At 35.9% G+C, this 576,716-nt stretch overlaps 38 protein-coding genes and 9 long non-coding RNA genes across 105 annotated transcripts; 20 read left to right on the top strand and 27 right to left on the bottom strand.

Moving 5' to 3' along the window:
* Positions 1–4,706: 4,706 nt before the first annotated feature.
* LOC105666092 (transmembrane protein adipocyte-associated 1 homolog) lies at positions 4,707–10,234 on the bottom strand. 2 transcript variants are annotated; one of them, XM_048409015.1, is made up of 8 exons: positions 10,100–10,234; positions 9,408–9,607; positions 9,049–9,344; positions 8,778–8,974; positions 8,641–8,701; positions 8,379–8,565; positions 8,170–8,299; positions 4,707–6,562 (listed from the first exon to the last, which is right to left on the bottom strand). In XM_048409015.1, the coding sequence occupies exons 2-8, from the start codon at positions 9,554–9,556 to the stop codon at positions 6,410–6,412; spliced, it is 1,173 nt and encodes a 390-aa protein (XP_048264972.1). In that variant the 5' UTR covers positions 9,557–9,607; positions 10,100–10,234; the 3' UTR covers positions 4,707–6,409. The 2 variants fall into 2 exon arrangements, with proteins under 2 accessions (XP_048264972.1, XP_012167556.1); XM_012312166.3 differs by lacking the exon at positions 4,707–6,562 and having other exon boundaries at positions 6,978–8,299.
* A 421-nt stretch (positions 10,235–10,655) lies between these two features.
* LOC100645760 (ufm1-specific protease 1) lies at positions 10,656–12,272 on the top strand. The gene is made up of 3 exons (XM_003397822.4): positions 10,656–11,065; positions 11,141–11,311; positions 11,824–12,272. The coding sequence occupies exons 1-3, from the start codon at positions 10,931–10,933 to the stop codon at positions 12,181–12,183; spliced, it is 666 nt and encodes a 221-aa protein (XP_003397870.2). The 5' UTR covers positions 10,656–10,930; the 3' UTR covers positions 12,184–12,272.
* LOC125385695 lies at positions 11,366–11,820 on the bottom strand. Its single transcript, XR_007225249.1, has 2 exons — positions 11,570–11,820; positions 11,366–11,506 (listed from the first exon to the last, which is right to left on the bottom strand). It is a non-coding gene; the product is annotated as an uncharacterized LOC125385695 (long non-coding RNA).
* Positions 12,273–12,338: 66 nt separating the features above from the next.
* On the bottom strand, positions 12,339–39,510 carry LOC100642216 (dynein axonemal heavy chain 10). Its single transcript, XM_048408485.1, has 57 exons — positions 39,309–39,510; positions 39,177–39,232; positions 38,846–39,079; positions 38,389–38,511; positions 37,872–38,164; positions 37,404–37,560; positions 37,058–37,321; positions 36,793–36,983; positions 35,953–36,548; positions 34,978–35,271; positions 34,530–34,685; positions 34,224–34,459; positions 34,006–34,155; positions 33,464–33,724; positions 33,107–33,294; positions 32,212–32,491; positions 31,541–31,785; positions 31,082–31,328; positions 30,543–30,815; positions 29,747–30,177; positions 28,960–29,123; positions 28,431–28,778; positions 27,776–28,167; positions 27,278–27,415; positions 27,010–27,200; positions 26,662–26,837; positions 26,047–26,300; positions 24,944–25,471; positions 24,436–24,594; positions 24,020–24,280; positions 23,634–23,888; positions 22,962–23,232; positions 22,479–22,756; positions 22,031–22,295; positions 21,735–21,949; positions 21,431–21,619; positions 21,182–21,373; positions 20,536–20,990; positions 20,188–20,383; positions 19,857–20,073; positions 19,358–19,670; positions 18,792–19,086; positions 18,076–18,536; positions 17,692–17,972; positions 17,475–17,629; positions 16,396–17,148; positions 15,850–16,188; positions 15,544–15,745; positions 15,319–15,461; positions 15,061–15,222; positions 14,408–14,711; positions 14,042–14,059; positions 13,752–13,963; positions 13,388–13,555; positions 13,009–13,188; positions 12,702–12,848; positions 12,339–12,624 (listed from the first exon to the last, which is right to left on the bottom strand). The coding sequence occupies exons 1-57, from the start codon at positions 39,508–39,510 to the stop codon at positions 12,478–12,480; spliced, it is 14,301 nt and encodes a 4,766-aa protein (XP_048264442.1). The 3' UTR covers positions 12,339–12,477.
* A 2,055-nt stretch (positions 39,511–41,565) lies between these two features.
* LOC100644767 lies at positions 41,566–63,668 on the bottom strand. The gene is made up of 6 exons (XM_048408340.1): positions 60,421–63,668; positions 59,532–59,792; positions 52,714–52,816; positions 52,550–52,635; positions 49,814–49,918; positions 41,566–45,831 (listed from the first exon to the last, which is right to left on the bottom strand). The coding sequence occupies exons 2-6, from the start codon at positions 59,554–59,556 to the stop codon at positions 42,455–42,457; spliced, it is 3,696 nt and encodes a 1,231-aa protein (XP_048264297.1). The 5' UTR covers positions 59,557–59,792; positions 60,421–63,668; the 3' UTR covers positions 41,566–42,454.
* Positions 63,669–94,669: 31,001 nt separating this feature from the next.
* Positions 94,670–108,128, bottom strand: LOC125385600. Its single transcript, XR_007225061.1, has 3 exons — positions 107,666–108,128; positions 98,703–100,519; positions 94,670–95,632 (listed from the first exon to the last, which is right to left on the bottom strand). It is a non-coding gene; the product is annotated as an uncharacterized LOC125385600 (long non-coding RNA).
* Positions 108,129–116,951: 8,823 nt separating this feature from the next.
* On the bottom strand, positions 116,952–121,692 carry LOC110119553. The gene is made up of 4 exons (XR_002308018.2): positions 118,507–121,692; positions 118,184–118,394; positions 117,577–117,611; positions 116,952–117,485 (listed from the first exon to the last, which is right to left on the bottom strand). It is a non-coding gene; the product is annotated as an uncharacterized LOC110119553 (long non-coding RNA).
* Positions 121,693–140,188: 18,496 nt separating this feature from the next.
* LOC125385605 lies at positions 140,189–142,663 on the top strand. The gene is made up of 2 exons (XR_007225074.1): positions 140,189–141,213; positions 141,277–142,663. It is a non-coding gene; the product is annotated as an uncharacterized LOC125385605 (long non-coding RNA).
* Positions 142,664–165,758: 23,095 nt separating this feature from the next.
* On the bottom strand, positions 165,759–172,436 carry LOC100645950 (transcription factor Jun). Its single transcript, XM_003397824.4, has 2 exons — positions 172,428–172,436; positions 165,759–172,345 (listed from the first exon to the last, which is right to left on the bottom strand). The coding sequence occupies exons 1-2, from the start codon at positions 172,434–172,436 to the stop codon at positions 171,683–171,685; spliced, it is 672 nt and encodes a 223-aa protein (XP_003397872.2). The 3' UTR covers positions 165,759–171,682.
* Positions 172,437–174,480: 2,044 nt separating this feature from the next.
* LOC100644645 (general transcriptional corepressor trfA) lies at positions 174,481–178,428 on the bottom strand. The gene is made up of 10 exons (XM_012312171.3): positions 178,288–178,428; positions 177,743–177,873; positions 177,514–177,656; positions 177,288–177,438; positions 176,978–177,210; positions 176,830–176,899; positions 176,434–176,762; positions 175,199–176,358; positions 174,997–175,128; positions 174,481–174,914 (listed from the first exon to the last, which is right to left on the bottom strand). Exons 2-10 carry the CDS (start codon positions 177,849–177,851, stop codon positions 174,893–174,895), a joined length of 2,349 nt encoding a protein of 782 aa, XP_012167561.1. The 5' UTR covers positions 177,852–177,873; positions 178,288–178,428; the 3' UTR covers positions 174,481–174,892.
* Positions 178,414–181,692, top strand: LOC100645527 (multiple coagulation factor deficiency protein 2 homolog). 2 transcript variants are annotated; one of them, XM_012312170.3, is made up of 6 exons: positions 178,414–178,551; positions 179,481–179,599; positions 179,780–179,827; positions 180,000–180,157; positions 180,228–180,376; positions 180,450–181,692. In XM_012312170.3, exons 2-6 carry the CDS (start codon positions 179,492–179,494, stop codon positions 180,626–180,628), a joined length of 642 nt encoding a protein of 213 aa, XP_012167560.1. In that variant the 5' UTR covers positions 178,414–178,551; positions 179,481–179,491; the 3' UTR covers positions 180,629–181,692. The 2 variants fall into 2 exon arrangements, with proteins under 2 accessions (XP_012167560.1, XP_012167559.1); XM_012312169.3 differs by lacking the exon at positions 178,414–178,551 and adding an exon at positions 179,163–179,341.
* LOC100642337 lies at positions 180,651–184,486 on the bottom strand. The gene is made up of 8 exons (XM_012312168.3): positions 184,157–184,486; positions 183,867–184,042; positions 183,677–183,789; positions 183,192–183,608; positions 183,058–183,118; positions 182,784–182,952; positions 182,558–182,717; positions 180,651–182,492 (listed from the first exon to the last, which is right to left on the bottom strand). Exons 1-8 carry the CDS (start codon positions 184,442–184,444, stop codon positions 182,230–182,232), a joined length of 1,647 nt encoding a protein of 548 aa, XP_012167558.2. The 5' UTR covers positions 184,445–184,486; the 3' UTR covers positions 180,651–182,229.
* A 643-nt stretch (positions 184,487–185,129) lies between these two features.
* Positions 185,130–199,787, bottom strand: LOC100646064 (putative histone-lysine N-methyltransferase 1). The gene is made up of 4 exons (XM_020864463.2): positions 199,654–199,787; positions 188,709–198,790; positions 188,396–188,635; positions 185,130–188,321 (listed from the first exon to the last, which is right to left on the bottom strand). Exons 2-4 carry the CDS (start codon positions 198,702–198,704, stop codon positions 188,268–188,270), a joined length of 10,290 nt encoding a protein of 3,429 aa, XP_020720122.2. The 5' UTR covers positions 198,705–198,790; positions 199,654–199,787; the 3' UTR covers positions 185,130–188,267.
* LOC100646300 (COP9 signalosome complex subunit 1) lies at positions 199,673–208,167 on the top strand. Of its 5 annotated transcripts, none has more exons than XM_012312173.3 (7): positions 199,673–199,734; positions 200,867–200,931; positions 201,187–201,279; positions 201,403–202,524; positions 202,598–202,732; positions 202,813–202,876; positions 202,935–203,200. In XM_012312173.3, the coding sequence occupies exons 2-6, from the start codon at positions 200,905–200,907 to the stop codon at positions 202,867–202,869; spliced, it is 1,434 nt and encodes a 477-aa protein (XP_012167563.1). In that variant the 5' UTR covers positions 199,673–199,734; positions 200,867–200,904; the 3' UTR covers positions 202,870–202,876; positions 202,935–203,200. The 5 variants fall into 5 exon arrangements, with proteins under 5 accessions (XP_012167563.1, XP_012167562.1, XP_048264677.1 ...); XM_012312172.3 differs by lacking the exon at positions 199,673–199,734 and adding an exon at positions 199,817–199,835; XM_048408720.1 differs by lacking the exons at positions 199,673–199,734; positions 202,935–203,200 and adding exons at positions 200,673–200,802; positions 207,836–208,167.
* LOC100646182 (aldehyde dehydrogenase, dimeric NADP-preferring) lies at positions 203,489–218,653 on the bottom strand. 8 transcript variants are annotated; one of them, XM_012312178.3, is made up of 13 exons: positions 218,497–218,652; positions 215,288–215,417; positions 208,610–208,644; positions 208,345–208,488; positions 208,180–208,275; positions 207,869–208,090; positions 207,606–207,769; positions 207,235–207,465; positions 206,907–207,104; positions 205,704–205,819; positions 204,715–204,850; positions 204,471–204,624; positions 203,489–203,977 (listed from the first exon to the last, which is right to left on the bottom strand). In XM_012312178.3, exons 1-13 carry the CDS (start codon positions 218,521–218,523, stop codon positions 203,957–203,959), a joined length of 1,674 nt encoding a protein of 557 aa, XP_012167568.2. In that variant the 5' UTR covers positions 218,524–218,652; the 3' UTR covers positions 203,489–203,956. The 8 variants fall into 8 exon arrangements, with proteins under 8 accessions (XP_012167568.2, XP_048264668.1, XP_048264669.1 ...); XM_048408711.1 differs by lacking the exons at positions 203,489–203,977; positions 205,704–205,819 and adding an exon at positions 206,583–206,698 and having other exon boundaries at positions 204,035–204,624; XM_048408712.1 differs by lacking the exons at positions 203,489–203,977; positions 205,704–205,819; positions 218,497–218,652 and adding exons at positions 206,583–206,698; positions 216,303–216,320 and having other exon boundaries at positions 204,035–204,624.
* Positions 210,375–230,584, top strand: LOC100646787 (neuronal acetylcholine receptor subunit alpha-3). Of its 3 annotated transcripts, none has more exons than XM_048408721.1 (9): positions 210,375–210,642; positions 210,749–210,873; positions 211,710–211,769; positions 228,064–228,245; positions 228,363–228,407; positions 228,487–228,596; positions 228,946–229,159; positions 229,606–229,936; positions 230,154–230,584. In XM_048408721.1, exons 4-9 carry the CDS (start codon positions 228,129–228,131, stop codon positions 230,507–230,509), a joined length of 1,173 nt encoding a protein of 390 aa, XP_048264678.1. In that variant the 5' UTR covers positions 210,375–210,642; positions 210,749–210,873; positions 211,710–211,769; positions 228,064–228,128; the 3' UTR covers positions 230,510–230,584. The 3 variants fall into 3 exon arrangements, with proteins under 3 accessions (XP_048264678.1, XP_048264679.1, XP_003397879.3); XM_048408722.1 differs by having other exon boundaries at positions 210,699–210,873; XM_003397831.4 differs by lacking the exons at positions 210,375–210,642; positions 210,749–210,873; positions 211,710–211,769 and adding an exon at positions 227,035–227,504.
* On the bottom strand, positions 220,302–228,457 carry LOC100646422 (putative glycerol kinase 5). 2 transcript variants are annotated; one of them, XM_048408718.1, is made up of 12 exons: positions 228,439–228,457; positions 224,228–224,321; positions 224,042–224,145; positions 223,808–223,967; positions 222,835–222,949; positions 222,352–222,545; positions 222,119–222,245; positions 221,839–221,943; positions 221,619–221,713; positions 221,374–221,537; positions 221,091–221,224; positions 220,302–220,607 (listed from the first exon to the last, which is right to left on the bottom strand). In XM_048408718.1, exons 3-12 carry the CDS (start codon positions 224,062–224,064, stop codon positions 220,453–220,455), a joined length of 1,272 nt encoding a protein of 423 aa, XP_048264675.1. In that variant the 5' UTR covers positions 224,065–224,145; positions 224,228–224,321; positions 228,439–228,457; the 3' UTR covers positions 220,302–220,452. The 2 variants fall into 2 exon arrangements, with proteins under 2 accessions (XP_048264675.1, XP_003397876.2); XM_003397828.4 differs by lacking the exon at positions 228,439–228,457 and adding an exon at positions 226,263–226,501 and having other exon boundaries at positions 224,046–224,145.
* Positions 230,585–231,092: 508 nt separating the features above from the next.
* On the top strand, positions 231,093–234,007 carry LOC125385621 (neuronal acetylcholine receptor subunit alpha-5-like; the record flags this gene model as incomplete). The annotated part of the gene is made up of 7 exons (XM_048408484.1): positions 231,093–231,542; positions 231,811–231,855; positions 231,945–232,054; positions 232,462–232,675; positions 232,887–233,064; positions 233,144–233,296; positions 233,461–234,007. Coding segments are annotated over 7 exons (1,512 nt in total), but the record flags the coding sequence as incomplete, so codon positions are not given.
* Positions 233,988–235,989, bottom strand: LOC100646912 (neuralized-like protein 2). The gene is made up of 3 exons (XM_012312179.3): positions 235,198–235,989; positions 234,801–235,124; positions 233,988–234,724 (listed from the first exon to the last, which is right to left on the bottom strand). The coding sequence occupies exons 1-3, from the start codon at positions 235,544–235,546 to the stop codon at positions 234,606–234,608; spliced, it is 792 nt and encodes a 263-aa protein (XP_012167569.1). The 5' UTR covers positions 235,547–235,989; the 3' UTR covers positions 233,988–234,605.
* An 80-nt stretch (positions 235,990–236,069) lies between these two features.
* On the top strand, positions 236,070–236,747 carry LOC125385656. The gene is made up of 3 exons (XR_007225166.1): positions 236,070–236,174; positions 236,232–236,434; positions 236,639–236,747. It is a non-coding gene; the product is annotated as an uncharacterized LOC125385656 (long non-coding RNA).
* On the bottom strand, positions 236,705–249,968 carry LOC100647031 (glutaminase kidney isoform, mitochondrial). Of its 7 annotated transcripts, XM_012312181.3 has the most exons (13): positions 249,697–249,968; positions 247,436–247,533; positions 244,226–244,261; positions 242,903–243,002; positions 242,691–242,833; positions 242,052–242,425; positions 241,502–241,782; positions 241,228–241,404; positions 240,841–241,001; positions 240,256–240,399; positions 239,800–239,940; positions 239,402–239,627; positions 236,705–239,112 (listed from the first exon to the last, which is right to left on the bottom strand). In XM_012312181.3, exons 1-12 carry the CDS (start codon positions 249,787–249,789, stop codon positions 239,447–239,449), a joined length of 1,929 nt encoding a protein of 642 aa, XP_012167571.1. In that variant the 5' UTR covers positions 249,790–249,968; the 3' UTR covers positions 236,705–239,112; positions 239,402–239,446. The 7 variants fall into 7 exon arrangements, with proteins under 7 accessions (XP_012167571.1, XP_012167570.1, XP_003397882.1 ...); XM_012312180.3 differs by having other exon boundaries at positions 236,705–239,627; XM_003397834.4 differs by having other exon boundaries at positions 236,705–239,627; positions 240,256–240,381.
* Positions 249,969–250,898: 930 nt separating this feature from the next.
* On the bottom strand, positions 250,899–260,606 carry LOC100642457 (sodium/potassium-transporting ATPase subunit beta-1-interacting protein). 3 transcript variants are annotated; one of them, XR_007225162.1, is made up of 7 exons: positions 260,385–260,606; positions 259,390–259,527; positions 259,216–259,296; positions 258,951–259,142; positions 258,813–258,873; positions 255,877–258,080; positions 254,869–255,755 (listed from the first exon to the last, which is right to left on the bottom strand). XR_007225162.1 is itself a non-coding variant. In XM_012312188.3 (6 exons), exons 1-6 carry the CDS (start codon positions 260,436–260,438, stop codon positions 253,227–253,229), a joined length of 1,287 nt encoding a protein of 428 aa, XP_012167578.1. In that variant the 5' UTR covers positions 260,439–260,603; the 3' UTR covers positions 250,899–253,226. The 3 variants fall into 3 exon arrangements, 2 of the variants coding, with proteins under 2 accessions (XP_012167578.1, XP_012167579.1); XM_012312188.3 differs by lacking the exons at positions 254,869–255,755; positions 255,877–258,080 and adding an exon at positions 250,899–253,987 and having other exon boundaries at positions 260,385–260,603; XM_012312189.3 differs by having other exon boundaries at positions 254,869–258,080.
* Positions 260,607–260,628: 22 nt separating this feature from the next.
* Positions 260,629–261,405, top strand: LOC125384650. The gene is made up of 3 exons (XR_007225163.1): positions 260,629–260,758; positions 260,849–260,968; positions 261,103–261,405. It is a non-coding gene; the product is annotated as an uncharacterized LOC125384650 (long non-coding RNA).
* A 2,829-nt stretch (positions 261,406–264,234) lies between these two features.
* Positions 264,235–276,331, bottom strand: LOC100647225 (retinol dehydrogenase 10-A). 7 transcript variants are annotated; one of them, XM_012312191.3, is made up of 8 exons: positions 271,164–271,298; positions 269,358–269,564; positions 267,597–267,789; positions 267,009–267,368; positions 266,398–266,512; positions 266,215–266,299; positions 265,828–265,938; positions 264,235–265,672 (listed from the first exon to the last, which is right to left on the bottom strand). In XM_012312191.3, the coding sequence occupies exons 2-8, from the start codon at positions 269,369–269,371 to the stop codon at positions 265,600–265,602; spliced, it is 951 nt and encodes a 316-aa protein (XP_012167581.1). In that variant the 5' UTR covers positions 269,372–269,564; positions 271,164–271,298; the 3' UTR covers positions 264,235–265,599. The 7 variants fall into 7 exon arrangements, with proteins under 7 accessions (XP_012167581.1, XP_048264682.1, XP_003397884.1 ...); XM_048408725.1 differs by lacking the exons at positions 269,358–269,564; positions 271,164–271,298 and adding an exon at positions 276,189–276,331; XM_003397836.4 differs by lacking the exon at positions 269,358–269,564 and having other exon boundaries at positions 271,164–271,311.
* Positions 264,310–265,219, top strand: LOC100642573. The gene is made up of 2 exons (XM_012312190.3): positions 264,310–264,432; positions 264,908–265,219. Exons 1-2 carry the CDS (start codon positions 264,367–264,369, stop codon positions 265,211–265,213), a joined length of 372 nt encoding a protein of 123 aa, XP_012167580.1. The 5' UTR covers positions 264,310–264,366; the 3' UTR covers positions 265,214–265,219.
* LOC100647424 (zinc finger CCCH domain-containing protein 14) lies at positions 275,960–280,865 on the top strand. 2 transcript variants are annotated; one of them, XM_012312196.3, is made up of 7 exons: positions 275,960–276,149; positions 276,592–278,295; positions 278,394–278,547; positions 278,647–278,807; positions 278,888–279,182; positions 279,263–279,392; positions 279,482–280,865. In XM_012312196.3, the coding sequence occupies exons 1-7, from the start codon at positions 276,111–276,113 to the stop codon at positions 279,705–279,707; spliced, it is 2,709 nt and encodes a 902-aa protein (XP_012167586.2). In that variant the 5' UTR covers positions 275,960–276,110; the 3' UTR covers positions 279,708–280,865. The 2 variants fall into 2 exon arrangements, with proteins under 2 accessions (XP_012167586.2, XP_048264666.1); XM_048408709.1 differs by having other exon boundaries at positions 278,382–278,547.
* Positions 280,866–280,951: 86 nt separating this feature from the next.
* Positions 280,952–284,438, top strand: LOC100642811 (arginine-glutamic acid dipeptide repeats protein-like). The gene is made up of 4 exons (XM_048408724.1): positions 280,952–282,185; positions 282,332–282,664; positions 283,014–283,094; positions 283,270–284,438. The coding sequence occupies exons 1-4, from the start codon at positions 282,108–282,110 to the stop codon at positions 283,900–283,902; spliced, it is 1,125 nt and encodes a 374-aa protein (XP_048264681.1). The 5' UTR covers positions 280,952–282,107; the 3' UTR covers positions 283,903–284,438.
* A 1,089-nt stretch (positions 284,439–285,527) lies between these two features.
* Positions 285,528–433,504, bottom strand: LOC100647740 (glypican-4). 2 transcript variants are annotated; one of them, XM_048408710.1, is made up of 9 exons: positions 334,969–335,073; positions 334,753–334,822; positions 321,454–321,624; positions 316,531–316,673; positions 313,618–313,866; positions 313,181–313,349; positions 312,368–312,764; positions 311,863–312,032; positions 285,528–309,836 (listed from the first exon to the last, which is right to left on the bottom strand). In XM_048408710.1, exons 2-9 carry the CDS (start codon positions 334,805–334,807, stop codon positions 309,499–309,501), a joined length of 1,692 nt encoding a protein of 563 aa, XP_048264667.1. In that variant the 5' UTR covers positions 334,808–334,822; positions 334,969–335,073; the 3' UTR covers positions 285,528–309,498. The 2 variants fall into 2 exon arrangements, with proteins under 2 accessions (XP_048264667.1, XP_003397886.1); XM_003397838.4 differs by lacking the exons at positions 334,753–334,822; positions 334,969–335,073 and adding an exon at positions 432,994–433,504.
* LOC125385655 lies at positions 389,183–396,912 on the bottom strand. Of its 2 annotated transcripts, XR_007225165.1 has the most exons (5): positions 391,436–396,912; positions 391,220–391,366; positions 390,303–390,689; positions 389,522–389,921; positions 389,183–389,430 (listed from the first exon to the last, which is right to left on the bottom strand). It is a non-coding gene; the product is annotated as an uncharacterized LOC125385655 (long non-coding RNA). The 2 variants fall into 2 exon arrangements; XR_007225164.1 differs by having other exon boundaries at positions 391,220–396,911.
* A 126-nt stretch (positions 433,505–433,630) lies between the features above and the next one.
* Positions 433,631–438,224, bottom strand: LOC100647979 (WD repeat-containing protein 35). The gene is made up of 3 exons (XM_003397840.3): positions 438,154–438,224; positions 438,012–438,077; positions 433,631–437,921 (listed from the first exon to the last, which is right to left on the bottom strand). Exon 3 carries the CDS (start codon positions 437,865–437,867, stop codon positions 434,313–434,315), a length of 3,555 nt encoding a protein of 1,184 aa, XP_003397888.1. The 5' UTR covers positions 437,868–437,921; positions 438,012–438,077; positions 438,154–438,224; the 3' UTR covers positions 433,631–434,312.
* LOC100647859 (tonsoku-like protein) lies at positions 438,056–443,077 on the bottom strand. The gene is made up of 6 exons (XM_003397839.4): positions 442,936–443,077; positions 442,480–442,737; positions 442,232–442,400; positions 441,665–442,080; positions 439,585–441,573; positions 438,056–439,514 (listed from the first exon to the last, which is right to left on the bottom strand). The coding sequence occupies exons 1-6, from the start codon at positions 442,946–442,948 to the stop codon at positions 438,565–438,567; spliced, it is 3,795 nt and encodes a 1,264-aa protein (XP_003397887.3). The 5' UTR covers positions 442,949–443,077; the 3' UTR covers positions 438,056–438,564.
* A 5-nt stretch (positions 443,078–443,082) lies between these two features.
* On the top strand, positions 443,083–449,076 carry LOC100648101 (guanine nucleotide exchange factor for Rab-3A). Of its 2 annotated transcripts, none has more exons than XM_003397841.4 (8): positions 443,083–443,221; positions 444,595–444,904; positions 444,984–445,196; positions 445,273–445,508; positions 445,632–446,015; positions 446,122–446,224; positions 446,302–446,368; positions 446,430–449,076. In XM_003397841.4, exons 2-8 carry the CDS (start codon positions 444,680–444,682, stop codon positions 446,507–446,509), a joined length of 1,308 nt encoding a protein of 435 aa, XP_003397889.1. In that variant the 5' UTR covers positions 443,083–443,221; positions 444,595–444,679; the 3' UTR covers positions 446,510–449,076. The 2 variants fall into 2 exon arrangements, with proteins under 2 accessions (XP_003397889.1, XP_012167588.1); XM_012312198.3 differs by lacking the exon at positions 443,083–443,221 and adding an exon at positions 443,710–443,851.
* Positions 449,077–449,623: 547 nt separating this feature from the next.
* LOC100648328 (juvenile hormone epoxide hydrolase 1) lies at positions 449,624–454,193 on the top strand. The gene is made up of 8 exons (XM_012312200.3): positions 449,624–449,835; positions 452,277–452,388; positions 452,472–452,664; positions 452,745–452,986; positions 453,061–453,176; positions 453,239–453,441; positions 453,552–453,786; positions 453,863–454,193. The coding sequence occupies exons 1-8, from the start codon at positions 449,777–449,779 to the stop codon at positions 454,077–454,079; spliced, it is 1,377 nt and encodes a 458-aa protein (XP_012167590.1). The 5' UTR covers positions 449,624–449,776; the 3' UTR covers positions 454,080–454,193.
* Positions 454,187–455,070, bottom strand: LOC100648444 (trafficking protein particle complex subunit 4). The gene is made up of 2 exons (XM_003397844.4): positions 454,896–455,070; positions 454,187–454,821 (listed from the first exon to the last, which is right to left on the bottom strand). The coding sequence occupies exons 1-2, from the start codon at positions 455,068–455,070 to the stop codon at positions 454,343–454,345; spliced, it is 654 nt and encodes a 217-aa protein (XP_003397892.1). The 3' UTR covers positions 454,187–454,342.
* A 443-nt stretch (positions 455,071–455,513) lies between these two features.
* LOC100648562 (gem-associated protein 6) lies at positions 455,514–456,870 on the top strand. Its single transcript, XM_003397845.4, has 2 exons — positions 455,514–455,674; positions 455,761–456,870. Exons 1-2 carry the CDS (start codon positions 455,526–455,528, stop codon positions 456,095–456,097), a joined length of 486 nt encoding a protein of 161 aa, XP_003397893.1. The 5' UTR covers positions 455,514–455,525; the 3' UTR covers positions 456,098–456,870.
* A 311-nt stretch (positions 456,871–457,181) lies between these two features.
* Positions 457,182–466,486, bottom strand: LOC100648215 (serine palmitoyltransferase 2). The gene is made up of 10 exons (XM_003397842.3): positions 466,187–466,486; positions 462,473–462,649; positions 460,200–460,354; positions 459,436–459,581; positions 459,142–459,360; positions 458,900–459,063; positions 458,662–458,823; positions 458,301–458,563; positions 458,095–458,224; positions 457,182–457,990 (listed from the first exon to the last, which is right to left on the bottom strand). Exons 1-10 carry the CDS (start codon positions 466,316–466,318, stop codon positions 457,883–457,885), a joined length of 1,656 nt encoding a protein of 551 aa, XP_003397890.1. The 5' UTR covers positions 466,319–466,486; the 3' UTR covers positions 457,182–457,882.
* Positions 466,487–468,143: 1,657 nt separating this feature from the next.
* On the top strand, positions 468,144–489,972 carry LOC105666097 (reticulon-1-A). 7 transcript variants are annotated; one of them, XM_012312202.3, is made up of 7 exons: positions 468,145–468,412; positions 468,560–469,336; positions 476,621–476,656; positions 484,683–484,890; positions 485,079–485,287; positions 485,677–485,782; positions 486,396–489,972. In XM_012312202.3, the coding sequence occupies exons 2-7, from the start codon at positions 468,586–468,588 to the stop codon at positions 486,445–486,447; spliced, it is 1,362 nt and encodes a 453-aa protein (XP_012167592.1). In that variant the 5' UTR covers positions 468,145–468,412; positions 468,560–468,585; the 3' UTR covers positions 486,448–489,972. The 7 variants fall into 7 exon arrangements, with proteins under 7 accessions (XP_012167593.1, XP_012167592.1, XP_012167591.1 ...); XM_012312201.3 differs by having other exon boundaries at positions 468,145–469,336; XM_012312204.3 differs by lacking the exons at positions 468,145–468,412; positions 468,560–469,336 and adding an exon at positions 471,628–472,080.
* A 138-nt stretch (positions 489,973–490,110) lies between these two features.
* LOC100642931 (glycogen phosphorylase) lies at positions 490,111–497,262 on the top strand. Its single transcript, XM_020864565.2, has 11 exons — positions 490,111–491,140; positions 493,669–493,770; positions 493,855–494,169; positions 494,251–494,362; positions 494,447–494,606; positions 494,707–495,177; positions 495,267–495,381; positions 495,457–495,639; positions 495,734–496,081; positions 496,160–496,489; positions 496,574–497,262. The coding sequence occupies exons 1-11, from the start codon at positions 490,898–490,900 to the stop codon at positions 496,727–496,729; spliced, it is 2,535 nt and encodes an 844-aa protein (XP_020720224.2). The 5' UTR covers positions 490,111–490,897; the 3' UTR covers positions 496,730–497,262.
* A 331-nt stretch (positions 497,263–497,593) lies between these two features.
* Positions 497,594–501,128, top strand: LOC100649028 (32 kDa beta-galactoside-binding lectin). Of its 2 annotated transcripts, none has more exons than XM_003397849.4 (7): positions 497,594–497,801; positions 499,427–499,512; positions 499,662–499,866; positions 499,947–500,144; positions 500,221–500,309; positions 500,402–500,593; positions 500,764–501,128. In XM_003397849.4, exons 1-7 carry the CDS (start codon positions 497,712–497,714, stop codon positions 500,912–500,914), a joined length of 1,011 nt encoding a protein of 336 aa, XP_003397897.1. In that variant the 5' UTR covers positions 497,594–497,711; the 3' UTR covers positions 500,915–501,128. The 2 variants fall into 2 exon arrangements, with proteins under 2 accessions (XP_003397897.1, XP_012167600.1); XM_012312210.3 differs by lacking the exon at positions 497,594–497,801 and adding an exon at positions 497,870–497,932.
* Positions 500,369–502,161, bottom strand: LOC105666098. The gene is made up of 3 exons (XR_001099002.2): positions 502,086–502,161; positions 501,418–501,535; positions 500,369–500,607 (listed from the first exon to the last, which is right to left on the bottom strand). It is a non-coding gene; the product is annotated as an uncharacterized LOC105666098 (long non-coding RNA).
* Positions 502,162–502,184: 23 nt separating this feature from the next.
* LOC100648905 (N-acetyltransferase ESCO2) lies at positions 502,185–511,119 on the top strand. 2 transcript variants are annotated; one of them, XM_048408708.1, is made up of 6 exons: positions 502,185–502,598; positions 502,855–504,370; positions 504,438–504,660; positions 504,734–504,907; positions 504,987–505,192; positions 509,712–511,119. In XM_048408708.1, the coding sequence occupies exons 2-6, from the start codon at positions 502,887–502,889 to the stop codon at positions 509,773–509,775; spliced, it is 2,151 nt and encodes a 716-aa protein (XP_048264665.1). In that variant the 5' UTR covers positions 502,185–502,598; positions 502,855–502,886; the 3' UTR covers positions 509,776–511,119. The 2 variants fall into 2 exon arrangements, with proteins under 2 accessions (XP_048264665.1, XP_012167599.1); XM_012312209.3 differs by lacking the exon at positions 509,712–511,119 and adding an exon at positions 505,271–505,427 and having other exon boundaries at positions 502,186–502,598.
* Positions 506,182–509,795, bottom strand: LOC100648790 (probable ATP-dependent RNA helicase DDX43). Its single transcript, XM_003397847.4, has 11 exons — positions 509,646–509,795; positions 509,263–509,519; positions 508,497–508,808; positions 508,211–508,429; positions 508,022–508,148; positions 507,764–507,929; positions 507,444–507,686; positions 507,211–507,358; positions 506,886–507,127; positions 506,641–506,803; positions 506,182–506,556 (listed from the first exon to the last, which is right to left on the bottom strand). The coding sequence occupies exons 2-11, from the start codon at positions 509,497–509,499 to the stop codon at positions 506,425–506,427; spliced, it is 1,989 nt and encodes a 662-aa protein (XP_003397895.1). The 5' UTR covers positions 509,500–509,519; positions 509,646–509,795; the 3' UTR covers positions 506,182–506,424.
* A 967-nt stretch (positions 511,120–512,086) lies between the features above and the next one.
* Positions 512,087–513,547, top strand: LOC125385675. Its single transcript, XR_007225201.1, has 2 exons — positions 512,087–512,483; positions 512,882–513,547. It is a non-coding gene; the product is annotated as an uncharacterized LOC125385675 (long non-coding RNA).
* Positions 513,548–516,868: 3,321 nt separating this feature from the next.
* LOC100649217 (cytochrome c oxidase subunit 6b-3) lies at positions 516,869–519,861 on the bottom strand. Of its 3 annotated transcripts, none has more exons than XM_020864812.2 (3): positions 519,713–519,861; positions 517,247–517,363; positions 516,869–517,161 (listed from the first exon to the last, which is right to left on the bottom strand). In XM_020864812.2, the coding sequence occupies exons 2-3, from the start codon at positions 517,354–517,356 to the stop codon at positions 516,993–516,995; spliced, it is 279 nt and encodes a 92-aa protein (XP_020720471.1). In that variant the 5' UTR covers positions 517,357–517,363; positions 519,713–519,861; the 3' UTR covers positions 516,869–516,992. The 3 variants fall into 3 exon arrangements, with proteins under 3 accessions (XP_020720471.1, XP_020720472.1, XP_048264868.1); XM_020864813.2 differs by having other exon boundaries at positions 517,247–517,366; positions 519,713–519,828; XM_048408911.1 differs by lacking the exon at positions 516,869–517,161 and having other exon boundaries at positions 517,268–518,777; positions 519,713–519,841.
* A 708-nt stretch (positions 519,862–520,569) lies between these two features.
* LOC100649337 (RNA-binding protein 39) lies at positions 520,570–529,678 on the top strand. 4 transcript variants are annotated; one of them, XM_048408910.1, is made up of 10 exons: positions 520,594–520,727; positions 520,812–520,885; positions 521,151–521,224; positions 523,233–523,297; positions 525,466–525,789; positions 525,997–526,204; positions 526,272–526,538; positions 526,617–526,792; positions 526,864–527,034; positions 527,271–529,678. In XM_048408910.1, exons 3-10 carry the CDS (start codon positions 521,207–521,209, stop codon positions 527,566–527,568), a joined length of 1,527 nt encoding a protein of 508 aa, XP_048264867.1. In that variant the 5' UTR covers positions 520,594–520,727; positions 520,812–520,885; positions 521,151–521,206; the 3' UTR covers positions 527,569–529,678. The 4 variants fall into 4 exon arrangements, with proteins under 4 accessions (XP_003397899.1, XP_012167603.1, XP_012167602.1 ...); XM_003397851.4 differs by lacking the exon at positions 521,151–521,224 and having other exon boundaries at positions 520,570–520,727; XM_012312213.3 differs by lacking the exon at positions 521,151–521,224 and having other exon boundaries at positions 520,592–520,885; positions 526,000–526,204.
* A 663-nt stretch (positions 529,679–530,341) lies between these two features.
* LOC100649538 (2',5'-phosphodiesterase 12) lies at positions 530,342–532,868 on the bottom strand. Of its 2 annotated transcripts, XM_012312218.3 has the most exons (7): positions 532,791–532,868; positions 531,840–532,637; positions 531,633–531,772; positions 531,268–531,554; positions 531,040–531,192; positions 530,839–530,959; positions 530,342–530,764 (listed from the first exon to the last, which is right to left on the bottom strand). In XM_012312218.3, the coding sequence occupies exons 2-7, from the start codon at positions 532,553–532,555 to the stop codon at positions 530,502–530,504; spliced, it is 1,680 nt and encodes a 559-aa protein (XP_012167608.1). In that variant the 5' UTR covers positions 532,556–532,637; positions 532,791–532,868; the 3' UTR covers positions 530,342–530,501. The 2 variants fall into 2 exon arrangements, with proteins under 2 accessions (XP_012167608.1, XP_012167607.1); XM_012312217.3 differs by having other exon boundaries at positions 531,840–532,842.
* A 5,855-nt stretch (positions 532,869–538,723) lies between these two features.
* On the bottom strand, positions 538,724–574,363 carry LOC100649737 (zwei Ig domain protein zig-8). 11 transcript variants are annotated; one of them, XM_020864505.2, is made up of 7 exons: positions 573,969–574,363; positions 573,025–573,215; positions 554,713–554,823; positions 549,417–549,559; positions 541,539–541,694; positions 541,137–541,470; positions 538,724–540,898 (listed from the first exon to the last, which is right to left on the bottom strand). In XM_020864505.2, the coding sequence occupies exons 3-7, from the start codon at positions 554,786–554,788 to the stop codon at positions 540,753–540,755; spliced, it is 855 nt and encodes a 284-aa protein (XP_020720164.2). In that variant the 5' UTR covers positions 554,789–554,823; positions 573,025–573,215; positions 573,969–574,363; the 3' UTR covers positions 538,724–540,752. The 11 variants fall into 11 exon arrangements, with proteins under 11 accessions (XP_020720164.2, XP_012167611.2, XP_048264863.1 ...); XM_012312221.3 differs by having other exon boundaries at positions 573,025–573,192; XM_048408906.1 differs by having other exon boundaries at positions 573,988–574,363.
* Positions 574,364–576,716: the final 2,353 nt, after the last annotated feature.

Here is a 576,716-nt window from a genome sequence, read left to right as displayed (position 1 = left end):
ATAAATGCCAATATTCTTGTAATTATCGTTTGAAAAATATTTGTTCAAAATATCCGTTGCAAATTTCGTTCAATTTATCAATCAGAAATTATCAAATAAAAATTTGATCGACGAAACTTCACCGCCGAATACCTCGGTTCGTAACAATTTAAAACATCGAACAACCCGCGTGTAGGAAAGTCAAACATTCGAGTGGTTGAGCAAACACATCCGCGTTAGCATTGTATAGTAGCGAAAGTAACATCGGTTCGAACAACAGGACGTGGGAGTTCGCGCGATCCTGTCGCATAACTTTTAGGACACCCTCTATTTGTATTCTGACCATGTTGGATAAAGACACGTTTTGGCGCCGTCTCGTCGCCCATCTATTGATTGCAATTTGAGATGATGGGAGACGAGCGAACACGCGTTTATCCGAAAGTGTGTGCCCGTGTCAAGTTCTATTCGGAGAGCAATGAAATCCCCTTTTCTACCGGACGATCAAATCCCCTGGATTACCTTGACATCAACTAGGCTTGTATTCACGCGTTACATCTTTTAAAGCGAGTCTTTTAAAGCAAGAGAATATCAAGCTGAGATTTGTTTAAATTTTTGAATTTTACGAAACGCGTGGCGATTCCAAAGTTTTGGCCGCTAAGTGTAAACGCACACGCGCTTAATAAACGACACAGGTTTGTTAAAAGAGCGACGCAAGTAACGCGAGTAAATGTTTCGGGATATGCGTTCGAAATAGAAAATGACTTAGCAATGAAAACGTATTGAGATACGTACGTAAGCGTAATATCGTAGAATCAAAATCACTAGCATTCGATTATACTTTTGTGTCGAACAAAGTACGAAATACGCAATATCTAGAAAAAGGAAAAAGCAACTTTGTATTATTTTGAAAGTATACGTCGAACTTAATGGTAGAATCGAAGTTTTGGAGGAGTGTGTCAGACGTCCACGTGGGTTTCTTGTTTGATCGTCAAAGTATCCTTGAACGTCGGGAAGTAGATTCTCAGGCGCCGTTTAGCCGGCATAAGAAACAAATCCCAAGCTCCGTGGGAGAACAGAGATCATCCAAACGGGAAAAACAGAATAGAAATCGTCGGGCAGAGGGGTGTTCGGTTGACATGACTTTCAACATTCGAAACATGGTTTTTGGGGTAATAAATCAACTTGGAGAAAGATGTTGCTATGTAGAAAGTTGGAAATTCTTTAAAAATTGTGTCGAATTAAAATGGAAGGACTTTACAGGACTTTTGGTTTCGGGTCAATTCACAGTATCGTCGTTATTGAATTATTTACGTTACTTTTTGAATATTCTATTTGATAAAAAAATTGATATTGTTTAAAAAATAATTGTATCTTTTTTATAAAATATTATTCAAAATTCTTCTGTGGTTGAAGGAAAATAGAATCTCGAATTCTTAATGAGAAACGGTAGTTTTTCTTGATTTATATCCTATCAAATAGAGCATCATCCGTGTCGAAATAATTTTCATGTTAGAGATTCGTATTCGGGTCTCTTGGGAATAATATTCAACGGAAGAAAATAATTTACTCGACTCGATAGATATCGAAAGTCGAACTACTTTTTCTCGTATTTCATTAGATTCATAAATAAACATTAGATTTCACTTTCAATAATATTTCAAAATCGCCTTTCCCTAATGTTGCAACTTGTTTTCAAGTATGTAAGAAGCCGATTGCTCTTTGTGTGAAGAATTGTTCCGCGCTCTTAAGCCTTTCGAGGGTGCAGGCCAGTTTCCAAGAACGAAAAGTCTGGTAGAAAGTTGCCGCGCTCGTGAAAGAACGTGTACGACTCTTTAAGTAGAAAAGAGCATTGCAAGAGAAAAATGTGTCTCACTGCGTAATAAACGGCAAGTGTCGCCTATAAAGAAACATCACATGGCAATTAACCTTGCTTACCATCCAATGTCGTAAAATAACATTTACATTCTTCTATTTTCCTTCAGTAAGAGTTATGTTTCTACTGCGAATGGAAAGCTTATGATATTTTGCCAAGAACAGATTGCGATTTAAATCAAAATTACGGTATTAGAATAAAGAAAAAAATCCGAATTAAACGTTACTTCAATTTCGTAATTTGGTATTTAGATTTAATATATAGAATATTGGCTGTTTTCTTTTTTCTAGAAAATTAAGCATAATCGATACTTTTACGAGAGAATTATAATTATGTAACAAACAAGAAATTCAAAGCGAAGTTTTGTTATTCTTTGTAAAGCGAATTCTTTAGCTACGTTTCTCTTAAAAATGTAATTATACATAATTGGTGATTTTATAAGAAGAAGACTCGCACTTTTACGATAAACAGAATGTTACTTTCCTACAAATTTAATCTTCACATTAACCATACGTAATTTCACAACGGTAATTGTAATTAACGATTCTACACGATAAATCCGAACATTTCCACTGAATGAAAGCGTCCTACAGTATTGTATCAGGAAACGAGCTATGTTTCGCGATATCACGCGTGTTACATCCTACTCAAATACACACGTATTAAACGCGACCCGACGTGATACAATCCCATTTTTTGGATGCTGTCCAAAACCGCATTTTCTCTATAGCACGAATCCTCGAACGTATAGCGATCGGTATCAAGGATTCTGAATACGTCGCAGGACCATTGACGTATCATCTCAACATTAGCATATTATATACAGCTCACAAAATTCATTCAGTTTCATCGATTCGAACAAATAGTACACTGTTCTTTCTCCTGCTTTCTTTCGCGAAAAACATCCAACAGCGGATTATAAAAGCTGTCGTTAATTATCTAGTTTCGACTGACAACGTATTCAGGCCAGTTCCCTGTTATTTTTGCAGCCGGCGACATTGTCTAAACTGCTCGGCATCTAGTGTCGGGAGGTTGATTAAAATCAAGCAAGACTTAATTAGGCCGGTATCATTAGGAGAGAAGCAGCGCTCTACTCGATCTCGATAACACGCCTCTGCTTGGTCAAGAACTCATTTACGTAACAAATTCTTCGCCCCTTCGCGGATAACTATGTACCATATATCCCGTGAACTTAGTCTCGTGCAAGATATTTCGCGACTCGGTGAAAATTCTATTTCTCAGGCATTAGTGGAGGGGGAAAAAATATATCATTTATCGAAAGGAAAAAGAAATTCGAAAAAGCTTATATATATATATGTTTATATATATGTTATATATATAATTATATATAATAAGAAAATATATATGCATAGGAAGAAATATTGATATACGAAATTTTGTTGAGTTCATTGAGCCTTTCGGATAGTATCATTTCGTACGTACGTAGACTATGAATATTTTACGATCAATTCGGTATTATCGATTAGGGGTGTGAATTATTAAAACCGATTCTGGCAGTGATAAAGGGGAATTTCGTGCTTTGTTTTCCGGCTAAAGCTACGCCGAATATTTTGTGGCGTTTATTAATGTATCAATTCCTTTCCTTTAGTAGAAAGTACCGTTTATGATGTTTTTATCAATTATTTCGCTTAGAATGATAATTATTTAATATAGAATTCTTTTAATTATTCAACACCATACATCGTTAATATTCAGTATACATCCACTGAATGAAGAGATAACTGGCTAGACTTGTGTAAATATTTCATTGCTCTTTGATAGGAAGAAAAGATTGTTAAAAATCTACACGACCTTTTTCTTTGTAATATCAAGTTTCTCCCAAAACCGTCGTTAAAATTTTGTCCCAGCGCCCGGCGATTAGCGATTAAAATAAAAGACCAGCCTGTTGCCTGTTTTTGTAAACAACGGGTGTTGATGCACTCTTTCGCGGCTCGTGCGAAAAAGACTGCACTCTGATATTGTGCAACGGAGCTCAATCGAACGGAAAGAACCGATGATCGGTGTACTGTGACTAATCATTGCCCGGTAGCCTTGTCCATGAAAAGGTAGTGCAAGTTGGAGCGCGAATAATGCGCATGCATGCACTTTGTATTTATAGCCGCGATCCTATCGTGTAGCGAAAATTTAAGTGACTCGAGTCTATCCACCTTGCAAACCTTTCTAGTCGATGTTGTTGCAAAATCTCGTTCGTCTGACAAAACGCGATGTCAAACAATTTTCATCAATTTAATTCCCAACTCTCATCAGCTTTTTCCGTCGGATTCAAGTAGTTAAATCGAAAATGATCGAGGTTTATAAAGGGAGAAATATGTTATGGTTGATGAGATACTGGAAACCACCGTGAAGTTACTCAGTGATATCGGTGTTACGAGTTTCTAGCTCCAACGACTATACATAGTCTTCGGCTAAAGATAGCAATAGGGATAGAAGCTGAAGGCTTTAGCTTCAGTGGAAAGATAATATTGATATCGATCGGTTCGCAAGTAATCTGGTCTTCTATTTGTCATCCTATGATTTTGCAAAATTATCGCTGAACGATGGTTTGGTTATTAGTTAATTATTGATCGATTTAACTTTAGACTGAAGTTAATTGTAGCTTAACGAAAAATATATCAATTTCTTTCTAATGCGTAATGGCTCGTATAGACTGAGATACAGTTGCCAGAGACGCTGTACCCCAACAATTGGCCAATCTTATAGATATTTCTTCGTTTTTCGTTAAAAATCGATTGATTTGAATCCATTATACGGTATTTCTGGTAATCGTATTTCTGTTTGTACGAGGCTTGACTGGATGGGATTCGTAAAAACGAGAAAGAAAAGTCTGAAAGCGTTCGATTGAAATGTAATTTTATTTTCATTAAATATATAATCATGTTACGCGATCCCAAGTATTGCCTTTCACATTCCACCCGACAATTACAAAAAAAAGCCTGATCACGATGGTCAGACATAATTAGATGAGAACGCCTGGTAGAATTAGAGTAGAACGAGTTAGTGTGTTTAATTACGTGTACGTGTGAGTGTAAATGAATCGACATTGCAATTGACAGAGAGATTCGGCCTCCAGAGAGCTTTCGATAAGTCTGTTCGTGGTATTTACACAGATCCGTACGGATCTGAACGTTAGAAAATGCGCGAAAGGATGTGTAATGTGTATATTGCTGTTCGATCATAACCGCCAATGATCCTCTAAAGGAGCAATCGAATTATCGAGACGAGTTTAAAATCACCACATCGAACGAACATTTTTTAAGAGTGATTTCGAATTTTGAGACTTTGGTTCCTGACTAAAGTATATTTAAAAATGGTACAAAAATCGTTGGTTCGCGTTAAACATGGCAATGTAGAGGGACCAGATCTATACGAGGGGGAAGAAAGATCAAAAGGAACCGTTTGGAATGCCTCAAAATGTCGATTATATCGTATCAACGTAATTGTCTTAACGCATTATGTTCTGAGGGTACTAATTAGAGTAAAATCAATGATTACTTATCGCCACTGGTTTCTAAATGATTCGTGTTACGTATCAAATTGAGAAAAAGGCAGACGAATTTTGTCGTGTCCGATGCGGCTCTGCCAGAACTAGCACGTTCACAAATACGGACATACAATATCGATAAATATAACGTTATGTATTCTTGTATATATAATATATAATATATAATATATTAGTATATAAATAGCACGATCCTTTACACTAGAATACAGGGTGTATATACATATTACACGATGGATGGAGTCTTTCGTAAATAGTTTCAACGAAGTACCGAGGAGTTCTCCTTAAAATTCTAAGTTTTTATGTTTCGATCCTCGCGAGTAAATCTTTATGCTCGTCACGGGAACCATTCTCCAATATTGTCCTTGCTCGTCGTTCATAAAATGCTTTCTTAATTGCAAAAGTAGGAAAATAGCGAGGGAGGTTCACCATGGATCGTGCTCAGATCTTTCGCTAAAGTCAGAGAGACCGGGAAGGCCTGTCTTTGGTGAAGAGGACGGAGAAACGATAAGCAAGTTGTCGAAAGTCGAATTCAACTGATGAAATCTGTCTCGAGAAGTTAACAGCTCGCTGACCATTTCGATGTCGATATTATGAGATGCTTTCTCTCGTACATCGCCTAAACATTTTCCCTAATAGTACGAGTCATCTAATCGATTAAGTACGAAACTCTATTCGCCTGAACGGAGAATAAGAAACTCAACTTCATCCTTTTTCAAATAGCACACGACCTCTTAGTTTATCTTGATGCTATCACAAGAAATAGAAATGAAATCAAAAGAATGATTCATCAACGTTGCACTGTTCTAAAAATGTTCGTAGCGACTAGATTCTTTCAGTGAAATCGTACGGGGTTCTTTCCTTCTAGTTTCATTCTTTAAAGGGGAGAATCGAACGATGGAACACGTTTTTTTTTCAATGGATTTCGCGCAGTAGTTCACTTTCAATGAAATTGAACTCGATCGTTGAACTAATCGTTGAATCCATGTTCGTGATCGTAACTGTAAGTCGAATCACGCCAGAAACGATCAGCTCGTTCACTGTTGATAACCGTTCACCTGGGCTTGGCCTTCTTGACTATCTATACTGTAACCGGTTATGCTATCCGGACTCTGCAGTGACGCCGCGTACAGTGGATTCACCGGTGTGGAGTTTGTGTCGAACTGGGTCGAGTCATAGACACTGTGATTCTGCGAACAAAAGAACAGTTCTCGTTGCACCGTTTAACAAAGCTGTGAGAAGTGGCAGCAGGCAATATAGAACGTTTCATCATAAACAAAATTTGGATGATCGTAAAAAATCTAAAAACTTTAAAAATCTTTAAAATTGATAAAAATTTGATTTCGTGCAAAGGCATTATACAGTGAAAATTTCAACTACTATACATAACATAAGGTTCGTGTACTTTCAAGCTGAGTGCAAATAATTCATATATCCTACTTTTCTTTTGTGTCTTTGTTTTTTCTGTTTTTTTTTCTTCTTTGGAGGTAAAAAAAAGCGAACGATAGGGTTTGATGTGAGGAATATGTTGGTTGCAACACAAAACAAAAATATTAGCGTTATCCACTGCCAAGTTAGTGTAAATAAATAAAACCAAGTGCATCGGCTACATTAATGAGTTTAATTAAATCTAGACATGCTATATATTTACACATAATAAAGCATCTTGTGCGCACCTCTATTTTACACTATGATACATCTATATTGTTATTTAATAAATACGTGTTATAATTCTTCCATGTCAAAGGATAATTCACTTTGTTCTAATTGATAGAATGAAATGAATTGAATTTAAAAGATTAAGATTCTCTTATGTAAAACTAGTGACTTAGACTTTACACCGATTACTAAAACAAATATTTACAGCAATTCATTCTGCATATAAGATTTAGTGTAATGGGGGGGGAGAAGGACTAGGATTTACTTCGATATTTTTCTCGTTGTTTTGAGTGTTCGATGTTGTCAGAGATAATAAATAATCACTCAGTCCACCGGACTCATTTTTTTTTGTATTTTGCTTCCTTTGTTTTTCGTATACCTCTTCGCTTGTTGAAGAAACAGGCTTAGATAATAAATGTTGCGTGACGGTTGAAGTATCTGCCGAATCAGACAATGTGTCTTCAACATCGACTTCAGATATTGCAGTGCCAGTGTACTGCTTCAAAGGACTCGATTCTTTCTTTTGTATATTTTGCAAATCTTGTGCAGTAGTATTGCCTTTCGTCAAAGACTCTTGATGAGGCATACTGCTATCCAGAATGGATTGCAACGTATTTTCTAGCGGTGGAATTTCAAAAAATTGACCGGATACGTTACTTTCAGATCTCTGTCGTTCGTGCGTCAAGCTACCCTTTCTCGTTAAAGAGAATAAATTAGTGTTGCTATCGTTTAACTGGGGTTTATACAAGAAGCTGCTAGCGGTGTTTGGCGCGAAAAGCAAATTTGAGACGCTACTAGGCCCACCGTACTTGAATTGTGATGTAGACCTGCTTTCCCAAGTATGGTGAGTCAACTTTAGGTCTAGCGAGCTCTTTTTGGAATCGATAAAATTGTCGGATTTCGTTAGGGGATAGTTCTTGAGGTCGGAAGTGCTTTTTTCTGTGCTCAGGCGTCTGGAAAAGCTTTTGATGCCGGATGTGGATCGATATAAAGCGGCTGGGGAATCGTAGATACGTCCGCTACCACTTCTGGAGTCTTTGGTGGATGCTAAGGAGTGCAGGGAGGTTTCATGTTTTGAGCTGGATGATTTTAACACTTGCGAACCATACAAGGGCATGTGAATAGATGGAGTATGGACCTGATAAATATAATCGCTGTCTGTTTTTAACGAAGAGAAGCTCTGTTGATGCGGCAACGACACCGTGTCTTCATCCATTGCATCGTCTACTTGTGCCTTGTATGAAAACATTATCGAAGGTTGTGAAACTCTGTAACAAAATTTCTCATTTGTTCCTGTCCGCAATTTTTCTGATATTAAATTATTTTTGGACATACGTAGTAACTTACCCAAAAAATTCAGACAAGAATGTATGATAAACCAAAGGTGTAAAAAGTGTCAAATAAACTGCAGCAGTGAAATCCACGACACATAATCCTACCGGATTTTGTGTGTAGTTTAAAAAGCCTGCACCAATTGATTGTACTAAGTCCAGCATAGCTAACGTACCAGCGTAAATGTAGAAACTTTTTTTTGCTGCAAAAAAAGAAGATACTTTGTAACATATAGATACGTATAAAGCAATGAATATGATGAGGATGATTAACGTACTTGGAAGGGTTAAACGATCTCGTAACCGTGTCCATGGCAGTATTAATATAAAAAGATATATCTGTAACAAGATTGTAATAATAACTAGGATTGTTCGCAGTGAATATGCATCGATGCTTATTTCATTGTAGATTTACCATTGTGAAAACAAGACTGCTGCAAAACCAAAACATCATTCCCCCATGACCAAACACATAAAAATCTCTACTAGGGATATGGAATGTATCATCTGGTAAAACTAGCTCCAAGGTTCCTTGGGTTATGGTAAAAGCCAATGCTATAAATGATGTGGCAAGTAATACCCTACGAATACTTGAGCGACTATCCAAATGTCCTACAAAAAAATAGTTATGTATTTGGAGTTTTTTAAATAAGCAATCTTAAATAACAACAGCAAAATCAACTCACCAAAAGCCAAACCAAATATAACCACGCTCATCTCTGTGGACAACAGGAAAAATCTCACTGTTACCCACAGTATTTTGTCTGCTTTGCCACCAACAGTGGCTGCTGCATTTACAGTCATTGAAACGATACATCTTATCACTGAAATCACTACATTACAAATGACAAGTCCATAAAATGCTAAAAATATTGGACTACTCGTTGCTCGTAATTTAAGCCGTGCTCTATTAAATCTCACTGTGATAAATAAAAGAAACAAGAGGTTTGGTATCAATATGACAATGTCCCATATCCGTACTCTGGAAAACAAAAAATAAATTGGTACAGGAGATCTGTTAAAACATCCCTAAATTAACGCTTACCTTGAATCTTTGATTTCTTTATACAGGATCATCTTGCAAAAATGCTCCTCATCATCCATCGGTGAACTAACATTAGGAATCATTGTACTGCTCAGATCATACGTGTGTAACCAACTTTCAGAGACCTCTTCGCGCACTGCACCATACATATTTCTCGTTTTGTTACACGCTTTACATCTGAATCATCTCTCAACTTTACACTAGTAAACAAACAAGTGACAGTATGTGTTATCCTAATGTAAAGTACAAGTAACGTCTACAACGTAAAAAAACATCGCGCTTACGAAATCGTATGTTTATTCAATCGAAAAGAAGGTATAAACTAGAAATTCCTATCTATCTCATCAAAGCATTCAAATTAACTTTTCTGAAGCATTGCTTGCTAATTAAGGTGACATAATAAACATAACCTAAAATACTTGGCAATATTCCCAAGTGACGACCTTCGAACCTGCTAGAAACCGATGACCGACCAAAATAACGACATATAAACATTGAACTAACCCTGAAACTGTTCCCGCGAAATAAATGATCTTTTTTTATTGTTTAATCAGCGGAAAATCGATAAACGGTAAGTCTATTGTGTACCTGTCAAATTGACACGATGCCACCGCGTATAAAATCAAGAAATTACATTCGAATAGATTAGCGCTAATTAAATAAAGTTCACGGGCAAGATTTACACGACTTACCCATTAGGTGCATAATATTATCGCTCTCATCTTCCCCGGAGGTAAACTATAACTCGCCCTTAGCACCGCACAGTTTCGAATTTTCGTTCAGCGTGTATAATTTCACGCAGTTATTTTACGCTGCTACCGCACTTATTTGTCCGTTTGTCTTATCCACACACGGTCGTCTGGTCTGATTGGCATTTTGCTATGAAATCCCAGTGTCCATTCTATCGGTCAGCTTCACGCCGATCACTCGGTCCCTCTCTTTTTTTCGCTCGCAGTAACGCCACACGGAGCTACCAAGAACCGTGTATTTGATAACCAGTAAGAGGAACGCGTAACGAAGTGCGCGTGACCGCGTAGTACGTGATTTCACGTCCGTATCAAATATACGTTTATACGAGGAGAACGACGATAGTAGACGAGAAACGAGAGAAGGTATTCGCAGGTGACGCCACGATTTAACGCCTATCATAAAGGCAGCGCTTCCTCTTCTGCTCGTGAAACAACGACTTTCGAACGACGATGCGAACGCGTAGATCGTAGATTACGAAAGGTTTTCTCGATCGTCAGTCGCTTTCACTGAATCATTATTGCAACGATGACGGTACGGTGAGCAAGTTAGTTGGATAGGTTAGGTTGCTGAAGGAAAAATACACGGAATGGCCGCGAATTACTGCTGAACCGGGAAATACGAAACTTCGCGCTCTATTTACCATTCCGTACGAACCACGGTCTGTTTAAGGATTTTTCGAAGCGGTTACGACAGACGCGAAAGTAGAGTGGCTTTACGTGGCTCGTTGGATGGAACGAAACGGGTAATTGTCCAATGATTTTCGCGAGATAACGATGACCGTCGATTATTCGAGCGACTTATTGAGAAACGTTCATCGTGATATCCCTGCGCCGGAAGTCGGTCAAAGTTTCTTCGTTCAAGGGGATTACGAGTATTGGCACTATGGTTGCGATGGTTTTAACGATAAGGTCTGTAATTTGAAGTTATTTTTTGGGGAGAATATCAATAGAGAAGAGAGAAAAACGATGAAATATTGAATTTAGGGTTGGGGATGTGGATATAGAACTCTGCAAACAATATGCTCGTGGGTTATAAGGAATCGGAACTTGGACCAATCCGTCCCAAATATCAGACGTATACAGGAAGCACTCGTCATGCTGGATGATAAGGAACAATCATTTATTGGCTCGAGGGAGTGGATAGGGAGTTTCGAAGTAAGCCAATGTGCGAAGAATTACCGAAAAGATATCTTGGAAGAATAATTAATATACAGAATAATTATATATATAATAATTATACAGCCTGTATCATAAATCCTGATGAAATAAGAGAGGCATTGATTTTCCTTGCAGAAGTAATTCGAATTTTTATATTCGGAAATTGTATTAGATACAAATTTATCCATTCCACTGAAAAACATTTTTTTATTCCTACTGAATATTCATCAAGTGATACACGCACACTTGACTTACCTTTTATTTATATGAAACAGCTAAAAAGATAATACTAATTTGATAGATCTTTCACCCGTACTTGCAGGAAAATATCTTCTTTTTCGTTCGTACCACGATTTCTGATATACTCTACAGAGTTGTAAACTGTTCTGAACGCAATTTCCGAGAACTTCATTTTTAACATTTATGTCCATTAGCGATACGGCCGATAAGCAGTATCTACTCTTTTACCAAAAATAGAAGTAAACAAGCTAATTTCAGTTATCTTGTAGGTATGCCTTGTATTGAATCACTTGTACGAGGTTCTCAGTAAAATCGTGCATGTTCCAAATGGTAGAGCCTTGCGGGACCAAGTGCCAGTTATCAAGGGCCACTTCGAGGAATTCGGTAGTCCAATCATGATGGGAGGAGATAGGGATTGTTCAAGTAAGTGCGTTGTAGGAATCCACGAGGGTGCAAACAACACCTATTTGTTAATCGTGGATCCGCATTTCGTTGGCCGAGCAACGGGCACAGAACAATTAGAGAATTACCGTTGGGTGAAATGGCAACGTTTGGATGATTTCATCGGCAGCTCCTTTTACAATCTCTGTTTACCTCAGATCAAGTTCATAAATGGATACAATAAATAGTATACTGTATATACATGTAAATACATCTGCATTTTCCATAATTATTTATCGCGTACTTTAATTCTATTGAAGGGTTATCTTTGTAAAAAGAAAAAAGAAATTGGTGTATGGGATATTTTAAATAAGAAAGAAAATATTACAAAGTTACACAAATATAATGTGATGGTTGATATTTTTGGAAAGATTTCTTTTAATATATTTAGAAAGATATTTACTGTACATGAGATGTCTTTGTATATTGCGTTTCTTCTAAAATAATAATTATTACTGTAATCGTATATAATTCTTAGCCATTTAATCGGTATTTAACACTAAACAAACTCCTTGCAATACCCAGTGAGATATGTGTTCCGTGGTGGCGAGGTTTGCCTCGAAAACCAGACCTACCCCCATGGCGTTCCTTCGATTAGACGTAGTGTACACTGGTGTTCTGAAAGTATTCTATAATTCACGAAATTACATATTAATTATTTAAACAATTTCAATCAATTTTACACAAATTAAAATCATCTCATTACCTGAAGTCTGAGTCTATGAGCTTCTACTGGAATGATGATGAGAATTGGTAATTCTTCTATCAGGATTTTTGGATGTGATCTTTTAAGACATTGTTCTTGTAGATCCCATCTAGCCCCTTCCAAATATAATCCACTCACGTAACAACCCTACGGTATTTAATTATTATTTATATGTATAATTTGGCAAAATTCAAATAACATTATTATAAATCGATCAAAATATCAATAGGAATGCTATCTGTATTTCTATTCATTAAACTTTTGAAAACGAAATCAGGATAGTGATGTATGATGAATTATTGGCTACCTGGTCGGGTCTTTCCTCTACGTTCTCAGGTCTTGTAAATCTCGATACTGCTGTGTACGTGAGAGAACGATCCAGAGACCAACTATTTCTGCGACAAGCCATTTGCACGAGAGCTGCTAAATAAGTTTCTGGGATGTGTAGCCCGGCTAACCAGAGAACTATAGGCTCGCTCGTCGAAGACTAAGAATGTTGGAAAAATCTATTAGGAATGATTCTTGTGACTTTGATACAAGATTTCAATATTTTATTTAATATTGAAATCTTTTGCCAGGCGAATTTTATTTTCGACTGAGTATTTAACGAAGAAGAAGAAGAATAATTTTCAATGTTTTCGATAAATCAATAAATCGTGAAATCTATGCTGACTGTAATATCTCACCCAATTAGTGTACTGTTGTATCCTCTTCTCGAAATGTTCGATCCATCCACCAAGATTTTTCCTCGTGTCTGGCGCTAGTATGGCCCATTCTTGCGGCAATACGCCATTGTATAATGCCGCGGATATATTTTCGAGAGTCGTGTCCATTCCAATTTCTCCAGCGATAGCCTAACGATATATAAATACATCTGATAAAAATATCCTTAAAAGATTATCAAAGGAAATCACATGTAGCCTATCACAGGGGAAATTTCACTCTAGCGCGTCTCTTTTATTTCGGAAATCAACAAAGTCGTACACTCGTAGAAGCTTTGAAACGTTGAAAGTTGATTTACGCTTGTACGAGAGGAAAGGAAGTATAGACCTTTCTCAACTGCGTTAATGTCCTCTTCATTACTCTAATCAGTGTATTAAATCTCTCCAATTCTTGGAAAAGAACAATCGTGGTTGGAGTTATCGTTGGACCAAAATGTTTCCTCACTTTAACGAGATCATACTCGACAGGAACTTTATTCAATATGTCTTTCGCAATGTTGTCAATAAATTCATCTTTACTTATTCCAACTCCGCTGACTTCTAAATAATAAAACAATGTTTCTCGTAATTCGGACAAAAAGAGAATTATTTGTAGACAGTTATTCGTAGAAAACTTACTCCTTTTATCCAGGCGTACTAGAGAGAAATACATTTTTATAGCACGATATCAGAACGATAAATTGGAGAATTGAACAATTTGGAACGAAAGCTTGTCAAATTTCTCAATTTTATAATATTAACCCAACTCTAACGTAGCTCATACAAAAATTTATCTTAATCGAAAGATCTACAATTTCATGATTCTGCAGGTAATTTACATTGTAACATAAAGTAGGATTATTCGAGACATCCGCAATATTCTTTTGCCCGCTCGAAAAGAAAAAAATAAAAAATAACAAAGCTTGTTTTTGTTATGAACTCTCCAATTATTCAGACGACAAACCGATTAGTCCCATTATCAAACTACCTTGGTTACGTGCTTACCAGTTTGCGGTTGCAGTTCTATGAGATTGTTCCACATTTCTTTCGCAGCTTGAGTGAAGTAGCCAATTTCGGCATTTGGGTGCAGTCCAAAGACGTCTGGACTGTTCACCAGAGGTAATCCCTCGATGAACTCGAGATAATCTTCTAATTCGCCTTCCGGAGGGATCACGTAATCGACTTCCTCGTCGTGATAAAAGTGGAAGGGTTGAAAGCTGTCGAAAAGGAAATCTCCGAAGTATTCGTCCATGTAAGTTTCGGATACTCGACGATCGTAGCTGTCTATCACTCGTCCACCGTACATTACCTAAAATTTCGTAAAATTTAGAATTTCTTAGCTGAAGATTGGAAAAATAGATGTTTAGAGTAGCTTTTCGTAGACAATTACCTGAATTCGTATAAAATTCGAATTTTTTAAATTTAATCATCGAGAAGTTGTAAAGAAGAAGAAGTTCTACTTAAAATTGTCAAATGTTTGAAAGTTCGGCAAATATCTAAGAACTGCAGATTCTTTAACTCGAAAAGTTTTAAAATCCGTGTCATATTCGGAATATTTTACGACAGGTGATAAAACAAGATAATCTCGTTTAAAACTAAACTACCTTTCTTAAATATCGTAAAAGACAAAGCTATGGCTAGTCATGCATAAAACATACTTCTCCTATTAAATATTTCAAGCTGTTCCAAGGGAGCCTGAGATCTTTCGCTGTGAACGCCTTGGTTAAATAAGTGTTCAGAATAATACAGCATACATTGAAATCCGATTCATTGAAATCGTAATTTATATTCCAGCCAATCTTGTCGTATCTCCTCCTCTCCTACCGGGCGTAATCAAACAGTCAATTCATCGTAATATACGAGACTTCGCTCTTACTCGGTTAAGCAATACTTGGGTTAATTCTGGTCTGACTCACTTGAATAACCGCGTGATAGAAAGCTAATACGTAAATTAAATGTTTGTAGGCAGGATGTGCACAACTTTCAAGCATTCGAGGCCTGATTTTTAAATAAGTGTTCTGGAGATTTAATTTCAATCCACTAGGTGGCTCCGTGACCACTAAAAACAGAAATTGAACATTATTTCACAAAAGCTTATTTAAAGGAAGAAATGGCAAAGAATTTGTTTACTCTGAAATAACCTTTCAAAGATTGTTGCAATATTCCGATAGGAAAAGTAGGAGTCGGATCGGTCGTGAGCCACAACCGGAAATCGGGATGAGGCTTTCCAACCTCGTCCAACAGTTTCTCTAGTTCTCTGGTGAAACTTAACAGTAAATGACAATTTTGGAACATTAACCATTGTCCTCTAGACACTGCAACTTCTAACAACTCTATCGCAGTCTGAAACGTCAAATTGAAGAAAGTATGCATCAATTTTTCTCAAAGTCTAAAAAACTTGGGTCCTACAGGGGTCGGTTAAATAATTAACAAATTAAATAATCTACCTTCTCCTGGCCCTGTCCAAGGGACAAATATTTGAATCTCCCGCCTCCACAACCGTGTTTGTCTGCCAATTTCATTAGTTCCGAGGAAGGATCAGATCCAGGGCTTAGAATGAAAATAACAGGCATTGTAGGTGTGCTTTGTTCCAAGATTAATTCCAGACTAATATGTGGGGGCGTGATGTATTCTTCTCCCATAGTCTCGCTGATGTAATCGATCACACTGCGATAAACTCGATCGACGCGGAAACAGCGTATCAGCATAAGCTTCTCGAAGGGTTTTAATTTGGCGGAATAGCCCAGAGGAAAGTCCACAGCCTCTGGGGCGTCCATGTCGTACCACTGAAAGATTTTTATTTAATACCTACATGTTCTTTAAAATGGTAACATAGAGTTTATTGCGTCTGAAATCAATTGATAATATTGCAATTTCCATATTTAGAAGCAACGCGGTATTAATTAATCTGAGAAATTTTACGATTCTGTCGAATGATTCGATGAAAATTATAAGAATGAACGTTCGAAGAAACAAGTTTGCTCGCCACTTACAGCTTGCCAGTCATCCGCGTGTGAAGCCAGTTCGTCCGCAATGTTTCCAAACGTGTGTGGAAAATCGTTACTCAGTTTCAACAAATCCGCCCATCCAGCAGCTGGTAACCATTCCGTAGGATTAATTTTTGGCGATTTTTCCAAAGTGATACTTCCTTTAATGAAAAATTCCAATTCCCGTTGACTGACGTTCCCTACACTTTGCTCCAATTTCGTGCAAATTTGAAACGAGAACAATAATTTATGCCTTTCGAAAATTCCCGTACAACCATAGTCGTACACGTTCTTCGTCAGCATTGGGATAATATTCTGCAGACGACGTTGCAACGTTGGATCCGGCAGCGCTTTCCTCAGCGAATAAGTGAACACCTCCACGTAGCTGATCAGAGAATACTGATACATCGGATTTACCATGGCCATGTCGGCCAAAACGAAGAACAATAACGCTCCTCTTTTTGCCACTGATCGATATCCATCTCGGAGCTTGTTCACGTCAGAAGCTGTCACTTCAGCTAGATATAACTTCCTCATTACTTCTGCAGCGCTAGATTTCGTGCTTTCCAGAGTTTCGATCAGCTCGATGTTATCTAACATATTGCCTTTATTCGTAGCAATTTCGAGAAGTAAACTGTCTTCTAACTGTTTCAAGAGGTTCTTGTTCTCGCTGGTCTCGATGATCAAGCTTTCTCGTTGTTCCTCGATGTCTGGTCTCTCTGTTCGAACGACCACTGATAGTAGTTGATCCTCAAGTCCCTGGAATTTGATAGTTTCATTTCTTTAATTCTTTTATTTTTATACGTGCAATTCCTAAGTAGTCAGATATTTGTTTTCTAGCAGAGATTCTTTTAAATCGTGGTAACCATTGTTTCACTTCGTACTCCTTTCAGCAAAGGTTCTTTTTTTATTAGACATTCTACTAATCTTTTGAAAAGAGATTTTTCTAAGATATCCGAACTATCGTTTCGCTTTAATTTAAGATGGATGGAAAGTACCATTCGTGGATAGAGCGGAGTATTTATTTAAATTTGCAATTATATTATAGGGATAATTGAAATGAAAGAAAAATGTTCAGAACGAACCCCTAGGGTCACCATGTAATTGATCACGGTGGTCTTGGCATATACAGCAGGATCGAATATGGGATTCGACATCTTCGTAGTGAGATACATCCTGAATTTCGGATCATAATCCACTTCCTTATCACCGAGGAGCACGAACGTTCTACCTCCCACATCTGCAATAAAATTTTATCTCCCGTATCCATTTATTTTTAAACATAAAATACACATGAAATACTTTGTATGTTCTTCGATAGGACGTTATCTAAAACAGGATCAATTTCATCGACGTCTTGAAATAGAATTGGAAGACCGTATTTTATTGCAAGTTCCACTTGCTTCAAAAAGTCTGAATCAGTGAACGATAGGATCTTTAAATTCTTCTTTTGTTCTTTCTTTTTGATCCAGTTCAGAGCTTGTTGCTGAGGATCGATGCAAACAGGGAATCTCGATGCTCTCGTAGTTAGAATTCCGTTTTGCACGGATAGTTCATCAGGTGGTAGGCCCTCGGATGTCCATCTTAAATAAATCGTCTAATGTACCTTTCTATTATTTATGAAAATAAAAAGAAAAGAGTAGAATAAAAAATAGCAAAAAGGCAGAATAAAAGTATCTTGCTAACGTGCTAATTTCAACGTCACTGCTTAGCTCCGTCTGGATCTTGAACGTATCCGTGAATGGAATTTCTTTTTGCACTATACTGTTCCACCAGTCGTCGTATACCATCTGATTCCTATACTCGTAAGAAAATGGTCCACAATATGCAAGAAATCCAGCGGAAAGCAAACAATTGCCAGTAATTTTCTCTATCTGGCCATGCAGCGTTTCCAAATCTTTCTTCCATCGTTCATTTTCAGAGGACAATCCGCTAATTAATTTATCAGCAGCTATTAAACGCCTCTGAAGCAAGTCTGTCTCTTCTTGCAATTTTTGTCTTTCTTCCATAGCATTCTCATATTTTATATTCAAATCGGCAATGGCTCTCTCGAGTCTCCTTAACTCTCGTTCTTCCCTTTCCAACGCCTTTCGTGCTCGTTCCGATTCAACTTCTAATTCCTTAACGCGTTCTATCTTTGGTTTCACCTGAGAAAATACGACGGATTCAACGTTGAGATAAAATTTTCACTTTTACTTTACTTCGTTCCATTCAAATTGGGAACTTTGGATATTAACTCTGTTTCGTTAAAGTTACGAGTCTCAGACATTTATTTCGCTCGTTCATTCTAATTTATAGTTTTCCTTTTCTCAAAATTCCGTGTTTCAACCGTGCTTTGTTAGAATTACGCGTTAGAGAAATTTATCTCGCTCTTACAACACGTTGAAATTTAAATATCGTACCTCTCTGAAAACGGCACAGTAATCTAGCACAGCGAGTACGAATCTGTATAATCCGTACCCAGCCTTGCTGATGTGCTGCATTTGATCCAATTTAGTAGTTTTCTTTAAATGAGCTTTGACTGCTTGTTGTTGTTTCAAAGTGATTTTATCGCAGTTCATCTCTTGCAATTGTCGTAGAAATGCCGGGTCGCTCATCATTCCTTTTGCACCTTTCCAAGAAATGTCCTTTATGCCTCGCAGCATCGCTACGCATTCCGAGACGATTTGCACAGGTTCCGGCGGAGTTGCAAACGATCTAAAAATGTTTTTAATATTTTGTACATTTTTTACGCGTTTAAAATTTTTCATATGTTTTTATATCTATTTCGATGTTCCAAGGAAATAAATTTCTGCTAGAAATTTTATTCGAGAGCTGTGTTTTCCCAAAGGAAATTAAAGTTAGTAACGACGTTTACTCAAGTTTCTCTAATGTTTTTCCAACAGTACAAGAAATTAAATTTCTGTTATATCTTTTTAATATATATATTTTTTATATATTTGCAAAACAGAAAGAAAAGTTAACAAACCTTATTTCAGTAATGTCTGCTTTCTCGAGTTCCCCAAGGGCCGCTCTGGCTGCATCTAAGGCAGGTTGCGCGTCAGCCAACGCCTGTTTAGCTTCCGTTTCCTCCTTGTCGATAATCTTCCTCTGTTCTTCTATCGCTTGTCTTTCCTGCTCGCTCAGCTGTTTCTTTTCCATCGCGATATTCGTACTTTCTCCTATGGAAGCCAATAGTCGCTCGCAGTTTCTCGTCTGATCAGCTACTTTTACCCTTTGCACGGCCAGAATTTGATTTAACTCGTTCAAAGTCACCGATGCCTCCGCGATCTTCTGTAGACCTTTAAAATTAAAAAAAATACAATTTCACATTTTAGTAGAATATTCCCTTGAAGATATTTTACGATGTAATTGCGATCAATTAATTTCTCTGACTATTCTGAGCGTCGATTTTTAATTTTTAAATTCAATCCTTCAGTGAACAGATAATAAACGCGGTGCAAAGGTTGAAAGCCTTTGCTACGAACCTCCGGAAAGTCGATCACATTGTGAATTTATGTAATCCCTTGTTTCTACCAACAGAGACAGATAACTGTTTATAAAATCTAAGTAGTGTTTAGGAGTCACGTAATTTCTTCTTCGTAGTATCGTTTGGAATTCCACCGTGTAGTCGCAGACAGTCTTATGAGTGAACACCATATGTTCTACTAGGGCATCTCTGTAAGTTTGTGATACGTTTGGGTGCTGAAAAAAATTGTACAATTCATATGTTCTAAATATCACTGTGGATTGTTTTGCATTTATGAATAAAAGATCTTTCGAATTGGATCGTTCAAAATTGACCAAACAATTACATACGTCTCTGAGAGTGACGTTAGCCACGGAAACTAAAGCCTGTTCAGGCCAAGGGAACATCCAGTCTATGGTGGTACTGTTCACCAGACCAGGATAACTTCGACATCTTGTCCTTAATAAATCTCCCGATGGACTCATTGACAACGCTATCCGTAAATTTTGAAGGCTGGTTTTCACGAAATATGACCATACACTTTCTCTGAAGCATAGCAAGAATACCTCTGTTATTTGTCTTTTCACGATCGAGGGGTCAAAGTAATTAATACGAAACTATTTCATTCTTTTCGTATTAATCTCTGTTCCATAAATTTTCTCGCCCAACGAATTCGATTGGAAAAACTGTAAGCAAACCTGGTGACACCGAAGCCAGCATCTACAGCCTGATTTCTGCAAGAATTGACGATTTCGTCCTTATCTTCGTCGGTAAACAACGCTGGTACGACACCGGTCATCAGCATATTGTTTACCAACTCCAGAAAACTTTCGTCGATGACATGAGCAGATGTAAATAAAAACACGATTCTCTGATTGTCTACGCCAACCTTGTTGTACAGTATTTTCATATCATCGCGAAAAGAAGCTTCGTTGTAGCCTCGAGATAGACTAATTTCAAAAATTTGGAAGTTGGCTGCGTAAGCTGCTAATTTGATCACCGATTTCTTCCCACTTCCACCGATGCCAATCACCAAAACGTGCCCTCTGTGCATTCTGAGTGCACGGTGAACTCTAGTCAAGTGCTGGAGCGCATCGTTGAAGAGAACCATTTGCAACGTGGTCGCGCTTCTCTCGTTATAGTCTTCGTAGATCTGAAAATCAATTTTGTGGAAAATAGTTTAATATAAGGTGGAATGGAAATAATAGTACGACCGAAAAACGAGGTGATCTTCTGGGAAAATGTAAGCAAACAATGCGGTATAAAGTTTCTTTTGTATCTGATTTCACCCAAATAACAGTAAGTGGTCGAAATTTTTGTTTCCTACCAAGAAATGTTAATTACCTCTAGGAACAAACTGTAGACAGCCTCGTAGTCCAACAAATCTTCGTAGAATCGTGGTTCCCCCTCGTTAATCGCGTTTCTAAAATCACCAAATAGCAGAGGATCCCTCATTACATATTTGATAACATCAGGCTCTTCCTCCCAACGTTCTTCGATCTTCTCTTTCACGTATGTAGCTACGATACTCACGTCCTACGATCGAATTCTAATTTACATACGAAGATTTCCTTTCTTTCCTCTATTACTTACGTCTTCGTTTATCAAACGATCGCATATAATTCTGGCGAACTCGTTCCTCCATAGTCTAACGATCTGTGTCACTTTTGGAAGATAATTAGGATGGCTTTGAAGAAGCCCAGCCGTAATCCTCGACAAATCTCGCATATTAAAAATGTAATGGAATTTATTCGGTGTGGGTAATAGTTCCGCGGTAACTTTCTGAAGAAATAGGAAAGTGAGATATTGTGTCTGGTTAAATTTTAAGAATCGAGAAAGGAGCAGAGTGTTAGGTGATCAGTCGGTGTAAGTCAGTCTTTCGTTAAAGGAGAAATACCTGATAGAGGTCCAGAGTGATTTGCACCAGGGTTCCTGCAATTGCTTGCACTTCCTCTGAAAATGTTTGCAAGTGTCCGCTCAGTATGCTTGTGTAAATGTAACAAAGTGTCTCATTTGCTGGAAATATAACGTTATAGACGGAGAACATGGAAATGAATCTTGGATCCACTTCGTTCCTTCCACCACCAGGCTTTCCCATTGCCGCTAAATAACCTTGTAAAATAATAAACCCTTCATAACCCGAATTTTAAATCGATATAATGTTGATAGAGAAAACTCGGTAAATCAACCTACACATATCTTTCATGTACATTAGAGAAAGGTCCTTTCCACGATCGTAAAATCCACCCTTTTCGAACAAAAACTTGAGAAGTGCGATAGGTTGCTGGGTACCATAAGTGTCTACCAGTGGCATATTCATGTCGTCGATGAAGAGTAACAACTTTTTACCAGCAGGTGGTCCATAAGTTTCCCTCGTTCTCTTTTCCACAACAGCCTCTATATTTTTTTGCACGTCCATCGAAGTTGTCCTCGATGAGAAATTGATGAGAAGTTGATTCTAATGGAAATAGCATCAGAGATCGGAGAGGTGAAACGATGAGGCAATATATGTATATTTGATATTGGATTTTTTATGATAAATTTCTTCTTTCCTCTAAATTGTTTCTTTCGAGTTAAATTGATTAATTTTTTGTCGATTTTTTAATTCATTTTTAAATCCTACGTATATCCTAAAACTTACGTATTTCTCGATGCTGAGATTTCGAAGAAATTCTTGAATTATAGCGGTTTTCGAAGTACCAGTTTCGCCAACTAAAAGAGCTGGTCGATCTCGTTCGTTCATCATGTTGACGAACCACGTAGTTCTTAGAGTGTCTATGGTAGGAACCAAAATATCGGAGAAATTTTTCTCTCTGTCATGGACATAATTAGGGACCAGAGCTCTCCATGGGATCCATATATTCTTTCCCAAATCCAAGAAATAATCGTACAGCAATTTCTCCGTCACTGGTATGTATCCTGGTGATAATTCGAGAATTTATTCATTTTATATTTATTTATTTTAGTTAAACGAAAAAGATGATAAATTACGATAGCATCGAGTTCAACGTGTCTTAAATTGTCCAATGAGTCATTGTCAAATTGCCAGGAATTTGAACACAAATTGACTGGCTGACGATGGATATGTATAGCAATAAAAATATCGTTAGTTTGCGAAACTCACGCACAGTAGCTCGTTTTTCAACGGTATCTTGGACAAGCATAAATCCAGAAGTTTTCTTTATGTAATCGTCAAAGTCAGGCCTGTTTTCAATCACCAGGGAGGCTCCTAAGGACCAGTAGCAAGCTTGAATGTACATCGCCTCGAGAATTTCCCCCCTGGAGAATAACGTTTCTGCCCTTATTTCTTCCTCTTCCTCGGTCTTGGTAGTAGGAGTTGGTCGAGTATCCAGAATAGCGAGCAGACCGTCGAATACGTAACAAAGTTGTATTACCTGAACGAAAGACGGTCACTAGTAATTCTACACTTGATTTTTGACATAATTTGAAGTAATCAAGCAAAGAAATTATATATTATCAACGTGAACCAGATGGGAAAATTTTGGATAGAGAATTAGAAAATTGTAGGAAATTTAAGTTAAATTTTTTGAAATTATTCGAAACGATTCTTCGGTTCTATTTTTGAATGCTACATATTCTTAAATCTTGCGATCCAAATTTTCCTCTTTTTCCATATTAATCGTAACACTCGATTAAAGTCCATTAATACTCGATCTTGAATCGTACAAATTCTTTCCCTGATAAGTTACAAATGGCTAGATCGCAGTTTCTTTTTCGACATTCTGCATTCACATAAAAGGACGAATTAATTAGCGTATAAAAGCTTAATTGCTACCATGTTCAGTCCGGTTTGTGGTATGATCATCTTAAGCGGTGTAACTTGTTGTAACCCGAGCATTCCTTCTATAATGAGAGCTATCCCGCCGTGCACGTATTTCTCGCACATTCCGCTCAGTAGCTCCTGGTCCGATTCGCTCTTGCTCCGTATCCATTTGTCCATGTAAGGCTGATAACCCAAGTTTTTTGGGTCTACGTACACCATGCCGGCTCTGGATACAGTCGCTGGCGAGGCGTACTGCAGGTCGCCTACCTTTTATAAAAAAAAACTTCAGTGAAAATCGTTATTCAGGCGACCAACGAGTTCTCTCTTTCTGTATCCTATTTAATTTAAATCGTGTCACGTAAAAGTAATACGCGATCGATAGATTTAGTTACAATCACCTCGAACAGTAGACTACAATGATTCTGCATCTTGATTCTTTCTTGATTGGCCAGAGTTAATAATTTGTTATCGTCCATCACGGAATTCATATTCTCGATCCATTGTGGATCTACGTCACCGTCGAACAAAATATATTTTTTCTCATCCTTGTTCGAGTTCAATGGTCTGTTCACTTCCCGAAAAATACAACTTAGCAGACCGTCTGTCCAATCGCGTGTCGCTGGATCCAACACACCATAAAGTTCGTTCACGGTGCACGCCTGTGTACAATTTTATTTATTACGTAGAAAATAAAACGACAGGTGTATCGATCTTGATCCTAAATATATCACGGACTTGTACAAATGGCATATTTCTATTACGTGTTCGTGTTATGATCGTGAACTTTGAGGAGTTAATTATAGCGATGTAGTACCTTTGGATTTAAAATGTAGAGTTTGGTAGGTCTGTCGAGACGAGTTTGAGCTTTGCAAAGAGTTTCAATCACGACGGTCTTCCCGCCTCCTGTCGGTCCAACCACCATTGTCGAGTGTCTAGTCATCATTACTTCGTATAGTTGCACCACTTTGTCAATCTGTGTAGTTGGGACACTTTCATGAATGTTTGTTATTCGCTATATTACGCAATTGGAATATCTACGATACTGATGGAATAATACGCTCCATGGTAATTTTCAGGAAGACGATTGTAAGTGTCCAATGATTTATATCTATATCTATATATATCGAGAACTTTTTATTTTTTTTATTTTCAAACCGTAACGTATCTTTGCACATAGCAGATCGTCTTCTTTGTTCAACTATCTAAAATACTGTTTTAGCCATCAAACGATATGAAAATCATGAAATCGACAAATATAAGTTTGTTACTGTTCTTACTCGCGTGCTTTTCAAATGAAATTGTTCGAAAGCAAAAGATACTACCTGCTCAGACAAGATAATATATCGTTGCTCCTCTAGTACTTGATTAACAGCGTTGTTAAAATCAGGATAATGAACCCTCGGACAGTCGAGGTTTGGGAAGAGGTCAGCGATTAATCCCAGAAACAATGGGACGTCGTCGAAAATAAATTTCGGCAAATTCATGTCTCGAAGCGCCCTCATGAGTACCACGTCTTCAGCCAGGTCACCGGAAGTCCTCTTCAAGTGGCCGGCCATATTGAGCACGGATTTGAGTGCTCTCAGACCGAAGTCGTAGTGGTTCTGCTTGCTCAGTTGTTCGCGTGCCAATTTGTACAGAACAGTCATCTTCTTGGCTAGAACTTTGGCGGTCAAGAAGCCGGAGCTGAACAGCTTTATCTGGCAAATCAGCTCGTTATCCGGAACTATGCACACCACTGGCCTGAACAGCGCTTTCACCGATTCCGGAAGTTCCGTTCGACCCGCGTACCCTGGATTCATTGTGATGAATATGCCTACTTTCGAGTCGAGCACTATGTCTTGCCCCTCGAACTGCGGTTGCAGAGAGTGGTTAAATTTAATTAGACGTAAATTTGGTTTATTGGTACTGGTGACGAGAGATGACAACGAAAGGATAGTGATAAATATCGAAATACATAGTCATGAAATTTTTAGACTGACTAATTGAATTTGATGTATGCGCTAATCTACGTACTGTGGTAATTATTACGGTAAATAGAGGCATATCGATTCAATAAATTTAATTCGATTTATCTCTCGTGTCGTGGGACACGCGCCACGAGTAAAAGATACCGGGCAAACTTATTATTTGTTACCAATTTTTTATAGAAATATTCAAGACAAATTATTGTTCGAATGTACTTGCCATACGTATCGTTGGATTTATCTCGAAATGTGACATAAAATAGCGACAATAAAAACATGCGACTCAATTAAAAAAATTAAATTGATATTGATACGTTAGAGAGAATAAGATGATTTATTGTACATGATTTATACGTAAAAAGATAGATACATGATGGAAACAGCGAGCTCTTTAAAGTATTTAAAATACTAGATAAGAAGTTTCGGAGAAGTTGCAATATCGTTCCTTTATATTTTCTTACCATAAATCTTGATGCTTTTGCCATCAAAGCGGAGCGTATAGTTTGAAGCTGAGTAGAGATAACCGATAGGACAGAAATATCGATGCGATTAAATTCGTCAAAGCAACCCCATACTCCGCACTGTGCCAGGCCACTCAGTGTGTTTCCTATCGCCACATAATCCATCCCTTCACCGCAATTTGTGACGATGCACAGTAATCCTAACGCCTTCGCCAAGTCTTTCGTGGTCTCCGTTTTTCCCGTTCCAGCAGGACCTGAGGAAATAAGAAAACATCTACACTCTTGGTATTTTTTAAAGTAAATACCAATATGTACTTGATCCCCCATTCTTACTAGAAAAAATTAAATTTGTTGGTAATAGTAATAATTATATCTATGAAATAAAAATTTGAGAAGTTAGATCAGGATTGTTAACAACCGCTAAGAAATAATTTCGTAAGTAGATATTTTTAGAAATCACTGTGTCTTCTAGAATATATCTGAAAGAATTTTTCAAAGTCTTTTACTTCGAATTCTGTCTTATAAATTATTCGTGATTAATTAATTAATTTTCAACTATATTTTCCAATCTTAATGTTATCGTCTTTCTTAATTTCATCGCGTGAATCGCTATACCTGCAGGAGCTCCACCCAGGTGCATCGAGAGAGCTTGTGTGATGGTCAAGTATATTCTGTCTGTCAAAGGTGTAACAACGAGTCTTCCATTGAGTCCCATGTACTCGTAGCCGTATTCGAATGTTCCTGTGCACTGGTACATCCAAACATTATCCAGATCGTGAACCCAGTAAAACCTTTGCAAGAAATTTATACTTACGTATGAAATGTATCGTATCTCTTTTCTGATACGCGATACAAATTTGTACAGATATTAAGCGTCATAATTGGTACTTAATAGGAATAGAGAAAATAGAAAGGATAATGAATAAAAATAAATAAGAAAAATAGGAACGAATAAGAAGGAACCTTAATTGACTTTCCCACTCGAATTCCGAAGGATCCATGATACTGTCTCTGACGAAACCTTCCACGATATCTCTCATATGAACATCGAGTGTTAATACCATGTCGAATTTTTTTCTATCATTGTTCGTCAACGTATCACCACCCATCAGTGTTACCACTTCGTTTAATTGATTGTTCAGTTGCTTCAAATACTGTAAACGAGACGATCGATGTATCCGAGTCTTCCGTATAAGAGAATCTTATTAATTCAATTCAAAGAGAAGCGTACATCTTTCATTGCACGCATCTGTCCTTGAGACATTTTCTCGAACACGTTCTCCACCTCCGCTGTCCACCATATTTGATCAGCCGCCAGGATCATCATTCCTTGGAAGTCTAGCATCCATCGTGTCCTAGGTCTTCTGACCTGGAGAATTCCATTCGATTTTCTTAGATCAACGTTACAGTATGGTAATTGTGTAGAAAATGGTACACCTCGTGGATCTCAATAATTTTGTAATATTGATAGCACTAAATCATACGGAATTTAATGTACTTGGATGTGATTAATTAGTACGTGAATACCATAATAAATACAATGGTGTCTAAATACTTTAAGTAGCCACTGTATAACTGTAGCTTAGTTTTCATTTTAGAGAAGTAGAGAAAAATATTTTCAATACAATGATATTTCTACCACGCGTCGTATTTCCAAAGCTTGTAGCAAGCTTGGTGCAAGTATAAAAATTCCTAATTTCCTGTAGTAAATCCGCTGAAGTAGACTCACCTTCCCATAATCGTAGATAGCCTTTTTCGTCAAGAATCGGTTCGATCGTTTCATCTCTTCCAATGCAAGCACCATCCATTCTTCGATTTTTCCTTCGGCTAGAACCACGTTTCTAAAGTCCATTACCTCTTTCTCGCAAGAGATCAAGCCAGTGGCTATCACGCGTTCGGTATTGTTTATTTCGAAACGGAATTTGTCCAAATTATCGAACATCTTGCCCACGTGTTCTTGAATGGCGATGGGTTCACCGCTCCCAAGGATGCTCAGCAGATCGTCGTCACTGAGGAAAGTGAATCGCGGGAAAACTGCTCGTTTGCTGTTCAAGTAATTTGTCAGCGACTTCTGACATTTGTCCAGTGCAAGAATCATCGATTCGAACTCTTCTTGTCGACCTGGATCACGGATATAATTTATTTAAACTGACTTTTTTAAAGCGTTGTTCTTATTTTGATAAAGTGGTTGTAATCGATCGAAATCGATCAAAGCATTGAAATTATATATTTTAATTTCTTGAGAATTTTAATTAGTTTACATAATTTATGTATGCAGAGTCAGGGTTTTTCTATCAAACCAAATGATCTAGTTACAATTAATCTGAGCAGTTTGTTTCAAAATTATAAAACGATTCAAATAAAACAATTTTCCCTAATTTTACCTTTAATCGTGCAACATTGGAGAACGTTCAGCCTCTTCGACGTGTCTGTCATAATTTTCTTAAAAGATTTGTCAATTTCGTCGAACTTCTTCGCTTCGTCTGGCAATTGGAGTCTTATGTCACCGCCTACGAAAATGCCCTCGAGATATAGCCATTTTTTCTGCAATTGCACCCATAATTCGATAACCTCGGAGATCGTGTGCATCGTGACTTCCCAGTTTTGCACTGTATTGAGAAAAGGGCCGATGAATTGAGAGGCTGCCATGCCATTCACGTTCATCATATTGTCTTCTAGAATCTGATTTAATTCGTCTATTGGTCCCAAAATGAATCCTCGATCCTCGGTACCTAAAAATCGTGCATTTCGTATCACTTCATTCAAATTTAGTTCTCATATTATCCTCGAAGTTTCGTACAAAGCACGATTTTATGTCGATCTCCTTTTCAATTTTCTTTTGTTAATTTTCTTACTTTATTTACTTTTCTAACACTCACTATAATATTGGAAGCAAAGATTTACAAGGCGTACCTTTGTAATGTTTCAGTACAGTAAATTCCATGTTTTTCCAGACTTCAGCCAAATCTTTTAAACCTCTTTCTATGGCGAGCTCTTTCACGGCATTCGTCACGATTTCTTTGGCTATTTCTTGGTATTTTCCTAATTCCATAGCGAACATGTTCTTCAGGGTGAATCTTAAACGTAAATACGCAAATTAAAATTTTAAATTATGAGCCAACAGTGACCAAAATTTCCCTTCGATCGGAACATCATTGGGGATGAACTCACCCTTTCAGTATCTCTATTTCTTTTTCCCCCATGTTTTAAAAGATTCACATATATTTTAATAAAAACACTAGGTCTTGCGTTACTATGAACAGTTAGCAAAATAAAAATTCTGTAAAAAAACGAATTAAGCGTCGCTTTAAGCTTCTTTACCACACAAATTTCAGAATAATACTTCTAATCCTACAGCTGTAATACATAACACGATACTCGAAATACAATTATGATTGGTCATATAAAATGATCTTAATATTAAACTATTTCCTAAACCTAATTATAAAACCTTCCTTATATCTTTTTCTAAAAAATGTACAAAACAACCAAAAGCTATCTGATTTCCTATTTTATCTATCGGATTCAAAATTTCCTTCTATTTCTAAATTCCTCTAAAAACACTTAATAACTTAAGACACACACGCACACACACGCATACGCACGCACGAATCCACTTTGAAAGCATCATAAATATTTCGCACAAATTTGACACTTGTCCATCCACAATTTTGTCATTTATTTTTCACCACCATCGCACCTGTCTGGGTCCATATCGAAATGTCGTCCAGTTTTCTCCATTAATTGCTTCCAGTGTCTCTCCCTCATCGCCTCGTTCTTTAATTCGATGAACAGTGGCACAGAATTTTTGAAGCTCTTCATATTCGCGTCTAAGGCCTGTCCAACGCTGAGATTCTTCACGAATTTCGAAAGTTTGCGAAATTCCCTGATGAAATGGTCCATCCCATCCATCAGCTGTTGAGGATTCAGGTTCACCCAAAGCGTCTGCGCCCATACGTCCCTCATACTTTTCTGTTTCTGGTACAATTCGAATAATAATTCCATGCCCTCGTAGTCCTTTTTGATTTTTAAGAAAACCGAATAGTCAGTCGCTGGCAGATCGAACAGTATTTCGGAATTGATCAGGTTAAGCCGTCGTTCTTCGTATTTTGCGATCAGTTTTCCGTATTCCTGGGCAATTCGGGAATAGAAATTTTAAAATAGAAGAACGCAAATCGATGAAAATTGGACGCGCAAAGAGTTTGCTTCAACGGTCTATGTCAAATGTATTATTTTCATCTTGCAATAATAATAATTAGTTTTAAGACCAAATAAGATAATTTTCAAATAATTTTCTATTGGTTAGCTCTTTCAAATAAAATAAAAAGCGATTTAGATTTTATATACATTTGAGTTTTAAATGACACGATCGGATTGTTCTACAGTGCGAAGAAAAGAAAAATATTAGAATATAAAATTGATTTAGCAGTATTGTTTTTAATTTATACGAAACAGAAGATGTCGATAAGAACAAAAAGGAAAAATATGAAACTCACGTCCATCTTGAGCAGTCCAAGTTCAAGATCCTCACCGACACTGCCAGGGCCATTGGCCTCGAAGTCTGCTGCGAACTCTTCGAGTTCTTTCACGAATGCATTAATCTGCTCTTGCGTCATGTCAGAAAATCTATCAGAAGTACTTGCTAAAGTGGAAGCTCTGTATAAAGCTCCCAAATATAGAGACTCCCAGTCACGTTGCAGAGTGTAAGCCAATTGTTCGTCTTCCTCGGGGAAAGATATCTCGTGGCTGCGCAAAGTTCGGAAAGTTTCCTGAAAATTTCATATATTACAATCATAAAATATAACACAGTTGATTTCGTTCTTACGCGATTTTGATTTAGTATGATTTTTATAAAATCACCAGTCAGATGGTATACGATCACACTCGAGAACATTCTCTTATTTCTTCAGATATCTTTGTTTTTACATTTTTCAAAAGTATAATTAGCATACGAAAGGAGAACCAAATTGCATATTGAAATTTTACTGCTCCTTTCTATTTTGAAATTTCGTAGTGGCATTTTTATAAAACAAACCTGATAGGTCGTATAACGAACTTCTGCTTGAATCGCTGTCTTTTTTATGTCGGAGATTGCTTGCATGACAGATGTGAAACGATCTAATCCAGTGATTACAAGCTCCACTTCGCTTCGGTAATTTTCGATTATCAGATGTAAGCTGTTCATATCGTGAACCGTTTGGTGCAGCAGAAAATGACCGAGAACCTGCTTCCATTCATTAGCGTGTTGTTTGATACCAGAAAGCAGGAAACCGAGATTGATGCTAATTAACAGAAATTATTATCAAGTACGTTAATGCTTCTAATACGATTGCTCGTGTTTGTACGCATTTTTAGGAAATTTATATATATAAATATAGAGAATATAGATACACAATATGCGAAAGTAAATCTTTCCTAACGTACCAAGTTAGTATGAGAATTTATCCTTTGACTTTTTAAGAATTAGAGTAATCTAATATGAGGCAGATATTACCGTACGCAATAAAGATCGTGATAAACATCCATTTCAGTCAATTCCTGGAGAATATTGTCGTAGAAAGAGAACTTATCATCGTATTGGTGGAGTGTAGGTTCGGTTGCTGCGAACTTTTCAGCAGCTAAATTCTTGTCGAAAGACCATAGATTGCTATACTTCTTCCACCTGTGCAAATAGTGCCAAGCTTCCAACGCTATTTTATGCGCCGACCTTTGAACCATTAGTATATTATCATTCACTACCTACGCAGACGTATTCACAAGATTATACACTCGACATAAACAACAAAAATGTTAGTTCCTACATTGGCAAATTTTAATCCGTAAAATAGATAATCACAAATGTATAATCATAATTATAAAGTTATGAAGTCAGAGAATCAACAGAAATCGGCTTATCGTACTTTTGCCGCGTAATCTTCAATTACTTCAAGAATAGAAACAATCATAATCATAGAGAATATAATTATTGGAGGAGATTGAATCAAATGAAAATTATCGAATTGTTTGTAATTTAAAAGTGACATCATGTAGGGGACATTGTGTTCTTAAATATTTGCATTTATATTTTTCACTATCTGTACTGATTTTACTTTGTCGAATTTTTATCTGCTCCGATCTCTTTTGATTTTATCAAATTCCATTGATTAAATTTTACGAATAATTTACTTTAATACTCATGACGTCCTCAAAGAATGTCACTGTAGCGAAGTTTTCGTATTCGTTTTTCGTTTGCGGTTTGCACTCTAAACAGGTGCCGTTCATCCATCTAGGAAATAATTTCAGCTTCTCCAATAAATTCTTCACGTTCTGTAGTATTGTAGCATAAATTTCACCAGGAGATGGTCTTATAACAGCTTCTGAAGCTATTAAAATTGCATCCACTTGAAACATCGGTTTGCATTCCATTAGACTTTTGTTGAAACACTCTATGTTCTTCAGTATACATCTGTATAATTTATAATATTGTTATGGGATCGTTTCTCATGATTCATTACGCTCTAGACGATATTCTATGAGATTGTGTATCATAAATTTAGTACTTGATTTAACAATTTTTAAGATAATTTTTATTAATTGATAAGAAATTAATTTTCTATTGCGAGTTCCTCATCTGATTGTCATATATTAGCTTGTCCCAAAAGTTTCTTTCGTTTCATAAGTGAAATGATAGATGCACAACATTTTTTATTTTATATTACTTTATGGATTTATGTATAATCCATTTTGTAGTAATGGAATAAAATGGATCAAACGTAATTCAATAAAATAACATAAAACAAAAAATGTTATGCATCCTACTATTCCTTTATAAAACGAAAAGAACTTTTCGGACAACCTGATACATGTAACCAAGATTGAGAAAATTTTATTCGAAGCAAAGCTAAGAAGTAACAATCTGAAACAACGAATTACTCCGCTACTTAATTATTTTTATCTTAGAAATAACATAGGGAACGTAACTTTGTTTTGTGTTAAGATGAAACAAGTCGTCTTTAAATAATTTTATATTTTAATTCGTTGTTTCAAGTAAAAACCGGTTGAATGGTTTACAAAGGCTTACGTGATAAAAGAGCAAAATATTTTCTTTTCGTATTTCTCGTAAAGCAGCTGCATAGATGGGCTTTTTCCAGTGTACGTTTCCAATACCAGACTTTCCAATTTTATCAGTATCGGACTCGTTGACTGATATATCGTGGACATCGCGGCAATTAATTCGATTCTTCGATTTTCTATCTCTTGGAAATAAACCTTCGAAAAATAGGAAAAAGAGAAACGTTTTCAATATTTCGCTTTCCTATTTACTTTATTCGTACCTTGAATGGCAAAGTGTTTCGTGCCGAGAGGAATATCGGGCGCGATGAATAAAATTCTAGGAGGACGATTTGAAAAATAAATGAAAGGAAATATAAGAAAATACCTTGCAAGGCATCAATTCTTCGCTTTCGTAGATTCTCAGCGGAAGAGAAAAGAGATTGTAACTCTGAAGATCGTTGTTTATTCTGTTATCGAGATCGCTCTTCATGTGGTTCACCTGATCCACGATCGAGTTTAGATTTTTCAATAATTTTTCACAGTCATGAGCGTAGTCAGAGATATTTAAAGAGTTCCAATTAAAACGCATTACTCCAGGCTGAATATGTTTCTCAACATCTAGCAACGTGTTTCTCAATAATTGTATCTGCGATGATAAATAATTCGTTCGTGAATTCCTGCGAGCTATTTCTGTCTTTCTTAGTTAAAAAATCCTATCTACCACTTCGAAATCGAAGAAAACCAGAATTTTATCATCTTCTTTGTGCCATCTCTGTTTTTCTTTATTCAATTTAAAATATTTAATCCATATATTTCAATATTTCGATATATCTTTAAATACGAAAGAATCCTAAGTAGGATATTTTAACTAAGTGGGACAGATTCATTGAATTTAGCGAATATGAATATTTCTGTATTATTTCGTACATCAGCTTTGTCCATTTCATCGATCATTCTGTTGTACTGGTTGGTCACTTTTTCCATCAATTCGAGATCGTTCCTTAGTCGATTTTTCTGGATACTAGCATCTTTCACTATGGGAATTAATTCGAAACCTAACTGCTCCATCAACTCAGCCTGCAATCGAAAATATAAAATATCAAATACGAATTAACAGGAAGCGAAGGAGAATTTTCTCAGCATACCTCGTGAATAATTTCGAAGAACTCCCAATCGAAATTCACTTGAAAACGAAGCTGACACTCGACGAGAATCGATCCGCTCATAAATTCCATCCAAGTAATCTTTTGCGTTTGGACAGCCTGCTTTTCCGAAGAAGTAGTCCACGATTTTTGATCTTTGTGGGATTGAAGCGATGCTTTCACCTCGGCTCTCGTGTCTGACTTAACCTGTCCTCTGGTTCCCACAGAACTAGCCGTCTCTGTCAGAATGATTCATGAACTATTAGAAAATCTTCGACAGATGGCCTAATATCAAAAAGATTCTGTCACCGATGCTTGGTTTCGACAACACAGGTTCGGCCTTCTGAAGAGATCCCTGAGGAGTTGATCCAGGTGATCCAAAATCTCTGCTCTTTTGTCCTTTTGGCAAGTGAATTGTCTGCAGATTCTTCGTGCTTTTCTCGATATTTGGGAATGTTAATACACCTGTAACAAATTTTTCTCTTCGTTAAACAGATTTGAAGATACAAAATAATAAAATGTTTCGTAGTAAAATTAACAATTGCTGGGACATTGCTTAACTCCTGACTCATTTGCATATTAACTTTTTTGCATTAAATTTTTCTGCGCGTGATCGTTCTTTTTCAATCAAAATTATCTCGTCTGTATTTCTCGTTTAGGGTTTCGTTATTTCTCTTCGTTATTACGAATTAATTATTTCGACTACTCTGGTGACTTTAGTGGCGAGTCGAAGGTTGGTTTATGTAAAATTGTTAACCTTGTTCCGGTTCAGAACGTTCCATCTTCAGGATACTCCTCTTCATGGTGTCCAACACAACGTACTGGGCCTTATCTGCCCACGATTGGTATTTTGATTCCTCGTACGCTTTCATTTGTTTGGCCACCTCGTAGTATTGACTGAAAGCTAGAATCTTCAGCTTGCTGTGTTTCAACTCTTCAATGTTTTGGATGATCAAGACTGGTCTTCTTAGACGGTGAAATAACTGTCTCACCCAGTATATAGCGCCAGCCATTGGGGGATGGTACGTTAATAATGGAGGATTTTGTTTCCCTAAACATAATACGATACGATGATTGTTAAAAAGTCGAATATTTCGTACAAAGTAAAGAATTTTTATTCGAATAATTTAGCAATAATTCAGAAATAATTTATCAACAATTCGTCAATGATTCAATTTCTTGTAGCTGTTAATTTGAGACGATTATCCCTTTGACAGTGTAACTTTGTCATAAAATGACAAAGAATTCAGTCTAAAGGATTTCGAAATAGTATTATCTCTTTGTACCAAGAAAATCTTTCCTGCGTTTCTCTTATCAGATACGAAAAATACAACTGCAACTCTTTATAGCAAATTAATTTTAGTTTGCATTAGATAGGATGATATTAGGTTGTCCGAAAAGTGTCTTTCTTTTACAGTAATTTTTATCTTGATAGAACAAAATGGATCATACGAAATTCGATAAAATAATATAAAACAAAAAATGTTCTGTATCCATTATTTCCTTATGAAACGAAAGAAACTTTTCGGATGACCTAATATTTTAAAATATTACAGCTATAATACCTAACATATTTAGTGTATAGCCTTTAAGTATAAAGAAAATCCATAAAGTACATTATAATATTTCTATTATCCAGATTATGTTAGCTATAAAATTTGATAGAACGCTTACAAACTAATTTTCTAGTAATACACTTCAAGATTTGCTAAAACCAAAATAAATATCTTGCCTCTATTGAATATCCCCTCAACGATATTAACTTCCTTGCTGAATTGTTGCATGATAACGTCAAACTTTCTCAACAACTGTTGATGAATTGTATCTCTAGTCTTGGTTTCCTTAAACTTGAGCAACATATGAAGCGCATCTTCCGCGCTTCTCAATACCAGGAAGCACTCGTCGATAAAGAACTTAGCCTCGTTCTCCAGGAAATGTACCTCTTCGTAAAACAAAGACATAGTAGCTTCCCAATTTTCTTTGTTATATTCGTCGAAAATATTGAAGTCTGCGTCCAATATTAGGACGATCAATCTATCAACACGTTTTATTATAGTGTCGATTTGAGCTGGATCACTGATGATCGATTTTAAATCAGGTCCAAAGATATTGTGAAAGTCTCGAAGAACGTTCGCAACCTGGTTCAAACCATCGCAAACGGAGGCAATGTATTCAGTTCCTTTAAACAATCGATTTTGGTCGAATTCCCAGCGCATTCCTCTGCCAGAGATTTCGATATCTTCCCGATTCTTCAAGTAAGCTTCTTTCCAACTCTTCAGCATCGCGCGTGCGTCTTCCGTCTGTTGTAGAATCACTTTCTGAGGTTTTCTGTATTAAGAATGCAATTTCAACATTGTGTCTATGTTATGGAACAAAATTAATTAAATCAATTAGACATTTTTATCTACTGGGCAAGAAAAAAAAGAAAATTTGTAAACAAGTATTTCTGTATACATAGAAAATAGAATATAGCAATAAGAATTAAACATATAAATAATCCACAGAGTATTGTTCGCTGAAATATGGTAAAATGTTGGAAATAATTCGAAAAGTTCGTTGAAGTTGAACTTACTTGAATAGATCTTTGATGGATAAATGCTTTATGACAGTCTGACAGAGTTGCCATGAAATTCTTTCCATTAGGCCAACCATTTTCTCTTCGCAGGAGTAATAACTCGAGAGAATCCAAATCATTCTTATTCCCTCCATTAGCTGAGGAATGGCTTGACTGATTGTTTTGAAGCAATCCGACTCTGTCATCAACTACGATACATCTTAGTTATTATATTAGTTATCGAATGAACTTTTAATCGAAATTGCACGACAATGCTTTTCACCTTGAAGTGTCTTAAAATAGTCTGCAAAAATCGATTATTATCCCTGGCTTCGGTATAACATCTCCATAAGTCTGAATAAAAATAATCAAAGTTCGAAGCGATTGGCGAAAGGACATTGCTCAATAAGCCCAATATTCTTTTGGCCATAGGACTTTTTAATTGTTCCACCAGCATTAACAATCCTACTTCTCGATCCTTCCAATAGTCACACTCTGCTAGTGGACCTCTACCTTGTGGCACTTTTTGTTGGAACGATTCCACCACCTGTATATTAAATAACGTGATATAGACGTTGAAAAGGTGTCTAATTTTCTTGACATCAATCTCTCGGAAGAATTTCATTTACCTTTTCTATGTGCACTCCCCACAGCATAATCACATTTTCCAGTTGCTCGATCACTTCCTTGTTCTTTTCTAACATCTCGTCAGTAACATTAGGATCATCGAGTTCCGGTATATTCGGCATCGTCAGCAAAATATCGCCCTCGATGTTTTCCAGTGTCCTGACGAACAGTGACAAATTTATTCATTTTCCTTTTTTTTAAATTTATTTCTATGTTAGAACTTGATAAAAATTGCAAAGTTACTTTTATCGAGATGAAAAATAAATTGTAATCGAATATTTCTGTAAAGCTTCACGAGATTTTATAAATCGCGAAATGTTCTCTCCTAATAGATCCCGAATATTTACGCCTTTGTGGGAAATTTCAAGGTGTAAAAATATGTAGACTGTTCAAAATACGTAAAAACGCGTATGCATTCGAGGTTTATCGACAACTAACCGCGGTCTATCGAATAATAAGAAATTACTAACCATTCGACGTTAGATATTAATTTATCTAAATAATGTAGGATATCGATTTTGTTCTGATCGGCCGACACGCGTACAATTGGCTCTTTGGACACCGTTTTGCTTCCAGCTCTTTCGAAATTGACTACAGTCCTGATGCGTTTTCGTCTCAGTTTTGCTCTCTCTATCGTTTGCAAATGTTTCGGTTCTACTATTTCATCGTCATCGTCGTCGTCCTCGGCGTTTTTATCAGCCTCTTTCTTCGCCATGACTATAGATATCCTGCGGAATTCTGACGGTCTTCTGAAGATTGAACTCTGCTCGACAATTTTAATAAATCATTTTTATCATATAGGTTCACCATATTGTAAATCTAGTTTCTTACTAATGGAATCCGTTATTATCTAAAAAGTTGAACAATTGGATAAAAATCGTTTTTGTTACGAGCTACGTATAAGTAACACATTATGCACAGGTTATATATCTTTAAATATTTTAAATGAAATTCAGTATTTTTATTAAAGAAAGTAATATTAGATACTCGAGCTGCCATGATGTCCGTCAAACTCTGAGGACGTTCCTCGTCTATATCAGGTTCTTCTTCTTTGAGTGCGTCTGAAAGATGTGGTCCTCTGAATTGAGCTTGAACCAATGGTTTAAAAACCTAAAAAAAAAAAAGAAAAAAAAGAGAAGAAGAAAAATAGATAGAATTTCCATAACTATAAATATGTTTACGAGACGAAGAAGGATACGAATTTTACGAAAAAAGAAACAAATATACAATGGCTGTCAAAAGTCTGTGATCAAAGTATACTTTTAACATATATCATCGAGACAAAGAATTTCTAAGATAAAAATCTGTCGTGTAAAAGTTTTCGCAAGCAGAATTTTATCGATATATAATTTAAAACTATAAAATAAATGCACTGGTGCGTTATCTGAACTGAAATAAAATTACTGAAACAAAAATATATATTATTGCAAATATGCTTTTCTACCTCAACGAGCATCCTGTTCAACGAAACCAAAAATTTCCCCTGTAGAGATCCAACTACCAAATACTGCGTTATTTGTTCATCGCAATCGATGTAAGAATCAAAGTTTGGTATACCCTCGTCGATAGTCCTCAGGAAGTAGAATAAAGTAACGTCATGCAAGTCTGTTCTGCTACCATCCACTTTACCGCATATCATGTGCAAGTTTGGTATTTTTCGTACTTTTTCCACTAGTTTCTGTGCAACAGATTTTCCTTTCGTTTCTTTCGTATTCAAAATGTATTCGCGTTTTAATCGACGAAGGATAATGTCGTACGCGGATGTAATCGAGTACCTTGGTCATAATATATTTGTGTTCTTCTCCTGGCGGCGGTACGAAGCCTGGAGTATCTAAAAATTAGAAGAACCGGGATCGTTTCATCGAATATGTTTATTTTATAATTGCAATAACATTCGTGTAATTTACCGATCGCGGCACTTTTCTCCGAGTCTTTCGTCTTAAAAATTGTATCGCCACTTCCTATCTCTTTCGCTTCTCGCGAATCGCCTTCTTCTCCTTCTTCCTCCTCCTCCCTTCCCTCGTCTTCCTCCCCTTCGTCTTCTGTATCTTCCGTGTCCTCGTCGGTACGAGTACTTATCATTGATTTTTGCTCCGATTGAATTGTCATCGTGGATACCTCGACTTGACGCAAAAGAGCAAGTGGATCGAGCTTGGACGGTTTTGCTTTTGTTTTCTTTACTTTTCTTTTCTTCCTTTCCTTCGGGGAAACTTTCTCCGTCTTTCCTGTGGATTATCATTGATGTTATAACTCGTCGTACGTTGGACGCGCGACTATCAATCCAGTAGCTTAGCTGTAAATACCAAACACGTGCTTCAGCACTTTGATCGAAGCATAAATCCATAAACGACAATCCTACGCTTTGATTGACTCCGCAGAAACAAAAAAGCTAACAAACTGTGCATAGCAAATTCACTTGAAGCGTTGAAAATACAATTGACCAAAAAGGTGAACTATCAAAAGGGCAGAACGTAACAGAACGTAGAAAATTGTGGATAAAAAAGTCACTTGGATCGTTGGAAATGTGATTTACCAAATCAGTAATCCATTGGAAGGATGGAATGTAACAGGATTCTACCAAACTGTGCACGACAAAATTGAATTGTTAAAAATACAATTTACCAAAGATTCTTCCTCTCAACTTACGACTTTTCCTTTTCATCGACAATGCCGTCAAAGCGGCTAATTTACCAACACCGTGCTTGCCTATCATCCATCAATAACAGAGTAATTTATATCCTTAGAATCGATACAGTAATCTATCTGATTCGTGTTCACTGTAATTAGTTTAAGAAAGATGAACTACTTACTTTCCCAGACCGGAACTTCTACGTGGATGATTTCAGTGGAATAGGTGCAGTAGAAAAAGATCACCTTTCTCTCAAGATCGGTCACACCGTAGAGATCCAGTAGCAGAAAATTGAGTAGCTTGTCCTCGAAGTATCGATTGTTTGCCTATAGTTTCGAATCGCGCGTTTATTTTCTCTCTCGTGGCAAAGGTGAGATAAAGGCGAAAGTTAACGCGAGAAAGTGTGAAAAATCGTTTAAAAAGAAATGATTTTCTATGTCTTAAAGTATACCGATTCTTTCAAGTGAATGCCCTGATTTTGTTTTCGTTGTACGGACCATTTTAGAATTTGCATATGATTTGAGAAGGTTGAGATGTTATTTTACTGTAGATCGGTAGAAATATCTAAAGAATATTCGATTGCTTTTCAATAATTTCGATATAAGTTGTTATTTACATTTAGAAGTTTGTAGAAGAGCAGCTCGTGACCACTTATACCCAAAAATTTCATCACTCTGTTCCGTATCCACATTATCCTATCAAGATTAATCATTTGTTTCGATTAATCATTTGTGTTTATTAAATCGTAGAAATATGTATTTATTTTATTACCGATAGTCCATGTGTATCAAAGAATGTTTACTTGGTAAACTATGAGCATCCGTTTTGTTATCTTCATCTTCTTCGTCTTCGCCTTCGACGTCAGGTTTTATAGATTCGCTTTCTGACTCAGCCATAATTTGATCAATTAAAGCTTTCGTAATGGTATCCTCTTAAAGAATTTTCAAACGTTTCAATAACTTCAACGTGTCATGCAAAATCTTTATTCTTTTAGTACATTAAAATAGCTGTGTCATTGCTCTTTTCGACTCGTCTTGCTTTTATAGTAATTCTGACTCAAAATGTTAATTATTTGACTACTTAATCGTTCGATAAAATTCTCAGACTGTTTACAAGGGGGCTTGAGCACTTTAACCTAGCACAGTACACTATGAATCGATTAAACGCGTACGAATTACGAAACTTGATGTATCGATGTTGCCATGGCAAATAACCAACGTTTTGTGAATAGAGGCAAACTAGAGAAAAGTATGTTTATGTGATTAATTAACAACGGGGAAATTTGCAGTTCTTGCGAATTCCGAAACGTTGATTTTTAAATCTTGAATGTTTGTATTTAACAAATATTTAATCGAATAATTTTGATATTTTCGAATCTTTTAGTTTCTAAACTCCAGATTTCCGAGTTTTCAAAATTTCCAATTAGGATATTTGAAAGTTTCAAGCTTATCGATTTCTAAATTTTAAATGACCAAGTTTGAAAAGATTCAAAATTTTCAAGTCTAAAAGAATTTCAAAAGGAAATAAAGAAGCTCTTCTCCGCAACGATAGGATATATTTAAGAATCAATAGAATGTTGGGTTACATAAGGTACAATTTAATAGTCGTATAATTACTATTGCTTCTTGCACACTCGTACATACATTAACACACACATCTACAAATCTATAGTTTACAGTATCGAAACCCTGTTCCTTGTCATTGGTAGGTTATCAAGTTAGTAAAACGTACTTTGTATTATCAAATAGTAACGATATTATTTTTCTGAATACCAATGATAGATCTTATCAACAACGATAATATAATTACCATTTTATACATGTTAGGTCTAGTTCTATCTTAAAACCTTAAAAACATTTTACACCCAACTCGCTGTTATGTTAGTCGCTTTAATTAAAAGTAAGAATATCCTAGGAAGAGTTAATGAAACTAATTATATATCAGCCCTTTTTCTTCGCTTACGACGTAAATGGTAACAAGAAATATTAATCTCCGTCTTCCAAGACTTCCATCAAAAGCTCGTTGAAATTTTAAATCACGAAACAAGGAACGTTAATTTCATACAAATTTCTCACTTGTAATCCTCTCAATCGATAAGGAGGAGAAAAGAAATTTTTAATTCTCTCGCAACATAAATGGCAAAAAAAATGATTAATCCCTCACTTCCAATTATTATACTATAATCCCTCTGCATTCAATGATTCGTTATATTTTTCAATCACGAAGGAAGGGACGTTAATTACAAAAGTCTCGAACTCGCAATACCCCCGAGAATAAAAAAGAAAATATTCAAAAATATCGATTAAAGGAGAAGAAAAAAGATGGTCGAGAAGATCTATCATAAAAAGCACGAAACGGCAAGACATCACAGATTTCGTTCTAAACCTAAGTTCATCCTTGGAAAAATCATCCTAGAAACAACCCTTAAATCTCTTCTGGGACACTTTTCGTTGTTTCGTTCTTTTTTAAAAATGTCTCTCCCTCTGGTTTCTCTTTCAAGATAATTTCTTTCTTCTGACTTTCTGCTGCCTGTGGCTCGATCAGGCCGCCTAAAACAGCCTCAACGTATTCTTCTCTACCCTCGTCGGTATCAAAAGAGAATCCAATCGATGGAACAAATTCTGTTTTCACTACAGTCTTCTCAGATTTCGTGGTAAACGTGGTCTTCGGCGTAGATGTCGTCGTCGATCTAATATCTATCTTAGAACTCGTTTGAAGATTCGGCACGATCGTCTTATCGGTGCTCGATTGTTCGTATTTATTCGTGTTCCTAAGAAGAACTACAGTCTGGAAATCAATCGATTTCTGTTTCTCAGGAAGATCAAATATTTTTTTCTGTTCTCTGTAAAGAGGTTCTCCGAAATGCTGCTCTAGCTGACCCAGAATCCCTTCTTTCGATCGAGGAGCAGAAGTTTTCAAGTTCGGCAGCGTAGAACTCTCTTGAGACCTAAATGTCGCTTCATCCGGCTGTTGCACGTTCGAATTTACTGTCTGTAGTTCCGAATTTTGAGCGACTGACAGGGAAAATGGTCGAGGAACTCGGTCTTGCTTCATTAATTCCGACATCAGTTGAAGAAGACTGACTGTATTCGGGTTATTTCTCTTAAAATCGGTTAGATCGGAATTGATAAAATCGTTTCCGAAGTTAGACGCATTTCTCACGTCCGAAATATTCGCCGCAGAGATCTGTAACTCTGTCATTCTATGAACTTCTGGCTCCAAAGATTTAATTATTTCTAGTTCGTGTACCTCGTCATTGAGGGTCGACGTTTCTTTGCCCTGTTGGGCTATCAGTTTGCTAATTATATCTTGTCCAGTAGGTATCAGCTCTGCGCCTTTGTTCATCGTCAACGTCACTTGGTAAGGCGAATTATTCTTCTCTATAGCTTCTTCGATGTGCTTTAAAGTTTCTGGCATGATGGATCCAAGTAAAGCATTCACGGTCGAGGATTCTACGCTATCTCTGTTATCTTTCGACTTCTCTTCCAAGCTTCTGCCTGATTCTATGCTCCTATGCGTTACAGGTCTGAAAGTTGATATCGAAGATTCAATATCGATTGATTTAGTTACGGGAGATGTCGAAATTCTGATCGGTCCCTGTGTCGACAATTCTTCGGGGGTTTTAATTATTGAAACACTTCCTGAGGAGTTCACGAAACCTGAGGATGTTATAGCTTTTATAATCTTTGGCGGAGACACGGTGCTTGCACTCACAGAAATCGTCCTGGAATTCTGAACAGCATCATCTGTGGTAAACCGAAGTTCACTCTTTTTATCATCCTCGAGTTTCTCTTCAGTGTCATTCGTAGATTTGAAAGAAAGATCAAAATGATTTGTGTGAGATTCACCTTCTTCGGGTCTGGTGTAATCTTTCGTCGGACTTTTGGTATTCGATTGGTCAGAGAAAGAGGAAGAAAACCATGACCCAGTGGAGGGTACTAGGGGTCTAGCCACTGTACTACCATGATTCTGCAAACTAGAGTCTTCAGAGATCTCTACGTTTTCGTAATTGCTCGTTACTCCTGTGTTTCTATCGAAAGAAGTAGACTGATCGACATAATCGTCAGGACCAATGCTCTGGAACCTCGGTATTTCAGTCGTTCTTGAACTAGGTTCATCATTCTGAGTCGTATAATGATTAAATAAAGTGGATCCTTCAGGTAGATCTGGCACCTTTATCTGGAACTTATTTTGCGTCTTTTGAAGAGATTCTAGAAATTCGACTGGTCTAGATGTTTGAGAACCACTGTCCTCTGTATCGATGGGATGTTTCTCATTAAAAAATTCGGAATTTACGTCAGTAGAATTGTTCAAATCACTCGATCCATTTGATATCGAAGAACGTGGTTCGTGAAGATTCGTGGTTGCTTTGATGGTACTTTCGATTATTGACGAAGCGGTCGTTGATGGAAAAGTATTGAAATTATTCAGAAATTCTTCCTTATTTGTTTTTGTGTCTCTTTGATCGGTTCTTTGGTATTGTTCAGTCGTTTCCTCTTTCTTTTCTCCGGGATAACGCGTAGGCTCCGGTCTGACCAAGGTGTACTTAGTGTCTTCTTTATTGAAATTAATTCCTCTTTGAGTTTCACCATAAACTTTGGTTTCGTCTCTCGCTGGATTCTGTTCGTCAACCGAGATTCCCCTGAACGACTGATGAAACGCGTGGCCTAGACCAATGCTACCTCTCGTTTCGAAGTCGTCCACAGGTTCTTCGTCGTTGCTGTTGTGGTTGAATCCTGCGTAGACCCTATCAAACAAAGAACTTCCTCCGTTCGACACTTTGGTACGATTGTAATTAAAATCGTCGAGAACCCTCACCTGGAATCTCTCTTTAGGACGTTCGTCTCTCGTTTCGTCGCTATTGACATCGTCATAATCATACTCGTAACTCTCCTGTCTACTATAATCATCATCCCTGTTCGGTTTCCTCAAAGAAACAGCTTCAGATATTTTCAAGTCTCTTCCTAAATCCTGTCTACTCTTATCGTCGTTCGAGAAGACTCTGGTAGGAGGAGTGACGAAGCTGTTTGATCTACTGCGCGAAAGATAATATTCAGAGCTGTCTATCGCCTGGTCCAACTTGTTGTATGCCAAAGTAGACGATTTGAATGTCGTAGGGACAGTTGGAGAGTAAAATCTCCTAGTTGTAGTGGTGACAGTCGGTACAGTAGGTGCGTAAGATGGTTGGAACTGATTGGTGAACTCGTTGGGCCTTCGATAGGTCTCCTGGAAATCTTTGTTCCTCTGGTTTCCAAATCCTGGATCGTTGATCTTCTGAACTCGGATAATCGGCGAATCTTCGTAGGGAGACCTGGATTTCTCGCTAGAATAGAATTTGCCTTGATAATTTCCACTGGTTTCCAGTTTTTTGTCTTTGAGCTGATAGGGTGGCAGGAAATCCCGATTGGCAGGTCTACGATAGTCTTCGAAATTGGTCCTCAAGTCGTTCCCTGTTGTGTCAACTGAAGAATAGTCGAGGATTCTTCCTGGGCCTCTCTGATAGTCCACCACGCTTCCAGTTCGATCAGGATCCACCAGACCATCCTTGGTCACGTCTGTTCCTGATTGAAGACTGATCATTGCGTAAGCGTTTCGAATCATCTCGTCGTCATCTTGCTGGTAACTGTTACGATTCACGTCTATGTATTTGCTGCTAGCTGAACAGTCTACTTTGGTCCACCAGTCACAGGTGAGCAGCTTTTGGCTGAATACAGAGCCTATGGGGCAGAGGAAGGAGGAGACCAATACGTCGTGGCACACGTGGAAAACCTGGCATCCCGCCACCTCGTCCGCGTAGTACCCTAAGGAAAATTAGAAATGTTTATTTTTTTAGATTATGAGATTCCGTGATAACCTTCGATATCGAAATACAAAATCTGCGATATCTCCACTTTTTTAATATCCGAGTGTTCGGATGTCAGACATTTCTAAAGATCTCTATCATTCTTTCAATTATTATTTTTAATCCATAGTCTTATAAAAGACTAAAAAATGTTACATACTTGAGAAACTGTTCTAATTCTTTTTTCCTATTTTTCTCTTAGTTAATAGAGAAATTTAGATTCCAGTTCCCTGAATTTCGATATTTTAATACGACTAACTGGGTATTTTATTCTCCATTCTGATAATAACACTATACCTTCCAAAAGAATTTCAACGATTTACCAAACGAAATATGAACAATTCGATTCGTTATTAAATCGATACTCGGTCAATCCGTGCTCCTGTCTTCTAAATGTTTCTTTATTCTGTTTTTTCAGTTTAAAATAATCGTGCAATAAGCAATGTTTAAATAAGATGCGCGTTACGTAAGTGACGCGAGGCGACGTTTCTATGCTTGTTCAACATCTTTCTCTCTTTCTTTGAATTATCTAATAACGCGGTTTCTTCCGCGAGTTTAGACTCGCGATACAAAAGACGCCCCAGTGTTCATCGCGACATGACCTGCTGCTTGGAAATTTCAATTAAGTTGCTTTCTTCATTCTATGAATGCTCGCCACGATTTCTTTCGACAAGAAAATGGATATCGTGTGTATCGAACGTAACAGTGATGGATGACTCATTAAAAGTAGTTACCGAGGTTTCTTTCAGGAAAGAAAGAAAAGTCGAAGTCGTGAGGCTTCGATTTTTATTTTAAAATTACGTTTGATTTAGTGCCAGTTGGACGTGTTAGAAATTTTTTTAATTTTACTGTAAGATAGCGTGATTTAACTTTTTAGAAACCAACAACAAATTATTGAAACCAAACAATTTATTGTAATAGAGTCGATAGAAAGAGAGATCGAGGATGTAAGTCTTTAATTTTCTTTATGTAATCATATTAGGATAATCATATTTGAGCCGCCTGTCGTCTAAGATAGCCAGCAACCAGGAAAAATCACGTCGCAAACCTATAACTAAAAAAACAATCTCCATTTTGTGGACAAATTTTTGATACGGCCAACGTCCAGTGAGTTAGAAGCTGTTAAAACTTGAAAAAAGACTAAACAGGATGAAATAAAGAAACACGAATCGCGTGACGTTTTATTCTATAAATTTACGACGAAATAAATAACCAAAAATAGAACACTTTTCCATTAAACACGGATAAATTTGGAAAAGAATGACAGGATCTGTAAAGTTCGCGATAATCCCAATTACATGCGTTGCAAGAACACGTTGCAAGTTTTGGCTAATCTTTTTACACACACAGACACAGACATATAGGATAGATTTAATTTAATATTCGAAACTGAAAATGATCAACTCCCCTTTTTATATAAATTTTTAATCAAATATCAGAATTAAAAAATTAATTTAAAAAAAGAACTTCAAAGTAATTCCCTTTTCAAAGCAAAGAAAAAACTAAAATCTTCCTTCTGAAAAATTCCCATACAGTAAGATAAAATATTAAGCTTTCACTATTTTCTATCGGCAAAAGTCAAACACCGTACCGATTTGTAACCAGCTGAATAACAGCATACTAAGCTTCTGAACGGCGATTGCCTCGCGTCAGAATCGTTTGGATTATCCGTCTGGCCTTTATCTTATTGTTGAGTCGCTTTCGCCGACATTCTGTTACTTCTGCAGGAACATCGTATAACTGTACAAGATTATCAGGATATTGCTCAATAAAGAAACTATATAACAGAGTACTACACGGAGACTGTACTTTCTTTTGCCTTCTGGAACTCGTTCATATTCGCGCCACCTATCTAAATGGTCGTTGTTCATAACTGTAATTAAGTCTGTGGACGAAATCGCCAACGAACCTGTTATTTTCACAGCAAGGAATCGTGAAACTGGCAAAAGATTATTTTCTCGTCGATATGAACGTTTAAAAGTCCCTAATTTTTATCAGTCAGATTATATTAACAGTTCTCTGGAAGATTTTCAGCGGCTGTGTGGATTTGACAAGTTTCTCTTCGAGTTTAACTCGAATTTAATCCAAATCAGGAGATCGAACCTCTCTTCTTCGACTCTGTATAAAAATTTTCTAACAATTCCAACAATTTCGTAAGTTTCAATTGTTATCGTTACTTTGCTTCTGGCAACGTTCCACGAGCTGAAAGTTTTCATAAGACGCAAGAAGAAGATTCATACCAGATCTTGAACGAACACGCGCAACCGAAGATAAATACGTTTCGTTGGGCGACGTGAACGTTTGCCTTTCCAGCTGAAATGTACATCGACAAACATTTTCGTGCGATTTTTGCGACAAGTTTCGCCCCACGGCTAGTGGAACGCTGACCTATTGCGAAACCGAAGAAAATACTGCGAATGGATTTCACAGGTCGCACGTGCTAGCATCGTGTGCGTGAGAGACATCCTTGACATCGATACTGCATGTGGAAAAGCGCGAAACACGTGTGAATCAATGGTAATCGGTCGTATGATTATGCCGATGCACGTGGATCTTTAATAGGATACGTATACTTTGAAAACCGTTTGTTTTAATATTTTTTATTAATAATTGGTGTATACGAAATGTCGTTTCGCAGGATTTAAATTTAGTGGGATAACACCGAAGATTGTAGTTTCATATGATTGATTTAAAATTCTTTATAAATGAGAAAGTTTACGTAATCGAATATACGAATCCCAAAAGGAAATTAAGATTTAAGAAAGACATTATATTATTATTATTAAGCATATTATTATATCGAGAATGTTCTTACTTTTACTTCTCTGTTCACAGAGGAAGTGAATATTCTCTTCCATTCGATTCGAAAGATATTCGCGACAAATACGTTCAATTTCGTTTCTACGAACTCGGACAGAAGCAATCGGACGAGCAATCTATGGATTTTATTAATATAAATGCCAATTTCAATCGCTTTCTTTCTACCTGAATGGTGAAGATCAAGCGGTCATACCATTGATTGCTATGTGAAAATTGACTAACTCTGACGTGGTTGCATTAGCTGTCCGAACAGAATCTCTTCTTGTACGTAGTAATTCGCAGCATTATGAAGTGAAATTGAGGGTAAAGGTGTACGGTGTAGATCTGTTTCGATTTTATACCGAGGAATTGAATTGCATCTAGAAACATACTCGCTTCGATTCTATAGATCAGTCACTGCGGAAATCTTTTGCCTTATATTATCTGAAAATCCCAAGTATTAGGTCATCCCATAAGTTCGTGCCGACTTTTGTGTATACATTTCATATTTTAAAGAAAAACAAGAGAACTTTTATCGAGACGGAATAATGGCCCTACCAGAAAAATGGGAAGAAGTTGTACAACGAGAGAGGGATTACATTTTTTCATGAAACTGAAAGGTATGTAAACAATCTTAACATGTATAACCGCTCAAAAAACGGCACGAACTTATGGGATGACCTAATATTTAAGCGAAAAACTACGAATGCAAAATTGTAAAATAACGTGGCCAATGTATTGTTTCCGGGAATAGAGAAAGAGAAATATTATTTCTAGAAGAAAAAATCGCAGATCCATCGAGATATTTACAAGACACTTGTTAGCTTGTTAGATTAACAATTAATTGCTCGAATTATTTCTCTAAAATTTATCGTATAGTTATATTATACAAAGTACCTTTGTTTCAAGATAATTAGTTAGATATATTAACTGCATTACTACTATAATTACTTATATTAAATAAACAAAATTATAATTCAATATATGCGTAACGATATAAATAGTAAGCAAGAATTATATCAACTTTATGATGAAATTCTATGCGAATAAATCTCTTATTTTGTACAGACTTTTATTCCGGAAAGGTGTATTAACCATATACTAAGTTTTACGAAGGTAGAAAAAGGAACAATTTAATTCACCTCGTGAGCGTCCCTCGCACGTGAAACCTGTCTGAGGGAGCGTCGTGTATGCCGGATAATCAATACCTGGTTCTCCTGGCACGTTCCTCCTAATGTCTGACAAATCTAAAACAAAAAAAATGGAAAGAACATACAATCGTTTAGTACTCACTGCTCGCTTAATAGGCGAACAAGAAGCATCGAATTAATAAACGTGAATAATATTAACCAAATGAATTGGATGCTATTGATTTTATATTGCGGGTTATTATCGACGATAATACCGACAAGGTATTCAAAAATTATATTGTATATTGTAGTAACAAATTGGAGAGAATGGCAAGCATCTGCGGATCATCTTAGCATGACATTAAATAAATATCATCGAATGACTGTGAGCATTTCAATGAACTTTGAACGATGCGATGATTGTGCTCGTATATGCTAAGAATGAAAGGTATACATTCTGAATTATGGTAAATGTTACGATGAATATGAATGGCCTGTTAATTGTTTGTTCGAAAAAACACACTTACGTTTCTTTAGAACTCCAACTTCTTGCAAATCATAGAAACTTTCACTTTTTCAATAACTAAATATCAAATTTCAAGCTCTTAGACTTTTTAATGAAGAATTGTTTAAAATATTCTTTTGTACTCCATCAGATCTTTAGATAAATTCTACAAGTGATCCATTTCGTAAAAGTAAAGAATCATTGAAATTCGACAAAATCTGTTTGTTCTATGTTCTATAAAATATTTATTTCAATATCCATTTCTTCGTCGATTCTTCGACTTCGAAGATAAAATAAAATTACGATAAATCCAATTATAGTAGATTTTAAAAAATGAGAAAATTATCGATTGAATTTTATTCTTTCATTTCTTCGTACAGCGTGTAACAGAATTTATTTAAAGAGGACAAGGCTATTCATATATAATTCGATAAGATAATACGTAATCGTAGGAAGTATAAATATAAAATATCTGGCCAGCCAGAAAAAGAATATTCAAAACCGAATAAACAGTGATTAAAATGAAAGATTCGACCAACACAGATTTCACGCGGAGAAACTGAATCATCACGTGCCAGGCCTTACATAAAGGAGCATAATGGCTCGTGTTGAGTCAAGGTCGTGAAAAACACCTCGTCAGGATAATCCAGCGTGTGTGACATTTAACAGGATGTGTTCGCTTCGTTTACGGCGCTACACGTGATTTCTTTGGTTTGTTTCTTGCATGTCGCGAGAGGTTTCACGTAACCTATGGCGCGATTTTTCCATCATCCGTCATACCTAACGCCTTTCACGTCACTTGATAATATTCTCGTCCGACGACTCTGCTTTTTAATCCAACGGAACGTCTATCACTCGGTATTTAACTATGTAGGTTCATACTTTGCGAAGATAGAAAAATAAAGAAAAATTATTAATAATCTCGGTAATCAGAATTTTTCCTTCGTACCTGTAAAACAGACTGTAACTCGCAATTATATCTTTAATGGAGGATCTTCGTATAGCAATTTGGATTCGCCCATCGATTTCCTCGTAATTTCTGTACTTAATGTTAAAGGTGTCGATAGTAATTTGCCTCGTTTTGATAGATCATCGTCGTAGTGAGAAGTTCTTTGGACTGGTGTAAGATTGATTGTACCTTGCGTTAAACAGTCTTACGCTTGTTGAGAGGAGTAGTAATTTTGTACTTTTCGCGAGGCTGCTTAGAAGCCACGTAGAATCTTGAAAATATGCGTGGAATATGAGAATATAAAATTGTAGAAATGTGGAAAATACTGAGAATCTTGGAAATATTTTGCAACGCGAATCCTCGTTTCTAATGATCGATCATTCATAACGAGTGTCTGTTTTTAACAACACTAGCATCGATCGATGGAATCGGTGTCAACGCGTAATTAATCGAAGAAAAAGGAACAAGATGAATAACATTACGCCGCCTAAGCGTCGGAGAATTAGCATATTGCGAGTCCTTTTTATTGGCACCTCCGTTCGTATGACAATGCTCTTTGTCGACTGTAGACATATTAAATAATCGTGCCAATGAATAAAAATGATGTCACGAGTTATTAATTGCTGGGGACACAAGAATAAAGTAACTGCGATTGCAGGCAAATAAAATCTAAATGTGAAAATTGAGAAATGTTAACGAGAATTCTTCTGCGCAGTGGAGATTTAATGGAAAGTCAATTTTAGTTTTTATATTAGAAATTGCGAGAGAACGAAGGGACTCCTTGACCCGTCCCCGTTCTCCGACTGATTATTTTCATAAAATCACTTCTCAGATAGTTATCGTCGTTCCTTGTTAAGGATCTTTCTATTCACAGTGCCATCGACTTTGTTAGGTAGCATTGTTCAACCACTTATCAATTATTACGATGACTGACAGTATCTGACAGCGATATGAAATCCAGACGTTACGAATTTTTCACACTTTAAGTAACACACGGCGATATAGGCTAGGACATTGTTAAAATAAGATAGTTGAAAAATGATCATTCGAACGATACATCATCTCGTGTGATTAAATGTGACTTTATATCATTTTACGAGATCGAACGTTAAGATAATTACAATTTCAAGTTACATTCCTCTGTACGTCGCATCTCGATAAAACGAGATAATTCGTCGTTTTGACGAATTTCCTGATTTTACGGTTAATTGGCATAAAATTAAATCATTAAAATTGCTACGTGTTAATTAGTAAGGAATTTCATAGAAAAAAAGACAAGAAACGAACAATCTACCTGTTTTCTCTTGGTAAGGATCGTACTGGCCACCAGCAGATCCGTAACTGTCGAACGCTCCCTCTTCTTCCGGATCGAAGAACTTCCTGAAACGACATCGTAGGCTTGTTTAATCGTACGCACGCATCCGCGTGAATACACGCGAAACGAAACGAACGCAATACCTCCCCCTGGTACCATCAATGGCTCTTCGTGACAGGAAGCTCCTCCTTGGAATTTCATGTTCAAGACTGCCGTGAATGTTGCATAAGACCAGCGTCACGAGATCTGTGCAAAGAGGAGTGCCTCTACTAGAGATGTTACATAGGCGAATGATTAAAAATATAATAATAATAATAATAATAATAATAATAATAATTCCAAGTAGAATAAAAATCGTGTATGTAGTCTGAGAAAAATAATATACAAAAATATACGATTAACCATTGGAATTATGTTCACTTTATGGAACATCGAGGATATCGATACGTCTTTGCAAGAAGAAATATCTTTCTAGATTTAAAAAATACCTCTCTGGAGAGGTTAATTTGCAAACTTTTTAAAATTCTTCTCGTCTTCCGCGTGATGAATTGCAGCAGTTATACTCTCAATGTTCGATCGTAGGATACATCGGTACTTGTTCGCAGAAATTTTATATCTTTTTGACTTTAAAAAATGCGTCCTCCGAGAGATTAATCTGCAAACTTTTTCAAATTCCTCTTGTACCCCGCAAGATTAATTTCAACATTTGAATTCCCAAGCTTCGGATCTGCAAGTTTTCCCAATGTCTCGGTCGATACAGCGGCGTTTATTTCCATTTCCAACGCTTCCAAAGGAAACGCATGGCGTAGCCGCTTATCATCTCATCCCGATCCGCGAATTCCACTTTCTACTTGGCATTACATACGCGTACATCGCTGCTCCACCAACGCCGGATCCCCCGCAACAACGAAACATCGCCCCTTTACGATTCCCCTCTAATCGATACACCCATTCACAGCTCGTCGCTTCTAATGACCATCTTTCCCCCGACTGTCATCCAATCATGTAAAACAACAAAGTCGAGCGAGACAATAGCCTCACGATCCGGTTATAGGCATCCATCGAGTTCGAAAGCGAACCACTCGAGGTGACTCGGTTAGTACGTTAGAACCAGTACTCGAGCGCTCTATTTCGAGAATATTTGAACGTGCGTTGAAAAAGCTAGCACGTTTTGTTCGTCGTAAGAGAAAGAACACGTTCTATGTCGCGAAACGAATTGGAAAGTTTGCCAAGGCGCAAGTAAAAGTAGGAAATTTCGATCAATTTTCGAGATGTTAACGAGCGCAAACGACTGATTAACGTTATCCGATGATGGGCTTTCGCTATTAATAGCGTTAAACGTTCGCGTTTCTCGTAATCGATTAGACAGTCGTTTATAATTATTTCAATTAGATTAATTAAATCGATTTGTTTTCTCGTCCTCGTCGTCGTCTTTGAGAAACTGACCGAGGTCAGCTCGTCTCGATTTCGTCGATACCCGGTTTATTAAAATTATATACATAATAAAGCCGCGTTGATCAATTTATTCAAGAAACAGGTTATAATGACAGTTTGATGAAAAAGCCGTGATTTACTAGGATCGTAATAATCTGTTTTTTTAATTTCATTACCCCTTCCATTGCAATCTATTATTCGTTCGAAGGAAATTGGTTAAGGCGACTAACTCTAGTTAAACAATTCTAATTGTTTCAATAATAATTTAACGAAAACACTGTGATTTATTAAGATTCTAACACGTACATATTCATTTGGTACTTCCATCGTCTCTCTAACCACAGGCCACTAGTCATTTAACAAATTTGTTAACTAATATTATTCGACCAATATGATTTAGTAAAATCCTCGTATATTAACTTCTCATTTTCCTCATCTCTTTGAGGCTACAAGCTACTAATCGTCTCAAAAACTATTTGAAGCTATTGGGTTGGCAACTAAGTGATTGCGGATTTTATCAATACCACCTAATGACAAAATCCGCAATCACTTAGTTGCCAAACCAATACTTTAAAGCAGAATTCTAACACGCATACAGATACATGTACATTTATTTTGTTAATTTCATTAACTCTTCGAGCTGGAGCTATCGTTTGTCCCAAAAACTAGTTAAAATGTCCAATTAATCTTCGTTTCAACGGTAATTTCGTGAAAAGGCCGTGATTTATTATGATTCTAAAGTCTTTTCGCTGTTTGTCTGGAGAGCACAAACAGAAAATTGAATTGCGACGAGTCTACCACGAAAATTTCTGCCTTAGTCACTTGACCTGACAATTTAGCGTTTAAGATAATTTAGGAGAAACACCTATTGTTCCTTAATGATCGCTGGTCTTTTTTCTGCCTCCTTCGTTCTATGTAATTCGTGATTCTGTCAGTGGAATTTCTGGCGACGTTTCGTCACCGCTGTATAGTCGCAACTATTATAATTCATATTTGCGGGCCGCCAGTTGCATTAACTCAGAACGTTGAATTTCCATCGTCTCTGACGCACACTCTGGTTACTGCAACAGACATTTGCTTCCATTTTATTACGAAAAGAATCCTTGTGACGAAATTCTAGTGACGCACTGAGTGCATCATTAAACTGTACTCCAGTGACTATAATTTAAGATATAATGGCTGTATCGTACAGTATTTTCACAGACTTGATAAGAAGAACAGGAAAAAGAATAGTCTTTTCATTTATTTACGCAGGCAACTGAATCTTGACGCAAATTTTTTACTTTTTACGAAACGTAGCGGTACATTTTAATTAAACTGATCTTGTGAAAGAACTGTCTGCTTTTGTTTCAAGATATTTAACCCGTAATTGGTAGATCCATTCGAGGGAAATATAATTTAAAGATTGTACTTCTCTCAAAGTTCAGTTTCATTTTTACGATGATTTATATTCATTAATTAGATTTCTCTGTACTTTTATCGTGTTTCTTCTTATTTAACGTGGGTATTTCTATTGATAAATGTTTCGAAGAAGATATAGTTTTCGTTTTATTACAAATCTTATAATTCGAGAAAATAGTTATAACTACAGCGTGGTTGAAAATTCGCGGCTTAACTTAAGAGTTAAGGAATCTTATTGCGTAACGTTTATAGTATAGTCCTGTTTCATAGTAAAATATTCTTTAATTAATTCACTAGAATATAGAAATCTATAAATGTATACAGTCTAAAAATACATCGAAAAAAAAAGACGTAGGAGAGCAGTTTCAGGTTTTGTCTCGAACGCTTTCTCGCGTGTAACCTAATTAAAAAAGTATAGCGCTCAATGATGTCATTGAGAATGCGAGATAACGGGATCGCGTGTCGTGGGAGGGGCAATTATCGTTCAGAATCAGAGTTCCATGAATTCCACACGGTTGATACTCTTGTTCGGGAGATAAAAATGCTTCTTGCGCGGCTCTATACTCGCGGTAGATGTTGGCATTAAAAAGATGAAGGCAAGAAAGGTCACGAAGTTGGATGGTTAAGAAGTTGGAAGCCGCGCATACCGTAAATCGTGAAAGACCAGGTCATTCGGTTAAGTTTTCATGTTAAAAGTCACTCGTTTGCATTTTTAATTACAGATGTTTCGTTGCCATCTAGATACTGTTTGGTATACTTATTACATAATTCGATTAATTTTTCGAAAGTTAGAATTCTTTTATTTTATTTTATTTCGTTGAGATTGTTTCTTCTTTTTCATACTTAACTCCAATCTCTTAGCCTTTCTATACTTTTCAACTTTTTATCGTGTGAAATTGTGCCAATTTAAAAAGAACAAATATGTTACTTAAAATAGATTTTATTTGTTTCAAAACGTAAAATAATATTTAAGATGATGTACAAGTATTTAGTAATTTTCCTATTCTTTGAAATAACCTGCTGATATCTAATTTCTTCAATTTGTTAATATTTCTCAAATAATATTTACTATTAAGAAATTATTCGATGCTTCGCGTGTAATTTGTTCCAACTTTATCGAAGTTGACTATTTCAAAGTTTGTACTGCTTTTACCGTTCTATTCAGCTCTTTGTTTCATTCACGCTCCATTCTCACTGTCGTCACGAAGAAACCAGTAGCTACGTTAAATTCAATTGCAATTCGATCAGCTACTGATTGATGCACGGGTGACGGTGAGAATTTATCTGTGAAAGGATGTTACGCAATTTCTACATGTATATTCGACGATGTAAAGAATGAGCTGTAACGAGCGAAATAATTACAAGATCATCCTTTTGTAATTTACACGCGATCCATTAAATATATCGATAAATTAGAATATCTTTTTCACCTAAAATAGAAAAAGTTCCATTTCATTAAAATGGGAGAAACGCTTAAAAATAAAGCTAAAAACGATAACAAAGGATCTTATCTTCTTTTCCCTGACATTAATTAAAAACTTTTAATTAAGAACATAATTAAAATATATCTCAATAGCGTAACTCGTAAAAATGAAAAAGTCACGACAGAATGATAATACCATAACTAATAAGGAACTTCGATCAGATGGATGAGGACTCTTAAGAAGTTACGACAGCAAAAATTCCAATTTGTATTTTATCTAATCTATCGTAGCAATCTGCATGTTACTTCCGATCAATTGAATCTCTCGTTCATTCGTACAATCGTAACAGAATTTCGTTGTATACACCGAGTAGAATCGTGAGAATATATTTACGTGTTCCTGTCTCTCGTGCAGTTCACGAATCACCAAGATTTCACTTGTATCGTGCGAAGACGGAACTGCAGGTTTAACATATATCGCAGATTAAACAAAATTATTTCGAAGTTTGTTGCATGCACGATCTGGTTCAAACGTTTGACACGCTTTTTTCTTTTTGGACGAAACATACTTTTCCGTGTATTTTGCTGGCAGATCGGAATATCATAACTATGGAATTTTCGTTTTTACATATAATTAGATATAATTAGCTTAAATACTATAGAAGAATAATATTATAATATTTATTTATCGAAGGAACTGTCCGTTCGACAGTGTCTTAACGTGCTGCAAACTTTCGAGAGGAAGTGTAAATAAAATATCTCAGAGTTCATTGTTATATCATGGAAGGCAGATCTATTATTTCACCAATTTATTCGCCATGTAAATGCCAAACGAAATAAATTACGCCCACGCAACAGCCGCGATGTTGAAACAATGATCTTCCGATAGATTAATCCCGGTGAAGCTCGTTATTTCTGAATTCTGTTAAGAAGTATCAATGAATTGAGAATTAGGCGAAGATGAAGCAATTACTTTACACTCGGTGCTTCACGCTTATAGAATATTCATATTGACATAATTTCTGAATATTCATCGTCTAGAAATTTATGTGCAAACAGTACGAGGCAAACCTGCGAAAGTGGCTCGGGACGAACCGAAAATTGTTGATTTTTGGCGAGATACATAGCTGCAGTTACGAAGTATAAACAGTACGAGGCAAGTCTCGTGAGGAATCGGCAACACGACTGTACTTGGCTTAGGAATCGTGAACTTTGCTATTTTGTATCTAATCGCTGCACTGCCTTGACCTATAGACGAAATTTTTAATTTTATTAATTTGTGATACGTTCATAAGGTTTTAACCATAAAGTACCGGACGCATAATGTGGTCTTGTAAAATGGCCCCAATATGCTCTGATCGTACTCGGGAAGCATCTGACTATCCAATTTTATTAATTACGGTTTAAATTAAGATTTAAAGGATTGTCAGAGATACTTGATCGTTATTACTTGAGATAGTTAATTTACACCGAAGGTAATTCTAGTATCAAAGTACCTATTCGTCCCTTTTTACATTCTCTTATCTTCAACTAACATCAGCTTCGTACTTCTGTTAAAAATATAGCTGTCAAACTACTCAATAGCTATGCTTTTTTCTTTGACCGTCACTGAAGACACAAAAGCTATCAACCAACGCGTAAATATACCCATTGTCGTTATTCTAATATACTCGTCACTTCTTTTAGACATTCCTTCTTTACATTCAATCACCTTTCGGATAGGAGCCAAACGTTTCACTGAAGATTATTCAAGTCGAACCTTTCGATACATGTTAATGCAAGACGCAACACGAAGTTGTAACGAGTAAAAATCGACTTCAATCCGACTATAAATACGATATCGTAGGTCAGATGTACTGGTACATAAAAAATGGGACTCCTCGAATCAACCACAAACTGTACACCTCGGAACAAATAAGTATACATACAAAGCAAACACGGTGTGATCCAATAACTACGAATCAGATAATTCATGAATGAAACAACTATAAATAGAATATCGCGATTCGATTACAGATACTTCGCGCCAACTATTAATCAAACATGTAACTTTAATTTCAAATTGAAAATCGAATACACCGGTGCAATCGCGAACCACGTATCTTCAATCAAACAAATTAAACATTACAACGCAACAACTATGAATCAGACAACCATAAACCGAATACCACTATTCAACTGTGGACACTTTGTACCAAGCGTTAATTAAATATCTAACCTTAATCCCAGACTGACAGATCAACCACAAGCCGCACACCACGAATCAAACAATCGCTGGTGTACAAATTAGGTACACGTTGTAATCCAACACCTACGAATGAAATAACCATAGAGCGAGCACCATCAATCAATTACGAAGTGCTTCATTAACCAACCATTAATCGAGCACCACGAATTAACTACGAGCCAGGCACCTCAAACTATGTCAAACCACGTCAAACCCTCGTCAACCGAACACCTTCTAAGGTCATCCGTTAACACGCGATTCGATCTTCGTTTCGAGACGATTTCTACACCTTCTTGGACTAACCAATGGACAGCTCTTACCTGTCGCTGAGGGAAAAGACCTACGTTTCCCATACAGGTAAATCGATCTGACTCGGTCGAAGTCGAGCGTAGCCTCGGAGGAATCGGCCTCGAATCGTACGCTATACGGTAGAACGCGGTCGAAATCGGATTCCTGTTCACGTTGACGACACTTACACAGAACGGGCAGCGTGGTCGGCATTTTGTCGCACGTTGCATGAGTGTCCCGGCGAAGGTGTCCGACGTCGAACGTTCGGCCAGCGTGTAGCAGCCGATGCACTGCGACTACACCGATCTCCTCTCGAGTCTTCTTCCAAGCTTCTGGACGAAAGGGAAGGGATCCGCACCTCTTACCTTTCTTCTTCTCGCTTTCCACCTCTCACCCGCGCCAATACACGCATCGGTCATCCCTCCGCGAGAAGAATTTCTGCCGCGCCTCTGACAACAAGGAAATTTGGTAAGCTACACGATATACGAGTAACGGAGATGGAACATTTCGTTTCCGCGAATTTTTCATGATATGGCGGGATTTTGAAAATTGGAAAATAAAAGTTATCGTAAAAGTTACGATAATACGAGAATTATTAGTTTTGGAATGTAAAGGCTCTCGTGATGGTACAGCTACGGTATCTTTTTAAATAATTTATCTTTTGAACAGTTGTCTAGATAGGATACAGGATACACAATACACGTAACAAATGCCAAGTTTATATCGTAGAAGAAACTCGCAGGAATGTTCCTGATTATATTGTGCTCGTTCATACTGACCAAATGGTACAGTTTTGGTATTTTATTATAGACAGAACGTTTATTCGTTTGGGCAAAATTGAAAAATATACAGAATATGCGTAATACGTTATAATATTTACAGAATGAAACGAATCTCTACTTAAGATGCTTCTCTTTAGTTGTATCCATAAAAAATTCAATCGAAACCAATTGGATCGATACAACTCCGAAATCTCTAAGCACATCCTTTACCCTTCTCCGCAAACCACTCCAATCTCCTCGATATTGGTACAACTTATACCACGTAATAAGACTTTCAAACATGTCAGAACCGTACCTGATCACCCTTCGTTCTCCCATTTCTCCGTCGATTGGTATCAGCCGACTACCCAGAATCCCCGTTCAATTCACCTAGAAAACGTCTGCCAGTCGCGTCGAAGAACCATTCGAGTGGAAAGTGTCGCCGGCGACGTTTACAGACGTAGGATCCCACCATTCGCGCGGACACGTCGCATCTGCCATTCGTTTCCAGTCGTCGGATTCCATGGAAGAATCCCAGGTGCTCGCAATTAAAATGGAAAGTAGAGCGAGCCCGATAAAGTTAGCCAGCCGAGGAACACCTCGAGGGAGCTGACGGCGTTGCGTGGATCGATCTGCTTTCGATAGCTGGATTTTATCGATGTTCTGACCGTCGAGCAAAGAACTACGCGCCGAAACGGGCGTAACACGGTTCGATACCTCGTCCCACGATCTTTGCCACCGATCTGGCATTTATCGTAGGTTACTCTGTGCCTCCGTTCCTTTGCGTTATGTTGGCATCGAAGGTTCGATCGATTGGTGAATTTAAAACAGGGTATAACGAGCATTTTCTGCGGCTATTTCGAAGATCTTCGACGTTTGTCGGTTTAGGAGGATCTAAGTTGAAGTTGGGGCTGAGAAGGAGGATTTCGACTGTTTCTGAAGGAAATTTTAGGTCTCTGAGATAACAGGTATAGCGATGAATATTGCGAGAAGATTGGGAATTAAATTGACAGCGTAGGAAGATACGTGGCTGGAGATTTTTCCGATTTGTCGATGCAAGGAACACAGGATGCTGGATTTGGCTTGTCTCTATCGCTTGGAGGAAGTTTTAAGATTCTCGGTTAATGGTTATGATGGTTTTAGTTAGGAACAGATCGAGAAAGAAGATCGCTAGAGATTTGTTTGACTCGTTGGTTTAGAGAAACGGAGAAGGATTTGACGTAAAAGAATCAGGTTTCCTCTCACTTTGTACATGACCAACGAGACAATAATATAAAGAGTAAATACATCGGGCGTATCTGCGTTCGAGAGAACAACGTCCCACATTCTTTTTGTTCTGCAACTGCCATTTCCATCCTCCACGGTTATGGCAGGAGCAAAGGTCTCTTGAATATATATATATACAGGTACAAGCGACCTAAATGTACGTTGCATCGATATCTCGGCGCGTGTAATTGAAGAAACAGGACACATTATGTAAGTTCGGTGACATTGCCTCCGTTCTGCACACACGCCTCGCCTCCACCTTTCTCTCTTCCTCGACTTTCTTCCTTTCTTCTTGCTCTGTTTATATCACTCCACCCTCCTCTTCATCTTCCATCCAACGTCTCATCTTCTTCCTCCTTTCTTCTATCTTTCTTTTTTTTCTTTCTTTCTCGTGCAACTTACACTCGCTTCTGTACATCTGGTTTTTCGCAAGATGCATGTACACTCTGGTTTCTCTTTCTACAGTCCGTAGATGTTGCTTCTTCGAGTTCTTTTCTATCTTACTTCTGTTTTTATCTTTTACAGAGGTTTTACATGAGATTCGTTTCGTTTTAGTGGCGTTTATCATTTACTGTTTTATTTTTATTATATCTACTTTTTTTGGTGCATAAAAATACATAAATATCCTCGGTATCTGTCACATGCACTTTTAATATTTTATTGCCAAGCGTGAAATGCCCTTTATTTCGAGCTTTGACCGTTTAAAAATTATAAATAATGATGCGCGTATTATTCTATATATCTCGATTACGCAAAATCAATGCATTATTCACTCGCAATAATTTACGAATAAATACTAATATGGAAAACGTGAAGTATTTCGTGAATCACAGATAAAGATAAAATTCCCTTTCTATTTTATGTCATTTCAGTTTTTAAATGATCTTTCCTCTTTCTTCCAATGTTGGTCAATATTTCTTTCGAATAACAGCTGACGAATAAAAATATGGAATAAAATTATATTCATCGTCAAAATTGAATAAATATCCAATCGAATACGTATTTACGAGGAATGAGGATTTATTCAAGTAAAAAATTATTAAGAATTTATTTGAATAGAGATTTAATCGAAAAATGTATACTTAAATAGGAATATATCGAAATAAAATTATGTAATACGACTATTTATATCGCACCGAAGATGAACGCGTCGCTAAACGTGAGATATATTCTCAAGCTTCATTGTGCGGTTGTAATATTGGTTTTTATAATTAACATTTTCCAAATATCAAATTGGAAAGTTTATCGTTCCTTGGTAAATTAATAACAAGCATTATACTCCTATCCTTACATACTTGTCCAAAATTAAGTAAAAACAAACAATTATTCGTATTATCGTTCGAGTAATTCTGCAATCATTATATGACGAAACAGAAAAAGTAATTTATCACGGATAAAAATATTCGAATATTATAAATTTCTTCGGATATTTATCTTACATAAATATTTATTCGAAACGATTCGACTGTCTGTCATTTTCTTCGTACACACATTTTACTCCTGCCTTTCTTGCTTTCTACTTTGCTATTTATCATTCTCCTGGCACGTACAGACATTTTATTTCGCCTTTTTAGATGAAATTCGATCCCCTCTCTGTCTTCTCCGCTTTGCTATTTATCGTTTCCCTTCTACGTACAGAACTTAAACGGACTTCAGATTTGATCCAGATAAAGTCTGGAAAGAAGACCTTAATGCATCTCAACGTTCGCACAGCCTTGCCAGATAAAGTGCGGATAAAATCTAAACCTAATTTACAAACATCACGATTGTCAATTGCGCCGTCTAATTCTCTATTCTTCGGGACGACGTGACTTTTCAACGCGCCACGCTCTTCGTTTCTCCTGTCCCGCATCGGAAAGCTACTTTCCTCTTACGTAATCCCGTTTTCTGCCTTTCCTCGTCCCTTTCGGCCTCTCTGGCTCCGCTGGCTCCATCTTCTCCGCCCCACCGTTTATCCATCGGCCAGTTTCATCGCGAAATTCCTTTCCGAGTACGAGCACCGACCGATCTCTGGCTTCTCCAGGGGATCGATTGCGATTCCATTGACCAACGTTGCGGTCATCGATCAGCATCTCAATTAGGTGAATCCGTGTTCCATGCAGTTGCATCACTGGTACGGATATTTTTTTGGCGATTCGCAGCTCGCATTTCCCGATGGATGTGCCACAGTTTCGTGGAAATTCTCGATGAAATTTGCAAAACTTCGTGCAGCTTTACCGTGCTTTCTAACGGAGATGCAAGCGCTATCGCCTTTCGTACGATTGCGTCATGAATACGGACGTTACTCTCTGGAAGTCTGGAACCGAAACTTTCGAGTGATTTTGTCGAAGCTAAGTAGAAACGCTTGGTCGAACTTAGAAAATTTTAAGCAGCTTCGCTTCGCTTTTTATTGGACATTTAAATGCATCGCAGATGGCATTGCATCATCGATGTAGATCGATGTTTTGCTAGAGTTTGCGCTACAAATTCTTGGTGAAATTTGCAAGATTTTTAATGGCTCTATCGCGTGTTTTAATAAAGATCTGGATACAGTCGACGTTCATACGGTTGCATCATGGATATAAATGATATTTCTTAGAAATATAGAAATAATATTTCGAAACGAGTTTGCTTTAATGAGTTTGATAGGCAGCGTGTTTATGCGAACTTTGCACCTAGTTTCGATTCAATTTGCGAAACTTTTCGGTAAGTTTACTGTGCTCATCGATACGCCTATAGACGAAAGAATTAAATTCCCCGAGATTTCGGTTTCATAGGGATTCGATGAATCGACTCTAGATAAATGTATTTTTATCACAGACTAACTCTTGCTCGGCATTAAATAATCTGGAAATTAAAATTATCAGAGATTAAATTTGCCAGAGATTAGATACTATTGAGAATGAAATTTCCTCGAAACCTTTCTTCGCTCTTCAGATATTAGATTATCTATTTATACAGTCGAATATTTATAGATTTAGATTTGACTAGAAATTAGCCTTGACGTTTTCGCCTCGAATTAATCTTGTCGAAGATTAGAGATTTGTATATTACGTATCCGACGCAAACATTGCCTTATTACTGCATTATTAGATTGCGTGCAATCTAATGTAACAGAGATTCATAAATACTGCAATCGTTGAAACATTTTGGAATTTATTATTAATAGTAAGCTTAATCGGTCTGTTCGTTTTTGCGTAGAAATTTTTCGATCGAAAGGACAGAAGGAAGAAAGAAAACGATACGAGCAACGATTAGAAATGAAAGGATCAGCTTAACTCGAAACAGTGAGTCACGAAAGCACGTTTGCAAATGGAAAAAGGCTCAAGGATGCTTGTCACATACAGGACATCGTACGTCAATCCGATGAAACAAGCACAGTAGCGAAGGATAACATTTATTATTCTTCGAGAAAAGGAAAGAAACGGTGGTAATACATCTTACTGAAATTACTGCGACGCGAGAATACAAGTAGAAATATATAAATAGAAACGCATCGAGTCTTGATCGAGTACCTGTCGAGTGAAACGAACAGTGCTTAATCGATATTGGCAAAACCACATCTTGCAAAGAATTAAATTTGTTAGGAATTATCGTTCGAAAGTTTCTTTGTTTCTATCGATTTCGTATATTTCAGCAAAATGGCTTAAAAAGAGAAAAACGAGGGTAGACAAATATTGTAGGGAACATTTTCGATGAAAGATACGTGCAATTTGAGAGATAGAAACGTAGCGATTTTGTAGTAGCGAGTTCGTCGATACCATACAGCTATAGTTCTCCGAGATTCGTAAGACGGACGAGACGATTCTTAAAACATTCGATTTACTCGACTTTCCATTCTTTTCGCGTTATTCCATATCAGGTTAATGCTGAAATAATGCTACTTTCTATTTTATGATACAAATAGCTCTTCGGCAACGATCCTCCGTTTGTCTACATCCTTTTCTTCCTGTATTCACGAAACAAGAACACCATAAAGATAATTAAGCACTCGTTGATGAACTTTCACAGGAATTCCGGACGTTTCTGTGTCTCGGAATTACATGAAATTCGCTTGTCGAGGAGTCTCCGATCGCTTCGATTTGGACGTAACAAGGTTTATGGACCGGTGCGAGCTCGAAACTGATATAAATGCGAAACTAAGTCGATTTACATAATTGATAAAAATCTACATCGTCGACGAGATCAACTTCTATCGTCGAACGGTATACACCGGCATACGAGAAATTTGATTTCTAAAGGAAACGGCAACTCTCTCGAACTCCATCGATCTAAACTTGTCCGGTCTGTTCTAATAATCAAGCAATCTCACACAGCAAGGTACATTCTCTTTCCACCTAATAAATCACAGTTTCGAATCACAGTTGTGAATCAATCTGGTTTCGCGAAGATAACATATTTCGTCGGTGGAAGAGCGTTTTATCGCTGGAAGAAAGAGCGACTCGAAACAATCTTCTCTAACGTGGCAGAAAATGGCCTTTCGATTTGTCTTGCCAAACAAGCTCTGTCGTATCGTATTCCCCCGCGACGCAATCAATTTAAATGAAATTAAACGCAGCATGATGTTCCTTTGAGTCATCCAATTAGCGGATCACAGGCGTAGACGATCGTGTGCGGACGTCGGAGGAACATCGACCGAGGTGGCTCGGCTAGCAAACCGAATTATCGGTTTACCGGGCTGATTCGATGATCGAGCGTGTCATTAGGAAAAAAGAGCGATGGAAATAGCAAAGCCGGTGCTCCAGCACGTGTTAACTGCGTTATGTAATGCAGTTGGCCGCAAACCTCGTCAAAGTTGTTGGCCAGGCGCTAATTAACAAGGCTAAAAGTGTTTTCATCGATCTGGCTAATTAAAAGTCAGAGCAGTTTGCGAGGATACTTGGCATCGTTGACTTCGGTCGGGCGTGATGGGAATACACGAGCGAAGGAAATTTTGATGAGAATATTTGTTCTGGATGCTACGAAGGCGATCTGATAGCGTTCGTGGCCAAGATTTTCCAGTTACTCCGAGCAATTTTGAAATTTTTAACGATCGACGTTTTTCAGACGCTGAAACTTTGGAAGTTCTCGCGATGTGCAAACCCGGCCAACTTCCAAGGTGCTGAAGCTTCCAAAATAGCGTAAATACAATTAAACTACTCCTTACGATCCACAAAATTCTCCCAAATTCATAAAATTCCTTGCAACTTTCCGATCTCCTCACACTTTGCCGTATACCTCGCTATGTGTACACGTACCTCTCAAGCTTCTCGAAACGTTCGATCCAAACCACGTAGACCCCACTGAATCCTTTGAAACTTTTACCTGCTGGCGAAAGAAAAGGATTGTCCGAGGAGAACAAGAAGACGAAGTTGCGCTTCGTCGCAGGAATGCTGAAATAATTGCCCAAAATTCGTAAACTGCGCGCATTCCATTGGTATGCCTTCCCACATGATCCTCAAACTTTTCGAAGCCACTCGATGATTCAGAACGCTTCTCGCTACTCCTTCTCAGACTTTTACTTTCCCGCGAAAGAAGAGAAGAATTCGAGGAGAAAAAGGCAACCGACCGGTGCATCATCGGTGACGTAAGGAGCGTCATGAGCGTTTCGCGGTACATTCCGCGGTACTCGGCCACGGGAACGGTACCGTTTTCTGCGTGAAAGCAAGCACGTCGGATTTTGTCGTGAACCATCGTGATTCACGCGCAGGCGAAAGGACGAGCAGCATCGGATCCTCTCGTTTCTGCGGTGCAGCGTCCAGTTACGTGAGAAACGTGGCTACGCGTCCGTTTCAACGGATCCGCGTAACTTACCAAACCCAGGAGGATGACGAAGGAGGATCGTGGGTAGCCGCACGCGCTCCTCTCATGAATCTGGCGATAAATTTGGATGAACGGAGTGCTCGCGCGAGAGAAACAGTGAATTGGACATCGTCGATGATTTATGAGATAATTTAGAATGTCTGACGCTTGACTCGATGCTCCAGGTTCAAAGAGTGGACACGCACGCATGGAAATGTTGGTTAACGAGTTGATCGCGAACTTTATACGTTTTGCCAGCCACGATAAATTCAAATATACTGTGACGTTTTATGGTTGGAAGATATAACGCGTTTTGGACCCTTTTTCCCCGACGATGTTGTCCAAGTCGTTCGTACGGCCGAAAATCTTTCAGTCCGTGAAATTTATATCGCTTTAAACGTCTTAAAAGATGTGGCAAAACGTCACTAGGGAGAAGGAAGGGGGTCACTGAAGACCATCGCTGTTAATTGACCAATGTGTTAATCGTCGCGAGATCTACGTTGCCCTTCTTCGTTAACAACGTCTTGGTGTTTCTTTTTTTTTTTTTCAATTTTTGAGGTTATGTCAGAAGTCTGCGATCATCGCGAAAGTCCTCTTTAATTCGCCCGGAAATCTCTTCGATCATTACGAAAGCCTTTATGATATTAGCGAGACGTATGAAAAATTCGAAGAATGTTTTCACCGCTTGTTAATGCGCTCGTACGATGATCGTTGTCATAATTTACGTCGTAGTTAACTCGTTAAACATCTAGCGACGGAATCGACGAAGAGAGGAAGAAAGAGAAACGGAGAGAACCACTGTAAAACACCATTAATGAATTCTTATTGAGAAAGGTCGCTGACTAGTGTTTCTCGTGGAGTTCAGGACGACCTCGAAAGGTTGGAACGAGGCCAAAACGAAAATCGACGGGTCCCGGACGAAAGGTGAAAGTTGTTTTTGTCATTCCGATGTTCCAGATCACAATGGCGCCACGACAGATTCTTCGGCGATTACAAAACGTTCCATACCATCTTCGACGTAACTTCCGTCCCACCCAAAATCTTTTATACGAATAAAACTGTCACGAATCCATAAGACGGTAATTTTCGTTCGAATTCTTAAAAGAAAATTCCTCCTCGTTTGCGAAAATAAAATACAGGATTCTCTTCAAGTACAGACTTCCGTCAAAATTCTTAGCAAAATGTCTCGTCGTAGTTGGTAAAAATAAAGGACAATACTCCTGAGGTAGCAATTTCTGTACAGATTCTGAATAAGCAATTTCCTTATTTTTAAAGAAAAATCTCTCTTAGCTGTTTGCAAGAATACAAAATTTCTGGTACTAAGATCGTAATACCAATCTTCGTCCGAAAATTCATAGAATTTCTAATTCACCGGAAACAAACAGCACCGCGCTCTAAAGATCGCTAAACTGTTAAAAAATCCCCAAATGTTACTAGTTTCTGTGATCAGAAAATGGATCGGGTATCCCAAGATCGTAAAAATTTTAATGCTGGGAAATTCTTGCGTAACCCTTTGTCACCCTGAGAACATAGCGAGAAGCGGTGCGCCGTATCTCAGCCAGGAAGCTGGAGATTCCCGTCATTAGAGCACGAGTATTCGATCGATGCCATTAATCGATAAAATCTACGAATGTGGTCGCGCAATTTGCCTGTTCCTCCGACCTTCCTTTTACTTTAACCGACGATTGAGAAACGAACACGTGTCGTCATATTCTTATTCCAAAATGGGAAACGCTACTGTTACCTACTTACCTCTCGAAGACGATTAGGCTAATCTGTGCAGCGATGACCATAATAATTCGTACCAGTTTCCTACCGAACTATTCGCGATACGTAATATTGTAAATATTCTTAGTCGGTATATATTTCTTCGTGGATAAAAAAGATCGTCGTTTTAAAATTCATACTATCTTTTCAAGATAATTTTTATCGCGATAATCTAATTATCAAGTTATCTTGTTATCATTTTTTAATGGTAATTTTCGTAGAATATTCTTCGTCGAATCGGTAAAGTTGCGAACACGGAATGCCCTTTTGTATTTTTACTGATAATCCTTCTTAGAACATTTATTCTGCGAATTTACGTCTCAGCCAAGTTGCGCATCAAAATGAACTTTTCTCGCGTAAATTCTATCTCCATCGAGTGGATTCGTGACATTGAAAATTGAGAAACGTTTTTTGTGATTAATTGGACAGCGACGTTTATTCAAATATATTTCGTAATACTTCTCGGTTGGAAGCGTCACAATAATTCTATCGGCTATAGTTTGAGGTTACGTAATTTTTCAGAGAATGAATTCGAAATATAGAGGAGATAGCTGTTTTGATATTTTGCCTTGATTACTTTATTCTTTTTTGGAGAGAGTTTCTCGAAGTCTGTCGGATGTTAGGCTTCGCGGACAATACGTAGATCGTTCGCGAATAATCGACCGGTATCTCTAACCTTTAATAGCTCTTGCAGACCGGATGTGGAAGGAATATGACAATATGACACAAATTCCGACACCGATCGTCTAAATAATTTGCCAACGAAACAGGATCCAATCTTCATCGGTTGATAGAAAAATGCAACGAAACGCGTATCCGATATCGCTTTATGATCCGACGAAAATTTGACGAGGATCCAAAAGAATGACAAGAATTTTAATCTCCGTTGGGCAAACAACCTACGGGGAGATATTACTAAAAATGATAAATAATCATTTGTTTGTTATTTTATTTTATATACTAATTAAATATTAGTGTTCTAGAGATCGTACCAACAAATGCACTAAATAATCTCAATCACTTTCGGTGAAAAATAAATATACATACACGATTTTATCAACTGATATATAAACGAAGTCCGATCGGTGTTCTTACGCCCTCTGTATTATACTAAGTGAACGTACGTGGCTGCATTACTATACGTCGGTAATATCCATAATGATATATTTGATGTATTTTCTAACACGTACTGGATTTAAATTAAATTTATTAAAACAGCAAAGATATTAAACGAGATGTTTCAATTTACGTATTAATTTAAACGTAATCACGTACATTTATCAATTTTATCGACCATTAATACGTCAGTGACAAAGAAGATCGCGACAAATTGCGTTAGATGGTAGCACGATGCAAAACAATCATCGTTAACTATATAGAATAGTAATTTGAAACTCTGAAATAGATGTTTCTTTTTTTCAAATTGACGCGATATCGATTAACGTCGTAATCGATACGCATACATCCTTTACTAATTCGTAAAACGATACGACAACTTTCTTCATAATATTAATGCTATGTTACACGATAGCGTTTCCCTTTCTTTCGTTTGCCTTATTTTCGCAAACAAAGATCTTTTAAACAATGAGAAAGCGACATCTCTCCGGCAAAGAAGATACAGATAAGCAAGATCATAGACTGCGTTCTTCCGCGTCAGAACTCGTTTTGCAGTTATTCGAAAATTAGCCGAGCCACCCCTGTTTACTCGGTACGTTAACCCTTTCTTCGACCCTTCAAATCGCCAGAAAATCTACCTTTTCAATGGTTGCTTATTGCTCGAAACAAAACCATTTGCGAAACAATCAAACGTTAATTATGCTTATTACGCGCTAAACAAATATTCCATCGACTATATATTTACGTCCTGTAAATATCCTATATCCCGCAGCCTCCATACGCGTTTTCAGACCGGTCTTCAATTTTACCGATATAATTATGGCAATCGTAACTCGTTACAACGCGAATGAAATATCAAAACGTTTTACACACAGCGCCAAAGATATACCGTACGTAAACGTTTTCCATGCTAACTGTTCGAGCCTCGAGTACCTACTTACTTTCATGAGCTACCGTATATATACGTAGGTAGGACCACGTGTACGTGCGTGAGCTCGCTTTTACAATTCGCAATCGGTCGCAATATACGGGCAAGAACCGAAAGGGGAAAACTGGTCTTGAGCTGGTCTCGGATTGTCCAGTTATCGATGTTATCTCGTCTCTTTAAAAGGCGACTGTGAAAAGCCTCGGGCAAACCGTTCGCGTTCCAATGATCGATCGGCACCTTCGATCGCAGTTTCCTCCGAGTTTAGCCGGTCATTAGGACCTTAAAGGTCGCCACTGTCATCCGTTCGATCGCCAATACAGGCACACGCTTATATCGCGTCTTCCCGTGTTTACCTCGTTCACCTTTGAAACTCCGTCGGACGCCTACGGTGTAGAATTTCAGACGAAGGAAACATTTATTCGGCGAATTATCTCCGCTGAACGATCGTCGTTTCTCGCAAATGTTTTTACAGCATTGAATGGCAAATAGAGACGTCGGACGATTTGGTTCAGCTTTGGAGTAGGTGATCGGGTTTATTTAAAAATCTACTATCGTTTATTTAATTTAATCAAGAAATTATAATTGTAAAATTTAATCAAAAAAGAAAGTAAAATGTATGGAAATATTAAAAATGAGGAATACGACGCGGCGTATAGTACGTCGCTGATACGGAAGAGTATCAGGTTGAGACGTTTGAGGCAACGCACTCCTCTGCTTTACAGAAATGTTTCATTTTTCTAGCTTATCGACGTAACCAGAGAACGTGTACGAACATGGTACAACGTTCGTGAAATTTTTTACATTTATATAGGTGTCATCGTGATTCGTCCGACTTCTCCGTCGAAAAATTGTTGTTTTATTGCTTCACGATGCAACAATTCGTGAGACGAGGAAAAGTACGAAACGTTGGCAAACGTTGGAAAGTTCATCGACGATCAAAGCTGCCGAATCTCTTAAAAGGTCCGAAGTATCTCTTCGTTCGAATCCTCTGATCCACGTGTTTCAGTCGCCTGTATAAAAAATCGTCGCTTCACTCGCCCACAGCTTGTCCATGAAACGAATTAAGGAGAATAAAAAAATTAGCTAACTCTTCGAAGCCCATCGACGATTACACGCGCGTGCACTACCGGCTGACTCAGATAAATTACGAGCGGCTAGTGGTTCCCTTACGTACAGGAAGCTCGTCTCTTTTTCTCGCTCTTCCTCTCTCTTCGCATCGATTGTCGCGTTAGCTGGAAAATTTTCCTGGAAACACGAAATCCGCAGCGTGACTCATGGTGCCTCCAGCGAGATTCAAGGTCATCGATCCGCCCACCAAACGCCACGCTCCGCAGATCCGTTTCTTTTCGCTATGGCCGGAGAAAAAGAGCCTGAACAAAAGGAGCAAACAACGAGAAAACGAAAAAGCGGAACAGCAGAAGGGAAAAGGAAGAAGTTTACGAGAGAGGTGGGAGTGGAGCGACAGCAAGAAACTGGAGGATTCAGCGACGAGTAAAAATAAATAGTTTTGCTTCGTCCGTTGCTTTTGTTGTTTTATTTTTTTTTTCTTCTTCTTCTTATTTTTTTTTTTTTTTTTTTATTTTTTGTTTTCTGAGAAACGAATTAAATCGATCGTTTGTCTCGCTTCGCCGTGCCTGGTCTTGGATGGTATAAAATAAAAAAAAGAAGAAGAATCAATTTCGTAACTTTATGGTTGCCCAACTAGATTTTCAAAAATAGATGGTTTATCGTTTGCAAGATTTATGGATTACGAAATTGTTAGATTTAAATTAAGACGGGTGGTAGTGTTTTTTGAGAAAACAATCGATTCTGTTGCGCTTCGTTACTGAAAGATTCAACGAAAGACCTAGTTTAAGTATGCTTAGCCCTGACCTCAACCAGCATAATCCAAGTCTAGCCTTGATTTCGTCCAGGTACAGGCTACTCTGTACATATTCGGAGGTTAGTTTGCTTTCATTGTAAACACAAGTATCCCTAATTTTACGTAGACCTGGTTCGCGGCGATCCACGATCCTATTGAAATTCGAGTTTGATTTATTGTATGGTTAATAGGGAATCTATTATCGAGCGAAATATAGTCAAACTTTAGCTCGCAACGTTCGATCCAGAATTTCCTGTTTGATCGTTTCGCGAAATGTTATCCGGAGGGAACGATAATTCTCGTCTGTCTCCGTACGCCTGTGACGCGTCTGATACGACTATCAACCTTACGGGCTATCGTTATTTAATGGTGTAACAGTACAGGCCAAGTTATTGATACGAAGAGCATAAGAAACCGATAGGACCGACATTCCTCCCGGTCGATCCGATTAGGCCAGTGGTAATGGCATTTAACGCTTCTGTTACTTAATTATCAACATAAACGCCCGTTGTTTCGTGTTCCAATTTTAATTTCACAGTGCGATTACTAGATGTTAAACACATCGGTCGATAAAACAGGTGTCTGAGTCTGAAATTTTTATTAATATCGATCGAATACGAGCTCTATCGATAAAACTTTTTCGTGTACGCGTTGCATACAATATTTCCAGTGAAATCGAAATTCGCCGATATTTCTGTTTCCGAAGACGATCGAGAAAAACAGAATTCCTGCGTATCGTCTATTTTTATCGAACGTGTTATTCGAACCGTAGATCCAACAGATAATTGCAGTTATTGTAATTGCAGTATCACTGAACCGTTTACTTGCAGATAAGATTGCGATGTTTGTACACGTGAAGACGATACTTTTTTCGTAGCGGACTAATGATCGATCGGTATACCATTGGTCCGGGAACAATTGCTATTGATTGATAAAAAGAATTCTATTTTTTCTTTCTCTTCTTGGCGATAACCACCGACCTTTAGAATGACGTCCCCAAGTATTCTTGTGATTCTTCAAAAAACATTACAGTTATCTAGAAATCCGCCTTTAAAGTCTACGAGATGGATGCAATAGACTTTGGAACTTTAGGATTTTTTTCCAAAATAATTAACATTCTTTCTCGCGCAACTCGATGCTCGATCGAATCGTTAAACTTCATTTCGGCAACTAATTGCCCTAAATACGTGGCGCTACGCTTAAATTCCCTTCGACCGACTCGTCAGAATAACAAAGATATATCGCGTCGCAGGTAATATTCTAATCTCCGAAGGAGAAAATACAGCTACGAGACGTCGAAGGAATAAACTGAAACCCCAAAGGGATCATCAGTGTCCATTGAACAGACTGTCCCGGACAAAGAATCGTCCCGTGTTTCCTCAGGTGTAAGAATGTAGGAGGAGTTGTTCGAGCGGATTGTGAGTCAGCAGGTAAAGACGTGGCGGGGCAGAAAGCTGAAAGAGCGGTTCAAGAGGGCAGGAATCCACGAGAAACGATCAACATTCCCGGTGTAACCCCATGAGTCACCGACTTGCCATCCCCCGGCAGCCGCATACCTGCTACCACCTGTTGCGCTCATTTTCTGGGTCGTGCTACTCGTGCTCGAGTTTTACCCTCTGCCCCTTTCCCTCATCACCGTGGCCAACCATGTTTTTCATCCTGTTCCACCTTGCGCGGCTTTAAGCTGCAACGAAAGCGATTACTGAATTTTCGATCGCCCGTGTTGAACGCGAGGGTAAGAAAAGGGTAGGGAAAGCGGGAAGTGGCTGCTGCGCGACAAATCTGCGGTGGCTCGCGACGGTCTTTGAATATCTTTGGAAATACAAATACATTGCTAGCGAAACGTTGATATTTCGTTAGGAAAGTGTGAAGCGAACGAGAATCCTAAATGTCCATCGTTATTAATTTTTACTATTAATAAATAGTAACTAGAAGATAGTTCTAGGTACGATAGATTTAATCGATAGGTTTAACATGTTCTTTTGTTTCTATCCCTAGTCCATGTAAGAAAGTTCAATAAAGATTTTTCGGCTCAGAACGGTGTGATAGACTTATCCAAAGAATAAAATAGTAGCTATTGTAATCCTACCTCTGAATACAGAAATAACAACAGAAATTAGTTCCTAATACGCAGCAAAATCAATATTATAATCATCGAATAAGGATAAAATAAACAATCTGTAAATGTACGTAGAAAATGTACGTTTAAATCACCAGATGTTTCCTGCGACACGTTCGACGCGTGTTAAGTATAAAAAAGACGCGTTTTTACATGATCTACGCTAAACGCGTAAACGATGACGCGACTAATTACAACCGGAAACTCACGTGCATCGATTGATTCTCAAAATACTATCTCTACTCTCGAATCGATAATTAATTGTCTCGAAAGATCGGCACGTAGGTGTGTTTCGTAAATCTGTTCATTGAGGAAATCATTCACGTCGACACATTTTTCGTGGAACTAGCGTGGAATGAAAGAAACGTTGCCGTAGTACTACGCAATATCGGCGAGTTCCGAGTTCCGAGAAAATTTCATTCACGATCGGTGCAGGATTTACGGCAAAGCGGCGCGCGTAGTTCCGGTTTCTGGCGATGATTCACGGCCACTCGAATTCCTTCGAGCGACCTCATTCACTGGATCGATTCTTCCAAGAATCGAAGCCATCGAAAGCATCCACGGATTCCCGCCTTTCTCTACTATTCCACGTCATTCGTGACGTCGATACTTCCTCGTGGTTAGCTTGAACGCGTTAACCAGGAAACACGAGTTGACACGTCTCGCTCGCACTTGTAATCTCATTGACATAACCATTTTTCTATTCGGCTTTGCTGTATTCAAATTCATCGATTCCCTATCGCTCAACTTAAATCGTACGATATTTGCATCCGCGGAAATGGAAATCGCTGCGTTTCCATTTCATTCGTCATTGTTTAATTTCCAATTTCAAGATTACACATATTTCTGGCCAATAGGTAGCCAGCTAAAGTAAGTTTCGATCGTGTTAGGGTTAAGCTTCATCGCGAGGCATAAGCGTAAGGACCGAGGACAACGACGGGAGGAAATAACAGTTAGTTTTTTAACGCCAGAACTACCAAACAGAACAGTCAAATTGATTGGTTTTACCATTTTATTTTAAAATTCCTATCTCGTGTTATATTTTCTTCCGCGATGATGTAATGATTTTCGCAACGATAACTAAAAGAATAATACAATGAATTTTATTTTGCTTTTTATGTATTGGAACACAAAATAATTTTCTATCAAAGCTACTTATACCAATACCAGTGAAAATGACTGGTACCTGTCAAAGCGTAAAAGGGTCCCTCGATCTGTTTATCGAACCCCAATTAACCAGTTTCTTCGTTTTCTACAACTTGCCACGCGTTTATCGAATTTTTGCCGCGTATCATTCGATATGACGATATCAGCTATCGGGAAAATTCCGGATCGATCGCTAGATCGCTAAATGCTAACACTAGCAATACCACAGCAATCAAAATGACTGGTTCTACGATTTTATAAATATGTCAACCCTCGTTCAGGGATCCCAGGTGGATTAATAATACCAAAAATACTACTATTATTATTATTATTATTATTATATTATAATATTAATAATACCAAAAATACTACGTAACATTGAATTCCTTCTGTAGGAAAGTAATAGATCAATAAATATAAAAATATTCTATTATCACGTATTTTCTAAAGGCCAGTCATTTTGACTGGTTTTGGTAAAAATAATTTCATGTTAACTATCGGTAGTTCTAGTGTTAATTATTAAAGTATTTAATTATAAAAGTACTCATAGTCATAAGCTAAGAGGAAAAAGAATTTTAGAAATTCTATCGTCATCCAGAGCACATCGAACCAACGTTTAATTGAAGGGCGTGGCGTTCTGGCCGCGGTTTTACTTTTAATGGATCGGTGATCGTTTGTAACAGCAATTCCAGACAGCTGGCCGCTTCATTAACGATCACGTAAGTGATTCGTACCTGCTGGTATGCCAGGCCATTCGGATTGTCGCATAGATACGTGACTCACGTACTTGTCGAATGGATAAACAACGTTCCAACGGAGATCCCATGTTTTTGATAATATTTGAACGGTATCCAGTTACGGTGTTCCCGATCTCGAACCGAACACCGGTTCGGTGTCGATCCACAAACCGTCCTGCTTGCTACTTAAAATATGTTTTTCTCCTTTTAATCAACAATTGCAATTGGATTGAATTTTTCAAGAATTATTTCGTAGTCGATAACGATGGATTTACGATCAAACCATATACCTAAATACCAGAAATTTAATTTACCAGCAATTTTATTTGCCAGATAATTAATCGTTTATTTGTATCTTGGTCGTTTATCTTGTTCGTGTATTAATAATTTGATAGGAGAAATAATCGATGTAACATTAACAATTTCGAAATAGAAGATAAAACGAATGAAGAGGCAAACAAATCTGAGTTTGGTATCGTTCCACAAACCGTCCTACTTAAAATATATTTTTCTCCTTTTATTCAACAATTCCAATTGGATTGAATTTTTCAAGAATTATTTCATAGTCGATAACGATGGATTTACTATCAAACCATGTACGTAAATACCAGAAATTTGATTTACCAGCAATTTTATTTGCCAGATAATTAATCGTCTATTTGTATCTTGGTCGTTTATCTTGTTCGTGTATTAATAATTTGATAGGAGAAATAATCGATGTAACATTAACAATTTCGAAATAGAAGATAAAACTAATGAAGAGGTAAACAAATCTCATTATCGAACAATCGTCTTTGAGTACTCTCGTCTGATTGTTTATTGCTACGAAAGATAACGTTGTTACGAACGGTGGGAAAACTCGTGACGTATTTTCGTTATCCTTCGATATCGAGATAGGAACACGACGCAATAGGCATTTTACGCGTACGCTACGATAACAGTATCGACTGATAAGCGGCGATAAAAGAGAAACAAAGAGTTAGAACGCATAGAATGCAGCGATGTCCTTTAACGAGAAAAATTCACCTTATCTGTTCCTGTGGCCAGCGTAACGCTTTGTTTTTATCGTTATACGTTATCGTTATCTATTCGTAGATAACGCCGTAATCGTGAACATTGTACGACCTCATTTCGCCTCGTAACCATTTCGTAATTTCGTTGCATCCTACGCTACTTTTCATTTTTCTCTCGCCAAGCGAATGAAAATACGGTTTATCTGCGACGTAAAATTAATTGAATTTAATCAAATCGGATCGAATTCAACCGAATCGAACTAAATTTCGTGGAAGATCGGCAGATCAATTAGAAACGATTGCGAAGTATTTCATTCGACGAAACCGACTTAGAATTTCAGAAAGAGATATAACTCGTCGGAATTTAAGCAGATTTGTTAGAATAATAGAAAGGCGTCTACTTTTTTTTTAGATCCGTTTTTATAACAAACCTCTTATTCTCTGCTTCTTTCGATCGCGAATGTGTTTATGCGAGAAGCTGGGGAAGAAAACGAATAGATTCTTCCGCAAGTTGATGAATTGCGTTATTTATTTGCACAAAGAGATGATTCAGCAGTAAACTCGTTTAGAAGCAAAATACGTCGCCCGCATATTTTCGATTTTGATACAGCAAATATCAGCCCGATAAAACCAAGTTCATACTGTTAATTAAAATGGAGATTCGTTTCGAGAAATACGATATCAAATACAAATAAGCTACAAATGCGGCTCTCAATTACAACGATCTATATATTAAAAAAAAAAAAAAAAAAAGACAATTATCGATATTACAACATACGCGTTTTTCTTTCCATTCTTACTCTTTCTATTCTCTTTTTCCGTGTTCGATTAATTCGTGCGAAAATGTATCGAGCGTGCACGTACAAAAGTATTTCAATAGACATAAGCCTCAATAAGACAAACGATAGAATCGCAATGCGATACGATTAAATAACTCGCGCGAAAGAAATGAAACGTTCTTCCATAAAATCACTTTTTATTTCGCGTACACGAAATAATTAGCGGGTTAATTATCGATCGATAGGATTCGCTTTCGACATTCACCGAGCAGAAAGAAAGGAAGCGAGCAAGTTAGTACGTACTTGTTTCGCGCTAACAAGGCCGGCCTCGACTTCAAAATCCATCGCGTTTCTATCGCGTAATAATTACGACACCGAGCCCATAAATCCTTACGTCACGGTTGTTGCTTAAATGAGACGCTCGTGAAACATCGTGTTATCGTTGGGCAGCATATAATTAACGCAAAAGCGAAGATACCGAAGTTGCAAGAATTTGCTCGAGAAATCTCAGGGTTCGTCCTACTTAGCCTGCGATTATGCAAATTTATATTCTCGCGACTATAAATTTCCAGCGAATCGAATAAACCGATCGATCGAAACTCCTTCGAATACCTTCGTTTCGGGGAAAATCTTTTAATATTTGAAAAAGAAAAAGAAAGAACGATTTAACTAATCAGCAAATTATCGTAAACAAACTTTGTCTCGCATTGGAAAAAAGAGAAGAAGGAAAGAAAAAGGCGATAGGGGCCAACGTACTACGACGAAAACAAACGTCACGAATAAATCCCCACGTGGCGATTACGCAACGGGGACGTGGAGTTCTATCGAGGTGGATAACTGACCTACGTCATCGCGGTAAACAGACTAACCGCGTCATCGTGCACCCTGCAACCGCATCAACCGTGCTTTCGTTGCCGCGTTTTGCTCCTTTTCTACGTCTACTCTCGCACGTGTATTTGTATTCTCTCTAACCAACATCGCCGGCTACGTAGCACGTATCAAACTACGTCATCGTTCGCTGAGTCAGAGCCACGATCCTCGCAATACACGCCGAGACCTGGCGTAATTGCAACGAGCATGCAACACGCTCGGCAAGAACGAGACCGTGAAAAGGTTGCCATGGTTTAGAGTTTAGAGGGTCGCCTTTGATAATTCCAGCGGATAAACAGTTTTTATTCGCTTTTCGTAATACTTGCACAAGTAGGATAATGGGATTGATCGATATCAGCTTGTCGTGAAAATTTCCACGGTTTTTATCGTACGGTGGTACGTTACTTGAATTACGATAGCAGTCGATGATAGGACTTTGTTTCTTGCAGCATCGGATCTACGCGAAGAAAAAATATGCGCGCGCGTGTGTGTGTACTCTGGAATAATCTGCTCCGAATCTATCATTTAGAGTCGAATTAATATTTAGTATGGTTTAAATCGATCCGTTCAATTTCTATATATTTTATCCGCGTTTTGAATTAATCAATTCAATGATTATACTTCGTAGAGCGATGTAATGTTCGATTTTAACAGCATACGCGTTACCGCTGGTAATAGCACACTGGAAATGAAAAAGAAAGAAATATATCACCGAGAACGTTGAACGTTACGTAAGCTCTTTGCACAATCATCGAAGCGAACATTATCCGTGCAATTAACCACTTCGATTGGTCTCGGTTCGAACGAAATCTCGGCGAAACACAGTTTTATTTCTCGTTCCGCGATCTCTTTTCCTCCGTCTGGCCCTGCCTCTTTCCCTGCTTTCTCCTCGCTTTCCATTTTATTTCTTTCCCATCTCCGTTTCTCATCCTCTCCGCTCGCCTCTCGCTTCGTTTCCATCTTCTATCGAATTTCGTCTGTCTTCTTCCTTTTCTACGTTGCCACATCCATACGCGAATAAGCGCGCACGATGTTTTCCCGATGGAAATAAAATTCTATCGCGCAGTGGTCTTAAAATATGAATTTAACGATGCGATAACGGACCAAACCAAACGCTATTCGAGAGAGGAACAGGATAGAAGTAGCTGTATAGAGGGGCGACGATCGAATAAATTGAACGGTAAAAACGACGAGGCGTAAATTTTCGCAGTGATAGCGGGCCAGGAGAGAGGACACCGTGCTCGATTTGGTCACGAGAGAACAGTTGGGTCGTGCCTTGGGCTGCCGTGGGCGAACTGGTACCCATCGTCCAACTTCTCTGTCCACCTTCCCATCGCTTGTACCGGTCAATAGGGGAAAACGTAGGTTTCGTAGATAATTTTGCGACGCGAACAAGCGACAGCTTTACAGGAAATTTTACATATCTTGCGAAGATCGCGAGGGAAAAATAAATTTGACGAATAAATTTCTATGGATATTCTGAATTTGACGTCGGTTTACGATTAAACAGGAGAGCCACGATACGAGAGGATCGAAAACGAAGATAAATATTCCGTTGGGAAACTCGTGGTGAAGCTGTATAGAAATTTTATATAAATTAAATCCAATTATATAATATTAGCTAATTAACGTGTGAATAATAAAATACAACATGCTGAATAATCAAAGCATTCTATAATCGAGAGTCTCTAAAATTACCTGTCGCGACAGGAAAACAAAATAGCCGGTTGTTTCATTTTTAAAACGCTATAGAGTATGTAGCGCAACTTGGGAACAAAATAATTGTTAACAAAATTGTTTTCTATTTATAACTGGTCGCGCGTTATATCCTAACGCGTCGAACGTGTTTAACGTTGTTTCATTCGCTAAACTCAAGTTGTTAGAAAATATACGCACGTGTACAGAGTAGTATATTTTTGGCTATTGTTCGAGCCTACGAACAACGTTCCGTCCAAATTGGAGCCGGAACATTCTCGATCTTTCGTCGTTAGTCGAATCACGATTGTTGAGCAATAACGGATGAGACGAGCGGCCGAAACAGAGTTCGCGTTCGCGGAACGTGTCGGAGAAGAACGAGATCTACGCTCTCATCTGTACGTTCGCAGTAGATACGTATGAATCGATTTATAGCGTTCGTAGAATTCGATCTGTTTGGCAGGCGAACCAGTCGTTTTCTCAGAGGCGCTGGCGCTAAATCTCGACCTACATACTTACACAGTGTGCCAAGATATCTCGCCTTCATAGGACGAAGGGTCAATTGGGTCGTCGAAAAGGGTGCTTATTATTATTATTCTACTTTTGAATTTCGCAGTATCGCTCGTCCGTATCGGTACGGCGAAAAATACACGAACGATTGGTAATGAAACGTTTCATTTTCTCGAACGAGATCTACGTACGCGTGAAAAGATATTCAAAGAAATTAATTACGCGGCATAAAGGCTGTTCTAGAACGTTTTGTATTCTTCTCTTTCAATAACCCGACCCGACGACTGTTGCGAAACGCTGTTTTTCAAGACAACGTTACTTTTTAAAAGCAAAACGAAACGTTCGCAGGACGAACGGTAAAATCGAGCTTGGTCTATCGGTAAATCTATCGAACCGGATGTGCGTTACGTAAATGGCCGACAGCATGTATGTTTAATGGCGGTGCAGTACGACTTGGATCCTCGGGGAACGAAAGCAAAGAAAAGGCGAACACAAAGGGGGACCAGGAAGCAATTACAAGGGACACGCGCGTTTATCGTGGCCAGACCGGAGAACCACTGACAATTGTTGCCCCGCGTGAAGAATTAACGATTGTCAGCCGGCTGATACCGGCTCTCGCCACGAATATTGCGCTCGTGCAACGGAACGGTCAATGAAAGAATCGTATTGTTGTTCGAGCGAGCTGAAAGAACGGCTACAGACACTCTTGTTAGCAATGGGTAGTGAAACGGTGCCTTGGAAATTGCTTCAACCTTATTTTTGAAGGTAATAGTGAAAGGAGAGAAGAGAATAAAAATATCGAGCGAAAAAGGTATTTAAATCTTGGATCGAGAATCGTCTAAATTTCGAAGGGATAAGATCTTTGAAAATTATCCAAATATTTGGGCGTAACTTGTTCGAAAAATATCGAATACCTTTGTAAAATATATTTCGATAATAGGAGAAATTAAGAGGATTGAAGAGAATGGAACGCGAAATAGTAGATTGAGAATTATTTGAATATTTGGGTACAAATTAAAAAATGGTAATCGAAGAAATAACGAAGTGGGACAGTTTGAAGATTATTTAAATTTAATTTATTTAAATCGTGCAGTCGATCGGGCAAGTAATAATTTTCACGTTTTTACAACTTGCCAATATCCTTGCTGCTTCTCTTGCGAAACAACGTCTTTTTACCGTACAAAATATATATCGTATTTATTCGTTGCACGTTGCAGAGAATTTCATATTTCGCTTCAACGACCGACAACTAAAACTTTAGAAAATTGCTAGATTATTTATTGATTCGCGAAATAACACAGGGAACCTGGTTTCTGCACGAAACCCCAGGAACCTCGCGGTTTCCAGGCACGAATAGGGGGCCTGCTTGTATAGCCGGTATTGATTTTCGTCTGGTTCCCCTCAGAAAACCGAACGGAAGGGGCCATTTGCTCACTTCGTCGAATTAGTCGTCCGAAAGAATTGCATTACGAGATTACAAGGCTTAAGTATCCCGGCTGAAACGATCTATCCACCGACGCAACGATTTTTTTTCTTTCTCGACTCTGTCGAGAAATCATAGTGCGTGGTACTCTTCTATTACGAAAATGAAAAGATTCCAAGATATTTCTTTCTCTATACGTATCTGTACAAATCTACACACGTTCGTACGTTCTAAAAGCCAAGAAAGAATATCAACGATTCCGCAAAACTGATCACGAACGATCTAAAATACCGTACAATTTGCGAAGGAAAATTACAAGGAGAATATGTAGAATAAATTTGCAAATCGTCCGTGACCCAGACGCGCGAGTACAGCAATCGGTATCGACAAATTTGCCGACAAATCGGCGTCCAGAGCCGATTGTAAGGTGCATGAACGTTTTATTCAGACGGCGTGCACGCCTCGGAATAATGCGGCACCGTGGCGCACGCGTGGAATATCAATCGCGATCTATGGATCGCCTAGAACGTGCCGCGCCGCTTCGAATTCTCTTCAACCGACGATTTTGTTGCGCCGCGCCGACTGTTCGTTCCTCCATCCCCTTGACACACGCGATCACCGATCGCACCCCAAAGTACACTTCAGGCTCGTAACGCGCCAACCATCCACCCCTTTCCTTCGGTAAAGGATTATTCCTTTCGAATTTTTGCAAAGGACAAGATTTTTCAGCAGAAAATTACCTTACGATATGTCGGCGAAGAATTTTCTCTCGAAAGAAACAAATACGTAAATATCATACGTAAATACAAATGAAAATTTGTTCACACGTTTTCTAATTATTTTAGTTTCATTTTAGTTTTCTAATTAGTTTTAGCATATTACCAATACCGAGCAAACCGCGTAATATAAATCAATTTACAAGGTCGAGTTGCACGATTCTTCGTTATATTCGTCGTTCATTGACCTTAGCATCTACTATGTCGCTCGATTCATAAAAAAAAAAACTAGTTTAGATTGTAAGCCACAAAAGGTTCTAGCTGACTGATGGAAGATTTAGTCCCACGCTACGGGCATCGTTAATGTACGTCAATTTCGGGCTTCCCGATAAACAGCCACGTGCTGGAAACACGCTTTAGAATTTCAATGGCTGACTTTCCATCGAGCGTTTCCTTCGTCTCCTAGTCATCCCACGACGATTGTCCGATAATCAATCTTAATTTGACGATCAATCGCCCACATAAGTCCCCCTCTATCGATCTACACGGAAAACGACGAGGACTTTATTCGATCTCTTCTTCTTTAAGCTCCACTTCCACAGCCTGAAAATCGTATTTTTATATTTAGAAAGCGCGCATTCCTTCTTCTTACTTTCCTCTTTAAGGAAGCTACATCGAAAATTTCTCCTTCGATTAACTGTACGCGTTCCACGTTGGAATTCTTCGGATTTCTGTACGTTTCTTTAGGCGGAAAGATTAATTTGTCCCGTGAAAGCTGGGAATCCTGTAACCTAAGATCCGTGTTCGCTAAATGAATACAATTCACGTCGGACACCCTGTAGATACAAAAAAGAGAAGCGGGCGTTTGTAGCGTCATGGGGGTCAGCAGGCGACCAGCTGTCTCGCCCATGGGGCTCGTACTATACATTTAAATACTAATGTAGATAGCCTCGAATAATTTCATAGATAACAGCTGTAAATAAGTTTTTTCTCGCGTAAATCCGAAGCTTTATTAGCGCTTTAAAATATCGTTTACATGGAAATCGATTTTCATATTTCGTTGCTTGTAAAGATAATTTTAAATAGAGTTAGACTGGAATAAATTCGAAGGAGAATTACAGCGGAGGTTTGTTGGGTTTGCACGCAGAATTTGCAGCGATGCTCGTGCTGTCTCGCGAACCTCGATCCAAGGAGAGATAATTGGCACAGCTTGGTGACAAGGTTGACCCTTACCGATCACGGCCTTGCGCTTTTATCATCGTTAAACGAGGAATCCGGTGACTACGCTAGCCGACGAATCTCGTGCTAGAGCGGCTCGCGAGAATCTACGCAAATCCGCGATTCGTGATAATTGTTGTTATTATTAATCGCAATTAGAGAGCATTTCGTTGGAGTAAAAGCGAACAAAGAATACAGTGCGAAGTGTAATGGACGAATAAGTAAAATCAGAGATTCAAAATAACATTTCTTGGAACAAAGTCGTTCGGTAAAAATTAATGTTTATTCGAGCGGAAGTCGATTATTAAGAAATTTCTGAAAACATGAGATGATTAGAAAATATTCATTTTTAATTGCTCCGATTATACGAATAATCGTCATGAATGATCAACGTTTCTCTTGCGGCTATCGGTAACCATTATCGATGGTTATCGATTAATAGAAAATTTGTTAATTAATAGATTTGTCTCTTGTACCATGACTTTCAGCGTTTCACTGGCGACGCCCGAATAAAATCAAATTGTGCGTCGTTTACACCGAGAAAAGTTAATTCCATTAGTTTATTAAATATTGCTGGTCACGTTTACGCAAGGCATTCGCAGAGAAGAAGCTTAAAGTAAAAACAGTGCGAAGAGTAATGGACGAATAAGTAAAATCAGAGATCCAAAATAACATTTTTTGGAACAAAGTCGTTCGGTAAAAATTAATGTTTATTCGAGTGGAAGTCGGTTATTAAGAAATTTCTGAAATCATAAGATAATTAGAAAATATTCATTTTTAATTGCTCCGATTATACGAATAATCGTTATGAATGATCAACGTTTCTCTTGCGGCTATCGGTAACCATTATCGATGGTTATCGATTAATAGAAAATTTGTTAATTAATAGATTTGTCTCTTGTACCGTGACTTTCAGCGTTTCACTGGCGACGCCCGAATAAAATCAAATTGTGCGTCGTTTACACCGAGAAAAGCTAATTCCATTAGTTTATTAAATATTGCTGGTCACGTTTACGCAAGGCATTCGCAGAGAAGAAGCTTAAAGTAAAAACAGTGCGAAGAGTAATGGACGAATAAGTAAAATCAGAGATCCAAAATAACATTTTTTGGAACAAAGTCGTTCGGTAAAAATTAATGTTTATTCGAGTGGAAGTCGGTTATTAAGAAATTTCTGAAATCATAAGATAATTAGAAAATATTCATTTTTAATTGCTCCGATTATACGAATAATCGTCATGAATGATCAACGTTTCTCTTGCGGCTATCGGTAACCATTATCGATGGTTATCGATTAATAGAAAATTTGTTAATTAATAAATTTGTCTCTTGTACCATGACTTTCAGCGTTTCACTGGCGACGCCCGAATAAAATCAAATTGTGCGTCGTTTACACCGAGAAAAGCTAATCCCGTTAGTTTATTAAATATTGCTGGTCATGTTTACGCAAGGCATTCGCAGAAAAGAAGCTTAAAGTAAAAAATTAAGTAGATGAAAAATCGGAAACCTCGTAAAAAGATTAAGACAGCTGTCGGATAACTTGTTTCGAGTTTCGGCTGTCGTATAACTTGCACGCGACGATTAAACTTCAACGAGGATTGATCGCGAAAGCAAAGAACCAGCGATAAATAATCGTCGACTGGTTCGCGACAAGAAACAGGAATATAAAGAGTGGGAGAAGAAAATTAATTGGTCGAAAGGGAAGGCACGTCGAATAAATTTCGTCCCAGGGTTGAAATACAATCTGTTTCGAAGACAACTGGCCTGGTTCCATCTCTTCGCGAGGAACACACCCCGAACTCTCGGCGACGTTTCACCCTTCAAACGTGCTCCTTACGTAATTCGGACCGACACAGAGGGGAATACGCTTAAAAATAAACCGGTGAATAAGACTCGCTGTACGGTTACGCGGTGTCAACAGCTACAAGGGATTTATGGACGCGTTGCTTTTCGAGGAAAGTCTAATGACACAACGTTATGCAACCAGTTTCGCGTTGCAACGCCTCTAAAGAGGTCAACCGCGACGTGATAAAGCGATTGGCTGTACGCGCTTTCCTCTGCCAGAACGTGATTCAATAATTACCGTGTTTTTAGGAATAATTCGAAGACTTGGCTGCTACAGACTTTCGAGAAATTTATTTTGGTAGATTGTCATAGGTTGGATGCTCGACAGGGTTTACTGCGAGCTTGGTGGTTTTAGGTGGTCGTGGAAGAGAGGCAAAGGCTCGAAGAAAGTATAAACGATACTTCACGGTTGTAGTTTAGGTTGTTTGACAGTTTTAGTCTACTCGGTCTATTCGGCAAGTAAGATGGAAATATTTCGTTGTTGCTTCGCGTTGAGTGATTCCTAGTTTCTTTGAAACGTTTACGAGGCTCGACTCGAGTTTCTGAGTCGTTCGAAACGTTTCTTAGAAAAGAAGAAAGAATACAAGGCAGATACAATTGATATTAAGAACGATCGTTTGGACTATTCGACGATTGGTGTCAAAGCGAGGTACTTGGATTTTCAAATTAAAAAATCCTTTGCTCGTTTTCAATCTTCTGTCTCGAGTTTGATGGCTGTTAGGGTAGGCTTGTTAGGTTTGAAGATGGAAGAAAAATATAATTAGTATTCGGAATTATTCGTAGCAAATTTTGATTTGATCGGTTCCAAGGGTCGATTCGATGTTGACGAGTTAAAGAACGTATCGCAAACAAATCTTTAAATACCGTTTACAATTGGTAATAAATATTTGGTACAGTTAAACCCCGAAAATAATTATCGTCGTGTTTTTATCGGAAAGCAAATTGAAGATGTCGTTTAATTTTCGTCCATTTCCTGAAATTCTGTATCGATGTATCGATAATTCAGGGTAAATAGGTCGATATTATCGTTCGAGGAACCAACGTTATTAGTACAAGTGGTCGTATCAACGATAAGATAACTGCAAGGCGAACCTTCAACGAATCGATCCAAAAAGCCGATCGATTCGCACGAAGTCAATTTTAACCCTATCGCATTCTTTGAGTCATTTTCGGCCGAATTGCATTTTCCCATTGTTGAAATATTTCTTGAATATCATGCAAAAGTGCATTTTCTTTTTTTTTTTTTTTTTTCTTGAGAATGTCAGGATTTTCAGGGACCTGCGTCAGTCGACAAATCGATGATCAAACGTTGACGATTCAAACGAATTTCGAAGCATAGATACAAAATTGGGTCATCGATGTATATTTGAATAAAAGTAAATTTACAGTGATTTAAAACTTTATGCAGCTGTATTCTCGTAAGTTGGACGAACTATCGCTTATCTGTATTTCGCGAATTTCGAACCACGAAAATAACGCGAAGCATCGAGTTTCGTGGTTGCGTGCCATTGCACTGGCTATTCCATCTCAGGTAAAACTATATCCGGAAAGAATTAAAATACTTGGTACAATGCTAGCGATATATTTTTTTTTATTATTTAATTTGTACTTTACAATTTGACGTTTGGTCAATTTTTCTAACTTAATTGCTAAATAACACGTGGATGGCTATCCTCGGCGGAATACCATCTTCGAGTTTGACTATTTTATTTCTTTAATGAGGTCAGTGAGGTGTTTCCTTTTTAGTCTTCTTGCTGTGAGAGACGTAAACTATGTGTATAACTATATTTAAAGAATCTGTACTTTACAATTTGTCAAGCTGAACATTTGGTAAATTTTTCTAACTTAATTGCTAAATAACACGTGGAAGGCTATCCTCGGCGGGATACCATCTTCGAGTTTGACTATTTTATTTCTTTAGCGAGGTCAGTGGGGTGTATTCTTTTTAGTCTTCTTTCTATCAGTAGCGATATTACGCGATCGTTTAACGCGATTGCGCAACGAGAAACTAGGAATCGGACGACAAACTCAAACAGAGAAGCGTCTATAGTGGCGCGGGATTCGGAAGAATCAGCCACGCTTTCCGGTCTTTTCCATCGTTATTTGCTTCTAATCTAGTTTCCAAGTATCAAAATCAAAGTGATATCGCCAGGGAAATTCCAGTCGATAATTTGTATCACACTATCCAAGTAGCAGAAACGTAAGAAAGCAAGTAACAAAACGGTAACTTACGCTGCAATTTCGCAATCAAGTGCAATGATAAAGTGTTTCTGAAATTGTTGGCGACGAATGATTAACGAGCAGGCACGAGGAAGAAGGCTTTGCATTATGGTTTTTCACGGATTATGTTTCCTGGTGTAATTAACGGATCTGACTGTAGGGTCGACAGGGTTGTACACTTCCTTCGGCAAAGTACGCACTTTCTAAGAAATTAGCTTTAGGCAACGTACTTAGGAAAAGGTAAATAACAAATGATCGTGATTAGACTGCGGATTTTTGATCTGCGAAGGATCTGCGAAAAGAAGCGGGAGAAGGAAGCTGTTTTTGTCCAGCAAAGTGGCGTCAGCCAGCTACGAAGGGATAAGATCTATTTAAAATTCTTGCGTTAGTCGACGGTTCCCTCGAGCGTGGCAATTATCGCACATATACGGAATTAAGAATGACTGACTCGCGTTGACTCTCCTCTGATCGAACGTCATGATCGTCGTTTGAATCAATGGCGTTAAAAACATTTGCATACAACTGCGCATTTATTCTTGGTCCAACAGACCGTGCCTCGATAGATTTCCGATAAACGTTGAAAGGCTTCCTATTTTCGAGTCGCTGGATTGTCATCCACGAAGGAATATCGTTATCCTGATGGAATTTTAATTACACGTTGGTTAAAATTAAATTGATCAGCCGACAAAGAAAAAGCAATCATCGTTGCAGAAAATAAAAAATGAACGACGCAGAAGAGTATTTTAACGTATTAGAAGAAGGACTTCTTAGAAATCAGATATTTTGTAATATGGAAAGAAGCGACGATTGCTATACATATTATAGTCTGTAAAAGCTTTGAACATCCTACTTTTAAATATCACAATGATTAAATCGAACGTTTGTATGTTTAAGTTAGAAAAATTTACCAAATTTCCAGCTGGACAAATTGTAAAGTACAAATTAAAAAAAGGAAAAAATTGTATCCGAGGAAATTGGATGAAGAAGGAGATTCGATATTATCATGGTAGCTTACATTTCCTCCAACTCGTGTAACAAAATTTCGACAAATACGAAGGAAGAGTAGGAGTAAAGAGCTTTAGGAGAATTTTAAATAGCAAGAAGTGCTGTTGCCACGGTCATCTCGTCGATCTTTTCCTCGAGACGACGATCTCCGAGTAGATTGTTCGTAATGGAAATACTGTGTCGAGAATGTAGACCGTTGACAGATCCATAACTTTGCCGATGATAAAGCCGTTTGTAGATCCTGTCGCGTTACGAATGATAATAACCAGCTGATAAGCCGTGGAATTTACGACTTCCTGCACTGTTCGTTCACCGTGAGCTGAAATGAAAAGCTCGTTCTAAAGAACGTACAGTACGATAGAATTCCATTTATGGAAATTCCATTTACTGCCACGAAATTCCAGTTAATACCACGATTAAATAAAATCTCATCGATAGCATCTAATCGTTTAAACGCGATCGCTTACAACGCTGCCGTTTAACGAGTTAACCGCCTTCGACGAATATACTCGTCACGAAGAAACGGCAATATTTTGTATCACGACGAGCCCTGTCGCTAATGAAATTAGAGAATAAAACAGTGATTTCGTTACAACTTAATTCCATATTATACAACAGCCATACTTACTCTTTGTATATCGCTTACTTTCTGCCACATATTTTAAGTATTTACCGAATGTCCAACTGGACAAATCGTAAGGTACAAATTAAATAATAAAAAGAGAAACATTTTAACTACAAGAGGTCGCAACGGCTAGCTGGTTAAAACGTGCCCAGACACGCTTCTTTATCCTCGACCCATTTCTTTTTTTTTTTTCTCTTTTTTATCTGGATGTACTTTACAATCGATTCTCATTGAGAATTATATTATTAATTAAATTATTCTGCCGTGGTATTATAACGTGGATAATAAGTGATTATCAATCGTGTGAAAGGCATATTTTGATCGTAAAATTACGAACAAATCTTCTCAAATCTTTTGCAGTATCGTATGCTTGTGCAAAACGAGTTAAACTATTTATAATTGGAAAGCAATATTCGGTCGATAGATTGCGTCAATATCCGTAAGTACTAAGAGAAGACTGAGAAGAAGTACCAAGAGAACTACTACTTGGTAGATTCGAGCAGAGTTTATATTTGGCGAAATTATTCATTTTAACGAGAAAATTGGGTCGTAAAACAGCAACCATCGACGTGGCCAAACATTTCGCAACGATGTATCCTCTGGTAGATGAAAATTCTCGAAGGAACGAGCCATCCGAGAGGAGAAACCGAATACGAGGCACGGTAAGGCTGCATTTGTCAGTGGGAAACGCGTTAATTCCTTTTCTTTTGCCCTTGGTCGGATCTCGTTGATGAGAAAAAGAAAAGTTGAAACGCGAAGGATGCTGCAGCCAGTCGGCTGCGGATCGCCATAACGATTGCGACATTCGAGCCTCTCTGTCCGCACTGTTTACGAGACAGAGCGAAGGTTCTCTGGTTAAAAAGGGTCAGTGAGCCAGGGTCACCGTTTCGAATCCATCTCCAACGAGTGTTCTGTCGCGTAAACGCGGCTTTCTGCCTACCGCATAATCCGAAGGCCAACGCGCCGCGGTTTCAAGCCGCGAAGGAATGGGGTGAATGCGTTTTTCCGAGAAATTAAACGATCCGAGGAACGTGGCTGGCGTGCAATAAAACTCGGCGATAATCATCGAGTATTCGTTTCCTCCCTGCACGTTGACATTTCACCGTTCTTACTTTTCCTCGTCTTCTTATTTCTTCTTTCCTCTTGTTCTCGGTCTAACGCGGTGTCGTTTCTGCGCGTTTTTCTTTTACTCTCCGCCTTTCCGAGTAAGCTGTGAATGTCGGGCGATTTTTTAACAGAAATAAGTAGCAACGTTCTCTATAAATAGAGAGGCGATCGCTCGCGTAAGTTGAATCGATCGGAGAGCAGAGAACAGAAGGCAAGATAAAAGTACATTTTACTTATTCCTTTTTCTGATTTTAATGTCAATACGCGACTGAGCAATAGTATTTTAATACGACTGGAAATTTGAAATTGGAAATGAAGACAACCTGTACTTTCGTGAGTCGCTGCGAGTATACAATGAAGAGGCAACTAAGACGAAAACGAATGGAACAGTGGCCCATTGTAATATTCTTTTGTAACATCAAAACATACACTGTAGGGGATTTTCATTCATCGAATGCAATAGAAATTTTGATTTAGGAGAATGTAAGACGAACCTGGAGTGAACGAAACGGAGTAGAATGTAGTTTAGATTAGATGTAAAATAATAATCGTTGGGTAATTTTGACTGAGGCTTCTTAGTATCGAAGATGAATTAGTTGTAATGTCCGACAACGAGCCTCCACTTATCGTTACGAAGTATAAAAGAAAAAAGATCGTACTGATATACGATCTACGGAAATCTTAAGTAACCAATTTAAGCGACTAATTTCAAAAGTCATTTAGATAATTCTCGATAAGAACCACCGTTTAAATTTCACCCAAATAATTAGCTCGGTAATCTTAATCGTTGACCACTTTCTAACAACGATACAGCCATAAATCTTTCAGCTACTAATCATTCGTGATCCTGGTAATCAAACTTAATCCTTGCTTTGTTAAATTCTCTTTTAATGGGAAATCCTGTACTCGCGATATTCCGCGAACACTAAATAAACCGACACGTTCTTAAAATTATTCTATGACGAAAGGAATAACTAATTTCGTCCGCGAAACGAAGAAGTGGAGGTAAAATAAAAGAGAAGGGAGTCCATGTAACCCATAACGTAGCCTTGTTCCTATGGTAAAGTTTCAACTCGCGTCACTAACACACATTTTAAAAAACGATGTTAACACTAGAACTACCGATAGTTAACACGAAGCTATTTCTACCAAAACCAGCCAAAATGGCTTGTTTTTAAAAAATACGTAATAATAGATACTTTTATATTTATTGATTTATTACTTTCTTACAGAAGGAATTCAATGTTATGTAGTACATTTTCGGTATTATTAATCCATCTAGGGTCCGTAAACGAGGGTTGACACGTTTGTAAAATTATAGGACCAGTCATTTTGACTGCTGTGGTGTTGCTAGTGTTAGTATCTAACGATCCAGCGATCGATTCGGAATTTTCCCGATAGCTGATATCGTCATATCGAATGATACGCGGTAAAAATTCGAAAAACGTGTGGCAAGTTGTAGAAAACGAGGAAACTGGTTAATTGGGATCGATAAACAGATTGAGGGACCCTTCTACGCTTCGACAAGTACCAATCATTTTGACTAGTATTGGTATAAATAGCCTTGCTACAAAATTATTTTGAGTTCGAATACATAAAAAGCAAAATAAAATTCATTATATTATTCTTTTAGTTATCGTTGTTAAAGTCATGACATCATTGCGGAAAAAATATAACACGAAGTAGAAATTTTAAAATAAAATTGCAAAACCAGTCAATTTGTCCGGTGTGATAATTCTAGTGTTAATCGTTAATATAATTTTAATCGTGTAAATGATAATAACGTTAGCACGCTCTAATACTAAATAAAATTAATGGCTAATGAAAATAAACGAAGGAATTGTCTGGCCAAGATTGTCCTATTTTCAACGATTTTGCTAGAAAAAGAAAATGATTTCTTTCGATTCTGTAAACCGATGCATCTCCTTAAGGAACAGTAGAAGAAAACCCTTCGGCAGGGCATAGGAAATTCGGCAACTGGCCAATTTTCCAAATCCGGAACGATGACTAAGAGGTCGAGGCAAGCTCGGCCAATCGCGCCTCCGCTCAATTTTAGCACCGCCAATCGGCCGCCACCTGGTTCGAGAATCGCCACCCCGAGTGTCAACAACAACCACCTTCTCTTTTTCTCTTGTTCACCTTGTTACCTCGTGTCCTTCTTTCTCTTTGCTGATCGCCAGCCAGACCTCGGTCCGCATTTTGTCATCCATGTACCTACTCGCCTCTATCGCTTGTTTACGGATCACTCGATCGTGCATCGAGGCAATCGTCGCAGAGATCTTTCTCGCGATCCACTGGCCATCAAGAGGTTACGCAATCTGGTTGACCTTTGAAGATCAACCGGACGAAGCGGAGGATACACAAAGACGTATCGAAGGTGTTCGACGAAGGATTGTTCGGTTAGTTTCCTTTTTTCCCCTTCCTTTTTCATTCTTTTTCTCTTCGATTTTGGATTTCACCTTCGTCCTGTTGCACACAGCGTCTCGGTATTATCAGCGTGGAATTCGGTACTGTCAGTGAATATCTCAGTTACATCTGGACAAAATTGTGTCAAGATAAAGTGGATCGACGACAACGAATATCGCAATTCGTAGGACTGTCGTATTTTCCAGCGTTCAAGTTCAACCTCGTCAATGTTTGCTCTTTTTCTGTGTGAAACTCTATGCCTTTTAATACATCGATCAATAGATTTTCCATTCTTTGGAAAGCAACAGTGAGATACTTTCACGTTTGCTTCGATTTAAAGAGCGCGTTGAATTTAATTTTGCAGAAGTTGACGTACGAAAGGAAAGGGAGGACGCAGAACGGTACAATGAAATTGAAAAAAAAAAAACAGCGCACCATTGTACAATTTATGTTTTATAGATTTTGTACATGGCTTTAACAATCTCGTATCTATTTCTGTCTGTCCTTTTGATTTATCCACTATTTTTATACCGTAACGTAGCGCGAGGTATTCGAGCGTTTCACAAAAGCCACGGAACAGCCGGGACAAAAGAGCTGGAAGGCCTCTCCATACAAATTAAACAACGTTTAGTTTTATTATCACGGAAACGGTTCATTGTGGTCACGAGTCGATGAGCAGCACCGCCGTTTCTTTCTTTCTTCATCGCCGATCTCCTCCCTCCTCGTCTCCTCGTTCTCTCTTCTCTTCTTTTTTCCATTTTATGTCTTCTCTCCTGTCTCTTCCTCCGCGCCGCTGCTATTCCCGGACGGCGGAGGATAACGAATCTCCTGTAAAAATTCCCTCGCCCCTGCAAGATAAATGGATCCTGCTTTCGAAATTACAATATGAATCGTGGCCACTTCTATCTTTTGTTTCTCTCTTTTCTTCTTCGGCTTCCTTTTTTTTTTCTCTCCATCTTCCGTGGAAGGACTCGAGAGGGCGAAGAGGCGGCAAGAGGTGGGAGGGACGATTTGTTTCTGGCCTCTTAAGCACCGGCCCTTACCTATTCATAGCTCGTACCAAGACGTTCGTTAGGTGAATGAATAAATTTCAGAAGCTGCCAGGAAATAAACGACCGGAGCATGTGTTGCGCTGGAGACACCGCGAGTTGAGACTTTCCATAGAAAACGCTCGATTCCACGAACTCGCCGTGTCGTCGGATAAACAATGCTTTTAAAAAACAGTTTTCCAATGGCTGGCTATTTTCCACGACCGAAATTATATCGCAGTTGGCTGAGAGGAAGTTGGTTCGTTTTGAGGTTCGCTGTCTTATATCGACGCAGAGCGCACGTGTAGTGGACAAAAGGACGAAATAATCCTTGTTCGATTTTGATTTTATTGTTCGACGATATCATCGGTCTGTAAATAAGCGATACGAATGTATTTGGTTGTCCGGAAAGTATCTTTCTGTTACAGACACGTGTTTTACAACGACGTATCTTTATACAAACACGAAACCTAATCTGTCGAACGTTGCGATCTTTAGTTTGAGAGAACAAAATGGATCATACGTAATTCGATAAAACAATATAAAATGGAAAATATTGTGTTTTTATTATTTCCTTATAAAACGAAAGAAACTTTTCGGACGACCTAATGTATAATCGGTGTGCAAAAAATCGATAGAAGATCGGCGAGAGTCGTTTGTACATCGAAATCGAATCGCTTGAAAATTAGCTCGCTCGTTCGCTGTAATTGGAATTCTTGTTCGTCAATTTTTGCCAAATAGCGTTTTTTACTTCTTAGAAGTACGAAGAACTCGAGCAAAGATACGTATAATTTTAGATGTAGATGTTTCTCTCTGTTTTGTTTGAACTAAAAAAAAAAAAACGAATCAAACCATCGTGTAACTTTGATTGCTCCGTGTCAAGAAGGTATCACACTACGTCGTTGTATAATCTTTTTCTTCCACAAACCGCTACGCCGGATCTTACGATTTTTTTTAGCGAGATCCACTCGTAATCAACAGTGAATTTCTGATCGCACTCGTTCTTTTTTTTTTTTTTTATTTATCTGGTAGACTATTTACAATCAATTCTCATTGAGAATTATAAGTAAATCGCACTCGTTCCGAGAGAATTTTAAATATCACGCGAGAACTCCGTTCTTTACTTAAATGTACGGATGATGACGAATGATTTCAGCGTGACACTTACGAGAAGTTAGAAGATCGTTTACTCGAACATCGCCGTGTACGGTTACATTAAAAATATTCGAAATATTTCAACCGAGGCAGGAACTAAGGAAAATGCTAACAAAGATTTGATAAGCAAACTCATACTCGCGTCGGATCTTCTTCTATCAAGTTTCGGGGAAACTGCGCGTTATGTACATTTTTTTATCCTTGTCCCGAATCCTCGCTCAAACACCGCACTCTGCGACCATGTAATTTTTCGCAACAATTAAAAATGCAAATAATATTAATATTATACCCCGTCCGAAATGATCAAGAACTGTACGCGTTAAGAAACAACGAGATCGTACGCGTTAAGAAACAAACAATTCTTCTGTTAGGTGGTCCGAAAAGTTCCTTTCGTTTTATAAGGGAATACTGGATGCACAAGATTTTTCGTTTTATATTATTTTATTATTACATTCAGCTAGAATCAAATATACGATAATCATTTATTATTCACGTTATAGTACGACGCCAGAATAATTTACTTGTAATTGTCAATAAGAATTGATTGTAAACTACTTCCAAATAAAAAAAAAAAGAAACTATTATTTTATCGAATTACCCATGATCCATTTTGTTTTATCAAGATAAAGATCGCAACGTTTAACAGATTAGATTTCGTGTTTGTATAAAGACGTGTCTGTAAAAGAAAGACACTTACCGGACAACTTAATATATTGATTTAAAACGAAACTTTCATGAGAGGAAGGAAGAAAAAGAGAGAAAGAGAGAAGAGTGTAAAAGCCACGAAACAGAGAGGCAACAGTCTGAACATTCGACAACGACGACGACTAAGTGTCTTCGATTACGGCATGCACGGCCCTTAAAGTTAAACGTTTTTACACTGGTCTCGTTGCTTCGAGAGTATCTTTCAGTGAAGGAGGATAAAGAAAGAAAGAGAGAGAAGATAGGCGGGCCGCGTAAATATTTAGGCTGTCCAGGCAGCAATGTTTTATTTCCACGATTCCCTCGGCAAATAAACCGATTTCGACGACGGATCGACGAACGAGATCGGAACATCTGTTCGTCACACGGCTATTTCAAGAGATTCTATTCGATCGTATTCGTAGCAAATAGATCCAGTTTCCGTGATAAGCGATGTTAAGAATTTGGAATTTGATGTTTCCATTTGGTGCGGCCCATGTAACGGCTAAGAGGTCGGTTTAGATACAAATATTTTTAGAACGATTGGCGGAAAAACTAAACGCCAATCACGGCCCTGATATTGATTTTTAAAGAAGTAAAAATACAGAGATAAAAAAGGTATTTAAAAGGTCGATTATCCATTGTATTCATATGCCTCGATATTTCAACATCTTCGATATTTGTTATATATATTTAAGAAGATTGTTCACCCTGTAAACTAACTTTTTACACAATATATGTTTACAGGAAATATCTTGAAATATCCCCATACATTTCCAAATTATTTACCAAATGTCTAGCTGCATAGATTGTAAAATACAAATTAAATAATAGAAAAAGAATTCCAAACTGTTTCCAAATTATTTACCAAATGTCCAGCCGGACAGATTGTAAAGGACAAATTAAATAATAAACAAAAGAATTCTAAATTGTTTCCAAATTATTTACCAAATATCCAGCTGGATAGATTGTAAAATATAAATTAAATAATAGAAAAAAAATTCCAAATTGTTTCCAAATTATTTACCAAATGTCCAGCCGGACAGATTGTAAAGGACAAATTAAATAATAAACAAAAGAATTCTAAATTGTTTCCAAATTATTTACCAAATGTCCAGCTGGATAGATTGTAAAATACAAATTAAATAATAGAAAAAAAATTCCAAATTGTTTCCAAATTATTTACCAAATGTCGAACTGAACAAATTGTAAAATACAAATTAAATAATAGAAAAAAAATTCCAAATTGTTTCCAAATGCTACCAATATGGTCGTGACAGTCCTGTTTCGTTACGATAATAATGAAACTTCAATTTACCTACATAAAACGCACTATATATACATAAATGCTTTCTGTAGTAAGTGTTTTCAAATACTGAGCGATAGCACCGGGTTGAATTCAGCGTGTAAAGATATACGTTGCATCGAACACTACAATTACCAGACAGATAGGCTATCTGTCCGAGAAAGGACATCCGTATATTGCTGGAAAAGGGAATCATTGAAATGTAAACGTTCGTGCTCCAGTACGTGTACGGCATTCTCTTCGAATTAACCAACGGACAACAAAGACAGAGGTGAAAGAATGACCGATTTTATCTTTACCGGCAGCAGCTGATCGAACTGTTTCTATTAATCTTGAACACCTGGGTTTGCGGTGGGTGCGTGCAGTAACCTTCTCTCCTCGTGGCCCTCGTTATTCCTGCCTTTTACGAACGAACGACCGCAACGATGCTTTCGGAAACTAGTTTTACTCGCAATTTGTAACTGATTTTATTCTTAAAATCGCGGAGAATTCTATTGGAAATTAATATAGTCGTTTTTATAAATATTTCGAGAACGTCAAAGGGGATTAAGATCTGTCTGAGAGGCGCTGAGATTTCCAAAAAGCTCGCAGCGTGGAAATAATTTCTCTGTAGAAAGACACGTAACAACAAGGTCGAAATGTTCCAATATTCTAATAACGAAAGTTGAACCATCACTGAATCGTATAAATTTCCTTATTCCTCTCAACGAACATCGAAGTTTGTCTAAGGGTACTATCTCAGACGATAAAACAATTTCTCGATCGCGTATCAACGAATCGTACGGTAGAACTCGAAGGCAAAATAATTATCGTGTCATCATCGATAGCGATTACTTCCGTTCTTCCTTTGCTTCTACTCTTCGTTATCGTTTGCTTCGAATAAATGAACGTTAACGGCGAGTTCGCACTTTGATCGATGACAAAACACGCGAAATGTCTATGCAGAATGGAGGAAGTGAGTCAGTGGCAAGCTGCGGATGGGCAGAAATATGCAGAGTCGAGGAGATTCGAGGCAAAATCGCGGCCTGGTGTCACGGTCACCACCAGGAGAAAATTAACACCGCCGCACGTGTTCGTGACTCCGTTTCGTTTCCTTCGCCATCCTCACGTGCACTTTTCGTAAACTACCGTTCGCCTGCTTTAGCCGGTCAAGGGGAACTGCTCGGTTCCTTTTTTTTTTATTTGGAAGTAGTTTACAATCAATTCTCATTGAGAATTATAAGTAGATTGTTACTATAACGTGAATAACGTGAATTCTAGCTGAATCTAATGTTTAAATCTAGAGTCTAATGTCTTTTTAGCCTGCGGATCTGATTCGTCGTGTCAAGTAATTGGGTAATTTATGGCTTTTATTAATTCTTGTGTTATATTTATTATTGAATTTGGGTATTTCAGCTCGATTCCTGCGAAGCAAAAATTCCTCTCTTTTCTATCGTCTACCGCATAAGTCGTCAACTTGCTTCTGTATATTTCCATTGTCGAAGGAAACAGTTTCTTTTTTTCTTAAACAATTGGTCCCTTCTGTTCGACAAACGTCCTTTGTCGATCGTTGAGCTTCTCAGAAGCGAATCTTGTTTCTATCAATTATTGGTCCCAAAGATGCGTGCGATAGTTTTAGTCTTTTTCTCAAGCGTTCATATATATAATTACTTTCGGTCGACATAATTTTCCAGGTTTTCCTCCAACCACTTGGTTCATACTGTTCTATTTGAAACGTCAACTTTATGATGCATCGGTGACGATAGATCATAGCCAGATCTCACGAAATAATAGCGAGCACGAATTATTAACGTTAACTTGAAGCGGGAAGTTCGTGCGCACGCGGCGCACTCTCCAGATCTCACACCGACAGATCATCGCTCATTCAGGTCGATGCAGCGCGTTTTAGTCGGACAGCAGTTTCGCAATGTCGCTGAGATACGAAAATGTGATTCTTTCGCGGCGCGAAACTTGACAGAAATTCGAATACGAAAGGGGGGAAATATTTTGAATTAATTAATTTGTTAATTCGCGATGCATATATTACGTATGAATAGAAGAAAATTGTAAAAGGGGACCTACGACTTTTACGTTCGTTCGATAATTTCTTCCAAAGATGTTTCTTCCAAAGATGTTTCTGCAAGGAAAACAAAATACGTTGAAACTTAAAATTAGTTTTGCCGAAAACATACACGCGAGAATTGTGCCAGTTTTCTTCGACCAAACGTTGTCGCTATATTCGATAAGTTAAGATAAGGAAAAAATGTCGTACAGACGTATGTCGCTGGAAGCATCGTTAAAGGAAAAAATTTACAGGACGAGAAAAGATCGTATGAAATGCAGACAGAAGTTATCGTAATACTTCTACGACTCTAACTACGACATGAAATTGAATTTATTACTCTTTGAAGTTCTCATTTATTATTGGCAAAGTCGAAGTCGTAAAATTATTACGATATCGTCTGACTCCTATTGAATTTAAATATTCCCGATCTATTGACATTCCGCATCGTAGTAACGCACGTTCGTTGTCGCTCTTCCCATATATCATTTTTCTTTTCTTTTTTTTATATTTTTCTTTGTTATAATTCCAACAATGCTTCCACTGATACACGTTTATTTGACCTTTTTTTTTTCTTATCTCGACCTATAGTATCTGTCTAATTAGTTGATAACTTTTGTCAATGTAATAGCATTGATAACGATAGTATTGCAACGTAAGCGTGAGAGGATTCACGTGTCATTAGTGGATTTGTTTATTCGTAGATGCGATAATAATTACAGACGAATATCGTTATGCCGCTTTTACTATTATCCATAATTATTCCGTGACTATTCAAGATGAACAATGTGTTCCGTGTTCCATGTGGCCAACCGGATAAGTTACGAAAAATCGAGGCTCGTTACGCAAACGTACGCAATGATCGCGTTGCGCAATCTCGGCGGCACGAGAGAAAGAGAATCACCGCGAAACGACAACGCATCAATTACCCCGAGCAAAACGACGATCATCGTGGTTGCGATCATTCACGGTTTAATCGGCGTTATTTCATGTCTATTTTCACGATTGTAGGTACTTAGGCGAGGTCCGCTGACATCATTGCGAATTGAACGTTCACCACTCGCGGCTTTCTTTCGATCGATCGTCGATATCGAGTACAATCGCGCATTTAGAAGATACTTTCGTTGCTCCGATCATTTTTCCAAACCAGAGTGAAAATTCCACGCGAAATATATCGACATTTGCGAGAGCGAAACAGATTATGGCGCAATTTTTCGACGAAATTTCAAACAAGTTATCCTGATTTTACAAACTTTTTAGCTAAAGTTATGGGACAATTTATAACGAAAATTACTTATTCACAGACTATCTACAAAGTCTCTAAAACGCAAGTCGAATAGGCAATAATATTTCAAACCAGTCTAGTCGCAATAATATCGCTTTTGATCTTTGATATTTTATTAATTTGTTTACTAGCATTCGTATCCTATTGCTAAACATCTTGTAGTTTCTACGTATTTTCAAATTTGTTTCCAACTTTGCAAATGTAATGACAATCCAGTCTCATTGAAGTACTATTGACATTTCGCAATGTTTCGTAAAACACGCATAATTTATTCGTAAAAAGCTCCTGTAGGTGTTCGAATATTTTTACCTACGTCTGTATAAACAGTAAACATATTTATCTTCCTATTTGCAGAATCAAATAGGACATTTATAGACTAGCTACAGAGTCTCTAAGACACAAAAGGCAATAATATTTCAAACCAGTCCAGTCGCAATAATATCGCTTTTGATCTTTGATTTTTCCTTGATTTATACACTTTACTAGCATTCGTATGCTGGTGCTTCACATCTTGCAGTTTCTGCGTATTTTCAAATTAGTTTCCAACTTCGCCAATGTCGAGTCTCGTTAAAGCATTAGGTTGTCGGAAAAGTTTCTGTCGTTTTATAAGGAAATAATAGACTCACAATGTTTTTTGTTTTACATTAGTTTATTGAATTATGCAGGGACATAATAATGGAAATAGAACGAAATGCATCATAATTCAATAAAATAATATAAAACAGAAATTGTCGTTCATCTATTATCGCCTTATCAAACGAAAGAAACTTTTCGGACAACTTAATACTAATGACATTTCGCGATCTTTCGTAAAACACGCATAGTTTATTCGTAAAAAGCTCCTGCAAGTGTTCGAATATTTTCACTTGCGCCTGTATAAACAGTAAGCATATTTATCTTCCTATTTGAAGAATCAAACACAATGTATAACAATGTGTAATATCGTCCAGTGTATGAATGTAACAAAGCGTAATAGCAACTTGCCTAACACCGAACCAATTCACCGCGATGTTAACCCGCTTGCGTAACCCAGATGAGATGGAAACTGCAAGTTGCATTCATGTGTATCGCTCGGTAAACACGATTCTCGTAATTGGCAACAAACGCCTATCACAGCTGAGAAAAACAAGATTCTAAAACGTGATTTAGCTACTCAATAAGATAAATCACAGACGAATAGTTTATGGTATCGGGCACGTAAAAAATTCTGCGTTTCAATGATCCGTTTTTAATTAGCACGGTTTATCGCGCGAATTTACCTCAGAAACTTGTCGAACTGATTCAGCCTTGGAATTTTCTTCCAATCTTGAGGAAAGAAACCTTCGTGGGAATTCTATCGTTCCAATTACAGTCGATAAATTTAATTAACTTAACCGACCGAAGGTCGAGCAACGAGAACCACTTGCAAATGTGGAAGCTCGAAAATTTAAAAGTCCGAATACAATTAGCAATTAAAGAGCTTGGAGATTTGAGTATTTGGAAAATTTTGCTATTTGAAAATTTCAAGATCTATTCGCCCGTGATTTAATATTTAGTAATTTCCAATATTTGCAAACTTGCAGTTTGGAAGTTTAAAGTTCTAAAAATCTGAAAACTGGAGAATTGGAAATTTTAGAGAAATTTAATATTAGTAGAAATACGATATTTGAGACTGTAGAAAATTTATTTCTCAAACACCGACGATTTTATTTTTCACAGCTGTTGTTATTTTTTCTCTATTCTTTCTATCTTCCACTAATTTTATATATCCCATAATATGTCCCATATAATTCTATAATAGATCTAATCGAATTTAAATCGAACAGTTAGAATTCTCGCGTGTGAAAGTTAGGAGAAACCTGCACTTGACGATAAAGTCTTCGTTACAGACTTTAAATCCTAAAATAAATGTAGCTAAGAAAGAAAACAGACAGCTACCAAATAGCAAAATAAATTTACTTCCTCGAGTAAAAACGTTTATTAGGATGGAAGATAGTTTGGCAACGAGTTAATAGCTTAATAAGAAAGATAATGGTAAGTAACGTAATTACGTTACGTAAGTATGTTCTGAATGCATATCGAAGGCAAGGAGAATGTTTTGTTTTTTTATTTGGAAGAATCTTACGATCGACTCTCATTGAGAATTGTAAGTAAATTATTCTGACGTGGTACTATAACGCGAATAATAAATGATTATCATATCTTTGGTTCTAGCTGAATCTAATGTTTAAATTTAAAGGCCTGCGGAATATCTTTTCAGCCTGCGGATCTTATCCATCGTATCAATTAATTGAGTAACTAGTGGGTTTTGGTGGTTGTTAATTCTCATGTTATACTGTTACTGAATTTGGATATTTCTTCTTTAACTGTGGGTATCTCAAGGTCGCGATATATTGTTTCGTTGGTAACATGCCAAAGTGCAGCTTTTAAGGATCTTAGAGTTTTTGATTGGAATCGTTGAAGAATTTCTATGTTGGAATTACTCGCTGTTCCCCATAGCTGGATCCCATAGGTGCAGACAGGTTTTAATATGGCTTTATACAGCGTTATTTTACTCTGCACGCTTAAGTTGGAACGTGTACCAATGAGCCAGTAGAATTTTCTTAGTTTTAATTTAAGTTTCTTGGATTCATCTACGATGCGTCCCAGGAGAATGTAAATCGCAAGTCGTTTTAAGCTACGAGACGCGGATGATACGAATAAATAACAATATTAAAAGAAAAGCGATGAAACGGTGTCAAACGTCGATCGACGCGTACGCGATCTTGATCCTGGAGATGTCGATCTTTATCTTGAAACGATCGTGGATGAGTCAATCGACTGGAATGCTTAAGATCGACTGGCAAGTGAACGCTTTGGTCGACCGTCGAGCGATTTGCATCGGATCCGCCCAGATCTCGCCACGAACTTCGAAGATTTCGTATCGCTTACGATCGGTGTCGGCATGATCTAACGACGAATGACTCCTCGTGCAAGGTGCATCGAGTGGCTTACACAAACGCGTGAAAAATAGAGGAATAGCAGCGAAACCTTGTAACTGAAATTAAAATAGGAATCTTGCGGTATAATTCCTTGAAAATACGGTGACGAATGATGGATGAGGAGAATTTACGAATGACGGAATTGGAGTAACGGTTTGAAAATGTGGCGAGGTTGATGCAGTGAGATTAATCCTTCGCGATGTCACGTGACTCAGAAGTCCCGCAAACTATGTTTTTTTTTATTATTACTTAATTTGTACTTTACAATTTGTCAAGCTGGGCATTTGGTAAATTTTCCTAACTTAATCGCTGAATAACATGTGCATGGCTACATGCACAGCAGGGTACCATCTTCGAGTTTGGCTATTTTATTTCTTCAATGAGGTCAGTGAGGTGTTTCCTTTTTAGTCTTTTGCTGTGAGAGACGTAAACTATGTGTATAACTATATTTGAAGAATTTGTACTTTACAATTTGTCAAGCTGAACATAAATTTTTCTAACTTAATCGCTAAATAACATGTGGATGGCTATCCCCAGCGGGGTACCATCTTCGAGTTTGGCTATTTTATTTCTTTAATGAGGTCAGTGAGGTGTTTCCTTTTTAGTCTTTTGCTGTGAGAGACGTAAACTATGTGTATAACTATATTTGAAGAATTTGTACTTTACAATTTGTCAAGCTGAACATACATTTTTCTAACTTAATTGCTAAATAACATGTGCATGGCTACCCCCAGCAGGGTACCATCTTCGAGTTTGGCTATTTTATTTCTTCAATGAGGTCAGTGAGATGTTTTCTTTTTAGTCTTCTTTCTATGAGAGACGTAAACTATGTGTATAACTATATTTGAAGAATTTGTACTTTACAATTTGTCAAGCTGGACATTTGGTAAATTTTCCTAACTTAATCGCTGAATAACATGTGCATGGCTACATGCACAGCATGGTACCATCTTCGAGTTTGACTATTTTATTTCTTTAATGAGGTCAGTGAGGTGTTTCCTTTTTAATCTTTTGCTGTGAGAGACGTAAACTATGTGTATAACTATATTTGAAGAATTTTTACTTTACAATTTGTCAAGCTGGACATAAATTTTCCTAACTTAATTGCTAAATAACATGTGCATGGCTACCCCCAGCGGGGTACCATCTTCGAGTTTGGCTATTTTATTTCTTTAATGAGGTCAGTGAGGTGTTTCCTTTTTAGTCTTCTTGCTGTGAGAGACGTATACTATGTGTATACCTATATTTCAAGAATTTTATTTGATTGCGTTACTATAATCCTATCCAACAGTCCCATTTTCCATCCGGTTATACATTCCACGTAATGTTAAAAAATGTCTCGAGCTGGAGCAAATATGAGAAAATTATTGTTGGTAAACTTCCTACTCATACACATAGATTCAACAATTCGTTAAAGAATCAAATAGCGCGTTTTATTTGTCCAAGAACGAGAGCAATATCGAGATATAAATATTGGAAGATCACAGCGGAGTTGATATGTATTGTAAAATATTCCTCAATAAGGATATTTTAAACAATCTAATCGCGTGCCTTACGTTACACGAAGGAGAAGTTACTTGTATTAGTTAAATGAGGTGCGTTATGTATAAAGCGATCTGTAGCTCTTCTTGGAATTATTTTCCGCAACGTTAGTCATAAAATTGATATTAACGTCAAATACGAAGTATACAAAATAACGTGAAATTAGGAACACAAGTTTGAAACAAAATTATAGTCGTTTGGAATCAACCCAGCTGAGAAAGGATTAATGGCTGTGACAAGTGGCGGTACGAATCCACGATTAGAAATCTCGTCAGCTTCAATTTCTGAGCGGTACCTGCACGCACCTCATGCAAATTACCTGACACAATTGCATTCTCTTTCGCGTACCGATCATTTGCGAACATTCTTTCTTACTGAATCATAGATATCCTTTCTTCTTCCCTTATTCCAAAAAGAAAAACGCCAGATAACGATCGTGGTTGGATCTAGAAGACATAGATCGTATAACTGACTCATAAAATACGATATTAATCGTGCGAAGATAGAAGATAATAGAGACTATTTTTCCCATATTTAATTCTTTCAATTAATTTCAATTAATTTCCGAGAAGCGAAGAAAAATGAAAAAGCAAGTTGCAGTAATTTATTATAGGATCTAATTATCAGTTGATAGATTAAATTAATAGATCTAGTCACACGCGGTATAAATATGTATTCGTTAGTTAGCATAGGCGATATGTCGTGATATAGTTGATAGAAAATGCCTGTTTTATATTCAACCAACAATAGGAAGTGAATATGTAATAGGATAATTAAGACGTAAAAAATGGTATGAAATGATAGTGGCGAAAACAAATCGAAGAAACAAAATATTTTGTAATTCCTAAGGAAACCGACAGACGCGTTATCCATCTAGAAAACCAGCTCCTCCTACCAGTTCCAATCTGCAAAATAACTCCTCTCAAATTTAATTTATCGTTCTCGTCTTCGTAAGTTACGAAACGAGGAAAATCATCCTTCGCAATATCGAAAAATAATCCATTTTCCACGAAAAATTTCTAAGTTTGTAGCTTCGTGAAAAAAAAAAAGGAAAAAAATAAAAGATACCTTTTAGCGTCCCGAGCTCTTAAGAGCTCTCGTTTTGACGATAAGGCGCGACTTTTAAAAGAGAAAGAGACTGGCCTGGAATGGTTAAAAGTCGGGAAAAGTCACTAAACCGCATAATTCAGCAAAAAGTACAAGCGAGCAGCTCGCTACGACGGAAAGAAACTGTATATGGCAAAAAGGGAAGAACAAAGTTTTAACAGATAAACAACGACGTATCTCCACGCTAATTGTGGGTTAAGTAGAAAACAAACGACGACAAAGTATTGCGCAATATCGAATGCATAATGCGCGTGCTGAAACGTGCAAAGACCGTGAAAACGAATCGCCGATGCAACCGTGGTTACCAGCTATATTAATTATACATACGTTTATAGGCGAGCAACTCGGAAGAGCAGAAGCTTGGTAGTGCAACGAGTAAACGCGTCATCGTCGTCGATCCTCCTCCGGTTCTCCATCCGGCTGGCGCCTTCGGCCGAGTCCGCATGTAAATTAATAAACGACCGATCTCGACCACCGAGAGACGAGAAGAGAAGGAGAGAGAGAGAGAGAGAAAGAGAGAGAGAGAGAATCGTCGTTGATCGCTGCTGTCCTTGGCACGTTTTCTTTTAAGGACCGGCCACGTTCAAGCTGAAAAGTACCGTTCTTCCACGAAATCGCGATCGTGTTTCGTTGCGCGATTCGTTCTTAATTCGCTCTCGTTGCCGGATGTTTTCTAAATCGAGATTTTTTATTTGTCGTTTCTCAAGAGGATCTTGCTCGTTTCTATCCTCATAATTATTCAACCAGCTTCTTTTTTCCTTTTTTATTTTTCCTTCTATCTGCCGGTTGTTTGCCTCGTATGTTCGTAAGGTTGTTCTTATCGTGTTAGGATTTTTGTATTTCTACGTTTAACGGTTTATGTAAGGAGAAAGGTTTGGTTTTGACGTTTTAACGGCTTACGTAAGGAGAAAGAGCGAGTTTTCAGTGTTTTAGAAGCGCGGAATTTATCCTGCAAAGGCAATAAAATTTGCAGTATTTTCGAAATAGAAATCGAGAGGATCGAGAAGGAACTGGAGAATCGAATGATTCGTTTTGGAAATGTTATTTCTAGCTAAGATTTGTTCGTTTTAATCCGTGTTACATATCGTGCATTATACTTTCGAGTAATAATGTTATATGTAAATAATAATTTAAAATAAAGCGCAATAACGTTGACTATCGACGATACCAATCAACAGGGTTGATATTTCCAAATGAAATGTTTCAGGTTATCCGATAGTTTGCGCGCCAATGTTTTTAGACTCGATACTAAGTCCGAGACTGAACTTTGTTCCAGCCAAGATCTTTTCTTGCCTCCGCGGTTTACTATTTCATAAACAGGACGTTCTCTTAAAATGTTATCGTTGTAATGCAAATTCTTCTTTCTTCTATTAACATTTTTGGAAAGAAAAGAACTGCCGTCCGAGAATAAATGTTTGCTGGCGTTTTAAGAAGGAAAACGTCCGGTGGAAGTCAAGGTGAAACGCAGAAGAAAAAATATGCAAATGAAGAAATTGTCGAGGAAGATGAGCCGACTAGCTCCAAGCAGAAAAGTTGCTTTTTATTCTATTTTATTGCCATCAGTTCTCATTTACGTACATTTAAACGTTTAGAACAAATAAAATATTCAAATTCTTCCTAAACTAACCAAACAGCATCGCCATAACAATTTCCAATGCGGCGACAGAATTTCATAGCTGAATTATTTCGTACTTACGTTCTCTCCACCCAGCGAAACACCACTTCTATCAAAATACATACCTCGAGCGATCAATTCCATAAAAAATAACGCCCTCTTTATTCCATGCCATAAAACGACGCTGGAATTGGAAATGGGAAGCCATCCCAAGCCATCGAACACGACAGGGACATTTCGAAGAACGATATAACAATAGCACGAGACGATAATTCTCGTAATTCGCTAGAAAATTCCAACGTCAAGAAAATTTGCTCGCAGAAGAAGCAATTGGGCGCGAGTATCGACTCGATATGAGAGCCACTGTTCGGCTGACAGGATGTGGGAGGCGAATGTCAAGGCTAAACACTCGTGGAAACCCTTGCCCCTCGATTCCCTTAGTCCACCTCTCATCCGATTCTGTTTGTACTCCGATTTTCGCCTTCTTTTTAACTGTCCTCCACCTCCGTCTCTTTTTCTCTTTTCGCTACATCCACGGAGCTACAGAAAATAATTTACGAAAGAGCAGACCGTTGTTACGCTCCTGCGGGCTGCCCGCGACAGGCCTGTTCGTTTCGTGAAAGAATTCATAAGACTCATGCGTGCCGTGACATTCTCTCTCTCTCTCTCTCTCGGTTAACCCTGCCTCCAATTCTACCTTATTTCCTCGAGATTTATCGTTATCGCGTGCGAACATCGCGATCGTAGATCGTACGACTGAGCGCCAATTACGAGGTGCCAGGCTTACGCCTATGTATTCTTTGTTGAAACGTTGCTCGTTGTGCTTCCAGGGAACTAGGCAACGTTCAGGATGTTTGAACGTTGAAGAGCGCGTTTTCGAGGTTGTTCAATTGTTTCCAGGATTTATCGCGCCAGTTTTTCTTCTGGTTAAGCTTTAAATTAGGTGCCCGCTGAGAAGCAGCTACGAGTTACGTTGATGTTGCACGTTGCTCCAACAAGCGGGAGAAGAGCGTCGGAACGTTGAAACTTAATTATATCGAGTGCTTAATCTTGACGGAAGAAAGAAACGTTTTGGTTCGTTTAATTCTTTGTTAAAATTACCAAAAAATCGCGATAAAGGAATACGTCCGAGTAAATAGAACTTTTGGTACGAATGGTACGAAACAGGAGAGACGATAAGCTCTTGACTCGATAGAGAGTCGTTGGTTCTCGTTCGTCCAATTTTTCTCCGTGTTTCTTCTGGTTTCCGTTGCCAGTAAGAAAAGTCACCGCGCCTGTTACTTGCTTTTACTCGAAACGGTAAAGATAAGAGAAATGTAAGGGACACTCAGCAACCATTGTTTCGTAGATTCTATTCCTCTCGTCAACGTTACGCGTCTACGTGATTTGTTTATAAGCTCGAAAACATTGTCTCGCTCTTCACGAGAAACTTATTCGAGCCGTGCTACTTTTACGATAATTTTTGACCGGTGAATTCCACAAATACTAATTTCAAGGCTCGTCAGATCGTTACGAAACTGAAAGTTATGCTGTAAGATATTATAAAATACGCGCGTATAGGAAATGTTATAAAGCAGCGTGGTAAAATCGGTGCGCTCTGGCACAAAGTTCTAGGAAAAAGTTGGACCAACAGGATGGTATTAAAAATTGCCCAAGGGGAATACCAAGGTTAATAACCCATCCAATCAAACTTTCGCGACGATATAAAAGAACCGGGAAGAATTCCGAAGTTTTAAAGAAGAACGCCGCGATTACAAAGTGAAAACGAAAGGCAATAATTACCAGAGCCGCAACGAGGGTCCGCGGCAATTATAGTCTCTCGGATAATGGGTCGTCATGGAAACCCTCTTGGATAGTAGGCAACTTTCTCGATGCATTTCTCTCCCCTTATCGTTCGTCGTTGAGACCATTGTCGTGGTCGGTGTTGGAAATTGCTCTAATAAACTTAGCCGCACTTACATGCCCCTAACGGTACTCGTGAAAGAGAAACTGATGCCAGAAGAGAGGAGAAGAATGGTATAGAGGGGAGAAAACGGGAGATTTATCGTGACTAAGAAATCTCACGGTTGCCCGTTGCGTGATTGTCCTCCATTTCTTTCCACGAATCGACCGATAGCCTCGTTAATTGCTCGTCCTTATCCTGATCAATTATTTACCCTAACCGGGCAACGATATTTATCGCGAGCCTAAGAAGAGCAGGCACCGCCCTTCTGCCAAAGATATATCGAGATTGTGGTTTTTCTCGTTAGGCAAGATGCAAAGTATTAGGCTCGTGTAAATTTACGGAAGATCAGGTAGACCCCCGTAATCGTTGGGAAATTGTAGGAACCTTTACGAATTGCTATGTCGTCTGAAATTTTACGGTATAAGGAGCCCGTATACTTGACGTTACGATACTGACTTCATCAATGATTCTTTTATCTTTCATATTTTTCAAATACAGAATTATCACAAAAGAAGATCGTCTAACGCAATGGAAGTTACCTTGAAGAATCGAATTATTCGGTTGGAGAATAGTATTACTTTGTCACGCGCCAGCGAAAAATCTCAATTTGTAATTTGAGAGATCAACGAGAACGTTAGTAACAGTTTGACGAATTAATTGGTATTAATTGGATGTAATTAGTAATTATATATCGATTAACGAATGTCCAGGTCACACCACGTGAAAGTCGACGCGCGTCCTAACCATCCAGCCTCGTTTTACGCTCGTTTCAACTCATTTCAAAGAAATCCTTCTTTTTGTGTACGAATTTTGAACGAGCGAATTTTTAAAAGAAACTAACAAACCTGTTGTTTTACGATGTTCTTTTTAATGGCTTATTTAAAATAACGAGCAGTAGCAGCAACAGTTTACCCGTTTCAGCCTATTAGCCTAGAAATTGGACTTGGTTCCATGGATTGCAACATATACATTATCTTTACGCCACAGTGAGTAGCATAATTAATACGTGGTTCGGAGGTTTCCTGCGAAATAATTACAAGCCTAAATTGAAACTATGCTTTGGTAGTTTCGACAAACGCACATCGTAAAGATCGTTCCACGGATTGTTCCATTTCTCGCCAAACGAAGATCACAAAATTATGGAATCCGTACTGCGCTGACTAATCCTTTCACATGTCCAGGCTTGATAGGTTTCTGCGTAACTTGGCTCGATAGTATCTGTCAGCACTCGTAATCATCCTGTATGAATAATGCTTACGCAATAAATCCAAGTAACAGGGAAAAGGAAAAAAAAATATAAAAGCGTAAAATCACGGATACACCGTATACAAAAGTTGATTGAAGTTACGCAACGCTCTGTAAGCTCTTCCTGCTTCGAAGAAAGTGAAACGGATGCCGCCCACGTGGCGCGACGAGGCCATAGGAATCGCCTGCTGTCGAAACGGCACACGGCTAACGGCCACAGGCCGCACAATTTAATAGGACATCGTCCTGTCCTCGGTTGTAAATTCCAGCGAGGGATCCACGTTGGGCACGGCCAGATATTAAATTACGTTTAATAACATTCAGAAGTTGTAAGGCCGCCACGGGAGAATAGGGTGAAAGCGATTATCCTTTGTCAGGGGAGTCTGCCCCCGCACTATGTTAATTGCACTGGCATAAGCACGTACAGACGTACGTACAACTCGTTTGAACTCGTGTTAGTGAGCTTGAGTGCACGTGGATGCACGATCCTTTCGTTAATTAAGACCGCCACTTCGTTGACGTGCCATTTCTGACGAACGTTTTTTAGAGTGCAGCGCACGACTCGCAATTTGCGCTGTGTTCGATCGGCGATGAAATTGTGCGATGAAATCGATCGAAGATCATAGGGGAAAGGCGCGATAAGACACATTTCGTTGTTTTTCGTTTAGCAGCAATTTCAAAATGCTAAACGTTATCAACGAATCACATATCGGCAAAACTGTCTTTTTGTTAAATATTATGGCAGTCTTTTGAAAGATATTTACGTTCAAAAAATATTGATTTTTTAAAGTATCTTTTATTACATCTTGGATATTATTAGATGCATTAAAAGAAAATTACACGGTAGTTTGATGAAAATGTTTGATAGTTCTGTGTCCGCTTTTTTGTAGTCAGAAAATCCTTGTTGCGTACGTGTGCGAAAGTAGATTGGAATTGATCAATTTTATACGCTGACCGAGAAATTATTAATATTTGCTATAAACAGGCTGTATAGTGTAATAATTAATAATAAATACAATGGTAGGTATGAAAATGATAAATACCTGGAATTAACGTGCTCCATAATTCTACCGTCCGCCTGTATCTTTACTCAACAGCTTCGAAAGATTCGTTTCGTCATTAGTTAGGAAATAAGTATCATTTACCTCTTCAGCCATAAATCCTTCTAAACGAGATGCTACAGCTACAGCGTAACGACGATTTAACGATTAGGTAGACTTCACAAAAGGCTACAAATTTTGCTACACGATCGTAATTTCCATGTAATCGTTATCCATTTATCGATCGAACAAACTTACAATTTTTACTTATTTCCACGAAAAGATTTGGAAATTTCGAAATTTCACGCGTATGAATATCTTGCTCCGCGATACAAACGTTGTAGATTTTTATCGATCGAACATTTGTGGTAATAAACGACTAATATTTAACATTTAATACTTAATGTTCAACGTTTAAATATTTAACATTTAATATGTTCGTTCCAACTACGAAATTTAGCTTATTATCGCCAATTAATTCTCCAAAACTCGGCGATTACAAAATTGTCGATCACAGTCCTCGATTTCGTAACTTCTGTTAATTGGCTCTCCTTTCCAACTTCTTCCTTTCTCCGAACGCTTAACCCTTTGCACTCCGAGTTTTATTTCAATTTTGTTACCACCAGTTCCCAACGCTTTTAAGTGTTTTATTTGAAATTTACTTTAACTAAAAGGTAAGACGATTTAAACAAATAAAGGAAGACAGAAATTCACTTAAGTACCAGTTTTATCCACACTGTTGTTGTATTTTCTAATTTTTAAGCGTATGATACATCTTGAAACAATTCCAGGATGCGATCCTGCTTTCCTTTCGCACGTTTCACAAAAAAAGGTGCGACTGAAAGAATGTCGAGTGGGACTCGACAAAGGAGCTCCTGAGATAAAATTCACACTCGACGTAGCAGTGCAAAGGGTTAAATAATCGTCACTCGTATTCGTGATTTACCGAATGTCCAGTTGGACAAATTGCAAAGTACAAATTAAATAATTAAAAAAAAAAATGAAATTCCAATTCGTTCTTTTCCTCGCGTCACTCGATCTTCCTCCGGTCTTACATTTCGTCCGTAAACATAAAAATGCACGAGATTTAAGAAGCGAAAGGCAAGCCCTCGAAGGTTCGTTCACACGAGTGACGACCGAAAACAATGATAAGAACGCGAACGATCTGGGCTAATCGGCGCTAAACGGTTCCCTGGAAGGATCCATTAAGGGGAACGCTGGACGACCGATCGCTTTAGTGGTTAATGCAACGCTTTCTTGCATTCAGCCGGATTAAGGCCACATCTGCGTAACTTTTAACCAGGTGACCAACGCTGATGAGGGTTAAGTACCCTTCAGGAAGGTCCATTAAGCCGGGTTTTCAGTTTCCACGGTAGCAACGTTGCTCTCTTGCGGTTCGCCGTCACGGCAATCGCAGTTATATACGGTGTCGTAAAAACAAAATTTAATCTTGATTTTTTTCCCCTACGGACTTGATGGCATAATTATCATGCCAGGCAATATTTCAACATTCTCGATATCTTCGTATCACGGCGGACGATATTTTGGAAATCTTCGAGCGAATGAGAGAACACGCGTTTATTAATATTTAACACCAAATAGAAATGCAATTTTGATAATTCTCCGTTCTATAATGTTCGCGCTAGCTATCATTAACGTCGTAGAAATATCCGCAGAGGAAGAAATTCGAAATTAGGTCGTCCGGAAAGTTTCTTTCGTTTTATAAGGAAATAATGGACGCGCGACATTTTTCGTTTTATACTATTTCGTTATATTTCTTATTTTTTACATTATATTTCTATCGAATTACGTATGATCCATCTTGTTCTATCAAAATAAAGATCACAACGCATCGTTGTAAAAGACGGGTCTGTAAAAGAAACACACTTTTCGGACAATCTAATATAAATAATTATACGCAAATTTACATAGCACTCTTCGTTCTTCGTATTCTCGATCTTTTTTACCACTACGTATATACATACCGCTTCTCCAATCGACGTTTTCCTACTAAATGCTGTTCTAAAAAAAAATTTTTTTTATTTGGAGGTAGCTTACAATCGATTCTCATTGAGAATTATAAGTAAATTATTCTGGCGTGGTACTATAACGTTAATAATAAGCGATTACCATATGTTCGATTCTAGCTGAATGTAAATTCTAAAAACGAAGACAAAACCGTTCCGTTATTCTTATTACAATACTAATATATACTCTTTATTATTCTGTTTCGTTTTTTGTTAGCCATGATCGATAATTATTTTGAAGACTCTTGTATACACACGAATATTCAAATACGCCTACCATATTGACCGTTCAAAAGAGAGTGCCACGGCTGAAATGGTAAGAGCTTTGAGAGCGAGTAGGTTAAAGTGTTAATGCCGTATGATTGCCGGCGAGGCTCCGGCCCGACGGGGAATAAGTAGCTTTCCTGCGTTAAACCGGCCGTGTAATCTACCGGGTGGTTAAAAAACAAGCCAGTACACTCGATTTTTTTTCAACTCGATATTTATTATTAATTTCGATGTTCGTTAAACGTTTCGTAGAGCTTGAATTCGAGTTCATGGAATTCGTCGGAACAAAGCGCTATTAACACTAGAATTGACGATGGTTGACACGAAGCTATTTCTACTAAAACCAATGAAAATGACTGGTCTTTAAAAAATATATAATAATAGAATATTTTTATATTTATTGACTTATTTTTGATTTATTATTGATATATTATTGATTTATTTGATTTACTTTCTTACAAAAGGAATTCCATGTTATGTAGGAAATTTTTGGTATTATCAGGGCTGGCGCAAGGCACGTTCAGCGCGTTTTGAGAGACTCCGCGGTCTACGAAAATTATCCAATTAAAAAACACCGATTTTGATTAACTTTTTACACAATGATGATACCATTAACAGATGCGAGACATTTTTTTAGTAGCGATGATTCAGTTTGAGGGAGTGAGGAAGTTCATGAAAGTTCAGTGTAACTCCCTAAAGTCGTCATATCCTGGAAACTACTTTAGATAAAAAAAATCCGGGCGCTTTCAGAGAAATGCACTTTTTAGAGAAATTAAACTGCATCAATAGTTTTTTGCAAAAGTCATACATGATTACAGATATTCTACTTTCATTGAATTTTTTATCCCCTTGGAAGCGAATTATGCATGCGAAAAAATATTGCTTGGATTTGTTTAAAAAGCTGCCTATAAAAAATATATAATATGTAACAGCATATAAATAAATAATTCCTCGTTGTAAAATTTAAGTGTAGCATTTCAATGTGTATTTAGGACCCGCAAAATTTTTGAACCCGCAAATAGTCACTCCGGCCCTTGGTATTATTAATCCATCTGGGACCATGATCCCTAAACGATGCATTTATAAAATTGTAGAACCAGTCGTTTTGACTGCTGTGGTATTTCTAGTGTTAGCATCTAGCGATCTAGCGATCGATCCGGAATTTTCCCGATAACTGATATCGTCATATCGAATGATACGCGGTAAAAATTTGAAAAACGTGTAGCGAGTTGTAGAAAACGAGGAAACTGGTTAATTGGGGTTCGATAAACAGATTACAGGACCCTTTTACGCTTCGACAAGTACTAGTCATTTTGACTGGTATTGGTATAAGTAGCATTAATACAAAATTATCTTCAGTTCGAATACATAAAGGGCAAAATAAAATTCATTATATAATTTTCGTTTAGTTATCGTTGCAAAAGTCATTACATCATTGCGGGAAAAAATATAACACGAAGTAAGAATTTTAAAATAAGATTGTAAAACCAGTCAATTTGACTGGCGTGGTAGTTTTAATGTTAAAAATCAAAATCCGAACAACATCGTGATCTTGATGTTTGTATATTCCAAAATATCTATACGTGCCATGAACACATAAATATCTACATGAACACAGTTTAGCAATGTAACTCACCTCTGAGAAAAACGAAGGAACACGAAATATAAGAAATGTCCAAGCAAGGATATTATTGTATTACTCGTGTTCTCAGTTTAGAAGTTAATTCGCGCTAATAGTTTCTAAAGAAAGTGTGAAATATTTTTACAGGCGTACACGCGAAGACTTCGTGATCTCGAGTTAAATTGCGAGACGCGATTTTCACTGACACACGCTCGTGTGAGTGATACGTGCGTTGCGCGCTCGAAGGTCCTGGCTTTCCAACAAGAGGACACGTCCATCCTGTCGCGAAACGACGACAGCGATTCGCATATTTCATCTTTCCAATGTCCTTCGAGTACACCGTGTAACGTCAATTTTTCTCTCACGAATCTAACCGATCTATCTAATCTGGAAATAAGAAAGAATTGTAAAGAGCAGTTTTATCACTTGCATCGATGAAAACAGGTGAAGGTGTAATTTCTTGGAACTAAAAACACACCTGGCCATTCCTTCGCTTCCTCAAATCAGATTCAGCTATAATCAAACGTACGATAATCATTTATTATTCGCGTTATAGTACCACGCCAGAATAATTTATTTATAATTCTCAATGAGAATTGATTGTAAAATATTTCCAAATAAAAAAAAAGAATCAAACAAAGATTATCATCTAATCGCTATAACGCGTTGCTCGCTGTCTTACTCGAACCATTCACAGGCTAAAGTCGATTTTTTCACACTTTTCGAAATTCTAATGTCAAAACACTCGATCGATGTTTACATAATTCTACTAATTTCCTCTACTTTTTGCCTTATCCAGTTAACCCAGTTAGCAAACGAGCGGCTCATTTTTCTCCTGAATTCCTGTTTGCCAGGTGCATAAGTTGCGAATGTTACGTCAACAGCATTATTTAGATAATTGAATTGACGCAGTGTACACGTCAGTAGCAACAAAACGGACAATAATTAGTAGCAGCTTGACAAAGATTGACTACTCTAAATCTACTGCGGACTACTCTAAACGATATTTAAAAAAAAACAACATCGTTATCAAACTGTATTGACCATGTTACTGACAAATTAGAATGTTGCATCCAGAAACTTACGTCATCCGGAACTACCGCGAGTTGAGCATCATCGTACACTGTATGGTTATTTTAGCTGCTTCAACCGTATGATACTACACGCCAATAGTGCACGTACTTCCACTCGTCTTTCTTCTGTAGCTCGCTTACTTAAACTCCAGCGAATACTCTCTCATCTTGTCCGTCTCGTTCTTCTTATCTTATTAGTTAGTAATTCTTGCCACTTAACTTTCTGTTTAAATAATTAGTTGTTCTTCGTCAATTATGTATCAACCAGAACCAGTTGTAGTTATTAAATTCCTGTTAATTATCGTAATTATCTTAATTATCTTAATTATACTCACTTTCTCGCGCATCGTTCCTATATTTTCTGTTACCATATGACTTTTACAATAAACAAATAAATCCACTAGAATATTATTCGTCGTAACGCCTCTTGTAAATCGCAACTTGTAAGCTACTAACTAGAGAAGCGTAGAGAACTAGTCGAATAGAAAGAAGGAAACATCGATAAGCAAAGCTGTGGAGGAGCAGAGTTTAACACGATGTCGCGCGCGTTTCACGGTCAACGTGCGTGCGGCCCCTGCCAGTCTAGGCGTCGGGACGCCCGGCGCCACGTCTGTACGCCCCTGCACCCTCGGCACCCGCGGAGCCTCGTAAATTCAGGAGCGGATCGCGTCGCTGTCTCCCCCGTTTCTCTCGCCTTATCGGTGTTCAGGGATCGTCAGCGATATAATTTCGCAGTTCTTTCGTCTTTATTTTACTTTTTCGTCAACGCCGCTTCGATCGCACTCTGCTGATAGCCGGCTAACTACTCGCGGGATTATTCTCGCAGCTTTCTCGGGTCTTTGAACTTCGCTCTCGGCGTATTCTCATCTTCTCAATTAAAACGTCCTATCTAGCGTCTATCTTCCTGGTTTTTCAAGATTGCGTGTCGAAATGTTTCTAGTTCCGCGTGCTTTGATTCTTTCATGTACAATTGCACGGTACGATGCTACGAAATAACCGACTGTTTCTTTTTAATCGAACGAAGAGAAACGAAGGGGTTAAATTGCTTCAGTTTCGAAACTGTAGATACGACGTTTGACGAATCGAAGAGACTGTTCTGCATATTGTACAGATAGGCCGTAGTTAAAGTTATTAAAAGTTTCTTTCGTTTTAAAAGGAAATAGTAGACGCACAATGTTAGTTTGTTAAATTATGCGCGAACATAATAATAGAAATGGATCATAGCTAATTGAATAAAATAATATAAAACAGAAATTGTTAAAACAGAAAGAAACTTTTCGGACAACCTAATATTATTATTATTAAATTATTTATCTTTCAAGATAAACGCAGCCTGATACGAAGCCTAATCACGTACTCGTTATCGATTCAATTTTACTCGATCAAACGTAGAATTTCCCTGTTTCTCGATCGAACGACGATTCAATTGGAAATCCTCGCTCCTCCACTTTCAACCACCAAAACACCTCCCCGGGTTCCCCTAAAGAGGAAAGCAATAACTTTATCCGAGTACACAAAGATACCTAAAGTTGCCGAGGAATCGTCACTGTCTCCGCAAAAATTCTCGTTGAAGAGGCGACTCGTTTGAAAACAAAAGCTTGGGGCGAGCAACCAAGGGGGTTCACCGCGATGAGTTGGGGTCGCTCGATTTCCGTACTCTCTCCGTCTTTGTCGTGCAGTGATTGAAAGATCGATAAAGTTTCGAGGGTTCCGCCGCGTTCTCCTTGCGACTTCGAACCCAGGATTACGAATCCTTAAGCCGGGTATTCAGCGAACGCGCGTTTCCGACAAACGCGAGCGTTTGCCAGATATTCGACGAGCGTCGGCGGTTCGAAATTTCTGTCTTGCTCATTCGCAAAAGTTCCTTCTCCTGTTATCTCCTCGATTCGGTTATTTTTCTATACCACGTTATATTTTTGAATTTTGTTTCAAAGCAATTTTTCAATCGCGCCGTACGAGTATCGTGCAGTGGGATCGCGTTAAATCGCAATAGCCGATAACACCGAATCGAGAGGATCGCGATAGTAGCGGATTGTGTCGAACGTCGATATGAACGAATTGGATCAAATGTACCGAATGGTAATATCAGCGAATCGACGAGTTTGGGATACCGCGTATATGGCAAAACTGTGTTTCGAGATATTCAACATTGAAATTTTCTTTCGTTTATCGAATCGCGATATTTATGAAAATTGCATTTTTTACGTAAAATAAAATAACACGGAGAAAGACGATTACTTTACTTGCAACGAGAAATGGCAATGTTTTAGAAGAATAATTTTACACGCACTGTTTCCATGTATCGCGTTTCCTCGTTACGTTACAACGATTATGTCACGTCGGAGACGCAAGAAATCACGAAATTGACGGATCACCGGTGAGAGGCTCGCGTCGCAGTTCGAACGTTTCACAAATAAGGTAAAGAATTGAAATTTAGATACATTTGGTAGTAAAATTTATTATACGAATCGAACAGAGTGACGATTCAGTGTGTTTTAACAGAGAAGAGTACATCGTTGAAATTTTTCTGCGAAACGTTTTTTCGTACCATTCGTGTTTGCCGAGATATTCGATTACGTTTGGTACAATGACATTGTGCGATTATGTTGTGATGTCATACCATTTTTCTTTTTTTTTAATTTTCGTAGATAACGATGCGTGAACTACATATTGCGATTCGGGACGATTCGCTGCAATTGGGTGCAATTTGGCGCGACTCGGTGCGATTTGGTGCGATTAGTTGCAATTGAGCGCAATTAGGCGCAATCCGGTGTAACTTAGCAATATTGCAATTCGATACAATTCATTGCAACTTGATGATATCGCGATTCGATGCAATTGATCAGCTCGTCCGATCACGGGCGTTTCACGAGATATTCCCCTTCTTCCGATTATCGCATTCTTCTAATCTAAAGACTTTAGTATACTTTGCTGTAAATTATCAACGTTGTAGTGCAATAATTCACTTAGGTTCGCGAGAAGATTAAACATTCCTCGAGAAACGCTCCTTTTCTATTTAATATTTCCCAAACCGCGAAAGAAGATATTTGTAATGTCAAAAAGAAATGTCAACGGTGAAATTTGTATCAATTTTCGTCCTGATACATTTCGATAAATATCGTTTATTTTTAAATCTTTCACGGTACCGATAATTTCGATGCGTAACGCTTTAGAAATTAATGGCGTAAAATCACGAAAAATTATTGAACGTTACGTTTTGATACAGAGAAACTGAATTTATAGATATTCCTTCCATTATCGATACAATTTGGCGTCAAACGAAGCTGCATTTTTCGTCATATCTGTTTTCCATTCAGTAGATATTTCAAAAATCTCTTATATCTGTTTTTATCGAATTATAGCCACTTAAACACGTGTTTAATTTTGTGATCTTTTTCTGAAACATGACATTGCGTATACGCAATTCTTGCAATCGCGCGTCGTAATTGTCACAGAGCCATAAATTTTTTTTTTTTATTTGGTAGACTTTTTACAATCAATTCTCATTGAGAATTATAAGTAAATTATTTTAGCGTGGTACTCTAACGTGAATAATAAATGATTATCGTATGTTTGGTTCTAGCTGAATCTAATGCTTAAATCTAAAGAGTAATGTCTTTTTAGCATGCGGATCTGATCCGTCGTGTCAATTAATTGAGTAACTAGTGGGTAACTAGTAACTAGATAATATCCATCGAGACAACGATCTACAGTGAGATCCGTTATAACGAGACGTGATAAAGTGCGCGCGTACCGAACGAAAATTCAAAGTCGATTTTCTCGAAAACAAAGCCTCAAACGAAAAATTTTTATTCTATATTTTCGACTTCTTTTTTCGCGTAGAATCACCCCCTTTCCGCTTGTACCACCAGTTACCAAACATCCTGTGTATATGTATCGCGTACACACAGATGCACATGTACGCGTATATGCATCTCCACCGAAGTAAATTCACATTGGCGAACCTTAACGGACGTTAGCAAACGTCGATGGATAGCCAGCTTTATTTCGACAGATACAGGGGGACATTTATTCCATGGCCTCCCCTTTAGTTCGCCCTATGGTGTTCGCGGGGGGTCAACGAAAGAATCGGCTCGACAGCGTGAACGACGATGAAAGTTTCAACCCTCGCCATCGCACGCGACGATATCACTTTTATTCCAAGTGTGTCGACGATAAATTAGCGAGTCCGATAGGGACGGAAGAAAGGGCGTGTGTGTTTGGAAACAGGAGTTTCAGGGGTAGAAAGTGGTGGAGATTGTTTTTGTAGGTTTTTGTGGGAGGGAATGAGTTTGCGAAAGGGTGTCGAGATGGTTGACGATCGAAGTGGGCGATTTCGGTTCTCTTACGTTTTCTATTCTACGCTTTTCAAACGTCCATGGAAAATGAGAAAAATTCTTTTAAGAGGAGAGGTTCTGCGACTTTGTAAATTTTAGATTCCTTTCACATTTACGAAATATATTCGCACGCACGATGTTCGCAATTTCGTTCAATTTTCGCTTAAAAATTTAGAAATAATAGACGTAACTTTGCTTCGAGAAAAACTCCGATTTAATTTGCGACAGGCCTATATTTGATATGTATCAGATTGCTGTCTCTATCATTAAATAATTATCGTCGATGATCTTCGTATCTAAAACATTTCTGCTGTCTTGGTCGTCGAATAAAAAGTCATAAACAATAACGACTGTGATAAAGAAACGAATAACAAAAGCAGCGAAACATTAGGTTGCCCGGAAAATGTCCTTTCGCAAACGTGTTTTTTAAAACGGTGCACCTTCGTACAAACGTGAAAGCAAGTCTGCGAAACGTCGCGGTGTTTATCTCAACAGAACAAAATCGATCGTACGTGATTCGACGAAATAATATAAAACAAAGAGCCCTGTGCGTCTATTATTTCCTGATAAAACGAAAGAAACTTTCCGCTCAACCTAATACTAAAATGAAATATCTTTACGTGCTTCCAAGATATCGATCGACAAATCTTCCTGATCAAACATCTCGAAAATTAAAATTGCTCGATTTTCATAAAAAGCGGAGACCTTCCAGCGTCAACTTAATTTCCTCCCGTGCGATACTTCCGCTCTTTTTTTTTCTTTTCCTTTTTCTTTTTGTTCCTCTCTTATCTTGTCCCGGCGCGACAAACTCTTCGAAGCGTGGAGAAACCCGAAAGGGATAAAAAACAGGTCTCGTATGTCAGCGGATTAACCGAAAGGTGGTTGTCAGACTGCGAACGAAGGGAGGCTAGTCTTGCAGGCGCCGTCTGGACTTTCACCCCCTCCGAAACACGAGCACGTACACGAGCGTGGTAAAAGGCGCGAAGCGGACGACGTTGCGCCGGTAAGCTCGATTTAAGCTCGCTCTGCTTGTACGAGCGTGTCACCCTCGCAGGAACACCGGTTGTAAATGGAAATCGAATGGAAATTACGCTGGTAAGTCGCAACGGGTGTGTCTTCCCTTCTTCCCATTTGGCTATGTAAAATGGGGTACAAAATATTTCCTCGTTCTTCTTTTTAGAGGATAAAGAAAATTTTAGAAATTTTGAAAGCGAAAGTCTTTATCGTCTCACCTGTATCAGCGACGAAACACGTAAGCTTCAAATTACCGATAGATGTGTCTCTACTTTTGTAAATTCGACGTTGGTATTTCTGGAAAAATCGGCTTTCTATTTTCAATCTTAATCATCGAGGATAATAATATACGCAAGTTGAGTAAAATAGTAGCAGAGATGCGAGGAAATTCTGCGAAACGGATAAAGGCAGAGGCGTTGAAAAGAAAGAAAGCGAAGCGGAGCAAAGTGTCAACAACGTTAGGAAACTTCGATTCTACCGAAATAACTGTGCCATTGGTGAGAAAGAAAGTTCTTGTTCAACCTGCTTATACCATGCGAATATATTTTGCCAATTTGAAAAACTTTCGATCTAATCACGGAGAAACAGTCTAAATCACGTATCCAGGAAGAGGTGGCATAAATAAAACTGTCGCATAAATCAGGCGTGTTTCGAAAACACGTCTGCGAAGAGAGAACGAATTGATCCGGCAATATTTTCGTTGTCGCCGTGATCCGGCGAACTTGCACGCTTTTAGATTTATTTCGCGAGCCGTGATTCACTTGGCGCCGCCGAACGTTCCATTCTTATCTCATTTTCGTCACTTCCCTTCCTTTTATCCGTCCTTTTCCTGCCGCTTCGTTCGAATTCCTCTCGGTATCCAGGCCTCGCGAATCGTTATCGGCCGATGTCTCTTTCATCCGGACGAGAGGAGGTTGATAAATCCGTCGCAGAAGCGAGAGACGCCGACTGTTTGCGTTACAAACTGATTCTTACGTGATCTGTCGTTTATCGTACACGCGTAATGCAGGTAACGCGTGCGTAACATTTTGAAACGGAAAAGCGATGAATTACGTCGGTAAAGATGAACGTCGAACGGAAACGTTGGAAATAGAAACGACTTCTGTTGCAAATTAAAGAGGATTAAGAAGATAAAGAGGAAACGGATAGTAGATGAGCGAGCCTCTAATCTGCGATAACGTTAGAACCAGTTTGTCTTTCGATGTACAACTGGGATGGTGGGCAGCAGGAAGTTGCTGAAAGCTCGCCACGGTGCCGTTGTTTTTATTGGCGATCGACCGATAAACATTTACATCTACTGCCGAGGAAAACAGCCTGACGTCCCATTTGCCGAAACCCCAGAACACCAACTTCATCGTGTTCGTGTATATCGGAAGTTTGAAAAACACCAAGTCAATTTAAAAAAGTACGAAGCCGATGCTTCGCTTTTATATTACACTCTCTTCTCGTAGAAGAGAAAATAAGAGAGGCTGAATTTTATGGATGGAGTTCTTAGAAGAGGCGATTCGACCAAGAAAGTATAGAAGAAATACGAAAGAAAGAGGAAAAATATCCTCGTATCAAAAAGATCGTCCGCGTATTATACGTATTTTTTTCGCTTTTAGATCTCCTACGATCGCGTAAATATCCGCGATATTTAGAAGATTTCTGGCGATGAAAAAGGAAACTTTGTATCGAAAGGCAAAGGGTTTGGAGAGTGCGATTGGTCCGACCAGGGGATCCTGGTCGGCTGTCATTTAATTGACAGCTCTTGTACATTGAAATTTTTCGTAGCTAGGCTCCGTTATTTTCGGCGCATTCTACAAGTTGGCCTATTGGTTCATTGGCAACTGTCCAAATGGGATAAGCCCTGACGTATCCTACGTGAAAGCAATTTCATCCATGTGTACATTTCATGCTCGTACCGGCCACGCGGGATACGTATGTTACACCCTGTAAATTGTACGGATATAATTCAAATTGTTACCAAATATCACGTCGGTCTCATCCCGTGTACGATGATAATTCAGTTGAAAGTTTGGAAAGTTGGTGAAAAATATCCGACCAACGTTTCTCGCGTGTTCTTACTCTTTTTTAATCGTTTTCTTTTTGGCAAGTAATTTGATAAATACCAGCGCATAAAAATGTTGAACCGTTCGAAAAGTAGGTAAGCGATATATACAGTGTTCCTTTCGATGATTGTTCTTCCGAGAAATCTTTTACTCTTTCCAGGAATAAATTCTTGTGCGTAGATTTTATTTGAATTTGTTTTCTCTCAGAGTACTCGCACAATTAAAAGAATGTTATAAAACCTAGAACGATCGGGATTCGACGCTTTTTACCTGCTTCTAATCGATACACGAGATCGAACGTTGCCTTCGTGAGAAGAGTAGCTTTACGATCAAGCAATCTCCTTGTTCTCTTTAATTTCGCTTTTAATCTTCAACCGCAATCGTAACTCGCCGCTCCGTTCCGTCGTGTCTTTCTTCGAACTTCGATCTTGAATCTTTCGATCGTCGAACGCGTTAAAAATTGTTGGAACTCGTACGAATGCGCGTAAATATAGAGAGCGAGACACTCGACATTATCATCTCGATTTAGGTCGATGTTATTACGTTAATGGACTCGTATATTTCTCGCTATATCGCTCGATGCAACTTGTCATTGCTCGTAGCTTTTATCCTTTTCGCTAGAAATATTTCTTCGTTCAGAAATTAATCTCAGCTGCCTGGTCGACGAGAGCGGACCTCCAGGACAACGGACGATCCGTCGCATGGAAACTCAGCGAATTTCTTTTTCCCTTTTGAGCGTGAAGCGAAACGAAACAAAGTTTCAAACGGAGAAACGGCTGATCCTATTAATAGTGCCAGGGCTGGGAATAAAAAGGCAAGAGCGGCGTAGGTGGGCGTGAGAACGCGTGGGCGTTCGAAGGTCCTGCGACGTGTTGGAAACGCGGCTGAACCACGATGGATACGTTGAAATTCGCGCGTTTCGGAACGTTGTCGCGCCTCACGGTCAGCCAACCTTCTTTGCATCTTCTTTGCCTTGCGCAATCCTTCGATCCTTGACGAATCCTCGATGATCAACGATCTCGCCCGAGCGTGCACTTTTTGACTCGAGCTCCTCTTCGTAGTCCAAGCGTCTACTACTTTACATAACGATCAAGCCACGCCAACGAACGCACGCGTCATGAAGATTTATGGCCGATTTATGTAATTCCATTGTTCGATAATTTTGGCATCGTCGAAGGAGAAATTGAGGAAGGTAAAGTCTGTTTTGCATGGAAGAATGGCGCATTGTTCCCTTCAAGGATCAACTTCGTTTCAACCAGGTGGACGATGACTAGACCACATGGAGATGGAAATTTGGGAAATTGGGAAATTACGATTTGGTATAAAACAGGAGACTTATGGTTTGTAATTTTTCAGACAAAACGAACAGAGAAGCTTCGACGTTGACATTAGGTTTACGGGACCCGTCAATTCGACGGATTTCAAAGTTCGAAATGAAATATCCTAAAAACCGAATTTAACCATTTTGTATAGTAAATTAATCATTTCTAAAGAATTTATACACACAATTTGTTTCTCCTAGGCTGTCTAATTTTTGAAATCTCTATGTAGTATACTTATCTTTACAGAAACCCGTCAAATTGACTAGTTGATTTCATTAAAAAATTCAGTATATTTGTACAAAATGTGCTGAATAAATATGATTATCCTATACCGTTAATATTATTCTTATCATTTTCGTGATAATTTAAAAAAAAAAAGACTTTTTACTTATGAAGAATTTATTTAAACCTGCCTAAGCCTAATATTGTTCGATTCAGACTAAATTTGAATAAATCGATGTTTTTAAAGAAAATGCGTATTTTCGTTTGCCCGGCAATTTAACGGGTGGTCGTAGAAATAGGTATATAAGAAACGGCCGTAAACCTGGTGTTAAAAATCATCGAATATTAAAATCGCAGAGTCGTGTACGTTGGCGTGTGGCAATCAGCGAAACGTTCGTTAAATAATAGAATTTATACTCGCGCGTATACATTGTTGGTCGGAAAGTTGACGCAAGGACTAATTGATCGATTGCCAGGAATCTACGGATATTCAAAGAAACAGGTGGAAAATAATCAAAGAGAATAATGAATATCTATCAGGCTTACGATTTACGTCATAGCAAGGTATAGAGCGTTCGAGCGTACCTTAATCTTAATCACCATGAAGATATTTAAATACAATAGACGTTGTCTTTTATTTTCAAGCGCAACGAAAGCAACGTTAAAAGGTAATTTAAACATTTCCTTGAAATAACCACCGTTCGCTGCATACCTATAATTTTATCGATCAGCGAGGTGAAAAACGAGCTTTTATATCTTCTGGCCGCGGTATGTTGATACACGGTGTTTTATTCGATCTGGCAGGGGCGTACGCGAAATTTGGCAAGCGCCGTGGATATTTGCGCGCAACACGAAACAAAGATCGTCGTGTCCACAATGTAGTACGCGTGCGTGCAATAATTTTACGGAATCGCCGTGTATACGCTGTCTAGCGGCATAAAGATATAAATATATTAACGACGCTTGAAAGATCTCGAACGCGGCCACGTAAACGGATATAATGAAACTACGAGGAATTTAGAAATGTTAGCGATTTATTCGAGAGTTTAGAAATGTTGGTAATTTAAAATTTGGAAATTCGAAGAATCGCGGACTTTGCGCGAAGAATCGGGCATTTCGATGTACAACAGTCCGGAAACTGGAGAATTCAAGAATTTAGAGATTCGGGCATTCGAGAATTTTGGGATTCCCACGAAAAGCAATGCCATCGCGTCTAAGAAACTAATGATCCCGCGATATACCGCGAAACGAAACGGGCAACTTTCAAATTTTCAACGTCGCTGTTTACGCGTTAGATGCGATTCAAACTTCCTCCATCAATCACGTAAAATGTTATATTCGTGATCAACTTCGAGAATTTCACGATTTAAGTGGTATGCAAATCTGCAGCCAGTATACGTTTAAATGCTAACTCAAACAGATTACCCTGCTGCTATTTCAAAGTGCGATATCTTCCTGTGGACCATCCTTATCGCGATATGGTTCTAGGTCCGCAGAGAAATCGAGCTTGCGCGAGTCTAATTCCACCCAGCGCAACGGTTGTTCACAGCGTGCACATGCAGCGACCACGTGCACCGCCTTGCCGCAAGCAGCCTGACCACCTGCGGCCCGAAGATCTTAGTCGCGAAAAGCGCGAATCGCGTTTCCAACCGAACCGGATCGCTTGCTCGGGTTCCAAAGAAAACAGACTACGGTCTGTGCCAACCGGAGACGTTGCGGATAGAGACCGCGAATAGAGAGAGATCTCCACGTTTAGATCTTCGAGTAACCTTCCCCTCGACTTTGCCTTTCTACCCGCAGCCTTTGCTTCCAAATTCTTTTTCCTCTTTTGTCGCGTTTCCTTTTTGGTTGGCTTGATTTTTCGCTCGACGTTACCTCGCGCTCCTTTCTTTTATCGATTTCACGTTTGCTTCAAAGACCGTGTGCGTTCTTTTCTTTGTTCTTTCTTCGTTGTTTTCCTTTCCTTTTATCGATTTTGCGTTTGCTTCAAAGTCGACTTTCGCTCGTTTCTTCATTTCTTTTTTCTTTCTTCTCGTGTCTTTACTCCGAACGTACGCCTTTGCCTTTCTTTTTTACTCGTTTTACCTGTGTCTCGAAGTCGATTTACACGCGTTCCATGCTTTTCCTTGTTTTATTAGTCTTGCCTTTACCCGAAAATCGGTCGCCGCTCTTTTCCACCATTCCCTTTCTCTTTTATTCTCGCGTTGGATTTTGCGCGGCTTCTCTCTGTGTACGTTTTGGTTCGATGCGAGTGTAACGTTGGTAGTTTGTCAGGGAATCGGCGCTGATTTTTTCGAATTGTTCTTGGCTCTTTTGTACTCCATTGGCAGCTCGCCTTTGATTCCATCGTCAGTCTGTTTGCTTACTTTGCATTGATTTACCGTGGACGTTGATGGGTTAATTACTCGCTGATTGCACGACCGTACGTAGTGTAGATCGGTTTGTTTACGCTTGAGCGTGGTAAATAGCGTGAATTGGTTAGACCAGTGAATTTTAGCTGAACGAATAAACGAGAGAATTTTTACCAATTTATGCTCCGCCAAACATATTACGCTCGACCGTTCTCTCGCTATTTTTTCAAAAACAATATTTCTCGTATATTTCCATTCCATTACCCGGAATCCAATCCAATCGCGTATCCCATCTATTCAATTTTTCCTGCGATAAACTCCCGGTATATTCGTTTTTCCTCAATTTTTCTCAAGCGTTGCTTCCAAAATAACTTAAAATCCTCCTTCTACCCATCCGTCGTTCTACGAGCCGCTTTTAAAATCAACTTAATCCGATTCTTTCTCAGCGAACCTCGATCGCCTCGTTTTATTTTCCAACGTCTCTCCTCCATCATCCCCCTGTCCCGTGCGAATACTCGCAAAATCCTACGCGGCTCCTCGTAAATCATAGCGCACTTTCGCGCATCGCGTTCTTCTTGCCGCATTAATAATTCATGCAATCGCTGGTGACTCGGTTGCCTCGATCGCACGGTAAAATGTCAAAGTTAGCGGCGTCGTTGCGGTACAGCGGCGAAGGGAATCGAGAAACGCGTCCGAGGAACAGACGACGAGACTTTCGTCGGCGATTAGTCACGCGTTTGGCAGAGCGATATCGCGGACGAGAAAAGGCGGTCAACGATTTCACGCGGGGCTACTTGGCACCGTGCTCTGACCGCTTGGATCAACAGGAAACGACCGACAGTACGTCGCGCTGACGTACCAGGGATTTCCTCTTGTCGTTCTGCGATGATGCGTTTAGACTCGTTGCTCGTTTTTCCATCCCTTGAAAAACGTTAAAGGGGTGTCCTGAATTAAAATGTTCCAAGATAGCGTTTCTTTGTGATTTTTTTTTAGGAAGGAAAGAAAGAAACGAAGTTGTTGAATTTTGAGGTATGGTTTTATATATATTTAACGAATACAAAAAAAAATTTTGTTTAAAGTAAAGAAAGAAATTATAACAGATTTCGAAGCCTAATTCGTGGGCGTCTTGTCGCTGCGGTCTTCAATCGGCGGGAAAGATCCATCTCGTGATTCTTGGCCGAAACGAAACACCAAGAAAGGATTAAATTATTATATGTTTTTCTTCTGGGTGAACTAAAAAAGTTCGTCAAAAAGTTTATTCAAATAATTGTTATAGCACCTTAGTTTTTTTAATTTCACACTTTTTTTCTGCCTTTTTCTAGATTACCCAGAAGAACAATATATAATAATTTAATCCTTCTTTGATGCTGTTTGTTTCAGTCAAGAGGTGGATATTTCTCGTCGATTAAAGACTGTAGTGACAAGACGCCCATGAAATAGGCTTAGAAATCTGTTAAAATTCTTTTCTTTATTTAAAAAAAAATTTTTTTGTATTCGTTAAATATATATATAACCATACCTCAAAATTCAACAACTTCGTTTCTTTCTTTCCCTTCTAAAAAAAATATCACAAAAAAAAACGCTATTTTAGAACATTCTAATTCAGGACATCCCCTTAATCTCTTGGCGTGTAATATTTTCCGACCTGATTAACCGGTGGAAAATGCACCATTTTATTTTCGGCGGAATTCTACCTTGGCTATGTAATATAATATATCTTTTATCATCTTACGTATTTGACACAACGAGATGCAAAATGCGATTTGGCAAGAAAGCAGATGTTTTCATATATACGGAAACGTGATCGTTTGCGAGTGCGAAACGAAAAAGATGGATAACTGTGGACATTCGGTGTATTTGCAATCACGTTAACTCGCGAATTGCGAGAATAAATCGCGAGACGTATGTATAGCGCGAGTGGAAAACCGATCGGAAGTGTTTAACAATGTTCTAACCATGCGTGATACTGTCGAGAGAAAATAGGTCACAGCTTGCGCAGGAAGGAGACAAAAATCTTTCATTTTCTGGACCAACAACTTATCCTGGCACAGTACCTTATTAAAAATTTTTTAAGAAATCTGTGATAAATGAAACGAAGCACATTGTTATTTTACAGTAACTAATAGTAATTTCCAAAGCACGATATCACCTTAATTTTCTTCGTATCCATTAATTTTATCAATAAGAATAATTATTTATTTATTTATTTATTTATTTATTACTGTCTCCTCGGAATGGAAGTAGATTTTTTTTTTATTTGGAAGTAGTTTATCTATTTAGTCCCATTGAGAATTATCAGTAAATTATTCTGACGTAGCATTATAACGTGAATAATAAATTATTATCGTATGTTTGATTCTAGCTGAATCTAATGCGAGGTGCTCTGCTGCTGTATATGGGATTCTTATATTATCTTCATCTGAATTGGCTTCTTCTCGTTTAGAAATCGTGGAGAAAAAATCGGACTACGAGTGCCGGGATTTGAACCTGGTTCTGGAACGTTCGTCGTAACCAACGACGCTAACCACTTTTTTTTTTTTTCTTTTTTTTTTTTTTATCTTTGTTTATTAGTTCCAGGTTATTTACATATTTTTTTTTACATTATTTTTTTTCCAGAATAAACGCTGAATTCTAATTGTAGGGTGGTACAGGCAAGAGTACCGATACGCGACGGTACGACGTAGCCATGCATTATTACATTCTTTTCTCTTTTTTTTTTTAAGATTATTATTGTTAAATAAAATAAAATTAAGCCGCTGTTGCGCTGTGCTTATGTACGATATTTTAATTTATGTCCTGAAAGCCTGGACGCAAAAACAGGACAGTTCGCTAGCCTATTAGGGAGGGGCTGGGAGGGGATGGACTGGGAGGGGTGGGGAGGGGTGTTCTGTGGGATTAGTATAATATTTGTTTATACGACGCTAACCACTGCTCCGCCGTCGTCCGGTCCAAGAAAGGGTTTTTGTGTCGTAAGCCACGGGACAGAAACCGTTGGAAAGTTTGCTGTCGAGTGCCACTACAAATGTTTAAATCCAAAGGGTAATTGTCTTTTTAGCCTTCGGATCTGATCCGTCGTGTCAAGCAATTGAATAACTAATTGGTTTTGGTAGTTGTTAGTTCTTGTGTTATATCTGTTACTGAATTTGGATACTTCTTCTTTAACAGTGGGTATCTCAAGGTCGCCATGTATTGTTTCATTGGTAACATAGCAAGGTGCATCTTTTAAGGATCTTAGAGTTTTTGATTGGAATCGTTGAAGAATTTCTATGTTGGAATTATTCGCTATTCCCCATAGTTGGATTCCATAGGTAGAAGTAGATTTGACATAAAATTCTTTGCCTCCATACTTTCGCATTTACAACAATTTATGCATCAAACTAGTTTCCAATCTACTTAACCCAATCTTTGCTTATATCATTTTAATCAATTTCCTCGTCGCTTTGCCACTGACTTTGCTATCGTCGTTCGTTTCGTTGAATTTGAGAAATTAATGGAAACCAATCAAAGTTGGAGCGTAGAAAGCGCGCAGTTCGTGAAAGATCCTACGTCGCAAAATCACAGTGGAAAGGAAAGGTTTCGTCCGATTCTGGGCAGGAATTTCGGTCGTTAAGTTTAATTGGCTGCCGCGGCGAATAAATTTTCACGCGTAAAGTCCCTCGATAACGACGACGATTGCGCAATCGTCGTAATTCATTCGCAGTTGCTTTCTCGCTTCTCTTTTTCTCTCTCGGCGGAAGATCGTTCGTTGAGCGACATGGAAACGACCGGCGAAAATCTTCGCAGACGAGTTTCGCGACCAAGGGAACTGTTCGTCGCATGATTACGAAACTTGCTACCTTGAAGAACCCGAATTATTTGAGAATGTCACCCGCCGGAGGATAAAGCGTTGTTAGATTTCACTATGCGAGTTAAGTTAAGGTACGCGTAGAATACAAATTATATGCGATATCAATGAATATTTTTCTTTCATTTGCAAGTAGTTTACAATCAATTCTCATTAAGAATTATATGTAAATTATTCTGGCGTGCTACTATAACGTGAATAATAAATGATTATGTTTGGTTCTAGCTGAATCTAATGTTTAAATTTAAAGGATAATTTCTATTTAGCCTGCGGATCTGATCCGTCGTGTCAGGTAATTGAGTAACTAGTGGTTCTTGGTGATTGTTAATTCTTGTGTTATATCTGTTACTGAATATGGATATTTCTTTTTTAACTGTAGGTATTTCAAGGTCGCGATGTATTGTTTCGTTGGTAACATAGCAAGGTACATCTATCAAGAATCTTAGAGTTTTTGATTGGAATCGTTGAAGAATTTCTATATTGGAATTATTCGCTGTTCCCCATAGTTGGATCCCATAGGTCCAAACAGGTTTTAATATGCCTTTATACTTTTCTTTTTATTTGGAAGAATTTTATAATCAATTCTCATTGAGCATTATAAGTAAATTATTCTGGCGTGATGCTATAACGTGAATATTAAATGATTATGTTTGGTTCTAGCTGAATCTAATGTTTAAATTCAAAGAATAATGCCTTTCTAGCCTGCGAATCTGATCCGTCGTGTCAGGTAATTGAGTAACTAGTGGTTTTTGGTGATCGTTAATTCTTGTGTTATATCTGTTACTGAATTTGGATATTTCTTCTTTAACTGTGGGTATCTCAAGGTCGCCATGTATTGTTTCATTGGTAACATACCAAGGTGTATCTTTTAAGAATCTTAGAGTTTTCGATTGGAATCGTTGAAGAATTTCTATATTGGAATTATTCGCTGTTCCCCATAGTTGGATCGCATAGGTCCAAACAGGTTTTAATTTGGCTTTGTATAGCATTATTTTACTCTGCACGCTTAAGTTGGAACGCCTGCCAATGAGCCAGTAGAATTTAGAAATTTTGTAATTTTAATTTAATATCAACGAATGAAATAGAATTGACACGTTCGTGAAACACCATTAATAACAATGCTTGATTTTATCGATTAATAATCAATATCGCGGATATTATCGATTTTAATATAAAACTTAACGAGTAAGAGCGGCAATTCAAAAGTTGGATGTAAGTACTAAATTATCAAAGGTGTTACATAGGAGAGCCGTGACAGCGACAGCCGCGAGGAGTATTCTAAAAAAAGGCTTCCGGTTGCGCAATCGCGTTTACCGACATGATAATTTTCTTCCATAGAAATACGTCGGCGCAATTACTCTTAATAATCGAGTTTCGCGAGCGAAATGAATCTTCTTTGTTTTTTTATCCAACGACTCGAGCGAAGCCTCGATTATTTGAACTAATTGCCGGATGCGAGCTAAGCTAAAATAATCAGTTTTTTCCCCCAACTATCTACGATTACGTATAAAAAGTTTCTACAAAAACACGGCCAGATGTTCTTTAGCGACCGTCGTTGCGTCATATTACGTCAGTTATTCTCATTTCGTTTTTACGATTCCCTATTTTGTTTCCATCTTTTCTTTTTTTTCTTCCTTTTTATTTTCATTTTCCTCGTTCCGTTCTCACCGTGGATCCATTTACGAGAATAATTTTTCATCGTTCGCGTACCATTTCCAATTCTTGTAACACTTATCGTGTTACACGAAATTATGCGAACGAGTGTTTTATTGACGCCACCCACGCGTCAATACGTTTTCACGGAACCGCTTTCACCGTTTATTCTTCCGCAACCCAAATAAATAACGAGCCTTGATAGCGATATCGAAATTGTCTTATTGTCAGTGCTCGAAATTTGCATTTTCTCCATTGACGATCTTTTACGTAAATACGTTTGTACGACATCGGACGATCGTTAAAACTTGGCGAGTTCAATTGGGTCACCGTGAAAGTAAGAACGTACGAAATGTTTGTAGCGTCGCTACGCGATATCGAGTATTTGCACAGAGAAAGAAACAAAACTAAAGTATTCTTCTATCTTTGACTCTCTCTCTCATTTGCCACTTATTACACGCGTTTTTATTTCACGCGATTTTATTCTCAAACCATTCGAAATATCTAAATTGTCCGTGGCCTTTTCATCAAAGTGAAACGGATGCGAATTTTACAACCCTTAAGATTACCGCGCCGACAATTACGCAAACATATTTTATCCAAGTAATTGGGCAATTCGAGCAAGCGATATTCGGATGATCGAGATCCGACGACGGCCGGCACCGCCTCTTCGGATCTACGCTTGTTAAGATTAACGACTGGTCGACGAACAGTCCGTGGAAAACGAGGGAGAACCGGCGAGAAAGACGTTCTCTTCTCGAAGGGGCACGCACCAGCTTCGATACTCGTAAATTTTTTACGACGACGCGACGCAACCGATTCGCAAACAGCAGGAAAAAATAGATTCATGTAGCGTGTCGCTTGAATTATTGTTTCCAGAACTACTTACATGAGTTTACCAAACTATTCCAACGCTTGTAGACATGTTTTATGAATATCCGTACTTTTTCATACTGATACAACTACCAATAAAATACGATACGTATCAATTTACAATAATAGTAATAAAAATGGTAGCGTGTATAGTTTATTACTTCCTCTTTACATCTAATTCACGCTCTCACGCGACTCTGTGGAAAAGAATTACGTCTTACAAGTATCTATCGTTACGTCGTACATCGTAGAAGCAGCGTATATATACGTCACGCGCAGGGATTAGAACAATTTGTAACGATGTATCAGGCGTATTATATACGAAAGATTTTGAAAGTTCATTAACACCGTGTCACGAGACTATCGTGAAACGATTAATCGACGAGTTGCTGAATCGGAGGAAAGTAACGAGCTACGAAGTTGGAGTTTGCTCGCGACGAATCCGTGGGCCTCGCGAAACTTGGCCCATGGCCAAACACCACCGGCTCCTCTCTACGTCCGCTGGACCAGTTTCTTTATCCGGCCGGCGGTTACACCGCGAGCAGATTTCGAAACGACCGGTTCTCCTTCCACGAAAACGACGCTGGCTTTCGGGGCGACGAAAATAAAGCGGCACCCGCGATATCCTTGCAAACTTTACGATCCTGGACCCTGTGCAGACATTGGCTCGACTCGGTCTTTCGCTTGCCATTTTATATTCGCCTTACCGCGTGTATATCGTTTTCTTTAAACCTAGAAACGTATCCAACTCGACGAAAAAAAAAGCAAAAGCCTCTAACTAATAATAACAAAAGTTTCCAACTGATAAATCCACAAAAATAAAAAAGGAAGAGAGCCTCTAAATCTTTAAACGATACACGGAAGCTCTCGAAAATAGGAAAGCCTCGGTAAATAAAATCGTCGAATTGCCTCGTTTAATCTCAAGTTATCGAAATACGTGGCGTCTAATCGTCTAATCGCCATCGATAGAACCTCGACGGCGAACATCATGCAACCACTGTGAACGTTCTCAACATCCTCTTCGGGGACGAGAGGTTTCGGTCTGATTAGCGACACACCCAGAACCGAGTAAAGAAGGAGTCGGAGGCGGTCTAGAGGAGGCTGTCGAAGCTCGACGAGCCAGCTATTTGACCCCGAGAAGTCGTCCGTTACATATACATATAATGCCTCACACAAACGCACAACGTATTCTGGATCCTTCCGCGAGGCTAACTATCCGCGCAAGAACGAAGGGACGAAAGAATACCGAATACTTTCCGGTTCAGCCTCCACGTGGATCTGGTACGCGAGTTCTTGCGACGCCTCGAGAAACCTTTCGTCGAATTAACCCGGAAACTTTACCGATCCACGTTCTTCCGATTGAATTAATTCGTATCGCGTATTCGTATTACGAAAATAAATGGGATAGGTGGTGGAAATACGACTTGTAATAATATTAACGAATATTTTAGTAATCGGTAAAGTATTACGAAAATGTAAGGGAAGAAGTTGGTGCAAGTCTTCGTTTATGAGATACAACGAACGTTGTAAGCGTTGTATATTGAAAACGTTGAAATACCAGAGTTCGGAATAGAACGAGTTTTTCAACAAATTCGCCAAACACCGGAAACTATCGAAAGCGTAAGTGAAGCCACGATAACGCGTCTACGGACTCGCCTTGAAATTCGCCAGATCATTTCGAATATTTTCTAAATTATTAGGTTGTCCGAAAAGTTTCTTTCGTTCGATAAGGTGATAATAGACGAACTACAATTTCTGTTTTATATTATTTTATTGAATTAGGTATGACCCATTTCGTTCTATTTCTATTACTAAAAACATTGCGCGTCTATTATTTCCTTATAGAACGAAAGAAACATTTCGGACAATTTAATAAACGACAGGAAATCAAGACAGAAAATTCGTTATATCTGATAATCGAAGCTGGATAGAACGAATCTTTTCATTAGTTTTGCGTGTCGTTTCGTTGGATATCATTCCGTGCAATCAACAACGGAAACGAGTGCCACGTATTTCGCATAATAGATAAAACTTGAGTATATAAAACTGGTATTAGATCAATTAAACTTCGCTGATATTACTTTCACTATCTGTCCGTTTATTTTTGTCCCTGACTGTAAAACAAAGAGTTGCTAGTTCACGTAATCTTAATCAGGGAGTACATAAATTCTCATTGAAAAACTGAACAAGGGAAAACACGAAACGCTGTAATTAATTCGATAACTGGGAATTCTCTGGAAGAATAAATTGAATGCAGAGTTCCTGATCCGCGTGATCTTGATCGAAGAATATATAAAACCTCGTTGAAGAGCCGGGAAGAGAAAAAACGCGAAACATCGTAATTATTTCTACGATTGGAGAATCTCTCGAAGAAAATACGTCGAATCTGAAATTCCTGGTCCGCGCGATCTTAATCGAAAGAATATAGAAATTCTCACTGAAAAACCGAGATGGGAGAAGCACGAAACATTCTTATTACGATAACTAGGAAATCTATGGAACAATAGCGTTACGTTGACTCTAGGCTTCCTGATTCGCGTAAAATCCTCGATCAATTTTAATCAAGAAATATGTAAATGTTAAATTGCAATCAAGTCGTTAAACAAGGTCGTCAAACTTAGCTGTAATTGCGGGATCGATCGCAAGAAACTTTAACAGGGGAAAATATGTGTAGGTAAATAAATCGTCGTTGAAAAACTGAGAAGGAAAAACACGAAACGTCGTACATAATCGTTTCGATATGTAGGAAATTTCTTGAAGAACTGTACTATGTTGAATACAAAGTTCCTGGTTCTCGTATTCTTTAACGAATTATCTTGAAATAAATTCTCGCGAGGAAGCTGCGACAAAGAGGAAAAACGATGAAACGTAATCATTTTGATAAACGAGAGGGCTGTTGCGGAGTGACGTATTGCGCGGACCTGGATCGCAGTTACGTAAGCGACAACCGGTGGATCTGCTTTTTGCTGCGAGTTGGAGGAAGCGGAGGATGATGGGCTGGGGGTTTTGCAAGAGTTTGTTTAGAGAAGGACGAGATTTTTTGGAGAGCGAGGATTTAAGAAAGGAGGACAAGGTTAGGAGACACGGCTTGGACCGTTTGTTTGAACATTGTACGAACGTGAAAATAAAGATTCGTGTTGAAAGTGTGCGACCTCAAGGTGAAAAATTACAAAACATAGAGACCGTTCGAGAACCACTGTTTTAAGATCTTTCAAACTTAATTCTGTGCAATTTCGATATACCGATTGTATATAAAACGTGCTAAAGACTTCGATAAGCATCTTGGAACGTTTTTCAGAATTTTTAAAGATCTGGAAGAGTATAAAAAAAAAAGAAAAATAGACACGTGTACGCGAACGATACAGCTTTGTTACGACGAGCACGAAGATCTATTTGCCCACGAAACATCAAACGCGAAAATTCTGTAAAAAAAAAAAAAAAATGAAACGCGCAATTTCTCGTCTTCTTTCTCTTTAATCTTCGATTAATTTCTTCCTAAAAAACAAGAATAAAATAAGATAAGAAAAACGTGACAGAACTTTCCGGTTGATTCGACATAACGTATACAAGGTGAGTCAATAAGACGTACTATCTAAAATAGCTGGTTATCTATTGAATTTATTAAAAAAACGTGTTAAATGAATTACGTTGCATTTCGCTGCGGCTTATCGGACGAACGCAATTTTAACTTCTAATATCTTACTTTTCTGACGTACCAAGGTGACATTGAGTATACTAAATGGCACGGTGTATCTTTCATAAGATCAGTCGATGCTACTGGATATTCTCTACAAAAAAAGTATTAACCTATTTATACCGAGAAGCCATTAATTTAGCGGATGATTTTAATCTTAGCCTGTCAAATTGAACGTATAGAGGACAAAACAACACAAACACAAGAATATCGTCTCGCGTCTCTTCTTATCTTTCGTAAGTTAAATTCGACGAATTATTAAGTTAAATTATACCAATAACTCTAAATTAATGATATTTCTGTATAAATAGATTAACATTATTTTCGCAGAATGTCCAGCTGGATCGACTAAAATATATTCTCTGTTACCAAAAATATACCGTGCCATTTAGAAAACCCCAAGTCACCTTGATACCTCAGAAAATACAAGATAGAAATTAAAATCGCCGCGATAGTTACCTTGAGCGATATTCCGCCTATCCACTCACCCTGTATGCATATATATAAATATATATGTGAGAATTATTATTAATTATTATTAAAAACCTGCTGAATCACGATACGTGGAATATGAAACCGCGAGATAATCGGTTCTTGAACCTTGATCACGACCACGTCACGCTATGGAAAGCCGTTAGATATCTGGATCATTTCTCGGAGACCGGCAGGAGCCATCGTGCAACCTTGATCGCGTATCGCCATTCAGAGAACGGTCTACTAGAATTCGCCGTTCGATTCCGGATCGCCATGCGGCACGTTTTCTTCGGCCTTGAACATCAGACGTCCGTCAGACCCGGTGGAAACCAAGTGGTCGAGTACTCGGGGTATCGAACAAAGTCGAGAAAGGGAACGATATTGTACCCAAGTCACGTTCTACCTTCGTGTCTGGCTGCTTTCCACGTATACCGTTTCGCGCACGTCGCCTCGTCCAAGAGGAAGAAAAAGAAAGCACGAGCTGTTCGCCGACGAAGAAGACACGGTAGCATCTTCGTATCGGTGAAGAAGATTCGTTCATTTCAAAACGCTGATCGGAAAGTAATTTTATTAGATTTTACAATTTTTTGTAATTTGTTTTTGGAATCTTCGATGAGAGAATATGGTTGCACGCTTGGCAGCGATAGTGGCATCGCGTAGTCTGAAACATTTGAAATTTGCTTTTATCGAGCAGAAGGCCTACGTTATGTTCCTATTTTTATCGAGTGAAACGGTATATTTATAATTCCATGAGTTTCGCGTCAGGCGGCAAACTGATTACGTATTTACGCCGCTATCAATTTCGCGTTAGTTTCGCAACATCATGGCTCATCTTCCGTTGTTTTGTCACGCTACAAGCGGAACATCGTACCGCTGCGTATGTTAAGTCAGCCTTACGCTCTAAATCGTTGAAACGAGTCGCCAACGTCTCTTTGTCGATTTTAAGAAGCATCTCCTCCTCGAAAATGTACATTTTTTTAAATTGCACCACTATACATGCCAAACAGCGATCTGTCTTACGCTTAAACTTCGCATACAGATGCGACGCTCGTTCCATCGTTGTCGAAACTAAGTTTTGCAGACGACAGAAACACTTCTTCTTCTTCGTACTGCTAAGCCTTACTAGCCAACGCGACGCTGTATAGCGACGATAATCGATCATCCGGAGACCTTGTAAACCAACTCACCAAGCGGATATCCCAAATAAGTACGTATTTGGATCGTCACATAGTTAGAAACTCGGCAATTTAGTGGGTCCTTAATTCGCTAGACGACAAGACTAAAACAAACAGACCTTAGCAAACACGCTCCACCCACCAACTCAAACACAATTTGGCGAACGTCGAGCGTTTCCAAGAAGAAAAAAGCAACACGTAGAAATATTAATTAAATTCGTCGTGGAGCATCGTCGAAAAGCACAACCGCTCGTCGAAATTCTTCGCCAGAGTTGATGGAAGAGAGTCGAGACAAAGAACGAGACGAAGAAGGATACGAAGAAGAAGGCGTTTTCCACGTTGTGTCCTTTGTTCCCTGTTGCTCGCGCCAGCACAACACGGTGCATCGACGTGCAAACTGCGCAGCGAGCTAATCTCGGGGAAAAGATAAGAGAATCGCGGGGGCGTGAGGCGGACGGGTTAAAGGCAGGGAAGGAGAATCGAGGGAGGCAGAGGAGACGGAAGAGGCGGAGCACGTGGCTCGATGGCTAGGTCAAACGCGCACAATGCCCGAAACCGAGAGGCGACAGCCGAGCCAGCGTGGAAAATACATTGGGTAATTCCGAACTGACAAACGTGCCACTGCGACGCGCGTGCACACGTGCTAGAATCAGCGTGTTCTCTTCTCTTCTCTTCTCTTCTCTTTTCTTCTCTTCTCTTCCCATCTGTCTCGTTCTTTCGCGAACCCCAACGTTGTCACGTAGCTGTAATATTTTGTTCTATCGAGCTTTGGTCGGGCACTCGCAGGAGAAGTTGAAATATTTGTCGGAGCGTTTGATGTGCTTCAAAGCTCCGCTGCTGTACGTTAAGTATTCGGGGCACTCGCTGATTACTATTGAAAATATAGAAAACGTATTGTAGTCTAAATGGAAGTATTTAATCTAATCTAGCGTTTCACTTTATCTTAGGAAACTACGTATTGACGAAGTTGGCATAGCGTTGGTCGATATAAACGAGATTGATAATAATTGCAAGTGAACGAAGATTAGTCTACAGGGACGTGTGATTTGACAGATTTTTAATATGTTAACGTTAGGATCTTACGGCGATCGAAGTATACGCTTCTAGCTACGTTCCAAAAGTTTACATAGATCTTATTTGTTTGTTTTTTTTATTTAAGTCTTTTCAGTCTCAATTTGTCCAATTTGGACATTTGGTAGAATTCCATAGATCTTATGAAATGCGAATTATTCGTTACAAATATACATGAAATTTTTCAGTGACGAAGATATACGTATTCCCCGTTTCAGTTTACATTTAACAGAGCATTTGATATCAGTTATGGCAAGAAGTGAAGGATTAACAGTGCAGAAAAATATTCTTCTATTCCAACGCTGAAAGATTTATACCATTTTATCGAATTGTACGTGATGCATTTTGTAGTAATAGAACGAAATAGGTCATACGTGATTCGGTAAAATAAATATAAAACGAAGAATGTTACGCATCTGTTATTTCCTTGGAACTACCTAATATCAATCTTCTTTTTTGCATCTCCTTAACTGGAAACTCATTCAACGACTTACCGTTTTAAACTCGTTTTGGTAGAATCTTCCGTTTGAAGTAATTAAAAAAGAAAACAAGTAGAAAGAGAAATGAATTTTTCACGCTTTCGAAGGTATTTGTCGATTCCCTTTGACTTTTATCCTCGCGCGATTATTAATTTTTAACGACCAAGATAAGAACGTGGAGACATTTATACGCATTTTTGAAGAATGGTTGAGTTATGCCGCGTGTAAAACGAGGAGCTATGGAAATCCCTTCCATACGCGTCCCCATGGGTGGTCTCACGTAATCCCTTTACCACGTAGAAATGGTTGTTACACGAAATCCGACGGTTCAAGAAACTACCGCTATCGGTCGGGGACTTTCTAGGAAAGTGCTGGCTTCTGTGTTAAACGACCGCTGGTATTCCACGTTATCGAAGCGGCCATTTATCGCCTTGGCCGCCGCGATAAGTTTCTTGCGTTTTCCTTCCTTTCAAAAAATTCTACTACTTTGCTTTTACCGTTCTTGGTCGTTAGAAAAATCTCTGTACGAAGATCGTGTTACGTACTACTACTACGTTTGCCGCATTTATAGGAAATGTACGCTACTTTGTATAAGATAAAATAACACGGAGATACCGAAAATAAAGATAGATAAGATATCTATTCTTAATTGACATAATAATAATTCGGAAATATACGAGTTGTAAAATTGGGACGCAGGATGAGAACGAAAATTATAATAATTACTTCGATACGTGTGTTTTCATACTTTATTTTTTATTTGTTAGAATATTTACAATCAATTCTCGTTGAGAATTTTCAGTAACTTCATTTGGCGTGGTACAGTGACATGATTTATAATAATTTATATTGTTGATTCTAATTGGATCTAATGATTCAATCTAAAGGATATTTTCTTTTTAGTCTGCGGATCTGGTCCGTCGTGTCAAGTAGTTGGGTGACTAATGGGTTGTGGTGGTTGTTGACTCTTGCTTATATCTGCTTCTGAATTTGTATATTTCTTCTTCGACTGTGGGTATCTCGAGGTCGTGCTGGATTGTTTCGTTGGTAACATACCAGGGTGCATTTATTAGGGATCTTAGCGTTTTCGATTGAAAGCGTTGGAATATTTCAATGTTGGAATTACTTGCTGTTCCCCATAGTTGGATTCCGTAGGTCCAGACAGGTTTTATTACGGTCTTATAGAGCGTAATTTTGTTCTGCGTACTTAGGTTGGAGCGACGGCCAATGAGGCAATAAAATTTTTTGAGTTTGTCCTTGAGTTGCTTCGATTTGTCTGTGATGTATTGTTTCCGTGTTAATCTCCTGTCCAGAGTCATGCCCAGATATCTGACTGTGTCTTTGTTAGGAATTGTTATATTGTTAAGGGTGACCTGAGGGCAGGTTTGTTTTCGCAGCGTGAAGGTTACATGTGTGGATTTTTTTTCATTAATTTTGAAGCCCCATTTATGGAACCACTTTTCCATAGAGTCGAGACCTCGCTGGAAAGTGGATGAAACAATTATCGGGTCAATGTGGGACGCTAATAGCGCTGTGTCGTCAGCAAATGTTGCTATAGTTATTTCCGTTGATATTGGTAAATCGGCAGTGTAGATGGAGAACAGCAGGGGTCCAAGGACACTACCTTGGGGTATGCCAGCTTCTATTGGGAATGTTGTGGTAGTGGCGTCTAAGTATTTAACCATGAATTGTCTTTTGGTTAGGTAGGACTTTAGGATGGAGTAGTAAGTGTGTGGTAGGATTTTGTTAAGTTTGTATAGAAGCCCTTCGTGCCATACTTTGTCGAATGCCTGTTGAATATCAAGGAATACCGCTGAGCAATATTTTTTCTTTTCGAGGGTTTGGCTGATATTGTGTGTTATTCGATGGATTTGTTCTATCGTAGAATGTTGCTTCCGAGAACCGAATTGACGATCTGGCAGTGTTCTCAGATCCTCTACGAGTGGAAGGAGTCGATTCGTTAGAAACTTCTCGAATAATTTTGACAAAGTAGGTGGAAGACTAATTGGGCGATAGGAGCTAGTTTCGTATATTGGTTTTCCGGGTTTAGGGATCAGCATAATCAGTGACGTTTTCCAGGCCTTGGGATAGTATTCAAGGCGAAGAATTGCGTTAAAGATTGATGAAATGAGTGCAATCCCTTTTATGGGAAGTTCCTTGATTGCTTTATTAGTTATTTGGCCATGTCCCGATGCTTTCCTGGGATTTAGGCGATGGATTAATTCTGTAACCTCTAGAGAAGTGTAAGGTTTAATAGTGGGAGACATTTGGAAGGGAGAGTGCAGAAATTCTGTTATTTCCGGGGCGATATTGGAGGAATGAGGTTGAAATACGTTAGATAGGTATTTAGCGAACAGATTGGCTTTTTCAGGGGAAGGGATTATTTGCGGGGGACTGCGTGAGTGGGCAGTGGGGGACAAATTGGCGAGATATTTTTGGAAACAGTCATTTTTGTATTTTTTGATGATTTTGGTTAACTTCCTGCCATACTCTTCTTAGTCTTCGTTTTTCTGTGATTTTTTTTAATATGAAATAGGGATATTCGCGTTTGCTGATAAAAGTCTTAGTAGGTTTAGAGGAGTGGATAGCGTTTATTATGCTCGTGTATAAGTATTCCCTGGCTGTTTCGATATCTTCCTTCGTTTTTAGTAAAATTGAGGCAGAAGTCGAGCGATTAAAGACTTCTCTAAAGAGCTGCCGGTTGGTGAGTTGGTTGTGAATAAAGCCATTAGGTGTGTTCTCGATTATTGCTGAACTGACTGTTGCTATAACGGGGGAATGGCCAGAAGAGAGTTCCGCCGAGGAGTTGATTTGAACATATCTAGGCGAGATATTTCTGGTTACGAAGAAGTCAAGTAAATCGGGAATTTTGTTAGTGTCAGTGGGCCAATATGTGGGTTCATATGTGGTGAGGTAGTTGAGATTGCTGGTGATTATGCTTTTCAAGAGGTTTTTGCCTCTTACTGTGACAAGTCCGCTGCCCCATTGGGTATGTTTGGCGTTATAGTCTCCTCCAGCTATGAATCTATTGCCCAGAGCGTCAAGGAAGTTATCAAAGTTTTCTTTAGCAATCGAGTGTCTGGCAGGGCAATTTTCATACTTTCGAAACAAATTTCTTTCCTAACGATGAATATAATAACACAGAATTGTGCAACAAGGTCCTGATACAATTGAATAATAAAATAACGATGAAATAAATGTGACAATAAATTGACAAACGTACTCATAATTAAATAAAGCAGTTCGTTTTCATTTCGATTACAATAAACGAATATTAGCTTAGAAAAATTTACCGAATATCCAGCTGGACAAATTGTAAAGTAAAAATTAAATAATAAAAAGAAAGTAAAGATATTCTTCCCTAACTCGAAACAATGCATCGCAATACAACGTATCGGAAACATCTTTCATCCCCGATGGGAACTCCGTTTTTCTCCAATTCTCCGAACGACTTCATTCGCGATCAGCAACGTCAGATCGGAACGATCGAATTGCGTTTCGACTGGAAACTTTCGAGGTGAGTCGAATGTTCCAACGGAACGAGCTGATCGTCGGATAAGAGAACGAGTATACACAGCGTTCGAGGGTCGTTCGCAGCATTGTGCGCAGCAATGGAGGACTTTGCAGTTAAAACGTGCAAATAAACAGCGGGAGTGGCTCGAATTAAGCACGACTCCCGCAGCGGACGCGAAGGGAAAGGGAGCAAAAAGGCAGGTCGGAGAGAGAAAAAAGGAGAAACGCGAGAGGGAGGCGCGCGAGAGGGCAACAGAAACAAGAAGAACAGTGCCAGAACCCGGGCAGAAAGGCAAGACAGACGAGTGACACAAGGTGGTTGTGTGCTTGCTTTTCCCTAGCGATGGCGCCGGTAACCTCGTGACTGCTTTTAAATATGCCAATTGCTGCTTTCGCATACTAATTTCAAATTAGAGTTTTAAATCGATACAAAATTTTCGTACAAAAACACTGTTATCTTTAAATCCAATTCAACTTTCAATTTCAATTTCGAACGTCTTTTGCAGAGTTGTAATATCAATGTACATTAATACGAGATGATATTAAGGTACCTATTCTGAGTAAAGTACAGGATGTAACGGAACACTTTTAAATCTGCGAATTGCTGCTTTCGCGTACTAATTTCAAATTAGAGTTTTAAATTGACACAAAATTTTCGTACAAAAACACTGTTATCTTTAAATCCAATTCAACTTTCAATTTCAATTTTAAACGTCTTTTGCAGAATTGTAATATCAATGTACATTAACGCGAGATGATATTAAGGTACCTATCCTGAGTAAAGTACAGGATGTAACGGAACACTTTTAAATCTGCGAATTGCTGCTTTCGCATACTAATTTCAAATTAGAATTTTAAATCGACACAAAATTTTCGTACAAAACACTGTTATCTTTAAATCCAATTCAACTTTCAATTTCAATTTTGAACGTCTTTTGCAGAATTGTAATATCAATGTACATTAACGCGAGATGATATTAAGGTACCCATCCTGAGTAAAATACAGGATGTAACAGAACACTTTTAAATATGCCATTTGCTGCTTTCGCATACTAATTTCAAATTAGAGTTTTAAATCGATACAAAATTTTCGTACAAAACACTGTTATCTTTAAATCCAATTCAACTTTCAATTTCAATTTCAAACGTCTTTTGCAGAATTGTAATATCAATGTACATTAATACGAGATGATATTAAGGTACCTATCCTGAGTAAAGTACAGGATGTAACAGAATATTTTTAAATCTGCGAATTGCTGCTTTCGCATACTAATTTCAAATTAGAGTTTTAAATCGACACAAAATTTTCGTACAAAAACACTGTTATCTTTAAATCCAATTCAACTTTCAATTTCAATTTTAAACGTCTTTTGCAGAATTGTAATATCAATGTACATTAACGCGAGATGATATTAAGGTACCTATCCTGAGTAAAGTACAGGATGTAACGGAACACTTTTAAATCTGCGAATTGCTGCTTTCGCATACTAATTTCAAATTAGAATTTTAAATCGACACAAAATTTTCGTACAAAACACTGTTATCTTTAAATCCAATTCAACTTTCAATTTCAATTTTGAACGTCTTTTGCAGAATTGTAATATCAATGTACATTAACGCGAGATGATATTAAGGTACCCATCCTGAGTAAAATACAGGATGTAACAGAACACTTTTAAATATGCCAATTGCTGCTTTCGCATACTAATTTCAAATTAGAGTTTTAAATCGATACAAAATTTTCGTACAAAACAGTTATCTTTAAATCCAATTCAACTTTCAATTTCAATTTCAAACGTCTTTTGCAGAATTGTAATATCAATGTACATTAATACGAGATGATATTAAGGTACCCATCCTGAGTAAAGTACAGGATGTAACAGAACACGTGGGATGTTTGTACACTTAAAAACAAGGAAAAGTGTTCATATAGACACACACGTCGCGTCTGTCTTCGTGTATGAGACACAACTTATTTTCTGTTTTGACTTTGCCTACTAAATGACCTACTTTTTTAATTGATTACCTACTAGAAAATGTTCAAAATTTTTCTATTTTTATTATTAAACTCGTACTTTACAATTTGTCCAGCTGAACATTTGGTAAATTTTCCTAACTTAATTGCTAAATAACATGTGGATGGCTACCCTCAGCGGGATACCATCTTCGAGTTTGTCTATTTTACTTAATGATGTTATTCTCTATTATTAAATGATGTGGAATTTCAAGGCGAGTCTGTAGACTTGTTATCATGGATCCAGTTACACTCTGAATAGTCGCTGGTATTTCCTGAATTTGTTGCAAAGCCTGTTCTATTCCGAACCTCGGTATTTCAACATTTTCCATAGACGTTGCATTTAACAACGTTCGTTATATCTCGCACCAACGACCACAGATAGAACACACGTTTATACGATCAAGTTAGAAAAATTTACCAAATGTCCAGCTGAACGATTTGTAAAGTACAAATTAAATAATAAAAAAAAAAAAAAAAGGAAACGTTTATACGAATCTTTTTTTCTCTATTGTTTTTAAATGTACGATCAGCTGCCGACACGGTGCCAGGTGTTTCTGTCATACCCTGTGCGATACAGAAAAATACGACTGACTAAAGATCACACAGTGGTGTTCATCAAAATTTTCAGAATTTCCATCTAGTCGATAAGTCATTGAATCCTTTCGAAAGCATCTGACGACTTTGTCCGATTCTTGCAACAACGAGTGGTCGATGAAAGCTCGTCTCGTTGTCGGTTAAACGTACGCGATTCGGCGTCCTGGATTAATGCAGGATCGGGCAAGAATCGACGCCATCGCTACTTCGCTACTGCATCCCCAAGATAAACTGAAAACAAAGCGGCGTGGGATAACGCTAATATAACGAACGAGAGGGCAGCAACACGAAAGAGAGGACAACGAACTTGCCCCGTAATACTTGCTGCGCATATAATCGAGCGATTCTGGGTTAAGCACGACAGAAGCTACTGCGTAGAATGTCACGTGCGTATTTATTGCGGAGAAATTGCCAGCGAGCCTTAGCCGCCATTTAAATGGCCAACACCTTTCGCAACGATAAGACACGCCACTTCTTGCGAATCTCTGTTATTTCTCGAAGGGTGGCTTTCGGTTCAATCTGAAGATATTTTATCGGCTTTTATTTCTTGGACTTTGATACCGTTCGAATTTTATTTCAACGACGTACGAGTAAGCGAGGAAGGCAGAGGGGCAGGAGGAGGGGGAATGAGGCCGAAGAATTTGCTTTCGCGTTACTGAAAACGACTAAACGATCACGTTTCTACGGGATTAGATAAGTTTCTCAGAATACATAGATAATATTTGCGAGGTATAAAAACGATTAGTTTTAAAAAGAAATTTCCTACGCGGATAATCTTGTTTTCTTGATTGCTCGTTCGGCACGATGTCGTGTTTATGAACAGAGATTGTATTAGACGGTTCAATATCGTGTGATCGATCCTACAGTGGTAAATTAAGCAACTGATTAGGCTTCCTACAGATTAGTAGAAATTTTAGAATCGATCAATATCTTTGCTGTTAAATTAGTCTCGGTTAGAAATTTTATTTGGGTGAAGATACAAATTCTAAGGGATGGAATATCATTTGGATCGTTATCGTTGACCGATTTTCCTACCGATGGTTAAATATAGAAATTAACTTGCTACGGATATTTGCTTACGTTTTCGCGAGATTTAAAAAAGGTGTAAAAGTGTGGTAAATAACTAAAGGAGATTGCAATCAAATAGACGAAATTCTTAAAGGTCACAGTAGACTACGTAATTGCCGATATTTAGTCCGATTATGCGAGAGAATTAACACTAGAACTACCACAATTTTAGTTTTACAATTTTATTTTAAAATTCCTACTTCGTGCTATATTTTTTCCGCAATGATGTCATGACTTTAACAACGATAACTAAGAGAATAATATAGTGAATTTTATTTTGCTTTTTATGTATTCGAACCGAAAATAATTTTGTACCAAGGCTACTTATACCAATACCAGTCAAAATGACCGGTACTTGTCAAAGTGTAAAAGAGCCCTGCCATCTGTTTATCAGACCCCAATTAACCAGTTTCATCGTTTTCTACAACTTGCCACGCGTTTTTCAAATTTTTACCGCGTATCATCCGATATGACGATATCAGTTATCAAGAAAATTCCGGATCGATCGCTAGATCGTTAGATGCTAACACTAGCAATACCACACCGGTTAAAATGACTGGTTCTACAATTTTATAAATGTGTCAACCCACGTTTAAGGATCCCAGATGGATTGATAATACGAAAAATGTACTACATAACATGGAATTGTTTCTGTAAGAAAGTAATAAATCAATAAATATAAAAATATTCTATTATCGCGTATTTTTTAAAGGCCAGTCATTTTGACTGAAATAGCTTCGTGTTAACTGTCGGTAGTTTTAGTGTTAAATGACACGAAACGAGATAAAAATCGTTCCTTTTTTATTATTTAATTTGTAGTTTACAATTCGTCCAGCTGGACATTCGCTAAATAGATAAAAGTCGTAAAACTGTCGAACCGTTGAACGCTGCAGTTTGTACTTCGAAAAGACTGGAATGTCGTTGTATGTTAAAACCTCTTGGATCAGAAGAAGGGAAGAAAGAAAGAATCGAGAGCGTTCGACGCAGTGGCCGCACGAAATTCTAGAACGAGGAAGTGGTTCACGGAGGATATTCAGTGGTTTTGTATCTTATCTTGCATTCTTTAGCTAACAACAGGTCCAGGAGGGTTCGCGTGACCTTGCCTAGTTCCATGAAAAAGCCTCGTGCCGTGCATTTTCAAGGGTTCTATCTATTAGGATTAGACGAGATCATAATCAGCACCCTGGTGCGCTTTCTATTTATTTAAGTAATTCGAGCTGTACCGTGCGACTGACCGATGAAAAACATACATTGAGCGACGTTCGTTCCTAATAAGATTAAAAGTATGGTCGTAGTATAATAATTATGATATTAAGAACTCACATTGATCACGTAAATTGCAATTCTAAAATGATACCGAGACTTTACGAGCGTTGGTTTTTAAATTTACTTTAGAATCGATCATTAAGTAATTTACAGGGCTAAATAATAATTGCGCGGAACCTCTCGAATCGCAAATTATCGAATTTGAGGGTCATGGTTGTAAAAATGCCACATTTATGACGGTTCCTTAAGATTATTTACATACCCGGCTAATTATGTTTATCCAGATAGCAACCTTCTTGACCGAAGGACGGATTCCTTGTTTCACGTCGGGTCACGCGATGTAAAAATTCCAATTGGTCGTCATTATCCTGTCTTTTGAATCCTGTACTTGCACATTCGAAACTAAACTTTAAATACAGGAAACAACTTCAACTGTATTTCTTTTTAAGTAAAATATCAGGTTACACCCAACGAAGCTACTTACAATTATTTGAAAAATAGCTGGAAGAAGATACAACGTCTCATTTACCTGCAATCCTTTGTTCCTTATTCAACGCCGTTTCCAGCAGTTGACACCGTGTTCGACACGCGATAAATTAAAGAGCAAAAGGTTTCTGCATTTTGTTCGAGTTTCTTTGTTTCATGGACAGCCGGTATATCTAGCTGCGGCCTTCGAACTATGTATTCCCTTATCGCGAGCTCGATGCTGGCTCCGCATAATCTGGATCTTTGTCAGCGATTCCAAACAAAGCGGCTTGAAATCTGTGTTTAGTCGACCAGCACGCAATTCCTTATCTAACGTAAACTTTGCCTTTCTTTGTGGATACAGGAGGCAGAATGGGGAGAGGGGTCAGGACGTTGCTATTCCTTCCTTCTCCTTCACGGCCAGAATAGGAGAAGAAAAGAATCGATAAAGCGAAAACGAGGCTCCTAAACAAAGTTTGCTAATTTATTATACGTAAAAGATTTATGAGTATGACATCATTTCAAGACAACAACGTTTCAGACAAGATTCGTTCGAGGATTAGGAAACTATTAGAGAATTAGGCAAAGGATTAGGAAATGAGAGAATTGGAAAACTCGAGGGTATATTTAAAGAATGTTTAAATAGTAATAAACAGAATATTTAAATAGTAGTACTATGAATAACTGTGAAAACATCGAACATCGAAAATAAATTTCATCGATGGTAGATACCTTTGTCTTTGCCTCTGAAGAATTAATTGCTCCAATTAATCGAGCTATTACTCGCGAGGGGAAAAAGTAGCGACAAATCACTGACGAACCAGAGTTTTAAAATTCGTCGCTATTCGCCCGGGTTAAATAGACCGGTGACGATCTATAAAATCCATTGGCTCGTTAGTTCGTCACGTGATAAATTGGTGCATTGCCAATCGGTGTATCGCCGTATTGCTTCGAATCTGGCAACATGCCATTTGTTTACCGAACGTTTGAACGACTTAATATCAATTTCTGATTTAATACGACTCGCTGTTTATACCATGATTGACCTCTTTTCAATTCGCCACTTCTCTTTATGCTTTTTTTCTTTTTTTTTTGTTTCGATAAAATCACCCCATCGATCAACTTCTTTAAAAACCTGTTCCATCTCTTCTGACACGATTTTTCACGCTTTCACTTTTCGATTGACAAATTGCACGCCTCTGGATGTCAAGAGAAATTTATTCCGATATTATAATCTCGTATGTAACGGTATCAACGGAAAAAAATTGCCTCGCCTATGCAACGTGACTTCTTCTTCGTTACAACTTCATTTCTAAAATTACTTTCGTAACAGTTTATTTTATTTCTTATTAACATCACGATCGACTATTTATTTATTGACCGAACATTTTTTACTTGTAGTATAGTACGGAAAGATGGCTTTCGAGTTCTATGAACTCTTCCAACGCGCAATCCACGTACAAAATTCCGTATTATACGAAAATCTGAAATCATCTGAAAACATTGAACCCTCGATAATTTAACCCACGGTTGCTTGATCGTTGCCACCTATTTATCAATCTCTAGTTCGTTGTTACTCCGGAATGTGTTAAATTTCTATCTAAATTTTAGGAATTGTTTTCCTCGATGGCGAGTATACTCGTCGTTAAACAGAAAAATGCCACTTTCTCGCTACGACATTGTCCTCGACGTAAACGTCGAAAGGATTGAACGTAAGAAAAATATTGGCACAGCCTTACACGAGAAAATATCAGATATAAGGAAAATTACACTCGGAATCTTAACTAAGAAGATAATATTCCGCGTAGGCAGAATTTTGTCAGGAGCTTTTTGAGTAAATAAATAAATAAATAAAGGCAAGCAACGATTTGTTCCTACCTCGAACGCGGAATGTCATTAGAAACGAAACGAAGCTAGGGAAAATCGAAATTTCCGAAAACGTACGTAACTCAATTTCGGAGCAAAGCGTCATTCGTTCAACTCGAAAAACGTCGTCCATCGCATCGGTGTATCGCTGTTCGAATGACACGCTTGTCACGCGCAAATACCACTGATGCATCGAGTATTTTGCAACCCGCGGAATCCGTGACTCGGTTTTCAAGAGAAACACGATCCTGCCCGTTGCGAGCGCGCGTGAAACGAATTAAACGCATCTCGCACTTTGGAAAAGGATTCCATCGAATGGAGGACAGCGGGGTATTAGCATAAGAAAATTGGAGGCCCACTTTCGTATTGTGTATTTCGGAGCATCGTGCACCGATCAGCATACAAGGGACGCGGGCGTGATTATGCGCATCAATCGGATATTTACATTCGAATTGGTCGTTTCGAAACACGTTTCACGTGCCCGGATGTCATATTTTCATCGATAAGAGACCTCGTTTCATTGTTACTATCAACAATATCCTTGTTGATACACAGATTAAAAAATGTGACTTTAATGTCATGGTAAACTGTTCCTTCGGAACGCAAAGATAACGTTGTTCCATTTTCGTTTCGTTTGCTTTCTCTGGAATTCCGGCCATTTGACCACCGATAATGCGTATGTTCATGTAGTTTTTTTCTTGCTTCTTCCTATTTACAGCGATAAGAAATATTTCTACGCTCGGTTTTCGTTTACGCGTGCACGTGGTTCGACATTTCGGTAATTTAAACGCAACAGAATTTCCAACGAACAGTTGAATCAACGGAGATTCGATTTTAAAAGGAGCATAGAGAGTTTATAGCCGAATTAAGAACCGTAAAGGTAAATAAATTTGTTCGTAAATACGCGTCTGGTGGTCGAAACGTCGTAAAGATCATCTTATTCCAGTTCCGTTCGGTTACTTTCTCTCGACAGATTTTGATAATCTCGTTCTCGTCTCTCACGAACAACCTTTTTATCTCCAGTTTCATTTACACTTCGACGTTTTTACACATTCGGATAATTCACGCGCAGCAGAATCTCGTTCGTTGGAAAACCACTTTCTATCGAACGTTCAACAACAATGTGACACGTGATTGCGTTTATTCGTAAAATTTCACTCATTATCTTGATGACAGCTTTATAGCGACGACTGTTAGGAGTGGTGACGTTATATCGCTAAACACCATAGAAAAATGCGACACGAGGAAATCGACGATTAAATATCGCGCTGCCCACGTTTCTTGGAATCGAGACGAAACGAGTCTTGGAATTGCACTGGGACCAGCTGAAGCCTCGCATTAACATTCTCGTTCGGAAGCGGCAATGACGTGAAACTATGCAAAAGTTTTCGATTCTTCGATTCTGAGAAGCGGCCGCCTGCAATAAACGATATTTCAAGACGAAGGAATAAATTTATGCTAGCACGACAAAGTGAAAAGAATTCGCGTCGAAGGAGGATAGAGCTGGAACGTTAATAACATGCATGAAATAACGCAGCTGCGCTATCGAAGATGTCGTTTTGCTCGCCGCCATTACGGCACTAGGTCACTGGTGTACGTATTCCATTATTCCTGAAAGGAATTATGGTATTATTATCGCGACTTACACATGTAACCGGTGCTCGGTTTAACGACTAATCTGCGGCCTTTAAGCCCGCTTTCCACCAACGCCACGTCGCACCGCGCCGCGATTCAATGTAGATTTCCTTTGTCCCGTGAGATCGTGGCTAGAGGCTGTTTCACAGATCGATGGGCGAAAGAAACGAAGGCTTGCTTTTCTATTTCATTGTTTGGCGTAAATTTAGATTTCAATTCCTGCAAATTCAGATTTTTATAAACGATAGTACGGAGAATTTATTTCTACAATTATTTAATTGATACATCTATCGCTGTTATAGCGATAGAATTTAAGACCTGGAAATTTCCAGGTACCGATAATCAATTAATCCGTAGATATTTCTGCAAATTTATATTTCTATAATTGTAAATGATAATACGAAGCATTTATTTGGAAAATTCCAGTTGTTTCGTTATCACACCTATCGCTATTGTCAGTAGAATTTATTAAGTTCTGCAACTTGTAACTTATGGCGCGCTGTAGTTTTACTAATAATTAAACGGATATTTATTCGTATTCGTATCTTTTACGAACACAAGTAGAGGAACAGAACTTAGCGAGAGGATCGTTTCACGCTATAAATATTACAACCATTTTACGTAATTCGATAATTTATAAACGTTATTGTCATTAATATACTTCTCGTTTCCTTAAGTCTCAATAATTGCCTTATTTATGTCATTTGAAATAGACGATTCGCGGTTCTATAATTTATGGCTCGTCCTTCTACATTTAACAAGTACAAATTTGTTAGGTTTCCATAGCGCGCGCACCGACTCGATGATAAAAGGTATTCGCCGCTCGTGGAACGTACTGTATTCGCGCGTGCTCTTTGTTTACCCGCGCATTCCATCGTAGCTCGCAACACGCGTGCAAACGCACACGGGGGCATCGCGTGCGTGCGTATATAGGCGTGCATGCGTACGAATGCATTTGCATTAGCCGCGAGTTATCTACATCACAAAGCGTCGCCGCTTAGTTGGCCTACTTATCCCGCGCCTCGACGCTTAATAACTCTGGGGAGCGTCCAGATAACGCGTCACGCCTCGCGACCATCCGGACACGACCATCCGCCAGACTTTTTCTTCCACTTTAATCCACTCATCCGATCGTTCGATCGTTTCCATCAGTTTCTTTCTTCTCGAGTCATTTCGATTTACAAAAACGAAGAAACGAAATTACGCGATGCGACGAAGTACGCTAGGAAGAAAATTTATATACTTAGCCTATAAGCACCGTACATGGTTCTTTCTCCCTTTTTTTCTAAGGAAAATATCAAGTACGATCTAATCGCCTCTTGAGATTAATCAACGGATCCACTGTATGCGTGGCTAATGCGAGCGAAGGAACTCTAAATGGAAGTTTCATGTTAAAAAATGTCGTACGTTATTTGCAACGAGATCTTAAACCGTGAACAAATCTTTTCTGATAGGAAAAGCAATGTAACGTTCAAAAAAAAGAAAAAGGAAATTTTATAAAAATACGTACGGAGCTGTAGAGTACGTATCGCTTCACTGCAGATTTTATACTAATTTTTCACGCCGTAGCGAGTGGCACGGTTTCGCCGTTTCACGAGATGAAAGTGGAGTAACCTAATCCGCAGTTCCTTCCTGATTAAAGCAGATCTGGAGCTCCGTGTACCGAACTGAAGGCTTGTGTTGCTCTTTCGAACGAAATCCGTTGAATTCTCCTTAAGAAATTTCGTTTTGCTCATCTCGCGTGCAAAGTATCCCACGAAGCAGCAAACTTCAACGAAATGTTAAAAACATACGCAAGGTCGTTAAATCAGCGACGAATCATCGACTTTATGTGCAATTTGCGATTAATCGATTTTTAGGTTGTTCAGTTTTAAGTCGTTGACATCTAACCTCAACCTAACCTCAAACTACTACCATTCCAGATTATAAATTTCTGTATCTCTAACTACCGAATTATTAATTTTCGTACAACGCAATCGTGATTAATTCGTGATTAATTACCGAGTATCGAACAATTAACCTCGATTTATCGAATTATCTTCCTTTTATCCCGACCGTATCGCCAATTACTTCCATCGAACACAGAATCCCATTATGATATTCATCGCGCGTAGATAACGATATTTTTCTACGACCTCGGAAATCGGTAATCGTCGCACGATTATTCATCTTCTTATCGCGTGGGAAAGGTTATCTCTCCAATTCCAAACGACGTACGAATATATATTCTTTCATATACAGTTCGATAGAAGCATCATCCGACACAGAACTAGAATCCACTTGCCGACATACGTGTAACGTTAAACGTACGATTTCAGCTAACACATATGGACTCGCACACGTGCTCGCGTTCAAACAATCACGTTTAGAGAAGGAAAGTATTTGTACGAGCTGGATGTTTAACTGTCTAATCTTAAGACATGGGTTAGAGCAAATATTAAAACCAGACCGATTTTTCAAGCACAGGTGCGGAGTGTTTGTATTTACGATGATCGGCGAGTTTTCGACGTTGTAAAATATGCAGAGAAAACGAGAAATATTCTTCGTGATTTCTCGTTGAACATAGTTGACAAGCTTGCTGAATAAAGAGTCTGCAAAGAGTCTTATAACAAATATGCAGTTAGACGACTAAGAAATTGCTATATCTTTTATTTTTTTTAATATAAAGAGAACACAAAGAAGTTCTTTAGGAGGCGTTATAATTTTCAGTCAAAACGGATTAAATAGCCGAAAGCGTGTAGAACAAAGAAGATCCCAATGATTTCGTCGGAAGCAGATAAACTGAGCAACGGATTCAAGGATAGAGGGAGAGCGCAAGACGTTGAATAACGTGACACGGGGAACGGAATTCGCGATAATAGCGTTTGTTCCACACTCCATACAGCGTATACGGGTGCCTGCGATCGTCCTCGCATTTTTCACCATCTTGGAGAAGTGTGTTGCATCAGTTAAGGAGATCTAAACGCGCAACCTTGCAGGCCACGAGCGACCTTCGCGTCGAATTATCCATTCGAAGCTGTTTGCAGCGTAATCGAACTCGCTGTGGATTAATCAAAGCCTCGGCACGGTAAATACAAATCAGCTGAGAAATGTCGATCGGTATTCCATAGATATATTGGTAGACACGTGCATGTCTTCAGCGTTCCAATCGAGTTTACCTTTCGTTTGCAATTTTGCCACGCCACGGTATCTCCTCTGAGAAATAGCGGTGTTTCTCGTTATTTATCAATTTTCGAAGATGATTTACGATTTAATCCTTTTACGACAGGGAATAATTTTCGAGCCGTAGGTTATAGGTTTCCACTTGGTCCAATCGTGATTAATATTACATTTAAGGAGGAAAGAAAATGTCCAAGATTCGCAGTATTAACTCGTCGCACAAATTTCACGCTCGCGCTTCCATTCCAAGGGAAACTGAATATATTTTTACCGCGTAGCCAGTATTAATTCAACGAGCTAAATAGCATGCGTTTCTCGATGCTATTTTATGGTACGTACGTTGCCGTGAACATTGGCGATAAATATGAAACAGCGGACTGTAGGTCGAGTCAATTCTCGCCGCATTCCTAGTCGAAAGCGATGGTTCAATTTACGCGATTACTGTATCAACAGTTTCCTCGTAACTGCTGGAAACCTCGAGAGAAGAAGATATCGGAAAAGAGACGATGGGAATAATCCGTCGAGAAGGAAACGAAAGAAGATCAGATAGCCAGTTAAATTTAATTATCTTTCGAGAAGATATTTAGAAAGAAGATTTCTAAAGATAACGAGAGTAACGTTGAAAGGATTGAAAAGATTTAGCGAGTTTCCGGTGAAGTATTAAAGAAGATAAAAATCTCCCATAAAACGTGTGCAATAAATCGAAACGGCGTGAGATGAGTGCACGCATGAACACGAATTGATAGGGTATGAAAGGCAAGAAAAAGACAGCCTTATGCAATACCAGGAGAACCGCGATTCATTAGTGCCACGAGTCCGGTTTCGAGTTGAAATACGAGGAGGCAGAAATAGCCTTGCGGGAGAACGGTGGCCGTCGCAGAAAAACAATAACCAGCCTCTGAATTTTCCTTCGCCGTTCTAATCGATTATTTTTCCTCGTTTCTAGCCCCCCGATGTGGTTACACGATGATTTCGCGCTATTTTCGAGTGGTATTGCCGCAAGTTTCGCAGGAAATAGGTCACGTAAAAAGCAAACGTGTGCTCTTCGAACATTGCTGGGCAGAAAGTAAACGAAGTAAAACACGTGTCAGTTTAATTTGATGATATTTCTATGTTTTAAAAAATTCTGGATAAGTTGGAAAAAAAGTGAAATATCGGTCATCAGTATCGAAGGAAAGTCATGATACTTTGTATGAAAATCTTTAACTTAAGGAAACTTTGGACAGAATCTACGAGTTTGCAAGTTTCCAAATGATAAATAATTTGTGGTAAAATGTTTAATGCGGATAAAATTAGAGTTTAACGTATAATTTGATGTATTTCTAAATATATATGTATAGGTATTTGTTTAATTTCGTCCTCGCGGTCAAGAAATAGACCTGGTTCGCGTGTATTTGCAAATATTACATTGTACTTGGTAACAAAATCTTTAATTAGAGAGAGAGAGAGAGCTGCGGATAAAATTGTATTGCAATATACAAAAGCCTGTATGTTGCTAAATATCGAAATATCTTCGTTAATTTCGAAGGAAAATATTGCGCACCGGGAGTTCGTTATTTTAACGCGAACACTTAGAAATATTCCAAAAACAATAACCGGACGTAACCTTAATTTATGATTATTGGAACATACCTAAACTCGTTCACAAGTATAATAATCTCATACATTTGCATGATCGTAGTTTGTATGGCTATCGTACGTAGATTGGCAGGCATTCGTAGTCGAAGCAGTGGCCAACTTTGCATACGTCGGTCGTTTTCAATACACATCGGCGAACGTGGCGTATAATCACTCAACGTTTCCTTCTGCTAGCTCTTTCCAGCACCTGCATGCGTCTGTTGACCACGTTTCTACACGACAAATCCATTAAAAAAGAAACTTCTTGCCTCCGTTGTCTACGTTCGACTTACGTATCTTTTACATTCCACCAGAGCCAAGGTAAATAGAGGGGCAAAAAAAAAGAAAAAAAAAAAATGGGGAAAAAAAAGGAGGCAGGAAGAAGAACGTTGTTCCTCTATTGCACATTCTTGGAAAGCGACTGCAGCTTCTGTTTCCTGTCCTCTAATCGTTCTAATCGGTCGCGATGAGACCAACGATAGAACGCGGTTGGTTGGTAAAAGATTCATTAAGCGAAGGAAGCAATTAAGAGAAGATCAGATCAGAAGATAATTAATCCTGTTGCTGCCTTTTGACCGACTTTTGTGGATTCGTTTCTAACGGAATTTCATTGCAATGGGGTGCAATGTATTTTTTTAGAGTATGAAACTGGTATAGTTTATCGTTGGCTGTACATGATCTCTTAGAGAGAGAGAGAGAGAGAGAGAGAAATTTGATAGCGTAATTTTGTAATGCTAATGAAATAAATCTGATAAATGATGTAATTAGATCGAAGAAATCGAAACGTAGATGCAGTATAGAATATTCAACTAATTCAATTAATTAACGTAATTGTCTAAAATATAAGAAGAAATTTCTATCTTAGCAGAATAATGTAATTTTCATTTTTATCCAAAATTTATCGATGAAAACGGAGATTATCAAAATGTATGAGAATTCATTGTTCTTAAAATGTCGAAAATATCACGACGACTTTTTATTCGATTTTCGCTACCGTAAACGATCGATACTCGTTAAATGCAAATTTGTTAAATCCACTGCGAAATACCGCAGAATCGCATTTCGATATAAACAGCTGAATCGTAAATTTTCCAAAGCTGAGATCGATAGAAGAGGACGAAGAAAAAGAAGAAGAAGAAGAAGAAGAAGAACCTGTTACCCTTGATGGCCCGTGTTTTCCTCTCGATCCGTCAGGATAAATCGCGATATACCGTGATCGGCGAGTTAATTAGAGATCGATCAATTAGATTAGAGAACGGGGTCGAGCCAGTGAGTTCGTGGAAATTATGCCCGCTGGCAAGCATCGCGATTTCATTTGCCTGCTGGCTGGTTAAATAAAAATGCGAGGACGCCATCGTGACACGGCCTTTCTAATCTATTTCATTCCGATTCTCTACGATTCGATTCAACTCGAACGTTCATTAGAGAAGAAGAAAAAAAAAAAAAGAAAAGAAATTGAAAGTGGAGCTCATGAATAACATGGGATATAAAACTTAGAAACGTGGATGATCCAGTGTCGTTCGAGATATCGTTGCATCGTCAATACGCGAACTACATATTCGAAAAGATAGCGAAGATTAAGGAGCCCCACTGATTCGGAACCTTGAAAGAAGACTTCGAAGATTTATTGGACAGGCTCCGTAATATTTCATCACGGTTAACTGAAAGCATCACGTGTGAATTAACGATGCTGATTTTTTAATCTGACATTTTGAAAAACCACTACGCCTTACGGGCAATCGTTCCTGTTCGTCAATTAATATTACAATTATAATTCCCATTTTAATAATAACATATCCACTGAATGAAATACAAATGTTCTATCAGATAATTTTTGACAAGAATGATAGTTATTTAGCGTCGTTTTTTATATTATTTAGTCATAGTTATTTAGCCATTTTAATGATATTTACCGAATGTCCAGCTAAAGTGCAAATTAAATAATAGAAATAAAAAAAAAAAAACATTGAAAATGCTATATAATATCGGTGTAATCTAGAAAACAAAGCAATCAATTCCATTTTCTGCAAAATTTCTTGACTCGAATACGCGCACGATTAATAATTTTGTATTAATTTTTCGGAGAACAATCGCTGCGATATGAAATATATGAAATATTCGTTTTCGCCTGAATATGAATTGAATTTCATTTAAATATGAAATTTCATATTGAAATACGAACAATTCGACTGACAGCGATACAACATTCTAGGTATTTCTGTAATTTATACATTATGTATAGCGTGTTATTAAATATTTTGTTTTCTTTAAACATATGAAAATACGATACGCGTAAAATATATATTTTATTCTGTTACGTATACAAATTACAAAAATGTAGAAAATACCATTACGTTCTGGTAACTGTATCTGTATGTTCCTCGGCTAAATAAAAAATAACAAATGACTTTAGATTACTCGTATCAATTTAGATTAAACATAAGGAGTGTTTAGTAAATTCGTTTATTAACGTTGCAAGCTGGAAGGATCAACACGGTTGTTTGCCTTTCTTCGATTGATAAGCCGCAACCGATATCAACGTGTTTTACGAGATAATGCCGCGATAATATCGATAACGCGTTCATATCCGTCTTTCAATTGCAATATAGCGTTCCGAAATTCGATCTGGGCACGACCCTTTCAAAGAGTAATAAAGTCATAAGAAATAAAAAATTAACGACTTGGAAAATTATTGCTTCTTTATCGTCAAGATTCCGATACCAGATATGAGGAACACGAATTGTTAACTTTTCATGAGCAATCAAGTTTAACAGTTGCATCACGTATAATAACGTTTAAGATATGTAATTTATGGCAACGGTATTTGATGTTTTCTCGCGATACGTTACGAAACATATTTTATGGAAAATCTTAAAGTACACATATGTGTAAGTTTCTGCGATTAAGAAAAATTAAGAATGTTAGCGCTGTTAATAATTTGTACAATTTTGCCAATAACATTATAATAATAAGATATTAATTGAATTAAGCGAGAGAGCCGTGGCCCTAATTTAACCGTGTAAAGTAATTTTAATTTTGACCAAGAACGTAATAAATGTTGCTTCGACTGTTCTGATAAAACGATTTTAATCATCGTACTCCCTCTTCGACCAATATAAACATGAAAAAGAAAAAGACCGAAGATAAATAAAACTTATGCGTGCGTAGAACGTAGTCCCAGTTAAATGGGAATTTAACTTCAATCAAGGCAACCACCAGCGAAAGATACGAACGCAAGACCGATTGCCGTGAATTATTCATGAGCCACAGACAGCTACATGATCGTTTTTCATATTCTAAGCGTTTATTTATGAGCTACGTTATTCCACGGAGGCCTACGGAGACGAACGATTCGTTCGAAACACGAAGGGAGACAATGTTACGATTGATTCTTAATCGATAAGAATGAATATGATGATGAGTTTGTTTCAGAAGATTATTAATTACATAGAAACGATCGGCGAAGAAAGTAAGAAAAATCGACTAGTCAAGAAATATTACTAGTTGATAGAAAAATAATTGAAGTTTCTTCTTTCATCGAGATGTTCCGTCATAATCGCGATTAATAAGATAAAAATACGATCAACGAGATAACGAAATTCGATATCGTACGCTATACTGAATCATAATTTGAATAAATGTGATCGACAAGTTATTAATTATTACTCATTATCGCGAAAAGATTTTTTGAGAAAATAAATCAGAATCAATAAAAATATTAATAATCCTCTCGTAATTTAATTGCCAGAATGAAACTTATTTATATTTTTATTAGAAGGTCGCGAGTCCCATTAAATCTACGAGACTTTGAAAAATCGATATTCAGTCGATCGCTCGTTTGTGATTCCTTTGCGGTAAAAATGAAGAAACATCTTTTAATTCGGATCCCCGTGTACGATGTATCGTGGCGTTTACATGAAAACTATCAAGTTATTTTTACGCGCCGAGGACGTCGAGCGCGCGAAACAAAGCCGTTCGAATCTGGATAACGCAAGGCTTCGCGTAAGAAGCGTAGGGGATAGATTGTAGGAAGAGCAATTACGACCCTGACCAATCATCGCCGTGTCAAACTTTCATTTCGAAATATTATCGAGCAAAGATCACGATAAAGTGGCTGATCCATCTTGTAAAATTCGATAGGAATTTTATTGCGATAAAGGCTTGAAATAATAATTTCAATTCCATATAAGCGATTGTGAAAACGTGACCGCGTGATAAAATTTATCGCGACATAGCAATGAACGTTTGTAATAAATTAAGTAAATAAGATACGGCCAAATTAAAAGTCACGATAAAGAAATTGGAAAACAATTGAGAAAAATTAGAAAGAGCTGGAAGATCGCGTAAACATGACAAATTCTTCGATTGCAACTTGTGTTTGGAAAATTCAAATTTTTCCATCTCTACATTTGAGATATCGAGTTTCACCGAATATCGGCTCTCGAAAATTAGATTTTTCTCGCTGATGGTGTTAGATGATTGTCCGAAAAGTGTTTTTCTTTTACAGACACGTCTTTTACAACGATGTATCTTTATACAAACACGAAACCTAATCTGTCGAACGTTGCGATCTTTATTTCGATAGAACAAAATTCGATGAAATAATATAAAACGGAAAATATTTCCTCATAAAACGAAAGAAACTTTTCAGACGATCTAATACAAAGTTGAGTTGGAATGTTAAATAACAAATTAGAAAAGAGAAAGTTTACGATGGAAAAGTTGAAAATCGTAAAAGATAAAAAATGAAACTAAGGGAAGATAAGAGACGAATCGAAGGTGAAATAATTAAAAAAAATCAAATGAAATTAACGAAACTTTAAATAAATCAAAGAGTAATTTCCACTGGCTGCTCGCTTTCTCTTATACGTAAGCAGAACATGTAAAATTATTAGCCGCTATTTAAATACATTTATTCGCAACATCCTACACGATTCCGTAAATAATTATTCAACCATCGCGTAAGACGAATAAAGAGCAGTTTGTCCATTGGATTTCTCTAAAATATTCATTTATTTTTAACCACTTTAACCCGTATATTTTTGCAAATGTAGAAACTACTTCGGTTCGAATTCAATTACACCCAATTCCGCCCACGTCTCGCTTTCACACAATGCTCGTTTATCGCTAGCATCATAAACGCCCGTTTACGTCTGTTAATAACGAAACAGTCGATTTTCAACGCATTAAAACACAGAACGTGAGTGAAAGTTTTCCACGATACCTCTTCGAGATTATCCATTGCAGAATCATCAGAGTAATAAATATATCGAATTATGTATACACGCACGAAACATAGATACAACATAAGCGTAAATATTCCTAGCTAATAGAATCAATTTAACGTTTCCAATTTCTGACGAACGATCAGCTACGATCTTTTATTCCTCAGCTCGGTTTTACTGGAAACCAGGATTTACCAACACGCTTCCGGGAAACGAACGTTCGAATCGGTTAGGCCGCAAAAATTCACCATCTTAATTCGTACCGAGAACTTTCTCAATTGAGCCAATTAAACAATTGCGATAATTAACACGGCGAGCGATGGGACGCAAGTTGGAATTCCGGTTTCTTCTTTGCAGAAGATCGTCCGCGACCAGGACGAGACATTCAAATTTCTCGAATCAATAAAAATTCGTTGCTTCTCGATCATTATTTTCTATCGAGATTCAATTTTATGATCGTTAATAGGAAAAATGTGAAATACAATTTGGATAACGAGTCGAAGAAAGATAAAGAGAAAGTAAAAAAAATATTCGAGCATGGAATCGATCGGTAAGAAAGAAGGGTGGGGGACACGGTTTCCGGGGAAAAAAAGACACGCACGTTACGTTTTAATATAATGAAATTTTATTCTTTTTCGTCGTATTTCATTCAAAAATAAAATTATTTGTAAAAAAAGATTTCTCCGCTTTCTCGATCGGTAGACAATATATGTAACATATACGTATGCGCGCCGATATATATATATAAATATATACAGATACGTCTATATATTTATACATATATACGTATATATATCTTTATAATAATTATTACATATTACAATAGCAATATTTACTCTCATGTATAGGGTTATACATAACTCTATATATGCGGTGCTTTTTCATCTTCGCGTCGTCATCACCGTACTATATACTATATTTATTTATTTATATATCACGCATATATATATATACACATATAACAATCATCGTCTTTATATGTATATATACACACACACACACACGCGCACACACTCTTCTTTAACGGGGTTATTCTCGCTTACATACTAAATCACATTATGGTTGTTTCATCTTTACTTTCATACGTTTTTCTTTGTGCCACCGCTTTTTTCTCCGCTCGCCTATACTCTTTAAACTCTAAAAAGATTCCGACATTATATCAGCCTAACATTACTCATTTTCCAAACATTCCTTTTCTCTTTTCTTTTCCTCTTTATCTCACTACGAACAGTACCATCGTACCAATTGTCCCTTTATTCTCTGTTTGGCCATGCTAAAACAGATCGAAAATTTCCAACAAGACAAATATCATATACCTTTCAGATCATCTTACGTATCACATGATTCTTTTTTTTTTTTTTTTTTTTTTAATCCGATTTACATTTTTCATATGCGAAGAGAAAGTAAAAGAAGAAATTGTGTACGCGAAGAAAGAATGAAAACATCGCATGATAAAAAGTATCTTTGGAATCCTCGATGGTCGTTGTCATAATTATGTCCTCCTTTTTGTTTCTCTTCTCTATTTATAAATCACTTGGAGAAAAAGGCACGCCGTAAGTGATGACCGACTAATTTTAATTGCATGGCTCGTGAAAGAAAGAAAAAGAGGACAGAAACGAAGGCTTCTAAACACTCGCCTTTACCATCTTGCGTTTTCCTTATGTGCTTAATGAGAAAGATCATTTTTTTAATTGAGGAAACAACGCCGGGAGTTTTCAGAGCGAGGCTGATCTCTCGTGAAATAAATCGAAAAGGAGAAAAAAAGAAAGAACGGGGAAAAAAGAAAGAAACGAACGAGATTTTCAAGCGAAGAGAAAACAGAGCACGCTTATTCTAATGTATTTTAAGAGAGAAATAAATATAATATGCGTTAAAAAAATTGTCAAGTTATGTGCCGAAAGTCGCGCGTCAAAGGAGGGGAAGAAAAGTGCGAAAAGTATCGGCGCACACAAGCTCTTTTGGAATTTTCTTCGATTTATATAAAAAAAAAAAAAAAAGAAGAAGACGAAAGAAAGGTCACAAATGAATGATTTAAAAAATAATTAGTCGTACGAAAGATATGTTTGAAATTGAAATTAAAACAATGATTATCTACAATGAATGAAGAATTCCTTCCCTTCGTTTGAATCGATTGCTCCAATTATCCCACGTGTATATATATATTATTACAATGTACGTGTATCTAAAAATATCGGATAAATTTCTGCTCTTTCATCGAATTGCAATCTCCCAACGACGAATCGCTTCGAGTTCGTCCTTTACACTATGATTAAGCCTACGTCTCGTAATTAAACGAGCTCGCAACCACGGAGAATCACAACACGTTTCTTCTTCTCCTTTTTTAATCATTTCTATATCTTTCAATCTACGACTTAAAAACAAACAATTGTGCCGAATACGTTCATACTGGATCACAAAACAAATTCATAAAAGTTACGCTATTAAGATACGATGTTTAAATCATCAATAACCTAAGAATTGAATTTCTAAATATCTGAACGTTCGAATCTTCGAATCTGCAATTTTCAATACATCTAGTTGTCTTAATTTTTCAAATTTCCAGAATTTTTCGTAATGCAGAATATAAACAGTAACGCATAATCAATTAGCAAAAAACTTAACAGAATACGCTTCCTCGTATAAAGAACGAATCAACGCACGATTGCTCGATTATATTGCTCGAAAAGCCGTTCAAAAATCTCCGTAATTCATCAATCATGATCATCCTTGTACTATTCGCAAAAGTGTTGCGACACTCCGGGAGAAAACTTCTTTACAGCGATTCCTTGCGTAATGGCACAACGGTAACGCCGTACGATTCTGTTACCACTTGCTTCTTCGATTCGAAAAATAAAAAAGAAAGAAAGAAGGAAGGAAGGAAAGATGCGAGTCTAACTTTTCAATATCCATCTGACGTACAGAAATAAAAAAGAAACTTCTTCCCAGGCGCGTTTCTTCTAAATGCAAGTCGTCGTCGCACGTGGTAACACAATCGAAACCTACGAACGTGTTACATGTGTCTGTTGCTCGTGTTTTATACGAATCTGCGAGTGTATCACGCAGCGTACGATAAGTTACGAGGGCATACTGGACAAGACTAGATGCACATATGACGAAACGACAGTTCCATAGACACAAAAATTAATACTCTCGTCACTTCCACTGCATATACTCGATTCTGTTTGACCCTTGGGATCGTTATGTTACGTTGAACTGAGAAATCAAAAATTTCCGATATTACATGGCTTGATAGGATGATGCAAAGAATATAGTGAAATCACGTGAGCAGTGGCGAAAGTATCAATGTCTTTGAAACCGAGGGGGAACACGCAGTATCGGCTTAAAGCTACGGGAAAATAAATGAAACAGAGAGAAAGATCCAGAGCTTTTTCACGGAGAGTATCGTGGACACGATTGCGCCACGTACACAGAGGCGAAAGGAAATTCGAGCGAATTTTTCAACGAAAAACACGTGGCTGAATCGTATCGATACGCGAGAAACGAATGCTTTTAACGATAGAACTACTAATCATTAAAAAGTAATTAGAATTCAAACGGTAAAATAAAAAAATAAATATAATTATATATTCTGTCTCAATGACAACCGATAATAATTTTGTCAGTTAAGGTAACTTTACCTTAATTATACAAATAATACGAAGTTCATTTTATTTTAATGAGTTCGGTAGTTCTAATGTTAACCCCTTGCCCTACGATTTAAGTTCCAACAGTCGCGCTGAATTCACGCTCTGGCTGAGCATTCGAAGTTGTGCAAGATACAACTAATTTTATGTTACTATATACTCGTGTTTCTTATGTTTGGCCCGAAGAACGTACCACGAGTCTAATTCGTGTTTTTTATGTTTGTCTCGAAGGACGTACCACGAGTCTAACTCGATGTTATAGGTTAAAAGGTCAATGCGTCGCTAACGCGTTTTTTAACCGAGCACTCCTTTCTAGTGTGCCTGGTTTTTTACTCGTCGTTACATAATCAAGTCGAGGCTGGGACGCAAAAAGTGCGTGTGTTCCGTGCAGTGGCTAATGCGTCGCGTACAGTTGAAACTTGTGTTTGTCCGTCTCGGTTTCGGATACGGACGGCGACACGATTTGGTTCGACTGTCAACACAACAATGACTCACTACACGTGATGTTCTGCGCGTGTGCACCTCTAGAACAGGCTGCAAATAGTACGAATGCGTGTGCTATTGTATAATAAGAATTTATCGTTACCACGAAATCTTTCCAAGAAATCGCGTTCTTTTTTCTCCTTCTTTCTTTTTGTCAACAGTTTTCCCCTGATTTATCGAGAATCTAGGAAATTCTCGCGTGGCCCGGGATTTCGTGGCAATCGTTGCGGTCGCAAATTATCGCTTCGTGATAACAGAACCTACGCCCAGCCTTCGACGCAGAATAATTTTTTCTTTTGCTTTTTCTTTTATTCGAATGATAATAAAAAGCGCGGTTTGTTTGAAGAACTCGTAAGGTGTATATAAAAGATGAAAAGAAGCTATTACACACGTATTCACGCGCAGTGTAACAGCTGAGACAATAAAATGCAAGAAGATTAAGAAAAACTCATCTTTTGGAAGGGACAAATGTGTCGAATGCGTCTAACAAGAGGCGAAAAATTAAGAAACAAGAGCTTTCTAATAATGTTAATCGTTTCTGGTGCGACGAAATTTTGTCGTTTAAAGATACTGTAGAGAAATGTCTCGAGCTACATCGAGTTCATATTTCTTTCTTTCTCTTTTTCATTAAATGCGAGCTTATGGAATTCTACGATAATTTCATCTTTTCGACTGCGATCGACTTTGTTCAATCTCGCTTTGTGACCAAGTACCACCATTGTTTCTAAAGGCTGTATAAAATAGAGTAGCGCCTGGAACCAATTGTTGGCGTTGAAATCACCGCGTTTAGCCCTTTAACCTACAATGTCGAATTAGATTCGTAGTACATGCGACAAACATTTTTTTTTCTTGGCCACATTCGGACGTGCAAATATATTTTCTTCAAAAATATTAGCAAGATACCTTTAAAAATCTTGTCCAATTATCAATCGGTAATAATTATTTATCAAACATCTGAAAACATAAAATTAGTTGTACCTTGCACAACTACGAACGCTTAGCCGTGAAATGACGCGACCCTGCCGATGGTTACGGCACGCGCTGTTGGGATTTAAATTATAGGGCAAAGGGTTAATGAATAAAACAGAAACGAGCAGGTAAGACGAATAGGTGATCGATCGCACTTTTCCAAGCGTCGGTGAGTGTGTTCCAATGTGCACGGTTCGTCCCCAGAGCTATGAACTTTCGATTGACACGGAGACAAAGCCCCTAATTCGGCATCGATGGTGCGAAGTTTTCGATCATAAAGCAAACGTTCTACAAGGATACTAGAGCGTCTACGACGCCGTGAATCGCGAGAACAACGTGAGCCAGTTGAAGCGTAACCTTACGTTAAACAGATGTCAGCAACGGGCACCTTAGGCGAAAAGGCCGCAACTTGGACCTTTACCACCTGTATTGAATAATGTAACGCCGATATTAGCTCACCAGACTTTCACGCATTCATTACAAAACGAAAAAAGAAGAAGAAAAAGGGCAGAAAGGACGCAGGCGATCGCAAAAAGAAAAATGTCCCGTGGATTGATTACAAAGAATGCAAAGAAGTATTATTATCCTCCGACAGGGGGAAAACTCGAAGATAGTACAACGTTAAAAAATCGATAGGAAAATGATGAATGAGCGTAAAAAAAAACCCGACAAATGAGAATCTCGAAAGATCTTCGATCGATTATTACCATCGATTTGATTGTTTTCCCCCGGACGAATGTACATAATACGATCGGTAAATTTTTAGAAAGAACAGCTGAGAGATTCGAATCTCCCGCCAGTACTCGCCAAGTTCTCCAAAATGGCCGCATTGCAAGGTCCCACTCTTCTCCGCGAAGTCCCACCCACTCTCCTTTTTCTCCATCCTTTCCTTCCCTCTTCACTCCCCACTTCTGCTTCCCATCGACGTATTTCTCGAAGCTGTTTATCTCTCTCTTTCTCCATCCGTCTTTCCCCTCCGCACCATTCTCCTATCCACATGCACGTAATGCGTTTCTCGTGCACATGTATGCATGAAAAACAGGCACACACAAAGAAGAGACACGCGTATAGGGGTGATTGTTATCTCCTTATTCTTTTCGTTTCGCTCTTCTTTTTTTTAAAAAAAAAAGAGTCTCTATTTCACGCCCAGCACACCAAGGCACTCCCTTCTTCTTCTTTTTCTCCATCTTGCTTAGCTCTTCTCACGCCGTCGCGCACGATCATCACCGTGTCCCCTTTTCCCGAAAACAACAAAGCAAACGAGAGATCGTAGTCAAATGTAAACAAGTATCAACGACGACATCGATGTTCCATGGTAGAAGCTTCCGACTCCAACAAAGGGGAACAACATTGCCACGTTTGTAAAAGTAGCAAGAGCCACCGTCAGACGAAACAATACACGTCGGAGAGTCCCGTCCGATATAATCGGCTCAGAATTGACCCGAGACCGCCATAATCTGGCAGCCAGAGTGCACGTGGTCCATCACCTGCTCCTTCAACCGGCACACGTGCTCTTTCAGCCTGTGCACCACCGCGCTCAATTCACTGTTCTCGCCCTTCAACAGCTTAACCTTGTCCTCCAGCCTGGAGATGCGCTCGAGCTTGCGCCTGCGGCATTTAGACGCAGCCACGCGGTTCCTCTGACGTTTCCTCTCCAGCTTGATTCTTTCCTGATTCTCCATATCGATAGGAGACATCGGGGGTGAACTGGACACGCTAGGTACCGTTTGAGGCTCATCTTTGATCTGTAGCAGACCTTGACTCACCGAAGATTCTGTACTCTGCACGCTGTTAGGTGGTTCCAACGTCGTATACGTAGCTCCATAAATGCTACCAGGTTCCTGCGAGCTGTCCGAATGATGCAACTCGTTCAGAGCGTCGATGAAACCTCGAGCGTACAATTCTTGGGCCTCGGTCACTGCCTTTGGAAACAGAATCTGCGTAGGTGTTGGTAGATTCGTCACTAAACTATCCTGCTGACCGATGATTAACTTTTCCAACTCCGGAGAGCCTAGTTTTAACATGGTCGGTGATAGAATGCGGATGTCACTCAGGTGCACAACACGATGTCTCGACAACTTGTGAACACCCAACTAAACGTACAGCCTTATATCCCGTGACTCACGTCCACTAAAAATAGCTCGGTCGTCACTAAAACGAGTGGTGATTGGCTACTTCTGACATCATTCGCCGTTTGCCATTGGCTGAACAATCGGCGCTACTAAGAAATGGCTAGCGCATGCGCAATCGTGCATTGTTATTCCTGTGGAGGGAGAGTTTGAACGCCGGTACGCGCGTTAAAGACGCGACTTTTACTCGTTGCGAATTCGCGTTATTTTCGAGGCTCGATAATAGCGGTGCTCTATGATGGTGCATAAATAATGCGAGCACTATTGAACTGCAAAAATATCGCACTTATGTACTTCACGAGAGAATTTACTGAGCGTACTGAATCTCGCGCTGTTACGCTAGTACATGTTTTGTTTCTTTTTTTGAACTTTACTATTCCACTCTTACCCGAGTGGGTGTTTTTCACATTCTCGCTGCGCGTGTTGTGAGACCAACTTGTTTCATGTTTCGACTCCGAGAACGTCCAAGCGTTATACTCGCATATTTAATGTCTCCTTGTTTTTTAAACGACGAACATTTATTTAGAACAAAGGCAGAAAGATTTAAAAAGGATTACTGGGTCAAGATTCATGAGAAAATTGGTAACCTTGTTGTTCTACTCTTTAATGTGTCAGCTGCACATAATTACACTTACATGGAATCGCGTTAATGCATCCATTGCATAAACCCGTATCAACCGAGCTACAAGTCAATACACCAATCACGATTGTTTCACGCTATCTTGCATTCACCACATAACGCTTGTAACCGACTATTCGTATATTGAGCAAAATGTTCCGCAATCAATTGATACTACATATGTAATTCATTAGAATTCTATAACTCTTACAGAACATTCGAACTCGAGTTCGATTTTCATACGCTTTCTTTTGCAAATATGTAATCCTCGAATATATATATTGTTATTTTTGCAAAATAATATACGTGACATATAACATCTATCCTCTTAAACAAGATCCTAGATTGAACGACATATTGCATTAAATATACTTTCAGCCTGAATAATTTACTCATCGCTAGAAACTACCGTTTTAACTTACCTGAGAAAGGTATTCCTATCGTTTTAAACCCTTCAAAATCATTTGTTTACGAAAACGTGAAAACAACCGCATCTGTCTGATTATCTCAGTTGTCCAAGCATCAGAGTAGATAAATTGTTTAATCCCATAAAGCTTGATTATTCATTGATTCTCAAATATAATCTGTTTACCAATTAACAAATTGGCTGAAATCCAAGAATATTTCAATATAGTCTGTTTGTTATTTATTGACCTCAATTATTTATTTTGTAGACAAAATAAATGTTTCAGTAAAATATAAAATATTGTTGCATTGTACAATATAATTATTTTGTTTAATACGCATGATAAATTTTATCGTATGAATATCTAGCTATTTTCTTTCTATTTTTCTTGGCACTTTGCGATATCACAAACACGAAACTATGAATATGAAAACAGCTTTATAACACATTGCTATATCGGCTATGCAAATTAAGCGTTGACCTCAAGCTTAGACTTTTAGCAACAGAAAGTTCCGCGTGCGTACACCCACGATTGCTGCTAGGTTGCAAATCAATTATGTTAGTGACAATTATGTCATAACGAATTATACAGTTTTTCAAGTTGTAAACTTTTAGTTCTCATCATGATAATTTACTATATCAATTATTAAATTAGATTTTAGTAAAGCCAAAGTGCTAATGATATTTAAAAAATATTTATTTAATAAAAAAATTTATATGGAGAAGGTAACACTGGTTGCTTGTTTCATCTTGAAATTAAACAAACATGTTTAATTTTCGCCTCTATGCCTCTATAAAACTGTCAGCATAGGATAAGGAATAAATAGTTAAATCCATTATATGTAATACATCTTTTTTATTTATGCACCGATGTCTCTTTGAACACTGCCAATAAAATCGGTCTTTTAAAATTGTTTCATCCATCATCGAATACTTCAATAAGCATTTTTTTTATTTTTTGTAATTATGCGTGATTGGATCATTTACGTTTGTCATAATTCCACAACAGATTGGAAATATTACAAAAATCTGCTAGTTTCAGGTCATATTGATAAAACAATGAAAAACGCAATGTTCTAAAATGTTGGTTTATTCATTGAAACATAGTTAAGGATACAAAAAGTACATCATACGAACACTACTACAAGAGGAAGCCAAAATCATCGAAGCTATGACTACGTCAAAGCAAGCCGATTTCCTGTAAATAATTAACAATTGCTGATTTAATAAAAATGTGCGCAGCTATGGAAGCAGAACAGTTCGAAGTGTGAACTTGCTATATAGTATGTTATAGATGTTTGAAGAAATTAATTTAGTTTCTATTTTTGCCTTCATTTTCTTCCCTTTTTTTAGAAGTCCGTCCAATGAAATTCACCACACGCATTAATAACTTATTTACATCAAAGGGAATATCAATGTGTCTTACAAAACACGTGACAGTATTTTATCAATCGCTTCTCCAATATCAACAAATATTGCATTGTAATTATTGATTCCTCCGTAATTTCCTGAGACAATAAGATAATAAGAAATCATGATAACTTAATATAAATAAAAAAATATGTAAACAATTTAGTATGAATTACTTACTTTATCAAATTAGGTTCATGATATGAAATCTGAGCACGTTTTCGTCTAGGACGATTACAAGTAAATGTGCTATTGGTACTCGTGCTACTTTCTGAATCGCTTGAATTGTCCGCACGTGAAGATACAGGACTTCTGTATATAAGTACTTAAGTTATAATCATATACAGTTAATATATATCAATATTTATCTGAATATACTTACAAAGATTGATTACAATCACGAGAAATTGTTTCGTTCGGAGAAGGTGTCCTAGATTTAACATCGGATTCGTTCAATTTTTGCAGCACTACTTTAACAGCACTTGGGTCTTTCATGGGTTTGCCTTTCTTCTTTTTGTAAGAATTATTTTTCTTGAGTGGTGGTGTATTATCAACAAAATCACTGAAGTGCGTCGTAGTTACCTTCTGCCTTTTATTCTTCTGCTGCGATAGTTTTGATTCTTTTTTTACTGGCGCCAACTCTATAGTCTCATCATCATTATTCACAAGCAGTGGTAGATTTACGGTAGACTGGTTAAACGTTGATTCGTTCAAAGTGTCATGCGAAACAGATGGGATTGGACAAATTTGGGATATTTTTCGAAGGGTAGTCGTTATTTCTGGTTCTGGTTCAGCTGGAATTATTGGTTTCAAAGCTGACTCTTCTAGTACTGGCAACTTTAAATCATTTATGTCAAAATGCACATTACGTGGTTGTCGTGTGTATATCAGCGTGAAATCATCTTCATCGTCACTTTCAAAATAGCCCCGTCTTTGTGTAATGTAATTTTGCAAATTCGTTGTAGAGGCATTCTCTGTTTTACATTCGTTTTCATTTGCATCTCTCATTATAGCTCCGTTATAATAGTTGTTTTCATTTTGTTGAGGTATATTAGATTCATCTTCATTATTTGTTTGTATACTATTCTTGGAATTATTCACATGATTTGCACATCTACTTGACATTGATAGTGGCGACATTTCTTGCATAGTTTCTTCGAATAGATTCTTCGATTCTTTTTCTGTTAATATGAAACTTATACTATCATCATTAGAAACATCTACATCATCAGTCTTTTTGTCGTTATTTGTAAAAGAAGGCACGACTTGGGAATTATCAAATAACCAACTTGGTCCTTCAAGAGGATCCTCCCAGTTTGATGTAATACTTCTTGTTTCATTTACTTTTTCTTTCTTTTGTTCATCTGTAGTATCTAATTCATTGTTGCTTTCTTCATTTTCATCCCCAGTGGCTCCATCATTATTATTTCCAGAATCATCGGGAGTTGATGTCTCTGCTATAATCTTAGTCTGAGAATCTTCATCTTCTTCATTACTACATCTTGACCTATCAGTTTCTTGACTATTTCGATTCTCTGTTAACTGTAGATAGCAATTAAAGATTAATTAACGTGGAAATTAACTTTATGCAAAAATATGTTTACTGGTAACACAAACCATTCGAATGTTTATAGTATGAGAATTTTGCAATAATTTCGATACGTCGTTAAGCTTCACTCTGGGACTTCCTATACGTTCCAAATTTTCAATATTACATCGAGAACTGCGATTCTTCGGCGATCTTGACTTCGACTTTGGAATCCTTTCTGATATTCTTTGCGACATCCTTCCTGATATTCTTTCCGATATCCTTCCTGACATTCTTTCCGATATTCTTCCTGACATTCTTTCCGATATTCTTCCTGACATTCTTTCCGATATTCTTCCTGACATCCGTTCAGTAGAATTTCTGCTACTTCTCTCGCTTAATCTTTGTTCGCTCTCATCTAAAAATGAATACTGAAATTATATTAACTTCAAAATATGCCAATATGAGTCATTAACGGAACATACCACTATCTCTTTGTGAAGCAACTGTTAAAGGAGACAATCTTTCAGGCATTCTGTATGTGCGACCATTTTTCTGCAATATTTAATTCGTTCGATAATTTAATTTTTCAAACAACTTTGTTAAACTTAAAACATTCTACAAAATACTTACACATGTACGTCTTACAGAGACTCCATTAGGAGACATTGAATTGTTTAACTCTTGATTTCTGGGGGGTGTTCTTACTTCTGGTATTATACTTAAGTTTGATGAATTATTAATATGCTGCATATTTAATCTACTTAAATTAATGGTGGGTTTTGTAATGGTGTAACCGCTCACCATAGGCTTCACTACTCCTCTAGTTGGAGATTTTATTGACAGTCCTTTCAGTGATTCCCTCTCTGGAAGAATTTTTTTTCTGGAAACCTATCTTTAAATTTACATAATATAAAAAGAAATAATATGTAAAAGAGCTTACTTCCAGCAGAATTATAAGACATCTGCATATTCGTGGCAACAGATTCTACAAATTCTTGACAAGATGAAATTGTATTTGTCAAGTAACCAGTCAATGTCACTAACATTTTAAGCATTTCTTTAGCATTCTTTAAGATATTTGATATAATAGCCTAAAAAATATATTTTTATAAATCTGATTTTAGTAAATTGACAAAATATTATTGTATTTAACATACTTTACTTACATCACGTTTATTACAAGCTAAACCTAAATCTTGTACTTCAGCAATTAAAGCAACATTTTGGGAAAATAATAACTGACCTTCATGCTTTTCTTTAGATAATGCTCTTGCTAATGAATTGTTGTTACTTTGTAACTGTTTACATACTGCAACAATCAAATTTTGATATTAGTCTTAAATATATTAAAAATATTGTATAACTGAATAAACATATATTCTTTTTGAAACTCACATGGTTTGTAAGACTTAGCTTCATGGTAATTCGTTAAAAAATGTTTTCTTTTAACCAATACCCTCTTCTGTGATTTTTTAACCTTCCTATGGTTTAGTATCTGGGGCATTTTCCATTTATTATTTGAGCTTCTAAAATATGACAAAAATACCGAAAAAATACAAAACACACAAAAAAGCAATGATAACTAACAGAAATTTTACATTATGAAACTATCAAGCTATCGTACACATTCTTTGCAGTTTATTTATTAAATTCAATTACTAAAGAATGTAAAAACATCACAATATATATGTTCTAATTACTTAAAATTAAATGCGTACAAAATATTTTAAAGATAAGGATTTAAAATAAAAGAAAGATATTAAATGTGTATCTTAAATTATGGGTTATTAAACACACAATATTTTATATACTAATATATTTATTTCAATACAAGTAATAACAAATTAAAAATATGGGGGGAATAAAGTTCTGAATTCTGAAATTGTATAAAACAAAAATTAGTGCTAAAATTAACGAAACCGCGTAGTTTTGGTACATACCTGCTGATCCGATTAAATCTTTTTAAATTTTCCAATTTATGTATAGTTTGTGTAGTAATATGATTTCTTCTCAACAATCATAAATTATTTAGTTATTTTTTAATGTATTACCAGAGGTATTACAGTCACATCACAAATTTGATATCGTGTAGAGCAATACTTTTCCGCCATTGTGAAAGTACTCACGGATCTCAAAACGGCGGGATAAACTCATTGATTAGAAGCAGAATGTAACTCATTTTAAATTTTGAACAAAAATAAAGGGTATGTTATAAAGATCGATTTCAATTTTTCGTATGTATTTGAATAATTATTGCTCACGTCCATTCAAATTTAAGTTGATACGTCATAAATAAAAAAATATTTCAACGCCCATTTGTAGATATTTAAATATTCCCCAGATATTCACTACCTAAGCACTAAAACCATATTTTTTTTTTTTTACCAAATGTTGCTATTTTAAAGATGAAATAAATTTTAAATCACAAATACATCAACATTTAACATGAAATGATTGATCAACAGATTTCGAAGTTATAACTTAAAGATTTCATTCTTACTTCATTCTTATTGACTGTAAAATAATGTCTAGTAATGCAATGATTCTCATATTATAATTATTTAACTAATTTCTCCAGATTAAAATTAAGTGATGCCTTTTATTATTTTATTATTTTAACAGAAGAATTTTGTTTATAAAATTTTATTTATCAATTCTATTTTAATCCATGTAAAAATATTATAGAATTAAAAATTAAAACTATTCCATTCATTTCTATTATGATGTTTATTGCAAATTAGAATAGTTATTTTAATAAAAAATGTTTAATAACAAATTATCTTGTTGATATCCTTTATCTCTGCTTTTATTATACTTTGAGCCTCTAGTTTCCAAATATGTATGTATATCATAAAGTAACACTTGCGGTATCTGTCCACGTCAGTCTATGACTTCTGTAACATAACCTCGAAATTCGTAATCCGGTATACAGTCTTGCCAATGAACAAGATATTTGCGTTCATGTCAATTTTTGTATACATTGAATAACATAAGGTATTTCCAAAAATTTTGTTCATTTCCTACTATTTTCGTAATTGAAGGTTTAACGCAGTATTATTAGGTGTAATAATATGTGCGTATTATTTCTGTGATATATAGTAAATATGTAATTAAACGCATGCATTTGTTGCAGAACATTACAATATGAATTGGACTTTGTGGCTTTTTATAATCGGATCTTTAGCTTGTAAATATACACACGCTCAACAACAAAGAGTTCCACCAGGTGTATCACCTCAACATTATCAACAAGTAAGTTTTCCTCCTAAGATAATCAAACATATGGTTGCTGTTATGTTGAAGTCTAAGTCAAAATTCAATTCTATTATTTCTTATTACTAGGGAATATTAAAACAGTACCCATAAATTGCATGGATAGCATTTTTAATCATTGTTTCATTCATAGATCAGTTTATATTCAATTTGTTTTAGCCTGTTCAACAAGTACATCAAGTACCACAACAAATTCCTCAACAACAGGTAGGTTTACATAAAAATACCAAAGATCTAGTACCTCTTATAATCATAATTATAAATATAATTTAAAACACATTTAATGTATTTTGTCATATTATGTGTAATGCACATTTGAATCAAGTTTAAATAATTTAGAAAGAAATCATGCACTGTTATAAATAAAATTTTTATAAAGTTCCAGCAAGTACCTGTACAAGTTCCAGTTCAACAAGTACCTGTACAGCAACATATGCCAACTCATCAAGTACCGGTTCAACAAGGACATGGGCATGGGCATGGGCATGATCATTCACAACAAATACTTAATGCTGCCAACATAGTTAATGAAAAAGCGTATGTTACAAAGATATAAAATCATCAACTTATAATCTTAAGCTTATAGTTATTAACAAATTTTTTGCAGTCATATTGCAGAGCACATGGAAGTTCCAATAGATACTAGTAAAATGTCAGAGCAAGAATTGCAATTTCATTATTTCAAAATGCATGATGCAGACAATAATAACAAGTTAGATGGTTGTGAGCTTATAAAGTCCTTAATTCATTGGCATGGTATGTATGAATCAGTTAATTACTAAGTTACTAACTTTCAGCATGAAGAATATAATAAACTCTTTATATTCAGAACAAGAGAATAAAGAGGTAGCTGGAGTCAACACTGGACAGAAATTATTTAAGGATGAGGAATTGGTAACTTTAATAGATCCAATACTTTCTTTAGATGACAGTAATAATGACGGGTATATCGATTACCCTGAATTTATACGAGCACAGCAATATGCAGCAGCTACTGGCAGACAATAGTTGCATACAATACAATGTTCAATGTTATTAAATGGTATTTTTATTTCATTTTGAACATACGTACAGTCCCATTTATAAATATCATCATAATTTTCACTTGTTGTCATTGCAATAATGATACAGACCACTACTTTGCATATAATTGAAATTATTTCTATTCTGTTAATATTTTTTTTGAATAAAAAATAACTAAAATAATTTTTTTTAATAAATATATACGGATTTTTTATTTTAACGAAAATATAAATTTGTTTCGATTATATAATATTCATATTTGAACAAATAATACCGTCTCTTTTTATATACAAAGTGATTGGAGTATTAGAAATACAACTGATGAAATATATATTGGAGAGAAACATTATGTATAATTTAATCAAATACAATTCTATTTGCTGTAACAGAATTTAGTATATGTCCTTATTATACATTAGAAATTGGTTTTTTAATAACATGTAATTATTTTTTTACATGAAAATTATATTAGAGATTAATTCTAATCCATAAAATTTTAATGTAAAAAGATATAAGAACAATTTTCTTTAATATAGATTCTTTTTCAAATTTCTAGCTATCTTATAGTTAGTTAAGTAGCAGAAGTATTGATAATTTAAATGCTTCCATTATTTTGTTCATATTTTATATAAATTGTTGGGTTTGGTTAAATTAATAATGTTGTAGTATTTATACAAATAAAATTACTAAGTATGAAAAATTCTACACATGTAACACAATCGTAATGACATAGCAATTTTTATATATTTCCATTGTATTCAACAGCACAAATTAATCGAATTTATGTATATACTACATGTATTCTTTATGTAGAAACATTCATGTGAAATAAGAACAATCCTTTTTAGAGATATGTAAGTACTTTGAAGAAATACTTTGGTACCTAGCTTCTTTTTGATACAATTGAGGTATAAAAATGACATAGTAACAATTTTTTTAGAATAGCTAGTTACTATAATCTTGAAAACAGTGATTCTATTATTAAGAATCGTATATACCTTTGTATTGTATGATTGTAAAAGTTATATATAAATATAATTTTGTTATAAGCTGGTAGTTTTCTCTTTTTTCAAACACAGCTGCACTGAATTAAAGATACATGTGTATTACATTCGCTTGTGTACAGTTTCACCGTTAAATCTATTAAAGCCTTTTCAAATTATACAGTAAATTTTCGTGTTGCGCTTTATCGTAGAATTCATTCTATTCGAAAATTCTTAATTTCTTTTTATATTGTCAATATTTTTTAAAAATCAAATATTATTGTACAAATTAAAATACTAATTTGATAAATGTAAGTTACTCGAGCAAAAATTTATTTTATAAAATACTTTAAATATTCGTTGTAAAAAATATAATTTTATAGCAAATTTTCACAAATTTAATACAATTACTTTCATACAATATCTGTCGCACATAAGATGGTGAAACAAATTTCACAAATATAAAATGAATATGAATCAAAACATTTTCGTTTTTTAATTAGTTTTAAAATCAGACTACTAAGACAAAACATTTTTGTTTTGTTACTTAAAATAGTATGAAAATCACTACATTCCTTTGACTAAAGAAATTCGTATACTCACTTAGAGATACATTCCATTTACTAAATAATCTGCATCATGAGCATATAGTCCGTGCCGTCTTCCACGTCTTCGGACAACTCGTAATCGACAAGCAATCAATGTAGCTGTAATAGCTGTTATTGTAAGTCCTAAAGCCAACGATATGACTGCTCCCCTGGGTCTCAAAACTTCATTTTCATTTGCTTGTTTCAAGTGCTCTGCCATTAAGGTATTTCTTCCATGCTCTCTGCTATGATGTTTTATAACTATTACACTTTTATGTTCTAAAATGAATATATTTAAATTATAACAAAGCATTGGACAAAAATAACATTATTTAATAACGCACCTTTTGTTTCTTTTGTTTGAATATGACTAAATTTCAGAGTTTCATTTTTTAATATATTCTGACTAATTTCTTTTCCATGTACTATATGTTTCTCCCCTTTTTGATCAATTTTTCTGATTTCTTGACTTTTTAATGAGACATCTTTTTGTTCATGTGATGTCTGAAAGATAAAAAATAATATAATGTTAATATTGCAATGAAATTAGAAATCATAGAATACACATACATCACAAGAAGGTGTTGTTGTAATAATAACATCCTTTTCTGTTTCCATTATTTGCTTCTGTTGCACATTCGATATTGGAGATGGAGACAGATAAACCTGATTGTTTTGTCTATTTGATGATAGGAAATACGATGTTTTGTATGGATGTTTTGCATCCATGTATGTACCACTAAACAATTATAAATAAAACAATTTAAAATTCAAGATTAAATATAACTACTTTAATATTTGTATTGCTTAATGTCTTCTTTAAAATTAGAATTTGATGCCTTACCCATCTGATTCTTTTTCTCCTATTACACCCAATCCCTTATGATTGAAAATATGTGACTGATCTTCTAAAAATGAAACAGTTTAATGCACTTCCACTTCACTCATAAAATAATCTTTTACAATTATACTACTTACGTTCAGAAGGATTTAGATTGCTTTGTTCAGGATAAGAATTATAAATGGCTTTATTTCGATCATATATGGGTTGATAATCCCATTGATACCCTGGAGCACCTTCCATTTGACGAGCTGGATATAAAAGTAGCTGAGGTGGAATCATTTGCTGAGCTAAATTAGGCAATTTCCAAGAATTAACTTCTGAAACATGAGGATACAGTGGAGCATAGGGTTTATGTCGATCAACCATTTGTTGATATGGTAGTGGAGGTTGAACTCCTTGGGCTATAGAAGGAAAACTTGTTGGTTTTTCTATGGGACATACATCTGTTGCTTCATCAGATCCATCAGTACATTGTGGTATACCATCGCATACATTATATATTGCTATACAATCTCCAGATAAGCTGCATTCATATTGGTTTTTAGTACAAACTACAAACATATATTATTATACATTTGTCTTGTTGAATTAGAAACACAAAACTTTAATTTGTATATACCTTGTTTGATAGGTGGGGATGTTGTTAATGATAATTTTGGTGCCAATGTTACAATTAATTTCATGGGGGATTCTGTGAAAGAATATTCTATTGGTGCTGGGTCTGCTAATTTCCTTCATATAAATAAAAAATATGTATATTATTGTTTTATCATCAAAATATTATGAATATCAAAATTATGGTTTCATACCTAAGAGATTTCAATTCATGTTCTTGTTGAGAAATCGTACTTTCTTTCTCCAGTTGTGAATTGCTTTGTGTATTATAGCTACTACGAACTGCACTACTATAATTAGCATGACTTGTAAATTTACATTTGAAGTCATGCAATGGGCCACATTGAAAAAGATAACAACTTCCAGGATTCTGTATGGTATTCAATTTATTTTATTATTAGTGGAAAATAAATCATTTATTTGTTGAAATAAAAAGAAATATTTTTATTATTTGCTTATTTATTTTGTATGAAATTATCTATACCTTCTCTTCAAAAATAAACACGTCACAACTTTCTGTATCACAGCAGAATTTTAAACATTCTTCTCTAGAATTAAACTCCAATTCCTTCAAATATTTAGCACCCATATCTAAGGATTCCTGCGTACGAATAATTTTATCTTCTTGAATCTTAAAAGTGTCGAGGCACATCTGATAATTATTTCTGAGGCTGGTACGTTTTTCATTTTTCTTCATTAATGTTTCACCGGAAACGTATAACAAAACCGTAAAAAAATGAAAAAGCACTTGCAAATCTTTGTAAAACATCATCCTCTTGCCATTTACATAGTAAGAAAAACGCGCATGCTTATTCGCCTTTCGAATTTGATCAATAACTTCATATATTATCCGATTAAACTAGTCAACTATCCAAGGATAACATCGAAATTATTAATTAAATACGCAATAGAAATATTTAAAAATATCTAATACAAGTTTAAAATATAATTTAGATATTATGAACTGTATTAATATCTTTTTATAAAATTTAAAATCATTTTTCAAACTGTAAGAATCAAACATTTTAATCTACAATAAACAACTAGATTGCTCATTGAAAAAATAAATGAATTCGATCAGTCAAATATATATATAAATTTTATTCGTTTTATTTATTTACATTAAATGACTAAATTAAATTCGCCAACAATTCCTACGATACCAACTATAGACAATAATTTATATTATAAATTTAGTAAAAAATTATATATAGAACTACTATATAAATTTACTGAATTCATTTTTGAATTTTTTGTAAGTATAATCAAAACGGTTTAAATGTGAGAAAAGGAATTGCGAATAGCGTAAACTTATAAATTTTAATTTTTATAAATAATACATTGCGATAATCGTACAGTTGTACCATCTATATATGTGAAAAATAGATATATGTATACATATATAAGGATAAAGAGAAGTTAAAGGATATGCACATGATTAAGAAACAAACACCATATATGGTAATTCTTATTATTTATTGTTTCTTTAATATATTAACTAGAGTTTTGCATACACTTCTGTAGCCTAAGTACATTAACAGAAAATAATCTATTGATTCATACAGTTCTTATTTCTATTAACTAAACCTCTTATCTTAACTATGGAATGGTTTTAGTGTTTAGATATGTAACATTTTTATAGTACTTTTCAAAATATTTACGTAATATTTAAAACTTTTCAATAAATTTTATCTCTTCAGATGTCTTCAAAATTTATAGAAATATTAAATTATCACTTTTTTGAAATATTAAAATTGAGAAAAGTGCTACAAATCTAAAACACGCTTACAATTATTGTAATTTATGCCACACAATTATTCTACGTTAATCACACATTGTGTATAAAATTAGCAGAACTGTATAAATGATTTATCTGATTTAGAATTGCACAGCTAACAACCATTTTAAAAGTTAGTATTTTTGTATGGAATTATCAATTGTAAGCTTTGTAAAAATATACAATTGCACTTATTTTTCTATATAGATCTGCCCTATTTGAATGATGTCATTATATGTGATGATTTAAATGTTTAAAAATATAAAAGAATTATAAATCATAAGTAGATGGGTGTTAATAATATTGACTTACGAAAATATTGTTTATTAGTTAATAAATGTTTGTATGGACCCATCTCTATTAATTAATTTGATTTACAAACTGATTCTTAACTTGTGTGTTTACGTAAAAATTTTCTATTCTTAAATTGAATAACCTAAATTAGAAAATAAAAAGGTTTTTTATAATATAAATTTCTCTAACTGAAAATATTTGAGTCGGTGCAATCTTATAATAATTTACATTATTGGAAGTCAATAATAGAATTTTTCTAAAAAACCATTGCTCATCTAAATGAAGCATATACTAGATGTAATTTTATTTTTTAAGAATATCCTGTTTCTTTAATTAATACAACATAGTCAAATTTAAATGGAGAAATTATAAGATTCAAATCTAATGAATTATGATATCATACGATACAAGTTGTTATACATATTTATATTTTGGATGTACATAATTTACTTGGATATTTTGTAGCCACAATTAAATACTCAAAACAATTTTTGTGAAGTACAACATACATCAAACTGATACAATTTTTTTTATTTATAAAAACTTTGAAACCTTTTCTCTTCATATAATATACAAGTGATGCATATTTATATTATATTAAATGTATATGTATAAGTAATATTATGCATATTTGAACTTTAGATGAATATAAATTTCTTAAAATTTAGGCACATAGAACACACAATGATATCATAAAATATTTGCATAACAAAACTTCAATCATGAGAACATTTTTCTTAATTTATACCACTATATTATACGTATTTTATATACCTGTGAAGATATTCAAGGGATACCACTGTTTAGATACTTTTTTATTACAATTACAGTAAAAGAGTTATAAAACAAATATGATGTACATATTTATAGAAATGTCATTTATAGTTATTATGCAGTGGTATATTTATTTTAATGTTCTCATAATTGCAGCATATATAATGCATATTTTATACAAGAATATTAGAAATATATAGCTTCATTTAATCTTACATAATATACATAACACGATACGACAAATACTGTTAGGTGTATTTTAAGGCACTCGTGCAAATAAAATATGAAACAGTTAAAACAAACCTATGAGAAACAAAACATTAAGTCGAATAACAATCGATAGACTTATATATATATATATATATATATATTATATATTTCTTTTATTTGGTTGCATTCAATGATTAAACTAGATTTTTCAATAAAGTGACTTTTAATGTATTTTCATTCTTTGGAATGTAAACCAGAAAGAATAAAATTATAAGACAATTGTAGATATAGTCTGTTAACCCTGTATTAGCATAATAGCTGTTTTTTAGCCTCTTAACAAGGAATATATTTATTCCATCCCACTTTATAACCAGGAACTTATTCTTTAAGGATCTTTCCCACTTCCAATATACATATATCAATAGAATAATAAGAAAAACATTTGTAACATTTAAAAACAATTAAAAGCTTTGTTATTTGTATAAACAATAACTCATTAGGCACACCTAAATGGTTTGAATCAAACATAAACACGTGATGGGGGAGTGAACATTATTTATATTATATGTAGATTTTCTACTGAACTATGAGATGTTACTGCTTATGTCAATTAAATAAATAATTTTTTTAAAAGAATTGTTGTATAAAGACTTAGTTTATACTTATTAAAAATAAATAGAATAGAAAAATTTGATTTAGAATCACAGTAATAAGCATAATTAATATTTTGGGAAATTTACATATTGTTTAACTTTCTTTTTTAAATTAAATTGTTTAACATTCACTAACATTGTTTACGAATGTACGAAATGTACGAATTGTGGATACTTTAACATTTCATAGTTCATTTTATCTTGTAACATATAGTATAGACATATTTTACTTTGACTGCCCCTGTTTCAAATATATAATTTTATATAAATGTAACTATATATAGATTTAGGTCTGTGTAACATTGCAAGGATCCATATTCTTTTTTAAACAAGAATAATAAATATATATATATATGTGTCTGTGTATATATATATATATATGTATTTATACATCGTATATATAAGTCTTTTCACGATATAAATAAAGATTTATAACGAGCACATTCACTTATCATATTACTCATATTTTCATTTGTACAAATAAGAGACTGTGTAGTCCTCAAAAACTATAAATAATCTAACGTACACATGTATCTTTTTTTTTACTATGATCTTTGGCTAAATATCTACTTAAAATAATTTTTTTTCTCAAGTAACTCTTAACAATTAACATCAATCAACAAAGCTCTCTTTTGTTGCAAAGTTCATAGATGTTAATTTCATTGTCTTTGTATACATTTATTTATAATAGTACATAGTATGATTACCAACAGTAGTAATCATACTAAAGATGTACAATTCCATTAAGATTAAAAGAATTACAGAATAAACTTTGTGTTTAGCATTATAGTACGTTTTTTAAAGGTACTCACATTATTTGTTCCAGTATAGTTAATCACAGGAAATGCATCTATGCAGCCAAAGTAATTTATAGTAACTTGTTGCTATCATTCTTTCGTTTTATGATCCTGTTGTATATATTCAACACATTTTGCAACATCCTATGAAACGTAATTGACAAGATTAAGTATATGAAATTCACAGTAGACAAATAGTACATAAAGAATAATTGTACCTGAACGGCAATTTGTAAAGGCGTCAATTCCCCAATGGAACAGTCATTACGAATCACATTTGCTGGCAAAAGTCTTGGACAAGGTTTGCCAGTGAACAGAATAAAAAGTGTATGGATGCTTTTACGCTGTGTTGATTCCATATAACGATGTTGGTATCCGGCTAAATGTCGACGATGTCGTGAAGTTGTAGGAAACCATCTTTCGCATAAATTACAATATCTTTTATGCTTTATTGTTGCCTGTAATAAACTATTAAAATTAGCTTCATTTGTGCTTATATAAAAACTTTGTAATCAAGGCAAATATTTTCACCTTTTCATGATAAGCTAATTGCATTATAATATCAGCAATAGTCATTCCACAGTCTTTATAGGAATGTTTTTTATTCTCTTCTATCTTCTCCATTTGATTCATCGCTTTGTTCTCCATCAATTTTGCATCTTCTACTACATGTTCAACCTCTTCTTGATTTGTTATAACAGGTGGAGATCTGGAACTATCTCTATCTGAGCTGGAATCAAAATTTAAAACAAACTCTGGCACTAATAATGGCATGTTGTCTTCCTTTATTTTTGTGTCATTTGAATTATCATTATCTTTCTGATTCTCATTGCTACTGCTAGTTTTCTTCACAGATTTTTCCTTCTCCACCTTCTCCAAGTCCTTGGTATTGTTATATCTGTTTGATAGACCAGAGTTTATTACTATTGTGTTTGCTGTTATTTCATCAAATTTCTTAGAAGCTTTCAAAGAAATGGTAGTTGGCTCTAGTACATTGCTATCTTCATATGTAGAAGCTGTAGGGTAATCCATGGAATAAATTTCATTTTGTTTTGAACAGCTTTCTTTAACTTCCTTTATATCCATGTTACTAGAAGATATGCATGCTTTTTTTTCTGAACTTCTAGATTTTCCACTTACTTTCTCTCTATCATTCTGACTATTAGAACATGCTTTTTCAGACTTGTCTAATGATTTTCCAATATCCTTGAAAGTGAAACTTGAGCCTTGCTTCTTTTCAGCTACAGTCCTATGTCGTGATTTTTTTCTTTCTACATCTTCATTTTCAGATTTTGTCAAACATTTCTTTAGTGTTTCTTTAGCAGCTAGTACTTCTTTAATTAACAAGTCATTACAATAAAAATTATCATTTGATCTTCTCTCTAGATTTTGTAATTGCTGTTTATTCATTAAGAAGGTATATTCATTTTGATCAGAACTATTTTGTGAAGCATGTTGAAATTCATTGAGGAATGCCTTCGTCGAACCTTCAATGTACTTACTCTTGGAATGCGATGCATAGTCGATTTTCGATGTAAATACCTCAGAACATATATTTTTATTGTCAATAAGTTCCAATTCTAATTCCAATTGAGTTGGAATTGCATCCACCATATCTATTCTACTAATGTTCTCAAATTCAGAGTTCTTCACTTCATCATCGCTATTATCTGGTGACGCTGGCAAAATTTCTATCGTAGTTTGACTTTCATCTGAGGAATCGACTTTAATTATCGAACTATCGTTATCATTATAATTATCTGAACGAGTAACAGAGTCTAGAAATTTGTCTTCTATAAGGGGCGTATTCTCTTTGGTCCCAAAAGTTGAGTATTCCTTCTTCACAACCATCATATCATTGTCTTCATTTGTCAGAATGTCTTTAAAGGAATGTTTTGTTGCAGTTTCTACCATTTCACTCTCACTTTCATCGTTCTGATTATGATGTATTTGTCTACTCTGGGAAAATAATTTTTTCTTTCCTTTCCTTTTAATATTCCTGCTTTCACTATCATCAGATTTTAAAATAGTCACATTATCAGTTTTACTTAAATTAGCATCAAACTCAGTAATTGATTTTGAGTTAATTTTCATGTAATCAGAATCTGATAATCTTCTCTGTTTGCATTTAGCAGGAGACAAACTAGACACTGAATTAGATCTAGGTAATTTTACTTTATTGTCATCAATCACATCTTCATTGCTAATATCCTTTATTTGTGCAGACAAATCAAACTTATCACTTAATGTGATTTTTGATTGCTTCCAATCTTTCACCATATGGTCCAAAACATCTAATCTTTGTAATTTTACTTTTGGTTGCCATTTGGACGTTTCAGTGATTGAAGTCTTTTTACTTTTGCTAATTTCGCATTTAAATTCTGTGCCAATTTGAGTTCTTTTTATTATAACCTTAGGAATCTTTTCCATAATGCACTGAGGAAATTTCTTCTTTAACTCATCATTAATTGTTATGTTGTTATCATACTTGGCAGTGTGTTTTGAATCCTCCTCCTTTATTCTTTTTATTTTTTTTGAAGAAACTCTAGGAATATTTGAATTGTTCCCTCTATCTTTTTCTGGTGACAAAGTTCTATTTTCTTCTTGTTTTTTTACCTTTGATTTTGATGTTTTTTCAATTTCTATGTCGCTGGACATCGACTCATGAAAATTTGTATCTTCATCAGAATCAGTACCTTCTGATTCTGAACTCTCCTTCATTTTGATTCTTTTACTTTCTTGCATTTTAAGCTTTTTAATCTTCATTTTTGGAATGCTCTTCTTAATAGTCTTACGTTTCAAGTATACCTTTAAGTCCTTAGATGATATATCCTCCAACTTTATCCTCACCTTAGGTACCTTATTTTCATAATTATCATATTTTAAAGTGTATGATTCAAAATCACTGTTATCCATATCCATACTTTCTTCATTTTGTTCTGGAAGAAAAGATTGCGTTTTATCAGACTTAGTTTTCTCTAAAATTTCAACCGTTGGAGTTACAGAGCGTGATCTATTTTTCATTATGATCACTTTTGGTATTTTTGGACGTACTTCGGACAATAATTTTGCATCGTATCTACTGCAGGTTTCAGAGGAATCTATGTAATCTAGTGAGCATACTGGTTTCGAATTTGAAGCATCAGTTTTCTTTATAACCAGCTTGGGTATTGCTATCATGTCTATATCTGAAGAATGAGTCGAGCTTTTGGAAAAGGCTTGTTTGACAAGAATTTGCTCTTCTTTCTGTTCATCTATTTCAGCTTTATCTTTGCTGTTTTCAGCATCAGTTGGAGAGTTTTTAATAAAGCAACATGTATTAAGAACAGTTATTCCTTTATCTTCCAAAGTATCTTGATCGGAATCTGTTTCATGTTTAGAGACAACTGGCAGATCATCTGATCCACCTTCATCCTTTAAATCATCAGTTATTACATCTTGCTTCACTGAAGTTTCTTCTATATGGTCATTTGATAAAATAATTTCTATTCCACTTCTGTTTAATCCAATTTCTGTAATATTTTCATCTTCAGTATGAATTTCATCTTTTGAGGAACCAATAGAACTTGTTTTTTCAGTAATTACGTTATTTATTTGGTCAGAATTCACATCAACATTGTCTTCATGTTCAATACATTCAATAGAAATGTGTTTTGTATTATCTTCTTGATCAATTGTTTTGTTTGTCAGTACTGCCTGAGATTCAGATTCCTTTTGATTAATTGCAGAAGTGTCTTTCAACAGAGTATCATTGTTTGGATCTTCTAAATCCTTATTATTTCCTTCTTTTACTTTGTTTATATCTTTTTCGTGCTCTTGATCTTCACTTGAAATTTCAACTTCTTTATTAAATTGCACAGTTTCTTCTTCACATTTTGAGATATTTTCTTGACTAATGTTCTGCTCAGATTCTTTAATTATTTCATTAAACGCGACTTTTGGACATTTTGAAAACAAAAGTTCTTGTGAAACCTGATTAGATGCATTATTAGAATCTATTTGAAGCTCAGAAACTTCTTTTATTATGTCTGTTTCAAACATTGGTACTCTAACGTGATTAGTTTCTGATTTATTATTACTATCTGTATTTTCTATATTTTCAAGATTATTTTTTGATTCTAGGGAAATTTGACTATCAGGCAAGTTTACGTCAATTTCTTCTTTCTGCTCCTTAGCATCTGTTCCATCTAAAGTAATTTTTTCATCATTCTTTTTCTTTTCAAGATCGTGTAAACTAACTTGCTTATCTTTATCCAATAAAGATTCTTTGATAAGCAATTTTGAAATCAGTGATTCATTTTTTGGAACTACATTCTTCTCTTCATTTTCAAGAGTAGTTATAATTTCAACTTTATCAATAATTTGATCCATACATTCATTGCCCGAATTTTTATCTTTATTTGTCTGAAAGTTTTCTGATGTGATTTCCGAATTATCTAGCATTAAAGATTCATTTACATTATTTTCAACATTTTGTTTTTTCTGTTTCGACTGTAAAGAAGTTAATAGAATATCCGAATCTATATGAGATATGCAATTATCTATACAATTATTATTAGCGCTTACACAATTTTCACTCTTTCTATAAATATCAAGGATTTGAAATTGATCCATTTGCGCCTCCTCTAAATCCATACCATTATCTTTATCTGAAAGATCATCAGTTACGTTCTCTTTACTTTTACATTCCAGATCTAATTCATCAATAGACATCTCCTCTTTTTGTGGTTTAGGGATAGCTATGCTTTTATTCTCTGTAATCTGATCTTTCTTACAATTATTCCCCTCAGCAACGCGATTTTTACTGCGATCCATGATCTGTTCATCAGAATCGCTGCTGCTATACATTTTATCCATTTTATAATGATCAGTCCAAATAGCATTATTGTTTCTAATGCTGTGAACATAATCTTTATATTTAACATGATTTTTACCATAGAATTCATCTGAATAATTTCTTTTTCTATCATAAAGATACTTGGTATTCTTATATTCATACTTTTTCTTGTCATTAAGACTATAATGCCGCTTTTTCTTGTACATTTTACGAAATTTTGAGTTGTAATAGTTGTTCCAGGTATCCGTGTAGTGGGACTTTTTCACAGAGGAGTAAGATTCTCGTTTACGAGCCTCCATCATTAATTCGTGATAAGTGAATCTTCGATTAGGACTATAGGATATCTTTCCGTCTTTGGTAGTGTATACAGGAACAGTATGGAGGTCCTCTAGTTTATCTATGCTCGAGAATATCGGATTTACATACCCGCTGCTACTTTGGAACATGTCGCAGTCTTCAAAAATATCATCTATCTTTGGCTTCTTCCATTTGCCTGTATAATCTTCTTCTTCATCCAATTCCTCATCCACGCGTTTACCGCGATCTAACTCTATCCCAGAATATTTGCCAAATTTGAAATCCAAATTACTCAAATTATTTAATGACTTGGCTTTGAGTTCGATAAAGTTGCTTTCTGGCAGTTTTATAGAAGTTTTTGAGTGAGATACACTCGCTATCTCGTTTTCTATTATATTTGAAATATTCACGAAATTCGTGGAACCTTGCTTTTGTATCCTTGCCAATTGATCATCATCTTCACATATAAAATTATCTTCCTTATCGTCTTCGAACTTATTCTTTCCCTTAACTTTATTATTTGCATCGATTGTGGCAGTATTTGATATTGCACTTTTTGACTTAATTATATCCACGTGATCAATAGCGTAACTAGTATTCCCGATTATCTCGGCTTTCGATATATCTTTACAGAATACATTGTTGCGCGAAGATTTGCTAAAAGACTGATTATCTGAAATTAAATTGCATGTTTCCTTAGAAATGATAGAATTAATTTCCTCGCTTGTCTCTAGCGAAGTTCTCCTATCTTTTTTAAGCGTTATTCTTAAATTTTTCTCCGTTTCGCTTTTACCCTGATTCGTTTCTGTAATATCTACAACCGTATCGGATTTCTCAAACACTCTGTGAGCTCTTTCGGGTAATTTTGAGTTGCCTTCTTGATCCGTAGCGTGTAATCTACGTTGACAGTCCAACGTATTCGAAAAGGAAAGTGAATCGTCAATTTCATACAGGCTGCGATCGTCGTAAAATATTCGCTTGTTCTGCTCCTGTCCCTTCGAGTTTCTATCTGTACATGACACGTTGATTTCAATTTTAATTCCCTCCAGAGGGTCTTTTGTGTGTTCTTGGCTTTTGTCTCCAAGAAGTAACTCTTTACCAATATCACTGTCTTTAATTTTCAAGTTTACATTAGCAACTTGAATATCAAAGTCAGCATTTTTTATTAAATTTTTCGAACATGAGTGGCTTTTTGATTCTTCCTGTGTCATCAGATTCTCTGAATTTAAATTAATTGGAGATACAGAATTTTGTTCCAAACATACCTTGTGTCCCAGTTTATAACTTTTAGATTTCGATTTTTCATCTTTATTATTATCATTATATGTATCGTGAGCCTGATACGACTTTTCTTTCTTCTTTCTATACTCTTTTAGCAAACGCATCTCCTCCGCAGTGTATGTAACGTCTCCATCAACACTTTTCAAATCTTTTTGCAGTAACTTAGAAGTTTGAGATTGAATATTTTCCTGCAATGTTGAAACTATTTTACTTGATACACGTTTCTTCATTTCTGCCTCTTCAGAAAGTTCTTTGGTATTTGTATTATTTATCTTGGTTGGGAACTCGGATGATTTCTCACTCATGATCCTGTCTGTGGTGCCGTGCGTCCTCTTATTATTTAAAGTAACATTATCCTTTATCACAGCAGCGGAATAGTGTTTGTATTGAGAAATCGTATGGCACACAGAATGCTCTCCGCCTTGGGACGAGCTTGAATCTTCTAACTTCCTCGTATCAGAAACCTTTGATTGTTTCAAATGATCAGCATCCCTCTTTTGACCTAGATTTCTATCTAAGTATTTATCTATGCATTTTTCTTCCCAGTTTATTGCTTCTCTTGCTCTTTTTCTGACATCTAGATCAAGTTCAGAAAGCGTTGAGCAGCTAGCATTTGTAGATACAATCGAAGTCTTTATCTTCTTCCTCCTAAGCTCTTTATCATTTTTCAATGCTTGCGACTCATCATCAGATATTGTTGGACTTAAATTTGCATTAGGATCAATGTTATCGTTCAACTTACTTTTCTCTATTCCCGGTTTTACCGTTTCCGTCGATCTTCTAATGTTTTTGTGTCTCCTTTCGTACGAATAATCGGGAGAGTCGAGATCTGATCTCTTCTCCCCTTCAACAACTTCCTCCAGTTCATACTCCATGGATGTTAAAACACCACATGTATCAGAAACTCTAGTATCATTTTCCTTGCTATCTACTAAGCATACTTTCTTTTTCACAGTAGTGGTCCCGAGATTTTTCATCTGTTTATTTTTAATTATTTCATTTGATTTCACTTTAGAGTTGTTAGACAACTCAAAATTATTCAAAGTTTCCTCTTGCGCATGTCCAGTCTTGGTTTCATTATTTTTGTAATGGTTCTCCTTTTGAAATTCCAACTCCAAAGTACCAAGGGATCTATTCTTTACTTTATCCTCGCTATTTAGCTGTGTAAAACTAATTACTGGGCTGTTCTGCATTACTTCTATCATATTTGTGGATATTGATAAGTCTTCCATGTTCTGCGAAGATTCTTCAGTGTCAGAATGAATAGGAGTGTTCAGAGTAGTAGATATTGGTGTGCACTCTGAGGTTGGTAAATCTGGTAAACTAATATCATCAGGATTGTGGGATTCTTCAAAACTATGCTGTTTCTTTAGTTCAATGTTATCACTAACATCCAGATTATCTTTTTCTGATGTCGATAAAACTCTTAATCCTTGGTTATTTATTGGTATTGTAGTCGTTTCAGAAATACTAGAATTTTCCATATTTGTATTCTTATCTATGTCACCCAAAGATGTGGGATAATCAACAGACAGTATATGGGTATTACTCTTACTCTGCTGCTCAGTATTTTCGACAGCCATGGCCTCAATTTCATTATTACTCGGCCCCCTAAAAAAAGGTATTGCCTTTTGCTTCTCCAAAGCTTGTATAACTTGACTATTAGGTGCTCCCAGAATGTTTGCTATTTCTAAATTGTCTACTATGTGAATTGTGGGTATTTCGTCAGGACCATTGCTAATACAATGTATGATACTCCCAGGTTTCACCACACCTTCTCCAATCGTTCTTTTGGAAGTTTTAGCGATCTCAGAATTGTCAGCTGCGGAATACGATATTGTCAAACAGTCTTGGGCTGCTATTACATTCGTTTCACTTTGTTTATTACTTTCTAAGGTTTCGTTCGAGCAAAAACCATTTTTTCTTGGAACTTCCGAGCCCTGTGGTGTTTTCGATGAAAGATCTATATTTTCATAGCTTACTACAACAACAGGGGTTGTTTCACTTAAAATTGTGTCCGGTATGTTAGTCGGTCCCTCTTCGTCATCAGTTTCGTCCCAATTAGCCAAAAATTGTCTTACGTCCAGATCCGGTTTATTAGCGAATTCTTTCGAGGCTTTTTGCTGTATCATCGTTTCGTTGCTAGTATTAGTACTTAAAGTATTAAAGGTGTGACTCTCGCTTGTTTGTACTTTTAGTTGATTTTGATTAAAGTCCTTGTGTATAGAGAACTGATTCTGTTTCTGAAACGTTTCTGCACAAGAGGAAGGAACATGTTCATTTTGTTGGGGAATTATTAACTGCTCTGGTTGCTGCGATTGCTGGCACTTCTCGTTGGCCATGGCAATATCTTGGTCTTTATTTTGCTTATCCATATTTTCTGGTGCTTGCTCTACAGTTGGTGGTGCATGCTGCACTTTAGAGAAATTATCCGGTAAATAACTGGAATTTATTAACATACCATTTTGATCGAACTGCAAATTAATAGGCGGCACTGCAGTATTTACTGGTGTTGTTACACGTGGAGTTTGTTGAACTGGATTTTGATAGCCAGACGATTGTTGCAATTTTAATACTTCTCTATATCTAAGAATACATTCTTTGTATTTGGGATGAGACTGATAGCCAGGTATCCTACTCAGTTCCCTAAGATGATTTTCTATTGAAAATTTTTGCATTGCTATTTTATGTTGATACACTTGATGCTGTGGAGGAGAGTTATGCATAAAGGTATTCTGCATTTTATTCATCATTGCAGTATTATTAGTGGTTTCTTGGCATTCGTGAGAGATTTCTGCGGGAATGTTTCTTGGATATTGCGAATTGAAGTATGAATTTTGAGAAGAGGATACCATATTCGCGTTTACATTTACAGTAGGCATTCCTTTGGGTATCATATTGCTATTTTGATATTGGCATTGTTTATTGTTGAATTTTTGTTGGGCTATGAAATTTTGTTCTTGCTGCTTAAGCATTCCTGAATTTGGTATATTCATGCTATTTGTTTTCGTATGTTCTTTCACAGGATAAGGGTATTTCTGTTGCTCTGTAGAATAATTGTAACCTTGCATGGAGTAATTGTGAAATATTCCCGAAGATGAATAATTTCTATGCATTATGTGATCCTTGTGATACTTATAATCTGCAAAGTTTCTTCTATGATCTACAGTGGGCGCATTGGGCAACACAGGGCTCATTACTTCTTTACTTTCTAGATTATCTTTTCTAAAATTACAATTATTTCCAAACTGCCTATTTTCGATCTGATAATTCGATGGATGTACATTATCTCTGTATGAACCATTATTTTGGTATGATCCATATTTTTCCCACTGCTGGTAATTAATGTTTGGATCTGAATTGCAACACATTCCTTTGCAAGGGATAAATGAAGAAGGTGGTACAGATTTTCCAGAAGGTGGTAGTGGACCAACATTAGTGTTTCTTGGTCCCATATTTCCAGCTCCAGAACTTGAACCAGATACTGATGCAGGTCCATGCCTAGAACCAGGTCCAAACATAGGACTAGTTCCAGTATTAGGATTGGTTCCAATTCCTGGTCCAGAATTGGTTCGAGGTCCATGGACAGGTCCAGGTCCTGTTCTAGGTCCAGGGATAGGTCCAGGCCCTGTTCTAGGTCCAGATGATGTATTTAAATTGCAGCTTGCTCCATTTAGATGACCAATAGGTCCATTAAAAGGTCCTTGGTTGCTTCTATATCCTATGTCATCATTTATATTTCCGATATTAGTGTTTCTAGGATCCACAGAAGCATTTATGTTATCTAACATAGGATTCCTTGTATTTGGAGAACCATAATGACCAATGCAATTCTGCATTTGCACCATAGATACAAGAGGGCTGTTATTTGGAATGGTTGAGCCATTTGAAACATTGTTAAAAGATTGATAGTTTCTTGGATTGTAACTTGCATCGTTCTGATGCTTGTTCAGACCTTCTGAACTAAGGCTAATTGCATTTAGTGTTGGTGGACTGGCACCAGGAATGTATGAAAGGTGGCCAGAATTCACATTTTGTGTAGAAGGTGTGACTTCATTTGTCTGCGAGACATTATATTGGTGCCAATCTGGCATATTCCCACCGTAGTTCATTGTACATTGTTTTATTACAAATTTATAGTATTTATCTCATTCCCTTTATCCACAAAAAATAATTGCACTAGAGGCAGGAGCAGAACCTATAGAAACAAAATTACACTTCTTTAATTTTTTGTAGTTATATCTTTATTTATAGAATTATATCAATTTACTGTAAGTTACTTTAAACATTGTTTGTTAAAAAAATTAAAAAGATATTTATATAAGGTAGTAATAACAAAGATACACTTTCAAAAATGATTAAATTATCAATCAATTAAGGACACTCACATGTTTTGATACAGTGCTGTGTTTATTTGTTATATTTATATACATCTATATAACTTTCTAAATCTATTTTATCCTTATTAAAAGATAAGTAAAATCATATTTCTATATCTGTTGAAAATAAAAGTTTTATCGGACTTGCTCCATTTTCGTGATATGTACACCAATATGTCAAAATACTTGTCATGCGCTATTACAAAAACAGTTTGAATGTTATTTAAAATCTCAAGTTTTATAACTAACGTAAATAATCGGTAAGAAAAATCGGGCGATACGATTTATAAATTCGTTTTGGTAACTTTTGCTCCAATTTTCTCAATTATAGAAGTGATCTATTCAGACCCGACTGGCAGTTGCCAACGGCGGACGTTATCGCGCAGTAAATCAATTTTCTGTTTTAAAATCGTACTTTCTCGCAAAGCGATTTAATAGAAAGGACACATTTTCCATATAAAACACCTGTCATCATAAATATACTTCAGCGAACGGACCTTGAACGTGCAAAGGTTGACAAGGTTCACATATTTTAAGAAAAATGTTTCGTTAATACTTTGTTTGATTGTGTATTAATGAAAATATGCAGAAACTTGAAAAATTAACATTGTAAAATGTGCGAATTTTCACTTTTTAATTTATTTGTCTGATGTAAATCAAGAAAAATTCAATTAAATCTTACCTGCACGTTAATGCAATTCACAGTATATACGCCATATTGGACACGACTACTAGACAGACATCACGCGTCTTCTGAAACCAGGTAGCTTAGCTACGTTTCATTTTAATCGTTACCGTTCGATCGTATCGACCACACACACCATACTTTTTGCATTCCCTGTAAAATATTTGAAACGTTCAAAGGTATATTTTCACCATTACCAAAATATTGGACACACGTGAACGTGCATTTTCCATACTGAATGGAAATAATGTATTTATCAGCAACGGTTATTTTTCACGGGCTCATATATAATCGACACGGAAAATAATACGCGCGATTAGCGTTGCGTAAACGCAATACAAGCTTTGTTTTTGTCGATGAAAGATACGTTCCATGCATTAGGAGGAAATGAACAATCATACAAAAAATAATGTATATTATTTAATTTAATGTAAAATATATAAATTACAATACTAAATATATAAGCAAATATACATAAATTTTATAATGTATAGCATCAGTTAATGTATTTAGTATACAAAAATATTATATTATATATTTTAATGAAACATTAAAACGTTATTATTATCGCTGGAAATACTGTCATAAAACTAATTATGTATGTGCTCCCGACGAGTTATCAAGAATCTTCTTTCGTTATTTTATATTTTCTATCTATACAGTATTCGATCTGATCCAGTAAAAGATAGAGTTTCGTGTTACTATTAATCAATTCGTAATAAGTATTTAAAAGTTTAGACCGCGAATAGGTATTTCGTTATACGAAAACATTTCATCTATGCTCCAAAAAAATTTGTTCTAATGAACATAATTTTTTGTTGCTCGTTCGTTGCACAGTCATGTCAAAAAATGAGTTATGGCAGTTGTAAAGAATTATTAATGCGATGTAAAATAATAGTAACTATTTTAAATAACTATTTCACTGTTTCAAAATCAGAGCAAAGTATTTAAGTTAATTAAAATTTATTAAAATATATCAATTTTAAATAAGAGAATAATTAGCTGTTATTGATTTATTTAAAGTAACATACCTTAGCGAATTTCAGAATTTTATGCAAATCAAAATCTGTCGAAATAAAATTATGACAGTGGAAAATGTTTAATCGCTCCAAGTTGCCTGCACTGCTCCAACTATACATGATACATGTGTGTATAACTTGGTTCTCTATTGCACATTACATTACTGTTATAAAGTTTTGTTTTGCTTCAGAGTTTCTCGGCTATTTTACATAAAAGAAAACGTTTGTCATGCCGTTACAAGTTCACGATGTTCAGGTAATTATTTCAGAACAATGTACAGTGTAAATGTTCATGTAAATAGAATATTTCAGGGGTAGCAAAATCGTGACAAATTCAAATGTTGTTCGTTTTCGTGTTATGTTTTTTTCTATATTATAATTATTATGTCAGTTCGGTAAAATCTATTTTTAATTTTATTATCTTTGTATTTTATATTTCTATTGTTTGGGGTACTGCGAACTAGGAATTTATTTTTGTACAAAATATATGTTGATGTTTTTTTATATGTAGCAAAATGTTGTGGAGCCTATGCAAGTTGATGCTCCTGCAGAAGATAATGATAATGCAGAAGAAGAACCATATATTGTGGAAAATCCAACATTGGTAAATATAATTCTCTTTTGAATCTCTTGTCTTTGATAGTTGTCAATGTTCTTTAGAAATTTGTACATATAGTTTTGATATTACAAAGTAAATATGAGAATTTTTGGTTTTACTTCTTTTCAGGACTTGGAAGTTTATGCCAATAGCTACAATGGACTTGCTAAACTATACAGGCTTATATACATAGCTGACCATTGTCCAATGTTAAGAATAGAAGCACTTAAGATGGCTATATCGTATGTGATGACAACATATAATGTTTCTTTGTATATCATATTACACAAAAAATTAGTGCAAGCTGTAGGCACACCTGGACTGCCAGATGTTGCAGCACAGTCAACATCTCAAGATATGTTAACTTTAGACCAGGCTTGGGTTGAAACACGTTCAAAAAAGGCTGCTTTAAAATTAGAGAAATTTGATACAGACCTTAAAAATTATAGAAGTAATTCAATTAAAGAAAGTATCAGAAGAGGTCACGATGATTTAGGGGATCATTATCTAGATTGTGGAGACCTCGTCCATGCCTTAAAATGTTATTCTAGAGCAAGGGATTATTGCACTAGTGGGAAACACATTGTTAATATGTGTCTAAATGTTATTAAAGTTTCCGTTTATTTGCAAAATTGGGCTCATGTACTGAGCTATGTAACAAAGGCGGAAAGTACACCAGATTTTTCCGATGTTCATGGCAAAGATAACAATCAGTCTATAGTTACAAAATTAAAAGTTGCAGCTGGTCTAGCAGAACTAGCAACCAGAAAATACAAAATGGCTGCAAGACACTTTTTACAAGCTTCATTGGATCATTGTGATTGCCTTGAATTGTTGTCTCCTGGAAATGTTGCTTTGTATGGAGGACTCTGTGCTTTGGCAACGTTTGACAGGCATGAATTACAAAAACAAGTCATTTTTAGCAGCTCCTTTAAGTTGTTTCTAGAATTGGAACCACAGTTAAGAGATATCATTTTCAAATTTTACGAGTCAAAATATGCATCCTGCTTAAAATTGCTAGATGAAATTAAGGATAATATACTTCTGGATATGTACATAGCACCACACGTGAATGTTTTATATACACAAATTCGGAATAGGGCATTGATACAATATTTTAGTCCATATTTAAGTGCAGATATGAGACGTATGGCAACTGCTTTTAACAGAACAGTTTCAGAATTGGAAGATGAGCTTATGCAATTAATTCTCGATGGTCAGATACAAGCTCGTATAGATTCTCATAATAAGGTAATTATTGCTATCACTAGTTAATATTTTTATGAAAAATAATTTTTTCATTTGATTTGTTATGTATACTTAGATTCTATATGCAAAGGATGTCGATCAACGTAGTACAACTTTCGAGAAATCTATGAGCGTTGGAAAAGAATATCAGAGACGTACGCGCATGTTAATCTTAAGGGCCGCAATGTTGAAGCAACAGATTCAAGTTAAAGTAATTGTATTCATTGTGATTAAATTTTATGATAGGATAAAAGTTAAAAAGTGTTAATATTTTTTTTAATACTGTTACAGAGTCCACAGCGTGATAATACTCAAGGGGGAGAAATGTCAGTTACTTGGAAGCAATAATTCAGTGGTAAGAATTTGAACTGTGATTTATGTTAACCTTTTGGTTGATAAATATATTTATGCAGATGAACTGCCATGGTCAGTAAGATTTGAAAAAGTACTTCGATACCGTATTGGACATATTATTAATAAATATTTGAGATGCTGATACTGAATTTGAATCTTCGATAGATGTTACGGAATATGTATATAATGCATTACACTATAAGTAAAAACAAAGCTAGTATTTTCAAAAATGTGTTAATTACACGTATGAACAAATCTTTGATAATATATAATGTACACTAAAGACTTTATTATCAATAAATATATGAATACCTTTTTTCATGCACAAACGTTTTATTTTCTGTATTATCCGCGTTTGTTTTATATAGTATACATATTTATTTTTTTATATTAACTGTCACATAAAGTAATTCAAAGAAATTAGTAAAAAGTACTTTTTCTTTAAAAAAAGATTAAATTTTTTATATTATCTCAATACGTATTAAGTACTTATTACATGCTAACTATTTTATATGTACTTCATTTGCAATATATATTCATATGTACTGTTATGTTATAAACAGTACATTTATTATTCATCGGACTATATATAATTCTAATAAAAATAGTGAAATGGCAGGGTTTTTTATATATTTATTTAACATTATGGCAACAATTTTGCACATTATACATTCTATATACATTATGGCAAATTTATATACTGATAAATCTTACTGTAATCTTTAAAAAATACAATATTGTGGAAGCTGAAGTTAGCTATAAAATATCTAAAAAAGAATTGTCATAAAAACACGATTTTTTTAGGAACAATTTTTGTGCTAATTTATCTTCTAGTAACTTGTACGGTATTAATAATATTAAAATAGCGATTATTAAAATTTTATACGTGTGTAAGTATATAAGCTCTAAAGCTAAATTTTTGCAGAAATGTATTTGATTTTTATTTTAATATTTGAAAGTTCTCTTACTCGTTGCAAACACGTACGAATCTAGAATACAAATAGGTAAAAATTATACATAAATAACGTTCTGAAATTTGTAATTAATAACGAGCTTTTGTAACAGTATTGTGAGGAGTCCATTAACAATTTTCTTCTTGAACCTGAAAAAGTATTTTCGTATGTTAGTTAAGTATTAGGGAAGAACAAAATAATGGTGATTTATATAGCAACACTTATTGCCTTTATTGAGCCGTTAGTAGTTGTGTTAACATAATAAATGATAATATTCGTTAAATGTGCGTGTTGTTTCGCGGCGTTTTAACTATAGATCATAATAAACATTTTTATATGGAAGCATATTAAAAAAACATGTATAAAAATTTAATGAAATGTGATTTTGAAATTTAACTATTATAAACCATTTCAAGCATGAAGTATTCTTTAAGGTCATAAGTTTTCAATAGTAAATCATTTGAATTAGAATGAAAATGGAACATTCAGTCATTTACAACATTTAAGTTTTCACAAATTAATTCTATGACTATAAAGTTTGCATACATTGTGCGGCGAATATTTTGTGCAATGATGTATAATAGTTCAAATTGTTACGAATATAGATTAATATGTGCACTAAATACGCTTCGGTTTATATACCTTTAAAACAGTTGAAATACCATATGTGACAAGAATTCCCAAACCGAATGCTAAAAGATGTGGAATGTATTTAATTCCTGGTATATCAGGCCGTTTTGCCAATAAAAATTCTATGTAAGACAACTTCTTGTCGGAATATGGCGGATAACGGCATCTGCAGCAAATTACAAACGATAGTTATTTTTCTATAAATTTATTCCTATGCTAGATTATGTACAATATAATTTTATAGAAGGCTTCTTACGATGCTAATGTTTCTCCTAACTTATTAAAATCTTTAATAAGGCAGCCTTTTTTATGCACGAAAGTATCATATGTATATCTTCCATGGTAGGCTCCCATACCAGAATTACCAACACCACCAAACGGTAAAGTGTCAACTGAAAGACAGATATTTAATGTTCATACATTAAATATTAAATATAAAATATATCATGATATATTATGATATTATATACACAAAGTACAAAAATATGTACAATATAAAATTATTGTGTGTGTATGTATATTTGTATATATATACAGGAAATATTCGATAATTGCATAAAAAGATCTTTTATATAATTGCACAGTCGTCATTCCTACTACGGGAGCGAGGTTTTCTGACGCACTGAGAAGTCGACGGCCCGTGGCGGTCGAGTAGTGTAATGAATGAATGTCAAATATCACTGAGACAACATATTTAGATACCAATCCAGAAATAAAACTTTTTTATTTTTAATCTTTTTTAAATTAAACATTTATTATCATATTTTCCAGATCTTTCTGTTTAAAATAAAGCCAAAACGATATAATTTGAATTATATTTACTTATTGATATGTATCATTTATCAAATAAGCAAATATGCTCCGAATTATACCGTACTTGATGTCACTTCAATCGGTAATATGTAACAAACATGTTGGTTACATTTATCACAAATCAAAAATAAGAAAGTTTGATTTTTTTTGGTTAAAAAAGGTATTAGCTTGTCACGGACCTTTTATGTTTTATATATTGCCGAACGTTTTGACCCTCAGTCCCTCTTTCTCTTTCACTCGTATTGTCCTTTTTTATATCGGACATATTTAAGCTTTCAATTGGAGTCATTTCTACCAATGCATAATTGCAATACCTGAGTCCCGATTTTTTTGGAATTATCGAATATACACAAACATACAACAATACATGCAAACATGCATAAGTTTAAACATTATACAAAAATATCTAGATGTATATTTGTATCAAGATACCTGCGACATGCATTATTACATCATTAACACAAACACTACCACTGCTTGTATTTTCAAGAAATATCGATATAGTCTTCTCTTCAGTACTAAATATGTATAATGATAATGGCTTCTCCCTGTATAGAATATGTCACAATTTATGAATTAGCAATTGAAGACCTGTAGGGAATTCAAACTATTTGAATCCTTGTATTACATTTGCAAGTGCAAGTTCACTACAAGTGGTTGTAGCGAATTACAAAGAATTATAAAGATTAAAGTATAATAAGGAGTTTATAATTACTATTACCAATATTTATATGTGTACTATCATGGAATGCAATTTCAAAGATGTTATTTGCAAAAAATTTCAAATATACAGAGAATCTAAGTGTAATTTAATTAGAATCTGACAAATTGTAGCATAGGAGAAATATATGAGTAGATACTCGTTTTTAATGCAATTAATATTTATAAAACTAAGACAAAGAAACTTTCACCTTGGTTTACTAGGTAATATGAAATATTGATGTGTGATTATGGATCTTGAGAGTTTACCATTTTGAAAACCAGTATGATGGAACATGTATGATGGGCAATATATACAATATGCATGTATCAAAAAATATATAGTTATTCTATTAATATCTAAAAAGGCCCCAATATGTGTAAAAATATAGCTATACCATTCCTAATATTTGACTACTACCAATGTGCACATTATACAACAATCGCAACAGAATACCAACACCTCAATATAAATACATATTAGATAAAATAAAGATTTATACAGCTTATAAGAACTAAAGCAAATTTTACTGCTTCATTCCATATATTAACAGTCCACCATTTAAAGTCTACCAAAAAGTCTACCATTCTTCGCTTAATATCCTAACTCACCACAATATTGCATCATCGTGTCATTTACTCCTACATTTCCACTACGAGTTTGATTTATTAATAAATTTTGAACACTCCTGTCCTTGGAAAAAATATATAGTACGAGCGGGGTTTCTCTAAACGTAAAGAATTAATTGCCATATATTATTTCTTGTTATTTGCTATATAAAATATTTTAACGAAATTTATGAAATTGGATAAATCTTCAGTGTGCATATAATTTTGGAAGATTATAATCATTAAAAAATATTTCTGTACATTTTTATTAGTAGAACATTTTTGTACATGTTTATTATTGAAAAAATTTATATATAAAGAACTCACCGACTATTTATGAAGTTAATTGCTTCATAAGCGTTATTTATGTTTACAAATGGTAATATTGGACCGAATATTTCATCTTGCATAACGGGATCCGTAGGCTTGACATCAACGAGTATAGTTGGCGAGATATATTTTTCGTTAGAATCACAATCACCTCCTAGTGCTACTTTGCCATTATTTAAGTATTTTACAAGGCGTCTGTAAAAATATAAGATTTCATAGAATGCAATATAATGTAAAATTATAGGATACGTATATATATATATAATAATAATAATAATAATAATAATAATAGTAATAATAATAATAATAATAATAAAAATCTTACTTATAATGTTGTTCGTTAATTATACGTGTTAAATCTGGACTTTCTTTGGGATTATCACCATACCATTCTTTGAGAACCTCCTTTGCCCTTTTTATGAATTTATTTTGAATTTCCTCAGTACAAAGTACGTAATCAGGTGCAATACATGTTTGCCCAGCATTAACGCATTTGCCCCAAAGTATTCTTTTCACGCTTACTTCTAAATTCGCCGTATTATCTATATATACAGGGCTGTAAATTAATGCATTTATTTATCGTTTTTATATTATGAAGTGTAGAAAATAAAAGTAATAAATATACATTAATTAATTATATACTGTACTATAATATAGTATACTGAGAGTATATTAATGAATATATATATTTTTTACCTTTTACCACCTAGTTCTAATGTCACTGGCGTTAAGAATTTATTCGCCGCATCGCGAATAATTTTTCCAACTGTAGTTGAACCTGTATAAAAGATGTAATCGAATCTCTGTTTAAGTAGTTCTGTTGTTTCAGGAACACCTCCTAGTATTACATGAATGCATTCCTAGAACGTGCAATATTATTTTACGACATAGTGAGAAATGCTTATATCTTTTTTTGATTATTTCAGAATCATTTTCCTATTAGAATTTGGAGTACATACTTGATCTAAATATTTTGGAATAATTTCTGCAAGAACTTTTGATGTGGCAGAAGATATTTCTGATGGTTTAAGAATAACACAGTTACCAGCAGCTATTGCACCCATTAGAGGAACTACACATAGCTGGAAAGGATAATTCCATGGTCCTATGACAAGAACCACACCAAATGGATCTTTTTTAATTTCAACCTTGTCCAATATGTTGATTATTGACTTTGGAGGCTAAAAGATACAAATAATTGAATTATATATTTATCTATTTAAATAAGATAGTTAAATACACATAAAAAGTTACAAAATATCAAAGATACTTTTTCATCAGCTGACCATTCCTTGAGATATATAAGCAAATCTTTGATTTCTCCTTCTGTGAATACTAATTCTGTTGTAAGAGATTCAAATTTAGACTACAAAGAAAGAAATCCATTATTTATGAACCTATAATATGAAATATAATGGATAGTTATTATACAAACTTTGTGCAGATCACTAGCAAGAGCAGATACAATTTCTTGTTCGCATTCTTTTATCATAAGTTGTGCTTGCTTTAGTTGTTTCAATCTCCATTCTAGTGGTCTTGTTTTACCACTAAGAAATACATTTCGTGTGCGCTCAACAAGCTAGAGAAAAATTGTAGATTTAAGTACATAATAAGAAATTGTTTGTTTTTATATTTTTCTGGAAAATTTGATACATAAATTTTTTATTCTGTAAAATAGAATAACAAATCAGTGTACTTACATTTGCATAATCTGTCATTTTCCCCTCAGTTTGTGCTAGAAAATAAATAACTGACTATAAAAGGAGAAATAAATGACCATATAATAGTTACTACGAACATCTCTTATTATAATATAATAATAAATATTATAATACATATGACATAGTATTATTTATAATATAACAGAAACTATGATGAATAAATATGAAGTAAACTTTTATATTTTCATAAATGTAAATAATGAAGGATACATTTAAATTACTTTATTTCTGTAAGTACATTATAGTACAGTAATATATTAAAAGAATTATTATTTGAATATTTCTCATATATACTGCAACATAATTCCATATTGTTATTATTATTTATAACATTCAAAATTTGATGTACACAAAACCAGCTTAAAAATAGGATCACGTGAAGCAACTGAAAAAAAACCAATTATATATGTACATATATATGATTAAAAAAGTTTAAAATGCGTGAAACAGAACGTTCGAATAATAAGTGGTTCGAGATTATAGTTCGACTATAAATCAGATATGTCTGTATTATAATAATACAGGATAGAAGCAATTCAATCTTTGAATAAATACATATTAAGATATCAGCGTCGACAAATAAAACTTAGATACGTATAGCGCATTACACACTTGTACGGAAATAAAAAATATTCGTCATGTACGTTAATAGATTTACTTAATATTCTTAACTTGTGTATAATATTTTTAGTTCTTATGCTATTTAATACCTATGACAAACCATTATAACAAATTTCAATATTATCAAAAATATTTATTGTATATTACTACATAGAAGATGAGGATGAAAGTATGTTTATGCTTCAATATTCGTAGTTTATTGAATCATAAAACGTGAAATTATGCAAATGAAACCATGAATCAATTCTTGGGAGTAATGATATCTATGTTCCTGTACACATTTTAGACACGTGAATTTATAATAAAACGTCATATTGCATAGATAAAAATCTTCAATAATAAAGTACAGAACAAATATTTCTAATATAATTAATGTTATTTGATTGTGCCGAATCTCCGTACAAATACTTATTATTCATTAAAAATTAATACAATAAAAAATTACTAATATAAGTAGAACTGAAGATATTTTTACTATCCAATTATAAGCAATAAAATTAAAATACAGTAGTATGTCTAAAAAACAATAAAAATTGAAAGAATTTAAAATTATTTTTATCATATATGTAGATATACGTACATATATACTTGTCCTCTGAAAAATAAAAATAATCTTAATTTTGAACAAGCACGTTTGTTTTGGTGCGAAGCAATGAGGGAAGAATAATCACAGACAAAATACAGGATAGGTTTAGTACCGTATGGGTGCTTATCTCACTTTATGTTATATATTCTGAAATACCGATCGTGTGAAACAGAGGTTCTGGGATTGCTTTGATATGCCCTCTACAGTTTATAGCAGTGAATGCAGAAATTTGATCCAATCACCGAAATTGGTAGTCATCAGAAATAAAAATATCTACCTCTTTTATTACATTCCCATATATATATATCCATTTACATACTACATTACGTTTTAGAACATTTTATAATATGAGATTTTATTAAGTAAAATTATACTCCTATCTATTAGTATAATATAATGGACATATTATCAATTTATGTTCTTTTTGATAAAAGTTTGTTTAAATACGATATTATTAAAATTATTTTTATTTTTACATTTTAAAGAGTAATAATTAAGAGTAAAGTCTTTTAATGTTTATTTAGTATAAATTATAAAGCATTAATGAATGTGTAATATGATCGTCTTTGTTATTGCGTGGAATGATAAACGCAAAAGAAGTTAACGGAAGTAGATTTGAGATTTTCCGAGAAAGGTACATAGTTGTCAGAATGCATTCTAGGAATGCAATCATATTTGTCGCACTTTTATCACATTATTGTTACTGTTTTACCGATTCAGAAAAGATAAATTTTGCTTGGAGAAATGTTCTGTTTATTAAGGAAAGACATCTGTTTATTAAGTCATGAAGACTAAACTTGTCAAGGTAATAATGATTACTATTGAACAGTTCTTTTAAAAACTAATTATTATCTTTTGTAGTGATTTAATTTACAATAGAATACAAATAAAAATTAATCTATACTTTGCAGTCAGATAAAAAGTAACTAAAACATTACTTACTGTATGAGGAAATCTTTCAAAAGTTGAATGGTGTCAAAGCGAGGTTGTCTTTTAAATGAAATTATATTTCGAAGAATAATTTTCCGTGTCCACAGTAAGTAATTTTCGAGTAATTTAAGATTATGAAGTTAGATGCTTTGTCTTGTATTTCATGTAAAAAATAATTTTCTATTTTTTACGTTATAAATAAAGTCAATCTAAGAGTCAATGAAATATCAGCATCATGTCTTAAAAGAACGGTTTAATTGAGATTTATGATTACTTTCATAAGCTTGGATATTGTGATAAATATAATATGATGTAAACAATTTTAATCTTGAAATTCTGAGTAAAGGTTAATTTTGCAGTATGTTTATTAACCCAACCTCAAAAAGAGTAATTCCATAGAAGAATAATTTATCATAGTAACTTATTCTGTATGCGGTACTGAATCGATAAAGACAACGGTTTGATATTTCTTTATAGATGTCAGTACTATAGTCGTTTAAAAAGAAATTATAAATTCCCACATAAGATTAGTCTATTATTAGTTCATGATGGTAAATATTAGTGTTTTCGCAGCGCGCTTTTTATTTTTATGATTTTATGTTCAGATATGTTATATGCGAGATGTTTCAAGTAATTAATGAAGGAATAGTTAGGTATTTTAATCTTGTTATAGATATGTATAATACTACTAATGATAATCAGCATTATTAGTTTACGTTGTACGAAATTGTCAAATGTTTACAATGATAAATCAAACAGGTAATATCTCATAAATGTATTATACCAATTTCTATATGTATCAGTTTTATAAAGTGTGTGTTCAAATTGATATTTGTTTTATTGAAAACTTAAGAATTTGACTTTATTATTAAGCTGACTAAAAATGTAATTCTCACTCTTTGAATGAATGAGTAAATAAGAATTTCCTAACTTTGCTTTCAGATTTATGTTAATCGAAGGCAGATCTTAATTTTAGTCATCGCCAATTTGTTTTCAATATACGTGAGTGATGAATATAGCAAATATATTATTTTATGCTATTGTACAATAAATTTAAGCAGTTACGACAGAATTATCGAAATATATAGCTGAACAGAATTATAAGTGCGTTTTCTTGCGATCGCTCGCGCTCGAAATTCAAATTGTGTAATAGATCAGTAAAGAAACATAAAACATAACAAAATGAAAGATGTGCGGCTAAACATACTACAGTGCATCATATTTTTTCATAAAATTCATACCATTAACATTATTGTAAAACTTTACTGATGGTTCCACCGTAATTTTTACACAGCTCATATTTTATCGCTATCCTATTCTTCGATTTCTAACGACCTGTACCGCTTTTTTCCTTGAAGACACAAAAAGTCCGATAATTACGCAGGAATATGAAATTTTAATACAATTATCATTTAATACGACTTTTGCATATATAATACCAAGCATAAGTGTTGGTACAACTTTTAAAACTTTTTAAAGATTGGACTGAACGATTTGAATCTTTTTGAGAAATTAGAAAAATTAGTTTATTAAAGAGTTGAGAAAAAATAGAGAGAAGAAAAAGTTTTATTCTTAAATTTTAAGACAATTGTAATTAAATTACAATTAATTAATTACAATTAATTGTAAAAATAATACCTAAAGGTTGCTTTTTACAATTTTTTTATCTGAACCTATAATGAAAATATTATTGAATTCGGTTGATGCAGTAACAAGCTACAGGCATCAAAAGATGTACAAATCTTTAGACTTATTATAGTTATAGGCAGAAAATCGTGGGAAACTGAGATTTTCCATTGATGAAAACCATTTGTAATTTATAGCAATTATATAAATATAGTATTTTACAAATGTTCGTTACAAGTTCAGATAAAAAAATTATAGAAGAGGATCTTTATTATTTCCATCATGGTTTCAACCAATTGTAATTTTTTCTACTCATTTTTCGTTACATATCATTTAATAAATTAATGTTTTTACGCTTAGCTTCTCAATGTCGTCTGGTAGAATTTAAAAAAAATTATTCCATCTGTGGGTGTGTCAATACTTATGTTCGGTACTGTATACATAAATAAGCAGATATGTCTGGCTTAGTAGCATGTTCATATATTAAGATAATAAAGCAACGCTACAAGTGTTTAATTTGTTAAAAGTTCTTGCGTAATACACTACGTACAGGAAGAAAATAAATAAAACGTCAACGTATTTCCAACTCATGCAAGTTAACTAGTCTTTAAAAACGTATAATACACATTTAGTATGAATACAGGTAAGGCAGACAATCTTTTAAATAGCATAAAAATTATTGTGATTGAAGAAGGTGATTATTTTCAACGTTCAATCATTTGAACAAGGAATTCGAACAAACAGATTTGCAATATTTATTCATTGCTTAATCATTTTATACCTATGATAGAATTCCTACTGTTCTAAAATTAAAAAAATGGCTCTCTGTCACTCACCTTTCAATTGTAAATATATTTATAAAACACTGTTACTTGTGTACTATCGCTAGGTATACGCACTTCAATAGAACTAAATTTACATATATTACTTTTATCTTATATATTTTCTGCAATGTCTAGATAATCACTGAAATGACCGCATACAAATGGTTAGATTCGATCGCTGACAGATCTGTGAGCGTAATTGTACAACAAATCTACTACAACAAGTTTTCAAGCGCTTTTATACCTTCTTATAGCGCGTTGATATTCGCGCCTGCGAAGAAGCCCGAAAGTATTCGGAGATAAATTATTCTAAATATATACTCGTCGATTCTGAAAACTCAAAATGCCTACAGAAATTTTAAAACATAAAGATTTTCAGCAAAATATCTAATAGAAGGTTATTCTAATATAAGGAAATTCGTGGAAGTGGTAATTCTTAACTTTCGATGAGACTGGATTTTTGATCGAATTTTTAAAGTGGAATTTTTTTAGCGTGGAAATTGTTAAAAGATATATAATAGAAAGGATTTATGATAAAAATTCGATCAAAGATCTAGAGTTTGTAGTTAATAATAACAAAGCTTGGCTGCTTAGAGATGAAGTAAACAAATTTCTGAGATCGATGTTATATTTTTTAATTACGTTATCCTTACTTAAATTTCCCTCCTTATCTACTGCATTTAATATGTTAGGATCTTAATGAATGGTATAGGACTCTTGGCATAATTTTGGGAATTCGATAAGAGATTGCGAATTTTTATGCACTTATGAGAAAGTTAAAAAGATGCATAGAATACGTAGAATATTAAAAAATTTGTAAGACATCCATAGCAGAGTATTTGTTATAATATTTAGTGGACGAAATAAATTTTTATTTAGGTTTCGTTTTTTTTAGTTCTGTGAAGCTCTTTTCTGCAAAATTTATCCCATTACCGATGTCTAACACCACTAGCACAATTTAGTACAGTATATTATAAAAAACGAAACAAACTTTGCATTGCATAGCTTCGCGTATTACGGCTTTACGTTACTACGTAATGATGCGTTGCTTAATAAGAGAGTCTCAGTTTGTTCGAAAATCATACAGATGGACAGCCAAGAAAGTTTAAAGGTAGATATGTATTTAGCGTGGATCAGTGATTTATAGAATAATTTATACGTCCTTGAAGTGAAAACTGTTGAAACTCAGCACCGTGTTTTATAGAAATGAGATCACTCCTGTCCTCTGCTGTGCAAACGTATTGGATTGACGTAATACAGATAATTTGATTTTATCAAATTAAACTTAAGAAAGAAATGAAAGCGAAAATCATCGAAGAAAGCAGAAAGAAAAGCGATGCATGAAGATTCCTATTTATTCTGAGTTTATTTATATTATTTTGACAATTCTGTTGCGAATTTATTTTTAACTTTTAAAGGTATGAATCGAAATTATAATAGAATAAAAATTGGAATTAATATTTCTTTGAGATCTCTCTTTCTTATACTAAAAGAAATAATAATTATAGAAAAGTAAATGTTTCAATGTTGGAAGCATACCGATTGTTCTTCCTTGTAGACATATTGAAATTTAGCTTTATTCACAGTTTTGTCTAATGCAAAATTAAAGATTTTGTTACTTACACCATTTTTCTCTAGGGCCCCATTAAATAAAACAGATAAAACAATGGGAATTCTCATTCCGTGATTGCTTTAAATTCTACGTTGTTTCGTACAGTAAATATAAGAAGTAATTTTATACTGGTCTCCAGTATATGATAATTATAACTACGATTAAATTGCTCTGCGTAAGAAATTAACTGTTTAATTTAATGCAACGAGGAATCAAAGGCACTAAATTCACATATTTTAAATGTCACTTTGTGGCTTAAAAAATAATCACTTTCAAGTTTATCGATTTATCATCGTTGGATCTTCTTAAAGTCTTCGTAAAACCTTTCTCTTTTTTATATCATTAATCATCTCGATTATTATATATATTTATTACTATATATTATTATATATTAGATGAATGAAGATACGAAGAACGAGGAATGAAAGATTAATAATAATAATGTCGAGATCACTCACTGGACTTGTTGTCGTCTGGTAATTCTGACTCTATATCGATCCGGTGCTCTTCTACGACTGGCGTTATATTCTGTGGCTTGGGAGGAATCGGTTCTCCGTTCGTATCGCTCATTTCGAGCACCACTTCTCTCTGGAAATAACCGTAGCAATTAGCATATCAGCGAAGTTTACATATCACAGATCCTATTATTTATATTGATAAGTTTTCACATTTTTGCAATATTCATGGTTCATAACATTATCGTAGATAAAAGACCCTCAAGACTAAACGATCGACAAATATTGTTGTTAATAATGGTTGAGAGCTGTGAATATTGATGATAAAATTGATCGTCTGAATGTTCCTTACGACAAAATTCAATCACATTAAGTTATTGATTCTAATTAATTGCGTATTTTTTATTTGGTCTTTGTTCTAATCGTAAGAACATTAAATTTGCTGAATTAGAGTATTCAAGTTATGTAGTCATTCGAGATAACTCCAAGTGATTGATATTTCGTAGAAGTAAAATATTTTGATCTGAAGCTTAAGAACGGAACGAAGTATTAAAATTTCGTAGTCTGGTGAAGTAATAGTAAATGTAGTTAATCCATCGGTAATTTTGATGTAATTTTCATATAATTTTAATGTAATTAATACGCACGGTAATTTTGATCATTTTAACAGTCGTTTTCTTTTATTTCGCGAACGAATTTTTTGAAGTTGTAAATTTTCAGTTTTATTTTCGATCGTATCAATCTGATGATAATAGTTATTACAGCGTTAATGTAATCGAAAAATATTTCGTATTAACACGCATGATATATTCACATAAAAGGTTTCCGTAAACGTTCAAATACTTTCATAAATCACTATGTATACATATATGATTCTTGTTCATATGTACATGAACACACTCGAAACAACGACACACGAACGACTCAATAATTGCACGAAACATTAATTGCTTTAAACTAAATTCAAGTTTATGTAATTAATCTTTCTAGTCAGTTAAATTACACCGTACACCGTTACCATTAATGCAAAATCTTTCCAACGATGGAATCAAGCGGTTATCAGTAGCAGGAAATATTTTTTAAGGCGTAACACAGACGTAATTAATTGTAAAATCATTTACGAAATAATTGCGCTTCTAAGATATTATCAATATTTAACAAGTCATGTTACTAATGTTGGAAAGACGACGCTGCCTTTCACACAGCTACGTCACGACTGAACGCAGAAATATTCTTTTCAAATGGTTACCGCGATGCAAAATAACCTAAAAGGATTAGTGGCTTTAACTGTGAAATTTTGCAACGAAATTCGGACGACGTTAGAGGTATAAGCTGAGGAATTTATGATAATCGCTGATGTGATATGAATTTATGATAATTTCTGATCGTCTTGTATCGCTTTGAGTGTTTCTTCTTCTCCTCAAAGTTTCGGAATGTTTTTAAGATACTAGAATATTTGTTAAGCATGCGATTAAAGATAGTTTTACGAGTAATTTATTATTTTTTTTTTTATTTTGTATTAAAAAGCTGAAGATATATGGACAGCGAGAAAGGAAACGAAAAAATGTAAATAGTTCCAGATACGAAATGTCCTGAGATCATGAATATAAATAATTTGTACAAAAGTGCTAAGAAATGTCCACGTAACTAGCCTACTTTTACTTTTCCTTTCTCTGAAAAGAATGCTTTGCTCAAAAGCAGATACATTGATTTGCCGTATCGTAGAAATTCAAGCACGAATGAAACAGTGCTGTTAAAATACAAATTCCATACATTTCAATATATTGTATATACATGTATTTAATTATAATAAATAGTAGACGGGAATTGAAGTACATGTTATTTTAATATTTTATTTTAATAATATTCTATCTGTAATATTTCACTCAAGCTTAGTGATTTCCCGATGTCAATTTACACCAATCGTATTATTTCGCCAATCACATTATTTCTGAAATAACATAATTTATTAATACAGTCAAAATTTAATATTCATCATGGTTAGAACTGTATCTACACTTTATGATTTTTATTATTTTTATTTATTTATTATTTTGTTTATTATTTTACTTATTTATTTTTATTATTTTTATATTTTTATGATTTTTATGATATTAGGCTTCCATAATTATTTCCACGATCATTTATAATTTATATTCCTCTGACTTAAACGCTGTTATTTAAACATTGTTTGTAATTTTGTAGTGAAAATAATTGAACTCACGAAGATATTTTATTCTTAATTTTAAAAGAATCTGAAACGTCTCCGTTTCATTTCAGATTTTTCTCTCATCTTCATAAGAATTTCTCTTAATATGTATTTTCACACTCTTTTATCTTCCGCAGTTCATCACTGCTTCCTCTTTAAATTATTTCCCTCGATATGTTTATCGCACTCCAAGTTATTTCTGCTTTCTTGAAAAATTTTCTTTCGTTGTCACTCCAGTTCAATTTAAACATTTTATTATTTCCTTGTATTCTCCGATTATCAACTATTTTCAATTTTGTTATTTATAATTGCCTCTCTCGTCTAAATCGAAGTTATACGACATTATGCGAAGAGAAAATGCAATAGACAATGTGTGTTGCTAATTTTATTAGGTATATGAGATTCATTGGTAGAGAAACGAATTAACATATGCAAACTATCTAAGTAAATATCGATGAACAAAGATCATTTTCTTTGAGGACATGGTGACCTCATGTGATCTAAACGAGTTTTGAAGAATTTAATGATCAGAGCAACTCATTCTATTCTAAGCTTATTTTTTCGAAAGCAATGACTTGCCGGTTTCATTAAATCATAACATCTTGTTATTAATTCTCTTCGATTTGATCCTGAACAAATTTTATTACCAGGTTCTTCATACAAATTCAAGAAGCTTCTCTTTCTTAATTGTAAACATAGATTATATTTGCACTCACAATATTTTACATTTGATCAATAAACGAGTTTTTGCATTCTTTGATTTTTTTCCTTGTTTACTAATATCACCACATTTTTTTTTTATTGTTTATGTAACGCGACGACAATGATAAATCGTCGTTTTCAATTATTTAGATTTGTTTTATGAAGGAAAAGGTAGCGTGATCAATCGACCTTGTCATATTTATTGAAAAATAACTAATAAGCTGGATTATTAGCGAATTTCTGAACGAGAGAAGAACATATCATAAGATTTGAATCCATACCATACGAATATTGTACTCACCATAGTTGATTTTTGTTGATCAGTCATATTTCACGTTTTATTACGGGAAACTTGCGCGTTGTAAATAATTTTCCAGTACACTTTTCTAACACGCGGCGATTATTGCTGAGATACTGCAGGGAAAATCGTCGCGCGATCGGTCGTTCATACGTAATCGATGAAAATCAAGGACTGAATGTCGATCGCTATAATGATAGAACAACTGGCGGGAGTTGGAACTTCATTAGAAACATTACGCTGAATTTAAAAAGCTGAGGTCGTGCCTATTTGCATACAAACGCCGTACCGGCGATTATCGTCCGAGTATCTGAATCGATATTTTCAACGTTAAACAAGCTTCATTCAGTTCAATTAAGTTACGCGAAGAAATTTCGAAACGTAGAATTGAATAGAGTTTTTGAAAGCAAGAATTTTTTAATCCATAGCAATGTTTATAATAACAATGAAGTAAAATTTGTAAATTCTTCGAGTAGAATAATATTTAAACTAAATAATATGCAAATGAATTTTCATTAATATTATTCAGGTGTGAGTTATTTGTCACCACTCGAATAAGAAAATACTTTAATATGCTCTTCTCGATACTTTAGCTGCAAAATTACATAAAATTTGCGTTGCATTATAACACTCGCACAAAAAAAAGAAAAAAAAAGAAGGAATGTAAATAAATCAATACGACGTAATTTCCCTAATTCGATTTTTAAATTAAAGATTGCCTTTCTTCCAGTGAGTTGCACGCTTTTGTTTCCTACTTTCCTAGATCGTTTGTGAAATGTGGCTTCTCAATTCACTTTCTTTGGCGCTTTCTCTACGGATACAGATGTATCCTGTGCGGGCAAACCTGCATGAAGCAAACGTAATCGAGAAAGTCTATCACGCAATCTCCGCCATAATTGTATAACAATATCAGAAAACTGGTTTACGCAACTTTCTAAAAAAATCAACGTTGATTTATTTCAAGCTGCTTTACGTTAAAAACTATTGAATCGATCAACATGTAGAGGAAAACGTATATCTTTAAAAATGATTCGGGCATATCTCTGTAAGATAAATTCTTATTCCTCGACTACTCGAATTAGATTTTGAATCAGCATTAATTTCCAGATGAAGCTATTTCTTGTTTGAAACTCTTACGAATCTTCAATTTGGTAATTTCGTATTTTCATGAAACATATGGACAAGTGGGTCACGTCGGAAAAATAAAAATTTAACCAGAATGTGAAAGTCCATTTAACGCAATGGAAATCTTTAATATCACAGGTGAAGTTTCCATGAAAAATCGCACAAATATCAGTACAAAATGTCTTCACTTCGTAGACTAATGTATAATTTTCTTATGCGTTCAGGACCACCCATCCTCAATGTCAGGCATATTACCTTTAACCTTTGTTCGATCGCCTCGACTTTTCTCGAACCAAATTAACGATTTAAACGTTTCCCCTCTCTTTTTTGTTAATACGATACGAGCAACTTTTGTCGGACGTGTATCTACTAATTTTAAAATAAAGGCGCACAGAAGTAAAATATAGAAGTATGCCGAGAATTTTCGTACCATTGTCATCAAGCGTGTAACTGCAATTTTTGTTAAGTATATATGTAGATATGACAATTCAATACTATTTCCAATTAGGTATAGACATATAAGAAATCTTTAATTTTTTTGAATAATAATTTTAATAAAAATTGAATAATAATAAATTTCACTAAAATATTTGTTATAAATAGAATGTATAATTGAACAGGGATATATTTATTTTTTAGAACCGTGACTATTTTCTTATGGATTTAAAAGAATATTCTATTGCTTTTTTTAATAAAGATACGAGTTTTATTATAACAATACATATATATCAATATGCAAGTATATTATTAATAAATTTTTGCTATCACAAGATATCGCATTTCTTAATGTATTTTTTTCTTTTTCTTTTTCGTTTGTTCTGTATTTTATATCAATTACGAATCTTGAGAATACCATCGACCGAATCTTTCGAGAGCTTGTTTCCATTGAGCAATTATCGGTTGATAATGAATCATGTTCTCCTTATTTGGATGGAATATCCTTGCTGTTTTTCGAAGTTTTTCTACGTCCTCTCTGTTCTTCCATACACCTAAATAAGCAAATAATTAAAGTATAATTAAAGTTAATATAATTAAAATGGAAAGCAGAAGGGTTATCAGAGAAAATAAATAATATAGTTTCACGTTATTAGCCTCTCTACATTTTGTATTACGCTAGAAAGTGCGATTAAATAAGCGCACTGTTTCGAACTTTCTCCATTATTGTACGGTACGAAAGTAGAATAAAAGGCATGTTATTCTAGATTTTGCATCATATAATACCACATTTATAATGTTCCTTTCAAACAGATAATAATTTTAATTTAATTTATGGCTCTGCTTCTAACCGATGTGACCACGATACTAACATAGGTGATCGCAATAGTTTGGACGAAATTTGTGTAAGAATGAGGAACAGAATAATGAAAAATATAAGTCGAACGTGGTAGACCAATTCAAGTTATTGTTGTGGCTATTTATGATACAAGGATTCTAGTTGTAGAGAGTTCAATGCGGTCTAGCAATTTACATACCGCATTGTAAACCAGCGAGAAATGCCACTCCTAAAATAGACATCTCTGTGGTTGTCGCACGTTCTACGTCAAGACCTGTTAAGTCGGCTAATAATTGCAACACAAAATCGTTTGCTGACACTCCACCATCGATCCTATAACAGGAATAGCAAAGCACGATTAAAATTAACACAACAATAGGAATGACTGTCAGTATTTCAAATTGTTTGAATATTCTTTTTATGTCTAACGTGATTTTCATAGGAATTCTTTTCATAGGAATTCAAAGGAATTCTTTGCTAACCGTATCTTTTGATGAGTGAAGTTAGTTTCTTCGCCTAGTACGTAGAAAAGTTGCATTATTCCGAAAACGATGCTTTCTAACAACGATCGAATAATGTGACTTTTATTTGTAGTAGGTTTTATGCCTATAAAACCTGCTGCTGCTGTGTAATCATTTATTGGAATCTGTAAATAAATTGTAAGGAATTTTCTTAATCCAATCGATTTCATCGAATTAAAACTACTTAATTTTTTATGAGAACTCACGTGTAATCCGCTAAATGCGGGAATAAAATATACTCCATCAGAGTCGTTTACTGAGTTTGCAATGTTCGCTGTTTCAGCAAGATTATCGATTATACCTAAAACGAACTAAGTCTTTAAAATTCCAACGATTTGTTAACCAACGTAGATCGTATTACTTCAAATCATATTACTTATGAATGACGGCGTAGATGTGCTCGATAATTTCGTTAAGAGCAATTACCTATATTTTTGGCCCATTCGATGATAGTTCCAGTGTCGTTCCATGCACTTTCTATCATGTATACTAATTCATCGCCTACCTGCCATCCGATTACAGGATACAAACCTATTGAGAAAAAGATTAATTATATTTATCTTTGAAATTTACTAATACTTAGATTGTCTATTCTTTTTCTAGAAACATCACTGCGGAATAATCTCTGTATGTGTTCTGCGATTTTTAAAAATATTATTCTGCTAGAAATAAATAAAACAATTATTTATTCTAATAGAAAAATCACCTGCGACCGAAGCATGTAATTTTCTTCCTGAGTTCACATTCATAAAGGTCCCAGTTCCCAGAGTAATTTTCAAATCTCCCGGCTGCATGCATCCGGAACCAAACAGCGAGGCCGATTGATCTGCCATCTATTTCAAATTACATTGTTAAAGAATTACGTTATTATAAACAAAATATCTGATATTGAGAATTGTTCGGTCGTTTCAAGTTCTAAAATAAAGTTGTACAACTTACTGAGCAAAATATTGGAATTTCAACACCAAATATGTCCTTTGAGATAACGCCAAAATTCCTACTGGTATCAACTATTTCCGGAAACATATTGCGTGGAATTCCCAGAAAATTCATCATTAGATCAGACCAAGTCATAAGAAATGGGTCGAAAAGTCCTGTTGCTGCTGCGCTCGAAACGTCTGTCACGTGTTTTCCTATAGAAAAAAGATTTATTTCAAAGATCCTACTATATGTAAATAAGAAAATTACTTATTCTCATCGATTCTCTTCTTATTTCATCATTTTAAGATAATACTTCTTGGTGTGACGATATTACAATTAAAACAAGTATAGTTAATAATTAAATTGAAACAAAGTCTTGGTAAACTGAATTGTCTTGAACGTTCTAAATAAATAATAAAATGAAAAAGATTGGGTATATGAACTGTCTTTACTCGTTTAAAATAAATATATGCTTTTAAAATATAATGTTGAAATGAATACCCGTAAGTTTATACAAAAGCCAACAATCAATGCTTCCAAATAAGGCGTTTCCGTCGTTCGCCGCCTCCTGCAAACCTGGCACGTTTTGCAGAGCCCACAATAACCTTAGAGTTATCTAAGTTGCATCGCAAAACAAGTAGCAAAAAATAAACGATATGTAAATCAAAATTTTATAACCGTCTACGTGTTCTGAATATTATTTTATTTCACTCTATACTACTGTATTCTATCATTATATTAAGAACATCTTTCGTTCATAACAGAGTGAAAAATAGCAAACTACATACACAGTTATAATATTTCTTTTTAATAAGCAAACAAAATTTCGATTACAGAAGACTAACTCAGATTTAAGAAATCAGCAGGATTCAAAATCGATTGAAAATGAGACAATTATGCATAAAAATTATGCATTCTGTTGAATTTTGAATATATTGTAAAGGGGAGGGTCCTGAGCAACGTGCACTTTGTCCTAGGTGTAGGATGATCTTGTTTTAAAAATTATGATAAAAAGAAAATTATATTGTTAGATTAAATTTACTCCAAATTATATGGTTAAAGATTATATGGTTATTATATGGTTAAAATTATATGGTTAAAGATGAAATTGCATTTGTGTAGTATTGTGATAATAGTGGTAAGTTGAATTAGATTTCATGGGAGGTGGGGGGGGGGGCTCCAAAAGACGAAGTGCACGTTGCTCAGAATCTTTCCCTTTACAATATACCTGAAGGTCAAGATCATCGGAGATGAGGCTCTCTTTTGAGCATAATTACCGAAAATGAAAATAGTAAATCAATCGTTGAAAACGAAGTGATTACAATTTTCATTTTCCATCTTTCATTCAGAATTTGTACTTCACGTTCCATTCGAAAGCAAACAAAATTTTCTTTTTCTAAACTATTATGAAAAGAATAATGTCAAGATGCAAAGAAGGCACGTAATTTTGTGAAAATTTAAAGGAGACAAGAACCTGTGTATTCATGAATTTAAAAGCACTCATCAACAAGAATCGTTCTTCGCCGAGAATCTTGTGCAAAATGTACGATCCTACTCGGAATGCTTTTAACATCAACGACGAGTTCCATTGTTTCACTATGCCGTCAGCACGTAGATCTTTCCACGTGATAAAGCTGAAACGTAAAATAAAACGTTCGAACATTTATAAAAAATACTACAGAAATGTATAATGAATGATTGGTTATACTGGCTTGTGATAATATTTTCCATCTTTCGAGTTCCATGTCGTAAAGCTACCTCGTTGTGTGGAAATACCGATACCAACGATCGATTCCGGGTCCACTTTGGCTTCTAGAGTAATAAAAGAAAAAAAATAATTTCGATTCTTCGATACTACGATTACTAGAGCTTCTATTCGATTACTAGAGCTTACCTTTTAAGGTGTTCTTTATTACGTCTACGATGATCGTCCATAGCTTGTCCGGATCTATTTCTACGAAGCCTGCCTTTGGATATAAAAGTTTAACCTGGCATTTAAAAGAATGAAGGAATTAGACGTTTTAGGTACATTAAACTGCATAATAAGTTCTTTCCCATTTTTATGTTTCTTATTATGAATTCTATGCCATCATAATGAATTCAGTATCTTGTAAATTTTATTCACGAGTGAATTAGCATATTTTTCACCTGTGGTTTTCGTATATTAATATGTCCCTTATAAGAATATGTGTTTGTATAACTGAAATTGTACTCTATACTATCTCGGATAATAGAAATTTGAATATTTTGAATAAAAATATTATATTTGTAGATATCAAGCGACGATGGTTATTGTTTACGTCGTGTTTGTTCTGAAATCGAACCTTTCTACAATTCAATATATTTTGTCGCAGGCAAAAGCTAGTAAATAACGACAAAGTAATGCCAACACACATTTACTGGCACGTTATCTTTTCAAAAAGCAGTTGCCATCGACAAATACAATATTGACTAAATGTAATTAACAATGCGTCTAAAGACGTGTGATATCGTTAAATCATCAGGATCTTCCATTGTTGATATCATATTATCACGACCGATCTGCGACAAGGAAACAAATTTTAAACCAATTCTGCGACAGAATGTAATATTGTCAAAATAGCTTCATACGTTTAAACGTATGAACTACAATTTCGTTAGAAATAAAAGAGAATTGCCGTCATGATAAATTCTGAATAGAAAAATAACACGGCAAATTTTTTTGATTTACATTACTACGTGATCAGAGATCAAAGTGAGAAGGTCAGTAATAATTCTTTGTATTATTTACGTAACATTTTCCGATTTGTAATTTTCTAAGCTAGGAGAGTTTCTCTATTCGTGACATATTACTTTTATATATTTTTTTACAGTTTTTTTCTTTATTTATTTATTTAAAAAAAGCTATCGGTTATAATATTCTATCTGCTATTTAAATGCGACAGACTACTTTTAGTTGAATATTTTCTTTCGTATTGATGATAGCGACTTAAAAATGATAGACAAGTAATTATAACATACTATGATATAAATAGAATTATTTCTATTATTATGACAAGTGTTTCTTTCCAACGGAGGATGTAATTATACAGTTGTTGCTATGATTGAGATATTGTTTTTCCGATTCGTTGTTGCGTGTAACTAATATATTGTGTATTCTGGAAATATTTGAAAATTTTAATTAATCAATTCGATTATATCACTCAACAGCTTTATTTTTTTGTCAGTCGGGAGATTGATAAGATAATATCTTTTCTATTAGCTAAGAAAGTCGAGAAATAGTCTTTAGATATAAAATACTTTATCTGATTTAAAAGAAACTGTTACGTGATAACATTTCGTAACACCAACAGTAAAAAATGTATACTTTATCCGTGCACATATTATCAATGTATGAATGCTTATTACAAGCTTATATACGTGTACACCTGCATGAGAAAATATATACAATCATTAATCGGAAAGAAAAATTTATTGCTGAGATAAATCATAGAATTATTAATATTTTAAACAGTTTCTTATATGTGTGAAAATAAGACACTCCTGTATAATCTACCGCTATCGATTCATCCATAGTTGCACACTGACCTGAAAGTTAGTTCAATATTTCCAACTTGAATTTGTAATTTAAAACTTAAGGCTCGCTCTACAATACCTCTCCCAGTTAGAAAATAAGAAATGGAATACAAGATAAGCAACGACACTTAATTACGTGATCGTTATCAAACGAAAAAGTTCAGAAAAGTCTAAGATCCTCCGAATAATTCTCCCAATCTTTAAAATTTATCATACTCGCTTGATAATTTATCACACTCTAAAATAAATCTTCTAACAAACTGTTATAAATTTCACTCGATAGAAGTCAAAAACTATGAACGTTGTCAGCAGACTTATATCTCTTCGTTGATCTTAAGCGATATTTGCGAAAGCTGGTAATAAACATAACGAACCTTGTCCGCCGAGGAAGCAATTGTGTTCGCTTCTTCGTCGATTATATGAAAACGCACGGTAGTAGTGCCCACATCGAGTGCCCCGATGTATTTCATATTTTTCCTAGCAATTCGATTCTGATCCTTCACTCGATTCGTTCACGTATTATTCCAATTAATTTCGGTGCCCAGAGGAAGAACAGATTTACCCAATTGCTATCCGGTCGCACGAAGACGCGCGGCAGACTGATATTCAGCGCGTGTAGATTGTATATAAAGGAAAACGTAGTACTACGCATGTCCAAATAGCTACTTTATCGGTATTGTAAGCACGTACGGGAGAAACTGTAGCGATGAACTCATTTCAACAATGAGAGAACTTGTTCCGCCGGATATCGCGACTAAGATATTAACCCTTTTGTTACAAAAGCTATAATTCTAAAGATTTCTACCGTAGTATTAATATGTTTGTTATACTGTTTTCCATGGTTAAAATATTCTCTATATAGCACATCTTTACTCTTTAAAATATATCGAAATACACGAAGTATATTATATATATATATATATATATCGAAATTGCTATATGATATATATCGAAATTGCTCGTGTTTTTCTCTTTATCTTTCAAGTAAAGTTATACTATATGTTGTTGCGGAACGATTTTATACATTGAATGGATATGATGCATAGTTAACAGACTACACGTACATTGACGGATCGAGTGTTAAAATCCTTTGTTTTAATATAATGTGTTACTTTATACGTTTGTTAAATGAAATTTTCTCTTTCTGAAATATGAAGACTTTCGACGTATTTATTTTGATTTGATAAGAGGGGTTATTATTTGTTTAATGGATAATATGATCAGGAGAAGTGAATTTAATCTTATACAATCCGAGTATGATGTGATTGATCGCGAAAGTATTTTAGAAATTATGCTTCAAATCATTGTACAATGAAAACGATAACTCTTCTGGAACACGGTTGAATAAACTCATCGAAAATTCCGTCGGCTAGTCAGATTGCTTATGTATAGCGAATCCTCTCGTTATTATTACTCTATCTGAAAATATTTGAAAAGTATTGAACCACCCTGGGGGCGTCTCGCGTATCTGTAGCTTCGAATTTCACGGGGCGTCTGATAATCGTTCTGCCACGAACGAGAAATCGTTCAGTCGACTGATGGCTGTTGGCTCATTTCAATCAAAATGAGAATACAAACGGTGCTTGGATGTTTCCTTCTTCTTGGCTATAATTCGGGTAAAGTGTCATCGATCATCGCTGTCATCTCTCTCTTTTAACTTAAGACAGGAAATAAAAAATTATAAAAATTGTGTTCTGTCTGTGATTTTTCTTGATATTGTATCGCTAGAATTTTTCTATTCGGTGCTTTACTATCATTCTGTTTAAAAATAAATATTAACGATTTTGGTGGTATGAACGAACGTATTATATTTAGTTCGAGTTCCGAACCTTTCAAAAAGATGCAAAAGCCCATCGCTTAAGATGATAATAAGCTTCGTGCTTTAATAATAACAGCCACGATCATTTTAAAAATTCAGTTTCACATAATGTATCGATGTTTTTAGTGGTAACTAAATTGTTGAAAGATTCACTATTATGTAATTTGTAAATTTAATTTTCGCTTCCTGTTAATCTTAACAAAATTCGTTAAATTATTATTTTAATATTATAATTACTTCTTGTTCCTTTTTTTTTTATTGTTCGTGAGCTTTATGAGGATCTTATTATTGCAATTCTACTACTTCGAAGTTCTGCCATTCAAAAAGTTTCATTTCGATTCCAAATACTGTCTCAGCAATTGCTTTTCTCGAGGATGTCGAACTTGCATACAATTGCAAAAGTCATGACATCGTCCCGCCAATGTTGAGGTTGAAGAGATTCCTATTCTGTGAATATGATAGCAGCATTCGACCGACTCTGTCTCATCAAGTTGCCAACAACGTCACCATGCAACTACTACCAAAAATCCTGGATTTCGTAAGCGTCAATTAAAAAACAAAATATATGTTTTCGAAATTATTTAAATTGTTCACGATCTAAAGATCTCGATCTTATTGTACGTCTGTGTTATTATTTGCTGGAATCGGCCTCTAGGATGATTGGAATGGTAGAATGACACTGCACAGTTGGATGACGCTCGTAAGTGACGTTTATTCTTTAATTTACTTACTTATTTATCGCATTTCTCATGGAAGAGTTCAAGCACTTTTATTTGTAGGTTTGGAACGACGCCCATCTGTCTTGGAAGCCCAGCGACTTTGATGGAATCAATTTTATTCACGTACGAAGCGATAGCATTTGGATTCCTGATATTTCCGTCTATAATTCGTAAGCAGCAGAATGATCGTCATTACATTCCTCAAAAAAATATTCTCAAGCATTCTCAAAAATCTTAGAATAATAGAAATTGACATCGAAAATATGAATTTTAATTGGAACACGAAATCAAGATTGGTCCTTTTATTAAAATAGAATCTTGCACTCATCTTGTGCTCTGCGATTTTGAAAAATCATCGATATTTCGATTATAAGCATTAGAAGCGCTAGGATATTAATTTTTCTTGAACTTAATTTCCTTTTGACCGAAATAAAAGACATAAATATATCGTTCGTAAATTTATCGTTCGTTTGTAAGTATCGTCTGTTAATCATTAAATATCTTATTTCTTTTGTCTAGTGGCGATATGATGTTCGACCAGACCGGTATACCACCGACGACATGTTTGGTCTTCAACACAGGATCGGTTAGCTGTGTACCATCGGTGATGCACGTTGCTAAATGCGCCACAGACTTTGCTTCATGGCCCTACGACACGCATCGGTGTCGAATTAATTTTGGTTCGTGGTCTCATTCGGGGGAGGAAGTGAATTTTAATCTAGACAAGAAAGCGGTAATTGGTATTGAGTTGAAATGGTTCCAATTTTCATAAATATTTTCGAAATTCCAAAGCTAGCGAAATAAGACAATAGAATTTTGATAGACTCCTTGAGTGAAATTCGAGAAAATTTATGATATCTTAAATAATTGATATTAATTCTTCTTAGGCAGCCTAAGTCGCTTGTACACCGAGTGAAATTTCATTTGTGAATTCCTTCAAGCGAATCTTTAATTGTCCCGGGAAACATTTTAATTATTTTACTCGAAAGCCAATTGTGTGACACAGTACGAGCTTCAATAAATATTCCAGAATTTTTAAAAGCTTAGAATAATAAAAGAATTGGACGTGGGACACAGACGTCCCAGTTTGTCCACGAAAATAGAGATGCGGAAATATATGTACTTGCCCATGAAGAGTTAATATCGTAATATAATATTTAATCTTACGTGATTTGATAGTTCCAAATGGATGGGTTCGCGAATAATACCGAGTGGGATTTCAAAGTACTAAACGCGTACAAAGTATTAAGGAAATATAAATGCTGTCCAAACGATACTTATCCGATGATCGTTTATGAGTTCGCTATAAGTCGGCATTATGGTGTAATGCATACTACGTATATCACACCTGCTATAGCGATGATGTTACTTACGTTAACTGTACTTTGGTTGGATTCGAGATCAACGGAAAGAATGGCTGTTGCTGGTGTGAATTTAATCTGCCATATACTTTGTATGTTCGATTTGCACTGGCAGCTACCTCACAATGGTATTAATCCTCCAAATATATGTAAGTATTTATTACATAATGCTAGCTAAATATAATACATTCGCATAACTCACGCAAATATCTTATCCAACCATTCTACCACATCTGTCACATTGAAATATTCTATTAGACTATCAAAGTAGATATCCTGCTCTTTACTTGCCGGCAACTTATCTTGTAATCAACGTAATAATCGTAACAGATATATTCTCTACAGTTCAAATGCTTGTTCTTTCAGTACTGTACTACCGAGATTCATTAGCTTTAGCCGTGTTCGCCTTAGTTTTAACCGCTGCACTCCGTAAAATGCAAGAAATGAGCATCGAGGTGCCCTATTGGATCTCTACGACCACATCGTTCATCTTGAGTAACAGAGCTGGGCGTTTTCTTATTCTTACTGACGACGATTCCAAATTGTCTACCACGGGAATATTGGGCGGAGAAGGCGAGGATAATTCAGACTTACCAAAATCTGGAAGCGAACCGAAGGAATCGTCGTGGAGACATTTCGCTGCCATCATTGAATGGCTGTCTTTCTTCGTGATCATTTTCACCTACATTATCATTCTGATCACTCTTGTACCATCCACATGAAAAATCGTTTCTTGTTCTACATTTCATCAAAAGTCAATTGTAGATTCTCATTGTCAATAAACGATCATTTATGGATATGCCTTTCTTTTCTTATTATATTTGTGGGAGTTTCAGTTACTCCTTGTGCACATTCTATTCGGTATGTTAAATTATAGACGGATGGTGTTTTCCAACAATCGATTGATGATTTGTAGAGCTATCAAATAAATTATGTACATAGATGTATGAATTTTAATCTGTGTAGCCTCTAATAAATTTATTTTTGTTTATCGATACCATGATAGACTGATTCTATTAATAGATGCTCTTATAATAAATGATACTGATACTTTTTATTGCCTTTTGATAGGAATGTATAAATATAGATCTTTAAATTTATCACCGTGATAAGTAGTATAAGCATAATTATAGAATACGAACGAGATTTTATAATTAAGTATAACTATAAAAGACAAACTGTTTATGATCATACTGTAGACGAATCTAATTTCACCTTAGACTTCAAAAAGTATGATTCAAGATCAATATTTTTCAGACTGCCAGTAAGACGTCACGATTTTTCTAACAATTTTATATTCGGTCTCGATTGTTTCATCGAAACGATCTCCCGAATAAAAAATCGTCTACTTCTATTTTATTTGATAGTACAACTGAAAATTCTAAAATTGATAAAGGTTTAAACGATAACGAAGAAAAGGGGGCGGTTTTCAACCTTCTCGGTTTAACGTTTCACTGGGCGTGCGACTGCTCTTCTCGATCTATCGATGTACAGTTGTGGATCTGTCATTTCGTTTCGTGCCCTCACGGTTTAAACATGAAGAATTTGTTTTCTGTTTTATTTGTGATCTTCAACATTCTGTTATATAAACGGGAAACTTGCGCGATGCAGTGCAAAGACATCACCACCACTTCTGCGTTAACGCGGCTGAAAGATTATTTATTTTGCGATTATGACAGGGAAATCAGGCCCACAAAACATTATAACAACGCCACTATTATTAACTTGGGATTGAACATACAACAATTTCAAGTTGTAAGTAATTTTTATGATATGAAGATAAAGAGATTTCCTATTTCTCTGGAAAATTTCATAATAAGGTTCTTTGTACATATTTCCTTTGAATATTTCTTCTAATTGTTACAGCAACTCTTCTTATACACTTATTTTTTATACGATGTACATTAATTACATAATTATGGATAAATAAAACTGAAAGGATTTTAGTTTTTATAACTATAATAACAACTTATAATACATTTATAGATTTAGATATATTACCTTCTTTATTTTTATTTGTTAGAATGATATAAGCAACAGCGTTATATTCGATGTTTGGCTAAAATTGGTGAGTAATATCATTCTGATGTATTTTTTATTTTTATTAGATAACAGATATAAGGAATTTAAATGTTTCATATTTCTAATAAATAATAGGTTTGGAAAGACCCTCATTTCACTTGGGACAAATCGCAATTTGATTCTATCACTGCTCTTCACGTGAAAAGCTACGAGATCTGGGTTCCGGATATCGTAACGCACAGCACGTAAGTTATCAATAGACCGCGAATTTTTATACATTTATACGAAATTTCAAGATGCAGAGATGCATAGAATGTACGTAATGTGGAAAAATATCCAAGGTATACACCCCTTGTTACAATATTTAATAACTAATGCAATTTTCTACTTAAGTGTCATCTTTTTAATTACATTGATATTCGCAGTCTAATTGTTGTTAAAACATCCCGCAGTCTAGTTATTGATAAAGATGTAAATGCAAATATCTACAGTCTAATTATTAATAAAAATACGTGTCGTATGATTCAACGTTTATTAACAATCTTTGTAACGATCATTTTTAGATCTGTTAAACCCATTTCGATCGCATTTTTTCAAACTTTCGCTTATAAGGTTTAAGTATTTAACTATTATTATTAATCTTGTCATTTAGAACAGATACGGGCGTTGATGTTGAGATGCCACAAGCTGAGTGCATAGTACAACACGATGGTGTGATACTTTGTGTACCAATGACAACATACACAACATTTTGCGAATCTGATCACACTTGGTGGCCTTATGATATGATGAATTGTACTATTCATATTGCTTCGTGGTCTCATGGAAGCAACGAGATTAGTTTACGTTCCTTCACATTAAACGATGTATGTATGAAACTTCAATGTCTCGAAGATCCCATTAATTATCGTTAATTCTCGTTAACTATCTAATTCCTTATAAACTATAGATGACCAATTTTAGATTGTTTAATTTATTGATAATACGAAATATTAATGTGATTGGTAATTTAATGGATCAATTATTCAAATTTTTTAAAGAAAATTGAAGAATTCTTGCGCTCTATATTATTCTCAGTTTTCAGAGAATTCGACCGAGGATAATTTGGAATGGGAAGTGGTGGATCTTTTTAAAAATGAACGAGTAATAGTATCCAAGTACGGTTTAGGTTTTACCACCGATCAATTATCTTACCATATTCTTTTAAGAAGACATTCCTCTATGAATACTACAGCGTATATGACGTCGGCTATAGGTTTGTGAAATGTAATAAACGTTTTATGATAAATGGATTTGCGATATGATAAAAAAAATTATTTTACATTCATGTGTAGTCTTGATGACGATGACACTAATGGTACTGTGGCTAGAGCCAAGGTCCACGGAACGTATGGTAATAGCGAATTTGAATTTCATTTTGCATTTATTCTGCTTGTTGGATCTTCAGTGGAAGCTTCCTTTCAATGGAACCCATCCTCCACGATTAAGTAAGTTTTTAATTATTTTGTCTTGTTTGTAAACTAATGAATGAAATGTAGATGGGATGATGGGGGATGAAAAAGTCTTAAATGAGAGAAAGTTTAAATTTGTTTATTTTACGAATCCTTCTGATCGATGGAGATTATCATTGCATTTTTTTTTCTTTTTTTAGTTCTATTCTATGAGAAATCTCTTGCTCTTGCCACGTTTTCACTCATATTGACCAGCATTCTGCGATATATGCATGAAATAAACGCTGAAGCACCTGCGTGGATATCCGTCACCACCGTTAAGGTTTTAAAAAGCAGAATAGGCCAGATATTTTTATTAAGCATTTTGGATCCGAAAGTATCGGCTACAATCGAAATGAATGTGGATGACAATACGAATTTAGTATCTCCCAATAAAAAAAAGTCGACATGGAGGTACACTTCGGTTGTGATTGGATGGCTCGCTTTCTTGACCGTTTTATTCACTTATGTGGTATTGCTAATTATTTTCTTGCCAACAAGCAGATTCGCAAGTTCCTTTTAAAAATTTAATTTGTGAACAGTCGTTTTTATTATAACGTACATTAAAAGCAATTTAAAAAATGTAAAACATTCTTGATACAATTACAATGTTCGTTGAATTATTTGATCACAAGTCCCTAGATTGAAGAAGGTTGGATGTTTCAAAAAATCTCTGATTTTTCCTTTCTTTTTTTTTTTTTTTTTTTTTTAATAAATACATTTATTTTGAAAAACATCGGATCCATTTTTGCGAATCTTAACAGTGCGACCAAATTCATTTTACAATAGAAAAAGAATGATATACCTCGATGGATCTGAGTGAAATTTGCTTTAGATGATATTTTATATAGATTTACATGCGGCATGAAATTTGTGAATTCAGAGAGGCAGAGCCATAAACTTGTAAAAGTGTAATCGCTAATAAGTGCTAAATGCAAGAATTAGAAAAGGCGATACTCCGTCGCTTATCAGAACTTATTTAGTGTTCTGTCAACAACTTCTTACATTATGTACATATTACATCCTAGCATTTGCGTAAAGTACACGTATTACATAGATGTTAAATTATACACGTTAAAAAAGTGAAAGAATAGCTAATTGGAAGAATGAAAGCAATTCTAGATTTGTTTTACAAAGTTTCATTCATCCATCCTAGGATAAAGTAATTAGAATAAATGAAAGTATGATTTATGCGATAAATGCATTGCAAGTTGTAGTAAAAATGAATTGTCAAAGAAATTATACGGGTATTGAAATGGCTATACAAACAAGTTGAGAAAATACAGTCAAGAGATAAGATGAAATTTCATTGTGATTGGTACAACAGATAATCTTTTAGAACTCGTGGAAGTGGAAGCAAATCAACTGCATTCCTTTTAGTATACTGTAGTATAGCATCACGGCAGGCACTTTGTAGAGTAGATACTGCTGAAACATATAATTATTAAGGAAAACGAAATTCCTCTAAAGATAATATACCTAAGAAACAAAAAGAACATACCACCATATAGCTGAACTATTCTGACTTGTTTTGTGGTACCATATACATCTACTACAGCACGCAAAGGACCTGCCTTATATGGTATGTCTTTTCCACATACACCTTGGTCTTCACCATTAATTATAAAATGCATTTCTGCTTTATCTGAACCAGCTTGTGGCACATACATAATTCCAATACGACTACCAGCATCTGTAGGTAGAATATATTGAGAAGAATCAATTGTATTTGGTCTAAGAGAATTAAATGGGATAACTCCTCGAGAAGTTTGCACATTTACTCCATCTGTGATTAATTTCTTCTCTCCAGATGGTATTCCTTCACCTTAAATATGTATAAACATAAAACTTAGTTAATAAAGATTTAAACTACATAAAACCAAGTTACAAATCCCTACCATATCCTTCAATACTGTCCCATATAGTATGACTTTTAGTAATGGCAAATATCCATGTATTACCAAGCTTAGCAAGATTAGGCATAGCAAACTGTGGTAGACTATTGTTTATAGAAGCAGGATCTATAAGAGTCAGCCCCAGTCTCATGTGACCACTCCATCCTCTTTCAGTCTTTTCAATTTCCACCAAGAATATTTCACCTGGTTGTAGTGGCTTTTCGCTGAAGGCCAGAGAGTTTGCAAAACTAGCAGTACGATATGCCACAGTGTTGTCCTCTCTCAACATAATATTTTCCCCGTGAGTCGGGTGAAATCTAGTCACTATTTTCCTGGATTTCTCTGTCATCATAGTATATTATAATTAGTGCAAACGTCGACACCGAGCACCCGTACTACAAGTTTTCGAGAGCACTGCAGCAACTTGATTCCACGAGAAATCTCATTGAGGATAATACTTTGAGGAGAACAATTCAAACCGTTCCGATATTTCGCAGAAAAGAACGTGGATGAACTTTCCGCGTCGTACGATCGACGTAAATGATACATTGGAATGTTTTCAATGATTTACATGGTTGCTCGAGGAACCTAGCGGTTGAAAAGTGAGGTTAGTTGTTCATCTCGGCGATCCTTCCATTGAAACGATTTTTTTATTAACTATGTTTCAGCACTATCGTCATATGTATGTTGATTAAAATTCGTTGTTCGAATCAATTTTTATGTCGAAATTAATTTTTGAACGAGAAGGAAAGCAGGCACAAGATCAACAACGATCTGACGGATAACTACGAGAAACGAAACAGAAACAGCTGATTGGATATGTGCATGACAGTACTGTATTGTCAATCTTAAATGCCTCGATGTTATGGAACGGAGTTTATTAAACTTTATATGAATGACATATACCGAATAGTTTACCACGTGCTATCTAGGAAAAGAAGTTTTATTATTTCAGAAAGTGAAGCAAGTTTTTGCATAAGGTATGCTCTTGATACATAAAAAAATCGACTACATATAATTCTTTATTTTGAAAATAGGTGTTTTGTGTATTTCGAATACATGTTTTAAACACATTTTAATATCGCTCAAGATTTAACTGCGAGTGATCGTAGCAAATCAAAAATCGATTTGCGATATCGATCTATAAAGATGAAAGATTCGATGTTATGAATTTTCATATCGTTTTACGATTGGTATCGTGATCGTGATGAATGAAACATTAATTTATGAAATTTACCGAGTGAGTTTCTTATTTATGTTATATTTTATATTTGTATTAATTATATTTGTCATATTTTTATTTTTAATAAGATTTCATCAAGAATTTTTCTCTTCTAATTAATTTGACGCATATAAATAAAATTGTGGAAATATTTTAGTAAATTTATATAATTAGGTTTAGTTTCTTTTATAATTTTTAATTTATATAAATTTTATAATTTAGATTCGCTATAGAGCTACGAACTTATTTAGATTCGTCCGAATGGTCAAAGAATGGAAACAAAAGATGTGTACTTGAAATATTTATTTCACAAGCAATTTAAGTACAATCATGGAGATGTACGAGTTACGTATTTCTAAAATAATTTCTCCAACTCCTCTTCTTTAAACGCAATTTAAAACATTCTTACAAAATATTAATACAAATAACCCATTCTATTGTTGTAGCAATAAGAGAAGAGAATAAAACATGATCGGATCGAGTGTTAATGAACGGAATAATGATCGTATCGATGAAAGTTATTGTCCACTTGTAAGTGAAAATCTGAATTTAAATCAGTTGGAGGATCGTATAATATGTAGGCAGAAAAAGGTATTTTATTTTTGCTGTTTTTACTTTCAACCGACAATATTGTTATCCGTATATATCGTTAATGTTACATTAAAGATTCAAAATATCTTCTAATTCAATTTTCAACTTTTGGAATAAAATAATAGTATTCGTGAATCTGATTCATGATATTCACGCGAATGAAATTAAAATAAAATATTCGATGACATTATGTATTTCATCATAGATAAAAAGAGAATTGATTTTTAGAAAAATCAGTTATAATTTATATAAAATATTTTTGCTTTAGCGTAGTAAAATTATAATATCGTTCAATTGAAAGTAAAAGTTGCTTTTGCATAGATACCTTTCCCAACGTTAGATATCGGTATTATCTTTCGTCCATTGGAAGAATATTTTGTTATACATTATGTATATATTCGAAATAGCATTAATTGGACGTTTCGAAACATTCAAATGACGGAGAATTCAGACCTTGAAAAGTTACATATTTGCGAAGGTAAAATTTTTGGAAGATTTATTTGACACAATGCTTTTAAGTATTCATTTTTTTTGTTTTGCTTTTTACATTAATCAAGCTTATTTCGTTTTTTCGACAGTCCTGGTTAACTTAAGAGGAGATAATTGACGCTCATTGTACGTGTCCTTGCTAATCTACCCGTTGAACGTGATTTTTCTTTTCACTTCTTAAGCAACGATAACTGTTCGAATTTCCAACAAATCTCCTGAATGAATTTAAGAAGCAAACTTCTTCGTTTTCGTATATGTATAGATCTTTCTCTTTCAGCAGTTTTTAGATACAATCGTTTAGAAATTTCCAAGTTTAGGTAGCATTATACAAAACAAGTACGAGAAGTGTTAACATTCGTGCCTTTAATTACTTTTATTTCAAATTAGATGCGAAACAATAGAATGCTACATAAACTGAAATTTTTGTTTAAATAAAAAATTAGATTTAAATGCATTTTGCAAGAATCACAAAGAAATTTCCAATTTAAGCACGTATTCAGAACGATATGTTTCTCATCTGGGGAATCTTTCATGACATGAAAATTCTCTTTTCAGGTAAAAGATTCCAAACAGACAATATGCCTGTTATCCATGCAGTTCATTCCACTTCGAGTCTTCGATTTTTACATGTTCTTGCTCACGAGACAATGAAGAATCGTACAAAGCGAAATTTGATAAGTTTTTTACTCCCCTTTGTATAATTACCATTCCTTCGTCGACTTTAAGGCAGATTTCGAGGTAATTGACGAAACGTGACACTAACACGAACCCCTTATTCGGCAATCCGGATTTCAATAATTTTATAAAGCAAATAATTCACAGAAAAGTAAGTTTCTTTGAAAGTTAAACAATATCAATTTTCTGGACTTCCATTTTGCCAAATAAAGGGTTGAACATCTGATTGAATAAACAGACAGTGGTAAAATGTACCACCCGTACAGGAAGCAGAAGACGCTTCCGGTAGCTACTTTTTGTTGTTCTCTTCCTCTACTAATATAGAGATCCACGATCCTTATCCCTTTGACTAATAATTTTATATATAGGACACAGACAATCACAGTTCTGGTTTTTTCAATTTAAAATATCATTATTAACAATTATCATAAATAAATCCTTTTATTCCAATATAATACTACGCTGATGAAATATAATATAACATAACAATAAAATGGAAGGTTAAACGAAATGGAACAGGAAATATTAAAATTAGTAAAATGTTAATTGCAAATTGATAGAAAATGATTCTTAGTTGTACCTAAATTTGGAACTTTTCCTTCTCGATATTTAAAGCATATACCGATGAACACGTAGGAACGAGTATCGTAGTAAATGAACGAAATGCTCTTTATGCTAATATAGAAATTAATTATCATCGGTATACGTCACTTCTCTTGCACAATCATTCGAAATTTAAATTAATACTTAAACAGATGACATTTACGTATAAGTATATTACAAAAAAAAGAGACGAATTATTCCTTATTATAAGTAAGATCTAAATCACGTGAATAATACTGTAAAATTACCATGAACGTGCTAGCCTTCTATCATCCAAACTGCTGCTATTTCATGAAACGATAAATCTTTAATACTAAAAATGCCGTACGAATCGTATCCTGTTAACAAGAAACAAAAATAATTAACATAGTTCAAAAAAGCATTCATACATTTCTTAAAATCTATACACATACGCACACATTCATACAAAAAAAGATCAAATAGTTAAGATACAAAAAAAGAAACTATTTGATGATAAGAACAGGATTATAATAATTCTAGGCTAAAAATTCAATTAATCGTAAAAATAAACTAAATCAGCCGTAGGGTGTGTTTTTGTAGGAAAATAATTGATTCACTGTGATCTCGAGATCCTTCCGTCATTTTCTTATTGTAAGTCAATCATACCGCGCACTTTCCATGAAAAATATCCTATCTAAAGCTGCTATGATCTTATGGTATCGGTGTTTGCGCCGTTGATTCAGCTACTTTTCTTTGATCCCCTTCCTCCGTATTATTCTCCTTTTCTTCGTTTTCCTGTTCCGTCTTTAAGGCCATAGCGTAGTTGTTTAAGTATTCCACCACCTGCATGTGTCCGAATGTTTCTGCCTCATCGATCGGCCTTTTTCCCCATCTTAAAACACGATATTTTCACGAGAAATTGTTATTTTCTATTTTGGTATAGATTTACAAATTAATCGAGGGACTCTGAATTAGTTGACTGGGAATTTATTGTAAAATTTATCTTTTTTATGGAAATTAGAGGATACAAAGCTAAAAGATAGAAAGACTAAGATGGCACTTACCTGTCTTTAGGATTGTGAGGAACTCCACACTGTTCGATTAAAAATTCGACACAATCCAAATGCCCTTCGCTAGCAGCTAAATGCAGAGCTGTTCGACCATCATAATCCGACAGGGTCATGTCCATTCCGCTCAATCGATGCCTGAAATTAAATATAAATATAGATTATAATTTATATCCGTATCTCTATGGCTCTAAAACTACAACTGTTTATGGAACACTAAATCTGCAATCGCTAAATTTCAAAGAAATTTTTTAGGCAATTGAATATTTAAAAATTCTTAATTTGTAAGTGTTCTGATCGCAAATAACCGTTATAAATGATCAATAATTTTAATGATAGAAAAATATGATTGCACCGAAAATGTCTCAATGAGCGCGGCAGAGTTAAATAAAATACGTCTCAATAATAGCAAAGCTGAAGCATATTAATAATCAAATAATTAATGATAATAACCTTCTCATCGCCGTAACATCGCCACTGGCTGCGCTGAACAGAAGATTAACGATCGACAGCCCTTTGGTTTCGTATTTGTGCCTCCTCGGGTCTTTCTTATTAGTCGCGTGCTTCAGATTGTCGTACCTGTGATCATAGTAGGTGCTACACTAATCGGGACGGGATGGAAAACGACGGGACATCAATGAACACAGACGATGTAAAGAAGAGAGTAATAGGCAGAACGTGTTTGTTCGGGTTTGGTATGTTCGTGCAGGGTTTGCGTGTAGCAAGGGTTGTGAGAAAAGCAAAGGAAGGAGAACAAACAATTTGATTAATGTGTGTTATCACTGATCTCGGTGGTCTTTTTATAGCATATACAATCAAGAAATTTTTTACATCTAAAAGTGGACATCTAATCGTTTAGATCTTTCCTATGTTTCGTGTGTTTGCAGCTACTATTGTTTCTCTTTTTCTTTCGCTTCTTTTTTATTTTTACAAAGGCTAATACGTTGTTTCTATTGTGATCGTTAGTGTGCAAAATGTAACTAAACATAAGTTGAAATCTATGCAAGCACGCTAAACGAAAGTCAGTAACATGCGTACCTATGAAAGTTGAACTCAGAGACGAGTTCCTGACAGAATTGGACCCCTCTGCAGGAGTTCCCAAGAGGATCCAATGGTGGAGACCACGTGCAAATACCCATCACGTTTGGTATCACTACCAAGAGACATCCTGACACTCCGGACTTGGCTGGTATGCCAACCTATACTCAGTTACATAATTTATTTTCAATGTCTATCAATAATAAGTTGCGAAGGATAAATTGATAGAAAACTTCAGAGGAAAGATAAGCAATAAAAAATTGCATTTTCGCAAGATTTTCATTTTGACTTGATTTCTTCTCGCGACTTATTTTTGTTAAGTTACTTTTGATGACGAGAATATTTCTTTCTAGCTTAATATCCTTCCTTAAAAAGGTAAAAAATTACCTTGAACGCAAATTGGCCACTGTAGTCGTACATTCCACAGCTGTGCATTAAACTCAGAACATCTCGAACGCTGTCAGGCTTTAAAACCTTTTCTTCGGTGATGGGACAAATACCACCGTTGGCCAAAGTAGCCGCCATCACTGACATTGTGTCACAATTCGCCTCCATGGAGCAACACTTTGCAACAAAAATATTATTTAAATATTTTCTCAACTTTATTTTCCTCGTATTTTCTGTAGCAAGTTATGACGAAAGACAAACCAAGAGAATTTACCTGAAAATAGAAATCCAAGATTTCTTTTAGATTCGATTTATCGGGATAACAATTGTGTTCCCTCATGTAGAATCCGAGTGCGTAATTTCTGTCAGCAGCTTCCCGTTCCGATAAAAACACAGCGTTGTTGAAGCCTAGATTCTCTTCACCAGCTAGCCTCTTGAAGTAGTTCATTGTAAAATCGAATTTTTCAGCTAAAGTCATTTCAGGCTTGATTAGAGACTTTAGGAGAGAACAGACTAGGATTGCCCCAGCGTTGATCATAGGATTATGAGGTTTCTCTGTAAGGAATTCAATATTTATACACATGTGTGACATCTTATAACATAAAAATAATAAAACATAAAAATATCAAATACGTAAAACGATAGCAAAGAAATCTTAATAAAAGCAATAAAGAGTATTTATAAAGCTAAGAAGAAGATATTCAAACTATAGTACTCGTTATTATTTTTAATAGGTAAAATTAATTTTTATTTAGACTTTGTTCTTTAATTGCGTTCATAAAAATATAAAATCTGCAATCTACGAATAATAATCTAAAACTTACTGTTGTAATCTAGCACCAACTCGTTGAAGTTTCGTCCGGATGGTTCCTGACCGACGTATTGATGGACCACTTCCTGTCCCAGCCTATCTAAAGCGATCGCATAAGTCAAGGGCTTGCTGCAACTTTGCAAAGTAAACGGGATCGAGGTGTCGCCGATGCTGAATCTCTGCCCATCGATCGTGCAAACGGAAACGCCCCAGTAATCTGGATTCATCCTCGCTAATTGCGGTATGTACGAGGCGACCTTGCCCTCCGAGTTCGATTTGCATTTCCAGTAGAAATCCTCTATGTGCTTGGTGAAGCCCGACCAGTCGGGGATAATGAATTGATGCCTAAACGCCCGTGAGATCAGCACTATGTTCGGATTTATAATTCTGAAATACAGTTGAAATGTTAATATTAATTAAAGCTACTCATTTCGAATCATTTGATCTTGAACCGATCTAAATCTATGAATTTACGAACGAATCTAAGAAATCTAAATCTTCCGCTTCGGTAGATCTTTTTTAAATCATGTACAGTTGTTAGCAGAAACAAAAGAAATTGGTAGAATTCTTTTTAGCAATTTATGTATCGCGAATTTTTATTTTTTAAATAACATTAAACGAGAGTTACGTTAATTCGCCGCGAGGAAATTACCGTCTAAATTGTTCTCTATTCAATTTTTGAGTCTCGTGAGATACACCCTCGTGACCTCCGCACTTCAAGTGTTCCTTTCGTAAATTATCCGTGAATTCTTGAAGTCTAGGATCTTCGTTTCGCAAACCGGTGGTCCTCAGAGCCTACAATTATATGAGAATGAAATAATAAACGACCAATTACACGAAGATGAAATTGATCGATATACTTACAGCCAAAAATTTTCCCACCGCTAGGAGGCCGGTATCCTCGTTTTTAAACATGTCGAAGAGGACATCTTCCGCGTTCGTCGCTTGATCTTGATCTCTAGTGCTGAAATAAGTAGAGAAATTGCACGATTATTCATTTCATATTTGTGTAATTTTAATTAGATCGCTGTGTATGGATGGAATTTGTAAAATAGGAGTAAAAATGCGGAAAATAGCAATAAAAATTCAAACTACCATCTTCTCAATCTACGTTGGTGCAATTTACCAGAGGGAGGATATAACACACCTACTATTGTGCATCATTCTACTTATATTCTTGCCACGTGGCATGCAACTTATTATCTTGGCAAAGTGACGAATTTACTTGACTTTATAACATATATCTTTGCTTTTATCCATATACATTAATATAAAGTTTTGCGAACTTCACCACTGTCATGCATAACTATTACTAATCATATAGTTGATACAGTATAGTGGGGATTGTACGCATAAGCTAGGATCTATGCCAATATTGGTTATTCGTAAACGTAACAAAACATACACCACAGAGACATTTGAAACTTGAATCTCTGTCTGAAAAGTTTTTAGCGAGGGAAGCTAAATTTAGTTGTGGCTGCATCATCGTCGATATCTTGACTAACGTTGTTGACGTTTATTGAATGACGTAATTTATTAACACTAGTTTTTATTAGAAATTGATTAGATCAATGACATTATTTATAAAAAAAACAAAGTTAGAAAAACAAGATTTACTAGACATTTACATAGTACATTTACTAGACGATATTTATGATAGATGATAGAACTTATATAGTGACCTACAAAAATATTTGAACACTTATAGAAATCTTCTACGAATATATTACACAAAATATTTTAAAATTGCATCAATACTGTAATGAGTGACAGTGATGGTGAAATCTTAAAATGTTTTAAATAACACACAACGTATACATACCTGTATATAAATGTTCTCTATGGTAAATGTTCATTGTAAGTAAGTTAATTGCTTTTAGGGAGAATATTGTTATATAATGCAAAAATTCGAGAGATTTGTTATAAAGTTTCTTAGAAAACTTAAATTCACCCTGCAATTTCAATCATATTAAAGCTACAAATCTCGAAGTTTATGACAAATTATAGCGATTCGAAGAAGCTTGACAACGGTTTGTATACATAGTCATAGTATTCAAGAAATAGGAAGACCTATTATCACTTCACCAAAGGAGAATCCAACAGCTACAATTTACAAAAAATGATTTGAAACATTCCACATGTTGCACCATGCAATAGTTGACAGCAACATAGTTGCACAGTACTCACTACATGTAATGACTGTCATGAATGAAGCTGTACTCGCTGCAAAAACAGAATAAGGACAAGAGATTAAAAAGAGAATCGTGTATTTTACCTAAGAAAACGCGCCAGCATCCTCCTCGAATTTTCACTCTTCTTTTCTAACCACATTGAACACGTAATTTTCGTTCTCATTGAATAGTATTCAGGGTCGACGAAGCTACTTATCGGCACTAACTCTGAATTTTCCATTGAACATTTATCGTTCAATTCTATGCAAGGCATAACGATGCTTTGATCCGTATTCTTCATGTTTTAAAAATTAAAAAGACTGTATGTAACTTGAAATTAATTTACTATTTCTTGCAACCCAAAATACTTAATTGGAGAATTATCCAGTAATTTTTGTTTAAGCACTGATCAATAAACGATTCAAGTATTAATTTAAAAAATAGATATTTCGAATTAATTGGCACATCGTTCCGCACGAAAGTCACAGTTTTGATCGATAATGTCCAATTCTACGATCTTGATGGACGTTCTCCAAACGGAAGATCTTTCAGAAGAGTCACGGACAATTCCTCCACAATTCTTATCAGGTTGGTTTGTACGAGATAACCGGAAACGCGGTCTTATATTAGCTGGGAAAAGCGACCCCACTCGAACAAAGGAAAACACGATCCGAAAATAGCGGAAGGTGCTAACAGGTAGCAATCTCCATGAGAGTGGTTCGAGTATGTATATTCTGGAGTAAATAGGTTCGGTACATTGAGATTCCGAAGAATTGCATAACTGCAAACAAAGATTGCCTACTATTTAGTTGTTCTGCTTCGTCTCTTTACTCATCTGCTACTGTACTTCATGTTTTCATATTTGCGCAGTATCTCAATATTTTCCACACCATTTCCACATTTATTAACCAAATTTGATAAGATCCTTCCATTTTAATTTCAATTCCTATATATTCTATTTATTTATTTTCTCCAACAGAATATTATATTGAATGAAATGATAATAAATTAAGTAATTAAACATGGATTTATAACGTATAGAGTAATTATAATATATATAATAATAAATGGAATTTAAATGAAGAAAAACAGAATTTGAGATAAATGTCCGAAGAAATTGTGCAAGGGTATTTCTTAAGGGAATATTTTATATCGAAGAGCTTGTTCAAATTTTATGTTTGACGCATTGGTTGCATTATAGCACGATATGAACATGTGATTTACGCAAGCAAACGTTGAATGCTACACAACGAATCACACCTGCGGTGAACAGTTGATTAGGCTTAATTAGAACCACTGGATCGTCACTGTCGACGATCGTGTGGTCAATAGTGACAAAAAACGTTTAGTTCAATTTAAAACCGACAATGCGAAAAATCCTATGCAAAGTTGAAGGTAAATAAAATATGCTTCCAACTTCAACAAATTCGCTGAGATTTTCATAAATCTCAGATCCCTTTTTACGTTATTGGAGACATTATATCCTAATTTCCTTCGAAAGAAAAACCATATCTTCGTATTTATACAGTGTATATTATAGTATAAATCAACCACAAATCGCAGAAATCATTTAAAAATAAATCACATCCGGACAATTTTTTTAACTAATGAAAATGATACGATATGGAAATATTATGCGTATGGTATTGATTTTTGTAACAATTCTTACCGTAAGTACGTTTTACGAAAATGAGGGAAATCGTCTAGAAATGGTTCACAGAAGTCGGAACTGTCCATTATCTTCTTCCTTTAACGCGAAAAGCAATCGATCGAATACTAATCGTCCATTGTTGAATGAGAAGCTCTATTATCTAAATACGTCTATTTCAAACACAAGACACTCTTCTGCGAAGGATCGAGTTTCTCGAAAGTCGAGCAAAGTTCTGAGACACAACGAAGGGACATCCTTTGGAGTATTTAAATGGCCTGCAATGACGTTCAGACAATAAATTACAACCTATGGGGTCGAGTTCTCTGTGGTTCAATGGTTCTCAATTAATAATCAATATCATCTTTTCGATGTCATCAACTTACGAATTGAGGAAAATAGAATTTTGAAGGAAGATCTATAATCGAATTAATTACAAAAGGAAGAACGGACAGATAACTGAAAGGTGACATTAAAGAAATTAATTTAAAAAAGATGTTGCAATTGCTTGAAAGATAAGAATACACAAATTATTAGTGTTACAGGGAGATTTAAATAGAAATGACAGAATCAATGGAGGAATAATTGCATTTTTTTCCTTTTTGTATCATGATAATTAACAACTCTACAAATAGAAGCGATTGAGAACCACCAGTATCGATTACTTCGGATTTATTGATACTCCATTGTGTTCCACTTAGTAGTACGTATCTATTTCTTCATTGTTACGAGAAACGATTCTCCTTTTTTCATCTAAATGAACGAAATGATTAAACATCTGCGAAGACTATTGTACTCGTTGGCGTGGTTCAACTGCTCTGACTTCGTTCGTTGTTTGAATTATGCAATCGAAACAGTTTCATTACACTATTTGCAGAGATATTCTCTCTTACGTATCACAACCGATGATTTCGAAACTAATGATTGATAAAAAGAAACCAGTGATTAACCCTTTGACAGTGAAAAAAAAATCAAAGAACTCGGAATGAACAATACATATTAAGAATAGTTGCTTCTTTTTCGTCAAGACTCTCTGCATTTCTTCTTTACCTAAATGTAGATACTCTCTTCGTGAAATTGTCCAATCGCAAAAGTGATAAAATTGCGAATTAAAAAGAGGAATCAACTTTTGAGATTTAACATTTAGCCTGTATGAAGCGATGTTCCATAATGTACATATCTCGTATAGATTTTGCATAGATTTTCATCGTTATACCTTGCGAAATCTCATATTCTCTGGAGAATTTAATCTAACGTCGTAGTTTTCCTCTCACGGTCGTTAGCTATGCGAAATTCGAGAATGTCGCGTAATTACGGATCATTTTGCGCGATTAAATGTAACACCGTTCGAGTCGTATCGCTTATTGTTAATATCAGTAGCTTCGTGGCAGAGAATAAATAACGAGAACGCGCGTTCTTTGAAACGAAAGTAAAAACATAATCGAGTTGTTTAAAACTAATTTTATAAATAGATATTTTTTAGATTACGCTATAATTACAAATTTAAAGATATTCAAGTGACTTGTTGCAAAAATTTAGAATAAAACAGAGGTAGAAGTAAGATAATGAATTAATTACCGTGTCTGTGCTCGTTCCAATTCTAAGGCACTTCCAAAAGCGGCATCCAAGTACTTTGCACTTCCTAGTTTCTTCGACGCTGGTACCGCCGCTCGTCTCTGAAATAATGTAGAAACTAGTTAGAACAAGCATGTTCGAAGAATATTTCGCTTTATTTTATTTTCTAATTTGTTACGATTTGTTGAAGAACGCTTCGATTTTATTTGAAACTTGTTCTTTTTGTTGAATGTTTTCATTATATAGTTCAAATTATCATCTATCGATATTTAAGTGTCTTTAGAAAAATATATTGTAAACTGAATTTCAATTCATTTAACGTAATATATTCCATCCATTCGTTATTTCAGAATAGTAAAATTAAATATATAAAATTCTATTCTGTGCGTTTGCTATTCATTCTATTCTGTGTCCATTTTTCCATTTCAAAGTCAAATCCGATTTTTCATTATAAAAGCGGTGGAAATGAAAAGAGAAAGATGCACAATTCCGCTTTCTAGAAACCGGTCCAGCGATCGATAAACAAATTTCGGGTCGGTAAAACGTACGAGGGGTGAAAAGTACTGGTTGCCAAGCAATTCTGTATTGATTCTTCGATGAATCAACTACCACAGCCCTAAGCCGAAACCTGCCACGTGTATCCTTAATTCAGATCAGCAGGATCTGCGTGAGAACGAAAACAATAAAGGAAACGTACAATTGTTTCTACAGATGCTTCACCCATATTTTTCATCTGAATTTTGAGCTATTCCCTGTAACTTTTAATCCAACTTTTAGTTGAATGATCGAAAGACGATTCAAATAATTGGGAAGTGGTTCCTCTTGCACTGAAATGTACCTCGTCTCCAAAATTTCATACACAGTTTCATAGAGTTTACAAGTCACAGTGGATTTTATTAAATACATTATTAAATCTTAAATCTTCTCTAAGTCGAATCGAAAGTTAAGTTTTTTAATCTTGCAGGATTTTCATTTCTAAGGAAAAGTATAAATACAAATACAAGAACAAATTTCGAATTTGCATTGTGGAAGAATAATTATTTGCAATTTCTTCCGTTTTCAACCCCTCTGAGACCCCTCATTTTTTCCACGATATTGGAAAACCAATTGTATAAATTCCACGTGACTTTTAGTCATACTAGAACAAATACTATAAATGATAAATAACGTGAGGCGTATGATAGCTCGTTGACGAACATTGACATCAATTTATCGCGCAGAAATGTTAACACGGTCTAATTTAAACGCGTGTACTCCAAGTAGCCGCGTATTTCTGTCGCTGAAATGAGCTATTGCTGTCGCCCACGTGGACACACCGCGAACGAACAATTTTAACACATGTCCTCCGTTATGTTCGACACCTTTTCCCCCTCGAACTGTATACATTGTATGATTTATGTACACATTTATACAACAGTATTATTTTTCATGCAAATATTCACAGAATGTTAAGATTAAAATAAAAGTAAATATATTTTCTTGGATATATGTCGAATATTTCGATAAAAGAATATTCAATTTATTACGCTCTTTCATTTAGACTTTCGTCTTATTTAACAACGTCTGAGTTCTCTTAGTGATTGATCAATCAACGACGATTCTCCCTCGAGGTCAGAAGCACCTCAACACTGTCTAATCAACGAATCCTCTAATCCTCTAGAAGATTCTGCTCGTGTCTTCTGAATACTTGTACTTTCCAAATTCAATTAGCGTAACCAAATATTCCAAGATCCTTTAGTACCTTCGAAGACAATTAGTTATAAAGTTTATCTAGTCTAACTCTCCACAAAATAATCAGAAAATAATCAATGTTGAATGCTGCTGTTGTTCTCCAAAATCAATTATCAGCAATTGAACGTTCTTTCATCCTCTATCCAACACATATTTCATAACCATCTGCAAAGTTTATAATCCTTTAAATATTTCTCAGTCCAGCTGTCCATAAAACTTTAAATAGAAAATAATCAGTCTTTAATAACTCTTGTTCTCCAAATTCAATTATCAGCGACTGAACATTCTTTCGTTCTCTATTTAATAAATATAAAATTCTACAACACCTCTTAATTCTAAAGTCAGCGGAATCATTCGGAATAAATTATTAAATGTTCTCTAGTCTAACTCTCTATCGAATACCAAGCCGACGAAGCAATCGATGAGACATTCTCACGCCGTGCCAAAAAGCCCGAGCACTTGGCAATCCTCCAATCAATAAATCCATGAAGTAGAATCTCTCGGAATCTACTTGACCTTGCAATTCTTCGCACCTTATTGCTTGTGTGCAGCCTTCTGAGTCCGTTCGAGCCGACCTTGACGATCTTCAGCATTCTCACGCCCCTGACGATCGCCTCGCAGTTCATTCGAGCTGTTCGCCAAAGCAAAGCGCGACTGCGAAAAAGTAACTGGACGTGGATTAACTGGCACGAAGATTTACGTTGGCTGACACTTCCTCCTTCGATCTTCCTCTTCTAGACACACGTAGGTTCTCAGAAACGATGACACGAGAGACCCTCGACGTCCCGACAATAACGTGGTACTGAGGCAAGAAAGGGTCTTTTGCCAGGAGGGAAAGAAGCCGGCGAATAGGGCACATGCGCGACTTCGACGCGGCATTGTGAAATTCACCGGAGTAAAAACGTTCATCTGCTGGCTGGTGAGTGAATGGAAGTGATTGCTGAACGGGTTGATGCGAATTGGATCTTTTCGTGGGTTCGACGTGGAGGGTTCGAATCCCTTCCCTCTGTGAAAGCTGATTTGCATAGGAAGGTTCGTGGAATATGAGAATAGTGCTTGGTAAATGTTGGATGGTCATTGATTCGTCTGTGATATAAAATATGTTGGTCAGATAAGCATAGTGAAGATTTGAAATTTTTAGTACATTTTGTAGATTTCTATATTAACGTTTACGTTTACGTAACGAGGGTGTTTTTTTAGTTACTACTAAGTATGTTTTTGTGTTTTTACGTTATGTATTAAATTAAATATTATTAATTATTCCGTTAAAATGAAGAGTTTAAAGAATGGTACTTATCCGAGTATCTACAATCTTGTTTCTACATTTTAACGAACGTTTTTCTCTAATTCGAAAGTTGTCTGTACAATTAACAGTTGCACGAAGTACCAGACAACGCAACCTTTTCCTTATTGTAAGTTAGAATTTTCATTCAATTCGCCAATTTTTATTCTTCGATTACGTTATACACGAAAAAATGTTTGCTTTTGTATTAACACCTATTTTAATATTTATTAAATTTAATCCTTTATTTGTTATCGACAACTTTGTTAATATTTTATCTAGATTAAGATTTAAATCCATTTAAAAATCATTTATGTGTATGTATAGCACTTGTATATCGCTCTTTCATTTATCACCTCAAAAATCATACCACGCAGACTCGATAAAAATAAAACAAGATCTTTGAAAGAATTCGGCTATTAAATTTATGTTTGAAAATAAAACTCCTATTCATTGAATCAAAATCATTCTTCGTTTATTATTGTCTTGCTATTATTGCTTCGTGTTATAATTGTACATTGGTGAATGGTAATAGTAAACGATGACAAATCGTGTACAATCCTGAGCGTGAAGAATCAGAAACAATATAATAAGTACAAGCTGGTGACGGTTGAGTTTTACGTGATTTCCTAATTAATTAAAGGTAGCTGCCCTTTAAATAAACTTAACATACTTATACGATACATTCTATAAAATACAGAGAGTACAATTATACAATTGCAATACCGTGCGAAGGAAAAACGAAAAAGTGATTCGCATATGCAGAAATTACAAATAATTTTGAGAATTAATCTTACATCTCTAATATTTAATACTTATGAAACACGGCACTAATACATTACTTTTTTCGACCTTAAAACGAAATTATTATTCAAATCGTATTCATAAAAAATTCTATATATAAAAAGTAAAATTTGTATATACGAATTAAGCATTAAAATAAAATCGAGGTCTAAACCTCGATTTTTCAAAATTTATTTTGACCTATTACACTTGGTCCATTCATTCCTTCTATGATAAAAATCTCTTATTGTTTTATATTTCCCACTGCACAGTATCACAGTAGATCGACCTATCGAAAAGATTTACAAAAATAACGAATATTTCTATTTAATATTGCCTCGATTAAAAAATTCAATTAAAAGACAATCGTGTGGCAATAGAAACCTATTAAAAACTTAACGTTAAAATTTCTAAAAATCAACACTCTGTTCATCGACGCAGTATTTGAACGTGTAATAAAAAAAAAAGAATAAGACAACATATTCGTTGAATAAGAGTATAATAATATTTTTAAGTAACATATAACTACGTGATCGATGAACCAAGCGTCTAGAGATTCTCGAAGAATAATAAAAATTAAGTACTTGGATCGTGTAAGTTGACCGCCTAATTAATTAAACCTATGTTGTACGATAGTCAGCGAAAGAGTTGAGGCAGTTTTACATTCATACAGAATATTACAAGTATTATCATTAACTTACATCGATGTTTAATACTTTGGTTTTCATTTCACACGTCCTATCATCATCGACGTAGTCTATTTTGATTTTTCGCATGAAAAAATATCTCTTATTGCACTTAGCATGCATAGAGCGTTTAAACACGTTTATGAATTCAACCAGTGACCATTTTTTATTTTTTTTATTATATTTTATCATATATATAATTACAACAGGTAATCATTTTTTTTTTCGTTTTCCAAATTTTTCATTAGATTGGTCACCGTGAAATTCACGATTTTATAGCAATCTTTTCTCGATACCTGGAAGACTATGACACGAATGGCGTCCAATATACATTGTAAAATCTCGTTTTCAGAAAATAGAGCGTAGAAAAATTAATGTTTCTCTAAAATATCGCGTAAACGTTTCATTTCGAAGGCTCGAGGTGAAAAAGGGTATAAATAAGGATGATTGTGTGATCATAGATCGATATTTACAGATGACTTCTCCGATGAAAAACGATTCGATGTTATAAATAATCGTGTTAATAATGGATAGATAATTGAAAATGTCGTGGAGCAAAGAGATTTCTAAAAATTGTACAACAGCGAATTCGTATACTTTCATCTAACGCGTGAATTCTATTTCTCGTATAAAGTATATAATTTTTTATCGTCTCACATTGCAACTGTGATAAAGTCTTATCAAGGGCTGATATGTACGAGTATACGTATATATCGCGAATTGTATGAAATGTGACTTTTAAATATTTGTTAAAAACGCGAGTTACTGTCCTGAGATAAAAAGGCGGAGCTTAGAAATCATAGAAGATCGCTACGAGATCGAAGTATCGCGAAATCTTTCTGAAAGTTAATAAACTTTAAAGATATCTATCGCAAAGTATAACAAGATGCAGACAATTGCATCCATTGTTATCGAGTAAAGCTTGATCGATCAGAGAAGTAACAAATACTTCCTGTTCCTTAATAGTAACAATTACAATGTAAGAATATAGTAACTATAACTTATCAAAAAGTAAACCTATGTTCGTATTGGACGTTTAGTATCAATTCCCTTTAAAATTGAAATTAAAATAAAAATTAATAAAATTAAGTACAACGATTCTAGATCTCGATCCTCTGCAAGATCCTCTAAACAGATCTATACGATTCAAAATACTTTAGTTTCTCAATAGAGAATTACAGAATTCCATAATTACATTAAAACTATCACAATTCGAAAGATTACACATTAAACGATATTACCATCAAACTATTCCCTTAAACAACTAAACATCCACCAAACGCAGGTTTCCAACCACCTCCCTCCAGACTTCTCAGATTACCGTATCCTGATAAGCAGGGGGTCCACTGAGAACAAATTGCCTCTGACTCTGCCTAACAATATCCGTTCTGTTGGGAACCTGAGGTGTAGCTCTCACTCCATGATAATTGCTATAACTCGACCTAGCACTAGCTGGTCGATTATTATAGATCTCATCCAAATCTTCCCCGTTTAAGCTTTGCGTACTAGTTTGTTGAAAAGTTGGATTACTCTGACCTTGCCACTGCATTGGACTCAATTCGTTTGGTTGCCAATTATCAGTAAGATTTCTGGTAGAATTGCTAGCATCCCAATTAGGGTAACTCTGATTCGTATAATTGCTAGTGTTAGAGTAATTGTTAGAAGAATCTTGGTTCCATAAGGTAGGAGAAGACACAGCCATATTCACAGCTTCCGGCTGCCAGTTGGAGTTCCTATCTCTGTCCCAACTCATTGAGATTCTATCATAGTTGAGCGTGCCTTGGGACAATGAATTCACATTTTGATTGGTAAGATTGCTGGGTGTTGTATTAGCGTATAGACTTTCCTGATGGTCCATGATTCTGTTCACGGGGTTCTTTCTGCGTGACTGCCTTACAGAACTCCTTCTGCTGGATCTTCTTGTCCCGTCACGAGAGATCACCGATCTTCTTTTCACTCTGCGTGGAGTCATTGGCTTTGGAGACACGCTGTCGTCGTGAACCGTGGGCTCTGGCTGAGAATACTCGATGCTGTACAGAGGCCGCGGTTGCTTTTTCTTCCGTTTAGCTTGGGCTGCGTTGGAAACAAACAAAAAATCTTGTCAGTAGGTGTTCTGTTAAGGTAATCATTCAGTTTGCGCTTGGATACTGACGAGTTAATATCGCAGATTGGTTCTGCAATAATTCTGAATGCAGATAGTTGCGGTGACTTTGGATGAAATTTGAAATCTAAAAATGGAATATTAAACAGATAGGTGAATCTCGAAGTAATAAGCGATTAAAAATTATTATAAAGTTTAGGTATTACATTTTTAACGATTCTTACTCCACGTTTTAACGGAGTTTCTTACAGATCACGTCGGATCTTCACTTTTGGAACGAAGATTAGAGAGTAGCAATATTTTTATAGCAATATTTTCGAAGATTTTTATATTTGGATTTGTATACCAAGCACAAACTGCAAAGTTAAACACACACTTTTGAGTCAAGTGACAAATGTAGTTGCGTGTTATCGAAGTATCAATACAAATCTTCAACTGTATGAATGAGAAAAACAATCGAAGTGGTTGAATTATTACATGCACAGCGAGAAACACGCTCCCAACGCGATTCGATGGCTGATCAATGTTCGTTTCTTTTCTAAATTTTCAAACGACGATGCGACTTTCACGTGATCTTGAGTAATTGAATTAGTTAGACTCTTTTTTAAAGGATCAGTCAGACCTAGTCTAAAGTCGTCATTTATTCGTTTAACCAAATGGTAAATTATCGTGTAAAGATTTTAGATTGCAGTAATTCAGTAGGAAAGTACTGACTGAGAGACGAAAACATCGAGAATGAAAAAAAAATACAATAAAATAAAATAGTTCCCCGAAAACCCACAGAAGAATAGGAGAATGTTAGAGAAGGAGTGAAAGAAAAGAATGGGGGTTAATAAATAAAAAAGCAAGCAAGTAGTAGGCATTGCACGTTTATTGTCGCCAGTAAACTGCACCAAAAGTAAATTATATGATACAGTAAAATAAATTATACTATAAAATTAAAATCTACGGCCTTAACGAAGTACACAACGACACTACTGTACAAGCTTTCGACAAAAGAGGGAAAAGATAAAAGAATCTTCGATTGTACTACGAACAAACGTTTCAACGTTGAATCTGAAGTGACTCGTTAATATTAAATATTCGGCTAAATCCTCTAGTACATAATGTAAAACGTTTTATTACTCTTATAAATAAATTATGTAAAATACGTAAACGTAATTATATATATGTACAGTATACATTTAGTGAGCAATTTACTTGCAAAATCCATTAAGTCAAGTATATCTGACTTAAAATATAATAAATGATTAATCATATAATTGTGCGAATAATATTGTATGCAATGTTTGCAAAGTTATTCAATAAGAATTAAACTTAAAGTAATATATCTTAAGTAACGCACAGGCAGTATCGTGAGTCGTGAACAAGGTCAGCTTTAGGTCCAATGAGATGTGATGAGAAAAACAACTCATTATTGTATAGAGCTATTTCATTGTGATTGTGACAGATGTTTAGAATAGATGTATACCTGAATGTAGATACTTAACATTGAAAATTATGTAACTATCAGCATCAATTAATCACTGCAAAACGTAACTCTATCGTTTCTTCAGTGCATCTGTATATGCACAGCTCAATAAGCATTGCGTTATAAGTATTGTCTATTATCGGATTGCATTAAATGTTCATTGAACGATTATTGTGCGATTTTGATTGTTGGCAAATTAACCAACTGTTTATCAGAACAGTGGAAACAGTGATATCTTCGTGCTTATTCATGATTTATATTCGTACCACCTGAAGAAACCAATTCTTGGTGAGTAAGCAATTTGTATATCTTTCTTTTTTTCTTAATGAAATTTTATATCTTAATTAAATCAATCTTCGACTTTAGAATATAAGCTTAGTTGTTAAATACCTGATGATTCTTTGAATGTTGTTTACTCATCACACTTATGATTGGACTAATATTTCAACGAGCCTTGATCTGCAACTCACAGAACATTTTGTGTAATTAAGACACACAGAAGTCTATAATAAGAACAGTTTCTTCGTCACTTCAGATTTTTCTTTTTAGCTTCGACATATTATTAGACATTCTTTGATTAATTGATCCATGGAATGTCAAAAGTACTAATTTAATAAAAATTTATGAGGGAGTCTGTGTATATGGTATCTTACAAATTTCGATTATTTGTATACTTTCATCTACATAGATATGCAAAATGTAGCTTCATCGTTGTTTAAAAAAGAAGAATATAAAATAAAATATTCTATCGAACTTAAGAACCGTAAACAAGTATTAGCATGCACTACCAAATACTCATACACGTTTCATTAAAATGAAAAAGTGTTTCGCAGCACCTTATAAACACAAGTTCTTCACCATCATGATACAATAAGCTAATTTCAATGCAGTCTAAAGGTCTCTATCATAATGCTATGTCGTAAGCCAGGCCACGCGTGTCATTAAGGGAATTCTTAATAAGTACTATTCATATAACAAAAAGGAAAAAAAAATATAAATAATCCTATACATTAGTGAACGTTTACATATAGCGTTTCTTCCATTCATGCTGTACTCTTTGTTCCCTTTCAGATGCAACGTTATTTTGTCTCCTATATTATGAAAGCTCATCTATCAAGCATAGCTTCTTAAAGTTACAAGTTCGATAATAAAAAGATCGAATAAACATTTTCAACCAACATGATTCATAGTTCTATACGTATCACAGTGTATGTATTAATATAAAAATGCATGTTGTCTAATCCAACATGAATCGTATATATGAAAATATCTATGAGCAAATGTAAATAAAAATCTTCATAAAAAAAGAATTAATATAAACACGAGAAAGCAAACGATGCTACTGAACACACATTGTTTATTCCGCGTTGTCAGTCGAAATACTTTAAAGACGTAGTAGAAATTATTAACCTGTTACTGTGATGTTAAAAAACTAATTTAGGAAAGAAAACGATATTCTTTCTAGACTAACAAGAAGAAATCAATCGGAGAAGGCACCCTAAGCTAGCTACTCTCTAATCGTTCTATCTATTTGGCAAGGATAGGAATTCTATGTAACACCTTCGAATTCTCTACAAAATAGCATTAAAATACATTTCACTTCAGTCCATATACTGTTTTAATCAATTCGAGGTCGACGATGCACTGTATGCACCCTATACTATTAATCCAACGCGATCTCTCTTGAAAAGAATTTTAAGCAAATCAATAATTTAGAAATCTTCAGGAAACACTACACAAAAGTTGAATAGTATAAAAAGAAATGGGTGAAACATTTACATTATTATCGGTTGAAATAAAAAGGTGGTTCGCGGTTCTGCTGAAATATTAAAAATAGTATCAGGTTTCTCAGGATCGTCTTCAAATGAGACCCCGACCTCGAATGGATTAAGTTAGAAATAAACTCTATATATATTTTTCTAATTTCTAACAATTTAAAAATTACTGGCAATACAACGACAGAGGTCTACTATCTCTTTTAGACCTATTCTGTTTCTCTTGGTCAGTCACATTCTGTTGATTCTCAATTGCCAATCTTGGATCTGAGTAAAACGACCGCATTGACTGTTCGCGAACGTGATCGGTAAAGACTCTAGGCTTGTTGGGGACTTTATTTTGCTTTGCTACAACAGGTCGACATTTGACACGCGGAGATGCAACGGGACTATATTTGGACGAGTGCGGATGGTACAATTTGTTCTTTTGATACTTCAATTTAGCTGCACTGTCCAATGAATCGTATTCGTCGTATGGGGATACAGGCCTCTGTAAATGATCCAACGGATTCGAATAGTCGTTAGAATAATCAACATACTTTAAGTCGCGACTGGATAGATTGCTTCGTTCAGTTCTGATCGTGTCATTTCTGAAGCTACATTTACTTCGTCCGGAGCTGTTAAATGTTTTATCGTTATGTTTTGGGAAGCTGGTATCGTGACAAACTGATTGATGAGAGCTAGCTGTGCCTGCGGGGTAATTTTGAGCGGAATTTTTGTGAGGGTGGGCAGGTGATGGAAGAGCCGAGTAGCTAACGTACATAGGATGTAACGGCGTGTGGCCTGCCAACCCAAAGTCATCACCGCCCACAAAGTCAACTGAAATATGACGTAGAATCGATTGCATTAGATCGAATTTTATTGTGTTTGTGACGTGAAGATAGTGATTCTTTTTGATTAAAATTAAATTAGATGGTATATGAGTCTCATTCGAATATAGCCAATTTCACAACAGTTTATACGTTTGCAAACAATACATGTTGTATTAAAGATTGAAAAATAAATTCGCGTAATATTCAAGCTTCAAAGATGTTATTTCACAGTACATTGAACATTCGCAAGAGAATCGATGAGTAATGATGTGCATGAGAGAAACCATTTTACTTCGTGCTTTACAAAAGGAGCAAATGCGTGCAAACCATGAATCAGGCAAAGCACTTACCAAAGTGGAGGATCAAATCCACCAATGAAATCAACTGTAACCGACAACCCTCTTTTCAAGCAATAATAAATCTTAAATTTATGTAATTAAAAAAGAAATATCCAGAATGGCTGGCACAATTTTTTTCTGTAGTGAAACATGTTATTCTGTATTATAAAAAGATTTATCATTGCACGTTTTAGTTTTTTAACTGTATAAAAATAAAAAATTAAATTTTGAAAATTTTTCCTAGATCTTGTTTGCCGATAACAGGCAAAAATATTACCTAAATTTACCACCAAATAATATCCCAGGATAAAATAGAAAATAATTTCACTCTGCAAACTAATTCTTATGCTAATCTGACACTGGCATTAATCAAAACAGAAATTCTTGAGTTTTATACTTACAGCTATCATCTTCCTCCAGAAAAACTTTACTTAGGCAAATACCACCTACTATTGCAATAAACTAAAACAAAAGAAATATTATTTTAAATATTGTAATTAGTACACTTTTACTAAATAGTGAAACTTAATGGTACTTACACCTAAGATGCATTGAGTAGATGCATGTAAAATTTCAACTACTTCATAATCTAGCACACAATCTGTCACGTTTGTAGGTCGGGCAGGTCTGAATAATTCTGGTTCAGTAACATCATAAATAGCTTTACAACCTGGTCCATTGACATGCCACCAGGAGAAGCTACCAGTACCAAGATTTAAAATATCACTATTCTAAAAAAATTAATCGTAATTAAAAATCAATTAAAATTATGAAAAAAAATTACTTAAAAAAATGAATACTTACTTTGTCAAGTATACCAACATCGAGGTAGAAACATATCATGAATATATTCCACCCTAACCATAGTGTATTCCATATACAATACTAAAATAAATTTAGTATACAAACAATTATTTCTGTTTATAATAAGTATGTATATAAAAATATATTAAAGTGAAATGAAGGGATTGTACTTACTGATATGATATATTTAGGTCTATATTGAAAAGCTCCGAAAAACCCTAAGATTACAAATATAATGTTGAAAAAATTGACCAGTATCGGGGCCCACATAAAGCCCAGAAAGTCGAAGACCTGGCGCTCTACCGTAGTGATCTACAAGCAAAAATGAAATAATTCCAATCAAATTCAATAAATCAACAAAGAGTCTGAGTAGAATATGTCTGAATCTTAAAAGATTAATTTCTTTCATTCCTACCAACTTCTTTTTGTCTACAATCTTAATTTGCACCAATTGCTCTGTGTTCTAAATACCCAATTAATCTGATGGATCAAATGTGAGCCAGTGTTCATGAACCATTTAACATATTTTTTGCTTTCAACTAAGATACTTGCTTTAAACAACATCCCATTGTATTTCTACTTTTATCATATTCCATTTTAAATTCTTTAAAGCTCAATTAATTGATATTGAATCAATTAACACGATATTGAATTAACCGATTTTTTAAAGTTATCCTATTTCACATGCACTTACTGCATTTTTCAATTAGCAAAAACATCTCTGTAGTGCAATGTAGAACTCTGTATCGGTATCGATGCGAGTCGACAAGAAAGCGCTTAGAAAGTAGTAAAAGCGGTGTTAAATGGATCGGTCAGTTTCTACACGGAGATCTTTATTCCGCGGAGATAAACCATGCGATCTATAGATCGATAAAGCGATGCGATAATCAAGCAAGTGCGTATGTTTCATCGAGCCATGATATCGTCGATAAAACATTTCGAATCGTTTACAGTTTATATCAATGCAACAATCCATAGACCAAACTCTTTAAACTGTTTATTTTTATTTAAAAAATACTCGATGATTAATATCTATTCAATAATCAGTCTTCTCATAAGAATACCACGCAGTGACTCAGTGCTAGAGAAATACGAATTACGTGTGTCACAGGATGACGATAATTTTCTCTATGAGAGGACAAAAACATTTTTCCATCGAAGAAACTCACGAGTTGCAAGGTGCATATTGTCAGCAGAAAGTGCCTTCGATTACAAATTCCCATGTCATTTGGCCAGATAGATGTTTTCGCGTGCGAGGCCACGGGTATCTTTGATCACTCGATAGAAACGATCTCGTTGCACGTTAGCTGCATCACTGTGGCACGTTCCAATGCGTCGCCATGTTTCCTTGGCACTTGTTCCGTCCCTTTCTTGCGACCGACTGGTGCAAGTGACATGCACCGACGTATATACGAACACGATTTTGTAGCCAAGCAACTTGACTATAGTCTACTCGAGCTAGTTCCGTTCTATTGGAACGATGATATCGCTACGCCTTTCCTACTTTGTTACTCTCTGCCAGTACAATTGGTAGTGGCAGTACGTAAGTACAAATACATACAGTTTTGTTGTTTAACTTTAAGCTGTTATGTAGAACTAAGCAATTCTTTACAAATTATGAATCGTTCTTTAGGAATCGACAGGAATTTTTGGCCCCAAATTGGGGATTTGTATTAGGAGAATATGATGTGTAAGGAGATGGCACGCAAAATCTCTGTCGAACGGTTCTTCTAAAACAACAAATTGTAAATATGTATGTATTACGTTGCAAATATGCGCCGATTATAATTAGCGGGACTCCTACGCTCTATGAAAGAGTTTAACCGGAAACCTGCTTGATAGAAATTAATAGAGGAATTAATAAAGAATTAATTCACTTATTTTTAGATGTTATTCGAAGTTAGCGAACATGAGTTTTCTTTTTACATAGTTCACGGGTTAATCAAGAATTCTAATTGCGGAAGTGTTACGCATTAAAGGCGGAGGAAGCTATGTATATATGTATTTAAAAGTTTTCCTTAGAATGGAACGATTTAATTGAGTAGACTATAGCGTATAGAAGAGCGTATTGTGTTTTTGTTCTACCATGTACGGAATGCATTGTGAATTTCGGTGTTTGTGAATGGTGACACGCGCAATATGTATTACGTGTTTATATAGTATACATTATACCGATAGGTGAAATAAAAATGACGCATTTTTAATTTTAATAAAATATTTCCAGCAAGCGGGATTTTTATCCCTATAAGTAGATATTTATATAGTTATAATTTATATAGTTTTATAATTAATAATTTTTAGAGGATGAAATTCTATTTGAAACGGTTAAGCAGCGAAGTAGTGTTGCATTTACTTGCTTATTTAAAAGTTTAGTGCCACATTTTTGTTGCCTGCAACGGGTTCGATCCTTTTTCGTCTTGTCAGGTCATTCTCCTTTATTTCCCCTGTTTTCCGCTCTTTGTATTCCTCTCTGCCTACCGCTCCTTTACATACATTGCGTTCTGGGTCAGTTTTTAATCCCTTTTTACATGCATTTCCTATCTTATATGTATATCTTCTTTAAACACATAGCTGAATAAGGGCAATGGAAAGTTTTAGATATGTAAAAGTCTTGTAAAATTCTCTTAATTATTTTTATAAACGTAAATAATATTCATTATGTTCATAAATAATATTAAAATGTATTATTATAAATTGTAACACAATTTATTTTGTACCAAATGAATAAATAAAGTTTTTTAACAAATATTAAATAATTTCACATATTTATATATTATTTCTGAATAGTTTCTCGTTTACTTAGCTTAGATTATAAATTTTTATTAGAAAGCTTCCAAGATAACAGGAGCACAGAATCATAATTGAATGGCCACTGGGAGGAATAAAAGGAAATATAATATACAAGAAAAATTTAATATCAATTTTATCATACGTATCCGATATTTAAAGATCTTTTTTATTAAGAACATACATACATAAATCATGAAGCTATTAGAGAAAAAGCATAAAAACGTAAAAACGTTAAAAATTTTTGAAATTTGCTCGTTTCATGGACACCGAAACACTACACCTATCTAGCGGTGAAGAGGTGAAACTAACCAACAGGAGGTAAAATTAAGAAATCCAACTTCTCAGTTCCGAGACAGAAATTTTTAACTTTTAACGTTTCAAACGAATATTTAGAACCTAAATAATTAACTAAAATTAGTTTTTTTAAGTATGCCTAGTTTCCCAATTATAAGCAATTTTAGAAAATCATTTAGTCGATAGACAATGTAACACTATCGCCATCTAGATGGCGAATAGATGAAACTAATCGACAGGAGGTAAAATTAAGAAATCCAAACTTCTCGATTTCGAGGCTAAATGATTATAGTGTTCCATGGTCCATAAAATAGACGATTTTTTTAAATTGCCTAAATGAAACTAGGGGGAATATTTAGAAGAAACTGATTTCAATTACATCGTTAGGCTCTAAATCTACATTTATGCCCTCAAAAATTAAAGCATTCAACCGAGTAGCCGAGAAATTTAAATTTTTTAATTTTGCCACCTGATAATTAATTCCACCTTTTCACCGCTATGTGGCGGTAGTTTTTTTGTGACCCATGAAACGAGGGAATTTCAAAAATTTTTTAAAAATTTTAATAAACTATTGAAATAATCTGTTCAACGATCATTACAAATTATTTCAAAAGACATAATCTTTAATTTACAATCTTAAATATCATATAATATTTTATATAATTCTTTCACATTTACAATATCAATTTTAATTAAGTAATCTTGTTGATCGCGAAATAATAGAAAAAGAACTGTAATAATAAAGAACAGGAAAATAAAAATTCTAAATCATTAATTTACAGAAATAATTAAAATGAAGATACCTTTACAGCACTTGATATTATTGTACTCTTGATTTATATATATTAGAAATTGATTTTCCAATGTATAAAACACAACGAGTGAACGTAATTCCATTACAAAATAAAAAAGACATCAGAAGATCGAACTTCCCGTCAAATCTTTCAGAATGCTAATGTCGATGAACAAAATTATGTCTGTATAAATTAATCTGCGTATAAATAAATTCGATATTAAGTAAAGAAAAAAAAAAAAAAGAAAAAGAAAGGACAGAAAAGGAGGGAAAAAAGGAGAAATATCAGACCTGTTTCTGACTCAAACTAATACATTATTTAAAAATGCCACTTACGAATACTGTCGTTGTCGCAGGATATTTAAACTGGACATCGCTAAAGTCCACCTATTAAAATTTTTAAAGGCGTTCCTCTTACCTTGCCTCTGGTGTTTCCTTTTCTGTAGCCACATCTTTGAAGAAGGTAAAAGTAGAAGAAGGATAAAATACTGATAATAATTCTGCCTTTAACAGCACGCTCCGATCTTTACAATTTTTTCCAAACGAAGAATTCCTTTTATCTCGTAAAAAAAAAAAGTGGAAAAATTCGATCCTTACACGATCGCAATTTTATAGTATCGATGAAACTCGAAGAAGAAGAGAAAACACGCAGAGTAACCTTTCCCAAATAATAATAGATAATTTATGCGACATTTTTAATATTTAAAAATAATTATGGAAACAATCAACTTTATATAAGCTATATTCAAAAGCTATAAAAAGCCTATATTTTTGTTTGATGCTCTTAATACTCTATTTATAAAAACAGCCATCGATTATCTGTTTGCACGTTTTATTAATAGACAAGTGCGTACATCGCTCGTCGCTGCTTAAGAATGCGAAAAGACATAATCGATTCGGACACGAACAGCATCTGGACCGCGGAGACTTCTACATCCACGCTTCCGATATTCGACAAACGAGCTCTGTTTGGAATCGACAAACTAATTGGATCCCCTGTGAACAATTTTGTTCACATACACGTGTTAAAAGAGATAAAAACAGGTGTTCTATCTTTTTTAAAAGAGGTACACCTTCGTCCGATTTATACTCGTAATAGAATTTATTATTATTTTATGAGGATTTAAAACGTAAATCGATGTGCGTGTAAGATTTAATGTTTTACTTATTGATAATAAAATATAAATGATGATCTTTATGTTACAGATACGGCTCGTTTAAGGTGCGCTGAAGGCACGTTTCGCGTGCAAAACATTTACGGCGATGGTAATTGCATGTTTCGGGCGATTAGCTACATTTTATGGCAAAACGAGGACGAACATCGGTATCTGCGATCAATGGTGTGCTTCGTTTTCGTTTATGTGATCCTTTCAGGCAAACTACCAGAAAGATCTATAGTACAGCAAAATAAATTGCTTGAAATAATCGAGAAGACTCTATAGAAAGAATATTACAAAATGTATAAAAATGTTCTATAGAGGAACTAACATTGAATATTTAACACATCGAAGGAAGACTAAATTCGATCCGATTTGATTTGATGAACAAAAGATCCTCCATTTATTTCAAGCAATCTATATCTAATATCTATCAGTGTCTATATACTTCTTATCTTAACAAAATTTCTAATTTAGAAACTATCCCATGGAATCTTATGAATCTTTAAGTCGTTTTAATGCTTCCTTTTCATCTTAAAAGAAAAATTGCAATTAAGTAAAAGAATTTTTCGTTCGATTTCAAGGAAGAATTAAGTCTTTTCATCGCATGATCTTCGCGCCTTTTATTTCTACGAACGATAGAAATCTTGTTCGACAGGTTGTGCAACACATCAAGGAAAATTGGCACGAGTATGGGCCTTTCGTGATGGCCGAATGGAACATATCGGATCGACAAACTTATGAAAATTATATGGACATGGTGGGCACGTTCGCCAGTGAACTCGAATGCACGGTCGCCACCAAGATGTATAACATGAATCTGTCGATCTATCGCGAGATCAAAGACAGACCCGAACTTAAACGAGTATTTCACAATCATGTGAGCTCGCAATACGCTACAGCTAGACTGTTATTCACCGGTAATTCGGACAGCGGTCATTACGACGTGCTAGTTCCTGATTGACGAACGTTTTTCAAGCAAAAACAACCGAATACTTAATAATAACATACACGTTATTTTTTCTTTTCTAATGCATATATAATTTGTACTATATCTCTCGTATATGGAAACTTTGTAATTATTGTTGATTATTCTTTAAACTTTGCGTCACTATTTGGATGTTCTCTGCCTTCAATTGTGTAGACTTTTGAATTGTCGAACGATTGAATTGTTGAGCGATTAAAATAAAATTTCATTTTGTACGGATGCACTTTGCTTTTCTTTTAATTATTAGGAGAACTTCTGAGGCTGTCCTTTGAAATATCGTAGATCGTGGTATTTTAGATTAGATTTCTTGACATCCTTCTTTTAATGATTCTGTTGAGCGTAAAGCGAGAGAGGGCTAATATTTACGCGTGATAATCGCATCCATGAATGTGGGTCCACCCTGTGAGCAACGTTATTCCGTTGTAGATCATACAACTGGAAAATAAAATAGGCAAATAAGGAACCGAGTTTGTTTTATGTAGGAGATCTTCAAATTCGATGTCGATATTTGTTTATCAAATAGACCACGGAAAAAAGATTTGAGAAAATTAATAGATTGAAATTATTTAAAAATTGTTATCTTTTAATACCTTATGTGGTACAACGATTTGGATATCCAGCTGACGCTCATATTATACTGATTGGTCTGTACTGCTTTCACAATGTTCTTGGCCACTCGTTCTTCACTCTCTTTCAATGTACTGTGACAGTCACAGAAATCCAATTAATTTGCCGTGATTAAATTAAGAAACCCAAAAAAAGGAATTTATATACTGTGACTCTTATTAATATTCGCACATTCTAAACGCTGTTCGAATATTAATAAGAATCACTGTACGTGGAGAAGTCTTGTAGACGATCTACATTTTTTCAACTGAAGAAATATTTGTCCAAGTAACTCGAAGAAGCAGTCTTTCTATGAAAGACGCTGAGTATTCCGATTATTATTTTTATCTAAATGTTTGAAGTACCATTACCTGCATTCTCTAATTGGAGAGAATGCCAAAAATGTTAAATCGTTATTATGGTGGCTCAATTCTTGACACATGCATTCCATGAAACCTGCATCAATCATTAGATTAATTATTAATGAATTATTAATTATTAAATTATTAATTATTAGTAAATTAGTAATGTCAATAATATTCGAGGATGCTTACTCATTACAGCTGCTTTGGAACCATGATAAGCGTCGTTGTTCGATGCGATTGGGGTCACTCCAATTATATAGGCTCGTCTTTGATCCAATATCATTGGAAGAAACGCGAGGACTGTCTGTAAATGAAATGGAAGAAATACCTTAACATATTCCTTACATTCGCGTTAGAATCGAATATAAACGTTTTTACTAAGAATTTGAACGATCATGTTATTTTTTTAACGAAATCAAACTAAGAAGGTATTTAAAAAAATTTATAAATTTATAATACCCTGCTAATTCCTTCATCTTCTTCGATATCTTACATAATTCTGTCTTTCTATCCTACAAATAAAATTGTACTCATCATCCACGAGGCCATTAACGTTTCTTATAATAATCGCTAACAAATTAAACAATAATTAATAAATATCTCTACCCAGCAATAATAGATAAAATTATAAATTGATTTCAATCCTTCCTTTTAACGATTCTTAATTTCCTGAAAAAAATTAATTGTCAGGTGTAAATTAAAATTGCGAACGAAGATTAATGTGTTCATTGATCGTATTCTTTAAAAGGTTCCAACAAAGAGAAACAAAAGGGAACAACCAGAGAGACAAGTTTATGTACCCAAAAATGAGTCATTAAAGTCTTGCTGGTCATGTCGAAGACGTCCTCGCTCGAATTGCCAATGCAGGTCACTAAAGTGTTGATCTTTCCGATATCATCTTTCACTTTTTGGGCCGTTCTCTTAATGGCATCTTTATTTGAGAAATCACACTCGTAAGCAGATATAGTCGAGCTGCATCGCGAAGAATCGTTCTCTCTGTGTCTCGGCTTGGCTTCGTCGATGGTGAGATGCTGTTGTTTCAATCCCGATGCTGTTTCCTCGATTAACTCGCGATCGTTGTCCACGCAAATAACGGAACAGCCGCTTTTCACGAATTCAGCCGCGAGGGATCTTCCTAAAGAGGAAGTAGCACCGGCCACCTGAAGAGCATAAAGTTATACATAAGATCGTTAAAAAGTTTATTTTCAATCACAGAACGGTCGTTCGATAAATCTCAACTTTCGAATTTCGCGTTAAGATTCGCGTTAAGCGCGTTCGCGTTAAGATAATTTGAGGTTTCGAATTTTTCATTGAGAACTTTAACTTTCGAAATTTTTGATTTCAAGTGTATATTCTGAAGGATCATGATATATGCTTTGCATTCTTACCAAAACTACGTCTCCAGTCAAATCTCTCGGTGGCTCCGGCAGCATACATTTGAATATCTTAAGGATTCTCAGAAAAATGGATAGCAACGTACTAATTACGAATTCAATGCTGAGAAAAAGCCAAATGGTGAACGAAGAGTATGGTATTCTTGAGCCCGCGATCGCCATCTCGTCTTTTATGGGATGCATTACACTGAAAGGAAAAAGAAATTAAAATTAGTAGCGATCAACAAGAAAATCAATAAGAAATGCCAATACATTTCGTTTAATGCAAGTTGTGTACTAAATTATTTCATAAGAAACACTTTCTTTTTATTCCAACGATTAACTGTTCTCCTTCTATCATTAACTAGTGATACAAACAAGTATTTAACATTTATGCGTGATAATTTAATTAACGAAATAAATTACGAAAGATACGATAGGATAAAAAAAGAATGTCAAAGTCGAAGGATTCAGTATCGAAGAATTAGAAAGATAGGTATACGAGAAAATTTCATGGCGAAAGAGGAAACGCCAGAGAGCTCCGTGTCAATTCCAGAACATTCTACAAATGACGCGCTATCGTATGGGAGCCTCGTGTACCGTAGTATACTAATTATATGCGGAAATATCGGTATCCAGTAATATAGCGAAAGTATATCAACATTGCGTAATGGGGCAATTAGTAACTGGTGAAATGACTACGAAACCCCATCGCCGTATGGCCGATTTTATGGTTGAAGTTTGATGTGCAGCTTAATATCACTGGCCAGCCTAGCAACTCGAGCTCCTTATGAACCTCTTACCCCCTCTTGTTGAGCTTGTAGATCGCTTGAACACTATCGTGCCGGCTTCTATACTTTTCTTTTTCAAATCATTTTATCCGCATAATCGAACATGCAAGCCGAAGTGTTAAATCGTAATATTAAATAGTTTGATATTACAATGCTGGTACTTATTTGCCTATGGGCATAATCCTTTGAGAAGGAAAAGAAAGCCTCGAATCCAGTCGCAATAATCTGCTTTTTATCGTCTTCTTTAGAATTCTACCATCTAATTCTGGAACTAATCTTGGCCTGTTAATTGAGATAGGAAAAGTGAATACAAATATTATCACGTCTCACAAGCAGATTTACGTAATAAATCCATATGCATTTTATTCCAGCTTATCAATACTTCAATCTTTCGTCATCGAGGAAATTACCAATTTTATTAAAATAGATATCATTTACGTACATTTTTACATTTGCATACATGTACTTGCTTACAATATAGTTTTATAATGTAGTATTGTTAATAATACCATAATAAATTGTACTATCATTTTTAAACAAATAGTGTTATTAATATATTTGTATACTAATATAATTTAGATACTGTATATTAGTAAATCAATTTTTATAAATACAAATTAAATTACTAAAGTAAATTCCACGTCTCTTTATTTTATTTTCTCCAACAATTTATATACGTATATCGTCATGTTTATTAAACAAGGGAAAACAATGGCCTTTTATGAAATATAAAAGCGCATAAGGCGTGCAAAGTATTGCATAGAACAACAGTTCCCGCTCCCTCTCTTTTGATAGTAATAGTAACAGCCTGCATCGATAACCGCTAAACTACGTAGTAGACACCTATCATGATATACATATAGAATTATAAATCAAAAATAGGAAAAGTCTGCACACATTATGTAACAGCTATTACGTGAAAGAGTGTACCGAGTCTGAATGATCGCATATAGATACAGAATTTAACTGACCATAGCCCACGTACCAGAATAATTGCATGTCTAGTTAAATTTCTTCCGGGTGTCCCGCGACTGATTTTCTCTCCTTATTCATGAAACAGCTAGTCCGTTACGAATTATTGTTACTTCCCTTTTTCTTTTTGTGTTAAAAGTGAGCGCTCGAGAAAGAAGGAAGCGGTAGTTAAGGTGAACAGAAACCAGATCCTTGATCCTTATTGGTTGCGTTCGATAAACTAGAATGAGAGACCGGAGAAGATAATTCGGCGTTTTGAAGAAAAATGGGACGCGTTAGGATGCGAAAGAAATCAGAAATATTCGTGTAAAAAATAATAAGAACGCGTTCTATTATATCGCGAACGTGCAGCTTCAGATTTAAACGCTTAAACTTCTCAACTCATTAAATTGGAAGTTGAATCCTTTAATTTGACATTTTATGTTTGAACTTTGGAAGTTGTAACATTTTGGTAGCCTTTAAAAAGTATTCTTGAGCAAGACACCAAAAGAATGTGAGATACAGTGACTCGTATTATCTTCTGCGTATAAATCCGCGAGGAAACTGCTGCGTTCGTAACTTTTGAAACATCGAACATATTTTTATGAAATTTGAAATCGAGACTTTTTACATAGTAATTATTTTACAATTGATTTATGAGATACTTGCTCTATTCGAGATTTTATTTAAATTCAATTACACAAATAAATGATCGAACGATCGAATTTTTTATTTTAAACAAAATACGTATATTCCATTTTGATACTAATAAATTTGTACTCTTTGATATTTTTAGATCTCTCCGAACAACTGCGTAGGTTACAATGTAAGCAAATGTAACTCGTTTATCGTGTTTACCGCAGAACATATTTTCCTATTACCTTAATTTTTTCAACCGTATGTTCTTTTATGAATAAAATTACATGTTAAGTATGATTACAGATTGAGTATAACTGCAGTGTTTGAACGCCCTATTTATGTGTCTGCGGCATTTTACAAGCAATCAACAAAAACCATTTTTTTTGTGACTTCTGACAATGATGTGTTAATATATACATATTATACAAAAAGCTATGTGTATTAAACAAGCAAAATGTATATCTCTGCCAATCTTCTTGCCAATGCAATAAAATCATTATAGATAAATATACGTATAGAGCAATAATTTCTCGAACACATTGGTGTCTATGTCTGTGCGAGTTACTGTATACTGTATACATGTATGAAGGAGAACATGTAAGAAAATTGGATTCCTGAGCCTTTCAAATTCTACAATTCTACATATAAACGTTTTTAGATTTATCGAAATTTTACTTTTCGAAGTCTTATTGTCTTATGAGTATGGTTGTCTTATGAGTGACTCTAAAAGTAAATATAACGGGAATTCCATTTCTGTATCTTCAAATCTAAATTTGGTAAAGTTCCAAAAAAAAAAAAAAAGAATGATCCTGCGCGACACCCTATGGCAATGGTATTGACTTTTAACGATACGTCCTTGCTGGGAAGGTTTATCATGAACTTGCCTTTCGATTTTTCAGTTTGTTTCAAGGTAAACTTGTTTAGCGAGACGCATACCGAGAAAGAATCCAAGTAAAAGATACTTATGAATCACTTTTTACGTTTCGTTATTAGATTAAAACATACGTATATCACACGATCTCTTTCATTTCGTTTTAATTGCACTTATCAATCATAGTAAAGTCACTGTAAAGAGATTTATTTAATTAAACACAGACACTATAGAGTGGAACGCTCAGCTCGAAACTCACAAACTTTATAGCAGGATTTTTATAAAACGATTATAGCGGAACTATATCGAAAGTTGGAATAGGACACTTACCAGAAGTCACTGAGCCGTTATTTCATAAAGACTGAATGATCCTCGAAGAATTTTATGGAAGCACTAGCAGAAGATGCGGCTTCACGTGACAGACCTGCAACTGGTTTAACTTGGCTAAGCAGTACTGCACTGCCGTACAGGAAAATACCGTGTGCCATAAATTCGAAGAATTTTATTGAATAACAAATGAAGATACAAAAACATATTTCATTAATAATTAGTTTTTAATGTATCGCTGTATACTCATAAAGCGAAAATAAATATTTTTTCTTGCAAGATTAGAAATATAAAATGTTAGAACAGTCTGCAGAAAAATGAAAACCTACTCACATTTACAAAAGATATTGTCATGTTCGTATAGTTTTCTTTATGTTTTACGAATGCTGTCATTCCTTTCGGTAACGATTTGAATAAACAATGCAGTTTTTCAAGACATCTACGCTCTAAAATTGTCGTTTTATGAAAATAGATGGCAATTTTATATATATATATTTTTTTTCCTATATATATATATTTTCAATTTCTGTTTAAATGACTTTGCAGTCATCATACAGTTTCGAGAGACATGCTGAGAAAACCACATCATAGTCGGTGAATTTATGTTGCCACAATGAAATCTAAGATTTCGCCAAAACAACTGTCCGTACGATCAATTAAGATAGTTCATCCAGCCTCTTGAAAAGGGACTCCTTGTAGGAATTTGCTGTATATTACCGATAGCAGACTCACCTTCACCTTCTATTTGGGAAATATCTTTTTAACCTGCGATAACGTTGGTTCAGGCAGATCAAGGGGAAAACCCATCGATTCCTATTGAATGCGATTGAAATTGTTTTCTTAAATTTCACGAAATGTATGATGCAAATACGATGCTTGGATTTTATAAAGCAAATTGTTCATTGATTTAATACAGCGAAAATGAAGTAATTGTTCCTTTCAATAGGTAAATAAAAAAAAAAAATCTTCCGATTCTTAACGAAGTCTGCGATACTTCACATTATAGTAGGGTCAGATACGTCGAGGAAGATGATTGTGTTTTCATCGTCTTATCTCGGCCTGATATCACGATCATATCAATTGTCATTTAAGCTGATCAAGATTCTTTCCTATTTCTTTCGCCAATGATGCGGTAACAGTTCGTCGTCGATTTTCGTCGTCGCGATACATTGTCAACCAAAATGACATGTACCTACTTAAGTGTACGATCATTATACTATCTTTATCTAGTGCTATAAGTTTTTTACAGAAGTGAAAGGCTGTAACGTACAAAATCAAATGGTTCATCAACCGATTCAAAATTTAAGGTCATAAATATTCTGAAAAAATCTTGTAGAAGAAGAAAGAAGAAAGTAGGATTATATCTACTCTGTATGTACGACAAATTAAAGAACTTACTTGCTTTGCTTGTTTTCTACGTTTTAAATATTTATAGGGAAACTTTTTTTCTGGGTAATGAAACTGATTTAAATTGCAAATTATTTCTAACATCGATAAATGTGTAATCTACATCCAAGCTTAATTGCATATAATTGATTTATCTATTATATTTGATCCTTTATTAAAATATTTTACTACGAGACAAACAAAATTAAAATAATTATTGTAATTATTCTGTAAGACACCTAATTACATATTTGCTAACAAAAAATTGTTTTGTTATCGAACTTGAATATAATACAATGTAATTATTAAATTACACGTTACGCGACATTATCTTCTGACGCATTCTACAAACATAAATTTATGTATGTATGAATATTATTACGTTTCACGAAGCGACAGTTTCACGGACTGCAAGTTTTTCTCGCCGTTTGAGATCTACATTCGCCAAAAAATCAAGGATCAACCTCATCGCACTTTCGGGAACCAATCTGTGGGCCATAAACGTCCAAAAAAAATTTTATGTTTACGAGATTATAAATTAGAAAATGAATATGTTTGAATGTAAGTATTTGTTGTTCAAGTGTTGGAATTTGTAGAATTTGTAGAACTAGAACTTGATTGAATTTGAGTCTGAATTAGAGTAATCAAATTTATGAAGATCGATTGTATCCCAGTTTCCTTCCGGCCAAACGTTATCGGTATATTTTACAGGAAAAGATACAAAAATATGTTAGATAAATATATATTAGCGGAAGAAGAAGAGTTATAGCAAGAAAACGATATATCAAATGAGCGGTAACGAACGTCGTAAACATTGTTGTTAAATGCAGTTAGAATTGTAGGAGTATTACGATACCTTATGTAAATACTCCGCACCTACTTATACTTTGTATCATAATAACGCACGTTCGTCACCGTTCATTTCACATATAGTTCTTAAAACTCTTTTTCAGAACAATTCTTCCAATGACATATGTTTATACGAAGTGTTTTCCTTATCATGATCTATAGAATATACTGACAACGTTTGGCTGGGAAAAGCCGAATCATTCTATATAAAATACCTGTTAATGGAATTTAGGGTAAGAAGACATCTAGGAATAGAGTATTCAGTATAATTTCTTCTAACTGCTTTGATTATTTCTCCCGCTGCATATCCAGGTGATACTACACCGAATATATAAGGAAACCTACAAAAATCATACACTTGGAACGAAAGATTGAATCAAGACGCTTTTTATCCACACGTTACCTATATTTTGGATCTCTGGCTAGCCCAGTATCCACATAAAATGGATAAATGGTTGTAAATCGTATGTTAGTATACTTGTGGTCCAATCGCAGCTCCTCATAAAGAGCCTCCATCAAGCCTATTAAAGTTTAACTATTAGTAATTTCATACTTTTTTCATGAAATGCGTCATTTTCATTTGAAAGAAGGAAGAAAATACGTCAATACCATTTATGATGCATTTACAGCGTTAATGTTATGCTGAACACATTCTTAACGATGGGCAAACTATTTAAAAAATTATTATATTTCGATTAAAAATTCCTCTACCTCTCACAGCAAATTTGGAAGAACAGTAGGCTACTTTTTGGGACACGCCATATATACCACACATGCTACATACACAAACTACATGTCCTTTTCCATTTTGCATCATGGTGGGCAAAAAAGTTTCTATCGTCTGTTGAAAAAGTTCGAGGTTCAAGTGAAAGTTTCCTTGGTATTTACAATCTTTAACGTTACTTGTAATTTTAAGTAACTTTTTCATTTTATAAATTATTAGTGAACATTTGACGAACGAACCCAAAAGTTTGATAAGACATTAACGTTGAACGTCTTTTCTATGATATCCGTGTCTTGATTCAAAAAAGGGCAATGATATAATACAGCGGCGTTATTAATCAGGATAGACACTTCTGGCACGCCGACTTTTCTCATTAACCTTGCTGCTTCTCGGACTTCTAATCTTTTCGATACATCGACTACGAAACCGTAAGCCTAAATATACATATATGTATATATCTTTATCAATGGAAATGCCTATCGAAGATCAAATAAATATATTATAGGATTTTTATTTATTCAGAAATATTAGAAATTAGGGTTTTCAATGATTTCTATCCCATATGATAAGTTTATTAATAGATAGATCTATTTATAATGATATTTTCTTCCAATTTCAAACTTCTAGATATGTTAAAGTATAGGGCTTGCTGGTACAATAACAGAGTTGCGATTATTAGAAATAAATTATATTATAGAAATAAAATTGTACTTAATGGAGCTTACGACTTGCTATTATACCACCTGCACTGTTTCTGTACAATCGCTTTATGATTGTCGTATAGTATATTCGTATAGTAATATTTGTAGAATACTTATACTTAAAACTTTTAACACAATCTTTTATTTCAATCTGCCTTTTATTTCTTTTTCCTTACTTCTCCACCATTCTTTGATACCAGACTCATCGTCGACCGAATTGCTTCGGTATCTACGTCCCAACAAACGATTATGCAACCCAAGGAAGCTAACTGTATAGCCAATTCGCGGCCAATTCCGTGACCAGCACCGGTTATCTAGTGAATATATATATTTAGGAGATGAGAAATGGAATGTGGAAACTATAAATATAATATTTATTTACCAACACCGTTTCGCCTAGCAAATTCTTTGATCGAGGGGGTACAATCATTTTAAAAGCAGCTACAGTCATGGCGAAAGTAATCCTCATAGAAAAGACAAAAAGATCATACAGTAAATGAGAAAATGTGAAGATACTTTTCATACGGGACATCTCGATTTTCCTTTTTAAAGTTGCTCGATTAATCGTTGAATGCTTTGATTAATATTCGATGGTTAATGACAGTTGTAGAAATGCTTCTGTTTTCTGTTACGCAAAACCTTTAGGGACTATTTATTTCGAGAATTACGTTAAAATATCTATATATTTTTCCTTGTTTGGACTTGTCAAGAAAACAATTCAGAAAAGACATATTTTTGAAGTTAGTCAAATTCATGATCACATCTTTTCTTTTCATTTAGATATATGTTCAATTTATATATTGCCGCCTTTGCTGCGTCATGAAGGTAATAAAGTATAGACCGACTTATCTGCTCGTATCGACGGCAGAACTATTTCGGTCCACGGTATGCTCATTCTAATAGAGGAGAAACTGTATATGTAAAGTTGGTGAAAAGCGAATTGCGCATTTATTGTATCCACATTGCAATTTATAATTTCAAATTATAAACGACGTAATTTCGGTATGAATATTATTTTTAGTTTGGTAATAAGAGGCTTATAAACGCCCTATTTATAAAAGTATTAAGGAGAAATAATTGTTATTTATACAATATAGGTCTACATACTTGGAATACGTACAGAGTTTCCTGTCTAGGTAGCTTACTTATTACAAGGAAGCATTCTGATTCTGATCCTTCGTGGCGGAGAATGTTTTTATTCTTCAATATATGTGTTAATATCGTCGATTTTGTGACTCGACAACAGTTTTCTTTCCCCGCGCGTTCAATTTATTAAATGTGATCAACATCATGGATATACGCGGGATAGAAGTTACGAATCAATTGCGGGTAAGTGAAAGATTTACGCTTTTACCTGATTATACTTACATTGTTCTATTCGCCTTGTTGTGTTCAATAATTTCCGATGTAGAACTTTGGAGGATTATCGATAAGTCTCCGTTTAATGTCTCTTGTTGTATGATAGCTTTGTTGTTAGGTTTTGACAATTTACACATTACAATTATTGCAGTTTTATATGGGAGTTACACTTTTGATATGACGCTCGATTAATTTAGTGATTAATTTGCATAGAAATTTCATACATATATATCTAAGAGTCATGAAAAATTGGAAAAGCATTGAAAGTAAAATATTTGAAAACGATAAAGTTTGTTGAAATTTTGTAAATGGCTAAAAATAATAAGGAGTTATATAAATTATAAAGGAAAACACATCAATCTCTATATCAGAAACTTCATAATAAAAATGACTTATTATTCTTTCTTTTCAGAGTGCTATTCGTGCTAAATTATTGGAATTAGGAATAAGATACGATGAGGAGCTACCAGATTATATTTTAGTAATGGTTGTAAATAAAAAGTCTCGTCAACAGATGCACGAAGATCTATATTTATTTCTGGAAAATTGCACAACTCCATTTGTCGATTGGTTACATGACCAAGTATTGAAAAAATTGCAGAAGGTTACTGTGGCTAAGAAAAAATCATTAAGGGAATTTGTGCCTACAGTCGTTGTAAAACAAGAAGAAGAAAGGAAAAAGAGGAAGACAACAACAACTTCTTTTCTGGAAGATCAAGCTGCTAATCAGACTATTGATAAGTCTTCCAATAAAAGTGTGAAAGATGATAAATCATTCCATAAGCAAAATACAAAAACATTCTTATCTAGTCAAAAATTGGAGACAACACAAAATAAAAATATAGATAAACTTGTAAAAGTTGCCAATAACGAGACTAAATCAGATGGAATAACAAATCACATTGTACCCCAGCAATCAGTACCAAAAAGAATACAGACAAATGATAGTCAAAGTATGAATACAAATAAAGAAGTTTCAACTTTTGAATCTAATAATAAATCTAGAGACTCCCATGTTGAGACAAAAATGGACGATACACCATCTAGAAATTTAAAAAGACCACTAGACACAACAAATAGTTATAAGGATAGTTTGGAGAAAAAGCAAAGTGAAGTAAAAAGGTCAAAAATCGAGGAGGATGGAGAGAGTAGAACAGATGATAACACAAAGAAATTGAAGTCTTGCGTTAATAAACCAAAAGTTACATCTGTTGTATCTGTAAAAAATCGTCTAGGTATGGTATCACCTAGGAAAAAGTTTGAAGTTCACAGAGAGAAAACGGATACCGAAAGTCGATATAGACAGACTGAAAAGCGTCGGGTGGATAATCGTAATAATAATTTTCCAAGGGGAAGATCTTTTGATACGGAGGATCGTACGAAGAGGAACCGCGATGTCGAATTGAAACATGAATCTGATAAAGTTAGTAGTATAAAAACTCGACTGGGTAATTCCAAGGTCGAAAAAGCATCCAAAAATTTAGAGTTAAGGGAGAAAGTAAATTCTAATCCAAAGTCAAAATCGGCAGAAAAAACAACGGGTACGATTAAAGATCGCTTAGGGATCGCGACTGTTAATAAATCACCTAAACAATTAGGGAATAAAGAACCTATAGAATTTAAAAGCAAACCTTTGGAACAAGATCGCGATACCTTGTCTAACAATAAAAATATAAAGAATAGATTGGGACCATTGAAGAATAATTTTAAGCCAGTTAGCGTTAAGTCTGGCTTTAATTCGTCAATCAGACGTTCTCAAAGTAGCGAGGATGAGGACTACCTCAATCTAGGTGCAGAAGAGGAATTAGATGATGACTCACAATCTGTGGGTACAAGTGGACCTATTAAATCCCATATAATAGCTGTAAATAAACCTGTACCAGTTAAGACTGATAGAAAACGACTGAAATCGTTAGCAAAGAGTAACAAAGAATGCAGCGATGCAGAGGAAGAAGTTGAGGAAACTAAGATACCTAGTAAAGTAATTGTAACACCAAGACCTCTAAAACCACTGCAACCAACGCAAAAACGTGCCACGCAATCACTTTTATTAAGAGCTGTTGCAGAGGCAAATCAATCTGTTGTTACACAAAAGAATCCGGAGCCATCCTTATTGGTACGTATAAAATGTAGTAGATATTAATATTACTGATTGAAAACAATTTGATACATATTTTAATCGATGAATATTTTTTCATTAAGAAACTTTCACAGGAGAAGAAGCAAACAGTGAAACATCTTAAACCAGCTGCTGTACGAGACGTGGGTCAAAATTTATCAGTACATTTGAATTCCAATAAAAGATTGGTTATGGAAAAGATACAAGTAGAATTAAATACAGATGTTTCAGAATCGAAATCAAAGCCTTGTAAGTGTATTTTTACTCTACTTTTTCATTTTTTTTTTGGAGATATATATAATACTTAAAATTGTTTCTCTAATATATTTAGTATTATACGGTCTGTAGATGTACCGCAACCAGTTACCGAGGAACATATGGGTGTCGTAATGTCTTTATTCCAAAGGAGTGATGACAACCAAAAATTTTTAGTTACACTCAATGGATATAACACTAATTTAATGAAAGATAAAGTGACGTCTGACGATGATGAACGACTGGAAATGGAGGTATGTACTTTGTAATTGTCTGAACTATAGATTTTCTTTGATTCTGTTTATTCATTTTATCAATTGACATTAACTTATAGGTGAATGAGGATGACGAACTTGCACTATCAACGATTCAAAATGACATGTATACTCAGAATGAATCAGAAACTTCCGTCTTTCAAGTAACAGAAATTGAAACTGAAGGTGATGTAAGTGTAAAAGAAAGAACAGAGGAGAACAATGAAAATTGCAATACGGAGAATGTAGAGAAAATCGAAGAGATACCAAAAAAAAGGAGAAAATTAAGCCCAATTATTTATAATAGGTCTCGTTTACCAAGTCCTACAGATTTAAAATCCAGCACATTATTAACGAATCCGTTATTAGCTAAACGTAAATAATGCAATTTCACTAATTTACTTCTTACATAAATTCTATAATACAAATTTTATAACGTTGTATTTTGCATCCAGGTTTAGATAAAAAACCACTAACAGAAAACATGGTAACGGCGATAGATAAATCGAAAGAAAAATGTAGATACTGGCCGAATTGTACATTAGGAAATAAGTGCGCGTATCTTCATCCCCTCATTATGTGCAGGTTACTATTTTATTTAATTCTTTCCATTCATTATCATTCACGTTAGTCAAGTGTTTTTTAACTGCTTCTTATCTTTTCCTACATTATAGTGCATTTCCTGCGTGTAAGTTTGGAGACAAGTGTGCTTACAGACATCCTAAATGTAAATTCGGCTTGTCCTGCACAAAACTAGGATGCGTGTTCTCTCATCCTGCCCAGCAGTGCAAGTATCATCCATTCTGCACCAAACCAGCGTGTCCATATTCTCACCCGATGCCGGTCGCTGTGGAGGCGTCTAGTCAAAGGGCGAAATTCACGTGGCGCAGACAAGATTGAGTCATACCATTGTACAAACGATGTACAAATTTTCCTTTCCTCTAGTGGTAGATTGACATGTATATTAGCAAGGATACTATCACGACTACTTGATTTTCAGTAACAAAACTCGATACATGTAACGAGAGTAGCAATAATAGTAGCAATAGATCAATGTTGTCCAATTATATTATGTTAGGTGCGTTATTGACAACTGAGACTAATTAATGATTGAAAAGTATTAAGGATCTTTGCTTTTTACTCGGAGATCTTATACATCCGTAGATATTTTCAGTTAATGTACATGTATTGCACTTTACGAATATAGTGTTACAGTAGTATAAGTTTTATCGATCACGGTCAAAAATCTTTTATTACAATGTACCTTGTTCTTTCACATATTACTAGCGATAGTATTCTTGCTGATGCAATGAAAAAAAAGTAACATTCTACTTTGTACAAATGAACGAGTGTACGTTTCGGTCGCAAACTTTGGATGGAATTTCGACGTTCGACTCCCATTTAATCTGTATTATACATCATGTCGATTCACGGAACAGCAGTTTGCATTTGTTCAGTAATACATTTAATAGTGTTCTAGTTTTATTCGTTCCCCGGTCTACGAATTATAGGTATTGTCTTTTACCATTTCGCCGATCTGTTTAAACAGATTGCGTGGAGTATCTATTCGTTTTTCTCCTAGTTTTAAGAAAACATCAGTGAAACATTATATTAATTCAATATTAATGCGGCTTTAACAAATAATATATATAATTGTAGTAAACAATGAGTCTTTTGTTCACTCTTCTTGTCTATTTTAATCATAGGCAATTAATTCTTTTTTTACGTTATATCAGACAGTATCCTATCTTCGAAATTCATACGAACTATATTTATTAATCAATGGCTGTGCAATGTAATTGTCATAACATAATTTCACTCGAACAATAGAAAATACTTGTTCGAGAATTACGAATGATATAAACTTTTTTGTGTAATTTATAATTTTTATCATACGTGAGTGTAGCGTAAAAGAAAGCGAAAGCCAGCTTTGTGCACTTTATTATCTGTTTATTAAATCAATGAAATTAAATTCATTAATCAACCTGTTTAGGTACTACGAGAATATAAATCTTGTATAAAGGACTATAAATACACGGTTATATCTCTAAATTTTAAGCAATTCTATTTTCTTAAATATCCCTACATTTTACCTTCATCATCCAATCAATACTAAAATTACCGAACTGTAATGTGCTTTAATATACTATATATATATATGTAGTATAGATATAATCAACATTAAAATAATATAAGATAATGTTTCTATTTCAGTAAAAGTTCAGATCAATTTTGTTACAATACACACGTATTTTTGGTAAGTGCAAAAAGAAAATCTGAAATCAAATATCATTGTATTAAATATTCACGAATGCAATTACGAAGTCTTCAAAATTACCACCGAATAGTTGCTCGATACATGAATATAACTTGTTTAATCCAGTCCCGAATAAAATAAAGATAATAATTATAATAGAACGATAATATGTTGCACGAGAAAATTTCAGAAAATACCCCGTCGTTGTGAATATTTCCTCAGACCTTATCTTATCTCACGAATTGACACGGTGTCTAGTCGGAGCTTTCTGCCGTTCCGTCCAGTTTTCTTTCGAGGCTTGTGCCCAGCCTAACGCATCGCGTCAAATCGTGCACATGCTTTCAAATTACAATTTCGAATAATTCATTACTATCACAAACAGTGTTTCGATTTGTGCCTTCATTCCGAAATATATAGTCGCGAATTCCATCATCCCGATAACTTTTCGTTAAGAAGAGTACGTGACTGTTTGTTCGTCCGACTGAAGCTCTCAATGTTATGCCTGTTTCTCAATAAATCATAAGTAATATTATTATAAATAATTTCCATTTATTCATCAATCCTTCTTTATTTTATAATTATACTATATTTTCAAATAATATCAATATTACCATATTAATATTAACATTGATATATCTTCAAATTCATCGTAATAGATTTCTCTTTGGTATGCTCAATTACTTGTACGAATTGGTAAGTTTCGTAGCACGAATAACGAGCATATTCAAAGATTCATCATTGGTAAAGACGCGGTGCGTCTCGATATTTCATGTCTTTATTTCGCCAAACAGTAAAACAACGCTAGCAATGGAAGAAATTTGGCAGGAAAACATTATTGCTCGGTACCCTGCAGCCGAAAGGACCTTTGCTCGAGCAGGAAGGATGGGGAGACTTATAGCTACCACACTTCGCAAGGGTAACAGTCCCGGATACATGTACCAGACTAAAAATTCTGACTAATTAGTCTTGCACTTACTGTTGTAGCAATAACGTTACTGTCAGCGGACAAACCTAAAATCGTAACGCGTAAATTAAATAGAAAGATGTCGAGAAAATCTGTTGCACGTAGGAAAAGGAAAGTGTGCTCCAAGCAGAAGAAGAAGACGACAGATCGGAGGATGGTACGTACCCCTTTTTCTCTCAAAGATTTTGATCAATGTGAAATTCATTCGACCATTAACATTAATCCTTCGTTACTATTCCTTCACAAAATAGCTATTTTGGAATACATTGACATGAATTAAAAATGTAATTGTTAAAATTGCAGGAATATGCTGTCATCCACGAATGTCAGGATCGATCATACGCGAACAAAGAATATACAACTACTCGGGAGGAGAAGATGTGGGATCCGAAAGTGGATGTGGAGGGATGGATCTTCGGCTATTCTCTGGCAGCCCGAGCTGTTTTAACACTCAAGCAGCAATATGAAGGCATTCCAAACATAAAAGCAATAGAAAACTCGTGTTCTGGTGTTGCGGAACAATACATCTCGGATGTTCTTCACGAGTCCAACTATGAACCGCACGATGCGCTGCGAATGATATTTATGAAAGATATGCCACAGAAAATTATTGACAAATGGAAGCCAGAGGAGATGGTATCATACAGTTGATTTTATATCGAATATCGAATAATTGAATATTAATAATTTCGTGATCAAATTGAATTGATTATGACAATAAAATAAAAATTTCCAATTTTTACATTAGCATACAACATTTTATATTTTAAAATAGATTCTTTAAAGAATTTTAATTGGTATCATATAACTCGTAGCGTTGCCTTCTTTTATTTAATACTATACTTGTGCTTATATTTAATAGTGCAAATTCTTTTAGAATAAATTCGCTCTTGGAAAATAAAAAAACTCTTTTACGCCATCGTAGTTTCTTTTGAGGAAGAATTAAACATACTAATCTTTTTGTTGTTGCGTTTTGATGTTACAGAAACTCTTCACGAGCGGAATCATGAAATACGGAAAAAGATTTTCAATCATTAGAAGGAAGATGCTTCCGCATAAACGAGTGGTAAGTTTATTTTCCTGCTACGATAGCATTCCGTATTGTATTTTTCGTATTTTCGTACTGTACCCATCGAGGGATCTTACTAAGAACATACCATTTCTGTAAAATCCATTTCATTTCGTCTCCGAGAATTAATTTCAAAAAATAAACAAAAACATTTCCAACTTTGTGTTCGCAGGAAGATTTCGCGAACTTTTACTACGTATGGAAACGAAGTAGTATGGCAGCAGATTGGAGAGAGTCCCGTATGGAAATTAAAGCCGAAAAACTTAAGATGAAGGAAGAACAGGAGAAACGTTGGAATAACGAACGTGTTAGTAATCTGTCGAAGAACGAACTTTCGTCAAATCTTTCAAGTACCAGAATTATGACGCGCAGCGCGACTGCTGCCGCGAAACTCGCTCTCCAGAATAGCGAGGGAGATGAGGACAGTAAGTCGTCTAGATCGACAAGTCCATCGGAGAAGAACGGTGAAACATCGAGTACAGCAGAGTCCACAGATTCTTCGACAGAATACGTCCAAAAAAGAGAAAATGTATTACCCGAAACTGCTACCTCGGAAAATTCTCCGATGAGAAACGAGCAAATTGCGCATAACTCTATGAAATGTCCACGACAAAGATATAAAAGGAAATGGTCAATTCCACGCAAGATCGTTAACTTCGAAGAAAAGTTTCTGAATGAAATCGAGGAGATCAAGTGCGTCCCAGCACCCATTATACCGCAATGGAAAAGACAACGAAGATCCAAAAACACGTTGTTTAATAATACTCGAGCGATTTATCAGCGTGATTTGCGACTCCTAATGTAAATAGTCCCAGTTAGATCTTGATGAACTTTTGTGTCATTTTATTAGACACAATTAACGAGCAAAATAGTTAGAACATAATATCATTGTATGTTTTTCACGAATTTTGAGAAATACTCAAACATTTTGGGAATTGAAGAAGAAGCGGTCAGTTGAAGGTAGTTCCCTAGTAGTCGATTTATATAGCTGCGCATTATTGCCACAATTAAGCAATATTTTGTATATGTTTTGGATCTCATAACTTAGTATGTAAACTTTTTCATTTAGATATTTCTCTTGACGTGCAATACAAAGCTACCTGTAAGCAACATCGGAATGTGATATTGTTAGAATTTTTGTTCATGTTTACAGCATATGATGGCCAATAAATTGCTGATGAAAGGACGAAAGTAACTACTGCATTTTTAAATATTCCACTTTTATTCCATACGATCGGTGTCATTAAATAAAATTCTTCGTAATTAGGTGCTAGCACACAGTAAGAATGTAACGGCGAGATTTTCTTGAGACGAGACGCTGCATGGTGTGAACATGGTGTATGAGTGTATGTGTTTCTGTATGAGAGAGTAAACAGCAATGACGTGGCGAAAACATTACTCATGAGTCACACTTTTCCGAAATAGTCGTGTACTAGGCACATTCGCTCTATTACACATCCATTATCTTCTTCGTTTTCGAAACTCGCCCTCTTGGGTATTTTCACAATTTTATCCATCTTACTACTAGTAAAACGTACTAATAAAATATTTTCGTATTTCTTTTTATATCACCCTTATCCTTATATATACAAAATAAAAATTCTATTACAGAAAATTTTCCAATTGTGAAATAGGTTATATATTTTAATCAGTGAAATATATTTAGAAAAAGAAAGAAAAAAAAAGAGATACCAAACACGAATATGCGGTAAAATTAAAACTTAATAAAACGGTCCAGTACCGTGCCATTCAGTAGAAAAGGCTCGAGACAAAGATGTTAGCTACCATTTAATCTCTTGGCCTATAATCACGTGCGAGACTAGTGCTAAGGGATTTATGCCATAAACGGAAACCACCGGTCAGGATCGTCGTAAAGAATCAGTGGCATAAACGGAACCCAGGAGTCTGACTCATGGTAATTTTTCAAATTGCTAGTGATGCATTATCCACTTTGAAATAATAAATTAATTTTGTTAACTGATCAATTGATCATAATTACGCCCTGGACGTCTTAAAAACATTATTTGTCCTCAAACGTTGTTTATTATTTCACAATTCCTTTTGTAACTCCTATATACGTGTCATAAGAAATATACATTTTCCGCCAGTTCGGGCACACGGCTGAAGAGATGAATGGCAAGGTGCGCGACCGAATATCTTGCTTACTATAGCTCGCGCGATCGGCAGATAGCGTGTAGACCAAGGGGTTAAGACAACGTACAAGCTGCCAACGAAAGCTCGACGCGACGGCAACGCAACGCCGTTCTTCGTCCTACGGAAATGGAGGACCATCTCTATTCGCTTAGTTACGAGTACTCTATTACTCTAACGTGTTGCTCTTTTTCCTGACCCTTCTTTTTTTTGCATTTTTCAAATCCTGCTGCTAACTATCACGACGATAACCAATTTATTTTTGAAAGCTTTGTACTCAAAAAAAAAAAAAATTAAAGATTGAATTTGAGGAGAAATTGAACGAGACATGGTTTACGAATCTGCACGTGGTAGAAAATTCACGATAATTCGATTTATGTCTACGATGTGGACAGTTCCGACGATCCAGATCGTTCCAGAATGCCTATCACAATATGTAGCAGGCAGTATCGTTGTTTCTGTATAGAATATATGATTGTTTCAATAAGGAAATTCATCACTTTAATCTTTCTAATTTTTTGACTTCTTTGGTCTTTAGAATAGTAATTTGGTCGATTGATTGTTGTTGGCATTTGTAGATTTATGTGTATAATACGTTAATATAATCGAAAAAACGTTTTGTTCGTAAAAATTAATGATTCTGTTCAACCTTTGTTCTCGAAATATCTGTAATCGACTCCCGCAATCTTAGATTTTTGCGCACGAATAAGAATAATCAAAATTCAAATTTACGCGTAAAGAATTGCATGTTTGCACAGTATCTCTTTGTCAAAAATAAATGATTATTTATTTACCAATATTAATGACATAATTCTTGGTAGGCAAAGATGTGGAAAGTAGAAAATTGTATGTTGAAGTTGTATATTTCTAAAAAAATTAAATAACAAATCCGTAAACTGAAAATATAAAGAATCGAGTGGAAAGGGTTCCAAATACAAGTTTTATATTCTAATTGTCGGAATTGCATGCACAACGTATTCGCAATCGTTGCGAATTTCACTGATTTCTACTTATATTTCTACTTATATATAAATCTTGCTTTCCATCGAACTGGGGCACTTTGAAATCCTCCTCGTTTTACAATGGATTCTTCTGCCACAATTCCTATCATTTCCATTTTATTCATTCACAATTTAGGATCTTCACGAAAGAACTGTATAACAAAAATTGCAAAGATACCAAGCCGGCATTCTTCCGTTCAGCAATATTTAATTCTTGCCTCGTTCTTTCACCACTCTAAATGCATATACAATAAGTTCTCAAAATTCATTGGCATATACTGTTGCACTAGGAGTTGCTCATATTTCATCAAGATGCTGGAAAGACAGAGACGTATATGATAAGCTGCAATCCCATGCGATTCGTGTACTCGCCTTGGACTTTTCCGTGATTCAATTGCGCGATCCTTAATTACGAATTTGTACGAAAACACGGTAACGGTGATAGATAAATCGAAAAAAAAATTTAGATACTGACCGAATTGTACATTAGGAAATAAGTGCGCGTATCTACATCCCCTCATTATGTGCAGGTTACTATTTTATTTAATTCTTTCCAGTTGTTATCATTCACGTCAGTCAAGTGATTTTAACTGCTTTTCATCTTATCCTGCATGATGGTACATTTTCTGCGTGTAAGTTTGTAGACAAGTGTGCTTACAGACATCCTAAATGTAAATTCGGCTTGTCCTGCACAAAACTAGGATGCGTGTTCTCTCATCCTGCCCAGCAGTGCAAGTATCACCCATTCTGCACCAAACCAGCCTGTCCATATTCTTCCCCGATGCCGGTCGCTGTGGAGGCGTCTAGTCAAAGGGCGAAATTCACGTAGCGCAGACAAGATTGAGTCATACCATTGTACAAACGATGTACAAATTTTTTCTCTACATGTAGATCAATTCTTTCCCGCCTAATACCATACACGGCAATGAAATGTTTGTGCCATTCTCTAAATATGGAATTAACTAAAATATTATTTTTGTCGACAACTATAGTTCGTACCATGTGTGATTACTTCGTAACGAATGGGATTAGAATATACCATACAAATACGATGATACACAAAATTTTTTGATTTATCAGAGGGATAAACAAGAAGAAAGATATAAGTCACAATGGTACAAGGTACTAAAACTTGCTTCATTGTCGTTGGAACTTTCTTCGAGATCTAATCTTAAAACTAGCGTTTGATCGTACTCTTAGTGTATTGATATCTGTATCAGAAATATACCAATAACCAAGTGCGTATGAAAGAAATATAAATATTCTGTGGAACAAGATGAAGAATAGGAATTTGTACGAGTCATTACGAATACGAAATTCTTTTATTCTTTTTAATTATCAAATATTAATGTATTAAATATTCACGAATGCAATTACGAAGTCTTCAAAATTACCACCGAATAGTTGCTCGATACATGAATATAATTTGCTTAATCCAGTCTCGAATAAAATAAAGATAATAACTATAATAGAAGGATAATGGGTTGCACGAGCAAATTTCAGAAATTACCCCGTCGTTGTGAATATTTTCTCCGACCTTATCTTATCTCGGTGAATTGACACGGTGTCAAGTCGGAGTTTTCTGCCGTTCCCTCCAGTCTTCATTTGAGGCTCGTGGATAGCCCAACGAATCCCGTCAAATCGTGCATATGCTATCAAGTTACAATTTTGAATAATTCATCACTACCATAAACAGTGTTTCGATTTATGCCTTCATTCCGAAATATATAGTCGCGAATTCCATCATCCCGATAACTTTTCGTTAAGAAGAGTATGTGTCTGTTTGTTCGTCTGTCGGAAGCTCTCAATGTTATACAAATTTCTCAATAAATCATAAGTAATATTATTATAAATAATTTCCATTTATTCATCAATCCTTCTTCATTTTATGATTATACTACATTTTCAAATAATATCAATATTACCATATTGATATTAGTATTGATATACCTTATAATTCGTCGTAACTGATTTCTCTCTGGTATGCTCAATTACTTGTGCGAATTGGGAAATTTCGTATCACGAATAACATGCACGTTCAAAGATGCATCGTAGGTGAAGAGACGGTGCGATTCGATATTTCATGTCTTTGATTGGTCAAAATGTGAAGCAATTCTAGGAATAGAAGAAATATCTCAAGAAAACTTTATTGTCCAGTCCCAAGCAGCCGAAAGTATCCAAACAGGTAGGAGTGGGGAGACTAGTAGATATCCCTCTTCCCAAGGGGTAATAGTCCCAGGTACATGTACCGGCATAAGAATGCTGACTAAGAATTAGTCTTGCACTTACTCTTATAGCAATAACGTTGCTCTCAGCGGACAGACATAAAATCGTAACGCGAAGATTCGATAGCAAAATGGCGAGAAAATCTGCTGGACGTAGGAAGAGGAAAGTGTGCTCCAAGCAGAAGAAGAAGACGACAGAACGGAGGATGGTATATACCCCTTTTTCTCTTAACGATTTTGATTAATGTGAAATTCATTCGACCATTAACATTAATTCTTCGTTACTTTTCCTTCACAAAATAGATATTTTGGAATACATTGACATGAATTAAAAATGTAATTGTTAAAATTTCAGGAATATGCTGTCATCCCCGAATGTCAGGATCGATCATACGCAGATAAAGAATATACTTCTTCTCGGGAGGAGAAGATTTGGGATCCAAAAGTAAATGTGGAGGAATGGTACTACGGCTATAGTCTGGTAGCCCGAAGTGTTTTAACACTCAGGCAGCAATTTGAGGGCATTCCAAATGCAGATGCATTGGAAAATTCGTGTGGTGGTTTTGCGGAACAACACGTCTCGCATGTTCTTCACGAGTCCAACTATGTAGTGCACAATGCGCTGATGACGATAGCTACGACAAATGTACCGCAGAAATTTATTGACAAATGGAAGCCAGAGGAGATGGTAAGTATCATACAGTTGATTTTATATCGAGTATCGAATAATTGATTATGACAATACAATAAAAATTTCCAATTTTTACACTAGCGTACAACGTTTTATATTTTAAAGTAGATTCTTTAAAGAATTTTAATTGATATCGTATAACTGGTAGCGCTGCCTTCTTTTATTTGTTACTATACTTGTGCTTATATTTAATAGTGCAAATTCTTTTAGAATAAATTCGCTCTTGGAAGATAAAAAACTTTTTTGCGCCGTCGTAGTTTCTTTTGAGGAAGAATTAAACATACTAATCCTTTTGTTGATGCGTTATGATGTTACAGAAACTCTTCACGAGAGGAATCATGAAATATGGAAAAAGATTTTCAATCATTAGAAGGAAGTTGCTTCCGCATAAACGAGTGGTAAGTTTATTTTCCTACTACGATTGCTTTCCGTATTGTATTTTTCCTATTTTCGTACTGTACACATCGAGCGATCTTGCTAAGAACATACCATTTCTGTAAAATCCATTTCATTTCGTCTCCGAGAGTTAATTTCAAAAAATAAACGAAAACATCTCCAACTTTGTGTTCGCAGGAAGAATTCGCGGACTTTTACTACGTATGGAAACGAAGTAGTATGGCAGCTGATTGGAGAAAGTCCCGTATGGAAATTAAAGCCGAAAAACTTAAGATGAAGGAAGAACAGGAGAAACGTTGGAATAACGAACGTGTTAGTAATCTGCCGAAGAACGAACTTTCGTCAAATCTTTCAAGTACCAGAATTATGACGCGCAGCGCGACTGCTGCCGCGAAACTCGCTCTCCAGAATAGCGAGGGAGATGAGGACAGTAAGTCGTCTAGATCGACAAGTCCATCGGAGAAGAACGGTGAAACATCGAGTATAGCAGAGTCCACAGATTCTTCGACAGAATACGTCCAAAAAATAGAAAATGTATTACCCGAAACTGCTACCTCGGGAAATTCTCCGATGAAAAACGAGCAAATTACGGATAACTCTATGAAATGTCCACGACAAAGATGTAAAAGGAAATGGTCAAGTCCACACAAAACCGTTAACTTCGAAGAAAATTTTCCGGACGAAATCGAGGAGATCAAGTGCGTCCCAGCACCCATTATACCGCAATGGAAAAGACAACGAAGATCCAAAAACACGTTGTTTAATAATACTCGAGCGATTTATCAGCGTGATTTGCGACTCCTAATGTAAATAGTCCCAATTAGATCTTGATGAACGTTTGTGTCATTTTATAAGACACAATTAACGTGCAAAATAGTTAGAACGCAATATCATTGAATAACGAATTGTGATAAATGCTGAACTATTCTGTATGTTTTTGTATGTTTTGTATCTCATAACATAATATGTAAACTTTTTCATTTATATATTTCTCTTGACGTGCAATACACAGCTATCTGCAATCCAACATCGGAATGTGATATTGTTAGAATTTTTGTTCATGTATATAATATATGATGGCGAATAAATTGATGAAAGGACGAAAGTAATTTACTGCATTTTTAAATATTCCACTTTTATTCCATACGATCGCTGTCATTAAATAAAATTCTTCATAATTAGATGCTAGCACACTGTAAGAATGTAACGGCGAGATTTTCTTGAGACGAAACGCCGCATGGTGTGAACATGGTATATGGGTGTATGTGCATCTGTATGAGAGAGTAAACAGCAATGACGTGGCGAAAACATAACTCATGTATCTCACTTTTCCGAAATAGTCGTGTACCAGCCACATTCGCGCTATTACACATCCATTCTTTTTTTCGTTTCCGAAACTCGCCCCCTTGGGTATTTCCACAATTTTATCCATCTTACTACTAATAAAACGTATTAATAAAACATTTTCGTATTTCTTTTTTACCACCCTTATCCTTATACATGTAAAATAAAAATTCTTTTACAGAAAATTTTAGAATTGTGGGATAAGTTATATATTTTAATCAGTGAAATATATTTAGAAAAAGAAAGAAAAAAAAGAGATACCAAACACGAATATGCGGTAAAATTAAAACTTAATAAAACGGTCCAGTACCGTGCCATTCAGTAGAAAAGGCTCGAGACAAAGATGTTAGCTACCACTTAATCTCCTGGCCTATAATCACGTGCGAGACTAGTGCTAAGGGATTTATGCCATAAACGAAAACCACCGGTCAGGATCGTCGTAAAGAATCAGTGGCGTAAACGGAACCCAGGAGTCTGACTCATGGTAATTTTTCAAATTGCTAGTGATTTATTATCCACTCTGAAATAATAAATTATTTTTGTTAACTGATCAATTGATCATAATTACGTCCTGGACGTCTTAAAAACATTATTTTTCCTCAAACGTTGTTTATTATTTCACAATTCCTTTTGCAACTCCTATATACGTGTCATAAGAAATATACATTTTCCGCCAGTTCGGGCACACGGCTGAAGAGATGAATGGCAAGGTGCGCGACCGAATATCTTGCTTACTATAGCTCGCGCGATCGGCAGATAGCGTGTAGACCAAGGGGTTAAGACAACGTACAAGCTGCCAACGAAAGCTCGACGCGACGGCAACGCAACGCCGTTCTTCGTCCTACGGAAATGGAGGACCATCTCTATTCGCTTAGTTACGAGTACTCTATTACTCTAACGTGTTGCTCTTTTCCCTGACCCTTCTTTTTTTTGCATTTTTCAAATCCTGCTGCTAACTATCACGACGATAACCAATTTATTTTTGAAAGCTTTGTACTTAAAAAAAAAAATTAAAGATTGAATTTGAGGAGAAATTGAACGAGATATGGTTTACGAATCTGCACGTGGTAGAAAATTCACGATAATTCGATTTATGTCTACGATGTGGACAGTTTCGACGATCTAGATCGTTCGAGAATGCCTATCACAATATGTAGCAGGCAGTATCGTTGTTTCTGTATAGAATATATGATTGTTTCAATAAGGAAATTCATCACTTTAATCTTTCTAATTTTTTGACTTCTTTGGTCTTTAGAATAGTAATTTGGTCGATTGATTGTTGTTGGCATTTGTAGATTTATGTGTATAATACGTTAATATAATCGAAAAAACGTTTTGTTCGTAAAAATTAATGATTCTGTTCAACCTTTGTTCTCGAAATATCTGCAATCGACTCCCTCAATCTTACATTTTTGCGCACGAATAAGAATAATCAAAATTCAAATTTACGCGTAAAGAATTGCATGTTTGCACAGTATCTCTTTGACAAAAATAAATGATTATTTATTTACCAATATTAATGATATAATTCTTGGTAGGCAAAGATGTGGAAAATAGAAAATTGTACGTTGAAGTTCTATATTTCTAAAAAAAAAAACAAATAACAAATCCGTAAACTGAAAATATAAAGAACCGAGTGGAAAGGGTTTCAAATACAAGTTTTATATTCTAATTGTCGGAAAGAGGAAATTTACAATTGCATGCACAACGTATTCGCATTCGTTGAGAATTTCACTAATTTTTACTTATATGTATATAAATCTTGCTTTCCATCGAACTGGGGCACTTTGAAATCCTCCTCGTTTTGCAATGGATACTTCTGCCACAATTCGTACCATTTTCAATTCATTCATTCGCAGCTTAGTATCTTCACGAAAGAACTATATAACAAAAATTGCAAAGATACCAAACCGGCATTCTTCCGTTCGTTCAATATTTAATTCTTGTTTCTTTCTTTCATCACTCTAAATACATACACAACAAGTTCTCAAAATTCATTGGCTTACACTGTTGCACTAGGAGTTGCTCATATTTCATCAAGATGATGGAAAGACAGAGACGTATATGAGAAGCTGCAGTCCCATGCGATTCGTGTACTCGCCTTGGACTTTGTACTCGCCTGTGATTCAATTGCGCGATCCTTTCTTACGAATTTCTACGAAAACACGGTAACGGTGATAGATAAATCGAAAAAAAAATTTAGATACTGTCCGAATTGTACATTAGGAAATAAGTGCGCTTATCTTCATCCCCTCATTATGTGCAGGTTACTATTTTATTTAATTCTTTCCATTCGTTATCATCCACGTCAGTCAAGTGTTTTTTAACTGCTTCTCATCTTATCCTGCATGATGGTACATTTTCTGCGTATAAGTTACAAAACCAGTGTGCTTACAGACCATTCCATTCCTCCATTACGGATCCATTCTGCACCAAACCAGCGTGTCCACATTCTCACCCGATGCCGGTCGCTGTGGAGGCGTCTAGTCAAAGGGCGAAATTCACGTAGCGCAGACAAGATTGAGTCATACCATTGTACAAACGATGTACAAATTTTTTCTCTACATGTAGATCAATTCTTTCCCGCCTAATACCATACACGGCAATGAAATGTTTGTGCCATTCTCTAAATATGGAATTAACTAAAATATTATTTTTGTCGACAACTATAGTTCGTACCATGTGTGATTACTTCGTAACGAATGGGATTAGAATATACCATACAAATACGATGATACACAAAATTTTTTGATTTATCAGAGGGATAAACAAGAAGAAAGATATAAGTCACAATGGTACAAGGTACTAAAACTTGCTTCATTGTCGTTGGCACTTTCTTCGAGATCTAATCTTAAAACTAGCGTTTGATCGTACTCTTAGTGTATTGATATCTGTATCAGAAATATACCAATAACCAAGTGCGTATGAAAGAAATATAAATATTCTGTGGAACAAGATGAAGAATAGGAATTTGTACGAGTCGTTACGAATACGAAATTCTTTTATTCTTTTTAATTATCAAATATTAATGTATTAAATATTCACGAATGCAATTACGAAGTCTTCAAAATTACCACCGAATAGTTGCTCGATACATGAATATAATTTGCTTAATCCAGTCTCGAATAAAATAAAGATAATAACTATAATAGAAGGATAATGGGTTGCACGAGCAAATTTCAGAAATTACCCCGTCGTTGTGAATATTTTCTCCGACCTTATCTTATCTCGGTGAATTGACACGGTGTCAAGTCGGAGTTTTCTGCCGTTCCCTCCAGTCTTCATTTGAGGCTCGTGGATAGCCCAACGAATCCCGTCAAATCGTGCATATGCTATCAAGTTACAATTTTGAATAATTCATCACTACCATAAACAGTGTTTCGATTTATGCCTTCATTCCGAAATATATAGTCGCGAATTCCATCATCCCGATAACTTTTCGTTAAGAAGAGTATGTGTCTGTTTGTTCGTCTGTCGGAAGCTCTCAATGTTATACAAATTTCTCAATAAATCATAAGTAATATTATTATAAATAATTTCCATTTATTCATCAATCCTTCTTCATTTTATGATTATACTATATTTTCAAATAATATCAATATTACCATATTGATATTAGTATTGATATACCTTATAATTCGTCGTAACTGATTTCTCTCTGGTATGCTCAATTACTTGTGCGAATTGGGAAATTTCGTATCACGAATAACATGCACGTTCAAAGATGCATCGTAGGTGAAGAGACGGTGCGATTCGATATTTCATGTCTTTGATTGGTCAAAATGTGAAGCAATTCTAGGAATAGAAGAAATATCTCAAGAAAACTTTATTGTCCAGTCCCAAGCAGCCGAAAGTATCCAAACAGGTAGGAGTGGGGAGACTAGTAGATATCCCTCTTCCCAAGGGGTAATAGTCCCAGGTACATGTACCGGCATAAGAATGCTGACTAAGAATTAGTCTTGCACTTACTCTTATAGCAATAACGTTGCTCTCAGCGGACAGACATAAAATCGTAACGCGAAGATTCGATAGCAAAATGGCGAGAAAATCTGCTGGACGTAGGAAGAGGAAAGTGTGCTCCAAGCAGAAGAAGAAGACGACAGAACGGAGGATGGTATGTACCCCTTTTTCTCTTAACGATTTTGATTAATGTGAAATTCATTCGACCATTAACATTAATTCTTCGTTACTTTTCCTTCACAAAATAGATATTTTGGAATACATTGACATGAATTAAAAATGTAATTGTTAAAATTTCAGGAATATGCTGTCATCCCCGAATGTCAGGATCGATCATACGCAGATAAAGAATATACTTCTTCTCGGGAGGAGAAGATTTGGGATCCAAAAGTAAATGTGGAGGAATGGTACTACGGCTATAGTCTGGTAGCCCGAAGTGTTTTAACACTCAGGCAGCAATTTGAGGGCATTCCAAATGCAGATGCATTGGAAAATTCGTGTGGTGGTTTTGCGGAACAACACGTCTCGCATGTTCTTCACGAGTCCAACTATGTAGTGCACAATGCGCTGATGACGATAGCTACGACAAATGTACCGCAGAAATTTATTGACAAATGGAAGCCAGAGGAGATGGTAAGTATCATACAGTTGATTTTATATCGAGTATCGAATAATTGATTATGACAATACAATAAAAATTTCCAATTTTTACACTAGCGTACAACGTTTTATATTTTAAAGTAGATTCTTTAAAGAATTTTAATTGATATCGTATAACTGGTAGCGTTGCCTTCTTTTATTTGTTACTATACTTGTGCTTATATTTAATAGTGCAAATTCTTTTAGAATAAATACGCTCTTGGAAGATAAAAAACTTTTTGCGCCGTCGTAGTTTCTTTTGAGGAAGAATTAAACATACTAATCCTTTTGTTGATGCGTTATGATGTTACAGAAACTCTTCACGAGAGGAATCATGAAATATGGAAAAAGATTTTCAATCATTAGAAGGAAGTTGCTTCCGCATAAACGAGTGGTAAGTTTATTTTCCTACTACGATTGCTTTCCGTATTGTATTTTTCCTATTTTCGTACTGTACACATCGAGCGATCTTGCTAAGAACATACCATTTCTGTAAAATCCATTTCATTTCGTCTCCGAGAGTTAATTTCAAAAAATAAACGAAAACATCTCCAACTTTGTGTTCGCAGGAAGAATTCGCGGACTTTTACTACGTATGGAAACGAAGTAGTATGGCAGCTGATTGGAGAAAGTCCCGTATGGAAATTAAAGCCGAAAAACTTAAGATGAAGGAAGAACAGGAGAAACGTTGGAATAACGAACGTGTTAGTAATCTGTCGAAGAACGAACTTTCGTCAAATCTTTCAAGTACCAGAATTATGACGCGCAGCGCGACTGCTGCCGCGAAACTCGCTCTCCAGAATAGCGAGGGAGATGAGGACAGTAAGTCGTCTAGATCGACAAGTCCATCGGAGAAGAACGGTGAAACATCGAGTACAGCAGAGTCCACAGATTCTTCGACAGAATACGTCCAAAAAATAGAAAATGTATTACCCGAAACTGCTACCTCGGAAAATTCTCCGATGAAAAACGAGCAAATTACGGATAACTCTATGAAATATCCACGACAAAGATGTAAAAGGAAATGGTCAAGTCCACACAAAACCGTTAACTTCGAAGAAAATTTTCCGAATGAAATCGAGGAGATCAAGTGCGTCCCAGCACCCATTATACCGCAATGGAAAAGACAACGAAGATCCAAAAACACGTTGTTTAATAATACTCGAGCGATTTATCAGCGTGATTTGCGACTCCTAATGTAAATAGTCCCAATTAGATCTTGATGAACTTTTGTGTCATTTTATAAGACACAATTAACGTGCAAAATAGTTAAAACACAATATCATTGAATAACGACTTGTGATGTATGCTGAACTATTTTGTATGTTTTTGTATGTTTTGTATCTCATAACATAATGTGTAAACTTTTTCATTTATATATTTCCCTTGACGTGCAATACACAGCTATCTGCAATCCAACATCGGAATGTGATATTGTTAGAATTTTTGTTCATGTATATAATATATGATGGTGAATAAATTGATGAAAGGACGAAAGCAATTTACTGCATTTTTAAATATTCCACTTTTATTCCATACGATCGCTGTCATTAAATAAAATTCTTCGTAATTAGATGCTAGCACACCGTAAGAATGTAACGGCGAGATTTTCTTGAGACGAAATGCCGCATGGTGTGAACATGGTGTATGGTTGTATGTGTATCTGTATGAGAGAGTAAACAGCAATGACGTGGCGAAAACATAACTCATGTATCTCACTTTTCCGAAATAGTCGTGTACCAGCCACATTCGCGCTATTACACATCCATTCTTTTTTTCGTTTCCGAAACTCGCCCCCTTGGGTATTTCCACAATTTTATCCATCTTACTACTAATAAAACGTATTAATAAAACATTTTCGTATTTCTTTTTTACCACCCTTATCCTTATACATGTAAAATAAAAATTCTTTTACAGAAAATTTTAGAATTGTGGGATAAGTTATATATTTTAATCAGTGAAATATATTTAGAAAAAGAAAGAAAAAAAAGAGATACTAAACACGAATATGCGGTAAAATTAAAACTTAATAAAACGGTCCAGTAGCGTGCCATTCAGTAGAAAAGGCTCGAGACAAAGATGTTAGCTACCACTTAATCTCCTGGCCTATAATCACGTGCGAGACTAGTGCTAAGGGATTTATGCCATAAACGAAAACCACCGGTCAGGATCGTCGTAAAGAATCAGTGGCGTAAACGGAACCCAGGAGTCTGACTCATGGTAATTTTTCAAATTGCTAGTGATTTATTATCCACTCTGAAATAATAAATTATTTTTGTTAACTGATCAATTGATCATAATTACGCCCTGGACGTCTTAAAAACATTATTTGTCCTCAAACGTTGTTTATTATTTCACAATTCCTTTTGCAACTCCTATATACGTGTCATAAGAAATATACATTTTCCGCCAGTTCGGGCACACGGCTGAAGAGATGAATGGCAAGGTGCGCGACCGAATATCTTGCTTACTATAGCTCGCGCGATCGGCAGATAGCGTGTAGACCAAGGGGTTAAGACAACGTACAAGCTGCCAACGAAAGCTCGACGCGACGGCAACGCAACGCCGTTCTTCGTCCTACGGAAATGGAGGACCATCTCTATTCGCTTAGTTACGAGTACTCTATTACTCTAACGTGTTGCTCTTTTCCCTGACCCTTCTTTTTTTTGCATTTTTCAAATCCTGCTGCTAACTATCACGACGATAACCAATTTATTTTTGAAAGCTTTGTACTTAAAAAAAAAAATTAAAGATTGAATTTGAGGAGAAATTGAACGAGATATGGTTTACGAATCTGCACGTGGTAGAAAATTCACGATAATTCGATTTATGTCTACGATGTGGACAGTTTCGACGATCTAGATCGTTCGAGAATGCCTATCACAATATGTAGCAGGCAGTATCGTTGTTTCTGTATAGAATATATGATTGTTTCAATAAGGAAATTCATCACTTTAATCTTTCTAATTTTTTGACATCTTTGGTCTTTAGAATAGTAATTTGGTCGATTGATTGTTGTTGGCATTTGTAGATTTATGTGTATAATACGTTAATATAATCGAAAAAACGTTTTGTTCGTAAAAATTAATGATTCTGTTCAACCTTTGTTCTCGAAATATCTGCAATCGACTCCCTCAATCTTACATTTTTGCGCACGAATAAGAATAATCAAAATTCAAATTTACGCGTAAAGAATTGCATGTTTGCACAGTATCTCTTTGACAAAAATAAATGATTATTTATTTACCAATATTAATGATATAATTCTTGGTAGGTAAAGATGTGGAAAATAGAAAATTGTACGTTGAAGTTCTATATTTCTAAAAAAAAAAAACAAATAACAAATCCGTAAACTGAAAATATAAAGAACCGAGTGGAAAGGGTTTCAAATACAAGTTTTATATTCTAATTGTCGGAAAGAGGAAATTTACAATTGCATGCACAACGTATTCGCATTCGTTGAGAATTTCACTAATTTTTACTTATATGTAGATAAATCTTGCTTTCCATCGAACTGGGGCACTTTGAAATCCTCCTCGTTTTGCAATGGATACTTCTGCCACAATTCGTACCATTTTCAATTCATTCATTCGCAGCTTAGTATCTTCACGAAAGAACTATATAACAAAAATTGCAGATACCAAACCGGCATTCTTCCGTTCGTTCAATATTTAATTCTTGTTTCTTTCTTTCATCACTCTAAATACATACACAACAAGTTCTCAAAATTCATTGGCTTACACTGTTGCACTAGGAGTTGCTCATATTTCATCAAGATGATGGAAAGACAGAGACGTATATGAGAAGCTGCAGTCCCATGCGATTCGTGTACTCGCCTTGGACTTTGTACTCGCCTGTGATTCAATTGCGCGATCCTTTCTTACGAATTTCTACGAAAACACGAAAAATATAGATACTGTCCGAATTGTACATTAGGAAATAAGTGCGCTTATCTTCATCCCCTCATTATGTGCAGGTTACTATTTTATTTAATTCTTTCCATTCGTTATCATCCACGTCAGTCAAGTGTTTTTTAACTGCTTCTCATCTTATCCTGCATGATGGTACATTTTCTGCGTATAAGTTACAAAACCAGTGTGCTTACAGACCATTCCATTCCTCCATTACGGATCCATTCTGCACCAAACCAGCGTGTCCACATTCTCACCCGATGCCGGTCGCTGTGGAGGCGTCTAGTCAAAGGGCGAAATTCACGTAGCGCAGACAAGATTGAGTCATACCATTGTACAAACGATGTACAAATTTTTTCTCTACATGTAGATCAATTCTTTCCCGCCTAATACCATACACGGCAATGAAATGTTTGTGCCATTCTCTAAATATGGAATTATCTAAAATATTATTTTTGTCGACAACTATAGTTCGTACCATGTGTGATTACTTCGTAACGAATGGGATTAGAATATACCATACAAATACGATGATACACAAAATTTTTTGATTTATCAGAGGGATAAACAAGAAGAAAGATATAAGTCACAATGGTACAAGGTACTAAAACTTGCTTCATTGTCGTTGGCACTTTCTTCGAGATCTAATCTTAAAACTAGCGTTTGATCGTACTCTTAGTGTATTGATATCTGTATCAGAAATATACCAATAACCAAGTGCGTATGAAAGAAATATAAATATTCTGTGGAACAAGATGAAGAATAGGAATTTGTACGAGTCGTTACGAATACGAAATTCTTTTATTCTTTTTAATTATCAAATATTAATGTATTAAATATTCACGAATGCAATTACGAAGTCTTCAAAATTACCACCGAATAGTTGCTCGATACATGAATATAATTTGCTTAATCCAGTCTCGAATAAAATAAAGATAATAACTATAATAGAGGGATAATGGGTTGCACGAACAAATTTCAGAAATTACCCCGTCGTTGTGAATATTTTCTCCGACCTTATCTTATCTCGGTGAATTGACACGGTGTCAAGTCGGAGTTTTCTGCCGTTCCCTCCAGTCTTCATTTGAGGCTCGTGGATAGCCCAACGAATCCCGTCAAATCGTGCATATGCTATCAAGTTACAATTTTGAATAATTCATCACTACCATAAACAGTGTTTCGATTTATGCCTTCATTCCGAAATATATAGTCGCGAATTCCATCATCCCGATAACTTTTCGTTAAGAAGAGTATGTGTCTGTTTGTTCGTCTGTCGGAAGCTCTCAATGTTATACAAATTTCTCAATAAATCATAAGTAATATTATTATAAATAATTTCCATTTATTCATCAATCCTTCTTCATTTTATGATTATACTATATTTTCAAATAATATCAATATTACCATATTGATATTAGTATTGATATACCTTATAATTCGTCGTAACTGATTTCTCTCTGGTATGCTCAATTACTTGTGCGAATTGGGAAATTTCGTATCACGAATAATATGCACGTTCAAAGATGCATCGTTGGTGAAGAGGCGGTGCGATTCGATATTTCATGTCTTTGATTGGTCAAAATGTGAAGCAATTCTAGGAATAGAAGAAATTTCTCAAGAGAACTTTATTGTCCAGTCCCAACCAGCCGAAAGTATCCAAACAGGTAGGAGTGGGGAGACTAGTAGATATCCCTCTTCGCAAGGGGTAATAGTCCCAGGTATATGTACCGGCATAATGTACTAAGAATTAGTCTTGCACTTACTCTTATAGCAATAACGTTGCTCTCAGCGGACAGTCATAAAATCGTAACGCGAAGATTCGATAGCAAAATGGCGAGAAAATCTGCTAGACGTAGGAAGAGGAAAGTGTGCTCCAAGCAGAAGAAGAAGACGACAGAACGGAGGATGGTATGTACCCCTTTTTCTCTTAACGATTTTGATTAATGTGAAATTCATTCGACCATTAACATTAATTCTTCGTTACTTTTCCTTCACAAAATAGATATTTTGGAATACATTGACATGAATTAAAAATGTAATTGTTAAAATTGCAGGAATATGCTGTCATCCCCGAATGTCAGGATCGATCATACGCAGATAAAGAATATACTTCTTCTCGGGAGGAGAAGATTTGGGATCCAAAAGTAAATGTGGAGGAATGGTACTACGGCTATAGTCTGGTAGCCCGAACTGTTTTAAGACTCAGGCAGCAATTTGAGGGCATTCCAAATGCAGATGCATTGGAAAATTCGCGTGGTGGTTTTGCGGAACAACACGTCTCGCATGTTCTTCACAAGTCCAACTACTCAGCGCACAATGCGCTGATGACGATAGCTACGTCAAATGTACCGCAGAAATTTATTGACAAATGGAAGCCAGAGGAGATGGTAAGTATCATACAGTTGATTTTATATCGAGTATCGAATAATTGATTATGACAATACAATAAAAATTTCCAATTTTTACACTAGCGTACAACGTTTTATATTTTAAAGTAGATTCTTTAAAGAATTTTAATTGATATCGTATAACTGGTAGCGCTGCCTTCTTTTATTTGTTACTATACTTGTGCTTATATTTAATAGTGCAAATTCTTTTAGAATAAATTCGCTCTTGGAAGATAAAAAACTTTTTTGCGCCGTCGTAGTTTCTTTTGAGGAAGAATTAAACATACTAATCCTTTTGTTGATGCGTTATGATGTTACAGAAACTCTTCACGAGAGGAATCATGAAATATGGAAAAAGATTTTCAATCATTAGAAGGAAGTTGCTTCCGCATAAACGAGTGGTAAGTTTATTTTCCTACTACGATTGCTTTCCGTATTGTATTTTTCCTATTTCCGTACTGTACACATCGAGCGATCTTGTTAAGAACATACCATTTCTGTAAAATCCATTTCATTTCGTCTCCGAGAGTTAATTTCAAAAAATAAACGAAAACATCTCCAACTTTGTGTTCGCAGGAAGAATTCGCGGACTTTTACTACGTATGGAAACGAAGTAGTATGGCAGCTGATTGGAGAAAGTCCCGTATGGAAATTAAAGCCGAAAAACTTAAGATGAAGGAAGAACAGGAGAAACGTTGGAATAACGAACGTGTTAGTAATCTGTCGAAGAACGAACTTTCGTCAAATCTTTCAAGTACCAGAATTATGACGCGCAGCGCGACTGCTGCCGCGAAACTCGCTCTCCAGAATAGCGAGGGAGATGAGGACAGTAAGTCGTCTAGATCGACAAGTCCATCGGAGAAGAACGGTGAAACATCGAGTACAGCAGAGTCCACAGATTCTTCGACAGAATACGTCCAAAAAATAGAAAATGTATTACCCGAAACTGCTACCTCGGGAAATTCTCCGATGAAAAACGAGCAAATTACGGATAACTCTATGAAATGTCCACGACAAAGATGTAAAAGGAAATGGTCAAGTCCACACAAAAGCGTTAACTTCGAAGAAAATTTTCCGGATGAAATCGAGGAGATCAAGTGCGTCCCAGCACCCATTATACCCTCCTGGAAAATTCAACGCAGATTAAGAAACAAGTTGTTTGATAATACTCAAGCGATTTGTCAGCGTGATTCGCGATTCCTCATGTAAATAGTTAGTCCCAATAAGATCTTGATGAACTTTTGTGTCATTTTATAAGATACAATTAACGAACAAAATAGTTAAAACACAATATCATTGAATAACGACTTGTGATATATGCTGAACTATTTTGTATGTTTTTGTATGTTTTGTATCTCATAACATAATGTGTAAACTTTTTCATTTATATATTTCTCTTGACGTGCAATACACAGCTATCTGCAATCCAACATCGGAATGTGATATTGTTAGAATTTTTGTTCATGTATATAATATATGATGGCGAATAAATTGATGAAAGGACGAAAGTAATTTACTGCATTTTTAAATATTCCACTTTTATTCCATACGATCGCTGTCATTAAATAAAATTCTTCGTAATTAGATGCTAGCACACTGTAAGAATGTAACGGCGAGATTTTCTTGAGACGAAATGCCGCATGGTGTGAACATGGTGTATGGTTGTATGTGTATCTGTATGAGAGAGTAAACAGCAATGACGTGGCGAAAACATAACTCATGAGTCTCACTTTTCCGAAATAGTGGTATATCAGCCACATTCGCGCTATTACACATCCATTCTTTTCTTCGTTTTCGAATCTCGCCGCCTTGAGGATTTCCACAATTTTATTCGTTTTACTACTAATAAAATGTATTAATAAAACATTTTCGTATTTCTTTTTATACCACCCTTATCCTTATACATATAAAATAGAAATTCTTTTACAGAAAATTTTACAATTGTGGGATAGGTTACATATTTTTATCAGTGAAATATATTTAGAAAAAAAAGAGAAAAAAAGAGATATTATATATATGGTAAATTAATATATGGTAAAATTAAAACTTAATAAAACGGTCCAGTACGGTGCCATTCACTAGAAAGGGCTTGAGACAGAGATGTTAGCTTCCATTTAAGACAACGTACAAGCTGCCAACGAAAGCTCGACGCGACGGCGACGTAACGCCGTTCTTCGCCCCACGGAAATGGAGGAACATCTTTATTCTCTTAGTTACGAGTACTGTGTTACTCTAACGTGTTGCTCTTTTTCCTGACTCTTTTTTTTTTGCATTTTTCAAGTCCTGCTGCTAATTATCGCGACGATAACTGATTTATTTTTGCTAGTTTTGTACTTAAAAAAAAAAAATTAAAGATTGAATTTGAGGAGAAATTGAACGAGATATGGTTTACGAATCTGCACGTGGTAGAAAATTCACGATAATTCGATTTATGTCTACGATGTGGACAGTTTTGATGATCTGGATCGTTAGCGAATGCCTATCACAATATGTAGCAGGCAGTATCGCTGTTTTTGTATAGAATATACAATTGTTTCAATAAGGAAATTCACCACTTTAATCTTTCTAATTTTTTTGACTTCTTTGGACTTTAGGATGGCAATTTGGTCGCTGGTCTTTTGAAGATTGTATTAATCGTTGATTGGTTGTTGTTGGATTTATGTGCATAATGCGTTAATACGATCGAAAGAATGTTTTGTTCGTAAAAATTAATGATTCTGCTCAACCCTTTGTTCTCGAAATATCTGGAATCGACTTCCTCAATCTTACATTTTTGCGCATGAATAAGAATAATCAAAATTCAAATTTACGTGTAAGGAATTGTATCCTTGCACCGTATCTCTTTGTTAAAAATAAAAGTTTATTTGTTGACCAATATTAATGATCTAATTCTTGGTAGCCAGAGACGTAGAAAATAGAAAATTGTATGTTGAAGTTGTATATTTCTAAAAAAAAATGAAATAACAAATCCGTAAACTGAAAATATAAAGAATCGAGTACAAAGGGTTTCAAATACAAATTTTATATTCTAATTGTCGGAAAGGGGAAATTTACAATTGCACGCACAATCATTGAGAATTTCATACTCGCTGTTCCATTTTCTCTGTCCACGTAAATTCCTTTTATTCGTCAAAGTTCCCGCAAGTGGAATTTCACACAGAATTTTTATAGCGAATCACAATCCATTTTCTCTTGCAATTCTTTTACGCGATTTTCAGGAAACCACTGCACTCATTAATAACAGAACAATGATCGGTAAGAATGGAACATACAACGTTTAAATTTAATTTGTGATTGATTTTCTGTTGCAAACTATCCTCCGTTGGATCATTGTAATATTTTTATGCAATAGACGTGAAATTACATCTGCTACTCGGAAAGTTCTTCTTTCTCTTCTTTTTTTGTTTTCCAATACATCGTACGGATTGAACATCATTTAAGAGATTCATGATCGAATTGAAAATTCACGTTGAATGTAATAAACGGCTCGGTCAAGTGCATTCCCATCTGCACTTTCATTTTTACAGTCGCATGTATAAATTCTTAGTGTAAATTGGTAGATTATTAGATATGATTAACTGGTTACAGTGGGCTAGTCTAAAACAGAAAAGAGAAAGAAATATCACGTAATCTTAAAACGATTTTGCATCGAGGTTCGACGAGTACGATCGTCGCGGAAATCTAGGCTGCTCGTTACTCTTTACAATGGCGAACAACGTAAATACGGTACTAGGAATAATAGTAAAAAAAAACGTAAATGTATTTTATTCGAACGTTAGTTGATTTAACTCCCTTGATACGAAATGAATCTGTCGGCAAATATAATCTTCTTTTTAGTCGAACTTTACTCCTACACAATTTTAAAATCTTTTAATTTTCGTTTTTTTACAGTGATTTTAACATAAACGTAACGTGTAAGTAATTATGAATTATGTATTTCTATTTCATCCGAAAGTAGTTTAAAGTCCTATAATTTGTAATTTTTTTTTTTATTTATTTAATTCTGAAGACATGGATAATTTAGGTTTGGAATTCTGAATAATTTAATTAATAGTTTCATAAACTATCGTAATTAAAATTTTAGTATCAGGGGAGTTAAAGACGAATCATGCTCGATGCTATAAGATACTATTTAGCAATCACGTCGATCCGACAAAGCTGTTAAAACACAAGGGTTGCTCCTATTTATCGAACGTAAGGAACTCCCATAGTTTCAGGAAAGTTGTTTCAGTGGTCCATAATTCTTCCACGGTAGAAAAACCCTGTTCCCTGTCTTCGTATCCTTAAATCTTCTCTTTTTAACAAACTGAACACTACAACGAATGTTTAGTCTTGTACGCGTTCGAATTTTGGAAATAATTCTTAAGAAAATTTCAACGCAACTTTTAAGGGGATCATCGAACGAATATCTGCCGAAAAGATTCTCTTTCAACAGAAATGTAACATTTATAACTGAAATCTATTCGATTTTTAATGAAAATTAACCTACTTTGAGATTCTTTTCTTTCTTATTTCTATAGGATTTTCGTATAATTACTGTGATCCTATTTTCCTGCTTTAAATGCAAAAAATATTTTTATTATAACTTACAGCTGAAAATTTACTATCTTTACGTCAAGATAAATTCGAAATTCACACTGTTGAAATTGTGGTGTTCAACTTGTTAAACGTTCTTTCTTTTATCCAACAAGAATTCTACGCGATTCTATATACAGTGATTTTCGTTAATATTCGGAAACTACAGTATTCTATCCGTTATTATTCTGTACATTTGATCATAATTAAATTAACGTATCTTTTGTTTTCTCTGATAATGAAACGTGTATTCTTCCTAAATAATTTGTGGCATAACGAATAATATATTCGGAAATGTAGTATTCGTACGTCGGAAAAATCTTCGGACACTTAATATTCATCCATATTTATTGCTTACATTTCTACAGCTTTGATATACTTGACAGAGCAAGATGTAGAGCGTACTTCGAAATATCAGTTATTACTTGAAAATCATTGTCAGCAGTCAGAAATTTTGAATATGAAACGGAAAAGCGAAGATACTTTCTTTGACGCGCTACGATTAGTCATTCTGAACCGTGAAAAAGGAAAGAGAGAGATCGGCAGTTTTTTAAATTTACAGACTGTGAAAATCGCGAGGATCGTAAGATAGAGTGACTTCGTCAAAAGAGATGGCCAAAGATACTTGATGAACGAGATTAAAATGTAGATAAAAATGTAGACATTTTCAAACGAAATCTAAAATAAAATGTAACATTGAAAACACATTAAAATTTTATCATGGTATAGTTCAGGAATATCAGTTACATAGTTGCCCTCGCGCGTTACATCACCATCGTAATCATCGGATTTAATTCCAATCGAAAACGAGTATCACGCAAAATTATTCACAAAAAATTATGACAAACATGCCAAATCGATTACAACATATAATAAAACAAAACGGGTATCCAGGAAATTGATATTTAAAAAAATGTATATGATATATACAATGGTATTTTTTATGTAAAATCATTGTAGAAAATGCGACGTATAAATAATATATTTCCTGATATATTATTTGTTATGTCACAAATTATTTAGTTTAAATAAATAAAATTTGCGTTGTCGACAAAAAGAATATATGCTTTATTATAATAAAGAACAAAATATACGTTAGTTTAATTATGGTCAAATGTACAGAGTAGTAATGGATAGAATACTATAGTGTTCCAATATCGATATGAGTCACTGTACACGCACAAGATTCCTCTTTCTTTCTTTGTCTCGCGAAGCCACGTATTTTCTCAGACGAGCAGGAAAGAAGGAAAGAACCGTGTAATTTCCATTTCTAAACTTACCACTTGTCCCGAACGCAACGTATAATTTTTATATTAACTTCACTTTGCAATAATTATAATAATTATAATAATATATATATAATAATATAATTACAAATAATTATTCATAATATTTATTTGAATATTTTCACTAGATTTGTATAGAATATGTCCTTTCGCCCTCTTGTTTTAGGCTCGACGATGCCAGCGTGTGATAGCGGCCAACATCACTCGTTTACATTTTTTACCTTTTTATTACATTTTTATTTTTTCTCTTTTTTTGTTTAATTTTATCACAGGAGCCTATTCTCGACCGCTCGTTCTACGCTTTGACTCGTTTCGTCGAGTTTCAATTGCTAGGACGATTTCATTCGAATGGCGGATGATAAAATATTATCTTAAATAAATAAAAGAAAAAAAAAAAAGAAAAAAATTGTCGTAGGAAAGCTTAAAACCGTAGACAAAAGAATATCGTCAAATAAATTTCTTTTACCGATCTGTACAATTAAAAAATCGGCCCTCGAGTTCGTCGAGCATTTTGCGTTATTTAACGATAATCAGTAAAAGATAATGAAAGTATATGAATCGTTTATCATACGTCAGCCATCGTCCTACCTTCATAATTTTTCATTTACCACAAACTTTCTTCTCTATTCACAACTCTTCAAACAACATTGATCAACAAGAGACGGTTCTCGAGTTAAAAAATAATCGATATTATCTCCTCGTGAAAACCGAAATAGTCTAATCGTCCTTCTTATTATTTTTTCTCCATCATTTTATTCTGTTAAATACAAACATCAATGTTTCGTGTGTGTCGCCAAAATCTAACATTCTGAGCGATTCTTTCGAACTTGACGCGATCGAACGTCTCTCGCCTTCGAGCCATAAATCTTTCAAACGTTTTCAGGGAAGGGCAGCTGGAAAAGGAAATACGACGCTCGATAGTCAGTCCTTGCGCTTCTCGTATACTCGCTTCCATGTGTCTTTCCTATAAGTTCAAGGCCATTTAGGTCCTCGATGTAATTCCTATTCTTCCTACGCCACTACATCTCAAAAGTTTACGATCGATTCCGAGAATAGAGTAATTGAAGTCCGGTTTTATTTGGCATAGTTAAATTTATTACTATGTATGTATGTATTTATTACTATGCACTATATAACCATTCTGAAAATTTGATATTTTGCAATTTGTTAATCGCAAATCATAATCTCATTGGCAATTTCAATTTAATTAAAATTTATATTCATGGCTAGGTAAAAATCCGGGATATTTCAATTACAAATTTATATTTAATCCTACTCTCGATCATACTATACCAAACGTACCGAGAAGCCTACTCATCGTTTATTAATCACCGTGGGATCCAAGTAGCATAAACCAATTAGTTCGAAACATTCTGCAACGGCGCAAGAGAACGTAGGAACTGGAAAATAAATCCCTAATCGTAATCCTTCTAGGGTCGACCATGCCACTCATCCTAAAGGCACGCTCGTCAGTCGTACAAAGGCCCGAAGGTCAGTTGCAAGTATAATTTTCCATCAACGATCCCAGTCTTTCTCTCGAATTGCGGCGTCAGCAAGGATTAAGTTGTTTATCTCGCTAATGGTCATTTGGGTACGATACCCTAATAAAACAGGGTAAAACCCTGTACCCCCCATCGAGAAAGTAAAAAAAAACGCTTTTCCTAATGGATGGAAAAGTACGCGTAATCAGAAAGCGAATCATCATCGTCCTCTCTCCTCTTTTTCTCGATTAGCCGGCGTGTTACAACACTGTTCCGGTCGAGGTGGAGCCACGTAACGTTAAACGGAATATTTATTTACATCGTCCTGCATCGTTCTCCTCCGAAACCACATGATCACAGCCACTCGGTGAGGCAGCCACCGAACCACATCACCACTATGGGCACGAGATACGTTGTCAAAGCACGAGACAAAGATACTTTCTGTCTGCTCGCGCCATTGTCCACGCTGGACGTGCCATTGTTGTTGTTGAGATTTGTCTTCTGCTCTATGTCTTTCCTGGGAGGTACGACTTCCGGATGATCGACAGGAGGAGATTGTTTCGGTGTTTCGGGCGGTGAAGATTTCGGTTCGTAGCCAGAGCCTTCCTTGAAACCATCCTCGTCGTCCGTGATCGGATCTTGGTCCGGGCTGTCCCCGGAACCACTTCCAGAACCGTTCCACTCGGTGTCTTCTGAAAATTAGATTGTCACCCGGTGACGGTGAGCTGATTAGTAAGTTCTGAATGTGGTATGGTGGCGATGGAGAGGAGAGGATTTCTTTTTGGAAACGTTCTTTAAGTTTTCTTGGATGATGGTCGTGATCGATTGATTGGTGGATTTAAAAGATGCGGAGGAGTTAGTCGAAGAGTTTAGCAGAAGACTTGAAGTTTTTCTAGCACGTCCTACGCACGTTTTCTTGAGATTTCGATTGCACTATTCGTTAGGTATTTTTAGGTTCCTTTAGGTCGTCATTGAAAATTTATTACTTCGTGAAATTGGAAGATTCGAAGAAGTAAATAAAAAGGATTAGTAGGAGATTTGGAATTCTCTTCGGAGGTAGGTCGTACAGGTTTTCTTGAGATTTCGATTGCACTATTCATTAGGTATTTTTAGGTTCCTTTAGGTCGTCATTGAAAATTTATTACTTCGTGAAATTGGAAGTCGAAGAAGTAAATAAAAAGGATTAGTAGGAGATTTGGAATTCTCTTCGTAGGGAGGTCGTACAGGTTTTCTTGAGATTTCGATTGTGTTGTTTAATCCTTCGCGAACTATCGCCAAATATAGCCGTTCTGCGTAAGCAATCAATTTCGCCGAGAAAATCATACGCGTTCGCCCCCCCCCCCCAAAAAAAAAGATTGATAGAATCAAAAGACTCATATGTATGTTATTTTATTTATCCCGTGGAGAATCTGTGCATGTACATGTGTCTAGAATTTGACATCTATGAACGAAAAGCGCGTTTAAGTAGAAAAGCACGTTTAAGTAGAAAAGCACGTTTAAGTAGAAAAGCACGCTGGCAATTTTAAATGATTATCGCGGGACTAGCTCGGCCCGACGGTACGGTCGACTTTGAACCGTTCCGTCCGCAAAGGTTTAACAGGTATCTTCAGGTATTTCTAGACGATGATGGAAGATCGATTCGAATCGATGAATTAGAAAGATGTGACAAAATTAATTGAAGAATTTAATAAAGAACTTGAATTTTTTATGAGCATGTCATACAGGTATTTTTGAGGTTTCGTGTATTTTTAGGCCACTCTGATTTTTAATTTCGAGGATTCATTCGTGTTGTCGGATTTGAAAATAAATGCGATAAAATCGATCGCTTCTTTAAAGAATGAAGATAAATTGATTCTATAGACTCGCTCGTGTCACTTTCAAAAGATCTCAGCTAAGTTAAAAAAAAAAAAAAAATAAATATTTTGTTTCCTGACAGTGTACCATGTGTGCATATTCTTTATATACTACATATATTTTTTATATACTTTTTGTGATTCTATTGCTCGTGAACTTGTAGTCGCTTTAATTGGCAAATTTGGAAATTGATTAACACGACGATCAAAAAGAAAATTCCAGGAAAATTATTCTTTTAATCGCCGTTTACCGTGAACAGTGTCTCGAGATAAGATAAGCGGCGCTTTACAGTAGCCTGATAATTTGTTTCCTTTATTATGTTTTCGAGCAGATCTAGAGCATAAATATTAGATAATAGATATTTGAATAGAAATTAAAATAGAACATAATCTTCAATAAGATAAAACGCAATAACAGTAGATTTATCTGTCTGTTTAAGAATTCCTTTATTTCTTCGTTTCTTATGGAAAATTATGACTGTATAGAAAAAAATGATAATTAGAAGTGTTTTACAGAGCCTATAATTAACAAGATAGATGCATGGAATTCTATGATAAATTGTTTGTGTTTCACTGAGGTATTCTAATTTAATCAACTCATTATTCGAAATCAACTAGCTTACCGTATTTACTGATATTGATTCTACGATTAAATCTACCGCTTACGCGTTTCAGTATGCTTTTGCCAGTACATTCATTCGAAAATTTCTCCAATTACTTATAAATATTATTCCACGAAATTTAGTACCAGATCAATTTTAATGAAATTTTTTGTTTTTGGATATTCTAACATGATGTCAATTTTATAAGGATAGTTGTGTTCGATGATATAGTAGATTAAACATTAGCGAAACAGATAGTTTACCTGTGTCTATCCAATCGACGTCCTGTCCATTGTACGCGGATTTTAGTCTGTTTGTGATAGTGGTCAATGCGAAGACTTGGTCCCTGACTATTGTCGGTCTTGTTCCAGTAACTCGTACCTCTGGATTCAATTTTTGTTCCTCTCCGTTCGACGATACTGGGTAAATGTATCTGAAACACGGGCAAGTGAGAAATGAACTCAAGATTTTAATTGAAACGTCGATATTATGTGGAATATTGATCAGTTTGAAAAGAAAAGTTCACGATATTTTAAGAAACTAAAATTGAATTCTAGAGACAAGAAGATATAAACGCAAGAGTATTTATTGCTCTATTTTTGAGACACCTTGTGTAATTATATCAAAATTTAAATATTATATAATTTAATTTAATAATACAATTTCATTCACTATTATATTACAATTTAAATAAAATTAAAAAGAGGACTACACGGCTGATAATTTCTATAAGAAATAAATAAAAATTCATGTTTGTAAGATACTCACTTGTCTACGTGTGTGCCGTTCCAACATTCCTTCGTATTGCTAGGAGGAACCACGAGGCCATCGTTGCAAACCTTATAGGGCAGGTAAACCCAGAATTGTCTGGAATCTCTCACTCTCTGTCGTGTCTCTTTCACCAATTTATCCAAAATAGCAGCACGATCGTCTGTTAGTGTTTCTTGATCAAAGTTCAATGATTCGAGTTCCAACTCCCGATTATCTCGACGTCTGCGTCTACCCAACACAGGTCGTCCGCATCCAGTGAACACCCTTTGCGAAACGTCGTTGCTGTTCTCTTGGAAATTCATGATCGCCTCCGAGATTTTCAGGTTGATTGGTCGTACTAACATTTCGATGTTAAATGGACCCAACAGACGGTCAGCCACCTTGTCCACGGCCTCTGAAATTGGAGAAATGCAAGTTACAGAAAGAGAGCCAACTATAAAAATTACTGCAAAATTTTCTAAGGAATTTTCTAAGGAATTTTTGCAGGAGACACTCTGAATAGAAAATACAAGATTTCCTAAAATTTGTGAACTTGCCCGAGTAAACAAATGAATAGAATCTTTTCATTCATTTCGTTCAAACTTAATCCTTCGTTGGACGATTACCGATATTCCAATAATTAGTAACAAGATTTAGGAAACAAGGAATTTGGCGATTCTGCTTGTCGAACATTATTTCTCGAGTCTTCTCTATTCCTCAGGCGATTGCTAATAAACAAAATACTCTGTGTGCGTGATTCGAAGTAAGTCGATTGATTATATTCTCGAGCCTATAATTACCAAGAGAACAATTCGCGTGGAAATTACTCACCGACGAAGTGATTCCATTCAGCGTCCAGAGCCGCATGCTGAGCAAGGCAGCCCTTCATCACGTTGGCACACATGTCACCACAGGCTAACACGTTGCCCGTGATCCCGCTGCACGACGGACACACCGTCATTCTTGTGAGTGCAGCTGCACAATCGGCTGATGGTTTCAGCTGTGAAAAGCCAGACAATTTTCTAGCTGTTCTTACGTTTGTCGTAGTTTATCGATTTTCTCGAGCTTTTTGCGCGTTTGAAAAAATTTCAGCGATGTAAAGAAACGTAAAATCCATAAGAGAGAATTTTTATAATTAAAGAAAAAAATTTCCTTATCGTATTATACGCATTCTTATTATATCGCGTTATAGCTATTTCTTCCTTCGACGATTTTTACATTTCTTACAAATGCATAAAACGAACGAAGAAGATTGATGTTTCTCTTACCGACTGCATGCTCTTCAAGACATCCGCAGCCACCGTTAAAGCCTGACTAAAGGCTCTTGTCGCGACGAAAGACCTTTTGATTTGCACTCCTAATTTCTGAGGGACATCGCCGAACGGTCTGATTTCCTTCATATGTTCTCCCACACACTCCAAGTATTTATTGTCAAAGTTGTACTGACTGTTCAGCACCGTGAACATTTTCTGATAAAGAGTATTGAAAAAATTGTCCATCGTATCGTCGAGATCGACCTAGAAGAATAGAAATTATATCCGATATTAATAATCGATCTATGTTTTGTCTACAATCTCCAACTATTAACGAAACTAAACTGTAATCGATACATCCATCGAGCATTCCGTAACTTTCTCTTAAATCGTTCTTTTCCATTAAAAATGATACATTTTTACACGTTCTAACGAAAGCTTTCAATTAAAAACAAATATATTATAAATAATAATTTTTACCAAATAATATACAATGATCTCTCTGGAAACTAATAATCTAGCCTGGGAATAAACAAGCTTTTTTCCTTCTAAAAATACCTGATTTCAGAGACCAGCTAATCGAACGAGCCCATGAAACAAAGAGCAACCCCCACGAGAGGCTATTCGGCTCGTCGATCAGCTATTCACGGGATGCTCCTTTTTAATTTCTATCCATCCCCGATATATTCGAGCACTGTCTCGATCGAAGGAATAATCCTGCGGCTCGACGGAACGTATTATCGAGCCGTGCGGGGAGGAACGGCGGAGATGGACGAAAGAATAAAGCATAGATAAAGGAAGGAGAAAGAAGGAAGGAAAAAGAAAAGGCGAAAAGGGGAAATATATATGGAAAGACAGAAAGGTAGAAACGAGAGGTCCTCGATAAATTCGAATCCTCCGCGACGCGATATATCACCGTCGTATAAATTCGTTACCCGGCAGCGACGCGTGCGATTGCAACAATAATATATTCATGCGGAGCCATTTTCGAGCGTGCACGAGAGCCAAACCGGGTCCAAGTGGCGCCGCTGAATAATTCCAGCCGATTTGAATGACAATCGCGCCCTCGAAATACGTCGTCTCAGTGTAGTCCCTCGATTCCGTCTCTTTTCGCGGTGTACGTTTTATTCGCGCACCAACTTTCCCTCTCGTTTGGGTGATCGATACGACGTGACGAGCCGATCGGTGCGATCTTGAACGCGTGCCACGTATGGCGAACGGAAATGGCCATTAGATCATCTGAACGCGACAGGTTTCGCGAGAACGTACTTACGTAAGTTTGCGAGTGTTTTGAGAATCGATGAAGAATGCTGAAGGGGAGACGCGGTGGGTTAACGCGGCATACGAAAGAGATGCTAAGAGACTATCGTCATCTTCTTTGTCAGTAGCGATAGAAAAGTTTCGGAAACGCGAGCTTCGATGTTGAAAATTCACAAAGTGAAAAATGAAAAAATCTATCGGAAGGAGAAAAAATCGTCGAACGAAAGAATGCAAAGAGACTAAAGAAACGATACAAATTCTTTGAGAAATAAAAAAATAAAAAATAAAAGGATTGAAAAAGCTTAGAAGATGATAAAAAGAGAGAAGCAGCGTATAACGCAAAGATTTTATAGAAAATACAGCATCCCAAGGAAAGATAAACTGTGCTTCTTTGTATATACGAAAGGTTTATGCGAAGGGTCCAGATATTTCTTTAGCAAAATGGAATGGGCGCTTCTACTTTCCCCTGGACATTAATTTCAATACAAGAGACAACTCCCGACAGATAAAGTGAAACTGTCGGGTAATTGCAGCTGTCCAGGAATAGCCCATTTGATCTTCGTTGGAAGATACGAATCTAGGGAAATATGAGAGGAGTAAAAGGAGAAAGAGGAGAAGAAAGAGAGAGAAAGAGAAATCTAAAAGCCAGGATATTTTCTGGCCTTTTATCGGCAAACGTTCGCGAGTCCTGAACGTCAAAAGCATTGATTAAACTCGGCTTCGCACGAGAAGTTTTCTACCACCCTGTCACGAAGTCTCGTTGCTCGCGGTTAAACGCCCGCTGGCCGACGGAGGGTCGAGGTTTCAGGCCGATTTCGAAAGTTTCACCCTCTACGAGCCTTAGCCGCAACAACTCAGAAGGGTGCAGGTTTCGTTAAAAGGGGAGGAAAGTCCAGGACCGCGAGGACGAACAAATTCTTCCGCCTTTGAAAATCGAGACCGTGACCCCCTATCGATTTTATCCTGGAATTTGATTTGTCGCATCGCAAACGAAATTGGATGGTCGTCTGCCGCGATAGCTTCGAAGCAAGTGGAGAAGTTCGGAAACGGATAGCAATGATCTACGGGGGTCTACACCAAGAACAAAACCATTGAACGAAATGGATTGTACAAGAGATACAGTTTGAGTAAAAAAAAAGGTCAGGAAATTGAATTCACGACCTATTCTTTGTTATATTAATTTGTATTACATGAGATAGAAATTGTTTTCGAAACGTGAACTTAAAATTCTATATCGGAGTCAAAGCATTGAAAAATTGCCCAGGGTCGAAATCATCGAGAGAAACGGATTGTATTAGGTTGTCCGAAAAGTTTCTTTCGTTTGATAAAGTGATGATAGATGAACAACAATTTGTTTTATATTATTTTATTGAATTACGTATGATCCATTTCTATTATTCTATTTCTATTATTACGTTCGTACATAATTCAATAAACTAATTAACTATAATATATAAACTAATTCGATAAACTATTATTTCTTTATAAAACGAAAGAAACTTCTCGGGCAATCTAATACACGGTTTGGATGAAAATAGCCAAAAAATTGGATTCGTGACCTATTTATTGTCGTATCAATTTATGTGTATTATAAGAAATTGAAATCGTTTGTGAAAGGTGATTTGAGTATAAAGATCTAGGCCAGACTGAAAACCGTTAGAAACTTACCGTTCCCTTGGCATAATAGTTCTCCAGTTCCTTGAACAAGTCGGTGAATACAAAGGAATTCTGCTCATAGAGAATTCCATAAGTCTTCTTAAACATCTCGTGGAAAACCTTTTTACTATTAGCGAGAAGATCCTTGAAGAAACCTGTAAAAAGAAAAGGAAAGAGAAACGATTTATCAAACAGTTTTCCCTCTGTGATAATTAAAACCGTTTGAAACTGAAGCAATCTGAAAATATAAAAGACAAGATCGGTGGACACATTCACGGAGGCTTCGGCCAGCCATCGACATATAAATAATTTATACGAATGCCGATTAATTGATCTGGCCGAAAGGACGAACAGAGAACGTAATTTATTTAATTGCACGATGCTTCTGCATCGTTTTCCACCGGCCTCGTTGTAATAGGAATAATTTGTAATTGCAGAAGAAACGAATCGAATCGATCTACCTGTTAGAGACAAGGATGGGCCTATCACTTGAGATTTGCAAATCAATTACAGCCGCGACTTCAACTTGCTAGATTGATCACGCGTTAACAATGTTTGTTTCTTGTCGAATTATAGCGTCTGTACACTCTGCTTGCTATGTACCTAACTTGCAACCGTTAATTAACTACTTGCTTCTAGCCAGGATAAGGTGTTAACGAAGTTTGCGTAGCACTCTGTCTGAACTTTGAGAATGATTTCTGCCACTCATTTATCTTCACCTTATACTCTATTCATTTCGAGAGAGAAATGCAGAAAAGGGTTGTTGCAAAATCGGTTTTATATGCGACAGCTTACTACGAAACAAAATTTCAAGAAAGAGTTCTCGTAATTAACACGCTAAAATATAACTTTCTTTTGGTTACGTTTGAGAAAGTAAAGAGAGCAAAGCTTTAGCAAGTTTCGGGATGGAAGTCAAACGCAAAGCAGTTAATCTTAAGAAGACTGTAGGCTATTTCTTTCCTTCTTTGCTACGTTTAACTCTAAGAATACGAAAGATTCGCGGATTCGTTGTGCTTGCGATCGAAGATTACGTGAGAGCATGACAAATCGCATTTTTTATTTTCTACAAAGAAGCTGTTTTAAAATCTAGTATGGAACGTGCGAAATATATATATACATATATACCTATTTATTTACATCGCATCTTTATACAATAGTTTTATTACAATCATTTCAATAAAATCTATGTATTCTGTAGTTGTAATACCAAAGTACCAGAGGAAGCTAAGTCTGTGTGCAACATGAAAGACAAACACAAAACGATTAATGGTCACGAAAAATGAAACTAGAATTAAATCAAAACCAGAGCAAACCAGAATTCGAAACTCTATCTTGAAATGAAATTCTATCGACAGAATGTATCTCTCTCAGTATACTTTCGAATCTGCCGAATATAACTGGTCATCAAATAGCCATTATCGCTCTGACACAAGCCACAGCTTTTCGTACGAAAAATCCTACGAAGAGAGCAAAAGCTTTCGATGAAAGAATATAAAGTCGCCGATTTCTTAAGCAACAGTGGCATCGACCGTTCGCTGAACAACGACAAAGACAGGGGTGGCCCGTGCCACCCTCTACACGCGTAACCTCACGAACCAGTGAAGCTTGAACCAGTTCTTATCGTCACTTCAGTCGCGAAGAATGTGATTAAAATTCCTTTTAACGACGCTAGGAACTGGTTAGTGAAAGATAGAGAGAGAGAGAGAGAGAGAGAGAGAGAGAGAGAGAGAGAAAGAGAAACAGAGAGAACAGGTAGGTGAGCCCCGTAACGAATCGTCGACGGCAACGTCGGTGACGACAACGGCGTCGCCTCGGCAAAAAGCTTCGGTCTCCGAGCCGCGTAAAAGGGAAGGAAGCACTTAGCGCCGCGACGACTGGCTAGGAACTTCGTCGGAGCTTTTAATTCGCGACACGCTCCAACCTTTGCGATTAATTCCCCCAGTTTTTCCCCGAAAATCCGCCGTGTCGCTTCCATATACGTATGAATATTTTGATTTTTCTATCACAGGATCAAGATAAGAGATTAAGATGAAAAGTAAATCTCTGTGTCCAATGAAACTTACGTAGTTCTCGCGGAAATATTTGCCTTGTGTATATTACGTTCTGATCTATAAATTGAATTTAATTTTAAATTGAAAGATCTATAAATTGTATTTAACCATTGCCATGTAACGTCGAGCATGGATTATAATTATGATTCAACGAGAGCAGATTGTATTAGGTTGTATTTTTCTTTCGCAAACGTGTTTTTTACAACAGTGCAGATCGTACGTAATTCGGTAAAATAATATAAAACAAAAGACGTTGTGCGTCTATTATTTACTCATAAAACGAAAGAAACTTTTCAGACAACCTAATATTTATAACAGCGTTCGCTAAACTATAATGAAATACAGTTATGTCAACTCATTTTCTCTACCATTCTAAGCTTTCCTAACAGCCTTGTAAAAGTCCCTCTTAAACAAAAGGAACTTGAAGAATGAAACGTACAGCAGTCAATACGAAATTTCTAAGGCTCTCTTGGCTATCATATCCACCCTTCGTCGTGCCTTTACTTCCCCCTCCCGCTCCCTTATATTTCACACTATCTTCCTACCCTGCATAGGAGTTCCTGTACTCTTCCTCCCTGTCTCTTCGCCCCTAACTCACCCTCTCTCTCTCTCTCTCTCTCTCTCACTCTCTCTCTCTCTCTCACTCTCTCTCTCTCTCTCTCACTCTCTCTCTCTCTCTCTCTCTCCCTCTCTCTCTCTCTCACACACTCTCTCTCTCTCTCTCTCTCTCTCTCTCTCTCTGCCAGTGCACTTCTGTCGCGGCGAGTGGCAGGCAAAGTGGGTACGTAGCTAGATGCGGCTAGATGTAGTAGCTGCTCAAAGGGAAGCACGACGGCCTTCAGAGAAGCCGTGGTCGGATGGAAAGGGCATGGGAAAGATTGAAGCTCGAAGAGCAAAGAGGTAGTCGGGCCATGGTGGTGCAAACTCGTACGCCACTACCGTTAATTTCGTTAATGAGAATCGTTAGGCGTATCTGAGATGTTCGACGTGATACCGTCTAATTTCGCTATCGCCACGTCGACCCTTCGATCCACTCATTTCCATTCGAAAAGGAAACAATAACACTTTATCATTCGATATTAAGGACAATTCATCTTTGGGTCAAAGATCAATGGTCTTTGCGACGTGAATAACACAGCAGGTGTACCAGATTAAAGAGAGACCTGAGTAAACAGAGTATAAATTTGTATTTAACTTGCTATAGCACCGATATTTCTTCGTCTAAAGATATTAGAGAAATGTTACATGTTGTAAAGAATTAAGTCTTGGGGATGTTTCTAAGCTCTAATTAAATATTGTCAGAAGATTGTAAATATTTCCTGTACCCGAATTGTAAACCGTATAATATCTATTAAAGTTAATGTTTCGCTCGATAAGTAGATACAAGTAAGCGTATTCGACAATCGTAGATTTTTGCTGATGGTAAGATCATGTCAAAATCTTACCGAGAGATAGCTCTAACACCAAAGACAACCCTGTAATAAATTAACGTGGTAACGTGAACAAAAAAGTTTCAAGACAAGCACCGACATCAAACGGGCAATTACGTGGTCGGAGAACGGGGACAGGGATTAAAAGATTAGTAAAATTACTGTTCCGCTTACTTGAGCAAGTGGTTATATTTTCTGTTTGAAGGTACCCCGAGGGCACATAATCTTTCCTTCGTTTCACCGAGTCTATTAATTTTGGTAATTCACGTAGCGAAATTTTTCATCGTCTATCAATTTATATCAATTTGAAATCTCTATAGAATTAATCTACAACAAATATTCTTGGCAAATATTTTAATTCGTCTGTATATATATAAGAGATCTGACGAGTTTCAAGAATTTTCAACAAATTTTATCCAACGATCGTGCAATCCTAAACTTTGTTTTACATTTTTTGAGAATCGTTTTCAATACATATATTTTCGTATTTTGTCCCGCCCTCGGAAATAAAAAGGAAGATGAAGGTTGTCGAAGAATCGCGTCAACCATCCAGACGCCATTAACCGAGAAATCTCATTTCGGACCACGTATTGCGCTTCGAAGCCTCATTCACGTCTATTAACGCCACTCGCCCTGCCAATGTCGAGAATGTTCGACTGATCGAACCGTCTGAAAAGTCCTTTTGTGATTTAGAAGTGGTATAATTGACGAGATATCGTATTTCGTTTCCCTGACTATGAGCTGTCGCGATGAATTTTCATTTCTACTTCTTTTCCTTCTAACTATACTGTAACACGCTCGTTGATCTTTGAACACTCATATCGAGTTTATTGAACTCCATCGATCTCGTACTTTTGTGCAGTATAATCCAGCGAAGGCTCGTTGAAACATTCTATTCGATCATCTTGTCAATCTAATATTCCATTTATATGTCGAAATACCTTACAACGATATTTACAATTTCTGATCGTACAACATTTTGCATCGCGTGAAAGACAAAACAAAAAGAAAAAGAAGAAAACTTCAAATAAAAAATTACTCGCAGTTCTAGTTGCAGTACGTATTCCACGTCTCATGTTTCCGTCTATCATACACAAAAGAAGGCGAAATCTATCACGAAATTCAAGAAACACGAAATTGAAGAAATCTTTTGCGACTCTGCATCTCTAGAAACTAAAAAAAAGAAAAAAAGAAAAAACCTTTCCAAAGAGAAACGTCGTCTGACACACACGAACGTGCCGACATTCGAGTTTAAAGGTAACTGATCAAACGAAATTGCAACCGCCTGCCTCTCATCATCAGAGGCAACGTTCAACCGTTTTGCCAGTGTGAAGGTTCGTAGAGTGGGACTTCACCCCTGTCGCATACGCGTATAAACGCGCAAACATAGAGAGCGCGAAAAGAGCCGACGATGAAGTGATTAAAATCGTGAAACGTTGGATGAAGGTACTCACTGTGGAACCTGGTCCCTCTCGTAGACAGGACCTGGTGCAACCGCTGAAGAGTTTCTTTGGTGGCTTTCTCGTGTTTGTCGCGTGCCCTCGCCTGCAGTCTCACCTCCATGTCCGCGGAGCAGCACACCTCGCCGCCGCTTCTCACGCTGCCGCATACTTTCAGCTCCTTTGCTGGAAAAACGAACGGGAAACGAGTTTAATACACCGGCTGGATACACGTCTCATCCTTCATCGCGGTGCTTCGAGGAGGAAACTCGTTATACAGACGTCTTTAACAAGAGAGCTTTCGAGGGTTTATCATAGTTGGTTCAAGCATCGGACAAATCTTTTATCATTTTCTCTTCTTACTTCTCTTTCATGTTTGTTTTCTTCAATAGCTGAATCGAATATTATCGTTCTTGAGACTATTATTCGACGATATTTCTCTGTTATCGATTGTCATTTCGATTAGGTTTATTTTTTTATTGTTTGATATGGTTTAAGGGATGAAATTGAATGTTACAAATGTTTCTACGTTACGATATAACATCGTATCGAACTTTACGATTCCTGTATTCGATGCAATTGAATATGATATTGAACGTTCAAATATTTGTATTCCGTTGTAGCGCTGCGATGAATTCAATGATTTTTCGACTCGAGTCTTTTGAAAATTATTTGTTCTCTTCTATAGTGCAACAGATATCTAGTTCGGTTTTCTACACAGGATGATTGATCTGTCTTTTTTCTGACTATTTAGACATCTTTTTCGAATATGGATGAAACAGAAAGATATATGTAATATCTTTTAACGATTAATGTCAAAGTTATGAATGCCTCTATAGAAAGCATCGTTGTCGTTAGTTAACTGTTGCAATTAATAATTCGGATTGATATCTGTCCGCTTTGAAATTGATTGGTGTACGTATGCAAGTGCGCGATTGGAAATAATCATTTGCGATTTTCAATAGGCAAATGTAATTAATAAATCTAATTACCCTCCTTCCGTCATTTTGAAGTCAACGATGATTACGCTAATTATGAATACACGAATAACAGGAATAATTAAACAGCGACCAGAACTTCTCTGCGTACAATTGTATAAATTATATCATTTTCATAAAAGAATTCTTCGTTTAAAATTTCTCGCTTGAATGAGAGTTCCTTTCTGTAAGAGTTTTATCCCATTGAAGTTCGAACGTTTAAAAAAAATAATATCCTCAAAATGAGAAGAGACAAAGAGTCAACAAAAAGGATTCAAAAAGTAAGGGAAGCGATAAAAACTTTTCTTTTCGTCGAAATCCAATTTTCCGTTTTCCGGAACGGTAGTGGATAGCTACTGGCATAGGAATCACGCAAGCAAGATCTGTTCTCGCGTAAATTTCCACGAGTTTGTTCGAGTTTACCTTTTGCAACTAGATCGACCTAATCACATTCTTCTTTATCGATAGAAATTTACATTTCCGTCTCCGATTTTTCGACTTTTAAACGTGTCCGACCTCCTTCCTTTCGCTTTAATTTCCTGCTAGTTTGATATTTTGTGAACAAATACGCGTCCGATACAAGAACGACACTGCTTGTCGATATTGTTAAACGGGACGAAGTTACACAAAGTACTTACAATAGGAAACGTCGAGAAAATTAATGAAAATGGATGCATCGAAGTAATTAAATAAGTAAATTAAATAAAGTTTCCAAATGAGAGAGTCGGATAATTTCTAAAACTTCCTAACTTCAAACTTACTTAAATCAATCAAAGTTTTCAAATCACAAATTAATCAAATAAATTCAATTACGTCAAACAGAGTCACAATAACTATGAAATTTTTATCTATTTCTTAATTCTACTGTTTATAAGAGAAAAGTCGATCCGATCCGAAACAAATTCGAAGTTGATTGAATTTAGAAGAGTCATTAGAGCAGTATGGTAATCGAGCAGAAAATGAAAAGCAGTTTTAGACAAAGGCGGTTCGATCGTCCTGAACGCGTTTGAGGAAGAAATAGTCGCGATCAACGACGAATGTAAAATTTGAATGTAAAATCCTTTCGAGACTCTGTCTAAAAAACTTTATAACTCGCGTTATACGTATTTTAGATACCTGAAAGAGTTATCAAAGGACGGTAATACATACGTATTACCTTCCACGGACAAGACGTTCCATCAAAAATTTCGAAAATCAGAAAACACAAGTTTCATTATCTTATTATCCTGCGTTGATTGCTTTCCTTCGTTCAATTGAAAATATTCTGTCATTAATTCGCAATAACCCGTGCAATACATATTACCAAGAAGGTAAAAAAGAAAAGAATTAGGAAGCTTCAAATATTTTAACATATCTTGAAAAATGAGAATTATTTTCTGTCTCGTTAAAAACGAACAGAAACATTTTCACGTATTTAACAACTGCAGAAATGAAAACTATGTTAACAGACATCCTGAGTGATTTCGTAGTTTCATTGTTACTCTTATTACTTGACGAAATAATTCCTGAAACATCAATACGTATCAGCAGAGCGTATCAACGGTAATTTCGCTCAATTTATAACAATTTTCCAAAGACTAGGAATACATCCATTCTTCGAAACGTCCCAATAAACCATCCAACGGCGCCGAGATCGAGCAGCATCCACCCTCTATCGCGCGGCGTGACAATAAGCCGTGTTTCCATCGAGGGTCGTAGAACAGGGCAGCAGCCCTACGCTGTTCCCTTATCGGTCGGACGCCAGGCTATATCGCTTATCTGCCAATATTTCCAGTCTGCCGTCTAAGTAAGCTAATTTCCAGCCACTCGGAACTCCGAGTCGAACTTCCACCCCCTTTTGCCCCGACCATCGTTTTGTCGTGTTCCTTCGCCCCATTCTCTGTCTGCTTCGGCTTCAAACTTTCAAACACGCCCGTAAAAGTAATCCCGAATTATTTCCGGCGAATCGGTCGTCGTGACCGCGCTTTTCCGCTCGATTCGATCGCGCGACGCGTGCAGTTAACGAGCAAAGTAATGCGTTACGATTACGACAGTCTTGATATAAAAGTCTGCTTGCTATCAAACAGCCCCCTAAATCTCTTCGAACGGTCCACCCATCTTCGACAGAGGAAACGAATACGACCTGTGTTCCTTCAATTTCTGTTCCAATCTACGCGGCTGTAAATTTCATTTAATAATTCTATTTTCATTGACTCGTTCGATACGAGTTTTCTCTTCCTTCTGTCTTCCTTTCCGACTCTGAATATTTTTAACGTTTGAATATTGATCACAAGAGGCGACACGTAGGAGAATAGATTTTCAGGTAGTTTTGAAATAGAATAGAAAATACAATAGATTCATCCTATTAATTAATACATGAAGTTTCAAGCTCCAGTTTAAAATAACACCATTAGACGTATACCACAAAACCTTGTGAAATATAAGATAAAACACATCCCTCGTTCCAGTTTCTTACCAATACAGATGGAAAGAAGCATTGGAAGATATTTCTGTTCTATATCTAGCTTCTCATTTCCACATTTCCCATTCGTATCCTTCCATAGCCAATTGTCATTCGAATTAGCATTCATCCTCAAAATCGCATTATTCGGAGTTTCCTGGCAGACAGCAGACGACATTTGCATCGATTGTTCCATAAGCACCGAAATAATAAACGCCATAAAACCGTACTAACTCCTTCCCTGGGCCGCGATTTCACGACGTAGATACCCGTTGGCGCGACAGAAAAACGGAAGATCGTCCAATAAATTTCTTCGAACGATCCCATATAAAAAAGCAATGACAAAAAGTGAATAAGGGAGAGGAAGATGGAGAAAGGAATAGGATATAAAATAGATAAAGTGAGACGTATCTGGAAAGCTCCAAGAAGCATTTGACGAACTACCGTTAAAAGCCCCTTGGCGCAGACACCGAGACGACCCTCGTGCAGCTTTTGCATCGCGTAAAGCTCGTACGTATATACACGCGTGTATGGTACATAAAGAGCCGGAGAGTTACGCGGTACGCCGTTTGTTAGCGTACTGACATCGCAAAGACGCCGGGATTTCCGTCGCGACGCGCTTCCGTGTCGCAGCCAACGACTTTGTACGGTACCGGCTGCTTTTTCCAGGAAAGGGACAGAGGACCTTGTAGCCAGGGGGAATTATGAAACAAGACAGAATCGATAGGAGGGAGTGGACGGTACAGGGGTAGAATCTGTCGACTGTGAATGATAGACAGGGAAGAAGAAGTTGGATGTCGAGGGGTTCTGTTAAGTTGTTTCCCGGGTGGTTTGGATCTGCTTGAGGAGAAATTAATTTCTGTTTAGATCCTTGGAAATTAACGGAACTTCAAGGCAGAAAGTATTTTGTATTATACCGCTGTTAAATTCGCTCTAGGGCAATTTCCGATAATCCGAGGGTAAATTTACATCTACTTGGAGTTGAGAAAATTTAAAGAATTCAAAGGCAGAGTTACAAATTTTTTTTAATTCAATGCTTCTATATTGCATTACCATCAGCTTGATTCAGAGAAGATTTTTGTAGTCTCCGGAGGAAATTGCTATTCTTAAACAATAAAAGTAGTTTCACAAAGTAGCTAGTATGTATAATGGTACGAAACTTGTAACGATACAAGATGATCAAAAAATTCTCCAATTTCTTAAGAAAGTTGTAACAACAACGGTTAACAATTGCCTGTTGGAATTTAGCTAATTAACACGTAGAAAATTATTAAACTTGAGGTGTGTTTCAACGACAAAATCTGGCTGAAAATACTTCAACAAATAAACACATCACCTTCCACCATTGCCCATATCACCAAACTTAATCCACACTTGATGCTCGTCATCGTGCAACTCTCTAAACATAGATCAACCCCCTGATCGATTCGATCCGCTGTACACGTGTCACCATCGTCCAATGTTCAACCTTAACACAGTCGATTGATTCCAGTTTAATCGAGCCGTGGGAACCGCAACTTTCATCTCCTCTTTTTATAAACGAAAGGTCAGCTTTCATCCTGCGACTCCGTCATCCCTTTTAAGCGTCAGTTAATTACAAAAACAGAATACTCGTTTAACGGAGAAGATCGGTTGAAACTGAGATGCAATCATCTATTAATCGAAAAATGCCCACGACCGACTAGCTGAACCTAATGAGATTAAAGGGACGCGATGTTGGTCACGCTCGAATATCATTTCCATCGCGACCGGATGTCACGGGGTAATTCCGTTTGTAATAAATCAGCCAGATATCGTCGCGAATTAGCAGAAATTCTAGCCGGATATAGCAACGTCCAATTCGATGAAATATAGATCGAACGTAAAATGGGTACCGATGAGAAGCGAATTTCATGCAACCTTTGTCAAACGAGTCGCAAGGGTTGCGTACGTTCGAATCTTGAACACGAGGATGTATTCTATTTTGTGCGGTGAATACAGCACAGGGATAGAAGGGTTACTATTCGATTAGAAATCTCCCTTCGTCGGAATGGCTGCCAGTGATACGCAGATGTAGCAATTTTCTGGGCCAAACGAGAATTGAAACACGTCTTTGATCTTTGGGAATAAGACGAGCCCGTGATACGATAGGGTATTTCCGGATAATCGATTTCGCGAAACTCTATTTCGACGAAGCGTGGTAGTTTTCTTTAGTGTTTCGAATTCTTTTAACATTGTCACAGACGAGGAATAATTAAGAATACAAAACTGTATCCTGAAATTTATCGAATGGAAGAAGATGGAAATTTCTGTAACGTTTGCGAATTTCTATATTGTTTCGTCTTAATTTTAATCCTTCTTTCGTTTCTAATCTTTTAGCAGTTACGTAGAATCGTTTAATATGGTAACAAGAAATTGGACGATTCTTCAAGTGATTAAAATTCGTATTGCGGTGTTTCGCGACATTACGACAAAACTTCGAATTATCGTTGCAAGTCAGTAACACCTTAGGATAGCGAGCAACGTTGTAGAATTGTTAGGAAGCATATTATCCGTGCTAGGTAATTTACAGCGCGGTGGAACACTTACATTACAAAGCGCAAAGCCCATGGAATCAAGGAGAATCACAGAAATCCTTGCAACAGTATTACAAAGCACACGGTAAATCCAGTTTAATCCCTTCATTACGAAACATTCTAACAAACCTGTTACCATGAAAGATTAAAAAATCTTGCCCGAGATTATTCGTACGCAAGTTGTGAAAAAGCGAAGTAAATCAACCGAACGTACTCTGCAACGTTGTTCCACGTTATTGCGGCTCTGATATTTATTTTACGTTACAACGTGTTGTCTTTAAACAATTCCAAACGATAAAAATCACGAAAAAATCGTGGAAAAAGGAAAGAGCTATTGAATTGGGGAAACCACAAAAAACGCAACAGAGCGTGTCTTTTTTATTCGTGTTTTATTTCTTCCTTTTATTTTTCCTTTTTCCATCGTTTCCACCTTCACGCTCCAACGAGCTTTCACCCTTTAACGAAACTCCAGGCGGTTCGTTCCTAGCCGATTCATTATTATTCCGAGCGAATCGATGATGGCAAGTTCGCGCGATGCAGCCGGCCCATTCACGCGCGTTCAAAATAATTACTTTCGTTCCGTTTAACGCGGGGATGAAAAAAGGTGGAGTCGGCCGATGTTTGGCTGAACAAGCCACGTTCTTTTCCTATACGCGTCACTCGATCTCTCAAACTCCAGGAAACCTCTGAATTTTTCTCTTCCGACAGACCTTACTTTGTATTTCATATCGACGTGCTCGAACGCAAATCACGCGAGTTTTTCTCTTCGTTTCTGACTTAAAGCTGAATCAGAGAATCATTCCCGTCCTTTCCCAACTCCTCTGTCCAATCAACAACTTTTTTTCGATTATCACGCACAGTCTGGCGATTCGAGCGTAACGACGATGAACAGAGAGAGAGAGAGAGAGAGAGAGAGTCGGCCGACGTCTTTCCGTCGGCATTTAAAAGGGCGTTGCACGCGGAAATTGGGAAATTTCCATTGTAAGTGGATTTCCGCGAATAGCGTCGCTGAAGCCAATCTCCACGTGGCAAAGGGCGGATTTCGAGCCGCTGCTATCGCAAACATGAAAAACCGTAGAAAAATGCAGTCAGCCCTGAGGGTATGGTACCTACAGCGAGATCCTTCCCCGAGGATTTGTCATTTATATGATTAACGAGCGAATGACATTCGTCGGATATCGATTCTGTCTTGTTTCCTCCTTTCACATCGTAAGAAACCAGTTTTCGATTTATTGGGAAATATTTTTTTACTCGCCAGATAAATTACCATTGCACAGAACGCAAAGAGCAGGGAGAGAGCGAGAGCGAAAGCGAGAGCGAGAGCGAGAGAGAGAGAGAGAGAGAGTTATTATTTTCTTGGAAATGTTTCCTACTCGCTTTTTCTTTTGTTCTCCTCTTTCTTCTCTTTCGTTCTTCTCTTAGAAGGCAGGGTGGTAAAATTCGAAGAAAAGAGGCATGGAACGCGGCAAGGAAGCTTACAAGTATATTCAAACGATGTGTAAATACAGAAAGAGAAATACGTATACGATGTAAGAACAGAGTGCAAACAGATTAAAGCAAACGAAGCAGGCTAGATGTTTCAGCTGACTGTATTCAAAAGCAATATACAGATTATACTACCTTTAAATGGCAAGGCTAAATGACCGTAACAAGGGAAAGATATGTATATTTAGCCGAAAGTTTCAAACAATTTATTTAGCTGTAAAAATTACCATAATCGCGTTCCAATGGCCAATAAGCTCTAATCGACAATGAAACAAGTTTTCAAGAGCGAGTTTTTACCAGAATAAAGAGCACCATAATTGTTGAAAAATTATATTTCAGTTTTATTTACCGCTTTATATACGTTTCCATCAGCAGGAAAATTAACGTTTGGGAAAACAGCTCTCTATTTCATAATACCCTAAAGCTGTGTATCCCATTTTGTATAAACATCATATGCGCTTATTTGCAACGTACTGTCCAACAAAAGCCAGTAAATCCAAAAGGTAAACAACAAACATTTCTGGATATTTGGAGATATTCTCATCTCCATAGAAATTCTATAGAAACTCGTGGTCGATCGATTCCCGTCCCATCTATCATGTCATCAGAGAATGACGCGAAAAAAAGAGAAAAATTTTCATTATTACTTAATAGAGCGAGCTAGCGTTAAGGATCGCATTAAAATTCGTACACGTCATTTCATTGAAATTCGAGCAGCCGTTGACAAAATCGAGACGCAAACCTTTCGACGTCTCTTATCTCGAAAGCCAAAGTTACGAGTGAAACTCCATAATATGGCCGATCGAGACTGAAAATTCAAAGTTCGTAGAGTGGTGCGATTTTCCGCGTGCCCTGTGCCTGTTTAGAGGATGGAAATTACAGATATTGGCAGCGATGCGTTGGCGTCGCTGCGAGATTCGCCTCGATTCCAACGGAATACAAATGACGTCGAAAATCGTTCCTTCCAGGGACAGCGGCTGCAACTTCTCCCCGGGGAAGCTTGTAAGTTGAAAGTGTTTGCACTTGGTTGGAAAGGAAGAGTTGTTCGAGGGTGGAAAACGAAGGCGATCGGTGGCTGATGTTCCGTCTTGGCGAAATTGAAAACAGGATGGAAATTAATGGGAGTTCGGACGTGGTTGCCAAATATTTGCAGTTACCGGGCTTGGCATTTCCATAAAGGTGAATCCCGAGCAGGCTTGCTCCCCTACGAATCCATTTCCCTTCGATTGGAAAAGGGAATTTTCTTCGCGGATAACTCGGGGGAGTTTGGAAGTGAAACCACCGAAAGATTTAGGTAATCGAGAAGGCAGCAATCGAATTTTCGATCGCGTTATCGACATTCCTGTTATATGTAAGAAGTACGTACAGGATAGCAGAGGTGCGTTCGAGATACGCGTGTGCTTAATAGTCGCTTCTGGTCGCGTGATCGTTTTGTTAGGACGCGATTAGATCCGAATCTCGATGGCGTGACTTCGATTTTTGTTGCTCCCGATGGTTGTTTATCGTGGCTGTTAGTTTAATTGCACGTAGAAGTACCTTGATATTTACGACACAGCTGCATCGTCTACCTCGACGTTTCTTCGTCGATTATTCATTAAATCAAAGGGTTCGATTTTATCGCAGCGATTCGACGAATGCGTGGACTCTATAGACTCGTAGAAAAAGATCGATATCAATGGAACCGGCCGAACTTACTTTCTAAAACCGATTCAATCTATAGGGTGTTCCAATCTCTCTATATAATTATCATCTTCTTCATAAATACGTATAATTAACACTTTGCGCTTTTCCAACTTTCATGTTCCCATCTTACCGTTTTTTCGATAATACAAATAAGATGTTTGATATTTTGAAGAAAAATTTCGGCGCAACCTTCAAACGAGATATTACGTCCACTGTGCGATATTTAAAGGTACTGGATATGGAAAATTAAAAAGTCTACCAAAATTTTCATTACGTCGTTCGATTTATCTCCACGCATCTCTTCTATTATTCTAATCGCCAAATATTTGACTCGCTTTTCCCATACAAACACCAACTATCCCTATTTCCATCTGCCAAACAAAATCAACCTACCGTGTCTATTCTCGAAATTCCTCCCAAACATACTCAACCGCCAGTCTCTTGCATTCTGTCGACGCGGTGTATTCCCAGCGTCCATCGGAGTACCAAAGGATAGAAAGGAAGACAAACCGAAACAGGCAACAGAGTGGGTAGTCGCGACTGGCTCACGGTATCACGGTTAAATCGCACAAAGAAAGAAAGACCAGCGGTTTTCGTTCATTCATCGACCGTCGCTGCCAAATATTGCCAGACAGAAAAGAAGTAACAGCGGACGAATAATGGAGGGGAAAAGAATAAACAGGAAAAAGAGGGGAAAAAGAAAGTAGAAAAAGCGAGGAAAGGGGTGTAAATCGAAGAGATAGAGAAAATTCGAGCATCGAAACCGTTCCTCTTTGTGCAACGTGTTCTCTTGTATTACGCGTGCCTGTTTCACCCACCATCATAGGATTCCCGCGGCGAATCTCCATTAAATATTTACGAGCATGCCGAATCGGCCTCTGTCCGCGCGCTGGGAAACGTGGTGGGCTTCCTTCTTTCTCGCCGGCGTTACCGTGTACGCGATCAATCCCGCGTCGATGTGGTAGACAGAGGGGACGACTGGCGTCCAGACGAAGAGCGTCGTCGTCGTCGTCGTGGTCGTGCACGCGGCGTCTGGCGTCGCCGAGTACGAAACGCTCGGCGAGATTTCAATCCACTTACACTAGGCCGAGTTACAGGCTGGACACACCGGTTCACGATCGATTGGACGAGTACGATGTGTTTCAGGTCGATTGCGTTGGGAATTCGTTTTTCAAAAGGACATATTCCAGATACGTAGACGGTTTCTTTAAGATTTTACGGATTCTGGTCGAGGACTGTAACTGGAAATTTTTTCAACTTGTCTGAGATTCTCGGAAATTTGGAATCGTTCGAGATTGCATTCGAAAAGGATCAGATCGACGAAAATTTATAAAGTAGAAGATAGGCGCGATGTGAAAGAGTTTCAAGCCTTCGCGAATCTCTGTTACATAATACCGATAAATCGCATCGATATAATGCCGATCGATCGATCGCGAAACGCACAAGGATGGCGATTATTGGTTCAGTTGCGGCGGTCGCAACGATACCGATCGTAACGGTACTTCTCCAACTGTCTAGCTGTGGTCCTTTAGACACGGGTCAAAAAGTATGTTTAACCTTGAGTCATCCGCATCTGTTTGCGTAGGAATATAAAAGCAGCGGTATGAAAGGCAGCTGTTAATTATTTGAGAAAAGCATTGTAAACGACGTTAAAATTGTAACCAGAACTGTGTAACGCGCGACAATCCCCGTTTCTTATTCCTTTAACCTTTAAAACCGAATCGCCGATCAGACGAACGAGCGAACGTTCGAAAAAGAGAAGCGCAATTGTTTCGGCGTTATTTGTCGCTCTCTGTCGTTGTTGTCCTGTTTAACAAAGAGAACGACGACGTGGCCGGATGCACAGGCAGGACACAACAACGAAACGTACGATTTTATCGATCGTTTCAGCTCATACAGAAGGCAACGTGTATCCACGCGACAAAGGCAGAACCGCCTAAAGTGGGACTACCGGCGTGCAACAATGTAACCGGCGCGTTGCTTTTCGTTAGCAACTGGCAACACGCACGTGAAATGTTTCTGCGTGTATTTTCGGATCTGTGGAAGAAGCGTGTGTGCGTCTATGAAAGAGAAAGAGAGAACGCACGAAATTAACGATCATGATAATTGTGCCAGCGTGAAGAAAGGGGAAATCCTGACACGCTCGCGAGACCCTCTCTCTCTCTCTCGTTCTTCAACCCCCTACGTGCAAACACTAAACGCCTCGATGAATACCAGTGTGTGGACAATATACGGGGTGTTCTGTTCCACGAGACTGACGATTGACTGTTTTCTACGGAAGTGGAGGAATCGAAGGAGTCGGGAGATAAAGGATGATCCGTGTTCAGATATTTTGTATTTGCTGCGACGTTACATGAGTTTTATTGATTCAAGACTTTTGTTCGTTCGTCGACTTAACGATTTCCTTGTGCTATTTCATTGCCTTTCTCTTTTTACAATCTACGCCATTTTCCATTGTTATTAGAGAATCAGTTATTGAAAGATAGTAAATAACGCGCAATCGTTGTAAAAGTTTATAAGTATTAGGATATCTATGGAGAATCAAGGAAACTTGAAAATCGAAATTTTGGAAATTATCGAAAGCGAGAATTATCGTCTTAAATGAAAACTAGTATGGTTTGCTAATGCGAGCGATTTTATCGCAGCAGGTGAAAAGGCAAAAGCGAGGAAATCCTGGAGGCTTGATAAATTGACATGTTATTCATACTATACTACGATAAAGATTGGTCTAACGAGACAGGTGTCGATATTGGTAATATTACATTAATTTACATTAATTAATTAAATTTCGCGATAAAATCACGATACAATCTCTTTCTTCTTTCGACTTACAAATTTCTATTATTTGGCTTCCATTGGTTTCCCCTTTTCACGAAAACCTGTTTCTCCATTTACCATCGCAATTATACGGCTTCCGCGACCTTCACCCTCTTCCTTCATTCCTCTAGAAACGCAACAACGACTCGGCCGTTTGCTCGATCTACATCGATCAGCGCGAAGAAAGTCAAGCAACGTAAAAAATGAAAACGAAAAGAGAAAGAAGGGAAGGGGCGAAAAGGTAGGGAGAAAGGTTCGCGTCAAAGGAAGTGCAAGCTGTTTCGAGTAGAGATTAAATAAAATCTCGCGGCGTACGACGTTGCGCCGCGAGTTGAAAGCTGCTAGACGAGAGGAATCATCAAGTAGACGCGAACACCCCGTATAACCGAGCGTTTGTGTACACTCGCGTGACTGTGTTCGTTAGTCGAACTGAAAGAAAAGCATTTGTGAAGTTTCACGGCTCCCCTAGCTGAAAATCGAAACTCGTTTGCGCTCGATAATCGAAGAAAAGCCTCGGCGAACCGGGGGCGAAACAATCGACGCGAGCGCGGCAGCCCTTAGGGTCGACACGCTTCCACTTTTCCAATCTTCTCGCGTAAGTTAGCTCGTCGACTGAGTGAATAAAACAGCAAGAAAGAGGAAGAGATAGAGAGAAAGAGAGAGAGAGAGAGAGAGAGAGAGAGAGAGATACAGACAGACAGACAGACAGACAGAGGAATAAGAATAGAAAAGAAGATTCGATCGTGACAATCTTTCGGTTGTTTGTTTGATTTCAGACGAGACGAGGCTGACGAAAGTGACTGAGTACGATGATTTAGAATTTAGGGAATTAAATCAAATTTTATTTTCCTACGATATATGTATCGCTGTTTGAATTGCAAGAAATAGAAGAAGATTAAATATCAGGGAGGAAATTTATAGTTGGTGTAAAGTACAAAATGAAGGCCATAAGGTTTTCGTTTACGGAGAATTATTAATCGTAATTATTAATCGTAAACATGATACGCTATCAAACGTCTTAAAACAATTAGGTTGTCGGCAAAGTTTCTTTTATACGGAAATAATAGACGCACGATGTTTTTTGTTTTATACTAGTTCATTGAATTAAGCACGAACGTGATAATAGAAATATAACGAAATGGATCATACCTAGTTCAATAAAATAATATAAAACAGAAATTGTTGCTCATCTATCATCGCCTTATCGAACGAAAGAAACTTTCCGGACAACCTAATACTAGGTTTGTTATTCGTACATAAGATACAATTATCCACCGTTATCCACACCCAACGTGTGTCTCGCTATGAGATTGTCTCAGATTCTACTTGTAAAATTCTTCGCCACCGCAAAACTTACCCCCTCGATGCTCGAAACAAACTCGAAGAAACTGTAAAAGGTAGTGCATCAGCATCACCAGAGGAGACACCTGCGAAAACACGTAGAGAAAGTTTCGCGGCGGTGTCGGCGTGCAACCGACGGATTTAGGGTGTTTTAGGGCGAAGCTTAGAGAATGGGGTGAGAAGACATAGGGTTGCTAGGAGACACCCTCTTCCACATGTTATATTGCATTACCCTATGCGACTCGTGTGCGCCGGGTAGACGGTGAATTGGTTGCACGAGTCTCGTTTTCCCCGATGCCGGTTCGAGGGTGTCTGCGTAGAAAATCGTCGAGCCTGGTATCCTTGAGTATTACGCATTTCCTTTCCTGACCTTTTCCACCTTCTTCGCGGCTACACGCGTCCCATGCGCTAAGCTATGTAATCGCTTTACATTTCCTTTTTTAGATTTCTCTTTTCTGGACGTCGTCGGGATCCTTGACCTGGACAACCTGCTCGTAGCAGCTATTAAAATATAGACTTGGCCGTTTAACCTTTTGCGAAAGGGTGTTATCAGGGATAAGTTGCAGTCAACGACGTGTGAAAAGGTTTTAGTGCTCGAGGATGCGAGAGAAACGAAAATAATGGGGTTGGCAGAGAGAGAGAGAAAGTTTGATTTTGGGTTAGACTTTAACAACTGTAACCAACGTCTGAGTCATGCTTTTGGGTCGTATTGTTTACCTATTCTCGAGATGGTTTCTTGTCAGGTAGATGGATTTATTGTCGTGGCTGTTTTTAACGCTCCAATACTTTTCGCTCGAGTTTTATAATTATTTGTCGAAATAATGACGTAATTCGGAATATTTGATGTATTTCGGAATATGTAACGGAATATTTGGAAATTAATGTTATCGTTTAATGAACGAATTTTTATGCGTACAAATTGTAACCGTTCGTTCGTGTTATTTTTTTGAAAATAAGACCTTGGTGCTGGATAATATTTTAGATATATGTATATGTATATTAGATATACGTAGATAATTTATGTAATATTTTAGAAAATCTTGAAGCTCTGTTCTCGCATTTTCAAACGCATCGATATCTGGGTTACGTGTTCAAAGGTCGCGTCGATACTAAGGGTAGAGAAACAAAGGGAAAAAGAAGACAAAAGGTAACGAAAGAGAAGCGATGGTCGGTCTAACAGGTGGCCCATAAAAATAGCTAAGCTTCCAATAAACCTCTCACGAACGGAACCCTCTGGAAGCGGAAAATTTTCGAAAGTATATCTGCGCTAATTAAACGACTAGACACTTAGCTACCTCACGTGTCGCGTCTCAATTTCGTTTCTTTCGAGCAACTTTTAAAATTCCAAAGGACCCTTAACATAAACAAAATCTAGTTAACTCTGGTATTTTTCTCTTTGACCGTGGATCGTCGACCGCCGAAGCGTCGATAATCTTATTGTTAAATAGCGTTGATCTTCTCTGTTAGAAAAATGCCAAAAGAATACAACTAATAAAAAGCTACAATTTCTTAACACTTAGCCAACGGCGCATGCCACAGCGATTTTTCACTACTTAAAAAATAAAGGGGTCTAAAAATGATTTAAATGGTTAATTATTTGTAAAATATATCTTGCGGTAATGATTTTATTTAACGATTTCATAAATTGTTTATACAAAACATCAAATTAAAGGTATACATCAAAAGTATAAAAAGATATAGGTAAAATTAAAAACATTAAAGCTGACCAGAGACAAATGACACGATTTGAACGTGAAATGAAAAATTCATAATGGATTTTAATATTTTTTTTACAGTGTGGTATCGTTCGATTATAACTTTATTTATTCATAACTGATACTCATAACTTTTTCATTCATTTTAACACCATTAAATTGGCGTATTTTATTATATACTGTACTTTAAAAAAAGCAGATAATAACTGATAATAACAACAACAAAAAAGAGAAACGCGTTGCTAAAGTCAAAAAGGGAGATCTCGTCGTTCGGTCACCTAAGCGATGTTCTTCACAGAGGGGAGATCTGCCTATTCGGTTGGCTAAGTGTTAAAAGTACGATACGTAAGAAGAATAAGCGAAGAACACGGCGCTGATAGTATTACGATGTTTGAAAATGAATTTTAGTCGTGAAATTGGAAATATCGATAAATTGATATGTATGAGACTCACTAAACAGCTAATTTAATGAGACGAGTTCCTTAAAAGAGGAATATTTTACTAAAATTGTATACCAAGAGCCTGGATTTCCGGTTTCAAACGTTTAAGCCCTACTTTCAAGTTCCACTTCTCCTGCAAACATCGTAACAGTTCCCTCAAAAGCAGAAACCGCGCGAGATATCTCCGTGTGCTAGTTCTCAAACGATTAATTTGTATTCACGTCGCATCGTGTCTCGTACTCGAGAACACGCAGAGGGAGAGGAGCAATCGGTTCTCGTAAAGCAGCCGACGAACCATTACAATTTAGTTAGTCGCACACGCGTGGCCTCGTATCTTCCGAAAAAAATGTCGTCTTTTCGCCAGCCTGGCGCATACAAATGTGTCGCGAAACCAGTCGAAAGAAAAATGACACGAGGTCACAGGCTACGTCCTATAATTCACGTGATTTTACGATTCTCTCCGATCGTGATCCTTTCGTCTTTAACGCGTTGGTTACCGTAGAGGTCGCCAGTGACCGGCAGTCAACTTGGCCGTGGCACTATACGCTTCACCGGTGACCGACGCAGCAAAATTAGTAGAAACACATAATTCGAACAAATGTCAATAGTTATAAATTTATTATTATTACCATCATTATCACAATGGAGTAACGAAATTAATGCAGTATAAAACATATAAAAATAGTTTTATTTACACATGAAATATAGATTTCTTATGTGCATCTTACCATCAGTGGCTGTAAAACATGGAAAAAGCCGATTTTACCATATTTTACTGTAATAACAATGATACTTAAGGAACCGACCCGACAGATGTTTCATGGGAATTAAGGATCTTCGTAGTAAAGCAAAAACTGTTGAATCTTGTGATAATTCTTTAGAATTATTGCGGGTTCGAGTAAGTTCAAGAGATGGCATATAATTTGCGATAGATCCCGGGACCTAACAGCACGCAACAAATATTTAACAACGCGAAGAAACACTATAAAGTAATTAATAAATGCAAAAACTAAGTGAATCGAGCAAAATTGCACTTCAACGCCATGGAGGGTTACTGGTGGTCTCGTCATAAAATTCATTCATGCTGATTATATTGTAGGTAATATTTCAGCATTATATTTATCGCATAATGAAAAATTCATCATGGAATTACGGCCAACCCTTGTAAAACTGGCGTGACGCTCAACGTATTAGACTTCCAAAAAAGAAAAAAAAGTGAGAAAGAAATATCTACTAGCGTTATGTGCGAGAAACCTGGGAAACTAATTGCAAAAGATCGGATTCTTGAAACGCAAGAGGCGAACGAAGTTTGTACGTTGCGTCTCGTAATTATGCAATTACTAGGATTTTCAGATTTCTATATTTTATGTATTTTTATGCGTTAACGTGAGAATTATCGTTAGTTACTAAGTGATCGTGGATTTTTTCATTAGATGGTATTGACAAAATCCACGATCGCTTAGTTGCCAATTCAATAATTTTCGCTAAATAAACAGACAGCGAATCGATTTCAATTTAAATTAATTCTATTGAACAAGAGGAAATTTCCATTTTCGTTAGCTGATCCTTGAGTTAAAAAAGTCGCGAATAATTGAGAAAGCGAGCACATTAATTTTTAGAGTCAAAATAAAAGGGCCGATAGCAACCTCTATGTAAATTTCGCTGTAATGTTTATTCGTCGATATCAACTTCATAAAATATGATATTCATAAAAGGCGATAAAGATAAGTCTTCTTAAAAGAAAACAGACGATCATCGTCTCCTCTTTCCTGATATCCTGAATATCTGAGCTCGAATTGGATTATAGGAAACACTTGGTCGTCTAATAATACGTCTTTACGCTACCATCGATGGGAAAGTGATAGCATCTACTATGTAGGGTAGGTGTCAATAGCTACCTTCCACTCATTTGCATAATTCCTTACTGCACCGCGTAATTTTCTTCCAGTGAACTTTTTTTCAAGCGGGAAGATCCAATGAAATTTGCAAAAATATAACGAATCAATTTCATCGTGTGTCTTATTACGCTTCAAGACTACCAATTACGATACATAGTAAGTTTCTCCCTTCAATTTCTGATTTTCTCTTTAACTTTTTTCCTCTCTGTCCTTCCAGTTTCATAATTTTTTCGTATTATAACGTACAAAAGTTTCGCGAAATTTTCTAATGTCCCAGACATGTCAGCTGTAGCAACGAATGAAATAATTACGTGTTTCTATGTAAAAATCTTTTCCTATCGACGTGGAAGTCAACAGAAAGCAGGGAATGAAAACATTCATTCATGTTCAACATTCCTTTCACTAGCGGCATAAAGCAGAAGGATACTTGTAACCTATAATCTTCTTTTTCTGATAAAAGAAATACCAGAGGAATGGAGACGTGTGAAATTCCTTCTTCTACCGGCAGAAGAATCAAAGAAAAGTAAAAATCCGACGCGTGTTTCTTTACCAATACCGATAGGAATATTAAAAACAAATTTGTATATAAAATTTCAATTTTTACTCAGAGAAATATTGAAAGAGAATATAAAACCCGAGACTGCATTTAACACGTTTCTTTTCTTTTTTTAATCAACGAGAAGATTCAAAGATAGAAAAGATTATATTCAAAGTTCTTTTTTCGATCAAGCAAAAAATAGAAACGAAAAACTGGATTTAGAAATACTTATTCTCTCCGCAGATTATATTTTTTCTACTAACAGAAAAATCAACAAAAAAAAAATAGAAACCATGGAGCAGAATTAAACTTTCTATTCTTACATCACGGAATTGATCACGGAGAAATGGAAATCAAAGACTAAATTTGAAACTCTTATTTCTATTTCTATTTCTGGGGGTTGCATTTTTCCTATTGGCAAAAAGAATCAGATTTGAAACTCTCGTTGCTAAATGTAAGACTCTTATTCCTAGCAACGATCACGGTGAAATAAAAGCTCGCGTACGAAAGAAAATTATAATTCCGTTCAACAGAATTACGATATATCCAGATTCCGTGTCCTAGTAAATCGTTTTCGTTGGCAAAGTCCCGTTTGCAAGCGCGCAACCCGGCGTCGTAACAGCAATTTCCGTTCAGCGCAGCAACAACGACGAGCAGTTCCCTTTTTCCAAGGGCCGCGATGCTAATTCGAGGCTGGTTTATAGACACTGACACGCGGGCTGTCAACTTTGCAGCGACAACGTAGCGCATCACGAAATCCACCGTATTTACATTTCACACAGGCTGGGGCGGACCGTTCCTCTTCTCTCGTGTGCTCGTGATATAAAGCTTCTGGCGGTTTCTCGTATATTTTTGCGTAATCGAGAGTGCGTGGTTCGTAAATGGTCACGATGAAACGGAAGGGAGGAGAAACGATTTGTTTCTTCAAGTGGGACCAGATCTGAGGGGAGAATCGTGTTAAAATTGGAGAAGCTCGGGAATGGAAGACGTCGAATTCGGGGGCGGTTCGAGGAATTTCTAGGGCCGTTGTTAGATCACTTTCACTGTACATTTAATTACACGATGCTTCAGAAATTAAGCGTATTAATTCCTTAACCGTTTGAGTGCCAGAGATGTTTGAAAAAACCGGATCGAAAAATCCCGAACGGAGCGACAGCGCTCGTCGTATTTATCATTTCTATGAGATACTATTAGTTTATAAATGTTTCAAGTTTTCTTCGATAAAAATTATCGAGAAGATAACAATGAAATACAAAATACCTTTTCGATAGAAAATGTAAACAGCGCGACCGCGCTGCTTGCGACTCAAACGGTAAAGGACAGTCGCGACGTGTCATTATTTATTATATCATTTTTGTTTTAAATATTACTCTATTCTTGAGTGCTGTGTATTCTTCGGGATAATGTCATGTGACTATACCAGCAAAATACCAATTTCATAAACAAGCCGAATTAAAGTACGCTTTTAAATCGATTAGAAAGGTCTCTGAGGAAGTAGAATATTAATTAAAAGAAGCAGCCACCTTAAAAGATCTTAAAGAAGAATTTTTCATGAACGATCTGGATAATTATTAGGGTGTAACGTTTCCAGAGAGACGAGTCGTCAGCTTAATTCGAACAATTACGGTCACTGACTGGCAGAGAGGGTTCCTCTTGGTCGACGAAAAGCCTCGACTTTGCGACCTCTGGAACAATAGGGTCTCCACGCGCCGTCTACGTTTTAAATAAAAGCTTCTCGACCTGCCTGCTACGACGAGCGTTTATACGCCGGAAAATATTCCTCTGTTTACCGTGGCCGAGTTTAGATCGGCGCCACCACCGAGACACGAGTGCACTGACCAAAGGACAACAACGTCCAGCACGTTTTCTAAACATAGCAAGCCGTTTGTTGGTCGGTGAACCCTTTCTTCTTCGACAGGATGTTGATTGTAACGGGTACAATACAGTACGCATTCGCGTTTATCCTTTGTAAAACGACCAACGAATTCGAGTTTACTCGATTTGAAACGATTTCTTGTTGATACTAGAGATCCAGCCGAAGAGATGGCAGCTTTGCACGATATTTCATTTCTATCTGGTTGACTATCCTGTAACCCGCAGATGGTAAGGCGTGATTTTTTAATCTTTTAAGGTAAGATTTTTCAGTCTTTTTACTTGTATGAAAATTTGAGGAATACCTATCGCTACAGGTACCGTATGTATCGATAATTGGCTAATTTTTAAATAGTGTGAGAATTATTGGGCTGGCAACTAAGTGATTGCCGATTTTGTCAGTACCATCTAATGATAAAATCACTTATAAATAATGCGCGTACGATACTATGTTTTTAATTTTCCTAATTTTTTTTCTCCACATTAATGCTTCTATGGATTCTATTATACTGTTACAGTACAAACACCGTGGCGATTATGAGTTAACTTAAACGCGTGTGTTTCGTATACACGTTAAAATAAATAAAATTTCTACCATCTGAAAAACTCGCGTCCTTTTAACCACCCGCAGCCAAGAAATCTCTAAGAAAGAGAAAATACGGATTAAGGATTCCTCACGTTCTAATGACTTTTTCCATTATTAATTTTACGCAACTTCGACAACTCACCATAAACAGCAAAAAAAAAAGAAAAGAAAAAAAAAGGAAAAACAGAAAGAATGAAACCTCGTTACATCGCCCTATTCTCTTCCCACAAATCGAACCAGGACTCTTCCCCACGACCTTTAATTCCCCGAACTATGAGAATTATCGATACCTACCCCTGAAACAACCCCCTCAAAAACTGGACTCTCGAAACATGGAATCGTGCGTGCACCCCTTATCGTAGTTCGTGCAATCTGGTTAGCTTAATTTGGCCGGCGAATCAGTCTCGATTCAACGTTACATACGGGCAGATCAGAAACGAGCACACGGTCGAAACCGATGGGGTCGGGGTGTTAATATTTCATCCTGTGCCCCATGGGTATTCGTCCAGCTTCGTGCAAACACGCACACGCACGTGGCCAGCCTGTATTTATTTTATTCGGCCCTCATACGTCGGTAACGAGCACTCTGTCGCCTGCAACAGTAGCCCCGCTTGCTCGATCGCGTTAGGTATATTTGCTTTTCGCGGCTGTTTGTGAATGAATCTATAAGAAGACAAGCTATTCTCGGCGTTAAACATTTAAGGGTGAAAATAGATCTGTACCGAGGAAAGTGCATCGTTAGGTTTCTTAGGTAACATCGCGCACTGTAATCGATTCTTTAAATGTCCCACTATTTCCAAACAATTTCATAAAAATGTATTGGAAAAGCTAATTAAATATTCATTAGAGTTTGTACTATCTTTTCGAGGAACCATTGAATTCCGTGAATTCTAGAATCCTCGCTGTAAGGGGGAGATTTTTAAGAACACTAAAAATATGATTCGGCTATTTAAAATTCGGAAAATTGACGTATCTATTTTTACTGAATAATGGAATTATCAACAGCCAATTTTGGAATTATTCGACGTGATTAGGAAGACTTTAAAGTCTAGATCGTAAGGGAAAATTAGGAAGAAATTAGAAAATATAGGGATTGCTCCGTGAAGAGCTTTAGTTATGCGAGGATCATTTAATTATAAGATATAACGATTGAATTACTTGGAAGTTAAAAAATTGATTTATTGTTCTTCCCAAGATAAATGAAACGTTTTCGAGTGTGGAATTCTCCGATGTGGATTGATAAGAATCGACGATATAGATCGCAAAGGAAAATTATAAAATACACGATCTGGAAAGGAACTGTTATATTTTATTATATAAAAATATAATTGGGCTATTTAAAATTTAGAAGACTGCCATGTCCGACAGAAAATTGATTTATTCTTCTTGGCAAGATGGATGAAACGTTTTCGAGTGTGGAATTCTCCGATGTGGATTGATAAGAATCGACGATATAGATCGCAAAGGAAAATTATAAAATACACGATCTGGGAAGGAACTGTTATATTTTATTATATAAAAATATAATTGGGCCATTTAAAATTTAGAAGATTGCCATGTCCGACAGAAAATTGAGGAAAGACTTAAGAAATCATGTAATCGACGGAAACAGCATGAATGAAGTAGGTTATCGGGCAATTACAATGAAGCAAGGATAAATGGCGGATGTGACGAGGAGATTAAGCACGCTGTCGCTAAAATTCCGCGATCTCTGGTCGCGTTGTCCGCGATGAATGATCATCGACCCCGCTTTTAACCGTTTCTACCCTCGGTAACATCGCTCCTCCGATAAAACCGCGACATATCGTTGCGAAACAGAGGAAGATACTAAGAACAATCGGCGATAATTCGATTTTCTACCTATTAGCTGCATTAACAGTATATGATACCTTCGATAAAATGGATCTTTAATTCCGTGAAGTATCGTGCAATTACGATTAGGTCAAGTGGACATACATTTTGGCTATATCTTCTTAGAGATACGTGATTCTTAGAGAATTTTTTAGCTTGAATATTATAAAATTACAATTGCGTCGAACAAAAATTATTTTAGAATTATTTTTCTTTAAAGATGTTGCAGATGTGCGATCTCTTTCGACGCTGACACAGTTAATAACTCAAATTCTTCTTCTTTCTACATTTCTACGTTTATCTTTTCTAATATTAATAATTCTACGATTGTTCAATTCCAATGTATACGATGATCCTTCGTAGTTCTGTAACATTAATATATCTAATGATCGTAGTAAAGTATTGATATTGATATTAAAACGAGAAGAAACGTGGTGTTCGCTGGATAGCTTGAAAATCATATTTTCCTAAACCATAATTTGCAAGGAATTTCTGTCGATTTCATACGAGTCTATTGAGGAACGCCCCAACGACATTCGTTCGATGGTATCTGGCAAGATTTCGTATCTGAGACACGATGACATCGATGCTATTGCCTCCTGTGCGCAGATATCATCTCTGGCTGCAGATATTATCGTCGCCAGGCTAGAAAATCGACGTGCTGGCGAACAAAGGGAAGGCTTAATGGTCTAGTAACCTCGACACCTCGACGACTTTTCCACCCTTCCCTCCTTTTTTTTACAACACAACCCTCGATATTGCGCTCGTGGCATTAAAAAATCCACAAAAGAGAATAGCGATATTTACTGGACCGAACTTTACTATGAAATATTGCGAATTTCTCCTATCTCTCGGTAAAAATCTTGTAAAATAAACGCTCTTCGACCTCCAAATTTACAAACAGATAAATAATGCAAAGAGAGAAAAAGCAAGCTCTTTATCTAAAAATAATTCAAATTTATGGAGAAGTCTGAATTAAAATCGTTTTGATCACTTCGCCAATGTCGTAGCGTTAATCTTTCAAACCGAGTCAATTTCTTCAAGGTGTGACGACTAATTATAGAGATTCTTGGAATTGTAAAGACCGTGGGCCGAAATTCTGGCGAATCAGAAATACCGCGACACAGTGGCAAAAAAAAAAAAAAAATGAGATCCAGCGAAAAGAAGTTGCGAGTTAGTCGTGGAGCGACTTAATTGCTTAACGACTCGGATTATGCAAATAACGCGTCGGTCTGCCCACGCTCGTGCAACCCGTTTGTCCCGTGGATTATGGCGTTGAAACGTTGCTACCGCGTCACAAACAGTGGAAAGCTGGAATTTCCAAATGACACCAGCCAAGAGCGCTTTTCGTTGATGCATTTCGGAAGTAACGCATTTTGCAGGTTTAAATACGTTCATTCGTTATGCTATCTCGTATCGTTGTATTGTTTTATATGGTCGTGGCGTTAAATCGTTTAAAAATACAGATAAACGTGCGCTAAATTATCGTTTATAATCTTCGTTGAACGTCAGCAGGAATTTTCTATAAATCGTATATTTTATCAAACGACAACGAAATCTAAGCAGCATTTTGTCTTTGTCATTATGAGATTATGAGACACTTTTACTCGAGATATCGGACAATTTTTATAAAAATAACGTTGAGCGATCTAGAGAAGACGATCCTCGAAATCTTCACGCGCTTTGAAAATTTCTCTTCCCTCTCTGAATTTAAATATCTTATTTCGATACTATCATCTTATTGAAATATTTTTTCGTATGAAAACAAGCATAAATTTCCCCTCCGATGCCACGCGTTATATTTAAATATTTTACTTCGACTGTTTCGAATATCTTTTCATACGAGAACGATAATAAATAAAAGAGATAAATAAAAGGATAGAGATACTATTCAACTTTTCTCGATCTTTTAAAATTACGCTAAATAGTACAATGTAATAATATTTCACTATACTGTATCGCCTTATATATTACAATATTTTATTATTTAATAAAAATGACCATAGGCCATTAAGAAAGATAGCAATGACTTAGCTTCTCCATTATATCCTAAAGATAATATCGCGTGTTTGAACGTCGTTTACGATCTTCCTAAGGTCCCGGCGAGTCAGCAATGCGATTTTTATTCACTTTTCAGACGCGCTTTTTCCCCGAGACGGACAGAGATTGAGCTGTAAAAACCGGACTCGCCTCCGCGCCCTATAAATCTGCCACACGTCGAGCAAGTAAAAATGCGTCTGCCTATAAATACTCGTACGCTACGATGACTTCAAATGGATCGTTTCGGCCTGGTCCTTTAGCCACCCACCGTTTCACGCGTCGTCTCTTTGACTTTCGTGTTTGTCTACGTTTATTGCGATTAAACAAGCAATTGGACCGTTGATGATCCACGAAATTATTATGCGGAGTGTAAATCATATATCGTTTACCATGTCTACCGGGTTTGCGTTAATTCAAACATTATTTTACCTTCGAGGGAACGTGCAGAAGATTGTTTGATCGAGTTGTCATTTAAATACAACTCAATCAATTGCGTGAAAATTAGATATTTTCTCTATCAATTTTTATAAAGAGAAAAACCTACAAGAGAAAAGGCAAGATACGTTTAATTATACTATGGAAGATTTCCTCACACGGGATAATAATATTGGGTTGGTGAGTGATTGCTGATTTTGTCGATACCACCTAATGACAAAATCATTTAATTGGCAACCCAATAATTACAAACAATAAAGAGACGGATATCTTTTACTGTATTTACCTACATTTCTTTCGATCTTTTCTTTTTTTAATAAACTGGTAAATAAAATGGTATTTTTTCAAAATAATTTCCATCAAGAAAGAAAAGAAAAATATTTGTCTAAGTATACAGTCATAATCGAGAGGTTTTCTAAACTTTTGAATCGTTTTGCGATCGCTGAACCTGGTGAGGAATAAACTCGCAAGGGATTCGTTAATTTGACTGCCCTCGATTTATTTCTTTCTACCACGATGAACTTCATTAAGAGAAGTAACAGTGTGGAAAATTGAGGAAAGATCCAGTCATTATGATACATCTACAAAGGTCTACGGAAGTTACTATAGCTTGACCCCATATCCGCTGATACTTTTAACGACTTAAAACAAGCGAACAGAATTATCGAAGAACGACCTCGACTTTCGTAATGAAAACTGCTTTAAGAATTCTTTCCTCTTGCCGTCTTCTTTCTTCCATTTCCTATATCAGTTTAATAAATCAAGTAAAAAATTCCTCCAACGACTCCCTACGATTATTAACTTTTTATTTAAATTCGTGAGCCGAGCAAGCGGCGTGACTAAATTTTATAAAATAAATTTTCTCCTTTCTTTGTTTCTTTGCGAATTTGTCCATCACTTTCGCGCTACTTTCTACGTAATAAAGCGACAATGAAATTTTCCAAGCAAAATGTTATTGTAGCTATTAAAGGCTTTATCGCCGCGTATCTAAAGAAGTCACAGCCGTCTGGAATGTTATGGTGGATTCAGGCCCACGCAAAAATTGTCTATTAGTACTTTCATGGCAGGGAGGTAACGTAACAACCGCGTTCTCTTAAACTTCTAAAACCTTGATGCAACGCCTCGTTCGTCCATAATGTAAAAGTGGCGGCCTTTGAGCCAGTCTTTTCATTAACCAAAAGCGGAAATCTTTGAGGCAGGAAGTAAGCGTTTTCTTATGAACTTGGTCCAGAGGCTTTTAACGTGCTGCCACGTTTTATCGCTGGTCAAAGTTATAATTCCTTAACGTGGCAGTATATTAATCTTACCAGAGAAAAGATATACCCCAGCGTCTAATTTCCTTGCGTCAAAGGAAAAAAGGTAAGAAACGTAAAGGACTCGATTACGCGGGTAAAGAAACTTTTTCCATTTGACGCAGTGATACGAATGAAAGTTTTACGGGCGTTAAAAATTCAAACTAAAAATTACGTATAATTCTAAACGATGGTGGGATATCTGTTGGTATAAAATAAAAATAATACCTCGAACTCCCACTTCCCTCCAAATGGACATTTCCTTTTTCATTTAATCCAAGACAGATATAGAAATCTTTCTAAAAACGTGTTTCCATTGAGTCCACTGAAAATCCATTGGAATAAATAAAAAAGGAAGAAAAGAATTCTTTCGTAAAATTGATAAATTGATAAATAGAAAACAACGAACAGTTAACGCAAAAATAAGCGACGTTTGTTGAAAAATAAGCCTCGATGCAGCAACCGTTCTTAGAAATAAAAGTAAAGCGGATGGTGAGGAAGGCGAGCATTTAGAAACGAAGGAATTTCGAATGTTCTTTCTTTACTGTCCAATTATGGCGTTCGCGTTGCACGAATCAAAGTTTAATTTATATTTATGCATAGTTTCGGCTTGACCGGAAACCGCAACGTCCGCCGGCATCCGGCACGCGTTGTCGTCCAGTTTTCGAGGGACGAAATAGTGAAAACGATGAGATCATTCGTGTTTGCTCCAGTGAATCATCGTCTGGCCCGGCAACGACCACTGGCTGCTGTGGCCAGGTTTCACGAACACAATATGCCATGAATTTCATGAATTCGCCGATGTATAACTGGCTCTGTGAATTAATTTTCTTTGATAAAGAGGATATTCACAAACGCGGCACGATCTGCAAAAATGTCCATATCGGCAAAGATGAATTTAAACGGAGCAGTTGAAACAACGACGTAAGTTCAGAAATTCAGCTGTACCAGTTTTCTTTGAAACAGCGATCGATCTTTCGAACTTCGCTCGTCGCTCCACTCTGATCTCCTTAAAAACCCAAGGTCTGCGACTTGTCTGAAGGAGCAGAAAGAAAGACGGAGATTATGCGTGCGCGGGAAACCGTATCGATCACGTCGTTCGAGTCAGAAAGTGGCTGCGGGGGTGAAAAACAAGTAAAGAAGGGGACCAGCGTAATTCCGGCTCTCTTTGAATTCTTCCGTCGAGCGGAACGAAGACCGTGTTATAGACACTTTATTGGGTTAAAAAAAGATGAAACAAGGAGGAAGCAAGAGTGGCGCGTTTATTGAACGCGCTATATCTCGAGGAAGCGGATATAAAAATAAAGTAGGGAAAGAAAGGGCAAGAAAGTCGCAGTGAAACGATAATGGTAAACGTTAATAACGCAGCGATGGTTTGGCACGCGTGTGAAACAGGATGGAAATGAGCCACGTGAAGAAACGACGGCAAAGGGAATTGATCGTTTACATCGTTTTATATAGTAACACATTATATAATAATAATTGGCGAATTGACAAGCGATACCATCGATGTTGAAAAATCATTCGATTCGCAGAAAAGTTTCAAACGATAGAAGAATCGTATTGTACGAAAAATTTATTACTGCGCTAAAAAAAAGAGTTACTATACCGCTATGAATTTTCATTGGTTACAGAGAAGCTCTAAATGATAAAAAATATCCTTCGCGTCGCGGCAGAATTCTTCTATTTTGCGTTATGGGAAAGCTCCATTAGACCGTAGGGAAATAGTTTGGTATATCGCAGGAACATTCTAAACGACAGAACACGACAGAACTGTATGGTGGAAAAATTGAATTCCGTATCGTAGGGAACTGATACTAAACACGTAGAAAAATTTCCTGTGTATATCAGAGAGAAAAGTTCTCCCGGGAGGAGAACTTTACCTTTCGGTCGAATTGGTTCTGTACTGTTCACAGTCCTCCGGATGGCGGCACGAAAGGAAGCTACAGGAGCATGGACCGCGTAGCATGTGTTCGTATCACCTGCCCTGCAGTTGCCAACCGAGTTGCAGCTGCACGCGTGCAACGATACACGGGCACAAAGAGAGGCCCAGGAATCCGGCCGTGGTTTCGGTATGTAACCGGAATGCAAGGGGAAACCAGGGAAAAAGGAAGACGAGGAACCGACGAAAGAATCGAGCGAGATTATCGTGCGCCAGAACGAGCTTTCTTCTTTTCTGCACGGTGGTTAATCTACCGCGAATCTACCGAAACGAGAAAACGTCTCTGACTCTAAAGATTTCAACTTCCAACTGGAGTTCCTCCAGATATGGAAAAAACGGGCGAGGAAAAGTTCTGCGACGTAGAAGAAGCTTGAAATTGTTGAGTTCAATTAGGTAAATTAGATACGAACAGATGTGTGTTACTGTTATAAACAAAGTGTTTATTTATGACAGACTCGATGGTATAAAGATGTAGGAAATGCTCAAAATATAATACGATGCAAAACTAAGTTGCAAATCTACGATAAAATTTGTTCGTTAAAAGCTCCTAAATATTAGTTTGTCCGAGAAGTTTCTTTCGTTTTATAAAATGATAATAGATGAACAACAATTTCTGTTTTGTATTATTTTATTGAATTGGGTACGATCCATTTCGTTCTATTTCTATTATTATGTTCCTGCATAATTCAATAAACTAATATAAAACGAAATACATTGCGCGTCTATTATTTCCTTATAAAACGAAAGAAACTTTCCGGACAATCTAATATACGCAAAAATAAGTCAAAAATATAGAATGAAACCTTTTTGGCAAAATCGAATATAAACTATCTCTCTTCCCTAACTTATTTTTAGTGGCTGGTAATTATTCGAACCACCGATCTTTGTACATTCAAAAACCACGAAACCTACAGGCATCAAGAAACACGTAGAACATCTTCGAACATCTTGCGACTTAATTTTCGAGTTGTTAGAAATCTAATCATTTTCGTTAATACACCGACCCTACATCCTCGCGAAATTTACCTAATACGTTAAAAATGGAAAATATTAATTTCAACGGCGGTTCGTGCAACGAGTGCAATGTTTTATCAATTCTACGAGCGTAGTCGAATTAATGCGAAAATCAGTCTATCGGACGCGATATCTAAAATCAGACCAGGCGAATCGACCAAGCGAAAAAATGGCTTTTCGCGCAAGAACGTGACAATACACGGGCAAAAGTCGGATTGAAAAGGTTCGGTCGAGGACCTACCTGAGCAAGCAAGGTAGCATTCTTCGGCCAGTGCAACCCACGCGCCTCGTTTGCTATATCAAAGAGGCCGATGTTTTACGTGCACCCACCAACATCAGGGTGTTTCCTTCGACGCGACTTGCGTGCGTCTGCACGGCGTCTACAGTGTCGTCAAATATCTCACGGTGGCATCTTTCTACTTTTTCCCCTTTTTCCATCGATCTTCCTTTTTTCGTGAGTCGACGTTTGTTTAATAACGATAATATTTAAATAGCAAAACTATAGAAGCGCATACTGTGAAAATAATAATATATACATCATTGCAATTTTTTATAACAGCAACTTAAATTCAAGCCTTTAGTCCGCTGATTCCATAAAACGTTGATGACCGAATTGTTAATTCATCAAAAATGCACGCTTTCGTTCGATATCCAAATACTATTTTTACTGCTATTACCACAAATTAAACTAAAGTATCTGGATATTTATGAACGATTAAAAATGAACGCTTACACTGCGCAAACTTCTATTCGAACGAACGATCAGAATATTTTCGTCACTAACAACGGTAGATTTTATCGAGAAAGTCTCCGATCGAAATCCTCGATATCGACATATTTACGCCTGCGTCGTGGCAACAGACCAGCTGCAACCTGCTTAGGAAAATGTGGCAGGAAAAGGTCTGAGATTATGCGTTCGTAACAAGATGAAAATTATTTGAAACTCGTGCGTGCACGGTGCGCGTACGATCGCGATTGATGGAGCGCACCAGCCTCGTTTTCCACGATGCAATTTCAAGCACGCATTCGCATATCTTTGCTGAGTATCGACGCGCGTTAACGTACAGCCAATTATAGCTGAAGCTCGATTACAACGTCCACAGAGAGAAATTCTCCGATTATTCGGCAATAATCGAGAAGTAATCGCCGATCTAAATTCGGCAACGTTTTAAAATCCGAGAATCGACTATCCGAATTCGAATCGATCGTAACGGCGACGCTTTGAAATATCGTCCGCTAATGGGATCGGTATTTATATCTATGGAGGAAATTGCTGTTCTAGTTTCGACTGTATTAGAAATAGAGAGAGAGAAATTTTGGAAATTATATTAGCAGATGGTTGAAACTGTCGAAGAAAGATAGGAAAAAGCGTGGGTTGCAAGCGTAGAATGTGGAAATATTACGAGCCTGATTAGACGGGCATAGTTAAATTGCAGATTTGTAGCCGGCAAGATCGATTGGTAGCCGCATCAGGGCGTGTAAATAATTTCCCGGTGCAGCAAGTATCACGCTGAATAAACGCGGACACGCGGTTCACGTTGATATTTGCACCTGTACAAATATGCACTTTCAATCGGCAATCAGCGAATCGTGTGAAACGTAGTGCACACGTTCGAATGGACAGAGAACTCTTAGACTTCGACGTAGAAAAAGAAGGGGAAATGAAGGGGGGAAAAGAGTCAAAGTTTCATAGAAAAGTCGGAATCAGTAACTTTATGGAAATGGCGAACTCGTACAAAGCGGCTAGCCAAGTTTAAAAAATTGTCGGAATTTTGAACAAATATTTCTGATTGTTAACGAAAACATAGATGTATTTACGTAGACGATTTTTATTTTGATAAAAAATTCTCACCATTAAAAAACCAGTTACATTGTAGGATAAATATTCGATATGCTAATTATTTATTTATTATCCTCGAATTGAAGAAATATTCAACCGAACGACAACGATTCGATACTAAAACTGGCTATACGGAGTAATTTAACATTGGAACTACCATACCAGTCAAATCGACTGGTTTTACAATTTTATTTTAAAATTCCTACTTCGCGTTATATTTTTTTCCACGATGATGTAATGACTTTCGCGACGATAACTAAAAGAATAATATAATGAATTTTATTTTGTCTTTTACGTATTCAAACTTAAACTGATTTTGTATCAAGGCTACTTATACCAACAGCAGTCAAAATAGCTGGTACTTGGTAAGTGTAAAACGGTTCTGCAATCTGTTTATCGAACTCCAATTAACCAGTTTCCTCGTTTTCTACAACTTCCCACACGTTTTTCAAATTTTTACCGCGTATCATTCGATATGATGATATCAGATATGAGGAAAATTCTGGATCGGTCGCTAGATCGCTAGATGCCAACGCTAGAAATACCACACCAGACAAAATGACTGGTTCTACAATTTTATAAATGTGTCAATTCTCGTTTAGTGATCATGGTCCCAGATGGATTAATAATACCAAAAATGTACTACATAACATGGGATTCCTTCCGTAAGAAAATAATAAATCAATAAATATAAAAATATTCTATCGTTACGAATTTTTAAAGACCAGTCGTTTTCACTGATTTCGATAGAAATAGCTTCGTGTTAACTATCGATAGTTCTAGCGTTAAAAGATCGCAAATCGACGCAAGAAATGAAAATTATACTCGCCAGATCATACAGTAATGTCATAATCGTAGCCTTTTATTCTTTCGTATATTCTATCTCTCGAAATATAAAATATTTCTATTCCATTTACTTAGCAGCCTGCATAGCCAACAATTTTTCCCCTTTTACGAAAGGTAACGTTGTAAAAATTGATGTAGCAATAAAATGTCAACTGGCACGCTAACGAAATTGCAGAAACACGGGCAAGGTGAAATAGTAGCGATCAGCAGACATATTTCGAGTGGCAAAGGGTTAACAAAGCGACAAATTACGATCAGAATCGAAACTGGTTTCACGAAAGGAGAAACTGGCTCGTTTTATTTTCTCGCTGGCCATTCGGCAAAATTGTTCGCTACCTCGTTAATTATCTGGCAAACTACGGCAATCGGCGGGCATAATCGAGAACTCGACGGTCCACCGATTAATATGCGCTATGCGGTACGCGTGAAATACGATAATGATCGCGGCCGTTTCGCGATCCACGGCGATTCATTAATATTGATCGAATTCAATTTTCATCGATCAACGTCCCGAGCTACGTCTCCATCCCGCAGGGCAGCCTCTACGCTGCCCGTTTTTCGTATCGACCCATCGTCGTAAGGCGACCACAATCGAAAGAAAAAAAAAAAAAGAAAAAAGAAAAAAAGGAAGAAAGAAAGAAAGAAAAGAGAAAAGAACAGAAATTGTGACGTTTAAAAAGAAAAAGGGTAGAAAACGACGCATGAATATTACAAACTTTTTGTTGATCCATCGTTTCCTCGTCCCTTTTTTCTTTTCGCTTTTCACTTTGATCTTACCTTGGAAGAGACGGATGAAACTAGTTAGTGATTTTTATGTCGACTACTTCGAGGTAGGTATATAAATACTTACCTGGAGGAACAAGAAAATTAGAAAGACGAGAATAGCGGGAAACAGATTTTATTTTCGAGTTTAGTTAACGAGCACTTGGAATTTTACGAGATGTACATTTGGTGAAATGGTTTTACAAGAATTTTTAAGAGACACAACGTGGAAACCTGTTACGAAATAAGTGTCTTTCTGTTGGGATAAATATTAACGTTTCGTTTAAATATCTTCACTAACGAAGCGAGATCGATTCGTAATTTTAAACGACCGAAGCATGCTCGTAAAGTTACTCGATTTTGTATGGGAACCATTACCGGCGTTTCACGGTGGTTCATATCGGTCAATATCAGATATTATAGAGAATTGTAAAGGATGAAATGAAATTACGTAGAATTTATAAAGAAAGGAAAAACGTCTTAAGGAACAAGTGGGGAGCCAAAAGTTTTGACAGACTTACACAGATTACATAGACACACATAGATACGTGGAAAATGATCATGGAAATTTGATTTTAAAAAACGACGTTCCATATGCGTTGCTTTAGTAAACTCCTGGAAAAAGTTACTCGGATATTTACAAGATATTTGAAATTGTGAATCGTACTTTTAATCGCGTTCCACTCGCAATCTAATTTCGATGTTCGTTAATAGCGGACAGATCGGTAATTAGCGAGACGCGATTAGCTGATGGCCGATCTGAGCCGCAGTTATTGTCCCGACCGCAAATTAATTGGCTGGGTCCGCAAACTCGACCATGATCGACAGCGATTCAATTCCCCTAATTATCAAGTCTACAAATTGACATAATTATCTGTGCACGATACAGCGACACAAGGGCGTCTTTAAAATGTCAGATTCACGCACGAATTAATGCGTGTTCTTAATAAATTTCTCGAAAATCAGACGTCCGGCCAAAAGCATTTTTTAAACGATATTCTCCATAAATTCCGAAAAATTTCTTAAAACACCGACTTTCCAAAGATATTTCACAACGATTTCTCGACATTCCCCAATGATCGTCGTTCTTTCTCCTACAGCTGTGATACGTCGAAATAAAATGGAAAATAAAGTACGAAACGACTTCTCGCCGAAGGAAGGGAGTGACCATTGGTCGAAAGAAGAAGGACAAGAGCGAAAAGGAAGAAAAGAAAGGAAAAGGGTGATATAGCAAGAAGAAGAGGAACGGTGGCGTGAAACGGTGGTAGAGTGGCGCCAGCCAGCAGCTACCTTTTTTCCTTATGTCGTAAGAACGCTCGCTTCGTCTCGCCTTTTCCACTGTTTCTCTCCTCTCTCTTCCCTCTAGGTCTACCTTTCGTGTCTTTCGTTTCGAAGCATTCACTCTCCCACGATTCTTTTTTATGCCCGCTGAAACTTTTGCACGCGATGTTGGCAGGTCGAAGGAATACCGAAGCGTGACAACAGGGTGGCATAGACGAATCGACGAGGATCGATCTGAGCAGGATCGACGAAGCGATCGATAAAATAAAGCATATTTCGTAGTCGTCTACGAAAGATAGAAATCGAACGCTATGAATCGTGAATCGATATTGGACACTAATTAATAAGCAGCGAATCGTAAAATATTGCATAGCAAAGAGTCAGATATGGAAACGCTACTACGGTTGATGTATCGTATAAAATACAATCCTTCGGGGATTTCGATGCTGTTTTCGCTGCTTACCCGTAACCATTAAAGCTAGACGGAATTTCATGACAATTTGTTCGAATAAATTCGGATGAAATTAGTTCAAAGATCGACGACGAGAGCCATATAACGCATTGGCTTGCCAACTAAGTGATTGCGGATTTTGTCATTAGGTGGTAATGATAAAATCCGCAATCACTTAGTTCCCAACTCAACACTTTTGCAACTTCCAAGCTCCTAACGTTGATATTTTTATAACAGGAAATTGTGTACGTTTGTTGAAATGATCATGAAATAACTATTCACTATCTGGAATTTTAGGGGAAATTCATATATAAAAATCAATTGCACAAGATATTGTTACACAGTCTGGTCTATCGTTGACACTTAGTTGGATAGCCAGAATACCAATACTTCGATATTTTTATAACAGGAAATTGTATACTTTTGTTGAAACGATCATGAAATAACGACTGTTCACTATCTAGAATTTTAAAGGAAATTCATATGTAATAATCAATGGCGTAAGATAATGTTGCACAGTCTGGTTTATCGACGACATTTAATTAGATAGGCAGAATATCAGTACATTTTTATAACAGGAAATTGTGTAGGTTTGTTGAAACGATCATGAAATGACAACTATGCACCATCTGAAATTTTAAAGGAAATTCATATGTAATAATCAATGGCGTAAGATATTGTTGCACGGTCTGGTTTATCGTTGACACTTAATTGGATAGCCAGGATACCACGTGTATACAGGCTGAAAATCCTCGAGGTTGTGCTAATTATTCTCCCATCCGATGTTTCCACCGCGATCGCTCCAAGTAGTTAGCGTACGCTAACTATTGTTCAACGCACACTCGACGATAGCATATACGTAGATGGGTACATACACAGAGACAACAATACATAGAGACACGTGTAACAAACGTGTCTGACAAGGTACTCCAGGTTGCTCGTTTCGCATCGTGAAATTCATACAGGTGTTTCGAACCTTTCCCCTCTCTGTTCTTCCCTTATTTATAAATATTACCATTCAGGCCGTGCTACGAGTACTTATCCGCGTTGAGTACTTTTTAGCAATAAAATATCGTATGATTGTTAAACGAATATACTTTAGAAAATCGATGAATGTAATTAGCTTTTTTCCCTCGCGATAAACCTAAAGATTATCGTATCGATATTATAAAAATAAAAATCATTGAAGTTTAAAAGTATCTTCCGACTAAATTGCAATTTAAGTTTATTAACATCGACGCTATTACTTTGTAGAATCTCGAGTTTCGATCTCAAAATTCCAAGTAAAATAGAAATCATCGAAATTCGAAGCGAAACTTTGAATTCAATATTTCTTTTCGATCTACTACATATTTGATTCTATAATTTTTTCAGATTTATTCGACGACAGGCATTCTTCCATTTCTAATTATTTTATTACGTTACGTTCAATTCTAAAAATTCCTTTCAATTCCCGCCACTCCGATCATTCTTTCGCGTTCGATCGAATCGTGCGTTTAATCATCGATAAATTCACGTTTCGACATCGTGGTTTTTTCCCCGGTCCGCCGAACGATTTCGAGAGATGAAACTGACACGACATAATAATAATCGACGGAGAGATTCGCAATCCGTCACGCGATTTACGAGCACGCTCGGCGCGAATATCAGAACGGGACGACGCGACGGATCTCTTTAATTGATTTAATTCTGGAGGGCCTTCATGACGTGGCTGGAAACCAAGTGACAGGGTCAAGCGGCACTCTAGCCGCGGACCTCGAGTGCCATCAAACGATCGCGCTTTGATATTCGTGCCACGACGAATCGCGACACACCGGCCGCAATTTATGCCACTTCATCGACGGAACCCTTTTTTTTCTCCGTTCCCACCGTGGTTCTCTTCGGCCGGTATTATGTACACGTGTTTTCTTTAGAGATTAACACGTTCATTGCGCACGGCACGAGGCCGAATTCTCCGCTCGTGTGTTTCTACCGCAAACGTAATATCAAATTTTACTAAAATAACACGTCTGTGGAAACTATTCTTAAAATAATCCTTCCACTCTTCATAAAATAGACTTTCTGAATTAATTTTATGAAGAATCGAAATAAGTTGGCTATGAGACGACTACGGGAACAAAATCGCAATAATCGAAAGATTTTAGTAATTCGTATATCGCTATGCTTTGTATTGAGTTGGCAACTAACTGATTGCGCATTTTGTCGTTACGTGGTATTGATAAAATCCGCAATCACTTAGTTGCCAACATAGATCTCTTATTCAATTTCATACACCGAACTCGAGGTAATGTAAATGGTAATGTAAAGTTATACTCGTATTCCGAAAGTATAATTAGGCTGTCCCAAAAGTTTCTTTCGTTTTTTAAAGAAATAATATATGCGTAACATTTTTTCATACTATTTCCCATGTATGTTCCGATAGAACAAAATGGTAACAAACTGGCTTCAAGTAAAAACGTTGTGAGACATTTATGAACAAAACTGCTTCTCTTTATTACAGCCGCGTGAAGTTAATTTAACAAAAATTAATTTCGTTGCTCGTTTCTATTCTCCTTTGCTGATAAAAATGAATTATTACTGCTTGCGTACTCGGAAGAAACTAATTCAAAGCTAAAAGTCAAACCACCTCGTACGTCACTCTAGTTCAACCAACTCAGCCATCCATCACCAACAAAACCAACCATCGTGACCCTTAAATATCCCAAATCTTAAACATACCACGAGACCCTCGCAAGGCAAACAACGGAGACAAAAATCCATGATGAAACGCAGGGTCCATCACGGAACAGATTTACCGCAGGAGAAAACTACATAGCGAAGAAGGATCGAATTTCCCACGAGCTAATGGAACTTTCAAAGATGTTCGTCCCGACTTCCGCTCACCTGTGCAAGGTTGAGCACCATCCCGCTGGAGCCAAACTCTCCCACGCGTCCGCCGATCTCTCTCTCTCTCTCTTTCTCTCTCATCTTTTGCCCAACGTGCTCTCTCTGGACCATTTTACCTCGATCCTCTATCCTCCTCCACCCCGCGGCTAATACTTCGTTCGTCTCGTTGCTCCATCCTCGTCCCGCTCTCGTCTATCTCCTCCTACCTCTTTGTTCCTCTTCTCCTGTGGTATGCTTTGAGATCCGCCGCCAGTACCGTCTCCCACCCTGGTTCGCGAACAGCTGATTCGCGAAAGGGGTCAGCCACCCCGAAATCCCTCTCTTTCTCGCTATATTCGGCCGTTTTCTCGATATCCTCTGTGCCGCGACGATAAGGACCTCCGCGATGGAACAATTTCCCGGTGTCTGCGCCGGCTAATGTTGCCCCGAACTCTTGGTGTGTTCGACTATCGACGCGAGCGTTTATTAACGCGAGAACAGGTTGCAGCTTCGAGAGGTGATTACGTGTACGATGGGTGTAGCGTAGAGAGACGCAGGATGGCGTGGATAGGTTGGAGAAGGGTGGAAGAGAGTAGATGTACGTGGGATGACGTGGGATGACGGATGAGTGGATGTAGAGGTGAGTAGCGAACAGCGAGTAGCGGCAGCGTTGGTACAGCGAATGGTCTGGTTTTGGCGTAATAACTGCTGGTTGACAGGATAGTTAGTGCTGCAATAGAGTAATCGGTAGAGTAATGCGATAAGTATAACTGCCTGGTTGATCGTAGATTAAAAAGTAGTATAATTGGTAGCGTAACGACGTTAGTGATGTAATATTGTAATTAATAGCGTAACGATAGCGTAACGCAATAGGTAATAGTGTTAGTCATACAGTAGAGAGTAGAGTGACAAAGTAGCGAACAAAGTACAGGCAAAATATAGGTGTTTGGTAACGTAATAAACGAACGCGTGGTACACACGGTGTGAATAAAAATACGAGAGCTTAATGAATAGCTACAACTACAACAACGTAGAAAATAGAGTAAGTTAATACGGAAGAATCGATTCGATCAGTTACCATGGAATGGGATGAATATTCTTGTTGCTCAATTAACGCAGCAAATAACAAAGCTTATGGCAAAGTCTGGCGGAGTAACTTGGATTTAACGGTGGTTTGTAACGATATTTGCACGAGCATCATTAAAGCAAATCGTTAGCAACAATTATATTCCCATCGTTTAATCGATGGAATTGGCAGCATTCGGAAAATTACACGTGCAAAAAGCCCATTTAGTTTGATTTATCGGGATACGAACGTAACCAACGAGAACGATATTCACAGAGATATTTTATTAACGAATTGAAATCGATCGTTCGCCGATTCCCATCGATACAATTAAGATTCTTGCTTTTTCCATTGGGCGAAAACATTAATGAAAAAATACACGTTGCTGAAAATTTCGAATGGATAGGATCGGAAGAGGGTTCGACGGTTGAGAACCGCCACAACCTTCGCTGTCACTTCCAGAAGCCGCAACTGCTCCTTATCCGAGATCTACAAGTTACAAAATACATTAGTCCACCATAAGTAGAAACGCTCGGCGATCTTCGAACATCGGACAACCTTCTGTGCTGCTGAGTTTCTACAGGCTGATTCACATTGGATAATCGCGATTCAGCTCGATAATGATCACGAAGTTGAAGAAAAAAAAAAGCACTAAATCCTGCTCCGTTAATGGGCGCGTCCTACTTCTGGGCTTGATACATTATCTTAAAGCAGTGATTTTCAACCTTTTCCCATCTCACGGCACGCATAAACTAATTACTAAAATTGTACGGCACATCGAAAGGGATATAATATTTGCTTCGAGACACGGCATTCACATCCGACGGTCATTGTTGCTTTTATTTGACAATCTAAAGCAAGAGAAATCAGTGTCCTTGACCAAGTAGTCGGCTATTATAGGTTTTAAAAATTCTTGCAGCATGCCGGTTGAAAATTATGGTCTTAAAGGAATGTCTAAAGGAACAAAGGAAAAGGAAGAACAAAAAGGAAAGCTACGATAGAGGCAACATTTTGTGATATCGAATAAAATAATAATATCGAATGTTGAAAGAAATAACTATTCGAAAACTATGTTTCGATGAAACATTTAATATTCGGGGGTATATTTCGACGCTATTATCGCAAGACGAACAAAGAAACTGTAAAACACTCGGGGGCGGAGATGCAACGATACGCGACATTGTTCGACCGATCTGGCCGCAAATTTCACCGTTTCTGCCCACGCAGGGGAACATTAAAGGCTTCCACGATCTAATGGAATTAAACTGACCTTTCGTTCGGACCGACCTTTCCACTATCTCGAGAACGCGTCCTACTCGTGCATCAGTCTCCACGTGCACTTAACTTAGTTTCGACATGAACCACTGTATCCATAATTTCGACCAACAACTTTGTAAATAATACGCGGGAAATAAACCTGTCTATGTAACGTCGTCAATTTCTTATTTCGAAAATTCGAGATCTCCTCTCATTCTACGATATAAACGTGCCAAAATTAAACACAACCGAATTTATCTGGAATCTAATCCAAACTGTTTCGGCCACTTCGGGCTACCATTTAAAGATTCCAAAAAATAAAATTTCCAAATTCTCTTTCCATCAACGGTTTCTCGATTTTTCATCCGTCGTTTCTCTTTCCATTTTCCTGTATAATCTCCATCCTCGTATCTTTCAATAATATAGCAATTTTCCAATCTTTCCTCCGTAATATCTAGATTCCGCGACTACGTACCTTAAATACTCGAGTCTTGTAAAAACTGTTCTCGGTTAATGCTTAAACTTTCCAATTCCAATCTTCGTTAATCCTCGAATCCTACAATTTACTCTTCGCGAATAATCACCGGGACGCATAATCCACTGTTCGAAACGAACAAACGAAGAAAATAGAAATAAAAAGAAGGCAGAAAATAAAGGCAGAAGATCCGCCTATAGCGCGCAGCGTAAATCGATCGAAATCCGACGACGACGAGAAGCACGGTACGTTTGCGCGGAATAAAAGCGGCCTGGCGGTCGGTAATCACTCTGGAAAACAACGACGACGTCGCGGTTTTCGCGGCCGTGGTCGGTCTCGACGAGGGCGAATTGCACTCGAGTTTACACGTGGCTTCGGCGTAAACGCCGCGCCGCCACGGCCACGGGTGGGAGTTTAATTTGGAGCCGAATAGCTGGTCGAGCGGCGGGCAAACTCGCCGGAAAACCGCAGGTTGATCCACCGGATACTCGAAAATCCTTCGTGCGACCTGCTCGCCAACTTTCCTCCGCTCGTTACTCACCCCCGTAGAAATATTTCCTCCACCTCGAACAATATAATCCGATTCGTACCTCGTTCTACCTCTTTTTCGCTGTTTTTATCTTCTCTTTTGTACAGGCGCGCGTGTGTGCGCGCGTGGGTGTTTTTAATTTTTATTTTATCTCGTTGCGAGAAGGGACGAGGGATATGAAATAAATGAAAACGGTGGTGCGGGGTTTGGCGGTGAAAGAATCGAGAGCTGGGATTTTCGAAATTGTTACCAGAGATTGGATTTGTATCGGGGAATTTTGAAAAGTGGAACGCTATTGTTGAATAAAGAGTTAATTTGGAGCAGTTTCAATTGGATTTTTCTATCGAGCAGGATACGCGCATTCATCGATTATGGCAGATGATTGATCGATTATCGATTTTGATTAAAACACTATGACTGGTATTTTCATAGGCAACAGACTATTTACAATATCCGCGTTGCCTCAAACAATTGCATGGAAATGTAAACGATCGTTTCACCGAACGTCTATGCATCGATGAGAGTCGATGAAGCGAAATTTAACTTGCCTTTGCTCCATCCTCGGAATTCTCTCGATAAAATCGCTCGATCTTATGGAAGAGAGAAATACAAACGAAACGCTACTAACTACTGGCTGTGACCATTTAATGAAACTGATGATTGTTCTTTCGAAAAACAACGCAGATGTTTTAAATGCTCGAGGAACGCGTCGCGCGATGCACGAACGAAACACTTCTGATCGAAAGGGTCGAACGATAGACTTGATGATAATGACGGTGATGATACCGTATAATAAAAATACATTAACCCTTTAATTCATAAATTTTTCTTCGATTTATTAGTATTTCCTATATAAAATAATATTTTCCTTTCCTAAAATAATACGCAGACAGAGAATCTAATTGCAAGCGAGAAGAAATTCTATCACGAATACATTCCCGATAGACGTCTCTTCCTTTTTAAAGTCGTATTTACGAGACATTGACTGCTGCTGGCTACCGTTACGGCTAGAAATTTCACAAAAGCCTGACGAGCAAGCTACGGCAAACAGTCCGAAACAGGTAGAAAGAACACGTACACGCATAAACGTGTTCCCAGGAGCCAGAGATATTTCGAAGGACGATCGTCCGATTGTTTAGACTCGATGGCTCTTGGTCAGGTTAGGCTACCTTCATCCTGATTCTCCGTCGTTCGTCCCTGTCTCTTCCTCTTCGTCCTTTCATTCTTGCATTCGATGCAACTCACGCTCCCTTTCCACCCTTCTCCGCCCACCCACCCTTTCGCCATACACTTTCTCTATCCCACGCTCAGGTGACCGTACATCCTCTTCGTTGCACCACCGCTTGCGTCCATGCGTTTCTTTTGTCTTTTCTTATTTCATCTCGCTTTATTTTTTTCGTCTGCAAGCCTCGCATACCTGACCGCCACGAGCGCGGCCCCGCTAGCGATGGCCATCCTTCTCCTCTTGCCCCTTCTGAGATTTATTATCAGCCGTTGAGCTTAAACTTGAAGGTATAATCGTCGAAATAACGGTAGGAACGTGACGGTAAGAATGATGATTACCTCGTATTAACTTCTTCTGCGATGAATTTATTTACGGGCAGGAAAAGGTGATTTTTTTACAGTTGTATTTATTTCACATGTACTTGGCTGCATTAAACGAGACGGCTAATGATGGAGAAATATAGTAAAATATTTGAAATATTCGTTTCGTCTTCGCGTCTTCTTCGATGAGTCTGTTGTATTCGGTTGGCAACTAAGCGATCGCGGATTTTGTTATAAGCTGGTATTGACAAAATCCGCAATTACTTAGTTACCAACGATTGGGAAGAATAAACAGGACGAATGACGATTAATAATAGAAGAAAACAGCGAATAAAATTATACGTCGATAAAAAGATCCCAAGAAACGTCAAAGTAAAACACTGTACGAGATACGTTTGTGAACAACAAGTAGGTTCGTAACAAGTTTCTAAAAGAATCTCTAGATAAAGACACATCTTACGTATTACACGTCGTTTTTTCGAAAAAAATCCCCTAATTTCTATTTTTAAAGATGTGCTTTTATCGCCTTATCGTTATTGCGATACGGATAAGAATACGATTAGTTCGTTCTTTGAAATCGAACGTAGACGCGTAAGTATGAATTTTAACGCGGAATCAACACTTTTGCTTTCGTTGAAAAAAGAAAGACGTAATTTTAATTGGAAGATTATGTCGATTTGTTAATCGTTACGAGAATCTCCGTTAGTAGCTCGCTTTGTAACAGGATGGAAAAATTCGAAGCGTCTCGAAGCCATCGCTAGCAGTTGGCCCTGCCACGAAGTACAGGCCTGTGAACCGGCAGAATCGAAAAGAAGCAACTCGAAGGGAGATAGAGAATAAGAGAAAGAGACAAAGGGCTATCGTTGCATCGGTGACTATACGAACGATGCAATGGATGCAGTCGCGTCGAAGCGCAGCAAAAGGTTCACCTAGCGTTTATTACACAGTCTGTCAATATTTTTTCACCCTTTTTGCCCCGTCTGTCGTTGGCGAAAAGACTTCAAATCTTTTACATCCCCTTTCCGATACCACGAGAAGCATTAACGGACTTACGAAGGAAATTCCAATCGCTTTTGCATTTTCCTCGTGACACAGCAATTTAATCATGGCAACTATGTTAAGAGATAATTATATTAAATAGAGTCCCTCCCTTGTACTCTTCAATTATCTTCTATATAAACAAAAAAAGACTCTACAATTGTGTAAAAAAAAAAAAAAACAGAAGAACCGGACGATGTAACATTCTTTTTTCGCATTCCAGTCGACAATTTCATATTGCAATAAAATACATAATGGAAGATTTAGAATCAACTGCTTTAAATTCTTTTACAATCTTTTTTGTCTTATAAAAGTTTATAATCAATAATGTCTTTTTTGTAAACGGTGAACCAGGTATATAACATGCTTCTAAAATGCACGTGTTTCCGCGTTAGCGATCAACGCGCCGTTATTAAACAAACAAAACAAAAAATATACGAATATCCAAAGCACAGTACTCGTCATATTTAGCGGGTGAAGCAAATCCTGTAAGCTCCGTTTCGTTAGTCTTGGCCATAAAAATACGAATTTGCATAAACATACGTAGCATGGGTATCGAAAAAGTAATACCGATAGTTAAAGCGACTCGAAGGAAAAGGAAAAGAAAATTCTCTCGGGGAATATAAAAATATCGATAACAAGATAAACAAGATTATATGACAAGATAAATAAAGTCTCGAGTATCAGCCAAGAAGTAACGAAATACCGATTGTTCGTAGAAGCCGAAGGAAAGAGAAAAAAAAGAAAAAGTAGAACCAAAGACGAATAATCGGAGGGGGTAAATTATAACTGGTTGCTCATTCTCAGATAACTAATCTTGCTATCGCGACGATAAACGTGTCGAACAAGATAAGGGGTAAGCCGTAATTGAATCTTGGCGCGCCATTTCTTTGCGCGCCACCGTATTTACGACTCGAGTTATCAGTGGTAGTTTCGAAGAGAAGAAAAAAAAAAAGTTACAACTGTAGACACGCGCAAGGTTGTTTGACTTTCTGATACGTTAAACGCCGGAGAATAATGGTCCCAGGGTAAAAAGAGAAGCTTGTGAAATGGAATGAGTGGTGGGAGGGGTGAAAAGACGTTGTAAGTTCAGTTTACGCGAGATTACGCCCATTAAATTTACGACATGCGCGAGATATTAGTAAGACCAAGCTGTCGCTTGTTAGCCAGTGAAAAATGGGACGTAACTGTCCCCCCTGCGGTGAGAGATAAGCGAAGGAAATTTGGAAATTAATAGAAAATTATAACGATCGGCAGAGAGATCGATACAGCGTGGACGAGAATGTTTTGAGATAGAAAAAATACTTCTATTCGGAATATTTGAATCGTTGCTGATACGATACGAAAACTTCGCAATGCCAAATTACCGAAACCAACGACAGCTATGCTATAATTCCAATCCTATAATCGGCAAACAAGAAAACTGCGCGTTACCGAACAAATAATTTCAAAAGCTATAAGCTCGGTTACAATTTACAAGAGTACACGATCAATCCCACAGTTCAAACTTCACACGCAAACATTTCCACCCTCGGTTCACTCGTCAGACAAGTAACCAGAAATCAGAGGCCAGGTCGATAGGCAAACGAGCCAATTCAAAGACACCCTATCCCCGCGATCTCGTTTAAAACATCGATGTCGCGGGTCTCGATGGATGGTTTCGAGCATGAAGAAACGGCCGCGACGACTTTCTGAATGGCTGGGGGTGCGTGAAAAGAGTGGAAATAGCAAGCGGAGGGGAACACGCGGCGCGGATAGGAAGCAAAAAGAAAGGAAAAAAGAAGAAGAAGAAAGGATGAACGCAAAGGGTGAAAGGTGTCGGCTGGCTCTCGTCATCCAGACCAATCTACGTGCGTCAAAGGTGAAAATGATAAGCAACCAACGAATCAGCAAGCAGCACCTCCGCGAGAAACAAAGCTGTTTGAAAGATCCATGAACCACGTTGGAAAAGAACGTGTTGTCTCTCCCTTTCCTCCCTCGGTTCCTTTCTTCTATTTAGCCGCTGTTGAAACGGGTGTCTCCGAGTTTTAACCCTACCAATGGACTCTGCCCTCTTTGCATTTTCACGTAGAAACCTTCTTCCGTTTCCTTTCCTTATCTCTTACACGAGAACGAAGAGCAGTGATTTGTTCGGTGCCGCGTTTCCATATTTAATCCTCTTAGACGGCACTGAAACGTATTTCGATTCACGGAACATACGCGGCGAAACGTTGCAAAGAATTCTATAGAAGTTTCTATAAAAATGTTAGGGGAAAGCTTATAGCTGGCGAGTTATTAGGTCGTCCGAAAAGTTTCTTTCGTTTTATAAGGAAATAATGGATGCACAAGATCTTTCGTTTTATATTATTTTATCGAATTACGTACGATCCATTTTGTTCTATCACAATAAAGATCACAACGTTCGACAGATTAGGTTTCACGTTTGTATAAAGATACATCGTTGTAAGAGGCGGATCTGTAAAAGAAAGACACTTTTCCGACAACCTAATAAAATTAAGATTGTTGAAAATGTTTAATTCGTAACGTTTTACAAATTCATAAATTGATAATATCAGGTTCTAGAAGATCTGCGACTTATTATCGGTACGGTTGAGATTCAAGATGAGAAGTTTAATTCGATGGTTTGACGCGTTGTAGAAAGAAAATGTAGGAAGGTATCTTTCAGTTTTGATTAGAAATTTAACTGAGAATTAAACACGAGTAAAAGCAATGTGTTTCTTTAGCCGTTTGTTTTCCTCAATTAACAACGAACCGCTGCACGTTGAGTTATTGCTAATAAATTTGGCGGCAAGACTGTCCGCGGTAATTCTAACGCTAGCGCGACTCTACCTCTCTCCGGTTTTCTCATTCGAATCGCCGTGAAACTTCAGCCCAGGCCCGTTAATTCGACCGTACGGAATGCAACGAACGTCGGAACGTCAAATAAATTTCCACGCGTTGGGCCACAAGCCTTTTGCATATTTTTCAACAGGATCTCCAATATCATCGCCGTACAAAGTAAAGGAAAATGAAACAAGTAATAATATCGATATACTGTATTCGATTAAAAATATCGACGAAGTGAATGCTCCGCTACAATGGAATCTCTAAAATTAAAACCTTATCGTTTAGAATCTCGAAAATTAGAATTCCATTTCTCTGTAATATCTCCTATCTCTTAAAATATCGAAAGCTAGAATTCTGCTTCTATTTATCCAGAAAATATTTGAAAATTTCTAACATTCCAATGCTATCTTTTTGATGATTTCAAGATTATCTTTTGTAATACGATTTCTAAAATTCCATTTCCATTCTAAGAATCAGCAAAAACTTTCTTGAGAGAAAATCGTTAAAAATTCGTAAAGTCAAATCGAAGGATCTGAAAGTCAGGATACTATCGTCTGAAGCATCTACGATAAATAAGTTTTATTACATTTTCCCCTAAAATAAAAGTTCCCTTTTAATGGAATTTTTAAACGTTCTATTCAAATAGAAGAAAAATCCTATCCTAACGACGCTAATTTCTGTCGGATGCACCGATGAAAACTGGACGAAGTAAGAATGATGGTGAATCAGGTTCGAGGAAAGCTGCCCTCTTGTGTGTTCGACTCAGGTATTCTCTTACCAGAGACTCTTTACTTTGCTCTTTTCATTCGGTCTGCAGACTTTGAGAAAGACGTCGAGCGAAATGTTTCGTTCGGGATGATTACTTGCTCACGCTTGGAAGAAAAGGGAAGCAAGGAAGTCTGACAAGATGGAGCCTCCCATTGATGGCTACTTTCGAGCGCACGAGATCTGTTTTATTGCTACTTTTGCGTGTATCTTCGTGGTCGATGCCAGTGGTCGAGTTAAACCAATGTTTGAGCATATTCATCATGTTCCATCCTTTTATTCGGAATAGGAAGTAATATATTCTCATGTTGGTTTCCAAGAAAGCTTGATCTATGGTACAGTTAGTTTACCTTCAAATTCTTTATTATTAAAGAACGACGGATTCTTTGTAAATCTCGTGAAGAATTTTTATACGAATTTTCTTAGTTAAGAATTTCTCTTACGATCTTTCTTTATCCATGTGATACGTGAACTGAAGATAATAATAAATAATGATCTTCGAAAGATTGAAAGAGATCCAACGCCTATCGCGTTTACATAAACCATAAATAACGTAGAAACTTAAAATATCAACGAATAGAAATTGTTCGTGGGACTTAAGTAAGATAAATAATTTTTGAAAAATATTAATCGAAAGCTTGTAACGTAGAAAGCTAAAATGATACAGAAACGTAAAATAAAAATAAACAGAGATCGGGCCAAGGGAACGTAAATCAGCGTACGTAATTTTAGAAAACTATAGCCGAGACCCAACACTTTACACGTTTGCAACCCAAGATGCCATAAAAAGAAAGCAAACGAAGCGTATGGTGAACGAACACGAAAGTGATTTCGAGGTAGCACATAAAAATCGGTATGCAAAGTACTCGAGCCAGCGAGAAAAGAATTAAGATATCCCCTTTTGGCGACGTCAGACGTTCGATGTTCCATCGAAACTGGCTTCTGGACAAAATTATGCAAGAATGTCGACACGATTCAACGTTGGATCGCGTTGGAAACACTTGGGACAAGACGAGGTTTCGATCGGCCCGAGTAATTGAAATTAGAAGGTATGCGCCGATTTCGACGTTCACGAACGAGGAGGAATGTTCGGGCGGAATAATAAAATCTTTCCCTCGATACACTTTACAGAGATGAAGAAAAATTCCACTTTGTACTTGGAATCGAATACTTGGAAAGTTTGAAAATGTTCGAAGATGGAGGCCATAGAAAAAATGAAAATAGCGAGGGAAAGAGATTTGGGAGAATTGCTTGATTTCTTTAAATCGTGTAAAATTATATTTGGAAGTAATGAAGAATTTTAGTTTGTCGAAGGAATAGAGCTTCGAGTGTTTTGATCGCGTGAAATTATAATATCCAGAAATAATGGAAAGTTTTAGAGCTTTTGCAGATTATTATTCTAGAATTTGAATGGTTAATATTCTATAAACCTGGGTGGAAATTATTAAATTTTAATCGTGACGTATTTTGTTTGAAAGTGGAGAAGAATTTTACATTATAGAGATTGTTATTTCACAGCTTTGCTAGTCGCTTTTCCAATTTTCCTGGCCGTTTTTACCAATTTTTGTTATATGCTTCGATCTAATATTCTACACTGTTCCACTCTGTTTTTTAAATATTAAACGTTGCGTCAAAGTAATAATTTTATAACAGTTTGATAAAAGGATTGCGATGAAATTTTTAATTAACTTTTTTCTAACTTCGTTATTATCGAAAGAAAAAATTCGAATAGGAAGAAAGTTTCTTAATCACTCACCACCCAGGAAGGAACTTACAAGTACTTACACTTAGATCCTTCATACCGTAACTTTATCTAAGTACTTACCTGAAACAAAAAAAAAGAGCGTATTACAATTCGCTTGAAATGAATGAACTTCCACAGACATTCCCCCCCCTCCAATATATAAAATATATACCCTCTTTCGATAATGACAAATTTATCGAGACTCGAGGATGATCGTTATTTTCTACTTTGCAATTACATTCTTTTAAAAATACGTGTAAAATTTAAAAACGGGACAATATTACAAAATAAATAAATTTCAAATGCCTATGGCTATAATGGCATTTCGTGCAATGGTATTTTAATTAAACGGGAACTTACTTATTTTCTAAAGGGTATTTTTTAACAACAAAATTACAAATAAATTGAGGATGATCGTTATTTTCTACTTTACAATTGCATTCTTTTAAAAATACATGTAAACTTTATAAACGAGACAATGTTAGAAAATAAATAAATTTCAAATGCCTATGGCTTTAATGGCACTTCGTGCAATGGTATTTTAATTAAACGGGAATTTACTTATTTTCTAAAGGGTATTTTTTAACAACAAAATTACAAATAAATTAAGGATGATCGTTATTTTCTACTTTACAATTGCATTCTTTTAAAAATACATGTAAATTTTATAAACGAGACAATGTTAGAAAATAAATAAATTTCAAATGTCTATGGCTATAATGGCACTTCGTGGGATGGTATTTTAATTAAACGGGAACTTACTTATCATCTAAAGAATATATTTTAACAACAAAATTACGAATAAACTAAATTTATCCTGACGAAAATTAGAATAATTTGTAAAAGTCGATACGCAACGATAAAGTAAGAAAACCGAGGTGTCTCCATACTTGTGAACGCCGGCATATGCGTCTGTATTCCTCGAGTAAAAGAAGAACTATTTAAAATCAAGAGTAAAAATAGTCGGCTCTAGTTCCCAAAACCTTGACAACTCTATGAAAGAGCTGTCTCGCCTAAGCAGCCACCCCAAAGAAGAAAACAAGCCGAAGGAACACGAGCCACAGGCATCGAATCTCTCCTCGCGCGATTTAATATTTATAAAATCCCCGGAGCGTGGCACACTTGACCCAGAAAATCCTCGGAAAGATAAAAATCGAAGGAGTTAGCCGGTGAAAAGGACCGGAATGTCCTTCTGGATGAAAGAGAGGTAAACTTGGTAACGGGGCACCAGGTGGAAAGAAAGACAGAGAAAGATAGATGGGAACGACGACGAAAAGGGGCAGTTGGCCCACGTGGTTTAGGTTAGGTTTTAGGTCATGTTCGAAAGAAAGAGAGGAAGAGAAACGGGACACCACGGTGAAAAGAAAGAGAGAGAGAGAGAGAGAGAGAGAGAAGGAAGCGAAGAAATTGTAAAAAGAAGCAAAGGCGAAAAAGGGGTCTGCACGGTTGAATCGACCGACACTTGAGAAACTCGGAGCCACTTGCCGCTCCTTGACCTTATGTACTTTACGCCGCTTTTCAGGCCTGGGCCATCTCCGTAAAGTCTGGATAGAAGAAGAAATTGTCGGACGAAAGGGAAACCACGGAGGAAAGCTAGTTCGTGGACAACACGTGCGAGTTATGGTTTGCTTCTCGACCTCGATGTTGATTTCGTTGAACAAAGTTTGCTGGGAGTTTTAAAACAGGTGTTTAAGACTTTTTTCCTTTTACTTTTTTTTGTTGGTAATCGCTACGAGGAAGCAAGACGACATTTTCGTCGGTACTTTGAACGTAGATCGGCGCGAAGGGTTTTCCTGGTTGAACATGTTCGTTGCGTCATTTGCTCGTCGATAGGTTCGTGAACAATATCAGCTTTCAAGGATGAAAGTGATACCGTGTTTTTCGTGCTGGGAATGTGGATCACTTCGGAGGGATATGCTGCGGGATAGGAAGGTTTCCATAAGTATGCGACCTCCCAGTTCTTAGCCTCGTAAAACGCACGGATTATCCGCTCCAGATGGAAAAATAACTGTCTCGATTGTCTAATCCTTAATAGACCTAAGTTATTTTCACTTTGAATGGAATCGTGAAATATCGACGCCACATTAACGAAGTGAGATTAATTGGAATTTTTATCAGAAAGATGACTAAATTTACTCCATTGAATATACGGCACTGAATTTGGATTATTCTATCCGCGGAGAAATATGATCTTCCATTGCCAAAATCTATAATCGAAAAAGAGTCTGTAATCCTAAAAATAACGTTGAATCTATTAATACTTTGATCTATAAACTTTCTGATACTTTTCTTTTTACTTTCTGAAACTTTTTGAATAATGAAAATGATTTAACCCTTTCATAATTAAAAGGATCACATCTCTGTGACATTATTTCTACATAGTTTACCTGTTCAATTGTTCAATTGTGGCACGGTTAAGTGACGTGATGTATATTTATGAAACGGATAGTCTATCGAATCGATGAACAAGATGAATATACATATCGACGTGGCAAAAAGCGGGAAACCAAGTGGAAAGGTGTCGGATTTGAATGTCAGTGATTGCGATCAGTTGCTGGCGTTTCTACGGCCGCGGTGTATCGTGTCTCAAGTACTGTAATCCGCACTCGATGGCCTGCGAAACACAGGCTCCGTATGAATAAGTAAGCGATTTAACGCTCCGCGATTCGCCGTGCTCGCCCCGACCAATCTGTTCGACCGATTACTCGCGTCGTTCGTTCGTTTCGCGGCTGGTTTCGCGATCGATCACCGCGAACTTCGCTCGAGCTAACTGAAGCGCGATGGAGAACACGGCGTGTGTCTCGTCGATTGGCAAGGAAAAAAAGAAAGGCGATCGATGGAGAGATAGGGGACGAAGTTAATTCTTTGTGTGATAGAGAGAATCGGTAATTGATTACAGTTATTTGCTTTAATTGGAATTTTGATCGTTTTAATGATTACAACGGCATCACAAGCCATTTCATCGCAATTGATTCGATCACGATCAAACACTAGTCGCGTATTATCATAATCGTTTTCGTATTTCGTTTTACAACTAATCGTGTGAATTTTTTATTCTTACGAAATCTTAAAAATATCGCTCGTTATAATATTACGATATCGAAGATACCGATGTCTATTTTCAATGAAATTGTCTTTAACTTTTTGAATAAAATTATCTTAATGTATAAACTCAATGATAATTCGCTGTTCGTCACATTTGTGCGAAATTACATAAATACAGATCGAATTTCTTTTCATTTGTCAATTTATTTAAACTGGTTGGTCCCTTTTTTCACGCATAGACGAAATATCGCGGTACATAATTTATACTTCGATTATTTGTACATTGGATTTGAAAGATGACGAAAGGATGGCTAAAGAAATTTAAATTATCGTTAAATGCGTTCACTAAATTCGACGGTCCGTTAATAACATTGGAATGTTGGAAATTCTTTTAAATCCTCGCCGTAAGACAAGAAAATGTTTGTAGTCTGAAAGGATATTGAATCAACTTACGCGTCTAATAAAGATAGCTAGCAGCTAATTAAAACAGGCTGAGATAAAAATATCCGAAAAGAAGAATTTACGTGGAACGAAGAAGGGGCAAAGAGGACTCCGAGAAGGAATGACTCAATGGGATGGAAATCGAAGTTCGAATAGAGCAACGAATCGTATCGAACACGCGGCCCAGACGGTCGTTCATTCACGGCCGCTTACTTTCAGACACCTATCCAACACCGTTTATGTATTTTCTGCGTCTAACCGACTGGAAAGCAATAAAATTCATTCGATGTCCAGCGAACAATTGTTTCCGCTCGCTCGCCGTCAAGCCGACATCTTCTCGAATCTTGTTTTCCACGAAAAATGCGATCAGGGATAAATTTGAAAACGCAAGAGAATAGAATTAGCATTGGAAGAATAGAGCATGTCACGAAACTACGGAAGAATACAGCGAAGATTTCTTAAGCTTTGACTTTGCGTGTCTTGGGACTGTTTCGTTTTCATAATCTCGAAATTGGCAACGAACCGAATTTTGAACGGAGTAAAAACACCGGTGAAAGGAATCCCTGAATATTTTATTTTCCGTCTTTATTCTGGTATTTTCTTCCTCCAAGTGTTTCTTTCGTTATTATTGTAAGCCGCGGAATATAATAGCAATTCTGGCACATGTTTTCTACGATGTGCAAATGGTTGCAGATTCAAGGAATCAACAGTTTCTAAAGATCTGAACGAAGCTTTTATTTCTTTCTGTTATTCGTGATACATCGTTTAAACACCAAATTCGTCGATAAATGTTTCCATAATGTTCAAGCAACACGCCGTAAGAAGGTACTCGTACATCGTTTTTAACGCTTTGACTGCCACGGTGGTCATTGGTGACCGGAGCGCTTGACTTTTTGCAATTGTAAAAATTGAATGAAAATTGAGTTAGGGCATTTTCAATATAACCGATAAATAGAAGATACTTTGAAATAAAAAGTGTCCCATTGAACGATTAAACATTTTGATTAGAACGTCAATAAAAATAAAGAGAACAAATCTCGCATCTGACGATGCACTGTCTTTGCATCCATATCTTTGAGGAGTAATCTACGAATATTATTATAAACACAGCTTAGAAAATAATCGTAAATGCTGCTTTATAATCATATAATTGAAGTTAGAAGCGTGAACATACCTTACTATTATATATAGAATGAGCAAATACCGTTTACTAATACGTTTACTATTACCTTTACTAATACCTTTACTAATACCTTCTACACGTTTCAACGATATATTCTGCACGTTTTGCTTAAGATGAAATAACGAATGCGAATGATTCGTTGAAATAAACGAAGCCTTGTTATAATATGTCGCTATCAACTGTTAGCAAGGTGCCACGGTGGTCACCCGTGACCACCAATAAGACCATTGGGGAAGAATGTTGTCTTACATCGTCAATTTATTATTATTTTGCCATTATATGCTTTGAATAATAAAAATACTGCCGTGGCGTCCTCAGCGAAACATGTGATTTCGGCGTGGCAGTCAAAGTGTTAATCTCAGAATTCTAAAATTTGAAAAAGAATTCGTGAAATTTTCACTGTACGTACGCGCGAACAAACCTCCATCCAACACACGTGTATTTTCATTCTACTACATATTCTACTATTCGCCGCAAGCAGCTCCTCTTCGTTTCCCTTCAACATTTTCTAATCTAATTTCCCGTTCACCATGGTTCGAGGCGATTGGATTACCACATGGGTCAACGCAGTGGGCTTTAACCTCATAAACACGAGCGCACGAATGGTACTCTAATAGCCGCGGCGGTTCCGTAATTCAAAGAACAACTTTATTTCACTGCCATTCGACACACCGGTACATGGTTTGTTGCCACTCCAAGACCAGCAATGAACTCGAGAACGCGAATAAAAAGTTCCAGCCGATAGTCCGCGGAACGGGGACACGATCGACGCGACTGTCATGGTGCAACTGGAAGAATCGTGCACGCGTCGTCGAGCGGAAACGCGTCCATTGTGCCAACGTCTCGAGGTACTAATGTGTTTCCATTGTCGAGCATCTTTCTGACCCCGTGTCACGACGGCGTCTGCTAATCTTTCCACTACAAAAGATCGTCGGAGAACGAGAAGCTGAGAAACTCCGGCGAAAAGTTTGCAGATAGCGCGGTTCCGCGTCTCTCGCAGACATTTTCCACGCTTAAGTAAACGAACTTGGTTTCTTAATACATAGATATATATCTTAATGGATGAACTGTAGAAGCAAAGTGGTTGATGTCGAAGAAATAAAAGTACAGGAGAAGTTACTGGACAAAAATTAACAGGATAAAATCACGCTCTACGCAAATTTTATTTCCATATAATCGCACTGATGCCATGGAATAGGTTATCATTTATTATAATCTAAATTCGGACAGCACGAGATAAAAGCACGATATTAAATTTATACAGATCGTAATTGGATTAGAGTTTGTGGAAATTACCGCCGGAATAACAAATTTGTTATTTCTCGGACGCTCGTGTAACATTCCATGAATATCTGTGCAGCGATAAATACTAAATCAATCCAACAATCTCCATTCTATATCGTATAAATATTTACAATCTCTGTTCAAAGATATCAGCTTTTATTTCAGCGAAGATAAATTCGCTAGGTTCATTGCGATAACAATAATATAAAATAAATAATATAAAACGAATAATAAGAAAAAATTACTGAGAAATTGTCAAATCGATTCTTCATTCGTGAAAGATCATTCGAGAAAATCGCTACTCGAACAGAGTTGGGAAACACTGAGTTGAAGGTAACGCCGCCATCAAATATTCTTCGACCAAAGACGAAGATTTAAAAACCTTGAAAAAGCAAGATCCCCTGCTGCACATCGCGTTGGAGACACTCTCGCAACTTGCAACTGGGGATGTCGTTTTGTGTCTGCGTATCGCGTGAACCGTGGATGAAAAAGAGCATCGTGAATCAGTGACGCCAGGCGTTATATTTGCCCCGGTGGAAGGGCCGCAAAAACCGACCGCACCTCGATAAGAATCTCCTAACTCCAGCGGGCCGCGTTTTTGCCAACGCCACTTGACGTCCCGTGCGAACGCTGCCGGAGAACGTTGCTGCTGATTCACGTTCACTGCCACGTTTTCCTCGAGTAAACGAACTAATCTTGAGAGCCTACTCTTTAAGGAGTACTTCCCTGACATTATTACCACTCCGTTCGCTATACTTCTTCTTTCTGTATTTCTTCAATTAAACCACCGTTGAATTACGCCATATTTTGTGGAAGATGTTTCATTGAAATTTAAAGAAATTCCTTTCTTTGCCGCGCTTCTTATCGTCCAAGCCGACGAGGAGTCGATTGAATTCCACGATCCACGTGCAAAGATCTACCGTGAATTATCTATCAGATGGAAGGAATAACAAGATATCTAATTTTATTTCCTTTTCATCGTCATTTTGGGCATTTCATTCAGCAAACTGATACTGTACCGTTTAAACGCGTACTGTACGAGTAAATAAATGCTCTTCGATATGAACGAGAATAAGTTCCTATTTTGCAAATAAAATTTTCATTTTGTAATTGGCGACCTTTAAAATAAATTACTGGGTTGACAACTATGTGATTGCGGATTTTGTCATTAAATGGTATTGAAAATACCTTACTTAAAGAAGATTTATCTTCAAATATACGAGCGTGTAATTCGTATCAAAGATTCGTATCAAAACTAATTTACATAAATATATTTCTCCTAAAGTACGCTGATTCTAAGAGGAAAGTTTCTTTCGTCTCGAATCGAAGCAGCATTCAATTTCTAAACTTTCGAAAAACAAGCAAATGGAATTTTAAAGGAAAATTTAAGAACATTGTTCACGTTGATACTGCATGGTTGGGAGCGAGCCACTGATAAGGATCAAGCCGCAGGATATAATTCGCCGCAAAACGGACAACGTGTTGCGGAGCTTGCGCGATTCCGCTTTTAAGGCCGTATCTGCGGAGTTAACGTGACGGGATCGCCGAGAAAGGAACGCGCAACGTACCTAAGCTCTATCTTTTATCTGCTATCCGCCTCGGCACGACCGCACGAACCGGCGATAAAGAAAGGTGAACAGCTTGTACTCGGATCTTTTCGTAGAAGCTGGAAAATTTTAATCGACGAATCCGAAGCTCCAGCTACTTTATCCGGAATATCATTTTCTTTGAAAGATACCTCGAACGAGATATCAATGAAATTAACGCAACGTTAAATTCCCTGCATGTAAAGCGTCGTTTCTTCGAGGTTTAAATTTATTCGCCCGATATTTCAAATCACATTAAAGAAGAAGAAATTTTCTCTAAATTAAAGCGTAATCGACGTTAAAAAAGATACGCATGAAATCTCATTATTGGTAATCACTAATAGTCAGAATAATAGCGTGATTTTCTTGTATAAATTTCAATTACAAATTACAATGCCTGCTCAACTATACTTTGACGCAATAATAAAACTCGGAAATTATTTTGATTGGCAGCTTAAAAAAATAATACGCGTACGATGCATACCGAGGTAACATTGTTCATTCATAATGATGAAAGCGTTCGCACGATGATTCTGTAACGAACAACGTATAATCGTTGTATAACACGTGTATCACCGTGTTATGGCAGGCTAAAAGTTTCATTCGATTTGTAGCAGCAGAGATCGTATACATCGTGGACACGGAGATCGTACACTTTGATACGATGTGATTAATTAAATGTTATGATTTTTGATACACGTAGAATTTTCTCAACCGTAGAACTAACAACTTAGAATTCGAAGATGAACTCAGTCAGATTGAATCATACACTTACTCGTTTCCCTGATCCAATGTTAAGTTTAACAAAACGATATCTGACTACGAATTTAAAGAAATCAGCAGAACTCTGATTTCCACTTTACTTATCGATCTCTAACTGATTAGATACAGATAATAGAACAACTCCGTACGGTTCACTCTATCGACTGCGATCTGCTAACCTTCGCTTAATTTAAGTAAAACGTCCAGAGTTCCCACCGACCAAACGTAAATCGCTTAAATCGCTAACATAATTATTTCTCGTGTCAGATATCGCCGAGGGTTTCGAGGCTTTCAGGAATTGCATTGCTCGAATTATTAATCGAGTATCTCGTCCTTTAGACCTCGTCCAATTGTTCTTGTATTCCAAACACGGTTTAAAGCCTCGATCGATGATTCGAACGTGTATCGCCGTAAACGTTTACTATAATTTATCTATGAAATACCGACAGCTAGATCGTGAACCAGCAGTCAATTAACTATTAGGTCGTCCGAAAAGTTTCTTTCGTTTTATAATCAAATAGCGGATGCACAAGATTTTCCGTTTTATATTATTTTATCGAATTACCTACGATCCATTTTGTTCTATCAAGATAAAGATCACAATGTTCGATAGATTAGGTTTCATGTTTGTATAAAGATACGTTGTTGCAAAAGACGTGTCTGTAAAAGAAAGAAACTTTTCGGACAACCTAATAAATCCCTCCAAACTACTCTATGTTCTGGAGTAGCGCCACTTCGCCTCCCTCGTTCGTTCATTGCCGATTTATTCGGCGTCGTCGCTTCGCCAAAAAGCCAATTTCATCCGTGGCTCGCGAAGAACAAAACACGAAAATCAAGGCATTTGGCGGTGCTACAACTTTAAATAGGAGACGAGTGCAAGTTTCACCTGGCTAAAAACACATTTCGGGTCCCGGTGATTTTTTTTTTCTTTCCTCTTCGCTGTGCGTCGGGTACGCAGAGAGACCATTAATTCTCATCGACTTGGAAAAACGCGCCATCCGTATCACTTTCAGAGTCGACTTCGCGTTTTAACAAGCTTTTGCTCTCCGTATCCTTGCAACGGAGCTGCCTCTTCTCGTTAATCCTGTTAACGTCGCCAAATAACGTGGCTCAAACACCGGAAAAATGATCCAACACACGTTCGATGGTCGAAGAATGGACCAAAAGCGAAGGAATTTGGAATTGAAATGGACAAAAGAGTAGCTTTTCGAACCGTTGGACGACAATAGTTGGCGATCGATCTTCTCTTTGTTAGGAAATTTAACGCGAAAGCATTTTGATAAATTCGAACTCGATATTTCACTTCATATTCGGATATCTTGGTGGATCGCGAATCTAGGAACAGGCAGAGACACACGTTTCGAGAACGAAACGCACGTGCAGCCGGTTCTCGATATAAATACTCGAGATTTACGCGAGTGGAGGGTCCAGACATTTTCGAAAGTAATTTATCGACGACCGACTTTTACGTCGCTGACTTTTGCTTTTTTAATAGCCAACAAAAATCGCAATTTTATTCAGGGGGTGACAAGCTATATGAATCGATTAATATTACAGAGCGAGGAGAAATTGTTTTCTCTGTCCTACGATTTTTCAACGTGTTCCACGATTCTTCTTTCGTTAGTTTACCTTCTTCTCCCTTAACTGACTCACCGATTTTCAATTCCATCCATTGCCTATATATGTTCCAGCTATATTAATATAAATCTGTTATTTCAAACAAAATAAAACTTGCCGAGGTTTCCCAATAAACGAAACCAATAGCTGTTCGAATACTCGTAGCCATCGGTGAAGAGGTCAAATATTTCTCGGTGAACGATTCGTCGTCGTGACGAAAACAGTCCTGAACAATCAAAAAGAGAAATGCGCAAGGAGATCTCATTTTGGCGGAAAAGCGGCTGGTTTCCACTTGATCAGAGAGCAATGATAACGACAAAACAGGCAATGGAACGCGACTGTCGGCCAATACGATCTTGAGGCAAGCATCATCGATTTGAAACGGTAATCAGCTACCGTGGAATGTCCCGATCACTGTTAATTAGTTGAAGCGTTCGCGTCACGCCGCGTGTAGCGGCCTCATAACCGGCTAACTTGTCTGATGCTTTCTCAAAGCGATTAATTTGCTTTAAAAGCTGCAGGCTCCGCTGTCGACGGATCAATGAACGCATCAAATCGATGCACGCCGTTTCAAACTGGTTCAGGCGTATCCGTCGCGACGTACACATCGAATCAAACGGTTATCGAGCCTGTCGAACGCGACGATATAACTCTTGATGGACGTGGCAGGATGTCCGTTTGCATTGTCTCTATCGACTCTTCGCTAAATTTCGCGAAATTTATTTGGTTAGAGTAGCTTTCTCGAAATCTCGGCTGACAATGTTGCGTCAGGTTCGGCACACATTTCAATTAGGTCAATACTCTATACACGGCAATATTCGTTTCAAGGTACAAAGTACTTCAATGTTCTTAGGCTGATTTTTAAGGTGTTTCATATGTTCGTGTACTTTCAGCTTCAAGAGTAGCGTAACGAAAGAATTGATATGTTTTTCGATCGAATTTTCGCTTCGTAGAAAAGAGTTTTGAGGAATCTAAGCTTCTATCTTTTCAAATTTGTGGCAATAAAGTAAGTAGATGAATCAAAATATCTTTTCTTGTGCATAAATATAAATATAAAACCTATACAAATAGGTGTCTGTATAGGAAAAATACGTTGAAAATATAAAAAGGTAACAATTTTACGTCGACGGTAAATTCTGAATTGAAACTATATTTTAAAGAATTTTCAAGAATTCGGGTTTCGATGTTTATTCGTCGAGTTGGGTTTTAATGCGCTCGCAATCTCGACAGTCCCCGATTCGATTTGCCCTGATTGCTTCTAATAACTTCGTCGTTATTGTTGCACCAGCAATTCCACGCGGTGTTGCTGGCTGGCTCCAGGTGTTCGCCGGTAATTGTGTGGCTTCTGCCTTTTTACCTCGTCGCGTCGTTTTGCTTTTCAATTAAAACGTCCTCGACTCCATCGATTACTATTGCCCTCTTATAACTTCGACGTTATTACCACGTTTTTAATAAAAACTTCGAGCAATCAAACGTCTTTTACATTTATAACAAAATTCGTTGCATAGAAGGAAAAAGTCGCTAAAGAAAAACCATATTTAAATCTACTTTTAAACGCGTACACAGAAGGAGACGATAAAAGAAGCCAAAAGATGAAAATAGTTCTACAACGGTCTACCGTCACCGCTAACGCAATTTTCTCAGTTAACGACTGCCGTAAAACTGGGGGTTGATACACCCTGAAACAACAAATCGTCCTCACGGAAGGGAAAAGCCGAATCCCAAAGCTCGCTCCTTTCGCGAACCGCACGCCCACCGTACGAGATTGCTCTGGACCAAACACCATAATAATCACCATCGAAAACAGATTTCCTCTGGCTAAATATAAAAATCCAACAGGAAGAACAATAAATCTTTGACGAGCTGGTAAAGATACAATTTTGATAGCTTGGTCGTATATCCCAAAAATTTCAATCTCATCCTGTCACGCTACCCTTTTATCGCCTTTTTTTATTCACACGCATGTACGAAACCTACGTAGGTATAAAATTTACAATATATACATGTCTTTTTTTAAATTGACGCTTTGTATATCCAAATTTTCGAATATCCTAAACATTGGATGTTTTAAGATTCCGAATCTTTAAATACCTGTACGCTGGATCGTAAACTTCTCAAATTTCAAATATCTCAAGTTTTGTACGTGTAACATATTGCTGAGATTTCAGTTTCCCAATTTTCAATTTTCTGGCAAGATATAAAAATTCCTCAACGACCACCTGTAAAAGCAAACACGTTCTTCTTAAAGAACGCCGACTACAATATACTCACCCACTATGGTATAGCAAGGAACGGAACTCAAACAGCATTTGTTTGCCATTGACACGCGCGTTCGCATGAAATGTTCACCGGAACCCTGCTAGAAATTACGCACGCTTAACGAGGAACTGGTTGTGCTAACCGAACGACGCTAACCGCTGTTCGTTCCATATCCTCTCTTTGTTCGTTGGTCGACGTCTCGCTCGTTGACACGTGTTTAGCTTGATGGGTGTGAACCACAGCACGTGTCTTCCTTTCGATCGTCGTCGTAAAGCCTCGTCCGCAATTTGCTCGACGACGATTCGTCGACGTTCGATTCGCATCCCAACCCTTCGTCCTATTTTCCCAATTTAGTTTACAACTTTCCGCGTTGTTCAATTTCTATCCCCTCCTCTTTCTATTTTTTTATCGAACAATTTCAGTATCACTTCGATCCTCTTCTTTTTTACGCTTCTGGAAAATATTTGAAAAATCGCGGTTGATTCCGATCGTCGTTAAATCCTCCCAATTTTACGCCAAAGAAAAATTTCTCTTACGATGTTAGAAATGTCTTTTCGTGTACAATATCGAAAGAAATGGAGATACAAAGAATCGAGAAGACGATTCGCATATTTCTATTTGTTGGTCGAAAAATCGAGCATTACTGAGGCCCGCTTCATAATTCTTTGCGCATACACTCCGATGATGCAGACACTATGCTCGTTTATGAGAAACAGGTTCGCGATACTCGTTTGTTACGGTATATTCGTTAATAACTTAATAATATAGCGTGTACTAGAACATACGGCCGATGGGTAGCCTTAACATGTAAAACATACAAGGCAGCTCTCAGGCTGGTACGAAGCTTTTTCTCAGACACGACTGCGTCGGTAAGAAGGCGATGTGTTATTTCAACTCGAACCATTAACGTTCTCTCGTACGTGTTTGCACAACCGTGAAACATTTGATTGACAAACCGAGGGAAACTTTTCTACCTTCGAATATTGCTGATCGCTAAATGAAAAGTATCCATGGGTTGAATATTTCGTAAGAAACAATTTCGACTGACCGATTTCATAAGCCGACAATATATAAATTTCCCAGCAACGATACAAGTCGCGTACGAATTAACATTCAATTCTGAAATATCTCGACAAGTGTTCACCGCAGCCACTACGTTTCTAGGACTACTCCAACTTTCGTTTCAACGTTCGCTCTTTCACATCGATGGAACCATAGAAAATCTTGCGATATAATAACGAAAGATATCGCTAAAGCGTCAAAAATATCAGACTGGCGACGTCTCGCAACTCGGTCGAGGTAATCCTCTTCCTGCTCTTCCTCGACATGACGTACCATTTGCAACTCGACTATCTATGGCACTTAACCTGCCGACGATTAACGACGAATCCAGGCATATTCGCAGCCAGTCGGAAAAAGAGAAGAGCGGACATCGTCGCGGTCGTAGACAAAATATTTGCCGGGATAAAAGGGGAACCAAGGATTCTCGAGACTCGGCGTCCTTTATTTTTCAGCGTGGCCTTTTTTCTCTTCCCTCGTTATCCTGCTTCTCGTCTCTTTATTATCCTCTTTTTCTCTAAATGTTCACCGGTCCCGTGGCTCGGTATTCTCTTCCGCCTTCTCTCTCGACTTTTCCTTCGTCTCTCCTCCCTCTGCCTGTTCCTCTCTGTCTGACCGGAGAAACTGCCGGTATCAGACACTCGTCTGCGCTTTAATTACTCCTCGAACTTCTTTTCTCTTACGTTCCTCCAGATTAACGACGATCTCCTCGATTGCAGCGATGAAAAGAATCGGAGAGCAAAAGGGAAACAGGAGCGGGGCTGAGTCCGTGTCGGTCGCTTTTGCCCCGTGTCTCGCGTTCTCGTTTTCGATGAAGCTACAATGCCCGAGACGAAGAGAAAATCTGAAAGTTTCAATAACGTTAAAACGTTCTGGATTCGTCTCGACAATGGACGGGAAGCAGGATCGGGGAAGGAAGGACTCACGGCGGTTCATTATGCAGCTTGTCGCGAGAGTTAATGCCTTCGAGTTTTCCACTGTTCTAGCCGACCGGTGGCTCACTTCCTCGAGGACTGTCCTTTTCAGGATATTAAATTTCGAACTCGCAGCAATTTCTATGCGCTGAATTTAATATTGGTATACTGTCTTTGGCTGCCATTCTTTGTGATCTTCAGTCCGACGTTACTCTATTTTTGGATACCGTACTTTTCGCTTTATTTCCTTATTTCCTATCATTGTTTTTACAGCATCTCATGGACGAACTTTCCACAAATTTATCAAAAATTGCTGGAAGAACTCGAGCGCTGCGATCTTCGCAATTTCGCATTCCGTTCGGATTCTATGCTAAAGCCAGGCATGATTCTTCGACTCTATCCACGATTCATTCAAATGAAAGACTCTCTCATTTACAACGCACTCGTTTCTGCATCCATCAGTCGATCTTTCCAAATTTGTCACATTCTAAAATATTTATCAAATCTGTCGTATTCTGAAATTCTAATTGAAGATGAAATTTCATTCGAACTTCTTGTTTGACTCGCGAGTTTCGGCGCAGGTGAAAGATGCAAGAAAGAATGGTTTAACGCAGGAGAAAATTGCCGGGTAATTCAACTCGGCCATCGATCTCCGCCACGACATAAATCGAGTTTCATCGACATTCCGTATTCAATTAGCCGGTGTCTCATCTCGAATTCATTATCGAGCTGTTCCTTTCCTTCTGCACCGTCGTCGTCGCTATCCTTTGTACAGCCGTGTGTGCGTTGGCTACGAGTTGTGGCCGTGGCACACTGCCAAAACGCATCTCGCGTAAACGATTCGCACAAAGCGGCCCGCGCGCTACGACATTGACGTTAATTGCTCCGATGATGAATGAAGAAAGCGTCGATTAATCGAACACTGCGAGCCGCGGCCGGCCTTAAAAAGGAACTTGCCCTGCCGTGTCTTTTTCTTCGGTGAGAGGAAGGGAAGAAACTGGTATCGGTATTGGCGATCGCGGTTGCCTCGGTCCAAGTATACTGCGGTTCATTTTCGACGAAGGAAAAGGGAAAAATAAAACAGAGAAAGAGAGAGAGGGGGAAACAGAGAGAGAGAGAAAGAGGAAGAGAAAGAGGGAAGTGGAAATGGAAGAAAGAACGAAAGAATGGATACGCCGTTGATGGGGTCGAATAAAAATGGAAATGAGGAAAAATAAACGTACGACTAAATGAAAATAGGAAATAACGAGGGATTTAAGAATTTGACGAGCTTCGATTAACTTAGTCATTTTATGCATGGGTAGTGCATTTGAGAAACGATTTGGATAAATTTCATTGCATTTGGATACGTAGAAACGAATTTCGAATCGATTCGCTTAGTTCAAAGACATAAACGTAGCTTCCAATTTCATCGCTAGAAGAACTAAAATTGCCGATCGAGCGTATAGAAAATTCTTAGAGGGCAATGCGTTAAAAATCTAATAGAGCCACCGTACAACCGAACGATCTGCTTAATAGCTCTTGAATAATAGCATTCATAATCACATGCAAAATTAATCGGCGCCTATATCGAAACTCCTGAACGAGGTAGTTCGATGAATTTTTATTACGTGGCTGGAATTCCTCAACCGCCTTTAACATCGAATTAAACGAAAAAAGGAGAAAGGGCGAAGAAAATAAAAGATAAAAAGAACATCTTTTTACCCTTCTTACGCTGTTTTTATTTCTTCCTTTCTACAAGCTGTGCCAGACATGTTACGCAATTTTTGAACGTTCCTTAAAAAAATTTCTAACAGATTACGAGGATGATACGTTGCAAAGCGGCTCGATGATTTCGCCATTCGACCGATCAAACGTTCCGCGACGCAAATTACGGCTCCAATAAATCTGTGATCCGTGTTATGGACGATCGAGAAGGGATTGTTCGCGTAGGTGATCACCGATATACGAGAGGATACGAGCATAAATACCGCGTCCAACCGAGAGACGCCATTAAAGGGAAAGGAGGTTTTTTTCTCACGACCGGTGGATGTGAGACCGATGCGAGACTAATTGATTTCTCGCGTTAATGACCAACGAGATATCGTAAACATGCGTATGTGTCTAATATATATAGATACATAACGAATAACAATCAAAGTTCCCATTTCCATTCAAGTTTCGAATGTTTGTCGGATTCTTGCGTGAATGTTCCAGTTTATCTCTTACGATAAAGAGAAATATGAAGATAACGGAAGATGATAATATGAAATTCGTGTGAGAAACGCTTGTGTCAACAACAAACGACGTAATATCAATATGTATGTATATTTGCGCAACCCTGTATATAACCCGTAGCGTCACTCTTTTTAATTAATTTTCATTGGAATTTTAATAAATATTTCAGTTCAATTTAGAGTCTACTCCTGCGTACTTTTTGGCTTGAGACTTACGATTTCCAAGTATATTCTGTGAAATGATTCTAAGACATAAAAATTGTAAAAAAAGATAACAAATTTTATCTCCAAACACTAGCAAATTTTAGACAATTTACACATGATATAAGTCTGCAGATACTTAGAAGCAGCGTAAATTCGTTTCGTTTAAACGATTTCACGTAAAATGTTAATAGACATCGACTTTATTTCGCACTTACGAATGAACTAAATATGCAATTAATTTACGAGCAACGGGAAAACATACTTTTGGCAATGTACGAACGTTCTATTCGGTGAAGAACGCTACTTAAAGTTCATACAGGAACGCGTGGAACAGGTAAGGAATCCTTCTCTGTTGGATCCGTTCTCAGGTCAGGTGGCCACGGTGTGCACGCGTGTGCAGTGCACGTATATATTATACGATTCGCGAACTATAGGCACCCTTGGCCCAAGGAATGCACGGTGGTATAGTTTATGCGTTGACCACATTCCTCTCCCATGCCTTGAAACGCTCCTCTTCCTCCGTCTCTTTCATTTAACGCACACCTACGTTCCTCGGGGCCTCTGTCCGTTCTTTTACTTTCGTTCTCCAGAGTCGACAGCACCGTCTGCCCCCTCTACCATCGCTGCCCCCTGCCCGTTTCCACCCTACCCTTCCTACGCTACGCCCCATTTCTCTGTTTTCTTTTTATCAACCCCTCCCACGAAGTTACGCATTAATTCAGGCGAACGTTTCGGGACCCTGGCGAACTTTCCAACCGATTCACGCGACCCCTCGACTCGGATTCTTGCGAATTCCTTTTGGATAATTGAGAGAAGAATGGATGTGACGCGATAGCTGGATAATATGAATATTTCCTTCTCTCGCCTTCCTTATTTTCGTTCTTTCATTTTATCGTTTTAAGGAAGACTATTTAAATACTCAACACGAAATTGGTTCGGTCGATCGTTTAAATATATTAGTTATATATAGTTAAATATCTTAGTACGGTGGATAATCGATCGCGTGCTAATACTTCGGAGATCTTTGCGAAGAGAACGACAGCAATAAATATTTCGTAATTTTCCTATACGTGTGTAGACTCGTTTGAAATTTTCAACACCTCGTTAAGCTGGCAAAGAAATTCAGAAAATATTTCCCTAAACCAAAATACTTTCGTGGACCAATCCAGTGATATCTCCGAAAGCTAAAGTTTGTAACTATTCAACGTCTATACCTTCAAGTTCTACTCTGCGCAGAATGTACATTTACATCGTTTACCGTCTCAACTCCTCGATTACAAGTATATTACGCGTCTAATGAACTCATGAGCCTTTCATTTTTCGATCATCAAACTCGCGTAAACCTCGTCACGCCGGTATATCGGTATCCCATTGAATTTCAAATGAAATCCTGTACGAAGAAACGAGGCGGGCTTTCGAGTCAACTGTACGTATAAATCGCGAGCGTAAGATTTATCGTACAGCGATATCTACCGCGTATCGTTTACGCATAATCGCGCACGAAGGCCCCCTTTTCCATCGCTTATCCGATCTGCATCGATCTACTCGATCGATCTGCACGCTCGCGCAAAATCACGTCGAGTTATTATCTGCGTATGTTGATTCGCTCGTGTAATTAGTGTTGCGGACGTGTTTGGCGCCGTTTCACACGTTCCATGCCCTGCATTTGGATATAAAAAGAAAAGAAGCAAGGCTGAGCGCGTTAGGTCAAGTTAGATCACAAGCAGCCAGCTAATTAGGCGATTAGGTGGTTGAGTATTGGGTGTCGGTGAAATCTGATCCATTGTGAACCGGGACTTGCGATATCAAGAGGATGTATATGTATGTAAAGGATAAGATAACGATACTTCGAGCTTCTTAACCCAATAACATAACGAGAAGCGAGCCTTAAACTGTTTATTCTTACGATGATAAATTACAACGAAATCTTTTCTCCGATTGATTTTTATTTTCATATCACGTAGCGAAACACGTATCCGAGCTAACATCTACCTCCTTGGAAGAAACCATTTCAGAACCTGTAAAATATCTAAAATCCTCAAACCTCGAACCAAATAAAAATCTACCTAAACATTGCTCGTAAAAGATCGCGAAGAAAAATTCAATTTCGCTAATTACGTCTAGAACCTTCAGAATTTTCAAACTTTCAAAGCCTAAGTTTCGTTCCTCGAAAAAAGAAAAAAGAAGAAAGAAATCCTAAACGAAGGTCCAATAAACCATTAAACGAACGTATATCAAAAAGCCATAAAAGCTAACCAGCCCGGCAGCGAAACCTCCCTAGAGAGGAAAAGGAGGCCATCGTCTGATCGCAAAAACGTCGGCGATTAAAACATAACCAGGCAGTCGCGGTCGCGGGTTCAAAAGCTGGGCTCCTATTGACTCGGAGTCATTGTCGGCAGCCCTACGTCGCGTCGTTTCGGGGGTCCGCGTTCCTTCGTTGGCCACCCTTCCACAAACACCTCTGTGCCTCCACACGCGAAGCCCAGTCAGACGAAACGTGTAGTTAAATGTGGGAGCGCCTCGGGTCAGACATAATAGTGTGTTGGGCTGCAGGTTAAACTGGCGGCGGCCAGCAGGCAGGTTGAAACGGGCCGAGGAATGCAGCCGGGGCAACGAGGAGGGTAAAACGGAGACCAAAGAGGAATCCGGTCTCCTCCGCGTCTTTCTGTCCTTCCTTCCTTCTTCCCTTTCACCCCTCAACCCTCTTCCACCGTTCTCTTTTCCGCTTTGCTGGGACGAATCGCGCTGTTCTTCTACCCATTTCTCTCTCTAGCTCGCACAGTTATCCGTGTGTGGTCAGTAGAGATAATATTCGGAAAATGACTATTTAAATGACACGTCATTTGGCTCGTGCTTATTTCAAATTAATTATAACGTAGTTTGTTCAAAGAAGATAGTCTTGGAAATGTTTCATTATTTGGATACAACTCTTTTTATTCCATTTCTTTAATTTAAAATTCATGTTTCTTGAAATAATAATTTTTATTTCTATCGTGTCAACTATATCAGAGCCGTACAAAATTACAAAATGAGTTTATTAATATTTAAATTAATACTGAAATAACAACAATCCACAGTGGAGATACCGTTTAGTTCCAGGAATAAAGTGCTTGTTTTGTTATTTATAATCGGAGCATAGGGGAGGTACACCTTTATTTATAACGAATTAAACTATTTTTAAATTGCGTTATTCTATTTAAAATCGTTGCACCTAAGAATAGAAATTGAATTGATCTCGACAAAATGAAATAACTTCCGTAAATTACTTTTCAAATAAAAATAATTAATTAATTGAAACTTACGCAGCACACCGTTTCTGCCTGTTATTCCTTATTTTTATTTTAAATCAAATTTAACCAACGCTTCTAGCTTTTACGTTTCTCCTCCATACCGAGTCGCGTCATCAACGACGATAATGGATCTCCCTTTCTTTTCCCCTTCCTTTTAGCCGTCCACCTCATACATATCCCACTGTCCCTCGCTTTCCTCGCATTTTTCTTCGTTTCCTTGGACACAACGTCTCCCTTCGGCTTTGACTTTCGAAGCCGGGACATAGCGAAGGTTGGAGGGTTGGTCTAGTTTTTGGGGACATTTTCAAAGGCATTAATCATCGACGATACTGCTGTTGAATGACAAACTCCAACTTCGTCTTTCGGGATATTTTTTCGTCGTGTTGTTTGCTCTGAGATTTGGAATCTTGCGCTGTTAATTAACAAAACATACCGCGTACAATAAACTTTTGAGCCCTCATGCGCGATGATTTAGCTACTAACTAATAAAATTAGCGAATTCACAAACTTCCACCACCCCGTATAATTATCCTTGCAATAGGACAAAATTTGTTGGTTTAGTATTAAAATAACGCTTTAGCAATTTTCAATAATTTAAATGTATCCCTAAAAAATTTTTTTTAATATAACAAACTTTCTTAGCGAAAGATCTTACAAAAGAGAAAGAAGAACTACGATTTTATAAGAATACTCGTCAGTAATTTATTCGAGATATTAATTATTATAGTATACGTATATTGTGATAGTAGAAAATGAACTATGATCTTCATAATTATTATTTTTATTTGCATACTCGAGAAAGGAGACTGGCCTTTATTCCTGGTTTTTAGCTGGTTGAATTCGTCGCTTCTCGCGATCGATTTCAGCGATAACTGGACATTAATGATTCATTATACTGCCTGTAGCAGCCTGTTCGCTCTGTCCGATGAAGCGATCGCTGGCTTAATGCCACGTTTAATGCTCTACTCTCACCACGATCCTATTCTTCATCCGGATACCTCTTCCTCAACGTCAGAATGAATGGATGGTTGGCTTTTAAAGCGTTTCGTTAGACGTTTCATCTTTGGTCTTCATTTAAAACGTCAACGACGCAGAATGTCACCGTCGAACTGTTGTTTAACAAATCTTTCGTTTGCTTTTTTTCACTGTCGTACGATAAAACTGCCTTAGAATCATCTGCCTGAAAAATTAATTCGAAAGTCATGTTTTGTTACAAATCAACCGACTATTTACAACATAAATATAGGTGACAAGTGTTTCGTAAGAATCCATGTCCAATTAAGCGATTGTTCTTGTTAAAATAAAGAAGTCCGATAAACTGCTCAATTTATCCATGTCCATACATTCTTCTTTGTAACAAATCTTTGTAGCGTAACAATGTCGATAAATTTATCGCAGTTGTTCCTCGAATCGAGACGAATAATTAAAAGTATCTGCACAATTCAAACAACTCGGCGAACAAATACACGGAGCAAAATTTAAATTTCACGACGCGATTTCAAAGTTGCAAAGTATCGTGGAAAAAGAGGCTTCACGGCGGTAATTTCAGCATCGATCAGTTAAAGGTGATACCACCGCTTCCATGGCGGAAGATCAAACGCTTTATCGTGAAAACGCTTTTGTGGATCAAGGATAACGTATTCGAGAGAAGGTTTATGGCGACTGGCGTTCCTCTGGAATTTCAACAAGTGAGAAGCAGCCAGGCTATACCGTTCAGGTTGTGTGAGACGTTTTGTACGCCTTAACAATCGTCGAACAACCTCAAGTTCGCTAACTAGTTTGCTACGAAGCTAAAGTCGACCAACGTCTCGTGGTTATTTCTACGTTAACGTTCGTGAATTCCACTCCATTCTCTTCCTGTTGGATTCATCGGTGAATAAGCGACGCTTGAAGATTGCGTTTAACTTGCTGACGTTTGTTTCTTACCAGAAACGATGTCTCTGAATTCTTCCGAATAATATCGTACCGTTTCGTTCTCAAGATGAAGATAAAGGAATCAAATGACGTCTATGAATCTTTTGTTCAAGTTTTAGTATAGTTTAATTCGACGAGTTGGTAACGGAAAATAACATTTAGCATGGAAACTATGCCTGTTTCTACATCTTGAATTCTACCATCTCTCTAACCATTTCAATTCAAATGTTTTATTTCCTCGAAATTGAAGAAAATCGAAGTTTGCCACCTTTGCTTCCTCTTATTCGATTGAAAATATTTAGTCGCTATTCTGTAACAGACTATACAATACAACTTTATTTAAAAGGTAAGAGACACGAGAAACTTACCGGATGGAATATTTGAATTAATACCTCGTCCCAAAAGCCTCAAATTATCCAAGTAAAGTTACTGTGAAATTTTAGAATGTTAAAACATATTCGTATAAGCATATCTGTATGATCTAATAATATTTTTATTATTTATTCACCGTCTCTAACTTTACACATTATACATGCACGTTATACATTATGCCATTCTACCAGTTTAAATGACGAACCATAGGAGACCGATATCTGAATAATAAATTCATTTCTTAATTCTACGATCGCTAGATTTATATTTAATTCACGTTTCAATTTGTCTGCGATCAATATGCGTATAATCTACTTGTATAACATAGATCTGCAGAAACAGCTACGATTCCGACGATATGCGCTATCAATCGACCAAGGGACACGTCTAACTTGAAGCAACGCTACCAACGAGTCCGCGGTAACTTTTAAAGAAAATGTTCAGCGAACAGCCTAAACTTGGTCCTCGGCCGACTTTCAAGCCACGAACACCGCAAAGGGAACACCACGAAGACGTGTTCCCGTGTAATTAAACTTTCCACTCTCGTCGTCGCGGTGCCTTTAAAAGGAAACCCGCGGTCCGGGACATAAATTTTTCCCCTCAAATATTTGAACATCGCCACCAGAGAAGCCTAGTTTTTACCATCTCCGATAAATCCCCCCTGTTCCTCCCTTTCTCTCCTTTTGTCGTCTCGTACCTCCTTTTCTTTTTTATTCGCTTCTTTTCCCACGCGACAAGCAGCGAGCTAAATGCGCGCGAATTACTCGTCGATCTTACCGGCTTCCTATTCGGATAATAAAGTCAGACTGTAAAAGAGTTATCAAAGGCAAACGACGTGGATAGCAGAGAACGATAGCGGCACGAAGCGGTCGTTTAGGCGACGCGTCCCTCGGGAGCCGAACATAATCACCTCGATTCTATGCCGGTGGAACACTCTGCTGGTAAACTGGCGGCATATTCTACCACGTTTATCGTTTATTACCGTGCCTAACGATACATTAAATTGCACGAGCATGGCTACGAAGCTACGTCCCGGCAGCTAAGACGTCTGTGAAAATTGATTCCGACGAACAAGTCGGCGGAATAAAGTTACGAAGTAAATTTTGAATCCGCAATTGAGAATTATCGTGGATTAGCGCGTAAGTAAGAGAATAAGTATGGTAATTACAGCGCGGATTTTTATGCGTTTGCGGGGAATTTTCAGTGGAAACATGCGCAGAACGTAATTATACAGAAAATAGCCGTACCGTTACCATATTTAACAAGTGAAACAATCATACGTCTAGTTTTTTAACGATACGCATAGCAATATAAATTTGCATCGATATCTTCGTCGTATTTGATTAATCGTGGAAATTTAAATCGTGGAGACGTATGATTTCCTTTAGAATCTGCTATCTATTCTAAGGAGAACCGTTGAACTTCCCACATTTTTTTTCATATCGTCAAAGAAATTAAGAATTTCCGCGCTTACGTACGTAGGTGAAAATCGATACACGTGAAAATATTACAAAGCGACTTGTTATAATTCGCGTAATTTTATTAAGGGAAAATCAACGCTGCTCTTGATATTCTTAAATCAAGTAGTAATATTTTTCCATGAAACGTGTATTGATTTTCACCTATGTACGTACGCGCGCAGATTCTTAATTCCTTTTGACGATAGGAAAAAGAATGTTGAAAGTTCAACAGTTTGCCGCTGGGTCGTTGAAAAAGGAAACTAGGGAAAAAATCGAAGCACGCAACGCTGATAGCGATCGTAAGCGTAAAGCGCGTGCACGCGCGCGGAATTGCTCAGAATCGCGAGCGTGCATAAACTAATTGAGAACAATTCGAGTGCTAAACGAATGCGATCGTCGAATCGGGGAAAATGCGGCCGTCGTGTGCGACAGCCGGAAGAAATTCCGAATCGAATCAGGGGCCCGGATTTGCCGAGTTTCGTCCGCGTCGCGACGCGTCGATCTGTAAATGCGTTCGATCCAGATGTGAAATTTTCTCCATCTTTTTTTTTCACTTTCTTCCCCATTGCGTTTCGCGCTTTCGAATTGATCGCTAGGAAGCTTCGTAACGTTATTTATATGGAAAAAATGAACCGCGTAATAATAAATAATTTAACCAACTTAACACGTTCGTTGCTCAGCGTGATTAGGCTAAGTTTCCTGCGGGACCCAAATCCGACCGCCGGTACGCAGAACGTAAATGGAGCGACAAACCGGAATTCATTGTTTATCGGCTTCGATTCATTGCAAAGGAAAAATTATTTAGTTCTGAAACGGAGAAAACAATAAGTAGAGTATTCCGAGGGATCTCATGGCAGATATCTCAGATCTTTCATTTAGTCGGGAAGCATACTTGTGAGGCGTACATCAGTGATTCCTTCATCCTCAAAATGTCCAGTAAACAACGTGAAAATATATTTGAAAGTGAGGAGAGTAGTGATGACGAAGTTTACAAGTGTGTTTGGAATATTTTAACAATTACCATGCGATATAGCATAATGTAATATTTTATCCAGAATATAAATCAATAAAAAATATGGTATAATGTGTTTTTAATATTTTTATGTTGTATATCCTTTATCTAATATCCTATATTTAATTGACTCGATCAAGAGCGTCATCCATACTTGGATGACGTTGCCCCACGGAAGTATACCCGTCACATAGATATGGGTGACGTGGCGAAGAACCTGTTAAAGAAGTAGAGCATCGTGCGTGGAGGAATAAATTTCGATACGGCATAAAAATGTTCGTAAAGAATTTGAATAATCTTCAGCGAGGAATTTTACGCCCTCGTGAATCAGCTGGTAACGTTTATCGACCCGCGAAAAGAACGAAGAGAAGGCAAGATAGGAAGGCGGACAAAGCTTTTAACATCACGTAGTAGATACGTATAAAACGAAACGAATTTCATCGGCATACACCTCGCGCCTACCTCCGGCGGATCAATTTAAATGGCTATTCAGAAGGGCTGAGTTACATTAATTGCGGCGTTGGAGGAAGTCCATTCATTAGTTTCATTGTTATTTCGGCCCCACAAAACTGACAGCCGGCTGGCTCCGTGAAAAAACAAGCAGCGCCACTTCCGCCATTCAGCAGTCCCACTCTCGTTTTCTACTCGTTTCCCAGCCGAATCCGTTCGATGATCCGACAAAATGTTTTATTTCCGCCAGAGAGCCTCGATCCTCGCATCGATCCTCACACGGCGTCCAATGGAAAGACGTTGGGAATTGAGCCTTTCGTTCGTTTGTCTGTTACTTTTCTCTTCGTTATACGTATAATATAACACGTCTGGCCAGAGGTGCGGTGAAAAAGGCGAAGCAACATGATCGTCGAAGCTTCTTCGATGCAACATTGATAGACGGAAATGGAAAAGGGCTCGAGTCGTTCGAATAAAAGTATAATCCAGCCGGTGAAACGCAGGAAGCGAGTGTATAAATTAGAAATGTAGGCGAGAGTAGGAAAACCTTTCCCTGGTGGAGCGTTAGTAAGAAATAAATAAAGAAACGCGACTACCCTGCCGCTTGGTAGACGATGGTTATTAAAGAAAAACGAGCATCAACGAGAAACGAAACGGAGCAGGAAAGGGACCTGAGCGGATGCACGATCACGCTGAAACAGATACAGAAGACGAGGAAGAATAAAATACAAAAAAAAGAGAGAGAGAAAGCGGAGAAGAGAGTAAGAAATTCCGGATAAAGAGATGAGAAGGGAGGCGGAAGACGAATAAGGTATAGCCCGAAGTTGGAACAATGGTCGAAAATTGCGGGGCAAAGCCGACCAGAGAAAAAAGCTATAAGACGCTGGATTTACATAATACTTGGGATACTCTCGGCCATTGTTCCCTTGCTCGTATTAAAACGATATTGAAGAACAAGCATAGTAGATACGAGAAAGTACTTAAAGGACTCTGCCGCAATCTTATCTAATTTCGATCAATTTGACACCGGAAATGAAAAGATATAAGATAAGAAAGCAAATACAATTGCTTATACAGTAAACGTTTCTATCAAGCTTCTACTCTGGCCAAGCAAATATACGGCCACCATTTTCACAGCATTCTCAGGTAATCCGTTCTCCTTAGATAATCCGTTCTTCTCAGATAACGAGGAATTAGAAGCGTACCTGCCCGTTTCTCAGGAAATATTGCGACCGCAGCAAGTTTATATAAACGGTATTGCGTTAGTGAGAAGAAACGATGAAACTTTTTTGTTCTTTCATATTTCTCGTACGCGTACCGTTTACGAGAAAAACGCTGACCAATAACTGTGTGAACACATTGTAGATTGACGAATGAGAAGTTATCATTTTTCTTATTAAATAATCCAAGTGAGAATTAAAGAACAATAGGTTATCAGCTTGAACTTACCTTTAATCGAAAATTGAAAATTCTTTCCAGTCAGACGTTGGCTTTTAATTTCATTATGATAAGAACCATGGATTAACCTCCGCAATTAATCTCGACAAAGGGTCCGTCAACAAACAAGGAGTTTGAAAATTTCTCGGCTCCACTCCATCGAAACCGGAGATCGGCTAATTACCGATGCCTCGAAAAACGTAACGAAAAAGGAGCAGCTCGACGCGGCACTGTACACGATAAACCCCCTCGTTGATTTAACGAGGCCTCGCACGTCTCCGAAAACCCTTCAATTAAGTGATAACGTTACAATGCATCGGCCGGTTTCGATCCTCGGCTCGATATTATTGCCCGAGACCCTGTCCCTCTCCGATGCAACGAATTCGCTAATTACCCTTGTTCAACCAGGCAAAGCTCTTTCATTAACGAGGACCACCATCACGCACGGCGTCGTATTATGTTTTAATTACACGTGCGAATTCGATACGTTTTAATTAGGTCGCGGAGCCTACGCACCGGTAGCAAAGTAACGCGAAACAAAACGCGTTCTCCTCGAATATTACGAAGGACACTTTAATCAGAAATAGCAGCGAATATCTGTTCCACGTTCGTTAATCTTATACGTATGAAGTTATAGACGAAGTTAAGAAGTTTAGTATAGTATTAGATTGTCGGAAAAGTTTCTTTCGTTTTATGAGGAAAGAATAGACGCACAAGGTCTTTTGTTTTATATTATTTTGTCGAATTACGTACGATCGATTTTGTTCTGTTGAGATAAACACCGCGACATTTCACAGACTTGCTTTCACGTTCGTACGACGGTGCACTGTTGTAAAAAACACGTTTGCGAAAGAAAGATACTTTTCGGATATTTTTCCGAGTGACACCGGTGACTGAACAAAATAACATTGACTGGGTGTCGCGAAACAAGGCGATGCATCAGAAATATCGGAATCTTAGATTCGCCAATTCACGCGTCCCAAAGATACAGATCGTCGTATACACTGGCAACCATAAGTATCGCATCTATCGATATTTATAAATCGTAATAATTAAATCTCTAGTTATAGTATAAATCGAATGTTTCTCGCCGCTTTTACTTTCCAATTGTTTTATCATAAATTTTCTTTCGCATTACACGCATCTCGTAATAAAATACCAAATAAAGTGAGATTTGTTAGAGCTTCCCAATAAATATAACGAGTAGGTGTTGTAATATGGTCGGTATGGTTGTAATATACGTCGGACACCAACCAAAGTATCGTATCATTATTTCACGATCAATTTTCCCCATCCACATGAACCGGGAATTTTCTTTTTCCATCATTATCCGAATAAATATTTTGATTTGAAAAAGATATGACAGGCACGGTGGTCCCCGTGAGCGATGAAAATCCATTTGTACGAATTAAAAACAAAAAATTTATCGTTGATATTTAAATCGGCGCGCTTAAACGCAACCATCACCAGCCAGAGAGCGTAGCAATTAATTAAATACGCGCACCGTAAATATTTAACAGCGTTTACGCAACCGGGTATTTCGTGCATTTACACGACAGGCCGTGCATCGAGAGAGAGAAAGAGAGAGAGAGAGAGAGAGAGAGATATTTATTGTCGCGATAATTAAATCCTCTGTAATCGAGACAAAAATTCCGATCCGTGATATTCGCCGTCTCCGGTCTCGATTCGACGAACTTGTTTATCGCGAAACCGGACGTGAATAATCATTTCGATGATCCAGAAACATTCAGACGTGTCTTCTGTCCGATTTGCCATTCAAATCCGCGGATTTTCTAGGCACAATTGGGGTTGTTAATCTTGAAATTAATTAAAATTGACAAAGTCGGAGTGTAGAGAATACAAGGAATTTAAAACGAACTAACGTCCAATTAACATCTAAGTGATTACAGGGGTAATATTCATCTGGATAGACCAAAGTTCGAACTGTCATGTCATGAAGTAGGAAATCATTCCACTTTTAACTCTGACGCTAATAGCATTCCCAGTGAATCTGGATCGAATTTCCTGAGAATTCTAAATTACGAACAATTACACCTCTTGTCGAATATCAACGTTGTAGAAGTCTAAAAATATTAATTCCTATAAATTTCCCTTACGTCTCTTCGTATACGTATAGTTTGCAAGCTGTTATGCAATTGCTATATTTTATACTTTCATCGCGACATAAATCAAACCATATAGCAAGCTAACAATTTCGCGCGACGCTTACAAAATCTTTCTCTTCTTTTCGTGTCTCTCCTTCAATTTCTTTCCCTATTTCGATTCTCGCTCTCTTTTCGAATTTTCGTAAAAGAAAGATAAGAACTCGAATTATCCATCCAAAGTGCGAAAATATATATTTGGTCGAACGCGAAAGAGATATCGTTTTACGAAATTGCGTTTGCCCTCCAAATAATCCTTGTCCACTTGGCATCCTAATCGGACAATGGCTCGTATACTTTAAACAACTGCCTGATAAACAATCACGCCAGTTCGATACCTCTTATCAGATTTATTGCTCGGAGGAATACGTTCGAGCGTCGAGGGTGCGGAATCATTCTTTTTGTCTGTCCTCTCGACCCGATGAACTATTCGATGATATTTAGAATCGTAATTCTACAGATTCATTAGTCCGAGACACTTTTTCATCGGAACAGTTTGCATATACGTAATTAACTGGAGATTACAGTCACTTTCTTTTATTTTCCTTTTAATGTTCACTACGACTCACTATCTCTCGATTCATCGTTCCTTCGTGTTGTTTCATTGCTTATCTCGGCGTTTCTTCGACTTATATAATTCGCTGAGTTACTGATTGGCTTTCTCGCGAGTCCTTTAAATAAGTGCGTTTTCTCGAGTAACCATTTCAACAATTTAAAAAAGTTTCTAAGCGTAAAGAGACATTACAGTAACGAATTTTATGGCAAGGAAATTTCAAAGTCTAAAATTATGAGAGATTTCAAGATTCGAAGGAGACTTCAATTTTTCATAAAGATATCCAGCTAACTTTTTGAATACAACCTTTTCTTCGAAATATCTTTTTCGTTCACGGAACCACGGAACATTTCGTACATTTATCTGCCTGAAGATGCCTGTGCCTATATATGAGGATTTTATCTGCACGACGTAAAGTATAGCTAATTTTTTGGGCGAAGGAACTGTTACTTCAGACAAATTTCCTTTACACTGTCCTGTTCCGAAAACCACAAAATACAAACACAAACTTCTATCTTCGAACATTTATCTGCCTGAAGATGCCTGTGCCTATATGGGGATTTTATCTGCACGACATAAAGTACAGCTAATTTTTTGGGTGAAGGAACTGTTACTTCAAACAAATTTCCTTTACACTGTCTTGTTCAGAAAACCACAAAATACAAACACAAACTTCTACCTTTGAACATCGATTCCCAAATATTTAACTTGCTTGGTCTTCTTTGTTTTCTTCAAAAAAAAAAAAAAACTAAACACCTGTTTCTTATCGCTATATGGTATTCCTAATCCACGATCTTCCTTTCAAATGTTAGAAAACAAAAAGAAATATCGATAGAACTAAGCTTGGGTAATCTTTCTACAAAGAAAGAGGGTACACTACGGTAAACGCTTAACACGGGGTAACAAGAACGAATCTCCCTGTTTGCGAATGGAAAATCATGTTTGCGAATCTTTACCTGCGGTTCACCCTGATCGCCAGCGTTATTTTCTCTCTCAAAGCTACAGTCTTCGATAAATAGAAAAGAACATAGAATATACAAGCCTTTTACCCTATCCATCTTCTTCCCTTCTGGAAAGATCGCCGATTATTTCCCCTAGTTTAGAAGGTTACTCGGGGAACTTACCTAAAAAGAGAGAAACATTCGTATTATTAACAGTAGAACTACCGATAATTAACACGAAGCTATTTCTACCAAAACCAGTGAAAATGACTGGTCTTCAGAAATACGTAATAATAGAGTATTTCTATATTTATTGATTTATTACTTTCTTACAGAAGCAATTCCATGTTACGAAATAGATTTTTGGTATTATTAATCCATCTGGGATCCCTAAAAGAGGGTTGACACGTTTATAAAATTGTAGAATATGTCATTTTGACTTCTGTGGTAATTTCTAGCGTTAGCATCTAGCGATCGATTTGGAATTTTCCTGATAACTGATATCATATTGAATGATACGCAATAAAAATGTGAAAAACGTGTGGCAAGTTGTACAAAACGAGGAAACTGATTAATTGGGGTTCGATAAACAGATTACAGAACCCTTTTACACTTTGACAAGTACCAGTCATTTTCACTGGTATTGGTACAAGTAGTCTTGATAGAAAATTATTTTGAGTTTAAATGCATAAAAGACAAAATAAAATTCATTATATTATTCTTTTAGTTGTCGTTGCGAAAATCATTACATCATTGCGGAAAAAAATATAACATAAAGTAGGAATTTTAAAATGAAATTGTAAAACCAGTCAATTTAACTGGTGTGGTATTTCTAGCGTTAACATAGCGATAGAGCGAACAGAAAAATCGCATTAGGAATTCGCGTGTATTCTTTTAGAATCTCGTAACATGCGATGATAACGCTATTATCTTGCAAAGGTTTATTTTGATTCGAGGAATTCGACATTCGTAATAATTATCATGGTGCAATTCTTGTTTCTAGACTCCGACGTTCTCGAACGCGGTAGAATTTAGATCTGGTAATGGATCGCAGCGATGTTAAATAATCAACCACCTTTAGGTCATTATTTATTTCTTAATTTCGAGAGAGAAGGACAAGAAGCTCTATAAAAAGAACACCTATTTAAAAATTTTCCCGATGTTTAAAGTTTAAAGAGACATAGGACCTCTTTACAAATGTAACAAATCATTCAGACATTCAGCGCTGATTCTAACTGGCTGAAAAATTTCTCAGTTAAGAAGCTTAGGAAAGCTTCGTAAGATTCTGCAATCTCATCAATTTCCTTCGTCGTTCCACGTTCCTGCAGACCCAAATCAAACGAAACGCAAGCACGGAACGCAAGTAGTTCTATCTGTTAATTTGAGAATCGATATCTTCCAACGCGAAATAGAAATTCTATCGGGTTGTTCGTCGAAGTTGTACGCGCATTTCCCTACCGCTTGATCGAATCAACCAGAATACGAAATCATCGTCCGGAAGCCCGTGATTAATCATCGATTCTCGACTAAACCTTCCCCGACTAATCTGCCAGCCTTATTACTCATCCGCGAGGAATGCTAATCGTACCTACGTTTGTTACTTCCGGTCGTAGGTGGTCCGTTCCGCGACTCTCATTCTCTACGATGACTCGAACGAGAAAAAGAAAAAGTAATTGTCGGAGACGCGCGGGGACAAGAATCAGCGATGAGCAAAAAAGAGAAACGAGCAACGAGAGGCGAAAGGTAAAGACGAAAGAACACGAGGAGTAAAAAAAAAAGAAAAGAAGAAAAGAAAGGAAAGGGAAAAGAATGAATGCAATGGCTGACCTTCTGGACCCTGGAGGATTCAAGGAGGCGAGGAACGTTCCTCCGGTTCGAACGCCATTCTTCGATATGGAGGGGAGCGGTCGAGAAAAGGGGAAGAAGGCAGAGGATCGCGACGAGAGCCTGCTGCCTTTGAGAAGGACCCTGAGACGGCTATAAATTACCGGCTAATATCTCATAATTACCGAGCGAACGAGACTCCAGGAATGCCATGGCACCGAGTCAGCATACAGGTACGCGAACAACTTCGGAACCCGAACGCGTTTCACGCGAACGAATATCCTGGAAAGAAGGGAACGATCGCTCCTTCCTCTCACTTCCGCCTATTGTCATTCCGTCGATTTTTACTTTCACATTTTTCTACTTACACTTTTGGTAAGCTTTTGCTTTCGTTCCTTTGGGAGATATCGGGAAATATGTTGTCTAATACTTTTGCGTTAGCCTGTTGATTTTTGCAGAGCAATTTTTTCCCTCGATTCTTTTATTTACATGGTCGTCCATAGATATTTAATTGGACACCTGATTTAATTTCGTCCAAAGACTGTATGCCCATCTACGCGTTTTTGTTATGTTTTCGGAATTATAACAAAAACTGTTCGGTAAAACGTAATTAGATTTTAACAGAGTTAAAATGATGCGCTTTAATTTCCCTAAAGGTAATTTTTGTATTTCTTATATTTTTGATTGATTTTGAAATGTGAAACTGGCGTGAATCTTTTCAGTTGTACTCTCTCTTTTTTAGAAACACTTTGTATTAGGTCGTCCGAAAAGTTTCTTTCGTTTCATAAAGAACTAATGGATGCATATTTTCCGTTTTATATTATTTTATCGAATTACGTATGATCCATTTTGTTCTATCAAAATAAAGATCACGACGTTCGACAGATTAGGTTTCATGTTTGTACAAAAATGCATCGTTGTAAAAAAAGGACTGCGAAAGAAAGACACTTTTCGGACAATCTAACAGCATTACCTTTGATCTTCTCTTGGAAACTTTCGAAAAACGGTTTCCACGTACGTACGCGGTTAATATGAAAATCTGCATACTGTCAAAAAAAGTAGCGTTCTGACCGTCGATCGACCCTCGTTCGAGGAATGTACGCGTGCGTCACGAAAATGCAATTAAGTTCCAGCGTGAACGGGTCCGTCGAGTTTCGTAGAGCGTACTAGGAATTCCGGGGAAGGGAGAAGCGCAGTTACAGGGCCGTGGAGAGGTCTTACGAGACTTAGATCGTTTGAAACGAGATTAATTGAAGATCGAGACGGTATATTTGCGCGGTATATTTGTACAATTAAGAAGACAAACTTCCTTTTTACACTGCAAAATCCTACTTAACCCGTTAAACCGAGAAAACCCGTTAATTCGTCTCACGTGGATTCCTAACAACTTAGACAAAATACGAAACTCGATTGTTTTAATGGATCGATTGAATCTGGCTGAAGATAAATTGTAGGATATTTTTTTATTTGAAAAAAATCAAAGTCGATAGGCTTAAAATTGATTCGTCCTTGTTAATTTTTAATTTCAAGATCGTAGACATTTTTTATAAATATTTACGTGTACCGCGTAAAATAAAATTCTTTCGAGTATCGTTATAATTTATCTGCCAGTTAAATATAAATATAATCTACCGATAAATGAAAAATAGATTAAGAATACGATAAGGGAAGAAAGAAAACCTGAGAAACGATGAAAGACCAAGAAGTAAAACGCAAAGCGATCTCGTGAAAGAACGACTTAAACAGATTTCAAAGATAAATGAAATGAGGGAAATTCGATAAAGGAACGAGGCAAAGAAACTCGTAAGTACAAAACGATAATGATTTGAATGAAGTATAAAGGAATACGAGCAAAAGAAGGTTCTTCTTGTACATAACATCCGAGTGAGTATTTTCAACAAGATTCTGTTCGGCCGTTTAACGTTTTAATCTGCGAACCAATCGAGGCGTTCAACGATCGTTCAAAGTTCCGCGTAACACGAGAGAGGAATTTAAGTGCACGATCGAACGTCTAATATCTACTGCTCGTTCGAGTGCTGTTCGATCGAGGAGACTTCTTGCTAGAATATTCCCCGTGATACGCGTTTCCGATTACCACCGGAAACCTTCGAGAAGAAGTTGGAAAGACGAAACGACGCGACAGTTTTAATTAATGCAAAGGAAACGGCGCGACGATGGAATGAATAAAATTAGAAATTGCGATTCGAAAGAACTTCATACGAATGGTATAAGGAACGAGGCTCTCTTTAGAAGGGAGAATCGAAGAAGATGTTCGATAGAGAATAAACAAAAAATTGAATAAAACAGTAAAGGCAAAGTATAGTATAAAAAGTTCTACTTTATGAAGATTATTTCGTAGAAAAATATTATCTGTTTCTCGCATCTTGTTTAGTATCAAAAAAAAAAAGGATTTAATTTTACGAACATTTCACACGACAAGCGTCAATTTTTTAATCCTTTGACGGTATATTAAAATGACAAGGAATTCAGAACGATTTGGGATGACGGGAAATAAATGTTAATAATTGCGTTACGTACGAAGATTTTCACGTGAAAATTTGCGAATATATCAAAGAGACTTTAATTATCATTTCTACGTTATTTATTTAGTATTTATATTTATATCTCACGTTTACACATCGCAGTGTGATTAATGGTTGCACGCATTAAATCACATAAAACGCTAATTTGTGTGCCTCGTCAGTGATTGGCGTTCATAGGAGCTCCCTTTTTTTGGTCTTGGAACCATACGTTTACGTAAATCACAATAGCGATTTCGATGTACCGTCCGATTCGAAATGGCAAAAAAACAAAAAGAATAAACGATCGCGTAAAAATGTTGAAAAGCAGTGCGATCCGATATGTTGCGAAATAAATAGAGACAGATGGGGAATATCGGCCAAGTCCCCCATGGAAAAACAGCAGGAAAATGGCGGCGAAAAGCAAACACGCAAAACTCGTCACAGACAACGCGTACATCGACGTTGTTTCTCCGATTTTCAGCAACGAACGGTGAATTTCGATCCCATCTCGATCTCCGGATTTTGTTCCAGCCATCGTCCGTACCAACGGAACGAGAGAAAGAAAAGAAGATGTAAAAAAAAAAAAGAAAACAAGGACGGAAAATAAAAGGAAGAAGAGGAAACGAGAAAAAGAGAGCTTTTGCTCGAAATACAAATGGAACATGCGTTGCGTTTTCGAATCTCTGGTCGTATTCGAGCGGACCTTTACACGGATTTCTTGCAATCGATGCGTGGCTCTCGAAATATCGGGGGAATGGCGATCTTCCTATCGAAAAACCATCCGAATGGGTTTCTGTTCTGATGGATGAGGCTATTTTACGATTGACGAGGCAAAAACTTGTCCTTCCTTCGGATATCACTTCATAATTACACCCCCGAGCATTACGATAAAAATATTTGATACATTGTATATCGAATACATCAGATTCTCAGACATCTGACGTATCGATCCTTCGTAAATCAGCTTAACATTCAAATTCTCAGACGCATAAATATGAAATACTTCTGCCAGAAATAATATTAATTTTTATCGAGGCACAACCTGTTTGTTCGTGGTATTTTCTAATGATATATATAGGATACCTTTACGAGTTATCGATTAACTGGACGGAAAAAGCATTTGTTTTGCGTAAAACTGTTTCCAAATTTTAGTCAATTATGCCTCCTTTGCGAAACCAACCGAAGAAATGATGAATAAGAACGATGAATAAGAACCATTTTTCTCAAGAACTAAAAAACGAATTCGATTCCGAAAGGGTTAACGGCTGATAACTTTAACGATACGCGACAAGTACTAAAAAAAACTAGTAGGAAAAAATTTACGATCAAGCTGCTAGATTACAATAAATTTAAGATAAGGTATAACTCTGATAAAACTTTACCCAAAGGCAAAGTAAAAAAAGAAGCATCGAAATCTCGAATAACACGAAGAATACAAAAATCTCTGAAGCCAACCTCTCGAAAGAGTTGCCATTGGATCTTGCCACGTCTAAACGTAACCCCAGACTCATCGCGATTCACCATCCTCGAAGAAAGCCCCCAAATGGCTGTAAATCCCGAGCGGAAACGAGCCTCGGTCTCAGCCTCGACAGTCTGTACCTTGTCAGCGGATTTCGCCTTTGTCACACGTTCGCAACAATTTACCCGCCGTTTGTTTCCGAATCGGAAAGAAACGTCAATTTAGAGGGGAGGAACAGGGGAGAAAGCAACGAGCGTTTTATCCAATTTTCCAAGCTCGCGTGGTTCAGCTCGGAAGATGGTCGCCTCTGAGGCAGCGAAGAAAAGCAAAGCTCGCGCGAGTGTTTACCAAAGGGGCCGTGGTTAAACAGAAACGCGGTTTATAGATAATGAAAACGCGACGCTCGCCTGAACGTCGGCCTGAAAACGACGGGATGGGAGAAAAGGCTAGTCGGCTGACGGAAAAGTGTCCGGCCGTTGAAAGGGCGAAGGGAGAAGGGGCGGAAAGAGGCGGCTGATAACGTCAGGAAAGCACAGGCGGAGGCGGTGGTTTAGTTGCAAAGGGCGGAACACGTCGTCGGCCAGCGGACAGCGAAGACGAGTTTAGCTATGGAAGCGGCGGAGCTTCCGCTTAGCTTCTCTTAAGCGAAGCTTTTCATGTTTTTAAAGGTGAACGTTAGAAAAGGTTGTCTCGTACTTTTGTCATATTTTGTATGCGAAATTCCTTCGAAAGTAAAGAGGGTTGCGGGTGATATGGGCAAAATGGGAGAATTTCAAGAATCTACTGTAAAACTTTTGGTTATACTACTTTTGGGCTATGTTCTTCAAAGTGGTCGTTAGAAAATTTGGTTGATAGTTTCTTTTTTTATATTCTATATACAAAATTCCTTTGGGAGCAAAGGCCTTCCAGATGATATTGGGAAAATGGAAGAAGTATGTTTTCGTAGATCTACTGTAAAACTTTCGTTTGTTTCTTCTAAGCTTCGCGTGTAAAGCTCTTCAAAGGTGACTGTCAAAAGGGATCTTCCGATTCTTTCTTTCTTTATTCTAGAGACGAAAAAGAAACAAAGACGATCGTGAAGTTCTGTAAAATATTCCATTTATCTGTTCGAAAACATTTCCTTGCTCTTCAATTATCAGTCTCTTAGGCAATCGCCAATAAAAGTGGAACGCTTGCCCAACGTTCTCGCGACACGTGTCCCTTGGATCGCTTGTATATGAGAAATTAATCATCCAGCATCCCTATTAATTAATTCGACTGACTGTACTCTTTCGTCACTATTTTAATTAATCGACACGCGACTGTTATCCGGACAAGCGCGAGTATCGATCTTCGGCATCTTCGTATCTTCTTTCTTACGTCGCATCTTCATCTTCATCATCGGCAAATTGGCCCAAACCATCGGTGCAGAATCCTAAGTGGTCTCGAAGGTCGATTCATCGTCGAAGAATGTCGTATCCTGAGAAAATAAAGCCAATAGGTCTTCGAACCTTTCAAATCGTTCTCTATTATCCTAATTATATCTGCTCGGTCTGAAATAGCGTGAGAGGATACAGGTCCATCGGTATAACAAGATGCCGAGTTTATGGTAAACGAGTCGAGGTGTCTCGAGCAGACGAACGATAAAGATAGAGCATTCGAGCGATCGATCGATTCGTCTGGATTTTTTGATGGATGAGTCTGGCTGATCGATGTATAGATTTAGATCCAGGATATGTGTATTATATATCTACCTTTTGACATGACGATTCGATCGACAGCCCACGCTGTTGTATCCGACGAACGATTGATCGATCAGAGTTCTCAACCCGATTTAATTTTTGACTGCGGAATGTTTTCAAATTCTCTTGCCTGTCTTTATCTTCGAAACGGTTAAAAGAATCGTTCTGTGCCATAATTTTAGCGCTTTCCTTTTCCCAATCTTTGAAGCAAAGAAAAATATTTGTTTCTATTGAAATCCCGCGTAACTGAGAGGTCGATCTGTTCGAAAATATTCATTTTCGAAGTGTCAAAAAATCTACGTATCTGCGTATTGACCCTTTGCACTCGAGAGGCGACTCTCAGTCGCTACGGTGTCCCATGCTGCAACTCCAGTGAAGAGCGAGAGGCGACAGTCCATGTTTATGCTAGATTTCGACATCTCCAATTGATGAAAGTGCAATATTGCTTCGTAAATTGGTTTCTTAGCTCTTTATGTTCCTTGTTAGGAAGTGTAAAGTGTTAGACTTTAAAACGCAGATAAAATATTTAATCTGATATCGGAAATTATGGTTCTAATAACGTCTGCAACGTTAGTTCGGATTCGACGATCATGACGAAAATATTATATTTTAGAAACCCTAAAAAATGGGTTTCGAAAGTGAAATTAGCTGAAATGAAAGTAAACTTAATTTTGAACTGTTGAAAAATAAGATCAATTATATCCAAGAATGCATCTTGGTGAATGCTTTATAAATTATCGTACAAAAAAAATACAAAAATTAATATTACAAAATCATATCTTCAAAAATGTAAATATAGATAAATTATTCAAATAGTTTTTGTAAGTTAATTTGTATATAAAATCATTTTACGGATTATAATCACCCGGATTAGCTGTTACACCCGACTGAAAAAGTTCTCGAGTGCAAAGAGTAAAGAAATACTTAAATAGTCAAAATATTTTTGAATTCCTCTCCACGTTACATCGCCTCTTCTCGGTTCCATCGTCAATTACAGGGTATCTTACACGCTAAAACTGACTATGTATTGTCTCCAGCAGCACGTCTGAACCTTCGAAATCCAAAGAAAATTAACTCCGCCTCGGAGTCACAGCGTGGTCACTACGACGTTGGTCGGCTGCGCCGTCACGTGATTCCAACACATCGCTCCCTATGCCTTGGAACGCGTACACAGGAAAAGGGCAAGGGTGACGCGTGTACTTACACGCGTTCAATGAAGAGCCAAGTCTCTCCCTCTGTATTTCCCTATCGCCAGCCGTCCATGTTATTTCTGCCTGCTGCTGTATTTATCTAGAAGGCGATAGGAAGGAGAGAGGCTGGATAAGAAGACGACTGGATGCACGTTACGACTGTGACACATTCTAGGGACGTTATTCGGCCAACGATGGTATTGTACACCTTCGTGGCTCATGCCTTCACGACCATGTGTCGCTCGAGTGCCTAGTTAGCGTTCGTTTGCGATGCATAGATAAGGAACGAGCTGGCAGACACTCGAGAGGACTTCGGTGTCACCACTGCACTGGTTAGCTAGCTTTTCGAGGGGTCGAACGCTCGTGAGTCACGTTGTATATATGTCATGCTCTGGTGATGCACATGTTGTAACCTTTCTTTTTTTCTGGAGAACACTCGTGGATAGAGATTGTCGAACGTGTTGTGGTTTTTAAGTGTCGGTTTTAAGAAACGTCGTACTCTTGTAAACAGGTTGGTCAACGCATTGCAGGGAGATCGTATAGGCGCAAGTATACGGGTATGGCTGTTCGTGCGTGAGTTCTTGAATCTTTGAGTTCTTGAATCATTTTCCAAGGTTCGTGGTATAAAGTCGTTTTAGATTGCAAGTTTTTTTTTTAAATTTCATAGATATCGCGTTATCGATAGATACGACAGATTACGTGGCGCTCGTTTTCGATATCGTCGAGAGTCTACTCTTGGTAAACTAGCGGCTTTGTGTTCTCAATAAGAAATATCGATGAAAGCCGAGATAATGATCGGAGTTAGCGAATTATAATTTCTGATCGCAGTAAATACCATGGAAGTTTGAGCAACGATGTATATAGGGGGATAAGCGCAGCAAGATGTTTCCTACGAGCAAGTTAATGAAGCCAGTGACGTGATTAAGCCAACCGACCGTGTGGAACGATTAACTCGAATAAAAGCACGATTCTGACAGATTGCGGCCAATCTACTCGAAAAGTATGTATATAGTACCTCGCCCCCAGAAAGAATGTGCGCACATGTCACGCGGTGCCAAGTCCGTTAGTTACAAGTATACCAGATGTACGAGAACAATTCAATAAAATATTCGATCTCGTTTTACAAAGGTAATTTGAACCTTAACAAACCCCTACCATGTATACGCTGCTTTATCATTTCTTGCGAGGTTTATGCTATAAATTTGTAACCAACTAATATTCGTAATAATAAACTTTTTCAATACAAAACCTATACCTTCCTTTTCCTTCTAACAAGTACAATTTAAATAACGAAGGTAGCCTCTTATTTCTGCGATTCCTTAAATTCCTATCGTATTGTGCAACACTGAATAGAGAAGCAATAAACTTGCCTATCAACTCTGGTTGTCAGCGTCCTGTACGCGGAATAAGAAGAACGTTAACCGCTGCGCAACCTGCATGAGACTTAGACCAGATATCTCGTGACGCAGTATCGTTAGTACGATGCCACAGGCAAGACATCCGACGATTCTCTATTTTCTTGTATTTAGAAGTACTCGCATGTACTTACGTGTTACTTGTACGTACAGGAAAACTAAAGAAAAACCTTCCTAAAAACAATATGTCTTCGATCTTTACATATATTTTTTTAAATTACAACTTGCGTAAGAAACTGCCTAACAAACGAGATATTATGTCGTGGAATAATTCGTCCCTGGCATCGACCAACAATATCACGTTGTGAAATATCTGGTTTGTGGTTGCGAAACGGTTAAATCCCTATCGTATCCATCGGTACCTAATAGCGTCGAAACTAGCAGTCCGTAAGGATGATAAGGAAATGAAACCAGACCACTGTGCTCCAGGCGATGTTTCGCGAATATATCAAAGTTTCCGCGTAATGACCTTCTATTTGATTTGCAAATGAACCGGAGGCTGACGCGACGGTGACCAAAGCCACGAGGGAAGGAGGATCACAGGGACGATAGAAACGGTGAGCCACAGGAAGAGAAAGGGAGAAAGAGAATGCAAGAGGAATGCGTTTGACGCGTGTCACATGCACACGTCAGAGCGGACCACAACGCGTCATTCATTCTCGCTCTTTCTCCCGCTGTCATGTCGGTGAGCTTTCCATCAAGTTCGTTGCACCCTGTCACATCGATTTTCTTGCCAACGGTCGTTCATTTTCGTGCGATCGTTTCCGTTAATGACGCCGCCACTCGTTTTCGCTCGTACGTCTAATTAATACCGGACTTCTGTAAATGATGTTCGTGACCGGCAATTCCTAATCGAAGTGCGACAAACGCGGTCGAGACTTTGCCGCGGTCCCACGTCGAGAGAACGTTGCTTCGTCGATGGCAAAATTAACGCCGATTAATCCATTAAGGGCTAAACAGGGGAAAATAGACGCTTACGTTGTTGAAAAACGCGCAAGAATCGGTTTACGTGTTGCTTCGTCGACGATAAAGAACGTATCGAAATAACAGAACTTTAAAGAAACTTATATTTCGATTTCTTCGGATTTTATAAGATTGTAGGATATACTTGAAGAAATAAATAGCGATGGAAAAACATAGATTCTGAATCCTCTTCTACAAGTCTACTACAAGGCGACTACAGGTCTGTGTACGATGCCGCGTATTGTACATCCTCAAGCCTTTTATTAACAATAAAATGGTGTAACAAGAGGGCAGTGTATACGTTGCCGTCTTTCCACAATGAAGAATTTGTTGACACGAAACGTCATTATCGCGCGCAGAAAATTATTACAAAACCAAAGTGTATTGTCGATCATAATCGATCGATGGAAACCGTGGAACGAATCGCGATACCAGTGCCAGATTTACGATGTTGGTCCATGTGTAACACCATATTTCGAAAAATACCACACGCAATACCATTATTAAAAACTGTTAGTATCTCATACAGTTATATTATATCATGTTATTATATTCTGTAATTGTTGTTATTTCTGTATTTAGAGGTAGGATCACAAAAGCTATTATTTTATTCTTTGGATAAATCTATCACACCGTTCTGAGCCGAGAAACCTTTATTGCACTTTCTTACATGGACTAGGGATAAAAATAAAAGAATAAATCTATCGATTATATCTAGAATTATCTTCTTGTTGCTATTTACTGTACTAGCGCATGTGCACATGGATGGCGAGCGCGAACTCACGTTGTTACTTTCAACAGTAATGTTATCTGTTTCCAAATTATAAATAAAAGTGTGTGTGTTAAAAAGTTATAAATACTCTGTTTTGAGGAAAGTTTTTTCTTCGAAAAACACCGTCAGAGCAGCTCGCTTTGCGATGAGGCGATCTTTCTCGTGCACGGTGCACTGTTTTGGCGCAGCGACTCGTTCAGCGGAAGTGCCGTGGAGGAGAGGCCACCCGTAGCGAAAGGGTTAAGAAACGGAATGCAATATCGAATGAAAGAATATATGAAAAGCTCGAGAAATCAAAGATATTCCATTTGTGGAGCTCAATCCACAATGAACTCCGTTGTTGCGAGAAGATGATTCAGAGACCGGTTAGATCAATTACTAAGACACTGTTGAGAATCGGGAATGTTATCTCGATACGATTTGTGGTATCGAAGGTACGATGGATAGCGGAAACGCAGAATTGAATAGCAAAAGGGTTTAACGAAACGTTTATCACGGCCTCGGGATCTTGGAAGCGCGGCTTCTGCCGCGTATGAAGCAACGAGAAAGTATAAATCGGTGAATGTCTAGGAAAGAGAACATTCACGACAACCAGGGAAACGAGGCTGTTTGATTAATATTACGCTCCGACTGGCGATCTGCATGCAAACTATCGGTCGTCGCATCCGGCCTGGCTTGTAATTATCGGTACAAACCCGCCTGATCGACTCGTCGATGATCAACTTGGTAATTGTGATCTTCGAGTGTATCAACTCGTTGTATCGTTAAGAAGCAACCGTACTTACGTGTAAGCAACAAAAACAAGCGTATAAATCCGTTAAAAGAAAGAACAAGCGATCCTAATGACGATCCCAAAAGTTCAACCCTTTCTATGTTCAGACTACGATGTTTAGAGGATAGGAAATTGTTTAATTCGTAAATTATGTACTTATCACATTGTCGATAACAGACAGTTAGAAATGAAGTTCTAAATGAAACCGGAAAGTATAAGCAACCCGATGTTTCTTCTTATTAAAGTAATTGAAATCTTTGAATATTTTACGGTGCTCGTGGTATTATAAATGTTTCGTTATAAGACTATGTACGAATTATTAATACGTTATTACTTTCTTGGGATATTTTATCAATATTTCTAACACCTTTATAAACACAAATATTTCAGAATAGCTGCCCATGAAACATAAAAGATATAACTTAATACCTATTTTCTTCTTTTTCTTTTCTTTCCTAATCGATTTAAAAATGTATTTTAACTTAGCTTGTTTATGAAATTGGTATTTTGCTGGTATAGTCACGTGGCATTATCCCGAAGAATGCACAGCACTCAAGAATAGAGTAATATTTAAAACAAAAATAATATAATAAGCAATGACACGTCGCGACTGCGCTTACCCGTTTGAGTCGCAATCAGTACGATTGCACTGTTTAGATTTTGTGTCGAAAAGTCCCAGTCATTTGAACGCTACGGGCGACTGACTATAATTTTTACTGAACAAAACTTGAATTATTTATAAACTAATAGTACGCAAATATAACGATATAGATGTATTTCATAAAAATAGGAAATATGACGAGCGCTATTGCACCTTTTGTTTCTCTTTGCAGTCGATTAAGACAAGCGCTATCGCGCTGTTCGGGATTTTTCGACCCTGTTTCTTCAAAGATCCCTCCAACTTAAACGGTTAAACATTTTCCCCCTTAAAAATCCAGATGAAATCGAAGAAGAAATTGAAAAGAGGAAGAGCTTCGATCGGAGCCACTTCCTGCGAAAATATAGACAATTCCAGGATAAGACGAAGCATGGGAACCGAAACCATGGAAGTTCACGAACGCCTACCTCCGAATCTGTCTCGCGAAATTCACGCGTGCACGCGATTGTGTGCGTGAATACTGGCCGCAGAATGCACATCCTCTGGAAGGAAACCGGATATTCCTGAAGCTCTCTGGTGACGCTGTTGGCACCCTACGCACGCATTGTCCCCTGAGAATTTCCTTCTACTGTGCGGTTTTTGTACGCCGCCACGACAAAAGTGCACGCATGCACGCGCCTCCGAACCCGTCTACAAAAACGACCATGCCGAAGGGGAATCCGTGCAGATTCCTCGCGATCAAACCCGTCGCTTCTGTCTCCAACTAAAAGCTTCTTGTAAAAGGATATCCTAAGATACAGATTAGCCCAAGATATTGATTTTCCCGATATGGTAAGGTTAACACTTTGACTACCACGCCGAAATCACATGTTTCGCTGAGGTCGCCACGGGAGTATTTTTATTATTCAAAGCATATAATGGCAAAATAATAATAAATTGACGATGTAAGACAACATTCTTCCCCGATGGACCGTTTATCTTATTGGTGGTTACGAGTGACCACCGTGGCACCTTGCTAACAGTTGATAGCGATGTAGCGGCACTCAACAACAAATACCGCTACACAACACTAACTAAACAATGGACACGGTAGCGAAGTCGTTAGCGCTCTAGGTTTCGAACGTTCGGGACCCGGGTTCGATTCCCGGTGACCGTGATCCTATTTTTCTGCCACGCATCAAAATAAAAGAATAATTAGCAGTGCCCCAGCAGCGACATCCTACAGCCGGCAACACTACTACTATCACCGACGACAACATATAACGCCACACACACCTCTACAGCGACATATTATATCATATTATAACATATTATTCGTTTATTTCAACAAACCATTCGCATTCGTTATTTCGTCGTAAGCAAAACGTGCAGAATATATCGTTGAAACGTGTAGAAGATATTAGCAAACGGTATTTGCTCATTCTATATATAATAGTAAGGTATATTCACGCTTCTAACTTCAATTATATGATTATAAAGCAGCATTTACGATTATTTTCTAAGGTGTGTTTATAATAATATTCGTAGATTACTCCTCAAAGATATGGATGCAAAGACAGTGCATCGTCAGATGCAAGATTTGTTCTCTTTATTTTTATTGACGTTCTAATAAAAATGTTTAATCGTTCAATGGGGCACTTTTCATCTCAAAGTATCTTCTATTTATCGGTTATATTGAAAATGCTCTAACTGTCAATTTTTACCGTGGCAGTCAAAGTGTTAATCGAGTTACCTGAGTTTCGACATTTTCAAATGTAACCCTAAACTCTGCAATACGATCGAACTAGCTAATTCAATTAACTGTTTATCCACATTTTAGAATCTATTCAGATTTTTTAGAGGTGTAAAAGCAGCGAAACAATCGACTTGTATTGGGTTGTCCGAAAAGTTTCTTTTGTTTCGTGAGGAAATAATAGACGCACAACCTTTTTTCGTTTTATATTATTTTGTCGAATTGCGTACGATCCATTTTATTCTGTTCAGATAAACACCGTGATATTACACAGACCTAGTTTCACGTTTGTATGAAGTTGCACTGTTGGAAAAAACACGTTCGCGAAAGAAAGACACTTTCCTAATATTTAGATTACCCAATTTTTTTTCACGGAATATAAAATATATTTGTCCAGGGAACTTTAATAGCGGTAATAATTGCTGTCGAAACGGTAGATGCAATTTTTGAATACATCAATTTCAAGATTTACCGACATTTAATATACTGAAAAGCATGTCGCGTTTACAGTGAAAGGAATATGTATTATATATTCCTTATTTCTCGCGTTTATGGTAAATCCCGCAGTTCCTTCGAATTTCCCTCTCGCTATATCGCAGCGTCCTGTTACCGAGCTAAGTGGATTCCTCGACGAGTTTTCCGGTTCTTGGAGCGAACACGGTACAAAACTCGGATATTTACACCAGTACACAGTATCATCTTCCTTTCCATATGCACGTGCAATATAATTTGAACTTTTACGACATTCTAGCCGTCTTCACTTCCCTTTTATCGGTTTTACTTTAGCCATAAAACCAAGTATGTGTGTATGTATGTATATATATATATATTTCCGAGATTTTGCCGTATTATCCATACGTCTTTTCTTTTCGTAATTAACACTTTACCGAGCGATAGCCGATTAATCGCCTTTTTGTCACCGACGATATTTCTCATTATTTGAGCAGTAATTTGTTATTTAATACTAACGTACCTTGCTTAGTTGCATCGGTTGCGTTGCTTTGTAAGCTCCCACAGTTTTATACCAATTTGAAAAACTTACCGTTCGCGATAAACGAAAAGAATAGTATTGGAGCGTCTAAATCGAAACAGAGCCGGTGTCAGGGAGAATCTGCGCCTGAGCTGCCGGTCGTATACCGTTGAACCGTTAGCGGTCGGTAAAGTGTTAAGAGATGCAAGCAATGTACAAATTTCTTTCATTCCAATGGAAACATTCTTTCATCTATCGATTGATTCAACGCACAAGGTATACGGGACTGGACAAATATTTGGTTGGCGCAAATTCCTAGAAATTTCCAGTTACAAAATTTTGAGATCATTCGCGCGTTTCTTCGTTCTTGCACGATATTACAAGATTCGAACGATATTCAAATCTTTATATTTTAACCGAATCGTGGTTTTGTTTACGCAAGTTTTCGAGATTATTAATTAATTCAGGCTGAAGCACGTAGAGAGCTGGACACGTGTAATGTTTCATTTGCGGAAACCACCCGCGTTGCGTCTCGAAAGCACGCCTCTGCGCCACAGGATTCGAGATATTAAGAATTATTAGATTTACCGCTCGAGAAGAGGGACCGGATTTCATTTTACGTCGAAATTGCACCGACGTCGTTTTTTGTTCAGACCTTCTCGCCCAAGACGAGCTCGACACCTTTTCCCTTCCACGTACACTGTCTCAAAATGATATTTCACACTGGCATTCCATTGCTTGCTGTTAATTATCGATTTATTTGCTTTGATTTTCCACCTTCTTTTTCTTCTCGCGATCGATCTCGAATTCGTAATTCTCTTTCACTGAGGAGATCTCATGAAAAGTGAAAAATACCACACGTTATCCAATTACGGGAAGACTGCAATTGCACGATGATTATTTAATCAAACGTCGACACGTTTGCTTTTATTACGCGAACGTTCTTCGCACGAAAATCGACGTAACGTTTGTTAATACGAATGTAATAGAAACACCACCATTAACAAGCTCCATGATATTTCAAATATCTAGGACAATTGCGAGCAACAGAGGATAACGTAGAAAGCTTAGAAACGATATAAATGTTTATTAGGAATCAACAAAAAGTTTCGTAATTAGGAGAGCCAGTTTCGTTGAAAATAGCTGGATCAATCAGCGGGATAGTACGCGATTTCCTTCTGTTTCTCATCGTGGCTCGCTTGTTATTCGAGGCACGAAACCAAGAGCACGCACTTCAAGCCGCGGGATCCCACCACGAAATGAAATTAATTAACCGATTGTAACTACGAAATCTAGTCCTCTCGGAGATCGTGGGTCGCTTCTACGTGACATTAGCGAGAACAATTAGAGAATAGACGGCAACAGCGATCAATCGCTAAAGCTCTTTCCATATTTGAAATCTTCGACTTCGGAAGACAGAAACATCTTTTAGATAAAATTACCTTTCACGAAGCTATTCAGTTGGCAACTAAGTGATTGCGGTTTTTGTCAATACCACCTAATGACAAAATCCGCAATCATTTAGTTGCCAAGCCAATAGCTAAAGACTCTTACGATTTACTGTTCGAACAAACGAACTTTACAAAAATTAACGTATCGACTAAACGAAAGCTTGACAAAACCATCGACAATCCGCGTTCCGTCTCTAACTCTTTCGCGTTTAAAATAGACACACGGAGAGTGTGATAGCGAGAGGAGAAAAATAGCGTGGAAGGGAAACGCAAGGGCTAGACACAATGGTGGAAAGAAGCGTGCGAGAATAGACTGGATGCATGGCGATAGGATCCCTGGAAGCTATATTACGTGGCAGGGAATGTACCCTTAAAGGTGCGGTATTCTAACGGTGAAACACTCGCCAAGAATTATCATTAACACGTCCTAAACAGTTTCGAAAGATCTCTCGTTTTCTATACTGGCATTCGTTCAGTTAATTTTATTTCACTCGTTTTCGATTAGTTTAATTTATAAGAATAAATATCGATTAATTTAATCTCTATATAGGTGTAAATCGTGATTCTCAATAATTAAGAAAGAAAGATTTTCGGTAATCGATCAGAAGCATTCGACGTTGGAAAGAATCAGCTTTCCGATATGATTAATCAGACATCCTGTTTAAGACGTCATTTTATAGACTTGTACGATTCTCGTTTTATTTTCTCCCGATAAACATCGTAAGAATAATTGCCTAGACAGGATTTAAAATTAGAAAATCGATAATCGATGATGGCCACGCAAGAATACTTATATATAGAAATAAGAGGACTTTTCAGAAGGACGGAGATCTGCGACGCGAAGACACAGAGTTGCCGACACCCGTGGCTGCAAGAAATTGTAGAGTCGGCAAGGAACGGTGGGCAGAAACTCATTTTCTCGAAAGACTCGTGACGGCAGCGACGAGCGGATCTTCGACGCGCCCGTTCTGCCAATCCGCTTGAAAATTCCGCAACGAACGCGTGAGGAAATTTCGAATTTATGCGCCCAAACTATTGAAATTGATTTGGAATTTAAATAATTGAAAGATGTTAATAGTCCCTCGATATTTGTACAACTCGCCGATTATTTCTCAGGTTTACTACACAGAAAGCGCGCAAATGCATTAGATTTAACACTAGAACTACCGATCGTTAACACGAAGCTATTTCTACCAAAACCAGTGAGAATGACTGGTCTTTAAAAAATACGTAATAATAGAATATTTTTATATTTATTGATTTATTATTTTCTTACAGAAGCAATTCCATGTTATGAAGTAGATTTTTGGTATTATTCATCTGGGATCCCTAAAAGAGGGTTGACCCGTTTATAAAATTGTAGAACCAGTCGTTTTGACTGCTGTGGTATTTCTAGCGTTAACATCTAGCGATCGATTTGGAATTTTCCTGATAACTGATATCATATTGAATGATACGCAATAAAAATTTGAAAAACGTGTGGCAAGTTGTGGAAAACGAGGAAACTAGTTAATTGGAGTTCGATGAACAGATTGCAGAACTCTTTTACACTTTGACAAGTACCAGTCATTTTCACTGGTATTGGTACAAGTAGCCTCGATACAAAATTATTTTCAGTTCGAATACATAAAAAACAAAATAAAATTCATCGTATTATTCTTTTAGTTATCGTTGCGAAAATCATTACATCATTGCGGAAAAAGATATAACATGAAGTAGGAATTTTAAAATGAAATTGTAAACTCAGTCAATTCGACTGGTGTGGTAGTTGTAGTGTTAATCTATGAAAAATCCAATACTCGCAATTCGCAACTTTTCAGCGTCAAGATCGAACAAACTTGTAATTTCACCGTAGCAAAGCGTTTCTGCGTAATTCTGTAACATCGTGACAAGAGTTAATTCTATCAACCAGTTCTGTAACAATCCTATAAATAAGGAGGAATAGCAGAATCGAGTCTAAGTAGGAAAAATAGAAAACTGATTAACAGTGTTGTACATGAATATTTATAAAAGTTTCAGGTTTGTACCGGTCGATTAAATGTTTATAACACCGTGTAGAAACCGGTGTGTATACGTCCCGAGGCAAATTCTTGGTACGACGAAAGTCGTAAAGGCGGATATATCCCTGATAAACTTGGTGAACGGCTGAACGTTTACGGTAATTGACTTCGAACGATGAAGCCACTATAAAGCTGAACCTCTCTCGTCCATCCGGTGATTTGAACGCGGCGAGAAACAGCAAGCGAAACGGGCACGATTCGATCGATCGTCGCTTCCATTTCGATCGCCATTTCCATCGTCTCCTTCCTACGAATTCCTTTAATCATCTTTACGACATATCGGAAATTGACCGGTTCCAACTTTTGATCTTTCGCCGCAACATGAAGTCACTTTGTAAATTTTACAATCGAATTCGTCGTAAGATCAAAAAACCGACTATAAAATCCATAAAACAGAATTTTTCAACTTTCGTTCGAAAGAAATTCCATTTAAAAGAACCTGCACAACGTTGACCCGTATTACACGTTTTAGAGGAAACCTTTAGAAATTAGACTATTCACGCGTCAGACGATCCATGCGACCCTTCAACTTAACCGCACGCACGGCACGAGAAAAACTACACCATCGATCGTCCACAGAAATTTAAGAGAGACGCGACAAAGTCCTAGGAATTCCATTCAAATCCCTGATGATCCATTCCGATTCAAACATCTAACCTCTCTCCGCTTCATGAAAGGAAAATTCCACCGCGAATCTTCCACGAGGATCGCAAGGAAAAAGAACGTGAAGGCTGGAATTTAAATGTACCATCGAAGTTGCAGCAAGGAAACAAATCTTTGGTCCCAACGGATTAGAAATGCGTGGAACCAAGAGAGAGAGAGAGAGAGAGAGAGAGAACAGGGTCACGCGGCCAGGTCTATCGAGTCTCAGGACAAAAGACTGATTTTTCTGTCTTCGAGGGAGTTTAGCGTGGAAACGTCAGGTTCAATTTCTATTTCTCGGCGGTGAGGCGCGAAAGTCGCGGCAGCCTTCTACCTTTTCCGGTTTTGTGTGCCCTTCTGCTCCGAGTTCGCATCGACGATCGACCGCGCCGCTACCTGCGACGCGAAAAAGACTTTCCTTTCTCCTTTCTTTTTTCCCCACCCTTTTCCTTTTCATTTTTATTCCTTTTTTTCCCCACGGAAAAAAACGGAAAGAAGACGGAGCGTGTAGTAAATACCGGCGTGGTCGTGCAGGAAGCTTTTAATCAGCGCGCATGGAAAATTCTCTTTACGCGTACCCGTACACCCCACAGGACGCCATTATACGTCCCTATACGCTTCTTTACACCTGCACACGCGGCTCCATTACACACCGGGCCAACGTTCCACGATTGACTCCTCGATTTCGAGCGACGCGCGCTCGTTTTTTCCCTTTTTGCCTTCCGCTCAGCTTTCAGCGAGATCTTGCGCTTTTGATCGATTCGAATGGGTTTGTGGATTTCATTCGTTCGAGTAAAAGCTCGATTGTTACTGAAAGCTTTGGAAAGGTAACGCAGTTAGGAGGGTTGCCACGGGCAAAAAACCATGACGAACTTCTTTTTAATCGATTAAAAATGTTTTCGAGATTCACGCGGTTGCTGTTTGCAATCGGAAGCTTTCAGAGAAGTTCTGAATATGTAAAGGGCGAATCTGCGAAGGATTAGTCGTCTAGTTTGCCATGGGACACGGAGTCGTTCAGAAGCCGTCGCGATCAACTCGATCGATGTAAATAAAAATACGTTTCGAACACTGTTTCTTCGAAAATTTACCTTGCGACTCGCGTTTCCATTACTTTTGTCGTTTCGTTGCGATACGCTGTTTTATGGATCGTTCGATACCGAGATAATAAAACTGAAAAGTTTATGGTGTGTGCAACTGAAAATAAAAGTAAGTGAAATCGACTGAAATCATCGGATTCGAGCACTTGAGAAATAGCAAAGAGAGAGACCCGAAGAATTAAAGTTTCCAGATGTTGGCGAAGGATTCTGCTGCGACAAAGAAACTTGGAAAAATAATCTGTTAAGAAAAAAGGAAAGTTAAAAAACGTTCAACGATTAGAATTCGATCGTTGTGCAACTAAATACACCAAAAATGCAACAACGCTAATTTTTGAATCTCGTAAACGCTGAACCCTCCTAATGCAAAAATATACAAACTCGAAAATTCAAAGATTTGCAAAACTAAAGTCTGCAGAAATTCAGAAGCTCCTCACGTAGTACAAACAGTAGCGAAGTATAGACTCGAAAAAAGGATTTATAGGAATAAATTGAAATAGGAAGCTGTCAAGAGGCATAAAAAGAGAGCGATGAATGATCAGCAGGAAGCCTAATCCATAACCGGAGATCAGTCGTCGGCTGTGGATTAAACGCGCGTTATACCTGCTTCGCGCGAACGAACACAGGTTGATCCGCCATTTAATTAGAGCCGAAGCTTTAAAGGAGCAACGGAATATCATATTTATGCCCAGTTTCATCTCGGCTACCTGACATGACTGGCATACCGAGGCTTGTCGTCTTAATTAAAGTTAATTAACCCAAGGGGATACGGATTTCTAGGTTCCGCGTTTGCTATACACACTGCTCAATTAGAATACTGATAGCATCATTGCACAGGATTAAGCATTTTACTTTCGTGGATACTTCGTTTCTTGTTCCAGTTTCTTTTTGTTATAAATTATTCGCAGTACGTGTCGCTGGCAAACTTTATCAGCGCGTTCTATGAAATAATAAATTGATTAAATGAACGAATTAATAAATACGTAGATAGAAATCAACGATATTAAAGGGCCGGTTAATTTCAATTAAGTCAACTTCCGATAGATTCCATACAACAAGCGGATAATTTATTAAGAGAGATCAGTTACCTTGTTAACATTTTCACCACTCTTTCTATCATTTTACGATATATCTCAAGTTTTCTTATGCTGCAAACAACTCTTTCCCAATGAAGATTAGTCAGTTTCGTAAAACATTTAAAAGGGGGAAAGAAAAAAAAAAAAGAAAAAATACAAAGGGATACAAAACAAATTCGAAAATAAAAGAACGAAATCGTACTCGGTAAAACTCGGGCTTCCGGCGGAAAGCAATTGGGACGCAATCCCGATGCAAATTGCACCATTCTTTCTCCCCACGAAATTTCCCCATCCGGGAACCGACAGAAATTCCACTCCATAGCCCAGATAGATAACTTTCAGCGACGAAACTTCGTTTCACCAGGGACAGAAGCGTGTTTCCTACTATGACGTCCTCCCTAACGACAATGAGTCCTTAGGCCAGCAGCTTTTAGCGAGAACGGAGAGACAGGGATGCATGGAGGATAAACGCGGTGCTCGCGTAGCTCTATCTCGGGTAAAATGTAAGTCGCATAATGACGCAGTCTCGATAGTCTAGTCGAGGAAGACACCCGGTCGCGTAGCCTGGAAGCGGTGATACCCGTCACAGCACTATGGTGCACACCGACACTCCACAACGAGGTAATATCGGTGTGCAAAGTAGCAGAAGCACGTCGTGGATCGCTTCCCTTCGAGAAAGCCTGTGCTCCAAAGAGAGAAAGAGAGAGAGAGAGAGAGAAAGAGAGTTACGGCAGGGAGAGGAGAGACGGTAGAAACTCGGTCAAAATTATAAAGTATTCTATACGCAAACAGAAGTGACGCGTTTTGGGGGATTTTCTGAGTTAACTCTGCATGTTCCTTTTTCTTTTTCTCTTTTCTCCTTCTTCTTTTTTTCTTTTTTTGTTACAGTGGAATTTCGCTGGTCTCGATAAAATTAGCGTGCAGCACCGATCGTGGATAGCAAGAAGTTAGTCGCGAGGTAGCAACTGAGTCGAAGACGTATGAAATTGTCACGTTATTTTTATTAAATTACTTTACGTGTACTTGGATCTATACACATATCCATTTATAGCAAGTATACTGGTGAAACAGGAAATCCTAATTGATCGTAGTTTCTCAGCTTTGATCTAGGAATTAGGAATTATTAATTGCTGTGTGCATGCGTGTATGTGATATTAATATCGCGACAACTCCGGTGTAATATATAAAGATGTCCTCCTCTTGTTTTCATCTTATTCGATTAAACTCTAAGCTATATTTGCGATGAGCCACGATTGAAGTTGCACGGCATAAACTTCAAGACCTTCGAACTCGAGAATCGAATGAAGAATGACCATTCGTGCAGGCTAACTGATTATCCAACGCGAACAAACTGGCTTTTCGGAAAACCTACAAAGAAGGAACGCGCTGAGAGGTCTGCGGCTGGCCTTGAGAGAAAGTAGCGGTTTCAGGGAGCCACGAGGCCGTGCTCACGACGTGGAAAACCCTTGAACGTCGAGCGACGACACTTTACTGCCTGTATCACCGATCACCGACCAAAATAACGGGCAAGGAAGTTCTACGTTCCCTCATCGTCCCCGGCAAAGGGAGAGAAAAAAAATTGTCCCCTTTTGTTAACGGCGAGTTTGCATACAAAATGAAAGAACGTCCGACACACAGAGGCGGTGTATCTCCACTTGGAAAAAACACGTTTCCCATTTTTCGATCGATGCATATGCATTTTCCTTCACCTTTGCACGACCTCTCTCTCTCCTCTCTTTCTCTCTCTCTCTGTGCTCGTCCCTCCATATCAGAATTTCTAATTCGAAGATGCAGAACTTTTTGCCAAGTTTCGTGTCTTTCAAACTTTTGATCCTCGAAAGAGAAGAGAAATTGATAATAGAACAGGACAAGTTGCTTTTTATTCTTTTTATATTAAAAATGTATCAGAGCGCGTTTATATCGACAACGATCGATGCGTTAATGAAATAATTCTGTTTCATTATCGACGTGACCTGCTGTCGTCAACCGTTTAAAATTCTTTCTATGAAACGTTCCACGCTTCAAAATTCTTGCATTAACAACGAGAGGAAGGGGACGTATATATGTTGCAATGGAACATAAATAATAGAGAATCGTGCAAATATGTCCAGTTCGTGTACGCATTGTTGTCGTGTATGCATGCACGATGTTTCAGCGCATATCGAGCGGAAAGTGATCGCACGACCACGAGCGCAAACAAGGTGAGCTGCTTTCCAGGCTATATCCGACGGAACCACGGCGAGGACTGCTTATTTAAAAATTACAAGTTACAACGGCGACCATTAAGCGTGGCCTGGTGCCTGGCTGTATAGACGAGCATAGGCCTGGCTTGCGTATCTCTTTATGAAAAGTCTCCTTTCTGCATTCCACGCTGCGTCGCGTCGCTACTTCTACATCTACGTCGGTCCTGTTGCTGTCGCTGACGACGTGTTTCAGCCAGTTTCCAGAACTTGTTCACTGTCACAACTTACTCGTGCGACCGAGGATCGTTACATTGTTGCCTTCGTCATCTTCCTTTCTCCTTCTATCGTATCGTTTCGTACAATTTATCAGAATTCCTAGGAAATTTACACGCTACTTTCTTACCCTTGCGCGAGAACTTGGTTTGGAAAAAGATGAAGATAGGTAATTAAAGAACCGAGAAGAAATGTCGTACGAGTAACAGAGTCTTCTATGGGCAACTATTTCTCACAAGCAACGAATCATTCGGTCCGTGTTTTGATGTTTTTCCCATTCGAGAAGACATTGGAAAAGAATTCGCCGCTAGAAAGTATTTGCATATGTTTATACAAAAGCGTGTAACGAACAGAGAATGACGAAGAATCCGTCTTATCGACGCGCGTGTCAATGAGACTCTTGCGTCTCTGTAGCAGGATTATTCCTTTTCGTGAAACGCAAAGCGTACGGTTTGCTTTGTATGTATTGTCATGCAAAGCGAAAGACAATATACATTGTGCCTTTCTTTTCAACAGCGACGTATCAAAGTATTCCCTTTTAGCTACACTTTGGCATAAAAATCGGAAAACGAACAGCGATGGATTCAATGCGACTATTCTTTGTAATCTTCGTATGTAATCATATAGAGAACATTGAAATTCATAATCCTCTGATCGTGAATACCAATTTTATACATTGTTTCTCGCATTTATCTCGTCTTTCGTTAAGAATCTACGATAAAGATATTCAGTTCCTACTTGAATATCGAATCCAGGACCGGCGTCACCTTTTGCGGGGCCCGAATACACATTCAAATCCTACATTTAAATTTTACAACGATGAATTATTTATTTACAAATGCTGTTACATATTATGTATTTTTATAGACAATTTTTTAAACAAATCCAAGTAATATTTTTTCGCATCCATAATTCGCTTTCAAGAGACAAGAAATTCAACGGAAGTACAAAATCTGTAATCATGTATGACCTTTGCAAAAAACTATTGATGTAATTTAATTTCTCTAAAAAGTACATTTCTCTGAAAGCGCCTGGATCTTTTTATCTAAAGTAGTTTCCAGGATATGAGGACTTTATGAAGTTACACCGAACTTTCATGACTTTTCTCGCTAAAAAGTTAATCAAAATCGGAGTTTTTTAATTGGATAATTTTCGTAGATCGCGGGGCCTCTCGAAACACGGGGCCGGGTTCCGGTGAACGCACTGAACCTGCCTTGCGCCGGCCCTGATCGAATCCAACGAAAATCCTACAAAATATAGCAAATGGAGATTAATCGCTTTTAACGAACAACGTTTGCAAATATGCACAGCGTTGTTTATCTGCGTTCATAAATTAAGAAACACGGGGAAGGTTATCTCGATTTAGAACTCTCGAAGCAAGTAACAACGTAATCGGAATGCAAATACGCTTTATTGAAACGTACTGCAATTAAGATAGAAGAAACTATCGTGGCTCGACGATATTCAATACGCGTAACGATCGATGATCAATCAAGAGATAGAAGAAAATATGAAGAGAAGAATCGTAGAAGGTGGCTGTCTTACCTGGTCCTTAAAAGGCACAACAATTAATGTAGCCGGTTCCTGCGCCTCTAATGAAGGAACATATCGTTTATCAGGCTCGATCCAGTATAACATGATCCATAAATCAATTGCTCGGACAGTGTAATAGCGTCTAGTATCAATTTCACTTTACGTACGCGAACAAGTTGAGTTGACAATCTGACTACCGTCGCGTTTTACATTGTAAGTAATCGAGGAAGTGTCCTAATCGATACCTGTTGAAATTCTTTCTCCTAGAACTTGTTCCACTTTTATCCAAGCATTCTACAAAATTTGTATGTAACGCGCGATTAAAAATAATTGGAACAGAAAATTTTCGAAAATTGTTCGCAATTGCGATGTATCTATAGTCTGATCTAAATATTCTTGGCTTTCCAAACAGGAAACAGTAAACGATAACAGATTTCGGAGGGCAGCGCCGATTAATCTTCGAGATCGGCGACGGTAAGATTCGATTTGAAAGAAAGTCAACAGAAAAAGTCAATAAAGATAACTCGAATCAAATTTTCTTCGAATGCAAACTGTAACGCTGGCAATAAGAAGTTTTAACGATGATTTATCGTAGAATTTGTTTTCGGTTTATTTCAGTGTACTGAAGATAGCAGAAAAGCACGGCAAAGCGAAAGATAAACCGTGCTCAAATTTTATTTGCCTACCGAATGCGAAATCTATCGTCGAAGATCAAATTTTCGATGATTAATGATTGTTCAAATCTGAACGATACGATGGATATTCAACGTGACCTAATACGATATTCAGAATAGAATAAGCAAAAGATACCGAGTGAAGAATCAACGCAACAGCTGTACTCGCACGAGGATCACAGGAGAAAAGCTCGATAAGTATATTTTTATTTTCTGATTTTAATGTCTCGTTGTGTTTAAACAGTTGTTAATGGGAACAACCTGTTAGGTCCAAAAGACGTGTGAGTCTTTCGAAAATATTCCAAAGCCAAAGATATAATTGATAGGACGAGCAGTTAGTATCTCCGATATTTTAATATCACGACGCGAACAATATTTTAAAAACATTTTTAAAGGAGTGAAAAAACAGATGTTCCGCTTTATAACTAAATAGAAAACAATTTTGATAACGTGGGAGTGCTTCGGCAATGTACTGAATTTTAAAACTGTTCCTCTGTAAAAAATAGAAAACACGAACCATCGCGTTCATCCCCTGCAGTCTCCACGGCCAAATAAAAGAAATCAAAATTTCACGAAATTTAGCCACGAAGCAGAGCGATCGACCATTTCTTCAAAATCTAGGTTACCCTCGTGATAAACAGGCAGAAACACAATAAAGTGCCGTCAAAAGAACCACGAATAATTAAGCAGAAAGAGCATTAGCTCGCTTCGAACCGAGAACAACGACGCAAAGGACAATCTACATACAAAGTACGGCTAAAGTCGCTATATCCTGTAGGTCTTTCAAGGAAGAAAATTCTCGTCAGGTTGAAGAAAAAAAAGAAGGATGATCGTAGAAAATTTTCAGCCGACTCATCGGTAGAATCCACTTTTCGTACAGCCTGAGAAAGCTCTCGTAATGCTCGCTTTCTCGATGATCTCGACCATCGAGCTCCATTCTATGCTTCTCGAGGACACCCTCGGGAAAGAAACAGCGTTTAGTATAGGTTCACAACACCTGTTTCAACCACGTTTACGACTAGTCCTGACCTATTTCGTCCTATTGTTCCTCCGTTTCTCCAGAACGAGTTGAGCAAAGAATAAAAAGTTCCTTCGATCGCTTCTTTCTCACATTCGACTGAATGAATAATGAACGAGTCGGAAGACCCGTGGGAGGTCGCTCAAGATACTTTGTATTTTCACGTTAGGGTAGTTGGAATAAATTTTGTCGTTGAATAGATGATTATAAATGGATTATCATAAGAAGTGTTCTTACGTGCAACCGTTCTTCAACAAGTATAACAGACGTATCTGGGTTATCGTACTACTTTTTATTTTATCGTAGCTTTGCCAATTTAGAACAAATTTACTGATTCTTTCACTAAAGTGTAATTTTTATTCTTTGTGATATTAATTCGGTGTTAATTGACTGATTAAATATCGTTGTGTTAGTGCAGCAATTAAGTATTTTCGTAGCTAGGGACGTGGCATTTTTATTTTCATCAAATTTCGGATCAATATTCGTCGCTGTTTTATTTTCACACCTAAAAAGAAAATATCGTATCACGGTGATATACGATGCTGTTATTTACATTTGTACGTCGAAATATGATAGACGCCTGATAAGGAAGCTGGATGTAAATAGATTTTTTATAAGAACACGATATCGCTGCTGAGAAAGGAGAATGAAGTTTGAGCAGAGGCGAAAGCGTTAGAATATTAGACAGGAATTACCGGGACAAAAAACATTTCAATATAAATATTCCTTGGGAACCTTTCCTGCTCCCTCTTCATTATTCACGTACGTCGTACATACAGTGTAAAGGATCCACCGGATAGAATCGACGCGGTTCGTAAGACCGACAAGAAATCCCATTCGACCGGCTTCTCCGGCTGCTCCGTCAGGACTTAGGATCACCGTAGACGCTAACAAATGTTCCGGCGTGTTGAACAGGCTATGAAGGAGCATTCTACAAGAGTACGAGCCGGCTTTGGTATTATCCAAAATCCTACTGTTGCTCGAGGCACTCGATGCGATTAATTCTCTCGTCGTTTCGTGAACAGATCTGATCCTTAATCCACCGATGACAAAATTCTTACCGAAGTCCATTTCGACCATCAAGATACTGACTGATTTCAATCGTCTAAAATTTCCAGCTGAAATAGGATAGGTCGTTCTTTGACAATTCGTTCAAGGAAATTTTAAGGTCTCTTGTATCATTCGATTGTGTTTTCTTTCATACTTTGAGGAAGTACAAATTTTCTTCTTTTCTTCTTTTCACTCGTCTGGCATTGTAATCAAACACACCGAACCGTCGTGTCATTAATCTTCATATTTCTTTTGTAATTATGAAAAAGCAGATTAACGCTATGTCTTTCTCGTTTATCTGGTTAAATTTTGAATCATCGTAATATTTTATCAATCGATAGCCTGCTGGCCATCATCTCTGTACATTGAAATTACAAATTACAAAGCTCTATCCGGTAACATTTATAATTAATATTATTATGGACAAAGGCATTTTGTAATTCGCCTGCATTCAAAGGGAGAATGACGCGAGTATATAACGAACGACAAGTTCCTTCAACTACGTAATTACGAAATTTAATTCGCGACGTATCCTTTTCATGATGCCATCCGTATATAGATTCAGCCAAGTGTAACTAACGTGAGAGTAAATGTACCAAAGTATTTACCGCCCGTTTGATCCAACAATCGGAAAAATACTCACCTTTTAAAGACGAAGAATCAACGTATACGACATTGCACCGAGTAGAGAAAAGCTAATCGACGGCTTCTAGCCTCGTAAAAGCTAAAATGGTACCCGTGTCGAGATAATAAGCCTGAAAATTCAGGTAGCAGAGATCTGAGACAGCTGTTCGTCGAATATTGCAGCAGGTAGACCACACGAGAGGAAAAAATGAAATTTGAACAGGAGATAAAGAGGAAGATCGTAAAAGTAAAAACTCAGAGCCAGGGTGTAATGGTCCCCGGATGCTTGCATCCTCGGCCCACTTACTAACTACTTGTTAAACGCGTTTTTACGATCGCGTTAACGCGATGAAATCGAGGGACAGATTAAATGGAAGTGTTCATTGATTTAAATTAGTTTTCGTGGTGCAGTTGAAGTTTGGGACATGTCACCGGCTTGTCGGCTTGAACGAAAAGCAAGATAAAGACGGACGATTAACACCTTTGATTAGAGATTATGCTCGTTACAGTTTAAGCAACGTCCATAGTTTAGTCGGTTTCTAGCTTCTGATGAAACTTCTCGTAGCTGGTCTCGAGTTTTGACGAAGTAACGCGATCAGGTTTGTGGCAAATGGCAAGTATCTAACGATAGCAATCGATACCAGCCCTTACGAAGGGTCTTCGACCGAATAACGTAAAAGAATATTAATTAAAATGTAAATATAATGGAATGACAAATTTTGACGCTTGAAAAGAATAACTAGTAAATCATCGGATGGACTGTACACGATATAGTACGAAATATAAATGGCGAAAAGAAGTATGTAGATATTTATCTATAGGGATATACGAGAATATTTAAGCTATGTACGATAGTGATCTGGTAATGATAACTAATTATGTTTGTAAGAAATATCCTATCTATAGCTAAATCTATTCTAAACTACAACTGGATCGTAGCTACTTTCATTCAATAAATTATCAAACGTTTAAATTGATCGATGTGAAATATCAAATACGTACAAGCAAATTAAATAAATTTATTTTAAATTGTAACTAATACACGATAATCAATTATTCCCGCCCAATAAATTATTATTATGAAACGTAAGTAACCGTGAAAAACAACGCCACAAAACCGTTAATTATTCTTTTAAACGCACCCTAATACCGCGTCCTATCGCACCCATTGTCTTCCACCGGATCGCCATTACTTCCGGTCGCGATTGTCCCAGAAAAATCAAACCAACGATCATCGGTCGTAAATACTCCCCATAGAAAGTAAATCGTGTCAAAACTCTTGTAACTTCCTGTCGCGCATGCGCATACGCGTTAATGTGCACATTCGACACGAACGACGCGATAAAACGCGAAACGCCTCGAATTATTTTTCTTCTGCCATTTCGTTCTTCGCGTATCGCTACTTCGTATACCGTTAATACTTGGCGCTCTTCCACGGTTCTTTATCTGCCCCGCGAAACCCATACGGCTCTCCTTTCATCTCACCGATAAGCTCGACTGTGTTTATATGCAAAAACAAGTCAGAAATAAAAGTGTTCGTGGATGGTGAAATGGCTGCGCGATTGAGCGGAATGCGCGTCTAATGCTCTCGTGCACACAGATTGAGTAATCTGTGACACGAGAAACGAGCTATATGTTTTGAAACTGTTTTCTTTTTTGTTAATCTTACCTTTATTCCGACTTTGACGAAGACATCGAATTTTAGATTCATACGTTATTAAATGGACAATCATTGTGGCTGAAGATTGTTTTAGAACGTTATCCCTATAATACTTTCTATACCGGTTTTTTCTATCTTTCTGATGTTCACTGTTCGAATCTCCGTAACGAAAGTAATTTAGGAACCGATCCTTTGCACTATACAAGAGTTGTGTATGTTTTCTATTTTCTAGTAAAAAAACTTAACCTAAAAGTTCAACAAGAACATATCCATTTTATGATTTTCGAGAGTAACATTTCTAAAGAATGTCAGCGGTATGATCACGCTAACGGAACGCAAGATCCTTTATTATCTATTCGGCGCAAGTAAATATACTTTCGAAGCTGAACGTATTTGTGGTTACACTAACTGATAAAGTAGACAGGTTCTTTGTGCTCGTACGATGTATGTATATGCCGAGTGATAAACCAAGGTATCTCCCTATATGGGTGTGAACCAACACGAATAATCTGTATAAAATATGAAATTTTCAACTACATTATTTCATAAACGACTTTGGGCTATTTTTGATCGATCTGTATTATAGATCCAAGTGTATCAAACTTTAATATTACAAAATTTAATATTACTTTCATACGACTAGAAAAAATTAATGCTATCAGAAAAGAAACGTATAGAACGCGATAAAAAGATTAGGATACGTGCCAATACCTTTCGTAATCACCGTAAATTGCTAACAATACCATTATTTTCATTAAATTTTTAGCCACAGTATTGTAAAAATTTATTTCCACTTTGTAAATGTTTCGGCAGTTGTTCAAATGCACTGCGATATAAAGTGCTTATTTCGTTCATTAAGTCTTCGATAGTTAATCACGCAAACATACGGGCGAGGCGAGCTAAGGCACATTTGTGTATCCAGTTTCGAGACGTGAGAACTTCTCGGAATTTTTCTTCCGTTCGTTTTTTCTCCACGTGCAGCCCCTTCGCGAGAAAACACAGGCCATAATTCATCGGCCATAAATATTTCGTTGAACGTGTCCTCTTTGCGAATCACTTCAACGAAATTCTGCAGGATAAATCATGAATGGCCGTGAATTATGAGCCCGGCCACTCTAATTCTGAGCTTTAATTTTCTCCGCGTTTATTTTTCATCCGTTCATCATATATTCTTCTTTCTCACTCTTCTGGGAAACTTTTCAACAAGTTAACACAAACTAAATCGAAATTCCATTTAGAATTCACTTTTTATCCTTTTCGTTATATACGACACTATTTAATTAAGCGATAAAAAAGTATGAAATGAAATATAAAAACTTGCTGAATGCACGATTCTGTTCGAAATAATCAGACGAATCTTAGCTTTAACCATTTCCTCCCATAATATTCAAGAGGTCTGACGTTACCATTATGAATGTTTAAATTTAAGCTGTCACGATTTCAAAGTTCCTAAAATTTCTTTAGTTTAAAACGCGTTACAACGTAATCTGCCCCAAAATGAAATTCTTGATAAAAATGTAAAATAAAAATTCACTATTAATTCCACCGATGACATTGGATTAATCTTACATTATTATTACGTCACAATTTACAAATTTTCCGGAATTCGCGCCATTTTTACAAATTATTGTTAGATTAGAACACGTTACGACGCAACACGCTCGAAGTTGAAATTCTTAGTTCTAATTGGTGGAAAATTTGAATCAAAACCTCACTGTTAATTTTCACCAATAACGTTCAAGGAATCCGACATTACCGTTACGAGTCTCAAATCACGTTGTAAATTTCAAATTTTCCACAATTCGCGCCATTTGTGCAAACGATTCTTAGCTCGAAACGAGTTACAATGTAACATGTTCGAAACGTAAATTCAATCGATTTCAGAGTAAAAAATGAGAATAGAAACTTACATGAAATCGCCTCCTTGGGAATGTCAGTGGCCGGAAAGCCTTGGGATTCGAAGTAAGGTTTAACAGCGTCACATTTCAATCCGGCGCGTACCGTCGTCGTCGTGACGCTAAGGATCAGGATAACACATAACATCGACAGCATACCACTCATAATTATTCCCGTGGCGGACACTCGCGATACACTCACGAACTGACGCGACAAATACGCGGGATACGACACTTACGCCTGTACATTCGCGGGAAAGTGACTTCGTAATCGTGACTCGGCTTGGCAAGCACGTTTGACAATTCGAAATGGGTAGCGCCACGATGGTTTCGATAATCGAGGAAACAAAATTTGAAAGGAACGCCGTAAATATCCGTGAAAGAGGGACGATAACAGATATAATACCTCCTCCTTACTGGTTCGACGCGCACTGACCAACTCGTGGAAAGAACGCGTGCCGACAACGATACACGCATGCGCGATACTCGAAGCCATCTGAGTGGAAGAACATACTTCAAATTTTGTGGCACGATAGTTACGCGCCAATCAGTTGCCATGCGCAGACCGGTAATTCCTTTGAATTTTGTTGTATAAGTTAAATTTTAAATAAAACATGCTCTAAGGAAATATTCATTAAAAAAACATATAAAATAGTCTAAAATACGTTTAATGTAGACGATTATGATAATATAAAAATTAATAAATATATAGCATATGTATTTATACATATATAATGCACGGTATTAATATTTCAGTTACTGGACGGAATTTGCATTAAAAGTTATCACTATGCAATTAAATTATATAAGTACACTGTCTTAAATACGTAGAATATAAAAAGATATTTAAAACGGAGAAGCTTCATAATTTAAGTTGAAAAAGATAACAAAATACTACACAAGAATATGACGCCAGACTTATAAATGAGATCAGAAATTATTCATTTTTCAACTACGAAAATTGTTATTAATTCACGTGTCCCTAATAATATTTTTAAAAATAAAATAACCATATAATCACTCGGTGATAAGTAACATTGAAAATTTGACTAATCACATTATCACACGTTTCTAAATTATAAATTCTAAATAGTCAGAAAATTACGGATTGATCTTATTGATTCAATAAATCAATCAGATACTCAACACATTATCTAAATCGCAACACGGATTAATACTTTTAAGCAGTGCACATTCTAACTGGTGCATACTACTATAAAAATGAAACATGCTCTTTCAATGGCAAGCTTAAAGCTCGCCGGCATGTCTGTTATAGCTCAAGCATAACATATTTGTCTGATAATGCATGACCAATACATACTCAAACACATCAATTACATATATGTAACCGTGCTGTGGCACAAAGGGCAAGCATTAATATTAACTACATCTCGTTCTGTAGCCACGTGGTGTCTGCAAACGGTGCAGATCCACGCATTGCTCAGATCCATCAACGGTTTGCCAGAGATAATACAAGGAGGGAACCTGGTCATACAGTTAGGACAGGCGACACACCAGTCGGGTACCAGACTCTCGCAATTTGTACATTCTGCCTTAGAATTACGAACATCTTGAGGACTGTGCTTGGTGAAGATGTCCACAGCCAAATCCTCATATTCTTCTCTGACCGCCTCTGAAATAATCTCTAGAGATTCTAATTTAATGAACGCCTTGGAACAGACTGCAAAAGCGTGATTGACTGCGCTTGATAGAGCAAGCAAGCAGTAAATATCTTCTGGTTGCAAGATATCTTCGTATTCTCTCAATCTCAGAGCTGTTTTCATGGCTGCATCAAAATTCCCTGAATATATCTGCCTATTGGCTAATAAGAGAAAATGATAAGCCTCTGCCCCTTTCCAGGCGTTCTCTATCACCCGAGTGTCTTCGTTGTTTTCTGTTAAACCCATCACAACGTTGCTACGGCCGCCCTTAGCAGCTGGCGCGGCATTGATATGATCTTCGACCAACAGAGCTGCTAGAACATAAATTTTCTTTACGCGTAGCGGATTCGTCCTAGTCTTTGCTTGCTCTTCTGCTAATTGAAACAGCAACTTTGCTGCTTCCAAATTGTGATTTGCCTTCTTGTATAATTCTATAGCCTGTAGTCTCTTTCCATTGGACAGAAGATGATTGGCATACTTGTTCAATAATTCGCTTATCTGGGCCATTTTATAAGTCTTTGCTAATTCGACTGCTTGGTCCCAGTGATTCAAACGAACGCACGTATCTACGGCCAGTTTCACATCTCCATATTTTATATATGCTGCTACTGCTTGAGAACACATACCCACGGAACCTAGCATTCTTGCTACCATTTTCAAAAGTGGACTTTTATCTGGTAACTGTTGCACTGTCCCTGCCAATTGAACAAAATCTTCTAATTTATAATAGCATTCTATAAGTTTCTCCAGATTCCTGCTCTTTCCATAATATTCTTTTGCACCTTCCCAATTCTGTCTTTCAGCATAATATTCGCCAATTTTATTGTACGCGTACTCCATTTGCTTATCAGACCCGCCAATACCCATTTTCATTAGCTGTACCACCCGAAAATAATCTCCTAATTTTTGACGTAACGAAATAGCAAGATCCCTTCTGTCCATATTTAAATATAATTTTTCAGCTTCGTCATAGTTGCCAAGAAACGCAGCCACCTCGGCTTTCTTCAGATGATCGTTGTGCACGTTCTGTAAACGTTTGATAAATTGTATACCTAAGTAATCTGTGCAACGAACCATTGCATTTTCTGCAGTCTCCAAATCTAGTTTCTGTAAAGCTGATTCTGCTAATAAACGCCATAATCGTGGATGTGGATTGTCCTGAATGAAATTGTTTGCTTCTTTCAAACCTACTTTCGTCAATAATTCCCTGGTATCCCTCAGTGATTTCACTTCTAAATCCACTATTAAGTCATTTCTTGTATCTTCTGGTTTCTGCATGAGATCATCCAATAAAACGCAACGTATTTCTAAATCTTGAAATGAACAGATATATCCAGAACAGGATATCGGTTCTTCGGGATCGAATTCTCTTAAAACGTACATTCTGGTTTTTTCTATAATTGCTAATAAAGCGGGATTGTCTTGTGCCCAGCACATGGCCCACACATCCTTTCTTTCGAACTTATTTATTTCGCCCTCTGATTCTCCATCCTTCAAAGTATTTTTCTTGAGATCAGTCTCCAAATCTAACATAGTTAGAACGCCACTCGTGTCCATAATAGACGCCCGAGATGAATCACAGTTGATTGCAATCTTATAAAGCTTACAATTTGTATTATATCTATTAGTAAGAGTTATCTGAGATAAAGAATATCTTTGAATCATTCCCGACTCTCTACCTATCAATAGAATCTTATCAGTTGCGCACAAACAACAAATCGGGTCCATAGTAGCTTTAGTATTAATAGGTGCCTCAAAGGATCTGTCTTTGTCTAAATCTTGAATAACTTCCGTCACCCCGGTCGGAGTTTCGTCAATATGGTAAATTTTATCTCTTCTAATTCGTCCTGCATGCAACATGGAACTACGAGGAGTGCGATAACTCCAAACCAAGAAATTGTTCTTGGATGCTGCAACAATTACACTATTTGTCATGGTCACCCATAATGGCTCTAAGTCTATAAACTTAGTATCTATTGGAGTAGCAATTGTATTGCATACTAAGAGTGCAAATTGCTCTGATCCTTGAGCTAGGTCATTTTTTATTGCCAAAACACAATGATCTCCATGTGAAGCTATGGAGATCAATGCTCTTACATTTTTAGTACAATATGTATTATTCGTTGTATTCCAAAATATAATGCAAATACCATCTTTGGTAATCTTCTCATTTGTATACACAACTGTATTACTGAAGTAAGTCCATTTATAATCTAAACGAATATTTGCAAAATAGATATGAGAATCAACAGATAGAGCTACTCTGAGTGATCCTCCTTCCCATGCACAACAGGTGACTTCTCTACCAGGTATTTTTAGGGTCCTCATATGTTTACCAAAAGGAGTATAAAACTGAATGACATTAGTGTCCTTTGTTTCTCCGTTACCCAATAATGGTAACATCCCAGTTACAGCTAATATAGACCCATAACTATTCCAACAACACCATGCCGCTGTCATACCAGTTTCTATTACAATTGGATTATCGTCATTAGTGTCTTTCATGAGCTGTATTTTACCATTCCTGTAGCAAACAGCTAAAGTTGGACAATCTATGCCAATATAACCATTCCTTCCATCATACCATTGTAATGAAACTATTGTTTGAACTTGACCACCATTAAGTGGTATCATATTTAACTTTGTTAAAAATACGCCTTGATTATCAAAGAGATGAACTTCCCCATTTTTTATGCCAAACAATAATAGTTTCCCATCTGGAGACCATTGTACAGCTGCAAGAGCTGTATTTTTTAATTCCTTGCCCCAGATTCTATTTCCATCAACTGAACCTACAATAACTGCTCCATCTTCATAAACTATGCAAATTTTTAAACCATCTAAACTCCATGCCATCCCTTTAACTATTGATTTATTGCAGTTATTTATCATTTCATCGTACCAAGAGCCCTTGTACAACATCCAAACTATAATTACACCATTCTGATCACTTGAAGTTAATTTCTGATGTTGTTCGTTCCAAGTAACTACTTGCACATGACCATTATGACCTTCTAAAGTTTGATTCATACTTAAATTACTTGCAGCAGTTAAGTTTCTAGACCTCCCACCACTGGTAGAACCACTTACATTGGAATCTACTCTAAGTACTTTCAAAAGACCATCCTCTCCGCCAACAGCTATATAACCTTCCCTTTGGTTCCATGCTATACAATTCAGACGAAAATTGTTTGGTATTGCTATTTTTTTACTCAAGTATACAAACATTTCGTAAATATTTAATAAACATCAATTATTTTGTATTCTTTACTGAATCAGCTTCTGAAAGAAATGATTGCAGCATATGAAAACTGATGCTATAATGGCTCAGTCGATTTTAAATTGTTATGATTGGAATTATTGTTCACTTACATTATTATGCAATGTTGATAGCATTCGTAATTAAAAAACGGAGCAAAGGTAAACAACGTTTATTGCCTGTTAAAAATATTTACAATATATATTACAATATTTTCTGTTATAGAACATTTTTAGCATGTTGCTTAAATATTACCTTTATTTAACTATATGCATTTTTTATAGCTTTTGTGATTCGATTGAGCACCAGTTTGAAGGAAAGGTTACTGTAAAGTATAAAACAGCTAAAATTTGGTAACAAATTTACATTGAATTGGACTTTATTAAATGTTCCCATTCACTTTGATGCCAGGAAGTGCAGTAAAATATACTATACTTCCGGTATTTCAAATTTGTCTTTTTAGGAAATACCTATTGAGATCTAATATGGACATATTTAGATAATTTACAATTTTTTTTACAAAAGATAGTTTGTATAAAAATATATTTTTTAAGCCACTACAAATTAGAGAAAATGATAAAATATGTTTTAAAATAAATGAATGCTTTCTGTAATTTGTAACTCTTTTCAATTCTATGCACACATAGTATTATATGTATAAATATATTAAAGTACCGGTTTAAAAATAGTAAGATTATGCGGCAGTTTCTTCACTACACCCTTCCCTCGCCATAAATGAACCCAACAGTCGCACACTTCTGAATACATACTCACGATTAATGTACAAATCTCAGGTTTTTCAATAAATACTTCAGAATCAGGAAATTCAGTAATATTCTCACATCCACTAACATCGATATGTCTTAGTGTTGGTGTGTACTTCAATAATAAATTCAGCGATTGTACTCCCACTTTTCTATTTCCTTTAAGCACAAATTTCGAAAGATTCGATACACGTGATAATATATTTCTAATGTCAATATCCGATAATTCGCATGAAGCAAGCTCTAAACATTCTAAATTAACAAATGAAAAATCTGTTTTATTAAAAATATTTTTAACCAAATTAAAATCCCTAGAACAAATAGTATTCGATAAATTCAAATTAAGTAATTGTCTTTGTAAAGTGGCACAGACTTCATCTTCACTGAAAAAGTTCCAAGAAATATCTAAATTTACTAGATTATTGTTGTTTAAAAGAAAACGAAAATTACGTAATTGACAATATCGCAAATTCAATGTCCGAAGCTGTGTTAAAGGGGTGAAAAGTTTAAATAAGATTTCTTGACTTGATGATCCAAGAGGATTATAGCTGAGATCAAGAAACTTAAGTTGTGAAGGTAGTTTCTCTAATTTACTTAGGCACTTATAATCTATATCACATCCTTGAAGGCACAATTCTTGCAAAGATGACAATCTTAAAATACAATCATTTAAAGATTTTCCAAGTTCATATAAGTTACCACCGGATAAATCTAATATTTGAACATTCTTTTGATATTCTAAAGTTTTCAATAAAGATATAAATTCTTCTTTTCTAATATCTTCTTGTTTTAATCGCAAAGTAAACGTGTTCTCGCATGATTTCAAACACTTTAATACGCATTCTCGAACATCTAAAAATATTAAAAGTAATGATTATTTTGAAAATTATGAAGTAAGTATACTTACTCATAAAATATCTACCTATACTGTAATTTTTACAAATCGCCCCATATCGCTCGACAATAGAAGGAGTTTCTAACTCAATTATTTCGCATGCCAAATTTTTAACAATATCCCCTTCATTTAATATCGTGAACACGTTATTGCAATTGATCGCAATACCATCCATAGTTTTTAGATCTAGTTTTGCTTTACACCCAGTATCGTTGTAGAATTTAGTTTCAATATCAGCTACAATTTCTTTTACTAATGGCCTTATTGTATTCGAAAATTCTATTTGGGTTTTAAACATTTTTCCATCTACAAGAATGTTTAAAATAACTGATCTTATAGTATTGATTTCTGTTGATTCACATCCTGTGTTAAATGAAATTTCAGGTGAAGAACTTCGAGAAGTAGAATCTTTAGTAAATCCAATTGATAACAACGACATTTGCTGTTTTTTTTTCTGAATCTTATGTTCAGTAGAAGTCCGTCTTATTTCAGTACTGCAACTATCATTACTATCCTCCTCTATTACATCACATTCATTATCTCCAATTACTTGATTCTGACTATTCACTTTTTGCCGTTTTAAATTTTTCTCAATATCGATATTTCCATTACTTGATTTCCTCTTTGTCATTGAGGAGGAATGTTCATCAGAGTACCTTCTATTATTTATACTTTCATTGATATCATCTTCCAACCATTCATCCAAAAGAACCTCTTCACTATTCAAAAGTGGATTTACATTTCGTTTCATAGAAGACAAAGAAGCTCCAATTGGATCATTCCTATGTTTCAAGCTAGCTATAGTTCTTTTATAATCTTCACCTGCAGAGATCTTTTCCATAACAACATTTTCATCTACGCTGTGAGTTTTTGAATTGCATGATGATGTATGAGATCGTTTCGAAATTCTCTTATTACTCGCTGGTATCATAGCAGACAATAATTTGTGCATTTCATCATACTCCATTTGATCTTCAGAAGATAAATCATCAACACGATTCCTCCATTGTTCTAGACAATCTAGTGCAGTATCATCATCATTTGTTTTAAGTTCCACATTTGCTCCATGTTCAATTAAAAATCTCATCATGGTAAAATTGCCGCAAGAAGCCGCATCATGAAGAGGAGTAACTCCTTGGCACATTAAACTTCCAGGATCATTTACATCTGCACCATATTTTAATAATAACTTTGCAATTTCGACATGACCATGATTAGCTGCTTCATGAAGAGGAGTCCAGCCAAAATGGTCTCTAACATTCGTTAAATGACCAGATTCTAATAATTTTTCTACAGTTTCAACATTTCCATGTATACAAGCTACATGAAGTTGTGTTTCTCCTTTTTCGTTCCTTTTTATAGCAACCGACGTCTTTCTCGTTCGTTTTCTATTTTTAATATTTTCTCTAACTTTTAATTCTGCTTCAACATCCGACAAATCTTCCAAGCAAATGTTTGCACCAATATTGTTTCCTTCTGATTCGCTTTCACTATCTGTATCATTACATAATTTTTCCAATGTACCTAACTTTTCTGAAAGTGCTCCTATCTCTTCTGTTCTATTAGTATTTGTTAGATAATTCAAGTGTTCTCTTAAAACAGTTGTTTCTAAAGAAATATCATTGCAAGCTTTTGCATTTTTCAAGGCTAGACTATAAATTTCTTCAATCTCTTTGTTGTTTGCTTTAATAGTTATCAATAAATCTACTAAGAACAAAGCAGATCTACATATTTCACGTGGATTTGTGCATAGTTCTAGTTCTCTACGAGCAAAGTCCAATGCTTCATTATATTGTCCGACATCTTTCAATGTTTGGGCTAAACTTAATAAAGCTGCCCCTATGCGATCGCTTTGTATTTCTTCCGCACACATGAGCATCTTTCTGTAATATTCTATAGCTTCCTCAAAACAGTGTGCAGCCACCGCTGCATCTCCTAATGTCTCATAATATTTCAACTTAATGTTGGTATCTTTTTCTGTAGTTAAAGCTTCTTCAGTTGTTTGTAATGTTGCAACTATAAACAAAATATTTTTTCAAACAAATACTTCAAATAAAACCACAAAAATAATTATATTCTCTTAACCTATCCTTAACCTTAACCATACCTATCCTGAGACATTTTTCTACTTGATGCTTCAGATTTTGTGATAAGTTTTCCGTAACGTAAAGAAGCACTAATATTTTTCGTGATTCGGTCCATTTTCCTATTTTTAAAAGCAATTCTGCTTGAAGAAATCGTGCTTCCGCTTTCAACGATGAATTATCAACTTCAACGGCAGTTTCGAAATGTGCTAAAGCCAGATCATAATCGCGATTCCGCTCGTAAATTCCTCCGAGAGCAATTTGCGTTCTATAGAAATCTTCCCGTAAGTTGTGTGTCTTACATAAACCTGCAGCTTTTATCAGTAGATCAACAGCCTCTTGGTGTTTTTTTTCAGCTTCTAGTACTAATCCCAAATTCAGTAACAATCGTGCCCTCATTGTCATTAATTCTTTTAGGTCAATGTTAGTATCACCCAATCTAAATAAAATACAAATATACTTTTTATAATATACTGCTTAGGAAATTAATATCATATATATATTTTATATATTATATTATATTATATTATATGTTATATATATATATATTATATTATATAAATTTATTGACATTAAATAAGATATAATACTCATTGCAAAGACGTATACTCTTCGTGTACGCTTGTCTTGCACTTATAAGAGCATCGGGTTTTCTTTCAGATTCTTCAGGCTGACTTTCAGCCCAACAAAAATATGTTCTACCTAATGTTGCATAAGCTCGTTGTTCTTCTAATAAATTTTGTATCTCCTTGGCCCCTTCTACCTAACACAAAAATGTTTTTATTATAATGCTATACAAATTAAAAATATTAACACAATGAATATTTTAAATACAAACCCAAGTAAAGATTTTGATGACTCAATGCTTCCTCGTAATTGCCAAGACTTGCCTGTATTTCTCCAATCATTCTGTGAGCAACTGCTATATTTAATTTATCTCCTAAGATATTGCAAATTTCCAGTTGTTCTGTATATTCCTGCAAAGCATCTTCATACTTGTCACTTTCAAAGTATACGTCACCAAGCTCTTTAACAATTTCAGCCAATTGCTGAAGGTTGCCATCACGCTTGACCCGTTTCTTCTTTTTAATTAATCCTATTATCAAATCAACATTTCTGTATACATAGCCTACTATGTTACTTACTAGAGAAATCATATTTTAACTCTCATTATACAATGAAACTTAGTTTTCATACATTTTTTTATACACATTAATTTCGGTAACATCACATTCATATTTATAATCTTCTTATAAATATTAAAATAGAAAAGAGCAAGTAAAATACTACTCACTTCCGATATCCATTATTTACAAATACCAATTATCACAGTAATAAATGATTCATATTCAACTTTGTGGATTCGAATTCGGACCTCATGCGATCGGGACTATGCCGTCATACGAACACAAAGAGGAACATCAAACCGAAAGCACAGTCACGCACGAAAAGTATCAAACACTGCAGCAGACGCCTCATAACGGTAAAGAATAGAGCATGAAGTGCCTTTGATGGAGAAACGTGACAAAATTATCAAGTTACTAGACATCGAAATTACCATCGATCGCTGAAAAAACAAGGTACTGTCACATCTAAAAATTTTCATCCAAAATATTTGATAAAATCAGCTATGATATTTACAAATTTCTAAAGTATTTCTAAAGCTAGCAGCAGCTGTATAATTGAAATAGCGTGAAACGAAACCGTGAGAAAACAATAACAGATTAAATTCCAGCGGCATTGAGCACAATTGAAATCGCTTTAACTCTAATTACGTTAAAAAGGCGGCAATGAGCGAATCTCGTAGCGTATCGTAGCGTAGTTTTATTTCAGTGAAAATTTTCGTACGCGTGCTACGACGTTCGCTTTCGTAATTCTTCGCCTAATTCAAGACGCGCGTGAACTTCAATGACTTCATAATCTACGGAGCATAAGTACGACCTGGTACGAGGTAGTACGAGCATTTAGCAGTGGGTAACCTGTGGCGCTTGAAAGTTCACTGTTATACTCTTGTCTATGTGACTTCAGTCGGGCCGTGTTGCGGGTCGCGTAAGGGTGATGGGTGCTGTTTCTTTTTACACATTGACACCAAGTTGACATATTGCGGAAAAAAATCTTTATACCGTTCCGCTTTTTTCCCTCTGATATCGTTTGATGATTTTCGCCAGACCCACTAATGGCAGGAGAGTTGCATAAAGAAAGGTTCACGGGTAAGTTATAGAATGCTGCCAAGCATTAGAATCACACCGTCTTTGGATCGATAAGCGCGGATCCGTTTTTCGTTGATGAATTTTCCTCTCATCTTTGGATGCTGTTCAATCTAATCTTTGTTACGACATGCTGAAATAATATTTCAATACTCTATTGCGTATTACAACGAAAAAGTTTGTTTATATAAATAAAAAAAGCACATTTGCCTAACGGAATTATTCTCTCGTCATCCTTTTAATTGCCGAGATACATAAATTGCCATTAATTAAGGTATCCGTTATGAAAGGTCCGCAACAGAATTGTCTTATGTGTTTTATGCGACTAGAATGATAATTATAAAATATATTAATAGAAATTCATTGTTTTTTTTATTTCAATCTTTTTATTAATTTAATAAAATATGGAATATTTAATGCACTTTGTTTATTTTTTCCTTTTCTTCTTATATATAAATATATATATATATAAATTTATTATTGTATTGGAATAAATATTTAAAAACTAATAATGTCTTAATTTAGTTTATATGGACAGAATCATGTGCAGCATTTCTTTTTATAGATCCAGAAATCAACATATATACATACAGAGTTGTGTAACACACAGAGTTGTATATTTATTTTGGTCATTTCTCATCACTTACAAGAATATTTTAGGAGATTATACATTGAAAGAATGTTGCCATTAAGGAAATTTATTTTTAAACCAAGCAACATCTGTTTTCACAATCTAATCTGTTTAGTTCCAGTTCAACCAAGATCACTCCTGTATTTACGTATACCAGAAAGCTCCACAATGTTCAATTGCGATATTGAAATTCACCAACGATGGAACAAAGAAAACTTGCAAAATCCTGTGACACTCTGGCAAGGTTGAACAAGAATGAACATAAATTGTTTGAAAATCAAAATCATTGTATCAAGCCATTACCTATTACATTTAATGAAGAAGATGCCGAAATAATAAACAACAAAGATTCCATTAATGATTCAACAAAACTCAACCATTGTAACAACTCCTCAAAACCATTATTATGTATAAAGGACTCTCAAGTAATTTCTTGTAATTCAATGTATATTACAATTAATTATTTATATTACTGTAATGATATTGCTTATGTGTTATTTTCAGAACTCTCAGGAAAGAGAACCACCCTCACCAACCACTCTACAATGGGGTAGAGCTATAGCAGAAGTAAAGGAACATGCTGTAGCAAAATTACAAGATGAACTTAAGAGAGCACATGAGGAATTAAAATTGAAAGACGAAGAAGTCACAAGACTTTCAAGAATTAAACAAGATGTTGAAGCTGAATTGGAGGAACTCACTGCCAGCCTCTTTCAAGTAAATCTCATGGACTGTATTGTTAATATGTAACATAAAGGCATAAAAAATTGAGCAAATTTTTATATATATATAGGAGGCACATAACATGGTACGAGAAGCAAATGTACGTCAAGCTACAGCAGAGCGCCTATTGGAGGAAAGTCGTATGAAAGCTGAAGTTTTGGCTGCAGAAGTAGCGGCTCTAAAAACGTTAGTGTTAACTTCGACGCCGGCTAAACCAAACTTCCATCTACATCCGCAGATCGATACGAAAAGTCGCCCAAACAGTGAAGATACTCAGCAAGGTCTTTTTGCAAGGAAACATCGAAGGTAAAATTGCATTTACTATCATTACAATTAAAAGCCTTCTAATCATATCTTTTGTTAGTTATCAGGAATATCGATAAATGGAGGTTGGTATTTAAATTATATCTGAAATATTTTTGCACCTAGATCACCGTCGCATTTCAATTTAAAATACGGTCGAGAGAGTTCTCCGCCGGATTCCCCACTGAAAGAACAAAGATCATCTTTACCTTCGGATCGAGAGACACTAGAAAGAGATTGGAAAAAAGATTCAGAAAAGGAGAAAGACAAAGAATGCAAAGACTTTGGCCTCGAAGTTGATCCTAGAGTTCATACAGAGTTTCTTAAATGGAAAGCTAATCCATGTGTAGACAAAGGTGATCCTTTTGTTGGTAGAATCTTTACAGAAGACATCGATCTTTGCCTTGATTTCCCTAACAAAGAATTGGGTTCGAAAGTTAAACAAGCCGTTCTCGATGGCATCATCTTTATCGAAGCGATCAGCGACAAAACTAAATTCACTTTTCCAAAGTAAATCTTGTGTTTTAATACCATAGCGATATATTAGAAATTTTCTGATTATACTAAATTAACATATATTTTCTTTTTTGTTTTTTTTTTGTTTTTGTTTCTTTAGAAAATGTGTATTGCTTGAAGCACCGCGCCAATGTTATTATCGTATGAGATTCGGAGATCAAGAAAATCAGTGGTACAGCATATCACAAATTTGTCGCAATCGAGTAAGTGTTTAAATTTTGTAAATAATTTATTATGAATCTTTAAATATTTGAATATAAAATTAAATATATTTTTATAGATTATAGCGGTCTGCGATTTTTTGAATTATTTACGTTACATTGAACGTGGCCTTGTTAAAAGCTCAGGTAAATATTTATTATACTGATTTACCTTTCTGGTAGTGTAGAAATTTAATTATCGTTACAGTTCACGATGTTTACTGGGAAATTACTCGATTACGAAAGGAAATGGCATTTGCTCGTTTGGGCCTCGCACTATCGTCTTAACGCTCTCCATGAAGGACTTTTTCTAGTCTTAAATATAACAAATTAGGCCATGGATCTGTTATTATTCATTTACAAGTATCAACTGTAGATTGTTAAAAATTTTAATCGTTCCAACTAGCCTCGATCTTTTTTATCTACTGATCGAGATTTTGTAGAGTAAGTGTTAAAGTTTTAATATATGAAAGCTCTCAAATTCCTCTACTCATAGCGTGAAACGCTTCGAATTGTTTAAGATAGAAGGAGGGATTTATACAAATCAATTTATGAACCATTTCGTTTGAGATTATAATTTCTACAATGTCGAATCTTATTTCATTCACAAACATAATATCGAAGACTTTCCTTTAATGATCTGAAAAGTTCATTTTATATCATTTTATTATTATAGCGAGCATAAATATGTTTTAATCAGTTTTAAAGTGCAATCAAGTATTTCTAAGATATTGGGAACATGGTGCCTTTTGACTTTCCGCTTATTAATAACGCGTGACTAGCTTTTAGTTTAAGCTTTATAGTTATAGCGATTTATTCGCAGCACGTAAAAAGAGATGACTTCGTTATTTCTATAATTTATTAGCAGCTATTGTTTTTATTCTCCTCAAATCGTATAATGGCAGCAGATAAATGCAGGCCTTTGTCTTTGTTCATTTAAGAAAAAGGTGTAAATGTTGTAGTCTAAAAAAGACTGTAGGTATAAATGTCTTCTAAAATCCTCTTTTACATTATCTTTGTTTGTATATTCTATGTATATAAGTACACATACCTTTGGACATAACAAATGAAATCCTAGAATTACTTTAAAAAACTTATATTTTAGCGTATATTCATAATTTAATGGTAAACGTGTCATAGAACATTGAAGCAATGAAATTATTTCAGTGTTTTTTTTAATGCATATATATCTCAAATTTTGGTGCAAGTTTTAAAAAATGCCATATATAACTTATCAAAAATCAAAAACACAAGCATATAATTATTATCGTGCTTAATAATGAGTTACATGATATAAAATAATTAAAATTCGTATTTTTAACCCTGATCTAAGGACGGGTGATATTATATTAAATACAATGATAATTACCATCTTTATATATACAGTAACTTATAGATTCTTGCATATTACAAAATTTCGTGAAAAACTTTGTCCAAAGGTACGCAGTTTATCCTCAAAGAAAAAGTTGTATTATATTCATTTCAAAGAATATTCTCTTCTGTTGCAAATATTAACTAGTACCTGGTAATTAGCGCGCATATTTAAAAAAATGTATATTGTTAAGACTATACATATATTATGTCATATAATTAACATATGACTAAAGTGATAAAAAATATTTGAAATTATGAATATTTGGTGTGTGCTATAGTTAGAGAATCATCTTTTACAATGTACCAAATTGTAGTACAGTTGAAGCAATTTTTTTGTTACTGTTTTTTAGTGCAACATTCTAATTTTGTCTTATGATTATACAGAATTAGATATCTAATATCTAATATACTATATACAATCAAACATTGTTATTGTTACATATGAAAATGTTTTAATTTTGGTTGATAAAAAAGGTTTATATATTTGATTTTACATTTTTATGAATTGTTTTATCTAACTGAGACAAAATTTCGCTTATCTAAGACTCGAAAAGTTTATTCTTCCAAAAAAATGTGCATTAAATTCAATATATAAAATTGTTTTTATATAAACATATATGTAAATTACTTATGTAAGTAATTGTTAAAAATACGTTCTTTGCGTATTAATGGTGCTTTATGATAATTATTGAAAAAAATATCCGTATAAAATACTTCCAAACAGACATCTCTTAAACTAATTTTAGGAACTTGGTTCGTTAGCGAGTTTTATACAATAAATCAAAATGAATGTGTTCGAATACAAAAATATAACGCGGCATGTTTTAACTCGAGATAATTTGTTTTGAAAATAAGATTTTTAAATCAAAATAAATGTTAGCTTTTTCTTGCAAATAATCATGCATCAGTAGATGTTATACAAAGTGATATATCCTACAAAGATTTATTTAAAAAATTTATATTATTTTGTTGTATACAATTCAAAAAGTAAAAAAATGTGTTCGAAAATGTTTAATAACGCTCTCGTTGTGGAAGGTTGAGGTATAAATGAATTAAATATGTTAAATATTAATGGTCGAAATAATAGGAAATGAAATGGTAATGAGATTTATATGTTAAATAGTCAATTAGAAATATTCCTAATAGTACTTGTTCAAATTCTTCAGAGTTGCCAAAGATTGCTTCTGAATGATTTTTATTGAAATATACATACTGAGTTTTATTTAGACGTGGTTTCTAGATACATTTAGATTCGGAAAGACAAAAGCGATTTTTGCATAATTATACAAAGAAAATGTAATAGTGATTGTCAAGGAACTAAATTGTAATAGTATCATAGTTATATTTAAAAATAAATTTTCATGTTCATTAGTATAGTACTAAGTATATGATCTTTAGTTATTAATAAGCTTTATGTATTGCAACTGTAATTATTTTTCGACCTAATTATCTATTGAATAAAATTATTTGTTTTAATATTATACTTGTATTCGAATCAATTTTATCGTAAAATTATATTACGTATAAGCTCAAATAACGATATACATACGAAATTATTTCCGGCTGAAATTTTAAATTCCTTAGACTGGAATCAATTTACGTAAAAATTAGTTAAGAATTGAGTTTAATTTGAAAACAGTATTGTAATTTTAAGCATTTTTGAATACTACAAATACAATGAAACGCATTGAACTCATTTAGAATTAAAAATAGCAATCACGATACACATCTATTGAATCATCGCAAATGTTTCCTCCTTTTATTAAAAAATCATATTTCTTTATTTTCTAACTACAATCATTTCTTTTATAATTCAGAAAAATAAAATGTAGAAGGTACTATGATACTGTTATTCTTGTATTTTGTATAAAATTAGATATATTCTTACCGATTTCAATCGTAATGTCTGTCGTAAGATTTGAAATAACAAATTATTCTAGTACCAATATGTAGCTATAACTACATACATACATACACGATTGCAATTGGCCAGCAGATGGTGCTGAAAATCAAGTTCCCTCTCTTTTACTTTGATAATGATATACGATGTACAATGTACAATATATTCCTCTACAAATCTGTACTATAAATATTTATTGAAGTCTCACTTGTCTCGTGATCACACGTCTTGTTACCTAGTTGTGTAATTCCATTACTGGAGAAAAATACGTTCGGTACAAAATGTTCAAAACTGCAGCGGTGATAGCGCTTTGCACCACTGGAATAACTATCTTTTTATCGTAAGTTCATTGATGTTATAAGATAATTAATAGTGAATTGAAAACTACATTACTAACAACATCAATACTCCACAACAACAACCGTACATAACGGTTATTGCTTATGTTTGATCCTTTTCTGTACGTTTCATGCTATAAATTTTTCTGACACTATGCTGTTTCATACATTTTCATAAATTTTCGTAATGTTTTGAATATCATTTTACAAATTTTAGTATTGCTTTCTTAGATATCGTGATCATTAAATTTATAATTACTTTGTGTCGGCTTCCCATTGTCTAATTGATCTATAAACAAACTAGCTTTAAAATAAGAAAATCTTATTTGTGCATAATTTTGTGAATAATTGTATAATTCATCATATTTTAAATTCAGAAAGAAACCTTAATATTCATCAATACTTTCAACAAAGGAATATTTGGATATTTATGAGTATTTTAAAAAACAAACTTAGAATATTTTATGTTTATAAAATATTGAAAATTAAAAACTTCGGCACGTATGATTTGTATGTTTTATGAGGAAACAGGATTTTTTTAATTTAATAAAATTTCCATTACAAACGTTTTATGTCACATGTTATGTAATACGTATTCATTCATAAAATTAATTTTCTTGTTTATTTATTAGTGTACTACAAATCAACAAATCAATGTCTCTGAATTCTTAGATACCATGGCTTAAAAACAAATTCAACTAATTGTTATGATTATTCGGTTACAACTTACTATTTACAACGTACTACTATGCGCTAGTTACAACGATAAAAATAGACGGTTATTAAATAAACATGCATAACAATGTCTAGTAACAAGTATTTAATCTATAATTTTAACGTCATTTTTTGTATAATTAGATTTTGCATTTGAAAATAAATAATACACAAATATATAAAACTAAAAGATGCATTTCTATCAATTGACTAAACTATATTGGCGTCAGTAATATTTACTATTGAATTATATAATCATGTTGAATTTAGGAAGACTTACTAATTAGTGAATAAAGGTTATATTTATTTTACATATATTCTCTTCTATATGTTCAAGTACATATATATTATAGTATACAGTCTTTACCATACAAAAAGAAACCTCGATCAAGCGTATCTAATCGCGTATAGATATTTTCACAATTGATCCATTTGAATAAGAAGAACAATGACATTAATAAAATGGAATCATATACGTATTTCTCTTTCGTTATTTCGTATACTTAATATTTTGAAGCATAAATGTAATATTTACAAAATTGCAAATCTAATGTAGTCATTTAATCGACGTATAAAATACTTATCGTTCAAATCATTTATAATTCGGTGTAAGGTTAAAATAAGAAAAGAAAATCCATTTGATTGATGTCATAAATCTATTATTTAATATATGGCTGTTTTATTAATAAAATTCGCTATATCATGCGATGAATAGCAAAAAATTATAATTATCATCCGTTGGAAACCAGCATATTATTATAATGTTGACTTTTGTACTTTATCACTATCTAAGTTTAAACTATCATCTATATACAACATGCAGTTTACATTATAGTATAAAAAGTCATAAGCATTAAATAAGACAAGCAAAAAATATTATTTTCCATTTATGCAACGTAAGATCTTTTAACATGTATTGAGATTAGATTTTCTTATTTGTAATAAGATAATTCGAAATTTATTGATAACAGTGTAGAATTACTGCCAGTTACTGTTGCTACTTACAACAGTTTAAGAGCAGAATGTCCAGCTGTGGTGTTATCTAATCATCATAGCAGTTACAATTACATGACTTTCAAACATTACAAAATCAAGATCAGTTTCTAGATTTCTAAAAATAAGCATACTAATAAAATGCTAATAGGAATGTTCTTATTGTTGCATTTCTATCCATCTTGAATATTATTCACAAAATACTTATGCTTGTATCTATGTAAATTGATTTTCTAACAAAACATCATTATCAAAATATTATTGTATAAAAAATATTTACCCTTATCAGAAAATATCAAAATATTATTGTTTTGAATTAAATCATGAAATTACACTGTAAAATAATTTTATATTGCACATTTTTTACCAATAGAATACTTTATAAAGCAGACCCGCGAGGCATGCCTGGTACTGTCTGTACATAGCTTAAGATCGAAGATTGATTACTCATCATTTATAAGATATTGGTATTATATCTTTTAAATAAATCTTATCTTTCATCTAAGTTATATTTGATAAAACACTCTTACTTGTAAGTTGAGAAAACATGATTTCGATTTACGAAGGTCATGAGTGTAAACTTTCAAAAATACAATCAACTAATTACATTTCAACATAAGATTTTAATATTTAAAGTATTGTAACCTTTTTTCACAATTATTTAACACAAAGACCTCTTATTTTACCTGTGACTAATTATTATTTATTACATAAATAAATTCAATAATTCGTTTAGTTCCACGCAAGAACATAAGGTTCCAACGTTGCCGGAGACAAACTGGGGACCGAAAAAAAATGGAAAAGAGTCTACAGAAATACGACCTTTCAAGATCGATGTACCAAAAAAAGTAAATAAAAAATCAAATAAGATTTATTTTTTGCTTCTAATCTTCTGATTATATTTTAAAAAGAATTCCTGAACTGTTCAAAGGTCTTGGATGATTTAAAATATCGCCTGACACATAGAAGAACGTACGCTCAACCATTGGAAGATGTTGCATGGACTTACGGTATTTCGACTAAATATCTCAATACGGTACTTGATTATTGGAGAGATAAATATAACTGGACTGAAAGACAGGCGTTGCTAAACAAATATCCTCAGTTTATCACAACTATCCAAGGTAATGGAACAATTCGCATATTTTTTTAATTAATAAAAAATCCTAAACAAAGTTAAAAGTAAAGAACTTGAAAACATTAGGCTTGGATATACATTTCTATCATGTGAAACCAACAAATCTACCAAAGGATAAGAACTTAAAAGTTCTGCCTCTGCTAATGCTACATGGATGGCCGGGATCAGTTGTGGAATTCCAAAAAATTATACCCATACTAACAAAACCTTGGCCTAATCAGAACTTCGTGTTCGAAGTTATTGCACCGTCACTTCCGGGATACGGTTTCTCAGAAGGAGCGGTACGACCGGGCATGGCTACTAGTCAGGTAACGCTTCTCCTTTTTATTTACACAAAAATATGACTGACGTACATATTATTTTCTACTGACTTTTCTCTCAGATGGCTGTAGTATTCAAGAATCTGATGCATAGACTTGGCTTTGAAAAGTTTTATGTCCAAGGAGGTGATTGGGGATCTCTTATTTCCGCTAACATGGCTGCTCTATTCCCCGAAAAGTTAGTAATAATAGTAATATACATTTTTGAAAGAAATGAAACGTTATGCATTTGATTTTTAGAATAACTGGCTTACACGCGAACATGTGTGTTGTCCTGATGTCAGCGTCTAATTTCGCTTGGTCAATTATTGGTAGCTATTTCCCATCTTTAGTAGGAGTAAACGAACATTATTCACTCTATTATCCCTTCAGTACAGCTTTGTCTACGCTAGTTGAAGAAAGTGGTTATTTACACATACAGGCTACAAAGCCAGACACTATAGGTATTTTTGCTTCCTCTGTTGAAAGTTATTGATGATATACATTGTTTAAATGTACATATATAAATTATATATAAATTATAAGATTTAAAATTTATAAAATTGTTCCTCAGGCACTGCATTAACTGCCTCGCCTGATGCATTAGCGGCATATATTTTGGAAAAGTTCAGCACATGGACAAATAAAGCATATAAAGAACGAGATGATGGTGGTTTAACAGAAAAATATACGTTAGACGAGCTGTTAGACAATATAATGATATATTGGGTCAGTAACAGCATTACTACAAGTGTTAGACTTTATGCTGAGAACTTTGATTCAGCATATAGAGCTTTAAAAGTTGATCAGTAAGTTTATCTCATTCTATAAATTTATGAATTTTTTGTGCCTATTCCGAATGTTTAAAAATACATTTTATTTCAGATTGCCCATAAATGTACCTACAGCTTGTGCAGCATTCCCGCAGGAACTATTAATTCAGCCTAAAAGTTTGCTTAAATCAAGATATCCTAACATAATTCAATATAATGTTATGCCACGTGGTGGACACTTTGCAGCTTTTGAAGAACCTAGACTCCTAGCTGATGATATTTTCAGTTTTGTTAAAAAAACTGAGGAACCTAAGGCAAAATCTGCATAAATTGTAGTTCAATTTAATTCTTAATCATTTTTGCACAAGTAATGATATATTTTTTTAAACTACTTTAATAAATTGTACATGTTTCATATTAAATATAAACGAGAATCTTGATTATTTACATTCAGTATCATTTACAGTTTAATACATTGTACTTTACAATACCAGTCATACAAAATGTTAACAAGATTCATCTGACTTAACCAACATTGATTTTGTACAAGTTTTGTGTAATATTATTTATAAGATAATTACCTTATCATGGATTATACGTTGCTAGCACCAGACTTCTCAACATTTTCTAATAAGCTTTGTAAATTAGTCTCAAACAATTCACATCTAATTGGCATTTCCAGTGAATAAAAAGGATTTTTCAAAGCATAATCTGCATATAGTTCATATACTCTTTTCAACAGAATTTCTATTCCACTTTGTGTAGGTTCTGCTACCACAATGAATTTAATTCCAGTCAATGTTTGGTAGCAATGTAATCTAAATGTATCTGCTTCTAAAATTTCAATGCCAGAACAACGGGGTTCAGGACTTAATTGACTAGCAATTGCAAATAGAGGATAAAACATTGATGCTAAAAAAATTTTTTCATTGGTTGTCATCCTTGCTCGACTGAATTTAAGCGACATAGGAAAATTCTCTGGTTGTTCTAGTAATTCAAACACATCTTTCCCATTCTCCAATTCGCGACCTATTACAGGACTACCATTTACTGCGGTTAAAACATGACCCACTGGAAGAAGCGAATACATTAGTCAATCGTGAAATATAAAGAAATTTTTTTGGAAGTGAGGGAGATGTCCTTACCATTAATTCCATCTTTTTGCCCAAATGAAACGACAATCTTCTTATTTTCGTAATTTAACTTTATATCAAGAGGAAAATTAAATGTCCTTTCATTTTCAATTCGTGGAACATTGTGATCGTGATTAAATATTAGTCCACCCGATTTTGATACGATATAAACACCATAAATAACCATGATTATATTATTTCAAATTACAATGTAATTAATTCTCACTTTTTAGTTACTAATTTTAAACTTCATCTATTTATAGTTTTCAATTAACTGTTTATTTATGATACAACTGTCAAATATCAAGTACTTTTTAGGTTATGTTTTACTTAGACTTCGTATGAGAACCAGTAGTCGTTCGTAAATAGCTTAGATTTCACATGAAAATTACTAGACAGTTCATAAATAGCTTACAACTCATATATTAATCACAGATAATTTGATAACAGTTAGTACACAAATTATAATTATATATTAATAAATATATATTGAGTTTTTGTCTTGTGCTAAAATGGACAATAAGAAATGAGAGACAGTGTCAACGAACACGTGGTTATACACAATTGTCTGTAAATCTAAACGAATTTTAAATTTATATTAATAGATTATATATTACTCTTTGCAAGACAAATCTTTGAGTCATGGAAGAGAATTCGCATTTTTCCCATAAAATTTACAAAAATGATCCTTTATTATTTAAGAGTTACGTTGGTAAAGAAGTGAACATTTCAACTGAAGATAATAACACGATTTCTGGTATTGTTTATACGGTTGATCCAGTATCAGAAAGGTTAGAAAATCTTTCATATAATATTTTAACTCCTCGGTATTATTTATATATATATATTTATAAATAATTTATAAATTGTTTTTCAGTATTGTACTTCTACAAGGCTGCCAACAAAATAATTTAAAAATTGTATTTGGCCATGCGATAAAAAATATAGAGATCTCTCCAAACCAATTATGTGAATTACCACAATTGTTTATGAACGCGCCAACAAATATTCTTCGATCAACAGTAGAGAAGCGAAAAAGTGCTGTAATAAAATTATTGCAAGAAAATAGATTCCCCGTAAAAGAACAGAACGATATTTTAACAATAGAAAATGTACTTTCAATAAAACCACCGTATGAACCCGCCGATTGCATTTGCGATAATAGCATTATCTTGGGAAGAATTCAAAATCTTCTTTCCCGTATACAAATTTGATGTACCGACGTTTTCTAACAATATTCTACTTCTTCTTTAATTAATTAATGAAATAATAGTATTATATTAATAAGAACAATACAAATTGTATTTAAAAAATTGCTTTATTTTTTTTAATTTGAATTATATTTCTTTTTTTACCATAAAATATTTTATTTTTCGCACGTATCATATCATCTAAAATAAAGTTTCGCTTAATATACATAAATCAATCGCAGATGAAAGTGTTTCATTTACAATTGAATTCAATTTTAATATAGATACATAATATTAATTTCATTTCTTCCGTTGCTTTAAATGTATACCATTAAGTTGCATTCTTTTCAATTTAAATATAAAACATAGTTTTAAATATAAATTAGATCGAAACGACAATTTCTTAGAAATTATTTGCAATTATGGTAAAACGAAATATATGTTGTTGCTTTTTAAAAAGTATATAATTCAGTTAATGCTCTAAATACAAAAATGATATTAAAAAGTTTGTGCAGCTATTCTCATAATGTGCAATTCTTTACAAAATCAAATACTTAGTCATAAGATATTATATCATTCTAAAAATAAAAAAAAATATATGAAATTATCACTTCTGAAAACGTGCGCCTTTTGCAGAAAATAAAGTATAAAATGCTTTATTTTCTTTTTTGGACATGACGCTCGCCTTAAAAGAAGAAATGCAGACTGGAAATAAAGCTATAAAACTATTTAAAACGTTATTAAAAAAAATAAATTTTTAATCGTAGTATCGTAGTATAAATTTGTATAATATTTAAGTGAGAAAAAACATTATATTTTATCATCTTAAATTTAAACCCTCTTGCTGTAATAACTGGAGATAATTTATCACTTGCGATAAACTCAAAGTATTATTTCCAGTATTTGTTGCGCATAGATGTGTATCTTTTGCATTAAATATGTCAAGTACTTACCTTAACTGTTCGTTGCGTATATGTATTTGCGTGTATGCGTGAACTTTCTTAAACATATAATAGAAAGTAAATAAGTTTACAAAGCTCTATGCTGTTGCATACCTCGTAATACTAAGGTATTTGCCATAGCAATAGGGATTAAATTTTGATGTAAAAGCTTGATATGAAGTAAATGCAATTTCGGTAGTGTGGTGTAGAATTCATCAAAGAGCTTCCAAATATCTTCAGTAAAATCTTGGTTCGATTTTTTCCCTCCTTTTAGAAAAATATCGAACTTCTAACTTTTCTATTTTACTCGGGAAGGAAGAACTACTTTGAGTAAATTTCATCTGTTAGAACTACCTTGTGAATCTAGGATTTCTGGCATATCACAGCCACCGATATGTGCATATGCCTCTACGAGCTTCGTGCACGTAAAATAATGGGCCAATTGAACTCTGACGCACTCTTGGCTTCTCCGTAATATTTTGTAATTCGTTGTACATAGTGCGAAAAATCTTTAAAAATATTCGACACTTTCTTCGTTCATGTGAAATTTCCAACGATATCCAAAAAAGAGGAAGAAGAAGCAGTTTCTTCTAAAATAATGGATTATTAATTTATGATGTCATAATTGATAGCGACACACACACACACACATACACACACAAATAACAAAAGAACACACACACGTGTGTGTGTGTGTATTCTTTTGTTATTTGTGATTCAATTAAGAGGTACAGTGTGGCCATCGATGGAAAAGCGTATAAAAGAATGCGTGTAGAGTTCTTTCAAGGCAGTGTTTCTCCATAGAAATACGAGGGGCTTCTTTGGAGCAAAGTGAACATCCTAGAGAGTCTATTTTCTACATAGCAGGTCATTCGGTCTCTCCATCGGAATAATATTCAATAGGCGCTGGATCGCGAATTTTACGAGAATATCTTAAACCCAAGGAATCTGCAAGACTCTCAATATGTGACAATACCTAGGTGAAGAAAAGAAAAATGAAAATCTCAATTAGAAATAATACTCGTGTTCAAGAAAGAGGGAAAAGAGAAAATAGACTAGCAAGAAAATGTATATACTTACATAATCTAGTTGTTGTTTAGTGTGTGCAGCAGAAAGACAAAATCGTATTCTGCCTTCCATTAATGGAGTTGCTGGAAATCCAACACCTACTGCAGCTATGTTATACGTAGTTAACGTTCGTACAACTGCGCTGTTAATTGGAAGCATAATTACGATTTGATTTTCAATTTGTTTCATCTCCTCACACTATAATCTTGGACACATACCCTATTTTAGAAAACAGGTAAACTAACATAGGTACAACAGGCGAGTCTTCGTTCCCATAAATAATAACTCCAATCTGATTAAGTCTGCGCCTAAAGTACCTAGTATTTCTTGCTAATTGTTTCGTTCTTCTCTTTCCATCGTCTGTACCATCTTCACCGGTAATTATTTTCATCGAAGTTATGATTTGCTGTGCTATCGGTGGAGACATGGCTACTGCGTAAGTATGCGCGTGACTGTATATCCTTAAATGGTTTATTAATGACTAGAATTATAGAAACATCATTATTACCATCAATTTTTGATATCAAGAAAGGACATTATATTCATAATTATGAGAATATTTCTCAAAAATCTGTTCACCTTTGTTCCAGCAATATAACCTCCAGCAGATCCAAAACTTTTTGTAAAAGTACCCATTAGTATATCCACCTCTTTTGGATCAATTTCATAATAATCGCAAACTCCTCTTCCACGTTTACCTAATGCACCAGTGCTATGAGCCTCATCCAAATAAAGATATGCCTGTTATATTCAATTACACTTTAATATTCCAGATACATTGTAGTGGAGTTACATATGTGTAAATAAATGTACACACTTTGTACTTCTTCTTGAGTTGCAAAATCTCAGGTAAATGTACAATAGAACCTTCCATGGAATAAACGCCTTCCACTACAATTACTATTTTTTTCCAAGGTTCTCCAGAATCTGGTTGACCAAAAACTATTGCAGTTTTTAAACATTTTTCTAGATGCTTCATGTCTATGACAATACAAAATTGAACATTTTAGACAATATATCGGATTTTACCAGTGTCGATTCACTATTTTACAAACTTACTATTATGCTTAAACACTCTCACAGTAGCACCGGACAGCCTTAGCCCAAGTATCAATGAAGCATGATTTTTTTCATCACTTAGTACTAAACAACCTTTGCTTACTAACGAGGGCAAATTAAGAGCATTTGTTGCAAAACCCATTCCAAATACAATGGCGTCCTCCACGCCCAAAAATCTAGCCGTCAGTTGCTCTAATTCTTCGTGAATTGGCATGTTTCCTGAATATAAAAAAATATATATATATTTTTATTGTATAGTAAAAATTTATAACTAAACCGAGAAAAATTCATTACCGAGTTCGAGGCGACTACTGCAACTAGCACAGCCAAATTTCTTCAAAGTTTCAATACTTTGATCAGCACATTTACCATTTGCCTCCGCGAAGCCCAAGTAATTATACGATCCTAAATTTATACATTCTGATGTCGTTCCTGTAAACCTAAATAAAAGAATAGCAAATATAAAATAATGATATGACTTATTTAACTAAAACGTGAAAATATCGTATATATATATATATACATATATTTAATGAATTTATTCGATGAAAATTTATATTGAATCGAATTAAACAGAATTCCTAAATAAAAGGTGGGAGAAGACTGAAATGAAAATGATCTTGAAAATTAGATGATATTAATAAAAAACGATGAAGCTGATCAAAGTCCATTGAATTTGATTTCCAAGTTATAAATCTGCTTTCTCGCTCACTAGTCGTCAAATCCCCTTGAGTTCTTCATTACATTTAATCAAGGCGAATGTCTGCCTTCCTGTACCTCCCAATCGAGTTACGATTTTCGAATCCGTATATTTCACATTGATGTTATCTCAGATTCATTTCAAAATTGAACAATAATCACGATGAAATTAATAGAGTTTACGTATAATAATAAGAAAAATGACTAAGATAAGAATTAATACATAAAAAATTCATATCAGTACGAATTACAGATTATATTCGTAATGAAATCTCATTTAATGCCAGATTCGATAAATATTAATCACAGAATTTTGTGTCAAAGCTGACGAAATTTTTGTAGACTTTTCGCTAACTTACTGAAACGTCCATCCATAATCTTTTGTTATTCTATCCTTAAGTGTAACTGTCGCACCTGGAACAGAACATATGGGCCTGTTCCAACAATCCCTCACTCTTCTGTAAACGTATCGAAGATAAAATTCTTCGAAATGTTCGTACAGTGCTGCATAACCCTGAAACAAAGAAAATATTTGGAATCATTTGGAATTTTATTCCTTCATTGAAATTAATCTACCATAGACAAATGAATAATCTTAATTGCGGAGAAAATCAGAATTATTTTCCTCTGACTTATTTAAAAATTAATTCTATAAAAAAGCAAATTAAAAAGTAGAAAATAAGAAACAGAAAGAAAATTATAGCACCTTGTGATGTAATGATCAATTTTTAAACATTATTTTTAATCATATTACACGCTACCATGATTTGAATATTTACGTAAAACGAATTACTTATTTTACGTGAAGACAGTCTAATTTTTTATAAGGTTTAGATACATCTATAAAGAAAATATCTTTATTAAAACACAAAAGAGATTTATAGCTATAAAGTACATATAAGTACAAAGATTCAATTACGAGCTAAATTAAATAAATTATTTCGTAAAGATTACAATGTGCAAAGTGATAATAGTTTTAAACAATCTTTTTAACATGAGATGAAATTTCAAATTCATCCTTTTATTTAGACAGCTGTACAATATACTGTATATGGCTGTATAGCATTGCGCAAAACTGTTCTCGCAAGTAGTACACTACAGTATTTACAGGGTGTCTCAAAATAAGTGATTTTAACATGTCTGTATCAATGTAACTTGACGAATGAATTTCAATTTAAAACGTCTCCCATGGATCACACATCTTTTTCTTTTCTTTTTTTTTTAAGTATACTTAACAAATATATTTAATAATAAAAATAATCCTTCGAATGCTATTTAGAAATTATGATTTATATATAAATTACGACAATTCTCTTAAACATAATGGAAAGAGAGGAAGAAAGCTTTCCTCTAAAGAAGAAAAAAAAGCAAATTGTCCATTTTCTTTTGTATTAATATCTAATACTAAATAGAAGAATATCAATTTACTAGACCCATATCTTTCGAGGACATATACGTGTATTTATGATTCAACTCTAGATTAAATATCGAATCTTGTATTTTATTCCCGAGTCTCTCCCCTCAGCTTAATAAAAGAATTATCGAACATTTGTTGATAAATGAAATAGTTTATTTAAAAAATTTTAATGACATTAAAGAATTTTCATACTTTTTTAGAAAAACATTATCGTGATGGAATTTTTCTTTGCGGAATCTTAATTTTTTTTAATTAATTATTTTCGTCAATCCTCACTGGCGCCGCGCAACTAAGATATAATTTACTTTTATAAGCTTTTGATTGTTTTTAAGAAAATACTTTGTCATCGTCGGAAATCCCTTTCATGTTGCGGTGATAAAACGAATATCATGCATTAAAAATTGCTTAAAGGAAACCGTAACACAACGTGAATGATTATTTCAATTATCTGTTCCATTTGAAAGAAATTACGAGCACGAACGTTTCGCGGTTACTGATTGTTTTACATTGCGATCAATCGAGTCTCTTTAGTGAACAATCGTAATTCAAATCGAATGGAATCGATTCCACTTCTCTTTCATGCGATTCTCTTTCTCGATTACTTTCATTTTCGGTTCGATCATTACTTTTTAGTTTCTTTTCTTCTTTTTTCCATCGAGTCCCTTGTTGCTTGTATGTGGTTATTCGCATCCATTTTTCTTGATCTCAGTCTTTCAAATCACAAAATCATTCGTCCATTAACTTCATCTCTCGAACTAGGTCAAATATACACACATATACATATATATATATGATCTACGACAATAATGATTACATATATATATATTATTGTCGTAGATCATATATATATATGTATGTGTGTGTATATTTGACCTAGTTCGATATATATATATATATGTAATCATTATTGTCGTAGATCAGGACTATAGAAAAAATCTATTTTATATTATGCAAGAATATACTGAAGTGTAATAAACTCTCTTTTTGTATTAGAAAAATTGTTTTTGCGATTCCGATTTTTGTAAAAGATTTTTGTAATATATTAATTTTGTAATATATGTATTATTCTAATACGCTGTTTATTCAACACGATAACTTCATTTATGTTTTGTAATAACATTGCGCTTACACGACTTTTATAAATTATTTCACTGCGTGTCGTTAATGACGTAAGAACATTTTTTATTTTATTAAAACTTGTTATTGAAGTCTTACCTCTCTATTGCGTTCTTGTGCGACTTTAGGGATGAAAAGCAATTGGTTTATAAAACCCAAAAACATAAGGATACAGAACCCTAGGTGCGTTAACACAGCAGTGATGAACGGTATCCTCTCGAACGACTCCTTTGATCTTGGTTTCACTGGCTCTGCCCTCGTGTTATTTTCTGGAAACTAAATACGATTTTCAATACATTTTCATTGATAATTAGACCGCAAATGTTTATGGAAAATTCATGTTTCTATGAGCATGACTAGAGAGACAGAGAGAAAGAGAGAGAGAGAGAGAGAGAGAGAAAGGGAAAGAGAGAAACAGTTGTGAAGTATTTTAAAGCATTAATAGCACTAAGTACTACAAATTATATAGACTGTGACTATTATTAAAAACATGGAAAGCATACACGGTACTTTTAAAAACAAGATTAAAGAGAAATTTAATCATACTATAAAAAGAAAATCTTGGTTCTCATAAATGCATAAAAATCCGCAATTTACAATTAACAGTCCGTTAATTTATAATTGACACGTGTAACAATTGAATTGCGTTCTAGAAAAAAGAAAACGACTCTTATATCTTTTTTAAGCATTATACGCTGACTTATTGTGTTACTGTTTAATCGTTTATCAACATCGAACGATCTTATGTTATGTAAAATTCATTCGGAAGTAACATGGACGAGTAAAAACAGAATATAAACGAACCTTAAGCTGTCATGGTTATTACAGATAAGTTGTCGCGGTAGATAAATCGGTCTCTCGGAAAGATATCGCTGATTGCGTTATTTTTTTTTTATATTCTTGGAAATAGAAACTCGAAAATACGAACTACAAACTGCAAATTTTATGATTTCGAGAGATTCCATGACAAGTTGAACTATTCGGAAAAAAAGTAAGATAATTAATGGCGATCGATAAGTAGCATGCTTTCTTCGTAATAAAAAACACTTGTAGGTTGAAAAAAAAGACATTGATAATTTCTTATATTACTCTGTTTAAGGAACAGTCGTATATATATATATAGATTAGTATCGTGTACGCTGGAATTGAAATTTGAAATGATGACTTAAAAATTACGTTAATGTTTGGACTAATGACTCTTTTTCAATAATAGAATTGAGGAGTTATTTGGGATAAGGGTGTATCCGTTAAAATCATGATATTCAATGATGTTTCATGATATTCAATGGTGAAACTTTCTTTTGTATGTAGAATTGCGACATTTATGAAAGCCTATAAAATCAATAATACGTAAACTTCATCTATAGTGTACGATAAAATGACACTAAAACGATGAGTATTTTACTTGCAGCAAAAATGATAAAAATCCAAAAAAATGCTTTTGTATGCTCTTTTTGCGAATATAAAGTTTCTTCACTACATTGCTACATTAAAAGTAATTATATATGTATATGTGTACGATATCTTATTAAACGAGCAATTAAGTACATATAAACTAACAAAGACAGATATAAAAGTTTTTCAATATATTTATTAAATAGAAAACAAATATGAAAAAAAGATTACATTTGCAGCTTAATTTGATGTCAAATTACATCAACAACGGAAAAGATATTTATAAAGTTATTTTTTATGTGTTAAAATTTAATTTACGATAATGTTTTGTAACTTTATAGCGTTAACTTTGTATACATAAGCATCTATAAGTTATGTAGACAAAACTAATGCGTAATTGATTTTGTACACAAATTCACAACGCATTACACATTAATCTTATCAATGTTATTAAAAGTGCAAAAGATAGATTTTAAAAAATAGATGTTTACTTAGAAATATTAAGATAAAAATTACTAAAAGAAACTATCTGGAGAAACGCCCATAATTCGAAAAGCACCTCAATTGCAAGGGTATAAAGATTGATACTGATAATAGGTACATAATATTTGCGCATGTGCATATTGAAATGAAAATTTAAGATAACACTTAACAGTTATATAGTCTTTTAGATTGTATTTGACATTTTATTGAGCTTCATGTTTACTCATTCCATAATATATATTTTTTATAATGCTTGTATATAAATCTCTTTCGGAAAATTATAAGAATTGGAGCAATTAACATTAAAAATTACTAAGATAGTAATTCAATTGATAAAGTAGACATACATTTTCAAATTGTTGATCTTACCAATTAATATTGTTATTTTTTAAAGGCTATCTTGTTAAACGTTCGAATTTCGAGGTTAGTTTCGAAGAAATTTTGCTTACCGATGAAACATGTGATAAAAAGTTAATATTTCTATTTCTTTATTTATCAATGACTCAGGTTTTTTCTTGTATAATTAAAGGTCACGAATTGATAATTGCAAATGTTTCCATGTCAATTGCTATTGCACGGTAATCATAATTTACAAACGTTCGAGAGTAACCACTGCAACAAAATGAATTTTTACCAGCATTGCGGGAATGTAGAAAATTTCCAATTCATCGAGAAAATCGTATTGGTAATTTCGTTTCCTATGTTACGATTTTTTAATAAGAATTAGGTTAGGAATACGCCAAAGACGTCAATGGTTAAGTCAATTATATTGTTAATAATAATTATATGTATATTTTAAATGAAATAATTACTTTGGAAAATGTGAAGCAAAATATTCAGGAAACCTGTCGATCATTATCGTCGTAATCTACGTACAATATTTATTTCTAGATTGCGGATTTTTATTCTAATTCATATCTTTATGAGCACAATTAAAAAAATGGTACCTAAAAACATTTGTCGTCTTTTAAACATTATTACGTATCCTGTGGTAATATACTGTGTACTCTGTACATTTTTGTACATTTATGTTTTTCAAAAATATATAAAACATCCGCGATTTGCTTATTATTCTATAAAGTGTGTCTAATGTACAAAAAATTTAAATTATTATATTGCAGAAGTCCATGAAATTTCATTTATCACTTTTTGATTAAAAAGAAAGATATAAGATAGCATTGTTAAAGTTATTATCTTAAAAAGGTGAGAAAGAATTTACCATATGAATAGTTATTATTCAATGGGAAACTAATCTTGCGTTAAAACTAGCTTCTCTTATCGCAATTTATTATAGCTGACCCAAGCAATGGTACAAAGTAACGGTCAAGTTGTTTCGTTTTCCTAGAATGTAATTGATGCAATTCCCGCCTAACGTTACAGTTATGATGCTAAAAGAATCACGCGAGTAGTCGAGGATAAACACTAGCATAAGAAAACATTACTTTGATATGTATCTGAATAAAAAAGTAAAACGTCTTTTAGTTAGATAAAGAAAATTAGTCAAATGCGAGTTCAATAACAATTGCAACGCGAACCACAATACCGTATTAATATCGCACAAAAACGAGGCTGTTTTAAATCAAAATTTCTTGAATTGAAAATTGCTCGATATACATTGCAACTAATCGAATCACAATCAAAACATGTTTCGCTTATTTCTATGGCAAATCTCAGTTTTAATTTTTACGTACTTTTCTTAATTAACTTTAATATTAATGTTCAATATTCAATCAACAAATATTGACTATCAACCTTAACGTAAAGTTCGTTTATATTGCACGGAATCAAATGATTGAAAATTAAAATACCTGACGCAAAACTCAACTATTTCATATATTGCACTAATATCCAATCGAGTTTTAATTGTCGAAAAGTTTGTTGCATATTCCGAATTATCAAGTAAAACTAGTACGCGTGACACGATGAAGATCTAACCTGTACACGTCCATTGGTTTGTAAACCAGCATGGCCGTTGGATAAGGTGTCTTCGTAAAAGGTTAAGCCGTTTCTGCTTATTTTCTGCTCCTGTTCATTTAGCTTTCTCCTGGTGATAGCCTCCGTCGCCATTTTGCAAAGGGCGAATCTTTCACTAAGTGTCGTAGAACCGGAGAGAGTACAGAGTGAGAGGAAAGAGCCAAAGAGGAAAAAAGAGAGTAAATACGTCAACACCGTACGGAGAACAGGCAAAGACTGACGATCAAGCCATGCGTCATAATATTAATCGCGCATGTGCACTGATTGTACTGAGTCGGCTGACTCTGTGACCGCGATATCTGCGATTTACACAGAAATACAGAGATAACGTAGAGATATACGGATACACGCATGCGCAGGCAGGACGAATTAGAGTAATTACTTTTAGGATTAGTACAATTGAGAATAGTAATAATTAAACTAATGTGTGTGTTGATTAAAATTAACTCACCTTCTTTTCACGGTTGTCAAGAGCAAAGCTATATACTAAAGCTAAACAGCATACATATATATTTATGTGTTTCTAATTTATAATTAAGAATTATGGAAAGACGATGCACCTGACGCATATACTGAATTGGGAGTATAATTCCAGCGAAAACAGAAATAAATATTTAATATAAGGTTATTGTAATATTATCGTAAAAAGTTCCTTATTTGTTTTATGTCCGTATTTAAAACTTTAATGATGTATATTTGTTGTTTAGACTTTTATAAGAAAAACATTTTTTATGTAATATTTACAAAATTGATTTTCTCTTTAATATATGTTTAAAAATATTATTATTCGTCGTTATATGTACTTACATATAACCGCGATTTTAACGCAGGATACCGGCTGTGCACATGCGTACTAGTGCTTCACGCATATGCAATATATATATACATATGCATATATGTATATGATTAAACCTGCAACAACTTATAGGTAGTAAGTGAAATGTCTATACACGAGTAGGACAATTGTTAGTATTTTATTATTTGAAAAATGAGACGTATATTAATAAAGGATAGAAATGTTAGAATAACTCTCATATAAAAGAGTATAAGTTTCTTCATTCTTAAATTGTCATATATTATTGCAATAAAAAAATATTAAGATCATATTGAATGTGTATTCTAAAAAATTTCATTTAACATATATGCTTATATACTCTGTTCGATTAGTAAATATTAGAAATATTTGAAACAATAAGATGACCTACCCTATTAAAGAATATGAAAAATAAAAAAAAGGGACATTATATATTAAAAGTAGATTTAAATCAAATGATTAAAAAGATAAACTTCTGAATAATTTTCGAGATCGAATCTGCGTACAGTTGAAAAAATTATAGAAAAAGAAATTGGACAGAGATTTTAAAAATATATTTCTTTGTTCTTTTTCGACAATCATTATGTTATAGTATTTTTTGTTATTTCTTATTAATATTTTATAGATATGACATCTAGGATCATTATACGCGTCTATGTACTCTTCCAACGTGACTCATTATCCATTGTCCTAAACTGTGAGTCCCCTCCAGTCCCTTCTTTCTAACTATATGGTGGGGACAACTATCAATTCTCATTGGTTACGTCAGGAACGGACGGTACTTATCGGACCCCAGTCTCAATATTATCTTTTTAAGATTGTTATTACATAAAAGTCATCTTCTTAACATTTAATAAAAACAGACAATATGTAATGTATTTTGCATTAAAGAGCGCTACAGTTTTGCAATTTGTTATTAAGGTACATTATTTTATATTTTTATTCCAAGAATCATTTAAAGGACCATAAATGAATGAAATACGTGATATATATAAGCGAGTATAAAATTTTCAAAAATTTACATTCTCTGAGTTTATTAAAGTTGTCACCCAATGTGTGTACATTCCTGATGCAGACAGGAATAGGTGGGGCGGAAACCCTCTTACTACGCACACCCCGTGAGATACTCCGCCGGAGAACATGCTTCAGAATCGAATTCACCCGTGGAAGAGTGAGCGTTAAAACAGTTTTTCATTTTCAATGTCTACTTGTTAATGTTTGAATAAATTATTGTGCATTGCTTAATAATAAGTAAAATAGTTATAACGAAATAAGAGCTGTTAAAGTCTTCGATTTTAAAAAATTCAAGGAACGTGAGATTGTAACAAGAAAGGTGATCAAAACGTAACGAAACGTCAACACTATCGTTGCAGGTAACAGTTTTTAAAGACTGTTCTAATTGTTAATAATTTTGAGAATTTTTAAGTTTAAAAAGAAAAATATCGCGAAGAGATATTACAAAGAAAATTAACAAAGAAATATCGGTAACGTCCTAAAGGAAAAGTTGAATTCTATGACAGGATAACACTCCTCGCGTGCAGCAAATATGGCCGAGTTGAAGGAGCAACCAATCAGGAGAGAGCACGATTCGATGGACGATTTTGAGCACCTCGAACACGTCCAGGATGGGCAATCAACCCACCTTGAAACTCATACCGAGAAAGTAGATAGAAGTGCGAAGGATAATTTAGATATGGATCAAGATATGATCAACTTTTCCTTGAATCAATCGTTAAATGAACCAGAAGATTCCAAAAAAGCGACGATGTTATTATTGGAGTCAGAAAAAGGGAAACCGGCTGAAGAAAGTAATTTTGAGGTTAGATCAAAGGAACCGGAATTCGACTTGTTATCAGGCAAAATAGAGGACCAATCGGACGTTATGAAAATCGAGCCGGTTACCAAACAGGCGGATGAGAAGAAGGCAGAAGACAGGCAAGAGATCGCAGAAAAGGAAGAAGTTAAGGAAACCAAAATTCCAGATCGCGAACCAGAAATTCCTCCCTCTACTGAGAAAAAATTGGATAATTCATGGAATGTTATTGAAAAATCTCCACCTGTTTCGGAGTTAATTTCGAAACCAGAGAGAAAAGCAGAAAGTGTAAGTGAGTATGTGGTTGAGCATGTAGAGAAAAAGGAACGGATCAGTGCACCAGAAACCGGGGAATCGGAATTTGAGTCCGAAATCGAAGCATCACCGGCAAAGAGTTTCAAATCGATCAAGCAGGAAGTAAGACGAGAACCAATAGAAGAAGTGGAAATTGCTCCAAAGGAGATTTTCAGTAGCATGGGAATCGGTGAGTACATTTACATTTTTAATAAATAATTAAATCGATAGTTTATAAAGGAAATAGTAATATAATTAGACTGATATTATGTGATATATATCGATATGAATAAAATAGTACATATATAAGTCATCTAATAAGGTTAAGTAAAAATTTGTTAGGTCTTATATATAGTCTTTTTTTTATTTCGATCATATATTAAGATATTTTATATTACTAGGAAGAATATTTTATAGTCAATGTTCTTGAGATGACGACCTCCAAAGTCTCGAAAGCATGAACGATTAGTACGAAATGTTAATTAATTTAGCATCTTTGCACGAAGTGAACCATGCTTCCGCTTGGCTACAGCGTCATTGCGTTTGTGAGCTGTAATGATGTGATTAGTTATTCCAAGCACATCATACACCTCTTTAAGACATCTTTACTCTTTCATCAGCTTCATAAGAAATTAATCCGCAAGAAATATCTTAATCCGAATTTTTAATAATTAGTTTTTTTTTTTAATTATTAAATGTCTTCTCAGTTTAATAAAATGCTCGAGAAAATAAACAAATGTTTCATAACAATTCAATACTAAGAAATGATTACTCACAAAAGCACTGTAAAAATTCAGACAAGAAATCATGTATTGCGTCATTTTGTACAAGAGAGAATGTGTCAGTCTTTTACGTGAAGTAGCCATTATTAATACCTTTTATTGTGTACGATTACACCATTTACGGCAAACTTAGATAATTGGTATTTCGCTTATCATTTTAATGCGATACAAATCATATCGTGGTGTCCCGAGATAGTGGCGTCTTTATACCGTTACTTATGATATATGATGTACTTAGTATAACGGTAACCAAAGATTTCGCGGTTGAATTTCTATGTAGTTTGCATATTCATGGTTCTTCTTGCTATATTAACATCTTATTACGAATAACTTATTAGATTAACATTTTTCCTTTTTTTCGATTATAATCTCTCGTACAATGCTTAAGTGCGTATTAAATAAATAATAGTGTAATAGATTCGCTATTAATAATATGTGCTATAGATTTGTTTCGAATAAAATGTCAACAGCCAAGTAACAAATTATCGATTCTTAAATATATTCGTATGTAGGTGTGTACCATTAAGGAGCTATGTAATGAGTAAGTGTATGATACTCGTTGAGTGACCGATTTTCAACTGCTTTCACTTAAACATTTCGAACAATAGCGCTCTTCAAATAATATAATTTTTATCTGGACATTTAATTTTTATTTGAAAAATGAAACAATTCTAATGTCGCACTGAAAAGTCACTAGAAAAAGAGAGAATTAAACGTTTTATATTTTTAATGAAATAGTATGTTTCTATATCTTTTTATTTATACTAGTATTTGTATAGTATATTAGGTTACACCATGAAAAAAGAGATATGTACTCATTTTGCGTGTATGGTTTCTACGTTGGATCGAAGTAACCTGTATCTTCTCACCATATTGATCCGCAGCAGGGATACCTTACGACCTCTTTTGATTGAACCAATGGGAACAGCCAAGCCCATGGGAAAATAGTCTGTATAAAGATGCATTTTACAATTAAAAATTTGCATATAATAGGCGACATATTCAATATTAAACTGTTCAAATTTATATCGATAAAATTGTAGTACTAATTGAAAATCATTCTTTATGCGCCGTGCTCTTAACTGAAGCGGCTTTTTCGTTCTTCAAGAAGATATTTTTACACATGATTTCAGTACGAAAAATTTCAGGCGCCTGACTCATGAATTATTTCCGATCGCCGTACATTATTGTAGTATGTCATGTTTTTCTTGTCAACTGTTTCAGAATACTCGCCACAAAATAATATTTTAACACTATATCTAATCATAAACTAATAGTTACCAGAGATATTTTACAAATTCAAAATATAAGGATTACTGTAGTCAATAGGAACTATAAGTTCTTAGAAAGAAATTGTGAAATGTAAACAAATAATAATTCTTTATTTTTTACTTTCTTTCAAACACAAATTATTGATTTATTCATTTCTAAAAATTTCAAATTTTTACGCAATAATTTGTTTTAGTAGATACACCTGTTTCTACTCGAATGAATTGCCTATTTATATTTTGAATTCCGCGTCATCTAATGTTTTCCACTGAAACTCACTAGACCCCTCCGGTGTTGAAGGCGCCATCTCTTATCAACAAAAGTAACTAGTTATACTTCATCCCAACCATACCCGAAGCCTTATCGCCTCCCTATACACCTAGCAATGGCGCGTCGAGGTGGTGGGGATATCTGGAACTGTCCACGGGTCGATAATACTCGTCAGTCCTGTTCTCGCCTCAAAGCATAGTGTGTCGTTAGGGAATCGCAACATCAATATTACACGAACTATTATTTTTCCCCTGATAGATTTGTTCAAAATCATTTCGTGTATCAAAGGCATATAGAATAAGTCGGAACGAGTCATTCGAATGCGAACAAGCGAGTAGAGTCAGTGAAAAAAGAATAAAAGGGTAAAAGAAACGGGGAAAGTAAGGAGCTAGTAGCAGAAAGTGCGTCGTTGCGACTATCAGAGCGGGTTGTTGGGGTAGTGTTCGAATGCGAGTCGTCCTTGGTTCGACTGAGACACAAGGTTAGGGAATAATGAGAATGGAACCGGCATGCCCTATGTCTCCTGAGAAAGAGAAAGAAGATTCCGATGTGGTTTGCAAAGAATCATGCATCGCCAATGGCAATTCTTGCTTCTGGAATATTCTTCATCCATGTATGTTAATTTTTCCATTTTTTTCTCATTTGACGTCGACTAGGAGATATAACAACATATTCAAAGTATAATATGAGTCAAGATATATAGCGAGATCATAAATTAAACCACCGAGAAGTGGTATGGATGATGAAGTGGTATGGCTGGCCTTATAGCCGCAGCTCATTTTAAGATCAAATATGTATTGCATTTCTAGGGTTTCGCACAATAAAAAATAGTGACATCTTATGATTAACGCTGTTTTATTTGAGAAAGAGCGATTGTAATGTGTAGTATAAATTTAATTTTGATATACTTTATAAAATGGATTGTTCCTGTAACTGTTTCTAGATACCGAACCCAGATCACTTTGACCTGGTGCTGTAGTGTACTGCACATATCTTTCATTTTTATTGTTCTAATATAAACAATCGTGTCGTGCAGATATATATCACGTATTGCTTGAAAATGTTTTGAAAAAATAATTGCATACGTATAACAAAACTCATATAATGTATATTATGTGTTATTATGACGTGCTTCTGGAATGTCCAAAGGTTTAGAATTTTTTCGTACGAACCTCTCAGAACTTTTTTTGCCATTATCTTTCTTAATTTGCTTGTTTTGATAAAGAAATATGTTCATTTTAATTCCTAACAGATTATACGCTATAGCCTCGTTTCATCTTGGCTCATACTATAATATGAAACAGGTAGCTTAGTGGTTTGACGTCGAAAACGAGGTGCAATTTATCATCAGTAGGGCGCGTATTAGTTACAGTAGCTTTATGATGTAATTGATAAATTATTTTACGTCTACACTATGTAAAATGGACGTATATGACAGGGATAAAGAAAATATAAAATTGCGTTTATTTAATATTATTTAATATTCTGTTAAAGAATTATAATATAATATAATATTATAGACATCGTTATGCAATGCGATTAAATACTTGTATATTAGATGAAGGAGATTTTTTACTGAAACTGTTAAGATATTGAAATTTCATTTATTGTTTTGAAGCAAGTATTAAAGTGATGTTTTTTTTTTTTTAAATACAATATTATGTATGGTTATTAGAGATAAATATTAGAGAGATAATGGAGGTAATAAATTTTCAAGGCCACAATGCTTACCAATGGGTTATAGGGTTTCATGAGAAAACAATGCCAAAGCGATCCTAATGTTCTTTAAAGAGAACATGTATTGATACATTTATGATACATGGTTAAGGTTCTTTGTTCTTTTTATGAAAATATTGATTGCTGCAGAAATTACACCATCATTTATTAATAACCTGTTTTTCATTAGTGAAACACACATAAGTATTGTTTGATATTTATGCATAGATTGAAATATTTTTTTATCCTAAATTCACGTCGTGCTTTCCAACATAAATTCACGTTGTGCTTTCCAATATAAATATGTATTTAGTACGATCTAGTTTATTACTATTTTCAATTGTTGCAATTTTCTCGAGATCTTAGAAACTTAATTAATTACAAAAATAACTTATAGAAATTATCATGCATTTATTTCCCAACAAATATTTGTTTCTTTCTTTGTACAAAAAAATCAGCACAATTCCTTTGTCTTCTATCTTATTACAATCTTTTTATTAAAAAATTCTTTTTTAACTCAACTTTAATCAGATAATGATTTTTTTGCTAATTGTATTTCTTTTAAGATAAATACTCAATAGAGGAATAAATAATAAAAAAGGACAAAGTCCTCTAATTTTAATACTGAGATAAAGCCGTATTTATCACAGGAAACTTGTTGTTTATCGTGTAAGCCATTCAGATATCACGTCGTATGCGTTATCAAATATAAAAACAAAGAGAAAGCGCGAAAAAGAGAAAAGTGAAAAACTAAATAATTATATAGCTCCGGGTGCATCGACTGTCTGACATGCGCAGTGGAAACGCGATTTGTAAGTGGGTTATTGATCGTCGACTATCAGTTTTTATAAATATATTGCACACTTTATATTGTAAATAGCAATTTTTGATAATAAAATATAAAAAAAGGACATCGATCGAATTTTTATTTTCATTCATATATGACATATACATATATAAAAAAGATATATATAAAATGATATATTTCTAAGAGATACTTAAGAGATATCTTTTATTTACTATTTTATAATTGACGGATGGGCACAGTTACAATATAAAAAAATAATTGGAGATTTTCAAGTGTTCGATATCTTATCACAAAATTATTATGGAATCTTTTTATGTTATCATATGAATTGAAGTTTGCATATTTGATTAGCAATAATCGTCGTAGTTAGATGCAAAAATAGTATCGGCGCTCGGGAAGTATAATTGAATTGACATTGTGGAAATTAGGGATAATTCATGTTGCTTCAAAATTTAAGTAGCCATTGTGTTTGTACGTGTGTCTATCTTCAAGAGTCTATTCTTTAAAAAAGAAATCACTTTTCATCAGGTGTGATCAATAAATATAACAGCTCAGCAATTATCCCTAATTACACGGAATCAATCCACGATCATGATTACATAAATTGAAAGCACAAGTTACATAAGATAAGCATATATATAACTCGAAGTAACGTTACGTATATATAACACAAGATATTCCATGTCTTTAGAAATGTTTTTGATAACAGTTATGAGATTAAGGAATGGACATTTACTCTAACAAATCTGATTTATGTATTCGCTTATCGAAAATCGCGTTGATACGCGAAGAATTCGTTTGTTGGATCTCTAATTCGAAAAACAAATATGAATAGGCATAAAATAACTACTTTCTATTTTTATGTAAATTACAGTGAAATTAATAATAACAGCCTTGTTCATTTTTTTCATAACGGTTTTGAAAGAGGACTTTTCATTAGAAATTCTCTCGTAACAAACTCTAAAATTCAGAGGGTCTGTTGACTTTTTCCTTGTGTTCTAAAATAAAATAGATCAATGATGAGTAATAAATACAAATAGTGAATGAAATAAACAGAATTAAAATAAATTAGTCTTAAATTATAGAGGAATAAAAAATTGTTCCTTCCTTTGTTATTTCTTTATCTTGTTTTCTAGATCTATGAGATTTGCGCTAGTGGTATACCGTTTTAATTTTTTATTACAAAGCTATAAAAGGTAAGAAATATTTTATTTAGACAAATTCACTGTATCATTTACCAGGGATTAGATATTACATGTGCAAATTTTAAAACAAGTCATCTGGTCGAAGTACGTAGATATCGAGATAGAGTCGAGGCCAATGATTGCGCAACACTGTGTAGTGTGCTAATTACACTGACAATGAATGCTGCCAATCGATTAGGTGCTATTTAACTGCCACTCCTGAAATCTTTTGATATATTATTCTAAAAAATTATAGGAAAATTTTTATAACTAATTTTGATATTTTTATATATGTATATGTACTAATTTCTTTGAAGAAAAAATCCAATTTAATTTTTTCAGATGACAAATTAAAAATGTTGATAGATCTTTAAGAGAATAATTTACTAAATAATAATAATAATAATAATACGCATCTCCGTTATGCAACGAGCAATTGTGCGATCAATAATTCTTATTGTTACATTTGACTAACGGGATGGGTTAAATCACCGACTGTGAGAGAAAAAATTACATAGTAGTTAGGAAATCAACAAAGCATTAGGAAATTAAAATGAACGAGAGTTTGATTTTATGCTAATGATACCGACAATGAGTGAACACGTACAACTGTTCTTGAATGAGTCTAGATTGAATACCACCATGCGGTTTTGCGGCTTTTATGTTGCATATTGGATAACGATGTAAATATTTTTACTTATCATTGATATAAAATACGCGTATTTATCGAATTTCTTTTTTTATAACATTTTTCATTAAATTGATGAGAATTATTTAACTCTCGATTGATATCGTTTCGTTGTACAACAGATGATAACTGTTTGAATTAGGCTGATTAATCTTTTTAGAATAGAATTGTTCATAAGCTTTGGACAATATTTTTTATTTATTATGTACAATAGAAACGATATTTCTGTAAGGAAGACATAGTTCACTAAAATATAAGACCAGTTTTACAACATACAAATACACTCACCATTTAACTAATTAATACGTTTAAAAAGATTAATTTTGGAGTAACCTATTTTAGTTTATATTCTATTTTTTACGTGATAAATACTATTAACGGTGTTTATCATTAAGTAATTTAACTCAGAAAATGTAGCTCAAATCGCAGTCACCTACAACCCACGATACCAGTTTATGTCGAAATCTAATAGAATCACTTTTAGAAAATACTATTACTGATAAGACTAATTTCGTAGTATTGTCATTACCACCTAATGATAAAATCCGCAATCACTTAGCTGCCAACCCAATATTATAGCGATAAAGTGTTCATTATAAAGAAATGTCATCGCTACCTTTATTATTATTATACAGCATTGAGAATATTTTTTTTATTGTTGTTGTCATTCGTCCATTTCTCACAGATCATCATAAAGTAATTATATAGAACTATAACGATCACGTAAACTAACATAATTCGATTCTGTTCTTTACAGACGCATGGTTTAATCCTGATAGACTGAATCCAAAAGGTAAGACGCCAAACTCGATGTCGATGTCCATTCGTTCGCTTCTATGTGTTGAGTAGTATATTTATGTAATCGTTATATATTTTGTCAAATTTTTTCCTTTTTTTAAAATATGTACTTGTGTTTTATGCTTCTAATACATATATAGAGTAGACGTAAGACAAAAAAAAGGGGAGGGGGCGAGAGAGAACGCTATCTGTGATTTATTTATTGTATATAAGATGACCCACTTGGAGTTTATAGAAGTATTTCTATAAATAAGTATAATAAATATAAAATACAGCTTTAATGAAAAAAAGGTATCGTTTTCGTGTCGATTATATCCAGTTCAATTTTTGATGTAATGAAACTGGACAATTGATAAATGTTTCGATAGAAAGCATTTTTAGTAAAAATGATATCCTACTTTTTGTATTCTTTAATCCTGCTGTATCTTTTGGTGTCATTTTCGATTTTGATAATGAAGCCGACCAGTCCAATGCCTTTTTATCGTCAAGAATGTCCCTGTTTTGTGCTCTTATTTGCTGAAACAAGAGTGGCATTGAAATGAGAAATATACCTACAAATTCAAAGACCGTAGTAGGATTAAGATAACTTTTATACAGAGAAATTATCCGAAATTTGATGTAAAGCCACGTTGAGACAAGTTCATTGTTAAGTGAATTATAATTACTATAATTCATGCACTTTTAAGGCAAAGATTTTATTTGTCATCGAATTTGCTAAAATATGAAAGATCGCAGAATTTTCAATGGTAAATCGAACAATAAACAGCTTGCAACAATTACTTATATCTATGTATACTATATGAACGAAAGACCTTTGTACTGGCTGTATAATTCCCTCTACGAGATTGCATATTTTTTATCTAAACACTTTAGCATCGTGTTTTCTTTCTTATATGTATTATTCCGTACGTGTAATTCGTTGTTGACCAATAATTTAACACTATAACTCCAATATATTCAACGGAAACAAGAATACAAGAGAATTGTACCATATAAATCATTTTCATCAGACAATGAAAATGCAGACGCAGCAAGACTCTCGGAAATCGTTATTTCATGGGTAAAGTTGTACATTCACTACGTCATTCATGTCGCCAACTTGTGAAACGTTATTTTCGTTGCAAAGTCTGATGATAAGTATTCAAAGTACAAGGAGAGTTATCAAGACACCACTTTGATCGTACAATAGCTTACTTTTATCGAACTTCCTTCTAAAGACATTAACGATTCTTGTTTCTTTGTACTCCAATATATCTCTATGAGCAACTTTAAATATAATATACTATCATTCGAAAGCTTGGGGTCATTATATGACCTTTGTATCTAATCTCTGTTTTGATAAAAATGACGGACGGAATTTCACACATTCGCAAAATTTGTTATTAAATCTCTCTTGAATTAATAAGAAATTAATTAACCTCGACAAATCTTTGAAAATCTATACATAAATATGACTTCTCATTGGAATGTATTGTTCGTAATAGTTCGACTGCGAATATTTATACAAATTTACATTTCTCATGAATGTATAAACATTTACCAATTAAATATATAAACGGACTAAAGAAAAAGTACTGAAAGAAATATTTTAACGAATTATCAACTATTACTACTTTTTACTATACTATATTTAATAATAGGTAACATATCTTTGCTTCAAGATATTAGCACAAAATGGCACGTGATTATTGACATAGTTCTTGTTGTAATTTCAGAAAAATCGACTCCATCAGTGGCCCTATAGATATACGAGGATAGTACTTAGAATCTGGTTCCTTTGTTCCCTCGAGTGTCAGTGGTATTGATTTTCCCTTTGAAGACTACACAGGCAAGAGCAATCTATGTATGTGTGTATGGGTCAAGTACCTCGTGAAGAGTACATACCAAAGAAGTCTGAGTTGTGACTATTGTTGGATGCTTGCATTTAGGATGATATTGGAACGATATTAATCCTCTGAGGTTCGATGACCTGGCTATGAATTTTTGTAGACTCCTCTGACGTCAATCGTTTGTGTGTTTCGTCATGATAATTCAATCTAGCACGTAGAGTGTCGATTGCAATCTAGTAATTGCACAATATGTTGCTCTGACAGTTTGGATCCGCTTCTCGAATCTTGAGTTCTATGTTGCGATCAGCTAACTTCCTTAACGACTGTGGATAAAGCTACTAGCAACAGTTGATTGTGTTACTATTGTGTCTTGATTTGCGACTTGGAAAATTTTGCGTTGGATAACTCGCGTGAGAAATAGAGGATCTTGCCAATTATCTATCGCGTCATTCACAAATGTTACTTGACAATGTTAGGTCTAGGTGATCTGAGTAGACTAGATAGACCCGATGAATGTTGTCCCAAAATTTTCTATATTAATTCTCGACACTTTGTTAATTTTCGTTAAATTTCAGTTTTTCTTTTTCAATCCTCAATTGAAAATGTACAAAATAATTTAGAGATTATTCACATAGCTGTATAATATGTATTATACCTATCTATTATAATATGTATTATACAGGCTGTTTCTCTACAAACTGCGAGGACTTAATCTATAGGAAAAAATAAGGTAAAAAGTGTTATATAAAGTTCGTCAATAAATATTTTGTTACAGAGTTATAAACAAATATCGTATGCATGAAACAGGTAACAAAACATTTTCTATTATAGCAAACAGAATATCAACTGTGTTTATCTGATTTGCGTAGTTACCTGCTTTTTATGATGCTCTAATATCCTTGCTTATTCTAATATTTTTTCTAGCCGTTAGTACTGAACTATTAAATACAGTAAGGATAGTTATTTTTTATTATTATTATATTCTACAACTATTTTAACAACACGGAATTGTTACTGCACAATAAAAAAATATGTAATTACGCTGACAAAATAATACGATTGACTTTTCTGTGCTGGAATAGAAAATGCGTTGTTACCTGTTTCATGCATACGATATTTGTTTATAACTCTGTAACAAAGTGTTTACTCACAAACTTTATATAACATCCTTTTCTTAGTTTTGCCTATAGGTTAAGCTGTCGCATTTTATCGGGGAAAAAAGTGGGACATCCTGTATGTTACGGTATGTTTAGTATATAAAAAAAAGTACTCATTCAGGAAGTTTCCTCAAATGAAAACAATCAAACATCGAGCATTCAAAAACATATGTCTAAACATACAACCAATGTATCACTTCTAATCTATTCGGAACAAAACAACACCCTTTTCAATCACCAACCAAGACATTGTTCATCGTATTTCCAATTCAGGTCTGGGTCAAGCAACTGATATTGTCTCGTATCTCCTCAGATATCCCCCTAGTTCAACATATTCACCCTATACACGCAAGATCCGTGTTTCAGTCGCTTTGTAAACCATTTAAACGAGCCCTTTACATTTTTACAAAGGAATCTTGTCCCTTTTGTTCCCGTTCATTGAAATTTCGATGCAGTCGGACAGATTCGTGTCGCGGTTAGAATCCAAAAAAGCCGGAGACGATTGGCGGCCGTAGCCGGGTTTAAATATAGTATCCGGCCGGGTTTGAGGCTGTTGGTGTTCTGCCAGAAATCTCGAAGGGAACTCTTGCTTTTCGCTCGGCGAGCCCGCAGTCTATCTCTACCGCGGAGTGTGTGCCGCGTTTCTACGTTGATTTTCCTAGGAAGGTTTTCTTCATCGCCGTGTACGATCCGTTTATCCTCTCGCCGCCGGTGTCTTCTCTCTTCGAGGTGTCCCTCGAGCTCTAGAGGAGGGAGGAAGAAGCGGAGACAAGGGAGGGAAACATGGCAATCACGAGGGAGGAACGTGAGTAAGAGTGTCACAAAGGGTTGTTTGAATCTGAATTGATAGAGATGCAGGTATATACAGCGAGGAGGTTGATAGGTTGCCAGTTTGAGAAAGAAACTGCGCAGGCGTGGTTACATCAGAGATCCGGGGTGGGGTTTTTTGGAAATGTTAATGATTTTTGCGATCCACTGAAAACAGGACTGAAATCTTAGGGTTCAACTATGACAAATCGAAATTTCGAAGAATTTGAGGAATAGGAGGCAGTAATTGTTTGGTTGGTTAGATATTGATTGATTGATTGATTTGCAATCAGAAAACTAGGAATTTTATTGTTTGAAGTCGATCGAAAGCGAAAGCTTTTGATAATACCGGTAATCGGAGTTCCTTGGATCAAACTAGAAATTCAGCAAAGATATCAGGACCACGAATTTTTCGATTGTTTAAGGATTGAATTGGTACTAATTGTAAGAGTTAGACTTCTAGTGAAGGATTAAATTATTTAAAAGCTGAATCAAATAGTCTGGAGAGAATATCTGAATTAGATTATTGAATGAAGCGAACCTTTCAGAGGGCTAGTATAATTGATATATTTATTTGAAGATATTTCGACGAAATATTGGAGAAAGAACAGCGTAGCTGTTATGAGAACCTTTTGTTAATAATTCTTTTTGAGTACTTTTAAAGAACAGAGCATTGCACTGTTTGCTTTGAAACACTGTTACTTTTAGCGCTTGGACGCGATCCAAAGCAGCCAAAAGAATCGAATTCTTTGTCAAATCTCATCGAGAAAATCGATACCGTCTCGTGAAACTTATCCTGCCTGAAGCCACTGTCGCATTGCGACAGTTCCGCTGGAAGATGAATACGAAACCGTTTAAAAAATATCTCAAATCGTTTCACGATACTCTGGATAATATTCTTCTTCGCGTATCAAAATCTTAAGAATAGGAAATAGGAAAAAACTGAGATTCTCATTTTTCTAACGTCAGTCAATAATACAGCAGAAAATGACTTCATTTTCTTGCGAGAGTGAAACTCACAAATCATCACATATTATAGTAAAAAATATTTTCTTCTTACTTTAATAAAATTTTACGTCAGAAATACTTTCCTGGATTGACGAGTTTTATATGTAATTTAAGAAACCTTCGCGTGTACAACACGAATATGATAGCAGGAAAAGAGGGATGGTAATTCTGAGTCAGGTATATGGTGTATAATTTCCTATGGGGGGAAAGAAGCAAATGAAGGGTGAATTCGTGGAGGGTAAAATATCCGTTGGAAGGTATATTTCTGGGGATAGTAAGGGACGTCGAGGCAACGGCCGACACTGCGACGCCGGGCATCGCACTACCAGAGACATCTTATTGATTTTCTACCGCCAAACCGCGCCCGAACGTTCCCCTCTTTTCCTTCGATACGTGATACTTATGCACGACGTATCTCTATCTTTCTCGCTCTATTAAATTCTGTCCACGTCTGGATTTGTCCCAACTCCGACTCTGATTGAACCTCTTTAAGAGTTCGATACGTCTGGATCACGCAAACAATTATATGAATGTTAATATCTTATTGTTGCAGCCTCTAGAATCGGTCGTACAGGAACTGTTCGATAAAGAACATGAAGAGGATATTCGAAGATTTTCTATAGTTTGATATTTTTAATATATGCGCCCGAGAATCAATTAGGGCAAAATATGTACTATTAGTGGAAATGAAAAAGACACAGACTACGTTTTAAATTATATTCGAAATATTTAATAGATGTTTCAGTATGAAGGGGGATTAATTTAGAGAATTACATTTCAAAATATGCGTTTGCCTATATTTTTAACACTTTTAAAATAATAATATCTAGAATTTCTATATGAATATTTTACAATTTTAAAGAATATTGCCCTTTAAGTATTCAATACATATTTTAGTATGGGAGAGGATTATTCTAGAGAATTAAATTTACAGAGAATTCAAATTTTCACAGTTCTTTACAATTTTGAAAAATATTGTCCCTCGAATATCATCGTTGTAAACATTTCCTAAGTATTTTAGCATACCTATCCTGCTAAATGTCGAATAGAAACTGATGCCAATTGACTAAAGCAGCAGCTTGATTATAATGCAGTAAACGATCAGAATATAATATTCAATTCTGCTCATGCTCAGTTACACGACGGGCTGAGCTTGCACGCATATTTCCACGGCATATTATATCATATAGATTTCCATACAGAGTCTTCTGGTTGACATATTACACATCCGTTATAGTTCCTTTACAACCGGTCGCCGTGGAGGCATCAAATTTACAAAAGAAACGATAAAATACCATGATATTCGCTTATTTTCGCATTCTTCTGCATATCTATTGCGACTAATCACTCTTGATATTGTTGATCTTTAAAAATTCTATGACAGCAAAGACACTTTTAAAAGCTTTCAAATGCTTTAAAAGTACAAGATTAAATCTTCAAATTGCTGGTGAATTTTAGATTGAAGAGGATTGGATTTTCAACGAAATAGAACTTGTTCGATCAGGAATTGGAACAGATGACATAAATTCATTTGGCAGAATTACACGACGTTGAAGAGGCCTTGGAAATCGTTTAATAGACCGTCCTTTTTGGATTAGAGACAAAGCCGATGGCAAAATTCAAGAATTCACTAGGTCTCTATTATTAGGGTACCTTCAAGGCTGTTGACAATCGGTTCTTGTCATTAATCATGATTCCTCGTATGTTTAATTATTTCATTATTCATCGTTTGTCTAAAATGTATTAACTCTAGAAAATTGTAAATCTATAATGTACGTTAAGTTTTATTGTTAATGCAATCAGAAGCGCAAATAGATACAAAATATGTATATTAGGACTCAAGGAAGACGGTAAGAGGAAAGCAATGTAAGATACTTCTCATGATCGCAAAACATGATACCAAAATAATACCATTGAGTACTCTATTGAGAGCTTCATAACATGAAAACTGATCCATATCCTGACTTACAGTCGAATGAAAATTAAACGCATTTATAAAAATAACTTTTGTGACAGTTTCACAACTTAGTGATTTAATTAAACACAGTTCTATAATTCTAGATACAGCTCGAACAATTGCGTAATATAATGAAAGTACCACTACAAAAAAATTTATTTATAAAGCTATCAGATTAAATATAAATGTCATTAAAATAACACCAAGATAAAAAGAACGAAATATCAGAACGATCCGTTTAAGGAAAAGATGTAACAAATGATAACAAAAATATTCTCACGATTTTTAAGGAAGTTTGATAATGTCAAAGTAGTTTATTAAAGCAAGGTAAAAGTTACAGCCATTACTCGTACATCAATCGTGATTAATGAAGTACTCTTCTAACGATTTACATTTCCTTGCCCACCTTCCACTTCAGTGACTATTACGATTACAGTGACTATTTATTTACGATTACTCTACCGGTTCCCTTTCCTCGTTTTCCTCCCATTCTAACTCGCTAGTATCTGTTTCCCTCTCCTACTCCTCATGCATACGTATCTTTGTAACATCACGAGGCATATAGAGAGCTCCATGTGTAAACGAAGCCGCGGAGAGAGGTGGCAGTTCTTGCTCAGCTTTCCTCGCTTTCGACTTCTTTTATACCATATCCTCTGCTCGTTCGTCGAAAATGGTACGAAAAAACAATTTAAGAACAGCCATTGAGGAGCTTCCCGACAGAGGTACCGGTGAGTCTTTGTCTTTTCTCTAGGAAAAAATCGATCTTCGACAGGATTTGTTAACATATGGTTCAGGAGCACGTGTTCGTACGAAAATATTGAGATGGATGGATTTTACTTGGTCTGTATTGAATGTAAGCTTGAGAATTTTAATAAATGGTATAATATTAATAATGTTTCTGTTATGATTTTGATCAGTTTTGGATAATACCTATATTGAACTTGTCTCAACATTCGAAGATTTTATGTAGAAAAAAAAGATGATATCTGAACGTGGAATTTGTGATTTTAAGAAAATGGTCAACCTGTATATGTTATATGAAAATGGTCTCCATGTATATGTTACTGTATGTGTAGTTCTGTATACTATTCTTATTGCATATTTCCTGGATATCAAAACATGATGTTTTTTTTTATTATTACGTATATTTGTGAATTAATAGGAATGTGAAAGCACTGGGTATTGCAATAGATTACATAATGAAAGTATAATAATTGCGAATTTGAAGATTCTAATAACGGTGTATTTTTTGTTTCGTTTTAGTGGCAGCTTTAATTTATTGGCGCGATCCAAAGAAATCAGGCCCCGTGTTCGGGTGCATACTCGGCGTGCTCCTCTCGCTGGCCTACTTCAGCTTGATAAGTGTTCTTGCTTATTTGTCACTTCTTATCCTCACAGGCACCGTTGCCTTTAGGATTCACAACACCGTTCTTCAAGCTATTCAGAAAACTTCCGATGGGCATCCTTTCCAGTAAGTATCCTGGTTTCATAGATAAAAGTCGATAAAAATGAAATTTCTTACCCTAAAGAAAGAATTTTTCATTTGCCTTAAAACGCCAGAAATATGAAACTTTTTGAAGATTAAGCAATTTCAGAAAAATTTGTGAAAAAGATTAAAATCTAAGCAATAACATATTGACAAGTTACTTATAATTTTAGGAACATTTTGGAAATGGATTTAACATTGCCCGCGGAGAAGGTGCACGAAGTGGCAGACGTGGCTGTTGCACACTTAAACGCAGCGGTCAGTGAACTTCGTAGGCTCTTCCTTGTCGAGGATTTCGTCGACTCTTTAAAATTTGGTGTCCTTCTTTGGTGTCTCACCTACGTCGGTTCTTGGTTCAATGGCATGACTCTAGTCATAATTGGTAAATTTTGTAAATTTCTTAAATGTTCCGTTTTATGTTTTAATACAAGTCATACTAAGTATGTGATTTATCAAATGTTATGAAAATATGTTCAATCAAGACATTCTTAGTTTTCCTCTGTCTCTACAGTCAGGAAATAGTTGTACGTATACTTATCTAGAAATATTAATAGAACTGACGTCTTAACGAAATATTCAGCGTCAAGAGACTAAATTTGCAGTTTAACGGCATGTCCGCACCCTCACTGAAATTTATAATGAGGTCATTGTTCTCGTTGAGCAATGTTAGAGCCCTCTTAATATTATCTAGACTATGTGATTGTTCGATATAAGCATAAATTTTGAAAAATCTAGCGCATTCTATAACCAATTCAATTGATCTTTTCTTAGGAGTGGTTGCCTTATTCACACTGCCGAAGGTCTATGAGACAAATAAGGCACAAATTGACCAGAATCTAGCACTGGTACAAAGCAAAATTAACGATCTCACTACTAAGTAAGTTACAATTCATCAAATAATCTTCAGTATTTCACGCGTTTTAAAATAAAAAAAACAGACTTTTTTTTCTCAGATAATTCTGTATTATCCCGTATTATCTGATTTCAACACTGGATAAAATAATTTAATTACAACAATATTTTCTTAGAAGTATTTTCCTATAATTGTAAATAAAGTAAAATATCGCCTGATCATGTATTAAATTGCGAATAGATTATATTTTGAAAGTAGCATATGTTCCCCCTGTAATCAGGCATTTGTTGCATAAAATATTAACGTTGCTTCGTGACAAATATAGAGTGAAAATGCCACTAATGGTCCCCCGACTACTAACTGGCACTTATCGTTTTGATAGTAGATGTCCATCACGGTGCAGGACTCATTAAAATGATATTTTGAACTGGTTTTCTGTGTAAAGGGAAATGGGAATAGTTCTGTTCTCTTACGTACTATACATTTACATATATAATTTGTATAAATATATTCATATTGCTAAATTAGAAGATGCATATCAATTTTCATTTAAAAAATAAAATAAAAAATGGTATTTTTCATACAAATATAAATTCAAATTTTTGTAAAAACATCTATATTTCAATTGTCGTTTCAGAGTGAAAGCTGCGATACCGTTTGGCAAGAAAGAGCCAAAGAAGGAAGAATAAATGTGAGAATATATCATCACGCGGGGGCAAAAGAAGCTTAAGCGAATTTGTCGGACAATTGCGGAATCCATGCAAGAACGAAATACAGAGTGGTCACGTAAGAGAACCGAAACGATAATGCAGAAGAACAAAATGAAATTAAAAAAGAAAATAGAGAACAAAACATATGAAGATCGAACGAAGAATGGTGAAAGGGAAATATTTAGCAAAATTTGCAGAGTACTCGAAGAAACTAAACAACGGAGAAAAGATGAAATGTAACAACAGCGTCAAAAAGAAGAGCACAATGAAGACATAAATATATACATATATATATATACATATATATATATAATACATATATATTATATTATATTATATATATATATATATATATATTATAAATAATATACCACGAAAACGAAAGATACAGAAAAATCAAGTTCTTAGCATTGTAAGATTTAAAGTAACTGGATAATTTTTTTAAATTCTGAAATTCCTATGTATGAAAAAATAAAAAATCGTAAAAGAGTAGCTACAATAGAGCATGGCTTGCAAAGAAATTGTAATGGAAGATTATTGAAAATATATGTATATGTAAAAAAATGAAGAAGAAAAAATAAAATTAGGATGGGTATTTCCAGAAGAACAAAGAGTTGGAAATGTGAAAAATCGCAATGAAGGAAACACTGCTTTGGAAAAAAGAACAGCGAGAAAAGATTACAAGGTAATAAGGAAAAGAATGCCTTTTCTCAATATTTTGGGGATCGGCAGCTGGATTTCAATGTCCGACGATGTCGTAATGCGAGTTTTCCTTTTCTCGATCTATACAAGCTGTCCCTGTTAATCGAAATAAATGGAAAGAAGTAACATTTAGCGATTATGTTAATTTGTTGCAACGCGAGAGGCGAATAGAGCCCTTTGGTGTACTCTATGCAAAAACCATGAACGGTGCAATGCGTGTGTCTCTTAGGGGGTTCCCGGTTTTTCTTCCTTTTTTTTGTTTTTTTCCTCGCACTCTCCCACATCAGTCCAAACTGATCTTTCTTCTTTAAATAGAATGATATGCGGTCCCATTGAGATCAATCATGATTAATCATTTAGTTCTTAGAAAAAATTTTTTTAATTTCATAATAGAAGTTATTCAGAGATATCTTTGGCACAAAGATGGCGAGAGGGGTGTTTTCCTTTTTCTTCTTTTAGCCATTAGCGTTTGAAATTTGTACTTTTCACCTTTTTTCTTTTTCTGATTGCATATTCGTCAAGATGGCTGAAATTGATAGTTTGTTTTGTAATAAAATATTGGTCTGTCTCTCATTTTTAGTAGTCTTACAATAAATTCAAACGAATACTGTTTACAAACTTGAATTTTATAATAAGAACTTTATGTAATGCTGTTTTATTCTTTAACATCACATAATAAATGCACGCATTGGAACGTACGATACTAATATTACATGAATATATTCAAATGTTAAGAATGAAATAATATAGGTGTCTTAAAGATATATGGAAAATCTTTTTGTTTTCAATAAATTTTGTTTATCTTCAACGATCTAGATAATTTCGTTATGAGAAACTGATCTAAAATCCATTTTAATATTTATTTTAAACAAAGTCTTCTAAGATTTCTACTACTTTTTTCAGTATGCGACTTTAAATCAGTTTCCTGGATTTTTATTTGTAACATAATATTCGTACTTGCTTTTAGAAGCATGTAAATATACATTCTACTTTTCTGTTTTTAATTTTGTTTCTTTAATAAAACATATTGACGACTATTCCCGTTTTCAGCTCAACCGGTATTTTCAAAAATGATTTATTTATGTTGTTTATAATATGTTCTTTAAGCTGCGTATAAAACACGTTACAACTTATATCTTACAATATATACGCATATTTACAAATACATTGCATCAGTATAAGTTAATACATCAAGAAATAAGGTTTATATAATTGTAAATACAGATCTTGAAATTTTATCAATTGTTTTAGCAAAAGCCTCTCGCTCTTTTTGCTACTGTTAAATGTTTCGATTAAAAAATAAACGAAGGAAAGGATAATTGTTAATAGTAACAGTCAAATATGACCTTGAGAAAATAATTTAAAAACTTCTACTTTATATATAATTAATTGCCTTTAAAAAGTCATTTTTTTATACAGGGGAAGAATGCGTTACATATGTATGAGTGGATGTAAAAAAGAGGGACAAATAGACTGAGATAATAAAGAAAGATAAATTAGAAAGTTATTCGTTGTTGATGGTGTTACGAATGTTGCATATCTTGATTTAGTTTCTTAAATGACACTATAAATAATGTATGGGTACTATTTAATTAAAAATCTATTGATTTTTAATATATATAAGATTTCGAGTTTCTATGAAGTTTACATGTAAAAATTTACCAGTTCTTTTCAATTACGTTGTACGAAGGATCAATTATAATTTGTATTATATTTGAAAATTTATTCTTTAAAAAATAAAACTTTTATTACTTTTATTATTTTACCACGAGCTGTTAAGAAAACAGTTTGTTTTAGTAAATTATATTGTTAATTGGTAATTAATTTGCCTTTATACAACAATATACATTATCGTTTTATAATCAATAGTTTCATGGTTTTCAATTAATGGTCAATTGGAAATTTTTGTTGCTATAATATTCTATTTTATCAACACAGATAGTAGTTAATATGCGTCTTTTTCGATCATGATCTTTCAATTATTTTTACAATACTGATAAACAATCAGTTTTTTCAATGAGGTTATTTTTGTATTTGATGATTGAATACTGTTAAAATCATTGCAATATTATTGCAATAGCAAGACATTATAAAAGGTGACTCTTTTTACAGTAATATGATTTTAACCAAGAGACAATTTAAAAAGCGATTTTTTTAGTAATCGTTAGTGGGTCCGCATATCACTCGATTTCTGTGTCATCGCTCATTAATAATTCTTGAAAAACACACACATGTGAGAATGATGAACGAGCGCGTGTGTATGTGAGTATGTGAGATTTAAAGAAGTAGCGCCGTCTGTTTTTTCTTCGGCGTTTTCGAAGATTTCTTTCTTCGAGCAATACAATTATCGCTATCACATTATTAAGTGTAATTATATAGTTAAACATTACGATTGAAAATTGTTGGCTGAATTGCGAATTTTTATTATAATATCGTTCCAAGGAAATCGACGCTGGTACCTGGAAATTTCATCCAAATTTTTTTCATCGTGTAGCATCGTTGATCGATGTATCGTGAAGCATTAAAGGTTCATTCGCATGATTCCTTACGATGATACGATTTGACAGAGTCTCGATGAAATTCGATAATAGGTACCACCGTTAATCTTTACTTCAAAATATAACGTCCGCAAATGAGACGACTACGATGGGAAAGAAATGCGAGAAAAATAGACAGAGACGGAAGAAGAATCTTTATCAGAATGCAAATTGTAATACGCGTATCGCTTATTGACGTTTTCATTATCGCATCTGCATCCGCACGATTAATTTATAAATAAATTATATTAAATAAGACACTGAATTACGCGATTTGCTTTCTTCATATCCTCCATAATATCTAGAACAAATCAACTAATATAATATTCTAAAATAGTAAGTAGCCATTTTATTATATAATATTTTTGACGATAAGATAAAGCAGCTATATCTCGTTTATTAGTACGTGAAATATAGGATAGATCTTTCTTTTTTGTCGTAGAATTTAGACTGATAACATAATAGGATCACGTTAACTGATCGTGGATTTGGATGTTACGTCACCAATTACCGAAGGGAACAGCTCTAGGACCTAGGAACTAGGAAATCTTCAGTACATATGTATCTCTTAGTTTCAAAAAGTAGTGGGGATAGCAATAACCAGTTAACAAAGCCATGGTCAGTTAATGCGACGCTACTGAATTTTTCAAACCAGTGTCGGAAGATCATCATAGATGGCAGGAATGCATGTTTAATTTTTCGTAACCTGGTCGGTATTATCATTGCAGATCATGTGATGTAATCTATTACAATACGCCTGCGCGACCTTCATACAAGGTGACTGTTTCGAGGATTTGGACGCATGTCATTCGCCTGCGTCTAGTATATGCGTGCGGATCTGTTTGTTACCGGTATTCTTTCATGTGTCGCGAAAACCAGTCATTGTGCTCATCAATCTACCGAATCATCAATAAAAGTATTACATTTGTAACATACCCTTATTTGTGAGTGTACAACTTCAGAATTTAATTCAATCTTCGTATATAACGTTGTTTAGTAATAATATTAATTAATAGAATAAAGGGAATTTGATTCTCGTAAAAACGAGAGAAAGTTGAATTAAACCTATAGTATTAGGGCACGAAATTGATTTTGTATAACAAAAATAAGCAAATACAAATTATAAGTAAAATAGTATTGCATTTATAAACATTATATTGTAAGGAAAAAAGAAAAATAAACAAAGAGAAATGTCAGCATCAGACATGGATCACGAAAAGAGGAAACAAATTTCTGTGCGCGGGATTGTTGATGTGGAGAATGTGGGAAATTTTAAGAAAACATTCAATAGGCATCTCCATTACACTTTGGTGAAAGATCGTAATGTGGCTACGAGCAGAGATTATTTCATGGCCTTGGCACACAGCGTCAAGGACAACTTGGTCTCTAGATGGATACGCACTCAACAATACTATTACGAGAAAGACCCAAAAGTATGCAAGTATATCATTGATCACTTAATTCTTCAAGTTATTAAACTTATTATGTATATGTCTATAACCTTCATGCATGAAAATTATGATTATATGTAATTAATAATAAATTTGATTTCTTGTTTAACGATTGTCGGTAAGTATAATATCTAATATTTATTAAAACATAATTTATTGCGTATTTTGATAATCGTTTTGATTGTGTGATATATACATATAGAAATACATACATGTTAAACTTTTATTTCAATAAGCGGAGAGTTTTTTAATATAATTTTTAATATAAGAAAAATTTTAACATAAAGTTAAGTCGATAAACAACTACATTAGCATATTACCAATACGATTCTTCTATGTTTCCCTTAAATTAATGAAAGAAAAGAAAATTTTTGTGTATTTAGTAATGAAATAATCGGTTCATGGACATATGAATACTATTTATACTTACATAAACAGATACTATATTGAAATGAACCTTTGAAATGTAAGATGCAACACGTTGCGGTGTCTATTTTCAGTTTGAATTATAATCGCCTCACCCTGAGGTCTTAAGCCAAACGGTTTTCATTCTTTTCGAAGCAATGTCATGATGGCGATAAGATCGTCGTCAATCTTTGAAAACATTCCAACTATATCGATGGATTAATAATAATTGTTTACAAAGAATTGTTTGTAAGATACATTATCATGTATATTGAACATTGAGCTATAATCGATTATTACTAGCCATAAATTTTTCATTTATAGAAGCAAAATAATTATTCCGAGCGCATCCGTAAATTTTATTTAAAAGAATATTATGCATAGTTAGTAAGAATTATTGGCCAATCTTTACGATTAACTTTTACGATCGCGAAACATAAATCTGATTAAATATAAATTTTCTTGGAAATATTTCTTTAGGTAATTGCGCCTTCCGTATATTTAGAATAGTTGTATATAAATAAATCAGAGACGCGTTGAAAGTGCGAACATAAAGGAAAAGAGCAATTGGAGAGAAATAGGGATAGTCTTTGCAATAAAAGATTAGCCAGTTAATGTCGAACGAGAGAAAACGAAGATTATGTATTTAAGGCGAAAAGAAAGAGATAATACAGAAAAGAAATAATACAAAAGTAGAAAGTGATCTATACCCATAAAGCTATAGGAGTAGGTAGACAGGAATAAAATAAGTGTAGGTAGTATCGTTAGATAAGAGCATTGCGATCGTTCTGGTCGCGTTAGTAACCATAGTATAGATATTAGAATCTTGCGAAAATTGAGGATAGAAAAGCAAATCAGTATGTTAATAAAGTAATTAGAAATTACTATATACATTCTATATTTATGTGTATACGATTAATTTGTAATGTAGTTTGTACATTTGTAACAGAAATAAAAAGAGAATAAGCCGTCACAAGCAGCGTTTCCTTTATGAGAACGTTAATCATAAATAATTACAGAAATTGGTTGGACAATATAGATCACGTGACAGAACTATTAAAAGCCGAGAAGTCACGTTTAACACATTTACTACCGGATAGACATTTGGACGTGGTCCCATTACATTATGCAAAAGTTCTGAAAATTTATACTGTTTGTGTTTATTGTTACGTCGCGCAAGACATTTGCACTCCAATAAGCCCAAGGACCTACCATAAATTTAAGCTCCTACATGCCCTGTTCGCATCTATGGTTTAAGTTAATCTGTTTTCCCGAAAAGACTTTCTCCGCAATTCTTAAGAGCGCGTAATAAACCCAAGAGTCTTTTTAAAAACCAGCCGAAAACACTTCTAGGATTCGAAAGTCTTAATATTAAAAAATATTATATAATAATGCTTACATATTGTTGAAATAAAAAGTTCAAAAATTTGTTCCCAAGAAAAGATGCAAAAATAAAAATGTTGCAAACTTTTTGCAAAAGTAGTAACACTTTCGAGGAAAGGAAAGCATTATTTTCATTGTTCTGCGTATACGTATAAAAGAAATTAATACACATTTATTTTCATTATCTTTTCTACTTTTTTATTTCCTATAATTTTCTAGTTTGTGCAAATAGTACAATTTTTATCATGAAAAGAAATAATATCAAGTTTTTTTAGAGGAGCATCTTCAGCCATCTCGGTTATAAATAAACGACCCTCGAACGCGTGGAGGAACTAAACGAAATTTCGGAGTAATCGTTGAACGTAATAAAGATCAATTTTAACTGGGCGTTATCTTTCGCTTGCTCTTTCGTTTCAGAATGTCGGCTCGATTTATTTTTATTAGTTAGGCCATTCGCTGCGTAACACGAGATGTACACTACGATTTCATAACGGAATTTTACTTTTCCTCCTTTACATCATAGAATCATAGCTCAATATTTGCTACGGTTCAATGTTCGTACGGAAATGTACAGCATACTTATAAATAATGATATTTTTCCTTTTATCCTTAAACAGATTATCTTTTATCGTTGAAAATACATGAATGCACAATTGGTATCTTCTGAAATATTCTAATTTATTTCCCGTATTCTTTAACATATTTTCATTCTATTGTTTTAGAGAGTTTACTATCTTTCCCTGGAATACTATATGGGAAGGACTCTTCAAAACACCATGATTAACTTAGGCATCCAAGGTGCTTGTGACGAAGCTATGTATCAGGTTTGTTTCAAATAAAATTTCTAAAATCATCTACCGATAATAAAAATCGTAAAAAAAAGAAACTAAGAAAGAATTGTATTATAGATGGGCTTGGATATTGAAGAGCTCGAAGAACTTGAAGAAGATGCAGGTTTAGGAAATGGAGGCTTAGGAAGACTAGCAGCTTGCTTCTTGGATAGTATGGCTACCCTTGGTCTAGCTGCTTATGGTTACGGTATTCGGTATGAATATGGTATATTTGCGCAGAAAATAAAAAATGGAGAACAGGTGGAGGAACCAGATGATTGGTTACGTTATGGAAACCCGTGGGAGAAGGCTAGGCCAGAATTCATGCTCCCTGTAAACTTCTATGGTCAGGTGATTGATACTCCTGAAGGAAAGAAATGGGTCAATACTCAAGTTAGTATACATAAAATAAATCTGTACAATTAATAAGTTAAAATTATTGATAAAGGATTTACATACCTTGCTTTCGATCAGGTCGTATTTGCGATGCCATATGATAATCCGGTTCCTGGATACAAAAACAACTTTGTTAATACTCTTAGATTATGGTCTGCTAAGTCGCCAATAGAATTTAATTTGAAATTTTGTAAGCAAGTTTTTATTACTTATATCATTTTATATATCATCAATCAAAATAGATTATCGTAGAAAATAATCTTTTTTCTTTCAGTTAACGACGGTGATTATATCCAAGCTGTGTTTGACCGCACCTTGGCGGAGAACATTACTAGGGTGTTATATCCTAACGACAATTTCTTCGAGGGTAAAGAATTGCGATTAAAGCAAGAATATTTCATGGTAGCAGCTACTCTTCAAGATATCATACGAAGGTTGCTACATATTTATTTTGTTCACAAAGTTTCAAGATCCAAATGCGTTGTAGATATAATATTTCGTTGACAAATTACATTCTTACAATATTATTTCTAGGTATAAAGCCAGCAAATTTGGTTCAAAGGAACACCATAGAACAGATTTTGACTTATTCCCCGACAAAGTGGCCATTCAGTTGAACGATACTCATCCTTCTTTGGCTATTCCTGAACTTATGAGAATTCTTATCGACGTCGAAGGGCTTCCTTGGGAAAAAGCTTGGGACATAACAACGAGAACATGCGCTTATACTAATCACACGGTTCTTCCAGAAGCTTTAGAGAGATGGCCCACAAGCCTGTTAGAAAGCATTCTCCCCAGACATTTACAAATCATTTATCATATTAATTTCCTCCATTTGCAAGAAGTTTCCACTAAATACCCGGGTGACATGGATCGTCTTCGTCGTATGTCTTTGATCGAGGAGGAAGGTGAAAAGAGAGTTAACATGGCTCATCTTTCGATTGTGGGTAGTCATGCTATCAACGGTGTCGCAGCAATTCATTCGGAAATTTTGAAAAGTGGCGTGTGGGTGTTTTTAGAATTTAAAATTTGTATTAATGATAACTTGTGTAATAAATGATAATTTTATAGTTTCGATTTACTCAATCTTTTAGGTTCAAAGACTTCTATGAAATGACACCTGAGAAATTCCAGAATAAAACTAATGGTATTACACCACGAAGATGGCTCCTTTTGTGCAATCCGAATCTCTCAGATATAATCGAAGAAGTAAATGTTATTTAAAAATTACCCATAAATTACGATCTTCGTTTTGATATAAAATTATTGTTCACTATCTTATAGAAAATTGGCAGCGACTGGACAGTACATTTAGAACAGCTCGCTCAGCTGAAACAATGGGCTAAGGATCCAGTTTTCCAGCGCAGCGTTACGAAAGTGAAACAAGAAAATAAATTAAGATTAGCGCAAATGCTTGAGAAAGATTATGGAGTTAAAATAAATCCTGCTTCTATCTTTGATATTCAGGTAACTTTAATATTCAGTTGACGTAATTAAGTTTATGTGCAAATAAATTATTTAATTTCTATATAATTATTTAATATGCGGTACCATAACATAGGTGAAGCGAATACATGAATACAAGAGGCAACTATTAAATTGTTTACACGTAATCACATTATACAACAGAATAAAAAAAAATCCAAACGCACCATTCGTCCCTCGAACGGTGATGATTGGAGGAAAAGCTGCTCCCGGTTATCATTTAGCCAAAAAGATTATAAAGCTAATTTGCAGTGTAGGAAACGTTGTAAACAACGATCCTATTGTTGGAGATAAATTGAAATTTATTTTCTTAGAGAATTATCGAGTTACGTTAGCGGAGAAAATAATTCCAGCAGCAGATTTGAGTGAACAAATTTCTACTGCAGGTACTGAAGCTTCGGGTACCGGAAATATGAAGTTCATGGTAAGTATACTTTAATATGCAATTTATATATATATGACTTATAACAATAAATGAATATTTTGTTTTAAATTACTTTAGTTAAATGGAGCCTTGACAATTGGCACATTAGACGGTGCTAACGTAGAGATGGCTGAAGAAATGGGTACAGATAATATATTCATTTTCGGTATGAATGTTGATGAAGTCGAAGAGTTGAAGAAAAGGGGATATAATGCTTATGATTATTACAATAGAATCCCAGAACTAAAACAATGTGTCGATCAGATCCAGGGTGGCTTCTTCAGCCCCAATAATCCAGATGAATTTAAAGATATTACCAATGTTTTATTAAACTGGGACAGATTCTATTTGTTTGCTGATTATGAGAGCTATATAAAAATGCAAGATCATGTCAGTAAAGTTTATCAGGTAAGTTCATACCAGAATTTTTTCAGGATAATTTTTATATATTTTTTTAATTATTGTTTTCTATATTTTCATTTTGTGTTTTAGGATGAAAATAAATGGGTAGAGATGGCGATCAATAACATAGCTTCTTCGGGAAAATTTTCATCGGATAGAACGATTGCAGAATATGCTCGTGAAATTTGGGGCATTGAACCGTCTTGGCAACGACTTCCTGCACCTCATGAACCGCGGGACATTTAAATTATAACTTTCCTAGATATTTTACGATGTTACTTCTTGCATATATTATTAACATTTTTTAATTCTCCTTCTTTTTAACAAATAGTTAAAATTCTTCCACGAACGAGCGTGAGCAGTATCATTATTTATTTGTTTATTATTCTTATTTATCGCAAAATATTAAATGTAATAGTATACTGTAAACTACGTTTTATTTGAAAACGTATGTAATATCTGAAATTTTTTAAAAAATTTTATTAGCTACTAATCATTGATCAACTATAACAAAGTTAATATAAAAAGAAATTTATCATGTCCTATATTCTAGACGAACATAAAATATTTTATATGTCTCTTGACAAACACAGCAGATGCAATCTAGTCGACAAAAAAGATAATAGTGGCATCAGAAATGATTTCATTCATATTTTTCTACTTGTAAATAAAATATCTGCAACAAAGATAGAAGATAATAATGAATCTATCAACTGTTAAATAATTAAAAATTGTTAAGATAAAACATTAACAAAAATATACATTATTTAAAATTTTGATTCCTTTGTGATGTGATATTATTATTAACATTTAATTATATATTTACAACGTGCGAAAATTTACTGGTAATTACTGTTTTCTAATATTTTAAAATGCTCATTGTCAAGTTTTAAGAGAATTACTATATTTGAAAAGAGAAAGAAAAATAATTCTTCTCTATATATTTAACTCAATAAAGCATATTATAAAAATATTTGGGCCCACTTTTTATATCAAAACAATTATTACATTACGCTCCAAAAGAAAATAAATATTAAAGAAACTTAAATTTTTTGTATTGAAATCGCTAAAGTATAAATTATTTTTTTAAATATGTGCCTTCAATCGAATCAAATATATTTGTAAATGCATCAGAAATAAATAGAAGAAAGATATCGCGTGCACGAAAACGCAGCTTGAAATATGGCAATGTTGCAATTAATCATTTTTCGAACTTATTAAAGAGAGCATGTCTGTACATCAAACTGAAATTTTCGTGCAAACAAAAGAAAACGCTCTTCGTGAATTTTCGTTTGTCGATGAAGAAACAGTGCCGTTAGTGAGTATCGATCGGTAATATAAAAATTGAGTCATAGATAACATAAATGTAGATTTTCCAATTTAAAATGTAGTTGCAAATATCTAACCTATTTTACATATTATATGTATCTACATTATTTAGTATCACAAGTATGTGAACTTGATTATTACATTGATAACTAAATCTTCAGTCGAGTTAAATTTGCATTGCTTTAAGTAATATAATTAACCAATTAATCAATTAATATGTCAATGATCTTTATCAGTTTGACTTATTAGGTTAGAGATATATAAATACATCATAATCATAATGAACATATATATATATACACGATAGTATAATGATATAACATTGTATATACATAATTCTGATACATATGACTTGACTACGGACATTTATGCATTTGTGACAAGTATAAATATACAAATATTTGCACAAATATCTGCAGTCTAATCATAATCTACTCTCTCTTTGGCAATTATATTTAGCACTAAAGAATTATAAGACGAGATTTTCAATCGAAAAATTCTATAAAATTGATTAATAACTGATGAATGTACACATAATACTATTAATACTGCATGTTTGTAGTATGGTTAGTCTTGAATAAACTACACATATATAGACGTACATATGTATGTATAGTACATATACACAAGTTTGAATCAAACGTCTACGTAAATTTTTACTAAATATTTTCTGTTTTAGCTTTTAATTCAAACGCTAATTTTGTTTCAGAAAAAATACATTTAAAAGTTGTGCTGTAAATTTACAATGAATTGTATTTATACTAAAATCATGAAACGAAAATATCTTCAGATTAGGTACTAAGAAATTTCAAAAAAGCGTTTCTTTAATCTTGTCCTTTTTCTTGTTTAGATTCAAATAGTTGTGAATGATTATCTTGTACTAAGAAAATGAAGATGAAAACTTGCACATGTAATAAAATGATTCTCATGGCGACTAATGTCGAAGATTCGTATCCGGATTCCGAATAGTTTATATGTATTGTGCTTATGTATAGTTTCCCAACATTTATCCCACCTTATTCTTTTTTAAATTTTCCGCTTGTATCTTTATTTTCAAACTACATGTCCTTAATAAATGAAGATTATTTTATTAACTACGATATTTTATCTTGGAATATCCAGCATATATGGTGTTCTAGTATGAAATCAAATGATACTGGAAGACTAAGTAACGTTCTCTCCATATTTCCTATTTTTATTATAACCTTTTAATGAAGTTTAAAACGATTTGTGAGTATATAACATTTTTGTCTTGTTTATACCACAGAACATTCTAACAAAGACTAGTAAAGAATTGAAATGTTCTATATAATAACTCAATAAGTTATATAATATAAGTTATATAAGTTATATAGAAGTTATTATGTAGTTGAACTTATCAAATTTAAAACGCAAAGGTATTCCGAAATACAACAAAAGTTCATTCAAAACATATTCGTATCATATTTTGATGATTGTACATAAGCATAGATTAATTTAATTTGCATTAAAAGTTTATCTTATATACAAGATATTTCGAAAATATAATTTATAGTAATAAAGTATTAATATAAATACTTTTTTGTGTAATATATATATCTTTAACTATAAATATATGTACGCATTCTATTCCAGAATGCTTCAAAACCGGTTCCATTGCAACCTTTGAAACCAACATCAGCTATAGTGGTTACAGGCTATGTTCCTCCCAATGCTTTGAGGTGATATCTTATCGCAAAAAAAATCTCGTAACCGAAATTTTTTTAATTTTAAAAGTCATATTAAAACAAACAGTAAACAAGCAGGAAAATTACAATCGTGAAGTTGTAAAATTACAATTGTAATATTCGTTAAAACACAATTACCACAGATTTTCAGTGAACTTATTATGCAAAACTACCGGAAATATCGCATTGCATTTCAACGCACGATTAGACAGGGGTTATGTGGTTCGAAATTCGAAATTTAGGGGATGTTGGGAAGAGGAGGAAACCTGTTCTCCTGCAGGGCATACCGCTTTCCGTCGGAACTCCTATGTTCACATTTTGATATTTTGTACTGCCAATGAATATCAAGTAAGAAATGAGGGTTATTTAATATAACTATCAATTTTATAGTACTTATATTTATTCGAAATTAATTTTCTTTTTATTAGATTGCTGTCAATGCAGAACATTTTTGCGCATTTGCGTATAGAATGCCTCTTGAAGATGTAATGTATCTTGAAATAAATGGATCATTGGAAGACACTCGGTTTAGGCAATTTGAATTGTTCGTTTATCCTGATCCAAAGTTATGCAGGCCAAGTAACGTTTTAAGTTTAAAAATTGATCAGCCACTGGTCGAATTTCTTGTAAGTCTTTCTAAAATTACTAACTCGGCTTTTTACTAGTTGAAATATCAATTATTATTAAATATTCTGTATGTAGGATATTCCACTTACGGTAGATATAGAAAATGAATTTAAAACCGGAGCTAGGCTTTTCATTGCTGGAAGACTGAAACTTCTGCCTCATTCGTGAGTGTTGATGATCTTTTGAGAATTAAATAAATTTGCAAAGAAGAGGAAAGAAAGAATAAACAATAATTCGTTTCTATATTTGCTAACAGATTTTATATAAATTTACAAAAGGGAAAAGCAGTTTATCCACATCCGGTAATTGCATTGCATTTAAATCCACGTTTTTTATATGGCAGTAGCGCACCCTATGTCGTTATGAACTGTTGGTCAAATGGATCTTGGGGACGCGAAGAAAGGCACTCAAGTCATCTATGGATGCCTGGTCGTGATTTTCTTCTAACGTAGGTTTTTCCATCTTTAAAAAATACAAAATACGATATGCATGAAACTTTAACTAACTAAGTCAAGTTTAATTCAAGATATTGTTATAAATAATTACTAATTACTTTTTGAAAATTCGAGTAACTTGTTGACTTTCTGACTGTAATTTTTTATGGTTTTCCTTTTATAGAATTCGATGCGAAATCGAAGCATATACAATATGGTTAGGCGAAAAAATGATTGGTGAATTCAAACATAGATTACAACCAACTATCATCGATACTCTTAAAATATCCGGAGACATCGTACTTCATGATCTAGCCATGATTTATTCAAATTAAGCTCTATTACTTGTTATTCATTTTAATAAAATGGCATTTACCTTTTAACCTATCTTTCCCATATAAGACTTTAAATATCATTTGTCCCGCATATCGCAAAGGCATAAAAATGTTCTCATTTTTAAATAATGTAGTATCAATGACTTATTGTTGGTAATATTTATGTAATGAAAGAAATAATATTGATAATAAAAATTTATCATTAATACGTTAATATTTTTAATATTTTCAGTTGCTTAAATATATAATTTAAAACAATATAATAACAGAATTTTATTTATTCTTTATCTGAGAAGTAGATCTCTAGAATATAAAATTTGTCAAAATTATTTGAATACCTTATTTGAATACATCAAAAGTATCTTATAAAGCAACATTTTTTTTATTAATTTTTTATTTTTTATTGCTTCGTTACTGAATTAAAATATACCAAATACTCATTAACTGAAATTATTGTAATTCAAGAACTTTTAATTTTAATTATAATTTTAATTTTTTATTACCTGTTTCTTCATGACATATTTGACACCTTTATTATTATCAAGGAAATGAAAGTGCTCATATTTATGATTTCGGCTGTTTCTAGACCAGTGCTGCCCATAACGCTAAAGGTATTCTATGCTAGCATATACAAAAACCTATTTAGTTCCATCACAAACGAAAGAAAGAGAAATTAATTGTTTATTATATCTTTTCTTACTGAAGAAGAGAAAATCTTTCCTTTCAAACGATAAAGGATCAGTCGAATGACTCAATAATTCTAATATACTCTCTATTTACGATAACTTTTTAGATTGAACATTAAATTTATTTTCCTCTCGATAATATTTTTGTTATAATAAAATATAAATTTCATTTTAACAGTAATTTCAATAATTGATGGGCTGCAAATAATATTTCTATATCATTTCTATATCAATAAAACGAAATTTAGATTTCATTATAACAAAAACATTATCGCAAGGAGAGTAGATTTGTGTATAAAAGATATATTAAAATTATTGCGTCATTCCACTGGTCCACCATCGTTCGAAAGGAAAGATTTTTTTTCTTTTCTAAAAAGATTATAATAAACAATTAATTTCCCTTTCTAAAACAACTAAGTTTAATTATTGCGTAATTTTATTATTTTGAAATATTTGATGATTTTAAAATTTAATATTATTTATACTTGTCTATTTCGGATAGAAGTTCGGATAGACTCTTGTAGCGTAAGACTATGAATGTATGTGTACCTTGTTTGTGTTGAGGTAAATAGGTTCTCGTACATGCTATAATGGAACATCTTCAGCATTTAGCTACGTGGTGCGGCACCTATACTGTGAGACAAATAGAACAATGAACGTGAGCAGTCTGATTTCCTCTCTGTTATCATATTCATTCTCATCGGACATATTTTTTGACTAGAGCATCCAATCGTTTTATATATAGTTCCGGATAAGAGTGAATGAATGTGGAAACATGGTACAAAAACGGAAACTTTATAGCAGTTCCAGATTTTCGGTTATGTGAATGGATTAGTTTTAAAGCAGATATTAATATTATTTAAAGTTATTACACAAATATATAGATATGTTAATAGACATGTAATAAAATATGATTTGAGATATTTGGAAAATTAATAAAACGAGAAGAGGTAAAAATATTTTCAACAACATATGAATTATTCTTCGTGCTGATTGAGGTTAGTTTATTTATTTATTATACTTTCCAGAATTTGTTTTCCTCTAGCTTTTCTTAATATTAATTAAAATATAAATATAAATGGAAAGATTCATTGTTATATTATTATCGTAACCGGTTTGAAAAAATCATGTTTTTTTATAACTAATGCGACCTTAATATTAAAATTAAAATAATTTATAAATGCAAAAGTTGTATTAGTAAGCAATGTTTCTATTTTTTTCATGATTTTTATATAATTCTTGTCCCTCTTTCAGCTTTTGAAGTACTTATTAAAAGCTGTTGGAACATGTCTGTATATCTACCAAGAGAATCATTATACACTCCACGTAGAGTGCAAAAATGTTTATTTGGATCAGGTGAAAGTTCAAAGAAAAAGAAGATCTGTAAAATTCAAAGAGATTTAAACTTTTCAAACAGCTCATCTGGAGAAGAGTCAGATTTGGGGCCTATGAATATTATGGAACATTCTCCACAAAAAGGAATATTACTAAATTCACCAAAATTTCTGTCTAACTCCCCATTCAACAATTCTAATAAGCAGATACCAAATCAGACAATACTCGATGCATCAGAAAGACAATTTGGCATAGAGCTGCAAAATAGTATAATAGAAACACCACATAAGCCTAGAAGTCCAAAAAGCAAATTAATAACATCATTAAATTTAGATAATAAAATATCCTTACCAAGAGTTCATAGGCGTAAATCGCTTAATATTCTTGATATCATTGAAAATTCACCCGAGAAAAAAGAAAATAACTTAAAGAGACATGCATTTGAAAAATTAGAAAATACAGTTACAAAATTGCTAAAAACTGATGAAAATTATTTAATACCAAAAGCTAGAGCAGCTTTATTTCAAGATAGAGATTATAAATCAAAACTGAAGAATATAACACTCAGTACTAGAAATTTTTATAGTAATTCTGAGACCAAACGTGACTGTAAAATCATCTCTGAATTAGCAGAACAAAAACGACAAGTGAGTTTTATAAAACATGCATCCAACTATAAAAGATCTATGAAAAAACATACAATAGGAGGAATTAATGCTGGTGTGTCACATGGTATTAAGAAACCAAAACTGAAGACAAGTTTAGATATAAAACATAATAATAGTACAGGGATGATTAATATACAATATACGAATATACAAGAACATTTTTCAAAAAGAGAAGAGCAAAAAACAGAGCTAGTAAGTTCATCGCCAGAAGAAAGAATTTTATCACCAGAAATTGATCTTAATAAACGCTTTTTCAAAATTAAAAGGTCGTCAAAGAGAAATTCTTCAGCTATAGTAACTATAAATAATAATGTAAAATTAAAGATTCAGTCAGATGGTAAAATGGCACTAAATCAAAAGAGTAGTAAACAGGCTTATAGACAACCGAAACATGTAGATACTTCTTTTGATGCAACTGATTTGTCAGTAGATGAACCAGAATTAGAAACTGCCATAGAGAAAGAAAGAGTAAGTAATATATTAAAGATTTTGGAGAACGATTGGGCTGATGATGATTATGATACTATGGAAGTACTAATTAATGAAAGGCATGAACATATTTCACCATTAAAGCCAATAGCAGTATTGAATGACGTTACTATGTCTCCAGCAAGTGAGCTTAGTACTATGACTTCAACTATGAATATTAAGGACATTAGTACACCAACAGTTCACAAAAATATTTCTTTGGACAATAATGAAGTTACATCAGAAGAAAAATATTATCCATTATTTAATAAAGCTTACTCGGTCAATAAAATTTTGAGGTAAGTAAAATATTTAAAATACGGATTAATTTCTGAATCACCTTTCATAATATTATGGATATTTTAGTGGAAATAACAAAAAATCCATATCTAATGCAAAAGAAACCACAAGTTGGCAATTGTCTATGAAATTAAATGGTGATGACAATCAATATCAATTAGACGCAGGGCAAAAGAATTTTGGAGCAACACAATGTGCTGAATGCGGTATTGTATATCAAATTGGGGATCCAGAAGATGAAAATGCTCATTTAAATTATCATAATAATAAAAAAAGTTTAAAATTTTCCGTACGTATAAATTACATGCACGTAGTTTGTGTAAATAATGTGTGTGACATTTTACTTAAGATAATATTTTTAGGGTTGGAAAACGGAACGTGTAATTATGGAGGATCCATTTACATTAAGTCGAGTAATCTTGGTAGAACCAAGTGATTCGAAAATATGTTGGAAGAAAGTAAAAGAAGTTTTAGAATATGTTGACAGAGATTTAGGATTAGCTTGCACAAAATTACCGGATTACGAGGAGAAAAAAGTAATGTCGAAAAATATATCAGAAAGCAATTTCCTTGTACTATAAATTTGATTTTACTCTGATACAATTTATTCTTTAGGTGTATTTATACATTAGGGACAAAGCTATTATAGGAGTGTTAGTCGCAGAACATATAACGACTGCACATCGTATGATTCCTGAATTACTAGAACTGGACTGTTGTACAGCAGAAAGTAGCCCTGCAAAATGTGGTATCAATGTTGTATGGACGGATTTAAATCATCGTAGACAAGGGATAGCCACTAAATTGATCGATATATTACGGTAAATATTTTTATTTTTATAAATAATTTCGAAAATATTTGCATAATTAATCAATATATTTAATATAAACTATTTCAGAGCTCATTTTTATTTTGGTTATGTAATGTCTATAGATGACATAGCGTTTTCAATTCCAACTCCGAGCGGAAAAATATTTGCTGAAAAATATACCAAAACACGGAATTTCAAAGTGTATAGTTAAATGTTATTTTTGATAAAAAAAAGTCTATCAAAATTTATGGCAATAGTACTATTCATCATTCATCTGTTACTAAGTCTATGTACAAATAATAATATTGTCACGCAACTTATTATATTGATAGGTATTTACAGAGAACTTATTTATTTTTTTTATTTTTTTAATTATTCTTCGTTCAGTAAATGAATAATTGCAACATTCCTGTCACTTTTGTTTTTAAATCTTTCTGTTAACAAAATTGCTTTTTATGTTGATTATTTCTGAACGAAGTTTTTAAATATTTTGATATTTCTATTCTAGAATTGCTACTAGTGTATGTTGCTACTAATGTATTTGAATTAATTACCACTCTGTTACTGTGAAAATTCAAATATGCGTGTATATGCAAATATTAAATGATAATTCTTTTATTCAAATACGTAATATTTCTGGACCAAGTATACAAATTTTTAGATATTTTAATATTGCTATTCTAGAATTGCTATTAGTGTGCTTGAATTGATTATCACTCTGTTACTGTGAAAATTCAAATATGCATGTATGTGCAAATAAATATTAGGTGATAATTCTTTTATTTAAACACGTAATTTTCTGTATAACACGAGTATAAATAGAAAAATAAGTTCATAAATTTTTATGTTTCATATCTAACCTCTAAAATAACTTTATTAAAGTAATATCTTTTTAAAGTAACAGTTCTTACTTCCAATACTACTTCCACGTTTGTAAAAGGAAAAAATAAAATATAACATCAATATTTCATACATATAACAATAATAACATATAATAATAATCTTGTATGTAATTTATATTTTTATTTAGTTTATATCCAAAATATAAACAATACACTTTTGCAAAATAGCCACGTGTTATAAATGTGTTCTTAAATTACCTTGAAATAATAACTGTCGATTTGTTACATTTACATTCCATAAAAAAAATGTATATATTTCTGTTTTTCTTACATACATATACTTAAGTATATCTTAACCTGAGTGAATAGGAACTGTATAAATGTAGGTAACTTTCCAGATTAAAACCATCTTCTCCAACCGCCTCCTCCTCCTCTTCCTCTTCTGTTTCGGTCGGAGCGTCTTTCGGTAGCTCGCTTCTCCTTCCATGCGTCATATCTATCAGCCATCTGGTATAATTCTTCAGGTACTTCCTGCAAAGACAAAGATTTACATATGTAAATTTATATACATATAATCAAATTTTCATATAGACATATAAATATACTAAAATATACTTGATTAGCTTCTTCTAAAATATTAATTAGTTCTCTCGCGTGAGACCAATCACTCCGGGTCATGTAAGTAATACTTTCACCGGTACGACCAGCGCGGCCAGTACGTCCAACACGGTGAACATATTCTTCTATATCCCGTGGAAAATCAAAATTTAAAACATGCCTAAAAATAAGCTTTTTTTAAAAAGGTTTCTTCTTAAATTTAAGTTTGGATCAAATTCTAAATAATATACAATCAGACGTACGTAATATCATCAATATCGATTCCTCTACTGGCGACATCTGTCGCCAATAATATTCTAGCCTCTCCAGTTTTTAATTCCTCTAATGCTTGTTCTCTATCAGCTTGTTCTCTTCCGCCATGTATACTTGAACAATTAACAGCCATCAAAGCTAAATCACTCGCTACATCATCTACCTTAGCTTTTTTTGCAAAAAATACTATTACTTTATCATTCGGTGCCATGTCGCGAAAGAATTGATGCATCTATTGAAAAAAAAAAGAAATGATAATATATGTGTTTTAGTATAAGATTCAATAAGATTCAAAGAATTTTTCATTATATTAACCATATCAGTCTTATCATTTTCATCAATAATATAAATCTTCTGCAGCACTGTATGTACAGCAACTAAGTCCAACGATCCAACATATACTTGAATTGGATTTTTCATATACGATTTCGCCAAACGTCTGACAGTTATCGGCCATGTGGCGCTAAAATGTAAAAACACTCTATTGTTATTTGTTATCACATAGAAAATATTTAAAAGATTGTTTTTTAATAATAAATTTGATATACCTCGTCATAACAGTTTGTCTATCTGGCCTTACGTCTATTAAAGCTTTTCTAATTTGTGGTTCAAATCCCATATCAAGCATACGATCAGCTTCGTCTAAGACTAAATATGAAACGGTAGAAACATCTAAAACTTCTGTGCGTACAAGATCATTTAGTCTACCAGGTGTAGCAATAACTATTTCTACACCTTCTGTTACCACATCAACTTGTTTTTTACGACATCCGCCTCCATATACACACACCCTTTAATAATAAATTATTTATCAATATATCCTTGTACATGCATGTTTCAAAATGAAAATATAATAAATTTTACTTACGCCTTTATGCCATGATAGGAATACTTGTTTACTTCTTTCTCAATTTGCAAGGCTAGCTCTCTGGTAGGTGCTAGAACAAGGACAGTTGGTCCTTTCCGCTCTGATCTCGGTGTTATCTGGCCTTCGATATGGATCAAAGCAGGCAGTAGAAATGCCAAAGTTTTCCCTAAATATCAATAAAATAATTTCCTCTATACTCTTTTTCTTTCTTCTACTCTTTTCTTTATTCTACTCAGACAAAACTACATTACAATATACCTGTTCCTGTTTGCGCAATGCCAATAAGGTCTCTGCCACTAAGAAGAATAGGCCATGCTTGACACTGTATTGGGCTTGGTTGAGGAAATTTTTGTTTTCTAATTTCTTCAAGTATTTCAGAGTAATCCTATAACATTTATATTGTAGTCTATATTTTTCATAAATATTTATTTAAATCTCATTACTTACTTGAAAGGCCTGTTCAAATGTTTCGATAGGGTTGGGTATACTTAATACTTCAGAAGTATCTTCTTCATCATCAAGCACAATGTGCACTTCTATATTATTGTTTGCCTTTCGAAAGGCATCTACTTGCTCTGATGTCAAATTAGCAATTATTGGATCCTCTTTATAAAAATTTTTAACAATAGGAGTACACTTTGCCCATCTTTGTCTGTGGTATTCATCCTAATCAGAAAAAGATGATGCATATACAAAGGAATTAAATTTACTTTATAATCTCATAGAAACTTACATGATCCTTGCTTATTTGTCGCCAATCAAGATTAAGAAATCTTGGTATCTCATCTTGTTTCTCTTGTTTATTTTCCCCTTGCTCATTTTCCTTTTGCTCATTTTCCTTTTGATCATTTTCCTTTTGATCATTTTCCTTTTGTCCATAATCCCTTTGCCCATTTTCTCTTTGTTCATTTCCTAATTTTCGTACTTTATCTGTTCTAACATTATCTCTTAATGACTCTTCTATCAAGCATATTGCTTGTTGTTGTGCTTCTTTAGTTCCAATAATGGTTACAGCTGTTGTATCATTTGTACTTGATCTCTCAACCTATTGATATTGAATTAAACTTTACTCCTTAGAAACTGTATATATCAAAAATTTACAATGTAGCATGCAAAATAAAAATGTTATTCACAAAGTATTACTAATTATGTCAAACCATCTTATAATATATATATATAATAATATGTATTTTGATATATATAATACTTTATGAATAACATTTTTATTTTGCAAGCTACATTGTAATTTTTTGATATATATATATCAAAATACATATTATTATAAATTATTATAAATACATATTATATATATTTATTAATATATATAATATATATGTATTATTTTCAATATTGAAGACAAAAATATATTTTAAAAATTTACATAAAAAATTATTTAAATGATGCCTTTTATAAGACTATATTTTGAGCTTCAAAATTATTAAAAATTTATATATTACATGAAACTAGAGAAAATCAAATAATATTCAATAAATGCTTACGTGAATTCTCGTATTTGTTTTGTCTTGTAATTCTCTAATATTACTACCACTTTTGCCAATAAGTCTTCCAACTTTTTCGGTACCGATTTGAATTACAGATTGGTTATATCGTGCATTGTAATTATTGCGAGGGAAATTTGGATACCGCTCTCCTCTTCTAAAGGTTTTATGTTGATAATTATTTTGTCGTCCATTGTATCTTGCATTGGATCTGCTACAGTACGGCTGTACGTCCATTATTAAGATATTCTTCCTATCTACAAGTATAAACAATCCTTAGAATTGTATGAATTATTTTTCGCGTATTCACTTTAATTATAATCAAATAAATTCAGTATATTATGAAAAATTAAAATATATTTAAGGTATAATGTTTTCCATACCTTGAATGTTTGTAATTAATTTCCAACTTAACTTCACTAAACTACTTTCTACCCCAAATGTTGTAGCTTCAGCAACCTCTTCCTAACTGAACGGAAACAAACTGAGGAACGGACGCTTTATGAACCATAGTAGAGGGGCAGTGATCTGCTCATGCCCATTGTTCTAGTTGTTCCACAATACAGGTGCTGCACCAAGCGTCCAAGTGCCGAAGTTGTATATGCTAGCATATACGAGAACCTACTTACCCCCTTAGAACCTACTCCTACCACAAATGAGGTATACTCATTGTGATTCCAGGTTACAAGAGCCTATTTCATTGTACAGTTCTATGGAAAAATTCACACTTCTCTATGCGAGATAGACAAGTATGAAAATAACAAGATCACGCACTAATTAAACTTCGTTGCCTCGGAAAAACAAATAAATTGTTTATTACACGTTTTTTTTTTAAAAAAGAAAAGAAAAACTTTCCTTTCAAATGATAATAGATCAGTGGAGTGATGTAATAATTGTAATACATTCTCTATACACGATAGCTTTTTAAATTTAACACTAAATCTACTTTCCTCGCGATAATGTTTTTGTTATAATAAACCTAAATTTCATTCTAATAATAATTTCATTAGTTGATAGACTGCGAATAATATTTCTGACATGATGTATCTGGTTTGCATACGTGTTTATTTACAAAAATGATAAAAACAGAAGAACAAGTTAACTACAGATAAGATTTGCCGTCATCATTAATTTGTGATCCACGACTTTTATACACCTTACTTTTATTACCGAGTAAAACTTATTAATTCTCTGAATTTTAATCTATAGTTAATATTAGGAGGATCATACATATTAAAATTGATAACTTAACACAGAGATGTTTAATAGATTGCTCACGGACAACACCTCTTTTTCTGAGTTACTCTTGAAGTACCCAGGGACTGTCTTTTGTTTACATGCTTAATATTAAAAAAAATTACACGTAACGTATATAACGTTAATAGCACAAGAAAGAGAAAGGAAAAAGACAGTGTACTATGGTGTATCATGTTCACGTCTATTTATATTGTCCACTAAACGAGTGTAAATCTCAAAGCTTAAGGCTTAGATCCTCAACTTATATCCTAGGAGCTAAGAAGTAGCTGGATACTGTATTGCGACAAGTATGATCAAGGAAGATTCATAAGCACAATATGAACACAACATAGCCGATTTTTATAACAATATCGTGTTTGATCTCATTTTAATCGAGAAAGTCTTACCAATATGTTAATGGAATTTTTATTAACAAAAAGTCAAAGACAAAGAAGTTACATTATCGTATTGATATTGTCTAATCGATACGAAGGCAATATAAATCTTAAAAGAGAAACCACTACCGCGTCGCATTACTCGCGTCACTGATTCAATTGTAACCACCCCTATTTTTCGGACGATTGAATAATAATCAAAAAACAAAAAAAACTGTTTTGAAAATGTTGAAATGTTGAAATTTTGGATTTCTGTCAAATATTAGCAACTAAATACATTGGTACCCCGCTGGGGGTAGCCACCAACATGCTAATATAACTGTTAAAAAATTCCACCAAATGTCCAAAATGGACAAATTGTGAATTTCAATAAATAAATAAATAAATAAATAAATAAATAAAAAACTAAATATATGTACTTTTTCATCATTATGATATTAAGTGTTTAATGTTAATTATGTATTCATTGTTTATTCTCTTTTTGTTATTCGTCATTCGAATAAATTTTGGTTGCTAATTGGAATAAGTTTATAAACTGACAATTAACAAGCAGAAACAATAACATGGTGATAAATTGATAACGGCATGGATTAGGGATACGGAAAGGGAAAGGTCTCTTGCCGGGCCTTTGTAAAGCGCTAGTGTAAAGTACTTGTTTGTTCAGGAGACAAATGCATTGGCTAACAAGCCGAAAATCCAAATTAAGCATAGAAAATAAATTTAAAATATATAAAACGATCATAAAACCAATCTGGACGTACGGAATACCATTATGGGGGACGGCAGCAATGAGCCATATAAACAAAATAGAGGTAAAATCCTTAGAAGGCTAAATCCTTCACAGGCTAAAATCCTTAGAACAATAGTAAACGGATCTTGGTACGTCAGAAACGAAGATATACGGAAGGACCCGGGAATCCCAACGGTCAAGGAAGAAATTAGCAGGTACTCAGAAAAATACAAATCAAGAATAGCAATACACCCAAACCGGCTAGCTGCGGAAACGTACAAAACCATAAACATGGACAGAAGACTAAAAAGGAAGCACCCAGCAGACCTTATAAAGGACATAACCTAGCATACACGAGGATGGTACCTCGCTGGGGGTAGCCACCAACATGCTAATTTAACTGTTAAAACATTCCACAAAATGTCCAAATTGGACAAATTGTGAATTTCAATAAATAAAAAAAAAAAAAAAAAAAAAAACTTGTTCGAGTCAAATGGGCCTTCGAATCACTTGAACCTAGCTTTAGTGGAAACGGTTCTTGCAGGTATAAATGTAGGTACAAATGTAGGTAACGGTATTTGTATACAAGCATTTTTCATAAGACTGGGCCGGTTTAACCTGCCAATCGAAATAGTTATATAAATACATTGAAGCAAATGTGTTTGGGTCCGCATAACTTGCCAGGGATCTCACGGGCAATAAGACATCGTAGGCTAATAGGCCCCAATATTAGGAAATTGTCTTTAGAAATGTCTAGCGTATTCGGGCATTGTTTGTAGAATTATTAAGCGAGTAAATGGAATAGACTATCCTGCGCATATTCTACCATCCTGGTTAAACATGGCTTTTCGAATAAATCGGTATGCATTTATAATAATACCTAAATTATATTCCTTGAATTCGCTTATATATTTGCCCCGTATTTTTTATTTCATTCAGTTAGGAAACGTATTATATTCGTAATTTTTTTGATACAGAATAAGTTTGTGCAAATGTACAAATCGAACTCAATCTCCTCGATTTCGATGGTTTTATTAATTTCTTTTAATATGTGGCATGATTCCAAATAACTTATTCTTATATATATATATATATATATATATATATATATATATATATATATATATATATATATATATATATATATAAATATATATATATATATATATAAGAATAAGTTATTTGGAATCATATAATATATATATATATATATATATATAACGAATACGGAAATCTGTATTAATTGCAAGAATTTCAGGACACAAGTTTTGCGCACGAGAATACCAACTGCTCCCTGTGGAAAGTAATCAAAAAAACAGGCAACACATGGGCCAGAAGCAACGAAGAGCGAGCTGAAAAATTTTCTAACCACCTTTCTGACACATTTACTCCATATAATATTAACAACGCTAACTCCAAGTGTCATACAGACGTAGACGCGCGAAATACTAGTATTTCAACTAACAAGCACTACACCATACCTAGTACAATAGCACAAGAAATTAGAATCATAATCAAGCACCAGGAATCGACCTAATCAATGGTAAAATCTTAAAAAACCTTCCCCTAAAAGCAATACGATTAATGACAATAATGTTCAATGCAATTTTAAGAATTCAATACTTTCCTACGAAATACTTTCCTATGAAAGCCTCTTACAAACAATCAAAAAACATTTCCCGGAACAAATCTTTCACTTATTCAAATCATACCTAAATTATGGAACCTTGGTAATAAAAATAAAGAACAGTTACTCTGAAATTAAAGACTTCAAGGAAGAGGTACCGCAAGGAAGCGTCTTAGGGCCAATATTATATATACTATACACGGCCAACATACCAACAACTACCAACAGCCAAATTCTGATATTCGAGGACGTTTACCGAATGTCCAGCTGGACAAATCGTAAAGCACAAACTAAAAATTAAAAAAAAAAAAAAACAAGTTTTGCAATTATACAGATGTAGAAACGACTCTATTTCTGAAAATTGAGACCTTTGGGTCATAGCTTAAAAACCTTTCCTTTTTCTTATTTGTGATAGTTAAGTAATGCAAGCGACTGAATTTATGGTACATTTTATGTTTGGTTCGCTATTCAACAAATTTACTTAGTAGGCCAGCCACCAGTGAAAATTTGTTTATTAGGGATCGGCCATTATTCATTTCCTTGCTAGCAAAATATTATAAAGCCCAAGGGATCTTCTGAAATTTAGATGTTCGATAGGCTTGGACCTAACAGTTTTCTTTTCTTTGTAATCCTGGGTTTTGGGCTGGCAAAATCACACTGTTATTAAACCGCCGTTTACTAGCGATTAGTTTCTTTACCATAGCTCAAGGGTACATCACGCTATAGATGCACTGAATTGGTTACTTGTCATCTCAAATTGATTCCCGTTAACGTTACTTTACTTATCATTTCTAATTTTTAGCAATTGTTTCAATAGCTATTTCCAACAAATTCTTCTAGTTAATCAGTTTTATTAGTCGGTACAAAACGGTGCAAACGCCAACCAACCTTGAAAAATCACAACATTCGATCAGCTACAGGGAATAAACAATGATGAATGAAACTTTTACCACTATACTTGTTACATTTTTCTAATTAAAATAAAACCAAACACGATATAATTTAGAGCACATTTGCTTACTTAATAAATAGAAATTGAATACATATCAATCAGGAAATGTAATTCAAAGTATATCGCATTTGGTTTTTTTTTTTTTTATTCAGAAAGATCTCACACAAACGTTAATAAAAGTTTAATTTAGAAAAAGTAAAAAATAAAGAAGTTTTATTTTTGAATTTGTATTTACATACTTTGTCTCAAGGATGTCTGACATTGGATCATGTTAAATTATTACGAGGATATACGCAAAAACTTAAAACTGCCAACGGTCAAAGAAGAAATCGGCAGGTACGCAGAAAAATACAAGGAAAGAACGGCAACACATCCAAACCAGCTGACTGTTGAAGCGAGCAAAACTCTCATAAAAAAAGACTAAAAAGAAAACACCCCGTTGACCTTACTAAAGAAATAAAATAGTCAAACTCGAAGATGGTATCCCGTTGGGGGTAGCCATTTAGCAATTAATCTAGAAAAATTTACCGAATATCCAGCCGGACAAATTCTAAAGTACAAATTAAATAATAATAAAAAAAATTTTATGTTGTTCGAGCGCGGTAGGCCATCGAGTATTACGGTGCGCCGAGGAGAATCTCAACCCCCCGTAATAGAGATGACGATCATACAAATATCAAGAGATTCTTTTTCTCCAGATGCATCACGTCAGAAATATTATTCAGATTCTATCAAGTATTGAAATTACTATTAAAACGAAATTTAGATTTTACTATAACAGACATATTATCGCGAGAAAAGTAAATTAATGTTAAATCTAAAAAATTGTCGTGTATAAAGAATATATTAAAATTATTGTATCATACCATTAATTCATATTTCGTTTAAAACGAAAGATTTTCTTTTCTTCTCTAAAAAATATTGTAATAAACAATTCATTTCTCTTTCTCAGGCAACTAAGCTTAATTATTGCCTGATTTTTGTTATTCTCGTACTAGTCTATCTCAGATAGAGAAATATGAATTTTTCCGTACAATAAAATACTCTAGTAACGTAAAGTCACAGTGAGTATACCTCATTTGTGGTGGAACTAAATGGGTTCTTGTATATGCTAACGTGGAACACCTTTAGCACTTTGCCGCAAAGGGTAGCACTAGTCCGGAAACAACTGGAATCATTTGACCATAGATTCGTTTCTACTAAGGAAATTATAATAGTATCCATATGCAGTAATATTAATTATTAATTAAATATTAACTAACACTATTCCTACTACATAAATATCTCAATATTTTATGACAGTTATTTGTTTCATTTATTATCGGTGAAAAAGAGAGAAAGAGATTTGGAGTTCCCTAGAACTCTATCTCCCTAGAAAAATGGTACCTGATATGATTCAGAGAGGTACTATATTTTGCTATGGCTAAAATGTGTGGTTTTAGTGTATTTTCTTTTTCGATGATTATACATTTTAATATGTTTATTTAGCATTAATCATTATATAAAACTCTTGTACCTTAGGATCTTTTCCTTTCAATAATATGAAACTTTTAAAAATCCTATCCTTTGGTGTAAACAGTATGTGCTGTAATGAAAAAAAATAAACAAAGAAACTTTTAAAAATAAGAAGTGAAAAATTTTTAACATTTTTATATATAAAAATTTATTTTATTTCTATTCAGTTATACTATTTTTATATATGAAATCATTAGAAATCTCGTACAAATTCGTTCAAGCGCTGATCAAATTTTAATAATTATACTTGTATATATTGTCTTTTATTTAAGGAAATAGGAAAAATTGACATCGAATCTATTGAACTTTTGCAGAATTTCTTCTCCGTATAATGATAATATCTGATGATATGTACTTGCATATCAGGATAGGACAAAACATTAAAACATTAAAATCCTACCTCATTACTCTATCGAATCTATGTATGATTTTTACGAGACTATCGTCCATAGTAGGGATTAGGGATTGGAAAGTTTTTCATCTATACAATGAAATTTCATTTATCTGAATAAAATTTTAGTCAATGTCCAATTAAATACATTGCTGTTGATCGAATTCACTTATTTGAACGAAAACTTCTATTATATAAATGAGAAAACATTAGCAATAGAAGGAGTTAGTAAATTTTTATTATACATTCATCGATGTAATCAAATAAATCGAATGCTTCTAGTATAGGCAAGTACTATAACCGAGATCTTTAAGCTGAAAATTTTGACTTACGATTATAAAAATATATGATAAATACTCCTTTAATATTAAGTGATTACGCACATAAAATAGATGTAAAGTTTGATCTACATATACAGTTATAATCAAGGAAAGCTTTTACATAAGTTCTTACAAATTATGTATTATTTTTTATGGTAGACATAATTTAATATTTTTTGTGAACTATTTAGCGTGACGTGAAATACATATACTAATTTATGCAATATTGTATGTACTCGACATTATATGTGAACAATGTATAGTAAATAATAATTTTAGATTTGAGGTTAATAATATGAAAAAGGTTTATGTATTATTATAGATATTAATTTGTATCCATAAAATTATAAAATAGTGGAATACTTAAATTTTGTATAACTTTTATTTATATTCAGTAATTATAATGAAATAAAAACAGTATTGATTAACAGAACTCAATAGAAGTTAAACTATTATTAATTTATTCAATATTATTTTACAAACAGAAAGGTAGAATTGTAAATTCCTGTTACTGTGTAAACAACATTACTAAAGTGGCAGTTACAATGTGATGCCTCTAATGTATTATATGTTTCCTTGAAAATTTCCATTCTCAATTTGATCATTCCAATTTGTTATCCAACTATTTGGGCACATTGCAGTGTATACTTTTTTGAAATATTTACATGCGTCATAATCCTCACCATGTCGTTTTTTGCAACGTTGAAAGTCCACAAAACTAGTGTAACAATATCTGTATTCAAAATAAACAGGAATAAGCAATCTTATACATTAACAGTTTATAAGAATTAAAATACATCAATTTATGTTTTGTTTACCTTGTCTGGTTTTGATTTGGGAATCTTGGGTCATATGGTGCTGTGTTTGGTTTCAAATTGATGGGGGTTTCTAATGTTGCCGCGTTTCCAAGTTCTGTATATTTAACCATATTGATGCTGCTTAACAAGTTACAAGTTATTTAATGTATTATATTTATTTAAGTGCTATAATCTGTCACCCTCCCTTTTTCCCACAAGGCAAACTCTTTACATGTTTGTCTCTCGCTTTAGTCAGTTTGTCTCTTGCATCACATAGTACACTATCACAAACATTAATTGCTTCCTCACTGCAGTCCTTGTTCTTATTCTCATATTACATTAATAATGTTCTTTAACTCGAAATATTTAAGAAATTGGGATACTATGTATTTATAATTTTTGAATAACATATACTGTACATTCTATCTAGTAATTGAGAAAAGAAAAAGCTTCCTCATATTTGCATACATTTCTATAGAAGTTTTTCTTGGTAAACAATAAAAAGCTTTAATTCAAAGCTTTCATAAATTTTAAATAATTTTAGTATACATGGAGCTCTTTTTTAAAGTTGGTTAATAGCTATTCTTGTATATTTAAATACAACCATGATGTAATTAAGAGAACACAGCATCTTTTGAAAGCACATTCATTGTAGATAAAACGAAGTAACAAAATGGAAAATGGTTGAAAATAAAATCAGCTATTTAACCAATGGTCTTGTGTTATCTTCTTCCTGACAACAAACTTCTCTGTATTTTTTCACTTCAGCCATATAGAGTGACCAAGCATCCTTGGGTTGTTCAACAGTTTGTTCAGTCTTTGGTTTGGCAACCATTCCAGTTTTTAAAATTCTACCTCCTCGCCTCTTTCCTACCATCAAAGGTGGAGGAACAACAGTTTTTTCTTCCAAAACAGAAGTCGCCGGTTTTTGTGCAGGTTGCATTTGTTCCTGCATTTTTTTAAACATTTCCATAAAACTACCATCATTCTTAAAAGCATTAGATTGTGGAGGAACAACTGGATGAGATACAGATGTTTCTGTATTATCTTCAGCTGTATCTGACTCATACGATGGTGCTCTATGGTATCTGCGGCTTTCTCTACCTCTATGTCTATCTTTACTCCTATTACGACTGCGACTACGTCTCCTATCTCTGGAGCGCGATCTTCCTCTTGACCTAGACCTTGATCTATCTCTCCTGGAATATTTGCGCGATCGATCTCTATCTCTATCTCGATCTTTATCTCTATCAGGGGATCGAGATCGTTTGTACGATCTAGTTGGAGAAGATTTTGAAGTACTGCGTCTTCTTCTACGTCTGTCTTGTGGTGAGTCATTTCGGGAAGTTCTACTGCTTCTATACTCCAAGGGTGAAGGTGAACGACGCGACGACATTCTGTTTTTGTACCCATCATATGTTGTATAACTTGCACTATACATAGGAGGCGAAGGTGGAGCTGGTGGTGAATCTGTATTGGACTTGGAACTCCGTTCATGCCGTTTTGAATCCATTGTTGCCTCTCTCACCACGCTGAATGGACAGATGGACACCTATAAGGATAGAAACTGCCTTCTATGAGTACACTGCTCATTTCTTCTTATCAAGCCTTTATCTGATTGGTTTTAAATGTACGCGTATGCAAGAGACAAGTAGACTTATAGCGAGAGATCAAAATGTATTTAAATTGCCATTAATATAAACAAAATTCAATCAAAGCTAGGATTTTGTCTTCAGTAATTTCTATATATATGAACTTCATCCATTTATTTTTTTTACAATGCAATATATATTTTAAAAATTCAGCTTTGATTGTATCCTTATCTATATCTCTATATTTCATTATAAGTAATTATTTCAATTGATTAAAATTATTTTAATTTTATGTGGTTATATAATTCTACAATTCTTATACTTTGTTATATTATAATACAAATGATTATAATATTTTTAGAAATAGTATAATTTACATTATACACGATTATCAATCTAAATAATACGATATTATATAGTATACAACACTTATATTCATTTTTAGGTAAACGTATGAGATAACGTCAGATGTCTTAAAAATTAACGTTCAGTGTATTTCCGATGCTAATCAGAGTTTCCAAAAATTTAATCACGTTAAATTATGCTCGAATATGTATTTAAATATAAATTTTTCTTCTGATACTCTGGAAAAAGAAATGGTCAAAATGGAAAACAGCTTTATTCTATATGTCGTACGACATCATTATTTAATAAAGATTACCAAGATCAGCAATTACAAAAATATAAAAGGGGATAAATAGAGAAAGAGATAAAAGAACGTGAAATTTGATAGAAAAAGCTTATCCAAAACTAAATAGGATTTTCAATTAGCATATAAAATAGTTGTCGTAGAGAACATAGGTAAAATTCCTTTAAAACTTTCTTAAATATTTCGTCGACTACATTAATTGCCTAAATAGCCTATAATTACACGAAATATCTTTATATAAAATACCTTAATCAGCCGTGCAATTGAAAACAAAATGGCCACTAGGCAAACTGCGCCAATCCGTTACGTCATGTACACCTAGGACAGTTAAAGCGTTAAAACTGATTCTGAGATGAGCTATGTGTTCTAGAGCGAAGAATATATTTCTAAGTTTCTCCGATAGAGTTCGCTCAAAATTTGCCTATCTAATTTCTTACCAAGAAATCTTTCTATTATTAACAAAAAATATAGTCGATCTGTTTGATGATATGACTCATTTTCTTTTTTATAACCTATAAAATACAAATTGACTTTAAAAATGTAATTCATATATTTATATGCATATATAATATATAATAGTATAAATAATTCAAGTAAATATTTTACAAACACTTATAACAAATATATACGTATATAGAATCATTCGTGAATTTTTTAAATTATTATAGTTTATCTATTTTCTGGTAAATAAGTTATATCGGGAGTATGATCATATAATTGAATCCTCGACACTCGCTAGGGACAAGCGTCTGAAAATTGAATCGTGTCTGGTTGTGAAAAATCAACATGGAAGGTCAATAAGGACCTCGTTTCTATGAGACAGACAGAGATGAATAAAATATATTTCTCTCTGTCTGAGACATTTATAATATGTTAGGCATGCGCAGAACGGGAATCTTCTTGTCTTCCATGTTGATTTCTCGTAACTAGTTAGGACTCAATTTTCGGACGATATTCTACATATAATTATCTACATATAATAAAAAATATGAAACCTATCAGTAAAAAGTCAATCAAGAATTTCTAGGGACATTTTAAAAATGGTTATATGGTTATGGTTACTCGTAAACTTAATTGCAAAAATAATGCAATCAGCACTTCCGCGAAGGTGGCGCTTGGTTCGTTTATTCACATCCGGTCTTCCATTTTCTTTGGTCATCGTCGCATATGATTGCGTTCTTGCTTCCTAACGTTCCTTATCGATCTTGCGTTTTCAGTAAATTGTTAAACATTTAAATCGTATGCGAGCGTTCGTTAGTCTGTACGTTATACACAATATCCTCATAGAGTTTTCAATTCGACCACCGTATTTTAGATTATCGAGTGCTAATGCGTGGTATTTCAGAAAGCTCACCGACTCGCGCAATGGCGGAGGATTTGGATGTCGAGGCAATGCTGGAGGCGCCATATAAGAAGGGGGTAAGGCTTAATTTTTTTTTCTTTACTTCTTTGTTTGTCTCGGTTTGCTCCTTCGAGATCCTGACTTTTTTTGTCCTATAAAGTCTACCTAATCTCGACGCGCAAGAATACAAATACGGCGCCGTACCATTCCGGGTATGTTTTGTCGTGTTGCGATCGAGAAAAATATGAATCGTCCTTTCCTTCCCATATATACATGTAGAACAAAGTACGCCCTTGTCTCATACCGACTATTGATCAATACCTCCGTTTTCTGTACTTATAGATGGTACGTAACATGTACCCTCGCGCTCGTAGGATGTTCGGCAGCGAGTTCCTAGAATGCACTTGAAATACGAGGTATTAAGAAAAGCCATCACTAACATCATTTTTACTTAATTCTTTTTTCTTTATCTATTTCTGATCTTTTTTTTTCTAATTTTTTTCTCAGAAATCGTAACGTTTATTATTTTACGACGTAGATAGAATTGTTACTGCCACCATTTTACGGTTATAGAGAGACAAAGGAAAATACACATGCAAAGTATAAAGGTTGTTTATATCAATTTATTTAAAACAAAACAGAAAAAGAAATGTAGAAATGAAAGATGGATTTGTTAGGTGCTGTTCTGCCATGTGCCATGCTATTCTATTTATCTTTATAACATTTATATGTGGTAAAATGAATCAACTTATTTGTGTAAGCATCAAATAGCTTTTATATGTAGAATCAATAAAATCGTTGTCTATAGTATTTTTTGCAGTAGAAGGGCATAATATTTATTGATTTTTACTATGTACCTTCGGCATTGTTAGGAGGAACAACAAAGGTATTTGTTGGATTTTAAAATTTCAAGCAGTTTCACATTGGCTGTGTTTTCTTTTAATTCATAGGAGTTTTATTTATACATCTTATTTATAATCATATATTGATTCCCTTTTAAGGGAATCGTATGTTGTTATAATTGTTTAAGATCTCTAAAATTAAAGGGGACAGTGGTATTAATGAAGAATTGTATTTTAACTGTTATGAATATTTGTGATATTAAATTACAATATATGTGTATAATACGAGAGATACAAAATAGTTCTTATTGAAAGTTCTACATGTTTCATAGACAGGGCAGATGTAATAATCAGATTTAATCTATTTAGCAATTTGAGATTGCTAAATATTTAAATGTTTTTCAATGTGTTATGTATGTTATTCAAAACTCCAAAAAATGTATGTTATTAAAGTCTACTTTTTTCATCATATGGTAGACCTTTGTTTTTAACTATATGACTACAATTACTAATGGTAGTCCACTAAGATGCTTATGGTGTTCTCATCTTTTGTAATATTTAAGATTTTCCATCAACATAACATTATTTGTCTCATTTAAAATTTGAATGTACATTGATATAGTACTTCACAAACAAAATGCATGGTAAATTGGCAAGCAGGAAATAAGTTATATGGTTCAAATGAGAAAATGTTTTGAAATTGTATAATCAATATTATTGAAGAATTGGTAATTGACTAGAGGATTAGTTTTATATTCATGGTAGATAAAAAGATATAACATCCGTAACATATACATGTAACACCATTATCATCATTTCATTGTATTAGTGCCATATACCATGTGTATGTTCGCTTTTAATCATGTGAAACATTTTCTCTGTACAGCTAAATCATCTTGTGGTATATCTACTGGAAGCTGCAAATGATCGTTGATCGTTTTGTTCCTAATTATGAGATAGTTAAATCAATTATACATGCAGGGGTTGTAGGTTAGCAATTAGGGTTCACATTTCGTGTTACATTAAAAACGTACTGTCTTTGATGAGGGCTCTCTTTTGCAGAAGAAAAAGGATGTGTGGTTGGCCATTGGTAGTTTAAGACCAAGGCATGCTCAACCCAAGATTGCAATGCTTTCCTAAAACCCGATAAAACGATTGGTAAGTTTGAGCCAGGTGTGTGCGAGGCGTCGCAACACTATGCTCGCCCCGTTTCTCTCTGTCTCTCTCTCTCTTTCTTCTCTGTGTCCTCATCTTAGCCCCCTCAGACCAATATAATCTACCTGGAAAAAGAGAAAGAGCACGAGAGTGCATCACCATCCAGCAGCAATAGATCTTCGATAACAGTGTTCAAAGGAGAGTTATCTACATGGTTACAAAAAATTTTTTTTAACAGAAGACAGAACTTCATTATTGAGACATATTTTATTTTGAAACTATTGTCAAAATTTAAATTGTACAATATGTACATAGTTTATCTTTATAAAATTTACTAACGTTCTATGATTTGCTTTTTGTCCCCTTGTTCGCGCGTCCCTGCCACATCGGCTGGCTGGCATGGCATTCAACTGTTTGCTGTTCGTAGGAGCAGGACTCCTCATCCAAAGACAAATCTTCCAAGGAGAATGGGTCTAGCCGTAAATCATCTGGGTAAGCATATTTCACTTATTATAATCAATTTGTAAACACAATTTGTGCTTACTATTAGAATTAATATTTGAACCATTAAATCCATTAAAATATATAAATAAATGTTTTATTTCTACAAGTAACGGTAATGACTTTACGTGTCAGTAACGTATGCTACTGAATGGCGGTAAACAGAAGTGATAATTAACCCTTTGAGTGCTGAATACTCGCGGCCTATGCCGTCCGTACGGACGGCGCGCGTCTAGCGCTGACGACCGCTGCGGACGGAATACTTTTTCGTTAGACTGAACTCTGTTGATTGACTATTCAAAGAGCAAATCGTAATAAGTTATAGTAATTCTTTTGCACGAGATTAAATGATTCAAGAGCGTTATTTTTTAGTTATTTTTAATTATTTATTATAAACATTGAAATTTACAGTTAACTAGAATTTGGGTAATAAACTAGAAAACAATAAACTAGAAAACTAAATTTAGTAAATATAACACAAGTTAATAATTTAGTTGTGTGTGAAAAATTCAGTGCTTGAAAAAACTAAAAAAACCAGATGTAGGATTTTCTTACAAGTGGTGACCACTTCAACAATAACGAGGCACTATTGGCATTTGTTTACTGCCGTAAGGAATGCATTTATATTTATTTCACACAAACGTAATAGTATTACTTCTGCGTAGGTGTTCGGAAAAATTGAAAAACCCATACATGCGTCCTTAGTCCATGCTGGGCACTTAGAGAAGGCGCATATATATGTCCTTAGTCCACACCGATAGCTTTCGCCAGACACCTATATGCGCCCACAGCACTCAAAGGGTTAATCATGCTCAAACGTGCGCCTTTAATTTGTCATTGATTTTTGTTGCAAACCCTGGATGTTTTGTTATCCGTCGTTTGGATCTCATAAAAAATTGTAGTTTATCTTGGTTATCCAATAATAATAAGTCTTGCTTCACGATTACTTATCTAGAAATTACTATAATTTCAGTAAAAATGTAATTTCAGTAAGGAGCACAAAATAAATAAGTTTAATTATTTCGTTTATGTTATATTATTATGTGCATTTTTTTATACAATACTATTATAATAGTTGTTTTTATTAACTGAACAAATTTAAGTAAAAATTACATCTGATGAAAAAACATGAATGAAGAAGTAAATGGATTGAATTTTTTGAAATCCTTGTTTTACGAGAGAAATATCTGTTAAAAAAATTTATTGAAGTATTAGATTTTTTAAATTAACTTAAAATTGAATTTTAATGCATGATTTATAATATGATAAAACACATGTGTCTGTAAATAAACTACTTTATCTGAACCTTTAGCCTTATAGATTGCAATACATATTCGATTGTATGTGAATATTTCAAATTAGTCATTTGGTACATACATATAACTGTTTGAAGTTATATTCTCTTTGTTATAGACCCCATACAATTAGTGTAAATGCTGGTTAGTTTCATAATTCCAAAGGTTAGACCTGAAGATGGTAAGTATTTAGGAAGAATATCTGTGCTACGGATTATGTTAAAAATCTGAAATGTAATAAAAAAGGATCATTAAACAAAATAGAATATGATGATTGAAACATGCAATAACACTTGTACAGATGTTACATTTTATAATATATTGATTGGGTTATTTTTATCACATGTGTTTAATTATACAATTTAATGAAAAATTAACCCTTTGCGGACGGGACGGTTCGAAGTCAACCGTACCGTGGGGCCGAGCTGCTGCCGCAATGGTCATTTAAAATTCCTGAGATACATATGTGACTCTTTCGGTTCTATCAGTTGTTTGGCCAAACACATATATTAGTCCCTCAGCTAAATTGATGGTTTACGCAGAACACATATATGCGGCGGCAATCCGCAAAGAGTTAATATTAGGGTTATTTACTTATTTGATTATTTATATCAGTTAAGTCGTACTGTGAAAATAAAAGCTAATTTTAGAAACTTTTTTACCACTAAGGGTTCGGATTAATAAGTGGAAATATTACAATTTAAAAAATTACATTGTACAAATTAAACTTAAAATTATCAAGTTCCGTCTATTATTTACTCAGATTTACTATATCATGTACATACATCATGGAATACAAATTAGTTTTATAGGTTTTATTAAAATAACTTGTTAGTACACTTTATTGGTTTCGTTTCTTTACAGGAAGAGCAAGCATCGTTCTCGTTCCCGCTCTCGATCACGGGACCGTCGGGAGAAAGATCGTCGCGATCGCGACCGAGATCGAGACAGAGATCGAGATCGTGACAGAGATAGAGAGCGCGATCGTGATCGTGATCGTGACCGTCGACGTAGATCAAGATCAAGAGATCGAAGAGACCGCGATAGAGACAGGGATAACAGCGATAGAGATAGGGATCGACGGGATAGAGACCGAGATCGAGACAGAAGAAGGAAGCGATCCCTCACACCAATTACACTTCCCAGAGCAAGACTACCATTTGGAAAGGGTGTCAGTCCCCTTGGCATGTAAGTTTGCATGAATTCATTATTTGGTAGAAATTGCAAAATAGCCTAAGAATATAAGAATAACATATTCCAAAATTTAAAACTTTTCTACAAAATATTTTAAAGCATGAAACTTAGGGTTGCATCACGTTTGCGTCTATAATTTTTTGTGTGATAAATTTTAGAATGTCAATGTTTTTAATTTTTCGTGTCTTATATTCATTTCAGCAGAAATGATGAGCTAACACCAGAGGAACGGGACGCCAGAACGGTGTTCTGTATGCAATTAAGTCAGCGTATACGTGCTCGAGATTTGGAAGAATTCTTTTCGAGTGTGGGCAAAGTTCAAGATGTCCGACTTATCACATGCAACAAAACAAGAAGATTTAAGGGTATAGCATATGTAGAGTTCAAGGATCCTGAAAGTGTGACATTGGTGAGTTAATATATAATTTATATCTGATGTTATGTTTATTCTTATAATTATTTCATTATTTTCGTAGGCACTTGGTTTGTCGGGTCAGAAGCTTCTCGGTGTTCCCATAGTAGTACAGCACACTCAAGCTGAAAAGAATCGCATGGGTAATTCCATGCCAAATCTAATGCCAAAAGGTCAGACCGGACCTATGAGGTTATATGTTGGATCTCTACATTTTAATATTACAGAAGATATGCTTCGCGGTATTTTCGAACCGTTTGGAAAAATTGATAACATTCAATTGATCATGGATCCGGAAACCGGTCGAAGCAAAGGCTATGGATTCTTGACTGTATATATTAAAATATATTATAGATCATTCAATCATAATATTAGTACTTTCTTTAAAATATATTTATTTTTATTTTAGTTTAGAAATGCTGATGATGCGAAAAAAGCTTTGGAACAGTTGAATGGCTTTGAACTTGCTGGAAGACCTATGAAAGTCGGTAATGTTACAGAACGTACAGACTTAATACAGGGTCCATCTCTTCTTGACACAGATGAATTAGATCGAAGTGGTATCGATCTTGGTGCTACTGGAAGGTACAATATTCTTATATTGATCTTTTTTTTTTCATTTTAATAAGTTACTAATTAATATTAAAAATATTTAGGTTACAGCTAATGTTCAAATTAGCGGAGGGAACTGGGCTTGAAATTCCCCCTGCAGCTGCAAATGCACTAAATATGGCTCCAGTTATGTCAACACCACAACCACCTCCACAAGCTGCTCCTCCTATAGCAACACAGTGCTTTATGTTATCAAATATGTTCGACCCACAAAAGTAAGTCCTTGTAATTTTCTTAACATGTAACAGGCATATCTGTAGACCTAGTATTAGATCATTTCTTTTACCGGGGGAACGAATATGCTAGATAAATTATGTTATCTTAAAATATCTCCCATGCATATCATTATATGTATGTTCAGAAATGATAACGTAACACTACATTAAATAATTACAATTTTTTTAATAATTATGCAAAGATTAAATTCAAACAGAATGATTTTTCGTTTCAGTGAGACAAATCCGAATTGGGCCAAAGAAATTCGTGACGATGTTATTGAGGAATGCAACAAACACGGTGGTGTATTACATGTGTACGTGGACCAAGCCTCACCTCAGGGTAACGTTTACGTTAAGTGCCCGTCAATAGCGACAGCAGTTGCGGCTGTCAATTCGTTACATGGTAGATGGTTTGCTGGTCGAGTGATTACAGCTGCTTACGTGCCAGTTGTAAATTATCACTCACTATTCCCAGACGCGATGACGGCTTTACAATTACTAGTTCCGAGTGCTCCACGAAGGGGAATGTGATCTTAAGCAGTACGCATACGCCAATTACAAATATGTAAATTTTAGTATTACGTCTTTTCTTACTGGTAACCGAAATGAAATTTTTGTTACTGTAACAGATTCGTTTAAGTGTTGTTTCAAACCATACAGGTATTATTATCAATCACTAAACACATCTGCGTGACACTTTCATACATTCATAAAGATAACTATCTTCGTAAAGAGCTCTCATTCGATATTAGGGACTTTGACCAATTAGTACATGCTAAAAAATTGTTCTCAATAAATCTCTAGATGCTCTATTAGAGTACGAGAGTGAAATTACCCTTCAAATAGTTGTTCATTAATATCATACATGTACAATGATTTAAGAGTATTTACGTGTATTCACGTATCGAATTATATTCTAACAAATTCAGTATAACAAGATATCGAAAAACTTCATTGCCTTATTTCTTAAATATGTTATGTAATAGATCCTTACTTAAGTACTCTTTTTTATTACCTGTAATAACTATACAGTTGAACAACTTTCGACTCTTAACCTGTTAGAGTAAAATTAAAATTTAAGTAAATTTTGAAAAAAGAAAGATTAATAGATTGTAATTCTAATGCAAAGGCGTTGAAGGTCGTAATATATATACACATATAACAAAAAAATTATATATATATATACACACCTTTCTTTAAAATTTTCCAATCGTTAAAAAGATCATTAAAATATGCACAGTACACGTTCTTTATACAAAACCAAGTAGGCGGTGTTATATTAACAGAACGAATAGAAAAGTTTTTTTAGGCAGAGGTCTGCAGGTAATGAATTTCTTTAACAGGTATATCTTACTAAAAGCAATAGTACGATAAGCATTATTTCCAATATTTTTGAAAGCATAAAAAGATCATAAAATTAAACATTGAGGTACTAATTTATACAATAGTTTTCCATATATCTATTTAATTATATATAATGACCTTTCGAATCATAGAGTAATTTAATAGTTAGCCGAATTTTTAACATTGTACTATCTAAAGAAATAAATTACAAACTAGTATTTTTCGTTGTGAATGAATAATTAATATTATGTCAAATCACTTTAAGTCAATGAGATAAGAGAAAAGGTTCTATTTAGATATAGAATTTTAGCATTGTGAAACTTATGGAGCATCATAAAATTGTTTTTTCAAAGCTTATTATAACTGTTATATGGAATTAAATAGACGATAAAAAAAAACAAACTTTATTTACCCTGCAAGCCTCTGTTAGTTTAAAAAATCCATTATAATATAATCTATGTAAAAAATTTTGTAAATTATCACCGTTCATTCATATATGTAGTGATACTACTACTATTTCATATTACTAAAATGTGGATGTACACTTTGGTAATCATAAATTAAAAAATTAATGTGATAGTACTATATGGATGTGAAATCCTCTTCTAGAATACAAATGTAAATGCGCAAACAATATTTCTTTAACTTTATTCGTTTATATATGGAATAATTTAAGTAGATTGTAGTATACATAAGGTAAGGTTTTCATTTCTTATTTTAGATTAGAATACAAAGATTATTTTTTAACTATTCGCTGTATCGTAACTTCAATTACAAATACTATTTTGAAAAACACTGAAAAGTAATTTTATTGTGTACGTTTTATAAAAATTCTACAAAAGGTTGAAATTATTTAATAAATTAATAATAACTGAAAATTTACATATTTTTATATTTCGAATCACATATAATCAGATTGAATCTCTTGAGAGGAGATATAACAAAAATATTAAAAAATGATACACTGTTGAAATAAATTGAAGAATATTAATCGAGTGCTATGTATTGTAGTATTGGGGAAATTTAGGTATAAATTTTTCCTGATACTGTTTATAATTTATTTACAATAAATAAACTATAAAGGTATTAATTAGACAGAAAACGATGGTTATTTAACTTGAACGAAATGCAACAATCGTATTTATTTCAACAACTCGACAACGCTAACAACTTACTCCTCGATTTCTCGACTAACTCTGCCTTCTTAGTCCAGTCAAAATAAACATTTCAAAGAACAAAAATTCCAACGGAGCTAAATTTTGGTAGAGACCTTGGGCACACCTGTAAAAATAAAGTGCCAAAAATCCCTATTGATTCCATGCGTGCTAAAAAAGTTATTCTACGTCAAAGTAAAGTTTTATTGAAAATATAACCCAGACAAAAATTGTAGATCATAAAATTATCTACAAAAATGTTCCTCATACTATTTTTGCTAAGAATCACCATTCCTAAGATATTACCATTCTAAAAGTTGAAGGAGTTGCATTCTACATGATATGCACACATTTCCACACCACCTATGAGGTTTCTTTTGAGTGTATATTCTCAAAATTGTATGGTTTAAACATATGAGATACAAATAGGCATTTTTATTTACATTAAGTGGCTGACTATGTATATATATGTGGTATTTGTGTGCATATCGTGTAGAATGTAACTCTTCCAACATTTAGAATAGCGATATCTTAGGAATGGCGATTCTTAGGGAAAAAAGTATGAGAAACATTTTTGTAGATAATTTTATGATTTGCAATTTTTATATGGGCTATATTTTCGATAAAACTTACCGTTTTCAAGAAAAATGTAAAAAATCCGAAAATTTTTACTTTGACGTTGAATAACTTTTTTAGCACGCACTATCTCGACTCATTCTCACTTCTCCATTGACACACTCTGATTTCTCGGTCAACGCTCTTTGAACCCAAATCGTCCTCCTCCTCTAGCGTTCTTTTTCCTTTCCTTAATCTCACCATGCCCACGCTCTGCAAGAACTAGGTGACCTTAGGCACATAGGCTTTTTTCCGATATAAACTAACAACTGAAGGACAAACGACACTGTTTTTATGATTCGATGGATCTCTAATCAGACTTTTTTTTTCACGATACTACAATATATATTTTTATTTTAACCATTTCAAATCAACACACAATGATATATGATCACTTGGTGACACTATAGATGGAAGACCCGTATATGCACTAAGTTCTGCTTTACTCGGCAATGGTATAACTTGTTCAACTGTTAAATAATCCGTTTGATAAAATATATAATCTAAACAACCAGAAAAGGTAGCTGTGTAATTTGTGTATTCTGGAGTACCACATGCACTAGACAAGTTCATGTTATGTTTAATAGATACATTTTGTACATGTTCTTCAGCATCTATGATATAATAGAATATGATTAGTATAAATCAAAGTTTATAGAAATTATTATATAAAAACCATAAAACTAACCAGATTTCCAATCGGCATGATCTTCTGGTATGTAATTTTGAGTTATTAATTGATAAACGCCACTTTCTGGGACACTGTTGAAGTCACCACAGTATAAAATACTAACGTTGCATTCGGGATTCTGTAAGTTTTTAATACATCATTAATCACATTAAATATTTTCATTCCACAATTTTCATTTGATTAAATTTTTGCAGGTACCTCCTCTTTCACTTTTTTGGCAAATGTGCGTAAATATGATAAACCATAATATGCTTGTAACAAACGTATATGATCGGCTGTTGCACGGAAATATAAATGTGTATTACCAACAATTAAAATTTCAGGATTTTCTTTAGATCGAAGTGTTACTGTCTATAATGCATTATATATATCATAAATAATTATTAATAAATCATATTTAATTATAAAGTGTAATTATTCTAGTACCTGAATAATCGTATTTCTGTTTAAGAATGTTTGCTTTACGCGGCTGTTCTGAATTTGCGTCCAAACAGTATTAAATTCATCTAAATGTATGCCTTGAGAAATAACCTTGTAATCACAGGACAATTGATCAAACCTGTCCTGATTATAAAATATTGCGAGACCTTCCCGTAAATCATTCTTTAAATTATATATACTACTATAGTTTAATATACTTAAAGACATTTGCAAATCATTTTCATATACTGAACTATCTACTTCTTGAAGACATATTATGTCACTATTGTATCCTGTAGAAAATTGACAATACCATTTATATCTTTTTATTTTCAATTTAAAACATTGATATAATCTAGTTAAAAAAATACCTATTAATTCTTTAAGAATTAGTAATTTTCTATAATCCATAGATAAAGCATAATGTGGGCAGTATGGATATAAAGTTTCCTTAGAGACAGAAGTTTCTGAATATACATTTGCTAATATATTGTATGAAGTTACTCTGAAACTAAAATTTCAGTTTAACAATTATGTTAAACGAATGTAATTAAATTATATTTCCACTTAAAACTTACCTTTTACCTGACAATTTATCTTTAGTAAAAGCATGTCTGATATTAAAAAGACACAAGCCAGGTCCAACTTGTACAGTATTATTTGATACAATCTCTGTTAAAGGTCCAGATTCTATATTATTCTTTGGAATACATGATAATTTCAATCTGCATCCTAAATCAGAAGAACTTGGAACATATAAAAATCCTTCTCCTACAGGTATCCACTTATTCCTTTCATTTTTATACCAGTTAAAAATTGATTTTGATTTGTCTATATTTGTTCCTTCAAATTTAGAGGGATAAACTGGAAAATCAATTAAAATGCTCGATGGTAGTTCTATTCTGATAATGGAAGGTACATTTTGCTTTAATATATATTCCTCATCATAAATGACTAATTTTATGTCCGATGAATTGTTTAAGATTGTTTGACATGTGAGATCACCATTAAGGACAGAGTCATTTCTTAAAAATTTTACATTATTTCCATTGTCTCTTTCTAAGCTTTCTATGGGTATTACACACTTGTTCTGCTTTTTCAATCTTCGATAAACTTTTTCCTTTAAATGTACATTAATACTCTTATCTATTCTTTGAACAAAATTATTTATGGGTTCGTCCACTTGTCTGTGAAAATTGAATTGTCTATCGAAGTTTAATTCGGGATTGATGTAACGTAACGACATCTTAAAGTTCTTACTTCCCTCTTCGTGAAATAAAATAGCTTCATTCATGTTTAATCGTGTCACTATTTGTGAGTAATTTTTTAAAAATTGTTGATGAATTGTTGAAATAGGTAAAAGAGGGGTTAGGCACCTTAAATGCAAAATACGATTTAAAATTGACATTTTACAGAAACATAATTTTTATGTATTTTTTTATATAGAAAATCTATGCTTTTTTGTGAAGAATTTGTAATATAAATCTTAAAAACGATGAATATACGTTTGAGCAATAAAAGCTACTTGCCGAAATTATTTTCTTACTGCCAGAAAACTATTGTGTGTTCGAAACTATTAAAGTGCCATCTGTCGTCATGATATGAATGCAAGTTTATTAAATATATGTTATTAATGGTTGATTACATTAGTTATATATTACATCGGTAATGTTGGGAATGACATTAAAGTGGTAAGGGAAGTCTATAATGTGTAACATAATAATTAATATGTACATATGTATAATATATAGCTCGTCTGTACCATAATCTGTGCAGAATAAATCTTACATCATGGAGAAGGTACAGGACTGTTTGTGTTACATACATGCAGGCATACAACCAACGATACAACGGCTTTCCACATCTGTGATACCTTAGCCAAGATACAAAATATACGTGACATGCAATGCTTTTTCGTATCCCATGTTTTTAGAGATCACTTATGAATCATGGACATAGGAATATATTACATGTTGCGCTATCGATTCAATATAGTACCGGCTTGAATTAAAATTAAAGTTTTCTATGAAATTACTAATAAAATATAGAATAAATGTATGTATGATTTCTCAGAAGCTCCTTTGAACTTTCGGTCATTGAATTGTTGTTTAGTGGCGAAGTTCAGAACGTAACCATCTCTTAGTAGTTACGTAGGCCACCGTGGAGTTTTAGTCGGTAAGAGTCCGACACTATCCCGTCGATTCTCCCAAACAGCGGTGGGGTATCCATGAGGATTTTCCGACGTAAAACAGAAAAGTATTGTTAGTGTTTGTTTATATAAGTGTGCTAGTACTTAATGCATGTATCATCAATTCTCAATTGGTGAAAATCATATTTAACTGCTAACAATTTAACATATTAACCATTTATTTGTATACCATATTTTACACAATAAAACATCTTTATCACGTAAAATGCAAAATATAGATAGAAATAAAATTCTCTAAAATTAAACAATTTTATTCTAATCTATTCTGATTCACTTCCAATCCAAAAAATATCAATCAAGGATTAAATGTAGTAAGGTGGATAAATAGAAAATAGATGGGTAGAAATAGCGTCTGATATTGAATTACACAGTTGTTTTAAGATTTAGTTTATTTTTATTTTCAGAATTAGTTTTTCGCGTCGGTATTCCTTAAAACCCTTTTCGTTGTTTGTTTCGCATAACAATCAAGGGATTGGTCGTTTTACAAACGTACGCCGGGGGAGAATTTTGTTTTTATAAATTGATGTTTTAAATGAATAAATTGTTGTGCGTAAAAGGAGGGTGGGTGGGATCGTGTATTGGGAGGGCTTCCGCAGCAATCTCCACACCTGTGAAACTCGGGCAATCAGTATTATTTCATATATGATTACTAATCGCATTACAGTACGTAATACAATCATTAATTATGTAAAAAATAATACGAGCTGATTGGCTCGCGATTGTAGTTAGCTTTATTAAATAGTTTCTGTATGAATAGAGATGACGTAGGTTTTTACCTTGTAGTTCATTTTGAGTAAAATATCATTCTCAAAAGCTTAAAAAGTTGTCATTGTATTCTTTGAAGTTTATCTTATGATAATATATACGTTGCATATAATTCTGCGTAAGAACGAACAATTATTAGACATAGTCATATTGTAATTGTAAGATATCGATTGGTATCATCGGAGCGACCAAGTTCTTTCCGATGATCAGTTATGAAACTCCACGTTCGATGGATAAGGTAGAATAGGTAAAATCTTGTCAAAACTTGTGTTATTGGTAAGGCTGCGATTTTGTGTTCCCCAGTTTATTAACTGTCAGTATTGTCTGTATATAACCGTATATAACTGTATATAACTGTCAGTATTTTTCAACGTCTGAGTTTTTATTTATCTTAACTTTTATTGTCTTAATCACCTCTTATCGAAAGTTTGGAACTTCGGTAAAAATAAACTTTTACACTTTGCGATTATACGAAGTAAGATGGGAAAGCACTTGTTTTTAATTTCTTTTTGTTTCATAATTTTATAGGATCTCTCCTATTCTTTTTATTTGATTAGTTTATAGTTTCATAAATTCCCTTCTATTCTCTCGGTTCGCAAGATCTTCGCAACATCTTCTCAAGATTTTTCTTCTTATTGATCAGATATGTGTCATATGTCCACAATACCTAGAAAATAATACATTTTTGTTGCGCGTTGTCTGATCGATATTACTGTTCCGAAAGAACATCTTTTGCAGCAGCTTCATACTTTTGTGTGTCATTGTTTTATTCACAGCATATTAAAAACTTAGAATGCGATGGTAAAGTAGGTATTCCAAATAGTAAGATGAAAATTCAAGAGAGAAATTATCGATCTAGTTTTATCAAGTTTTGTCTAGTCTAATTGTCTAATCGATGTAATCATCATAATTTTGCATATTTAGATTTAGTAGAAAATTTTCAAATTACTATTCAATTATTTCTCAATACTTCTTTACTTAATTGTGGTATGAAAAATTTAATTATTAATTAATAATTTGTTATCCTGTTGCGACCATCCAACTGTCATCCATTACCATCCAATCAGCCATCGACCAGCCCAGGCAGAATATTTTTGATCTTTTTAAGTTCAATCTGTTGGGAACTGAAATTAAATTAAGAGATATTTCTGTAATCTTTCTCCAAAGTTTTGCCGCAAAAAAATGTCTGAAATTTCAAAACAGTTAGCAAGAAAGTGATTGAACTACTTCTTAAAAATAAAATGATCCAAAGACAGACTGTTGTTGTTTTCAATGTTCCAAAAATGACGAATGTGAAGGTTGGGCACACATTGGGTGCACAGACCGAGAAAATATTAATTATTTTATTTGTGTACATGTGTACAAAGATAGGATTTGAATAAATATTTTTTTACATTATTAATCATTTAGATAAAAAATTTTATTAATTAAATAATTGATTGATACCGGATGACAATTTTTCGCCTGTTGCAAATTACTACATTATATCCGTCATCGATCGGTCGTTGATCGTGACGTTGTCGTTAGGTGATGGCTCGTGCTATATGTTATATATTCACCCTTAATCGTATTGAAATATTATATTATTAGCGCACATTGATCAGTTACAACCGTTATAGTGAATCACTTATTCATGATAGTTAACTTGGATTCGAGTGTTTCATCGTATGTAATGATATGAGTGATTATCAGTCGGTTATTGTAGAAATTTGCTTTTTCCTGTTTTTAAGATATTTATTTTGCTGGTAATTGATATAGGAGGGTTTTGATATTTGAGACTTCTCAAAGTTGTAACGATAAAAGTATATGAATGTACATGATTTAGTATGTCGATTCAGTATATCAGATGTCGATAGAACGATATTCTCCTCGCTCTAAGTTTCAATTTGTTTTTCTTTGCAATCGTGCGTATCTTTATTTAAGGTTGGCATTACGTTAAAAGCCGGGAAGATAGGTGTTGAGAGTTGTCGATAATCCAGAATTCAATCGGTGGTTTACATAGTAGCGATACCGTTATCATTCGCTTTTACAGGATTATACGGATCTTACGGATTTGTGGTGACGATGGTGGCAACCTGGTGGTAACGTAACATTGCGACGTATGTATTAGGTGTATGCCCTTGAAGTATATGTATAGAAAGGAATGTCCAATCTTGCAAGATGCTACACTATTCACGATATTTTGAATTAACTCCTACGAATATAGATATCCCGGGCGTTATATTGGAAACCGATATTCATGACCCTTACTCTTCGAGTACCAACGTGTACGTAGCCGTATCTTCTCTCTTGTATCTTTATTCGATGCTAGCGTTGCCAAAGGTCGCTCACCGATTAGTTTATTTTCAACTATCGACCTATCCTACCAATATTTCGTTAACGCTTTCAAACACTTCCATTTCAGTAATTAATTCTACAGTTTCTTATCAAATCTTGAGAAAAACGTTAATTTATCGAAGTCGGTTGCTTTTATCTCAATAGATACGGTTTTAATATGATCTACTTTTTTTTTTACAGCTTTCAATCTGTCCACTCGGACATTACAAAAGCAGAGGAAATTTTCAACCAAGCATGTTTTTATGTTTATCTGGCATCGTACTTTCTTTTTTTTGCTTTTGTTATATAACTGGCTTTGGTCACGATTGTCATGGACGATGCAAAAGGGAGGAGAGGAGATCGATGGAAAGCAGAATGGATTAAGCACAGCGGTGGCAGATTTGCTTCATAGCAACACCACATTTCATCTAGTTTTCATTGTAAGTGTACTTGTGCCAAGTGCAAAACCCGAACCTAGTTCGTTTATTACGGTTTGTTGCTTCGAACTATTTTGTCATCGTGTGGCTTTTCAATTAGCTTGATTGTGTACGTTTCATTATACTATATTCGTATAGTAGTTTCAATTAAAACTCTGCGGTTCGAATAACTGCAGCCAACAATGTCATAAAAACGTCTTTTCGTTGCACCTTGTTGTTTAGATATATCGCAACCGAATTGATATTACGATGCAATTCGAGTAAAACAAATGTATTTTCACATTTTCTTTCCGTACTATATCAAAGGTAATTTTTCATCTTCAAAGAAATTGGCGAAATGAAAGGATCCATTCGAGTAACTTGGAAATCTGACAACGAAGAAAATAACTGTACGCGATTCATTCACTTTACTTACGCTTTCAGTATTTTTCATGGTAGAAAATATGCTTCAACGTCACCGTTTTTTCGTTTCCGTACTTCAAACTTCTATGCTACGTAACTGAACGTACCAGCAGCTAAGCGCTAACTTATCGTGTTTCTTTCTGTACGTGTATTTATAGTGGGAAACTCTTTTTGTCTTTTCTTCTATAAAGAAAAGTAGAAATGAAGTTTGGAAGCCAAATATGCTATTATGAGAAAACGCAGTAGAAAATAGAAGAAGAGAAGGAATCTTCTCTATTCAGAGACCTACATCTATACCGACCTTTTTGTAACTCGTTCGCACGAAAACATGTGCAGATCAAAATGAAGATCAGACGCAGTTTCTTGGTTTATTCGAGTGAAAATATTGATTATCATAAAAATACTTAGTAGTTTGTATAAAAATTGGAAAGGAAAGATACACAAAATTTCGTTCGTTTTATTCCAGTTGTGAATTTACACGTTCTAACCGATACCTTTAATTTAGCAATAAGATATATATGTAAGAAGTTCAAGGTAACATAGAACTCAGAAATAAAAGGAAAATCATTTCCCAAGAATTGAAATAAATTTCTTGTCAGTGCAGCGTAATTTAATGAAATCTAACGGAGAGTTCATATATTACATATTCGTTCGATATGTTTTGGACAAGTTTGACATAGTCGAAATATATTATTGCTCGGAGTTCATTCATAGTGCAATTTGGCGATGCGAATTCATTCTATATATCTTGTGTAATACTACTAAATTAGATAATACGAGTACATATTCTCTGTTGAGTTTTGATTAATATTATACGGAATAAGCTGCGGTTATTGGCGTTTGCTCGGCAAAGTCACAAATCGATTAGATGTTCGAAACGTGACTAACGGATCGTTGGGAATTTCAAATTTTGTACACGTACCAAGCCATAGTACTTACCTTTGCTTCACGATCAGTTCGACAATTTGGCGATCGACGAAGATAATCGTTGCGAAGGATCGTTACAATGAAACTCTAACTACGTTACGTACGAATTTCTATCGGCATTCTCGAAGGATTAATATTTTCATTGGTGATAATTTCCCCATTAAACATTTTGCAAGTACTTACTTCGTAATATCCGATTAAGTGTGTTCTCGACGGAAGATACATACATCTTTGCTATACGTTATCCTGGGTGCAACGAGGATTATTACATTCCACGGCTTGGATGCAAAATTCCTGCAGATAGAATCACAGTGATACGGGGAATTCGTGACGATATTAAAGCGATTTATGTTTGAATTTACCTCCATCGGAGATGCGTTTCTTTCCTAAAATAATCATTTCTCGATTGATTCAAAATGTCCAATTTATTTTGTATGTTATAATATCGTGGAGATGAAAATCTGACGTCTTGTTTTATTTTGCGAGTCTACTTTTACAATTCGTATGTCTCTGGTAAGTCGACGAAAAAGAGTCTCAAACGTTCATGTTAAAATCACTCGATACATCTACTATCGTAAAACGAATCAAGTATATGAACGTTAATTAATAAGTTTTCGCGCACGGAAATGGTGCTTACGTGTTCCATAACGCTATACATAAGGAGCTAATGGAAAACTTCAACGTTCCAACGAGAAGCCATTGATAAATCATTCAGCATACAAAAGTGAATAAAAATGTACATGGCATTGCTATCCGATAAAACACGCGTAATGCATCGTTCTCTGTAAAAAGATATGGCAATATTCTTGTATTTGGCGAAAAATGTTCTTGATACACAGGCTCATCGTGTGCACGGTTTAGAGTAGATATTGTAGTTAGCATACACGCGTATGTACATTGATCACATATTAATACACCAAGTGATTATTTCGAATGTTAGCAGGAAATAATAACGAGTATTAGACTATGTCTATAGGATGGATTTTTCTTTTTCCTTCGACGAAGCACCTGACGAACGATACTTTTCTGAAGAAGATCGTGTCAGACTATAAAATTGACAACTATAAGACAAGGAAATCCTTGCTTGGCCGTGTTTTAAATAACTTTAAATGTTTTTCTGTTTCATTGGAATTTTACACGCAACGAGATTGAATTATTCATGCGGTTTCGGAGTGTGATCGTGTTCGTTCGAAAAAAGATAAAATCGTTGTGAATTCACGAGCGTAAAGAGCATTGAAAAGAATTTGAGATCATGATGGGCATTCGTAGCTGTATGTGATTTGGCTCGTTTAAACGGTGTTAATTCACGAAACTGTTGGTGAAACGTGAAAGCGTGGCTTTGCCCTTAGAATTTATTAAGTTCACTTTTGTACGCGTTCAAATGGCAAACAGTATAAAGCGACATTGCACGACACTTTTAATGGATTAAATTTATCTGAACTCGCAAATGTCTTTTCAACTGTTTATCAGAGTGTCGCTGCCACGTTACATCGACTCTTTTACGAATGAATGTGAACTTTTCTATTCGACGACAATTCGCGAAATAGCTTTCATTTTTATTCACGATTAATTACGATAGAAAACACACGACATACGGCAAAATGGAAACGAGCATTAAATGCGATACCTGTATCTGTGGATTCATATTTCACATCGATAAAACGTTTCGCGCGTTTTTTTCTTCATTACTGAAATTTCTGGCGAGTCTCGTTTGTTTGCAGGCAACTAAAAAAAAAAAAAAGAAAAAAAAGGATAGTTATTTCTTTTGACTCGATGGTTTATTATTTCATGCGTACGAATAGAACTCGGACAGAAGCCCATGCTCGTTTTAGGAAAAGAGAAATGGTAAATGCATCGAGCTGAAGATCATTCTTTGTACGTTTATGACGATAAAAATATTTAAAGGATGTGATTCAAATGAATGTAATACTTGATTTAATATTGCTTGAGTTTATGTCTGGTCGCACATTTCACGAAAATTGTTGCATCTTATACGCAGCGTTGTAGATGCGTTACGTATTTGACATTCAACATTTATTGGAAACGGAGATTTAAGAATATCGAATTTCGAAAATTTAACCGTCGACATAGCGGTCTCGAGTATTGTACTATAGTTAAACCGTAGATTAACCGATGCAAGTCGAAATCTAGCGAAGTGACGGCGCACTTGCCGATATTGTTTCGAAATTTTACGATGAATTTGCTGCACCGCGTTATTCTTATTTTAAGTTAACATCTTAGGATGTTAGAAAGCGTCAGATGAAATTAGCGAGTTCCGTTGCAGCAAATTATCGACGACGTTAAATGTATGTAAGTCAAGCACGAGTAACGTTGTAAAGTGTAAAGTAAGAAGAGATATACGAAAATGGCATCGAAATTATTTGGAATTCCGCAGTAGGCATCAATTCGGTGACGAAGTTGACACGGTAGGCTAGTCACGTGACACAGGTTTGCCGCGGATGAAGTCGATTCGAGGTGCGTATACCGAGGAAAGTCAGAAAAATCAACATGACATTGATGGACGCTTTCGATGTAGCGTTTCGCCGATCACCGCCATGCATAGCTGCTGGTTTTTCCTCTTCTATAAACAGAAATAGAACAGTGAGGAAATAACATCTGTTCGACTAGAATAAATAGTGAGCAAATAAGTTATGTCGAAAATTAAACGTAATAAAATTAAATGAGCCGAAGGAGAAGTACATTTGAAACAAAAGATTTTGCAAACGATTTAGATGCGTATGTATAGGTACATAAATCCTGTATTCGCGAAAGGAAAAGAAACGGAATATGGAGAAAAGAAAAAAATATAGATAACCAACCTTCGATTACGTGTATCATGATATATGCTGGCCTGGCATTGCTGGGCCAACAAGTGTAATTAGCACCATGAGAAAGTTTCACTTTGTCAACCACGAGAATCGAACCGTTTTTCGTAGCCTCCACTTTAACCCCTGGTTCATCGTCGTAGTTGATCATGCGACCTTCGCGATACCAAAAGATGAAACTCGGTGCCTCCGTCGATGCTATCAGCTGACATTCCAGCCGAAGACTAGATCCTTGTTTGATGTGAAGGTCTGGTCCTCCGGGAATCATGGAGTACGCCTCCGTGATGCTTAGACGAATGAATCGTTGTTGGACCGGCTCCGTTTGAATCTGTCTCGATAAAACACGCTTCGAATTGTTTCGATTCGTTTAAATATCGTTATATGTTAAATTATCACCTGACACTCGTAAAGTCCAGCATCTTCGCGTTGGACGTTTTTAATTAGCAGAGTCCAATCTGGGCTGTTTGAAATAACCATGAATCGCGTGTCGATGACATGAGTGTCTGTACCCAGCGTCAATAATTGCCTGTCTTTTCTCCTGATCCAAGTTACCTGAAATGAGAAATTTTCCAGTCATCTGGATTTCGAATATGCAAATCGAATATGCAAATCGATTATGCGCAAGTTGCGAATTCGCAAGTGCAATTTTATAACTTGCATAAATAAATAAATTTTATAACACATTGTATAACTTGCATATTTGTTAAAAATATTTGGAAGTTGGAGATAAATAATCTGCGTGCTGCGTTTAACACTTTTACGATTCCAAACGGTTAAAAAAAATTGTTGTATCTTTAATGGGGTTTTCGATCTTTCGTATTTTCCAGCTAACAAATAATAGTACTCATTTCAGCAGACTGCCCCTTTTGTCATATTAATGGCACATCAAAAATGAAGAAAAGTAGCTTTAATAAGAAATCCTTTCCTCTTCTCAGTGAGTACGAAACATCGTCATCCAGCTTATCCATCCGTAATGCTATTTTCGTCTGGTGACAGCCGTTATTCTTGCGTTGATAGCAAAGACGATTTAGAAAATGCACGAACGTCGTTCTTCCACACAAACGGCAACTGAGCTAAGAATATTACGGAAATATACAATGGCCTTTAGGATATAGCGATGTCTTAAATTACAGTATCAAGCAGAATCACCGATCGATGCACCTCAACAGTTACAGTTGCAGTACGCCGTAACATTCTATCTTTTTCAGCGGAGACTGAATCACAGTTAACAATAGGATATACGCCCCTGACCATGGTTTCGAATTCTTATTTTATCGGGTCTTTGTCAAGTCATTTGTTAAGACACCACGAACGTATAAATTCGACCCCTTTTATGATTTCGTTATACCGTGGAGAATTTTTTAATAGGTCGCGGAACACGTGAAATAAAAAAGGAAGATATCGCTGAGAGAGCATTGCACGTCAGATATGAAATCTTTTTGACAATAATCTAGTAGATGGTAGACGAATGTAAGAAAATGTAAGCGCAATATTTCATTCCAACGATACAATTTGTGGTACAGCAAGTCACGCATTTTCAATCTCACATTCATTTATAGTTTACTTGATGTGTTCGACAGACGCTGTCGTGCCAAGGTGTCATCTCTTATTGGAGTAATTCAACGATCGAAGCAAGCCCAATCGACGACCTTACGGGTTATTGTAATTACGATGAGTTGATTCAAACGATAGAATCGTATAGTTTCGCCGATAGAGTTGCGGATTCTATTAGTCGGACAAATTCCCATTGAATTTTGGCAAAATTGGTTTCTGATAATTCTCGAAGTTACTGAAGCTCGTAATTGACTGCGTAGTCAACGTAAACCGACACTGAAGAGGCTGGCCAGTTTTGTGCCTTAATTGTCCTACGTTGAGTATGCTCGACGTTCACAGCAACTAGATTTCACGATTTTCTAATGCGAATCTGTGAGGATCGACAAGAACACTCGAGCATAAATGAGTCGAATAACGAACTTCCGCGATGTATTACGAATCAACGTCTGGTCTTTACGTTCCTCGTTAGTCCCATGATTCTACAGCTTGCTCCTTAAAAATTGTCATAGAAATTTCTCGAAAAAATTCATTGCTCGATTACATTTGTACTCGTCTCTATAATAATTGTAATCGGTTCTCGATCGGTCGATAAAGATAGACTGTATGACGATAGAATATGAAACGTAGTTTTAATCAAATCTTTGTTTTACGCTGGCGATAAAAAAAAAAAAAAAAAAAAGAAAGGAAACGATCATTTTTCCGGTCAGCCAAGTTCCATTAATCAGGCTTTTCTCCACACGTGTGGACGCAGTAGTATGATAACATCTCCGGGCCGGGCAGCGTCGTTTAATTAATGTCCCCTCGGAAGAACGTCTCGTGATCGCGATAAATTTATTGAATTTCGGCTGTCGTCTCGGTTTACTTGCTTTACCGAAATCCTCGATTCATCTTACGTTGCCACGATTTTAAAAAAGAAAAGATCCTACAACACAATGAGATAGTCGTAGTTATGAGATGAATCGAAAGAAGCGAAAGCTCCGTTTACGTAGGATAGCGTGCGGATCGTTTTGTAATTGTATTGTCCGTTCCGAACGACGCTATTCTATTTCATCTTATGAGACATATACAGCAGCTTTCGAGTTTCAAGAAAGTTTATTGCTACTAAAATGAATACCCACCTGCTTGCCAAGGGTTCCTGTCGTAGCGAAGCTGCTTTTAGTTACAAAGGAAACGTAACAGTCGCAGAGCCTTAGGATATATTTGTACACCAAACATAAACCGAACGCTGCCCGTTTCTCATGAATATTATTAACCAGCGTGTCTAGGCGGTAGCAATTAACTAATACGAAGTATCGTATTAACCGGGTTGTAAAGCGGCGAGCACGCGTAAGTATTACGTAAATCGTAAAAGTCGAGAAGTCTCGTAAACCTGTACGATCATACGACTTAACGGCGATTTAAGGAATTCTAAGAGTTGTTGGGAACGAGATGCTTAAAACGTGAGCGAAGATTTGTGGTCAAAGATGTTGAAACTTGCAAGTGCATTTCAGTTTTTCAGCAAAACCACGAATTAACTTTACTACGGATCATGATAGCGTCTATTTGCGATAAACTCTTCCTATTCGTGGAACGAATCAGTAGCTGTGATTATGCACAGTATAGTTTGTACACAATTAATACGGGACATGCATCTATTACTTATGTGTTTATCGCAGGCAATTACAATTTGTCATGTAGATGATCTATAGCATCCATAATTTGACTATTGCAACTAGCGAACACCGAATGGAATGTTTAACTAAAATCAAAAGATTTGTTATTTCAGAAATCACTAAAAATATTGAGATTCCTCTTACGAATTACACGTGGAGCGCATAGCACGGGACAATTTAGGTGAGACGCATTTTTACGTGATTTCTTATTCATTGTATGCAGTTTAATCTTGCACCAAGTAGATTTACCGGAATTTACCTGCCTGTTTATATGGAATAAAATGTAGGATATTCGTGTCATGCCGCATAAGGGACGCTAGCCGATCTTCATGCCTGGTCTTCGTGCATGCAAAGTAACACGTCCGAGCAGAAAAACACAAGCTTGGAAATACGTAGTTGGTAGCGTGGAAGAAAAAAGAAGGGTATCAAGAGATGAAGTAGCTTGACGCCTGTGCGTTATGAATAAAAGATTGAAGAAAGGATCGGGCTTCTGCTGGGTAGCAGCTTACTCGTTGACGTATCGATTGCCGCTTTTCCAGTTTATGATTTCTCGCAATATTCCATCGTGACGATCGTCCGTGACTTATGTTCTTTGATACGTCAATTTTAGTGATTATTTGGACAGGCGTTGCTTTTCTTGAGATACGAGATAAGAAAAGAAATCGCTAAGGAAAACAAGTCGTTTTTTGACACACGATGTTAAAATCGACACGGTATCTTTTATTGTCATTGCTTATTGTTAAACAATCGACAAAAATAGACTTTCGCCTAACTGCACTTTGTACATTCAATACTGCATTTTCTATTTATCTATATATTTTCCTGTGTTTCCGTTCGTTCTGTCGGTTCGCCTATTCTACGTAAACGAATATTTATAACGCAATGGAACAAATTAATTATGCATTTATTTCTTTGTATTTATGGCGCATAACGTACCTAGGTGTACGTAGTTTCTCCCAATGGGCTTTCTTCGATGAAACAAGAGGAAGCAACGGCATAAAGAAAAGAAGAAACCGAGACAAAGGAAGGTTCATTTTGTCTGGCACAACGTCGATAGAACACACGTAAAAACGAAAGTTGTACAAACAAAATTTTTGTTGTCGATACTCGAAAGGGACGGTCGTCGTTCTTTCATTACCTTTGTTCATTAAAAGTCTTCGCAACGCTTGATACTTCGAAGGCGAGTGCAATTTTTCGCTCCTTCTCCAGACAGTTGCGTTTTTAATGGACTTTTAACCTACGAACTTTTTCCTTGACAGCTTGGTCCTTACGAAGCGGCATCTGTTTTCTTCTTTCCTCGAAAAACTCGTACAAAAGTTTGCCGGTTTATGAGAAAATCGGTAGCCGTACTATTCCGTGCGCCACCATATTGCCGCCATCTGGTACGGTCTCGAATCGGTTGGAGAAAGTAGAAGCTATCGTTCTTGTCTTCTTCCCTCGTTTTTCCCTTTTCCCCGATACACGTAATCAGGATTTTCACGATACGCGATATTCTCATCGAACTTAAATGCTTTACAATCCTATCGCGATGCTACGATGACAACGATGTTCCCGATATTTTTTCGAAAAGTTCGATCGTATCTTTTCATTGTTTGTTCTTTCTTCTTCTTTAACACGAAATCCTCTCAAGTCGACTCGATAACACGTAGGTTAAATACGCGGTATGCGTCGATCCATCGTATTTGGAAACGTGGATAACGAGCTGTTGTTCAGGAAATAATTATGCATATTAGGCTGATATTCGAATCATCCGTTAATTTGCGTATCAAACCATGTACACATGTATCGAGCATGGGATAACAAGACAAACGGGATATATTCGTCGCTTTCCATCAACGCGCCGACGTTATTTCCGTGATCGAATCATACAAGGCCCGTGTGTTGGTCGATCTTGTTTCCGTTAATTTGCATTTTAACGTTGATTAGTGTTACGAAAAATATTACGACAAGTCTGTCTTTTGAGGTGAAAAGAGAAAATGGTAAAAACGGTTGGTTTTTTACAGTTCGAGACCGCTGTTAGAGTTCATATCTGTCATAAGTAAGTTTCAATCGCGATACGAGTGTAGACGACGCGATAAAAATTTCGAAATGACCCACCCATCGCGTCAACCTGAAATTATCGTCCATTAAAGATAATTACGAAGCACGTTGAACGAACGATCGTTCGTCGCACAGTCGAGCGGAATTCATAAATTTCTTGGTAATTATTCAAATCCATGCCCGTTAATATTTCCTCCTCTCCCCTAAATTGATCGTCTATCGCTCGCAAGTCGATTGAAAATTATACTTGTCCAGATGATTTTTCGTTAGCGAAATCGCAGAAGAAATTTACCGATTGCTCTCTCGATCGATTAGCGTGCCGAGGAGAAAAAAATTAAAGGAATATGCGGTGGCCACTACTACTAAGACGAACTTCCTACAGCATTCCAGAGACAATTCGATATTCGAACCGGAAAATTGGAGAACTTGCTGACTCCCGGTGGGATTTCCTTCTCGATTTCGAACGCACGTGTACTGATTTCCTAAATATTCATATTGCTCCTGGCTATCGTGGAATTTATACTTGGCGCAGTAGTTGAATATACTAATGTTTCTTATCGTGCACTGCGTACGTAGTCGTATCGATACCACAAACAATAGTGTGACACTTTTTATGTGACTGTATCGATACTCGAACCAAAGTATTTTACATCGCATCATCGGTTAGTCGACGAATAAAATAATTTTTAATTTAAACCAACCAATTAATTACTATTATTTTGCAAACGATTTTCATGATTGTCAAAAGGGATCCAACGATTCTATCTTTATCATAAATTTCGAATACCATCGTATGTTAGGCTAAGAACTAAATCTATCTATTACTTAGTATTCCGTAGCATCTTGTTTTTGGATCGTAATCACAGTAGCATCTACCGCACTGCGCGCGACACGCCCGATCGCGTTTCTTTAGCTGTTTGTGTCGTATCGGTATTCGCATTCGACGACATTCCTTGGCGATTGGAATTGAAATTCTAGTCGAGTGCGAATCGATCTTTGGCCAACGTTAGGTGTCCTTTTGTAGGCGAACACGCGCTATACATTTCCAGTTACAACAGCTTGGATTCGTGCAGACCGGATTCGAACACGACAGGCTACTTTTTAAGAAATGTCCGAAACAATATTTCTTTCTCGCGATGCCAAAGGTAATACCGTTTCTTTGACGTCTGTGTCTTTGGTCTCGTACCTTTATAAGAACTTATGTCAAAAGCGGATTTAGTACGTTTTCTTTCTATCTATCCACTTATCTATCTATTATCTTTTGGATCATTCTCGTCGCTTGTCCCATTCCCGTTCAAGCGTGTCTCGGCTATCCACGAGGAATCGAGAATCGTATCGAAAAAGGAGAACAAATACTTGCTAGGAATGAGTATCGATTTCCTAGCTCGGTATGCAGGATAATATATCGTTGGTGAGTTTAGGAATCCTCTTCCGTTATTCGTACAACAGAGAATCAATCCTGTCTGTCTTTCCTAAATAGTAATGGTCCACACGCGACACGGTCGAAGCTTAGCCGTGACATCCGGTAGCTTAAAAGGACAAAGGAAATGCGATTTTCTGGTACATTTTCTTTCGGAAATGAAATAGTCCAACACTGATAATCATCGTGTGTTCTCAAGCGTGGAGAAAAGCATTATGAAAACACTGAACATTTTCCACTTGTTATCGATTTATTTATAGATATTTCTATATATTTTTCTCGAACGCATGTATTGTATATAGGCTCGGAAATGTAAAAACGCGGAAACAGATGAATGGCTATTGTTTAGCACGTAATTTGAAAGGAAGGAAGAAAGTTACACGTTGCTATTCAAAGTGCTGCCTCTGTTGAAAGCTAGTTTCTCAAAGAGCTGATGAAGCATTTCTTTATAGCGGGAAGAAAATTACTTCACAGTAGAGCGATGCCGTACATCTATATCGTGAATAATGCAACATGAATTTTAATCACGCTCTCGTTGTAGGTACTCGCGGGAAATACAAATTTTCGTGGCTAACTTGTCCGCGTGTGGGTGCGTACGAATCAAGGGAGCGTAGCTGGGCATAGGTAGGAAACTGCAGTTCTTGGCGCGTCGATCCTTGCAACATTAAAACCGGGAGAATTACAAGGTGGAAGGGGACAGGTTTCTATCCTGTTGGACGTTCTCTTTTCCATCCGGCTGTTTGCCGGTCTTTCGGCGTTGCTCGGTCGCGCAACGAGCAGCCAGCTCTGCCCGTTGCGTCAAACGAGCAGGTTTTGTCCTCCTCTTCGAGAGACGTTTTCCGTTTCCCGTTTTCCGCTCTTTACTATAGCGAGCGAGTGAGTGAGTGACCTGAGCCCGAGGCTTGCATACGGCAGCACGTTGCTCCGATCATTTATTAACGAGCATACCTCGTGAGAAAGACGGTGTAACGAGAGGAATACGCGTGCATTGGGTTTACAGTGCTGAAATGTACCGAATTTAAAATAGCGTGCTCGTCGCTTTACACAGTGTTTCGATAAATAATTGATGTTCACCGGTGAAACTCAGTGGCGGAGTTTACGCGCGACTTCGAATTCTATACGAGTGAAATGTTTAGGGCGCGAACAAATGGTGTTTGGAAGTTTCCCTGGCAAAGTCTTTTGGCCATACCACAGCGAACATTATTCGTGCTTCCGTGAAGCTAATACCTTTTGTAGTAGTAGGTTCGTTGCAAGACGGTTCGTATTCGAAGGTGTTCAAAACGAAAGGAGACGCGTGCGATATTTTGGTAAGCGAGTACCGCGAGGCGTCGCATGTTTCCACGAAACGCGCAATGTCTCGTGTAGCGTGCGTGTAATCCGCAGCATCGTTGTTTATCGATGTGCCCGCTTTACACAATGGCATGCATGCTTATGTACGTTGCGCATACTTCCTTGGTGTTCATCGACCTATGTATAATACCTGCATACAGGCCGGCTTGCAGCTTGTGCATACACGGCCAATTCCACTTGTACCTACACGAGCCACCTTCCTTGTATACATCATCCAGAACGCATATATTTGCTTGTATACATATGTGGTGTACTCACTATTCCGGGACTAGTGAATCTACAGGGAAGCAAAGCGTTTCCGCCGGTCTGCGCCAGGACATCCTTGACAGATACAGGTACCGAAGAGAGGATGTTATTCCTTTCTTCCTCGTTGGTTGGCTTCTCACTCCGTATAGCACCATCTAGAAATATCGAAAATCATTCTATACCGTATATCTCGGTTATTTCGATCCGGGTTGCTTGGAAAACAGGCAGAGGAAATTAACATAGCGATATCGTATATGTGGAGAGGTGTATCCACGTATATGTATGGTTGTGGAAGTTTTCTCTTTTGCGTATTCCGAGACGAGCTACAAGCTAAATAACTACTTTGTCGAAGCTACTTTACCTTTTCAACGAACACTGGTGTGATATGTTTTGTCGATATGGAAAGACGCGCAAATACAAAGAAGTCGCGTTTCCTTCGCTCTCTCGTCCAGCGGCACACTCAACAACGCTTAACGAACGTTCATCGAGGAAATGAATTTCAAAGGAACGACATTTTGTAACGTCATATTGGGAAAGTTTTACGTAGGTCGAAGCGAAAACTTTCTATATTTTTCTTTTTCTTCTACTCTACGTGAAACTCTGGTCGTTAAACTTTTATCTTTCCTTTATTTTTTTCACGTCTTTACAGTTTTGTTCAAATCATAATGTCTCGATTCGCACTAGCTTCTTTTCTTTTTCGCTGGTTTAAGACTAACGATGCTGTTCCAGCGTATTATAGCTGCGAAAGTTACACGTTGAGCGCACGACCTCCTTCGCAGCTCGACGGCATTTTTCATGGGTTGAAAGTCTGCTTATCGAATAATGTACATATAACGACTTGGAGCCAAGCCGAAAACTCAAGACATTTCATTGCTTGAAAATATCGTCCAGCGTTCACGAGGACCGCGGAAGCCGTTGCGCCGGATGTTGATCGAACGAGCCATAAAACTGTGCCAAACTAGAGATCTTCTACGAGAAACTTCTCTCTATCGTTTATCCTTTATCGTTCAATTACTCCTTTGCCGTGCGGATCGACGCTTAGAGAAGGTGTGCAACGGCTTGTGAACGAGTACACAAGATTTCTTCGCTAACATATACGAAGACTTGACTCTCGAGTTAGGTCGAATACCAAGGCAAAAGCTGTAATTGACGTGAGATGGTATCAAAAGTTGTCGCTTCGAATTTCCCGATCAAACGCAATTCGAAACGTTGACTCGAACGTTAGTTGCAACTGGGTCGATGGTAATTACCGAAGTTATTCACTCAGGTATGCAGACGAAAACGAAGCGGTGCAGTAGCCACAGAATTTAAGATTCACTCTACGTACACCAGTGTAAGGATAGATCTCGGTCGTCTTTCTCACTGGCCATCTGCCTACGATCCCGCCGCCATCCTGGTTGACGAGCTTCTTAAATTGCATTACCTATTAGAGCGAGTGCCTTAAAATTGTACGCTCCTCTCGGTCTCGGCCGTGCCTGCTAATTTGCAGCGGCAAAGAGGGAAGCTGGTAACTCGGGGTTAGCTCGGCTTATCTGCTCAGCTGCAACGTTCGCAAAGGGGCTGCAAACCACTCTTCTCCTCTGTCTCTTGATTAAAGCGACGATTTTTTGACTCCGAGAAGATGGAATTACGATATAGTCTTTCTTGCATGAAAGAAGGAATCTGAAATGGCGAACGTCCAACAGCTTGTATCCATATTTCGCGAATCGCAACCAAATCAAACGTAGAACGTGGGACTCCGAAATTTGGTTATATCATCGGACGATTGGAGGAACGATGTAAAATTTTATATCGAGTAAAATTCGAGCTACGTTTGTTCCTGCAGCGCAGAATCAAGGAAACTACCGTTTAAATCATTCCGTGCGGCGTAGCATGGTCGGTCGAACGAGGCAATTTCTTTACGCTATCCCGCAAAATACGGCTTGCTTTACAGTTATTGCGAAGAGAATAAACACGCAGACAAACAATATGGATTTAAGATGACCGTCTTAGATTTCATCCTTTTGCACAAACTCAAATCTTCGTAAAATTATGATCGCAACTACTCGATCGACGTGTTCCGCCTCATTGAATTTTACGATTCTTTGCATCTTCGTAATAAAATATTATATATGTAGCGTAACATCACGTAGCGACGTATCACGCGCAGTAACGTTGATAATAGGTGGAATAGCTTAAAGTGACGGGACTGGCGCGGTTGCGAGTATTGCATTCGTGAAGGTACGGCTCTTTCTGTCGGTTGCATTGCGCAAGGCAGTTTGCTAACGTGTGATATACATATGTATGTACCTTGTGGATCAAGAAGCCACAACGCCTGCAGACACGTCTCGTCAACGTCATCGTTGACGATTGTAGTAAAACTTGTCAACCAGTTAACACAATTGCTGACGACATTAGCGGTGGTATTTAGTTCGAAGGAATGCAAGTATATTTCTGCAAAGTGTTTTTACCTATTTAGTTTTGTTTATTTTCGTCGATCGCGTCAATATACGAATCAATACAAATCGAGACGAGCAATCGTTTTTTCTCGATGTAGCGTAAAAAAAAAGTTTGGGATAAAGATCTACATGAACTTCGTGAAAGACGCGACGCTCATGAGACCGGTCAACGACACCAACAGTCGGTGATCAAATATGGACGCGGGTAAACATACTACGTTGCAAATGACTATTTTTCTTTACCACATCCCGGTATCGAACGTTTGCTGGTCGACCCCTTTGACTCGGTTTAAATAGCGCAAATTTGCGTTTCATTTCATCTGTTCGATCATTTATCGATTTCCACGTTCGTCAAATTTACAGCAGCTTTCAAGAGAGGAACAAACGTTTCTAAATAAATTTTGAAGCAACGGAACGTTCCATCTTTTCTATTATTTTTTTCTTACAGCCGCGAATATAAGAGTCGGTTGGAAGCCGACTAAAAACTCGAGTCTTAGGAAAATAACGAAAAATTGTGTCATTTCTGCAACGTGGAGGAAAAATCTCTAGCTTTCGTACTAGAAAGTAGCCAATAACGATGCAAACAAGTCTTTGTGGACCTCGGGGCTAAAAACAAGAAATTATTTTTTTTCGATAAGGAATAAGAGAAGAGTAGTCGCTTACTTTTCATAGCGTTGATTTTTTTCTCAAGGAATTTCTTGCACAGAGCCGTTCGATTCTTTTCAATCATCTACTTCTTTCAAATATAACCGACGTAAACGTTCATCCGCCACGTAACTTTTAGCGGAGAGAAACTTTATTATCGGCAGATTGAATAAATTTCTATCTGGTGTACAATTTTTGCGTGTCCTTGCAAATCCGTCGGCGTGGTTAGTTCTAACTTTAGCCTTGCACATATCGAATAAGGTCGTAAAGAGCGCAGAGGAATATTTTCTTTCGTAAGCAGGTTCGTCATTTCTTATTAAAGGAAATTCTTGGTCCTCGAGGAACGAAAAAATTCGTCACTGTGTTACGAAGAAGATCTTCAAGGAGGAACGACGTTTCTTCCTCCGTTCTTTAAGCCTTTTCTCGTATGAAAATTTTCCTTCGGCGAAAATAACTGCGATTCGAGTACCTTCTTTGTTGCATGGTTCGCAAAGTACATAGGACGAATGATAGAGAAGTAATGCGAATCGCAATAAGAGGAACGTAATTTAGTCTCGCGAACTCGCCAACTAAATTTGCTCACGATTACCGGTTACGTTATCGTTATGTGACGGTACGGTGTTTGAATGTGGTGCTATTGTTTCCGCCGAGTAATGTTAGTGTGACAACACTGCCGAGTGAGTTAGTTGAATAGCGTGCAGCGCACGAGCATGATGTCGATTGAGTGTGCGAACACGTGGTAGATGTGCTCGTCGAGTTCTCTCTTCCTTTATGTGTTTTTCGTTTCGACGTTCCTTTTTTCTCTCTTTCATGCGAGTATGTGTGTGTACTTTAATTTGGTTTTGTAATTTGTTGCTTAATAAAGCGTGCTAAGGTAAAGTTCCAGCTGGCTTTTTTTGTGTACGAACAGGTTAAAAGATCCGACAGTTGCTTACTTTGCCTCAGTCTCTGCTCTTTCTTCTTACGAACCGTAGAATTGCTGGCGACCATTTTACGATATATAGTTTTTCTCACCAACTATGGGAATCGAACTCGGAAAGAAACTTTACCTTGTTTGCGTGACGGTACAAGAACCTGGTGATTCTCGCGTGTTTCCAAAAGCTTTGTTACTTTATTATTCGTTGACGGCTCACGACCCTATCTTTCACCTAGTTTTACGACGCACGTTTCGAAAGAAGAACACAAGTTTTCACGTTAACGTCGTGCTCACAAAATTATTTCGTGAGATTTATCTACATCATTACGGCAAAGAATAAGCCCGTTTCTGAGATGAAGTAACTCGTTTCCGTTTCGGCACAAGCGATATCTTTATCTTCGTTAAACGTATTTCTCGTTAAACACGCTGCAAGATGTCGAACAAACATATTTTACCGTTTATGCTTGCTTTCGGCCGTTGACTAAAGCAAGCTACGCTTTGCAAGCGGTGGCACATCAAAAATCCGTGACAAGACTGATCAAAGTTATCACAGACATTAAAGCTGTGAGTAATGGCGCGATAAAAGTGTAAGCTCGGTGAATCCTCCTCCGTGAGGGAGGTTTAACGGATTTCGTTTGTCAATGTGCCAGCGATTGAGACCAATTAGCAGAATGACGAGATAATCTTCGTTAGCTTGGAATTTTGGCTTTTCGATGAAAAGTTTCGAAATCGTAGGTTCTGCACGTGGGCACAGAGAGACGGATTGTTTAAAAATTCGAAATTTCGTTAAGCGAAAAAAATACGTGGCAAGAGAAAGTAGAGGAAAAGGAAGAAAAGAAAGACAGAGAAAGTGTCGAGGCGGAAAGATGGAGGAGTAGAGGAGAACGAAGCTATCGGTCTACTATATCTGTGGACCCGGGTTCATCGTGAATACGAATGAGGTCCTGGTCGATCGGGCTGGAGCACTAATTGAGAAAGTTCGCCGGTACCGCTGCCAATGTTTCCTCTGGATGAAGATAGCCGACCACTTTTGAGGGCAAGTCTGCTCCTCTGTTCCTCTTCTTCGTGATTAAGGCCTGTTCCTTTAGACGGGTTGCAGCGCTGGGATACCAGAGGGAAAGGAAACACGGAAAATCGTCGCTGTTGAAACCGCTAGTAATGGTCACCGTTTTTTTCTTTTTTTTACCCTCTCCTTGCAGGAATTGTCCTGGCTAAGTTAGACCAGAGCAGACCAAAGAGCAACACCGATACTACACCGGTGCGGTTTAACATTCGAATCGACGAATATACAAACAAAAGCTTCACTTACCGATTGGATGTAGGAAGTAGCGCGACGATGCTAGCAACAGGAGGATCAATCGAAACGCGTCCATCATAGTTTCCATTCACGTGTACATCGTGCGGTCATCCACGAGTTCGCCTACAATGGAAAAATGAGTAAATAGATATATATAGTAGACGATTCGTTCGGTATTATCCGTTTCATCAGTTGCTTGCCGCGATCGTTAAGTAAAACGAGAAAAAAGAGACATCGATCCACCTTTTCCACTTTTCCAATGATGACGGACAGTTAATTAACAATAAAGAAGAATCTCTCAGATTGCCGAATGAAGTGTACGTATCTCGTATAATGAGTGCCTGTTTTTGTAGTAGAACAATAGAACGAACATGTTGTAATGAAATTTCTAATTAATCCGCGATATGCGTAGCCTGGATCGTAAAGCCTTATCGCGAGCAAGGGTACCTGTACGTTGTTAACGCCGATCGATGATTGCGATTCTCATACATCTACCGTACACGCATTCATCGTTGAAGCCTATAGCATGGCAAAAGCTCGTTGGTTCGGAAAATGTGTCCGGGATTTCGCGGCGATGTATCGAGTATCTCGTATAATCCAGGTAAAGGACGAAGCATTGGCTACTCGCCTACGTGTACAGGTTTTGACCAAGCTTCGCTACGGCCCACATACCAAACACATCGCGAACCTAGTCGACCGATCATTTTCCCTTTCCTCCCGCTGCGCTGTGGCACTGTTAATCGAACGCCAATGCGTCTTCGTTTTCTCCATGTTCGTCCATCGACCCCCTTCTTTTTTTGTCCACTTTTCGATCATGGCTGGAGATTGTGTCTCTAATACGAATCGATTCTAGGACGTTTTATCTGTAATTCATCTACAGAAGTAGCAATCGCGTGCAGATAATTGCAGGTTAACGAATTCATAACCGTGTTCGATGCAAATCGATAACGAAACAATCGTAAAATAAAACTGACAATGAGAATTGCGTTACGCGTTTCATACGAGATCTGATTGTAATTCGTGTAGACCGGCGCGCATATGAATATTTATTTCTGCAGATACATACATTAACTTGATGTAATGTTGTGTTCGCGTGTACACGGCCCCTTTGAACGGTGAGCGTAATTAAAATGTTTCATACTGATGACAGCCTGTGTCGAGACGCATACGGATGATATGTCCAGGATGAATGTTTTCGACCGATTAAGAGTTCATTACTACATGATTGATTCGATGTTTCCGATGCTAGAGGTAAAATGAATTTTCTTCGTACCGTTCCGAGGTGATGGCAATATGTGTACGGATTTCACACTATCGAACCTGGCTCGGTACAACGTGCGTCCAGTTGGTTTAGCAAGTTCGCGCACGAGCTCGTAATTTTGCCACTTAATTAGACGGTGCTTTACCTTGCAGCTATGTTGAATACAATTGCGTAATCTACGAGATGAAAGCAACCGGTTGGTGTTTGCGGGTATAAATAGAGGGAAGAGGAGATGGGTCGAGAGTGGCTCTGCCACGCTTTCATTTAAATAAGCTTTTCTTAAGTTAGAAGTAAGTTTCAAAGATGGCTCGCTTATATCAACGTCTCCTTCAACTATGTGTACAGGAATTCAAGACTGTATAGAGTTTGGGCTTTGTACCAGCGATACATTCGTGTATTCTATTTTTCTAATTATTTACGGTTACTTGTTACGCTAATGACGACATAATTCCTTCGATTTGGATCATATTTTATATTTCATCGAATACCTGATCGGTTTGAAAAATGTCAGAGACGGGAGGACGTGAAACACTCAGTTTCTTTGAACAGCATTGCTATACAAGAGGGCGTTTCATGACGAGCTCGAAAGAAGCAAGAGAAACGAGGAACGGGTAAATTAGTGTCAGCGTAGAAAGCAGAAGCTCGAAATCCTCGAGAGAAGAAAATATAAATGTGGCACTTTCATCGCGGGTCACGTAGTTTTCTTTCTTGCGTTTGTCGCTCTTTTCGTCGCTAGCGTAGAGACAAAAAAAAAAGAAGGTTCGAGGGGGTACGTGGCCTTTTTGGTGAAACGTGCTGTTACGTCTACGAGAAGAACTCCAATGTAAAGGACGAATAAAGTAAGGAAGAAGATTGAAGTGGTTGTAAAGGCCCCTAAGGAGCAATCACGCTAGGGCAATTAATATTCTTTGTCAGACACTTGTTGGCGAATTTCATTGATTCGTCTTCCTTTTTGTTGTTGATCGCACGCCTACGTTTACAGTTTTTCCATGTGAAAGTAGAGAATATTGAATCAATATCATTTCTCCGATGTCTTATGATCGAAAACGTAATATAAATTAATCCACGAGTTGAAATATATAGATGGAGAAACCAGTTGAATTCTTTCGTCCGAATAATTGTGTCTGCTTGCAAGTACAATATATAATAGTAACAGAGGAGACCGGTGATCGACTTTTTAATTGCCTCGCTGCGCGATAAACTTAACGGAAAGCAAAGACAAATAAAATCTGTGTAATGGAGGTTCATAGCCCGTGGCTTTGTGTAAATCGGATAGACACTATGATTCGGTTCGTTGCACACGATGTATCGTCCATGTAATATTTAACCTTTCACAATTTCTCTCGTGAAAAAAGCGGCTTTACGTAGAATCGTGATTTGTGCGGAACGAGTCGAATTATCGATCGCAATTTCCATTGATATATTAACGGCGATACGTTCTAGCCATGGCTGGTACTATGCGGGATTCTATAATGTTCCACATACACTCGACATCGTTTCTTCTCCTTTCGTTTCATTTAATTTCATTTCGTTTCGCTCCGTTTCATTTTATTTCTTTTCGTTCGTTGCCATACCTTGACGCGTGGAAGGGGTTTTTTCTTCTTTTAACTTTCTTTCGCTCGTGCGTCGAAGATACGTACCCACCAGAGTTTGACCGATTACGAACGATCTTAGCACATTTACCGCTCGTTTAATTTCATATAACGCACCTGATCGAAAACGGCGAGGTTTCATTCGCTTTGCTGCGATTTGTTCGATGTCTTCTAAAAATAATTTTTCAAGTCTACAAAGTCAATTTCAGAATTAAAATGGATAAGGGTGTTAGGTTGATAAGGCGCAAGATGAACAAGGCAGAAACGTAAAGAGAAAATTGGCTTTCCTTGGGTGGCAGTTGCACAGAGAGAAGCCCCTGTGACTGAAAACGTCTGCTCATGGCGGAGAAACCGCACATAGGGATACCTGAATTATGTATACGTACAACGCCGTAAGCCGACCGTCTTGACGGTGTAACGAGCTGTCGATGTCAAGGCAACGAACGAACGGCAACCCTTGCCACGTAGAATTTATTGGCACGTCATAACGAAAGAGGATGCTTGTTCGCGCCATGTTTCCTCGCCACACCTCCGATTCATGATTCAGACCTCTTCATTTAGTCGGTCGGAACCCTTCGTGTGTCAACGAGTTGTTATGGAGGGTTCTGCTATGATTTCATGCCACGTAAACCTTGTTAATACCAAGATACACTTTACGATTTATGTATATACTATGCGATTGAACAATTAAATGTCACGACGCTCGAATCAATTATATAATCGTACTAAATGCTTCCTTGATTATACGTATTAGCGATTCTATAGAAATGGGAATTATTTGCCAGTGATTTTGCTGTTCACACTGCTTTCCACTTAATTTATGAATTGTAACAAGTTCGGGGTATGGTAGAGGACATGTTGGTATTTTTACAGAAACGGACAAATAAATAACTATATGATTTTATCGGTATTTTTTCAAAGGCCATCTGCAGGAGACTGAGATTTTATTAAAAGTTTCTTAAAGTTTATTTAAAAGTTTAATAAAGTTGTATTTAAAACTTTTTAGTTGAAAAAGAACAAACATTTTCTCACAAATTTCGTCGCAAAGAAATAGTTAAAAGATGCAAGGTATCTATGTAACATAAATACAACCGACGGACACTTTTATCAAGCTCCTAAGATGCTTTTCTCAGTCCTGTATCATTTTGTGTAAAGTATGCATTCTGAGGTTAAATATTAAAAATCAGTAAACTTGGAATATAATACGAACTAGGGAACTGAAAAGCTAATTGATTGCAACAAATGATTATCAACAAATGTACAATTTTAGTTAACCAAAAATGTCCACCTGTTATGAAACGTAACGGTATTGATTTTTAAAAATAATTACACAGATGGGATACTCGAAAATAAGTTCAGATTCGTCCACTGAGCATGAGTTATGTAATATGATTGTTTTTGTAGTTGTGACATGACAGGGAACTGACAATTTCACGTACAGGAGGTAATTTTTTAATATAAATAAATCAAATTGATACTTCCACATAATTTGTCTATAAAGTTACAGTCATCATCTTTCTCTGTCATGCAAATATAATATAATTTAACATCGTCAAGAGTGTTGGAACGTGAGAGAATCCCATTTCTGTGAAATCAGTCATGCAATAAATGAAATACAACTAGCACGATGAAGTATACGATCATAATACGTCTTCTAATCGAAAACTCTAAGATCCTTAATAGATGCACCTTGGTATGTTACCAACGAAACAATACCTCAAGATACTCACAGTCAAAGAAGAAATATCCAAATTCAGTAACAGATATAACATACGAGTTAACAACCACCAAAACTCACTAGTTACTCAATTACTTGACACGTCGGATCAGATCCGCAGGCTAAAAAGACATTATCCTTTAGATTTAAGCACCAGATTCAACTAGAATCAAACACACGATAAACATTTATTAAACACGACATAGTACCACGTGAGAAAAATTTACTTTTAATTTTCAATGAGAATTGATTGTAAAATTCATGCAAATAAAAAAAAAAGTAATACATCTTTTCATTGGAACGGATTAAGGCGGATTTATATCTCCGTTCCGATACAGCACTGTTACGGTACGGTCCCGTTGCGACAAACATTTTTGCAGTTAATAAGATAGAACTGTTCCTATATGTATAGTGTAGCGGATCGGTTCCGTTACGATACATTGCGTTACGCATGGCACCGGCACAACAGAACATTGAAACATGCGTTTTAAACTAGACAGTTCACACTATTCGCCACCGACCGGTACGTGACGTTGCTGTTACGTGATGCTCCATATTGTATAGCAAAAGTATATAGTAAATCGATCTTTATCAGACCATCGTTCCAAAATGATGATTCTATTCCCTCCGTCGTGTTTTCTTCACTCCTTTGTACGCGACTTAGCGATCGTTTCGATATCTTTTTCGTCGATATCGACTTTTTTCCCATGTGCAAGCATTTCTTCGATTCTTGACCCAAATACTGAGTTTATAGTACCTATGAAGGCGCACTGTGGTCGGTACGTCATGGTGTATTGACGAATAGAACGAATCAAGTAGCAGCATTCACGTAGCAATTTCGACGAAATGTACAATTGGTACATAGGCACTTTATTGATCCTTCATTCGTGGTCACTATAATTTGTCATTACCTTCGATACCAGTGTAATCACGTTATGAAATGATTGAAATTTTTTATGACTCACTTTCGTTCAGTATCGTTTTGGAAAAGCAATATGAGCTGACTTCCACTTCAGCAGTCTTCCACTTCTAATTTTTCCATCTTATCGTATCGTACTGTATCGTACTGTACTGTACCGTATCGTATCGTATCGTACCATACTGTATCGTATCGTATCGTATCGTATCGTACCGTACCGTATCGTATCCTATCGCATTGCATTGTATTGTACTGAGAAAACTTTCGTCGTTCAAGTTTTATCGTTTCTTCCGTCTCTTCGTTCCCCTCCATTTGCGCAAGGACGCATTAGACACTGTAGAAACAGGAAGATGGTGAAATGAAAACAAAACCAGAGAACCGGGGAAATATGTAGTAAAAGTAACAAAATGAAGTAGTTTAAGTTCGACGACTTTCAAATCGCTGAATACATCGGCGAATAATCGTTGACCGTTTCCGATGTCGATAGAATCGAGTTCCGCATGGAGAATCGATGCTGCGAGCTTTTTTGCTCGTATACTCGGTCGAAGGTTGTAAAAAAGAAAAGAAAAAAAAAAAATTAATGGACTTACGAACTGCAACGATCATCCATGCAATCTGTAAGTAGTATGTAAAGTACACCAAGTGACGTTTCGCATGGCCGATCATCGACGTTTATTTTTTGAATCGTGTACGTTCTGGATTAGTTTGGCGATCAATTGACATGCTGATCAATTGAAACGCATTGCTTCGTGGATGCAGCTCTTGCTACGATCGTTAATTATTTCATCGCTAAGGACTCCTCGTTATCACAATTTTTTATCCACAACTTCGTATATACGGAACGTATAAATATACGTTGATTAATTAAAAATTATGATATGGCGATATCAATATCGGATGTGCTACGATTAAAAAAGTAACAAACGATTTTTACGCGTATGAAGAAATATGCGAAACATAACCATCGACGAACTTGCTACCAAATACGTTATTTCTCTCATATTTATTCTTCTTTTCACAAAGTCGGATTTATTTCCAGTCCTCCTACTTGTTTCTTAACACTTGCATACTCGCGTAAGGTCTCGTCGGGCTCCAATATGTCCTAGGAAAAAAGCAGCATTTTATTCGACAAGCGATGCCACGCGAAAGATGCCGTTCCTTACTATTCTTTTTCCCTGCTCCATCGACTTTTTCTCTCCTTAAATTCCTTGGGACATGGAAGAGTGAAAGGTTGTACGCGTACCCTATCAATGTCAAACGTGGTAAGGAGAGCTCTCGAGATTGCAGCACCGACGAATGGACGAGAGAATGAAAGACGTCCAAAGAAGAGACGAATTCTTGGCTTAAGCCAAGCGTACGGTGTTTTCCTTGATTCTCTTTTCCCTTTTCCGTGTCCTTTCTCTCGCCCGCTCTTTCGTCCGATCGAAGAAGGGACTTCGAGACGAGAGAGGGGAATAGGGTAGAGCGCGTACCTCTCTTCATCATTCTTGAAAGGCTGATGAATCATGGCATAGAATCCGACGTGAAACCCCTTGTTCGTTATCCACTGGCTAATCAAACTCCCGCGTTCTCCTAGTAGGCGCGAATCGATTCAATTCGATTTATTAAACTATGAAATATTGAAACTAACGAAATATGAAATAACGAAACTATGAAAATATTCGGATTTATTATTTATCATTTTCTTGTAACTCTAATATTTGTGTCAAATATTTGCAATGGTTACTATTAGGGATATTAGTTGGAGTCGAGAATAAAAAAGAAAGAGATTCGCGAAAAATGTTGGAATTGGAGGGATTTCACGTGCGTATGAACAAAAGAGGAGGTACGGATATAGGAACGTAGTTAGAGGATGGAGGAGAATGTGGAACCAAGAGCTGATAGGTTTGACGGGATTTAGTGCTTGTAATGCCAAACTCGACGTCTGGTGTTGCGGTCGGCTTCGACCGACGTATTAGGGAACGGCCGCTGGGATTACGGAGCTGGGGTAAACTCGGTCCCGTTCTAAACTGTGCGACATTTTCAAAGTTACATTGCACGATGTATCTCCCCTAAACGTATTAAAACCTCCCATTAGCGTATATACTTGAGCACGTAGTTTGGAGAAAATGCTCATAATAGACGTAACACGGCCAAAGAAAAGCAAGTCGAATTCGTTGAAAGAGAAGTAAGAACGTAGCTATCTGCATATATATATAGCCGGATTGGAATCGAAACTGGAATCAAAACCGAATCGTAGGTGAAACATCATCAGTTCGATTGCACGACCTTAGTCACGATGCTACACGTTCTTTACGCGATATCTTTTTCGAGCTTCTGTCGACGATGACCCATTTTTGTTGCTTTTGCAGTCATTAACCAGGTAACTAAAGTCTCAGTTAACGAGTCGTCTCTCGATTATACGACGAAGTAAAACATTTATGTATGAAAGCGAACTTGAAATCTTTCGAGCGGTTTGATAGGCTGTGGCGCGGCGCGCCGACGCTTTCCCTTGGATTTCCGTGCCCGTCGGATCTTATGCTACGCTTTAGAACTTCAGGGTGTAGTTTCCTTCACGCCGCGTATTCCATTGCCATTTTTCGAGCATGTGCTCATTGTAGCCTCTTTGCTATTCTATCTCTATCCCATTCGAAAGGCCTGCATTATAGATCGTGTGAAATCCAAGTGCCTGACCCCAATCGAATACCCGACCCGCGAGAGAAACAGGTACGAGGGAGGAAGAGGAGATAGAGTCGAATAGATACGAAGAGAGCAGATATAAGGGTAGAGAGTAAAGTACAGGAAGAGAGAGAAACATGGTTGGAATCCCATGTGAGTAGGATGGGTCGCGGAAGTAGAGTGCATCGATCAATAAATCTCGATGAAGATAACGCTCATGTAAACGCTTGAACTCTACGACTCTCCGCGTTCCGGTCCTCCGCGACGAGTCTTACCATCGTTTGCCAATGTTTTCTACTGATTTTTACGCTCTTTACGCATGCTCCGCTAAACTCTGTTTCTTTCTTGTCGCAATAATGGTACTGACGATAGTCGTTGCGCTGTTCTCAACTTTAAACCACGCGACCATTTCGTTTATTTTTCAATGGTTCGTATGTATTCGCAGACACGTTGTAATTCTGTTACGTAAACACATAACGCCAAGAAAGCGATAAGTAGATTGTTCAGATCTTGAATCCGATTTAAAAGAGAATTTCTAGTGATTCTTGCCGTAACGAGGGAACGAGACAGGGTAAAACTTAATCACGATTAGAATTACATATAGAAACTTGTGAACGAGAACTTGTGAATGTACAAAGAGTGGGCGGAATTCGTTGAACTTCAAAACGCAACCTGCGATTGATGATCACCGAAATTTAATTCAAATCGAAAGAGGAAGAAAGAAAGATGTATTTATTTTTCGATAAGTATTAGAGTTTAGGAGTACGCAAAAATTGTTGGTTCGCGAAGCATAATTATTGCGAAAAAGCAGAAAACACGGAAAGTACAACGGATTTGAAAAACGAAACAAAGCGAGAGAGGGGGGGGGAGGGAGAGGAGGGCATACAGGAAGAAAAGACACAACAAATACAGGTTATTCGGAGGAAACATGCCGTAAATTGGCCCGGGAATTCTGCCGCTGGCAGTGCAACGCATCGTGCTTATTATGATTAAGTAAAACCACGCTGCAAAATTATTACGGTAGCGGTGAATCTAATACGAAATTAAAAACACTAGGTTGTCGTGCATTATATCAACAATGCCAATATTTTTGTACATTCGGTAAATTATCGCTCGCAAGTATGCATGACGTCGTGAAATTTTTGCGAAGCTTCAGTTTAAACATATTTTAGAGGAATAAAGCTTCCGTCTCTTATGGAAGTCAGAAAAATGAGAGCTAGTTGCGTGTACGGCGCACAGGTTGAATAATAAATCGTATATTTATTCTGATGCAGATGGCTAAAAATATGAAAATGTTAAATTCGTACTGAACTCTCTAAAATTATAAAGTTAGTAAAAACATCGTTTACGACGTATATCGATTAATCTCGTTTCGTTATCTCTTTCCTCTTGTGCCTCTTTTACTGATATTTTTTTATTCTTTCAAAAATTGCAAAGTCCAATATATTCCAAGTCCATTTGTATTGCGCGCGTATTAAAAAATGTTTATTCTTATTTCAGAAAATAGTCGACACTCTTTTTCCGGCGTTTCATCGGCACCTATGATTCTTAGTTTGTTCGAAAGCTTCGTATTTACTACGATTTTCTCTCGCCTCAGATTTCGTTTTCCCTAGCCACATAGTTTAAATTCTCTGCTTTACGTTAGTTTTATCGTTGCGTATTCGTTCAGGCATGTCGAGAAAGGCAAAAGGAATAAATTTGGTTTATCGCGAAATCGCTTGGCTAGAACGTGATATAGGTAAGCGAGATAAGAACAATAAAAATGGTCGCCAATCATCAAATTGGATTCGTTGCAATTTTCTTGATTGAACTTACGACGAATCGTTCGAAGCCGAAAGCTCGCTTGAAAATTTTTCCCGGCCGCACGTGCCGGAAGGAAGCTACCTGCGTTCCGACATTTTCTTCTACCGTTTCTAACTGATTTACGGGACGATTGCTTTCTTCGCTGCCGTTTTTTTCATTCCTTTCTTCCTTCTGCCTTCGCTTTGTCCCCTTCTTGTTGCGGTTTGCACTCTGTGCGAAACTTTCTACCTTCGATATCGAAAATTCCACCGCTGAACGTGATCGTTGCTTTCTTCCAAAGCTTCTTCTTTTTTATCAGAACTTTGCCTTTTCTGTTGTTTACAGATTATTGATGAAAGTTTGTCGACATTACGGTATTTGTGATCGTTGCTATTTTCGCCGCTATCAAATATATGGCTGATATAATGGGTATTCGTATCAGAATTCAGAATAATTTAAGAGCGTCGTATACTCCATGAATGTAGGTACGTAGCATGTATGTGCATGTGTATAACTTGGTGTTTGATCGCAGGATTTATCGAATCGAACGGAATATATAGTAATCGACCATAAGATCAGACGATCGTCGAAACGATTCGACAGAGAACTTTACATATGTCCGATTGGTCCGCGATCCGATATCCATTATCAAGATCCCGAATGTCTGGTTTACGAGTGTTTACCAGCAGGATTTCCTACCGAGACGTCCGTTAATGGCAAGCTAACGATTTTCTGCAGCGCCATTATTCATCGTCGTTGGTACCATAAAGTTCGGCCACGGTCGGTCGGGCTAATGGCGGGTTGCGCCCAAGTAACGGTCCTTCCCTAAATCGAGTATTAAATCGTTCCGCTAACGGAGGACGATAATTTGTCGCTAGGGGCAGGTGTTGAGTTCCACTGGACTTGCACAGGGCTTTGCCTGTTTGTCTTTGGCCACTGAAAACTTTATGCCGACACCAATGGTTCAACTAGAAATAGACGATCAATCGAACATAATTTAAGGGACGACGTCACATTCGACGTAACGAATAGAGAAAACTTCGAAGCAGGTACTGTCAATGGGTAGCGGACTTTGCCTGCTATCTACTTTCGAAGAAGCATGTTCGAAGCTCTCCCGGATAGGAGAAGGCTGAATGAAAATCATGATTTCTCGATGCCAGGCTGATCAGTGTTTAATCGAGGAGAATGAGAAATCGGCTTTTAAACTCGTTATTGCAATCAGATATATATGTATATTGTATATAGCAGTCGAGAAGAAAAGGATTCTCAGGGTGGGAAGAAAAATAGACCATCGGTAATGGGATAGTAACGCTGATAGATCAATCGGTATATGGACGTGCGACGTGAAAAGCGGAAGTCTGCGGTTACAACAGGAGGTAAAATCGAACACAAATATGGGCGCAGTAGCTCGCGTCAAAACTTGCTCACCGCATATTTGTCTTGACGCGGTTGGTTATTATACGATGATCCAGTGGACAACTCGATAAGCACGCATCTGTCCACGTCTACGTTCAAATAAGTTCCGAATATAGAGTCGTGGTATTTCACGTACGTAGTTGCGCGGGTATTACGAGACGCGGATATGTGACATATCGCGCGCACCCTGCAAATTTCCCTGCAACTTCGTCGATTGCAATTTACGGTCGATTCAATTAATCCACTACTAGCTGTTCGCTACTCACCGATCGTTGCGAGCTATGGCATACCACTATGCATCGATTATAATTGCCTGGATTCGCGGTTGTTCGTTTCATTCGACCATCGTTATTTTCACCTTCGTTTCGTCGAACCATGCGCTACCGGAATTTTGTCAGTGAAAAGAGCGCAATTAGCGGCGTGATATTCGGTCATCTGCATTTTGACGTTACTTCCGCAACAGAGGACCGGGCTGACGATGTTCGCGCAGCATTGTTATTCGAAAATTCGGCGTGACGTAAAATGCGAACGACGAGATGTTCAAGAATGTCTAATTCCCGTCAAAATTATTTCCAGTGCGACGGATAATGTCTCGTTAATAGCTCGGCCTCTTTTGAAATTTTGTAAAAACCGCGAACATGTTTTCGTTAAAACAAATTATGAATAATCGGTATGACGCTATTGTATTTGGCAGATGTTTATTTCCCGTTTTTCTCTGACAAGATAACATTAATTCTGTTAATACATAGTCTGCGAATGACAAAAATCCCACGAAATTGATCAAACGTTTTAGCTTCTGGATGATCAATTTAATCGATCGAACGAACAGGATTCAAACTGGTTGGAGTATCGTGGTGAAATTCTTGTTGGTAACAGGTAACAGATACATAGATTGTTTCGTGTCAGGTTGCAGTAAACGAAGTTAGTGGCCGAGGTTTCACGTGGTTTATTAAACGTTTCAATTTGTCTATTGTTTTTCGCTCTGAATCGCGCTCCCCTGTCCAACCATCTGCCGACAAGGTACTTCTCGTTTATCGGACTTCAGTAGAGCGAGTTTGAATGCCCTTTGCCGAGGCCATCCGTCGACGTAAAAACGCGAAAGCAATGCGATGCTGCAAGTTGTTATTTTTTTAGCTCATCGCGCGAACCGAAAATCGATAGCGTAAAACAAAATATTTTTCCCTGTTTCTAATCCTTTTTTTGGCAGCAGCAGCCGGTGCTCTTTGGCTTTACGTAATGGTCAGTTTCGTATAACGCGTTTTACGATTTTAAAGATCGGGATCGTCGAGAAAAATGAAACTGAAATATTTAGATCGTTTCGCTTGCATCGAAGCCCATTTTAGAAATTGTTTTTTTTTCGCCAGTACCGTTTATAGCCAGCAGGGATTTTTTTGAAGCATGCGAACACCTTGCTGGTGAAAATTTTGAAAAGCTCCAAAACACTCCCGTTGTTCCGAGCTGCAGGATTTCTGGTTGATAAGACATATCAGTCCACAATAGTCATTATCTTTAAATGAAATCTTTTCACGTAAGACCGATGTACTACCTGTTATCGATGCAGCGCTCCCTTGTCGTGTTTTAGGTGAGCTGACTGGCCATCGAAGCACCGATTCCCATTGTAGATGCTATTTCTGATAATAGAACCGAGATACTGATCTCTCTTGCTCGGAGTTAAAACGGATTGTGCGCAATTTTGCGTACGCATACCAGCTGACCCTCTCCGAACGTACAATCCCTCGGAATGGCAGCACCGTCAGATCGGAGGGGTTGATACGTTCCTACGGATTCTTTGCTTTAATGTCGTTTATACGGATCCGACGTTATTATCGAGTTCGTGCGAGATAAGGAAGAATCTCGCAGTCGAGATCGATGAGTTCGAGGGGGAAACACGAACCTATTGACTCGACTCGACTCGACTCGATTTTATTCCACTTGTGACTGATCCATCGAATCGATCGGCACGACTATCGAGCGTTTAGATATTTTAATTTTCGCCCGATGTTTGTAGTAGAAAAATGTATTGACACGATATCGCTTCTCTGTTGTCTCACGGACCTCGTATCACGTCGTCTTTCTATTTTAATCGATCGCTGTCTATAGCAAGTAGAATTAAAGCGATCGTATAACGTTGACCGATCTTTCGTTTCGCTCGAACTGTTGTTAATATCGGTGTTGTATTTCGTTTTAATTAGTCGAGTTACATGGTCGGATAGCGTTTACACCTGTAGATATTGTGTTACAATTGCGATTTCGATGGAAGGCACAACGCTGTCTTTGAAATGTTTTGACATCGGTTCGAAACGTGTCGCTCACGATAAATATGTAAATGCGATTGCACAGCGAAGAGAAAAATCGTAGGGGAAAGAAAATTTTCGATAAAACTAGTTTCCTATTTCAAAGATCGTTTTGGCAAGGTGCATTTGGTCGAATAACGAAATCCGTGGTAGAATGCGGCAATTTTTTTGCAGATTTCTTGCTCCGAATGGCGAGTGCGGAGGACAGAAGTGCTTGGAGAATGATTCGGACCGCGTGTAGAATACGATCTCGTATACGTGGTTATCGAGAGGGTGACTTAAACGATGGCTGAGCTGAATCGAGAACGGAAGTACAAAACCCAAGGAAATGAAATATTCCACTTGGATATTGGACAGATAAGGAATATTCCGGAGAAAATGATCGTTGCACGCGCCTGTTGAAAACTGTACGATAGGTAGTCGTTCTACTACGTAATTCTGGCAGGTTTTCGCAAATGAAGGAGCAGGGCCAAAAGTCTTTACTCAACTCGGTTGGAATTACCTTGTACGGTGCCGTACAGAATTAGCCGGAAAATCGACAGTCGAAACTGGCAATGTGGTACAAGCTTGTTAAACGACAATGCTTAATTCGAAGGTTAATCAATTTCGGTCACTTTGCTCGCTGTTAATATCCTGCCTTCCTCGTGTCATCATGTTTAGTCGTGTTTTTAGTCGCGCGTGGAGACGATAACATTTTCATGTACATGCATCTGTACAATAGGATTCGTTTCGTGCATAGAACGCTATCGGATGTAACGAAAACAGTAAAAAGCGGAAAATCGAAAATAGATAAGAAAGTGCCACGTTTGACATCAAAGGGAATAAGAATACTGGAAAAATGAGACGAAACGATTGCGGAAAAACTGATTTTGCAAGGACGTGTGTAACAGAGACTATGGCTTCGCTTTAGAAGTAGGCGAAAATATTTGCTCCGCACGAATTCTTCTCTTACGACTACAGTTTCCCGGATAAAATAGGAAAGACAGTGATCCTCAGAACAAGGCGGTTTCCATTACATGCGGGTCTTTTCGTTGAGAAATTTCATTTTTTTTTTTTACATTTATTTTGCATCAATTTATTTAACATATCTTTACTTTATCATGGCGACTAGCAGAGGCTAAGAAGAACGAATGTAAATGCGTTCGTGCGAACTAATTCCTCGCAAATTGCCCGCGTATACAAGAAACGGTGACACTGCGAGCTGCATAGTCTCAGTTTCATTGTATGCACGCGCAAAAACAAATGAATTCGTATCTTCTATTTTTTCAAACAGTTTGTCAATTGTTTGAATTCGATGTTGCTGCTCGATGCAACAGCAGCAATTTTAGAAAAACAGTTGGCATCAAATCGTCTTACATACGGTACACATGTATAGTGAAGGATACAAATAGTGAATATACAGGCATAAGCACATGCATTAGAAAAATATAAACTTGTGTATATATGTGTGTGAGTATCTACTTCAGGTTTTTGGTTGGTGAGGGAAGAGGAGAGGGAGGGACTCCGGAACTACGCGAATTTCGCTCTACGCAGTTAGTCGATGTACTTAACCCTCGGGTTATTCGAGGGAGCACTATATAAGGAAACTTCTTCTTCCTTTTGACAGTTGAATTGGGTAACGTTGTTACGAACTTGATAATTGCAATTTCATTATCGAGCTGACGTATAAATACGTATCATGTACGTACAATGCATCGTGATTAATATTTCAATCAAGGGACTGGGCACTGATTCGAGCAAACGACGACGACGACGACTGCGAAAAGTTTTTCTTTAGCCCTTTCTAGATCAGTTCAGCGGTCAGAATGATCAGCGGGATTTGCAAAGCGCTGCCATGGTGGGAATGAAGAAAAAGTAAAGGCAAAGTCTGGCTGCGTGAACAGTTGAATATCAAGGAAAAAGGGAAGGAGAGTCGATATTCGGACCGCAGGTGCTGTGACAACGAAGAGCTTGCGGTAGCTCGGCCTGGCCAAGGCTTTTTACGAGTTTTCAGCGCTAAACTTGCATTTCTTTAGCGAGCGCAAAGGGAGGTGGAAGGAAGACAGGAAGTCGGTAGTGGTGGGCGGAACAGGCACGAAAGAAAGAGAAAGACCAAAGAGGAAACTACTATCCCGCTGATTTTATTCAAATTTTCTCCAGGCGAAATATCCACTTCCTTCGAGCTTTTCCTGCCTGTTCTTTCTCTACGAGGTTCACTCTTTTGCATTTTAGCTAGCCGATACAGGCGAAAATGCGGCGTCAACGAGGAGTCAGTCGCATCGTGCTCTGCTTTTGTTCCTTTACGTATACTTGTTTTCTCTTCATTTCAACATTTTCTCGTTTCTTCGCGAATTTCCTCTCCTTTCTTTCGTAAAGAACGCGCCGCGAGTTTCGTTCACCGACTTTGCGTTGCTCTGTCGTCCTATGGTCTGCCAATTATCACGCCATATATGCGTTTATCGAAGCGCGAATACTCAATGATGATAATCGACGATCGATAACGTTTTAAATCGGTCTTGGTTTAGTCGTATATGTTATTTCGAATTTTTATTATTCTTCGTTTTCTTTTATTCGTTCCTACATCTTATCGTTGGAGAGACGAAATCGCGAAAAGGCGATTCTACATGGTGATTTATTAACACCCTGAAATGAAACGAAACACCGAATCCGTTCCGTATTTTTCTGTTGAACGCGACCGGAGAACGTAGTCTCGTATAGTTTGGGAAATTGACGGTCCACGCGATACGATAATCGCGCGGAAACTGTTCGGTCGAGCGTTTCAATTCGATGCTATCCGAAGCTATCTTATTTTCCGACAATCGATCACGTATTGTTGCACGAAACACGAATGCACGATTCATTTCCAATTCTTTTTTTTTTCAGGGAAACTCCTGTTAGAACAATATGAAAAGTACAATACACAATTGTACTTTGCTCGTCGAACAGCGCAAACAGATAGTTTCGATTTATTAAAATTTTCTACTAAATAAATAAATAAATAAATGTACTAAGAAAGAATTGTGCGTTAAAGGAAAAGAGGAAAAGATCGTTTATTCGGACGGTTGCCTCTTGACATTATTATAGATTTACACGTGCTTTCCATATTTAATATTTAAAAGGCGAATTCAAAAGCGTTTCTCTTTTTCGAATCAATTGCGACTGCGAGTATCGTAAGTATTCTTGGACTAAATCTTGGCGATCTCGTAAGTAAACGATTCTAATAAAACGCATCGTTGGCAAAGATCCTCGGGATTTCATAGATTACGGTCGGTTTTGTTTCCCTTTCTTGAGCCGAACCTCGGTTTTCAGTTTTTCCCCGGCCGCAATTCAGTCGAGCATGAGAATGACGGACGGTTTGCTTGCTGCGATTAGAAGAGGATCGTCCTCTTTTTCCGAGCAGGAGGAAACAAAGCCACGGGTCTAAACGCAGCTGTCGAGCTTGCTGGATGTTTTTGCTTGCGCTTTTATCTTGAACGTCAAACATTCAATGGGATTAGGGAATAAATAATGCACGAAAAGCAACGATGACATCTTAACCGAATTTCAACGATACATTCTAACAAAAGAATCTCACTTGGCGCACGTTGTATAGATTTTTCATCGCTAAAGCTTTATTGAAAACTTTCAATCGCCAAGAATTGCGATTGCATTGCCACCACAAGTTATATATATATATATACGTATATCAGTTTAACAGTCTTTAAAATAATGAAACGTTGAGTAGAACTATTCGTCGTAGAACTCGCTGTCTGGTGGAAGTTTACCGTTCGTCGTCGAGAGAACTTATGTATATAGAATAGAATAGAAATCCAGGCACGTAAGGAACATTGGGTCTGCGTTATTAAATTATACGACACTCTTGTGTCGGAAAATGTGGCGTATTTTACGCTCGCTTCACACACCAAGTAAAATAAAATACAGTCACGCGTTAATTTTTCTTTAGTAGAGTTCTCTCGAGCGTTGAATTGTTCGGTTCCTTGTTATCGTAGGTCGTGCTACTTTCTTTGTTTTTCATTTGCGATTTATCCGTGCAGCACTGTTAAAATGATAAAATGTAAAATCCGTCGAGTTATATTTTAAATCTCGATTCATTCGAGGTGAATTAAAAGTGACGTATTCAAGACTGCGAATATCATTTAGAATCATTTAAAATTCCATCATTACTAGCATTGCATCGTTCGATGGATTACAGCGAAAGCGATCAATTCAGCGAGATCGAATCGTTATGGATTAGGTACGCCTTGGGAAGAAATTGATATAAACGTTCTATGTACCTAGCTATCTCCGGCTGCACAGCTATGGCGTCAAAGTTGTCTCGTCTATCTCTGCGTCGTTGTAATTTGTGGTATAAAGTTTACTGTTCGTGTAATTGCGGTGTCATAATGTCGAAGGAGGTAACTAGCGGTGCAAAGCCGCCGATGCGGTAATTCGAGTGTTAGAGGGACTGCATTTCGAAGCTAATTATGGTCCAAAAATTCGCGTTTTTCTAGATTAAATACAATCCTTTAAGATTTTGGACCTGGTAATAATTTTCTGAGGCGAATTTTCGATCGTCGAGGAGAAAATCGTAGATTTATTTTGCCAGTCTGCGTATACAGAGGAGATGTAGGACAGAAATCGAAAGATACGGAATCGATGGAGCAAAATCAGTTAAGCAAGTTTGTACATACAATAAATTTTGGACTATGTCCGATAGAAGCTCTTACCACTTATCGTTCGACGAAATCGTGAGCCGTACTTCGAACAAGCATCATTCTTCGCATGTGTTGCAACCTGTGTTTTTCGTTCGTTGGAGCAAATTCCGTACAAAACTTTTATGCATCTAACGTCTTATTAGCTCCCCAAATGCAACCGAATATTTCTTGCATTTGATTCTAGAAACGTAAAATTATCGCTACTACGAAAGGAAAGAGAATAATGCACAAATAAAATAATCTAGACGAAGGAAAGAAGAGGGATAAGCGTAGGTTCGTGATGTATAATAATTTAGATGTAGTAAAAAGAAAGCAACAGCATTTGATTAAAACGAGAACGTTTCTTATCTACGAGAAAGCGTGTCCGCGCGTTGTACGATAGTTATGATCCGATTAATTTCACTGAAACTAGCAACGTCTATGCAGATTCGGTTGCACTCTGTACAAGAGATTCAATTAGTCTCTGATTACGGATATAAATGCATTTACGAGGCAGCAACGAAACGCGTGTCGTATTTAAGACCATTGTAAAGAGAATAGAATCCAGTAATAGTAAACTAAATTCATTCGAAAAGCCTCGCACCAGTATATCTGCTACGATTAGAAATGGAATTTTGAAATACGAGTATCGTAAATGCTACTATTTCACGAACAGTCAAATAGCTTAACGCATATATTTTCTGACGCAATGATTGGTCGATGGATCGGAAGAGGCAAATGGATCGTGAAAGCAATGAAATTGCAAAGGGAATGAAATTCTTTCGACCTACAGACATTGTTCTCGATTGAGTTTCGAACGGGCACAAAAATTTATGTGACGATATACGTGTATGCAAAACGGCATGCGAGGATGAAATCCGATGGTCTTGAATAGATTATCGGATGGTATGCGTCGTCCTCGAAGGACATTGAATAAAAGTGTACAAAGAAAAATAAAAGATTATAACGACACAGACACGACTTGCAAGCATATACCGAGGTTCACACGAGCTACTCGTAATCACGTTGTTTTAGTTTACGCGTGTCGTAGTGCACGGGAACTTTGTACGTACGTACGACAAATTTACTGCAAATCCGAAACACAGACCGATCACGAGCAACGAGAAACGAACTTCCGATCGGGAGGCAGCGGACACGCGAAAATTAAACAATTCAGCGAAGACGCTTTGGATGCCGTACGATGACACGTGAATAGCAAACGATTGATCGATGCACCCGGAAGCGCCAGATAGTGAAAGGGTAGAGGTATGTAGGTGTGTCGACGTTTTGGCGCGAGGACAGTCGTAATTGCTCCGCGACGAGAACACGAAACCGTGCGTTTCAAGTTCGGCCGACGACTGACGAACGTACCTGGGCACGACGCCTGCGCCCGTTCGTGGCCAACACACCTCGACGCGTTACGACCGTGCCGCGCGCATCACGCTTCGCCGATGCATCCAGATTACTGTCTACCATATCGCTGCACAAGGATTCCCTTGCACGGAAATGCAAATCCTACAACAGGAGAAACAGTTTAACACTGTGGCTTCGTAACATCGTCATTGCTTTTACCGCAAGTATTAGCATCGGTACCGCTATCGTCACCATGATTATTCGGTTTGTTTCTTCATCATACCTGAGGCGTAGCTTTCTTTCTTCGTTATATCGTAAACTCGTGTCCGCTTGTATCAACAAGAACGTGTGATAGATGTTTGAACCATCAATTAGAGAAAAGGAGTTGGTGCCACGATCGGGAAAGTTTCATCGGAAGTTACCAAACGAAATTACAAGATGAGCGAAACGTCGAGCGGATAAGACGAACGACCATGGCCGATGTTTGGTTTGATCGTTGTTTGAGATTAAAATTAAGTCGTGGTTCGTTTCGCGCTAACGAGGCCGTGGTCCTTAATTGGGATGAAATAGTCCGAAACACGATAAAAATCCTTACCCGATCTTTTAGCCTCCTTTCGTTGATCGTTATCGTTTGTCAGCGATTAATAATATCCAAGTTCAATCAGTCGTCGTTAGTAATTTCACAGTATTCGCCTTGAATGTCTTCGAGTGGACACGATGTAGATACGATGTGCCTACGGTGATGGAAGAAAAATCAAAACGAAGAGCACGGATGAACGAAATTTAGAAGATAAAATACGGAGGGAACGCGGCATATCTATTAATAAAGAACGCAAATGGAGATGGAAAAGGCGACTATAGGCAAAGATACATATTCCTTTTCTTATTAGGTGCTGGATCCGCGCGTGACAGATTGGCAGTGAAAATGACGGGTCAGCGTTTTCCGCCAGGTGTGAAAACGCAAAGAGAGAAGTTACCGGATTAAGCGGTTCGCTCCTCGTCCGACCGTAATAAGAGTCAGCATCTTTTTCTGGCCAATATTTCACGTCGTTACACACCATTTACTCGCAATTAAGATTCGGAAATTTCTGTAGGATGCAGTTTATCGAGAGCATACCGACTTTCCCATTTTCACCAACTCTGAACGTCTTATGTTTGCGGCCTGTCGACGCCTACCTATCGCACCCCCATTTTCGGCCTCGCTTATTATTCTGCTCGTTCTCTACGGATAATGTTTCCAACGTGCCGGCGAATTGCTGTCGGAATTTTACGTCTTACGATTCCACGTTTTTCGCTTTCGACGTCTCGCTTACGGTGACCGTTATTTTCAACGAGCAGCCATTTTTTTACAACTTTCGCAGTTATTGATTTATGCGTATACCTACACACTTTATTTATTTTATCACCGTTGCGGTTGTACGTGGATAAGCATCGCGAGAAAACATATAACAATTAACGAATTTGTAAAAAGTGAAACGTCATTGAAGCACGCAATCGATATCCTGTCAAACATTGATTTTTACACGGACGCTTTCACGTACACATATTACGTAAAAATGATAAAAAGTTAATTTTATTTTCGTTTAATTTAGTTCATTTACTTAGATTAACGGGATAAACTGTTTTATGCAAGCACTATGAGTAGCAATCGCGCGATTGAGGCAATATAACACGAATAAGATTAAACAAAGAGCGGAATAGCCAGGCAAAGTAACTTAATAGTAGAAACACAGTTGATAAAAGACCGTAAACGAATTAGCTTTTCGAACGTTTACTCTCAATAATAGGTACACTGTTAACTTCGTTACGAAGTTCGTACTACTTTTACGCTGTAGTGAAACAACGCATTAAAAGTAATAATCGCTTTACGTTAAAGTGGTAGATCTCGCTGGCGACGAAAATGATTTGCAAAGTTTAATCTACGTGTGGCGTATTTTGTTACTTGATAACAAACTTACAGAGGACCTCGAACGTTATTAAAATGATAGCTTTTCTATTTATCGTAAAAACGTTATAAGCTAATTCGTTTAACGCGAATGAAAATCCACGTTTGCACGCATGTTCGATAAAAGAACGTTTTATGTACCTTCCAATTTACGTTTGTCGCTTCGCTGCTTCTTGCCGTCCTGAGTCGATGATGTGGTTATGAAAATGCGTTCGTTACTCCTAAGTACTCACTGAAACGATTGAAAGTGTGGAGTCTCCTCAAAGCGGCAGTCGTAACTTCTGCCCGACGTATGCGCCGGCGAACTAAAGTTTTGCAACTCGTCGCATGCATTTGCAGGACTCGCGCACATTATCGAAAGTACATTTCGTTGATCGTCTCTAGGAATGTAGATCACGTTCTATCAACGTTACGATTGAATCGCAGG

This window comes from Bombus terrestris, chromosome 9 (assembly GCF_910591885.1).
Source record: "Bombus terrestris chromosome 9, iyBomTerr1.2, whole genome shotgun sequence".
NCBI classification, from domain to species: domain Eukaryota; kingdom Metazoa; phylum Arthropoda; class Insecta; order Hymenoptera; family Apidae; genus Bombus; species Bombus terrestris.
Note: the sequence above shows the minus strand (reverse complement) of the source record. Positions and strands in the feature narration are given on the sequence as shown.

Excerpts from the sequence above, each read along its gene's own strand:
- LOC100646422 (XM_003397828.4), bottom strand. The coding sequence starts at position 226,358 with ATGAAATACATCGGGGCACTCGATGTGGGCACTACTACCGTGCGTTTT. Across the intron at positions 224,322-226,262 it reads TTGCTTCCTCGGCGGACAAG|GTTAAACTTTTATATCCAAA; the intron begins GTTCGTTATGTT and ends TTTAAATGCCAG. Across the intron at positions 221,714-221,838 it reads CGAATGGGCCAAAAATATAG|GTATAATCGATAATCTTGCT; the intron begins GTAATTGCTCTT and ends AGTTCGTTTTAG.
- LOC100648215 (XM_003397842.3), bottom strand. The coding sequence starts at position 466,318 with ATGGCGACGGAGGCTATCACCAGGAGAAAGCTAAATGAACAGGAGCAG. Across the intron at positions 458,824-458,899 it reads AACTCAAGAAGAAGTACAAA|GCATATCTTTATTTGGATGA; the intron begins GTGTGTACATTT and ends TGAATATAACAG. Across the intron at positions 458,225-458,300 it reads TACCTGTTTTCTAAAATAGG|CGCAGTTGTACGAACGTTAA; the intron begins GTATGTGTCCAA and ends TCCAATTAACAG.
- LOC100649337 (XM_012312212.3), top strand. The coding sequence starts at position 520,796 with ATGCGTGGTATTTCAGAAAGCTCACCGACTCGCGCAATGGCGGAGGAT. Across the intron at positions 523,298-525,465 it reads TCTAGCCGTAAATCATCTGG|GAAGAGCAAGCATCGTTCTC; the intron begins GTAAGCATATTT and ends GTTTCTTTACAG. Across the intron at positions 527,035-527,270 it reads AATATGTTCGACCCACAAAA|TGAGACAAATCCGAATTGGG; the intron begins GTAAGTCCTTGT and ends TTTTCGTTTCAG.
- LOC100644767 (XM_048408340.1), bottom strand. The coding sequence starts at position 59,556 with ATGCCGACCACGCTGCCCGTTCTGT. Across the intron at positions 52,636-52,713 it reads ATTGATGGTACCAGGGGGAG|GAAGTTCTTCGATCCGGAAG; the intron begins GTATTGCGTTCG and ends ATGTCGTTTCAG. Across the intron at positions 45,832-49,813 it reads GTGCGAGGGACGCTCACGAG|GGTACTACGCGGACGAGGTG; the intron begins GTGAATTAAATT and ends AATTTTCCTTAG.
- LOC105666092 (XM_012312166.3), bottom strand. The coding sequence starts at position 9,556 with ATGTATGGTGCAGTGCGCGAAGAGGTCTCTGAAAGTTGGTTACACACG. Across the intron at positions 9,345-9,407 it reads AAAGAAATCAAAGATTCAAG|AGTACGGATATGGGACATTG; the intron begins GTAAGCGTTAAT and ends TTTGTTTTCCAG. Across the intron at positions 8,975-9,048 it reads TATATTTGGTTTGGCTTTTG|GACATTTGGATAGTCGCTCA; the intron begins GTGAGTTGATTT and ends ATTTTTTTGTAG.
- LOC100649217 (XM_048408911.1), bottom strand. The coding sequence starts at position 518,738 with ATGGATTCAAAACGGCATGAACGGAGTTCCAAGTCCAATACAGATTCA.
- LOC100645760 (XM_003397822.4), top strand. The coding sequence starts at position 10,931 with ATGACCGTCGATTATTCGAGCGACTTATTGAGAAACGTTCATCGTGAT. Across the intron at positions 11,066-11,140 it reads GCGATGGTTTTAACGATAAG|GGTTGGGGATGTGGATATAG; the intron begins GTCTGTAATTTG and ends TATTGAATTTAG. Across the intron at positions 11,312-11,823 it reads AGTGGATAGGGAGTTTCGAA|GTATGCCTTGTATTGAATCA; the intron begins GTAAGCCAATGT and ends GTTATCTTGTAG.
- LOC100648444 (XM_003397844.4), bottom strand. The coding sequence starts at position 455,070 with ATGGTTATTTATGGTGTTTATATCGTATCAAAATCGGGTGGACTAATA. Across the intron at positions 454,822-454,895 it reads GCAAAAAGATGGAATTAATG|TGGGTCATGTTTTAACCGCA; the intron begins GTAAGGACATCT and ends CGCTTCTTCCAG.
- LOC100642337 (XM_012312168.3), bottom strand. The coding sequence starts at position 184,444 with ATGATGTTTTACAAAGATTTGCAAGTGCTTTTTCATTTTTTTACGGTT. Across the intron at positions 184,043-184,156 it reads TGTTTATTTTTGAAGAGAAG|AATCCTGGAAGTTGTTATCT; the intron begins GTATAGATAATT and ends AATACCATACAG. Across the intron at positions 183,609-183,676 it reads ATCCCCACCTATCAAACAAG|TTTGTACTAAAAACCAATAT; the intron begins GTATATACAAAT and ends ATATGTTTGTAG.
- LOC100646787 (XM_003397831.4), top strand. The coding sequence starts at position 227,453 with ATGAGAATACAAACGGTGCTTGGATGTTTCCTTCTTCTTGGCTATAAT. Across the intron at positions 228,597-228,945 it reads GATATTTCCGTCTATAATTC|TGGCGATATGATGTTCGACC; the intron begins GTAAGCAGCAGA and ends TCTTTTGTCTAG. Across the intron at positions 229,160-229,605 it reads TTAATCTAGACAAGAAAGCG|TTCCAAATGGATGGGTTCGC; the intron begins GTAATTGGTATT and ends GTGATTTGATAG.
- LOC100647031 (XM_012312180.3), bottom strand. The coding sequence starts at position 249,789 with ATGAACTGCGAGGCGATCGTCAGGGGCGTGAGAATGCTGAAGATCGTC. Across the intron at positions 244,262-247,435 it reads TTGGAACGAGCACAGACACG|CGAGTACAGCTTCATTCATG; the intron begins GTAATTAATTCA and ends CTGTTTTTGCAG. Across the intron at positions 241,002-241,227 it reads GTGGCCAATTTGCGTTCAAG|GTTGGCATACCAGCCAAGTC; the intron begins GTAATTTTTTAC and ends AACTGAGTATAG.
- LOC100646300 (XM_048408720.1), top strand. The coding sequence starts at position 200,905 with ATGCCGTTACAAGTTCACGATGTTCAG. Across the intron at positions 200,932-201,186 it reads TACAAGTTCACGATGTTCAG|CAAAATGTTGTGGAGCCTAT; the intron begins GTAATTATTTCA and ends TTTTATATGTAG. Across the intron at positions 202,525-202,597 it reads GTATAGATTCTCATAATAAG|ATTCTATATGCAAAGGATGT; the intron begins GTAATTATTGCT and ends ATGTATACTTAG.
- LOC100642457 (XM_012312188.3), bottom strand. The coding sequence starts at position 260,438 with ATGGGAATTTGTAATCGAAGGCACTTTCTGCTGACAATATGCACCTTG. Across the intron at positions 259,297-259,389 it reads GACCTAAATATATCATATCA|TATTGTATATGGAATACACT; the intron begins GTAAGTACAATC and ends AATTTATTTTAG. Across the intron at positions 259,143-259,215 it reads ATGTTGGTATACTTGACAAA|AATAGTGATATTTTAAATCT; the intron begins GTAAGTATTCAT and ends TAATTTTTTTAG.
- LOC100646912 (XM_012312179.3), bottom strand. The coding sequence starts at position 235,546 with ATGATGACAGAGAAATCCAGGAAAATAGTGACTAGATTTCACCCGACT. Across the intron at positions 235,125-235,197 it reads GGACAGTATTGAAGGATATG|GTGAAGGAATACCATCTGGA; the intron begins GTAGGGATTTGT and ends TACATATTTAAG. Across the intron at positions 234,725-234,800 it reads AATAGTTCAGCTATATGGTG|TATCTACTCTACAAAGTGCC; the intron begins GTATGTTCTTTT and ends ATGTTTCAGCAG.
- LOC100648328 (XM_012312200.3), top strand. The coding sequence starts at position 449,777 with ATGTTCAAAACTGCAGCGGTGATAGCGCTTTGCACCACTGGAATAACT. Across the intron at positions 449,836-452,276 it reads GGAATAACTATCTTTTTATC|TTCCACGCAAGAACATAAGG; the intron begins GTAAGTTCATTG and ends TAATTCGTTTAG. Across the intron at positions 453,442-453,551 it reads TACAAAGCCAGACACTATAG|GCACTGCATTAACTGCCTCG; the intron begins GTATTTTTGCTT and ends ATTGTTCCTCAG.
- LOC100648562 (XM_003397845.4), top strand. The coding sequence starts at position 455,526 with ATGGAAGAGAATTCGCATTTTTCCCATAAAATTTACAAAAATGATCCT. Across the intron at positions 455,675-455,760 it reads GTTGATCCAGTATCAGAAAG|TATTGTACTTCTACAAGGCT; the intron begins GTTAGAAAATCT and ends ATTGTTTTTCAG.
- LOC100645527 (XM_012312170.3), top strand. The coding sequence starts at position 179,492 with ATGAATTGGACTTTGTGGCTTTTTATAATCGGATCTTTAGCTTGTAAA. Across the intron at positions 179,828-179,999 it reads AACAAATTCCTCAACAACAG|TTCCAGCAAGTACCTGTACA; the intron begins GTAGGTTTACAT and ends ATTTTTATAAAG. Across the intron at positions 180,158-180,227 it reads AACATAGTTAATGAAAAAGC|TCATATTGCAGAGCACATGG; the intron begins GTATGTTACAAA and ends AATTTTTTGCAG.
- LOC100649028 (XM_003397849.4), top strand. The coding sequence starts at position 497,712 with ATGTCTGTACATCAAACTGAAATTTTCGTGCAAACAAAAGAAAACGCT. Across the intron at positions 497,802-499,426 it reads ATGAAGAAACAGTGCCGTTA|AATGCTTCAAAACCGGTTCC; the intron begins GTGAGTATCGAT and ends ATTCTATTCCAG. Across the intron at positions 499,867-499,946 it reads GTACTGCCAATGAATATCAA|ATTGCTGTCAATGCAGAACA; the intron begins GTAAGAAATGAG and ends TCTTTTTATTAG.
- LOC100642573 (XM_012312190.3), top strand. The coding sequence starts at position 264,367 with ATGTTTCGGGCGATTAGCTACATTTTATGGCAAAACGAGGACGAACAT. Across the intron at positions 264,433-264,907 it reads ATCGGTATCTGCGATCAATG|GTTGTGCAACACATCAAGGA; the intron begins GTGTGCTTCGTT and ends CTTGTTCGACAG.
- LOC100648101 (XM_003397841.4), top strand. The coding sequence starts at position 444,680 with ATGGAACAAAGAAAACTTGCAAAATCCTGTGACACTCTGGCAAGGTTG. Across the intron at positions 445,197-445,272 it reads TCACTGCCAGCCTCTTTCAA|GAGGCACATAACATGGTACG; the intron begins GTAAATCTCATG and ends ATATATATATAG. Across the intron at positions 446,369-446,429 it reads TGGCCTTGTTAAAAGCTCAG|TTCACGATGTTTACTGGGAA; the intron begins GTAAATATTTAT and ends TTATCGTTACAG.
- LOC100647979 (XM_003397840.3), bottom strand. The coding sequence starts at position 437,867 with ATGTTTGTATACTTGAGTAAAAAAATAGCAATACCAAACAATTTTCGT.
- LOC100647859 (XM_003397839.4), bottom strand. Across the intron at positions 442,081-442,231 it reads AGTATACGTCTTTGCAATGA|ATTGGGTGATACTAACATTG; the intron begins GTATTATATCTT and ends TATTTTATTTAG. Across the intron at positions 441,574-441,664 it reads AGAAAAATGTCTCAGGATAG|TTGCAACATTACAAACAACT; the intron begins GTATGGTTAAGG and ends TTTTGTTTATAG.
- LOC100647225 (XM_048408725.1), bottom strand. The coding sequence starts at position 276,316 with ATGTGTAAATTGTCAAAACCTAACAACAAAGCTATCATACAACAAGAG. Across the intron at positions 267,790-276,188 it reads AACAAGGCGAATAGAACAAT|TGTAATGCATCCCATAAAAG; the intron begins GTAAGTATAATC and ends TTTTCCTTTCAG. Across the intron at positions 266,513-267,008 it reads CTTTAATGACTCATTTTTGG|ACAGTCCTCGCGTTTCTTCC; the intron begins GTACATAAACTT and ends TTTCATTTACAG.
- LOC100646182 (XM_048408711.1), bottom strand. The coding sequence starts at position 218,523 with ATGACTGATCAACAAAAATCAACTATG. Across the intron at positions 207,466-207,605 it reads TTAGAACTAGGTGGTAAAAG|CCCTGTATATATAGATAATA; the intron begins GTAAAAAATATA and ends ATTAATTTACAG. Across the intron at positions 204,625-204,714 it reads TTAGGAGAAACATTAGCATC|ATGCCGTTATCCGCCATATT; the intron begins GTAAGAAGCCTT and ends AATTTGCTGCAG.
- LOC100648790 (XM_003397847.4), bottom strand. The coding sequence starts at position 509,499 with ATGGACGTACAGCCGTACTGTAGCAGATCCAATGCAAGATACAATGGA. Across the intron at positions 508,149-508,210 it reads CATTTGAACAGGCCTTTCAA|GATTACTCTGAAATACTTGA; the intron begins GTAAGTAATGAG and ends TAAATGTTATAG. Across the intron at positions 506,557-506,640 it reads TTTTAGAAGAAGCTAATCAA|GAAGTACCTGAAGAATTATA; the intron begins GTATATTTTAGT and ends TTGTCTTTGCAG.
- LOC100642811 (XM_048408724.1), top strand. The coding sequence starts at position 282,108 with ATGTCGAGAAAATCTGTTGCACGTAGGAAAAGGAAAGTGTGCTCCAAG. Across the intron at positions 282,186-282,331 it reads AGACGACAGATCGGAGGATG|GAATATGCTGTCATCCACGA; the intron begins GTACGTACCCCT and ends TTAAAATTGCAG. Across the intron at positions 283,095-283,269 it reads TGCTTCCGCATAAACGAGTG|GAAGATTTCGCGAACTTTTA; the intron begins GTAAGTTTATTT and ends TTGTGTTCGCAG.
- LOC100646064 (XM_020864463.2), bottom strand. The coding sequence starts at position 198,704 with ATGAACTACGGTGGGAATATGCCAGATTGGCACCAATATAATGTCTCG. Across the intron at positions 188,636-188,708 it reads AATTAGCTTATCATGAAAAG|GCAACAATAAAGCATAAAAG; the intron begins GTGAAAATATTT and ends AGTTTATTACAG. Across the intron at positions 188,322-188,395 it reads CTTTACAAATTGCCGTTCAG|GATGTTGCAAAATGTGTTGA; the intron begins GTACAATTATTC and ends TACGTTTCATAG.
- LOC105666097 (XM_012312202.3), top strand. The coding sequence starts at position 468,586 with ATGGCCGAGTTGAAGGAGCAACCAATCAGGAGAGAGCACGATTCGATG. Across the intron at positions 469,337-476,620 it reads TTTCAGTAGCATGGGAATCG|ACGCATGGTTTAATCCTGAT; the intron begins GTGAGTACATTT and ends TGTTCTTTACAG. Across the intron at positions 485,288-485,676 it reads CATGACTCTAGTCATAATTG|GAGTGGTTGCCTTATTCACA; the intron begins GTAAATTTTGTA and ends ATCTTTTCTTAG.
- LOC100647424 (XM_048408709.1), top strand. The coding sequence starts at position 276,111 with ATGGATATACGCGGGATAGAAGTTACGAATCAATTGCGG. Across the intron at positions 276,150-276,591 it reads AAGTTACGAATCAATTGCGG|AGTGCTATTCGTGCTAAATT; the intron begins GTAAGTGAAAGA and ends CTTTCTTTTCAG. Across the intron at positions 278,808-278,887 it reads ATGAACGACTGGAAATGGAG|GTGAATGAGGATGACGAACT; the intron begins GTATGTACTTTG and ends ATTAACTTATAG.
- LOC100649538 (XM_012312217.3), bottom strand. The coding sequence starts at position 532,669 with ATGTCAATTTTAAATCGTATTTTGCATTTAAGGTGCCTAACCCCTCTT. Across the intron at positions 531,773-531,839 it reads GATAAATTGTCAGGTAAAAG|TTTCAGAGTAACTTCATACA; the intron begins GTAAGTTTTAAG and ends CTGAAATTTTAG. Across the intron at positions 530,960-531,039 it reads CCAAAAAAGTGAAAGAGGAG|AATCCCGAATGCAACGTTAG; the intron begins GTACCTGCAAAA and ends AAAAACTTACAG.
- LOC100644645 (XM_012312171.3), bottom strand. The coding sequence starts at position 177,851 with ATGCCCCAGATACTAAACCATAGGAAGGTTAAAAAATCACAGAAGAGG. Across the intron at positions 177,657-177,742 it reads AGCTAAGTCTTACAAACCAT|TATGTAAACAGTTACAAAGT; the intron begins GTGAGTTTCAAA and ends TGATTGTTGCAG. Across the intron at positions 176,359-176,433 it reads ATACTATAAACATTCGAATG|TTAACAGAGAATCGAAATAG; the intron begins GTTTGTGTTACC and ends TGCTATCTACAG.
- LOC100647740 (XM_003397838.4), bottom strand. The coding sequence starts at position 433,144 with ATGAGTGGTATGCTGTCGATGTTATGTGTTATCCTGATCCTTAGCGTC. Across the intron at positions 321,625-432,993 it reads TCCCAAGGAGGCGATTTCAT|CAAAGGAGCTGAAAGTATGC; the intron begins GTAAGTTTCTAT and ends TCGTTTTTCCAG. Across the intron at positions 309,837-311,862 it reads CGTCGATTGGATAGACACAG|AAGACACCGAGTGGAACGGT; the intron begins GTAAACTATCTG and ends TCTAATTTTCAG.
- LOC100648905 (XM_012312209.3), top strand. The coding sequence starts at position 502,887 with ATGTCTGTATATCTACCAAGAGAATCATTATACACTCCACGTAGAGTG. Across the intron at positions 504,908-504,986 it reads CGGATTACGAGGAGAAAAAA|GTGTATTTATACATTAGGGA; the intron begins GTAATGTCGAAA and ends TTTATTCTTTAG. Across the intron at positions 505,193-505,270 it reads AAATTGATCGATATATTACG|AGCTCATTTTTATTTTGGTT; the intron begins GTAAATATTTTT and ends AAACTATTTCAG.
- LOC100649737 (XM_020864505.2), bottom strand. The coding sequence starts at position 554,788 with ATGGAAACTATGATGGACGCGTTTCGATTGATCCTCCTGTTGCTAGCA. Across the intron at positions 541,471-541,538 it reads CTGGACTTTACGAGTGTCAG|ATTCAAACGGAGCCGGTCCA; the intron begins GTGATAATTTAA and ends TTATCGAGACAG. Across the intron at positions 540,899-541,136 it reads CATGATACACGTAATCGAAG|AAGAGGAAAAACCAGCAGCT; the intron begins GTTGGTTATCTA and ends TTCTGTTTATAG.
- LOC100642216 (XM_048408485.1), bottom strand. The coding sequence starts at position 39,510 with ATGACAATTCAATCGGAGCAAAAATCAATGATAAGTACTCGTACCGAC. Across the intron at positions 34,460-34,529 it reads GTTGTCGAAACCAAGCATCG|AGACGGCTAGTTCTGTGGGA; the intron begins GTGACAGAATCT and ends TCATTCTGACAG. Across the intron at positions 13,556-13,751 it reads CATTAACGCAGTTGAGAAAG|GCTATCGCTGGAGAAATTGG; the intron begins GTCTATACTTCC and ends ATATATCGTTAG.
- LOC100642931 (XM_020864565.2), top strand. The coding sequence starts at position 490,898 with ATGTCAGCATCAGACATGGATCACGAAAAGAGGAAACAAATTTCTGTG. Across the intron at positions 494,607-494,706 it reads CTTCAAGATATCATACGAAG|GTATAAAGCCAGCAAATTTG; the intron begins GTTGCTACATAT and ends TATTATTTCTAG. Across the intron at positions 496,082-496,159 it reads CCGGAAATATGAAGTTCATG|TTAAATGGAGCCTTGACAAT; the intron begins GTAAGTATACTT and ends AAATTACTTTAG.